The following is a 522,399-nucleotide window of genomic DNA, read 5'->3' as shown; positions in this document are numbered from 1 at the left end:
ATTTTGGAAACTGAAGAATGGTGGCATACAGTCTACATCTAAAAACGAAAGTTTGAAATGTGAGTTTTTCAAACTAGTGTTCACTCACACTCTGCAGCTTAGAGATGCTTCCATCAACAAAATACATCCACATATGTTTCGACGTTGACTGTAAATGTGTCTCTTAACTGATAAATAAAGTTTTATTTTTTTGTTAAAGTTGCATGTCCTTTCCCTGGTGGAAAAGGTTCTGCAAACATCTTTCAGAATCCCATCCCCTTAGGCCCAAGTTTGTGGCCCATTACACAGCACTGGAGGCAACATCCCAAGATGGCAGCCATCATAACAACACACCCAAGAAGGCAGCAACATGGCCACCAACCCACAAGCTACAAAAGTTCCAACGTAGAAATGGAGCTTCTCAGTACAGGAGAGGCCACATTAGAGGAGGAGCCAGGGTGAATATGGAGAACAACTTTTGTTGACTCGCCTTTTTGGTTTCATTGGTAACGTACAAGAAAACTACAGTTTAATGCTAAGCCAAAATCTTCCCTAAGATCAAGTACAGTCATGTAACACTGATAACTTTGAATTCATCTAAATTAAAACAAATATTGTCTTCATTGACTACATATAAATATTCATTGGGGTTTCATCTCAAAGGTTTAAGTTTATATTTCAATGTGAATGCAGCTTGAAGCTAACAAAATATTGAAAATTAATAAACTTGTATAATATGTAAAAGCTAATCTGAGAAAACAGGAACCAAAATATCTGAGGAAAATGAATTAAAGGATTGAAATGTATATTCTAGGGGCCTCTTAGGTCACAACTGCACCTAGCTAACATGCTAACTAGCTTTGATGCAGCCTCGTAACAGTCTCTAAACTGTTGTTCTGCTCCAGCTCATGGTGATAGTAAGATCACAATAGATGGAGTCAAAACATGGAATGTGAAGATAAAATAGCAAGCAGTCCTAAAGTACTTTATTATGTCAACTAAAGTCATGTTAATAACTAAGGAATTTATGCGTATTTGTGTCTTCGCTCAGTCAGAATGCAGCCAACAGCTGTGGGAGATTTAGGAAGTGCAGGATTTATGTGAGTGAAAACACATTTGTCTCATAAATTGCATCCATTTCACTGACATTACAGTTCATGCGCAGTTCTGCTCTCCGTCCCGTGTCGACACTGGGGTGGAGGTTTTCACTCAGGTTGCTCATAATCCAGCTAGGTTCTCAGTTTCGCCGGTCAGAGCCGACAGAAATCCGTCGGCGTGATTTATCCCGGCGAGAGCGAAAGCAGTCGGCCTCTCCTGGTTATTGATTCATGCATCCCCACTGATGTAGATCCGTCCCACGTGTGATTGATGGTTTTCATTTCTTTTTAAAGCTGCAGGAGCAGGACCAGCAGCGGTGACCCGGCACAGGGGTCAGTCAGAACCGCCTTCATCACCTGCCAACACAATGATGACCGGCGTGGATCAATTTTTGGTTGGTGTTATTGGAATCAAAGAGTAGCTGCAGGGGGAGTCAGAGGACACGCCCACTCGCACACACACTTGGATTGATCGGTATAAATAAGCTGCCTTTCATTTGAATGAGGAAGAAATGTCTGCCACGACGGTGAAATGAAATAAAAATCAATACAATCGAGAGCCAGGAACTTGAAGATTTTAAAACATAACTGACAAGATTTGGATGAACTCAAATCAACAAAGGAACACAGGTTTTTAGATTTGAATCCTCAATAAACTCTTCAATAAAAATCTACAAAAAATGTAGTCATCAATTTTAACAAAACAATGAAATATTTTTTTAAAAGTCCGCTTGTAAAAAATATATGAAAGATTAATCAAAATATGAGGTAAAAACACATTGAACTCCTATTATGCTTTGTAATACTTTTGCATTCTTTCTACGCATGCAATGAATGCAAAAGTAACAAAATAAGATTTTTTCTTTTTATTTAAAAAATGCTTTATATTCATGAATAGTAGTTGTTAGGAAAATCATATTTATATATATATTTGTTGTTTTACAAAATAAATCATTCGAATAGTATGAATTACAAAATAGAAATCTAATATAATTGAATTTAGATTTTTTTTTTGTCTTATTCATTTCTTTTATTTACATTTCAGAATTCATTTTTGGTTACGTTATTTAATAGAAAAAAGTACTAGATGATCATATAAAATAAAACTTTTCAACTATTTCAACAAGTATTAAGAATACCAATGAGTGGTAAGAAGCCGGTAACCAGTCGGAGAGGTCAAAGGTCAACACACAAATTACACGAAGAGCAAGCTGTGTTGCAGACGTGAACCTGACAGACGCTGCAGCTGATTCGTGTTTTCTTCATGACGAATGGTGTGAACCCCTGACATCAGTGTTTGTCCTTCATGTTGTCCCTCAGCTTTGTTTGTCCAAGGGAGCTGCTGCAGAACTCACTGGAGAGATGGTGTTGACAGTAGAGTGGCTGTTACAGCATCACATGCACCTCACCTCAACTCATTTACACACGTTTTGTTTGCACTCCGTCTGTGCTCAGCTGTTGTTAGTCAGGTATGCGTGTATATTTGTGTGGTGTGGTCCAAATAAAGTGAAATTTCTCTTTTTCTTTGTGCTACAGTGTGGTGTGAATCTGGTCGTGCTTGTGTTTTTGATGTGGCTATATGTGAGTGGGTGTGTTTTTCAGCTAGAATATGTGTGTGCAATTGTGTGTGTCCGTTTGGTTTGGGTGTGTCATCTTCCTTTAAGTTACATTTAGAACAGATGCAAAATGTGTGATTCATTTACCATTAATCGTGAGTTAACTCATCTTTAGTGCGATTAATTGAGACTAAAATTGTCTATTCTATCTAGTGACAGCCATAAGTGTGTTTGAGAGTTTTTAGTGTGGATGATAAGTGTTTTGATATGTGTGTTTTCAGATCTGTAAAGTCAAGGTTTGTGCGTCTTTAGGTTAGGTTTGATGTTTGAAGTCACAAATCGGTTTATTTTGATTTTGAAGTGTGTAGACATGGCTATGTGTGAGTGTTTTGGTGTGTGCTGTTTTGTGTGTGTGTGTGTGTGTTTGATGATCAGTGTTCATTGGCTTTGATGAAGATCCTGAGTCCGTGGTTCCGCTAGTTGTACGCCAGTGAGGGGACGTAAGACTGAAGTACCAGAGTCGAGCGTCTGCTTCACTATACTCTTAACTTCAGGTGGTTTGGCCCAGAGTAAGAGGCCGTGTCTGTTTATTCCAAGAACAGAGTGAAATCACAAACCCAAACTACCAGAACACAGAACCAAATATTTTCCTGTGAGTCTCTAAATAGGGCTTTTTCCCAGAAGATGGACCAAAATGATCTTGGTTCTGGTTCCATCCTTTTTTTTTTGAAGCTGCTGCCGTTTGTGCTCTTTGGCCTGAAGTTGTGGAGATGATCTTGACTGGAGTCTGAAACCCCAAAGTGGTGGCTTTCTGTGACATCGACCGGGCAGCCCATAATCTGGCTGCGTGGACCGAGGCCACATGGGCGACTTAGAAGATCCAAAATAGGGCTTTTGTGGTGTTTGGCTTATTTTAGATCTTTTTTTCAGAAGATACAGAGAAGCATTATTTCCTCACCCCATCACACAACGCGACCAGCTCAATTTTAGCGACTTATGAGCCAAACAAGGAACCACAGAGCAAGCGGACGATCTGCAGAGCAGTGATGGACACTAGAATCCAAGCAACAGCGCTCACTCTACACTCGTCTTGAGGTCGACGGTTCATCTGGGCTACATGTGTGCGGCGGAGAAACCATTAAAAGGTCTCTGTGGTGAAGTCCTGGGTGGAGCCGCGCTCATGTTAATGGCAGTAAATTGAATTGAACGTGAGGCCTGCAACTGGGGTTGAGCATCCTTTGGTCTGTAATTAGACGCCCACTGGAGCCTCAAAAGGCTCCGACATGTAAAGGAGAAATAAAAACGACATTTTTTATCAATATTTTGAATACAGTAATGATATGAAGAAACACTCAAAATGGCCACCAGGGTCTGAAATTGTAAAAAAAGAATTTCATCATCATATGACTCTGAATTGATGATGCATATACCCTCCAAATATTCAAGAAAACAGTCAACGTATAGGATTTAAATGGAACATTTGATGGTGACAATTGAATGAACCTCCAGACTGGTTGATAATCTGCACCCCTACATTCACAATGTGGGGTCAACACCATGCATGTCCGCCTCACATCAGTAGGCCTCAGTCCACTCCAAAAATAGGAACACGGTCATTCGTGCTGATGGTTGACTTCCACCGATTCTCACCCGACCCTCGGCCATTCCAAATTAATTTTGACTTTGTGCCTTTAACAGTCACGGTTGCGACTTCTCAGCGAGTCACATCCTCTCTGCAGATTAATCCGCTGTTGTAAACTGGCAGTAAAGCCCTGTAGTAGCGATGTCACACTCCCGTCAAGCCCAGATTAATCCCATTCCAACCACTTTCATCATCGCCAAGATATTTAGATTAAATTCCCTGTGTCACCAGCGATTACACTGGGAGCCAATGGGATTGTGGGAGCAACCAGATGGACAGGAACAACTGCAAGTGACCGCTAATAGTTTTAGTATAGATTAAAGAGTTTGCCGCTCCTGGACCACGCTCAAGGTCCATCAGCCGACGATAGCTGCTCTTTAATGCGCATGATGGCTTTGAAACTGACACTTCATCCCCTGATCTGTACATATTTGAGGTTTACTATGTGAGACTATATGTACGCATGGAAGTTTTGTTTGTTATGTTTTGCTTTGTTTTGTTTTGTTTTGTTTTGTTTTGTTTTGTTCTGCTCTGTTGTGTTGTGTTGTGTTGTGTTGTGTTCTGTTTTGTTTTGTTTTGTTTTGTTCTGATCTGTTCTGTTCTGCTCTGTTGTGTTGTGTTGTGTTGTGTTGTGTTGTGTTTTGTTTTGTTTTGTTTTGTTTTGTTTTGTTTTGTTTTGTTTTGTTTTGTTCTGATCTGTTCTGTTCTGCTCTGTTGTGTTGTGTTGTGTTGTGTTGTGTTCTGTTCTGTTTTGTTTTGTTTTGTTTTGTTTTGTTTTGTTTTGTTTTGTTCTGTTCTGTTCTGTTCTGCTCTGTTGTGTTGTGTTGTGTTGTGTTGTGTTGTGTTTTGTTTTGTTTTGTTTTGTTTTGTTTTGTTTTGTTTTGTTGTGTTCTGTGCTGTGCTGTTCTTTTCTGTTCTGTTCTGTTCTGTTCTGTTTTGTTAACAGTATGATTAAAATAATACATCATTAAAGACTATTAAAGATTCTCGATTTATAATTTCAAAAAGGGAAGAAGTTGTGTTACAGTGAATATCTGATAAAAAAGGCATTGAATTCTATGTCTAATTTTCCTGTTTTGGTATAATCATTGTGCCGCAAAAGGAGGGCTGTGTTGGTGTCAGCTCGCCCCATCATCTCCATCTGGTACTCTACTGCATCCACTAGTTGATTTTCCAAACTAATTCTCTATTTTCAATTCATTAGTTGACCAAATACACACACACACACAAAATAAAGCGGATTCTATTGCATGTGTTTCATGTTCAAATGTACGACATGTTGCCAGTATTGACTCAAACTACATGTAGTTGCTCTCACTTCCTCATCGTCATTTTATTTGACTACACAAGCTACAGAAGTACAATTCTGGCCAGTAATATAAAATATTTTTTCTATGTCTGGGAGTACAAGAGATAATTTTTTATTCATTTATTACAAATAAAAAATATCCCAGTAAAGTTTCTTTCCGAAGGATCAGTCTTCAGTCGCCAATCTCAGGTGCACCTACAATGTGACGTAATAACCAAAACATCCATGACCAAGAGGACTAAAGGAGGAGACTGCGATGATGGAGGGAACTTTTAAGTTCAATAAACTTCAGGATAGAAGCACAAAGATTCATGTTCTGTCCACCTCATGACTGGAGAACGTCCTCCCTGAGGGTTAAGCTCATGTATTCAGATTCAACACTTAAATATTAAAGAGAGATTAATCGTGATTCATTTGTTAGAATTATGATGTGAGGATATATCACATTTACTGAAGTCTCAGATCAGTACACACACTAGTTAAGTCACTCACAAAAAAAAAAGTTCGGGTCATCAGAACTCCACGCGTTCTGCATCCTCAGGTGACTCTCTTCAGTAAAGGACAGACAGCAACGGCGCCTTTAAGGGCTCCAGCTTTTGCGTCCAAATAAAAGGACTGTGTGATCTCACTAGGCTTGAAAGCAACACCATGCTGGTCACGACCCAGAATCATGACCACAGGTGGTGGGTCAAACCTAGTAAGGGACTATTGTAATAAGAAAAACAACCATTTTCACTTCCTTTTGTTTTGTTAAAATGCCATTCATACAGTGAAGACGGCACGTTTGGAGCCACCATCTGCGTCTCCTCACTGCTCCGGCTCTTATCTGGTGTTTTGACCCAGCAGCAGTGAAACCAGTCTGCGCCTCCCTCTCCGGTCTGAGCACATCTGTGTTCGAGCAGATCCCCCCACCACCACCACCAACACACACACCACCCCCCCAGCGGCATCTGCTACAGAGGACGCAGCAGCACTTTGCTCTGAGATGGTCTCCGTCATCACCACCATCCTCATCCTCGCAGATACAGCCTCCTCCTCTGAATGTTAACAGTGGACCTCTGGTTTATCGGGTTTATGCCCTTCACGTGTGTGCGGTGACATCATCCTCCAGCCCACCGGCGCCTGTTATTCTGGCCATCTGACGGAGACAGAGAGCGCGGTGGGAAGAGAAGGTAGAGCAGAGCCGTTGCCAGGGTGAACGCGCTGTGTTCCACCAAGCTGCGCTCTGATTGGTCCGCTTCCAGACCGAGGGAAGAAAATTCTTCCAATTGGAAACAATTGATGTTTTGTTGCCGGGCCGAGCCGTCCCGACACAAAGCGGACGCTTATTGGCAACGAGATTAGCTGTCAGGTCTGAAAGGTGGAAGAAAAGAGGGTCATCGTGGTTCTGCTGCCGGGGATGAAGACTCTGGAAGAATCTTCAATTTTCTGTCAAAAAACATTAAACACCTCTTCATGTCTGAAGGCCCTGCTCTTCAGTGAAGATGGTCCGTGGACCTCTCATCACTGTGAATTTGAAAAGAGCTCCAACATGTACTTGTACATCTAGTTGAAGTTGTTTTATTGAGTAAATAAAAGCTAAAATTGTCATCAAGATTTGAAAGAAATGTTGATCCAAAAAAATAAATGAGCCACCATGGATTCTCTCGCAACAAAGTCACCATCCGAGATGGTTTTGATGCGTCACCACAACATAACAAGCTTAGGAATTCAATTTACTTCTTTAATTCTCCCCAACATGCTTATTATTATTATGCTTATTGTAATTCAGAATGAATTTTAAAACTGTCGCAAATTTCTGTGTACTTTTGTATTGTTTCCTTTAGTTTTATTTTTTTAGGGTTTTACTTCCCGTAGTGGTGTATCGTAAAAAACATATTGTTTTAGAAGTCAACCACTTTTTTTTACCTTCAAAGTGTTTCCAAAGTTTTAAAGTCAATAAAGTAGCTTCTTCATGAGCTGCTTTGTTTTGAAACACTATTTTTAAACTGGATTTATTCATTGAGGTTCAGAGGAGCAGATGCAAATGTGTTCCTTCGAACCAAAGAACTTGTACGCAGATGTTTGGAACAAGTGCCTAACGTCCCTCCTCATCTCTGCCTCACATGAGTAATTGAGTCAGGCAGGCGAGTTTAAACAATTGGTTTTAATCAAATTACTCCGGGACTGTGACGACTATTGTCAGGCTGAAATGTACCCTCTGGCGCCGCTAATTACACTTGCGAAGCGGCGGCACTTGGGCCCCGATCCAGAGCGGGCGACGAGGGGAGCGACAGTGAGGAGGCCTGAAGGCCGGAAGAAGACGGCAAGTGCTGAGCCAGAGCTGCTGATGGTCACATGATGTCATCGCTTTAGAGGAAATGTCTCCGGAGGCACATGTCTTTTTCGTCACTCAGGCAGCAAATAGGCTTCAAATGAAACCTTCGTCCAATCGGCTTCGACCTCCGACGCCAACACAAGGATCTAAAGTTCAGTGGAAAGCAACGTTGGGTTCAGATCTGCTGTCCGAAGGCCCTTTCTTTCCTCCGATTGTCCAATAATGGACGGTTTATAACCGTGAGAGGACGACTGGTCACTGAAGAATCCTGAAACTGAGAAGTGGACAAGCTGGAGGTGGATGTGGTTTTTTAGATGCTTCTATGGCACAGGTGCCCAATGCAACCTAACTTACGGGTAAACCACAAACAAAGCTCAGGTTGACCACGAAAATCAACATAACTTTGGTGCTATTTGGGATGGTTGCTGCCAGCAGAGTCACTATTTGCGTTGGTGAATCCCTGAAGTAGGGTTATTATTCAAGCAGATTGTGAGACTATTTATGTTGCAGTAACAGGTCTCCTGCTTTCAGTCCTTTGTTTATGCCTCTGCAGCTGTGTTACTCCTGCAGTCTACCAATGGATAAACCTGACCTGATCAAAGTGCGGCCTGAGGGCCACATGTGGCCCTCTGGCTGTATCTCTCTGGCCCTCATCAGGCTCAACATGAGGACGTAGAAATGATTGTGATAGTATATATTTCCAGCTATATCCAACTGTTAATGTCTGTTTTCATTACTTAAGTCAACTTGCTCACAGTTAAAACAAAAAAACATTTTTTTAGATTCAAATTGAGTCATGAATAATTTTTACTCTTTTATTTATATTGCCACTGTTCATATATATATATATATATATATATATATATATATATATATATATATATATATATATATATATATATATATATATATATATATTTGACCATTTAAATTTTTCAAATCAAGCTGATTGCCATTTATTGATTTCAATTGACTGGCGCTTAAAAGTTAAAAACAATACGGAATTATATTAATTTCATATAAAAAAAACACATGACAATAAAAAATACATGAAAATAAACCAAATTTGTGGCACTTTTTCGTCATCAAAATAGTGTATCTTGGCCCCACTGAAAATCCTGGGGCAAACTGGCTACAGATGATGCGTTCAGGACTTGTTGAACAAATACTCATATTAAACAGTGAAATGTACTTGTATGATTTAAAAACTCAGGGCAAAGATCTAGTTCTGTTTGTAAATATTATTATGATTTCTATGTGTTTGATCACAGCTATGTCTGCGGATGTGAAGTAAGAAGAGTCAAAATGAAGAGGAACTGACAGTGAGTACAATTTGTTAAAGACAAAAGTTTTAAGAATATTTTTGCTGAGAAATAGATCTCAGACTTAAAATGCCATCTTTGTTATGATGCAGGAGCATGACAGGTTCGATTTGGTTCCGTCCATATTTTCTTTCAAGCATTTACCATTAGATTTGATTTAAAATTCTACGTGGCCTCCGGTTGCCTGTACGTACCTATGCGACTGAGTTTGAAACTGCTTGAGCAAGTTTGGAACATAAATACTCCAGTGTTTCATGTGCAATAAGGGAAGAGCTTTTCTTTAACTTGAGAAATGTGCAAAGCAAACAGGAGAGGGAGGGGCTGCGGTAGCTTCCCACCCATGGCAGTAATCTTAGAGCCCCTTAAAGCGTCTGTCACAGAGGGAGGTGCGGCGGACGGGACCGAGGAAGAGGATGAGAAGGAGGTCACGTTTCAATTTCCTGCCGCAGCCTCCTTTCTCATGACGAGGGGTTTTCATCACGCTCCCCCTCGGGGTCTGCAGATTGAAAAAAAAGAAGAGTGAGCACATCTGGATCTGCCGCCGCGGGGGCCAAACATGGCGCCAGTTGAGCTGCGAGGCAGCGGCGCAAACGCCCGACGCTGCAGTTATTTATGCATGCAGCGGCTCTGCAGCGTGACGTGAACCCTCCACAACGTAAAGACCGGTTTCCACTCGGCAAAGATGGGAAGAACTCACATGACTTGGAATTAATCCCCCGATGAGGTGTCCTTAAAAGCTTCTTAAATGAATCTGGAGAAATTAACATAAGCGGAGATGGTTTCCGTCTGCTGGTGCGGGGCCGACCTCATGCAAGTTAATTGTTCTCAGTTTTTATAATCCAGTCCTCCACATGTGGGACCTGATCCAAATCCGACTGTTTCTGATTAAGACTGGGCCACGTGGGAGCGGAGATGCTGAGAGAGGAATCCCCGCCACATTTCGCAGGTTCTTTCAGGATCTTGAACGATCGTCTTGAACGTTTCCCAGGCCCAGTAAAAAGTGAGATAAGGGCGTTTGGATGCTCCACCATCATTGTTGTGGAGGGATCCGGTTTCATGGGAACGTGAGCCAGGAGGACCAGTGCTATAATGTTTGACACATGCTCAGGTTTAGGTTCTTATAAAACATGACGGCGTCTTCCCTTCTGAGAAGTAGCTCGGATCAACAGGAGAAAAAAAAGACATGGGAGAAAGTGAGAATAGGAAGTCAGGATTGGAAGAGGAGAATATCATAGTCACCAGATAGAAGGAGAAAAATCTGCTATCAGATGGAAATCCATGAATGTGAGATTAAAAGTTTTCATTTGGAAGAGAACGTCTGGTAGATGAAATCGCTATGGTCGAGCTGCGGATATGGGAATGAATAATCTGAGGAGAGAAAGTCGGAGTTAGTTGCATAATTATTTGATTAAAAAAAAAAGCCACAAGATTGAGATTAAAAGTCACAGTTATAGGATACAGGTCAGGATTATTTGAGAGATTAAGAGGTGAAGAAGTCAGGATTATAGAGGTAGAAAGTCTGCATTAACTGAAAAAAAGCAATCACTCGTGACACATCACATTTAATTTTAAACATTAAAATATCAAACTAAATCACGGAAATTGAAATGAGTTACCGCACCTCATAAAATGTCACCACCGTTGCCAACATGAAAGACTGGAACATGTGATCAGTTCTATCATCAACAGTTCTGGTCGCGTTCAGAAAAGAGTTCTGAGGATTAGAGTGTTCAGATTTGAACGATGAGCTATCAAACAAATCATAAACATCGTGAAACGAGCCCCTTTCGAGGATCGACTGATTCGATTCGATTCGATTCATGCCGCACGTTTCCCTGAGTGAAAACTCCTCTTGAGGGCGAAAACAAATAAAATCTATATTCATCGCCGCATGTAAGAATCTACTGATCTATGTGACGTTGTGGTGACTTTCTTATCGACACAATAAATCTGCAGTTCTGCTGGCAGAAGGATTTGTCGTTTGTGCTTCAAAATGGTGCCGAAAAGAAGGTGCGAACCATGTCGAAGCATTCTTTGCTGTCCTGGCCATTTCCAGATGACACCGCCGATCAGAGTAAAGCTAACCGATGGCTCCTCTTAGTTTCATTTCTATTGAGAAGATAATGTTCTTTTCTACACTTGTGAACACACTGTAAACTCCTCATGACCTTCAAGCACAAGCACATCGGCACTTGAATAAATCTGAGGTGTGCAGCAGTCCTGGAACTGCATGGTCTACACGTGTAGCAGGACGCTGGAGTCAGACAGAAGTGACAGGAGTCATGTTTGTGTGTGATAGTTGATGGTCTAGTGCACCCAGAGGTAAAGAGAAGGGCGGTTGTTTAAATCCCTCCTAATTTCCACACAATGCCAGAGATCAGATTCCGTCCATCACATTGAACGCTCCAAACAAAAAAAACCTCTGGTGGTTTCGGCTCCTTCATTGTCGGGGAGGAACCTGCTCAGGCGGTTCTCCAGCTGAGGTCTTGAGCTGTTCAATGAAATCAGTTTCCTACCCCGGGTTCACGTGGCTCGTCCTCCACGGAGCGAGCGACCTGCCGGTGGCTTCATGGACAGGACAAATAATGAGGTCATCGGACGGAGCCGCCTCTTGATGGGACACCAGAGACCGCTCCATCACCCTTAAGTCAGTGTTAAAGCCCCCCACCCCCTCCCACCCACCTCGCCACAGCATCGGGTTTCGCACACATGTCATGAATTATCTGGTCTGTAGCCGGGCAGGTCCATCACACCCAGACTGGTGGTGACCGCCGTGTTTTCTCTGTAAACACACCGTACACTGAACAACAGCACCGTCACCGCCTCGCTGGAATTGAGCTGCTCCAGATTCTTGGATGAATAGATGACATAAAACACCAATAAAACCGAAGTGTTGAAGAAGTTAAGGACCATGGATGAGGTGACAGGTGAGCTCTGACCTCACCTGGTTCGGACTCTGTAAATTTACTCACTTAATCTCCCGTGTTGACTCCAGCGTCGGGGGGACTGTGATTCACGCATTCCGTTGGAACACGCTCACACTTTTACAGGCGGGAGTTTAACGTTTAACCGAGGCGAGCTCAGGGACTTTCTCTGTCATCGCTGCTCCGCTCGGAGTTCACTCCCTTCAGAAGAATTCCTGGCCTCCGTCCCAGACGCCGAACACAAAGGAGCAGCGAGGTGCTCCCCCACACTTTATTGCACAATATTGAGTAGATTAAAAAGTGATATTAGAGGGGGGCGGCTGGATCTCATACAGAGCGGTTCAGACACTGGCGTTTCGAACCTGGTGAAAATGTTTGTTGTTCATCTCCCCCATGTGGTCATGTTTACACCATCATCGAACCTTTGAGTCAGAATTCTTTGTCGTGTCGCAGCCCAGAGAAGTCACATTCCTGCCTACAAGTCACCGCTCCGCGCCGCATGCATAATAACATAATAACAACCTCCGCTGGGTAAAGGAAACCCGAAATAGATAATGATGTGTTATCTCAGTCACACTGGCTGTACAGCATGTGCTGCCTCTCGCCCTCGGAGGGAAACGTCAGACGTCTCACGCCCCCGTCAAGTTCTTTCAGAAATATCAGCGCTGTCGCTGATGTCACGCCGACCAAGAGCGAAGCTAATTCTGGTTTGACGCGGGCTCTCTGCTTGTTAGTCGTGACTCGATGTCAAGCGCTGTCGTCATCTGTTCCGCGGGATGAGTCAGGTGTTGATAGGACACCTTCTACTCTTATTTAAATTCACTGGATAATCCAGTGATGCAACATAAACTCCCAGGATTCTTGTGTGTTTGTTCGAGAGCTCGATGTTGCTCACCGGATTGGATGGTACGACGCACCTATTTCGGTATGTTCACACCTAATGCGATTTAAGCGACGAAAGCCACTGATTCATATGTAAAGTGTGACAAACTGTTGCGTTCCATATGGGAACAGGGGATGCAACATATAAAGGGCAACAAGCTCATAGCTTTAGCATGTTTGACGGGCTTCAGGCGACATTTGTCGCATCAAACCCTCAACTCTGGCAACTAGTTGCGGCGAGTCAGATCCCAGACTTTGCTGTGATGTAAGCAGAGAGGGAAAATTCATCAACAGGACAGAGAAGCTGACAGAAGCATATGATGGACCCACAGACGGCGGCATCCAAATGGTTTCTGCCTCTAATATACTGCCACAGAAGATAAAGGGCTACAATTCTGCGTCTGTGAAGCCGTTGTTTATGTGATGATAAGCTTCTCAACATTCACCTCCTATATCAGACCAGGCTATAGAGTGGCCTACAGCCACATTAGGCCCCATGACTGTATATTTCTGAGCCTCCTCCGAAGTAGCCGTATCATGACTTTATTTGATTATTGTTTGGAAAAGACACATATAAAGTGTATATTTATGTCTCCTTATAGGTGGAAGAAGAGAGTGAAGGCAGGGTGGCACGTGGCAGACATAGAGGCAGCTGAAGTGAAAGGGAAGCCTTATAGGAAAGTAGTGACTGTGGTTAGAAGATACGTGAAATAATCCCCAGAGAATTTCTCAATTGGCAGCGATGATAACCAGCCAAAGCACAAACCACATTCGTGGGACAAATAGTGGATTGTATCAGTGATGACTGTGTGGAGGCTGCATATTTAGACATCCGCTGCGAGAGTTCACCTTTGCGCTCTTGTTTTGAAGCTACAACTCCATGTGGGATTACAGACAATGAAGTGGATTTGTAGATTGCGGGTCGGGATTACGACCTGGACCGAGGTATTATCTCCTCAAGCCCGGCCCCGTAGTTCATCATCTCACCTGCGGCTTACCAGGCCACGAGGTCTGTGAGAAATTCTGCCAGATGTGTTCAGGTGCAGCGGTCACATGACCTCAATCGCATCTGGCACGTGACGCAAATCTCCTGCCTGAGAATCAATATGTCGTGATGGAGCTCCTGCTGGAGGATTGGGAGACATATGGCTCTTCTCAGGACAAAACGCTCTTTCCTTTAAAACAGCAGCAGGGAGATCCTCTTGTATTTGATCAGCTGGGGTCAAAGGTCGGAGCCCTCCCTGCCAGTCAGTGTTTTCAGGTCCATCTGCAGGCTTACGACGGGCTGCCGCCCCTTCCTCTCTGCTGCAAACATGCGTGTTTACTCTCTGTGGCCACTTGTTTAATTCGTCTCCGCTCTGATCTTAGGCCCTCATAATTCAGCGTGGATGATGGAGCCGATAAACAATCCCATCTCTAGCCCAAGGGGTGAGTCATGTCTTCCCACTGTCGTCCGTCTTTATGTCATCTGTCGTCAGGAAACTCGTAAAGACAGTTCGTGACCTTCCATGCTCGACCGCTTCACCCTCAGCTGTCTGCAGATCATCCGCCGCTGCAGATTTATGTCCACTCAAGGCCGCTGCAAAGTTAATGTCTCGCCACCCTGAGACACACGACTTGCAGGTACCAGCACTGAGGACCGACATGGATCTTTGAGATCCGGGAAGTTGAAGTTCTAGTCAAGATATGTTTTCGCTGGTGGACAGAAAGGTTGGGAATTGATGGGGAGTTTTTCTGGATAGATGTCTACAGTATGTGGGAAGATGTATGTGTGGACGGACGGACGAATGGATGGTAACGTTAAATATATTGGATATGTAGATAGTGGCAATGGATGATGTCACTGGTTGGATAGATGGACAGAGGGATTCATGGATGGATGGACAGACAGAAAGCTTTGTAGGCCGTGTTGATGAATAGATGTACTGCAGGATTCATGGTAAGTCTTAAGGGATGGATGAATGGTTGAATGGATGATGGATAATTGATTGATGGATGAACAAAAGGATGGAAGACTCATGGCTAGATGATGGATGAATGGATGGTTGGATGGATAGATAGATGGATGAATGACTGATGGACTGATGATAGATGGATGAATGGATGAATGGATGAATGGATGACTGATGGACAGATGACAGGTGGATAAATGAATGGATGGATGGATGACAGATGGATGACGGATGGATGGACAGATACCATGTGATGAGTGTTTTATTGTCATTGTACCACAAGTAGTAACAACGAATGTGGATGAATAATGGATGGATGGATGACAGATGGATGGGCTATCATTAACAAGCAAAGTTCTACATGAAATCTCAAAACTGAGCTTCCAGGTCGGACGCCTTGTTTTCGAACTCATGTTGTGAATTCGGAAATTATTTTTGCAGTGAAAACAAGACCATGACTAACACAAAGTGAGATGAGAAGATGTGGAGCAGCTGGACCTTCTTCTGTGTCTCCTAAAAAAAGTCTCTCCCGCTCAGACAGTTTCCAAGTTAAACTGCTGAGTCTGACACTTTTCCTCCTCCTATGCCTCTTCTCATCTTTGACTTTGACTCGTGTCCTCAGGATGAATCACACAGTGGCGGCACCAGGGACAGAATCTGGTCGGGAATCCACCGCAGCATCATCAGCCTGAACTTTTGACGCCCTGATGTTGCCTCATCTCCAAAAACGTATTTTTAACTGCGGGTCCTGGGGCAGGTTTCAAACTTCTCCAGCCGCATCAGCACTTTTCCACTGATTTACACACATCAGCACTTTGGTACCACACACTCACACATGGCACACTTTCCTTCCACGCTTTGTTTTCACTGTTTGGCGGATCAAACCGTACTGCGGTGCTCCAGATGATCCAAAACCACAAAGACCAAATAATCACCAGCTCAAATGACCAACCCAGAGGACCGGACCGGTCCGGACCGGAGTCGCTCGGGACCGGGTTTCTTTAATCACCTGAGGAGGAGGAGGTTGTTTTCACAGCAGAAGAGTTCATTCAGGGCGCCGTGAAGAGAGAACCTGGTTTTGTTCCAGGGATTTACGCTCCGAAAATGTGCTGACTCAGCTTGATTTTGCTCTTAAAATAGTATGTTTAAGCAACTGGAAAGGTAAATAATTAGGTGCAGCAGGATCGTAACGCTGACTTTGAGAGCTTTGAGATTTAATAGCAGGCCAGGTGAGCTTTTATGCCCAACATTTTTTCATGAACTCAAGCATCAGCGCTGTGGTCAGCAAGACGGTCACAGGTTCAAATCCAGCCCGAAAACCTGGGCCTTTTTTTTTAGGGAGTTTAAGGAAAAGTGATTTAAATGAATTTGATGGTCAAAAAAAGAGATGACATGAACAAAATAAAACAGACAACAATTTGCTTTGACATTTTTATTTTTATTTTTATTTTTATTTTTATTTTTATTTTTATTTTTATTTTTATTTTTATTTTTATTTTTATTTTTATTTTTATTTTTATTTTTCAACATTAAAAAATAGTTCTTGTAAAGTATCTAATGAAGTACACCATGAGATAAAACTACTAAAACTTGAAGATTGACATAAGAATCAACAATAAATACACACAAATAAAATCAGAAGCTGTGACAGTATAAAAGGTTAAAAACTTGTGGCCAAGTGGAGAGATTATAAACTTCCAATTTTCATCTGGAAAAGCCCTTCAATAAAAGATGCAGGTCAAATAGAATTCAATAAAATATGTTTCGAGAAGAAACCCAGATTAGCCTTCAGTATTTTAAAGGGACACTGTCTGTTTAAACTACTTTCCTATTAGAGACTGCCATTTACTGAGTCTTCTATAAATATGAATTTTGGAACCTTGTGTGAAAAAACTAAAGACAGGAAACTGCACCGACTTCAATGCTTTGGACGGTCAGCGGTTTGTCGTAAGCCTCATAGATAGGCAGCAAACATGAGGTTTCTCAGCTGCTCTTGCACGTGAACATTTTAAAGTTGAGGAAATCCTCAGTTGCCGACTGAAATGTAGTGAGTGATCAACTTCAGAGCTGTGTGACTTCAAGAGGTGCGCTGAGGCGCGTGAGTGGGAGCATCTGGTTCCTCCATTCTTGTCCCTGTGCTGTGGCCAGATAAGCCAGTGTTGAGAGACGGCGAGCTCTCGGAGGCTCATGAGGGAAGCCCTCTGGTCCATACAGGAAGCTTGTAAGCGGAGCTGCAGAGCAAACAGGAAGTGAATGATGGATTGCAGCTGAGACAGGAAACCCTCCAGAGTTCCTCAGTCGCTCGGTCACGACACCGATTCTTGGAAGACAGTCGGGGTATTTAAAAAAGAGGAGCACGTGTGGTGAAATCATTTGTCCAGAACAGTCGGGACCTTCTCTCTCAAGACATGTATTTCCTTCCTGGTGGTCTCAGAGAGCAGGCCACCAGCAGTGTGGTCAGACAGGTGCTGTCACAGTCTCACTGCATCTGCTGCTGACTGTCGTCTCCACATGAAGACTGGTCCTGTGTTTGGAAGCATTTGTTGTGTCTCTGCAGTTGGCTTTGAGTGGCACTTTGTGCTTTAGTTTTAACACAAAAGTGTCACCACCGCGCAGCAAAATAAATTGACTTGACTGTTCTGTATTGATTTGTCAGTACAGCTGATCATGTTTATTCATTCAAATTATTTTTATGTCCAACTTGACACTGGAAACACGAGTGCGACACCAAACCGGAGCCCGCAGGCGGACACCTGTGAGTGCGTGAGCTCACGCTGGTGCCTGTCAATAACTCGATGCTCCTTTCGCTCTCCTTGCTCTTTATCATCAAAAAAGGGGTCAAAGTTCAGCCCCATTCTTCTTCTGTGCTGCCATCTCTGTGGTGTCACGTTCCCCTGAAACAGATCTGGGGACACAAAACGCTGGAATCCTCAGTGCCGGCGCGGCAGATGTTTAAAAATAGCGAGCTGTTGATGAAACCGTCTGAGTCGTGTCTCTGGCGGCTCCTAAATGCAGCGAGCGACTCGTCATAATTAGCAGCCGAGACGTGAGAGTCAGATGCTTCACACTGGAGCTAAAAATGTCGGATAGAAACGTCAAAGTGACAGACGGAAAGACACCAAAAACATCAATATAACACGTCGGTTTTATGGGAAGTTTAGCTCTCAGCTCACATGTGCTTCTGCTCCTCATCAGATTTGACCTGAATTCTTCTTCTCTCTCTATCAGTTCAATTCAATATCGTAAATAAACCCAGACTTTTCAACTCTTTCCTTCTGCACAGAAGCTCATCTATCTTCGACCTTGTGACGTTTTAATGTGGTTTTGTCACTTTTTGTGTTGACAGCGTTTCACTGCTGAGCTGTGTGTTTTTATCACGTCGAGTGCGTTGTTTCTGCGAGCATCCTGTCGCTCACGCTGGAAAAGGCAGTATAATAAATGAGCTTTCGTGTGCTGACAAAAGCTATTTATAACAAAAGGGTGTTTTGGTTTTAGCTTCTTAAAAGAGATTCGAAAAGAGTTGTGACCCGGGAGGATGATCAAGACAGGTTCAGGTGGAGGACTTGTCGGGACTGGAAAAGACGAAGACAGGAAACGGAAGCGGAAGCGGAAGCTCAGCGACTTGGAATCGTAATGTTCCAGAAACAATTGATGTGATTGTATTTAAAGCCATTCATGCAAGTGCGGTGGACGGTGGTCGACTCCCGTGGAGTTAAACTGTCTAACCTCGATGTGGTTCTGGAAGGAATCTGTCATCACCTCCGCGAGGGTCCAGGATTGTCCCTAACTTTGAATAACTTCCATGCTGAAATGATTTTACTGGGAGTTTTAGCAAAACAACTCTCCAGGACTCTCAACGGCTCTACTGTATGATGCATCCAAAAGGCCTGAGTCAGGGAAAATTCCATCCATGTGGAAGCCCAACTGGGTTGCATCAGCCAGGAGAGCGGAAAAAATATGTTTAAAACATGTAAGACTCTGTGTCTGCTCAGAGCTGGAGGTGGTGTCCCGACTGCCCGGGCTCCACCTATCCGATCCTGCAGACCCGATCAGACTTCCACATGTGGTTCTGATCCTCTCACGTGCAGGGTCAGGGCCAGTTAAAGCTCCAGGATCGCAGCAATGAAAACCACATGCAGCGTCAGACTCAAATGCCTCGATCTGTTTTCACTCATTCATGTCCACACACAGAGAGGGCTCTGCTCTCATTCATCCCTCCACAACACTTAGAGGATGATTTGTTGAGGATGAAGTGCTTAATAGCTTAGCGCCAGAGAGGGAGTCAGAGAAGGTTTCGAATGGACCGAGTCATCTTCAGAGAGGCATCTGGAGCGTGAGTCATGTGACCTCGACTGACCAGAGATTAGAAACAGAACTCCACTGTACTAAATTTCACAGCGACTTGCATCATAAACCCTGAGCTTGAAGAGGAAAAGAATAGAGATATTTTTGTTTTTTTTGTAGGAAAATTCTCAAAAAGACCTTTTCTTGTAATGTTTCTGTTTATATAGCACTTCACTATCCAGTACCATCATTTTAGAACAAGACCAGGTACTTAACCACTGACTCTGACACATAATAATCTCAATAATCTCCTTTTCAGTGCATGCATTCGTCTAATTTTGATAACCTAAAAAAGATTATAAAGTGATGGAGCGTATTTGGCCCCCGGACCATCAGTTTGACACGTTCTTAAACAGTACCCAGTTGTCCCCCACTTGGTTTGTTAAAATTAGACAATAGTGGCTTGAGTGCAACATTTACCGAGCATCAGCAAAAGTTAAAAGCTTGAAGGAAACAGCTCAGATTCCTCACCAACAGCTGCTTTCACTTCCTCTGAGATGAAGAGGACCACCAGGCTGAAGCGGTGTGAAGCTTTTCTGCTGCGTAGGTGAAAGTGAGCAGCAGACTGGTGTGGGAACAACGCCGCCACCAGCTTTATCTCGCTTTCTCTTTCAGTGGCCGCCACATTCCAGCTGCGACCCCGACAGCCACAACATGGCTCACTCGTGCTCGCCGACTCTCTGGTCGAGCAGGTGACGTCCCAAAATATGTGACAGGCCGCATGCCATTGTGAGCGCAGAATGTGGCGTCGGCGTGAAGTGTATTTAGACCCGGGAGAAGGGACACCACAAGTAGTAGTCAAAGTTATTCAACAATGAATTTCAGAGTTATTGTCTGCTTTGCTTTTTTGCCTCAAATGGCGCACATAAACATATAGTCCACAAACACAGAGCGACAAATTGTGACACTGTGTGTGTTAAAGATATTTCCTAGAATAGAGTGGAAAGTTTTTATTTTGCAAATAAATCAGAAATTTGCTTTGCAAAGCTTTTTATTATTATTATTAATGAATTGACGGACTTGCACAAGCAAAAGTGTAAAGTGCTAGTTTACTGTGCTACTTCTGCACAGATTATTTACCTAGTTCTAAACACTTGCAACCGAAAGCTGTCGCTCGCTAGCTAGCTCGATACGCAACTTATATAAAACAAGGTGTCGATGCTAACGAAATCTAGTCATTTGCCTCGTCCGACTACGTGGTTGTTACGCTACATGAAAACACGACAAATGAAGAAGAAACACAGAGGCATTTCTTTTAGCCTGATTCCCTGTAACAAAACTTCAACTTCCTGTTTACGCTCAGGGAAGCCATCTTGAATCGTCTACTCTGTGAGGATTTCTCCGACATGGAAACATGATCTAACTTGGAAATTCCCGGTCCTGACTGAAGCTCACCATTTATGTGCATCTGGACTAGAGTTGAAGTATTTTCCTGCTGAGCTAAAATTATGATTTATTTTTTTGTTAAGCATTGACTTGCTTTCCGATCGTAAACATGCATTTTCCTTTAAACAGCCAAGTCGCACTCATACAACTTGATTTTTTAAACTTTATTTTTGGGCTTTACAGTTTGAAAATGGAGTGAGCCTTAACTGTAAACGCCTACAATGAGGTCACCTCTGTGCAGGGCTCAAAATCGTTTATGCTTCCACAACAAACTTTTTTAATCGTCCCGCATGGCCCCTGCTGTTGTTCCTACCCATAGATCCCAACCTCAGCGTAGATAATACATCAGGCACATCATCATTATTCTCGCAGATTAAGCCTTGGAGGGACTTTGTGTTTGGCAGATCTCTGTAATGTGCTGAGACCTGGTAAAGGCGGCTGGGAGCTGGACTAAAGCAACAGGCCTGGCCAGTGTCTGCCACGCCGTAGAGCCACTGCGAGCGTGGAAGCCGTCACCAGTCCAGCGGTTGATGTGTTCTGACAGTGTTGTGGTAGATCCGCTCTGCCGTAAGAGGAGCAAAGCGCGGTTCACATGGGGGGCTCACTTTCCCTCCACAGCTCAGCCACAGCGGGGAGTGGGGGGTACCAATATCTCCCACCGCCACACTGGAGGTCGTGCTCTTGTCTGAGGGAGATTATATCGCCGCTTTAATTCAGAATTACTCGTTCGGTCCACGTGCTGTGGGGATCCCTCTCACCTAGCGCCCACTTGTTGACCTCATTGAACTCTCACATTTGATGACTCAGCGCGCTCGGTGGACGTCCAGCGACAAGCATATGCGGGGAAGCCTCTCACTCGGCGGACGATGACACATCTGTGTGGGAGAGTTTGAGATTATACTCGAAAAATGTGGCTGCGTCAAATATGCAGAAGAACTGTGCCAGTTCAGAGCTTGCGTGGGTCTCATCCAAAGCTTAATAATCCTGAAAACTGAAACAGGAGACCTTAATTTCTGCGCTGAATATCGCTTCGGCTAAAAAGAAAATGGCTCACTCCGCAAACCTCTGCAATCCCATTAGTGAATGAAAGCTCCGGACACTCGACTGTTCACAATGCAAGTGAGAACATTGTCCAGGTGTCCCCTTCTTGGGGAGGGTCTGTCTTTTCTTAAAGAAGTGTCTAATCTTGTTTCAGGACGTTTTAATGACAGCAGCCGCCTCAATGCTGGGAGGCGTGTGCCAGATGCCCTCCTTTCTTCTGAGGGGCCTCATATTCAAATCAGAGCAGCTGGGGAGTGCTTTGCTAAGAGGAAAAGCAGTGGGCAGAGACCAGAGGGGGTTGCTTTTAAAGATGTAATGGGCGGGTGTGTTTGTAGGGTATAATGTGGCACACTTCTACGACAGAGAAACCCCCGAGGCTGCCGCGGTCTGATCCGCGGAGTGAGGGCCCGAGGTTTTCTCTGTGAAGTCAGAAAGATGTGGGCGAGGGCAGCGTGTGGCTGCAGAGATGGCAGGTTTGAGAGAGAGGGGTCCCCACACACACATCCCTGCGAGGGCACTACCTTCTTCGTCGAGGCGCCTGGTGAATAATGAATACTGCCCACATTCACGGCCGAGACGTGACTTTATACACCAGCGACATCGATCTCACACTGGACTGACTTTATCATGCAGATGCTGCAGTGCTGCCCCCGAGCAAAGCTACGACACTAGCGTCAGAACTCTTGAGTAACTGGGATCGCAGAACCTGTTTTTATCCTACACACATTGCTAAACTCACCTACATGAAATGCACCACAACCATAGATTCCTTCCCACTCGCTCACACTTATATATCAGAAAACTGCAGAGAAAACACAATCCTACACACGTAGGCATGCACTCTACACACAAACCTTAAACATCCACTCACACAAGAAAATACACGCCAGCCGTAAAGTACTCATAGTCGGCATACACACACCCATCCAGCCCGAACACACACACATTTTCACGCATTCCTGAGCACATGAGCAAACACCTTACAAAACAAACACATATGGAGAACTCTGATGTCACACACATACTGTATGATGGGATATAATGTTGTCAACAGTCAGCTGAAACATTATGACCACCTGCCTGTGAATCTCGCTTTGCTGAGGGGTATTTCCTGGCAGTGGTCAGCACCTGTCCAAGGTGAAAGAATGATAGAAATAACTGCTGACAGACCAGTTAGGAGAGACCAGTCCACTGCCCCAAAATGCCCACAAGGAGGCCCAGATCTGCGCATGAGTGCAGTGAGTTCATGAAAGTCCCATGGACGTGTGTTGGAGCCAGTTAGCAATAAAACGCTGTGATAACTGTCCATCTGCTGCAACGGTTCCAACTGGCGGCGTGTGAAGTTCTCCTTTTGAAGTGAATAAATCATGGGAGTCTCGGAGGACGACGGCGGTAGCAGGGTTGAATTCCTCAGAGAGTGTGGAAAGTGCACGTGCACCGGGCTGCGTCACTCCTCGTGGTGCTGGTCTCACTGCATCTCCATCACTGAAGACGCAGGCAAGTCCTGAGGTGCCAGAGAGGGGACCACAGCTATGCTCCTCCAAACCAGCGCACTTGTCACTGTCGATGTTCCTCACTGAGCGCTCAACAAGGAAAGAGGACACGCTTAGTTTGGGAAGGGAAGAAAGAAAGTGCTTCAGGATCTAGCGTTAACATCCAACTATGTCATTACTGGAAACATTTTTGGGGACAAAATCCAAAATAAATTCAACTGGAAAGAAACAATATGATCAGCTGTTATCGAGTTAAGCTTCTCTGCTTCCCCTCTAACTGCAACTCCAAATTAAAATGGACTGAAAACTGTTCTCGACATGATATAATCTCTAAATCAATCTCACTTTTTGAAACAACAAACATCAAAACGTGATGTGAGGGACAAACTTTACATTGAGACGAGCAGCAATGTTCCTCTAGAAGTCCACAAGTCAATCTGAGGTGTGTCGTCGTGAGAGTGAGTGAATACGGGCGAGCGCAGGTGAAGCCTGGAGGAGGAAAAACAAACGAAGCGCGCCATTGTTCCACTCCAGAAGTAGAGCGCGACTGCCACGGTGTGGCGGAAACTGGGAACAACATGTCTATTCAACTTAAGAATCAATCCAATTCAACATTTTATATGAACATCTCTCGAAAACTATGATTACCATCAGAAATGTTGTAAAAGATTTACTAAGAATAATCAAAGGCTTCGTTTTACAAGCACAGCATTAAAATGGTTACGATCGCAGGATTTAGTTTGTGTGGAATATTTGCAAAACCTGCGGAGGGAGTGATTCAGAAAAAATGTTGCAATATTCACAATGTGCACATTCGTGTTTTTCATTCGGTCTAAATAGAAGAGTCATCTTCGTCATGAATATAAATTTTCTTTACATTTTTTTTGGAAAATGTGGTAAAAAAAAAGAAAAAAAGTAGAGACCCTCACACGTTATATATGGAGTTACAAAGGAAAATCATAAACGGAAAAAAAGAATTAATTGACTGTATTGAGTATTTTCATGCATCGAACCGCATCAGTTCGATTGTTTGGTAATCGATTAGCCTCGACTTGTTGTCTGCAATGATGGCTGGGAAATCAATCGTCGATATCATTTAATGTTTTTTCCTGTTTGTGTAGCGTTTGATGAACAGTCGTGCAATGGACCGTCTAACGCCTTTTGCAAGTAGGTTCAAGTCGCGGGACGCCTGCTAATAAACCGATTAGATGCTCCCGGTTACGTTTTGCTAGCGTTGTTATGCTAACTTAGCATTTAGCCGCTGCTACTGAAATCGTATTTTGGAAGACAAACAATGTCATTGTGGAATGTTCACCGTATATTTTGCGATACTCATAGATACTGTGTTGGGTTGTAGTTGAGTTTTGTGTCAGAAACGATGTTTGGTGTTTTTTTTTTACGCTACCGGTTATGTTACTGGTTGAGCCGTCGCGTTTCATGTTACAATGGTTGTGCTGAATAAAGCAGGTGTTTCAGTTATTGACTTTTGCTTAGCTCATTTGTTATGGTAATAACAATAAAATGTTATGGTAATCTTGTTCATCCCTGTTTCACGAAACGGGACAATAAATCCGTTTACTGCGGTGGTCTCGACTTCAACAAGCATCGTACAAGGCATTCGGACTTGAAATGCTAAACGTGTTTTCTGCTTTCCTCAGACGATCCTTTTGACAAGCCACCGTGCAGAGGCTGCTCCTCCTACCTGACAGAACCTTACATCAAGTGCGCAGAATGTGGGCCGTCACCTGTCTTACTGTGCCTCCAGGTAACGACACATTCGTTCCTATACCTGGATTCTTGCTGACCGATATTCTGCTTTCTCATTAGTGCTTCACCAGAGGATTCGAGTACAAGAAACATCAGAGCGATCACAAGTATGAAATAATGGTAAGTAAAGCTGCAGTCATGCTCATGAATTGGGGTGTTCTGTTTTCAAGAACCTCAATACTACATCTCTGCTTTGCACCTCAAGAAAGATGTGTATAACATAAGAGGTGAGATACAAAATATAGCTGTTGTTACTTGTGAATGCACACAGATTGAATTTGGATTTGCTTTCCTTGACCCTGACAGTCAGTCAAAAAGACCTGGTCATAGAACCGTGTTTTCAACTCTTCATTTTTCGGTCAATGTATAATTTGTCTGTCCAGACGTCAGACTTTCCAGTCTTGGAGCCTGGCTGGTCAGCACAAGAGGAGATGGCGCTATTAGAAGCTGTCATGGACTGTGGCTTTGGAAATTGGCAAGTACTTTTTAAAAATATTCTCATGACGCCAACATGATTAAAGGAGGTGTTTCCTTTGTTGAGTTTTGTCATGTAGCAAGTGTATCATGTTGTTATGAAGGCTGTAATTACTCTTGCAGGCAGGACGTTGCTTACCAAATGCGCACAAAAAGCAAGGAGGAATGTGAGAACCACTACATGAAGAACTTCATCAACAACCCGCTTTTCTCCTCCACGTTACTCAGCCTGCGGAAGACAAAAGATTCCCACTTTGCAGATGGTGCCATTCCCTTTAAACGTCAGTATCCTCCCCAGGTTCCTCGAAAATGTTGCTTGAGTAACCGTACTAGCCAATGTCACCCTCTCCATCAATTTCATTGGCTTTTTATTTTGGCTGAGGATGATGACAGCTGCTACTTTTCTGTGGACTCTTTCCATGCTGCAGCTACTGATGATCCCCCACGGCCCACGTTTGACTCGGTGTTGTCTCGGGACATGGCAGGGTACATGCCCGCCAGAGCAGACTTCATGGAGGTGAGGATGTGCCGATCATCTTGTTGCTGCCAGGCTTTTTACATCAGAGATGTGACATATGTCTCGGTTCACTCATTGTTTGTGTTACACACTGCTGGGAACATTGTTCTTATTGTTACGACTGATCTGTGGCAGGAGTTCGACAACTATGCTGAGTGGGATCTGAAAGACATTGACTTTGTCGACGATGACTCTGACATTCTACGTGGTGAGTAACAGGCTCATCCACATTGACTACTATGATATAAAACTTTTTGTTTTCAATCCCTAAGCTCAGTGCTGTGTTTTCCCCTTGTTCAGCGCTCAAGCTTGCCGTCGTCGATATTTATCATTCACGACTGAAGGAGAGGCAGCGGAGAAAAAAGTAAGTCTATAAAAGCTTTATTGCTTGGGAGCGTCTGAGGTTGGTGGGTTTCAGACATTCAATAAGGTTATAGACAAACATTTGGAAGAGTGGCGTTTTCATATCAAACGGTTGCGGGTTTGAATCTACTTGCTGCAATATAAGATGCTTTATGGATCGCTCATTCAACAGCCACACATTTCAGTGTGTTCATTCACATAGTGAACACTATCATTGTGTTATCATTAAACACTGAAGTGAAGGTACTTATCAAAGCAGGGCCACATCATCCGTCATATATTAGGAAACTGTCTGAAACAAAAGGACTTGGAACAAATGAAGACTCTATGTGTTACAGACTCAAATGAATCCACCACATTTTTAGACTCACAGAGGTTGTTTTGGTTTGTACTCGCAACTATCTTGGTCTCTGAGTTGTTTCTGCTGGATTATCATATGCAGTGTGGTTATTTCCACTACTGGCAAAAATAAATAAAATAATTTATCAACCGCACGAATTACAGCTCTACTGCTGAATTCCACAGTTCTACTGTCTCTGTATTCAGTTCCTCTGTCAGCAAAACCTTTGTTTGTTTACCCCAGTCCCCCACTAGATGGCACTAAAACATCTCTTGAGCTTCCAAGCCAAATTAAATTTGACTTCTCTGGTGGTCAGACGCTATTTGAATGTCCTGCTCTCGTAGTGTAAATATCTGAGAGCTTATATTTTATCACTTTTTGATCATAGCTGGCCAGAAGTATTGAAAAGTCATACCAGTAATATTGCAGCAGCGCCCTACAGATGGACGAACACTAGCTTTACTGTATGCATCATCGCCAGAGTTAATATTCTGAGTCAGCAGTATTCAGAGACTTCATTTTCCCCTGCAGCTGTGCAAGAGTGGCACACGTCCATCTCCCTTCAGTCTGCGAAACACAGCCGCTAACCTTCTCTCTTCCCCAGGATTATTCGGGACCACGGACTTATCAACCTTCGCAAATTTCAAAGTGAGTGAGTCCTCCACATGCGTTTGACATCTAGCAAGCTCCATGGCAACTCTCAGCTCCGTCGTCTCCATGGCGACACGCAAACATCTCTGTAATGACCACGGTTAACCTCTCTGACCTCTGAAGTGTGCCAAGCGTCTGTTTACCATTAAGTCTGCAAATAATCATGATGGCTGTCGGCCAGCGTGTGCCTCAGCCCAGTGAGAGGTCCATGCAAAGATCTGCGTGACAGATTTGGTGCTTAGGTAGTGACGGCTGAACTCGGAGGCAGGTGCATTTACTCTGAAATGGCACTTGGGGTTTAGCAGTCAGCTCTGCTGCAACAAGGTTTAACCACACTCTCGAGGCAACTCTGGCTTTGATCTGAACATTGTGCTTTCACTTACTTTTCTACTGGTATATTCATAATGTAACTGAGTCACGAGAATAAAAAGAATTTTGTAGGACGAAAGAATGTTTAAAAAATAAGAAATATTAATAAATAATAATACATTATTTTAATATAAGGCTGTCTTTACAGAAAACGCCTAAGATGTGGTGAAAGTCTGAGCATATTTTTGAGCTTCAAGATTATTAAAAGACAATTTTATCAGAAATTCTAAAGATTCATTGATTGTTGGTTGAGTGGCGGTTGAATTCCCCTCCGGCCGATGCTGTCCTTCAGCAAGGCTCCTGAGTTTTTTCCAGGCTGAGAGATTATGATTTTCGTTCATACTGTGCAACCTTTAATGTCTTAATCTTCTGAAACAGGAAGGCTCCTGTTTGATTCGAGGAATCTTTATCTCGATAGATGTCATATCTATCAGACACTTGTAGCTCCCAAAATGTTTTATCGTCTAAAGATCGTATGATTTATTTATGCTTCCTGCAGGCGCCAGTTAGTGTCTCTCCTTCCTCTTATCGCTCCGGTCTTTCAAGACAAAAGGAAAGTCAGAGGAGCTGCAGACTGGTTGTCATGGAGACTGTCAAAGAGTGTGTGTGCGTGCGTGCGTGTGTGTGTGTCAAATGCAATAATGCCAGCAGTATCGGTCCTCTCGGGCCCAGTATCAGGTCTCACTACCTGCTGGAGGCAGAGCGACTGGTGGTGTTGGGCGCGTCAAGAGTCCCGACACAAATTTCCTTCCTGCATGCGTTTGTTCAAGCACACAACTGTTGATGCCTCCATTTAGATCTACGCGAGTCCAGCTAGTCCTGGGTTGGTAGAAGCTGCTTTTTATAGGACCATGACCACACACACACACACTTGTACTGCTATTGTTGTGTGGACCTCTCGTTGCCATAACCCTTTCCCCAGCCTCTGCCCCTAAACCTAGCCATCCAAAACACATGGCTAACCTTAACCAGGACTCTGAACCAAACTGAAACACAGTTAGCATGACCCAGTTATTTTTAAGTTTTCATCCTCAAATTGAGTCTCGGACTTGTGGGTCCAGCCAAATGGTCCTCATAAAGACATGTTTCGTCAAGACTCACACATGCTCTCACGCCCCCTCGACAGTTTTGTCTTTCTGCCGTCGACACTTGTCGGTTACTCAGCAACACAGCGGCCCTCAGAGACAAACAGCAGCAGTGTGTTTACGGAGATGTCCAAGTGGTGATGAATACACAGTGGTGGCGCGTCAGTGTGAGCTTTGGATTGGCGATGGTGATGTTTTAATAAAACCCCTGTCAGCCCTTCACACGCTGGAGAGAATAAAATTGTAGCTTTCAAAGCCTCCTTTCAAAATCTGTTTTGTTTCAATGAGAAAGGTGATGTTTGAGATGCACGAAACTACAAAATATATTCAAGTGAGTGATAAATTGATATATTTTATTGAAAAGTTAAGTTTGTTAGAATGTTTTGGTTCATGCTGTTTATTTCATTCGATAATATATAAAAATATAATAATACAAATCTAATAAGTACTTCCAGTTTCAGATTCTTTTAAATATTTGTTGCTATTATTATTAATATTGATCTATATTTTTAATATTAGCAATTATAAATATGGGGCTGATTTTCTTAAAAATCTGACTGAAATACTCAAATCACTTTTGTCGTACTTGATTGAAACAGTCTTTGTATGTGGGAACAAGCACTTTGTGAACAGGGTTCTGGAAGCTGCTATATGAATAGAGCTTTGTTATTATTTTATTATTATTACTTTTTAGAACAGAAACCTGCGTCACAGGATTTTTTTATTCACTTTGTTTCTTTTTTAAAATAAAGTTTCAATTCTATTATTCTCTGTTCTCCGGTTTCCTCTCACACATTCAGAGCTCAATTGGTGACTCCTAGTTGTCAGTAGGCGCGAGTGTGAGTGAGTGTTGTGTGACTCTGACCCCTGGAGCTGGGCTTTGAGAAGCAGTTTGAGCAGAAGTACAAAGATGTGTCTTCCGCCTGTATAAGTGTGAGCTGAGCCCTTCCTCACTCTCTCATCAGTGCTGGAGCGCTGTTACCCCAAAGAGGTGCAGGAGCTGTACGACGCCATGCGGCGCTTCGCCAGAGTGACGGGACCCACGGAGCACGACAAGTTCATTGAAAGCCACGCGCGTGAGTGTCCCCAGAGACTGTGTGTGTGTGCGCGTGTCACCAGCCTTGGGAGTGACCCTGACTCCTCCCACCAGTGGAGTTCGACCTGAGGAAGGAGATCCGCCGGCTGCAGGAGTACAGGAAGGCCGGCATCAAGTCTTTCTGCGGTGAGTCTTCGCCAAGGCTGCCCAAACAGACGTAGATTCATATTCCAGCCTCATTAAACTCCGAATGTTTAATGAACCGCAGCAAAGTCAATCAGGCCTGTCGGTTAATTAGCTTCACGGTTGTTTACACGGCAGGAAATAAACCCAAGGAGCTTCACTGTCTTCAGTATTCTCTCTAATACAAGTCCATCGCTTCCTGTGAGAAGTAGCAATGTCACCAACAGAAGCCAGATGCGTTTGGCTTGAGTCTGTTCCCTCCTCTACTTTAATAGGGACATTTTAAAAGGAAGGGCGAGTGTAGCTACATGGAGCTTGTGCAGAAAGTTTTGTCAAAGTTTCTCAGTCGGTCCAACATCCTTTTCCTTTGGTTTTAGACTCACAAGAGCTGTATTTTCTATACTGGTTTAAAACAAACTGGAAATACTAAGTGAGTCACCATGTTCAGAATTATTTCAACCGAGGAGTTTCCTTCCACGAGCCTGGTTTCTCACTGAAGAGAGGCAGAGTGGAGACGTCTTCTCTTTGCTTCTTTCTGTCTCTACTTCCTTGAAAGTGACACATTCCTTCTTAGTTAAGTTAAACGATGTATATAAATAAACTATTTCTGAGATTAAGTTAGATTTTATAAGGAAGGGCAAGGGCATCTACATTTCTTTTCATTATAGCCTTGTTCTTTTAGTTATTTTGACACATACAGATAAGAAGAGAGTTTTCATTCAGGATCTCTTCTTAAAATTGAGACCAAGATTCAACTTTGCATCGCCAGGATCTTCACTGGTGGTTAAGCAGCAGCTGCATTGTTCTGGTCCTGTTTAGGTCCAGTATTGCTCCTGAAAGTCTGACGTGTCTGTGTTCAGGCGCTAAAGTGTACGAGCGGGTGAAGAGGATGCGCGAGGACGAGCGGCGGAAGAGGACCATGCTGTGTGACGTGCTGCAGTACATCCAAGATGGCCGAGCGTGTCAGCAGTGGCTCAGCAAACAAGCCGCCATGTGAGGCGCCACACGCTGCCCCCGCAGGAGGAACACAACACTACACTGCTGCGGTCGCATTCATCTGACCTTAAAATAGTTGAATCATGTCTCACTCCCAGAGTTTAAGACTGAAAACCCACTGCAGCACCCTCATCTTCACGTTTGTTCCTCCTCGCAGGTGCGATTGTGACAGTGTTGTGTGTCGGATGTCTGACAGCATCTTTCATGTGATTGCAGAGACGCTGGCGTCACTCCTCCTGTCACAACAATCACAGTTTCAGGTTGGTGATTCTCTCCTTCTCGGCTTGCTGGAGGGTTAGAGAGCTTGTGTTGCCTTGTCCTAAGCGTTTCATTGTGTAACCTTGCGCAGCGACGGGCAGAAGGAGCGCCCCCCCGCTGAACCTGACCGGCCTCCCGGGCACGGAGAAGCTGAACGAGCGGGAGAAAGAGGTGAGCTGACGGAAGCGCGGCTGAGCTGAGCCGAGGTGTCTGACTCTGAGCGTGTCCAGCTGTGTCAGGTGGTGCGTCTGGTGCCGGGGGCGTACCTGGAGTACAAGCAGGCGCTGCTCAACGAGTGCCGGCGACAGGGAGGGCTGCGGCTGGCGCAGGCTCGGGCGCTGATCAAGATCGACGTGAACAAGACGCGGAAGATTTACGACTTCCTCCTCAAAGAAGGAAGCATCACCAAAGCCTGAGAGGGCTTCTCCGCTCCCGGTCATGGAGTCGCAGGTTGAATTCCAGGAACCTCTGCTGGGACTCTCGCCGCCATCTTGGCAGCAAACTCCACAAAATCAAAACACTGTTTTAATGTTTTATTGTGTTGTTGTTGTTGTTGTCCAGAATGATGCTGCTCTGTTGAAGAAGTATTGATCTTGATGTCTAGGATTTAGTAGAGATTAACATTAAACCACTTTCAAGCGTCTGTGTGCTGCAGTTATTGAGTCACTGAGGTCCAGGCAGCTGAGGCAGTCTCTGCTTTTCAGTTATTCTGTTTACACAATTTTTATAACTATTTTTTTCACAGAATTAAACTCAAATCCTTTCTGTCATGTGACCTGCTCAGCAAACCTCTTTCTTGGCTCTGGTTTATCACCTCCGCATCCCTGCCATGTCTCCTTCTGTGGGAGCATGTGATGAGGTGAATCTTGCAGCGTCACCATGATCAGCTGGTTCACACTCCTCTGCTGCTCCTGGGTGGAAGTGTGGGCGAGTGGAGTGGGAGGACGAATGTTGCAGCAGCCGCACAGAGACGAGGAGCAGGAACCCAAACAGCTGAGTTACAAGCTCTTCTGCTGGCGTCCGATCACATCACTGAATAAAGCAGGGAAATTCAGTTTGGGATTTTAGCTTCCTCCTCTTCCATCTGACTCAAACACAAACTCTGCTTACACCTCCTGGGAAAGAGTGTCTCCAAGTTGATTGTGATGTTTGAGGAAACAAGTCAAATGAAACCAGAATAGAAGGTTGAGCTGTTCCCATGTGACCCATGTGTGCAATGGCTTGTCAACTGCACGCTTTTATTCAGTCGATCTGAGATCATCACTTTGTGTTCAAGCACATGAACATGGTTATTTATTTATTCAGATTTGCTTTTTGTCATTTTCAAATTTTCTTTTTATTGGTTCCTTTATTTGAGGAAATAAATGTGTTTTTATTTTTTTCCAAATTAAAATTATTATTCTAGATAATTATCTGCTTTATATTGCTATATATATGATATTATTTAAAAACACAATTTTTTGTTTAACAGTTTTTTTCTCAAAATATATTACTATAAATCTAAATTTAATTTTATGAACATTTCTCAGGAAACAAACATGTTTATTTGTTGTAAATATAATAATCAGATATTGTATTTCTATTACTGTTTCACGGCTTTCTTTTGATTTATATTTTGATATATATATTCTTTTTTTTTTTTTTTTAATTCCCAACAGATTAGGTAAACATTTTGTCAGGTTTGTATAGTTTTCTTTTTATTATATTTTTTTAATGACCAATGTAATTTATTTCTCACACGGTTGTATTTTAAAGCACTATTGTTCTGATTTCTCAGCCACTTTATCTCAGTAATTCTGAAAACATTCATTTCCCTCAAAGATTGCTGTTTTTATGTTTTGTTTTTATTAAACTAAAGCAGCTTCAGGATGTCTCCCCTCTCAAACAACCTCCTGCTTCTCACAAATGTTCCGCACTCTTGCAGCCGTGAGTTTTGCTTCGACGACAGACCGACGTGTTTCATGGAAGACAAGTGTTGACGCGGAGCTTGGTTCTCTCCAGCTCTGCGAAATTCAGTGTCTGGTGCAGCAGATGGAGCAGATGTTGGTGTCAGTGTTCCGCCTCTCCCAGCCCACACACACTCATCTGCTCAGCGCAAGCGCTCGCTCGCTCGCACTGCCGCCTGAAAACGATTGCAAGTGAAGGTTGAAGTGTCTTGGTGTGTGCATGTGTGTGTGCGCCTTCTATACAGGTAGCTATACTTCTTGGGAACATGCCTCCTTGTGGACTGCTGGCTCCACAAGTTTAAGCCTCAATTTCAGGATTAAAACTTGAAAAATACCTCCCTTTGGAGGTGTTTCAGCCACGGCCTGCTGGGAGGAGACCGAGAAGTCGACCCAGGACCAGGTGGAGGGACTACATCTCTTCACTGGCCTGCGAGCATCTCAGGATCCCCCAGTTGGAGCTGGTGGATGGTGGCGGAGAAAAGGCAAAACTGGGTGATTATAACTGGGTTTCAGTTTGGTTTAGGTCCTGGTTAAGGTTAGCCATGTGGTTTGGATGGTTAGGTTTAGGGGGAGAGGGTTATGGCAATGAGAGGTTCCTACAAAGATATGTGTGTGTGTACATACAATATTTTTGCTGGGCAGAATGTGGACAGACATGAGGACGAGAAAGGAAGAAGGGAAGGAAGGGAGGACTGAAGGAAGGAAGGACCTTGAAGGGAGGATGAAGAGAGGTCAGTGAAAGAGTGGAGAGGAGAAAGGAAGGAATGAAGGGAGGAAGCATGGGAGCAATAAACACAGGAAGCAAAAGTGAAAAAGAAAAAATGAAGGAGAGTGAGGACAAGAAGGATGACAGGAAGGACGGATGAAATCATGGTGCGGGGAGCTCTTCAGGAGGAGGGGCTGATGAGGAAGACATGATTAAAGAACGAAAGGACGGAATGTGTGAAGGAGGAGTGAGACGAAGGAACAGAAAGCCACAGAGGACAAGGCAAGGAAAATATGAGGCATCTGACAAGAGAAAGGTGAAAAACCAAACCGTTTAAAGGGGAGAAGGACAGAGAACCTGAGGGTGGATGGAGGGATGAGATGGAACGGAAGAGAGAGGAAAGGAAAGGAGTGATGGCAGGTTAAAGCAGAAGAAGACAGACACACACTTGACTGAGCCATTATGGTCAGGTAGTGATTAAAGACTTGTCGTCAGGTAACCGTGGCAACCGGGTCTTCGACACAGTGACAGAGAAGAGGAAACATCTCTCTCTCTCACACACACAGGGGGAGAGTGGTGACAGGCCCTCCACTCTCCCCTGGTCTCAGCCTGGAGTCCGACCAGAGATCATCAGAGAGGCAGCCGGACTCCACACTCACATGTCGCCACAGCAAACACTCACATCGTGGACTCCACCAGTGTCACAGCTGGAGCCGCCGGGATCAGCGCAGCCTTTATTTAGACCCCCGGCAGACACACCGAGAAATTTCCACTCTCCTCATCTTACTGTCCATCTCTCACACACACACACACTCACTCACTCAGCACTGTCAAGTCTGAGGCGGTTTTGGTCATCGACGTGGAATGTATGCGACAAACTAGGCCGACTCGTCGCCAGCACATTTTAGTTTTAAAAAATGAATTAATAAAATAGTAGAAGCTTAAAAATATAGATGAATATATATATGACACAAAAAATAATAAAAAATAAATGAAATAAAATGTTTTTTTTTTGTTTGTTTGTTTGTTTTTTTTACGCTGTGAGGCTAAAACCAGATCTGTTGCAAAGACATCAGCTCCACTTGATGCTAAATCTACTGGCTAATGCTATTGTTGGAAGCTAAAATACATTTCAATTTGAAATATTAAACACCATAAAGCTGTTACTAATGCTAAATCTAAACGAAAAAAAATTGTCTTCAGAATAACATGAAGTTGAAGCTGAAATTACAACATGTAGAAACTAAAACACTGGCTGAAACTACAAAATATATGTTGTAAACATAAACGTAAAACATAACGTAAAATATGTTGAGCTAGGAACTGGGATATTCCCTGTTACACTCCCAATGACATCACTAGATATAGGTTTTCCCAGTCATAAATTGGAAAATGCTCGCCAAAAATCCAAGATGGCTTCCCTAAATGTAAACAGAAAGCAGAAAGTTTTGAACAAACACATGCTGGAAATTTATGTTTCTTGGTCATCCTGCAGGCACACGTGAGAATAGTGTTCGTGGATGTCACTATTCCGAATCCTGTGACGTTACTTCCAGGTCTGACCTCCCACGTCTGAGGTAACAACCACTTAGCATAAAACCAGAGAGTCGATAGTCAAACAACGTAAATGTTTTAGTGATGGTTTAGCAATGATGCTAAATGTCAAGTAAATGCCGGAACTCTAAATGATGCTTAAAAGTAGAGACATTGATGTGAAAGGTCAAGGTCAAGCAAAAACTTGAGTCAACAATAGATTTGAATGTTAAAACTAGAGAAGACGCTAAAATGAGAGTCACAATGGAGCTAAAAGTCAAGTTGGCTCTCCAGCTAACAAGGGTTGATAGTAAATCACAATTGCTGATAAAGTTGACACTAAAACTAGAGTTGTTGTTTTGCCTTCTCTCATGGATGCTAAAGTCAGGCTGACTCTGAAATCAACGTTTCCAAGCTCACCTTCACTGGAGAAGATGCTGGACTGAAGTTGGTGCTAAAACTAAAGTTCACGCTAGAACAACTGTTGATGGTAGACTAAAGCTTACGCAACAAGCTTCGTTGACCCTGTTTTGTCTTCTCTGAGCTAAAGCTATGTTAAAGTTGACTGATAAAACTATGGCTCGACACCACTTTTTCATATCCGATGCAGCAGCCTTGAGGATTGGTCGATACCGATCGGACTATTTGTCACTCAAAAAGTCGTTGAGTGTGAAGACACAACTAAACACAACTGCTTTGGCTTTAAAATGTAGTGCTTTTAACAGCATAAATAAAAGTACAGTCTGGCATAATAAAACAAAGAAAACTTATATACTAGGTTGTAAAATCAGAAAGACACATCATGGATCGGTCAGGTTCTTGAACAAAGTACGATACCCGATGGATTGGACTGATACCGATCCAGGCCGATACCGATAACCATCACTCAGGAGTTCCTCCTCAAAAGTGATGTGAAATTAAGGTAGAGGTGAGAACTAGACTTGGCGCTTGACCTCTCCAGTCCTCTGCGGGGCCATTTTGGACGCGTTTCAGACGCCAGGCGTCCCACTGAATGAGGTCACGCTGATCCATTATTCACTTGCCGGACCCGTCCTCGCTCTGAGTGGCAGCGAGTGACCACGACGTCGCAGGTTATTGAACGTCCACAGGTTTCCAGAGGATTTCACGCCGGCGAGTGCGAAGCTGTCAGGCCCATCAGTTATCAGGCGTTACAGGCGCTCAGGGTTAATCAATGTCAGCGGTGGGCGCGGACAGCTGCTTCCCAACATGGCTGCAGGTGCTTGTTACTAAGGTGATGCTGTCGCCGTGGATGTTCCGGCTGTGCCGATATTAAAGCGGAGCGTCATCGCGGAATGCTTCTGACTCATCTGACATTTGAGTCTGAACCCCAGTCACCGTCTGCTCGCCATGTCTCGGCGTCCTCCATCTTTCTCTCACTCTCGCCGCTCTAATTTAAAGGTGTCACTTCAGCTCCATCTATCACGTCGGCCCGTGTCTCCAGGCTTGATCCGTCCACTCACTCGCTGTTCTGCTGTCCTTGGTCGTGAATCACGACACGACTGGAGAAACATGGGAATCTTTAATGTGAAGTTTGAGGGAGTTTAAGACATCAGTAGGTTGGATTTTAGAGCAGTGGAGGCCAGAAAAGCTATTTCTTTTCTCTTGCCGTCAGAGCTGGTGTCTCCCCTCACGCAGATCTGGGGTCGCCCCTGGAAACAGGATTGACTTTGGAAGACGTATCTAATGACGGATCTCTCCACTCAGCCCAGCAGATGCAGACATTAATGTCGAGAAGGTCCACCTCCTGATAACCTCCCAGCTGTTTCCTCCACGCCCGAGTAATGAGATTTGAAATAACAGACAGGAACAACGGTCATTTCTCATAAACGGCTGGAGCCCGCCGGACATTTAAAGCAGCGGAGGTGTGCCAGTATATGAAGCTACAGTAGTCGTGAAAGAGAAACGTCGGCGAGGTGCTTTTATTGCTTCTCCTGTTTGGCGTTTTATGAGTTCAAGAGCAGAAATATGACCGCTCTGTTGCCTCAGGCTTCCAAGATAAACACTCGCTGTGGGGGCCGGTGATCCTTCAGCCTTTGCCGTGACAGCAGTGAACCAGGCAGAAGAGTGTAAGTGAACCTCTGGTTGAGTCTCCACTGGATCATGTGGTCGGCCACCACGTGTCAAGAAAACAAGCTGAGGAAGACAGCAGCGGTTGGTCATTCAGGTGGGTGTCATTGCCCCCATAAAGAGTCTGAGCTAAAAACAGCACCACACCAAGCCAAGAGGGCATCATCTTTTTTTCCTTTGTAGCAGCCAACCTGCGAGCACAGAAGTTGGAGTGTGAGTAAGAACAATGTTCTACAAAACAAGCTCAGAGTTCGGTCAGTTTCGGACCTGTAAGTCATCAGCACCAGGCAGAGCAGCAGCCACATCGCAGCAGAGAGCAGGACCAGACAGATGAAGCTACGACTCAGAAGGAAGACGGCTCAGATCCTGATCAAGAAACAAAAACCTAAAATCCTGGACTGGTTTCACCACTTTCAAAAGCAGTTTTACGCGTTCATCCAGGAATCCGTCAGACCCAGGAAGGTTTGGCTGAAATTGGTTTCACTCAGTTCTTGACTATTAAATATTTAAGTTCCAAAAATAACTGATGCTTATTCACAAACTGATTTAATATATCACTTTGTATTTTGTTCCTCAATTAAAGACCTGTATGGCGTGTAACTAATGCCACAGCGTAAAGAACAGAGGTGGAAAAGTTTGCAGACAACCATACAATTTGACATGATCGCAAATATTAGGATGAAAAAACTCATTTTGTGTATTTCAAAAGGTGTGGCTGCAATCTACAGACACAAACTAATGCATTTTTTTGTTTATTGTTTTCAAGAAAAAAACTAACCAAATAGTTTCAGTTTGTAATTTCTCAACAATGTCGGTATCAAAGTGGACAAATAACAACATTTTTCTTCAATTAAATACTTGTGAGAATTAATTCAGAAAAAAAATGGATCAGAAGTTTCAGTAAAGCAGATTCTCAACCACTTTTCCAGAGAGCCGTGTGGAAGCAGGGGCCCATGTAGCACCTGCTAGTTTTGGTGACACTGGAGGAGTCCCGACACTGACTCGTCTCTGCCGCTGCGGGGCGCTGTTCGCCCTCCACACGCGCTGCTCGCGCCGCCTCCGCCGCTGTGGAACCAGCAGATGTTCCGCTGCTCCGAGCTCCTGCTCCACACTTCCACACCATGTTGTTGCGCGGCGCGGCGGGTTTGCCTCCATCTCTGCCGTCGGCACTGCCTCGCGCGCGGATCCTCGGACACTGACGGAACCAGAACCTTCGACTGGTCCACCTCCGCTGACGGGTAAGTTCAGTTTGACATCCACCACCAACCACCACTTACATCCCATTCCAGGAATATTTTAAAGAAACGTTTGACCAATGTTGTTGTGAAATTGCTTTTATTTTGACGCGTGAAACTAGAGACGAGCGCACCTCACACGGTGGTGCCTTCAAGGAATCACGTTTTTTTTCCCCCGATTCTTATTCCCAACTAGTGCCGTACATCTATAAAATGCCCTTAAAAAAGACATTCCGCACATTATAACATCGATACTTCAGTCGTTACCGCGCGTGTCTCTCACTGTCTTGCATTTAATATTACGGAATTGCTTCATGAAAATTAATTTTTAACGGAAACCACCGCAATAAATGTTCCAGTCAATGCACCTGATGATCATATTCTACAGGTACATAACCCGCTCCATGCTTTTTTAAAGTCAAGTTTGAGCCATGCAGCTTCTTCTCTCTGTCCTCTCAAATGTTGTTTTATTTAAATTAGTCAAGGATTAAATCATTAATGTGACCATCGGATGAAGTGGCAGCTTCTTTGGGCGGGAATCACTGGGGAACTGGAAGAACCAGTTGTATTTTTTTGGGGGGGGGAGAGAAGCCATTAGGGGACAAATATGGTAGAGAATTCAGTGTATTTCCACAGGGGCCCCTCCCAGATGGAGGAGCCTGAATCTTGAACGTAGCACTTTCCCCTTTTTACATGGACAAGTGAGCAATAGTTCAAATGTAACGCAAGGAAATTTCTTTCTACTGACTGACATGTCGCCCAGCCAATAGGGGGCGCTGTCTAAATCCTAAGCAAATGGATGATCATGAAGCAAGCAGTGGTTCTGTCAAGTGAACCATCGGGCGCTTGGATATTTCTGGCCTCCAGAATAAAGAATTCCCTTCAACAATATATTGATTTGCTGTCACCATGTGATTCAGCGAGGTTAATAAGCGTGTGTGACGCTGGCGACGGAAACAGCGACTCCGACTCGGAATGAGGCCAAACTCCGGTCCCCTTGAGAAATGAGTTTGACCCTTCGACTTGTGAGGAAATCGCAGCCACTTCTCGGTGTGTGTGTGTGTGTGGCAGACGCCCGTCACTCTCCGCTCCTCTTCTGATAACAGGCTGACTTGTATTCATAAATCATAAAACACAAGTCCGGCATGAACGTGCGGATGAAGTTCTTTAGCTTTAGCTCCGGTGTCACTGCCGTTCCACCCCTAATGAGTCTTTTCCCAGAGCAGAGTCACGTTTCCAATTTGTGTGAGCAGAGGTGGAACCAGACTCCAGTGGAATCCTCCCACGGAGGGGGTTTGAAAAAGAAGCTTGTGAGGCGAGGCCACCTGTTGACTGGACTTTGGAAGACCTCTGTACAGTTGTTCCTCCCAGTACTTTCGATCATCCGTATGACTTATTTATTTTGAGTATCTGTCTGCAGCCTGGGTCCACGTGGACCGAGCGGCAGCGAGCGTTCGGCTCCTCAGCAGAGATTCAGCAGGATTGTAGCCTCCTCATCTCTCTGGTCTGTAGGTTGCCGCAGCAACAGGAGAATCTATTGAAGCTGGCAGACGGGTGTATTATGTTTCCTGAGCTCTTGATTCACTGCAATCACTTGTGTTCTTGTTACCGCAGAGGGAATCTGACAAAACAGATTTGTCTCTGGAATAGCAACCATTTTGCGGGTGCAACTCGGTGGGACGTTTCTTTTTTTCCACCATCAGCTGTTGAGCCAAAGGAAGCTTGAGATGAAATCCAGTGCAAACATCCGCCTGGTGTGTAATGGTGGAATGAATTAGTTGCCAAAGGTCAGGATGGACGTGACGCCAGGAACAGAAACACACCAGTGAGACGTCAGCTAAACTAAAGTAGAGTTCCTGGCCTCTTTAAGAACCCTCTCAATCTACCTTTCGACACGGATAAGATCATTCTAATTCTAATCTGGCGGATTAACCGACGCCTCTCCCAAATTCTACAGCAGACACGCAGCCGCTCTTCTAGTAAAACTCACGTAAGCCTCTTGTGTTCTTCATCTGCTCCCTTCAGATGTTTCAAGGCCACTGCTGAGGTAAGCAGTGAGGTTTCTGCTACATGTTAACCAGCGTGGTGCACCGCCGCCACGTCGTCAGAGAAAAAGATCTCTTCTTAAAGATGAACTCTCACTTGATCTGACGTATTAAAAAACAAAGTGGATAACACATCATGGAGGTGGACCTGACTCTCGAGGTTTTTAGCGCCTTTTTAAACAGAAAAATCCAGAAGGAAACGTATTGACTGAACTCAAGCTGCATATTCCAGCCAGAACATGCAAAGTCCACCCAGAAAGGTCCAGAGTTGAATTCAAACCCTGAACCTTCTTTCTGAGAGGCAGCACTGCTCACCACTGCGCCGCCTGAGATTCACTTCTGATAGTTAAAAACTCAATAAATGTCAAAAATTCTGTGTTTATCGCTTCATGTTGGTGTTCCGTTCAGTTGCGGGGAGCAAGGCGCCTTTAGCTCAGCTTGTTTTCTTCACTAGTATCACTGAGACTTAACAGGAATTAAGCCCAATGTCCACTACATCTGATAGAAACCAGTGGATGGCAGAACAAATGCCAATACCGTCAGGTTTTTTTTTCTTGAGTCTGTAGACTAGCTGTGAGGTTAGTCATACCTGGACCGCTGAGGACGTTTATCTGTTATGGAGAAATCCAGTGAGAAAGCAGGGTATCCCGACATTTTTTTTTTGGGAGAAGGTTGGCGTTCTGTTCTCTCTGAAAAGTCAAACTTTCATTTGAATGACCTCTAGACGGTCTCCTAGTCGACTTGTGAAAATGAAAATTGATCATTTTAGGTAACAGGATGCTATGACTTCAGATCTGACCGAAGACGAATACGAAACAAAGATGAAAACATGCAGTTTCAGCAGCCATAACCTGTGGCGCATGGACTCGATTGGTTGCATGTTCACTCCCAGGCCGTCGAATCCCTGTGGTCTACCAGTGACTTTTGCGTCCGGTGATGAACGTGTCTGATCGGCAACACCCCCCCTCTGTACCTGTACGTCAACCTGCAACGATGAAGGGCAACTTCAGCATCAACATCGGACGTTGCTCCGATGTTGATCGACTTGAAGATAGTCCCTACTACCTGGGAGTGAGACTGTGTGTGAACTGATCGGAGGCTTGATCCTGGTCACGTTCATTTCCCACATACATATATATATATATATATATATATATATATATATATATATATATATATATATATATATATACTTTTTTTTAAGCGGCGCTTCTTCAGAAAACTGATGAGTCAGCAGATGGGTCTCTAAAAAGCTCTGTGCAGGTTGAACTGCCGTGAGAAGGCGATGATCCGTGTTCCTAGTTAACCAGACTGTAACTGAAATTGAAAGAAGACCTGGCGGGCAGAGCGGAGCGCGAGGCGTGGATGACGCACGACGGGTGCAGCAGTGTGTGAAGGAACGCTGGGAGCTGTGTGTGCCGATACTCTGCTGTTAACTGGCAGTTCCCATCAGAGGCTGGTCACTGGTCCTCATGAGCTGCTGCTGTGACCGGACACATTGTGGTCTAGTCTGTTTTATCTGGAGCAGATTTAGTTCAGTTGCAGTTGCAGCTGTGTTCTGCTGAGCTGTGCAGACATGTGAGAAGGTGTGTGGTGTTCCGCCGGGGCGACTGAGCTCAGTGTGCTGGAGAGAAACTGAACCGTGTGACCCCAAGACTCATGGCTTCCTACGGCCGAGAAATAAACTCTGTCTAATGATGCCTGAAAATTGACACGCACATTTCTTGGATTGATCAACTCTCCTGTTGATCCGTGGATGAGATTCAAGCCCCGAAATGGCGTCTAATGGACGAATGAAACGACTCATGATCCCTCAGCTCCACATGTGTTCTGGTCTCAATGGTGAGTCGTAAAAGGACATGAGGAATAGAACTTTCTGTCGCCTGCAGCAGCTGGTTTTCGTGACCAGATGTTGTGTAGCATGTGTCCATACTGCTGCACAGATTGTGTTGGAGCCTAATAAGCTGTCAATTCAGGCAGCAGGGAACATAGGAGGCAATAAGGCGCCTCATTGTGGGTGTTAGTGCTCGTGTTCAGCTTGAGGCAACACACTTTCTGCGTTTGCATGGGCTTTCCAGAGGCACTCTGGTTTCCTCCCTCAACCTCAGGTGGCCAGGTTGTGCCCCCACACCACATAAAAAATGTATTACAACTATTTTAAAATTGCGATGGAACTGTGTTGAAATCACTGGCGACTGGTGAAATACAAAAATGTAGGGGGCGCTAGTTTCAAAACTGAATCGATCTCTTATTCAATAGCAGTCAGACACTAAAATAAACATACTGATGAATGGAACAACTTATTGTATAAATAATAATAATCTTACTCCTCTAAAAGCACGAACACATTGTTCAGAATATTATTTTTGCCTTCATTTTGTAATGTATTCAATGTACTTTGGTGAGCCCTGGCGCCCTCTACTGACCAGCCGCCACTGGTAGAGTATAGTATCTCTAGTGGAATAGTTGCTGCCTTTCCCTAAACATTCACCTGACCGACGGATCTCTTGGCACATCCCACCTCCTCCTCAGCTCCTCCTGGATAATCCTTCCCAGGATTCCTTGCTTGTCTTTGCTGTTATTCTTTTTGCGTTTATAGAAACTCCTTCGCGACCGTCCCTTGTCTAGTTCAAGTCAACATGAGGCTCCGTTTCACAGGCTGATCAGGGTATAGACAGGAGTCTTGCTCCTGTGCCGCTTCCCCGCTTCTTCTCTCATCTCCAGCCTTCGCTCAGCAGCGCAGGTTTGAGGGGCCGAAGCCAATCCCAGCTGACGCTCACATCCTGAACATGTTGTCAGTCTGTAAAACGAAAAACCCACGCAGCCACTCGGAGCTCATTCTCTCTCTCCTCCTCGTTGTCTACGGCTCTGTGACTCAGCTCAGTCTATCAAAGATCAAAGAGGATGCAGTTCTTCATTCAGTTTTCCCTTCGACACATTTCTCTCTGCTCAGTGGGAGGAAGTCTAAACCAGACTGTTGTGCTCCAGGTGCTGCCCTGCTGACATGAGCTCCTGAAGATCCCAACATCTCGCTCTGAAGGTCTCTCGAGTCCCAGATGGGTTCCCGCAGCCAAGGATTCTTCCACCACCACCACCACCATCACCACCATCAACGCAGCTCCATGGTGCCAGCGACGGTGCCGAGGCTGCTGCCGGAGAGCAGCAGTCTGCTGGGCGGCATCGCGCAGATCACCCCCAACCTGTTCCTCAGCCGAGGCAACGTGGCGTCCAACCGCAGCCTGCTCTTGTCCAAAGGCATCACCTGCGTGGTCAACGCCACCATCGAGCTGCCCAACTTCAACTGGCCACACATGGAGTATGTGAAGGTGCCGCTGGCCGACATGCCGCACTCGCCCATCTCCCTCTACTTTGACAGCGTGGCCGACAAGATTCACAGTGTGGGGAGGAAACGGGGCGCGGTGCTGGTGCACTGCGCCGCCGGCGTGAGCCGCTCGGCCTCGCTCTGCCTGGCTTACCTCATGAAGTACCACCGGGTGTCTCTGGCCGAGGCGCACGCCTGGGTCAAAGCCCGTCGCCCCGTCATCCGGCCCAACGGAGGCTTCTGGCGGCAGTTGATCGAGTACGAGAGGAAGCTGTTTGGCAGAAGCTCGGTGAAGATGGTGCAGACGCCTTACGGGGTCATACCCGACGTTTACGAGAGAGACCGCAGGGGTCTGGCTCCGTACTGGGGCCTGTGAGGGGCGGAGGAGGAGGAGGACACCTTTGGACTGCAGGCTCGCTACAGGAGTATTGGAAGCCATCAGTGTGAAGGTGGAGCGAGGAGATGGCACTGGATCCACCGAACCTCCATGCAACCTTGGTGCTGCCAGAGACTACATCTCAGTGGACTCCCTGTCCTGACAGGACGTCGTGTGCTGATGTTGTGCCAGTTATCTGTCGTGTCGAGAGCGTCAGCATGCAGTCAGTCTATGGTAGCAGTGAAAACAAGTGATCAGAAAAAAAAACCTGAACAAATAGTTCATTAGCAAAGTGTTGGATCGTGCAGTCCCTCCAGGGTTGGTGGCGCCAAAGCAGCGTCCAGTGGGGCAAAAACCTGGGTGACCTCTGTTGACTGGCTGCGAGGGTTCAGGTCGCTAGCTCCTGGCAGGATTGCAGATGCGCCACTTCAACATTTAAAGATGTTTTATCTACCTTTTGAGGGTAGAGAAGTACATATGGAGGAAGTTCCTGTGTAACACAGGGTCGACTGCTCCATCCTGTGGACACACTATGTTGTTGTAGTGATACTTGATGATGTAATAAAAACATGTCTAAGGGACCGCGAGCTTCTGGAGCAACTCTTCTTGTGTCAACAGAACCATTTACAGACAGACGTAGGTGATGGGTAGATCAGGTATCATGAAACAGTGCCCTAACTTTCAGAGGCCACTAGATGGCGATATTTTGGTTTAGAAATGATGTGAGGTTTCATTGAATCAAATCCAAACATCCAACAGCAGACAGTGCCACCTGGTGGCCTCTGAAATCAGGACACTGTTTCATGAAACCTCACCAACCCATCACTTGTCGGAAGATGTGACCCCTTTTTTCACCCGTGCCTTTTGTAGGTAGCCTTCTCACGTAGCTTGAAAGACAACTGCGCTCCGCCATACTCGCCAAAATGTGCTGCCACCCCTACATACATCATCGGACCAGGTCACTCTCTCCACTGCTCTCTGTGAAACAAACCACCCTACATTTTAATACAGAACAAAATGTCTGGGCAGGAGTCACATCAAGACCTGGTGTCCGGTTGGTCTTTTCCAAATGAAACCACGACTAAGTCCGATCACATCCTTGATATCTTCGCAAGAACTAACAGGATCGCAGTCAAGTTCGAACCCGAACCTTCATTTCTTCGTAGTTTCCAAACATGGACTAAAAAAGGTTTGGACGTTACCATGGTGCAATTTTTATTTTCAGACACATTGTCTGCTCTTAAAAATAACTAAAAAAATAAATTAAATTAAATGATGTTTCCAGGAAACGTCAAGAATGAGACAAAGAATGAAAATACCTCCAGCGTGTGTCGTGCAAGTGTGTTCCAAAGATGTCATCGCCACCTGCTGTCTCATTGGGCTTGTTGCTCTCAGCGATACTTGAAAGGCAGATAAATTAATAAAGGGCAACATTAGAGTTTAAGTTTCTCTCAGCGATTGCTGTCCCAGTAGAAATACAGTGACTAGGCTCCGGAGGAAAAGTGTCATATCGTGACTCGTTCTACATAGTCAACTATAATATCAGTCCTGGACGGGTTCACGAGTCGACTAGTCGTGATGTAAGTGGAGGTTCTGGGAACATCAAAGGACACACACTGTTCGCACCACACTTAAGGGCATTCAAATTCAAATCTAAACATTTAAACTGAAACACAACCATTAACACACACTTTCCTTCTTCCTTTAATTACTATTTACTAACTCCACGAGGAGAAGAACCACAGGCAGAACGACATATTTGAACAGCCTCAGTGAACGACATGAATGATTGAGTGTTTAGAGTCTGACAACCTTCACGAGCATCTGCTGTAGCCGCCATCAAGAACACAATAACAACTTCTCTGAGCTTCGGGTCTTAAATAATTGACGCTAACCAGACGACACCACGGAGCTGCGGCTCCCAAATAAGCAGTCGTAAATCTGCCATTGGACTGACAGCAAACATGCAGCTCGGACTCGCCCGCCCACCTCACAAACCCTGTTGGAGGCTCCATCTGACAAACCCTGTTGGAGGCAGCGACGGCAGGATTTATTCAAGGCAGTGAGTTAAAGCAAGCTGGAGCAGTGTGGTCAGATATGGCAGAAACATATATCATGATTTATTACCTAATAACTGTTTAAATTCTATCACAATCGCACATGTATTTTGTGCGATTTCTGGTCAGCGTTAGTGCTACAGGAAAACACTGAGAATTTAGTCAACCTGTTAATATCTTCATCTCCTGAGTACTGTGTTAAAGTTGGGATATTGTTCTGAATTGACCTCTTTTGCGTATTGAATTATGGCTTGGAGAATTTCCAGTCAAATCGTTGACTTTCTTTGCCTCAGCTTGCTTCGTAACTACATCGAATCTTTCACTCCTCACATTTTGGAGCGCATTTATTTGGTCCTGCATTGAGTTTTAAACCGACTTTTACACAACAAAGCTGGTCTACGATTGTCAATATAGAAGTGAAATGTCACATTAGCGGTTAGCATTGTTAGCTCTGCAGTGCAGTGGTCCAGTTAGAGGCACAACAGGTTTAAAAACAACCGAAAGTGGTGCCCGGCTTCTTCGCTGTGAGTGTGAGTGGGAAGAGGAGCACCGTTCATAGCAGCAGTGCTGCGGCTGATGGAGGCGTCGACCCAGCAGCATAGATCTATAGCGTATAGAAAGAATGTGATGGAATCCATGTAACATCCTCACGTTGGTAGATGGTCAACACGTTCTCATTGTCTAACAAATGAGGTGAAATTGGATCATTTCCCACATTAAAGCAGTTGAAAAACTCTGCTTTAAAACAACCTCAGAGGCTCTGGAGAGGCTCAACAACACGCTGCTAGCATAACACGCTTGCTTTAATAAACCCCTGCTTTTAGTGACATTTAAAACAGAAACAAATAATGCGATTAATTTGACATTAATTGTGAGTTAACTGATCTAAAGTGCGATTTATTGAGATTAAAAATTTTATTCTGACACATCTGAACACTTCTGCATCATCACAACAAACCAAACACTCACTGTCACTCCGTGTTGAGTTTGCTGTAACTTCTAGGAGGAAGGCGGATGACTCCAATGGGATTCAGATAAGCTACGGCAGTGAGAATCTTTGGTTTGAAATTGCTATATATGCCAATAAAACTGCATTATTTGATCCGCCAAAACATTACAACCACCTTCCAAAGAGTGAGTTCCTATCTAAGAGTTAATTGAAAATGAGATGAATAAACGTTTTTCTCCTTTTTGGTTTGTTTGTGAAAAATACTGCTGAATTATTCTCGAATTGTCCGACTTCATCTTTTGTCGCTGAAGAGCAGGAAGTAATTGTTGTTTTCACAGCTGAACATTGGGCAGCGCAGCAGTCAATAATGTGATTAACTTCACGGCCGTCAGATGCCTCAGAGCGACAGTCGATACGGCTCAGCGTCACTTCCATCTCTTCCCTCCGCTGCCATGGTGTCGGCCGCCATCACAGACAACAGGCGTGAAGATGACAGGAGCGGAGAGTCGGCCGCGTCCTGTAATTGATTCGAGCGCTTGTAATTTTCTCTAATCCCACCAGGAGAGGAGAGGAATACATTTTCTCTGGGAAATGAATTAGGGAACAGGGAGAGATAAAATGGGTGCTGGAGGATAACACCTGAACACCAGAGGAAGATGAGGCTGTTTTCTCTGAGCCTGCAGGCTTTGCAGGTGATTGGCGGAGCTCCACTGCCAGCAGGAGCCCGCCAGGGTTTGGAAGCAGGAGAATTCATTCCAGTTTGCTGGAAGTGATGGAGATGAGAGGAGCAACATCATGGGGCGGAGAGAGTGGAGGGATGGCGCTCTGCTGAAGGACCAACATGAGAAATGATTCAAAGACAAGCCACGTGACGGAGGGATGGGACTGAAAGAAAGGCTGACCGATCATTTTTCAATATCTGAAACCAGAATGATGAAATTAAATGAATTAATGGCAGCCTATACACCAGGGTGGAACTGCCCCAGTCACGGAGTCACGGATTTACTGCACAGAACTTGATATATTACGCTTCGAACCTCAGGTTTTGAATCTTGGAACAGTGCATCCTGTGGAAGAACGTTTACACGCAAGAAATTTAAGTCCCAGCTGTCATTTTAAAACACTTACCGGAAGCAACCTGGAAATAAAATTCCGACATCAGGTGTTTTATTTTCCAATAGAAATCAGAGTGGTCATTTCGTTGGATGATGACTCAACACAATAAGAATAAAAATGAAATTCTCCACACACAAAATACAGGTGGTTTCACCTCAGAATAGCAGCAGTTAGCATTGTTCTAATTCTAAGTTTGTGTGACGGGGTTGATGCGGTTCAGCTTAACGGACCATATTTAACTACAAAAAAAGAACAAATAATGTGCATCATTTCAAGTGTGAAAATGACTGCGTGACTAGTTTCAAGGGTTTGAGTGATGTCGCTGTCTTCAGGCGGCTTCACGGTTACATCACCCAATGTGTGATATCCAAGTCTGAAAGTCACAATCCAAGATGGCTTCCCCAAAAGCAAACAGGAAGGAAAAGTATTGAGTCGATGAAATATGCCGAAAGAAACTATGACGTTCAGTGTTTCCATTTTCATCTTCATCTTATTTATGATGAAGGTGCTTATATCTGGACAACGCACGTGTGAAAATAGCTTTCATGGAGGTCGCTCACTTGTTTTTGACTTTGATAACGTGCCGAATTCCACTGTGATGTCATTCCCAGCTCCCACTTCCCACTTCCGAGCATTCAATATTACCAGAACACACAAGTGTTATGCGTCGGTGCAACTCATTTCTATACAAGAAACGCTACTTTCATTAAATAAAAAACACAAAAAATGACCAAATGCATGTATATTAAAAAACCCAAAAGACTGTGTAAGCACATTCATTTATTTACATCACATTCACATGACTAGTGGTCATAGTTACAGTGCTGCACATCAAGGAAATACTCTCACATCTCACACGGAAAGTTACAATCACCCTGCCACCTCCCTGCGACGTCACGCCAGCAGATAATACTCCAGAACAAAAATACCTCCAGCAGGGAGCGCAGGCACCCTGTCAACAGTGCAAGACATTCCAGGAAGTGGTTTGAAGAGAATGATCCAGGCGCTAAATGAACCTGTCCTCCAGCCTAGAAGGGTCGAAAGAGTCAGAGATGAATTAAAAAAAAAAGCTAAGAATGTGATTCAAGTAGGAGAATAATATTGGTTTGGAAGGAAGAAGCTGACGGGATAAAAATCCTCGCAGAAACCAAGCAACAGGTGGCATTAAAAAAACATGATGTTTATAGCTATTTTCACAATGATATTGCACCAAAATTAACATTTTACACAGAGAACCTTTCCTCTGAATTAAATAGGATCAGGTGTAAAGGGGCCCTGGGCAGTGACAGAGGTACAGCAGACAGTCATAATAAATAGGAAGAAATCCAGTGGCTCTATCTCCTTCCTGGTTCAAGGTGAAAGTCTGTGCGGTGGTCGCGCTGCTATCTGATGTTGATGAGCTTGTTGCCATGGCAGCGGAGCTCAGAGTAGATCAGGCAAGATGAGGCCGGGGGGTTTGGGCTCCACACAGTTGATCCAGAAATTGGCACAGCTGGCATGGTACTGGTGCCCCCCGTAGGTCAGCTTGAAGTTGTCCGTCTCGGAGTTGAAAGCCTGCATGGAGGGACGGGGAGGACAGGAGTTTAACGTTCAGGCACAGCCACTTTCCTCCGCTGAGGATGCGGGACACACTGGTCCCCTCGCCACTACAGGCAGAGTAGACCAGAAATGTGGTGCTGCTGTTTGGTTGGAAATGTCAGGGGAGGCTGACAAGTGCTCAGAGTGACAGAACAAAACTATCTAAGCCTGGTAGTGAAGCGGGCGGTGGCCACTTCTCTTTCAGGATGGATCGTGAGCTGTGTGACATGACGGACGGTGGGATGCCAGGGGTTGTCAGGTCAACGTTTCCAGGGCTGTCAATATTCGTTTTCTTATTTTGTTCAGTCGCACAGCAGAGTTAACAGAGGATTTTTTTAAAAAATCAGTTCTAAACTGAAAGGAAGATCTCAGTAGCAATATCGAGTTAACTCTGCGATTAAACAAGACAAAAAAAATCATCCATTTACAGCCTAAACTTTTGCCCAAGTTTGAATATCATTTAAAGAAAACTCATTTTCTGACTAAAGCCCCCCCCCCAACCTGGAGTTACTCCAACCAAGTCCGGGTTGACCAAAGGGTTGACTGTTGAGCAGCGGCGTGATAAAGGTCGCAGAACTCACTGACATTTCCATCAATACCACGGACGCTGAAGGGAATATTGATCCGTTTAAGGGCAACAGAAGCCAGGGAAGCTGCAGGATTCCAAACATGTCAGAGCCACGTGCCCCTCCTCCTGTGACGCGTGTGATCTCCGGACCACGCAGCAGCTCTGTGAGCGGTAACAAGATGCTAATGTGTGTGATGCGCATTCTAAGAGTTTGCACGCTCGGTGAGACTCGGGAGCAGGAGCGAGAGAAAGGAATGAGTCATGTGCAGTGAATCATCGGCGCCCACACAGAAGCAGAGGGGAGACGCAACGACTGCATACGAATAAGGCGCTGCAACGCACCGTGAAGTCAGACATCATCTCCACACGCCTAAATGCAGCCTGCGGCGCCGCACGCTTCCTCACACTGATGCACGTCACCGTGTGGTGCTGCTGCTGAGGAGGAGGAGACTCTCAAGGGTGAAGATGAAAACAGCAGGAATCGGCCATGTTTGGTGCGAAGCCTCTTCCCTCCGCGCAACATCAGTCGCAAACTTCTCTCACAACGTCTCAAACTCAAACACTCCTCAAGTGCTCAGTCTCGACCAGTGGCAGAGAAGTAGAGTTAAATTCCATGCAAGTATGACTAAGAAAAGACCTTTATTTTGAAAATACCCACGTGATTGAAACCAAGCGTTCTGGCTGTCTCCCTGGGAAAGTCTACCATCAGTCTAAAGTAGTGGCATAAAAAGAAATAGAACAAAATTGGCTCCTTGCATGTAACAACCATATTCAAGAGGCTCTTCTTTTGAAATTACAATGAAATGAGCTCAAACGTCCCGGGTGTTCTGTTATCAGTCTGATATGGGGGAAGTGTGGCCAGAGTAAGGAATGAGAATAATTTTTCAGTTCCATTTCTTTTACATTGAAATTGGACTTGCGATGACATCACAGTAAACTCTGAGGCTTTTAGTGCCGCCGGCTACTGCAGTCATCTCAGGGCTAAATGGAGAGACCATTGGTCGTCTTCTTCTTCTTCCATCTCTACCATTCTCGGTCCAACACGGCCTCTGATCTCCAAGTGTTCAAAACAAATATGACCTCCCGACCTCTGCCTGCACTCCCTGAAGATGTGCTGAACACCAAGGCAACATCAAGAACTATAGACACAAAAAACACAGCAGAGTTTTCTGTCTTTTGAGGATTTGTACTTGATTAAAAAAATAAAAAACTTTTCATTCACTGGTTACATTTGTTGAAGTTGTATCTGTGATATTTGCTTGTCCCGAGCTTCTTGTTAAAGCCTCACCTTCCATCCAACTCTGTTTGCCCTCAGAGCAATAAAGTATTGGAAACGCAGCCAAACAGAACAAAAACAAGAGGAGAAGCAGAAAGAGGCAGTGATGCGGCTAATTCCATTGACCTTTGAAAAGCAGCACCAAAACCTCAAACCATGACTCCGATACCAGTGAACCTGTTATGGAGAGCAAGTGCGGGATAGTTACCCTGAGCGTCCTGTCATTGTCTTTAGTCAGTGCCTGCAAGTACAAGAGCAGTCAAAATCACATTCACACGTCCGGAGAACAAGACACGTTCAGTTGTTTGACCGATGAAGAGCTGTGTGTGTCGCCCACAGTGAGAACATCGGATTCCAAATCAGGACATTTGAGCGGAGCTAATCTCACACGAGGATCAAGGTGAAATAACCAGACTGACACTGTCGCCTGAAAAAGGCCCCTCAGGTTTGTCTTCAAGTGACTGGTCAGAGTTCAAACCAGTTTCCTCAGGCGGAGCAGAAGCATGTGACGAGCCAGAAATAGTCAATGATTCAACTCAAATCTTTCCCTCTGCTGCTGCCAGTAATTGCTCATATTAGCATTAAACATTCAGCCGAGGAGTCGCAGCGTCATCAGCTAAAAATGATCATTTTTGACGAGAGCCAGGAATCACCGTCCTGAAACCACCGACATGATGATGATGATGATGATGACATTCTAATCACAGACATCTGTCACGGCGGGAAGACCTCAAAATATGCTGGAAAAGATGATGAAACATGCCCAAAAATGATCAGGCAACATCTGGACACACTGGACTATATCTGCTGCTCTACACAGAGTACTTTGAATTCAAGCAGCACAGCCACTCGCGCAGAGTAACAAAACAAATGCATCTGATTCAAACTAATAGCAACTCCAACAGTGACCACATGTGTCTGGAGTCACCAGAAAGAAAACAAAAGCCAATAACGGAATTGGCTCACTCTCTCATCTTGTCTTAGTGGGAACAAAACTTGGGTTTCCCGCAGCACTTTATCTCTCATTTCATTCGGCGTGCCCTTGACTGAACAATGTCCTGAAACCAGTGTGGTTTATGTTTAACCAAACTCACCCTGCCAGAGAAATAATTTGTTCTGGCCCAAAACTCAGACCAGTCAGCAACATTGGACATGAAGAGGGGCAGAGAAGCGCCACTACTTAAATCCATCCATGCAGCACAGGAGGAGAGTCAGAGAGAGTCGGCAGGAACATGGGCCATGCTGGCTGAAGGTTGGAGGATGGTCATTGTGTGACCGAGTTTGACGACGGAGAACACAAAAGCAAGGCCACTTGTACATCCTTCACGGTCCTCCTTAAGGCCCATTTATGACTGAGCCTTCTGTCGGTGCTCTGCCTCATATTGTTTTTATTTCTTCACGTTTCCACAAAGCTTATGGATATGGACCAAAGGGAGCAGTACTACTGGAAACTGTAGGGGGCAGCGTTGCTGTTACTACCTGATATGTAGCTCTAATGAGACATGAAGAAGAGATAACAAAAGGCAGTTCTCCGGTCGTCATATTTAACACCGTCACTGAACACCACCTCCTACAATGCTGCTTCCAGTTTGCCATGTTAGTTTTGGAGTTTGTCATTGTCATAAACTTTTGGGCTGCACCCCGTAGTGGAAACATTAATGAACACCAACACATGGATGTGCAGTATGTGTATAAGTAACATCCGACTGACGACCTGCTCAACTTACGTCCAATCTGACTCATGACCGGTTGGTCGGAACCGATCCCGGTCATAAGTCGGATGTTGCTTGTACAGACAAACAAAAGCTGAACAGTGTATCCCAGTGAAAGGAGTCAAATTCCTAGCGTTGGGGGCCCTATGCACAAAAGCACTGGGGGGAACCCTGAGTGCTCCTTCAGCCAAGTGCTCATGCACATAAATTTAATCTGAACAAGAGACGTGATCATAATCGGTGCCTCTGCCTTCAGTGAACACGTCTGTACGTGATGGGCCACACACAAAGCAACAACCACTGCCGTCTGCTGTAGCCAATACCACTCTTCCACATCACTACGCTCGGACGCTATTCTTCGCTTTGCTATTATGCATTCTCACCAGCGTGGCTGCCAAAAGCGTAATTAAAAGATGGGTTATTAATCTCATGCTAGCAGCAAAAAGACAAAATAACTGCATTAATTTTCCAGACTGGCTCCATGAATATATAGTGCATGTTTGTGTGACTGTGCGAGGCGATTATCAGCAGCCTGTGACTCTAGCGGGAGCCACATCTGCTGGTCCACCAGATTCCTCTCAGTCGGGACACTTTTTCACTCAAGCTCTTCATCTGGTTCAGCAACAGGCAGAAAGCGAGAGATAGTAAATGCCGCAAGCCCCTTCTCCAAACTGCAGGACATGAGAATAACATTAATTGCAGATGTTGATGAAAATTTGAAGCCAGCACTGGCCAGAGGGAAGAGAAACAACACAACCGCACACAGAGTTGGAGTCAGAGTTGATATCTGAGCAGAAGTGTCGAGGCTTGTTAGCAGGAAGCCGAAGGTGAAGCAGCTATCTTGACATGGAGGTGACAGAACAGGCAGAAAACACCCTCCGATGGAAAAGCAACAACCGGTGTGACCTCGAAAAACTGATCCCAGAGTGTAAACTCTCACCCCGAGGAGCCAAAGTGACAATTCCCTGACTGCTCACTCACTTTTATTCTTAGACATTCGAGAAGTTTCAACCTTTGAAACTGACCATTTGTTCACCGCTAATGTAACAGGATTCTGAATAACGTGAATAATGGTGCGCCTCAGCAGACCACTGTGGGAGAGCAGAGTCACTTCAGGCCCCCCAGGGTTCACCAAGACATAGCGAAAACACCGCCCTCTCAGGCTCCCCGCAGGACAGAAGAAAATAAACATAGGTTGACAGTTGACTGTCTCATACGCGTTTAAATAGCCGTCCGATCGTGCTCTCTTCTTTGTTCTGCAAAATGTTTAAATTGAAGCATCAGTTCTTTATTTGACGTGTCCGAGTGAGGCGACATCCACACTGCTTTGTTTTCATTCAGAAATCTTTCAAGAAAGGAATTGAAAGAAGCACAGGTGATTTGAAAACCACCTTGGTAATGTAGACGAGTCAACCGGAGCACATAGAAATGTAGTGTTCTGAGTCATGATTTATAGAGTCCAATTGTTAATCATTTTATTAGGCTTTGGTGCAATTTATTTTATTTACATAAAAAAACAATTCAGCATATTAATTTCCCTCATTTTTATGTTAAATAAAATCATTAATTCTTTTTTTTTTTTTCATTTTATCTATTTAGAATTCTTATTATCATTTCTGATCTATTTTTAACTGATAATAACATACAAAAGATGCGTGTTTGACCATTCTGTGAATTATCACAGTCATATGTCTCCAAAGGAAATTAAATTCTTCCCCACTGGCATAACTGGTCATTAATAGATGACAAATCATAAATAGAGAGCCACACAGCGCTGACTAAAGTCGTATGATGTTTAATCCATGCCATCACTTGTGAAAGGTAATAATATTCTTGTCTCTAATCTGTATGGCAAAACAGTAGATTAAAATTTGAATCTCAGTTAATCGCACTACAGTTGAATTAACTCAGTATTACCACATGCTTTTAGCATGTTGTTCAGCCTCTTCAGTGCCTCTGAGATTATTGTAAAGAATCTGGTGTTGATAATCGTCCTGTAAGTTGCATTTTTAGAATGGATACAAAATGTGTGACTAATTTGCCAATAATCACAAGTCTCATGTTTAGTGTGATTAAGATTAAAATTTTAATCTATTGACAGCCCTGACTCAAACTGTATGTACTGCCTCTGGGGTATTCACACATACTAATGATGAAGGATAAAATCAATTGCCTCGGCTCAAATTAAAGTTGTAGTACAAGTGTTGGTGACGCTTTCAGACACCTCTGAAACAGTTGCTCGGCTTTTAATGAAAACAGCAGTGTGGATTTTTCCGTGTGCCTGTGTGCGTGTGTGTGTGTAAAAGCCAGAGAGCACCAACCTTGCTGCGAGCTTCCACATTAAGAAGACAAACACCACAGGCCAACTCCTTGGCATTCTTGATGCCGTGCCTCAGAACACAGGAGGTGAAATCTAGGGAGCTTTCATCAGGCTGCAGAAACACACAAACATAATGCATATTTCATTTTGGGCTACTGGGTAAAGCGCGTTCTCTCATAACCAAATAACAGTATGCAGTGGAACAAGTCTGAAAATACACACCTAAATCAGCTCACAAAAGCACTTTCTCCACCACTGTGTAAAACAAATCTACCCACGTGGACGAGGAAAGAATCTCTGCCAGAGTCCAACAAAATCACTTCTATTTTATATCTGTGCTTCTTGGGTAGATAGTGAGCGGCAGCTTTATCTTTGGTGGTGTACAAACAATAAAAGACAGTCCATCTTCTGCCGGCTTCGGCTCAAACACACCCACAGACCGCCGGGTAAATAAATCCATAGTACATTTTGACTCCAGCTGAAAACAGCTTTGATGAACACAAATCGATCGATCACTGATGAGAGCCAAATGGAGGGACCAGACAGGACGTGTTAACATTTCATTATGTTTTTGGCAGCTGGCTTGTACTGTGAAGTCATGTGTAATGTCCTAATTAAAGGTTGATGGGGACCTTGTGTGCACGTGGATCTGTATGAGGTTTGACTTGTAAACAAATGAGCTGTTTTGTCCTAGAAAGAAGAGGCCTGATGGACATGTGGAGGAGAGACAGTGATGGAAGAAGAATAATGGTGGAGAGGATGACAAACACTGAGGTTCATGGATGCATTAAGGAGGACATGAAGAGGGTGAGGCTAGGGAGGGTGAGTGACATGGTAAAGGCATTCAAATGCAGACAGAATAACAAGTGTGTTCCGTTGGTGCTCTGTTGGTGCATCTTACAGCCAGCTTGGCGAGTGACATGAAGCCCATGAGGTTGTTCCACACACGACTGATGTCCTTCAGCAGCTGCTGCAGCTTCTCGGAGCAAACCGCCGTCGCCTTGATGCCAAGTTCAACACGTCTGGTGACACGATACACTTCCACCACACCTGAGGGATGTGTTACAAAATGGATGAGGAAAACTAATGAACAATTCATGAAAATACACTTACGCTCGACGCATGAGGGCGAAAACAATAAGTCAAGCAGCATCAAACTTGTGTGAGTCGGTTGCAGAAATCAATAGCAGCACTTGAAAACTCACCCAGAAGATACTCCATGCCCTGAGCTGACTGGATGACCTCAGTGCAGACGGCAGAGCTGCTTATACCGTTCAAGGTGTTGTTGGCTTTGGTGATGACCTGAGAAATAAAGAATGCAATTCACAACATTTGTATAACTTCTCATATGTCCAGTACTGATGTTGAAGGTGTAGTAAAACTCAGTGAAACAACTCTTCCAAATGTCATTGCTTTAGCCACACAAATAACAAGACACACGAGTAAGAGAAGCTTCCTGTATGTGCTGAATAACAAACACTAAAAGCTCTTGCATTAAAAGCTGTTTCAGTGTTTAGTAAACCGTGTAATGCTGAAATTAATTATTCAAACCAATATGTGGAATGGGACAAGGTGAGGAGAAAACAAATACAAACCTCCAGGGCGCTTTCTAAACACCGCTGCCACTCGTACGCGTAGCGCTCGCTCTCCTGGAGAACACAAGATTATCTCAGAGAAACACATAGCAGCGGGAGAAGTGTGGGGTCGTGCTGAGTGGAAGTCAAGCGGCTAATGGTGCTGCTTGTCTCACCTCCACCTCTCCCGTCAGGTCCTTGTATTTGTCTCTAATGACGGGCAGCGCGGGCTTCTCACTCAGGGTGCTGGATCTGTCTCTGAAGGGCTGCTCGGGAGCTAAAGACGGAGGAGAACGGCCGATCTCTTTCTCACCCAAACTGTGACTGCGTTTATGTGAACCTGAGACAGAGAAATGGCAAACATACATGATTGAGTCGAAAATATTAAATCGAAAAGATTGTCCTCTAACTAGCACACAAGTGTAAATCTAACAAAACAAGTCTCAGAATGGAGAGCACAGCCATGGGATCCACATATTACCACAATTATAGTTGAACTCAGTCACCAAACCTCACTTACTGTATCTGCCCTGTTCTATTGGACTCATGTAAGTCATGTGGGGAAGCTTCTTTTAGTTCTTACACCCTGTCCCCAACCTGCCATTCTAACAGGGGAGGTATTGGTTCACCTTTAGGCGCAGTAATAGAAATTAAAATTCATAACCTGATTAACCTGTTTTGCTGTTCATCTGTCATTACAGATGTGCCATTACATGTTTCTGTCAACATGTAATGAGTATGACTCGCAATGTCAGCGCTTCCTCACAGTCAGCCAAGAAGATGCCCCTAAACTGGGAACAAAATCCAGGAGATAATCCTGGTTCTTGCTCGAAGCTTTGTGGGCATTTTTTTAAAAACTAATTCATAATTAATGATAATGAATATGAAATTAGATTTCATCTTTAGAAAACACACACAGAACCACAGCAGCTGAATCTACTGGTCCAGATGCTCTTGTTTTTATGGGTCTTTTCATCACTCTGTGTGCCAAACTTTAATTCCCAACATTTTCGGAAGACGCCAGCACATAATTGGTTGAACGGGACGAGCAAATCCACGCTGATGACTCACTTTGAGATAGGCACCTGTTTTGTTTGCAATCACTTCCATTTGGTTTAATTCCACCTCAGCATGAGAATACTTTCAATGAAAAACAATAATTATGAACAGAACAGGCATCAATATGCCAATATGAATTATTCATACGGACAAGCAAACCTCCCCGAGGACCACAAGAATAAACAGAAAAGGCAAGAGCTATTCCAGGGGGCTTCACTGCCGGACCTCTCCCACCACCACCCACAGATTTACATCTCCACCTTGTCGGTGTGAAAGCTTTACTCTCACCATAACTCAACCACCATCAGATTAGTGCCACACTAGTTAAAGCAGAGGAAGTGAGTCCATCGTCTTCAGCCAAATTAAATCCAGCACAGGCAGATAAATCTATGTGGTAAATGAGGTTTTATCACCGAGCAGGAAAAGCTGATGAATTATTCACAGAACAGAAAACTGTTGATACAAGTGGATACGCTTAATTTCTGATCATGGATTTTTGGGTCTCAGCTCATCCATCTCATCAGGCGCCACCCACGAGATCAGGCATCATCTCAACACTGCCATCTAATGCCTGAGGGCTGAAACTCAAGTCATGAACAGAGACCAGCGGATATTAGTGTGCTGCGTTTGCAAACAGACAGTAATGAGCACTCACACTCAGGCAACAATAATAGAAGAACTATATCTCACCTTGCACGGACAAGTCAAAGGTTGCCAGTTCGTTCTTGATCATCTCCTCGCTGGATTTCACCTTGGCTTGAGCACTAGCTTTGAGGAAGTCAGACTTGCCGAACTTGGGTTTGTCTCCTTGAAAGGCACCAAACTCATCAGATGCTTCGCTCGTGTTCCCCTCCGATCCGGCGTCAGCGGTATTCTCAGAGTTCTCAGAAACTGTGCTTGCGAAATTCCCAAAATCATCGTCATCTCCCGCCTGATCGCCAGTGCTAAAGTCAGCGAAGGCTTCAAACTTCTCCTCTGCAGATGAAGTGTCTTCTGTGGAGATCTTCTCGCTGCTGCCGAAGGTCAGGTTCTTCCTCTGTGCTGGGAACAAAGATGGAGATCCTTGTCGTCTTCTGACTTCGCCAGCCGTACTTTCCTCCTGCTCTGTCCAGTCGTAACTGGTCAGTGTGCTGATGCCTGACGTTCCGAAAGGGTCAAATTTCATGTCATCTCCTTCTGTGAAGACAATAGACACGCTAGTGGTTCCTAGGATCGCACAAGGACAGGCAGAGACAATCTATCTACTATGCTCTTCTTACATTGAGCTCGCCAGTTTGAGTTTTCCCAGAGTACAGCAAAATCAACGAATGAATATGGTTGGTAAATCTAACAAGACAGATTTTGGGTTCATCATTCCTCAGTTCCTTGCCTCTGCTACGAAATAATATAGGTTTATTAAATTCAGAAAGAAACGTGAATACGGCAGAGTTTCCTGACTGAAATTAGTTTCCCTTCAACTAGACAAATTATACTCAGCTCATTTTGGTTTCTGGGCTGGTGGCCAAGATGCCAATACCCAAGAGAGAGAGGGCAGAATGTCACATTTTGTAAGAAAATGTGTTTTTTGCCATGAAAGGAAGAAATCAAGCGGATTTTGGGTGAAATTACATAGTGACCAAAAAGCCACTTGCATCTGAAGGACATGAGGAAATCTGAGTTTCAGAAGTTGCAAGGCCCCTCTTTGTCTTTTGCCTCTTCAGAGACCAATATGTTTTTGCAGCCCAGACTCCAAAAAGTACTTTGCGTGCAATGACATGTTTTTAACAGTAAAACGATAAGTTTGTTAATCAAGTGGTGACTAGGTATTTTGTAACTAAATAGTACCTGTAATTTATCTAGGAATCTTAACAAGGAAACTGGGGTAAATAACTAATTGTAAAAAATGGCCATTGGAAATGTGGTAACAGTGAAATAACAGCTGCAAAAATATTTTCATAAAAATAATGGTTTGTTTGCATTCTTCCTCTACAATAAATAAATGCAGCATTAAAAACTGAATAGTATTGTTTTTAAACGCTACAAATTCTATGTAGAACTGTGATGGTTTAGGAGCAATGTCTTCTGCGTTAGAGAAATTAGTGTTGAACCACAGACCAAGTCCAAGACCAGGAATTTGAGGGCCCGAGACTGACCAACGACCAATGAGGAGGGTGAGACCAAGACGGAAACCAAACTGAGAACTAAGCTAACTTTACCTAGAATGCAGAAGTCTAATAGTCATGTAGATGCACATTTCTTACTGCAAGTAGTCACTCATTTTAAATAAAACAAGAACTGAAATGCTATCATTGTATTCACTTCGGTCTGGCCCTCGAAGTCTTGGTCTTGCTCTCTGCATGCTCTGGTCTTGGTCTAAGATATGGTGGTCTCAAATACAACACTAGTTTATAGTGATGAGGAGGTTTTCTGTAACAACATAGAAATGTGACTCCTCTTTGCAACCACTCATTCAAATCAGCACTCTCAACAAAACCCAAAAGGTCATGCATTGTCAACCTTCAGAATAAAACACAATTTGTGAAATTGACAAGGATCTAGAGTTTGGAAGTTTGTGCCACTAAAGTGTCTGGCCTTCTGAGAAAAGAAAAAGAAGAGGACGGTACGCATTTGAGCAATACCAAGAGTAATATTTATTACGACAACAGGAGTGAAGAGAAAGAGAGCAAGGTCACAAAGTCGTGTCAAAGAGGTCTATCATTACAAGAGGTTTGGTGAACTAACACTTGGAAAATAAAGTTCAGTTGTTAATAACACAAGGACATGCAGATTTCAGGGTCAAAAAGATGGGGAAGAAAAAATGCGGTCAAGGTCAAACACCCATAACCCGAGAGGATATAGAAGCAGAAACCAGATTGAGAAGGCACATTCACAGACTAGAAAACAGTGATTCTGAGGGAAATTCACTCTAACTATTAGGGTTAAAGCAACAGGTCTTTTGGAAAAGATCGGAATACAGAACACTTGAAAAGCCAAAGGCAAGAAGCATGAACCCTTTGAGGACTTGACGGGTGAATAGCCACAAATATAGATATGAGATTTGGGCTAGTGGTTTCTCGGACAACACTGACAAGTCATCAGAGTGGACGTTCAAGCACTCAAAGGGTTACAGAAAACAAAAAGGGCCATTTTTGAACTTAACATCCCAGTATTTAGTCACATCCAATCACAGAAGCAAAACAGATTTAAAGAGACAGTATCCTTTTCAGAAATTTTACAAGTAGTGTTTACCAAAGCAAGCAACTGGCATCATCCTAAATCGGTTACGATAGAAGGCTTAACTCAGCATTACAAACTGATTCATTGAAAAAAAGGCCTTATCTGTCCTATGACACTTCCTTTTTAAAAAGTTGCAATACTGCGATGCATTAATGCAAAATGGCATTATCTTGTCAATTTCACAAATTGAAACACAGAGAGCGCAGCAAAAGCGAGGCAGCAGAATCGATCTCCGAGAGACAAACAAGTTTTTCATGCTATGACTTTAGAGAACAAAAATGCAGGAGGCTCTTTCTGTGCTCCTAACTCAAAAGGAGCCTCGTAAAAAGCAATACTGTCTCTTTAAGAATACAAAACAAACCAACAGTAACAGTGCAAAGAGCTGTTTGGCCTGCTACACGTTTGATGAGCCCTCACTCACACACATTATTGTGTTGTTTAAAGAGACATGTAGCATCAAGAGCCTATTTAGATGGAAAACTGTAACTTTGTCGTTCCTCAATGGGCTAAATTGTTGTACTACAGCGCCACCAACTGTCACTGTACTTAAATAAGGCAATGAAAATGATTGAAATTTCCTCTAGTCAAAAGGTTATAATCATTTAATGACTGACAGCTGGATAGATAAACGTCTGTCATAAGACAAAATCTTGAGTTCCTCATCAGCCCTGACTGTCAAAAACACGACCCACAATCTGAAGTTCCGATGTAACGCTAATGCTGATATATTAAACGTTGAGGACACATGGTCGGAAACATGAAAGATGAGATGCTTGATGAATGAATGATGAGAACATTGAACGCCTGATTGTCATTCCGGAGACACAATCTGATCTGGCAGAATTGAATTTTCTATCTGGATATGTTGGAGAGAGGATATACAGTTTGATATACAGTTTCATTATAGTTTCCAAATGACAGCAACACAAAACTAACGATATGCAGCTGCTGCCCCTACAGGCAGTTTTCGTGGGTGACTGATTGATTCACCCTCACATCAAATCTTAGTATTTTCCGCTGAGTTCATGTTTTCGATAACGGTGATCAGGTATACTGAGCAGAGTGTAATGTTCTGCAGCAATGCACGCTCATAATGGAGTTATATGATAACACTAGTTGACTGGTGTGATAGTGAGTAAGGCACCTGTGAGGAAATGTCACATAAGGACTTACAATTGAGATTAACTTCGCAAATATGACCATAAATCCTTCTTCAATGCCAAAATTCCTCATCAGCACAAATGAGGCAAAAGCCATTTGTAATATTTTGTAAATGCATTAACATCACTTCCATATTTCACCTTTCTCTGTCGGTGTAGTTTTGTTTTTCGTCAGTCAGGTGACAGCGACACTAAGCTGCTCTCAGGTGCACTCAAACAGAGAATTTCCAGCCAGTGGAGACTAAAGTTCTAGCGCAGGGATGAGAGTTGACTCGCCGGATTGAGGAGGCAACAAACAGTGAGCTTATCTGTATCACACAGACACCAGCTGTTAACCTCGACGATGAACCCTCATATCAAACACTGGCTTTCAGCGTTTGATCAGAGCCAACACTTCCATTGATATTCCAAACCTTTAATACTGATTCCTTGGTGAAGCTCTTATTCATGGTTTACTGAGTCACTTCCTCGAGGGAAACCAGCGACTCAGTCAGATTCTCTCGAATGTCTAAATCTCTATTAACAAAAAGAAACTTATCTAGGAAGAAACTGTTACACGCCATCTTGTAATAAGAAGAATGTCTTACAAGCTATAACTGAATAATTAATTTGGTCACATACTATAGACATTCCTACTCCCTGTCTTTGTAGCTTGGTTCTAAAATATTAAATCTATAAAAGCTCCACTTGCTTGTCAGCACCTGCTGTTATGGCATGATGTTAATGTTGATGTGGTCATGAACATCAATTTGGAATGAAGAGGAGTGGAAGTGAGGAATGAAACTAATACTGTAAAATGTTAAACAATGATAAATGAAAAATATAACTCTGTTGTGATATGAAACTCTAGGTTGTTTCTTGCTCATATATTCATCTAAAATTGCCCTTTAACCTCTTGACTGGTGAGTAGAATGTGTGTGAAGCGAGGAAGCCTCACCAGAGCAAACGGACAAGTTCCTCACCTGAAGCAGGCGGCTGGTGGGCAGAGAGACCGGGCAAATCCAGGGAACTGTCTGACATCACGTGTTTCAGGTCTCCACCCATGTCTGTGAGCTTCATGTCCAGCTGCACTGAGAGTGCATCCTCTGAGTCATCCTTTCCAACGCTGCTGCCTCCAATAGAAGGCAGGTCCAGAGACTTCACAGAGGCGCAGTCTTCCTTGCCCTGTTTGAAAGCCGCCACTTTGTCCACCAGGGTCTTTTCAGAGGCGCCAAGTGCAGTACAGAACTTTGAGGACTGGAAGTCTGCAAAGTCATCTGTGTCACTTTTAAGTGAGGAGAATGAACCGCCACTGCTCTCCTTCTTGTCATCGTAGGCCAGACCTCCCTCCAGAGAAAGCTGTTTGAATACATCATATTTGCTGGAGTTCTGCTGCTGAGGACCAGAAGTCTCATTTTGGACTCCAGCACTGCTGTCGGCCTTTGGCTCCCCACCAGAGCTACCAAAGGCCATAAAGTCTGCAAAGTCGTCCTGCTGTGGAGCTGTAGCTCCTCCTGCTGTTGGAGCTTGAGATGCATCGGAGGAGGAGCCAAACAGAGCAAAGTCACCAAAGTCATCTGCTCCTGTTCCCGGAGGTTTAGCGCCCCCTGGGAGCAGCACTAAAGAAGGGGGCACAGACACTGGGGGCACGGTACTGGGCTTGGTAACAGAGGAAGAAACAGAGGGAGCTATAGAAGAGAAAAGGTCCAGGTCTGCCATGTTGAGAAGATTTTTGGGTTGAGAAACAGGTACTGCTTGTTGTTGCTGCTGCTGCTGTTGTGGCAACTGCTGTAGTGAATGAGCGTTAGGGAAAGAAGCAGGGAAAGTAGGCTGGAAGATCTTGGCCGGTTCTGGGGCCTCTAGAGGAGAGACGCTGTCGGCGGTTTTAAAGTCTGTGAAGCCATCATCAGTGCTGACAGACTTGAAATCGGCAAATCCTTCGCCTGGAAACAAACACAAACACAAATGTTGAGATCATAAAATGCCATGTCAGACAATGTCAGCAAAATTAGTTTAACAATGACTGTCATTTGTAGTCCTAAAATAAATCAAGGGGGTGAATTAGTGATGACAGACCATCACCGACACTTCCAGTCCTCTTGCTGAACTGACTGCCTGAAAACTCAGCACACATCACTGCACAAAGAAAGCTACAGCGACTGAGGAGACACAGCCTCCATCATGCAAATGCAAAGGCTTTTTCAATTTCAGGCAAACACTTCGATTTTGTCTCTTCGAAATGATCAGTGCATTCTTTTATAACCTCAGTCGTACACTTGTTTCAGGAATTTCAACGTTGTGGCTGAAAGCCAAAACGGCTATAAGAAAAACTGTTATCAAAGGCAAACGCTCAGTCGAAACACAAGTTGGAAACCACACAAACAAGACAAGAACATCCCAAGTTCACTTGCTGATAATCAGACGTTGTATAATATATGCATGAACAGAAATAAGGAGTCTGCTCACACTGATGCTGCACGGAGGAGAAGAGATAACTAATGGGCTCATTAAGGGGATGGAGCCCGACAATGACAAGGAAAGGTCACTGCAAACCATGACTTACTGGAGATGCAAGAGTTTTCCCCGTCGGAAACTGTTCTAATGAAACAAGGACGGAAAACAAATCTGGATCAATGTTATGGGCTCTTGTAACAAGACTAGGTGTCAACACTGTGCCAGTGTAGTGGCGGTTTCCCCCTTGTGCTAAATTAGTAGTCGATTTTTTTTTATGCGTGTCGTATAATAATTTAGGTAAAGCTCTCAATATCATAAAATAAACAACCTGATGAGATGGGAGAAAGTGAGAGCCACTTACCCAGAGGTTTCCTGTCAGCTGGCTGTTCAAGCTGCCTAAAAACGCTGTATTTGTCGCCGATATCTGATGGAGAAATAGAAATTTAGTTATAACAGTTACAACATTAATTAAGTTTTTTCACAAAAAAACCTAATAAGGACCACATTCTTCTTCAGAGAAGTGCATCTTGAATTACAAACTGGACCATTTGAAAGCAACTTAGAGTTTGTCCTCATTAATAAATAATACGAATAAATAACAACTTCGGTTTAAATTAGAGTTTACTTAGATCCATTATGAACAGAACGAGTATCTTTCCTCCAATAAGTATAAGTCGCAAGATCAACATCTTGATTTCTCATCAGCTTGTGCTGCGATGAATCTCAGTTCATCACAGTTATCATGCTTCAGTTCAGAGTTACTGCCTAGCTAAGATGTCTACCATAATGAATTACCTGTTGATGATGCAGTTGGCTCGGCAGGCTGATCCACGGATAGTTGTTTAAAGACAGCATACTTATCCAAGGAGGAGCCCGAAGCGGAGGAGGAACCGGTTACTGGAGTCAACATCGCAGGAGCACTGCATACACAAAAGAGATTATCAGTGATATCAAGAGTTGACAATGGTCACTGAATAGGTGTGTCATAGGTGCAAAAGGTGGACAATTCTTAGCAAGCACATATGACATGTATGGAGTACAAACCGGTACCTCTCATTTCTGACGTAGCACACTTTTAATAAAATGCAATGTGCGTCATTTGTAGATCATTTTTTGAGCTGCCTGCACTTATTTCTATTCTCTGGAAGCAGCAAAAAATTGTGTTTAAAGGAATTAAGAAATGACAAAATTTTTCCTATTGAAATCAAATTGCTGCAAGACATGAAGGCTCATTTCATGACAGTATTGTTTAACAATTGTGTAACTATAATCATAAAATGCATATAAATATTAATCAAATAATTTGTCATTTTTATGCTCAACTGATCTTATTGTTATTACTTATCTTATTGTTACCTGCTTTGTTGTTGGGAAGATAAGCTGGAAGGGAAACTTGTGCTTGTGTCAGCCTTAAACTCAGAGAAAGGCTTGTCACCTCCTCCTGTTTTCGGGGCCTCCTGGAATTCCTGAAACTCGTCATCTTCTGCTTTGGTCCCCTGAAATGAGTTTGTGTAAGATAAAGGACTTTCATTGCATAAAATAAAAACATAATTCTACCTGGGCGGGAGGAAAGGTTGCAATGAAATTGGTGTTTGTCGGCTGCTGAGCGGGAGCTGCAGGCGTCATTGGCATCATGGTCTGCGCTGCTATGGGCATTGCCATGGAAACCGGTGACTGGGTCATCATTTGCTGCTGGTGCTGCGGCATAACTGGGGCCATGGTCATTGCGAGGGCAGGAAGGTTAGGAACAGGTGGAGTCGGAAATTGACTGAGGATTTCCACATTCATAGCAGGAAGTCCACTCTGGAAAACAGAAGAAAAAACATTTTTGTTTAGTTCAAATTGGGAAACGAGTATAAACTGAAATCACTATTATATAACTGAAGTGCTTCATAAAAAAAAAAAAAAAAGTTTGAAAAATCACATTTAAAAGTACTTGAAGAGACTAAAATCAAAGACAATGATCTATAGTGACCTCCACCAGATGTAGGAAGAAAACTGCAATCTTGACTGAAATCATTAAGCTGAGTAAGCTCACAGACACAAGAGACTAAATCTTTTTGTATAGATCAGGACCATCATGTCCAGCATCAGGATTTCAGCAGTATCTAAGCAAAAGGAGCTCAGCAGAGGGTTTAAACTGAATGTTGGCCAAAGCATATCCCTGTCAGTTTATTTGGCTAATTCAGTTTGTGCAGGGGACTTCTAATTCCAAAAAGAAAAGAATGCATCAGGTTGTGCAGCGCATTGTGTTCGGCTTAATCTTCTTACAAGATTTACAGCACTAAATGTGTCTTATCAATCATTGCATAGACTTGGTGGCATTCAGTCGGTCGTGAGCAGCATGCAAATGTTCCCCAGGCTCCCTGGGGCGTGATGCCGGATGTGAGCTGAGGATGATGAGAAGCCACCTGCCAAACTTGGCTGATAGGGACTGCGTTATATATTCAGATTATGTGTCTATAATGCAGACTGATTTACTGATGCTTTTCACTCATTGTTAATAGTTAAGTATAATTTGCTTGTGTTCCCAGCAGGAGAAGTTCAAACAGAATAACATCCTGACATCCATTTTTACCTGCGCCACAGCAATTAAAGCAAGTACAGTGTAGAGTTCCTCTTTGGTCAGCATGCCTGGAGTTGTGCGGTTGGCTGAAGCCCAGATTTGTCCCAGGGCCTCCCTTGGAAGACCTGATGACATCAGCAGGGGGTAGAGCTTTGCTGTGTCTATCCCTCCAGGAGTCATGGTGAATTCAAGAACCTTCTTGAACATGTCTGTGGCCAGAAAAGAAAAGATCGTTCACACTAGTATTCTCAAAAAAAACAAACAAAAAAAAAAATCATTGGAATAAAATCAGAGTAAATGTCACCTGGGACAAGGTTATCATTGTAGACCCAGGGTGGCAGCATTGGCTGGATGTGCTCTTGTTGTGGATACACGCCAACCCCAGCTGTCACAAGCAGAGAGAAGCACAGAAAATAACTCCATTAGATGATTCAGATGTTCCCTCTCATCGCTGACCATGTTGGGATCCAAGCCCTATGAGGCCTCAAGCACATATTTGGTGACCTGTCTAGCAAAAAACAAGTGTTGCAGTCGTACATAATTATGCAGAGTTAGGGGAAATATCTTAGCAAAGATGAATCAATCACATACACAGGCAGCATTTGTTTTAGCGTCGACAGATAGGAGAGATAAACAAAGCAGCAGATCGACATGCAGTTCTTGATTATTTTTGAAGAGTTGGTGACACCTGCCAATCATTCCACTTGCCTGTTAGCCACACGCAGACAACATGCATCAGAAGTTGTTTTCACTTTGAAGAAAAGTAAAGAAACTCGATAAATCAGCAGGTGGTAGTCCAGGAAGCCGACTGAGGAGCCCATTATCACAGTGTGCAGACAGAGTCCACATCAGAGGACTCTAATGAGATTTGGCCTGAAGCACAAAAAAAAAAAAAAACTGGCAGCGAAAAAGCGAAAGCTGAGAAAGCATGATACCTGAAAGACACCGCCACTTCCCAATAACCACAGGGGTGTAGAAAATGTCAGCGTGATCTCATTTCTGGCTGAGAAAATGTGATAGCCAGCTCTGGTATAAACCAATAAAGGCCCAAGGAAATTGAGGAGATTGAGTTGCTAGAAGAGGTGCAGACTGATTGTCACAGTTAGACAGGGTAGAAATATTTACACAGGACAGAAAAACTAGTGATAAAAGTTGGCGATTAAGATACTGCGGCAAAAGCAAAGATGCGGTGCTGAGAAATTCAAATAACGGGGCCATGTCTCACCACTGTCACTACTGTTTTGAGTGGAAGAGTCAGCCGGTGATGGGGAAATGGTGGGTGCAGACACCGGGGCTTCAGGTAGACTCTCTGCTGCAAAGACAGAGCTCAAGTCTGCAGTGGTGGCACTCCAGTTCCTGGCCTTACTGCTGGACTGAAACTGGGCTGACACTTTAGCTCTGGGAGCCATTTCAGCCAAACTCTGCTTGGACTTAAAGCTAACCTGAGCCATCTTATCAGCCTTGAGATCGCATGAGGAGAACAGCTTCTCTTCCAGGGAGGGGCCTGGTTGTGAGGAACAGACGTTTTGAACACAAACTTGCCATGCAGGGGACTGTTTAACAAGTACACTTCCTTGGTTCTCAAAATTACATTCTGTGATCGCGCTCTAATTTGGATATAAGCATACATAAAACCTAACTCCCCCCACATGAGAGGCAAAGGATAACATTTACTACACTGAACTGATTTGACCCAAAAAAAAAACAAACGATAATCCTTACTTGAAGAAAAGAAACAAATATTTTGGCTGAGACTTCAACACATTAATTTCAATGAAACAAATTGAAACAAACATTTACCAACAGTAGCTCTGTACGAATCATTTTTAAACAGGATGCCATTGTATTCATTAAAAAAAAAACCCAATGTATACAGTATAACACTTAGATAATAATGAACTGCATTGCATTCAAAGAAAGCACTCTTTTTTTCATCTCTTTACGTTAGTCTGGATGTTAATTGAGAAAAACTGCTCAGACACAACAGCCAAACCAAAACGCAAAAGTCATGAGTGGGGAGGAGTCAACAAAGCATAAAAAGAGTTACCTTGAAATGCAGATTGGGTGCTGGTGTTGACAGCAGTGGCAATAGACACAGAGGAAGGGATGGACTGTAGGGCAGAAGAGGAAGAAGAGGAGGGGGGCGAAGGATGGACACGGGCCTGAGAGGCATCTAGGAAGTTCGAGGAAGAAAGTGCGTTTATGGGGCCCTGAACAAAGTCACTAAATTCATCATCATCCTCAGTGAAACCTGTCCTTGAGGAGGTGGAGGTGGAAGGCAGGACGGGGGGTTGAGGGGAGTGTCCAAATGGGGAGGAAGAAGAGGGAGGGAAAGAGTTTGGGGCATTAGCCGACCCCTGAAAGTCACTAAATTCATCATTGTCGTCGGACAAAGTTAAGGGGGAGGAGTGAGTGGTGACAGACAGGTGTGATGACGATGAGTCTGCAAAAATGGAGAAATAATGATGATGCCACAACACGACACAAACACCACAGTCGACAGTTCCAGGAATACTACATTCAATCGCACACATCTCAGTAATCAGTGATGCTTCTGTTTCCAAGTTACACCCTGCAATGTGCTTATAAGGACAGACAGCTACTGGTCTTTGTTAAAAAAAACATTTTCCTCGCTCTGAGGTTTTGAGCTGAGAAGAGCGAATGTGTCACAACGAGCCACAGTGTTTTCTTCACACACTCGGGCAGAAGCAATAACAGCTTTGGAGAGAAAAGGACACTTAAACATGGCAACACTTGCTTCTAACTCAGCTCATTATAAGTTTTAAACTCGCATGAAAGAGGCAGCAGAAACAGTCTCAGCCCACCAGCTTCTTTCTGAGCAAGCAACTTAAAGTAATCATCCAATATACAGGCATCCATTTTGAGACAAAAACACAAGCTATTTACAAAACTACAAGTATGACTCTGGGTCTATGAGTTAATTACACTAGAACTATCCAGCATAGCCACAATGACCTTTGGCTTACTGAAGCCCAAAAATTCCATACCTTCTGTGGATGAAGTGACAGGAGAATCGCGACAGTAACTTTATCATGTTGTCAACACGGAGACTTATCTCTCATGGATGTCACTCTTTTAAGCAACACTTCATAAAGTTCATCAGTGACACACCAACAAGAAGATTCAGCAAGATGTACCTGGCTTCTTGGACTGTGACGATGGTGTAGGGTGCATCTTTGCGTCTCGGCTGAATCCGTCCAGGTTGCCCTTGATCGCTTCTAAAGCATCATCCCGGCTCTTCTCTCCAGTCTGAGCAGAAAGAATCTCAATGTTAACGGTTAGAAGAGATGATGCATTCCTGTAAACAGTGTTGTAACCACCTTCAGTTTGACACTACTGAGAAGCCTCAACTTCTGCTTCTGCTCTTCAAACTGTCTTCTTTTCCTGTCCTCCTCCAGCATCTTCTGCTGCTGCTCTAGGCGTTTTCTGAAATTATAGAGGAGTTTAAAGATCATAAACACCAGATAGTCTGACTTACAATACAGCATTACATGGAGTTCACATAGAGCCATATAAAAGCTTTACTTGGACATCTAAATCTAGAAAACTCCACGTCATTCAGTGCAGAGAAGTAACAAAGAGAAGTGAAAAAAGGAACATCTTAGTACACATGAACTTATGTGGCGCTCTCTGCAAGTTCAAAGACTAAAACACGGACAGAGGGTATTGTTAATTATACTTAAGTTACACTGATGTGTGTCTGTCATAAGAAATGCTATAATTCAAAACCGCGATGACTAGAACTCACTGGTGCTCCTCGGCCATCTGCTTCTGTATGTCCGCTGTGTACTGAGGCCCGGCCGGTCTCATTCCCATAAACTGTGGCTGACCTATAAACTGCATCCCGGGAGTCTGCATCCCGATCGCCATGCCACCCTGTTGGGAACACATAACGGCAAGATAAGCATGGACGGAAGTATAACTAAACACCACCTTCTCCATGTCTAAAAATACCACAAGTGAGAATCACAGCTTGAGGCAATAAATAGTTGTTACTGAACTTAAGCCAGCCTCCTAATTAGGGAAGGGAATGCATGCGTGAACATCATATCTAATCGCTCATGCACCACAATATCACAGTAAGAAGAGTCTTATGCCTTTAAAAAGATTATTTTAAACAACTTGGCAAAGGTGATTTTATACTACAATTTTTTTTAAGTTTCACTTGCAGCACCTCGCTTTTTATTATGTCATCTGCACACAATGTTTTGACTTCTAATACAGCAGTGTATAATAGCACAATGAAAACCCAAATGTAAATTCTCACCTGCATTGGCATGGCACCAGGAGGCATCTGCCCCCCAAAGTTCATACCCATCATGTTCTGCATGTTGGGTTGCATGAGCTGAACCATTGGGAAGCCCTGCTGCTGTTGCTGTTGTTGCGGCTGCTGTTGTTGCTGCATGGGAACCATACCTGCACAGAAATAAGGAATAATAATAATAAAAATAAATTGACAGCTGTAGTAAAGGGAAAAAACTTGGCACAGAGTACAATAGGTGGCAGAAAAAAATGAGACAGTGGACGTTTGTTTGCGTCAGCTGACCAAAGCAGCTGAGCAATCAGCCATAAATCTGCCAGCAGATGACTCACTGTTCTGACTCATAGCTTCACAGCACACACATCATTTGTCTTACAATGAACAATGATTATCAGAAACAGAGAGAAAGGGGTTAGAATGCTTAACATTTTGTTATTTGTGAAGTGCAGTCTCATAATAGGGTTAAGAAACACAAGCGACAATATTTGCGAAGCATGGTGTGACATTTGACCATGTGATTTCAGTCAGCCGGTTGCCATTATGCAGATTCATCTAACTGTAAATGTAACCATTTCACTGGAAAACATCTTTAGTTATCGGTTTGTAGTAGAGCCATCCAGTGCATTTTCTTTCTGTAACACAACATTTATAAAAATTAAAACATTAGCTGTATCATATGTCCTGACTCACCTTGTGGTGGTCCCAGGCCTCCTCCGACGGGATACATAAAACTGCAGATAAAGCAACGTACAACGTTACAAATGCATGAAAATAAATTGTATTGTAAATCAGGTAAGTCATATGATCGTCCAAAAGGAAATTGAATTGTACAACACTCAAAAAAGCCATACATGTGTAAGTGATGTTTAATGCAATGCCTTACAGTCTCTCATTTAACTCAATGACTGTGACAACAATTCTAGCATCGTATCATTCAATAAATCATACAATATTTAAGAGACAACAAAACAGAAACTTTGAATTTAGGAAAATACAAGCACAACAGTCAGTGAGGGCAAGGCTCTGCACTGCTCTAAGAACAACATTATAATTGTATTAACTTGGACGGCACAACACAAACACAGACATGCTGACGGCGAATTGGGCGCGGAATGATTGTGGCAGCTTAACTGGGCTCCCTCATCGCACCCGGCGCACACCCGCCTTCAGCTATTTGTCTTATAAATTATGACAAGTCTGTTTTCCAGTCTGCCACTGAGAAAATGACAAAAGAAGTTAAACCTGCTATTCTCCGACGTTCTGTTAGTTTTGAGTAACGCGGCATCAGCATACCACAGTATAGATTATAATGCAGTTAAGAAAGAGGAAACAGAATACAGTAGCATTGTTACCGGTAGTAGTGTTGTTGTTCAATACTGATAATTTAAATCAATGATCAACACATTAGTTTGTAACAGAAAAAATAAACAATATCAGCAAAAAGTGGAAAATGAATAAGTTGGCACTCATATTATGTCAATATTTTGCAGGTCAGAAAAGGCATATGGTGAGCTAAGCCACTGCCAGGGATTTTCTTTTGCGGCTGATCCTGCAGGGCTTTTGGGATTTCATCTCTTACATATATCATTTTGTACAGTAAATAGGTCTGTGGTGTCAGCAGCACTTGACATGTGATCGCCAGGTGAAAGGTCACAGTCTCAAACAAAGACAGTGACATTTTACTCTACAAAAATGGCACACTCATTCGAAAATTGAACAAGTTACGGGCATTTATCAAATTCATAAACCAACCAATTTTCAGACCTGACCAGATCTGACCTCTGTGTGGAAAGTTTGGGTGATGAATGTAACAGAAACACATGGATAGAAGTGGCACAAATTGGTTTATTTCGGCATCGCAGATGAACAGAGGAGGTAATTTGTCACAGGCTCATCATGGCTCCACCAGCTAAATTGCTTATTAAGATGGTAGACCACAACCGAGAAACAGTTAAGCAGCAACAAACAACTGAGCTCCCTTAAGAAATCCACAGAAGAATTCGGACTACGGTTCACATTTTACAGACAAAGTATTATTTTACTGCCAACCCATTGCATGAACTTTGAAGGAGTCTTTATTCAAGACAACAGATTTATGATGCCGTCGGGTGAAGCTGTTAATCCTACGATGCCCGGGCACAGAAGGGTTTCAGATTATCACGTCTGCAAGATGTGCAGCTTAGAAGGCTTTTACAGAGGCACACTAGTGCTGCCACCCTCCATCGCAGCAAATCACAGGTCACAGTTGAGCAGATTATTATCGACGGAGATAAGCAGCGGCAGCAGATGCAGATGTCCGCCGCGCCAGAACCAACTACTATCATATATCTCTGAACCTGTCAATCAGCCAAATCACCACATTAGAAATTATGACAAATGACTATTTATAATTGTTTTATATTTTGTTAACATGTTCAGGATCTTTCTAACATTCGATATTATTACCTTCTCCATAAAGGGCTAGGCACAATGTACCCCCATTGCCAAGCTTTGCTTTCCAAAAGACCTGCATAGACTGCATGCAATTCTAAACTAGAAATTAAAATAAAAAAATGTAAACAGCAATAGTCCTATTTGGATGATTTTTTTCTCAGAGACAACTATAAAAACAATTTGTTATTGAATCTTTTTCTTCTGAAAAACCTGCTTAAAAATGTTATTTAAAAAAGGTTTTTCCACAGGCAGAAAGTTGCATATATTCCGGTTAATGAAAGGTGGGAGTCAGTGTTGCAGTCTTGCATTAGCCACAGTATGAACTAAATTGTGGCAGGTGATAACAGTGAGGAAATTAGTCCAACAGTGGTTTGTATGATATTTTATCTCCTCAAAGGCTGAATTTCACATCAGCTATGATCCTCTGCTCAGCTGCATCAAAGCGGCACAGTAAAAAGTCTGATGAAAAATAACTGCAAAATATGCCTACAGTACATCAAGCATGATCATGAAGTCATCAAGAAAATATGTTTGTCCTCCTGGCTGATGACACAACGGCAACAATTGGATGCCAATTTAGCACACCCTGCGTTATGAGTTTAAATACAAAAAGACACTAAAATTACATTTTGTTAACCATCTTTTATCATCTGTCAATTATTAGAGTCTTAACTAAGACTAGGAAGAGCTTTCCAACACAGAATACTGTCCCAGCTTCCCCCTAAGGTAAGAAAGCTGTGCAATGATGCGTGAAAAATAATGATTGTTTATTTTACAAGCCAGTCTTATAAAAGAAAAGGTGTCAGTCACATAGCAAATCATTTCTTCATTCAGTCCAAAGTATAGCAACGTGTAGACTAAACAGTAAACTTGTCATTCAGCTCTTTTAGTCTCCAGTTTCACCTGGTATCAGTGACACCAGGACGAAGAAGACGCTTGCTACCGGACCATATTTATAATTCAAGTCTCTCAGGCTCACCTCATGAAACAGTAATGCGTGTCACAATCCTTGAAAGCAGAAACTCAAACTGATAACATTATACTCAAACACGAAACGTGATGTTCTGAATCCCAAAACAGATGATGCCAGTTACCATGGCACTAATCCAATTGGCCCATTGATTTGAGCAGGTTTAGGCATATAGCTACAACCTCTAGCCCGTTTATTTCACAGATCACAACGCGTCGTAGTGTCTCAAAAGAAGGAAGAGACGAGACAATACGGTGACTAAAAGTTGACAGTGGGCCAGCTGTCATCATCCTGAGGGCCGTCTGTGCAGGTGCACTTTATCCTTATATGGTATCTCAATGGTAGAGGAATTAAGACCCACGTCACATTTTTATATTGCCATAGCGTGCTATTAAATATATAGATATTTAATAGCAAAAAAAAATTAACATGGACATTTAATTTCAATTGTTTTCCTTCAGCTTTGACTGACAGTTAGCTGCTAGCGTTAGCATAGACAACCAGCCGTCTCATCTCACCGCCCATCTTCGACCTCAAAACCACCCACTGACAATCTCTATCAGGTGACTCTGTGTGAATACCGTGAGGAATATATGCTGTCCGACACCAGCGACACAATGTTGGTACATACGAGGACACACGGTTGATATTTGGGTAATAAAATACCTGCTGCCTCCACCGGATCCTGGCCGCAGCGCCATCTTGGTCACAGCAGTCAGCAGAGAGAGGGTGACGTCAACGTAGAGGTGCGTCAGAGCCCTGAGTACAGCCTTACAGGCACAAGTGTCGAGCTTTTGTTCGAATTTCATTCGATTTTTACAAACGTTTGAATGAAATTATGTTTCACTTTGTGATTACATTGATATGAAAATATTAAGAAAAAAATTGATTGGTGAGACGGACTCGCTTTCTTGAGGATGCGGCTTATTTATCATAATTATTTCAACATTAACAGCAGAATAATAATCTTTATATACTTGTTTAGGCAGTGATGCATTACACAGTAGATTCAGACAGATTTAAAGGCCAACGGGTTTAATGTTAACAGAAATACATAATGTAGCCAGCGGATGTCGCTGTTGGACTTTTTAAACCAGGAACCATGTCAATTGTGTTGAGGAAACAAAATAAAAAAAAATGCATTAATGCACCAGAAAAGTGTTTTTGAGATATTCAAAATATGATAAGAGCAGAAAATATTCCATTGTAGATTTAAAACTGCATGAAATGATTTTAACTTATGCTATATAATGATATTTCAATCAGAAAAGAAGTATGTTATTATTGCCAAAATGACCAAAATTATAATCCTAAAGTGGCAGTACATAGTTTATAATATTTTATGATTTTGTCCTTTATTACTTAATGCAAGAAAGTTAAAACAGAATCAAAGAGGTGTCTAATTTATAAGAAAAGAACCTCTACCTACTGGATATTAATTTATGATAAATGTTTTGGCTCCATGGGAGGAATCTTGAGCTGTTAAAATTGCTGTGAAGAACAAAATACTAGGTATTAACTGGTGTCTAATGTTGAGGGTTTTGCCCATCTCAGGTGTTGCAATCCAATCAAGATTGTGGTGTGAATTATGACCCCCGTGTCTCTGCTGGCCATCTTGTTTAACACTTTAACTGGCTGCTTTGAGCGTGGAGCTCTTTGTGTGACATGACAAAATGATTCAGAAGCCTGTTTCATTGTTGCACCACGTGACGACAAGAGAAAAACCTCTCTGGCTTTGTCTTAGCGGCTGATGTGAGAGATTTACAGCTTAATGGGAGTAAGTGTAAGGCAACGGCGACAGAGCCACCACCATCCATCACCTGCTCTGCCCTGAGCCTTTAGAGCAACACATTTATTCATTAGCATGGATTTAAGACGCCTTGACACGAGTTCAACAAACACACAGAAAAATGTGTAATAAAATAATAATAAAAATGCTATTTACTTTCACAAGAATCAAAAATATTGTTGGTGAATTAGGACAATTACCATGGTGATAATTTTTTAAATTAAAATTTGTATAGATAAATACCAGTGATTGGATTCTTTAAAATTATTATAGTTGGAATTTGATGTCTAGATATTGAGGTCTATGCATTCTATTCTCAGATCTATTTATTTATTTATATATATTTGTTTGAATAAAACATGCTCTGAACAGTAATATAATGTAAATATTAATACAGAAGTCATGAGAATAACCCAATGGAATATTTAATATGTAATAACAATAATGATAAAAGACACTATGATATGATTTGTGATGTCTGAATCATAAACTGTGTTTGACTTAAAGTCAGAATTAATTTTTTATTTTTATTTGTAATATCAATTATGCAATTTAGTGCACTTACTGGTAATTACAACAACAACAATGATGGATTCGAACAGTAAGAACTTTTATTAAATTCATTTTCCAATAATTTGCCAGTCTCCAATGTTGCTCATTGAAGCCATTTCATCCCATCTCTTGATGTGGAACCCTCAAATCAAACGCAGCTCAGGCCCCATCCGTCTCCTCACTGATCCCTGAGTTTTCCCTCCCTGCTGTGTGGCCCGGGTTTAGCTGGAGGCCGGTCCAGTCACTCATGGCTTCTGGACCGGTTGAGTGGCAGCCCCCCTAGAGAGGAGGTCCGACCCGGAGGGTGAACATTAACCCGGGTTTCAATCTGAGCGTCCCTCTAGTCTCCATAAATCATTGACGTCTTCAGCATCAAGTCGGTGACAGCATCCGCATGACAACATGAATCTGTCAGGCTCAACCCGAAGCTTCAGACCTCACCCACAGCTTGTTTCAACTACGCAAATGAGTGGAAAATCTGCAGCCAAGGGAGGACAGACCAAGTAGCTTAATGTAGCATGGTATGGTACAGTATATGATGCAGTAGGTGAAGATAAACGGCACCTTTGTGACCGTAAAAGAGCTGAGCTAGAAGGCGAAGGAAATTTTTGGTCTCCTCTATCTCGCTCCTGAGTCATCAAACAGAGACCTGGGGTAGAGCTGCGGATCCACCACTGAGACACATTAAAATGTTTCATTAACTCATAATCACATAAATGATCACCGTATGTAAAGTCAAAAGGTCGGATCCGAGGTGACACGCTGAGGTGAAGGGTCGTGATCGTTGCCATGGAAACCAGCCTGATCTCCATGACTGTACCTGAACACAACAGCGTTGATGGAAGAGCGGTTCCACGCATGTGTATGTACTTCGGCGTAAACTCCGGTCGCAGTGACCAATTAGTCCTGGCAGAGAGCGGCCTCCTGACCTTTGACCCCTGCTGGGCAGCCTTACCCATTAACCCCTTGGGCCTCAGCTGGAGTTGATGTTCTGTCTTTTCTTGTGACACGGCTAAACACACGGCCACATTCACCCTGCAGCTTCCGCTCTCTTTGTAGCGCCAAGTTGGTCCCTGAGCATCAGGTCGCTCCTCCTGGTGAACTCTGAGGCTCTGAACCTCCAAATTATTTAGCATCAAAAGCAAGTTTTTTGGAATAAAATAACATGACATTAATGCTGCATGTCGACCGTAATAATAAATAACTTCTGTTATTAGATATTATTTGTCTGTATCCACTTGCTGTTCAGTCGTAATTGACCTCTCAATAACACTCTGTTTGACGACGCTGTGAGAAAATGCGAGTTTGTGCTCAGAGACTTTTGTGTTTGTGATCAGAGCCACACAGATGCAAACACTTCTCCTGCTTTCTTTTGAGCCCGGGAGCTCAAAAGAGGGTTGCTCAGATCTTCGCAGGCTTCCTGGGCCTGAGTATCAAAGCCTCATTGAAAAGCAAATGCAGCAACATCAGTGGATTACAAGGCTGCAGCCAGCAGGAGGCCCGGTGGAGGCAGCAGCAGGTCACCCGAGTGTCGGGGTCTCTGAAGCGGCCTGCTGCAGTGTAGGGATCCATCATGGTTCTGTTGGGTCGCGTATGATTCTACAAGCCCAATAATGTCATGCAACAGTGCAGATGCATAATTATTTAGGACCATGTGTGATTTAACATCGGAAAATTCCCCAAATCTGTCTCCGGATTGTTTGTCTTTGCACAGCACTAAAAAACAAAATTCCCTAAACATTTTAACAGCTTCATTAACAGCATTAATTGGGTGTCACTTCACTTTTCACTTAGTTTAGTTTCCTTGTTTTTTTTTTAACCGATTTAATCCATGACTTTTGTTTTACAGTCATTGCAATGAAAGTTTTTTTATTTGTTTTAAATGTATTTGTTTTGTATATACTACAATTGCAAATAAAATATATACAATACATATATTTTATTTGCAAAATAAAAATTCAAAATCTGTAACACATCAGTGTATTTAAAGTGTATTCCATTTATGTCATTGCGATAGAATTCTTTTTGGAAAATGACTAATTTATATTTAAATTGATAATAAATAAATTTATTATGAAGTATAACCTCAAATATAAAGCATCAATAAATATGTAATAAGTTAAATAATAAAAATCAATTATATGAATAGTTGGACATTAAAAAATCTTTTTATTTTCTTTTTTATTCAGTAATTTATAACATATTATTTGAGTTTGTTAGAGTTAAGTGTTAAAATTGTGTTCTTTGGGAAACATCTTTTATTTAAGAAATTAGGCTACACTGTAATTTACATTTGTAGAAATGACTTTGAGTCCGTAAAAAAAAAAATTAGTTAGTTATACCCTACTGTATACGATAAGTTCTTAAATTATTAAAAATATAGATGAGTAATCCTTCAGAACTAAGCACCTTATGATTGCAATATATCATGCAACAAATTTTGAGTGCAAGCGCAACTTCCGCAGGGACAGAGAAAAACCACAAAATCACTTTTCCAAAAAATCTTTTACTTGAAATATCAATATTTTCTCAAAAGTATAAATAATGATTTATGATTGATTTATACAAAAATAATACATTAAGAAGCAAAGAAATCACATCCTGTCTCACACACACACACACGTGGGCGCCGTCTGATCAGATGGCAGTCGATCAATAACAGTCACAACAAAAACAACAACAACAACAACACGGTACTGACCTAATATTCAACAGGAGACTGGATCACTCAGCAGTTTGTGTCTTTAAATTCGGTCCAGAGGCGAGACCTCTTTTTTCTCCCACCATCATCCCGGGGAATGTGTGTGTAATACTGTTGTGTCTCATTTGTGGCTGGATTCCTGCACGATGAGAATGTCTGCTGTCACAACAACCTTGGGTGTCTCACTCTGATCACTGTTTGGCTTCGGAATACTTGTGAGGGGAGTCTGCTATGATTTATGATGAGGAGTATGATCAATAATATTTATGGGGAATGCGACTGGCAGGGAGCGGGGAAGAGATCGAGGAGGGAGGGCGAGACCCATTCCTGAAATTCACCTGGACCCATGTGCAAACAAGAGCCTGAGTTTCCACTCAGGCGAAGGGCCACGTCCTAAGTGTGTGACTCACGTCTGCTGCTGCACTCAAGCCTGCGTGACCGAGCCCACCGATGGAGCTACACACACACAGGGACTCACAAAACATCTTTTTCCTGAGTCAAACTTTGGAAACATCAATCTCTACTGATGAAGACAGAGACTAACTTTCAAACCAAGATTTGTAATAAGTCACTGAAGCTCACTCGAGGCATGATCGATTGTGTTCCTTATTCCTCTATTTCCTGGATGCTTGGGATGCGGTGCTAGCTTTTTCAAGGGAACTTCAGTCAGAAGGAATAGATGTTAAATTCCGCCTCCATCTTGGCCACTATAGAGAGCAGCGAGGTGTCGACCAGACAGACACACACTGGCAGTTCATTCCCACTGGATTTGGAGTCACCCAGAATCAAGTCTTGACCTCACACGCTCACAAGATGAAAGTATAGACATGAGAAAGTCTCCCTGTGTGTGCGCAGGTTGCACATCAAATCCGACACACGCAGCTTTATCAACAGCAAATCATTTTTGGCTCCTTCTACTGAGTGCTTCTTCATTTTCCGCCTCAAGTTCTGCTCAGGATCCGGTTCACAAACTTGCATAGTCTGTTTTAAGATTGTCAAAGTGTCACGATCACAGTTTACACGTCGAACAACAGCGACTCCCTGTGGTGCCATCGTGGAAGACTCTTGTGATTGTCACACAGCTGCGGGTGAAATCAGGGCGCTTCACCTTGAATCACAGTAAAGCAGGTGTCCTGAAGCTTCTCTGCAGGTCCATAACTAGTGATCAGATCCGCAAGCTTTGTTCAGAATGGTCAACAGTGTCGGGGGGGAATGAATACTGATTTGAAAAGTGGTGTTTTGCGTAATGGGAGGGAACCAAGAAGAGCGACACTAAGGATAAAAGCCAAGCTGTTTGTTCTCACCCTCACCTGCGGAACTGCAGGAGGTCTATGATGAACGCGAGTTGTTAGAAGGAATCGTTTGTAAGAGTCGTCCATGAGAGACTCAGACTAGATCTGCTGCTGTCCATGATGTAAGCAGGAAAAAAATCCCACCTCCACACTGACTGGGGAACCTCTGGGAATCCTTCAGCTGAAGCGGTCAGAGAAAGGAAAGTGCGACCGGCAGCGAACCAGGGAGGTGTGATTATCAAAGTTGATCATTGGAGGTGAAGCCAGTCTCTTCACATTCAGGTGAGTTTCTTTTCCTCCGCCGGCGACGTCAATTGTTGACCGACTCTTGGTCCGGCGGGCTGTCACCTGTCGTCATGGCTACCGTGGAGCGACGGTGGAAAAATGTGCTTCGGTTGCCGGGCACCGAGGAGGTCAGGTGGACACTCTCACCAAGCTTGAAGAGGACACTGAAAACAAAGCGGAGAGGGAGGAGAAAGTCAGACTCCACGTTGCATAAAACAAGACAGACAACCTGCGCGGCAGTGACGGATGAAACCTTCACAAACACGCCTCACACCTGACCAAATACATTCCTCTGCCGGCTCAATGGATTCGGGATTGTTTGGGGGTCTGATTTTTGTGTTGGCAGGTGACCCCGGTGAGACCTGATAAAGGTGACCTGCAGCTCAGCCATTAGACGAGGAGGTGGGCTGCAGGTACACCAGAAAGGGGGGGGGTCTTGGTAAACAATGAGCGCTATAAAGCGTCATGAGGAGATAAGAAGATGCCTGAGAGAGACGGCGACTAGTCTCGCTAGATGGAGCCAGACTGGTTTGATGCAATCGATGAGTTCAGGTGATGGCCTGGTCTTTGCTTGCAGAAGTCCTGGCCCCTACAAATGACACGGGGACTCTGCGCTTCCACTACTTCATCAACCATCCCTGTCAGTAGCAGCGCTGCGTCTCAGCGTGGGAAATTGAGCGTGTGAAAGCACCGCGGACAACATTTCAGGCTAGAGCGATCACCGAGAGCAGGGAGAAGTAGGAAAGAGGAAGAGGTGCGATCACAGCGAGGCAGCGCCCCCCCCCCCCCCCCCCCCCTCGCCCTCCCTCTCCCGCCTCCCTCCCACCACTGACCGATCTCATCTTCAGCTTCAGCGTAGCATGACACAAAGTAGAAAGACACACGGCTCGCACAACTGTGATTAACAGTGAGGCTCATTTCCTGACAGCCGAGGAAACGATCCGCCAGCAAAGTGAAAGGAGGGGACGTTAATCGAGAGCCGTTCGGGGTGAAGGAACGGCTGATTGATTGAACGACGAGAGGAAATAGAAATCTGAAGGTGTTTTCTATCAACACATCCTCGCCGGTTAGTCGGGTGAAATCAGTGGTGTGGACAAACAGATGCACAGTGGCTGTGTGAGTAGATTGGTCCGGACTGAACTGATAAAATTGTATTTACCCAGGAGAGACCCCCGAGTTGCACCATCTTGTTTACAGCACCGTCCTGATGTGACAGGAATCAAACAGGTCAACACAGAATCACAACACACACGCGACTCCTGCTGTTGGTGTGTGTCGTGCCGTGTGTTCATGAGGATTTTTGGGAACGACCGGGTGATTGACATGTGAGAGATGCCATGCAAATCGAGCCTGACAACACACACTTAAAGCGAAGTCGGTGGCAAACTCACCGTCTTGCTGGAGGACATGGAGCTGAGGGTGCTGATGCTGTTGGTGTCTGTGACCACCATGGCTGAGGGGAACCGCGAGGGGTGCGAGTACTGTGGGGGCTCCTGCTTGTGAGGATACACTGTGAAGACGAGAAGAGAGACGTGTTTAGTGACATGTGCAAAACGGACTCGCAACATGACACACTCTGACTGTTATATCTAGCTTATTTTCGCCACAACAATCTGGAGTGAACCAAGTCAGAGAAATGACTTACTGTGTGAGTGTGCGACAGTGGCCATGAACGGCTGCTGGCTCATGTGACTGGGCGACTGCTGCATCAGACTCTGCTGGTGTGGACTGTGGAGCTGCTGAGAAAACTGCACGGGCTGCAGCGCCGCCAGGCTGCCCGCCACACTGTTGATCACCGGCACCGTTTGCGACTGCGACGTGTTTAAACCTGACGAAAACCAAGGTTGCGGTTTAGTCACGGAAGCCTTGGGGTGAGACAGAGGTCTTTCCCGCCTCGCGCTTACTCTGTGCGATGGCCATGACTCCGGAGAGAGGCATGATGAGGTTTGATGTCTGCTGGCTGTGATGGGAACTGTGGATGTTGGTCAGTGTGCTCACAGGAGGAAGTCCGCCGCCTGAACCTGAGATCTGAGGGCAGACAAATGAAAATGACATGAGCAACCTGGTTTGGAAACAGGAAGTGAGAAACACATTTACAGTAAACAACCAGGAAACTCTTGACGTATTGATTCTCTTTTATTCTACTTTATTACTATTATTACTGTAGGCCTGGATACTAAAATTAAACGTCTTTCAAGTACACAATATTATATATTACTAAAGCAACCCTTGGTGTTCAATTTCAGACCTTTATGCCTTTTTTTCATTCTTCTAACTTATTGGTGACACTTTGGTTCAGGGAACATTTCACCTAAAATAAACTATGTATTCAAGTGTTTATTATAAAGTATGGATTTGACAGCCAGACTATTTTTCCCTGCAGGAAAGCAATTTTCTTATTAATAGTTAATATGCGTTGCCCAATGCAATGTGTTTCCCCTCAAGTAGAGCTGGCAGTTAAAGCAAAAGTTATCAGTTTAATGGTGTTGTTTCAGGGAATACTACTCATGATAGTGTCTAAAAATCATTGTATTTTCTTGTTGTAAAGCTGGATAAATGATTGGTAACTTCACCACCACACGTGTCGCTTAAACGGAATTGTCAAATGAAGAATCAACCGCAGTAAAAAGCACCAGGTTTTGTGTTGGTGTGGAGAAACACAAACAGCTGGACTGACAAAAACACAAACAGAATTAGACGTGGTGTTGCACCACTGCTCAAACACTACAGTGCTGTGTTCAGGCTCTTGTTACTGATCAAATATTGGAGCAGGTCAGAGGGGAAAAACTCTGGAGGCAGAAAAAAAAGACCTGAGGGCAAAATCAAACACTGGCGTCATTTCTCTGCCGAAACAATCCGCGCTGTGCCTGTGTCTGTGCCGCAGAAGACGTTTAATCGATAACACTGAATGTTCCTTTGTCAGGTTTATTGGCCACCTCTGGTGGACTTCTGCAGTCCAGTCCTGCCACGAGCTTTCAAACACAGCTGCACAACGCCCTGATTGTTGCCGGAGTCAGACCAGCTTCAGGCTTCTGCTTTGTAAATTTAAGCTCAGGGCCTGGGTTTATCTAATCTGAGAGGCCCAGGTGCTCACTCACCATCTTAGCGTCAGGTGACAGCAGACTGTGGCTGGGATCCAATCCTCCCGGAGACACCTGCTGAAGGACCGACTGGCTGGTCGCCATGGCGCTGCTGCCGTGGTGGCTGATGGACGTGGAGGAGGTCACCTCACCTTGGCTGTATCGCACTGAGAGACAGAGATAAAGGGTTAGTTTTGGGAGGCAGTAGCAACTGTGCCAGTGACATGGAGCAGGGAGACTACAGCTGGGTTTGTGATCCAGCAGTCTCACCTGCTCTTTGACTCAGACTGAGGAGCACAGAGCAAACAAACACATTGACCAGTCCGGTGCTGCAATCTTCCCAGCGAAGGTCGTCCACTGTGACTGTGACTCATTCATTTTCACCGTAATAGTTCTGTCCGAGTCAGACCTTATAACAGAGGCATCTTTAAATCCCTGGGCCAGACGGCTCGCTGTCACAGATCTGAAGGAATGCCTTCCTTCCACCCCCCAACACTGACAATCAAAAGTCTGTTTGCCGATGCCGGCCCCCTCCGATATCAACAGAGTAAACATTACACAATTACAAGCAATGTCAAACACATTCTTATCCTGTGGTCTCAGCCTCACACGGCCCCTCCCTCAGGGTGACAGTGCAGAGACAGACTATGTTTGCGCTCAGATCTCCCATCTTCCCGGAGCGCTCCGTCCATGACCCAGGTGTGACCACCTCCACTCCCGGCCAAAACTCAGACCTGAGTGACAGACTCCACTGATATGCAAGCGTTTGAGGGGAAAAAAGGAGTGGCGCCGTCATTATTTGTAAAAAAAAAAAAAAATGAACAGGGAATATTGATTTTTTTTTTGTGTGTCAGGAAGCTTTTATCCAATGTTTTTGTCGGCAAATGAAAGGTTTGTGAGATGGAATTCCAGTATTACTGCATGAAATGGCAGCTAAGACATTTATATTTGTCTGAAATAAATAATTGAAATAAGGTAAGAAATAAATATTTTTTCTTCAACCACAAATAATAATATATAATCAAAAAACTAATATGACATATAATAATGTATTTTCGAATGAAATATGTTTTACTTTAGATATGCACGCATGAGATCTCAATTTTTTTCTATTTTTTAATATTTTTATTTTTATCTTATTATTATGCAATGGTTCTTTGGAAATTGGTTAATATTATGATTAGGATTTATCGCTCAACACATGTTAATGTGTCATGGAATTTTTCTGTAACAATGCTTTTTTGTATGACAATTAATTTTTCTTTTCATGAAATAATAAAACATGTCACTCTAACTCATCAGATTTTTAAAAATATATATATATCTATATATTCTATTTCCCACAGTCCTTTGCGTGTCAGATGTATAACAATTCACCCTTCAGGTGAGAGTCAGCCATTTTGTCCAGCCTTCATATTGTCTTGAGAAACATGCTAGCAACCTCACAACACTTGAGCGCGCCTTGTAAACACAGCCGCCGAACAATAAAAGCACTCCATTGGACTCATGACCCCCATTGCCACACAATAGAAGAGGGCTCATAAAACGGCAGTTATCTTGGAGCTGAGTGACCTCTTAAAAGCGCCGGGGAGAAAAGGATGCAAGTTTTCTGTCTCTGGGTGCTGTTTTATCTTTCAAGCACCCCGAAGTATCAATGAAATAACTGAAATCAAAGTTTCAGCGAACAGATCTCTGCATATTGGACTAGTTAATAGGTTCTATAAAGCTTTTCCACGGTGCGACAGAGCTGAGTTTTGCTCTTTGAGAGCACGGGGAGGGCGAGAACTTTAGGATGGGAGTGGTAGCAGGAGAGTTCAGCAGGTTTGAAAGCTCCTAGCTCCTTGTGTGAGCCATGTAATATCAAAGCCCAGCTTCCCAACCCCAGGCAGTGCTCATTGTCGTCCCCCTACATATGACAGACCTCCTGGGTCTCAGGAGGACGTACCCGCACTGTGCTTTGTGGCTCACAGGGAAGCATGGGGCAGTGGAAAGTGCAACGCTAGGCCGTCTTTTTAAAGTGCCCCTGCCCCAGCCTAGCCTGAGGTGACATCTCAGCCCACGGACTTCACCCCCTCTCCCACCGAAACTAGTCTGAATCGGCAGGATTGTTGACAAGCGGGAGGAAGCTCCTCTGCTTACTCAGCTCAGGAGTCCTTCACACGGCACCATGACGGCCATTTAATTCAATTAAATGCTTAAAATCTAAGCCATAAAACAGCGACTTCAAATGGATGAAGTTCAGTTCATCATCCAAAAACATTCCCCACAGCCACGGGGGGTGGAAATGGCAAGAATGTACACATCAAGAATTGGCCGGCCCAAATTGCACGTCACACTGTTTGACTGTGTATCCAGTTGTGACGACTGCTCAGCGAACCACAACCGAATCAATAAAAACTCCCCGAGAGCATCTTTGATCTGACCCAGTAGTGACCTCACAAGTATGGCTGAAGGTGTGGCAGAAGGGGGATGACTTTCCCTACAAGAAGAGAAGAGGTCATCAGTCCTGTCTGCCCCGAAAGAGCCAATACTCGAGCGGACAGCTCCTGCTGCTCCGAGTCTGGGCCGGCCTCAGCGACTATATACTGACGCCCATAAAGAGGAGAGGGGGAGGCTTTAAAATCAGAGTCCTCCCAAAGGCCCAGCGGAGATAAATGAACCTGGGTTACAGTCTTCTAATACACCAGGGACAATGGGGCCTCCTGCTGAGGTAAAGTATAGAGAGTAGAAGTCAGAGAGGAGCTGTATCAAAGGCCCGGGAGATGTAGTACCAAAGGATTTTAATTGTCCATTAAGCATGCATAATACAGGCTGTGCCCTAGCAACGCAATGAGACTCCCTGCTGGCATATTATTGTCAGGCCAGAGGCTGACACTGAAAACCAGCTGATGTAGTCGGCAGAACGCCAGCAGGACGCCTTGTAAGCCGCCCACTGAGGGTTTTTGGGGGGCGCAGAGAGTCCTCCCTGCTGCAGCCACAGCCCAACTCCTGACCCCGTCGGCAACCTGGGGTCAACGCCTGGTCAGGTGTTTGACGTAACAACCACAAAACAACCTCAAGCAAACAGACAATTCACGAGTGGCAGCGGTTTATCCAAAGGTAAAAGAGCAAGCCAAGGCAAACAGTTTGTTTTCCCTTTAAAGCCGGCCTCGTGTTCGGACATGAGAGGACACAATGGGCTTTGAGGGAGACTCTCACATCACAATTTTATGGCAGGTGAGTGATGGCATGGAGCATAATGCTCGGTGAAGCTCCTATCTGCTTTGTTTTATGTTGGCTAGACTCTGTCAATACTAATTACTCTGAATGCAAACATGGGGTTGGGGTGAAATGGTCAGAGCAATATTGCTTCCTCGTTTTGAGTCTCTAGCAAGTGACGAGGAAGTGATGGCGTCACGTCAAGGTAATCTTAATCTGCTCTTCAGTGGCCCCAGCCTGACCCTGGCCTGACCCTGGCCTGTCACAGGATCGCGCCCCTTTGTGTGGTTCCTCTCTCCATGCTGACTTTGGAGTGGAGATTGCAGGTACAATGCGGATTGTTCTCAGTGTGTTTTCAAAGATCAGAATAACAATGGAATTTGCTCAGCTCACTCACTCACGCTCATTGATCACCCGGCCCTTCTCCCTCTGATCACATCAACTCTGACAGCGTTTTCACTATGAAGAAATCATGCTCCTCTTTGAACTCTTATCGGCGCATTTCCTTCTTAATAGAAGGAAATCGCCATGGTTCTTTGAGGCCCACGTCTCTCACACAAACAGCACTACCTGGGATCTTACTAGGAGGTGAAGCGCTGGTCTGGTGATGCGGCGAGCTGTGCGACAGCAGAGGGTTGATGCTGTGACTCGGCGTGCTGTAGGCGTCCATGGCCAACTTCTGTCTGAAGGCCTCCTCTTTGCGACGGTTGGCGAACCAGTTGTAGACGCGAACTTCCGTCACCAGGTTTGAACCCAAACCCTGAGCTTTGGACGGCGACACGCCTCTCTGGAGACACTCAGCTCTGCACAGAGGACATTCACGATCGCTCACGTATATATTCACTCCACCTTCTGACAAGGGTTCAGGATGCTGCTCCCACCTGTTGCACTCCTCCACCAGAGCCTCCCGCTCCTCTTTGCTGGGGTTCTTCTGCCGCTCATATGCCTGGTACAGAATTTGCTGAGACGCAGGGCCCCATTTGAAGCGGTTGCGTCGGATTTTCTTGTTGGAGGGTTCGCTGACATCATCGCCGGGCTGGCCCATCGCCCCCTGACCGGACGGGTTGTACTCGGGGTAAAAAAACACTGGATCCTGATTGCCTTTGTCCGTCATGTTACTGCCAGAACCCTGGACTGCCTGGTTGAACTCTGCCAGGAAGAAAGAAGACACAACTCTATGAAAAAGTGAGCAGAAAATGACATGCTACTTAAATGTTTTCACAATGGCCCATTAATTAAATAAGCCACTTGTGGATGAGCCAGTTAATTTGTCATGTCGCTGTCACCTATTGTGTGTGTGTTTGCTCAAATGACCCGCCGCACTCCGCAACACCATTAGTCAAACACAGAATTCATTCAGTGGACAGGCAATGATTATTAGACAAAAATGTTTTTTTTACGAGAAAATAAAATATTACTAGGATAATAATTTGAATATTTACATTTAAGCAAAATATTTTTAAATGTATAGTATAAAGTTCTGTTTGAGAGTATTTATTGGCCAACACTTTACAAGGACGGACATGTTTAACCACCTCTATGAGGACATTTTTGGAGGTGTCATTTCTGGCAAATAATGCAAACAACCAGCAGTACACATGATCTACTCCTCTTTGAAAGTACAGAGCGGCCGATGCAAATTAGGTTCTAACACAGCCATCGCAACATGCACTGTAAAGAGTCCAATAATAAATCAAGTCAAGGCAGGAGAAACTCAAATATTAACTTACGTCTGAGTATTTCTCGCTGTTTCCGGACATACCAGGTGTACAGAGCCGCCCGCTTCTGCGTTTTCATGGGCGTTCCTTTGTTGAGGTGCTGGGAGAGGTGAGACTGGTTGAGTCCTGTGATGTCCACAACCTCCCGTTGGGGAATGTTGTGCTGCTGCATGTAGCCTTTGATCATGCGGGCAGCTCGCCACGGATCCTCTCTGAAGATAAAAACGCAGGCGGACACATGAATTACTTTGCCAGCAAGCTGCATTACAAATTACACCGCGGACGCAGTCAAATAAGTCATTCAAGAAGGAAGGTTATAGTCCGCGGAAAATGAAGCGGTAATTGGGAATATGAATGATTTACAATGCAACAGTCTCTTTTGATCATTCCATTGTACTTCCCTGTTTGTAAAGGCCTCTGGCAGCAATAGAGAAGTCACACGGTCCACAGCTTAATAGGCCGTAAATATTTTTAAAGGTTAGTTCAAGTGTGAGTTGAGAAACTTGGACTTTGTGTGGAAACAACATGGAGTAAGGCTGATGTGGCACATAAGAGTGATTTAAACGGAAGGAATATCGTGTTGGATTGGACTGTTAGACTGTTAAAGTACAATGTGAAAAATAAATGAAGTGAATTTATTATTTGAATTATTAAATGTTGTTTATTTTCTGAGAAAGTTTTGGCAACGTTGTTTTTGACAAGTGCGGACACAATAAAGTAAAACGAAGTGACGTGAAAACGGAAAAGCAGTCGAGAAAAAGGCATTTTAATAAAAAGGGGGACATTAAAAGCGACCGTCAAAAGTCAGCCTCAACTTCTTTCAGAACTTTTTCAGGAAATATTTTAATTGTTTACCTGCAGTTTACCTGCTTTAGCCATGAATCACCACTTGGCACCTCCGTGTGAACTACTTTTATAGGAGCGTGCGGTGAATGATCGCGGAGGAGGAAACATGGCGGCGGCCCCAGCAGGCCCAGACGAACTTAGAGAAAATCCACACACGTCTGTTTGTTTTGGAGAATGTGGATGTAAGTCTGCTGGTTAAGTGGGGGATCATGTCAGTTTATAACTTTTGACAATGAATAACCCGATCTCCATTCACTCTAATCACACGCCACTGTGTATCTTTCAGTTGATGATTTATAGAATAAAATTAATAATAACTCAACTACACGTGGGTTCGTTTTGGTTTATTTTCCGGTCTTTCTAACCCACTTTCTAACCATCAGTTTAACTTTATTTTAGTTGAGAAACACTCTTTAAAGAATTAATTGTGCTGTAGATGCTTTTTTTTGTTTAAACGGTTAAATAAATCTCAAAAAATGGTGTGATTTTGTCAGTTTAGACTTTTACATTTTGTAGTGATGATAGATATATGCGAGGAGGTTTTCCGCAAAAGTGAAGAAACGTGGATAAATAGCAACTAAAAAGTAAAAGCTCGGTCGTAAACCGTTTTTTTTTTTTGCGGTGTGTTTAACTTTTACGTCTTTAAATGTGAATTTGATGACACATTTCAAATCGACATGAAGAAGTCGCGTGGAGTCTGACATCCACATTTGACTCACGCCAACATGCGCTCCACCTCCGCCCTCTGCTCCGCGGCCTCCTCGGTGTTGAGCGACTGCAGCTCCTTCAGGATCGGCGGAGTGTCGTAGTCGTCCCCGTCCTCGGAGCCCTCGTCCCCGGACAGCTTCCCCTTGCTGTGGCCGTTGGTCAGCGTGTGAAAGACGGGCTTGCAGTCCGAGTCTCCTCCGTTCATCTTGCCGCTGGGGGTCGGCGACATGGGCAAAGTCTCCAGTTTAACTCCAAATCCGGGCGGGTTGGGATCCATATCATCCAGGGCCTGGATCAGAACATCTCTGGTGACTCCTGAGTCCAGCAGGGCGCTGAGCAGCTCCTGCTGCAAGGACGTCAGCTTGGATACCATTTTAGAGAACATTAAAAAGCAAACATAGGCCTGCTGTGTCCGCAAAACCAGGACAGAAACTTCGGGGGAAAAAAAAAAAGAAAGTCACAAGAGCAAAGTTCCGGGTCTGTTCTGGCCTTTGACACCTGCTGGAGGATGGAGCTGCTTTGCCATGATGCTTTCTCCGAGCAGGGGGATATAGAACATGGTAATGAGTGGGCCGGCTGATGGAGCCTTATGTAAATCCAGCGCCAGGTCCGCTCCGGGCCCAGTGGACATGTGTTTACACTGCGCCCTTTATTGGCCGCCCTTATCAGCACAACTTTAGCGGACTTTGGACCCAGTTGTGTGGTATAAAGACTTTTTGAAAAAGGACAGGCAGCTCATATACACAGTCAAACGCAGAGGCGGGCGTAATATGAAGCCTGAATTTCAAAGTTTTTGACATTGTTTTAGCAATTTTTAGAATATATAATAACCATCGGTTGCTATGGAAACACGTTATGTCTGTGCATCATTGTCTGTTCTTTATTTTTTTGGACATGAGAAAAAAATCCTTTTAACGTTCAAATATTTAATCTTTCAATTTCAGTATAAGAGTACAATACTGGTTTATTTAGCGTTAGTGATGACCTTTACTATTCTTCTACAATAAAAAATTTAAAAAGTAAAGATTTAAACAATAACTGATCGTTAATAATTATAATATTTCTGAGATTTCAAGTTATTTGAAGCTATTAACTATTGATTACACAAGAGCAAATACATATTCAGTACATAGTTGTGTTCCAAATTTTAATTAGAATATAGTTTTTCTAATATTATGTTTATTCATCTCCCTATTATCATATATATATATATATATATATATATATATATATATATATATATATATATATATATATATATATATCTCACAGGATTTCTAGTTTCTCAAACTAGCAATATGTTGGTTTTATGCACTCAGATAAATAAATATCGTATATTGAACTCACCATTTTGTATTTTATGCTTCAACTAATATTGAAGCATAAAATATGTATTTTTATATGTACAGGTATATTATTTCCATTACCGTCCTTGGTGTGGTGGGATGTTGTTGTCATTAGCATTAATGGACTTTAGGGTGTGGATGGAGAAGTGCTAATGATGCTCTGTCGATTTTCAAAGCCTTTGAATTGCTCTCATAGATGAGGTCATCTGCTTTAATTGATCACATGACCACAAAACTTAAATCGCCATGTCCAGATATTTCTTCTTGATAAACAGCAACATTTTTTATTTCACTTGTGACAGACTTTTTTAAGGGGTATTTGATGTGCTTTTCTCTCTGGAGACACCTTCAAATATCTCTGTTATCTGCACCAAAGAGAGAAGGTAGTAAAACTAAATTACTGAATCCTCTCGTTGGGAATTCAAACAAAGGGCCCCCTTTAATTCCAGAGGGCGTTAAAGTATTTGTTAAAACACACTGTGGTTAGCCACTGAAGGTCAGTATGGTAATGTCAGCAGAATATCATCTTTCAAAATGGCTGAAAAGTTTGTGGCTCTCAAATCACCCTGAATAAAGTGGTGGTGGAATAAGGAGGATATTGACTATTTTAACAATAAATTTGAGTGAAAATATTTTTTTGGGGCCTTGAAAACTTACTGAACCCCGAAATCCTGTTTTAGAAATTTAAGAAAATAAAAAGTAAGTACCTTTGAGTTAGTTACAGGAAGTTTTGAAAGACTATTTTCTTCATAGTTCAACCTGAGATGGGATTAAATTTGTTTCGGGATCCAGTTAGTGCAAAGTCAATGAGCCTTGCTATTATTCAATGGCATATAAATAAAAATAGAGCACATAAGAGCAAGAGATAACTTTAGTTAGTTTTAAAACTGAATTGCTCACATTGTGTTGAAAAAACAAACAAACAAAAAAAAAGAAAAAACGGGGGAAATGCAGAGTTACTGGTGTGGCTGTGCTCAATTTTTAATGCTCCTTGTTTCTGGTTTTGTTTCGTTTCAGTTTCCCTATTATTTTATTTGTTTTGTTCTCTATGAAAAAACACTTTAGATTGTGGAACACATATTCACTATTGACAAACAAGTTACTTGCTTACTGATGCTCAATTATCAGTAGTATGATTTTGTTTACAACAAACGTTTGTTGACCATTCCAGGGTAAAATGTAGTCAAGCTTAACATAACAGGAATAATGATTAATAATGATAATAATGATTAATTACAGAGTAATATGCCATTAATATATGAATTAATAAGTTGTTTATTTATCGTAATAAATGTTGGTTAATCTAAAGCGTTACCAAAAAAGTGAGTATAGGTCTTTATAATATATATATATATATATATATATATATATATCTCACGTCTCATGTAGTAAACCATATACGGTGAGAGCTAAAGGCTATCCTGCACCATCCCCTGGAGACTCATAGTAGAGCTCCTGCAATGGAACGTTTATTAAGTGGCAGGTTTAGTGAGGCTGCTGAGGTTGGACCCAGCAGCACATGAGCAGTTACGTGAGTATGTGACGAAACAATCATTACTAAAGAAACGTGCGGCAACAAGTCACCAATGCCTGTGGTGGTCAGTGGAAAAGTGACCTGATGTGGGATCAAGTTGACCGGCGGTCATTTGCATTTGTTTGGTCTGTGGTGGGTTATGAGGCTTTTATATTGGGCTGGGGAGAGAAATGTTGGGATATTTAGCCAATTATTGCTCAGGCAGCCGGTGTAGTATAAATGTGGTTGATTATTAAGATGCACAGGATGACCTTAATCTATTAGCACGAGAGCTACACTCGTTTGTTTTGTGTAATCCGCCGCAGTGGAAACCTACAAATGTACAACAACCTGCTGTCCCAGTTCAGCGGCCATAAACCGGAGGAGATAAAAGAGCCATATAAAGTCTTATTAACACAACTAACCCAGACAAACACCACACATCATTTCACCATTCAATTCAGTTTTATTTTTGAGTCCATGTTTGTGTGATGTCTAACACAGCTGATTTTTTTTTTTTTTTTTTAAGCCTGCATGTCAAAATGTGAGCTGCTGAGTTGCAAAGTTAATGACCCAGTTGAAGCAGATAAAATGTTATGGTCAGAAGATTCTCTTAAAAGAGCTGTTAGCAGTTTCTTTAGCCAGTTATGACCTCAGCAGCATGTCATAAATATTCAAGTTCTAATCCTAGTTGCTGTTCCCAATCTGTGCCCGGTAAACCTACCATCATGCAGCACTCTGCAGAGGTGGCCCAACAATGTAGCCTTAAGGCCTATTTATGCTCAACATTACATGCGGATCCGGATGGAGCCTTCTGTCCGTGCCTTCATTTCGTCCGCACGTTTTCCACAAAGCTTACGGTCCATATGGTGCAGTACCACTGGGAAGTATGGGGGGCAGTGCAGCTGCCATAAGTCACGAAGACGACGTAACAATCGTCATCCACCTGTCGCGATATATTTAATGGCCTCACCGACCACCACCTCCTACGCTGCCTCTGTTACATTGTCAATACTTCTCCCTCAGTCGCCATATTGGTTTTGGAGTATGACGTTGTCATAAACGTTTGACTCTGGGCTGCTCCCCCTGGTGGATATATTGGTGAACAAACGTAAAGAACGCATGGAAGCATGTGGTCAGTGATGGTAACATGCTTTGAAACGGGCAAGTACAAAATGTAGAGGAAGCAGAAACTGTACTATAAGAATACAGAAGAATATAATTAGCACGTAGGAGATAAAAAATGGTAAAAAGAGATTTTGTCTGAGATCAAAACTCATGCGTGAGGGAAGAATGAAGTATGAAGATGCTCCAGCAGACTGTACTGGAGGAGAAGAAAGAGCTGAGTTAAAACTCTCCACTGGAGATTAAAGAATGTCAGCTCATTGTAAAAGGCTCAACGTAGACCTATATGCAGCATTTCAGTTTTTCACTCCTCCGTTCCTCGGCCATTAACAAGTTACAGTTTTACAGACGCACACACGCGCACCTCGCCACCCCTTTTGACACTGTCGTTCATATCCAGACACTTTCTCATGTCACTGTCTGAAATGCGTCAACCATTAACGACAAATAATAACAAGGAGCAAGAAAGTTGATCCAATACACGAGCTGTTGTGAAAGCAGCATGTGCGCTGGAGCGCAGCGTGGAACACGAAATGCCCATTAAGCTCTGAGGAAGGCTGGTGTTGAGCAACCATGGACAGAGACCGTCAGGTCAGGCTCATCCGGTGCCTCGGCCTGTCCATCGGATAAGATCGAATATCAAGCGTGGATGGAATCAATAAACAGAAGTAATAGTCATGTCTGTGTTTACATGTGAAGACAAGCTTCACGTCTAAAGATGGAAACTGGTCACTGAAAGTAAATGTTACTGTACTTATAAAAATATGCATTTGTTGCTTGTAGTTTATTTTAAATATGATAAGGAAAACGAATGTGATGTGGATGAAATAAATGTTGATTTAGTTGGAATAATAAAAACTTGGGGTGGCATTTGATTAAAAAAATAATTGTATAAGAATATTTGCCACAAGTAGCCACATTTGAATGAATTTGGTATATTACTGAATGAAACGATGGACCCATACATACATTTAAACAGCAAAATATTGTTTATTTTGCATCAATAAATCACGATGGTGTCCATATTCAAGTTTTTATAAAACCTTATTTAAACTAAAGCGCTTTTAATGTCTTGAAAATATTTCTATAAGAAATTAAATTAAATTAAATTGTTAAAGTCCCACCACTAATAAAAACATAAGACTTTAGATTGAGGAACACATACAGTATTAACCATTAATAAACTAATTCCCTGCTATAATATTCAGTAATTGTAATGTTTTCTAGAGTGAACTTGAAGAGTAATACATAGTCTTGCTTAACAAGACGCTAGTCAGTACTTCAGTACTATAACAGTACTATAGTACTATAGTCAGTACTATAACAATAAATAACTGGCTAATGTGCTACAAATTCAAATACAAATGAGTAGTTTATGGTCATATATGTTCCCTAATCTACAGTGTAACAGAGAAACTCTCTCCTCTCACAGGTTGGTGCGTGGCCCCTGGGGAAATTTGGTCCTTTGTGCAATATTGATTAAAGGAATTAAGGTTGTAACCAAGCTTGACCAATAGTCTCTTTAGTTTTACGCTTTGTTAACCACGCGGTTTATGTCATTTCATTGTTAAGACTCCGATTTAAAGAAGGCAGAGCGATACATTCAAACACGCAGATAACACAGGGGTTGGTAAACAGACTGTCGTTTTTCAGGTGTGTGTTAAGGTGGGGGGTCAGGTGAGGTGGGGGGGAGGGCAGCCAGGACAAGGGTTCAGGCCGAGGGTAAGGTCCAGATCAGTGGGTGGAACAGATCGTGGCGGCTGGATCCTGAATCTCACGCACAGGCCGTGCAGCCCCTGCGCTCTTGATTTCACTAATGTTCCGAATGTTCCGGTCCAGGCGATGAGGGAAAGGTCAGCAGGGGTCAGCGGGACACCAGGATCAGTCAAGCACACCTTGAACCAACATCTGCACTGCGTGTCCCCGGAGGTTCGCTGAAATCCCACACGTGCCAAAAAATACATTCAAGGCGGCACCAGTGGTTCTGAACTGAGGCAATTTAATAATGTAACCATGCGCGCACGAGACAATCGATAGTGTGCGTTGGAAACAGTCCTATAAATCTTCCACTGTAAACCACTGTCATACGGTTTATCATCTCAGCTTTGATCTCAGTCTGATTCAGCGATAAACCCTCATGAATCAGAGACCAAAGTCACATTTCTGCGTGAGACACCTGTGAGGATAAGGAAGAGGAAAGTGATGGAGGACGCTGGCATCCATCCGCTCCTCCCAATTCTTAAACATGACCTGCGGGTGATCCTTCCAGCGCCCTGCGGCTAGTTGTCTGCAGCGCTGGCCCTGTGTGTCAGCGGGACAGTGTTGGCTCAGTCAACACACTGCAGAGCGTGTGTATGTGTGCAGGTCTGAATTCAGGTCCCTTAAAAGTCTCTTGGCGGTGTTTGCTCTGTCGAAGGTGTGTGTGTGGACAGGGATTGAGTTTTTCCTCCTTTATTCTTTTGTTAAATGGTGTCAGATCAGACAAGCTTTGAGGTTTGGCTCTCAGTCACACAAGACTTTTGAGCTGTGATTTCTTTGGTTTCATGCCCCGACAAAGCATCACGTATAAAAATGTGGAGCCATTTTGCGGTGAACGGCGATGCCAAAGGCTGTTCAGCGGGGCGGCGTGACCCTTTACATCATCTCACCCCCTCTTCCCGTGTCTGATCCTCCCAAGGATTTCACTGAAACTGAGCCCAGATGCTGTCAGCAGCGTTGGCTAAGAAGAGTCTTTTTCATGAATCAGATGGTGCAGGGTCGGTGGACTCTCAAAGCAGGGATGGCACGGTCCTTACATGAACAGAAATATCTCAAGGGTAAAAGTTTACTGTTACACCTGAGTACAGAATTAAGGCCATTCATGCTCCTTTTACATACTAAAATGTACCCGTCCATTTCAAACCATGTTTCGTCACTGATCACACACTTTGTTGGTCTTGCTGTTCACCAATATATCCACTGGGGGAGCAGCCCACAGTGAAAAGCTTAGGACACCAACAAACAATATAAACATGGCGACTGTGGACGAATAATTGATAATGTACCTCTTGCACAAAAGAGAAAGGAGGAGGAGGTGGTGGTCGGTGAGGCTGTTAAATATATTGCGACTGGAGGACGGAGAATCTTCTCATGAGTATCATATCATACCTCATGAGTATCGGCTGGTAATAGAAACACTGCCCCCCATGGTTTCCGGTGGTACTGCTCAGTTTGGCTCGCATCTGTAAGCTTTGTGGAAACGTGCAGAAATACAGAGGAAATGAAGGCAAAGCATGGACGTCTGGATCCGGGTCTGTACGTAATGTTGGGCATAAATGGACCATAAGGCGGTGAAAGGCCATCTCCTGACTGAACATACCAGTGCCTAAACTCATTTCTCTTGTGTTCACAGATCAACCGATTGCTTTATTTTTGGCATCAATCCACTCAACTCAGTCTAGGAAGGTGCAAAGTACCGAGTCCAGTTAACCTTGAATCGTTGCACTCCAGTGACAAACCCAAAATAGTGCAACACCATGAACAGGTAACGTATTTTCCAGACCAGATTCAATGATATGGTTCATCTTATAGTGGATATAAATGTCTGACGTGTTGTTAAAAAAAATCCAAAACGTTGAGTGTAGAAGCAGTTAGGGTTGGAGCCTCACTTCCTCCTTGGGGCATCCTCAGTCCTTTCTGTGTTTGTGTGTTCACCCTGTGCTTGCCTGGCTTTACTCCGTTTTCCTCCCACAGTTGAAGTGTTCTTTGACTCTGCGCCTCTCACCCACAGTACCTCGGATAAGCTCCAGCCTCCTGCAACCACCTTAAGAGAACAATCTGTAGAAGATGAATGAATGAAGCAGTCATTTAATGTAATGCAAAAACAAAATGCTGCATGGTGCAGGTCATCAGAGGGTGGCAGCTCGGACGGCAGCTTGGACTGCTGAGCCACACACAGTTTATAGTGCATGCACTCAAACACTAGCTCTGTATACAGTTATGGGTGATCTTGTGAGTAAAAAATGTGAACAAACAAGTGTAAAAAACAGCATAGCTCTAGGTACTAGACACTGCTTATTCAACTACTGAACAATGTGTGCCTCAGTTATTCACCCAAAGAAATATAACTGTGTACCAGCACATGCCTGAAATCAGGGGACTTTGATTTACACTGTTATTTCTACTTGTAGCAATGAATGATCATAACTGTAATGGTATTTAGAAATATATGTTGATTTTTTTATATTTTATCTTTTTTTTTTCAGATAAAGCACTAACACACTTCCACCTAACAAGGACATTCCACATGTTTTGCTGTAGTCCACAGTAACACCAGACTATCGTGGCATCCTTCATGAATCACCTTTGTTGTATTTTGTGACAAAATAAATACAACCATTTCATCCATGAGATCAGGAAAGACTTTTGTCCTCAGAGAACATCTTGGACGTGTTACTTGATCGACATGAACCAAATTCAGCTACAGTGCAAGTCAGTTTCAGCTGCTTTATTCCTCTGCATACTGGAGATTCTGTGCTATATCTATGCCTAAAACAGGACATTTTAATCCTGAATGTCTTTATCAACAAACATGAAATCTTAAAACGGAAAAACAGGAAAGCAGTGTCTGGATTCTTGCTCCACCCAGACCTATTATCAGTAGACATTTGGTTTGTTGTTCTATCTCTAACTTTATCCAAGAGAAATACATCAACCTTCTTCGAATGCTTGCCATCGTGTGGCATCGTGTGTCGTCTCCTCTGATGCCACCTCCTGAATGAGTCAGTGTCTCCAACCGCACCACGTTCCAGTGGCCAACCTTACGACATGACACCAGGTGAAAGGCTCTCTTGAAGACAGCACATGATGCTGGCTAAGCTCACATTCAAAGCCTTCCAGAAACATGTCCGAACCAAAGTTTCCCAATCCTTTTTCTATTGTACGAAGCTTGACAGACAGACAGACAGCTTACAAATGCATCTCTGTGGGAAGGGAGGTGAAGCGGCTGCGACAGTCCAGAGTCTCTGTGTTGTTGTCGTGAGTTTAAATGGCACATTTGTTGTGTCTGTGTGTGTGTGTGGAGCTCACCTGGCTGTCCTCCCTCCAGCTGCTGCTCTCTCTCCTGCAGGCCGCTGGTCAATATTGACACAGGGATCGAGGCAACAGCCACTTTGTCAGAGTCCCTGTCTCTATGGCATCAGGTGGAAACACAACTTCGTGTTATCAATGAGGAAAATGAAAATCTTAAAACCAAAATAAGGAAATATCATGCATGATGTCAGCCATTCAAGGGTAGTGTTTCCTTGTGTAAAGATGCATCTGTATCAAAGCGTTGATTTATAATGGGCTAGCGAAACAGACTGGTAAACTAAATCTATTTCAAATGCATATTTACGTTTTATTTTATATATATATATATATATATATATATATATATATATATATATATATATATATATAAATAAATTAATGGGTTCAATTTAACAAACATGGAAATTAACAAAGTACAAATGTTGAGTGTCAATTTTTACTCCACTACATACTATGGCAATTGTATGGACTTTTATTCTGCAATATATCTTCACATCCTTCTGAAAGACAGGGATTTAAAAGATCAGTTATCATTTAGGAGTGGCAGAAATGCGGATGGCATCTGCCAGTCCACGTCAAGTGTGTTAAAACAGCTGCTCTGGTTCTATGCTTTTATTTTGAAACACACACCGGTCTCCTGTGTGACAACAGGAAACAGTATTCAAACTCTACTGCATTAAGACTGAAGTGAATCTGATCACATCTGATCTGATCTGATCTGTAGCTTTAGATGACAAACCCTGGAAACATCTTTTGAATGTAGGTCTGTAAAGTCATGTTTTTCTTTTGCTACATAAGAATATGAATTTAAAAAGGTAGAAGGTAGATTTTTCAACTTATACTCAAGTACAACTCAAGGGCCACTTTCATTATGATAGTGTTGAGAGCCTGAGCTCCCTTACTGTCTATATCAGAGATGGGCAGTTCATTTCCTAATGGGCCACATTATAAACTGTAGCTGTTGTGAGGGGCCATTATACCAAATGAAAGGCAGCGATGACTACGAAATGTGATGGAAAAGGTTCAACGGAAGTAAATATGCCATGAAACCTATAAAAAATGATTTTACATGCATTTTATTTGAATAGAAATCATAATACTATAAAAATATGGACCAAACTTTGAAGATGAAATGGCAATTTATTTCAAAATATACTTTGAATTTTGATGAAAATACTAAAATGACAAACGAAAAGAAGAAACAAAAAATAATTGCTAAAATGGAAACATGATTAAAAATGACAGAATAATGACGATTTATAAGTTGTAAACTTTTAGTCTGAGGGCTGCAAATACACTGGCATGGGGCAGCATGTGGCCCCCAGGACGCACTTTGCCCAGGTCTGGTCTATACTAACACACTACCTCATCCAAAAAAAACCATTTCATATCAACATAGGCATCAGTTCTGCTGTGCAATATTTGAGGAGAAGCCTTCAAAGCAGCAGCATTTACAAGAATTCAGGAAAAACAAAAATCATAAAAACTATAATATGAACAAATTAAATTTTACTAGCCATATATAATTGCTTTACCGATGAATTACTAACATGTTCTACTGAATTTAAACAGAAAACACCTGTATTTGTGGGAGATAGATTTTAAAATTGTGACTCAACAATGCACTGTAGCTCAGTACGATCTCCTCTACGTTTGGTATTTGCTTGGTATGGAGGGCGCTGAAAGTAAATCACGTAGTGTTAGACACCTCTCATAACAATCACATAGCGCAAGTGTTCTTCCAAAGGTCCCTTAAACACATCTGGCGAGCAGCAACAATGCTGAGTTGTTAAAAAGCTTCACACAGCAAACACAATGAAGGTTTCCATGCATGGAGCAAAACAAAATGACCATCTCACTGCTCTGGTGCTAAACAGCCCTCCTGCATTGTGAGAGGACATGAGCAACTACACCAACAGCAGCATCAGCCTATAAACACAAGACTAGAGCAGAGTCGCTGAAACACTTTGACACATTCAAAGCAGCTAACAGCCTCTGTAAATGTGGGTGGACTCGGTGCACAGCTGAGCCTTTGTTCCTTCTCTCCTTTATTCATTGTGGTGATGCTCACACACTTCCAATGGACTGGTTCCGTCTTGAAGAGAAAAGTTATGAAGCAAGTTTTTTTTTTTTTTTTTTTGGGGGGGGCTGGTTGGGAGGCTCTCAACATGGTCTCACATTGAGAGGCTTGTTTGCTGAGGCTGAATCACTAGTGGACTCACTGCTCCCACCTAGTGAGCAATGTGGCAAACAGCAGGAGCATCAGTACTTAAAAATAGAATTTAATCTTTTAATCGTGACTTGACAAATGCCAAACAAGTCCATTTAGTTACAACACAGACATGTATAATGTCGGATAGTATAGTCCTATAGTAATGTAGTGTTGACTTGTCACAATAATAAAGCATTCATTTCCGTTAAAGATCCGTTTTATGGTAGTGTGTGTTCTATGAAGGTGGTTGTGATAGCAAATGATTCTAGCTGTGGCTCTTGTTGTCAGCTGGTCTGCTCTGTGATGGACAGTGACCCCCTCCTCACACCCTAACTAGCTGGAAAACGTTCCCTCTTAAGGGAATAAATGGAAGAAAATGACTGATCTGAGGCTGGGACTAATCTCAGCTGTGTGACGTCCAGAAGCCAAGCAGCTCTGGCCTTTATCTCGGAGAGATTCATGACCTCATGATCCTAGCCCAAAACATGGACCATGTTATAGACGTGCAAAAATGTGTGTGTTTATATGTGTTTCATGCTCTTGTGGGCAGCATATGTGCAATAGAGGAAGTGAGTGAGAGTTAATGACCAGAGCTGAGGGTATGAATGAAGTTACGGTTAATAAATAATATTGCTCTTTGCCTTCTGGCTTAGCTCATTTTTGTCATAAAGGTGTAGTAAAGCTAACGTTTGCAACCTTCAACAGTCATACTTGGGTGACTTAACCCACTGTGAGTTACTATATATACTAAATCATAGATAAACTAAAACAAGAAAATAATCTGCCAAAAAAAAAAAAACAACTGTAACGGATGATAAATGCAACAAAGGATTCAGAATATGTAGGAAATCCTAAAGAGGAATGGCACAGATTCATGAACACAGCCACCCTTGACCTGTTTTCAATCGCAAGCACAAGGTGTGTCGGGATGCAATAAATTTTACTGAGAACAGAACATGTGTGAATCAGAACCACGTCTGTGCTGACAGACAAACTGAAGGAAGCACGTCCGGAGCGTATTACAAATAAATCCTCTCTTTTGTTTTGTGCACTGTTGAGAGAATCACACGTTTGTATACAGAAATGAAATACAAAAATTGTATTTGAGAATCCATACAGTTTAGTTTGGAGGATTTGGACGTGATGTTTGGACCCTTCATTTCTAACCACCCAGAGAGTGCGACTCTAGTCCCCTTCGACCGCATTTCTCTCTCGACTCGGCTCAATTAGAGATTCAAAAGTCATTTCTTGCTCGGCTTCCTCCGCGATTAAACGGCAGGTTCACAGCAGCCCCATTAATGCGGAGACACGCTCGCCGGCCGTTAACGGCCAGGAGAGGTGGAATGTTCTGACTGAAACTCTGCAGAGCAAACACTGCTGCTGGTGAAAGACAAAGTCTCACCGCCGCAGTCAATAACACACATGCAGCAGGCTGAACACTTGAGCTTGCGCTGCAGAGTTAAAGATGAATAATACCAGAATTGTTTACGAGTCATGGACGTCTGCTGAAGTGCTCCAGGGGTCGAGCAGCAGGTGAAAGGGGAGCAGCACTTGCTGTTGACCTGAATAACAGATTCCAAAAACACTCTCTTTTGAATATGTACTGCCAAGTCATGGGGATCTGCGTGTTAGTGGGGCTCACAGTTTATGAATTCATGTTCTATGTCAAGGTTCGATGTCAAAGTATTCTCTCATCGGGTCCTGGGTTTACCATGCGGACTCCTCCCAGCTTGATTCTGATGACTCACACCATGAGCCTGAAGGCACCTGCCCATCTATGATCCCGACCTCAAGTGAAACCTACACTGGACATAGATGTTTGTTGAGCACATGCAGCTGCTAGCGTCACACAATGTGCTACATTGGTGTAAATAAGTATAGATGTCAAAGTGTATAAACCAAACGTGATATTAATAGAGATACGTGTATATTTTAGAGTAATTTATAAGTGAATTTCAAACTTTTTTACACATTTATTTAAACTCAAATTTGAGTTTCAACTTTGGATTGGTCTTGCCAATGTCAGTTTGCTTCTGCTTTATGATTGGAGAAATAAAATACATCAATAAATACATTCTTCTAAATTCATTTATATATTTTCTGTAAATAAATGTATTCATTATCTTGTATTACATTATTTTTGCAAAATAAAATAATGTTGCATATATATATATATATATACTTAAATATATATATACCTAAATATATATTTCTGTTCTTCAATAGTTGCGTTTCACCGTATGTATGTATGAATGGGAAATGACCAGGATCCAGGAAAAATGTGTCCTAGTCATGTTCCTGTTTAAATGTTTTGCTTAAATTTCCAGGCTTTATTTTCGCAGAAAAAGGAAGAAGCGACAGTAGCTCCGTCAACCTTTAGTGTCGAGATTATTTTTCCTCAGCGATTTATTTACTTGCTCTGACATTGGCAGTAGCAGGTTATCTGTAGGTGACTATAAGCTCTTTTTATATCTTTTTTTGTGGATGGTTAATGTGTAACTGGAAGGGAAGGAATCAGCACATTTCCTTTTAGCTCATGCACAGATCAATGAGGAGCGTAAATGGAGCCATTGTCAAGAGCGCTACAGTAACACGACCCCTCGCAAGCATCCTCACAATAAAACCGTCAAAATAATTTGGCAAGCTTTAACAGAGACCATGACAGGAGCAGCTCGCCTGTGTTTATCCAAGTGAGCATTCAAAATTGGCCTTTTGCCACTTAATGTCGAATCCAGAGTTATTTATTATTTCACGAGTTAAGTGAAAAGCTTCACACTCGGTCAACCGAGGCGGCTGTCATGTCCCTGCGTGACTGTTTAAACATCCTCCGGGTCGCCGCCGCCGCCGTACGTGACTGAGTCGCAGTAAATCACTGAAAACACATTTTACATCCTCAGTGCTGATCAAAACCAATGACAGGGTCGAACCAGGCCTCACTCAAGTGTTGACGTTGATTCTCTCTATAACTATCATAATATAAAAATCATTTGAACAATGCAGTAGTGATGGTGGGGCCACAAAGTATACAAACAACTATACGCAAAGTTCGCAAAGGGGTGGTGGTACCTCGGTTCTCGACCACAATGCGTTCCAGACGGCCGTTCGAGAAGCGATTTGTTCTAAATCTGAATCGATTTTTCCCATTACAATGAATGGAAAAAGAAATAATGCATTCCAAGCCTTAAAATAGTCTTTTGTAGGAGTGAATGTAGAGTGTCTGCTGCAGGTGCGCTGTTCCTCTATGTGTGTGGCCGCTGCATGTGGGAGGGGTTGCCGAGTGAGTGACGTCTCTCCAGAAGTGAAGAGGTGCCCGGTGCGTGTCCAGCTCTGAATGTGCGCTTCTGTGCAGTTTGGCTGTGACAAAGTCATAAACCAAGTCACGCTCTGTCCCAGACTCGCCTCATCCCTGTCCCAGCTCCAGCCCACAACAGGACATCAAACCCTGGACTCTACCACGGTCCAGTGTGGAGACAGGAAAGGTTTTACACCTCAATATGAAGAAAAAACAGTCAGTAAATGTAGCTAACGGGACACGTCTGCATACAGAGGCTGCGTTATACACAATAACAAAGCGTGTCGTGGCTCAGCTGATCGGTCCGCGCACGTTATGTTTTTTCCAGCTTTTTTCGGGGGCGTTCGAGTTCTGGATTTTCGTTCGAATCCGAAGCAAAAAAATCTTTGTTCGAACTACAATTTGTTTGAATTCCGAGACGTTCAAAAACCGAGGTACCACTGTATATGAATATCAAAGGGACTCGCTTAAAAAAAAGGTATTGATCACACTTTCGTTTAGGGAACATATATTACCATCAATAAACTATTTATTTGTAAGTGTGTTAGCTGCATGCTAGCTTTAGCACTATTCTGTCCATCTCATTTCACCTCCTTCATCATGGGTCTTTTGGTGATGACGTTACATTGTGTAATGTGGTGAATGGGCGCACTGGAAAACGCTCCCAGTCAAGGTAAGTTTACGTGCTATTAATATGTGTTATTCTCATAATTCCGCTATGTTTTTCTGTAGTTATATGGAATCACAATTCAAAGATTTTGGTTTGCGAGCAAAACATGTCGCTGCTCCCATCATCTCACTAGTGACCGAATCACAGCACAGAAGACTCACTCCAAAGCCTCCGATCAATTCCTATTCATAAATATCCAAACCATCATCCTGGGATCTCAGGATATCACCCAGGTGCTCTACGTCTGCGACGGTGAAGCGATTTGAGATGACCGTCCAAGAAGTGACAGCAGTTTTCCACAGCCCCCCTTCACCTCCCCGCCACCCTCCCTCCCTCCTCCTCCACCGCCACCAGTGGACTCTGGCCCTCTGTCTCCACGCTACTCTGCTCATCCCTAAAATTAATTCATCTGCACATCTCTGTGCCTCCAACAGCACATTAACCCCGACCACGGGAGGCATCCTGTTGGAAAAAATGTCCCTCTGTAGCTTCACGGTGAAACATCAGGTTGACCTTTCAACCCTGTTGCTTCTCCTTGCACTTTTCCCACTGTGGCCATTTCTGTCTTGCTTCACCTGAATATCACGGCCACGTCAGTGTTGCCTCCTTTTGGTCGCATCAAAAGCGCGGATGCATTAAAGCCTCACTCTTTGTGCTTGGTGCGGTTTGTTGCTAGGCGCTTGTGCAGGTGACTTTGGGAGGGTCACGCCCCACTGGCTGCTTTCTTGAGGACAGAGAAGCAGTAATTGGGGGCCATTAGCTGTGGCCAAAGACCAGTCAAGCAGAGTCAGTTTGGAGATTGAGATATGGTCACTGCACAGTCCCAGTGTTGGTATCAGTACCTGTGTGAGGCCTCCACCCTTCCGAGTCCTCCCCCGCCAGACCCCCTGCGTGACCCCCCGCAGCACAGCACGGGCTCTTCTGCTTTGTCTGGGCACAGACCTTGGATAAAGTGATCAAATAAAAAGTAACTTTTATAGCAGCTCTAAATTTGGGTCAGGGCAAGCCCATCAGTTACCTGGCCGACACCTGAACCGCTCGGCCGGGGGTCAGGATCAGGGCTTGTTTACCTCAGGATGTACCTTGAGAGTGACCCACGAGACCCTGCATTTCCTGATGACTGGGTTCAGGTCTTAGTCTGTCTGATAGCAGCCCTGCGGAGGTTAACTCAAACCACAGGATTGACTTTTGTTTGTCGGGTCAAACAAATGATTATTTAAAGATGCTTTCAGCGGAATCGTGTGCGGGAAACTTGAAATTATTGGAAAAATTTCACAACAAAAAAAAGTGAATTGACATTTATCTACTCTTGAACAATTTAATGTATGTTTTAAAAAATCAAACATTCAATAATTTTGATGATTTTCAATTTTGATATTATTGTATTTTTAAAATCCCATGAATCGTATTTCATGTGTTTCTGTAGCATCCTGATAAGCATTTCTGCTTATAAAACACCATGTTTTATTTGTCCTGTCAAATCACTTTAAAAGAATGTTCCATATTTTTATTAAAACAGGTGTTAAAAATTCAGTATTTCAAATCAAGAACTTTAAATACAATAAATATATGTTTTAGAGAAAGAAAAGTCATCATTTTATTTTTTTTTATTGACAAATTTTTATCAAAACAGGTGTTAAAGATCCAGTATTTCAAATCCAGAACTTTAAATACAATAAATATATGTTTTAGAGAAAGAAAAGTCATTGTTTTTATTTTGGCTAAAAAAGCAGACAGAACCCAAGGAACTCTAATCAAAAGACAGATGACTATTATAAAAATATGAGCTACTTTCAGCACAACGTCACATACATCACAGTACATCGACCTCTGATGTAATAAAATTAATAAAAATGTCACCTCTTCAACCGACGCTTTCAGTACGTTGCTGAAGGGAAAACAAGAAAAAATATTGCTTAGCAACATTAGTTTGATGTCACATTCAGCAACATTATATTTTATATTTGTCGAATATTCTTGTTAATATAATAATAATAATAATGTCCTTGTATCTTGTGAGTTTTAGTGTAATGTCCTCTTTTTGTCATTAAGTCTGTGCACAATGTATCACAATATTATATAATATCATGACCCTATAAGTATCTTGATGCACTATGTGAGGTTCCCACCAATCCTCATCCCTAAAGTGGCACGAGCTCAGTAAAGTGTATCTATAGGGCCCTTATCGTATTCATGGACTCTTACTTTAAGGTATTGAAGAATCATATTAAAATGTAATATCATCAGGTGATGCGAAAAGCTCTACATGACCAGTGAAAACAATCCTTAAATAATAGGGACGTATTTCATTTTAAAATATTCACTGCACTGCACTTCACTAGCTTTTTTTCTAGAAACGAAAGAAGAAACGAAAGCATGAATGAGAGCACCTCTCGTCTTTTGCAGAAACCCCTGCAGCCACTGAGCCCCTCATAAAGAGTTGCCCTGCTTTATTGCTCTGTTGCCCAACATCACATGCCTCCACTGCCGGGATATTGATCTCAGATAAGAAAGCACCGAATCACGTCTGCAGGTGGATGATGGAGGAGAAGGAAATCTATTTCCTGCGCGGCGCTGTGACGTGTGACTTGAATCATCGGGTTGAGGAAAATCAAAGAAAGGCCAAACAAAAGAAGAGATTGCAGCCGGCTAAGTTTTATAAATCACGTCTTTATGATAAGTTGATTACCTTATCCTTGACAGCAGCACACAGCGAAGGGCAGTAAAGGTGCAGGATTACGAGTCAATGGACCATAAAGGGTTCGGCTGAGATAAGATGCTTTTGAGTTGGGACAGGTCTGGTGACTTCAGGCCGAGACTCTGCCTGTGACTTCTGGCAAACAACTGACACAAACGTGAGCCAAGAACTGAGAAACTCTTGGCATTGAGTTGGTGTCACCACTCAAGTTGACTATTATGAAGTGAGCATTAGAGCACGTTAGGCTGAAGGAGCTCATAAAAAATGTTGCGGCGCATGAAAGGAAACATATTCAACCTTTGACCCCTGTGTCACTTAGTCATGCAGGATGTTTGGTGCGACTTAAATCTCAGTGTTTGCTCCACGTGTTTCATGGCTTCAGAGGAAGGCCCACTCTTTAACACAGCATGAACAATATCAGATCAATGTCAATTGTCACGTTGCCATGGCAACAATCAGCGCTTTGACCCACTGCTCCTTCTAACCGCGTAATCCTAACGGCATAGGAGCGAAACTGAACTGGATCACTGCATCGGGTTCAGATGCCAAGATCATCGAGAGGAAACCACCAGAACAAACGGCTCTCAGGTGCAGCAAAGCAGACGGGGCGTGAGCCTTTATGAACCAAATATCCTTTAGGTGTTCTGAGCACAAGGACAAAGTTCAGCTTCCAGGCAAACTCTGACTCATACTGGTTTGACGCCCTGAATCTCAGAACCTTTACCTTGAACACAAATGGGATTCAGCGTATTTGTACGTGTGGTTTTCATGAAACAGTTGATGTGTGACAAAAATATACTCCTCATAAAAAAGCTTTAAAATCACTTTATAATCTGTAGAACTAATATTTGTTTTGTTTAAATTTAGAACTCGTTCAATGCTGTTATTGTTGTTATTATCTATCTTCGAAGCGCAGTACCTCTGACTTAGGTCAGCGAGAACAGCACACGCGACTCATACTCGTGGGAAAACGTCTCCATCTGGTGGTAAAAACATTGAACTCCATGTCCAATACGGTCTCCTCTATGACGCTGAAAACATGATTTTTTAAATGTGGTTAAGTCCAGAGAAAAACAGCAAATAAATACACACACACACATATATATATCACAAATTCCCTAATTAATTTGATTATTTTTTAATAGAATCCCACCCCTATTAAAATAAAAAATAAAGATGGACGAGTGTGTATTTTTATATACATAATGTCAGTATGAACTGTGGACTCCGGGGGCCAGCAGAGGCCGCTACTTGGGCTCTTTTTAAAAAGCCAACAAAACCTAAAAAAAGAACTGACTAAATGCTAGATCATAGCAACTACGTGTCCACGCGACTCCACACAAACATGACAGATGCCGGGCAGTAAAGGGTCTGGTCGCTGTCTGGGCGCACAACATCGTTCAAAAACAACTCAAACTCCAAGAACACTGAGGTGCGCAGCCGGGATTCAGGCTCCCGAGACAGAACACTGCAGTGTGAAAGCGCCCTTAGAACCATCTAAGAGACGCGATCGTGTCCTTCTCCTGCGGGGAGATGAAGGTCCAGGGAAGTTCCAGACAGGAGAGTTAGTTAGTTGGAAGTTCGTTTTGCACCCAACATCTCAGTCGAGGAGGAGCAAAAGCAAGAGAGCGAGAGATTTGTCCACTGGCAGCAGTGGGTTTGTACACTTGCAAAAATATATATGAGGACTTGTAGTTTTTTAAATTTTTAAATTGCGGGAAAAAACTTCAACAATGTGAAATTCATCAAGTGCGCAACTCCAGAGTGGACAACTTTGTGGCTACAAATTTATAATTACGCATACTCAATTTATCGGCACCTCCTCTGTGACTCCAAATCCACTTTGCTCCCATTTTACCTTCATAGACTGGCTCGAATCGGAAGACCGGTGGTTGGTTAGAACCCGCGCATGCGCGTTACTAACTTTCGATTTCGGCACCGGAATTTCCGGATCACATCGGGCAGACGGACCAGATCAGGCAGTGAAAACCAACAAACTTCACCGCGGCCGATTACCGTCGTTAAGTTTTTCCTATTTAAAACTGACCACCTGACATCACTTGGAAGTCAAACTGTCATTTTTATAGTCCGCACCACCGTCTAAGAGACTTGTCCCGAGTGACAGCTCCATGTCTTCACCAGAGATCGTGTCCCTGTCCTGGGGCGAGATGAAGGTCCAGGGAAGCTCCTGCTCTTACAAAGACTGCAAAGTCTGGCCGGGAGGCAGCCGGGCCTGGGACTGGAGGGAGACCGGCACTCGGGTGAGACGCACGGGTGATGCAGGAAGAGAGACAGAAAACTGAAAAGTCTCTTGCGTTTTTAACATGTTTTCTTAAGACAAACTGGAAATGCATGAGTATTAACGTTGGAATATGTATTTATTAAGTTCAAGATAAACAAAGATAGAAGATAAATAAAAAAAAACACTCTCAAAAAAAATTTAAATTAAATAAAGATGCATGTCAGTATGAACAGTGTGTATGTAATGTTCACTGGGGGGCAGCAGAGGCCGCTACATGGGCTGTTTTTGAAAAGCCAATGAAACGTTGTTCCCTACTCAGCATGTTCCAGGAGTCCAGCCGGCCGATCTGGACGAAGTCCTGAAGTCTGGTGTGGACACGCTGGTGATAGGACGCGGCATGAATGAAGTTCTCCAGGTGAGTTTTGCTTTTGTTTTGTTTGTGCCTGGCTCTGTGGCGCAATGGACAGCGCATTGGACTTCTAGACATGAGTGAAGGCATTCAAAGGCTGTGGGTTCGAGTCCCACCAGAGTCGGTTTTTGTTGCTGTAGTGGTCATACCCTGGCTGTGATGATGATGCGCTGCCTCCTCAGGTTCCGCCAGCCACCGTGAACTTTGTGACCCAGAAGGGGGTGGACGTCCGAGTCCTACAGACGGAGAAGGCAGTGGCGGAGTATAATTGCCTGGTGACCCAGGGCGCTAAAGTGGGCGGAGTCTTCCACTCCACCTGCTGAGACATCTGGACCGCTGAAGATGATCCTCGGCCCGGTTCAGACGCGATGAATAAACTGCGACTGGAATTATGTGACTCAATCGCCAGAAGAACCTTGGAAGAGTTCTCATCCTGATCTCCATCTGCCGCAGTTTGACTCCTGAATCCTGATGGAGACACCGACACAGTGAAGCTGTCTATCACAGAACGATAGCTGCCCTCGAACTGCCTTTATTTAGCAGCGGCGGTTTGAGTCGTGTAGTGCGGTGTTGGTTTTCAGGACAGAAATAGACTGGCTGCACACAGGAAGGGACGCTGACATGTAAGTGTTGCTCATGTTGTTGTCCACAAATAAACCATTGTTGATCCGACCTCTTGCTCCAGAACCGTCTGAGCACCAACTGTCGAGTAACGCGATTGTTTAGGAGACACTGAACCCATCTGAACAAACATGAGTTCAGTTGCATTCATGGAGCAGCTGCTTCTGCTCTCAGGGTTTTAGGACTTTGGCACCACTTATCAGTGTCTTCATGAAGAGCAGTGTGGGGACTTCCAGACGTGTGAAGGTGCTCAATAGTTGTGGGCTCGAGTGCTCTCAGAGTTGCTTTTAATTCTGAGTGTTGCCACTGGGCACCTCACGTTATTGCTGTGACACACTTGGTGCACACTTCTGCTCCTTGGAACTGAAACACCTCACTGATCCACACGTTTCTTCCTGATCTACTTCTTCCCGTGGACACTGAGTGTGTCCCAGTGTGGGCTCCATGTTGTGAGAAGAGGATCAGTGCATGAAGAGTTGGAGTCTTCAGTGTGATGTCTGATGGATATATGTGGCTCTGTGGCGCAATGGACAGCGCATTGGACTTCTAGACACGTGTGATGGCATTCAAAGGTTGTGGGTTCGAGTCCCACCAGAGTCAGTTTTAAGTCAGGGTGTTGTCCTCATATGACAGGCGCAAACATAATCGTCTAATCTCTTGAATCCTAGCAGACTGGCTCTGTGGCACAATGGACAGCACATTGGACGTGTAGGCATTCAAAGGTTGTGGGTTTGAGTCCCTCCAGAGTCAGTTTTGACAGTTGTAACATACAAGCTCTTCAACATCTCATATTTATCCAAAAAGTCTGAGCCACAGGCAGTCGCTAACTATGCATGAATGGTTGTGGGTTTGAATCCTGACACAGTTGCATTCTGGCTTGCTAGTCTATTGTCGGAGCTAAGAACCATAGAAATCTTTCCACCTCAGCCGGACATGTCCTCCCCGACGATCGCCTCTCTGTCCTGGGGTCACATGAAGGTGAAGGGCTGCTCGTCCAGCTACAAAGACTGTAAAGTCTGGCCTGGAGGCAGCCGGACTTGGGACTGGAGAGAGACCGGGACTGATGTAGGTATTCCCACGCAGTCATGAACGGATCAGGGGTTCTGTATCTGCTGTAGCTCTGTTGTCTTCAGCATTATCCTGGAGTCCAGCCGGCCGACCTGGAGGAGGTGCTGAGGAAGGGAGTGGACCTGCTGGTCATCGGCCGCGGCATGAGCGAGGCTCTTCAGGTGAGAGGCGCAGAGCTTCCTGCTACCCTCTATAGTCCTACAAACAGGTTGGTTCAGTCCGGACGGTGCAACCTGGTGGCCGTCTCTCCTCTCAGGTTCCTCCCTCCACTCTGGACTTCGTCAAACAGAAAGGGGTCCAGGTCCAAGTGCTGCAGACAGAAAAGGCCGTGGCTGAGTACAACAAACTGGCCGAACAAGGAGCCAAAGTGGGCGGAGTCTTCCACTCTACCTGCTGAGAGTCCTCCATCCATCCTGTTGTTTAGAAACAATCCACAGGCGAGCCAAAACATTACGACCACAGACAGGTGGACAATTCATTCATGCTTTAAACATTATCATGACTTCTTTTTCTTTCTGACGCAACTGACTTGTTCCAGCAAGCAAACTAAGCAAGAACCAGAACCATGGCTCATTCCCTACCCTTTTCACTTTACGCATACCTCTTCAAACATCTGCCTTGTTTCTGCAAACTGCAACCGTGGAAACCATCCTCGTATGAGACGCCTTAAATAACCTTTGAACTCACCATTCAACTGACCTGTCAGGACACGCACTAAAGTAACCTGATGTGACTCAAAAGACACAATGGCCCGGTGGTATGGTATGGTATGTTTTGGCTCCGCTTCACAGTGGATGGAACACTGACTCGCTGATCTTGTAGAATCAAAGGAGTCGGAATAAACAGATGAATCAGTTGTTTATTTGCTGCAGTCGAAAATAAGTTGACAGTAAAAATCGGAAAACAAGTTGCTGTTATCGTCGCGCGGGTTTGGGCATGATGTAGACTTTCACAGGTTTGCTGAACGGGATGGTTCCCTCCACGGCGGCCTCTGTTGGCTGGAGGGCGTCGGTGCTGTCGCTCCAGCTGAATTTAGGGGCCGAAGAGGGGGAGGAGGAGGAGTAGGCCAGCAGGAGGCGCACTTCGATCTGCGACGGCTCTGAGAGGAGAGTGGAGACAGTCAGAGACGGACGGTCAAACAGAGGAGAGCGGAACACTGACCGGTCCAGGACGTGTGCGACAGGTAGACCTGAGTGATGAGTCGCCGTCGGGTCGGTCCGGGTTTTCGGAAGTCGCTGGGTTTTGGATGGATCACGTGACTCTGTCCGTCGGGATACAGGACCTGCGGAGATGGACGTCAATGAGGCTTCAGCGGCACTGTGTCACGAGCATCTGTCCCACACACCTGAACCTTGATGGTGGACTCCGGATCCTGGACGTGCTCCAGAGTAGCGTCGATGTCCAGCGCCACCACCAGGCCGGATGTGAACCGCAGCGGGTTGTCCGACTCTCCAGTGGGCTCAATGATGTTGGCCGTGGCCCGGTGGATCTGAGAAAGGACGGAGAATGTTTGTTCAAGCCTTCATCTGTTGCCAGGATCAAACGCCAAGGTACCTGCGGTGGGAGGCTCAGCTGCAGGAGCCCGCTGTGCCGTAGCGTGGTCTGCAGGATCTTCACCAGCTCCACCGGCTCGCAGGACGACAGACGGGGCATAAGCTCCAGCAGCTTCTCCACAAACGTGCCTTGGAGGTGCGGGAGCTCCGTCAGAAACATCCTGTGGGACCGGAGATGTTGACATAGAGCCAGAGAATGAGGAGTCACCAGACACACAACCCACCTGTGAAAGCATTCGATGTCCTGCAGGAACTTCTCGCAGCTGCTGATCAGAACGTCCAGCCTGAGACCAGACAGAAACAAGCTCAAATGCATTGATGTTACTGAACATTTGACAGCAACACAGTGAAGTTAAGATGACCACTTCATCCATCATCTTCTGCCTCTCATACGGGATCATCTTCTACACGTTTCCTGTCATGAAGCAGCTGCTCTTCCAGCCCCATGTTCCCTCAGAAGACAACTTCTTGTCTCGTGTAATCACATCTGCGTGGAGAAAACATGGCAGCGGGAGAGTTCATGGACTGACCCCTGGCGGCTGCGGGCGTTCAGGACCAGCTGTAGCGCTTTGGCCTGCAGACGCATGTGATGGATGGTGGCCAGCTGTCGGTTCTCCAGCCCTCCGTACATGAACTCCAGCTTGTACGTTTCCTCCAGGATCTGAAACAGCAGGAACGTCAGAGCCCACATCAAGACAGCGACGTTTCGAGGAGGAGAGTTCATTGACCTGCTGGGTCGCCGCCGTCGCTGTGAGGTTCTGTTTGAGGCACAGAGGGACAGCCATAGTCCAGAGCTTCTCCTGCAGCGCCTGCAGTAGCAGCCAGAGCATCCCATCATTTAAAAGTGTACGGTGAAAGAAAGAAGCGCACCTTCATCTTCCTTCACTTGTCAACTGATGCTACCAAGTCAAACAATCGCTGACGGTTTTATGTCTTAGGGGAGATTTTACCTTCATGAGGAGCAGCTGGCAGTGAAGGTATGTGGCGCAGAAGTCAGCAGCCCCGGCCAGTTCTGCCTGCAGCTCCCCGAGTCTCTGCAGGTCCCTGGTGGGCCGGACAAGAAGAGTTCAGCGTCTCTCTCTACACAACATGCCTGGTGAGCGTGAGGGCTTATTCTTGACAAAACACACTCCCTGTGAGGACCATTTCGTGGGGACATCTGGCTGGACCCCACGAGGTTAAGCCTCATTTTGAGGATGAAGACATCAAAAGTGTGTCATTCTAAATGGGATTCGGTTTGGTTCAGTGTCCTGGTTAAGATTAGCCATGTGTTTTGGATGGTTTAGAGGGAGAGGCTGGGGAAAGGGTTATGGCAATGAGAGGTCCTCACAAGTATAGAAATAAAAGTGTGTGTGTGTTTACCGGATGGTGAAGACCAGCAGGTCCTGGGCTCCAGGAGCTTCCAGAGTCTGGATGGCGCTGACTCTGTTCAGACTCTGCTGGAGGAAGACCTGGGCCGATTCCACAGAACCTGAAGCAGAACCGGAGCCCACCGAGTCCAACCCGAACACCTGCTTCCTGCCTGGCAACTGAGCAAACACAGAAAGCAACCATGAAGCGTCTCCATGGCGACCACAGTCACGCTGTCTCTTCACAGCTCTCACCGTGAGCGGGGGCACCAGGTGGGACAGGCTGTCCCTCAGGTAGGCGTAGTGTCTGAAGGTGTGGTCGGAGAAGAGCGCCGGCATGGTAGGGCAGGACTTGGCCGCGTTGAAGACCAACACCAGGACAGCAATGTCTGGGATGAGTGAGTTAAGATTACAGAGCTACATTTTTACATGCGACACTCTCCTTTTTATTTTCATGTGTCGCCTCAATGAAAGTCAAATTCTAGAACGGTGGCACATGGATTTTTGCCTGATGAAGGGTTGTGTTAATTTTGTCTCCCATTTTTCAACTTAGTCTTACTCTTGAGCCAAAGTCTTAGTCACAGTTTGTCATTCACATACCATTTTTGTTAGTCATGTTTTAGTCAAATAAAAGTCACAACAACTTTGTCTAGTTTTACCGAAACCGAAAACTCTGTATTTTAGTCACATTACAGTCATTTCATTCCAGAATACTTTTTTTTCCAGTTGACTAATGTTCCATGGCAAAAATATTAAAATTAAAATCTGAAATACTAAGCATTTGAATAAACTGAAAGAATGAATCCTGGGTTTAAGTGTTTCGATTCTTGACTCAATGGGGATTTATTAGATACACTTCATGTTTTATATTATTAGAAACACCAACAAAATAAAAATTAAAAAATGGCGTTAAATCATATACACTTTAGAGCTCTACTTTTGTACTTGAGCATCAATAGGTTTAATAAACAATACTAACTTAAAATGCAGGGTTTTGCATAAATAAATAAAAGAGAAATGGAAAGCAGCCAAATAAGAATGGTAGCCATTGAACTGGAGACAAAAATAATAGTTTTTAATCTGAATGTTTCCGTCTTGTTTTTATACGTTTCATCATGTGAGATTTCATATTTAATAAAGGGATCATTATTCTAAAGGCATGGCGGCTCTCATTTAAACCGCGGCGCTGCGTCATGATGGTTTCTATGTCGTGTAAAAACTGAAATGGCAGAGCTACTATCTCCAGCGTTTGCGGTAATCCTCCTGCAAGCACTTCTGTTTGGTCGCAGCAAGAGGAAACGTGATTGGAGGATACTTCTGCTGTCATGAACCAGTTGTGCTTCGTCTTGTGTGAAAACGAATATGGGATTTGTTTTGTTTGTTTCATTTTAGTCTTTTATTCATACGTATATTGACTCAGTTTTCGTCAGTGTTATAACAATGGTGTCGTCTCGTCACCGGCTCGTGTTCGTCACGGGAAATAGGGGCGTCGACGAACAAATTTCGTCACATCTGACGAAATTAACACGACTTGGGGGGAGTGGAATCGAAGAGGAGATGAAGAGAGTGAGTGAAAGAGAGAATGGAGGAGGAGTGGTGTGGTGAGGACGAAATGTTCACGGAGTGAAGGATACAGGCCGGATCATCCATGTCTGGTTCTGGTGTGTCGAAGTACGGGTGAGTGCTGAGCAGCTCCGGGACCAGTGGCAGTACCAGGGTAGGGTGACGGGAACCCACGAACTTCAAACACCTGTGTAGGAAACAGACGTCAGCTGCACTGGAATTCCCTACATCCCAAATACCTCAACCCCAAAACAAAACCAGACCAGTCAGGTGCTCGCTGCTTTCACAGCAGGCCCTACAGTTCAGTGTTACTGAAGCTGTGAGTACACCTGCTGGGTCTCTATACAATAACCTGCAGTCAAGAGTGTTGCAGGGTGTCCGCAGACTCACTTCCACACAGAGTTGCGGTCTGACGGATACTTGTTGAGGTTCTTAAGGAGCTCCAACAGAGCCAGCTGGATGCATTCTTTGGTGGAGACGTTGGTGAAGCACAGCAGCTCATGCAGAGCCTCTCGGATGTCCCGGGATGAATCCTACACACACACACACACACACACACTCACAGTTGACAGCTGAACTAGACATTTACAACCGTTTTCACTGAGCAGAAACAGAGTGATGGAGCAGGACTACTTCCTCATGCCCTCATGAGTAAACATCCTGTTCACTGTCTGATATTTTAGAAGGCGGTCACCTCCAGCACAGCCAGCACTGTGTCCAGCTGGTCCTCTCTGAGGGTGATGTGAGTGGAGATCTCTCGCAGCACGTGGATAGACTGCAGCCGCACTTCCTCGATCTCGTCGTTGAACATGTCCACCAGGAAGTCCAGACACTTTTCAGCAAAGCTGGGAGAGGACCGAGCCAGCTGACACAAGGCCTCCACCGCAGCGATGCGCACCTCTAGAGCAGCGGATAGAAATCAGTGATGCCGATGATGGAAAGACTCCAGCTGACAAGATGTTCTCACCAAACATCTCGTCCTCCAGGCCGTGAACGAAGGCTCCGCAGGCGCCAGAGGCAATCAGGTTGACTGTGTTGGTGTCCAGTTTCTCTTTGGGAGCATCGTCAGCCCACTTCCGTCCAGAGGAGAACTCTCCGGAGGCAAAGAGCTCCCTGGCTCGCTCGTGAGCGGTTCGCTTTCTCTGGAGACAGATGGCAGGGTCAGAGGGGTCACGAGAGAACTTGAGCTGACTTCAGCGACTCACCCTGAGGTCTGACATCAGCTTCTTGTCCAGAGTTTGCTCCAAGAAGTGATGACTGACCAGCTTCATGGAGCCCTGAACACCACCGTAACGTCATCGCAAGTGGAACACAGAGAAGACACCAGCGACAGACCGGGTTCTCACCAGAGTCTTGGCTGCCTGTACTCGCACCATCCAAGAGCCGTCGCTGACCATGTGGCTGATCTTCCCAAACGCATCGTCCACCAGCCGGATCTCTTCGTTGGACGACGGGATCGGAACAATGCTGAGGAAAGAGACGACTGATGAGCTGCAGCAACGTCACACATGGTCTTCATTGAGGTCCCAGTCGACCTGCTGTCTCTCTAACTTGTTTAAGACCAACTCACCTCTCTGGATACAACAAGCTGAGGACCCAAACCATCTGCACGGCAGCAGATCGGACCTGCTCGTAGTCATCAGCCAGCAACCTGCACGCCTAAACACACACACATATTCATTCTGATTGCTCATATATATATAATCCAGTTGACCTTAAAGATGCTCTGCCTGTTTCAGTTCTAGAAACTCTGCATCCAAAAAAGCCAATTTCTTCTTTCATCTGGCATGAATGACTAACTATCATCTCATGGTTGGTACCTTTATCCAACTCAGGGTTTCTACAACATGTAGGATTGTGTTGCTTAAATGAGAGCTGCCATGCCTCTCACAAATGGAGTGGAAACAGAGTAATGCATAAAAACGCATCGAAGAGCTGGACATGTCTTTAACAGAAAAATCCTGAAAGGAACAACATAACTAAATGACAGGGATCATAAAAGCCTGGAGCTACAGTAAAAACATCTCTCTCTCTCTATGACCGACCTGCTCATAGATGATCTGGTGGATCTTCATTCCTCGCTCGTGAAGCTGGAGCTGAAAACAAACCATCAACAGTGACGACTGGATTCACAAAACAGAGGACAAAAGTTTTCTGACCTTCTTAAGACCACCAACTTATGGGAACATTTTGCTTGTGTCCTCACAAGACTTTGAGGGTTAAAACGTTAGTAAAAGTATGTTATTATAATCGGACGCCAGTTTGGTTCAGAGCCCCGGTTAAGGTTAGCCATGTGTTTTGGATGGTTAGGTTTAGAGGGCGAGGATGGGGAAACAATTATGATAATGAGAAACCTCACAATGTCCCCACAAGGATAGAAATATAAACATGTGTATGTGTGTGTGCCACTCCCACCATAGCTTTGAGTGCTGCCGTCCGCACTCTTGGATCCTGATCCCCAAAGTAGTCGCTGATGATGCTCTGTACATCCCTCACTCCTGCTGGAGGATGAAAGAAGGGAGATGAAACAAAAGGTGTTGAGGGAGGACGTTGAGGTGGACGATGCCTCCTTCGTGCATCCATGTTATCAGCCCTCTTCAGTGAAGAGTCAACATTAAACACAGGGTTTCCTCAACTGTGAAGTCACACCTGAGGATGTGCCAGGTCCATCGCTGTCTTTGGTCAGAGCGGCGTCCATCACACCGAGATACCCGAGGAGCTGCAGACACTTGTTCCTCACCCCGAAGTAAGTGTCAGACAGCAGCTGAGAGAGAGCAGGCGAGTTGGAATAGCTCACGAGGGGATGCACCGAGTCATGCTATACTGCCCAACACATCCAGCACTTTGGATTCACTCCATTTTTCAGTCAGTTAAACTGGTGCTGAAGCCACTTCTGAGAGACGACAGTACTGGTGCGCCTCGAGGCTGCAGAGTGGGTTTCAGGGAGCAAGTGTGTTACCTTGCAGGCCACATCCACAAGTCTCTGTCTGACAGATGGACTGTCGGGAAGTTGGGTCCCGATGACCAGCAGTGTGTCCAGCAGCTGAGCAAGAACCTGGTGAGACTCTACACAAACACACACCGACTGAAACTTGTCATCTATTCAAAACTTATGTCAAGTTCACATCCCTGATGCGACTATTGAAACAGATCAACACATGCGTGTGCGCATCTTACTCTCGTTTCCAATGATGTTGACCACATCATCTACGATGCAATCTGGGTGGAAGTCCTGGGTCTTGGACAGCAGCCCCAGCAGGGAGGCAATCTTTAGCCTCACAGAGTTATCAGTCTCCTGGAGAGAAGACACAGCACTGTTGGAGTAACTCTTCTCCTGAAGTGTGTCCATGACTCAGACTGATGCGTCCACAGCTCAACACAGAAACATGCTTCAACAACATCTCCAAAGCCTACATGTTCACGGCTCAAACATACTCACTTTATAGTAGTGCTCCAGCAGGATCCGGACCACACCCTCCACACTTTCAGCCTCTACTGGCTGGCGGGCGAACTGCAGCAGGTACTGCAGCGCATCAGTGGAGTTGGTGGCTTTGCAGAGGTCAACATGCAGTGCTGCAGACTTGCTGGGTTTGGACAGACGGAGCTTCTTGGCCGGAACTTCTTCATGAGGAATCTTTGAGAGAGCAAGTTCTTTTCAATGTACCTGCTGCATGTTAAACACACTTCTCTCGGCATTTCCCACCAGTCAGACTCCACCACTTTCACTTGTCTTCACCCTCCTCTGGTCACACCTCCATCACGAACATCATTATCTGTCCACCATAACGTTGTCTCTAAAGTTCTCTAACTTTTCTGACTCTAACTCCTGAGTCTCTTCTCTTTCCCTCTTGCTGCAGCTCTGATGTCACACTGCGCCCTGGCTGCACTCTCTTCTCCACCTCCATCACTGTGTCAAACTGATGACTGACCCCCACACCCTCTTCTCCCCATCTTCACTTCCCTCACAGTCACTTACATTCCTTTCCCCATATATCGTACTTAATAGTAAGTTTAATAAAAAAAGCCAGTCAATTTTAAACCTGAATCAGTGGCTGCACATGATAGCACTATTTCCAAAAACCATGAATAGTTTTAGCAAACAATAAAAAGAGGAATATACCATCGTCATTATTGGCTTGGCTTTTATTTTAAACAAAAACAGAACCCTAAATGTCAATTTAATATTTCATAATCGTGTTATACTTCTCGGAAAACAATCAATTTCGCCAGTAAATCTACAACGTGTTAAGATAATACACCTCTCTCCCTTGTGTCGGCTGCAAATGACGGCCTATATTCTAATATTTGATTGTTTCTAGCTGATATAACAGACGTTAGCCGTTAGCATGTAGCTATACATCTTGAGCTGCTAGCAGCCGCCGACTGTCAATGACTGGATTGAAGTCGATAAACGGTCCGTTATGACATTCCCGCTCACCTGAACAACTTTGGAGAATTCCTCGTACACTCGTTTCTTCAGGTGTGCAGCCATGACGAGCGAATATTTGTTGTTGTCGAGCCGAAGCTATGCGTCCATCAATCCGGCTTCCGTAGCTACGGCAACCGTCGAAACGCGATTTGTCTTTTTTTTTCTTCTTCCAAGCAAATTACACACGCTTTACACTTGCCCGCACATAAACTGTGTATAAAATAGAGCAGAGTGTAGAAAGATTTTTGTAAATATGAATTCCATCAGTTTGCCTCGATATGTCCTTCATTATATCTTCCAAATAAAGGAACAAAAAGATATGCATATTCATGAGTTCACGTCATTTGTTAGATAGTATATTGTTTGTACATATGATGAATGTTATTGATATCATTATTTCATTATAATAAAAATATGAAGCTAATGTTTGACGATCTAGTTCTCTATTGGTACAACTGAGAAAATTGATCTATTGGTACAATGCACAACTGTGGGAAGAATGAAGTGCCTGTAACTAAACTAAAAATAAAAAGAATGCTTTAAAAGAGGTTTTAGTGTTTCATGGTTCAATCAGTTTTGGATTCTCAAGTGTATTAACTTTAACTGACTTATAATGTGATACAGACAGAAAATGAAAAAAAAAAAAAAATAAAATCTGTGATGATATAAAACAAACAAACAAAAAAAAATTATGAAAACAACAATAATAAGGTCAAAAAAGTTTATATTTTAATTTGCAGTTAAAAATGAAAATGAAAAACAACCAATTAAAAAAGTGACAGTCCATTAAAAAAAGCAAATTAAAAGACAAAAAAATAATAACAAAAAATCATATTTAGAAATAATTTGGTAAAATGAAATATTTAAATAAAATGGACTTCATGTATAAAACAAAATGTAAAAATGAAAATAAACATTAACAAAATACAAGATCAATTATATTCAAAAACAGATAATAGCAAATATTTCATTTTCAATAAGAAACACCATTTACCAAGAAAAATACTTTTTTTATTTCATTATAAATCCACATAGTTGTATTTATGAAAGCATAAAATTCCCATATGACGGTTTTGTTTTCTCTTGTTTCTTCATTATATTCAAAGTAATTCATCATGGGTATCAAACCATCGAATACTGCTGGGTGAATGTCACATACAAACACAGACACTGTCGAACAGCAAAGTGAGGGGGACGTGTTGGGGAGGTCGGTGTCATTCCTGCCGGTCAGATCTTCTAAATACATGTGACCACGAGCGCCGGCGGGGAGAAGTAGGAACACTTAAGGTCACCGTTGGTTTGGACAGTTCGGTCACTTCCAGAGACGAAGAATTCCGTAGATGTGCTTTCAGTTTTGCTGCTCTTTCTGTGAAACATTCCCGCAAACTTGAGTTGCACAGCCAGAAGATCGATAGTACTGGAGAGTATAGTCGTCAGTCACTCATGGAGACAGAGAGAAGAGGTGAAACGTACGAGTAAAGTGCCAGAAGAGTTTCTCAGTATTTCACGCGAGATGATGTGCTTTAGTCCAAGGCCAACCATGAAGTTTGCCCCTCGCTCTCACAGCGTTGTGCTTCAGAACGTCTGCATATTTGCCGTGCCGCTGTCATTCCACTTGAAATCCTTTGGCATGTGACTGTGATCCGGAGACAAGAAGAGTCTGTGTCGTCTGCAGTGAAGCCTGGAGTCCTTTTTCTCCTCAAATCCAAACCAGATTCTGTCTCAGACGAGTCCTCTGTTTCCCAGTGAAACAGACGTGGATCCTTTAACCCAGACCCGCGCTCAGCAGGGCCGTGATGGCGTCCAGAGCTGGGCTTCACTTGACTCCTGCTGATGCTGGAGGCAGCAGGTTGAAGCGTCTGGACCACTGACGCGACGACACCTGAAGGGAGGAGAGCAGACTGAGTGATGGAGGTCAGACACACTTCTTCGGTCAATAAACCGATAGATCGTTTTACAGAGATGATAAACTGTCTAAAAATCAGGAAAAATAAAAGCAGAAAAAAGTGCAACTTACACCTCAAAGGAAAAGAATGATTCACAAAAGGAGTACGTTGATGTGTGTTTGTTGTAGCTTGTTTATTCAATTACGTAAGTGCTGGGATTGGGTCGAGAGAAATAAAAAAATAGACAGAGCAAAAAATGTCCAATCAAAAATGTTTAATTTGAGAAACAAACCAATAATCTGAGATGTTGATAGAAAGGTAAAGACTGTCTCTACCTCCTGGAGAGGAAAGAGTGCAACTGCATGAGGAGACCGTGAGAGGGCGCTGCTGCACATGTATAAGGACAGTGAGCTGTAGGGGGAGTGAAGGTAAGGAATGATCAGGATCTGCATGTGTCCATGAGAGTAAGAAGGAAACAGAAGATCCGGAGATGACAGCATGAGGACAGTTCAAGTGTTCAACCTCCCAGAGTGATGGAGGTGAAGATAGGAGTTGGACTGTGCCGCAGCAAGAGCGACAGAAGTGTTGTCGATGAAGAAGAGGAAGACAACCCGGGAGCTTTGCGATGAAAAGTGAGCCATTTCCTGAAGTCCCCAACACTCTCCAGCAGAAACTTCAGAAAGAGATTAACACATTTATTTTGTCGTCCTTCCGCGGGACATCTCCATTCCAGGAGCATATTGTTGTGCTTTCACAGGAGGACAAATTATCTCAACAAAAGCAGCGTGTGAGTCTCGGAGTCGGATCTCCCCGCTCAGCTCCTGGAGCGTTTTACGTGTTCCATGTGTTGAGACTGCAGATACTTGGGAGAGGAACGCAGCAGAACAAACCCCGTGCCTCTTTAACATCCTCCAGCCCAGACAGTGACAGAGTTTGTCCTCAGGGGCTGATGGAGCTGTGATCCAGCAGCAATGAGTCAGCGACTGCTCACCCACTGAAAAGCTTTTCACAACCATTTTCTGGCTCTTTTATTTCGGGAAAGTAGCGGCTTCACACCCACTGACTCCACTGAGACGCCTCTGTGGTTGCAGGCGTTCGGCAGCACAAAGCTTTTTATTGTCTGGCAGCACAAACAGGGGGCTGAGCTCTCAAACAATATTTTAACATTCAGGACCAGACACTTGGATTCAGCAAGGATGTGTAGCAAGAAAGTTCTCCTTTCCACCAAGTTCGTTTTCAGGGGTCGATCATTGATCTGAAGAAAGCCTACCAACTCACCATCGCACCCCTGACCTCACGTGGAAGAACCTGTCCACGCAGACCTGAGAACCGACTGAGAACATTATGGGTCCTGGGCCTGTCCAGAGGTTGCACCTGTCGGACCAGTCGACCACCTCAGCTCTTCAAACCTTCAGGGTCAGAGACACATAGAGCCACAAGCTAAGCTCATCCTCCATTTCCAGATCACCTTCAGAAGACACTTCCCTAGAACCAAGACACACCTGTCTGTGTACAGTGACTGAGGTCTGGCGCCCCCTGTGTGTGCTGTCACGTCACTGTGAAGCCACAGGGAGGCAGGAATAGAGACCACCTCCATCTTTCTCTCATACATGTACAACTCAGACCACAGAGGGTCCAAGAGGTCCAGCTCAGCTCTCTGTCCTCATGTTAGCCATGCCGTGTTCATGCAGAAGCGACAAACAAGAAGCACAGTCAACTCTCACACCTTCTGAAAGGAAGGACCATTCAGTGCTTGCTTCTTTCAGAGTGCAACTTCTCTGGCTCTGAGTGAACTTCTGGTACCAGTTCAGTTCCAGTCCTCAGTCCGACCAGTGAGCTTATCGACTGAATACTTCAGAGGACTGAAACTTCTTCGCTTGAATGGCTGAATTCTGCCCCCTGCTGATGGGAAGTGATATCAAAAACAGTTGCCATGGAAACATCCGTTCCGTCCCAATCTGGTCCCTGGGTTAGTGTGAAGGATGCTGGACCTGGAGGCTGGATCTCTGACGAGTGGAGGTATCACAAAGGAACTATGAAGCCAGAGGGAGGCGAAACATCACATGATCAATCACAGCAGGCGGGAAATGGGACGGTATTAAAAAGATGACAGTGGAGAAATATCAGACATTTGTCTGCGAGCGAGAGATGAGATGTGCGACGGCAAAATAAAGACGTGTGACGAGACAAAAGTGGAGGAGTGATGATGAGGAGGAGGAAGGGGAGCCGATGAAGGTCCTCCTCATTCTTCCACTTTTGTGTCTCGTCACACTTGCGCCTCACGCGTCCTCATTAATCTGGAGTCATTGAATTGCAAACACAAAGGAGCCTCAGAAACAACCATTAACATATTTGACAAACACTATGATTGTATTTGCCGCGAGAACACAGCGGCGCCATGCACCCTGTCATTCCGGTGTGTGTTTCTGTGCTGTGTTCCACAGCTGTCTCACCCGTGTGTGTGTGTGTGTGTGAGAGATAGAGTGATGCTTTGCGTTTGCGTGAGTGTTGCTAGTGTGTGGTTGTTAACATCTGTGTCTGTATGTGGCATGACAGCTAAAGCTTGTGGGCAAGACTGCACTGTGTTTTGTGTACGTGTGACCTCTCACCTTCCTCTTCTTCCAGGTGAGAGTTCAGATGAAGAAATCTGAAACAAAAAAGGAAAACAATAGATATCAAACCAGACGTCTCTGACTCGCTGGCAGACGTGCTCTCTGTGTGTGTGTGTATCAGTAACAAACGACCCAAACCAAAATTCACTCCACGTGTTGTGGAGCATCGGCCTTCATTCCAACACAACAGCCGCAGCGAGGCAGCTTTTATCCTCCATCAGTAAATCTGGACTTTTGATTTCCATTTTTCTATTTTCCCTCCAAGCCTTGATCCCCTCCACGCTGCCGCCGCCTCTCCGGCGATCCACCCTCCCGTCATCCCTCCGTCGTCTGTGAGCCCAGTGACTCATCTGTGTTTCATCCTCTCGATCACATCTATAAATAAGTCCGTAATCTTCTCTCTCTCTTTGTCTCTCACGAAGACACCGAAAATCCTCTCCCTGATGTTCCCTCTTTATCCGACTCTGTTCCTCCTTTAGCAGAATAACAGTCTGTTTTAAACGGAGATTAAAAGCACAATGTTGTATTTCATTCGGTGCCTTCACGGACCTGCTGGCGATGTTCTGCCACATTCAAAACCTGCATGTGAAAATAGATGAGCTGGAATTACACTTCATCCTGTTAATGTTGCTTTCCCAGATCCGGCATGACTGTTTTTTTTTCAGCCGAAAATAGAGCGGCAGTTATCGGGGCCATCTGCTTCTCCAGAGATCTTTCTCAGAGAAGACACCCTGTATGTGCCTGTATCAATGTGGCATCCTCGCTCTCCTCCCACAAGCCAAACAAGGGGCGAGTGGCTGCCCACCGCCTCTCACCCTATGTGGCGTGACCCCCAGTGACCTCATGGCTTCCCTTCAGTGTGTGCAGCAGATTACTATTGCTGTTTTTCAACATGCTCGACTGAAGTACACGGGTTCGAGACATATTTTCAGAGAGTGTTGTGAAAAAGAACCTTACTGAAATAAAAGTCCCAAAAAAAACCTTCTAGAAAAGTCAATTAAATCCTCGGAAATGAGTCTGACTCCAAGCACATTTTTTGGGCAAACGCAGAAGCGTCATGCGAGTAGCAGCCAGCAGGTGTCACTGTGCCTCCATCTCTGCCGTGGTGCGCTCCACGCAGGGGGGGTGACTCAACCATCAGCCTGCAGATCTCACTGGAGAGAGGGAGACGTGTGTGTGAGTGAGGAAGTGTGTGCGAGTGAGGAAGTGTGTGTGCGTGAGGAAACGTGTGTGAGTGAAGAAGTGGCTGTGGAAGTGAGTGGGAGTGAGGAAGTGTGTTTAAGCATATCCTCGTGATGGGGAACTCACCCCCTTTTGGGGTTTTTATGCATGTGAGACGACCTTTTATACAGGACCCCACAAGTCCAGGCCTCAATTTGAGGATGAAGAACTCAAAATACCTGGGTCATTCTAACTTGGTTTCGGTTTGAACCTGGTTCAGGTTAGCCATGTGTTTGGACGGTTAGGTTTCCGGGGAGAGGCTGGGGAAAGGGTGATGGCAATGAGAGGTCCTCACAAAAATGAAGCAACAGACCTCTGTGTGTGTGAGGAAGTGTGTATGTGTGAGGGAAAATGTGTGTGTGAGTGGAAGTCTTCATGTTTGTGTGTGATGAAGAATGTGAGAAAAGGTCATCACGTGTGTTGTGGTGACTGAAGAAAGTTATGAGTTCGAGGAAGTGTGTGACCAAACCTGAGTGAGTAAACACTGAAATAAAAGAGAAGGAAGTGAGATGGTGATACCTTCTCCACCTTCCTTCCAACAGTAACATAAAGTCAATCGCACTTCAGTGCAGCATTTATCCATGAGGTCAGAGCGGCGGTGTCTCTGGACCCCCTGACAGCTGGGGTGTCACACTTGATCCGCACAGAAACCATATTTCAATTCACACGCAGATAAAAAAAAAAGACTAGCTCATAAATTGTGTGAAGTGGAGAAAATCCCTGGAGCAGCGATAAACACATCAGAGAGGACGGCACGTCTCAGTTTGAGAGACGGGCGCAGAAACATCTGAAGATAAAGAGAGGAGACGGACCAAGTGACCTTCAACTCAAACTAGAGAGCGGCGAACAAAACAAGTCATTAAAAACAGACGTGCGGGGGAGGAGGTTTGTCGGGGAGGAATACAACAGCAGAGCTGTTTACCTGAGGGGAAGTATTGCTGTTTTCATCACAGTGCATTCATAACACAACACAACATTTCCTGTTTATTCAGGCTGATTTCAAAATAAGAGCAGCAACTTAGAATGAGCTGCTCACAACCCTGGTGTCATAAGACCCTCAGAAGAGCTCTGAAAATCTTGCGCACCCCGTCCAACGTGGAGCACCTACTGTCATGAAAGTTAAACCCGGACAACAGTCTGAGCGACTCATGGCGGCTAAACTGGCTAAGGAGCTGTGCAAGAGTGAGACAGAACTCAGGGATGAGGGACGTGAGTTGCGGTCAGGTTTAAGGTGCCACCGTACCCACGACAGATAGCGTCTCAACATCATGACTCAGATCTTCCATCCACCTTCAGAGCCAACGAAACACAGTCCTGGACTCGACGAGCCACCAAGGGTTACGCTGCAACACAGCATCCTGGACTCAGCAGCAGCCGTAGCTCCCACAGAACTGCCGTCCATGTTGCTCCCACTATGAACCACGTGGTGCAGCAGTGACAAAACTATACACCAGCCTATACTCCAGACTTCCTCGAACCCCTAACACAGCCCACTGCTCAGGGCCCTGTGGGGCAATGGACTTCTACGTGGCTGACGGCATTCAAAGGTTGTGGGTTCGAGTTTCCAACCATATCTGGAAAAGATGGGCTTTTTCTTGGTCGAGAAGCGTTGATGCCTATGTTCTGACTGTTGCGTGCCACATACCTACTGATAACTGGGTTGTTTTTATCCTCATAATCTCTGTTCAATTATCATCAAAGTTAAAACTCACACACACACAGATCCACATGGCTCTGTGGCGCAATGGATCCCACCAGAGTCAAATATGAGTCTTTTGAAGAGTGCTCTCTATCCTTTCAGAGCTATCTTCTGACTGTTGTGTGACACATAGATAACTGGGCTATTTTTGTCTGGATTTTGCTCCTTCCTCTGAACAAAACCGTTGTTGAGCTGATACATAGCACGCTAGGTTGCTTCCTACTGTAAGTGACTGAAGACATTTAAAGGTTGTTTGTTTGAGTCCCACCTAAGTTGTGATAAGTTTGTTTTATGAGTCCCTGAACCTTTTTCCAACCATATCTGGAAACGATGGGCTTTTTCTTGGTCTAGAAACTTAGTTGCCTATGTTTTGACTGTTGTGTGCCACATACCTATCGATAACTGGCCAGTTTTTATCCTCATAGTCTGTGTTCAATTCTCATCCAAGTTAAAAGACAACCAAACACAACATAGTACCCAATGTTGAGCTGATACATAGTGTACTGTAGAACCAAACTATTCACTGTCAGACCCTTGATTCTCATCGCTCCCGTGTGTGAAAAGACACAGTCGCGCACACACACACACACAAATTCACATATGGCTCTGCGGCGCAATGGACAGCGCGTTGGACTTTTAGGCTGACTATAGGCATTCAAAGGTTGTGGGTTCAAGCTCCACCACAGTAAAATGTCTTTTTTTGAAGAGCGATATCCTTTCAAATGCTCCAACCATATCCAGAACAGATGGATCTTTTTCTTGGCCGAGAAACTTGGTGCTTGTGTTCTGATGGACGTAAGAGTCCCACACACACAACACTGACAATGTAAAGTGACCCAAACCTTTCTCCATCCACCTTCAAGAAGCTGATGCTGTCATCGCTCCAAAAATAAAAGGAAGAAGAATTTCTTTTCACATACACTTTGCAGTGATTGAATCTCAGACGCAAAGACTCAACTCCTTCCCATGAATCTTGATCTTAAAACAAAAGAAGCATCAAGCCAATATCTCTGTGTTCTCCAGGTCGCTACGTTGGGACTGGGGGTTACAGTCCCACCAGAGGCTTTCTCTTTAAAACGCACATCATCCTGTCACGAGGAACGTGCAGTTCTCAACCAGCAAAATCTAATGTTGATAAACGTCTGGAGTCCAGCACATCCGCACTATGCTGTGCTGGATAAATCCTATCTCCCTGGCAACACCCGTCTCTCCCCTGTCACTTTCGCAGTGGCCAACAGCGGTGCTCTTGGGCTGCTCCTCTGCATCATTTTGCCCGCCCCTCCACTGAGATATCCCACATCACCCATCACTGCACCAAGCCTACAGCAAACCAGGCCCCTCCCTCACTGATGACCTGGACTAGTCGTCACCCTGAGACCCGCATGGGCGTGATCAAGTGCAGCTCTGAGCCATAGCGGACCAAAGTGAGTGGTGGTTTGTTCTGCGTGAACCCAACACTCGAGGAGACGAACTTCCCGCCCCTCCCCCGACTTGGATACTCACCAATGATGAGAGCTGCTCCTCTGCGAAAAGTAGAGTTTGGCTCCAGGCACCAGCAAAGAATAAAAAAGGAGGAGGGATGTGGATTATTGGTTTGGGCTTCAAGATTTATGGGCTGTGGAATGACAGAGTTCCTTGTGTGTTATTGGGAAATGGCGTCATCGTCGTGGCCAGGGTTCAAGTCCACCACCGTGGTCCCTCTCAGCGTCGCCGCCCCTAGTCCGTCCCCAGACGACGACGGTTGGGAGTGCTTGTGAGCACCTGGAGGGGCGACACCAGCAGGTCAGACAACCAGAACCATGAGGGTGGGAAGTGATCCGGGTACCTGGTCCTGAGTGAGAGGAGGAGGGAGGCAGAGCGAGCACGTTAGCGCCACCGACTCCGCCCCCACCTCCTCCACCGTTGGTCTGAGAACAGACGTTGGCCTGGCGAGCGGCGGCTTTCTGCTTGTAGTGATTGCTGTGTAGCTTGTACTTCATCAGGAGGATGAAGATGAAGACGAGGACTGAGGCCACGATGATCCCGCCGATGATGATGATCATGGTGCCTCCGAGGAACTGGACAAAGACAGGAGCTACAGTTAGCATGACAGAAATAGAGGCGCAGTGGACAGTCATGGGTTTCGTGCCTCCACTGAAGACTATCTGACAAGCTTAATGGGTCAAGTCCCAGCAGACACGCTTTTATAAGAAGACATCTAAATCTTACTGTTGCAATTGCTATGATCAGAGATCCCAACTATTCACTGTCACACCTCCTTGAAGGCCTAACTGAGAGCTATCCTCAGGGCTCTGTGGCGCAACGGATAGCGCGTTGGACTTCTAGGTTGTTGAAGGCATTCAAAGGTTGTGGGTTCGAGTCCCACCAGAGTCGGAAAAGGTTTTTTTTAACAGTTACATGCTTTCAAATGGTCCAACCATATCCCGGGCAGTAGGGCTTTTTCTAGGCTGAGAAACGCTGGCTCTGTTCTGATGGACTGATGTGCGCCAGGGTTAGCTCCTTCCTGACCACAAGACCCCGATTACAAGGAACATCCCACTTACAACCACGGCCAGCAGAAGCTTTATTTCATTGTCTCTGGCACCGCAGCATGTAGCAGCATCGCGTACGACAGTTCCGGCAGCACAGTATCCCAGCATCTCACTCCCACACAGCGATCGACCACTAGAGTAGTACCTGTAACCCTATTTTGAATGGCTTACGTCCAATCCGATTTATGACCATTTGGTCGGAACCAATCCCGGTCGTAAGTCGGAGGTTACTTGTATCTCCTCTAAGAGATAGGGTGGGGTGTGTCAGGCGTGATTTTGTCCCGATTATCGGCTCTGAAAACAGACAGGGGCCAATAATCGTTTGGTACTCAGGGCTCTGTGGCGCAATGGATAGCGCATTGGACTTCTAGATTGTTGAAGCCATTCAAAGGTTGTGGGTTCGAGTCCCACCAGAGTCAGGACTGAGTTTCGAACAGCTACATCCTTTCAAGTGGTCCAACCATTTGCAGGACTTTTTCTTGGCTGAGAAACGTTGGTGCCTCTGTTCTGATGGACTGGTGTGGACCAGGATTAGCTCCTTCCTGACGGTAGTACCCCGATTATCTCCTCTAAGAGATAGGATGGAATGTGTCAGGCGTGATTTTGTCCCGATTATTGGCTCTGAAAACAGTCAGGGGCTAACAATTGTAAATGTTGTCAGGATTTAAATAAAAGCGGCAGCTCAGGGTCCGAGCATGAAGAGCTGGGATATGAAGGTTGACCTTCCTCATTAATCCTTCGAATGCAACTGCACAATGGAGACTGGCACTGCCACCTAGGTTCTGGCTGTGGATGGGTATCAGCTCACCTGGTCTCGTATGGAGTGGCATCGTCCGTATTCCGACTCGGTGGTGAAAGACACGCAACCCACCAGCTTGGTGCCAGTCAGCGTGGTGATGCCATCGTCGTAGACTGCCAGGACACACAACTCGTAATCCCGGGAGGAAGCCAAGTCGCTCAGCAGGAAGTACTTATGGTTGGCCGGGATCATCCTGGAGAGAGAGGACGAGAACCATATCAGTCCCTCAGGTCGGCCTCAGGAGAGCTCTCCGACAGAGGTGTGTTTGAGTCCCACCAAAGTCAGTTGAATCTGCAACAGCTGTGCTGACGAAGCTTCATGAAGCCTCATTAACAGAGCTCAGTAGGAGCACCAATGAGGATGAAGTGAAGCTTCTTTTGCTGTGCAAGATGAGAGGCCAGGCAAGAGGCTTCATGACTTTGTTTGCATATTACTAGTTAGTAGACATTGTTTTCAGACTTCTCTCCAAATCCTTCATACTGAAGCCTCAAAGGTGCTGTTATTAAAACCTGAACACTGTAGAAAACAGTCTCAAAATAAAAACTCTGAGGGGGAAATACAAATCATATGAATGGAGGGAAATAAAATTGACAAAAATGCCTTCTTTAGTTTTTATCTTCAGACATTTGGACTCCACAGTTATAGTGATGGGGCTGGTGTACAACACACACACATACACACAGATGCTGCAGCTCTGCAGTATGAACATTATGGCTCTGCTTTGCCTCAGAATCGCCTGCGAGACTCAATTTGAGACAATTTTCTGGTCGGTGGAAAGAGCAAAGTGCCTCGCTGATGATACAGATGTTTGAAGCTAAAGCAGCAAATTGGGGAAGGGCCACGGCACAAACACAGAAGGGAGCGTGGCAGAGGACGAGAGGGCAGCACTTGGAATCAAAGCCAGCAGAGAAGGGGGGAGAGAGAGGGCTGAATCAGGAGGTGGCATCAGAGGAAGTCGAGTGAAAGCAATCTGATGAGATGGAAGAAGAAAAGGAGACAAGGTGAGACAGGAAACAGGTGAGTGGTAGAGAGATGCAGGCGATCACGGAGAGAGAGAGAAACGTCAAGTGGAAATGTCTGAGGATGAGGAGCAGCAGCTATTGTTTCTGAGCTCTGTGAATTCTCCGGTCGGGGGAGTTCTGGACGTGTCGGAGGTCATCGACCCGCCTGGAAACACTCCGGCCCGAACCACTTTGGCTCGAGGAAATATGAAAGTTCAGCTTCCTACTTTGGTCATTCATGATTTATTTTCCCCTCAGCAATTCTATGGAACTTACATTGTAATAATTTAAATATAAGAATCATTTTGCTTGTTTAATTTTTAAAACTTTATTTTTCTACACATTTTCCATCATACATTTGACGTGTTCAGTATTACAAAAGCTTTTCCACTCATCATTATTTTATGGTTTCCGCTTCAAATATTTTTCCTTCTAATACGCTCAAAATTATTCATACACCATGAAAAAAGCATTCGGTTTTAGACTCTTCATTTAGCTATCATACTAACTAACTAACAGCTATTATACCAGTAATTCCTGGGTATCTATTGACTGCTCTTCGCTTGGACTAAACCCACGTATGAGTGGCCAAACATTACGTACGTAAGAAGTAAATAAAAGTTGATTTTCAGCCATGTTTCAAGATGTTTTCATGGAATACACTCATTTTCAGTTTTTAGTTTTTCAGTTTTAGTTGTTAAGCAACGATCGAAGTAGTGTAGACAGAGAGAGAGAGAGAGAGAGGAAAAATAACTACAGAAAACAAAAAAAACCACTTTTTTTCTGAACAAAGGATCAGGAACAAAATAAACTTAAGGTCATAGATTTATTTATGGAAGTTTAGCCGCTCATACGTGGGTTTGTGTCTGGAAACGAGAAGACGTAATATACCCAGGAACTACCAAGATAACAGCTTTTGCAAATGAAGAATCTAATATAGAATGTTTATTTCATGGAGTATGAATAACTTTGAGGTTGATTGTACATAGTCATGACAATAGCAATATGACAGCATTACAGCGCCACACACAGGCCTAGCGTGTGTACTGCATCGATTTCAGTTGCTGTTTTTCAAGCTGGTTTTCCCTTTAATGCTGTCAAGGCCACTGCACCTCAACATTGTTTTTACTTGGCAAAACACATGAAAAACATTGTTATTTTATTTTGTTTTTTTTCTTCTATCGTCCATTGCCAAACTATATTTTAAAAATAATACAGACATATTTTTCTGCACTTTTTTTTCTGCACACACAAATGGATCTCTTTTTTTGGCCAGGCTGCAGAAACCGGCGCAAGTCCTGGAGTAATAAATGATCTCACCTCTCCATTGTCATAAAAAGGGACACAGATGAAACCAGGACGTCTCCAGGTTTTAATGTAAAGCTGATTGAGAATGTTTCTATATCTTGAATCCTGCTGAATAATGCAGCACTGGTGAGATTCCCCGGCAGCATCTATGATTTAAAGAGCAGCCGGCCCTGCCGTGTGGCCTCTGAGCTCGGCCATGACGGGGTCCTGAATAATGCAGCCGCCTGAAATAGAGCCGCTGACGGAGGAGTTAATGCCCGGCAGTAAATCCAGCGCTGGCTTGTTATCTCCACGACACCTTCACACGTGACTCGGCCAAGGAAGCCGTCATTCTTCTCATCTCAGACAGAAGGTTGCAGGTTTGACCCCTGGCACGCTGCAGGCTTGCATGTTGTGCTGTAGGGGGCTCAGCACAGTGGTTCTTGCTTTCAATTAAAATTTGTTACATCTCATTCTCTCTCCATTTCCCACCCGATTTAATAACTTCCAGGCTCCAGTTTGCAGGTGTTTTAGTGCATCACAAACTTCCTTGTTGCATCCAGGCGCAGACATATGTAAGTCTCCTCGTGGAGTAAACAAGGTCGGCTCTGTCGCTGAATGCCAAAGAGACTCGACAGCAACCGTCGGAGAGAAGGTGACGGTCGGGCCGACGTTTGTCAGAGTCGCGGAGTGAAACCAGCCTCACTCTGCAGAGGACAGACGAGGTGAGGAATCCAAAACCTGTGTGGCAATCTCATGACGCAACGGCGAGCAAGAGACGATGAGCTGTCTCGTGTCACATCTCGCTGCTCGGCGACTGAAACGCTTCGCGCCGGCATCACTCCTCGGAATTTTCAGCCGGAAACCTCATTAATATCAGCTTCAGAGTTTCAAACTACAGAAACACATGAACTCATTCACATAGTCCCAAGATTGAAACTTGACATTTAAGAATGAAAAACTAAGGAGTCAACATTGTTGACAATTGAATGAAAATATTCAGTGTGATGACGCAAAAGTAGAAGAAGAAGTTGGAATGGTCTAATAAACAGTGAAACTGTGGGAGTTGGGATGAGAGAACAGCAGGTAGAGGCGAGCGAGGGCGTCATTAGTAGGATGAAGTCAGTCGGCCTGGGTTCTGATTTACACATGAGAGTCCAGGAGCAGGTCAGAGGAAGTGTTTCTAGTGCGTGTGGGAGGTGCCTGTCCGCAGCCGGCGCAGGAAAACCTGGAAATACGACCCTCATTATTTCACTGGCAGAAAGTCTTGACCTCTGTGGAGGAGCAGAGGCGCGGCAGCCTCCAGCTCAGGTCTGCACCAGCAACATTTGGACGCAAGCCTTTTACATCGTCGCTCTTTCAGAAGGGCTAAATGAAAGCGTGCGGTTGCCATGGGCGGGCTGGAACACCTGGAGCGGCACTCGCTGGATTCCATCGTTCTGAAAATCCCAAATCATTTGGGTGGGTTTTTCCATGGAGTCCAACATGAGAGTCAACATTTCCAGTTGTAACACACACACACATACCCACACACCCACACACATCATCGTGGAGACATTGCATGAGGTTTCTCATTGCCATAACCCTTTCCCCAGCCTCTCACCCTAAACCTTACCACCCAAAGCACATGGATAACCTTAACCAGGACTCTGCATCAAACCGAAACCCAGTTATAAATAATAAAGCCAAATGTCCCCACAATGTCATATGGGCCTCACAAGGATAGTGTATAGCCAAGAATTGGTCCCCATAAATTAAGATAAACAGGCACACACACACACTCTCTATTGACTCAAGCTACTTTATTATTCTCTTCTTCTCCTGTTTCTCTATCTGTCCCACTCGAAAAATGTGTGTGTGTGTGTGTGAAGGAGGGAAAATGAAAGGTAAGAGTTGAAAGTGGGTCAGGTTATTCTTGCCCCGAGGCACAGCTGAAAAGATGGAGAGAATATTGTAGAATCACAACTCCCTCTCCTCTTATCTTCCTCACCCCTGCTCCCTCCTCACCTTCTCTTCTCTTCTCTCTCACCCCTGTTCCTTCCTCACCCACTCTTCCTCACCTCTGCTCCCTCTTCACCCTCCTTTCTTCCCTCTCACCAGAGAGAACATGGAGATTCGGTTGAGCGAGCTTGGATCGAACATCTCAGTTCTCCTCAGCTCCACTCGTCTCTGCAGCATAACAGAGCGAGGAATGACTGTTGTTCCTCTTCCTTTATTTGTTTCCTTTTTCCACCCGTCTCTTCAGGTCTGCACTGGCTCTTCCTCTCAAGCAAATACCACACTGAACGTGAAGAACAGAGATGGCTACGACACAAACTGCAAAACTGCTATGATGTTAGACATCTGACAAAAAGCAGACAACAACTGGAAATACGTTTTGCATCAAAAATCAATTCGAATAAAATAGGATTAGCGGGTAAATTTCAGACTTCAGAAAACAAGAGGCTTAAAAGTCTTAATGATGATGTAACATGTCCAACCCCAGTTCGAACAAGACAGATCTTTTGATCTGATATTTGATCAATTAAATTCATCAGTCAAGAATAACCGAAAAATGATGACATCACAGGATTTACTTGTAAAAAGAAAAAATGAAACACATGATGCACAAAGTCAGAAATCTATAAATAATATATAAATATATAAATTAAATATATGTAAAAGAAAAAAAACTAGTGATTCAGTTTTATGAAATACATTTATTACTATATATATATTTAATTTATTCTTTAAAAAAAATAAAAATACTGAATAAATGTTTTCTGTAATACTGAAATTGTATAAAGAAAAATGAGAATTTATGAATAAATTATAAAAATATGAAAAAAAGCATTTAATATCATTATTCCGTGAAGTGGAAATGATTTTCTACAACAACAATGCTTATTTTATGTTAAGTCAAAAATGCCTCCGAAACTTTAATCGAAATTGCAAGCAAAAGTTACTTAATGCTTTAATCTAAATATTTTACATTAAATACTTTATACTTTAATCGAGATACATATACAAATATGAAGAAAGAGATTATGAAATTAAATGATGACGGATGATGGAAAAGTAAAATGGTCGATTGAAAATAAGAAAAATAATGAAGCTTCTTTGGGCGTTACTTGTGTCTTTCTGATGGTCTTGGAAAATACTGAAGAAAGAGCGCCATCTACTGGGCTGAGAGTTTTCTGAAGTTTCATCATCGTAACTGACTCCGAGCGAGAATGAATGAGTGAAGGAGTGTCAACAACATCAAGAGCAGTTCCACCCCCTGCAGGCCATCGTGCATAATTCTGCAGCGCAGCGATAACCGCAGCTTCTGAACTTCTAAAAACTCTGTCGACCCATTTGTCACGCGGCTATGATCCGGCAGTAAGCGGCGGTCTGGAGGGTTCCGCTCCGGACATTCCGCTCGCCCTCCTCACCCGGTCCAGGCCGCAGCTTGGCTTCACATGGAGACTGGCTCGGGGCAAGAGCTGCTCACACTTGGTGAACAATTTGTCATGAAGCCGCCGGCTTGAGACTTGCTTCTTTCGTGATGCAGTTTTAATGAGTGCTGCTTCACTGATGATACTCCTACCTCCGCACAGTCCACAGATCCACACACCTTACCCTGTTTGACTTAGACGGAGAATTTGAATCTGCTTCCTTTGAAACAGGATGGGAAGACTTGAAGAACTCAGTCGTGTTGTGACTAAGAAAGCTTCTCAGATCTTCAGATTCTCTCCATGAATGGAACCTCCGGAGAGAAAAGTGACGCCGGTCATGTGAAGCCACCAACACTGGGTTCACCTGCGGCCCAGCTGGTTGTCGGCGTGAGTGAATCACCCAGCGTCCAGCGCTGATGTATTTTTAAAGTTTATTTCGACAACAAAGCTACTGCACCGGCGAACCGGGAATTATTACGCTCAAACTTTAGACTCAAACTTTATGTGAGCTTCACACTGATGCAATATTGATACGACTGCCGAAGCCTGGAGCTGCAGCGGCTTTGATCCAGACTCACAACTCGAACTTGTGTGCGGTGATTTTAAACGTCAAAATGTTGAATCAAATAGAGTGAAAACATGAATCTGAACCGTGAATCTCATCGATGGTTCTCCTCTTCTTCATCTCCAGCCTCTATTGGTCCACTTCTGTCTCTCTGTCTCACTCTGCTCTGGCCCCAACTCCCATTGACAACCTCAGTATCTTCATCTCTGACGCATTTGACTCTGACTCCTGAGTCTCTAAACATCATGGCAGTGACCTCAAGTGTCCTGTAAAGCGCTGACCTCACAGTGGACTGGACTTCTTCTTCACCTTCTTCATCACTCTGGATGGTTGAACCTTCTCACCCCCTCCACTCCTTCCCCTTCACGCACGCGTCTAAGGACGCTTGTCCATCCCCATAGGAAGCAAGAAGAGGACCTGATCATATTCACGGGATGTTTTCTCAGTGTAGCGGGCATCTCCATCAGAGGGAGGGCGGGTACTTCAGTCACTGAGAGTCACACTTCGCTTCATATTGTATATTCATAAAGCTCAAAATCCCATGGCGAGGAGAACCCTTGCTCACCATGAATCCCTCTGTCACTGCAACATCACACCTCACCACTGTCCTCAGTCCCTCACATCACCTCCTCTCCAGGAACTTTCTTTCTCCAGAGCCACAAAGACCCCAGAGTCCGTCTCCATGAGCCCTTTCTCAGCATGACAGCACACAGCTGCTGACTGAGGTGACCTCTCCTCTGACCTCAAGAACCCCACCAGCATCTTCCACAGTCTGAGCTGCTGTCTGCAGCCCAGGAGGCTCAGTGGTCTGCCGTGCTCATGAGTTGTGCTCCTGTCCTCAGCAAACCTGCCATCGAACCGGAGTGATTGACGCAGCGTGGCCCTCCGACACAACCTAATCACCTCCGCTGTCCACCTAATTGCCGGCGAGAAAACGGCCTCTTGGGTGCTTTTGATTTTCGGCTGAAATGAGAATTGAGGCCGTGATCACATTTCAAACTGTCATCTGTCGCCAAACGCTCCGCAATAATACTCAATTAAGCGTTTGGAGCGCCGTTGCTAGGCGACGCGGGCTGCGAAGTGGCTGACGGGAGCGCAGAGCGGTCGGCGAGCGTCCCGCAAGCGTCCCGCGAGGCAGGCGCTTCCACACAAACGTGCTCACAAATCCACATCCGCTGATTAAAACGTGCAAATGGAATTATCAGGCTTTTCCTCACGAGGTTTGGAAAGGAACCACAAGTTTGGCCTGGAGGGAGTCGGTCCTCTCTTTGTTGCAACAAGCCGCGGCGCATTTTCACGCATCGACAATCCAAACTATCTCCCCGCTTCCTAATTTGCCGCGACGTAAACACCAGACGCCATGTTGCAGACTCGTACAAACACTCCCAGTCATTTGTAGCCGGGAGTTTGTTCGGCTGTGGAGATCAATAACTATTCCGCTGTCAGATGTTTTTTTTCTAATGGGTCCTGAGCCTAACCAGCCAAACAGCCAGTGTTTGAGCGGGAGCTTTTTATGATTTGCTCATTTGTATCGCAGCCATGGTCGTTACGTTGCTTCATATTCATCGCAGAGAGAGGGAGAGAGCTCACTGGAGCTCATGTCCTGACTTTGACTCATCAGTGAGTGACAGCAGAAACACTCTCAAGGACAATAACTGAGACTCATGATAAACAATGGGTTTGTTGTTTATGTTAGAATCGCAAGTTTTAAGATTGTCTCCATCTTTCCCCCAACATCGTGGTTAGTCATATTCATCTTTGGTCAGGGGCTCCTCTGGTGTTCAACCACTGGCCCGGAGGCCGGAGGAGGCTCTTGACCGGAGCTGTCTGAATAAACTAATCATGTCCATGTGTTTCTGACACTGTCAGTTTCATGAGAAAACACCAGGCTGCTGTTTCCAATTTCATTCATTCATTCTGAAAAAAAAACCCATTCCATTTTGCCCTTCATTTTCTTCCCTATTTCACGCCCGTCTTTCTTCCTCCACCGCTCCAAACTCAATTGCTCCATTTAATAACAGCACTGCCACACCAGATGGCGTTTAATAAGGTGGAATATTTCACGAGTTAAAAATAATGACCATTACATTTCAGACAAATCAAGGACGGACAAGTACGAACAGTAAACTATTTTTTCCCCTGAGACCTCAACTTCATGCAGCTTTATACTTAAGTGCCACTGCAGGCCACAGTTGGCATCGTCCGCAGCTCCTCCTCTGCAGCTACCAGAACCGAAGACAAACTGATCCGCACTGTGGCCCTTTGAGGACCATTTTGAGACCCCTGCATTAGTGTAAAACAGTGTCTTGAAATCCCATCCTCCTGGTGATATAAAAGCTCAATAAAAATAAACAAATGGCAGCTGAAAAGGATCTGAGATGTTTGAACTGTTTAACCACCAATGCGCCTGAGAAATCATTCAATATTTGGAGTGAGATATGTCGAGGGACAGCATGTTAATTGACCAAAGAAATGAATCAAGAGAGGCTTCCAGGAGCACGAACGTCGCGTTGTTTGGTTGTGTTGAAGCTGCTGCGCTCCACTGGCCGTCGTGATGGCAACCACAGTAATGAAACATATTTTAATCATTCGCACATGACCTGCGGAGCGTCTCCGTGCTGGGAGCGGACAATGGGACAGAGAGGATTGTTTGGAAGTTAATTCCATAAATATGAGTCTGCGGAGGCACGGAGTCGGAAAAAAAAGATGCTGACGAAAGAGCAGAAAATCACTTTCCCGTGACTTCGCTAGAAAAAACATGTTTTCCTCTCCCGATGATGAGTCCTCTGGGCTCACGCCGGGAACACAATAAGAGCGGTGACCGGCGGGAACAGCAGCTCAAGGAGACCAGCAGGTCGCCGGTTTGCTTCGTCGTGAATCAACTTTTAATTACAGCTAGAGAAAATATGCAGGGAAGAGACGCGCGGTGGCTGCGGGAGTCGTATTTTCTGGCTGGTGGGTTTGTCTCAAGTCGAATCACTGCGCTGATGTCTGAACGATCACAGCGAATATTTCCCCAGAAGGAGCGTTTTGCTTTCACTTAGACTCTGATCAATGCGGATTTCAGCCTGACTGCAGCGCCCAAATAAATCCTCGACTTGAACGTGAATTCCATCTTATAAAAAAAGACTCACATGTCTGAACTCTACAGCGAAATTAAACAAAAAGACAGGTGATGTGTTAATATTTATGTACAAGTAAGATCCGACTTGTGACCTGCTCAACTTATGTTTACCCGTACTTACAACCACGGCCACCAGATGCTTATCTTTTTTTATTCAATGTCTGGCACCGCAGCACGTAGCAGCCCGGCATCGCGTACGGCAGTTACGACAGCACAGTATCCCAGCATCTCACTCTCACACAGCCATCTACCACTACAGTAGCACCTATAACCCTCGCGTCGGCTATTTTGAATGGCATTCAACTTACATCCAATCCAACTTAAGACCGGTTGGTCGGAACCGATCCTGGTCATAAGTCAGATGTTACTTGTAGTTATGAGTCCTGGAGGAGCACAATGAGTCACATGGTGCTTGAGAAGAAGTTTATATATCTGTGGAGATGTTTGGGCAACTTCCAAAGTCTCATGAGAACATGGACTCAGATGTTCAGGTGAAGCTGTGTACCAGTGTCCAGGCACCAGAGTGAGACCTGCTACTCTGCAGAGCAGCAGGACTCGTGTGTGTGAGTTGTATAGGAATCATATTTTACTTATGATCATATTTATCAAAGTATCTGCTATTGAATAAACTGTTCCATAATGCCTTGCTGAATGAAAGATTGAATCCCACCGAGGCAGTGATAATGGATAAGGTAACCTCAGTTTGATCCAGTATGAGAGGTGTGTGTATGAAAAGGATAGTGTGGGAAAGATGCGTGGATGGAAGAGTGAGTTATGAAAGGCAGGAACCTCCTGGTCCAGGATCAAGAAGGAACCCAGGAGACATCTACCCCAGAACCGGTCCAAACAGCCTGAGTTGAGTCTGAGTTTGCAGGGAAAAACATCTACCTTCCCCCAAGTGAAGGAACCTCTGGGACAGCGATGGGTGAGGAGGATGAATTATGGAGCCAGAGCCAGTCAACCAGCAGGAGCAAGCCAGTCAGAGGAGTGGACCGGATCATCTGCTCAAAGCTTTCCACCCAAAAAAAAGGGCAGAAAATGGGCAACAACAAGAGGATTCATCAACGGTGGTCCGAACCAAGGGGAGTTTGCACCGGATCAGGAATGTGGCACCATGGCAACCGGGACCTCAAGAGACCAGGACCAATCAGCAGCAACTTCACCCCAACATGAACTGAAATGTGTATTGAAAGGACCAGAGAAAGTCTCTACTGTACACCACTTGAGCTAAGGCTAAGTCAGGCGTAGCTGTGGACCCAGAGCTCTGTTAGGTAATACATTCTTTTTGATTTTAACTTGTGGGTTCTTTGGTAGTCGTTCTCACGAGTAAACAGACACACGGAAGATACATAGGAGGTGTATATTCCTCCAGTTGCTCTTCCAGCGGGCCGGGTTCAACAGCCTGACTTGGACAACATCGCCTTCTGGGATACAGAGGCAAAGGACCGACATGACACAGGCAGTGATTTTCGGTGTGCAGCACCTGTTCACCTCAAGAAAATAGTTCTGGAAATCAAGCAATTATGATAAAAAAAAAAGACTCGCCATCATAAACTGCAGATCGGAACACAAAAAGACAAAATCAGTTGGAGACAGACATTTGAAGGCAAAGATGCAGGAGACCAAATCTCGACTCACTCGCGCAGCAGTAAAAACAGTTGCAGTCTCACCTGTATATGAGGATGTCGTCCGTGGAGCTGTTGTACTGAATCTGATACATGCGGACTCCAGGTATGTGGTTCTGAGGCGGCCATCTTATCGTCGCAGAGCTGGAGGACAGGTCGGAGACGCTGACCCTCTGCTGATCGGAGCGGGCCTGGCCCCCGCTGACGTTGGACTTGATGGACGTAGGGATGTCCGACGGCCCCGGATCCAGATCCAGTTTGGGATCATAGTGAGGCGAGGGGTTGACGACCAGTTCTACCGGCGCAGTGGCCTCCCCAGCAGCGTTGGACGCGATGCATGTGAACTTTCCAGAATCCTGAGGGGTAGTTGGATCAGAATGGAGATACTGTGAACGTCTTGACTTCCTCCTTACCTTCACCGAGGCCTTCAAGATGTCCAGCGAGCCGTTTTCATAGCAAATGGTCCTGGAGGTGTTGCCGATGAGCTTCCCGTCCGGACTGACCCAGTGCGTGGACGGCTCCGGGTCGCCGATGGACTTACACCTGAGGCTGACCTCCTGACCTTCCATCACAAACATCTTTGAGGTGTGGCGCGTGATCATGGGAGGCTCACAGACAAACTCCTCCTGCAGAGAACACAGAGGGTTGTTGTTGTTAGCGGCTGTGCTAACTTGTTTTAAGAGCTAGCTCGCTCTACTGCTGCTGATATCAGTCATTTAAACAGTTTATCCTGTCATGTGCGATGATGTCATCATTGGAGGTGACGTCAGAGCCACCACAGGTGTTCAGCATCTGCCTCTTCAGACGAAGACTAATGTCTTTGTTACACAATATTACACCAGACAAACAGTGAAATGAAATGAATTCTGTCCATCTCAAACTCCTCAGACATGACCATCTCAGACAGAGCAATGCAGACAGTCCGCTGAAGATATCCTGGGGGCACGTTAGGGGAACCTCATCCACGGCAGAACTTGGTCTCACTAGCCTGATCCTGGATTTATTGAGGTATCGACAAGACTAGCAGGAGAAACTGTGGTTGCAAAACATAGTTTGACCTTCGTATGTTTGGAAGTTTTGCTCACGAAGACTAAGTGTTTGGAGCACCAATATTATTTAAAATTCACCCACTAGCACATAAGCCCAAGTAAAGCCTCCCAAAACCCTGGCGGACGATTACGGCCGCGCCGGCCGAGGCTTACCAGGGCTTACTCACCGTCGCCCTCACTCAGCACTTCTCCTTCCTATTTTCTTGGTTACCAGCCGCGATGATTGCCGACCTGCCGCCGCCGCCGCTCCTTCAAATAAACCTCTCATGTCTTCTCAGCCTCTAAACTCTCAATTGCTCAGCGGAGATGGGAGCTGGGATTGAACCAAGCAGCTCCCTGATGAGGAAGGAAGCGTGCGGAATATTATGAATTCAAAGAGGTGATTCATGGAAGCAACAACCGCTGCGCAGAGAACTCCCCGGTGGCGGACGACGATGAAAGTTCAGCGTCCTTCCACTAGTAGCGCAGCCATTATTAACACTTAGGTGACACAGATTTGAAACAAGGTTAATCCTCGGAACAGACAGAGCCTTAAGAGGAGGACCATTATCAGGGGTGAGGCCGAGGTCTCGACATCACCCATGTGAGCCAGGTCAGATTAATCCCAGCATAATGAAGCTGCTTCACTTATCTTGTGTTATAGATAGCTATCACTTAAGAGTCTGAGGGAGAAGCTCATCAAGACCTGCCGCTTTATATGTCATTATGAGGAGAAGCTTTTTCAGACTTTTAGCAAAGTCACATGTGGGTGAGGAGCTGGAGACTTCGACCGATGGATCAGTCAGTGAGTGTGGTGTAGGGGTCCCTGATGCATCACCAGGACAACTGAAGAAAGCAAAGCTCAGGTTGCCTCGCCATTATTGTGAAGTAGATTTGAAGGAGGTGAAGAAGAGAGTGCAGCAGGGTGGAGTGTGACAACAGAGGCGAGCTTTACCGGACAGTAAAGGTCGCTGCCAGGCTTTTAGCTAGGAGGGCGTCTGGGTGTGTGCAAAACATGAAAAAATGGATGCCAGATTCTCGACCGTAGTTTGGCCGCCAGATGCCGCCATGTAGACGCCCAGACGCCCTCCTAGCTAAAAGCCTGGTCGCCACCATGACGTGGAGTCAGAGATGAAGATACTGAGGCTGGCATGGGGACCATCACTGGGACATGTGGATAAGTTTGGAGACAAAGTTAGAGAGGACAGATGGTTTGGACACGTGGAGAGAAAAGAAAGAGTTGGACCAGGAATGTTGGAGAACTAAGAAACACTAAGAAAAAAGACTATGGCTTATGTAGTGCTGGCTGTGGGTGGACTACTGTGTTAGTACTTCAAGGTAAAGTAGCAGCAGCGTTCGCCTACCACGGACTTTGTCATCATAATAAAATTATTTAGCATAACACGTAACTTTTTATGAGTACATGATTAAAGACATAGTGCTAGAATAGGAAATCAGTGATGCAGTATTCAGTCCTTGGATAGAATTATTGGAAGAACGTATGATCATCATCAGCAATAGCAGCAACAAGTGGTAGAGATTTGGGTGTCACCGTTTTTAATGTTATTAGCTGCGGTGTATTTAGCAGAAATAGCACGGGATAGTGTTAGATTGGGGGTGCACTTGTATTACAAATCGTGTAAAATTTAATTAGTTGTGGTACTAGTAAAGAAATACTTCCTGGACTACAGCATATGCAGAAGGAATATTACTAGAGTTTACATACCGTTTTACAACATTTTAAATAGAATATGGAACTATAACTGTACAAACTCATGGACATGGTTTGTTCCTCTTCCCTCTGGCAGGAGGCTATGGTCCATCCAGACCAGAACCTCCCGTCACAGGAACAGCTTCTTCCCTTCGGCCGTCAGACTGTTGAATTCGTGAACAGCCTTTGTATTTTATTTTATTTTATTTTATTCCTTTATTCCAAAACACTTTCCTAGTTGGTCGAAATGAGTGGTGTGGGTTGCAGAAGTAACGTGTAATGAGTAATAATTACTCAGCAGTATGAAACGCCAGGACAGCGTGAGGAAGAAACGTCCCCCTTCCCATGTTCTCCACTTCTTTCATCACTCCATGTGTTTAATCTCTCCCCTCTGATGTCTTTCTATTTTAGTTTGTTGCTCGTCGTTGCATCTTTTCTGCAGGACGGCATGTGTTGGTGAGATTATTTAAAGTTGTGGCCTTCCAGTCACAAACAAAAGAATAATAATTTGCCGCAACGAAGAAGAACTTTAGCTTTGATCCAACTTCAAGAGACCCACAGAGCTGCTTGGCCTCATTATGAAGCGGAAGTTTCCCATGTGGATAAAACTGAATCTAGAGAGCTACAGTTTCAATACTTTCTATGTTCGGCGTTCTTCATCTGTGCTACTGGTCTCACCCAAAGCAACATATGTGCATGGAGTGACCCCTCGCCTCAGGGACGGCACGGCGCCCCTCACTGGGATAGGATCCAATGACCTCCTGCTCCATAATCCCTGTCGCCAGCAGCATCTGGACACATCTATTTATCACTTAAAAACAAAGGGCCCTAGAACCAGAAGTCTGTAAAAGCCACTCTGGTGGGACTTGAACCTAACACCTTAGAATGCTGAGCCACCAATATAGCAATAGCCTGAAGGGAAATCTCCAGGTTGATCATGTGGTTCTGGTACGGGAGACTGTTTCAGAAGTAGGTGTGTGTCAAATACCACTACTGGATTAAGTACTTGACGTGGTACACAATTGCTGTAAAACTACTGCCACTGTATATTGTGATGGTTTTATTCATGACTTCTGCGTTACAAGTCAAGGTAGATAGAGCTAGATGAAGTACTAGTAACATTTACACTCCGCAGTTTTAGTGATAAAACTACGAAATGTAAATGTGTTTTTGAATATGAAGTAACTCAGTATTGCAATGAATTACTACCACTTCTGTTGCATTGTGCAGTTGTGGTGGCGCCACAAAAAGTAAAATGTCGAGTAAAATCAGTGCCATTCAAAAATATACGTCGTAGTAGTATCTGCTAATTCTCTCACACTACGCAGTTTTAGTGATAAAACTACAAAATGTAAATGTGTTCATGAATATGAAGGAACTGCAGTATTGCAATAAAGTACTACCACTTAAAGTCTGTTGCACTAGCAGTAGCAACAGCCCCACAAGTCCAATAAAATCAGTGCCATGCAATAGTATTTGTCATTGTAGTAGTATCTGCTAGTTCTCAGGGAGTCAACACTGATGTGATGGATGAGGTTTTGGTTTAAAATCCCAGTACCTGAGGCAAGCTAACTTTGGATACAAATGTGGGCATATTGGAATGGAATGTTGCCACAGTAGTAGTACAACACCATGAAGAACAAAAATCTATAGTACAAATCGTCTTCGTCATGACATCGGAGGAGGTTTTTAGAGGGGGAAGTCAAGGTAGTACTTATATTCACACCAGTATTTCACACTTGTGGAGCTCTTTAGATGTGTTTGTAAACAGAGTCGGATGAACATACTTCAATAAAAATCAGGGATGATTGGTTTTCTGTGGGTTTGTTTGAATTTATGAACATAGTAAAGTCTCTCATTGATTTTATTGGGCTGCTTGAACATTGGCGGTCGATGAGTCAACAGTGGAATTCAGCGTGTGTTATGGAGCCACTACGTTTGTGGCGGTATGAAGGAACGTGGAGATGGTGGATGATGCTTCACCTGATTCAACAATGGTTTTTATTTCCTGCTGCTGATACAACACACAGTCCACGCTGGAATCCCAAAACGTTCCACACAAGCGCGCTTTCATCCTGCAAAATTAATTAAACAGCATCCCAGCGCTTTCCGTCGAGGACTTCGGAGGCCAATTCCATCAGCCGGGGTTGTTGTTTGCTGCAATGTTCTATCATTTTTCAATGCAATTTGGGGAGTTTAATTAGTGCAGCTGAGGAGTGTGAAGAGCCTGCCGGGCATCTCTCTCCATTCCCAGCTGGAAAAGACCTACACACACACCATCAGATGTTTCCCCGCATTGTCTGATGCTATAACAACAGCTTAGCAACAAGCTGTCATCCACTTTCTCGGCTTGTATTTCAGGTGGATATTATCACCAGGGGGCGCCGGACCCGCTTCTAGGTGACCACTACACAGTCATTGAACCAGGGGTTCTTAACCTTTTTGGTCTCGGGGGCCACCTTTTCCAGGACAAATGGCTCCGGGGGCCATTCAAGGAATAGAACTGTGATGACTGATTTCATTTGTGTTCAATAACCACACATGTAAACAAACCAAAACCTTGTTCTGTTGAGAAAATCTGAAAAACATCATGAGTACGTCATGAATAATATCCTGAAAAAAATAAATATGAAACATCTAAATGTCATAAAATATTTCCTTTTTCATAAATCAACACTAAAGAAGATACGTAAAGTACAAATGAAAAAATTGCTATAAATTTAATTTTTAAAAATCTGCTCCAACAGGTGACTAGTTTTTACTGTTGGGGGCACCATCACTTTCTTTATCATTTTCAAGAGCTTCTTCATCGTTGGTAGCTATCACAAATTTGCAACTGTCAAGACAATGACACACTACTGCCACCATATGTGGCTGGGCGTCTCGCAGCCCTCGTGGTGTAAAACAAAAACGTTTAGCGGCCCTCTAGTGGGCGCTCGTGGTCCAACCATCCCAACCAATCCCTGCATTAAACAACAAACCTCTCTGATGGTCCAGAAGTATTTCCCAGCCAAGTCTCTCGGGGAAGCGCAGGTCTCCAGGTCGTCCTCGCGCGTCAGCCGTCGCAGCCACATCATCTCGCAGTTACAGTGCAGGGGGTTCCCTCCGAAGCTCAGCACTAGCGCGGTGAGTGGAGAGCCCTTCATCTTGGCGTAGACTGGGATTCGCATGAAGAGTGGGTCTGGGGGAATCTTCTTCAGCTTGTTGGAGGTCATGTCCAGTCTGAGGAAGAAGAAGGAGCGACTCAAACACAAGAGAGTGGCCTTGGAGACATCGCCTTCATCGCCGCGCATCTGTTGATGGTGCTCAGCCGGACAGAGCGCAAACTTAAACTGTTATAAAAGCTTTATAATTCCTCCTTTAATGAGGAAGATAGCTAATCAATATAGATGATGCGGTCGGCTCCATTGGAAGCTAATGAAGTGCCCTCCAGCGCCCGCTGGCCGCCTCGGGCATCAACAACAGTCCATGTCAGGGGTAACTCCGATCATCATACTGAATAACACCATATTCACAGCTCTTGGGGCGAGGTCCTGATCTGCAGTGGTCAGTTCTGGGCCTCTGAAAGACAGCAGTGCTCCGTCGGCACTTTCTGTTATCTGGCCACTGTGGCTCACTTACATGGAGCGCCTCAAGACTCCACATCACCAGCTGCTCTCCCTTCGCCTCACTGGACCACCCATTCACTAACTGTGGATTCTTTGATAGTTATTCAGAGAAGTGCAGCTTTGTTCACACAGGAAACCCAAATGTACATCTGAAACACCGCTGGACTTTCTGTGGCTTGAGAGGGGAGGTAAATAATTCCATGAATCTGCGCTCAAATGGTGAAGCTGAGAGAAGTTTCTGACCATTCCTGCTGACATCCTCCTGTAAATCCTCCATCTGTGCAAAACAAGAGCACAGTTCACACTTGGAAGGAAGTTTTGGCTTCTTTGTCAGCAATCTACACTTAACCCAAATCCAACCCTTTGACAGCAGTTTTCTGGGGTGGCTCCATCTGCAACTTCACTTTCTTCCCCACAGGCGACTTTTCTAGTTTTTGCTACTTCGTTAGACATCTGGCTTTATTGAAATGGAAATCAGCAACACCTTCGCAGCCAGGATCACAGACGCGCTTCTTCTGAGCTAACTGGAGATGGTCTTCATGACTCAGTGCGTATGAAAAGTTTGGCTTCCTCTGCACAATGTTTTTTTATTTGGACTGACTGAGGTACAGAGGATTCCTGCTGTATCCGGAAATAACAATGTGGGACATCATCTCTCCAGCATGTGCTGGGTCCCATCCCAGTTAGACATTCCCAGAACACCTTACTTGGGTGGCGTGCAAGAGACAAGATGCCCAGAAGCATCTGTTCTCCTCTGAATCTCTCCTGGATGACTGAGCTTCTCTCTCTCCAGACTGGAAAACTCCTGTTTATAGGTCTCTCCAAAGCTGGTGACCACAGGTGAGAGGAAAATCCCACCATTCTGGCTTAGTTCTTCTCCTCAGGACTGACTACCCTCCATCCTTCCCTCACTCAGGACAAGACTCTAAGATACTTCAGCAGGACAGTCCTCCCTTTCCTTACTAAGAACTACGGTCTCCGACTGAGAGGAGCTGAACTTAACCCGGGCACAGCTCTTCAGGAACAGTTAAAGGTTTCTGTCTGATGGTGTCAACAGAACCACCTCTTATCAGACACAGACGTGATAAGAAAGAAAACAGACTCTCACACACTGTTTTTTTTAGGAAAGAACGCCACAGGGCACCTCGTCCTTGTTTCTTTGAACCTACAATACTTTCTTATGGTCATAACAGGCTTATTACAGGTTGATCTGTGTGGCAAACAAAGTGACCAACTAATTTGGGGAACTCCACGTGACCCCTAAGTTGCAGGTGTTGAGCAGGAGGTTGCAAAGACAAAGGCAAAAGTTGAGCTTGATATTTAACAAAGAACCAGTGAATTCAAACCGCAACTTCCACTGGAAAATGTCTGCCCTCCACCTTCATTTCCGAAAACACTCGACTTTGACGACTTAACAGGAGGTTAATGGCTGTGAGCGGCGCATTTACCGAGTTATTCCATTTCACGGGCGGAAGAGTGGCGCTCTATTAATCTGCGCGCGTGTCACATCTGAACAGGGGTCGCCTCAGCCGGTTTGTAACTTGCAGCTCGAGGAGGTAAATAACCAATCCCAGCCTCTTTAACAAGTAAATCAGGTTTGTTTGTGAAAAACCTTCGCAGGCGTTTCCTCCTCACATCAGCGCCTCGGTCGCTCTCGCGCAAATTGAAATTGATTACAGTTAATGGGCTTCAGACAGAGAAAGAAACATTTGAGGTTCCATATTTAAGCCCAAATTGAAACTGGATTGGGGTCAAACTTGTTTCAAACGGCTCACAAAATGGCTTGTACTCACAAGTACGCAATACCGAGCTTCAAGTGCTTGTGCTATAACAGACCAACGTTCCACAAATGTGCTGCGATTTAGTCGAGTGAGCCCCATCTAAAAAGGCTTTCTATTCCCGCAGAGGACATTTTCCCCTCCTGGACAGCAGGTGGCGCTACAATGCAGCATACCTCATAACTGATGGAAGAGGCTTGACACCAACCTTGAGAAAGACATCGTAAAGGTTTCAATGTTTCCAAATTAGCGTTATTCACTAGAACAGAACTTGGTCAAGACACACAAACAAGCCCTGGACTGGACCTTGAACAACCTGGCTTGGGATCAACAAACTGACACAAGAATGAATTGCTACAGATGGTTAGATCTTTGTTGTGCTTCACGTGCTCCATGCTTAACTAAGTTTTGGGCACTTTGATTTCTTCCCATACGGTTTAATCGAGTGGTTCATCAATAGCTGTCCCCAGCCCCTCACCCCAACTAGCTGGGACAGAGTCCAGTCTGTTGTCAATTTTCAGTCTCGTCTGCAATAGAAAGACACTTGTTTCTAAGGTTCGGAAATTCATGCTTTACTGGTTTCATAAAACCAGAAAATTGCTACGTTTTCGAACTGAAGTATTGTACTGTAAGTATTGGAAACAACTTGGCTTCACGATTTCATCCACGCCGCTTAAGACGAGAACTAGACTGAGGTCAATTTCGGCCGTCCAATATCCTACCAGCTCAGAGAGCAGATACATTTACCATCCTTAACCTCTGACCCGTCTGCGGGCGTCTAGCTGAGACATGGCCGCCTCGGCGGAGCTCCAGAACAGACGCAGGAGGAACTGATGTCTCCAGGGAAGAGATTTAGCCTCTCAAGTTTGAGTCAGCCGCACGTTATGACTGGGATTTGCTCATTGGATCAGTGAAATGAAAAACAGCTTTTGAATGTGAAGACACACATTTTATAATTTGTCACATGACCGTAACTTCATCTGCATCATACTTTCTTCCTATCAAGTCATTCAGTTCATGAGTGAAGCCATCTCAGTTCCATCTCCAGAAACCTCCACTGTGAGACCAAATCCCCCCAGTGTGTTCTGGGTCAGCCCTGGGCCTCCTCCTAGTCAAACACTGCCCCAGTCCAGGACACATCTCGACATGACACTCTTAGAGGAGCAGTGGTTCCACTGAAGGACTGAGTTTTTACCTGATCAGTGATGAGAGTGTGAAGGTAAATCAACCAACCAGACAGAGGATGAAGTCCTTGGTAGAGGAGAAACAGCAGTGTGGTTCCACCTACATGATGAGCTCCTCACCTGGCCAGTTTGTGCAGGTTGGAGAAGATGCCCTCTGGAACACTCTCGATGAGGTTGTGGTCCAGACTCAGCGTGTTGACACTGACTAGCAGGGCAATGGTCTCCCAGGGGATGTCAACCAGGTTGTTGTAACTCAGATCCAAGTCCTCCAGGGTCTCCAGGAAGTCCTGCGTGGAGACATCAGAGGTCACAGACAGGTCCCTCACGGAGTCAATGGTAGATGCTCAGATGACAAGGAGAAGTGAAGGAGGAGTGGCAGGTCAGATGGGTGAACAGATGAACAAGTAGATGGGTAGCTGGAAACATGGAGATGGCTGGATGGTTGTTCAGCAAGAAGAACAGATGTCAGGAAATGCGGATGAATAAATAAGGCACAGGGTGGATGATTGGACAGATGGGAAGAAACCATCATGGTTGGATGAGTGGACAGATGTCCAAGCAGTTGGATGGCTTGGTCTGTCGGAAGGTGTGTGGATGGTTCTGCAGATGGATGGTGGAATGGACAGATGGACAGATGACAAAGCACCGGTGGAAGGTTTGTTCGGTGGACAGCTGTATGGACAGATGGAAAAACTGGAGAAGACAAGTGGACGTCTTCTCTCTAATTCGGAGGCTCTGAAGCTCACCCCGACAAAATGCCAACCCCCCACAACCTTCTGTCTGCAGCTCCTCAAAATTCTGCTGATGGCACCGCCTCTCTTTATCGGCTGGTTCAGAGGCTCGTCGATCCCTGCGTGAACGGCTCTCTGTGGTGCAGCGATAAAAGTGTGCGACTCGGAGCAGAGGGACGGACCATCAGTGTAATTCTTTGATGAGATGCTGGGAAGCAAATGGCTCTCTAAATGGTCATAAAAACAATGTCTACAGCCCAGCAACAGCTCCATATACTGGCTATTACCTCCCAGCTGTAATTTTAAAGACGAGAACAATAACAAACGCAGTGTAGCTGTGATTTCGGAGACGGGGCGGCGTCGAGGGGGACAGCGACGGTTCTGCCAGACAGGATGATGAGAGTAAATGAGTGCTGCCTGTAGGGACTTCCTTATGACATATATGGAGGTTCTCTATAAGAGGACCAGTGACCATGGAGAGAGTCCTCTGTAGCCTGGGAACACTCACTCCACTAAGACAGTAACTCTCACCACATTTGAACAGGAAGCAGTGAAACGCCTGTGTCACGATTGTCATTTGATAAAAGCTCTGAGGAAGCAGCCCAACAAGAAGCATCTCCCTGAACCCTGCAGTGAAGAATCTGGAGGACTGAAGAACTGTTTGTCTGAAGGACTTGGCTGTGGCTTAGGTATACCTCAGAGTGTAACATGGTGTAACACGGTGCCGCAGAGGTGCAGGGCATCTGACTGAGGTTGCTTGACCTTTGAGAGTTATTGACTATCTCAGGTGCTGTTGGCAATTCCACATCCAAGAGCGCATCTGGGTAGCTGCCGCGGGCACCTCAGCATATGAAGCAGCTTGGGTCAATATCAGGGCCTCCAGTTCAGACCGTTCAGACTCACTTATATAAAGCATTTTGGGGACTCAGTTACAAGTGCAAGAAAAATCTGTCTTATGTCATGTCCTCCTCCTAGCCGAACACCTCACTAGTTCCGGAGTACCTCAGATGTTTGGGGGTAGGGGAAGAGCAGACTTTCTCCTCTGAGTCTCTCCTGGACGACAAAGCTTCTCTCTCTAAGAGAATCCAGGAAGAGAAACTCTTGTTCTTCAGGTCACTCCAAAGGTGGTGACCACAGGTGAGAGGAGAAACCCACTGGTTCGTGGAGAGCTACATCTTTTTCCTCCAACTATTTCTTCACCACAGATTAGCTGTCTGACCATCTCCATCCTTTATTCCCTCTGAACAAGAGCTGCGATCAGGCTTTCCATTTGCTGGGTGTCATGGGGATGCCTAGATCTGAAATGAGGAAGAAGACCTTGAGGACGCTCTATTTATCTCCATTGTTCCCCATCCTTCCTTGCAGGCATCATTGGTCCAACATATCTCCCCTCACATCTCCCAAGTCCCATTTTATCAGGCAAAATTCTGTGAGACAACAGCCTCACCAATGATCCTAGCTGAATACCCGCCCCCTCCACCTGAGGAAGACCTCACCAACCTGAGAACTATGGTCTCAGAGGAGCTCTTCCCAGCTGAAGTGATTCTGTTGGTGCAGGTTTCGTCTGCATCTGGTCTATCATGTTGAACCTACGCTTGATTCCAGTTAAAAACCAACAGTTCTTCAGGTCAGTTTTGGTCTGCTTCCATTCTTCATGAGTATTAATGATCGCCTGAACAATTCCAGGAGAAATGAAAAATGTATAAACGAGGTGCAGAGATGCAGAGTCTGGATCTGAGGGTCCATTAATGTGACAACATTTAGCTACATTTAGTTTGGTAGCTGAGATGTTGTGTTTCCAGAGAAGTGAGTGCTGTTCTGGCCCGTGCTGCTGCGCCACCTCTGGCCCAGTGAGCAGGTCTGCAGAACCTTCATTGCTCATCCTTCTGAACAGGAAAAAGAAAACTAGAATTTGGAGCAACACGTGAATGTGTTCTTTCATTTCTCTGCTCTCAGTTAATCAAACCACTCAAGTCAGAGATCAGGGATGATGCATTCAAGTGCTGTGAATCAGTTTGCTACCTCACATCAAGAGGACACATTTAATCCTTTTTAATGTCAGACAAAGAAGAGCACTCCACAGTGTAAGAGGAGGGTGTTGTGACCTCAACCAGGCGACAAGTTCTCCTCTAGTCATCATTGCAAACACCAACTGTGGAGCTTCAATGAGCCCCTCACCTGGAAGGCTCCTTCTGAGATGCTGTGCAGCTGGTTGTTGGCCAGGATCAGGTGTCTCAGGTTGACCAGGCCTTGGAAGTGCGAATCGTCCAGCGTGGTCAAGCGGTTGGCGTCCAGGTGGAGCGCGTGGAGGTCCTGCAGGTCTGCGAAGGTGTACGGTCTGATCTGACTGATGGTGTTTCTGCTCAGCGTCAGATGGATCTGGAGACACATGAGGGAGCCGTCAGTGTTTGAGTTATGGTCATATACACCAGTGCACCCCGCCCTCTATTGACATAGATTTTTCTGCTTAAATATAACTAAAATGAAAAACCCAGTGAAAACCACTGTTTTAGACAGACAGACACGAGTATTTCAATGGACTTTCATGTCATAAAATCACTATCTTAATAATCCATCCGAAAAGTAATTGCTCACAAAATAAATATTCAATATAAGTCTTCAAAAAAGATGCAAACTGTAAAACCTTCATAAAGGATTCAATGAATTTTGGTTTCATTATCAATCAAAAGACTCAAAATTCCAAAAAGAGAAAGCGACGAAACATTTGTGGAGCAAACATTTGCGCCTGACATGTTGTGTTCCACTCTCTCCCAGAGTGGACCCAAGTGTTAAGTCAACAGTAAGTAGGAAACAGAATCATCCACCTCTGGGTTAAGTATGATGAATCTTGTCCGATCTATTGCTCGTCCATGCACTTGCTGGTGCTGACTTCAGTTTCAGCGGTGCTCAGGTTTCAGCCCCAGCTGCTGAGTCAGGCAGAAACCCGAGCCTGCCGCCGCTGCTGCTCAAACTCCTGGACCCGACATATGGAGCTGAACATCTTTCCGGGTGTCGTTATTATGCTTGGGCTTCCTCTTGCCACTCTGGTTTCCTCCCATAATCCAGACACAAACAGTACAGAGGCCAATAGAGGTCGTCCAGAAGGTATCAGGTGTGTGCTGCGCTGCACTGGAGGTGCCTCCCATCTTTCACCCCGTGTGGCTCCATGTGACCCCAAATATATAAGCAGTGTAAATGAATGCATAACGGAGACATCCAGGAGAGACTCAGAGTAGAATCATTGGGCCTCCAGGAGAAGCCAGTGAGATGGTTCACCTCACCAGGGTGTCTTCTGGACACTGATATGCCGAGGTATGTCAGTGACTCACTTTTTGACTGTGACTCAAATGACTTGTAAAGGCCACGACTTGCTTGACCACAGCAGAAAGTTAGAGGGTGACCTTATGCATCAATTTGTCGCTCAGCGCTAATGGCATTATTAATTGATGTGCAGGTCGGAGCCGACAGATGCGGCGCATTAAATTTTGAAACCTTCGTCTGGGAACTAAAATAGAAAGCGACAGGCAGCAAACCGCAAACCCTTCCACCTGGAAATATTAAGAGGGTTTGTGTTGCGTAAGTACTCTGGGAGTGAAGCGCACAGAGCAGGAGCGCTGGTCCACAAGTGCGGGTGACTAGAGAAACTGCACTTATGGATGCTTCCTCGTCCAAGCATGGAGGCACATGAGACGTGATGCTCAGCGAGAAGCAACCAACAAGAGTCAGACTGAGGGTGATGGATGTGGAGAGGAGTCAGAGTTACACCACGGCTTGTGAGGTGAGCGCTTGGAGACCTGCACTTGTCTCTTTCACTGCAGATAAAAAGTTAACAACAGGCTGAAAAACACTCTTCCCTGGCTCCACCACTCTGGATTCTCCATCAACAGGAGTCCAGATGACACAGTCTTGTTTCTCCCCTTCATCTTTAAGTTCAACAACTGAGGCATATCCTCTCTTTTCTGCTTCATGAGGTCACTGACATGAGCCAGTTTTTAGTCAAAGCAGCGGCAGCCATGTTTGTTTGTTTGGAGGAACCAAGTTGGACGGCGCCGTCCATGAGTCTCACCTTCCATTCACCTCCACAATGAGGAGGGAAAGAAGCACTTTAAAAAAACGAAGCTGCAGGCGACAGATGGGCTTTCATCAGGTGAAAACTATCAACAACAAAGGCAGGATCTTTTTCAAACCATTTCTTTTACCAAAACAATGGGAAAACTGGGAAATATCAAGTCAACAAAGAGCCATTCTGGTGCAGATGCATCTCACCGGGTCCTGCGAGGAGACATTAGCATATATCTCATCCAAACAACGGTAAGACTTGGATACAGACAGTGACTACACCTGCAACCTGGACGAACAACGCGTGACCACCTCAGCGTGAAGGGGACCACATGACCCAGATATGTTGTTATGAACCTTGAATCCTTGCGCTGCGACAGTGTGGAGAATATTGGTCACACAACCGAGTCACACGCAGTAGGGGTTAAAGTCCCGGTGCCGGCTTGGTGTAGACCAGTGAAGCTAGACACATTGGGCGAGAGTTCATGTCCCCCTCAACATCCTGGCTTTTTTTCAAGGTGTCATTTTCTTTCTCACGTCAACTTCCAATGCATTTTTCAGATAAATTTGCATCTCTTTTCTCCGCATAGATAAGAACTCAAAACCAGTTCGGGAATCCAGCTGCGATCACCGGAGATGTCTTCGTCATGTAGACCAGCGTCCTATTAAAATGATTTCCCACCATGTAAGCAAACATTCTCTACGACCTCACAGAAGGGGGTGTCTTTGAGCGCGGCTGAGGAAGTCCCCCGCTGAGGCACGGCGCATCACGGTGCCAGCGTTTCTCTCTTGGTGTGTAATTGGTGAAAGTGGAAGATTGCGTGTCGTTGACCTCCGCTGGAGCGAGAGATGGAAGTTTTCCAGGAAGAAACGGGAACATTTATGAAGTTTGTTAAACGCTCCCTTTGTGCATCTTCTCTGCAGTCGCTCTCGCGTCGTACGAGTCTGGGGACTCGAAATTACACCGGCATATGGAGGCTTTTTGTTACAGAGCAGATGTTCTGGGTTTGGAGTTCTGTCAGAAAACAGGACCCAAGTGGCTCACAGCTGCTCATCAGCCTCTACACCAGCCTTGGTCTTGACACCAGTGTGGACGTGACCAGGTCACAATCATGTTTGGAGACCAGGAAGTGTCTTGAAACCAGACCAGAGCTTGACCCTAGATTGAATGGGCTTTCATATCTATAAAGTCTTCGCCCTAGCCTCAGGTCATAAGGCTGGACTGAATCTAACTTGATCCTATGACTGAACTTAAGTCCACTGTTGACCTGGTTTGAGTCTAAAGACTAGGTCTAAGTCTGATGACCATTAACGGTCTGACAGTCTCTACTGGACTTGTACAGTCTTTGTTCCGGGTTCAGTTGAGAGGCCAGACTTAGACTTGACTTGACTGAATTTTTCCAGATCTTAAAGAACTCTTTCACTTCCCATACATGCTCAACTTCCCTTTCTGGTGCGAGGACCTTCAAAATAAGAGTCCTTGGAACAGTCTGGTAGCACATGCCAAAGTCAGCGAGTCAGGACCAGGATGTATATCAGTGTTGTAAAGCAGACCAGCCGGAGCAGCATTCAGACTCACCAGACTGGACATGTTGGCAAAGTCTCGGTGCCGCAGCGTGGTAATGAAGTTGTCCATCAGCCGGAGCTCCGCCGTCTGCCGGTCGATGTTGGGGGGCACGAAGAGGAGCCCCGTCTTTGCACAGAGGACGGTGTAGGACGGAAGCAGGTTCTGGCAGGTGCAGCGTTTGGGGCAGAGCATGGAGGGCAAGCTGGTGGGCAGGGAGGACAGCACCGTGGCGAAGAAAGGGAAGAGGAGGAGCAGGGTGACGTCCATGGTGACTCCTGCAGCGGAGAAACAAAAGTTCAGTTGAAAGACAAAATGAGTCTCGCATGCAGAGATATCGATCGTCTCGCTTCTTAAACCTGATGAAAACGAATCTTCCGCGGCGGAAAATGGGAGACTAATGTGAATCTGGGGAGATTTACAAAGTTTGGAATCCTTCAACAACAAAGAAATGCCTTTTTTCAGGCGCTCTCCCAGCCGAATATGAAAATAGCTGCTTGAAGACAACGACCAGCGAACGACAACCACAGCGAGGAGGAGAAGGAAGAGAGGCACAGTCAATTTGTTGGTGCGGCCGCAGAATTTTCTGCTGACTCGACCGTCTCGCGGAAATCAAACTGCACTTTTTATCATCAATTAAGTTACAGCACTCGCACCATCACAATCTGAGGAGAGCTTTACAGATCACAAATGACTCCCGGCGCTGCTGTCGGACTCACTTCATAAATTACAGTCATCATTCCGAGCATAAAAACAACGAGACCGCTGCGTTAAGAGCAACATTAACGCGCGCAACATTAGCCAAGATTTTATTTAATACAGCAGAACATGTCAGTCGTAACAGCCGGCATCACATTCTCGTGAGAAAGGAGCTTCAATATCATGTCTTTGCCGGCATTGCTTCGTAAAAAATATACACAGTTTCAAATTAAAACTCTAATTCAACATTTCCAACTTTATGGAGTCGCTACATTAGGAAACTAGAGGAACTGAACTATCTCACATTATTATATCGGCATCTGATCCAGAACATGGAACTGCTCTCCCTCGACCATCAGGAACCGCATCCCATATTATCGATTGGATCACTTTATTTCCTTGTTTTTTCCCCCCTTGTCTTTCAGTGACGTCTGCGCTTGTTGGTTTTTGTGTGAACAGCTGTCTCCAGACAAAATCATCTCTTGGCTACTCACTTTTGGCAGCGTCCACTTTGTATTCGAACTGACTGTAACATCTGTCTCATCTGTGTACCGGAGTCTCTGTCATAACTGAAGTGATGGCAGACAGGTAGATGCGCAGACAGACCCCCAATGGCGCTGAGGCACCAAACCTTTTTCCCGGCATAAGAAGTGCCCTTTTGCTGGAACCTATTTCTTCTTAAAATCTTAAGAAAAAAAAAATGCTTCCTCATCGATGCGTTTTGGTATCTGACGGGGCATTTATTTCAGCTCTTGTTGGAATCACTGCCTGACCTTCAACATGGCAATTTCAAGGCCCCTCCCACTCCTCCACGCAGTGGCAGACAAATGGCGCCTCTCACCCGCAGCATCAGGCAGAAAATCTAAAATGGGCTTTGTGCAATCCCCTGTCGCGGTTTGGAAATCAAACAGAAAAGTGCAGCTGGAAACAATGTTGCTGGTACACAAACTTAAAATCAGCCAATGAAGTGTCAGTTTAACAACAACTCATTGAGTAAAATGACTTGTGTTGCTGCATTAAGTTGGAGAGCCACTTGCTGGACGCGAGCCAGGGAACTTCCCAACCATGTGAATGAAGATTTATTTTGAAGATTTGATTGTATGCTGGGTTTTTCATTGGTTCTGTCCTTCAGTCATGTGAGTGGAAGAAAGCAAGATTAGTGGGGAAATGCTCATGTTTGTAAATCCAGCTAGTAGAAATATTATGGGGCAAGTTACGCACAAAGGAAATCAAAGTATTGGAATATATAATAAGTCTTATTTATCCATTCTTCTTCAGCCATTTTCCACTGCTAATGCTGTTGCGTCGCAGGGGCAGACGCTGAAGAAAAGAGACCCAGACTGCCATCAAACTAGGCCCAAAACCTCCCTCGGCTCAGACTAGTCCAGGACCCACCCATCACCACCAGGAGAATTAACCCTGAGCCACCTCAACCATCTCCTGCTGGAGGCTCTCCTCTGAATCTCTGAGCTTCACTCTCTCTCTAACAGAGTCCAGCTGGGAGGAAACACTTTTCGCTCCACAGCTCCACCACAGCCTGCTGATCTTAACACCTGAAAGTCTGGTCAGTGACTCATTCTCTGCTTCTGTGTAATTGCTGTGAGGAAGTTTTCAATCTGAGCTGGTGGTCCTCCTCTCGGCCAGGAAGATGTTGATCTTTGATCCACATGAGGCTTGTTGTTATTCCGACTGACCACCAGAACTTTCTGTGGACTAATTACTTGCTGAGGATCCTCCACAAACTATTCTGCTGCGGAGCTGAAATGCGATGCGGGTCTCTGAGGAGAACCTGAGCCGGGAGATTTAATTTGTTCAGTCCGGCGGCAGCAGCCGGAGAGAGAGCAGCTCGTCTCCTGCCTGAGTGCAGATGGTGCTCCTCCTCCTCTCGGCCACTCATCTTACACATCTCTCCATCCACAGTCTCCCATTTCACCTGCATCCCTCTTCATCATATTGTTTATGAAGGACATCTGAATGCTTTTAAACAGAGGAAAGAAGAATGTGTGGAGGGATGAAAAGATGAAGATGAAAGGATGATAAATGAGGGGGCAGATTGATGGTTACATTCATCTGACTGAGTGAATGAGTTCATGGATGATGGATGAATACATGAGTGTTTTAGCGGGTGGATGAATGGAGGGGGAAACAATTGAATGCAGTGATGGATGAATTAAATGGTGGATGGACGGACAGATGAATACCATTTGATTATAACGGATGAATGTTTAAAGCGATATGATGAAAGGATGGATGAAATGTTTGATGCATCAATGGGTATTGGATGCATGATGAATTGGTGAATAAAAGTAGACAGATTGCTGAAACAGGGCTGGATGAATGAATGGATGAGTGGATGCAATGTTTAAAGCTGTTATATAACAACATGAAAGGATGACTTGGATGGACGGTTGAATGAATGAATGAATGGATGAGGATGCATGACAAATTATTGAATAAAACGTCTGAACATTTCAATAGAATGAATGGGTGAATGGATGAGTGAGTGGATCTCTTTAACGCCTGAATGAAGGGATGAATGGATGGACCTCTATTGAGGTCAGATCTTCACTGGAGGTTGAGGAACTTTGTCTTGGAAGTAAGATGAAGGGATGAATTCAGGACGAGGGGTCGGTGTGACAGGCTGATGGATGTTTGCCTTGGTGATGTGAATGAATGAATGCACATTGAAGTGTATAAAGATTAGCAGGCTGAAGTGATGTTGACATCATCGAAAGGGACGAAGAGATGGAGAGCTGAGTAGATGATGCAGGATCCAGCCAAACAAACTATATTATGCTCTGGGAACAAGATGACAGGATGAATTCATGAGATGAGAAATCAATGTATGACTGGTGGATGAATGTAAGGATGAGCTGCATGTGAGAATGGATGGATAATTCTATGGATGCATGACGGGATGTGCACGCAGAGATGGGTGGAGGAACAGCTCCATGGATGAATGAGGCAGTCCAGGTGTTGGCAAGTCAGGGACGCGGCTGCATCATGTTGATGCCGATCATCTCTTATGAAAGATGTTTCTTATTTGTAAGACTGCAGCTTTTCTGTTCTCCATTCAGGTCGCATGGTGTTTAGAGGGATGGAGCAAGAGGTCGAGTTGCGACGGCGCTCATGCGTCTCAACACATGTTGCAATGAACAAACAGGAGCCTTGGACACGCGGCAGCCGTGAAGAGCTCTGCTGAGTCGCCTGCTCAACGTGGGAGTATGTGACGGAGGGAGGGGGGTGGAGGAGGAAGCCAGAGCGGACGAGATGAGAAGAGAGATTGAAGGATACAAAACTGATTTGAAACAGCACCGCTGATCTCCAGTTGGTGGGGATGTTGCCCCACGCTGGCGACACACACACACTCACGCACACACACACACACAGGCTCAGGCCTTGGAGCCGGAGGCGGCGGTGAAAGACAGTGAAGGACTCCAGGTAGCATCCACATGCTAATCAGGTTGTAAATATTCAATTTCCATCCGACTCCTGAAGACGATTCTCTCCGTCCTGCCGTGGAAATGGAATCAGCTCAAAGTGTCCAACAGTCAAAGCCCCCGCTGCCCTCGCCTGACCACGTTCCTCTTTCATCTGAGCGGCAGAAGATTTGGGCCACCTGGTGGATCTGACCCGGGGCCCGTTCATCTGGCTCCGTCCGCTGATCGATACGCTGATCAATACACACGCACACAAGACAGACTTTTGCATAAATTAAAACACATGAACGTGTTAAAAATGCGACTTAGTATTCAACTGAATCAGCAGATGAATTTATGGAAAAAGACATGAACGATGGATCAGTCAATATGTGAAAGTAAATGATGATCAAGGGACGAATAATTGATGAATAAATACATGCATGGATCAACAAACATGGTTCATAAAAAGAAGACAAAGGCACGGGTCGACATACAAGTATGAATGGATGAATGGGAAACAGACTGCTATGAACTGATGAATTTGATGGATGACATATGGATGGTTGGATGAACACTGAAGGTAGATTTATGGTGAATGAATTCATGGATGGACGGATGGATGGATGGACGGATGGATGGATAGATGGACGGATGAATGCCAGGCCAACTGGGTGGGTGAACAGACTTCTTAATGATAAATGGAAGGCACCTACAGGGATTTCATGGATGAAGAAAAGTATGGACAAATCGATGGATGGATGAATGAATGACTGAACAACTGTTCAGGCAGAGTAGGCTGATGGATGGATGAATGGATAGACAGGGAAGTGACAGAGATGACATGTGTTGATCGAGAACAATGTTGGATGTAGATTGATGAATGAAAGGGTGAAAAACTGTCTTCATGCATCGACTAATGGAAGAATTGATCTCTAGGGGTGAGCGTACATTTGAATGATGAATGGATGGGTGTAAATAGGTGACTGCATGATGGGTGAATGGATGAAAGTATGGATTAACTGTCAATTTGTGAGTGGTTGGATGACAAAGGCATGAAATGGTGAGTAGAACACATATACAGACCGATGAATGGATGGATCATGCAAAGATGAATGGATGAATGTTTTAGTGGAAGGATAGCTTGACTGACTGATGGGTGAATGTCGACAGGGTGAACAGGCAAGACAGGTAAACAGGTCATGCAGCGATGCCATGAAGGCTGGAGGGATGGATGAGTGATGAACACATGAATGGATTCACACCCAGGTGGATGATGGCCAGTTTTAATGCTTGTGAGAGAACCAGGGTTTAGCTGCCAATCACACTCGATAAAATGAAATGTTTCTCCACAGCTGGAGCGTCAGGAGGAGTCGGGACGACAAGAACGTGTCACGACAAATGTCCTGCGAGCAGAAATGGGTTGATGAGAAAGCAATTAACGTCAAGTGTGTGTGTGTGTCTGCGTGTTCGCGAGCAGCAGGCTGGAATGTTTAAAGTGCCATCATACACTGTCACTTGAATTACATGTGGAGATTCTGTTCGTGTTCGGGATTGAAACCTCATTTGCGTTACACTGGACCTGCAGCTCACGTTCATCCTCAAGAGCAACAGCTCTCAGCATCACAAGTGGCTCTTATCCTGCACCCAACTCCACAGAAGCCCATATCAACCAGACCTCAGCAGAAAACATCTGTTGAGATGTCGCCAAGGGTCAAGAGAGAGCGACACTTTGCCTGGCTTCTTCTGTCCTGAACATGTTTATCATGAAAAGAAAAGCTATGTAGAGAGACCACCCCATAACACTGTCAGGATGCGGGACTCAAGTGGCTGAGGAAGGAGGACTCCGCGGGTCCAGATCTTCAATCACCAGCAAGTGGGAAGCTTGAGACTTGTCCCACCTTAGAGCATCACTCTTCTTTAACTCAAATTCGTGAAGAGAGAGGGATGCCCGCGCCTCTTTGTCAAGAGCGCTGCCCCCCCCATCTACTATCAGCTAACCAGGAGAGAATGATGGATGGATGGAGTCAACGCAGACCGAAGAGTCACAACCAGATGATGTGTCGTAAAAGTGAAGCATTAAAATGGAATCCAGCGTTTAACCTTCAGCAGCAGGTTTCACTCGCTGTTATGTGTCATGTGGGAGATCAGATGACGTCCAGCACAAAGGCACTAAAGCAGCACATCACTCACACCTCATCCATATTCATGGGCAGTGAAGGTTCTGCCTGCTGCCAGGGATGAGAAACAAAGGCTGAGTTATTTGTGCTCCACTCCATCATCTGTCCACATCGGTGAAGACTTGAACTCATCGCCATCACTGTTGCCATGGCGATACGTGTCATTCATATTAATGTATCAGCAGCTCCAATCAGCCTCAGCGTCCAGCAGCGTGGAACCATTGCTCAAAGGCAGGCTACATCAAAGTCAACAAAAAGTCTCTTCTCCTTCCATAAAAATTCAATTTGATGGGCTTTGATCGCGCACGTCTGCGAATCAATGCACTTTGGCTCACGCCCAGATTTCTCAGGCAGTTTGGCTTCATTTGATCAGAGTTGGCCGCTAATTTTCCCTGTGTTCCACTTGTGGAGCTGAAAACAGGAGCAGGAAGTTTGCGTTTGAAAACTTGCCTCCCTGTTCTTCTGCCTTCCACGGCAGAGCCACAACACGGAGCAGCAGACCTGACCAGAGCTGCGCCTCATTAACTCCTGAAGAAGCTCCGTGTCACCAGGGCCAAACAAGAGCGGCTGATAAATCATCTCCACCAGTTTGGAGTCAAGCCAGGAGACTTTCCCAATGACAAATGACACGTTCAGACATGAAGATGCTTCGGCGTGGAGACACACAGCCTCTCCTGCTCATACCTCCGACACCTGCTGCGACTACCACCACCCCGACTGCCACTTACAAGTTCAACTCCTCAGCCTACCACTACTGCTGCTACTGTCACTTCAAACAACTGTACCTCCTTCTACCGTCACTATTAAATACAGTATGTACTTATGGTACTTATACTACATTACTATCTATCTACATTTAATTTGATACTCATCTATTACTATCAGGTTTAGTCCCAAATCTCAAACTGAACTCAATGAAGAGCTAAATATTACTACAGCTTTTGTCAGTACTACAGCAGTACGCTCAAAAATCAATATAATAGCCAAGCCTCAGAGTAAAACTTCTACTAATACTGCTTACATGACATTTCTATTATCAGTAAGAGTGCTCCTAAAACTGCTATTGGTAATTCTACTACAATTACAAGTACTACCAAAGTATTACTTTCAGTTCCATTACTTTTCCACCCTCACACCAATCCTCCAACTACACTCTCCGCGACTTTGACTCTGCTACTACTTCGCGTACAACCACTACTGCTTTTGCTAATGTCACAACATTATTGTGACTACTACAAGTACTATTACTCCGGGATTCTCCCCAGTGCTTCACCTGCTTCTAAACTTAAAACTCGATCACCTATCATTTATAACAAAATGCCATAGTAGTAATAGTATTCAGACGATGTCTACTCGGGCTTTGCAACTAATAATACAGCTTTTAGTTTCACAGGTACACCTTCTACTACGACTACTATCACTATCAATACCTCTCTATGACTTCTATCAGCAGCAATACAGTAGAAGCAGTACAACAACTACCAGAATTGTTGGACATTCTGACTAGTCTGCATATTGTTGAATTTTTTAGTCTATTATTTTTACTACAAAATTTAAATCATTTTTCCTGGTGTTTTTGTTTCAACTATGATGATTGTGTTTTTACTTTGTGTTTGCCTTTAATGTTATTATGCGGCCGACAAACAAAATCTTCCCCATTGAGGGAAGAATAAAGGCAATCTAATCTAATCTAATCTAATCTCGATAATAAAAATAATCGATTTACATTGACCGAAGAAGCATACAGCCAATATGATCATTTAGCTATTGACTCACCCGTGAGGTCTGACCGCATCACCAGCATCCAGAAGTGAAACCGGGCCAAAGCGTTCTGGGAGATTTATTGCTGTTTTCCCAGGGTTTGGGTCACCTGACCAGAAGTTATATTTCATTTTCCCTTAATAACTGATTCGGCCTGAATTATGTATTGAGGTGATGCATTGTTTGTCTCATATTTTGGTATAATTGTTTTTTGCATTATTCATGGAGCGATTGATAGATATTATTGTTGAATAACCGACTGGAAAATTCTGTTATGTGTGATGCCCGTGGGTGGGGTTTTATGAGGAGCCATTTGTGGACCATGTTGGGAGAAGCGTCAAGCTCTGGAGCACCAGAATTGTGCTGGAGGTAAAAAGACTGCATGTATGCTGAGTTTTTCCCTTTTACCCTTTTTACTCTATTTTGGATTTTTGACTTTTTGCACTGTAGATAACTCACCAATACTGACTCTGCTGGACTATGCCATTTTTACTGAGATAGAGGACTCTAAAAGAAAGAACCCACAACAAACACTAGTGGCAATGTACCCGCCATTGCACGTCATACAGCACTGGCAGTTGCTCTTGTGAAGTAGAACATTGACTCACCATACTTTCACTGTAATAACAGACGAAAGCATAGCAATCGATCCTGCCACTGCCATCTCCAGTACTACTCTACCACCACATTATTCCACCGTCACCACTCCTTAGTGACACGTTGAGTCAAGCCTGACAAAATGGCAGGTGACCCTCCTGCTGGGTCTTTGATGGAGTTCAACATTATCGGAGCAGCGACAACGTTTCTGTCACCAATCTGCCGCTTCCTTTCAGCGAGACGGAAGAGTGAGACAAGCGATTCCAGGTTCCTGTCGGCGAACGGAGGGAATCTTGATGATGGCTTGTAATCTCAGCAGGGTCCGCACCCCCTCCCCCGGCTCCACGTCACGTCCACATTCCCAGCTCTCCCAGGGGCCTCTCATTTCCCGAACATGCATGTCATTAGCGACCAATACGTCCAGTCATGGCAGAAGCGGAGCAACGAAAACTGTCTCACCGATGGGTGAAATCTATCGCTGCCAAAACAAATCCCTTTAGTCTCAGCGGGTCACATGACACCACTGGTTACGACTGTAATTATTCGCGTCTCAAATCAGCCATGTGTGCGACTTAAAAACGATCCTTCGCAGTTTTACATAATCCTTGCTCGGTGCGGCTGCTGTGAGAAACAAGGCTGAACTTTTAATCACAACCTGCGCCAAACATTCCAGAGTGAGAATGCAAATTAGCATATGCAAACTAGCATGGTAGCAAATCGGCGGCCATCTCTAGTCCGTCACACACTACACAATACGGGCACACGCATATTGCATTATCGCACTCTGAGAGTCCAACAAAAACAGCCATTAAAGTTTAAATGAATCCAGGTGAGCGTGAGCGTCGGCGCCGCTGCTGCTTATCGCCCGAGCGCGGCAGAATATTCCCTCTCAGCTGGAGCTGTCGAGCTTCACTCATTCTCTGGTCATCTCCTCCATAAGTGCCTGGCTGAAGCTGGTTATTACACGGGGTTCACACCCGGCCTTTTATAGCCTCCGTCCTCACATCGAGCTGAGTAATGTGCAAACACACAACCCGAGGAAGGCCGTATGACACAGAGCACACACACACACACACACGATCCATCAGGGGAATCGTCCGCGGACGCACAGATAAGCGTGTCTTCACACACACCGCAGCGGCTTATTGCTGTTACAACAAACACGAGCTGCCGTTTGTTGTTGACAAGAGGATTAGCATGTCAGTGAGAAAACAGAGAGACGAAGAATGAGGAGGAGGAGGAGGAAGATGGAGGTGATCAACAGGAGCAAGGAAGACAAACAGGACGACGTCTACGTGATGGATTTTCTTTCAGACAGTGTTGTCAGACACTTGTAGTGCTGCAGTTCTGGACTCTAACTATAATCTTGATCTCATTTGGCCCGGGTCACAGTGGCGGAAGATGGAACCCACAACCCACTCCTTAGAGTCACCGAATGACTTCTGACTGTGGGAAGAAACCAGAGAAACAAATGGAATCAAGACTCTTGCTGTGTGTGGCAGTGACGAAAACCGATCCAACAACCGGTCCATTTCACAAGCTCATGAGAATGTGAGACTCAAGTATCCGAAGGAGCAAAACTGTTGATTCAACTGTGGAGAATCAAAGATTTCAGTTTAGTGTCAGACCCACACTGAATCAGCACCTGACATCAATACAGTCATTCAAAATGAAAAAGGATTAGGGGATCTTAGGTCTTTATAACTGGATCCAGTCCACCAGTCCAAGTCCACCACTAATAGTACTTGTCATAGGTTACCATTCATGTATATGAGCATTTATTACCAGCTTCATATCCCCCATAAATGCACTATATACAGTATATATGTGCGTATACTTTAAGCACATTCACAGCAAACACGTTCTCACCAAAGACAACTTGCAACACTTGCTGAGAGGGCGCCACAGATACTCATAGAACTGCAGTTGCATCAAGGTGACTAGGTATATTCATGGCTGATGTAACAAAAACTAGCATTATGAAAACACAACACACACACAGACAGACAGAAAAAAAAACAGGTGTGTTGTCTGCTATCACTGAAACCAAAGTCTCCAGCAGGAATGTTTTTTCACATAAAATATTTTAGTAGTTTGCAAGCGTCCATTAAGGTCTACCTTGCCACTCCCGTACAAACACAACCCAAGAACAGGATAAAATGTAGGCCAGGTTTTTAACTGGAAACAGCATGACGAACACAACCACAACCTCGGCAGCAGATCAGAAGGTCGTGTTTCCACTGTAACCTTGGGGCACTGCATCCTTGCTGACTCAGCTGCATGATAACAACAGCTGCAGCCATTCTGCGGTGAAACACATCACCCTGTCAGTCGCATATTTGTACACTTTAAACAACTTGCAATGTGGAAATGGTAGGTGTACAGAGCTGCCAAAGGGCCACATGTGGCCCCGGGGCCACACATTGCATCACTCAGCTTGGACCAGTCCACTGGTTTGTGCCGCAGAGGTCGGACTTCAATTAAACCCGGCTCTGCTACTGCCGCGGGCTGGGCTCCACGGGGTCTCCAGGTGTTGCACAGACTCAGTCCTCACTCAACCATCAGAAGACTGGGCAGCTCAATATGCAAACACTGGCGTGCACATGCATGTTCAGGTCCGCCGGCACGCGTTTCTGCGGTTTGAAGTTCAGCAGCAGGTGAGAGCGTGGCGGCGAAGGAGTCCATCATCGGGAGCCTCGGAGATGAAAATGATAGAGATGAGAGGAGCAGCAGGGAGGCTGACACCTCCACGCTGCTGCAGTGCATCATGTTCCTGCACAACAATGGCGAGGAGCAGACGAAGTGGAGCGAGAAGGAGTCTGAGAAGTAATTACCCAGATAATTTCCCCAAACGCAGACTCAAAGCTCCATCACACAAACATACATGCTTGACCTTTGCAGTCAATTATGTAAGAGAATGATGTTAGAAGTTAAATTGTACTGCAGTGATGAACCGTATATTACACAACATCTCGACCACACTTGGGCGTCCTCAGCCTTTTGAAATGAAAATTACCGTCAACTCCTGGAGCTCATGTCAGAGTTGAGTCACAGGAAAGATTTATGATGTTATTTCTTCCCTGGAATGCGACCTGTTTCTGTTATTTATCAGGTTCTTTACAGACCTTGTTTACCAAGTCACTTCTGAGTGATAAGTCTGCCAAGTCTGTGGAGAGGTGTGCAGTAGGAACGACCATGATTCAAGGTCTCACCATCGGAGAGCCGGACTCTTCATGGTGTTTCAGGATCAAATAGTGATGTGTTACGAGTACAAGGAGGAAATGGACAGAAGAATGAAGACCTGCAGGAGCAAGCTGAGAGGGATCCAGCAGGAAGAGAGGCTTGAGTATTTGGCACGATCCAAGATCCAGGAGTCAGAGGAGTCAGAGATGAAGATACAGAGGTTGTAATTGGGAGGGACTCGAAAAGAGAAGATCAGAAATGAGTCTATCAGAGTTAGGGAGGATGGTATTTATGGATTGGACACTGGCAAAGGTGAGAGAGAGCTGGACCACAAGCGGTGGAGATGGAGAGGAGGAGGGCCTCCAATGAGCATCATGGATGTGATGAATGAAAATGCAGATACTACGAATCTCAGAAATGACACACTCCCCTCATGTGACAGCTTCAGCTTCTGTAAGCTCGGGGATCATTTCACTTTCATTTTAATTGTTCTGGCGTGTAAGACGGAACTGAAAATATGACATAACCAAAGAAAGTGTGAGCGGAGACGTCCAGCGGCGGTGGACACCAGGTGGACGCTCACACAGGAAGGCCTCTATTTTCACTTCCTCCCTCTCAGAGCAGCTGGGGGTCACGGCCACAGAGGGTTTGTTGTTCCTCACAGGCCGGCGCTGCCAGACCCAATCAGCCCAGATCACCAGACTGTGCCGCCGAGGTCCGTGCAGGAGGCAAGGTCCAGACAGCTGCCACCAGAAAATGAGTCCACCAGGACGTCAGAGTGGAAGTGGCAGGGAGGCCTCGCAGGCCAGCGATGTTCAGCCGAGCGGTGACAAATGACTCAACCGTCAGGCCAAACCAGCCGCGGAGCTAATGGTCGATGGGCTCACAGTGCTGTCCACTGCAACGGTCTTCATTTTGGAGGTGAAAATCTCTTGCGCTGCTTCATAAATCAGAGACGCCTCTGCAGCGATTCCCAGGTTCTCTTCCATTTTAAGAGGAAATACAAGTCCCAAGACCTGTTGGTCAACGACCACACACAAGGACCCTGACCTGGAGCCTGGAGGCGTGAGCTCTCCTGCTCATTTCCACTTCCAGATCTTCACCTGTCAGAACCCTATCACATCCCTGGTGGAGGCTGAAACCATTTTTTTCTCCGACCTTGAATTTGCTTTTCATCTGTCTAGTTATCAACAAGTTTCTGCGACACAAGTTTTGGTTTATTCAGGGACAGCATGAGATCTCTGCAGTGACGGATCGCATTTGCATCTATAAATGCATTTGCTGTTCAAGTGAGGGCTCCACACAGAGCCCGACCCGTGTGACACCGAGGGAGTGGAAACGCCGTAGATTAAAAACAGCCAGGCAGATTCTATCAAGTCTGACAGTGACAGATAGGCACTGGCGCCCGTCACCATAGAAACATCCACAGATCCGGTTGTTACTGTTCCTCCACCCCATATTTTGAAAGCACTTACCCTCCAAGATTTTTCTTAGAGATGACTCAAAACCACCTACAGAAGTGGTTAACAGCAACAGAGCGAAGCCATTTCTCTTAAAGCAGGTTTGAAAATGATGGAGCGATACTCAGTAAAACACCTGATGGTGAAATATGCTGCAATCGTTTGGAGGACAAGTGGGACAAAAAGAGAGGCGACTACAATAATATCAAACAAATGAAAAAAGAACGGAAAAGAAAGAACCAAATCTAGTCAAATAAAAATGATACAGGCAATAATCAGAAAAAGGTCACTTCTGGTCAACAAAATTTAAACTCAAAACAATAAATACAAATATAAGAAACATGCATAAATATAAGAAAACTGGATATTTGTGCTAAATATATATATATATATATATATATATATATATATATATATATATACCTACCATATATATATATATATATATATATATATATATATATATATATGTGTAAGAGCCCAGCACTTAGAAAAGTGATGGAGCGAAACACAGTAAAACACCAGATGGTGAAATATGCTGCAATTCGTGACAAAAAAGATGCGAATATAATAATATCAAACAAATTAAAAAAGAATGGAAATGAAACCACATCTTGTCAAATAAAAATGATACGGTGAATAATCTGAAAAAAAGGTCAACAAAATTTAAACTTGAAGCACTAAATACAAATACTTTATGCAGTAGAATATAGCATGTAGTGTATAAGACTTCATGACAGTACCATTGCAGTGGTGAGTTTTCGCTCACCCGGCATTCAGTGTTTTGAGAAGTGCTGGCCTCTTTCAGCAGAATGACACGTGTCAACAGCAGTTGCTGTTCCCCCCCTCTCTCTGTGAAGACTCTCAGGGTCTAACTCCCGGAGTCTGGCTCACTCAGCCACCTGGACTCTTGCCCGACCCTTAAATCCGGTCCAGCCTCTTCAAGTTGGAAGGTTCTGCTGGTCTGTCCTGACACAGATCTCCAATGTCCCCAGGCCTCAGCTGAGCCTGGGCCATTCCAGCGCATCGTCCCTCAAACCACACGAGGACTTGCTTGGCAGGCTGCTGGCAGGCCTGCGGGCAGAGGGTGATGAAACTGGGGCCAAATACCTCTCCAACATCAGCATCCCTACAGTGAAACCTGAAGCCTGAAGGGGTCGCTGTCGTCTTCCAGAGACTGGAGGCCCATCGTCCAGCAGGACCAGTCGACCAAGTCGAGAGAAATGATGACTGCGCTGCCCAGCCACGGTTGATGAGTTCATTCATCTGGCTGAAAAGTGGTGAAGCGATGGAATGAAAATACCTGAACCTCAAATCAAGCTGAAACAACTTCCTCCTTTTTTGCTCGGCGGTTTCACTTTCTGGTCGATTCCTTCACACTTATCAGCTCCTCTTAGGCGGCAGGAGTTCGTCCTGCAAAGCAGTTATTAACCTTCTGTTCAGAACACCAGAAAAACTGTCAGAGCGGGTCACAGGGAGGAGAACCTGCTCTCCGCCGTCGACTCCATCACGCGGGCGAACCGCCTCTGAAAAGTAGTTTTGTCTGCTCCAGCAAAAACTTGGCGCTAACCCAGTAATGGCGGGGGGTGATGAGTCAGAGTCCACTTTGACTTTTCACCAGTGCTATCGGCGAATAAATGGCAGGTGTAGTTTTATCTGTGTGTTTTCAGCCTAATCCTGTGAAGCTGCACCACAGAGATGTTGCAGACAACGTGACACTGAGCTCTCTGGATCACAGCACTATGAAATGAAACACAGAGTCTAGAAAGTGTTTGTGCTGAGGGAAACAGACTCTTTAAAAAAATGTCACGCAGGGTCAGATTCCAACCAGAATCGTCATGATATGAGAACTAGCAGCAGGTGGTGCTCCGGGCAAAACATCACTTTAATAGAAGCTAAAGAATGACAGCAAGCAAAGTTTCATGAGGTCTTCAATAGATGGCGCTGTCTGAATATACCCACATACTCCATTGCAAAAACCGTCCAACAAAAAAGGTTCTGATTATTTCATCTCCAGAGATCTTGAAGTGAGAAACAGCATCTATTTTCAGGAAGTGTGTTTGTGCTAATGGCTACATTTAAACACACACAACACGCCAGGCTCTTCAGTTTTCATGTCAGAATCTGTCATCAGGGTTTCCTCTCAAGGTCAGCGGATCTACCCTCGCTGCAGTCCAGCTGAGCAGAAACACAAACTAATTCACTCGGAAATATTCATCAATCTGATCATCCGTCCCACATCTCCAGCGATCCATCTCCGTGTCTGTCCATCATTCAATTTTATCGTCACTTGTTTCCACTCGACCTGAAAATTCACTGATTTATTTCGGTGGCGCCGTCTTTGAAGGAGATGAAAGATTAATGACGGGAAGAGAGAGATGAGACTGGAGAGGGCTGTCCAGCTTCGCCGGGGCTGAGAGTAGCAGGTAACAGGCCACAACTGAGACTGAACAAACCTCTGTTTGGTGATCAGGTTGTGGCATGTTGCAGCGCAACACTAGTCAATGGCTACATGAACTTGAACTTGAAGGTGAAGTGAGATCCACACTCAGTTGTGTGTCAAAAACTTTCTGTGTGTTGTACACATCCAGACAAGCTCACAAGGACACTGGCTAACCTCTGCTTAAGGCCCGGATCCGTATGGAATGTGGAGCAGAAAATGGGCCTTTAAAGCAAGGAGAGTAAATTTTGAAGGACACTTCTATTCTTCTCTACTTATTTTGAACATCTGACCCTTACTCACTCAGTCCTCAGAGGGCCGCCCTTTTCTGGAGGACAACCAAGATCACCCCTGACTGGTGACAGCTGAACTTGTTGTGATTCAGAAAAAAGTGAGGAACTACATCTCTGGACCAGAACCTGAAGTTCATCCAGAAGAAACCTGGTTGTTTTGTTTCTTTGCGTTATCAAACTAACACACTTTGTGTTATCATTTCCTTTTGTGAATTGCCGTACAACTGCTCCAGTTCAAGAGTTCACAAATAACCTTCTTTTTTTTTAGTACTGCTAGCGTATTCTCCTCGCGCGCTGACCTCCTTCCCGCGCTGATAATGTTTTCAAAGGTGGTGGGATTAGCCGGCTTCCCCTCGCAGCTGCCACGTTACCGTGAGTTCTCTCGGGTTGTGAGAGAGGTCAACGCACAGAAGTGCAAATGAGACAGATCTTGCCGAGGCTGCCAGGAGTTTCTGTTACAATGGAAGGAGTCCAAAGACGAGAGCGGGCGGAGACGTCAGGAATTATCGCGGCGGAAAATAATGAGGCGGTCGAACAGCTGAGGCAAACCGAAACTCTCTACGTACGTTCTCAGCTCTAATATCTCTGTTCTCCACTCTAATAGCTCAGTTTATCCTTCACATAAACTATGTTTCAATTTATATCTCACAGTGAGCAGACTGGAAGAGGACAGACTCAGCTGCAGAGAAAAACCCATGTGCTCGGAAAAAAAAGAAACAAGGAGAAAGAAGCAGATGAATTACTGAGCTGAAAAAAAAAAAAAACTAGCGTATAAAAGGAAAAAAAGACAAAGCAAGTACTTGACGAGTACAGCAAAATAGACGAGTATCGGAGCAAGAGCCGATGCTGGCATCGGGACATCCTTAGAGATAACTTTCAAAGCCCATGTTGGTCAGGCCCCCGACAACATTGTTGAAATCTTGGACCCTCAGGTGGGTCTCCACACGTTGTTCCTAAGTGAACACATCCTCACTACAACGGCACAATATATTTATGTGGGGAAAGTAGATTGTTGTGTCCTGTTGCATGTTGGCGATAGGAAAAATGCCTATGTGTCAACACGTAACGCTGAAGGCTGCCCTTACCACCAGTATAGGACGCAAAAGTCCGCTTTCCCAAGGTCAATGTACTACACGAGACCTGGGCAAAGTGCGGCCCGGGGGCCAAATGTGGCTCTTGGGCTGTATTTATGTGGCCCTCCTGGTGTCAGAGTAAAACTATTTTTCTGAATTGTTCGTCTTTTCCGAGTATTTCTTCTCTCTTAAATTATATCAGAATTGAAAGTAGATTTTGAAATGTATGAAACACATCGGTAAGTAGAATGTGGTTTAAAAGAAATAAAACACGACAAATTTATGGGTAAGATTTTCTCTTACCCGCCTTTCGGCGGGTTTGACAGCCCCCCTCAGCGGTCACAATATATAACCAGGCCTTTCCTTAGCAAATTCAGTTGCCCACCTCTGCACTACACCATAGGAGTGAGCAGAATTTACATCTTGTTTGAGATTGATGTCAGGGCTCCTCGCCTCTGGGACAGTCTGCCACAGGAGACCTGGAACTCAACATGTACCTCCACTTTAAAACACATTTTATAGTCTTGCATTTAAGTAATATCCTCCAAACTTCCACTTATTTCTGTTTCAGCCGGCCACATTCATGCCTCTGTCACAGTGCAGACCCTCTATTCTTGGCCCGATCTTGGTTCAATTTCTCTGTGTCTGTAAAGCACTGTTCAGTGTTCTGAAAGGTTTGATCATTGTACGTTAGATACCACGAAGCCAGAAAGAGAAGCCCCTCACACTCGGCCGTTCTGTCCTTAAGGATGACAGGCAGAACCTTCGGCGCGGCAATAACACTTCAATCCCCAGGCTACAAGGACCACGCACCGACACGGTCACGTAAGGATCCACGATATTAAAAAAAAAAAATGGTGTTCCAATATTTATACACGTTTATGTTTGTTGTTGTTTACTGCTCTGTAGGATTCTGGAGATGATTTATGGCTCAGAAACAGCCAATAATGAATCTGGCCGTGAAGAATGGCAACTCGCTCCGTTTCTTCTCCATAATGACGTTATTTCATGTTCATTTCGGGACGCCCGTTGTATAATGTAAATTATCTACGGACACGCTCATACACTCCGACATATTTCTCCCTAATGACTTCACGCGTGAGACCAAATAGCCGGCCGCCGTTTTGAGAGCAGCCGACTGGTGTTTGAGCATGAAGCAGCTCTGTTCTGCAACAACGGCGAGAAGTGAGAAGAGAAGTGAGGAGGCCGCCGCACAATGAAACGCTTTCATGTTCTCGCTGTTTAGTATTCACAGCGTTCGCTCTCGCTGTGATGCAAGACACCGAGGAGTGGGCGAAGCTGCGGCGATGGAGGAGCTTCAACTGCCACAGCGATAAACATTTGTAATGATAGAAACACACACACACACCTCTTTTTCTGCTTTGACTGAGTTTCTGATTGTTAAAGAAAGTCCTGAAAACCTGAAGCCGCTGGGGCCCTGACAGCGGCTTTATTTGAACAGCTGGAGCCGTATTAGCAGAGAACCAAACATTGTCGTGGATTCTATCGTCGCAGCAACAAACTCGGCTCGTCTGCTGCGCCTCTGCTCACCACCGAATGAGAATTCTGACTCTCCATCGTCTTCAATGTGTCGCTGTCATTCCTGAATGGATCTGCGTTGTTTAATCTTTCAGGTTTCCACTTTTCGGCTCCTCGTTTTAAGATGTTTCAGCGCTGATGAGAGCTGAGGGATGTAAGGTAGTGATCACTGTCAGCCGAGCTGACCTACATTTACCATCTGAATTCTGAAGTTAAATGAATTCCCAAAAGGTTCTCTTAATTCTGGTGTTTCATTCGGCTGCGCAGCTTCCAGGGGATCTGATGTCCAATCAGATTCCAGCCTCGGTGTGTTGCTGTGTCAGTCCACTCTGCCTCCACAGTCAGGAGTGCTGACTAGCTGCAGGGTTTTTCAATGCCACATTAGCACATTAACCCTCTTGAACAGCCGAGTCCTAGATCACCTCTGACCTGGTCAGAACAAAAGAGATGATGGATTTGTGATGAATCATCAGCTTGTCAGGTGAGTGTGATGTGTGTGGTCAGCGCTAAGCTAATTCAACTGCAGGCCTGAGGGCCACCTCAGGTCCGTCGTGCTGTTACATTGGAAAGGTTCCACTGAGCGGTTCAGGTCCGTTTTCACAAGTAGTTCTCAAGATATCGAACGGACCCAAAGTAACCAACCTGACTCAGAATGTTTCGTGGTACGCCGCTCTAGGGGTCCAAAAAAGGGGCCAGTGACACGTGTGACACAGCCATGGGCAGCGCTGCATTAAATCTGAGTCAAGTTGCATTGGCAGCCGTTGTAGTTAGCAAGTGTTATGACACCGGAAAGAACATTTGAACCGGATAGAAAACTGTAATCCCTGTGATGCACGGCAAGTTCCCCTCCCCTCACCTCACTGTTTCTTGCCAGCAGTTTACAAATGTCAACAGTTACTCCAGTAAGTTCCAAAAGATTTACATGCAGAGAGGAGGGTGGCAGTGTATATATCGGTGAATTTTCTCTCTGCTGCACTCACCTTTTAAACACTCCTGTTTGTTTTCTGTCGTGTGTGCGTTTGCCTGCACAGATGTGTGAACTTCACCTTGCCTGAATTTAGCCTGTTATTGCCTGAAGGGTTTGTCTTCCTGCACCATCAGTGTGTGTTTTTAGTGGTGACAAAATGCTGTTTCTTGCCCAGTGGGAGAATGAAGCCCAGACTGGCACCGGGCCTCTAGGTGAAACACACAAACACACACACCTGTCAAACAATGAAATAAGGAAGTCTATCACATCACACAGCAAGACAATAGAAATGTGTTGTGTATTCAGGGAATTTCACTAATATCCAAATGTAAAAGTCACTCGCCTGGCTCTCACAACAACAACACAGACTCAAACAGACTGGGTCATTTCTACGTCATCGTCTGAGTCAGAGATGAAGGTACCAAGGTCATTGGGAGAAAGGACAGATCAAAAATGAGTCATAGAGACGTGGAGATGTTGGAGGTAGAGGAGAAAGAGAGAGACAACAGTGGAGTTCATGGCATGATGGTGAGGCTGGAGGATGATCAAGATGAACAACATCATCATTCATTCTCCATCAAATTCCCATTTTTTCACATCAATTTTCCTGTTTTTGGGATGTTTATGTATATTTGTTGACATAGGTTCATAGGTTATTATACCTACATTACTGTTTGGGGTGCCAGCCACCCACACAGCCTGCCTCAGAGGGCCCTTCCCTGCTCTCCCCTGACCCCTGATGGATTTTCCATTTAATCAGGACCATTACGCAAAGTGGGAAGGTAGAGGCAGCGGGGTCAGGGGCGCGTCAATGTTAGTGAATTCTACCCCATTATCCTCATTTCAGCATGGACAGATGCGGTAGTGGGTCCTCATACTGTGGTTTTTCAATGAGTGCGGACAAGAAGAAAAACGTTCAGGCGCATACGAAGATGAAGACGGCAAGAAGTCTTACTAGCTGTGCGACAGAACACAATGAAACGATACTGAAGACTGTATGAAACCATGGTGCAGTACGATGAAGGAACTATAGAGAATAAGTCAAAGGACGTACACCAATAGGTGGTGGCCTGGTGGAGACTGGGGGAACACTCCGCAGTGTTCCGACATGAGTGCCAACTGAGCCAGGCTTTGGTTGAAAGTAGATGAATGGAGAATCAATCAGAATTTCCATCTCAGTGATTTAGAAAAAAGCAGAGCTGCACCATCCTGTCTACTCTGCTCTTATTTATGACCGAGGTAAACAGCTGGTTCAGTAGAAGACGCCAGTTAAAGGGGCCCTCGGGTGCTTGTCCATGTGAAGAGTTACCTCCTGTATTAGCAATGAGCATGTGTTGGAACGTAAAAGCTCATTTTTCAGCAGTAAGCCAACATGATGCGAGTGAGCTGACACAGATGCTCATGATGTCATGACTGAGCTTTCGTGAACCAACAAAGGATCATGGGAGGGATGACACACCACTGAGTAAACTCCTCCACCACTGCACCATCAGACTGCGTTCCTGCGGTGCCACATAATCGCCAGAGAAGAGGAAATGTATTTCAATTTGTGCGGCAGAGGGACGTGTTATTTTGTTAAAACCGCGATGACATGACACAACTTCACTGAACAAGCTAGATTTAAGCTGCTCTCAATGCTTCGGCCATTTTTATTGTCCTTGATGCTGCCATTTTGTCAACTCAATTTAACACTATGACAGAGTGAGATGACTGAAGAGAAAATACGCAAAGCTGCACTCGGGTTCACGATTTGCAGAGCTTCTGGACCAACGTTGTCACTATCTTGCCTTCCCTGCCTCGGAATCTCTGCAGACGTGGAGATGTTAAGTCGAGGAACTGAATGTGTGTGTGTGTGTGTGTGTGTGTGTGTGAGCTTCAGGGCCTCTCTGTTCCAACGCAGCTGTCCCTCTCTCTCGCTCTCAAATTCGCAGTGCAGATCACAAGGCTGCACGCTGCGACTGCAGAGCTCCCGGCTTGCCACCGTGACCTTTAATCGCCAAGATTGTGATGTTCAGAAATGATAGGATCATGATCCGCCGCTCTCTTTTCCAAATATTCATACACTTAATTAACAACCAAACTACTCCCAGGCTTTAAGCAACCACGCTGTTCCTTGTCTGCTGCTCCATCTGGCAGCACATTTCAGAGCAAATGATGTATTTTTTGTTTCACTGAGAATCTGCTGATTGATCTCCCACACAGAGAGGAAGCACAGACGGAGACGAGAAGCCAGAAGCCTGAGTGGAAATGATACAAGGCAAAAATAGAGTCAATAGAAACACGCATGTCTGCCACGGAGCATCATTTTACAGCCTTGCACGCTTCCTTTTTGAATCATGTGGATGGGCGAGACGGTGAGGGGCCAAGTGCTGGAGATGGAAGAAGACGAAACCAGCGAGGTTCATGGATGTGATCGAAGGAGGAAATGAAGGTGAGGCGAGAGCAAGGGAGGTGAAACTATGGTGAAAACTTCCTGCTCCTGTCGTTCTCTCCTCCTCTCTTCCAGGATTGTTGGTTGTTTTCCCTCCATACAGGCTTCACAGACACACACACACCTGAGTCCAATCTCCTAATCACAAACCGCTATACTTGAACGCCGGCCAGAAGACAGCCGGCTTCAGTTTGTTGCTTTTGCGCTCCCTGGTATGACCCTCTGTGCCCGTCCTCCTATTGTGGATGATTCTTCTCCTAACCATAGATGTTTTTCCATGTGCTTTAAGTTTGTACGTTGTTTTCTGATCTGTCTCATTTCTCATTCAGTGCGTCTGTGCCTGCCTTCCCCCATTCCTGTGGATTTATTTCCGTGCCCTGGACTCTGGTTTCTTCCCTTCGGTTTACGCTTATGGACGCTTCTTTCTGTTCCTGGTCTGTTTTATTTGACTTATCAGACTCGCTCTCCCGCTGGTGTTGAGGTGTAATATTGTTTCGTCTGCCTTTGTCAATATTTTGGTTCTTTTGTTATTGCTGCCTCCTTCTAGTGCAGAAGTGGAGTGTAATTCTGTATGGTATTTTGATCTTTTGTTGTTCCTGTCTCCTTCTAGTGCAGAGGTCGAGTGTGATTCTGTTTGTTTCCTCATTAAATTTGTTGGACTTGATTCCGGTCTTGGCCTCCTTCCTGCCACACTTGTCTTAAAATCTGACAGTGTTCCACTCTGATCATCAATGAAGATGTTCAAGATTGAGTCTCAGATAGTCTCATTTTTATTAATAACCACATTAATAAGAACAAAGCAGGGAGTTATTTAGTGTTTTCATCCTGTGGAGGCCCTAGTTTCCAACAAAATTCCATAAAATCTTGCATTCACTTACCATCATTCTGGAGGCATCAGCTTTTTTGGGCCGGTTGGTTCTGACTGACTTGTAACCTAAAATGTTTATACCCCCATTAATGTAGTTCCAGGACCCTCAAACCTAGTGTGAGCACCACTAAAGCAGGGAGCGTTGGATGTGGAGTAAATGAGAGTCAAACCCAGTCATCATCTGAGAGACTCATGTCGCTTCGTCCCTCACCAGGATTCACACTTTACTAGGTGTGTGTAGAGTGTTCCATGATCTGCTTGGTCAAAGCTGCTTCTACTTGAATTAGACCTTCTCTCTCCCTCTGAGGGAACTGTCCTCTGAGATGAAGAGCAAGATCAGCCTCATTGAGCTCCATCTATCGATGCGTGGAGTGGCACGTTGACAGCAGCACACTTCATCTGTTGTCACACGAGAATACGCGTCCATAAATAAGACATTTTAAAAGTAGAAAACAAAATTCACGTCACAATACAGATCAGAGTCGGCATACGAGGCCTGCACCCGAGCAGCCAGCACTCGCCTCTATGTTCTGTCCTCCTTTAGTGACTTCTTCAGCTGTCTATATCAATATTTATATTTATATTAATACCTACCTGCCACATCAGAACAGCTTCCACTGCCTCTCGTCCACCAAGTAGCCACTATTCACAAGCCACCCATGGGCCTATCTCCTCCAGTTGCTGCAGATGATTTGTGCGTCAAAGAAGGAAGTGCAGTGAGTCCTTATATCTAAATGCATCAGAACTCCAAGCAAACAGCCAGCTCTTAATCATCCGCAAAGCCTCTCACACCACACTTGTGTGTCCAGACACCAACAAACATCTCATCAAAAAGTCAGCTCTGCAAACATGGCGGCGGCGATCGGGGACCGGGAGGGCATCAATCTTTTCCTGCCGGCGCAGTTGGGAAACAGTCCGGGCCAAAACTTTAGCAGAAGACTCATGAAATCATAATCACTTCCTGAATTATTCATCCCAACTGCACATGTATGATCCACTCAGCTGGCCATATTTTTCTCCAGAGTCCAAACACCACTTGTTAACATCAGGGTGGAAACCTCCACCTCTAGCGAGCACCTCACGGCAGAAGCTCATCACTTCCTGTTCTGCAGCAGCAGAGGCAGCAGATCATCAGTGAGTCATTACAGCGTCCTGACATCAACATGTTTACTCAGTCAAATGTCGAGAAGAAAAGCAGCATGGCGCCGAACAGCTGGGCTGATTTGTTGACGAACGACTTACAAGAGAAGATGCGGCTTTGCTTGCCGCCGTCGTTGCGCTTTCACAAAGACTGATCATGGGTTCAGCCGTGCGAGGATCAACACACCTGCAACCAGCGCCTGGTTACGCTGGCGTACTGTTCAGCCGCCGTCTGCTGGTGTTTAGAGCGTGGCAGTAATGTGGAGCAAGGAAGGAGGAGACTCTCAGAGGTTATTAATTCAGAGTGAAGAGCACTGAAGCCTTTATAACCCTGCTTGTCTTTACATTCCAAGCTGACGTTCTTTCTTGTTCTTTTTTGATTGAATTTTCAACCATGAATCTTCTTTTCTCCTTCTTTTTTCTACTAGACTAACCTTTCAACACTGCATACATCATTTTGTTACTTTTATTGTGGTGGGTTATTCATCTATTTTCAAAAGAAATTTTCCTCCATGGATATTTTTACGAGGCAACTTTTCAGTGTATTGTATTTACTTTGCTAAAATCTATTACGTATCTTCAGTCACATGTTTTTCTTTTCCTTCATCCTCACCTTTTTTTCCGATTAAGCTACCGATTTTTAAAATCAGTTTGCTTTTCCACACTTTCAGAGAGGCAAAGCTTTGGACAGTGCCTGATCTGGTCCGCTTGCCCAATGTGGTCAGGAAGAAAGTAATGCGCATGCGCAAGTTCTGAAGCTAACTACATGCATGCGGGACTATTCACTGCGCGAAAGTGTGAAAAAGGGGCAGAAGCGCTCACTATGCCTCTTTTAAATCTATGTGGCATAAATTTAAGGGGAAATGTTTCCCATTCACACTGTGGAAGCAATGCAATGAATGTGCTTGAAATAACTGATTCAGTAAAGCTGGATTTAAAAGAAACCTAGAATATCACAAAAACATACAATTTCCAGATTAAAATATCAAATGATGACTATTTTAAAAATGATTTTTAAAAAGTCAATCACAAACTTGCACCATATAACCTTGTTGGTCGAACTCAGATGCATGTTACTAAGCTTCGGTTCCATTACAATTCAAAGGTTGTGGGTTCATGCAGTCTAAGTTTGTTTCTCCAGTGTGTCTGTAATTTCCAATCATTTCTCCTTCTTTCTTTTTCAAACTCCCACAGAGGCAAGACTTTCAACACTGCTTCACAGCCTTCTATCCAAGACCGTGTTGACTCAAGCATACAGAGAACAAGACCAAACTGAATACAGAACAAACACCCAGCTTGTTCCAAAGAAAGCATTTCTAATTTATTTGGGAGAAAATGTTTCCTCTGCAATGAATAAATGTGTGTGTCTACATGACTGATAGACTTATGTTTCTGGAACCTGGTTGGTCTCAGCTTGGTCTGGATACAGTCTTGACTACAAGACTAGCGCTTTCTATGAAATTCAAAAGCGATTACTGTAGATCAGGACCATGCAGTGACTGGTTGATACATGATACATATTGATACATTTCTAGGCGCCTTCAGTAAGGATGCACCAAACATTAGGTGGCCGAATATATAAAGCAGAAAAAAAGTCAACATTCGGATTTGGTGGCAAAGACTCGCTGAAGCCGATTGTAGTGTGCGACGCAATAAAACACAGTGTTTTTTTTTTTTAAATACAAAAATGTGCCGTGGAGGTGAAATGAACTCCCAACATTCTGGCGACCCACTCCACCTTTCTCAGAAGTGTCATAAAAATCTGGCAACACAATCATCCGTTTTCAGCTGTGACAGTGCTGACTTCGCGGCTTGCTGCCTGTTCGGTCACCAGCACAACAACACAAGTAGAAATGACTTTGACTTTCTGACCCATGTATCACACGTTTCCTCTTTATTTGATCATTTCGTTGTTGACTATGATGTCACGCATCATTGAAGCACATGATCCAAAGTCTGCATACAGTGTTTTAAGTTTTTGGTTCTTTTTAATTGTTGGGGCGCGAGAAGAAGGGTGTGCGAGTGTTCAACCAAACTACCCAGAGTCGCCTGTTTACATTGTCATATAATGAGAAATTGTTTTTTTTTTTTCAAAATAATAATAATTATTAGCTGACAAGCAAAGTATGATATATAAAAAAATGCAAAAATATTCCTAAATATATATATATATATATATATATATATATATATATATATATATATATATATATATATATATATATATATATATATATATATATATATATATATATATATATATATATATAAATGTGTTCCCCATTATTTATGCAATATTAAAAAAACAAATTGGAGAAATAAAAAAAACACAACACAACAAACACAAACAAGGATTTGTCATCTTGAGAGAGTTTTTATCTCCCACATGAAGATGAAATAAATGTGGCATTAGCCATAATGTCTGTGGTGCACCCAAGGATTCCTAGCACTAAGAGTTGAGACTTGCTTTTCATAAAAGCATTCTAAGTTTTTCAGCAATGGCGGGCCACTTCTCTGAGGCCCGTCCCGCTGCCAACACCAGACCATTTAGAGCCAAATGGACAGCAATAACACAAGTTAATAACAGCTGGTGCACGCGGGGCCCGTTCGCCGACGGAACGGCAGAAACAGAGCGGCCTCCTAATCAGAGACGCGCACGCCAGGACTTTTAATAAAGGTTTGGAGCGGGCCGTTCATCAAGTCTACAGCCACGCGGGGTCACTTCATTAAAAAGCTGCTGATGCCTCCTGGCTGCTGGGATGTAAACACATCACCGCTGTGGAGGTCTGGACTCACACCGGACCAGTAATGAGGCCGTCAGACGCTTTCTCACACCTGTCCAGTCGCCAGCCCAATGTTTCATTTGTCATCTTGTCTGGCGCCCACTGACCGCAAGTGACACGCTTGTTAGTGAGGGAGAGGGTGTGCGACTCTTCCAACTTCACTTCCATCTGAGAGAAGGGATGCTCCTTTGGCCACCTGCTGGACGCAGCTAGAACCAAGTTACACGTGCAATGACTTGACAAGGGCCAGAATAGACAGCAATGAATGAGAGGAGGTGGAATGCTGTTCCATTCGGGTTTATTCCGCTTCCTGCCATCTTACTGGAGGTCCCCCACAAGATCTGGACCTGTTGGACCAGTTGCCATTTGAGAAGCGATTCATAGGTTGGGGGTTCAAGCCCCAGGGAATTAGCTGTTGGCATCAGGAGGCACCACACTTTCTTCTGACCCACAACCAAATGGACATTGGACACTGTGTTCAAACCCTGCTGGTGTCCATGCTATGTTATTTAGAAGGACCTGAAAGTGAAGTCTACATCATGATCTCCTGCTTCATCATCTGCTTTTAACTTGGAATGTTATGGCTAATTTTGGACCATGACCAACAGCTCTTGTTTCTCCAAGAGTGGCAGCACAGACAAGTCATGCAGCTCTGCAATTCAAGGTTGTGGGTTCTAGTCCCATCAGAGTCCACAGTCTGCTCTCTCAGCTGGTTTGTACTTTATGTACTCCAGTGTGTGTTTCCATAGAGACCTTTTTTTTTCTGGCAGAGGTTGGGTTCTAATGTAGCGTGACATTTAACAACAGAAGAGTGTGTTTTCTCTGAGCACATAACTACCTATGATCCCCACAAGATGTTAACAGTTAATGAAGTCGTGTTTATCATCTGTTCATTAAAATATCTGCCTCAGAATGAACCTCGCTGCAAAAGATCTTGATTATTCTGTTTCATCTGGTAAAAAGTGGAACATATAAATGGCTGTCAGCAATAGTTCCATTGATCATGCACATTATTTCCTACCAAGGCCAGAGTGCTTTATTCAGGTGACGCCGAGGACACGTTAGAATTTTTTTTTTTTTTGTAACTCTCTTGCGTCCTTCACTCAGAGGTGGGCTGTATCGACGTGGCTCTGTAGCGCAATGGACAGCGCATTGGACTTCTAGGTTTGCAAAGATATTCAAAGGTTGTGGGTTCAAATCCCACCAGAGTCAACATTATACTTTCTGAGTAGACAAGATTGGTTTGTATCGGCTCATAGGGTATGTTCAGACATACTCCAGCAGTTCGACCTGCTGTACGAACTAGTTCGTATTTCATGGCCATTGCAACTGTCCGCCGTAAGTTAGCTGGAACTCCAAGGACAGGAAGAGTGGTAGAACTGTGCCTCTCGAGAGAGGGACTGACAACATTTGTATAAAATGTTTTTTGAACAAGGACTCAGCCACCATACTGTGATTGTATAGACACCTCTGAATGCATCCTTTTGGACTGGCCTCATCGAAGCCTCCATCTTCATATCCCGTGGGACGGACAGCCTGCTGAATGTCTAGGTTTGCTCATTGAATCAAATGCTGTGAGTTGAACTCCCAGGCCTTCAGTTATTTTGCAGTTTTAACTGACAGTTTGATATGAAACATTGGAAGTAGAGATGTCACATATTGAACATCCGGCTCTGTGGTGCAATCGTGGACTTTGAAGCCTTCTGCCATGTCCATTAAGGCTGTGTCCCAATTCTCACCCTAACACTCGTTTTTGGCCCTAACACTGGATTTTGTGCGCTCAAGTGTGTAAGTGTAGTGTGTCCCAATACTCCTAAGACCAAGGCCACTCACCGTTCACCACTTGAAAAGATCCCTTCAAACGGAGGGAGCTGACTTGAAACCAAGTGGGGATATGAAGTGTGGATAGATTTCCAGGACACCGCAGTACTTTATTTAAAAACAAACACAACAGGGACATTTTAGTAACAAGGACTACTCTTTCTTTTGTTTACTTTCTCTGGTATCACACGTTAGCGACCCAAATAGTCTATTGTGTCCGACAACATGAACGATACAACATATACCTGTATGAACAACAGTAGGTTTTTATCTCTTCTTAACAAACAACAGTTTGCCAGGCTAACGTTAACATCCTTATACCTCTAACAGATCTATCACCGCAACATAGCGGCGAAGCTGGCTTCAGCTCCGCCCATTTCTACTCCGTTGGTTCACCAAACCAAGTGCGATGTAGAAACGCTGGAGCTGGCATTTCCAGCACGTCTCCAACACTTGATATGCAGGAAACAAAACACAGCACGGCAGCCATTGACACGTTGTCTTCAACCGACAACATAGCATAACGTCATGAGGGACGTCAATCACTTCACTTTGTCGTCGGAGGACACTTCATAGTGGAGGGCACTCAAAACCAAGTGCTAGGGTGAGAAATGGGACACAGCCCAAGGTTTTAGGTTTGAGTCATCACTATGTGGTTTACACCTTCCATCGAAAGAGAAGTATTTCTCAGTGATTATGAAGTCATTTCTTGTATCAGATCAGTGAACTCTTGAGTCTTAGGCTTCTAGTCACGCCACATTTGCTAAAAGGTCCTTCCAACATCACTAAAACAAAGACCCTTCCTGACATCCTGAAGAATAGTCACGTTCATCCTCGGAGGTTACTCTTCTCTGCTTCCCAAGTTAGTCAAAAGTTGCTTCAAGTCCCACCAGAATTCTTGTATGATTAAAACATTAGGGCATTTTTCGTCGCTATTGCTGAGATACCGACAACTTGTCTCTCTTTCCTCCAACAGTCAGATTTTATTGTCACATAAAACATCTCTCTGGTTATGTTCTTGTTATTGCTGCTCTTGTTTTCCCCGCTTCTCTGGCTCCCCAGAGAGGAGCTGCACATTCATGCCATTTTACTGCCGAACACGCTGCAGAACAAATCCACCCAGTCATCAGCCCACTGCAGGGTTTTCGGCTGAGATAAGTGCCCAGCGTCTGCACTCGCTTGGTGAAACGCACATGCGGCAGTCCAGAACAACAGACGGCGGGAAAGATCCTTTTCTACTGAATGGAGAGTGTGACCAAGAAAACTGGCGGGAAAATGTTCCTTTGAATGTGATTTCGTATCCATGCCTCTAGAGATCTATGATACTGTAGCGTGACACGGGGTATAGGATCATGGGGTGCTGAATTTGATGAGTGTTCTTCTCATGGACAAGGAAGACTCCTGAAGAAGTGTTAGGATTCTTCAGGAACTCTAATGGAACTCACAATATAAAGAACTTAAAAGCTCAAAGCGACACCAGGAGATGCCTGATGGCCAGGAAGGACCTTCAGATTGGAGGAGCTTTTGGAGAAAGCAGACGCCTGTCTGTTAGGGAAACGTCTTCACTCGTGACCTTAGAAGAAAACACTGAAAAGACTGGAGAATATGGAGACATGAAACCTTATGAGTAGGATTCAAATGAAGACTTTTTTGTGACATTAATTCAGAAGACTCAGACTCAAGGAGACCTGCTGCAAGTCTGATGGCAGCTCACCCAGACTTCTCACAGAGTGATGCGTGAAGATGTGAGGTGCGTCCTGAAGATATGAGATCACTCTGACTCTTGAAGACTAAAGAAGGATTCCATCAGAACTAGCTGGGAGTTTGTCAAAGCATTTCTGCTCAGCTCTGGTTCGATCTCTCAGCTCGCCGGATCTGAAGCTTGTCTTTGTTAGAACAAACCAGATAAAAAGTTTCCTCATGATCTGAGCAGAACTAACATCCAGAACATCTTCAGCTCAGCCGACGCTCCACCTGGTGAGTACAAATGTACGTTTCCTTCCTTCGGTTCTATTTTTATTTCCTTCCATCACATTAATCTGTTGTCATCAACGTCACACCGCCACGGTGAGAGTCCGTTTGAGTCAGAGATCCTGGGGATTCTGTGAAACTGCTGAAGACATGATAGAGTTGAAGGGATTTTTGTTCTTTCAGGGCTGCTAATGAAAAACTAAAGCAAAGTGGAGATAAAACTCCATTCGCTGCAAACAGAAACCACAGGGAAGCAATAGGTGCAGGGGAGAAAAGTGAAGCTGGTGGAGCAAGTCAGTCGAGATCAAAGCAGAGGACTGCGGTTGTGAGTCAGAGAAACACAAGGCCCTGGTCACCGACTCCTCATCAACCATAGCTAAAGTGACAGGGTGAGGGGGAGGGTTGAGTACAGTCTTCAAACCCTACAGCTGTTGGTTCGCACTTTGTCCATTTGGAGGTGCTGTAGCTCCTCATAGAGGTGGATGGAAAAAGCCATTAAACGAAAAGCGTCCATCATATCCTGACCCACATCATGGTGCGTGTGAGCGTGTGTATGGGAGTGGGTTCATATCACTGTGACTCATGTGCTGCACGTACAATCACATGCCAACCCTCCATCTGAGGCATGTGTCTTGATGTGACAGGTGTGCTTGGAACACATCATGACCCAACCAGCATCCCATGATTCTCAGATCAGATTGTGTTTCACTTCATGACACAATGTGAGCGGTTTGTGCTGTGATCCACTCGATCAAGACTCAGCCGTGACCCTCATGAAGCACTAACCTGCGCTCAGAGTTAGACCACAATAGAGCCTCGGACTCCAATGACATACTGGTAAACACACTGTGTGGTGAATCGGATGAAACTGAAAATAAATGTAAATAAAATGCAGGTGAGAGACGGGAGAAAAGGAGGGGCGGGGGCAGGGTGGTGCGTAAATATATCAGGTTGTTGTGTGGTCAGTCAGAACCGGTCCTTTTCTTAGTGACATTTTGTGTGTGAAATTTGTGATCATATGGAGGCTGTCTTCTCATGTGGCTCCGCCCTCTTCTTCACCTCCATGTTCTGTTCCATATAATGGCAAACATCTTTTGATAGAAGCAAAACAAAATGCAACTTGACCCGCTGCATGTGAGCTCATAACTGGGCTCATGATGAACATGAATAAAACATACTTCCCCTTTGCCACACGAATAGATTGCTGTCAAAAGCATCGACATGATTGGGTCTCTAAGAAAGAGACTCATGTTGTGTTGCTTGTGTTCAGCTATTTAGAGGAGTGTGTTTGCAGCCCTTGGCTTTCCTCCTCAGCCACACACACACACACACACACAGAGAGGCTGCTGGCCGCGGGCCCCTCACCTGGACTGATGTACCTGCTGATTTCACATGTGCAGCTCACAGCTCCTATTTTTATCTCAGCCCATTCTGGCTCTCTGAATCCCTCACCTTGAATGCATCACTTTGGCTCCCTCACTTCTCCCTTTGGATTTGAACTGTATTTTTAAAGGGAACCATTATTTCAGCAACAAAGATGCAATCGAGGACCGGACCAGCCACCGCGTCCTCACTCCGACTCTCTGCCTGCCGGCACTTCAGGCTATTTTTAGGATATAGACATTAAATATTTGAATGTATTTAATTGGTGTAGTCTCTGGATCCGAGCCATGTTGGATATCTGAAGGCTACTCTTCTTTTCAACACTTCCATTTCGTATCTGCATAATAGTTTGATCTGCCGCTGGGTGGAATACAGCCTCATGTTCATTGTTGGACGACCGATCTGTTGCTGGGCCATAAGGATTACAGAGACTGCAGGTGCAATCCCAACAGACTGAGAGAGCATGAATGTCACCCACCCCTTCAACTCAGTGAGGCTCTTGTCAATGTCTCTGCTGTACCATGGAAGTCCTCACAGGAAACTACCAGACAATGGAAGCTAACTGTGGCTGTGCTAACAAAGATCATCCTTTATCGTGTCAGTTCACCCCCCACATAGGCCGAGCAGCAGAGGATACCGAGGGCACAGCCTCAGAGAATTTAGATTCATCAGTTAAGTATAGTTCACAAGTCACTGACTCATGACTGCAAAGCTTTTTCAATTCAAGTTGAGGGCTTCAGCAGACCATTTGGTTCATGCTGTGTTTCATTCTTTTTCATTCATCTGCCATATGTACACACACACAGTCATGTTTTTTTTATGTTTTGAGGGGACAATTCGTTGGCTTTCACCCTTTCCCCAGTCTCTCCCCCTAAACCTAACCATCCAAAACACATGGTTCACCTTAACCAGGACTCTGAACCAAACTGAAACCCAGTTAGAATGACCCAGTAAGTCTTCATGCTCAAATTGAGGTTTGGACCTGTGGGGACCGGAAAAAGGGCCCCACGAAGACATAAGATTCCCACGATGATAGTGTTTTGTCAAGAATTGGTCCGCATGAGGCAGTATAAACAACCACACACCTCCACACAAATACTTGTATTTGTATACTTGTATATCCTTATGAGGACCTCTCCTTGCCATCACCATTTCCCCACTCTCACCATTAACTTAACCATCCAAAACAATTGGCTAACCTTAACCAGACCCGCAAAACTCTATGTGGACCAGTGAAAACATCCACACAAAACACTATGTCCTGAAAAGATCAGCGTCTCGTCAAAGACTTGGTCCACACAAGAATATTAATACATGTACCGTACACACGGAGCAGGTAAGCCGGAGGATGACAGGTGTCACACCTGTCGGTTCTCTCCTTCCTCTCAGCTTGAAGCAGCCTCTCCACGTCAGCCACAACACACACGAGCCTTTGTACAATTAAAAACACCACGGCCACAGTTCTTGTCGAGACACTGCTGCGTTGGGAGTGTGTCTGCAGTCAATGTGTGTCCTAGTTTAGCTTTAAATGTATTTCAATTCTTTATCTGCCGCTAGTGGAGAAAATAACTTCAAAGCATTTTCAGTAAAGCTGTTTCACGTGTGCGACACACGCAGAGTAAAATCCTTCTCCTAAGCTCATTAGACAGTTTTAGTTTCGCCACAAAATACCCTCCGTAATGATTTCCCATCTGGAGTCGGTAGAATTCCAGAACCAAAACAGTGCCCTATGGCCCGGCTCTACAAGGCCCAGCAGCGGTTCCATTGGAGGGATGAGCGTTCCAGAAGCAGCCATATAGTTTTATTTTGTGGATAGCAGAGAAGAATGAAAGGTTCAGATGAAGGCATTGGAGCGACTAGAGGACTTCTCAGGTTCTCTCCTGTAGTCAACAGGAAGCTGTTTCTTTAAGGTCTGTCAAAGGGAAGGGACCCAGAGAAAAGTGCCTCCGGGGCCAAGTGGTTTTTATATTCGCGGTGAAGCATCAGAGAAACCAGGGAGGGGGAAGAAGAGATGGGCGATGAGGGCAGCGCGAACAATCCTCCTTCACAGTCCTTGAATGACACAGTTGACTACAACTCCCAGTGTAGGGGGTCAAAGTTCCTGTGTTGGGGGCCCCTATGGCGCTTCAGCGTTGGAGAGAACCTTGCTATTGAAGCATGCTGACTGGATCAAAAAGCATCACTGACGATTGAAGTTTTTTTCATGACAATGACCTGAAAGTTGTGCAAAATGAGCAGCAGAAAACAAGTCCCATCTCTACTGGTAAAGCAGCACATCACCAAGCCTTAAAGAGAAAGCTGAAGGTCACGATTAGAGAGTGGAGCTGAGAGCGCAAAGCGGAGGGAAAACTGTGACTCAGACCGACAAAAAAGCAGCAGAGACGATCACAATGTCTCATTCCTGAGCCTCATTGAAATGAGCTCAAAACAAAAGGTTAGAAAATATCGCTGCTATTTTTTAAATTCCACAATAACGCACAATAATCCTTGCGTGTTTGACTCGATGACCTTTTCAGCAAAATCGTACACAAGTGACAAATGAGGCGAGGAGTCTTCTTGCTCTTGTTCTTCGTGAAAGCTGGAGGCCATAAACGCATGAAGTCCCCGACGGCTACATGCAAACACTCTCACACACCATCCATCGTCTGTTTCATTGCCTATAAAAGCGGTGTTATTACTGCGGAGCCCATCCGAGGCCCGGTCCTGCTTTACTGCCACGTTTGTTCTCATCTCTGCCGCAGGTTTGTCCTCGATTCGCTCGTCTTTTATCGGTGTCCTGGTTTACACCAGCGGCACCGCGATTCGTCTTTCAACGTGACAACACAAAAGGGAAGCTTTATTTTGGAGGGGAGAGGATTTTTCTGTCCGCTATTGTGTCACGAATAACTTCTTCACGTCAAATCCCTCATGACCCAAAATTCACCATTGTCAAGTCAAAAATCCAAAGTAGGTCGGCAGAAGACCTTTGGAGCAGTCCGTCATAAACCTGTTGATGTGGCTCCTCTGCCATCTTCACCGAACCAGCCTGTCCGGTCCGATTCAGGAGCAAATGTATTCCAAAGGCTCACCAAGTGTTGTGAATTACACGCTTCAGTGTCACTGTAAAAATAAATCTGACAGTTTTTATTCATTCATACCAGGAAGTGGCCCATTTCCCAACCTCCTCCTCATGTCCCTCTGACAGACTCATTTCTGATCTTGTCCTTTCTCCCAGTGACACCCTCAGTATCTGCATCTCTGACTCTGACAGTGACCTCTCCTGTCCTGAAAATCATCTGCTCTGACGTCACAGTCCTCTCCACCCTGCTGCACTCTCTGCTTCACCTCCTTCGCCAGTCGCTTCAGTGTTTACATGGTTTTACTGGTTGGTGTCCTCTAAACAGATACAGCAATATTAGCCCAAGACCACAGGTCGCACTGTTGTACAAACTTCATCAAGCAAATTTTCATCCACAAATCACTGGATTATCTTTTTATTGAAGCCATTTGGTCTTCGTTCGTCATAAATCTCAGAAAAATATGCAGTCAAACACAACACATAAATAAAAGAGGCAGCTGGACTAACAAGAATGCTCGCTCTGAGTTCTGAGGCAGCTGGTGGATCCCTCGCCGCCATCACACACACACAAACACACACACATTCACAACACACAAACACACATCTGTTTTGTGAAGAGTGTTTTGGAGTGAGACCAGCTAACACAATGGAAAGCACCTACTAACCTGTCAGAGGTAGGTGTAGGTGTGCGTGCTTGTGCGTGTGTGTGTGAGGCTGCCGGTGAGTATGAGTGTGTGTTGTGGAAGAGCCATTTCCATCTCTGGCACATGTGGTATTTACCAAACAGAAGAGCAGGTGTGAGTGGATCTGTGAGAATTACAAAACGCTCAACTGTTGATTTTTGAATATGAGAAACAAACAACAGCTGAGCAAAATCAAAACTGGAATAAACAACTTTTTAAGAAGACAAACAATCATGAAAAATTCAAGCAAATAATTAAAAAGCTTAATGTCGGCATGCTCGAACCTCAAACAAAACAATGAGGCTTGGTTTTTCTTCTTTTATGCTCTCATCCAAGCATCATCTCAGTGACCAGTACTGGGCTCTGGAAAAGCCGCCATGAACTAGAATCCCAGAAACAAAGAAATTTTCCAGTTTTAAATGTGAGTCGGCAGAGAAACGTCAGCTCGGAAGCCTGAAAACAGACTTGGCAAACTAACACCGCCAAACCTCCATCACCACTGACGGAGATCGGCCCTGACACCTCATGATGATGGAAACAGATGGACCTTGCGTCAGAGACTTGTCACCTCCAGGAGCAAGACTAATGATACCTCTCAAAGACTCTATAACGGCTCATAACATTTCATGGAGGAGCCTATAGCCCAGAGGAGCACGGTAGAGCAGGAGCTTCAGTTGAAGTCACTTCCTCATGATGCTGTCTCTGCTTTCGTGTAGGCCAAACTCACCGAACCTCTGCAACCCTCAAAGTCATTTCTACTGTCAGGCTTCTCCCCTTAATGTACTTCAAAGACAACTGGATATTGTCTGACTCTGCTCCGGCAGGTGTGAAACTGTCAAACTGAGCTCAGCGTTCGTCCGCCGGGACCCCGAGAGCTTCACCTTCACATCAGATTCCAAACTTGTGATCCAATTTGGCTCCGAGAAGAAGGACTCACCTGACGTGAACCGTTTCACAGTGTCTTTCTCAAGAAGGTCCAACAAGGACGTGGATCAGTGCCGGTGAATCAAGTCTACCAACCTGTAGGGGGAGACAAGAACAATAACAATTCTAGTGAGAAGGCGCTTTAGACAACAACAATAATGATGTACAACTGCACAGAGCTGCGAGAGTCGCTGGGAAAGATGGAAAAACACTTCAGAGGAAATAAATCTGTGATGGAGAAGTTCTTGAAAAGAGAAAAGATTAACAAACTGATGGCAATACTTTTATTTACACTTCACTTATATCTTCTTTGGAGTTTTAACAAAATATCTGTTTTTTTAATGATATTTATATATGGTTTTATTAGATTATTTTGTTCAGAATTTTATTCAGTTTTTCCAATTTTCTCCACAGTTTGCATCAAAGGTATTTTTTCCTTTTTCTTTAGTAAATTTCATGAATATGCCTTTCACCTGCGTCTGCTGCTGGCTGGACTTTTTGTAGACATATAAATATCTTGCCGATGATTTCATGTCATTTCACAAGGTGTTTGGTTTGTTATTGATCACAAATGAAGTCAAGAGTTATGAATCAGTTCTATTACTTGAATGGGCCCCGGTCCCATTTGTTCGGGGAGAGGTGGGACCCGAGATCAAAAAGGTTAAGAACCCCGTCCCTAATTCACACCAGCACCGTGTGAGATCACACACTGCTCCAGGTCCTTTGATGGAACGCGTCCCGTCCAAAAAAGTGTCTGCAGAGCGGATTGAATGTAAACAGAGAGACTGAGTCATTTTAATGAGGAAATGGGGCGTTAAATCGGGACCTGACGGGTCACTCAGAGATCAGTCATCTGAAGCACATGACTGAAGCCGTTCCTCGTCCCCTCAATGCTCATTTAAAGCCGAATCCGAAATGTCAACACCGCCAACCGTCAACAAAAGCCAGGCTGACTCTGCCTCGTCATCTTAATGAGACCCAAACCGCGGCCTCCCTCCCTGAAGGCCTCTCTGTTCTGGGCTGAAACCTCTGTCTCATTAACCAGACGGATCGCTCTCCACGGAACAAAAAGCTTCCTCAGCTGCAGACGCTCGGCTTTATTCAAGGCTCGAGTGTCGACACTGGAAGGTTCTGGATTAATATACGCTGAAATACAGAAGAATATATTGATTCGTTTAAACATTGGTTTCAGCTGTGTGAGGGGAGACGGCACCTTCTCTGGGCAGGAGTCACGGGAGAGCTGCAGCTACTCCACAGCCCTCCATCTTTTCTGGGTCAGGCAAGCATGTTCCGGAGACCATGGTGTCGACCTGACTCTGCAAGTCTTCCTCTGATCTGAGGAGCGTCATGTTGGTGAAACTCAGACACTTTTGGGGCACAGCAAGGTGCTCTGAGAGACAATAGGGTCCAGAACATCAGTCACATCCAGCTGCAGCCTCTAGTGTCTTACTGTGTTGGCTTTTGCCGACCAGATGTCTGACCTTCTCTGAAGTCGGGCCCTCAAACCTCAACCTCAGGTTGTTGTGACACTGGCTGACAGAAGCATTCGGAGGCAAACTTTGCCTTCAAACAACTCTCCTATTCATATATTAATTTCCCACCTCTATTCCGAACTTGAGTCATGGACAAGCAGCCGAGACACCGATGACTGACTTCCCTCTTCCCAAAAACTTCCTCTGGCTCTTCTATGTTGCTCCTATTGCCTCTCCAATGTGTCTCAGGTTAGCCCAAGACTCCCAGTCCCAGGACGTGGCTGAGGCACCTCACCAAAGAGGCATCTTGAAAATCTGACCTTGCCACATCCAGTAGCTTCGATACAGAGGAGTAGCTGTTCTACCTTGAGTCTCTCCTGGATGTCTGAGCTCACTCTATCAAAAGAAAAGACACCCAGCGGAGAAACCTCATCGTGTTCCTTCGGTAGCCCTCACTCCTGACAGCAGGTGAGAGCATGAATGTAGGTCGGCAGTGAAATGGAGAGTTTCATTTGACTTCTTCTACCATGTTAATGGGAGTATATTACTCTCCTTTGTGAAAACAAGATGTGCAGAGAAGGGAAAGTACAAGGAAGTGTTGAGGTTTTAACAATAACAATAATACCACCAGTACTACTAATAATAATACAAATAATAATATTAATAAAAATAATAACAAAAACCAAAGATTGTCTCATGGGCCGCAGACACCACCATTGTTGTGCTCGTGTTGAAAAGGGTTGGTCCTCACTCACTCGTGAGAGAACCCAAAGAAGCTAAGAGTTTCAGCGAGAGCTTTCCATTTGCAAAGACGTTGGGAGGGAGTCAGCTTGGCTCTGGCTGGTGAACATGCTCAGACTGGAGCGCAGGCTGTTCACGCGTGTCCCTGGCGCTGAAGAGGTTAAAATAACAGCCAGATCATCTCTGAGTAATGAGTCTGACGTGGGCCTGAGGCGCAGCGACAGATAAACAAGACGATCCAGGGAGTATGGACCTGATATTGCCTCACATGGTCACGTGACCGTGGCTTGCATCAGAGCTGCTGCATCTCGAGCTTCAATCAGCCGTGAACTTTCACCTCAGCAGATGAAGCAGGCATGAAAAAAACATCCATGATGAAAATAAACGAATGTGAAGCCTCCAGGCGTCCGTGACAGAGCCGCTTATATAACGGCCTCGACTCACTGGGGCCTCTAGCGCCACCCAGGGACCAACCATGGCACATTAGTTTACACTTCATCTGCAGGTCAGCGCATTAGGAAGTTCGCCTCCGCGGGTCACATTCAGTTGACAGCAGTTGAGTTTAGCTAAAGTGGTGAAACAAAGACAGAAGACCATATTCTCGGTTTATTTCTCTTGCTTCTGGTCGATCAAGTCTCTCGGGCTCTTGGCAGTTTTAAAGCATTCACTGGGGAAATCTATGCATTGTAGGAAGCCATATATGAACAAGACCTGTATGGGATGTCCAAATGATGGCAAGCAACAAGTGGGTAAAAGGTCGCTGGCTGTTAAAAAAAAGACTTGGAAAGATGGGGACTTTGACTTCAGAAACATAGGTGATTTAGAGAGTCAAAACAGACCCAGATATGCTGAGTCATAATGGGATATGAGGAAGACTTGATAACTCTCAGGTAGAAAACTAATGACAAAGTAGGCTTGGTAAATTTGGAAGGACAAAAAGACGAGATCGAAGCAGAGGTCTGACATGAAGCAGGTGAAAACAGACCTGCAGTGTCAGCAATAGTCTTGGCAAACCAGGAAGTCAGGCAATAGTACAGACACATAGGAAATATAGAAGGTCAGACCAGAACATGACTTGGTATAACTGGGTGAGGTGGACTTGAAAGCTTGGTAATATAACTCGTGTGACTCCAAAATACATGTCCCAAACCCTTTGCAAAGTTGACTTGGTCAACAAAAAACACTTGGAGCCTGAGGAACGTGGGAGCAGAACTTTGGGGGCGGCCAGTGAGAGAACCAGATATTTAAAGTGCTGCTCTGATCTGCCCTGCTTGCTGAAGCAGATCTTCCGGCGGTCCCAAGCTAATCCCACACACATGTTCAGACACGGTTGCATCTGCACACCTGAGTTGGATGCTGTGTGCGTGTTACTCCAGGATGTGTGTGTGTGTGTTATCAGGGTCTGGCAGATGGTCAGAGCTGAGTGTCGGCCCGCCCTCGACACAGTCCTTCATCATCATCATCATCATCCCCCTCCCTCCTGGATGGACCACGAGAGATCCCCATTTCAGTTAAACCTCGACCGAAGCATAATATTTCACTCTCTACCATACACAACATACATTTCCTAATCTAGTCAGGATCATGATGTATTCATCAACATCATCCTCTCGGTGTTTAATATCACTTTCACGTTCTTCCACTTCTCTGTCACCTTCATCATTTCATCCAATAAAATGAGTCACAACCCTCCATGGGCGTCTTGCTGCTGTCCTGCCAGCTGACCTCAGGTTGACCTGCGCACCGTGCTTTTATTTCTCCACACTGAATCTGATGTTGACCCTCCAACACGCTTGGTTATCTCCCTCACTTAATCCTCCAATTAATTACTTTTTATCTCATGTTTGGTAATTAAATATCCGCTCTGCAGTAATAGTCTTTGAATGCACCATGATTCTACAGTGACAGCGATGAGATAACACACCTAATTATTGCAGCAGACTTCAAACACATCCCATCCAGCCATCTTACAAAGCTGATCCAATTTGGGTCGCAGGGGCAGTAGCCAGACACAGAGGGCCACGAGTTCCTCTCTCCACAAACCTCCACCAGCTCCCCTGGGTGAATGTTTTTAGGCAGAGCAAACGCTCCAGGAGGTCCCGAGTGAAAATCATCACAGTGGCACCTTCAACTCTAGCTGGATCGGTTTGCATCAGAGAGTGAAGCGGCTGGGATGAGGATCACCACCTCTAAGTCTGATGCCATGGTTCTTAAGCGGAAAAGGGTGAATTGCTCTCTCCGGGAACGGAATGAGTCCCTGCCTCAAGTGGAGAAGTTTAAGTATTTTGGGGTCTTGTTCTCGAGTGGGGGGAGTTGGAGATTGGTCGGCGAATCGGCGCAGCAGTGGTGGTGCAGTCGCTCTACCCCACTGTTGAAGCGGTAAGAAGCGGAAAATAGAGAGCTTTGCCTTCTCAGCTCTCTATCTTTGTCCCAACCCTCACCTATGGTCATGAGCTGTGGGTCATGACCGAAAGAATGAGATCCCGGATACAAGCGGCTGAAATGCGTTTTCTCAGACAGGAGGCGGACGTCCCCGTTAGAGATAGGGTGAGGAGTTCTGCCACTCGGGAGAGACTCAGAGTAGAGCTGCTGCGTCTCCACGTTGAGAGGTGTCAGTTGAGGTGATCCGGGCATCTCATGGGGATGCCGCTCGGACGCCTCCCTTTGGAGGTGTTTCAGGCACGGCAAGCTGGGAGGAGACCGAGGGGTCGACCCACGACCAGATGGAGGGATCGTATCTCTACACTGGCCTGGAAGTGTCTCAGGATCCCCGGTAGATGTTGCCCTGGAGAAGTGTGTTTGCCGTGGCCTTCTGAGGCTGTCGTCCCCACGACGGCATCCAGTTGCTGCGTCCCCAGGAACGGATAAGCAGATGAGGATGGATGGCTGGATGGATGGAGGTCAGGAGTCAGGTCAGAACCAGGATGCTGCTGAACCTGTTACTGTTGATTCAAGACTGAATGATTTAGAGAATGCGTTTCCCTTCAAAGTCTCTGAGCCCGAAATGTCGACTTTAACAAGCTCGTTTAATTGGATTTCACGGCAGAGGAGCATGCAGATTTAATTAGGCAGCATAATCTTTAATTGGTCGGAGCGATCAATCCGAAGCTCCTGGGCTGAGCCCGGCTAACACGTCGCTGTGATCTTGCCGATCGGAGCTTGTTTCACTTTTATTTGGAAGTAAAGCACACAAAGACATTTAATCCGCTGCCAAACAGCGAGCGACCGGGAAAAGAGATTATGGCGCCAGAGGCGACATCGAGCCGCCTCTCATTATGTCCCGCCACGCGACTGTCCGGCCCAGATTAATGGTCGCGGGGGTTGTAAATTTGACACACACAATGACCCATTCCGACGAGCCCCCAGCGCAAATGGCCGAATCACCATCTGATACGACCCACTGGAGCTTTTTATGGCTCCTCACATGCTCGTGCGGCCTGCTGTCGGCTGATAGAGACCAGGACAGTAGCAACAGACAACACTGGCTGCTAGCACAGCCCAGTAGATGGCGCACTGTGCTCAATGATCCATTGACGCAATGAATCACTACGGCCCTGGGATGGCTGTGGCCCGTCATTTCTCAAGGTTTCAGCATGGAGATGCCACAGTGTTATTTCATCGGAGGTCATCAGCGTTCTATCGAAAAGAGAGAGAACATCAACACTTGAGAAGAAGTGAAGCACAGCAAACATGGTGTCAGCCTTGACAAACGTGATGCCATTTGACTGAACATCTATAGTGGTGAAAGCCAAAGCTCCCGATGTTTTCGTCCTTGGACTATTCGCTGAAACACAGATGTATTTATACAGAAGTAGATGTAGTAGATCAGGTTGAACTTTATTATGCAGGAGCACGCGGTGTCGTCTAGTAGGGTTCTCTGTTCATAGAAACTATGGACGGTATAAAAGATATAAAAGTAAAGATACAGTTGAACAGTATTTGATGCAGTGTTTGATCGTGTTCATTTTTGCTCTCAAATGTATTCATAATATATTTTATACATATGTAGAGGAGTAAAAGTACCTGCAAAGTAATGTATTTGAGTAAAGCGCAGCTACTTAAAAAGCATGCTCCATTACAGTTTGAGGTATTAGTACTTCATTATCCGCCACCTCCGATTCTGAATTATGATAGCGCCGTGAAGGAAAATCCACTTCCCTCCATTAGCTTCAGCCCAAATGATGGGGCTCACATTAGCTCTGACAGCCTGTAACGGCCCGGGAGTTTAACTTAACACATCTCTAATAACAGAGCCGCTTTTCTTTATGGCTTGTCGCCGTCTCTCGGCGTGCCGCTCATCCATCTCTGGACTTTTCCTCCTCTGACGTGTCAGAGTTTAACAGTTTGATTTAAGACTACATATTTCTGAGCAGCCCATCCTCTGTGATTCATCGGCCCTCTCCCCGCGCCCCCCCGAGTCCCTCTATCGTCGGCCCCTCCCATCGCAGCGACGGCTGATGGATTTCCAAAAAGCGGTGATAGAAATGAATGCTCCGACACGATGACCCGAGATTTACCGATGGCTCTCTTCACCGGCTCTCCGTATGAGTAGAAAGGATAATAGAAAGCAGATTTATGAGGGAACATCGCTCTCTGCTTCACTCTGTGTCCTTGTCACGGCGTTTTCTTATCCTGGTGGTGGAGAATTAGCTTTTCATTTTGGTTACAACGCTGCAGTCTGGGGTTACTCTAATTGAATTTAAGCCAAGGCGAGAAGTGAATCATCTTCAGCTTAAGAGCAGGGTAAACTGCTCCGAATTTAGTGATCGAGAAGAATAAACGATGTCGTGGCTCCGGCTCTGACTGTTGGCCCCCAGGAGACAGACGGAAATAAAACCTTGCCATTCACAGACGTATATTCATTTGAAATGTGCGCTTGAAGGTTGAGTTTTTAATCGGTAATGTTCAACAGAGTCATTTGCAAGACTTACGGCGTCAGATTCCTACAAGTCTGTTTCTCCGCCTGTCAAGCAAGTGCCTTGTGTACCTTTGGGTTACAAGCGGTGCCTCCTGAACTCAGCAGATGTTGCTGGCTTTACAGATGAACATGAGTCATGAGTCCTAGAACTTGTTCCACAAGTGAGGGAGGGCAAATAGGAGGTCGGTCAAACACACCACAACACACACAGAGACGTATTTTTATATACTCCACTGAATCTCATTTCAACCTAAGGTAGAAAATAGGGGTGTAAGAAAATACTGATATGCTCAAAGATTGCGATACTTGATGCAATATTGTGTTTAAAGTCCCTTACATTGATATTTAAAGCATGGATACATGCTGCTGCATATTCCTCACTGAACTGAGTTCATAACAATAAACTCTTTTTCATGTACATGCTGTACTGCATTATCTGATTTAAAATGTGTTGGCAACATATTTTGTCATCTATTCATTGTGCAATTATTACGATGTGTAGAAAGTTCGAGTTCATAAAGCGATGAGGCTGGGGACAGTTTGAAAGTTTGAAAGGTGGCGACTTGGCTGCCAATAACAACAAAAAAGTCCCCTTCATTATTATTATGATCTAAACAGTTTGTGCCATGAGCCGTCAGTGACAGGAGACATGAGATACTACAGGGCCACTTTCAGCATCTGTGGCAGCTTGGCATTTCAAATGCTGGAATTATTTTGAAGGCTCTTTGCTGGGGGTGAGCTGTAGCTGCTTGGTGGAGGTTTATGCTCTCTGAGTTAGTAGATTAGATTCGCTGTCCTTTGTCATAATTGAAACACAACATTATTAGAATGACAATATTCAACCCGGCAGGAGCTGCACTCCAGGGATCAGAGAGGTTTAAAACATGATTGAATTACTGAAAGTGCACTGGTTATTTTTGAGGAATATTGTCCTCAAATACACAGCTACACATGCTGCCACCTGGCTCCCTGCTGCTACACATTGTCATTGTGGAAGTTCCACTGTCGCGCTGGATCATGACTTGCTCCACCGGCTGACCAGGTTTAACCACTGCCAACAGCACCACCAACAAGGAAAGCCTCGGTGTAGCAGCCAAAAGCTACAGTTTTCACTTTAAAAGTTACGGATTCTTCCAAGTCAGCGGCAGCAACTTCACAGCGCTGGTGCGGTATCAGTGTTGTGGTGAAGCCCCAGAGCGGCGGATCGTGGAGATAAAGCCTCAGCGAGACGCTCAAGAGCAATCTGAAAACAGTTAGAGATCAGCAAGTGAGCATAATGGAGCATTTAGCAGCTAAAGAGCCGAATATTTCCCCCGGGAGCTGGAGGACGAAAATCTGGGACAGAGAGTGTGTGTGTGTGTGAGTGGGCAAGTGTGTGTGTGTTGACCAAGTGGACACAACGACAAACAAATTAAAAGCTCTGTTCTTAACGGTAATGAGGTTAACAGACTAATGTTTCTTCAAAACAATTGGAGTTCAGAGGCTATCGTCACTCTCCAGTCGAGCGGATGACGGGATCAAAATTTTAGTACCCACAGTCCTTCACAAATGTAGGGAGGGACAGACTGGTTGGTCTGTGACAGGCACAGTCGATACACTGCTCACAATAAGTTAGGGATGCTGTGAGGTCCTCAGTGGACACATACGGTGTAAGTTGTGATAGGGAGGCAATTGTATTAGGGCGACAGACACACTGCATTTTGGGCTTTCCACCAAACGGTCTCACTGTATTCAGTGCACATTACATATTGGGGCCAATCCCAAAAAAACCCTTTTCAATGTGCCACTATTTCAACATTCTGGGGTATAAAAATATGATATTGCCAGTAAGTCATTCCCTGTTCATCAGTCAAGCAGCTATGAACAGAACAGCAGGCAGTGTTCTTGACTCTTAGCAGGGGTTACAAGACCGTGTGACCTGGACAATGCAACGGTGGTCTACCGTGCTATTCAGTGGTCTCAGGGTTGGCTTTGGCGAAGCAGCTGCAACTGGGCAAGGCAGTATCGCCTGTCAACGCTAAGCAGTTTTGGAGATTGTAGATGGCTCAATCACAGCACATAGGATGCATCATCACACCCCATTTCCACAGTACACATTGGCATTTCTGTTCATGGATGATGATGTTCCACCACTTCATGCCGGAATGGTCACAGCTTTACTTCAGGAAGTGTGAGTGCCTCACATGGCCAGCAACGTTCCCTGATCTGATACCAGCTGAAGTCGCAACTGGATGCCGAACCCCTCCCCAACATGACTTGGCAGAACTGCATGTAGCACTTGTGGGGGGGTGGAACACAACGCCTCAGAACAACATCATGAGGCTAGTGAGGAGCGTGTCACTGTCAAGCTGGAGTGTGGCTAATGGTGGAAACACCTGCTACTGACTTCAGACCATTTTTTATTCGGAGCTATCTTTGTTATTGTCTACACTGTTAGGGTAATGCGTATTGAAGTGATGAAAATGGTGTTTCGTGTCTTTCAATAACAATAATATCAAAGGGAGCCATCATTTATTTCATTAAAATTCAGACCAAATAGGAAAAGCACTCATGTAAATGATAATGTCCCTAAGTTATTGTGAGTAGCACATGAAGTTTTCTTAATAAAAATGGTAAAATACATCAAGAAACCCACAGCTCGCTTCTCTGCATTTCAAAGTAATACTCCTTCCGATCAAATGAAAACATCAGGGGGATGCTGAAGACCCAACGACCGTTTTTCGCGACCCTCAGGATCAATCGCCGCGATCGACTGATGTGTGAAAAGAGACCAGTCGATGAGTGCTCAGATCCTCGCAGGAGTGGTGCAGTAGATTAACATGCTGAAGATGAAATAGTGCCGGTGCTGCTCAATGATACAACAGGTGGAACAGCTGATCTTTAACAGCCATTGATCGGCGGTTGATCACAAACGCTGACAAGGGAAAGCAATGTGCTCCACTGAACGTGTGGCTGATAGACATCACGAGGGAGAAGACGGAAACATGCCAAGCAAGAACAAATGCATGACAAACAGACACATGCAGTGGTGTTTTGTTTTCTTCAAGGACCTCTCATTGCCATCACCCTTTCCCCAGCCTCCCCCTCTAAACCTAACCACCCAAAACACATGGCTAACCTTAACCAGGACTCTGAACTAAACTGAAACCCAGTTATTATGACCCAGTTATTTTGACATTTTCAACCCTCAAAACTCCATATGGACCGGTTAAAAATTTCGTCACAAAGGAAAATCTCCTTATAACATTAGTGTCTTGTCAAAGATTGGTCCACACAAGATTATTTATACATGTACACACACAAAAACACAGAAAATAAGCAGCAACAAGCTTCCAGTCCAATTTTTTTCCTATACTACATCCCACCTTTCTCGCCTGACCGTGGGCTTATTTTGGTGAACGCAGCATGAGCGTGTGAGTGTGCGTGCACGTGTGTGTGTGGAGGCCATCTGTTAAAATATTGAATGGAACAGGCCAGTATTATTCCCAGAATCCCACCCCTTCTGTCCTTTCTGCTCGCCATCTTTCATCATCGCCGCCTGTTATCTCTCCATCTTTCTGCCTGTCTGTCTCTCGACTCACCCGTCTCACACCCACCTCCCATCATGCACATGGTGCGAATTATTTTTCTGGCTTCCAGCACGTTCCCTCCTGCCGCTTCACCAAATGAGCCAGGCAGGATGTAAACAACGCCGTCATCAGCGTACATGACCGCAGTCGCACATCAAAATGAACTAAATTTGAAATTGTGAAATTTGCATATGTGGGTTTCCTTCTGGCAGTCAGGTTTCCTCCCACAGTCAAATGATGACTATAACTTAACTGTAGGTGTGAGTTGTCTATGTCTCCGGTGACAGGCTGGTGAGCTGTCCAGGGTGCTGAAAGTAGCAGCACTGTAACTCAGACGAGTTTGAACAGTCATCACTTTGGTTTGACAGAAGTTAGAAATCCACTCCAGTCGCCAAGAAACAGTATATATTGATGAAATGCTGGATTCAAAGGCCTGACTCCTGGTTTTCTCAATACAGAGCTTGCAGGCCATCAGCGTGCGTTTCTGCACATCATATCAGAAGCAACACATTTCTCACGACACTGCAGGTACAATGCCGTTATGAGACAGATCTTAACACTCACAAAGATCTGTAGGTTTCTTCGTGTCTTTACAGACTGCACTTGCTGCCTTGAAAAGCACTGCCTAAGCCAAAACACAACAGACGCAACACTTTTCCCCTTATCTCTATGATGTGAATGAGGATCATTAATGGTCACAAAGGTTGAAATCTGGGGTCTGTTTTCCCAAAAAAGGAAACAAGACTTCATTGGTTGCATTTTAACTTTGGAATTTCAAACATTTATGATTGAAGAAAAAGCTCTAATGTTGCCAAGGAAATCCAGCACGACTGCGACATGACCAAGTACAAATAAATCCCCTAAAAATGTGGACTTCAAACCGAGACTGATCTTACGTACTATAACACTAGTTCCTGTTGTTTTATCGAACTGAAACGCTTTCAAAGATAAAATGTCCCAATTATGTTTCTAACTTGGACCTTGGTTCGGACCTGCTTCTGTGCTCACAGCCAGCAAGGCCATATTTGTCTGGTATTGGCTAAATCTCAAAGGCCCTGATATATTCCCCACATGCTTGCGGCTAAAGGTATTTCATTAAGATACACAAATAAACACATGGAGCAGGCGGCGGGCTCTGAACGCAACCATTAGTCACTTTTAAATGGTTTCTTCAATGGCTGCAAAAGTTGGAGAGAAACAAGGAGAAATGCAGTTTCAGCTTGGTGGGGTGATACATTTTACGTCTAAGGCGGTTTAATAACTGCACCAATGTGAAACACTGCGAGGATGAACTGCTACGGCATCGACAAGGAACTTTCCCGAGACGATAATTCCCTCCGAGTGTTGTAGAGTTGCAGCCTGGACTGTCTCATGTTGTACAGATTCTGTCAAGTTCACCAAAAACCTTTTACAAAGGACAGTCCGGGAAATACAGACGTTATGTTCGCCAGCTGAACGAAGCTCAGTGACCTTCCAAAATAATTACAAACCTCAGCCCCCAGGAGCTACAAAACCTTTTTTGTAAACTTTTCCATGTTTCTCAAATAACATGTTACCCAAAGAGTTAAAGTTATTTCTTCATTTCCCTCCGATGCTGAAAATATCAAGACATTTCAACTCCCACCTCATCTAATATTGTAGTTCAGTGAACCAGAGTCAAGGTTAAATAGTTTGGCTTCTCAGATGTTGTTTGAGAGCCACGTGTTCACAACCTGTTAGCACTAAAAATTACTTCAAGTTCTCTTGCAGAACCATCTAGAGTTTCTTCTATCAGCGAACTTATATGAACAAATACACCACCATCTCCAGTGTCAAGCACCAAACCAGGGACTTCAGTCATGAAGGCTGGTGAAGAAACCAGTGATGAAATGCCTGAAAAAAACTGCTAGAACTTTCTCAGCAGGGTGTCGTCATAGTGAGATATTCACCAGGGAGGAGGCCTCTGGATGGACCCGGGACAGGCAGGTGGAAGGAGATCTATGGACTGAGGAAATTCCATTCAGAGACACTGCAATTGGAAGACTAAGGATGGTTGACAGGTGAAACACATGCCATACGTTTAGTTTAGGGAATGACAAAGTTTGGTGAAGAGCCGCATGAAACTGGGAAAAGAGCCACGGGTTGGCAAGGCCTGCACTGAAGTCTTAGGACTCACAGAAGTACACAGAACACTTCATGACAGTTGAGAAAACCTGCTTTGTTTGACATATCTGGACCATGATGACGTTTCTGGACAAGAGATCAGCAACACTTAGCTTGACTGCATGGCAGCACAAATAACCACATATTGTTTTAATGCTTGTTTCCAAACTGTGTTTCTCACTGTCGCCAAAAATCTGCTCTCAATGTGTTCATTGTTGTGATGTGAAAGCAGGTATGGAGCAGATGTGGTGTTGAGGGTATGTGCTGAAGCCCTCATAAATGGAGGGTTAAAGAAGGGCCTGGAGGAGGAAAGCTGTGCCCGGCAGAAGGAAAAGGACCAGGAGGGTGTTAGCAGACATTAGACATTTAGCAGCAACTGTTGCTGCCAAGAAAGACATGAGCTTCATCCATCAAACCAACAACCGCCTGCATCACACACACATTGACGCTGCTCAATAAGCCACAAATTTCTTACGAGGAAAACAGTATGTAATAGAACCTAAGGCGCATAAATAACAGGGGACGACAGCGGGGAGATGAACAGATTTAGATGCGGTAACTGGCTGTGGATTCTCCCAGATTAGAAAGAAGATATGAAGCAATTTTGAGCAAGCGTAAGCAGAGGATAACGATGATATCAAGCGCAGCGTTAATCAACAGGGAAAAGAGGTGGGGGGGGGCCGAGGGGCCGAGAAGCAGAGGCGGAGAAAGTATCACATTTGAATAAGGACTGTCAGAAACGTTGCTGCCATCACCATCAAACCGGCTCCAGCTCCGATATCACATTTCCTTCAGCATATGTAGATGGAGCGCGAGCGCAGGGGGAAATGGACACATTGATGAATTGTGACTGGCAGGAGTGTTGGAGGAAGCAATCAGAGTTCACACTGACGATGTGTCTGATTTATGTCACACTGTCGCCGAATGTAAACAGGAGAAGCAGGGCGGGACAGCAAAGTCACGGATGGACGGATGGATGGAGAGATGCGAAAGAGAGAGAGCGAGAGATGTTGCAATCAGAATCACGACAAATCTGTTTGTTGTCAATTTGACATATTCCGAATTTTAATATCGGCACTGACAAGCCCATCGACTGCCACTTTTCCACGGAGGTGACATCCCGGATTCACGGCAGCATGCGTGTGTCATTTGTCCTGTTGTTGTACTGAAGAGAAAGAAGAAAGTCGAGTGCCAATGCTGTCATCCAGTTTGAAGACAAGATCATGTCGGAATCAGCAGCAGCTTCCTACATGACGTGGCCCCCGTCATTTCTACTCTACTTTCTACCATTAATGGCGGCGTAGTGTACATTTTTGGGTCTAGATTGTGCCACCTGACAATAAGTCCCACCTGTACACCAACCATCCGCCTTCTCCACAGCAAGAATGGGCATACATTTTTCCACGGCTTTGCAGATGACACTAACCCAACTGGCAGTGTATCACTATGTACTGACAAAAACAGACGACAATTCCAGAGTAGGGGTCGAAATGCCTCAGCTAAAGTGCTGGGGAGACCCCTGACCACCAGGCGACGCAAAATACTCTGGAGAAAATAGGGTATAAGACCCCCTCTCCCTTTAGGCTAGCCATCTGGCTTGGCTCAGTTCAGATCAGCATCTCCTGTACACCTACTTGTCCCTCATCCTTGTCCACACCAACCTGTTCCTTAGGTCTCCTTCTCTAAGTCGCACCACAAACAGCTCTGCTGCCATCAGATCGCCAGACTTTACAGAATCTTCTAGCTCTCATTCAAACATTTGCAATTCCTTCTGTTCACATGTGAAGCTGCAACGATCCTCCTCCCACTCTCGATGTCCTCCACCAGAACACCACTCCACTTCTCTCACGTCCACCCCACGGTCCCTTTTAACGCCCGCCTCAGTACCATGGGGAAAGTGCTCCAACACTTTGGGGACTCTCTCCCCTCAGACATCTGGAATTCTGCGTATAAAATTGACCTTGAGTCAGAGCGTCTGTTCAGAACCATAATGGTGGTTAGCCAACTGCAAATGGAAAGTAATCCCCGGGTACCTCTTTGTATTCGCTGCTGTTAACACAGAGCGAAACAGTTGAGATGCCTTTCCTACGTGGAACCAGTCCTGGTGAACCCCACCACAACAGAGGTGATACAGAACACACCTGCTCATCATGTGCTGCCCTGAGGGAAAGTGGATCCCGAAAGATTACGGAGACCAAAAGTACATTTGGATCAGTGTTCCCTGGACTGTGCTGAGCGCTGATAGGCCCCCAAGGATTATGCTGCATGAAGGTTTTTCTACTGTCATAATGAAGGTCTGGGGAAACAGCTCACTCCCTGTATCGATTGAAATTTGTTTGCTTGTATTACAGCAGGAACAAACCCAGGGTGACGGTGTAGACTCCGGGGGTCCCGGGGTAGCTTCTGGCTTCTTGGTTTGATATGAACACTCTTTGAACCAGACAAAGGAAATCCAGCCTGCATGTGGAGATATATAAGCCCACAAAAGCCCCGGACTTATCTGCGGTCTGCGAGCTGCTTCTCTGAAAACTCCAGGAGGAAGAGAAGGAAGAAGAGGGTCACATGTAGGCAGCGAGGAGGGAAGGGGAATTAAAAATGTATAAGAAAGAAGTAAGGAAAGAAAGTAAAGTCTGTCTTGACCTTCTGCATGCTACTTCATAATTCAACAGCAGCACGTGAAGCTGACACCACTGTATCGCAGCTTCTGAAACAGCTGCATAACATTTGGACAAGCCATCCTCACTTCCCTGGCGTAATATATTGACGTTGGGAAAGTGGACTTTTGCGTCCTATACTGACGAAAAAGGCAGCCTTCAGCGTCAAATGTTAGACATAGACATTTCAGTGGACTTCCTTCTGTAGGCGTGGATCATGCGTTGCTGCGGGGCCGCATCACCGTGCAGGAGGGAAGAGACAGAACCACCCACGAGGGTGCAGGGTTTGCATGATCGCGGGAGGAATCACGGATAGGCAGGAAAACTGGATGTCAGTTGCTACTTACATCCCTTTACGTGGCTCTCCTCCTTAGTGATGGTACTGAAAGTCACTGTGACTTAAACATATGGCTGTTTGACGGCCTTTAAGTAGAGATCTGACACACAGGCAAACATAGAATGAATGTAGCGCCATCCCATATCTTACCCTTACCACAACCCAGATCTTTTCGTTCACATGTTGCGCTGCCATTGAGTCAATATCCGGTTGCCTTTTACGTCAGTATATGACGTAACGTAAGGAAACTTTCCCAATGTCAATGTATGACACCATGAGAGTGAGGATGTGTTGCAACATTTAGAGTTGAACTGGCTAAAAAATGGAGTAGTCCTCATGGCACATATTTGGAATGAACACAGTGAGATGGTGTGACCTGGTCCTGGAGTGGCCCAGACACACCGACCACCTGATGAAAACAGTCATTTGAAACTAACAGTGATGTTTTATGGTCTTTAAAAGTGAGTGTGAGACTGGCGATTTTCATCAGCAGAGGAAGCAGTTAATTCTGCCTTGGATTAAAGTTTTAAACAGTGATAAAATCCTCACTTTGGTTTAGATGAAATTTTTAATGAAGAAATGTTCTCATCACAGGCAGCTGTTGCTCTCGAACCTCCTCCCAGATGCCACCGGATCCATTTACCAAACGAGCAATTGGCCACGGACTCGGATCGAACACTTAATCTCCTTCTGTTGCCCATTAACCCTGCCACACTCTGTACTATAATTGCTCTGGACAGTGCAGACGGATTCATTTCTTTTAGTTGGAATGGGAGCGGGGAAGTGAACCGAGCGACCCGATTGTCTGTTGGCTCCGGCCCAAGAGTGCAGAAGAGACCCGCGGCTGGCCAAGGTTTCAGCTCAGACTCTGCTCAGGAGGCTATTTTTGTTTGGCTTCTGAAAGCGAGCGCGTCTGCTGCATGACTCGAGAATTTACCGACAGATTTGCCCGCTGACATGGACTCACAACATCAGACGTGAAGTCCAAGTTAGGCTGTTCCTTTCATACCTCACTTGATTAGAATTTGGTTCTGCTCCTTCCGGAGCAGGAGCCGCGGCTCCGGCGAGGGTGACAGCATCATAGATCTTGGCGGTCTGCTGCAGCGCGCCGGGGCAATACCTGACACCGTATTACCTTGTTCGGCTATCAAGGTGACTTACGGTATTTAATTTCCCTGTCAGGTCTCCTCCTGGTTCGGCTGGAGGTGTTTGAGCAAACGCTGTCGGCCTCTGATCTGACACTTTCTTTAATGGAGGGAAAACACTTCACGCCGTCTGAGGCGCTGTCAAGGCCAGCAGGACGTGAACTCACAGCCTCACCAGGGAGGGGTCGAACCCCAGAACCTGACATGCCAGTTCAAGCTCCAGAGGTGAGGGAGCATCTCACCCTGGAAAACCTCTATTGTTCATTCATTCATATTCCATACCCCACTCTTTTCCTTTCCTCCCTTCTGCTCCCTTCCACCTCAGCTATGTCTTCCACCTCTCTTGTTCACCACCCCTCTTCTATCCTCCCTTCTGTCATCCTTTTTTCCTGTCCATCATTCTTTCTTTTCCCTCAGGTTCCTACATGTTTTCAGATGGCAAGCTACCTGTAAATAACCAAGTCACAATGATCTACCTACCTTAAAAGTATATTGAGCATTCTTTATTCTGCATGTTTGTTATTCTTTGTCTCTTCGCTGCAGGTTATGAAAATGATATGATATAATGAATATTTCGCGATCATGTCTACAAGGCTTTGCCACTTGATTAAATAAATAAAACAACACGAGTTTTGATCCTTGTGAAGCTATTTCACTCACAAACGCTGTGTGATCCTCCGCTCCCAAGGGCACCAGGGAGTCGGGGGGAGCGGGAGGCGCAGCGTATGATGGATGAGAAGTACAAAACATATTTACAACATTCCAAACAAATTTACAAACGTCATTAACAAACTGACTGTTACTTGAGTTTGTACGAGTCTTTACAAGTTTGCAAATGTGTTTTCAGCGTGTGTACATTTGTTTCTGCATTTAGTCAACTGCCGATGGTGAACACACGCGACTGGTACAAGTGGACCATTCTAGCAACCACATACAGATCACGTCCATAGTTTGATCCGCTCCATTTCCGTGTGATTCTTCTAAATATTTGCACACACTGGAAACATGTTTACAAACTTGGAAAGACACAAACTCAGGATCCGGAAGTGGTTGCTGGAATGTTCCACTTGGACCAATTCTGTGAGCTCAACATTGGGAGTCGACTAATGCAGAATGAAAAAGCAGGAGAAAAGATAAATTATCGCAGATCTTTGCGATATGCACATCGCACATGCCGATATCGCGATGCCGACATTTCTTCGAGACATCTTGCAGCTCTAACACACACTCATTCAGAAATTGTTGTGATGATGAAATACAAAGCAGTTGTTTGTGTGGAAGCGTCACCAGTTAAATCGTAAACAAATTCCAAGGAAATGCATTTTGGCAAAGAAGGCTGTAACATCTATCAGTCACGAACAGATGGAACACACACACACGCGCGCACACACACACACATACACACACACATACACACACGCAGCTCTAGAAAACATAATCACTGCCGGCACTAATGAGTAAGTGACTTTCTTTAACAAGATAAAGAAGAAGCAGAAAACGAAGGTGACGGCCAAGTTTGCCGCTGCTTAGTTACAATGGCAGAAAAGGAAAACCCGTTTCAAACAAACGCCACGCTGTGATCAGCACTTTTGGACCAGACTCAGCCAAACAGACCGGACAGAGCAGGTTGGTGAATCCCGGCGTCTTCAGCTACCTATGACCTATGACCTCAACAGCGAGAGACCTCCCCCCGATAACAACGAGGGGGAGTGGAAGTCAACCAGCAGTACCAGGAGAGGAGAGTGAAGGAGGGCTGCGTCCCAACTGTCTCTCCTCTGAAGTGGACTGTGGGAGGAAACCAGAGCAAGGTGACATCAGGGGGCAACATCAATAAACCTGAACAGCTATATTATCTTCTTCAATTTCAGTGAAGATGCCATTTGAATTGGTTTAATCCAGGGGTTGGCCTTGCTCAAAGGCACATTGGCTCGATCGAACCTTCCCTCCCTTCAGTTCTCCCAACACAAGGTGGCGTCACCTCGGCACAGCAGAGACTTTCATTTAACTCCTCCATCATCAGATGTGTGTCGCTGCTGAGTCGGCACTTTGGGAACCGAACCCTAATTCTCCGACACGACTGTGCGCCGCAGTTGCGCTGACGTCAGCGGGAAACATGGAGCCCGAACACGAAGGTGGCTGACATTTAAATGTGACATTTAATATCAAAGTTTGACGGGAACATGAGCTGGGAGGTTTATGATGCAGTGATTCATTGATTTACTCATTTAAATAGACTTTCTGAAAATCACAGCGGTTGAGTTTGAGAAGGTTTTATGTGCTGCAATAATCCCGAGAGATTTAGACCGGGATTTATGATGTAGCCACAGCCGACCGTGGTTGATGCAGCTCTCTTTGGTTTACTTCTGGTTCACTCTTTCATTCTCTTAACCTTTATTGACTGGACTGTATTGTAGATCATCTATTTTCATCCTGTAGTTTCTTTATATTTTCAGTATATTTTCACTTTTAAATGTTATTTTCACTTTGTGTAAGTAGACATATGCCAATTCAAATTATTTTAAATTCATAAATTCTTTACAACATTATTACGATGAATTAATAACAACAAAAATAATTTAATTTAATTTAATATTATAAAATTGAAATTCTGATACAAATAGTAGTTTTTTAGTTTAAAAATTCTTATACCATTAAACTGCAATTAATTGTGATTAATTGATCACAAATTCTCTAACTAGATAATTTTTTTTTTATTGAATCCCGCCCCCCATATATATGTATACAGTGGTACCTCGGTTTACGAACGTCTCGGACTTCGAACAAAAATTTTGAGATTTTTTTGCTTCGGAATTTGACCGAAAATCCAGAACTCGAACGCCCCGGAAAAAGCCGGAAAAAACATAACGTGCGCGGACCGATCAGCTGACCCACGACGCGCTTTGTTATTGTGTATAGCGCAGCCTCTGTATGCAGACGTGTCCCGTTAGCTATATTTACTCACTGGTTTTTCTTCATATTGAGGTGTAAAACCTTTCCTGTCTCCACACTGGACCGTGGTAGAGTCCAGGGTTTGATGTCCTGTTGTGGGCTGGAGCTGGGACAGGGATGAGGCGAGTCTGGGACAGAGCGTGACTTGGTTTATGACTTTGTCACAGCCAAACTGCACAGACGCGCACATTCAGAGCTGGACACGCACCGGGCACCTCTTCACTTCTGGAGAGACGTCACTCACTCGGCAACCCCTCCCACATGCAGCGGCCACACACATAGAGGAACAGCGCACCTGCAGCAGACACTCTACATTCACTCCTACAAAAGACTATTTTAAGGCTTGGAACACATTATTTCTTTTTCCATTCATTGTAATGGGAAAAATCGATTCAGATTTAGAACAAATCGCTTCTCGAACGGCCGTCTGGAACGCATTGTGGTCGAGAACCGAGGTACCACTGTGTATATATATATATATATATACGCCACGGCTCCATCTAACCTGAGGCCACTTAAGTGTGCTGTGTATTGTGCATATAAAGGTAAGTCTTTTCTGTCCTTCATTTTTTCATATATTTCAGGGACCCTGGTAGGCAGCGTTGCCATGGGTGTGAAGGCTTATATGGTGTCTTCATGCACCAAAGGTTCGATGGGTTCTATTTAGTTTTGCATCTCTCACAGTCCCCATGCAAACCGCGACACACCAGACTCTGATTTAAACAGCCAACAACGCTGTTTAAATTTGCAATCTTCGTAACCCAAGCGCAAATTAAAGCTACAAAAACCCGCAGATGCAAACTGGAAGCTGAGCCCCAGCGTCTCTGAGCCAACTTCATGCTCAGACCTCTCCTTCACGCTCATGCTTCACTCCTCTTCAGTGTTCACATTCTGGGTTGTGTGCGCGCCCTGTTGTAGGGCAGGATTCATTTGCTTCACTTTAATCCAGCTGCTTTAATTCAGGCTAAGAAACAAACACGATCAGCGGCGGAAGATGAGACGAAGCGATTAGAACGTACACATTTGCATTTGTCGGCTGTACGTTTGGAAAGGTGACGTGCAGCCTGTGTGTGTAATGAGATCCAGCGTGAGCAAATGAAGCCATCTTCTCCTCGCTGTAAACGACTCACTCGCCGGGAGAAAGTAATGTGGCTATTAAGGCGGCAACATTAGCTCTGCATGCAGGCTAATGTGAACACACACTCACGCGCACACACACACACACACACACACACACACTTGCTAATTACAGGCTGTTCGGGGCAGTGTCCCACTTCTTGCATGAGTTTGAATGAAAGTTAAAGTCTTCCTGCGGCTGATAAATCTGTTCAGTGAGTCTGTGTTCGGAGCTTTGGACAGAAATGAAGCCTTCCACCATGTTTGCTTTGGGGTCAAGAAATAAAAATGATTTTCATCTCACACAGCATGTTTTGGGACTGAAACCTGACAGCATTTTTTTTTATTTCAAGATTTCTCCTGTATCTCCCTGATCCAGTTCAGTTCTTTTTTATTTAAGATTTACTTACTTATGGGTTTATGTACACAAGAAAAGTTTCTTCTGACTTTTTAAACTTTGTTCTTTTAAACGTTTTGTAGATAATTGCAGATTATTTTTTATGTATCCTGTTGAGATGAACACGTCTGGCTTTTATCTGTATGTTTTATATTTTATTTTTAATGTTATTTTATTATCATTCAAAAAATATATATTTCTCTATTTTCATTTTATTAAAATTTTCAGTGTGATGGTTTAAGCATGAAAAGTCATGTTTCTTTTTTCCCATATGCTGGTTTTAACATGGAGTCAAGTTGATTTATTTGCCAATACTTTTCTACTTTTTCTGCTCTTGGTGAACTTATATATGTTTTTGTAACTCTTATTTAAAGGTTTATTACTTAGACATTCTGTCTTTGTCTTGTTTCTTTACATGCTTACATAGATACATTTTATTCATGTGTTCATCGACAATTGTCTTTTCGAGTGTCTGAAACAACACTTAAACTGATCCAACCAATGACATCGGGATTTCCAGGTTATATCTCCAACGGTCATCGTCCTACCTGGTGAACTGCTCTGTGGTCTTCTTGCCGTCCCTCATCTGGTCTGATCCGACTCCATGGATTAATATTCCTCAAACCTTGTCCACTATATTCCAGGATTTCCTGCCGAGAGACGCACAAAGAAAGATGGCGGGCGTCAAAGACAGATGTGGAGGAACAACCAAGCCGGAACAAACATCTGGCGAACGTAAATAAATGCAGCAGACGGCGGCTGACGGATGACAGGATGACAGAGGAGATGCGACAAGAATCCAGAAGTGAAGGACGACAGCACGTTCGTCCATCACACGGTCCAAACACTCCAGTGGAGATTTAAGGAAGTTACTGCGGTCGTCTGAAGAAAATCAATGAATTGATTTTCCGTCAGCAGGTCCAACTTGAATCTCCCAGAATTAGTCAAACTGCGAATCCCTGCGGCCGAAGCGCTACAGTAGCTAACCTAGATCTGGTTGGAATATTCCGACTCTCCTGTTTGCTGACTGTTATTAGATTTTCATGATGAAATTATGATTAGATTTTATGATTAAATGTCTCCAGCATGTCATCCTGTTTCCATCACGATAAAAACAAGCAGGGAAGTGTGTGTCTTGTGTGGAGGAAATGTATCTGTGGTGGGTGGTGACACTCAGGCTACCTTCAGGAGCAACATGACATGCACAAAACACACAGATCAATGGTCCTTCCAAAGAAGAATTTATGTCGCTGTCAGCCTCAGAGCACAGACTGTGTTGGATGTGTGAAGGAAGTTACGGAGGAGAGACGACAATAATTCTCATTGAGGGGACATGTGTTTGACGACCACTTAGGCAGCAAGCAACGAGGAAGAAACTCTCATAGACTCAAACCAGAGAACTCAAAGTAAACAACATCATCATGAAGACAAAACAATCATCACTCAAACACCAGTTCTTCACATGGACCATAAAACCTCAGAGGGTTTCTGGGCTGCTGACAGAGACATCTCCATCTCCTCCTCAGGTCCTGGGAGCCACAGTCTCCTCCAGACCGTCTCCACGACAACAACACACAGCATCCTAAACCTGCGGCACTCTGAACATCAGCAGGGTCTTATGTAAACACACAACAGCCATATTCCATCACCACACACCAGCACTGTCCTCCAGAGCGCATTAGTGACATCAGGATCCAGCGCTACGTATGATAGCACTCTTCCTCCAGTGCTGTTTGACTTCATGAACCTAGTAGCTGTAGTAGACGGCTACTAGTTCTGTTTGGTTCATGAAGTCAAACAGAACTTCCTCCAGTTCTGTTTGACTTCATGGACCAGCTAATCCTAGTCGCTATTTCCCAGTCGCCACATAGTAGAGTCACATTTTCTCCCTGACTGCAGTAGGCAGGTCAGGTTTGGGACACGTGCAGGATGTAAACCTCAGCATAGAGATCAGCGTGATCACATTCGAAATGACTTGAGTGGACCAATGTCAGTGATGGAAACGTCAGTGTGAAGTCACCAAGTTGTTCATCACAATTCTCTGTACTCCACATCTTCCACAGGTGTGGTTGGTTTCCACTGCTGTCAGAACAGTTCAGCTCCAGAGCCACCGAGCGGAAGACGAACTCTGGTAGTACATGAACCCAGTATTGTAACAGTACCTCACACCTCTGATGGTTCTTTTGTACACAGGACTAGAGACTGTAAACAGAATATCTGAGACAACAAGCGCTGACCCATTCTTCAGCAGCTGCCAAAGACAATGTATCATCTATTGACGTTTATCCCCAATTTTCTCTTTTGCGGTTCCAATATTGTGATATCCATTTGATGCTCTGATTTGGTCCCACGCCATCACAGGTCAGTTCCACTATCTGTCCAGCCACCATGAACACAGTTTCAGTTTTTCTGGGAGGACGGTATGAGAGAACCCTAATGTTTGGATGACCTCAGCGCGGATGTCGGTGAAGATGAGCGCCACCGTCAGCAGGACCTCTGCAGGAAGAGCCATGTCTGGGTCTGAGTGAGTGAGTCCACACCGACTGTTGCTTTGTGATCTCAACTACATCATCAGATTCTCACCAATGATTCGTGGAGCTGGATGCGGTCACCAGAAGCTCAGGAAGTCTCATGCTCAGCACACTACTTACTATGAGCCTGTATCAAGTGAAGACACAAGAGGTCACCACCTTCGCTCCATCTTTCGTGGTTTAAGACTCACTCTTGTCTGTCATGAGCACTTGTTAATCACTCACAGAACAAAATGAGGGGCTAGATCTGAGACTCCACCAAGAATTACATGTATCCTCACACCCCAGTACCTTCTTTATTTCTGCTGTAACTCTAACAAAGAATGAACCTCTGAGTTCAAGTCTTCTTCTTCTTCTTCCTGGTTGGAGGTAAGCTAAATTTATGTTGAAGAACAGTTGTCCAGGAAGCTGCCAAGACCTGGCTGAAACATTTCTGGAAGGTGACTCCTATTAGTGGCCACAACTCCCTAATCTGAGTTACAATCTGGTTGTTTAACACCAGTAACACAGTCAGTGAGGACAGATGGCCAAACAGGACCTGCACAATCCTTAGAAGGAAGGAAACGTGAGATGGAAATACAAACTTCCTCCTGTCGGTGTGTGTGTCTGTGTGTGGGCATGTTTTGCCATACTTGAGTAGCAGGTCTTGACAAGCCACCTTCTTGTGAGGACGTTTTGCTTTGTGAGGACATTTTGGCCTGTTCTCACAAGGTTTAGAGCAGCGTTTGTCAACCGGGGTGCTGCGGCACACTAGTGCGCCGTGAGAGAGTGTCAGGTGTGCCGTGGGGAAATGATCCACTTTCATTGAACGCATTTGTCTGGAGATAGAGGTGGGCAATATGATGACATTAAATCATGACAATTGGAAGGTGTTGACTAGCAACCAAGGTGAGGAGATCACATGGATTCGCTGACATTCTTCCTTATACACTATACTGTAGAGCTACAGTGTATTGATGATCAGCACTGCTGTGGTGCGCCGCGCTCCTCTTCCCACACACAACGAAGAAGCCGGTCAAATGCGCAACTTCCATCTGTTTTTAAACCTGATGCGCCTCCAACTTGACCACACACTTTCACAACAGAACGATGGAGGGAGTGAACCTTGTTGGACCCGCGACACCAAAGACTGATGAAAGGTTGAAAAACACTGGTTTAGAGGGTAAAGACCTCAGTAAAAGAAATGTATTATAACAGAGTCCTGGTTAAGGTTATCCATGTGTTTTGAATGGTTAGGTTTAGGGGGAGAGGCTGGGGAAAGGGTGATGGCAATGAGAGGTCCTGAAAGAAATAGCAAAACAAACGTGTGTGTTTGTCCTGGCACATACTACAGCTGCTAATAGCCATATGGCAGATGTCTATGGTGATGGAGTAAGTTTGAAGGTGTCAATGACCCGCAGTGGTGTGTGTGTTTGTGTGCGTCTCTCCGTGTTCCTTCGTCCTTCCAATGTCAAACAGGTTTCTCACAAGCAGCAGAAGCCTGGCGTGAGTCGAGCGCCCTGACCTCGCCCCTGTGTCGGTCTGCCTCTGTTTCACTTTCTGACCGTGTCGCCCGATCAATTCTCATCTCTTTGGTGACCGTGGAATCCAATTAGGTCCGGCCAGCGACACCCCACACACACACACACACACGGACACACTTGTTCTTTTACAGTAACCTTGGAAATCCATCAGGAATCACAGCATCAAGAAGCAGCTGCTGCTTCACAGAGGCGTAGGTCTGACGTTTCTGTTCCAACTTTTGTCGTCTGTTAAGGATCATCTTGTCCGTGCAGATGTGAGAAGGATCCGGGAGCTGTGACTCTCTGTTCCTACAAGACTCAACAATTCCGCAGACCATTGCGAGCTCAGATTCAGATTCAATCCTCCCAGGGTTAATGTCTTCTCCACACCACGGTCTCAATGAAGCCCCTCAGCAGACAGCTCTTCAATGATCACACCAGAGATTGATGGGTCTTGGGGACATCCATCAGCACACACTACCATCACCACCATCCATGTCCTGCCTCACTTGATTCATACACAGGACAGGCAGAGCTGCACTGGTAATTGGGTGAATCAGCCGGTGCCTTTTCCTGTGTCTGCAACACAACTCAAATAATCTTTCAGGAAATGTTGTTGTTGAAAGCCCTGGGGAACAGATGATTGCAGTTAGGTGGTGTTCAGCTGGATCCAGGACATTTTTGAAGGATTTATGACCGACCTCGAAGCCTGCTCACTAGCAACTAGTAAAAAACAAAACACAAACAAAACACTGCAGTAAAACTACGCGTCCCATGTGCCGATCATTCATCATCTTAGGTCTGAGTTTGATTCCCCGCCTCCCCTTTTTGCTGGAAGCCAACAACTTAGTGGAGCATGAACAAAATGAAAATACATGACAACCCTCCAATTGAAACTCAAAATATTCAGAAGCAGTTTCCAGCCACAAAACAAATAAGTACTAAATAGCGCTTGCAGACTCCCCTGACCACACTACAAAAGACTTGAACCTTGGCTGCTCTGTTGATTAAACACTTTATTTTAACAGTTTGCCAAAAAAATGTTCAGTAAATCAGCCCCATTGTGAGCGACAGAACAAGCAAAGGATTCTTGAGTTTAGTTTTGGATATCTGTACTTCAGGTTTGGTTGGAATCGATACACACGCTAGTTCTTGTCAGGGCTGCACCGATCGATCATCCAGCCGATTTATCGGTGCTGTTACGGCCATTTATGACATCATCGGAATCGACCGATCAAATGACATATGAAAGCCTATTTTTCAATTTTAATAAGATGCTATTTATATTTCTAAATAATGAGAAATGTTATTACTGCTTAAAATTTGACATCACCGTGTGAAAATGACACAACAAAGCAGGAATTTCTCCGGAAAGTCCCACTACTTGTTGTAGACCTGTTCATTGAAAGGGGAATAAAACACATTTATTTTACATTAAGCACTGTGGCTTTTTATTGTTTATTTATTTGCCTTAAAAGTTGCAATTTTTCTTTACAGTGTTGTTCTGTATTATTATTTTTTCACAGGTTGCGTGCGATTTAGTTGAGGAAAGACAAAGACAAAATAAAAACAAAAATCTGTCTGTTGATGTTCTAAAAATTCGGCAAAAGGTGTCGGCCCCTAGTTATTATTGCACTGGTTCTATTGTTTTAACGCAGGAGCGCGACATCAGCTCAATTCGCTGTTGCAGACTCTGCTCGAAAGCAGCTTTCAAGAGGAAAAGAGAAGTGACTCGACCACAACTCTACTACTGCAATGTGAAGTCCTGTCTCACACAAACAACAAAGGAGAAGTACATTTCACTGAGTCACATTGTGTTCTGGGACACTCTCATCATGCAATTTTGAGGGTGGGAGGGGCAGCATGACAGCTCCAGGATGGACCGAAGACAAACCGAGAGGTGGGAGGGGGGGTAACCATGGCAACAGCAGACTTCTGGCATAACCATCCAGAGAGTAGAAACACTTCAGCATCTATTTATTGTGAGTATGAACATTTGAACTTCAAGTACTGTCTGTGTAACACATTCAAGCACGGACGCACACAAACACACACTCACTCGAAACACACACACGTTCAGCTACAGAGGCCTCCTCTTCAAGTCTGGCTTGATTTTCCATTTTCCTTTCAGTCAGAAATCCTGTTATGAAATAGATGAGAAGAAAACAAAATCTCAGTTGAACAGTCCGTAGACGCAATTGCCAGTCATCATCATCTTCATCTGTATTTGATGCATTAGGTCATTTCCTGTCACCACAGCGAGTCCTCCACACTCACCTGTCTTCATCATCCTCTAGTCGCACCTTCCAACTCCATCATGAAGCTCACTGGCTGCAATCCTCTCCTTCATCTCCAGCATTCTGCGTCCATCACATTCTCCCCTCTCCACATTACTAAACCATCTGTCCTCCCTAGCGTTGTCTCCGAACTCATATCATAGCAGTGACTCCCCTTTGGAGCCTCCCTTTGACGTCAGTCTTCTCCGCCCCGACTGCACTCTCCTCTTCACCTCGTCATCTGTCCATCAACCCAAACACTTGAACTGTCTTCACCACCTCCACTACCGGGAGCTTCACCCCCTCTCCTCATTCACACACAGACGGATTCTCTCTTGCTTCCACTGACTCTTTTTTCCTTCGCCTCATAAACAAACTCTACACTGTAGAGAAGGTAAAACATCACAAGAGGTGACACTGTCAGCCGCTGTCAGTCTGCCAGCCTCTCATCTTCTATATTTAAAGCATTTTTTTTAAATCTATCTGCGAGTGTATTCACTGTTTTCAAATCACTTGGCTCTTCATCCTCCATTTTTAATCTTTACAAAAGGCTTCCTGAAATCTTTTGACAAGAAAGAGAAGTTGAGATTCTCTGTCTCGTGGGTCGTCATCTGAGTGTTCCATCTGATTGGGTGAGACAGCGGCGCCACCGGAAGGATTGTCAGTTTGTTTCGCTTTGTACAATGACGCTTATTAAAACATTAGAGAGGACAAGTGAGCGTTTAAAAAAAGACAACTTACATAGCAGCATCTTAAATTTAAAGCCAGTCAAGCTAAAGAAGCCACACTCAGTCCGATGGTTGGCTTGAAGCTACAGCAGCAGCAGATGGTGTCTTCAATAGAAAGCAGTGGTGGATAATAGATTTTTTTATAGCCCACTGAACAGTCCAAAAAGTCCCAGAAACAACAGTGTCTGGTTATTGTTGCCATGGAGACCATATTTAGGGAGCCACAAATAACCAGTTGGAGGGCAGGGCCTCGGACCCAGACTGTGAAAAGAACCTGGCGAGACCAATGACAATCATAATGAAAGCCAACTCAGGAATCTAGAACCTGATGATCCACTTCGGGTGGTAAAAAATGAACAATGATATCGTAATGTTTTTAGCATTTGTGTCTCACACATAGAGGTTGAATAACAATGACCAATACAAAACAGCCAAGGTGACTGCTTCTCTTTTGAATCGACTGATAGTTGGAGATTACTTTTTTCTTTGTATATTTGTCACTTGAATGTCATACAAGAGTTTTTTTCCCATGTTTATTACATATTATTAATAATAATGGTGAAAAAAAAAGTTTTGCTGAACACTAACCCATCCTTACATCTCTATCACGTGACCTACCAGTAACTCCAAAGTGTCTCTCCGCCTCACGCCCTCTCTCTAGCATAAGGTGAGAGACCGAGTCCTTCTGAACTCCAATATAAAAACTGCGGAGCCACAAACCAGGCATGGCAAAAAATTACAAATAAAAAATTGTGGCCACAAAATAAGTAAAACGTGCGCATGAAATACTTATTCGAGGGATTGAAAGACTAATGTGTTGGCATGAAGTAATAATTCCAGGGAACGAAGTACTAAGTTGTGGCCAAGTATGTGCAAATCGAGCGCACCGTCTCTCATGCCAGCATTAGCTAATGTAGCAGTCCCCTTTTAGTCAAGATGTATGTGTTAGATTGAGTGCTCTGGCTGAACCTGAGCTTATCAAACATAACCTGCAGTGAAGCGAAGCGATCTGATGGAACAAGTGGGAATGGTGGAGTTAAGGGCCCTCAAGACAAGTCTTTTGTCCTTCCAAGGTTGAAAAAACTGTTTTACCTGGCCATGTTTCGTATGTCTTTTTCAGCACAATCTCTTTACATTCTTTACATGACTTTAGATTCAAGCACTGAAGAAACACTGCACGAGAAGTTACTGCGCTCTTTGTCTCGCACCTCCAAAACATCTCGACACTGAAGACCGGAACATTTGCTTTTCATAACAAAGGAGTCCCACATGGACCCAGTTTACAAACACACTCTCCTGATGTTGAAGAAACCTGTCTTTAACCTCCAATATGGTTTTAACTAGCGTTGGAGTTGAGACCTGAGGATACAGAGACCATACTGCTAGTTTGATGCAGTGAAACATTTCACCTCTAGACTACTGTTTCTTTTGCAGCAAGGAATATATATGTGATATATGTGCATCTATGTGACTTACAGGCTTCTGCTTCTGTATTCCAGATCCAATGAGATCTTGGTCGAGGTCTCGTCCCCCTCTTTGGTCTTTGGTTCTGCTGGAGCCCTCTGTCCTCCACCCTCCCTCTTCACCCAGGCTCTTTGTGCAGCGGCTGGAGCTCATTGTTCCGGTCGGAGTAATGAAACACCGAGGACTGAACAAGCGCAACGTCGGAGCGCGGCGCTCTGCGTTCTGCTGAAATACACCTTCTCTATTAGTGCTTTAATAGTGCAAAACTCTGAACTAATTACGGCTGAAATTGGAGACTTAGATGGTGAAAAGACAGGCTGAAAGGCTCGTTAATGCGATATTCCACCCACCGTGTAATGACACGTTCTTTTGTGCTGCTGGATTATGAAAGAACACAATTAGTGGTATCCGAGTGATCAGCCTTTTCAAAGTCCACCACAGTTAATACTTGACTCCCATTTAGTTTATTCAAGCCGCGTGTGGAGACACGGTTGAGTGCTGGAGCCAGCTGTTAGCCTGGAGAAGCTCCATGGATCAGGAGCGGGACTGGCCGTCAACAATGGCATCCTGTGGTCATGCGGAGGACAGAAGAAAAGGCTGAACATTTATACATATATATATATATATATATATATATATATATATATATATATATATATATATATATATATATACAGTGGTACCTCGGTTCTCGACCACAATCTGTTCCAGATGGCCGTTCGAGAAGCGAATTGTTCGAAATCTGAATCGATTTTTCCCATTACAATGAATGGAAAAAGAAATAATGCGTTCCAAGCCTTAAAATAGTCTTTTGTAGGAGTGAATGTAGAGTGTCTGCTGCAGGTGCGCTGTCCCTCTATGTGTGTGGCCGCTGCATGTGGGAGGGGTTGCCGAGTGAGTGACGTCTCTCCAGAAGTGAAGAGGTGCCCGGTGCGTGTCCAGCTCTGAATGTGCGCTTCTGTGCAGTTTGGCTGTGACAAAGTCATAAACCAAGTCACGCTCTGTCCCAGACTCGCCTCATCCCTGTCCCAGCTCCAGCCCACAACAGGACATCAAACCCTGGAGTGTGCGCTTCAGCCTCGGAGGTGTGGAGAGCGAGCTCCTCCCCTGTGACACTCTACCACGGTCCAGTGTGGAGACAGGAAAGGTTTTACACCTCAATATGAAGAAAAGACAGCCAGTAAATGTAGCTAACACGTCTGCATACAGAGCCTGCGTTATACAGGAGCCTGGAGAGCAGTGGTTACCCTCTTGTTCCAAACTGCTTCCTGCTCTTAAGAGCAGAACCAATTATGCCCTATTTCAGTGGCCCTGACTTTGACTTGCAGGGACATGTTTCGGAGGAGACATGAGTCGCTCCGACCGGGTTCAACTCCCTCCCACAAGCAGCACTGACTCCAGAACTTCCGTCTTGATGACTGAACCGGTCTCCCCACTCTGTCGAGGGAGGGACCAAGAGCCGCACGGATGGCGCAGTCTTCCTGTGATTCACACGGCAGGTTGAGCCGACAGATCATTTCTGAATGTTTAATTCAGTCAAATGAGAGGAGATGAAGGGCTGAGCGCCGACAGAACGAGCGCTACTCCACTATAAACGGCAGTCCTTCACAGTTATGAGCACGAGTGTTTCCACCCCGACTCACGGGCTGCCAGCCAGCAGTTAAGAACGCATCCAAGAGCACTCGTGGAGCCATTATCCAACCAGCAGCCGCGCGCCTCCATCACGCCATCCGACGCCGCTCTTATCTGTTGTCCTCTTCCTCCGCAGTTTTGTTTATCTCACGGCCTCTTGACTGCGTCTCTGTGTGTTTGTATCGATGCCTCTGTGATTCATCTGATTAGCGCCGCGCTGAGGAGATGGCGGTCAAGGGCGCGACACCGGGTCGATCAGATGAGATGGTATGAGTGTGAAGAGGCTCTGATCCTGGAGTTAATTATCGGTTATTATTACTCGTGTTTGTGTCGGGAAGAGATGAAGGTTACTGATATCAGCTGTTTCTGCTGTGCAGCCCCACACACCAGCCATTTTCCCAGATGCCAGGGAGCTCTTTGGGGAGACATGGTCGCTGAGAACAAAAATAAATAAGAGGGCAGGTACTGTGGGGCGGCACTAACAAGTGTGGACAACAAGACAGTAGCGTTCATCCTTCCCTCCTCCGTGAAACATGAGGGTTAAAGGGATCTGTCAACCAAAAGAAGCTTCAATACAACATGTTTCTGAATGAAGCAAAGTAGCTGAATAAAAGGATCAAAGGTGGATAAAAACAAAAATCAACTCAGCCTCTGGACCATTTGTACTTCCAGTAACTCCTAAGCAAATGCATTATCTCTCTCAATGTCCTTCCCTCCGGCTCAGCGCGATCACCTTCTTGTCATCTGAACCACTGCTCTGTTTGTTTTCACTGCGGTACACTTTGACACCAGCTGTTAGCTGAGCGAAGGAGAAAGACTCACTGTCAAAATAAAAGCGCACAAGTGAGGCAGTCCAAACACAATGGACAACAGTTTCCATAAACAGTCCACATAATATCCTACATGTGTTAAGGGGAGAAGGTTCCAAGAACCCATATACACCTATATACTTATATACTGAAGAACTATAGCAGATGAACCACCTGATGCAGCCTTAAGTCCAGCACCTACACCGACAGTGACCCTCGCCAGATCACATTTTTGTCATGGAGAGACCAGCGTGAGTCACAGAAGTCTGGTTCACAGTGGTGTGATGCGGCATCCTCTCTTCTCAGCGTTCCTCTGTCTGCTGCTCTGGTGATGTGGTGTGATGTGAGCATCGCCTGCTGCGGTGAAACTGTAATATATGGCGGCTTTATACTGGAATACGGAGACAGAGGTCAAAGGGGAAGCTGCAAGTGGGTGAGTGTCAAATCAGAAGTGAAGGCTGAGAGAGGAAATATTTGGAAATGGCTTGTTAATCGTGGCACAGAGGAGAAGAGATGGAAGCAGTTTAGGGGAAAGAGAATCTCCTCCTCGTGATGACAAAATTGGTTGGTGAGAGAAGACAAGAGGAGGAGGAGGAGAAGGAAAGGGAGAGACAGTGTAATCATCATCCTGTCGTCTTCTACTTGCTGTCCACAGATCAAATGCAGGGTCAGGCGTACAGTCTCCCTCCAAATGTTCCCAGCAGAAAAACCTTTGAAGAAGAGGCAGTGTTTCCAGGCACAAGGACTCTTTCATAGTGAAGAAAGAGCTGAGCCAGAAGACACAGCTCTCCACTGACCCCTCTTAGATGTGAGCTACAGTTTTGGGGTGACCGCTGCCTGGACTCTCTGACAGAGAGAAGCTCAGTCATCCAGGAGAAGCTCAGCTTGGCACCATCTTGTCAGGAAGCCCCCTGGATCAGTGTGGTATCACCTTGAAAGGAGGCGACCCAGAACACACTGGAGAGAGGATGTCTCTCGCTAGGCCAGGGAAGTTTGGGCTTCTTTATTTCAGCAGCTGCCCCCACGACCTGACGTGCTAAACATTCCTGCACGGACGGAGATTCCTAGTCCAGTCTACCAGATGAACATTCTCCATTTCCTACCAAGTGCTGGCGTCCAGGAGGTTTCCGCCTCAGCGGTTCTCACGTGTCACATTTGATTTCGGTCTCACTTCATTTTCATTTGGAATTAACAGTTGCCGGAAACAAAGGAAACTTGAGCGATCAACGCGTCTCTCGAGGGTCGCCTCTGAGTGGAGGGCTGTTGTTAGCACCATCCTCATGGAGATAAAAGTGTGCGTGTGATTTGGCGAAGTGAGTCAGAAGGTGTCGAGATGAGGCGCCTACTTTCCTTGTGATTGGCTTCTGTGTGATGTTTTCCTTCCAGTTATTTGAGCCACCATCGACTTCTCAAGCCTGTATTCTTTAATGTGTCGTGTTAAACTTTGCTGGTGGGTGAACAACTGCTGGTCAATGTTGGGCGCTAACTGAAGCAGTTCATAAACCGAACCTCGTCTTGTGATCCGCCTGGTGTGTTTGTGTTGAACCATCTACCCAACAAGCTGTTTCTCAACAACTCTCCACTTGCTGCCTCCAGTACCACCACCATAGAAACCTAGTTTTCCTCTTCTCGCTGCTCAACTGCCAGCGCGAATGACCAACAGTAGCTCCGGTTCAAACCTGTCCCTGGACGCGCTGCAACCCAGCCTGACTGTGTTTGTCAAACCAGAGCCGGCCGTTCAGGCCGTGAGCTCACTTTCTGAGTCAATGAAAGATTCATGGACACTCAGCGCTCCTCGTGATGGTATTGACTCGCCCACTAATTTCTGATGGCGTTTAAAATATTCATCCCTTAACGCCCTCGCGGAGTCCATTACTGACCAGCGGAGATGTTGTGCACTTTACCGTCGCTGTGGTAACAACCGGAGGGAGTCGCGACATCATGATGAGGAAATAAACCATTATTATTTAAACACGACGGAATCCTCTAGATTTCACCGAGTGGACCCTTGTGATGAGTCACACACAGATCTCCCACACTCAAAGACAACACAAACACACACTCTCATTGCCATAACCCTTTCCCAGGCCTCTCCTCCTAAACCTAACCATTCAGAACATATGGCTTACCTGGACCAAAACTCTGAACTAAACTGGAACCCAATTTTAAAAATGTCCCCACACAAAGCACACAAACATACACACACATCCAAAATAGCTAAACTACACAATTATACACAAAATATCGCACCCAATATTACTTATAGAAAGACACAAAAGCATGTACTGTATGTAGTGTTCTGCAGTCGGGAGCCCTCTGGTGGAACACAATGGCATCACATATATAAAACCTCAAGGTCATGGTGGCAGACAACTGTAAAGCAGACGTGACTCATGGGTTAGTCACAGACATTAGAGTCCCAACGGAAGTCAGGCGGCAGCAGGCATGGAGGAAATCATGAAATGTCCACTAGCTTAAAACGAACAAAGAAACGTCCCTGAAAAGGTCCGATCCAGACTTTGTGACTTTGCTCAGACTCTATTCTGAACCTGCAGTATTATAATTTTGATATTCACGGATTAAGTGACTCAATTCAGCTGCGCATAATTTCATTTCCACTCCTGACAAATGAGCTTCATCTGGTAATGAACCCGCCGGCTCCAGAGAGCAGCGGCAGCTCTCAAGGTCAAGTTCCACGTCCCGACACGCCTCTCCAGCAAACCGCTGCCTTTTCTTTCGATTTATTAGCGCCAGTAATTCTGGCCTCTCCGGCTGCAGCAGACACACAGATGGTGGCGCTGCAGACGTCCTGGATGCTAAATCCTGCAGGCATTCTGACAGCATCTTCACCAGATGGAAAGTAACTCTGGAGACAAGTTCTTCAATATGGCGACCATTTATTTTTGTGCTATTGCCACTGATTTGTTTTACTTATTTGCTTTCATATATATTTTTGATTTTTTAGATTATTAACAATATTAGGAAAATATTTTCATGAAAGCATTTTACACTAATAACTTTTTAATCACAGAAAACACATTTTAAAATGTATCATAACAACATATTTTATTAAGATTCATATTTAAAACAATGACCAAAAAAATTAAATGTGCTTCAGTAGTTCACCTTTACTTTTTCGCCTTTAGATCTCACTTAATGAAGCACATTAAAAAACATTTTCAAATGAGATGCTCCAATAAAATAATTTCAATTATATATATATATATATATATATATATATATATATATATATATATATATATATATATATATATATATATATATATATATATCCAATAAAATAATTTCAATTTCAATTATATATATATATATATATAATTGAAATTATTTTATTGGAGCATCTCATTTGAAAATGAGATGCTCCAATAAAATAATTTCAATACATACATTTAAAACCACTTTCATTTTTTGTTTCCTTTTATTGTTCCTCATCACCTCCTTGAAATTGTTATTGTTACAGTGAATAAAACCTTTTTTTTTAACAAATGAATGACGGCCCATGGCGTTCGGTTTTCTCTAGTACTGTGTTATATACTTATATTTGATATACCTGTCATGCCTGTGCAGACGGGTCCGCTCCCTACAAATGGACTTCTCCGCATGTTTGGGTGAATAATTGTGGCGTTCTTCCTCTCCACTGGAGGAAAAGACCCGGGTGGAGGCTTAATGAGTCAGCGTGCGACACACATGCACCTTCAGAATGACTAAACGCCACAACAAGTTCGCCTGGATTCACTTCCCCGCCGGAGCAGCGGCAATTCTTAGTCAGTGATTTTCCACCTAATGAATCCGTCGACTTGCGCTGCGGCAGAACAAATTAAGCAACTCACATGCTTGATGTTATTTATGGTCTGCTCCTCTGCGTGGCTCATTTCTGGCGCTCAACATCCATCGTTCTGATCTTGGCGCGGCTAGCTAACAGCCGTTTATCTCTGTTTGGACTCCTGCTGAAGTCATTTATAGAACACAGGCGGGAGAGAGTTTGAGGTCAGGAGATGAGAGTCTGAGGAGCTGGAGGAGACCTGGAGTCGGTCGTCGGCAGGAGACTTGGAGCAGAGCTGCGACCTGGATGAAAAGTGGGCGGACTGGAAGGATGCCCCGGTCATGGAGACACGCCTCCAGGAGGCACTCTGAGGCCGGAAACCTCCTGAGCACCATCAGAGCCATTAAAACTGGACCACATCTGTTCAGCACTTCTAAAGGCTCCTTCGAGAGTTTGGACCGACAGTCCATTTACTTAGACTGGCTGCTGTGTGTGTGTCCTCACAAGGTTAAGCCTCAATTTGAGGGTTAAGACTTCAAAATAACCGGGTCATTATAACTGGGTTTCAGTTGGGTTCAGAGTCCTGGTTCAAGTGTTTTGGATGGTTAGGTGTCGGGGGAGAGGCTGGGGAAAGGGTGATGGTAAAGAGAAACCTCACAATGTCATAACAAGGATATAAATACAAGAATGTGTGTGTGTGTGTACTTGACGGGTTCATTAAAGCGGCGTGGTGATTCACATCAACAGGGCCGCAGGCGATGGAAGCGTGGTCATTTGAAGACGTGAAGATAACAGACTCGGTTCTGTCCCATCTTCCCGGGGTTTTGGACTTATGAAACTAATGTAGCAGATGAAGAGATTTGCTATCTCGAGCATCTCGTGCGGAGCCAGCGTGAGGCGGCGGGTGAGTCACAGAGGAGGCACGTGAGGAAGCACTATTTACATTCGTATTTATCACCAATCATCTCTCGAGAAATAATCCGGTTTCAGTGACTTGGTTCCACGTCCTGAACTGGCAACCCACCTCAAGACCAACAAGGACTCTGTGCTTGCTCCCTGAAACAGCTCCAATACCGCCACCATTGGTGCACCACAGAGCTCCATGCTGGGCCAGTTTAGCGTTTGTTCCATGCCTGACATTTTTGAGGGAAACATTCCTAGTTCCAAACCAGCAGTCAGAGCAGCCACTCCTCCTCTAAGTTGCATTGAGAGCAGATGTTAAAGCAGTCATGTGACATGTAATGCCATACGTGTAATGTTTGTAACGTATCACAGGACTGAACTTAATGCAAAAATAGCATGTCAAAGTTAACTCAGGCTTTAGTGCTTTAGTGATTTTTAGACCTAATGTATCATCATTCATGATCTGCAAGTGTTCAACCATGTGGATAAAAAGAATGGTGTTAAAAAGTGATAACTAAAACGACAAGGGAGGGAAATAAAGCAGACAGTATATGTATCTACAAACCAAGCAGAACATTGGCGTCTGAAAACAAAACCCTGCAGCTGAACATAGAAACATGAAGGAGATGAATAAATCAACATTCAAGACCAAAAAGTTTTTTTTTTTTTTTAAATCCACCTGAGCAGAAAGCCTGAGCTCACTCTCCATGGTCAGATATTCTCTTGACTCCTGAGACACACTGAACATTGCACACAACAGTGAAAGACAAATAGCTGCTGAGATTAGATTCAGAACACGAGGGTGGAGAGAAGAGCAGAAGTGACGGCAGGATCGTGTCTGAAACACCTGCGACTGGCCCTGCCAGGACGACCAAAGGCTGCACGGAGAAGAGTCGGAGGAAGAGGAGACTGTGGAGGCGGTGGAGAGGAGAGGGGGAGGAGGATGAGAGGGTCTTCACTCTCTAAGTGTTTATGAGCTTCAACATCATCATCGGCCCACACACAGGGGTTGGGATGAAGCAGCAGACGCTGGTCGTGACCCCACCAGCTTTTACCGTGAGCACATCCAGAAGACTTACATAAGGAGAGCAACTCCTCGTCTGACGGCTGCTGGTGAGCAGAGATGAAGGTTGGGAACATAGACATACGCAAACGGCTATCCCTCACACGCCAATAAAATAAATAAATATATAGGCAAAAGACTCACGTTGACATAAAAACATATATTATTAACCACACTTGACATTCCATTACAACCATAGCAGCCAAAAGCAAAATAAAACCAGCATGTCAAAAACTGTCACAAATTAAGTTTGCCAGTTATCAAAAAAAAGAAGCAGGAAAAATTAAAGTTAAATAAAAACAACAACCAAAAAAAATAAAAATGTGAGTGGGAAAGAAAATAAAAAAAAAAAAATAAAAACAAATATTGAGATTCAGAGACTTAAATAGGTGTCAAGCACAAACAAAAATAAAAAAAAGTCACAAAATTGAAAGCAGATTACTATACACCTCAGTATTTTGATTGATCTTTTCTTTAATAGTATTTTAATCGTTAATTAATTTCTACATATTATTCTACATATATTTTGAAATTGTATTTAAGATTAATTCCCAACTAACTTGAATTTATTTCAATGAATTTCCTGGCTTTTTAATAATAAATGGTCTATCCTAAAACACATGTTGATTGAGGACATCTGCAATCTTTTTTATTATTTATTCATTTGTTCCTCAACATTATGTCAGATGGAGTCTGTTGATTCAAGCCAGTGATTTCTATTCATTATGTTTTGCCAACTTCTATTTCTTTTAAGACTTTTTTTTTTCATGACCCATTTTATTCCAAAGATCTCTTTAAATTTTATGTGTAACATTGTGGAGCTTTAATTCACCCATCTCCCTTCCTGGGTTTTATTACAATACTCATTATTTCATTAAATGTATTTGTCTTTCTATTTTATCTTCTAACTCTTTTTATTCATTTAATGTTAATTTTTAATTTTAATGTTTCATTTTTTCCCTCCTTAAACAGAAGGAAAGAAAAAAAAACACTGACACCAAAGGGAACATAAATAACTGCTAGTTAGAACTGCCAGTCTACTGTGGCGGGAGAGGAGCCACAGGTGAAGAGAGTCACGTGGTGCACACACAACGCGACAGCATTTAGAACCTCCGACAGCACCTCCGTGTGAGCAGGACAGACGTCCTCACCAAAATGACCCAGTGTGTTTCAGTCAAGGCTGTGAAAGACACAAAATTTTCCGTCACTGCAGCAGCAGCGAGTTTCCCTACACGCGTGCTTCCCATCTGCGTCGGGTCTCTGCACCGCTCCGACTGGACTCTAATCCTCTTACGCCTCTTTCTTCCAACCGGCACTAATGTGAGGACTGAACTCTCGCAATGATCGTAACTTGTGCTGCAGCTCAAACACTCCAGTGTGACAATTTGATTGTGTGCGAGGGTGAATGGACTCCAGCTGGGACGTTTCACAAGAATGACAGCGAGAAACGGAGCGAACACAGACAGCCAAAGTGTGATGCCGCGACAGATCTGCAACGCGAAACAGGAGGGAAACAAACCACTCCAGAAGTTATTCTCACAACATAAGACCGGAAGTCATGTGACCTCAGCCGCACTCACAGGTGGGAAGTTCATCCTTTCACCGTCTGTCTGTTCACATCCTAACAACTGAGTCACCCAGAACAATATTCTCAGTCAAATGTCACAGGACAGCGCAGAAACAAAAATCAAGCGATTGAACAAATGGAAATGAAGTACCTAAAGTTGGAAAACCTCTTCTGTTAAAACAAAATGAAAACAAAAATAAATGAAAGGGGAAAACAATCACCAGTTACAGAAAAAGGCAGTTGACCTTTAAAAAAAAGAAGAAAGAAAGTAATGTTTTCATTAACTCACTAACACTAACACGTTACTGTGTTTCAGAAGTCATAGATAATACAGATATTAATATAGATGTAAAAAACAATTACAACAAATTTGACCCTAAAAAATTAGGCAGAATTTTTTTTTTTTTTTTTTAAGAAATAATACAAGCAGCAGTGACGTCCATAACTGAGCCCCCTGTAGGGAGGCACTGCAGGCAAACACTGGCATAGCAGCCGAGGAGACAAATGGAGGGGCGACACCAGCACTTTGAGCCCTTTAATGTCGATAAAACGCTTGTGTATTCATTTCTTTTGTCTGTAAAAATCCACATTGTAGTGATCAACCCCTGTGATTGGTCAGCCTGGCTGCGAAGCATCATGGGAACTGTTCAGGTTCATTTCATTTTAACCTTAACTGAGGTTATTGTTGATGATCCTGATGATCAGGACAAAAGTCAGTGCAACAGCTGCCATGCAATATTGATATTCACAACTTCACAACTCTGAATAATCTCAATCTCACCCTGCATCCATGAAAACTTCATCGGTCAGGCCTACTGCGTTTGGCCTGACCGATGGTAATAAGGTCATGGTAACACGAGTGTATCATGTTGACCCCACATTGATATTTTGGTCACTCAAAAAAAAATGTTTCTGACAACCTTGTCGCATTTTACTTGGGTGATGAGACACATATTTTCATTACGTTGACTGGGCAAGTCTTTTTTCTCAGTGCAGCCGGATCCACTGACCCTCAGCAGACGGACCAGACGTGGAAAGACATACCTGAGTTTCGTGGAATCAAATTGGAGCTCCAGTCACGTCAGCGGCCTCCGGGCAGCAGCAGCAGCAGCAGCATGACACGTTAACAAGGACACACTCCAACCTACCAGCAGAGAGAGGGGGGGGGGATGTCAGCATCTTACATCACTAATTCATTCCTGAAACTCTCACTCCTTCAGGTCGCCACCTGTGGTTTTGTTTGCCAGTGAGGGACGTCGAGCTAATTGTGTGCTGCATTCCACTTCACATGATGACTGTGAAAAAAAATATTGTTCATTCAAGATAAAAATAAGAAATATGTAGCAATAGAAAATGTATCTTCATTTAAGATTCATCTTTATTTTTAATGGGATTTTTATTATTCCAAGAACCAGATTCTTTTGTGACCAAACTAGGGACGTTTCCTCAATATTTTTCATTGTTTTTTTTTTGCCTTAATTACGGTTCACTTGTCTTGTTTACAAGTTATTATTCATCCCAATCTATTTAACAACTGGTGCTTTCTCCAAACACTCATGTTTAATAAGGTCCATGATCATTTCTCATCACAATTTCATATTATTTTTTAACTAAAGGTCTTTGAATTGTGATTTCTTTTGGTTTGCTCCTTGTTAGAAACATTATTTATTGTAATCATTTTTTTAATCAAATCTTTCTGTGACCCATTTTTTAATCCAAACATAAATCATTATAATTGCTTCAAATTTAAATTCATAAAATTCAATTTAAAATCATTAAATTAAATGTAATGATCTTTAGCTAAACTAAATGCACTATTATTATTATTATTATTATTATTATTATTATTATTATTATTATTATTGTTGTTGTTGTTATTATTGTTATCATTATTATTATTATTCCGTTAATCCTGATATTGCTTTGATTTGCATTCATCTTTTTTATGTAATTTATTCATTTATTTTTCTTTTAAGTTTACTTTAGTTAGAGTTCTCATTTTTTAAGTTATTCTCATGACAGTTATTCCCATTATCATCCACTTTCTGTCAAATTCCATATTTGTTAAACACATATTTAATAGTCATTACATCAATCCAACAGCAAAATATAAACCTCCTAATTTTGCTTTCATTTTCATATCATCTTCAGCACATTTCCCCTCAGTAGTTAGAGTCATTGACTGATCCTGACATCATCTGTAGGTGAGGTTTAGTTCATGGGGTGAAACAAAGCCAGTCTCCCCCCAGTAAAAGCTGCAGAACATCTGAGTTTATTGATTCCCGTGAGAACTGCAGCAGCCAGAAGGTAAAGCTTCTTGATGTCAGAGCGAGCGGGAATATTTACATCCACACGGCGCGAGGAGGGAGAAGACACGCCTCTGGAATATAACTGGAAAGGCTGTGGGCTTTTTAGGATGCACCTTGTTCTCTCCACTTTGTGAAGTTAAAAAAAAGAGCCAGGTAAACGGTGAAGATAAATGGCGCGACGCCATGGTGCAATGACAGCGGAGGAGACGAGGAGGAGCCGGATCTTAATGACAAACGTAAGGGAGGATGATAGGTGTGGATCAGAACCAGAATCAGAGCGAGGCCAAACTGTCAGGATCAGAAAGGTAGAGGTCAGAGAACCAAGCACCTTCACTTCACAGCTCACTTCAATAATGTGTGTGTGTGTCAGTCGCTGGTGAGCAGGGATCGTCTGCCCTTTGTTGCACAGCAGTATCATGTTTCATTCCACTAAGTGTGTCTTGGTCTCCCCTCTGGATCTCTGCCCTATGATCATGTGATCATCTCCTCTCAGGATTAAACCTGCCAGTGAACCCACAACTACCGGAAACACCCTCGGCCCCTGAGCTACGCTTCGCCTCGGGTCTGCAGATTAAAGGAGATTATATGTGTAATATCTGTGATGGATCTGTGTGAGCTGTAGAGCTCAGAACTTCCGGGTCTCCACTGATCAAGGTCACTCTGTCCTCTGCTGAGTCTCGTGTCCTTGTGGCCTCTTCTACCTCATGGCTCCTTGTCTCCTGTGTTCTTGTTGGTCACCTTGTCTCTGTTATGTCTGGTGTCCTTGCCCCCTTTGCTGCCAGCTGTGTCCTTGTTTTTTCAGCTGGACCCTGTTTCCTGCTCTACTCTAAATGCTGCATCCTTGTCTCTGCACCAATCATATGTCTCCTCATTCATCTCAAGTGTCCTCATCTCCTTTCCTGTTTGCTCAGTTCTCGACTCTGCTACTGTCCCATACCCTCAACTCATTTCCTTCTTTCCTTTTCTACGTCATGTCCTTCTCTCCTTCTCAGTTCTGCCTCTTCTTCCTATTTCCACTTCTGCCATCTTCTGCATCCTTGTCTCCTCTTTTATCTCATTTCCTTGTCTCCTACTATCTTATGTCCTCTTCAGTCTTACATCCCTTGTCTCCTTGTCTCCTCTTCCATCTTACATCTTTGTCTCCTCTTCTATCTTATGTCCTCGTATCCTCTTCTGTCTTACATCCTTGTCTCCTTTTCTATCGAATGCCCTGTGTCCTCCACTAGCTTACATCCTTGTCTCCTCTTCCATCGTCCATCTTTGTCTCCTCTTCTATCTTATGTCCTCGTATCCTCTTCTGTCTTACATCCTTGTCTCCTTTTCTATCGAATGTCCTGTGTCCTCCACTAGCTTACATCCTTGTCTCCTCTTCCATCTTACATCCTTGTCTCCTCTTCTGTCTTATGTCCTTGTGTCCTATTCTCTCTTACATCCTCGTCTCCTCTTCTATCTTACATCTTCTTGTCTCCTATCTTGCATCCTTGTCTCCTCTTGTCTTACATCCCTGTCGCCTCTTCTATCTTGCATCCTTGTGTCCTCTTCTATCTTACATCCCTGTCTCCTCTCCTATCTTGCATCCTTGTCTCCTCTTCTGTCTGATGTCCTTGTGTCCTATTCTCTGTTACATCCTTGTCTCCTCTTCTATCTTACATCGTCTTCTCTCCTATCTTGCATCCTTGTCTCCTCTTCTATCTTACATCCCTGTCTCCTCTTCTGTCTCGTGTCACTGTCTTTGCTCATATGTGTTGTCCTGTTGACTGATCACACAGGTGCACACACTCGTGCAGCAGTGATGGAAGGATCTTCTTCCGACAAAGTCATTTTGCGGGAGGTCAAAGGGTCGCCTGTCCGTCACTGGGTGCTCGCCTCTGCCACTGACACACTCCAGGCAGCTGACACACACAGCAACACACACATCACTAACAAAGCTTAGAGGAGAAAGCGGTGCAGTCAGAAGCCAACTCCTCCCAGATGTCCCAGATGGTCCTCGGTTTGTTGCCGAGCAGCTCCACGGGGACTGAAGCTGGAATCTAATCAAGATCATGGTTTTCCAGAAAAGGTCAAAGGTCAAGTGCCAGCGTCACTCTCCTGTCCAGGACTGGCTGCAGCTGAAGAACGTCCTCTGTGTCGAGACGCTGCTCAATAACCTCACCGCGCTCGGGTCCGACCAGGTTTGACTCGCCATTGATTAAACGTCAGGGCGCTCTGTCATTGGTCAGCGCCGCAGACGCTAAATCAAATCCGACCGTTCCTGCCAGCGCCAGCAGATGCCTGAAAGCCAAGCGGCGGGCCGCAAGGCCCTGTTTTCATTCAGCAAGGGCCTTGTTTCATTTACGGCTGCGTCCAAAACCCATTGGACTTGTGAGTCACAGAAACGCTGTGACTGACTGAGGCACCGCAGACGCAGCCAGGTACAATGCAGATTATTATGGAGGCTCTCCAGGTGACCATTAGGGGGCGCAGTAGACCCAGAGTAGACCAATAGAGGCATGAGGATCCCGGCGCCAGAGAGAAACTGTCGACAGCTGACATGACACACACACACACACACACACACACACACAGATTCTAATCTGGTTTCATATCCACTCTGCCACTTAAACGAAAGGCAGGCGGCTCCAGTCGACGCCGCGCGGCGGGAACACGGCCACCGGTGACAAACACATCAGTAAAATATGTGATTACTGCACGTATCGGCGGATTAAATCCCTGGTTAAGTTTGGATTCCGACCGAAACACGGAGGGTCATTGTAATTAGTTTGCCGGCGAGTGACGAGCCACGAACGTGGCCGTCGCTGATCCCATTAATCTGCTTTATCTGGCATCATTAACATGCAGTGTTAATTACCGCCGCGGCTTATCAGAAGCGCTGACGTCGGGTGACAGAGTGATCCCAGCCGGTTCCCAGCCAGCAGAGCCGCTCCCTCTATTTATGTCTTCATCTGACCTTGGGATCGGGTTCCAAAGTCCAGCAGCTCGGTCATTCTCATTCTGCAGGTCACATCAGCCAATGTGTGGAAGGGGGGCCATGTGTGGACCTTTGACTCATGTATGTGGCCCTCTCAGACCAGAGGATAAAAAACTACCACTGTGTCTGGCTCAATACGAGACTGTGTATGTGTTTGTGTCGGCTCAGTGTACCAGTGTGTGGTTTTCTCAAGGAATATGGCACAAAGAAGTAGAAGTACATGGAGAAAAGTAGCTCTAAGTCAATGCAATAACACTAGTAGTATTAGTTGCTCTGGCAGAAGGTGTATAAAGAAGTGAGAACTGTGTAGAGGAAGCAGTTGCAGCAGCAGTAGCAGCTGCTAGATGTAGTAGAAATACATGCATCAGAAAGGACAGTAATGGAGTGATAGATGAATCGTTGTACTACTGTATTAGAAGTAGTATTGTGGAGGTACTGACTTATCAAATGAGTCAGTGATGTTCAGCACTAATACATTAGTAGCACATCAATGTACTAAGAGATGATAACAGTAATGCAGTATTTATTGTACAGGTAAAACTATAAACAGTAGTTGCAGTATAATGTTGCAGTTGTAGAAGATCCGCTAGAAGTTATTTTTTATAAATAAGTGACAAAAGAGAAGAAGAAGAATTTGCAGCAGCAGCTGTTTTACTTGCAGTAGCAGTACCATTACTGACAGAAGTAGTTAAAACACATGACATGGAGACAGAGGAGTAATACATGAAGTAGTAGTGGAAGTAGTAGGAGCCTTAAATGAAGGAGTCGTACAGTATAAATACATGAGTCAGGTGAGACAGTCAGAGTCAGAGTAGTATCAGACGCAGACGCAGTAGTAATGGTAATGGTCACAGTATAGTATTTATGGTGGCAGAACTGCATGCGTCAGAAGAGACGGAGGCAGCCGGAGTGGTGGCATAATTAAATGCAGTATTGAACGAAGTACAAGTAGATGTCATCAGAGATGTAGTAGCAGCTTTACAACAGTGGAGGTCTTTATTAAAAAGTAATTAAAAGCCAGAATGTAATGAGGAGCCACATGGCAGATCCTTGTTTGTGTACAGACATGCTCCTTCCACGTCGCCCCGGGGGCCCCGCCGCGGTCCTCCCAGCAGAATGTGGCATCCCAAACAAGCGTGCGACTGAGGTGCATAAACACGGACAATGATATTTCGCATGACTCCTCGCCTCGCTGGGAGATTAGCATGTTGCCGGATGTGAAAGCAACAATGTGGCTCAGCGGCTTGGCAGCCAAGGCGTCCTCTAATCTGCGTCCAAGTTCCCTGGAGTCCGGCGCCACGCCAGGTTCTGGCATTACGCTGGAATGGCCGAGACTTCACACACTCTCGCAGTGGACCTGCCGTCACATCTGCAACCCAACTCTCCAGTCAGATAGGTGCGGCAGGACTTCAAGCGCCGTCCTACAAACCTCCGGTGGACTCCGCTGGGCCGGTTCTGCTAGCTACGAGCCAGTCTGCGTCAAAACCCTGAGTTCTTGTTTCTGGCTTCCAGAGGTGTTGTCCGGAGCGCTGGGAACCCACTATCGCCATAGATTCACACTTCCAACTCTTCATTTAATGGTGTGGCAAGTTCAGCGGGTCTCACTGGCTTTGTAGCCTCTTTTCAGAATCATGCATGCGATAAAGAGCTGCTTTTGAGCGCGGCTCTCCACCTCACTGTCGACTCACTCTGGCGCGGAGTCGTTCTGGTCGGCCAGGCGGAATGCAAAGAGGATTTAGTGAGGCGGCTTTGGAGGGAAGAGGGCTTCCTATGAAGTTGTGTCAGATGAGAGGAAAGAGAGACAAAGGAAAAGAGGCTTGTTGCAGAGGGGCCCTCGTCTGCAGGTGAACCTGTTCGTAAATCATTGTGCAGATGAAGTTTGCAGCCAACGTTACTTCGTCAGGCTGGAGATGAAGAACAGTGTCACACAGCTGCACACAGAACCATATTTAACAAGAAGCCGTTCCACATTTCAGCCAGAAAAACGTCACCTTCCAGGTGAATGGTCGACCACTTCGCTCCACTTGCCTCGAGGCTACAGAGAGTCATTCCATCTTTCTACTATGACTCTTCACCAAATCCGTGTCAGATCCAAAACATCACGGCGACAGAAGGTGGGGTGACAAAGGAGTGGCTGAGCTACGACCAGGTGAAGATCAATGGACCACAGATGCACTAAAGAAACTTCAAAAATGTCTCGTGAACTTGATCAGACACATTTCAAAAGGAGGAATAAGAGACACAACGTTGGCTGGTATCTTGAGAAATATACCTACTTCAACATGTCATATCACGTCCCACCATCAGGACCTACACCTTCATTATCTTCATCCACCTCTCACTGTTGTCTTCCTCTTCTTCGTCGCCAACATCTTTGGTCCAACTCCCTCCCTCCGTAGCTTTGTCTCCAAACTTCTCCGCATGATCATCTCTGATCTGGTCCAGCCGAGTCACTCCCAACCTCAGTATCTTCATCACTGACTCTTCTAGCTCAGACTCCTGAGTCTCAAAACACGCTACTGTCCCGTAAAGTTACTGCTCTGACGACACCGTTGTGGCCACCCGGCTTCACTCTCTCCATCACCTCCTTCTTCACTCTGGATCATTCACCCAAGTACTTTCCACTCCCTCATATTTGAAGCAAGACTCCCTTACAATCCCGAACTAGACCCTGGCTGCAGTACTGGACCTCAGTCTTGACCCAGTGATTTCTGGATTCCGAGCACCCAACTCTCACGCTGATGTCAACACTGAGTCACAGTTATGAATGTGAGCGGCTCCACCAATTATGGAGCTGTTCGGGGGTCACCGTGACATTTCACTGAGGCGGGGTCTCAGGAGAGCAGCTTTGTCTGAATTACAACGCAGCCAGCTCTTTCAGTGGCAGGTTCAGGCACTGGTGACGCGTTGAACTTTAAAGACCTTTACTTTCTGCAGCGCCATCCGTATGTTGGATCCGTAGAAGTCTCCATTCCACAGTCCCCACAGACCACCGTCGGGAATAGATCATTTCAGCAAAAGTCAGCACTTATGGAGAATTCCTTATGTAGTATAAGGGACCAAAAATTTTTTTTCACCTGATTTATTTTCATGAGACCTGTGGGGGGCAGTGTCTGAACCGACACAAGAGGACAAACAGATGGATAATAAAATGTGAAATGTGTGTGAAAAAAAGAAATTACTACTACTACTACTACTACCACTACTACTACTACTATTAATACTACTAAAACAACAACTACTCCTACTGCTAACTTTTGAATTTTCAATTTAATTTTTTCAATCTTCAATGGACTTAAAATATGAAATAAAAATGTGATTAAAATGATTATTTATGATTATAGAATAACCCCAAACAATATTTTTATTATGAATAATTTAAAAAAAAAACTTTTATTATGATTTTTTTATGATTATAAAATAATCATGATCAAAGTTTCTTTAGCTTTGATTATGCACTTTTTATGTAAGTTTCAATAAATTAAATACAAGCTAAATTGATATAAAAGAAAGGAAAAACCTTGTGATTCTTATTTTTCACTCCGACGTGAGCATAGGCAACACCTCAGAGAGTCCCTGTCCTGAGGAGCACAGCGTCACTTGGCAAGAAACCCAGAACACAAGGGTTTTCTGGGTTCTTCACTCCGTGGTGACCCACTTTAGAATACGAAAGTGAGGCGTGATGAGCAGCGAGACGTCTGTCTGCATGTAGATTCAGTCTGGGGTCAGATTTAAATGCAGTAAAAGGATTTGATCTGCAGGAGCAGAGGAATAAAAATGAGTCAGGCGGCGCTGCTAAGGAGGTGTTGCATCTGGAGGCTGCAGGTTCGGCTGCTGCCAGCGAACAGCAGATAAGCCGGCGGCCTACAAGTCACCTCGGCCCGGGATTAATTCATAAATTTTCATCCTGAGGCGGCAGCTTCACGGAGGGGGGAGCGGCGTGTTCGGCGCTCAGATCCTGGACCAGATGGATTAGCCGGATCAGAGAAGCCACAAACCTGCTCTCTGGCGTTGCCTGCACGAGATCAATATTTATGAACCAATAACAGGGTAGCTGAGGCGCTGAAGGTTCTTAGCTTTAGTATGGGCGACTGTGAGCTCAGGTTTCCCACCAGCCAATTCCCTCATGGCTCATTTCCACAGAATAACAGTTGAGTTCCCGACCTGACCACCTCCATGGTTCGCTCATCGAAACCACTGAGCCATGCTAAACCATTGAACCCAATAGCTTAGCCCCTCGTACTGTTCATTTAAACCTGTGAACCGTGTTCATCAAACTCTTGAACCTGGTACATTCAAGCCGTTGAACCGTTTAAGCCATGAACGCTGAAAGATCAAGCCCTGAAACCATCAACCCCTGAGCCTCGACGTTAGATACTTGAGCTCTGCCGGACTCAAACCCTTGAACCGTCTACATTAGATCCACGACCGCGTCGCATCAAACCCTTGAGACATGACTGTCTCCTCCTCCAACCCTGATGGATGATGTCATGTGGATCAAATCCCTGAATAATGCAAACCCTTGTTCATTTAAACCCTCAGTGTTAAATGCTTCAGCTCTGTCCACCCTTGAACTCGCAACATCCATGAACCTGTGCGATCGAATCCTTGAACCATCAAAGCTGAAACCCTCACCATGTTTGTGCTTCAGCTCAAACCTCTGAAGATGTAGATTAGATTTCTGGACATCAGAATCAGAATCAGATTTATTGCCATGGTCAGTGGGGATCCCACCAACTGGGAAAGTGCATTGGAAAATGTGCAGTCAAAACGTACGACAGTTCCGGCAGCACAGTATCACAGTATCTCACTCTCACACAGCCATCTACCACTACAGTAGCAACTATAACCCTCGCGTCGGCTATTTTGAACGGCATTCGACTTATCCAATCTGACTTACAACCGGTTGGTCGGAACCGATCCCGGTGGGAAGTCGGATGTTACTTGTATATGAAACCAACCAACGTGTGCGATCCGCCTGTAAACATCAAAACAAGAACTATTTGAACATTTGAACAGTGTTTGTCAACTATTCAGTCCCTTCAACATTGTTCAATCAATTCTTGGCAACAACAAATCCATGAACCATCAAAGCAAGACTCAAACCCCTGTGAACTCTGTAAGAGCTTAAGCTGGGCCCAACTCAAACCTGCAGCATTACACTCAGGAAGACATGCGATCAAGCCCAGAACCATGACCTGCTCAGTCCTTGAACCTGGCGTGATCCAAGCCGGTGTGTTTGATACTGCTTTCCAACTGAAGCCCTTAAACCTTCTACATTGAATCCACATGTGTGTGATCAACACCATCAAACCATCAACCCTTGAAGATTGTCCGATCAAACCTGTCCACCCTGAACAACCAAAAGTTGCACCTTCAGTTCTTGAGCTCAGTTCAACTCACACCTTAAGTCTTGGACCGTGTACCTCTTGACCCCCCAGTGTGTGCAGCGGGACGCAGCTGAATGGCACTACAAACATGAATAAAGAGAGAAGACAAACACACTCTCTATTCATGATATTCCTCTTTGACTGTCAAAGGAGAAAGTCCTGACCCAGACCCTGGTGTTGGTCCTCGTGTCCTCTGACCTGATGGCCTCGAGCACAAGGACGCAAACTGACTCTCACACTAAAGACCCTGAGCCGCGTCGAGAGGCAATCATGTTCTCCCGCCCAGAACCGTGACCGCTGACCTGAAGTGGTGCCTCTCCGCCGGCAGTCTGCCTCAGAGTCGCTCATAAATTTTAGATTTTCAATTTATAGATACGACCTTTATGAAAAATGCATGAGAGCAACATTTACGTTGTCGGTGACAAAGCTGCCGCCCAACACAACTGAGCAAAAGGAAAACAGATTCCATCTGTCGCCAGGTGAGTCTGTCGGCTTCTGTCTGTGAGACCCTCTTTTCTTCTCGGCGTCCTCAGGTGAGAGCCACCGCCTCAGACTCAGAGGAGCCGCAGAGTGGAACCACCGGAGAAGAAGTGGCTCCCCGGCGGACTCTCATGCAGTCTGTTATTAATGAGGAGATGAGTAGCATGAGGACCACCACAGCGCAGCACTGACGCCGACACATTTCATTCGCGTCACAAGCCTCAACTTCTGGACTAATTGCATCAAGCAGATGTGATGATTTGCTCACACTTAAACGTCAACGGGTGAAGGCAGTTAGCTGTTTAGCGCCGCCGGCCGTCCTCCTGCGTGCTCCACCTAACTAGGTGGCAGCGCAGCAGAGGCTGACACGAAAAGCCTCGGGAGCCATTAAGCGATGGAAGTGTCAACAGAGTTAGCCGTCCAAGCTCCAACGTCTCATCTGTCTGCGCGTTCTACTTCCGTTTTCTCCTCGCATCTGTCTGCAACGCCACGCTGTCACTTCCCATCTGCCTCCTTCGCTTCACGCGCCGCCGTCTGAAGATGTGACACGTTCTTCAGACTCAATCTTCACTTTTTTATTTCCTCCTCACTTGCAGGCACGATTTCCCTTCCTCTCACTGCTGGCCACTTTAGGTTCTTCTGCTGAACAGCTCACGGAGAGCATCGGTAGATGGCAGCTGCTGCTAAAGTGCTTCGCGGCTTTTGTTGGCTCAGCCCTGTCACGACCACTCACGCCCAGAGCGTGGTTAACTTGCATCACACGCGAGGCCTGGCCGTGTGACTTTGTGTTGCAACCACTTTGAAGTTATGGTTTCGACTTCTTGTTGCAGAAGATGAATCGTTCTTACCTGCTTTAATCTCATTATAGCATTATTTTAGGTGGCTTTATTTTTTACACCTTTTTATAGTTTCTTATTCTTACATGGGGTCCTTCCACATCAGATGTGCATTTTATGCGCGAATATTTCCTTTTTTTGTCAGGATTCATCGTCATTTCACGGAGCAAAATTGTTGCTTATATTTTTTCGGTCAATGGCCAATTTTTCCACAGTGTTGTCCAGTCGAAACGCTTGTCGTTGACACATCAGGAAAGACAGGAAATCTGCCTCCAAATTTTATCAGTTTTGTGTTGTTTATTTGCGTTGCCGTCAGTGTGCAAATTCTTGTACTGTATTTTGTATCTTTTCGTATTAAAATGGTCTGAAATAATGAATATATTTTGTTGTGAGTTTTATTCCTGTAACCACCGTTCTATTATATTTTTGCTTTTTATTTAGTTTGTTCATCGTTTTTTATTACTGCTTTCCTCATTTTTTATTATTATTTTTTTTATTTTCTGGAAACATGAAGTTATTATTAATTATATTATATATTACATTTTTTTGTGTATGCCTTTCATAGCGCTTCTTTTGTGCTGTTGACTCTTTTATAGTGGTCCAGATGGAATTATTATGTGACTATATTTGCGACTGTTGTAATAAGGACCGAGTGAAGGAACAAATACGATCAAGTAAAGCGGTGAGCAACAGACGATCGAATCTGGAGAGAGCTCTGAGCGAGGGGAGCTCTCCGTGGTTCTGAAACTATGGTCGCTGTCTCTGGTCCTGAAGTCAGGCTCTCTCATGGGCCTCAACATCCTCTTCAGGAAATGAGGTCACTCTCTCCCTGAGATTCCACGTCACATGATCTCAAAGTGTTCCTCAAAGGTGTGAAGACACTTGCAAATCTTAAGGTGTCACCAAAACAACTCTAAAGATCTGTGGTAACTTTACACCCAAATCAAAAGTTTGCTTCGACTCAGAGGTCGACAACATACAGTCCGAGGCCATGGGAAGTGTGTCAATTTTAAAAATAAATCAATAAAATAAATAAATAAATGAATAAATAAAACAGAACCTTAAACATTCATCATTTTCTCAGATTTTCATTCATTACAAAAAAAGGGGATTTTCTATATAGTTCTTCAAAATTTACATCTTTTTTTCAGAAATGAAAAAAAAAACAAATCTCAGGGGCGAATGCCAGTTGCACGTGTGAACTGAGGAAGTCCATCTGTTTACAGATCAATGGGATTGTCGAACCACACGCCCCACTGAAACATTGAGACCCACACTTTTTTCTTCATCTCTCCGCTTCAAACGGACGATTCAGCAGCTTACGAGTACAAAGAGGCCAGAGAGTCAATCCTGTTATTAAGGTCGTTCATCAGACTATCGAGGCGCCGCGCTCTGGTGGGTTTTACTAAGGGTGTGTGTGATGTGTCGGCGACTAATATGGCTTCATAAGGTGCAATTTTTCACGCAGCTCTCGTCCTCATCCTTCATCCTTTGCCAAACGAGCCAGCGTGACGGAGCAGTGTGGACTGATCAATAGTGAATATTCTCTGATCATTGATCTGGAAGCACCTTCAGGAGCGAGAAGAGACCAGGACGGGGAAGGTGTTGCAGCTGTGGTGCTTGACTGGGTCCAGTTGGAGTGGAGCGCTGTTGAGTAATCAGGTACTTCAGCCTAACCATTATGACCAACAGGCAGAAATATTCTAGACTCTAGACTCAGAATATCCTTTTTTATAACCACCAGTTATGATTTATCTATTTTCCCCTCTTGAACAAACACTTTTTATTTTATTTTACTGTATTTTATTTTTTATTTAATGTCCTGTTTTCATTTAAATCATTTACATTTAACATTTTAGAAAAAAATGACTTTTACATTTTTATTCATGGGATGTCTTTTAATGTATTTTTTTGTTTATAAACATGTCTGGTCTTTTAAAAATTTAATATATGTCTTTTTTTTATTTGTTCATTTCATTTTTATTTATTTGCATTTTTTTCTTCCTAACCAAACAAACCAGTTTCACTTCCTGAGGTTTGTTACTTTTTGATAGCTAAGTACCGAATAAATGTTTTATTTTTCAATTGGCACATCCACGTCCATTGAATAAAGTGACAAAGTGGACAAAGTGAGGTCTGGGCCTCTTGACTTGGACTGCTGCCTCTGCGACCGGACCTCAACTAAGTCCTTGAGCATAGATGGAAGGTTGTTATATGTGGTATGTAAATATCCACCAGGGGGCACCCAGAAACGATAATCCAAAGACTCGGATGACTTATTGACTCATTCACTACTACGTGACTCAAAAGGACAACATGGACTCGGCTGGCTCATATGAGAGTGACTCATCTCCTGTGAGTCCCAATGACTCACAACTGTTGCGTTGCAGCACATGCCAGACTCATTTGTGCACTAGTCTCTGTGCGGACCGTGGAGTTGACAACTGGGTGAGTGTCACATATGCAGCAGAGCCCCGCTCACTCAGGAACCAAAGCTTCATTATGATTCCCTGCTGCGCATATTGACTCATGGACCATGACGGCGGTTCCAATTGGTGATCGAAAACGCGCACTGATACGTGATGGTAGTTTGTTGTTTGTAGAATCACTCCAAAGCAAAAAACGCAGGTGCAGTGAAAGAACAGGTCAGTGACAAATGCAGCTACAAACTAACAAACCTCAAGCGGCACCTGAGGGCCGACCATGGAGAGATTTGTTTGTAAGTGAGTCACAACACACCGGATGTTGATACTATCAGTCGGGCATGAGTTGTGATACTGTACATACACAACTTTTCCCACATTACTCTCAGTGCAAAAGAGCTGCTCATGGTCCTGAATTAGCTTGGTTCATGCTGCTGATCTCCAACTTAAGTTAGCTGGTTGTGCTATGATGACGTGGGTGTCAGCACAAATGCAGACATAAAACCAAACCCTAACCCTAACAGTCGAGATGCCTTATAGTTTAGGCCAATGATGAGTGTGCTGTGCGCCATCATGTGGTTAATAAGCAAAAATAAAAATAAGCAAAATGATGTATTGAAACACAGTTTTTGTCGACTGGGAACTACACAAAAGCTAGTGAACTAGACATGACTAAAATGTGACTAAAACTATTCCGTATTTTTGTCCAAAAGACGAGAACTTTGAAAGCGACAATCCCAGGTGTCATGTGACTCTTGGGAGGACCAAGTCTTTCACGACTCACTCCCACTGAGTCTCCCCAAACTCTGAGTCAACAGTGGTTGAGAACTGAATCCCCCAAACAGCTGCAGACAACACCTACGGTGAGACCCCGACCAGAGCCACAGAAACGCACGTCACCACGCTTGTGTTGGCTCAGAAAACTGCTGTGAACGTATTAAAGTTGCATCATAGCAGCGAAGGTTCGTCCTCCACCTCCTGTGCTCTCCTCTCATCCCGGACACAAAGGGCTTATTTTTAGCTGAGGAACCCAGAAGGATGGAGCCTCAGACTATTCATCAGCTTTTAGAAACTCTAGTGTCTATATATATATCTAATATATATATATATATATATATATATATATATAACCGTATATGAACCGTTTGGTGAAGCAAGAATCCTGAAGTGACCTGAGCTACTCAAACACTTCCAGTCATGTTTAGAGGCAGAAACGGACTGCTTCCGGATCATCGACAAAGACAGTCGACAGTTACTCTCGATGAGGAGGAGCAGAGATGAAGAGGGAACGTTGACCAACCACATGCTGGAACCACATTGAGACCAATGTACGCTGCAATAGTGGGAGTGAGGATGTGGAACTCACTGAAAAAGGAAATGAAAACCTGCAGAACATGAAGGTTTTCAAGAAAATGGATCTGACACAGAAACTTCTAGATTACTTTGGAGACTATCAAATTCAAAATCCGGTGAAGGGTAGCCACACACAAGGACTAAAATAAACACACACACTCATATTTGTATCCTTATTTTTGTGACCTCTCATTGCCATCACCCTTTCCCCAGCCTCTCCCCCTAAACCTGCCTGACAGGGCTGCTCAAAAGCAGCATGTGGCGCCAGGCCGTGTCCCACCCTCCAGCTCTGGTTTCTCATAAGCTCAGATTTTCAGAGGAATAAATGAAGCATGGATTTGTCGGGAGACTTGTCTGCCGTCAGCTGCGGTGCTGCTGGTGAAGATGACGCAGGTGGAGCCGGCAGAGAAGCGACAGATGGAGGTGGCGACACCCAGCCATTGTCATTCACACGGAGACCTGCGGCGGGTTGGTCTCCGGAGATTCATAAACTCAACATCTGCAGCAGGTCTCACCTTCACACGTGATGGCCTGGAGAGCAGCCGCGGCCGGCCAATTATCTGTCAGCCAGCCAAATGTCAGCGATCGATGAGCGGACGGCCAGCGAGCGGGTGACACCTGCACTTGATGGAAGACAGCGTCCTGACATCATATCAGTCGAGCCGTGACACAGACGCGAAAATTAAAACCTCCAGGGCAGCAAGTTGCACAAGGTTTTTCAGGACAGATCAAAGTCCTCAACCTGCCTTACCATCTCTGCTCAGTCATCTGTCAGCACAACGTTCATGAAATGAATATGTAAAATACAATCAAAATTGCTCAATAAAAACAAATACATTATTTATTAGTTTTTTATTACATGCTGTTTTTGGTTATTATTATTATTATGCTGTGGTTGTTGTTTTACAACTTTCAATTTCCAGTCTACTTTTTCTAATAATAATAAAGAATAACACAATTCAAATACTTATTTTAAAATTAATTAACTTTTTTTGGGATGAAAATAATTATAGTAAATTATTAATAATTATAATAATAATAATAATAATAATAATAATACAGATTAATGTACTTTTTTAATTTTAGACATTTTATTCCTGTGTAAAAAAATCTCAATAGAAATTGTGTTAGAATATTTTATAGTTTTATAATAATATTATAATATTTATTTATTTACCAAATTACTTGCCTTTTCTTCATTTGAATGTGATAAAATGAAAAATCATCATGCTGTATTCTATTTTATTTTATTTTATTTGTGCGTGTGTTTATGTAAGTGAATGACTTCCTACGGCGGTGGCAGCACCTGAAGGCATCACCTGGTGCTTGAGCTGTCAAAGCAGAGGTGAAAAATTCAGTTTGATCTCTGGAATATTCGTGGACAGGCGAAGACATGGGGGGGTTGTTCTCGCGTCAGATGGCAGAGGGAGGTGGAGGCTAGATTCCCGCCACTGCTCTTGTTTATTAGCGTCGCTAATCACGCGGAAGCGCCGTTCATAAATCTCATTATCTCCGCGAGGGACTCATCAGCTGGACACGCCCAACTCATCAGCACAGCCAGGTCCGATTCATCAGCGCCGGCTCGCTCCGGCTTCATCTGGGAAGCAGACGATTTAGCAGAAGAGCAGCCGTCTGAGTTGGAGACACGGCTGACGACACCAGGGAGCAGTAACAAGGGTTCAAGACAAGAGGCCTTTGAAGTGGCCTGTGGTTGGTTCTGGTCCAGACCCTGGCGCCGTCTCATCCATCCATCCTCCACCTCATACACCAGCAGCTGCACCAGCCATCCCTCATTCTGTAGATCGCATCTCCCACATCCTTCCCTCCCTCTCTCCACCCTTCCTTCCAACCATTCCTCATGCTTGTTCATCCATCCATCCGTCGTTCATCTGGTGTCCTCATTCTCGCGCCTCACGTCAGGTGACTTGTCCTTTCTGTTCATTTTTAGTTACCAAAATCATTAACAGCTTTGTGCTGCCATGTGTTGAGAGAGAGCAACACAGGGAATTTAAATATCTCACATGATGACACACACATGTGAGTTTGTTTCGTTACTTTTGTGGGGACCTCTCATGGACATGACCGTTTCCCCAGCCTCTCCCCCCAAACCTAACCATCCAAAACACATTGCTCACCTGAACCAGGACTCTGAACCAAACTGAAACCCAGTTAGAATAAGTTACTTTTACTGAGGTTTTAACTAAACCTTGTGAGGACCGGTCCACAATTTCTTCACAAAGCAGCGTGTCCTTACAAGAAGGTGGCTTGTCAAGACTTGGCACGGAAGTATGGCAAAACATGCTCACACACACACATGACAGTAATGAACAAGTGAAACAGACGGTGATCAAATGAAAACACGGGAGATTAACTGTCTTAATTAATTAGACTGATAAAGTTGTTCTGTGTGTGTGCGTGTGTGTGTGTGTGTGTGTGTGACACGTCAACGTGTTGTTACCAGATGTGTCAGTGTGTGTTTAAAACTCATTAGCGGCGTCAGATGTGATGGTCAGCAGCTGGAGGATGGCGGTGGCCTGTTGCCAACGGCGACGCTCACACGGCGGCAGCGACCTGTGTGTTTGTGTGTTGTGAGTCAATTTAGAGGCCGGATTGATCCCAGTAGACGAGAGGTCAGAGGTCAGATTGGCTACGGAAAGGCTCCCTGGGTGCCGGCTTCTAACAATTCCTGCAGGCCAGACGGAGCTATCAGAGGAACCAGTGTCACCTCTGGCTGCAGCTGCTCAGCTCCAGGAGTGATCCGGTCGCAAGCTGGAGTTCAGAGGTCAACGCTCACGTTCATCCTTCCACTGCTGACACTCCTTTCTCCATCCATCACTCGCAGCCTTCATCCATCAACCTTGCATTCGTTTATCCACCCATCCTTTCTCCTTCTTCTTTCCATCCATCCATTCAAATACTCTTCAAACATCCATGTGTTCTCACTACATCCTTTCCCTGTATTATTGTCCTTCCTTCCATCATCCATCCATTCCTCCACTGTCATCCTTTCAGCTATTACAACCATCCGTTTTCACTAGTCACCTCATCCATCCAGCAATGATTTTGTCTTTCCAACATTCCATCTTCCCTTCACCCACTATCTGTTCATTCACTAATGTCAGCGTCATTCATTCTTCAATCCGTCCAACAACATGTCTGATCTTCCCTCCATCTGTTTCAATATGAATCTTCCACACGCGCACTTCTGCCTTCTCCGTCTCTCCAAGTGCTGCTGTGGTCCGACTCCTCCTCGCTGCAAACTTCCAAAAACATGTCTCCTCCTGCTCCTCCTCCTCCACTCCCTCCCCCCAGCTCCGTCAGAACTTCCCTCCTCCTCAGTCTCCTGGCCATCTGTCACGCCTCACTGTTAGATCATTCTGCAGCTCACGACTGCGTCTCTGAGGGATCCGGACAGTTCTTCAGCATTCCGGCAGCCACACACACGCCCACACACAGTCGTGTTTCGCTACCCTTGTGAGGACCTCTCATTGCCATAACCCTTTCCCCAGCCTCCCCCCCACAAAACACATGGCTAACCATGTGTTTTCACTCTGAACCAAAATGAAATCCACATCTACTGAGGTTTTAACCCTCTAAACCTTGTGATCACAAGAAGGTGTTTCGTCAAGACACAAGTGCGGCAAAACCACACTCACACACACACACACACGCACACACACACACACACACTGCTTTATTAAATTTGTGTCACGAAGATGAGAATCAGCTTTAAGCCTGATAATCTTTGGGGAAACAGGCATCAGTCCAGACGGCGAGCGCAAATGTTTGACTTTCCCTCATGAGCCACGGAGCGAACGCCAGCCAACAGAAAGTTCTGAAGCTAAATCTCAATTAGGCAGATCTGAGGGGATTAAACCAGAAAGTTGTGTTTTGATCTCTGCAGTGTGGAGGACGATTTAGCCGCCGATCCGTGCTGCTCAAAGGCACCAAGGAAACCACGTCTCCTTCCAAGCAGGAAGGTCCTCGTAACTTTTGATGGATCATCCATCCATCATTTGCTCAGCTAGTGGCCCGCCCACCTCCTTAACATCCATCCATCAACCCTCTCACGTCCGTCCACCTGCTTCTCTTTCACCACCTCCATCCATCATTCTTTTCCTAACCACATTCCTCAAACCTATCCTCTGTCTGTCAATCAATTATTCATCCCTTCAGCCCTCCCTCCAGCTGTACACAATTCATGTTCCTACATACAGTTCATTCTTTCATCCTCCACCCAACATCACACTGTCTAGCTGTCCATCTATTCAGTCCACCAGTCACCCCTTCGTCTTTCTCATCCTTTTTTCTAATCATCACTTGGTCCATCATCCGTCCATCATCCTTTCATCCCTCTCAATATCACAACACCATTGTTTCATATATCATCCATCCATCAAGCACAATTTATTATCCCTCCATCATTCTGATCATCCATCAATCCATTCTTTTTTCTTTTCTCTTTCAGCTTCTCCCTTCAGGGGTCACTACAGCAGATCATCCTCCACCATCTCACCCTGTCCTCTGCTTCCTGTTCTCTCCTCTTCACCTACAAACCTCATGTCCTCCTTCACCACCTCCATCCTTCCTCTCCACCTTCTGCCTGGCAGGTCCAACCTCAACATCTCCCTACCCTACCTACCTATGTCCTGGCTATCTCTCCTCTGTACATGTCCAACGCATCTCCATCTAGCCTCTCTGACTTTGTCTCCTAAACACCGCATATGCTGTCCCTCTGTCTACTGCTTCCTGATCCTATCCATCCTGCTCGCTCCCAGATAGAGAACCTCAGCATCTTCATCTCTGCTACCTCCAGCTCTGCCTCCTGAAGCACACCTCAGCACGGTCTTATACTTGCCATACATGTCCTGTACCACTCCAGACTTCCTCAAACAATACCACAACTCTTCTCTTGGCACTCTGTCGTATGCTTTCTCCAAGTCCACAAAGACACATTGGAGCACCGTCTGTCCTTCTCTGTACTTCTCCATGAACATCCTCAATGCAAACACAGCATCTGTGGTGCTCTTTTTGGGCATGAAGCCAAACTGTTGCTAACTTCTGCCCTTCGTCTACTTTCCACTACTCTTTCCCACAACGTCATCGTATGGCTCATCAACTTGATCCCTCTAAAGTTGCCACAACACTGGACATCTCCCTTGTTCTTGAAGATGGCACCAGCACACTTCTCCTCCATTCCTCATGACAAACAAAATCACCAGTCCATCCATAAATCCACTTATATTGTCCATCATTCATCCAACCATCTTTCAACATCTGTGACTCATCCATTCCTCCATCACTACTCCTCCATACTCAACCTATCCTCTGTCAATCCACACACACACTCATCGTCCTAACAACGTATCCATTCTTATTTCTGTCATCCATCAAACTACCATCGTCCCTCCATCGACATTCATTCAGCATTTTAGAATGGACCCGCTCATGAGTCTCTAGTTTACTGCGACGGCTGAGAGGAAAAAAAAAGAAACTGCGCTGGCTTCGCTCGGAATTAAAGCGCCAAAATCGTCTCATTTTTCTCCGCAGATACAGAAAGAGGCAATAAATGACTGTGATGTTTAATCGACTGTTAATACGCTCAGTTGGACAATTAATGGGCTTCAAGAGCTGAGCGTGTGTGTGGGTGTGTGTGTGTGAGACACTTAGAGTCGAACAAAAATCTGCAAATAATAGCTTGCGCAGAGTCTCAGCAGGCTGATCTGACCTTGATTTACTGAAAACAGAACCACTGTGTGTGTGTGTGTGTGCGCGTGTGTTTATCAGAGTGAGTCTGTGTAAACGGCTGCAGAGATTGAGCGAGTGAGAGTTGTTATCAGACGACAGTGAGGCTTCCATCTTCACTTCTACAAGACGACTGATGGACTGAAGGAGCTGATTAAATGTCTGCAGCATCTCACCATACACACACACACACACACACACACATGCACAGTGGAAAGGAAAAACATCAATTACAAGAAGAATCTCGCTGTACTCTGACTCAATGACTTGCTTCATTGCATGTTGTTACATCTTTGTTACAGCATTCTTGTTGAAATAGTCGTTTGGGAATCAATACGACGGTGTAAAGACTTCTCTCTCACCCAGATCCAGTGGAGTCTGAAAGACCTCATCTCACCAGCAGTCCTGGGTCTGCCCCCGGCACACGTTCTACTCTGACTCTCTCCTGGACGACTTTCGGCTTTTTTTATATTAAAAATATAATATATTTTTTTAATATTAAAAATATTATATTTTTTTATATTTATTCCCTTTTCAATGAATAGATCAAACCCATAATGTAATGTTCAGTCGTCACTTGTTTAATACTGGAATGCTGTGTTACGACCTGACAGGTCGCACCTCTAGTCATCGATTACATGTCGAGGTATCCGAGGTCCGGCAGCGCTATTGGCTGCTGATAGCGCACCTCGAAGCAAACTCGGCTTCTTCTCCAAAACAACAAACTCCATTAGCATTGGTTTCGCCCACGGTTAGCATACCTTTGTTAGCCTCTAGGTAGCGCTCGAATTCGGCCCAGTGATTTGCGGCCAAGTGTCTTGTTTTAATGCTGCGTCTGAGTCCGAGGGTGCGCACATTGCGAACTACAATTCAGCTGTCATTTTCCTGGACTGTGAAGGATTGCGACCGCCATCGTGGCTGGCTGCAGGTCGACTTTTCCGCAGAAATGCCTGCTTTGTTTTGTCATTTTCACATCCTGATGTAAAATTTTAAAGAGTAATACCATTGCTCACCATGTATAAATATAAATAGCATCTTACTGAAATAAATAATCGGCTTATGCCGATTTTTTGATCATTCACTTCAACTTTAAAGTAACATTGAGAAACTAGTGTGTATACAGTATATATGAACTTAGATGCATTAGATTTTAAGCTTCTTGAATATGCGATTTTTTTGTGGTGAGAATTCTGAAGTGTAATTGAGTAAAAATGAATTTCACATTATTGGAAAAATGGAATTGAAAAATAGAGAAAAATGTCTAACATTGCTTCATGATTAGCTTTGCTGTTTTACTGTGACCTGTGAATTCAGCCATCAGGCCACATGTGGCCCCTGGTCCCTACTTTGCCCACCTCAACCTTACCCCAGATCAGGTAGGTTGGACACGGTCTAACACGGCCTCTTGGGACCAGAGTTGAGGGACACCTGTCAAGGTCTTCAGTTGCCTCCAGACAGAATTTAGCAGCATTAACCAAGCTGTAACTTTTGGGACAATGGGAGGAAACCAGAGCCCTTGGGGAGCACACACAGACGCCAAGAGAGAACAGAGAGAGAGCCACAAAAAAGAAATCAGTCCCTTGTTATAATCTGGAACTGTCGCTCCAAAATAAAGAGGAAAAAAACTAAATGAAATGAGAAAACAGACGGAGGATGACTCAGCACAAACTCACATGCTTGAAGATGGAACAAAGTCAAAGTTCCCAGGCGAACGAAGGCGCCAGAGTAAACAACTTAATACAGCAATCACGGGTGACATTTAAGAAGCTGACGGTAACTTTGTGACAAATGGATTAATGACATTTAAGGTTTCTCCGCAGCTCGACGCAGGAGCAGATCTGCGCCGGCTAAATCTTTCATAAAGAGCAGATTAGAAGTTAAGTCTGAGCTTTAGCACGGCTGCGATGACGGAGTGGAACTCACAACGCTGCGGGAAAATCATCCCCCCACGTCCAAAGTTTTATCACAGAGAACCGTCACCGGTGAGTCACCGCTGGCGCAGACGGGTGGCGGCTTCATCCACTTCATTGAGGATATAGGAGGATATAGGACATAATCTTAATCTTAATTCTAATAAAAAAGAAACAATATATACAAACAATATATACATATAAAATATAATACTATTTCATCGGACATAGGAAGGAATTTCAGTAATAATTATGGCAACAAAAAAGTTGAATTGAAAAATAGAGGCATTTGACAAGTAGAAACCAGTGTGTGTTCCAGTGTTCAAGCTCACGTTGGGCCTCTGCAGTGCCGGCTCCACCAGCTTGGATCATGATCATGAGGATCATGAGGTTCACTCTCGCCTGAACAAGCACAGAGTGGTGCCAAGATGGTTAAACTATGAGAATAATCAGAATCCTAAAATAACTTCCCAGTCCTCTGCCCTGAAAACCACTGCACCACAGGCTAGAATTGCAACCTGCTATAGAAGTGTTGACACTTGTTTGAAAGGGTTTGATACAGAGTTGTTGGACTCAATGAAGACCAGTGAACTTTGTTCTTCACATTCAGTGGACGAACCCGACACAGATTGTTCACGTCATGTTTATATAAAAGCAACTCTGGTGGGACTCGAACCCACAACCTTTGAATGGCTTCACATACCTAGAAGTCCAATGCGCTATCCGTTGCGCCACAGAGTCATGCGAAAGTAGCGTGACTCGCATATAATGCACGGTTAAATCTGAATCCTAATGTACTGTACATAGTAGTATATTGAGAAAAAACTTGGACAAAAGCAACATTTTCAAAACTATTTCATTCTTGGGGGGGACATAGAAATGAATTCCAATCAGAATTATAGCAACAAAAAAGTTGAATTGAAGAATAGATGCATTTGACAAGTAGAAACCAGCTCACGTTGGGCCTCTGCAGTGCCGGCTCCACCAGCTGGGATCGTACTTGCAGAGGTGACGTTGTGTTCTCCCATCCCTCCTCCGCCTGCCTCCCTCTCCCGGTCCGATAACGAAGACCCCGCGGTAAAACGCTCGCCGAAGCCCAGCGGTTGCCATGGTTGTTAACGAGGCTGGTTAAGATCAAAGGCACAAAGAAGGTTGTTGACTCTCCAGGGGAGACGAGTCGAGCCCCGAGCTACGCAATTACCGCTGAATCAGGATTCCGACATGTACCTGCAGCTACGCCAACAAGGAAGAAGATCTCTATCTGGGTATGTGTGTGTGCGTGCTTGTGAGTACCAAGTCTTGACATGCCACCTTCTTGTGTGGACCTTTTGCTTTGTGAAGACATTTTGGTCTGTCCTCACAAGGTTTAGAGGGTTAAAACCTCAGTAAAAGTAGTGTATAATAACTGGGTTTATAATATACTTGGGTATCATTCGTGTTTTGGGTGGTTAGGTTCAGGGGGCGAAAGCATGAAAGTCAATGAATGTCCCCACAACACATAAAAACATGACATGTGTGAGCTTGTGAGTGTTTTGGTGACAGCAAAGGCATCCACTGACATGAAGCATCAGAGTGAAAGACGTCCCAGAGGAACATCAGATGACTCGCTGCTCCCCTCCAGCATTCTTGATCCCTTCATCCCTCACCCATCCAACATCATTTACACATCCATCACATCACCTTTGCTCTAACGTCCATCCATCCAGCCTTGGTTCATCAATGATTCAGCATCAACCCACATTAAAGTCATCCATTCATTCTGTATCTATCGTCTATCTCCATTGATCCATTCATCCACCCAGCCATTCTCTTTCTGATGCAGTCATCCATCTTCCAGTTTCCATCCTTCATTCACCATCAATTCATTATGCAGCCATCTATCATCCATCCATTCATTCATTCCTCCATCCATCCATCCATCCATAGTGAGAAAGAATAGAGTTCATTTCTGCAGCAGCATGATGATCCGTATATCCTGTTTCATCCAACGTTCACAGCTGACGAAACACCATCGCACGCTCTGAATTTCTCTTGCTCGTGTCTTGGATGCTCGGACCTTCTCTCCTGTTTGATAGTCTGGTTCTCCAGTTCACGTTCTGACGTCATACCTGAACATCTACCCACGGAGAGCTGCAGACTGAAGCTCGTAAATTTTGGTCTGTAAATGTCATCAGCTGCGTTCACATCCGGCTGAAAGTGGAGCAGAGGGTCTGCAGGGACTCGGCTGTCTGAGGGACAGAAAAGTAGACACACACTGCAGAAGAACAGGAGAAGCCTTCACCAGGATAATTGGCATCGGAGTCAGCATGACAAGCTCCACTCCGCTCCACTCTGCCCGACTGGTCTCCGGGAACTGAATGTGTGAGCAGCCGCGATAAAGACTCAAAAAGTTAAAATCACACAGCAAGAACTGGAGCTGATCTCTGAAGCTGAGGAGCCCAAAACTCCATCCAAGGTGTAGCTGCAGACCAAAGAGGAGAGCGGCGATAGTGGAACTGACGTCGCCTGGCAACAAGCTGCTCCAGGAACTGGACTGGAACCGTTCTGAGAACAGAGCCTGAAGGGGACCTGACCTTAAGGTAGGAGAAAGGTCCAGCCTGACTGTGAGGTGCAAGTCATGATGCATCCATGACATGGCCACAAGCTACTGGAAGAAGGTCCTGAGGCAGACCGGGGCTTCATCTCACAGTTTGCCTGAGAAACCTACAAGAACTGGAGGATAAATCCTTGGTTCCAAAGCCCTGAAATATGGGCCAGGATCATGAGTCATGAGGTTCACTCTTGCCTGAGCAAGCACAGAGTGGTGTCAAGATGGTTAAACCCAGTCCTCTGCAAACCACTGCACCACATGCTAGAGCTGCAACCTGCTAGAGAAATGTTGACACTTGTTTGAAAGGGTTTAACACCGGCTAGTACCGGAGTTGTTGGACTAAGTGATGACCAATGAACTTTTTTAGGCTGGAATTGCAACCTGCTATAAGTGTTGGCACTTGTTTGAAAGGGTTTGACCCAGAGTTGTTGGACTCAGTGAAGACCAGTGAACATTGTTCTTCACATGGACGAACCTGCCACAGATTGTTCACGCCATGCATATATAAAAGCAACTCTGGCGGGACTCGAACCCACAACCTTTGAATGGCTTCACATACCTAGAAGTCCAATGCGCTATCCATTGCGCCACAGAGTCACGAGCTACAGCCTTACGTGAAAGTAGTGTGACTCGCACAGACAGGTTGGACTGGCGCCTACTCCTCTGACATTTAGCTGCAGTGCTACCATGGGGCCTGGTGAAGAGGGGTCCCCCATGTCAGACCCTCTTGACTCTAACAGAGTTATGCCCTGAGATCTGAGGGTCGGGTCAGCAAACCCTATATGTCCCATCAAACATCTGAATGTTAGAACGCCAGACTAAAGTTGGCTCCTCCTCTCTCCCCCGCAGCAACATCTGCCACACAAAGATGTGGTGCATTCAGGGATCGCTTCCATCCCGACAAACTTCAAAGAGCAAACAACAAACTTCCAGGACTTAAGTAAATCCGCTGGAACGGGTTCAAGGAAACAGTAGCAGGACGGTCTCTGTAGAGCAGCTTCAAAAGCCTCATGAAAGAAGGAGACTGAAGGCTTGAAGTTTTCAGGAACCAACCTGCCAAGAAGCGGGGGGGGGAGTCATGTGCATGTGTGTGCCTGTGTACATACGGCAGACAGTGACTATATGTGCTGTATGTACCTTTCCATTGAGCCAATAACCGATTTATCCCCCAAACCTTTCCTGCAAGAAGTTGCCCACCTGATCAGGTGAGAGCGCGGGTGTGAGGGTGAGGCGCACGGGGCCTTGGTATCACGTCTCAAATCTCCTGCAAATGTCGTAAACTCAGAATAAACACTCTTGTGCCGCGCTTGTTATGGATCCCCGGAATGGAGCATCATATAATCCATCTGCTTCCTGTTTAACGGCCTCCCTGTGGCCCCACAGCGCTTCCCCACAGCAAATTAATCGTTGCTTTCTTCGCCGCTGCATCCTTAATGGAGGCGTTCAAGGAGCCGGACGCTCTGTCTCTCAGCTTTATATCCTCACACACTGGCACTTTTTCATCCAGCGGGGTGCGTGTGGTTTCTGTTGCTCAACAAACCCTGGAGTTTACGGGTCAGCGCCGCTTCACGGATCAAACTGCACCGCAATATTCATGAAGCTTTCCCTCACAGCAGGGAGACAGATGTGTCGCAACCTGGGGATGGTGGAGGGAAAACATGGACCGGCAGACGCCTGCTGGCCCTGGTGGGGCCAGTTGTTCTGGGTGACACCGGAGTGGAATCATTTTAGAAACCCATTTATGGTCTTTAATATGGTCTCTTGTTTGTTTTTGTTGAGAGCGCTTAGAATGTTCAATACGAAACTTCATTTTATTTCGAATTGTTTCCGTCGTTCCAAGTGCCGATCGATGAAGTTTAAATCTCACGCAACATTAACGGAAGTGGGACAAAGTGAATCAGGGGGATTTGCTGGAAACTTCAGAGCCGCAAAGACGAGCTGCCCAGTCACAAGGTGAACACGGTAACTCGTTGTTTATTCTCTATATGTCTGCTTGTTTTCAGTGTCTCCAATATGTTCCGAAGAGCAATAAAAGCCTGTTGTGGACATCAGTCGTGACGTGGATTTAGCAGTCATACAAGTATAAACATACTGTACGTGCAAACCCACAAAAATGTAAGTATGGTTTTATTTGTTCATAAAAAAATTATATTTAAAATAACTCGTTTAAAGTTTTAATTTCTGCAGAAACAGAAAAAAAGTCTCTCACATCAATAAAGGGGCATTTGAATCATTTTGCAACAAGTATTACAGTAGAGTAATTTTGTGTCCTAATGTTTTTTTGTCTTTAATACTTGTTCAAACATTTCACCCAAATGAATTACAATTAAACGCTGTTTAAAGCTGAATCAGATTTAAAGTAGTGATTTTATTTTTGTTATTTATTTTTACTGTCATTTGATTTGTTAGACAAAAAAAAATCTTCAGGTACCGAGTGACACCAATTTAAAATGTTTCGGAGTCGTCTCAGCTGCCATCTCTTCTAGATTTTTTTTTTTTTTCTTTATAATTGAATGCCTATCTTCAAAAAAAAGGTTGAATATTAACAAAAAAATCTCCTTCTCCCAAAGAAAATTCCTGGATCCAGATGGTGATCCGGATCAATCCCAGAAGAGAATCCTGTGTTCCTTCACATTCCTGAAAATGTCATCCGGATCCCTCCCTAACTTTGATGTTATTTTATTCAAACAAACGAAAGATAAGGCAATAGCTGGGTTAGCTCGGGTGGTGACTCCCGTTTCACGTTGTCATGGCCTTGAACAATCCCAGTGAGACCCGTCACGTGGCCGCCACACGACTCTTCCCACCCCGACCGGCCTGGCCGGACGCTGATAAACAATAGACTGTAATCACCTGCCGCACAAGAGAGCATGGTCCCATCCCGACGCCTCGCCAAGATAACGGAGCAGCAGGCCGCTGGTCCCGCTGCTCACGGAAATCCATTTAAATCCCAGCAGCCAGCGGCTCGCTGGGTCAGCACCCGCCTGGTCCGGCCTGATTACACCAGTGAAACACAGATATCAACTGTGGTGAGACAATCGCTCTGCTTTATTCTGGCTGCCACTTTTACTTGCTTTTATTGTCTTTCTTTTTGTTGGCTGCTTTTTTTGTTATTATTTAAAATTTTGATCCAAATGTTAGAACAATTGTGTCTTTTCGATGGCCAAGCATTGGAATTTTTTCAAGGATTTTGTCCTTTCTATTAGAATTTGTTGAACTCACTTACTGAGATGTCTGAGTTCTGTTTTTTCATATGTTTGATTTTGGGAGGTAAGACAGGAAGTGTTCTACACAAGTGAAAAAAGAGGAAAGTCACTTTCTATTTTTGTAACTGCTGACTTTTTTTTTTTTTACAAACAACCTAATTTAATTTTATTTGTGAGTCTACACACTTTTTCATAACGTCAATGACTGTTTTCTATAAATTTATATATATATTTTACTTACTTTACTTTACTTTTTTCCCCTTATTTCTGCTTTTGACCGTCACCAACAGCAGGGCTCTTTTGTGTGACAATGATTATTTCTCATCGTCTAGTTTGTTTTATCTGAAACGTCAACATTGGCTGAGACATTTGTCTCGCTCCACCCACTGTGTCTCCTTTAGCCACTATTGTTCTCAACATCAGTGCAACTGGACGCTCCGCGCTCGTGTGCGTGTGTGTTTATGTAGCTGGACGTTCGTCTCGCCGCTGCTCAATCAAAGTTCCACACTGGAGATTGTGCAGCGGTGGATTGAGAAGCAGCGTGAAGCCCGACCTTTTATTCTGTGATAACAAATGAAGAACATTCATCAGATAGGGGGCGCTCCCCCCACTCCCTGCTCCCACCACCCCCTCCTGATAACGTCCAGCCTAATCTGATTTACGGACGTCTGTTATTCAGACCGTTAATGCACCGACATTCGTCTGCAGGAAAGATTAGTGTGTGTGTGTTCCTGGTTTAGCTGTATTTGTCGGAACCAATTCTTGTAAATACACCAACTTGTGGGGACCTTTTTGCCCCCACGAGGTTAAGCCTCAGTTTGAGGGTTAAAGCTTCAAAATAACCGGGTCATTCTAACTGGATTTCAGTTCGGTTCAGAGTGCTGGTTAAGGTTAGCCATGTGTTTTGGATGGTTAGGTTTAAGGGGAGAGGCTGGGGAAAGGGTTATGGCGATGAGAGGTCCCCACAAGGTAACTCAGTGGGCAAGTGTGCAAATGCCCGCTGTGAGTGTTGGCCTTAGAATTGTGCATCACGTGCGTGCGAGTGCGACCTCAGGTGTGAGTCTGCATGAGTGTGTTCGGCTGCCATCGATCTGGTCTGCCTACATCCCATAATGCACCAGTAATTACCGACACAGGCTCGACTATTCATGCACCAGTTCAATTATCCGACATGCAATCCATTAACTGCGGCCGCCATTCACACATTCACGCACATCCTCTCATCCACTCGCTGATCTGGGCTCCATTATCCCCTGCCATCACCCTCCTGTCGGCCGTCATGGCAACCGTCCAGTCTGATCACATGATGAACACATGAACCTGGACAGTAGTAGCCTCCACGGAGAGTGGCTGGACTCAGTTCATGTGTTCACCTCTGCAGAAACCTTTGAACCTCCCGGGAATTCAACCTGTTTGTAACAGCTCTTCATTCCCTCTCATCTGTTTTCTAGCTTCTCCTCCTCTTCCTGTCGAGGGAACCCCATCGGACCTTGTCGATTATCCAGCGTCTACCTCGGATGGAACCGGACTGGCTCCGCCTCTCAGAACGCGGCGCCTTAATGCTGCTGATATCATCGCTAAGGTGGATCTTTAGGCGTCACATGATATGAAAAGAGAAGAGCTCTCGGACTCAACTGGATCATTGACTGCCTGGACAACGCTGACCTTTGATCCCTGACTCTTAAGCATTCAACTGACTTCAACCCTGCCACGAGACATTCTCCAGGCAGAGGTTCCTCCATCTGTGTCTGAGGAAGATGATTTCAGGAAGCTCATCCGGATGCTTTTTTCCCCAGTGTTTTAACTTCACAACTGTTCTGTCACTTGTGAGACTCAAATGCATTCACCAAATATGGTGTCCATCGTTTTTTTCTTTGTCAAATTTGCTTTTCTGTTTAATGATGCTGCATGTTTCTGGTAGGCAGCTGTGCAACTGCCACTAATATTCTTTAGTATGCAGTGCATCTGTCTTATTCAATGCAAGGATCTCATCAATAACTTGTTTTATGTTTTATGTCTTGTCACCTTTTGTTTATGTTGTTTTTTCAAAATGTTTTCCACATTGTGAGATTTATTTTTTTTCTTTTTACACAGTGCTGGACTTTGATCTCACTGCAGCATTTTTGTGGTATTTTTTATTTTATTTATTTATCATTTTTAATGTATTCATTTTTCGGGTTCTACTGCTTTTCTCTAATCTGATCTAATCTAACTATTTTATTTGATTTTAACTTAATAAGTTAACAGTGTCTTTTATATTGTTATCTCGTAGTGAATACTTCATTCACTACATTCTGCTTTCTCTATGTATTATGAATTTTTGAAACTTTTTCGTTGTCATTTTTTTGTTTTTCTAGTTCTGTCGACGCGCTGCTGGTTGTTTAATCATTTCTCTGTCTGCCTCTCTCCGCATCACCGCCCTGCTGTGCCTCCATTGTAGCAGTACAATCATCTTTTCTTCTACTTCTTTTGTCACCACTAACTTGAAATTGGCGCCTTTTAATTACTTTTTTGTTACTGAACTAGCAAGTTTCCTTTGACAGTTTGCGACTCCTTGTACTCAATTGCCTTTTCTTAAACGGTCCTGCCCTCATGCTATGTGTTAGCTGTTAGCATGCCTCCACTCTCTTTCACCATAAAGAAGAGCCACAATGCTAACTGTTAGCATCACTAGCGACAAAAAACTGCATCTACTCAAATGAAAGGTAAAAGCGATGCAAACACTAGTTACCTCAGAAGCAAACTTGTTTCCCGGCAGTGGAGAAGCGGCGCCCACCTCAGCGAACGCTGCTCTAAAGTTTTCTAGCGCTTTCTGCGGCGGCTAATGAGTTTATGCTGAAGACACTTCTTTATTCTCCGGTAACGGGGCGAACAGCAGAAGTGCCGACTCGACAACTTTTATCATAAGAAGTAGATGCTGATGCAAGTAAACACACGGGCCGCACACACGTGCACGCTAATCCGTCATTAACCCCCTTATTATTATAACTCTTCCGGTGAATCGCAAACGTTACAGTAATATATGTGCTTATTTACACACACACACACACACGCTGGCTCGCACGCTAATCCCGCCGTAACCCTGTGAACTGTGAGCTGTGTGCGATTATTCCGCTCCCCGTCTTCTATTTCCAGCTGCGCATTAACATGTCAGGACACTTGAGTTATTCACGCAAACCTGGACTGGCACACGCACAGTCGGAGGAGAATCTTCAGGATGAGCTTCCTGGACGGCAACAATAGAGGCAGCACCTGTGTCGGACTCCAGCCGGACGCTTGAGGAAATGGCTCCTCCATCTTTAATGGGCTGAAAGCTCAAGCGAAGGTGTCGCACCCCCCACCACCACCACACACACACACACACGGGACACACATCTGTCATCACAATGCGTGTCACCCTCCCGTTTCCTCTGTGACACGAAAAGTCCATTTCTCCATTTCAAGCACACTTTATAGGTGTGTGTGTGTAGGGGACAGACAGGGTTAGTGGTGTGTGTCACTGCTGGCCGGTTTGTTGTTTGCCTCCACTGAGCCTCACTATATGAACAAGCTGGTGTGTGTAGTTCTGGGGAAGTGATGCATGACTCAGGTGTTATTTGGAGGCATCCATGCATGTGTGTTTGTCCGTGTGTGCTCCTGAGCTGGACAAGCGTGTTTGTGCTCTTGAGGATTTGTAATTAGCTTGTTAATCTCAGGGTAGGTGTGTTTCCGTCCAAGAGAGAGAGTTGTGTGTGTCTGTATGTTGTGTATATTTTGGACAAAACAAACGTATGGTGTCTCCTGGAGCGTGTTTGTTGATTTTCTTTTCTTCATGAATGATTCAGAGGTCCGCCACTTGTCTCTGACACCGCTCACACGCACGCAGGTGGTCCTTGTGAGGACCTCTCATAACCCTTTCCCCAGCCTCTCCTCCTAAACCTGACCATCCAAAACACATGGTTCACCTGAACCAGGACTCTGAACCAAACTGAAATCCAGTTATGATGTCCCATTTATTTTTATATTTTAAAGTGTTAACCCTCAGATGCAGGCTTAACCATGTGGGGACCTGCAAAAAGAAAAAAAAAAGTATAGCTAAACCTGGTACACACACACACAAACTCCCACCACTATGTCTGGAGTGCTGTCTGAATACATCTACAGTGTGTGTGAGTGATGTAATTGCACTCAATCCTGTGTGTGTGTGTGTGTGAGTTGCCATATTCAGCTGAAATTCTCCATCTGATCGCTGCTCTACACAGCAAACCTGATGTGATCCAGCCTGGCTTACAGCATAACTGCAGCACCTTCTCTCTCTCTCTCTCTCTCGCTCTCTCTCACACACACACACACACACACAAGCATGCAGTTTATTCAAAAACCTAGCGTGCCACAGAGACAATCCCTGGAGCCGAGATAGCGAGTCAAAGATTAAAGTCAGACAAATGAAAGTGAAAATCTCTCATGGACGAAAATCTCAAGATTTCTGTTTGACCAATGACATGGTGACAGTGTGAGTAAAGTTGTGATGCAGCCTCTGGTTTCATGATGTGGTCGACCTTCAGACAGAGCGGCAGAACACCGGGAGGAACACTAGTTTGTTTAGGTCCCAGCACATTCGTCGGCAGGAGCGAGTGTGTGTGTCACTAGTGGAGGAAACCAGAGTGCCCACAGGAAGCAAGGAAAAACATGTTTGCTCTCCAAGCCGAGAGCTTCCTAGAGTTGGACTGAAACCGGCGACTGTACTGCAGCAACTGAGCATGAGATTTTTGCTCTAAAAATACCAGGCAAACGGAACTTTCTCAACTCTCCCTCCTGGAGAAAAAGAAAAGCTGGAGTCATCCGTGTGTTCGCTGGTAATTAACAGGCGAACCAAGGGAAACTTTAACAAGCAGGGTTCTATTTTCAGGGGTCAGAGGTCACATAGGCAGAGGGAACGTTTCAGCCCACCAGGACCGGAGCAAAGACCCTGCTAACCTTCAGCCACCAGGGAGCAGAGATCTTCCTCTGCTCCTCAGACAGGAACGTAAGGGAGAACCGTGCTTCACTGGTCACTAAGCTTCTCACAGTGGGTCACAAGTGAAGCTCACTTCACCTCGGATGAAGTCTGTGACTTTTCTGATGACAATATCAATGAGAAAATGTCAGTCATCACTGGGACAGTTGCTCAAAGCCATTTGTAGCATTTGTACCACAGACTCAAAATGAGTGAGGGATCCAGATGGAAGATATCAACATGAGGCGCTCAGTCACCCACCTGAGACTCGGAGCAGAGGTGCTTTGCCTGCTCCATGGATGATATCGAGGCTCTCCAGGAGGAGACCTGCTGGGGGAGCATACATCTGTATTCCAGCCCTGGAATCAATTCCTTTTTAAAAGTTTGAAGTTTAAAGAGTCGGGGGAGGAAGTGTAGACATCATGGCGGGATGAAGAGCGAAGGACGACGGAGGAGAGACATAAGGAAGGACTCAGACAGGAGAAGGACGACAGACAGTCGGAGGGGAACTTTTAATCTATCGAGGATTGCAGATGTGGAAATTTTTTCCCCCAGCCTGCCCTGGGGGCAGGGGGGGTGGGGGGTTGGGATGGTCAGCGCGAGTTCAAGGAGTGATTACGGAAGTCGTCTGAGTTTCAGCAAGCTGAGGTAGAAGTCACTCAAAATAACTCCAGAGACAAACTTCTTCTCCACAAGTGATGAGGATCAGCTCCTGAAGTCTGACACCACTGGGGGTTTCTTCACGAGGACTCCTCAGGTGGTAGAGAAAGAGCTGAGCCAGGAGACAAGGCCCTCCACTGAGCACTCGGTTTCTCCTCTCACCAGTGGTCACCAGTTTTGGAGTGACCCGGGGAACAAGAGCTTCTATATCTGGACTCTCTGAGAGAGAGAAGCTCTGTGACATAGGAGAGACTCAGAGGAGAACCTCTGCTGCCGCAGGAGGAGGCAGGTGTCGGGAAGTCTCCTGGACTAGTGAGGTGTGGGTAAAGTTGACCCGCTCGATGGCAACAACATGCTCAGACTCAGAGAAGCCCCGCCCACCTGTCAGAGCCTCAGGTGTTCACAGCAGAGGAGGCAGGTGAAGACGATCAGCTGACAGGAATCATCTTCCCGCGCTGCAGTCATTTTCTCCTTCAGAAGACTGGAAGCGGCGAGGACAAGCGACGTGCTGGGAGACAAGGGAAGCGGCGAGGAACATTTACTTAGGCGGGATTTGCATAATTTGTGGCGTGAAGACGGCGGCGCCGTCAGCGATGGCTCTGATCACTCTAATGCAAACATGAAAGTTGTGGTGAGCAAAAATAACCCCAGCGCTTCTGAGGATGCGAACGAGGACAGATATTTTCAGTGCCACTGAGAGGATCGGTGGAGGAGACTGTTGCTGCTCCTCTTTTGTTCTCATGATTCTTTCACTGTCGACTCGTTGAGCTGCAGCCCTTAACAAGTCTTTGAGAGTCCCTCTGAGACGTTCCGGCTCTCGACAGGTGACTTCATTTCTTACTTTCAGACTGATGACAGATACTTTGCCAAACAGTTTATCGTGTGCTTTGTTACTCCTATTTTTCACCTCAATCGTTGTGCAGCCGTACGTTTACATAATCCTGGGTATGTTCAGTTTTACAGACATCGCACATAAGATGTGCAGATGACTGCTTCACCCAAGAGAGACGGACATGAAAAGAAGCCGCGAGAGCAAACCAGAGCTTTAACCGTCATGTGGAAACAAAACAATATTCCATGTTTATTTCAGCCTGAGCAGCTCAAGCAGGTAGCGCTTGAGCTACAGTGGCCTCAAGTGGACAAAAAGTCCCACGAAAGAAGGATTCATGAGAATAGATAAATATTTACAGAACTAAAACAGTAAAATATTTGACTTAACACATGTCATAACCCTGTGTGGGAGATGCTTTTATAGCAGCCGACTCTATATTACAACCCATTACAGTCATCTTGCTCACCTCCTCTCAAAACAAACTGACGGCCTTGGCTTTGTAGCTACATTTTTACTCAACTTCATTCTTATTTGATATATGTAATTCACTCATATTTTGATCAAGGTTCCGTTGGCTCCTAAGAAATACATATTCATCATATTCAGCATCAAACTTTTGTCACTATTGATTCGGGATATTACTATTTCATATATGAAAAACAAAAAAAACATTCAAGACTCACTATTCAACACTCCCACCTCCTCCTCAACTGATAGGATTTTCTGTTCATTCAGTTTCAACTCTTCTGATGCCCATTGTTTATATAACCTTTATTAACCAATAATATTAACCAATATTACTCAAATGTATTTTCTCGTATGTTTTACTTGCAATACATGGTTTCTATTGTTTCGTCCTTTGAAATGGTGATAAAGTCGCTGCATCTATTTTGAACTGCAGGTTCTCTTCGTCTCCACAACAGCTGTTCTTGTTGTGTGCTTCACCTACTGTCTTTATGAGTGTGTGTTCTGGACGCAGCGTCTGTCCACTGGACTCAGATTACATTTTCGCTCTTCGGTGCCAACAACCAAATGGGAGCGAGTCCAATCGCACTTGTTTAGTGAAGCACGACTCTGAGCAGTGTGTGCGAACTTGTAGAGCTATACTTGTTGGGACCATTTCTTGGAAGCACTCCTCCTTGCGAGCACCTTTTGCTATTTGGAGGGTATTTGTGGGGACCATGCCTACCATTGAGGATTAAAACTTCAAAGTATGTGGGACATTGTAACTGAATTTAAGTTTAGCGTAGGCCCTTGTTAAGGTTAACCATTTGTTTTGGATGGTTAGGTTTAGGGGGAGAGGCTGAGGAAAGCATGAAAGTCAATGAAATGTCCCCACAAAACATAAAAACATAACACGTGCGTGTGTGTGTGTGTGTGTGCTCAGCTGCAGCTTACTGTGAAAATTACACGCTTCACTTTTTCACTGAATATGAATGCGCATGGATTATTCAGGGTCAAACACAGATGCTCGATTTATCTTTCGCACACATACACCCCCCAACCCTCCCCAGCAGAGCCACACACACACACACACACAGGGGACAGTTTGTTCCTCAACTGTTCGTCGATGACATATTCGACCTGAATAATACACAATAATGCAAACAAATGCAAATCAAGAGACAAACACGACGAAAACAAAGTGTTCCGGCTGCATCCTTGCCGTGCAGCACAGAAACACATCATCAGCGTTCAGAACTCTGGACCTTGAGAGTTACGAGTCATAGAGCGTCCTCCGACCCCTCGTGGTGTGTTCAAGTGTTGGACCGTTGGCTCCAGTCTGCTGTTAGCATGCTAGCACGTCCAATGCGTTTGCTGTGAACATGGACTCAGATGGCTGTGAAAATGGATGTGAACTTCACTAAGATCATGTGACTGACACTCTGTAAGGTCAAGAGGTCATGGATGGAAGCAGCGATTGTCTGCATCACAATAAATGGGCTCGAGTTCAGGAGGTGGAAGGTGCTCGACATTGTGTCACAAGTTGTGTGGATTTGACCTCATGACCCCGGAGCCAGTACGGAAGGTCACAGACTAAAAGAGAGGTCAGCAAGTGAAGGCGCTCACCAGCTGGATTGATCCACTCGAGAGCGATCAGTATGAAGACAGTTTCCTCCAGGAGCTCCAGTTTCCTCCCACAACACTGTATGACGCTAGTGTACTGATGAATAGTTATGATCACTAGAGGGCCCTGACGTTTAGAGATGCCGAGTAAAGATTGAGTCATGAGTTGTCGCTTCATGTCATCTAGAGAATAAGACGACACTAAGAAGCACAGGAAGTGAAGCTGACTCATGCACCTCAGTGAACACTGTGACTCAAGAACAAAAGAGCAGCACAGACACGAGTTGCTGTGATAGTGGACCAGGTTGGACGTCCTCATCACACTCCCAGACTGACCATCTTCCTCCAGCAGAATGGGGGGAACGCTTGTTCCGACGTGACTGCTGGGATAACAGGGAGCCCTGCATCAGAGCTGGTCTGACCCCAACGATCCGAGCGACTCGAGTCACTTAACTCTAGTTACTGCCAGTCGATGTGGGTTCGCAGGCGCATGTTCGTTCCTCGTGATGGTTTCTTCACGGATCATAGGATTCAGACAGATGTTCGAAAGACACATCTGCTTGTGAGTCGCCAAGTTTCCACGGCAACAACATCTGAACTTTATTCACAATCTGTTCGAGGTGGTTCTGCCGAGCATGAAGGCCAGTTGACAGAGCATGGAGATATTGAAATATTGGATAATAACAAGACTATATTGATGAATACTGGGATTATACGTGACACTTCAAAATTTATTTATCGCAAAGACTATGAAAAAAAGACATCAACTAAGAGTAATAATAATAATAATAAAATAGTAATAATAATAAACATTTCCAATAATTCTTCAAATAGATTAATTGTTAAAAAAAAAAAAAAAAAAAAAGATAAAGAATGTGGAGATTTTGGGATTATCCCGACATGCACTGGTCTCACAGATCGCACCCGGACGGTCACTGTGGTCAGCCTCTCTGAACGGTCATGAGTCTGGCCAGGTTTATGGCGGTTGTAAATGAATTTGTAGCTTTTAAATAATGATTTTCTGTGATGTCTGCTCTCCTCCAGCAGCAGCGAAGCAGAGACGTGTAGTGCTTACACATGCACACACAAAGGCATCACACACACCCAAACAGACGAAGACTGATTATTCTCGTCCACTCTGAACTGGGATTAGTCAGCTGCTGCTGATAAAAACAAAACAAAACAAAAAAAAAAAAAGCGCCAGAACAATTCCTCCACAGAAATGCAAATCTCTGTGTGTGGGAAGCAGTGTAGCTGTACTTGTGGGGACCAATTCTTGAAAATGGGGGTCCACTGTTCATCTTCTTTTTGGGCCGATACCGATATTTGCCCTTTTTTTTTAAAAAGAAAATACACAAACCTACTAAATAACAATAATAACTAACACTGCATAGAAAACATTGCAACTTTTAATGTAAAAATAAATAATAAATTAACCATATAAAACAGAAAGTGCTTAATATATACAGTTGACACATGGTGATGACGGCGACAGCTTTATTTGTCCATTGGTCAGCCGACCATGATGGCGTCAGAAATACCTATATCCGGACCCCGCAAATCCACACTTCAAATTGAGGCTATAGACTTGAAAATAACTGGGTCATTCTAACTGGGTTTCACTTTGGTTCTGGTGAGCCATGTGTTTTGGATGGTTAGTATAAGGGGAGAGGCTGGGGAAAGGGTTATGACAGTGAGAGGTCCTCACAAGGATAAGGATGTGTGTGCCCCTTATGCAGCACATAATTGTCTCTTTGTGAGTCCTCCATTTGAATCAAGCTTCCTCCTCATTAGGATCAGTGGACACATTGGAATATTCTCCGGTCTGTTAAAGCACTGAGCTGCAACTGCTGCACGCATGGTGTGTGAGGGACTGTGTGCAAGTCTCATCCGAGGACGTGAGGAGGGCAGTGGAGGAAGCAGACTGCAATGGCCACGTGCAGCAGTGTGGGGGATGAGGCGTCCGCGGGAGACTGAGACGATTAAAGGAAGACCTCCCTCCTGCTCTGCCTTTGTGTGGACCGATGTGGTGAGATGAGAGAGAGTGTGCAACACTCCTCTCTTCTGAGGACCTCCGTGTGGCCATGGCAGGAAGAGCGGCGCCGCAGTGAGCCCCGATTCTCCTCCATGAGATGGTCTCTATTAGGGAGCAGGATGAGGATCAGTCCCTTTTGAGTAACCACAGTGGAATGTCCTGTCCAGGAGGGAACGCTCACGAATGTCAGGGTCTTGTTCACCAGTGAAGGAAGGGTGGAGTGCCATCGGTGCAGCGATTTCCAGCTTCACAGTGACCGTCAAAACGTGCACAATTTAAATGACAAAGATTTACGGCCACGGGACGTAATTGTGGACAAGAATAGACGTGGCGTCTGGTGTGTGTGAGCACGACTCCGCCTGCTGCGGCCCACTACTCCTCGCATGAGACTCACACAGCCAAGCTTTTTTTTAATATCAGCTGAGTGGATCTGCGGCTGCTGACCCGCTCAATCTCCACACGCCGGTCATCGGGCTCTTATGTTCCTTCAACTCTCCAATTACTTCCGCGTGCTGCCGTGGCGCTGAGTCGGCGGAATTATTTCACGCATGTTTCTCTGGGCTGAGTTTTTCACATGAAAAGGTTTTTCAATTGTGTCAGGCTCAGTTGTGGTTGCGCCGGCGAAAAGGAGGGAGGGAGGAGGAGAGCGAGGAGCTCCGCAGATGTTCCTGGATCTACATTGTATATATACATTTAAATTCACAAGCATCTTTTATATTAAAACAAATGAAAATTGAACTGAATTTTATTATCTAAAACAAATGCACAAAATAATTTCCTCATTTTTCGGATGCTCCAGACTGCAGTCATCGTCCGACCTCCACATCGATTGGAACCAAGGGAGGAAATCCGAATGCTCAGTAAAAACCCCACCAAGCCACATGGAGGACGCATGAGGTCTGAAGGACTCAGAGCTGACTCAAGCTGGATTCGAACCCGCAACCTGCTCACACCTGCTGTGGACTTGCTCAGATGGCTTCAGCACAGGCAGGCTAACAAGCACAGCAGCTGCGGCTGATTCCTGCTGAGACTCACACGGGTCCACTTAGACTCTGCTGAGGAAGAGCAGCTGATGTACTCGCTGAAGTGATGCGCGTATCGACCCGGCGGTTATTGATCAGGCAAATTGAGCACTGAGAGCCAGTCGGGCGGCGAGGTCACTGACCCGCCACGAGGGTTGGCAAATGAATTCAACAGAACCGTCAGTGGAGTAAAGAAAACAGGGCGGATGTTGATCCGATGAGACAGAGACTGTGGTGCTAGAGGAGCTAATGGTTAGCTAACGGTTAGCATTGTTAGCGGTTGAAAACTGGATATGAAAAAAAATAGTTTCAGAGGAACAGGATAAAAATGATGACATCATCAGTAAAAGTATTAAAATAAACATAAATGTTAAAACATTCTGTTTCATGCAACTCCAGTTTCTTCTTATTTGTTGTATTCTGTTACTATTATTATTATTTGGAGAAAAATAATACTTGGAAAAAAAAACTTTAGACGGAATTATTTAATTAAATATCCTTTGTAATTCCCTCGAAAAAAAGAATCAAAGGTGTGTAAAATTGTGCTGTGTGTGAATGAGAGGGAGGAGCGGAGGTGATGACTTCAGGTTCACGTGAAGGAAGTGAAGAAGAGAGTGCAGCAGGGTGGAGAGTGAAGTCAGAGCAGCAGCTTCACAGGACAGTAGCGACAGTTACTGCCATGATGTTCAGAGACTCCGGAGTCAGGGACCGAAGAGTCAGAGACCAAGATGCTGAGGGTATGAGGGGGACATGGAGACAAAGTTACGGAGGACACACTTGGGCAGAGTTGGACTGAGCATGGAGAGGAGGAAGACAACAGTGAGGTTCATGATGGATGATAAAGGTGTGACTGAGGAGGAAGAAGGTGAATGTGGGGGGCTGGAACCAGACTGTGGCGCCACTCTCTCTGATCCTTCACGGAAGAGTTCACACATTCTCTGTCCAACACTTTCCTGAAGTTCATTTAAATAAAACCACTTTGCACACAGCTCCGAGTCTCCAGTCAAACACCAATATCGATGATTAAACGTCTCCAACTGGGCAGTTTAAATGCGCCACTGAAGCAGCGTTCGGGTTCCTCGCAGCGCCACAGTCTGTTGCTGCCGCACGCCTTTGCGAAGACAGGTGATGCATGGGGAGACGGCGGCTCCCGGGGGTCCGCTCATTACAGAGTCATTACGGAGTCTGCCTGAGGACTCTGGAAGAGAAGAGGAACTTAGAGAGCATCAACATGTCGAGGCTCGGGGGGAATTCCAACGTCAATGTTCCACTTACTTCAGTCCAGATTTCATTTCAACCATCCATCCCATCTTAATCCATTTATTCCTTTCCACTACTGCCATCAGTCGGATCCCGGAACTTATCGTTTTCCTTCTATCCATCATTCTATCTTCATCATTCCAACATCTTTTCAAGCCCATCTGTGCATGGTGCATGGTGCATCCACTCAGGCATCGATCCATCCATCAACATGTCAGTAAATAAACTCAGTCGTTCATGTATCTACTTCTGATCCAACTGTGTATCCCTCCCTCCGTCCATTGCCGCCACAGTGTCCTGAAGGCCAACGACAGGTGGCGGTGAAATGGAGGGTTTGGTTTGGATCCCACCTGAACTCCAGACCAGCATCAGATTACAACCCAGGATCTGTCACAACAGGTGAAACTGGAGATTCCAAATTCCTCCTCTCATCCAGGGAAGTGCCGGGATGCCACTTTCCACCATAAGCAATCCTACAGTTCCAGCAGAGCTCCGGGGCTGATGGACTGCCACACCAGGAGCAGCCCAAGGAACTTCCCTCACTGATAGTTTAAGATTCGGGGTTTGAGACGAGTTTAATTATCAATATTGTTGTTTGAATTCCAACACAGCGCTGCAGGGGAAGTGGTTTTATTAAAATGAGCTCCATTAAAGTGTCGGACGGAAAATGTGTTTAGCAGAAGTGAATGCAAATTCATAGGGAAAAAAACTGTTCTTTAATTCAATAGTTTTGGAGTTGTGAGGATGTTCGTTTCAATTGAGTATGTTTGGGAGTCACTCCTGCACTGGCATGAATTTAGCGCCAACATGTTTACATGTTTTTGCATATGGATTTCATACATTTGTGAAGAAAATATGTCTAGCTGGAGAAACAAATGACCCATTTCATTACTTTTAATGATGATTCTGGTGATATATATTTGAATTTTAACATTTCATCGCTGCCCATATGACCCACGAGAAACTAAAGAAGTAAAAGTAAGTTATTTATTTGCAAAGTAAATGAATAAATAAATCTGTAAACTCATTTTTGGAACTTTCTTTTCATTTAATAAGTTTAATATTAAGAATAATATCTTATCACAATGCAACATTTTAGTACAATCTTCAAATATTCAGACCATTTTGTCCTTGAATTTAGAGTAAACATAGAAAAATAAAGAAAAAGATGTTAGATTTCAGAATTCTGACCCTAGATGGTTGTAAAATTATCTGTGTATGATGTAGAATTCATTTATAGCCCTTGCTGCTGTATCAAATGTGATGCAATGCAGTGCAGTTGTGTGTAGTATCTGCTATCTATTAATAATAAAACGATATCTGATGGGTTTTAAATTCACAGGAAACAATGAGAGGCAGAAGCCTTCATGTAATGAGAGACGGATGTCCACAAACCAGGATCAGGACTTGAGTTCTAGGCTCAGTTTCCCTTCCCAAACAGGGGGCGCAGGAGCTACCGAGTGTGTGAAGATCCTTAGTGGCGCGTCGCCACAGCTTTGCTCTTGTTATCTCCAATGAGATATCGACATCGAGCGTCGCTCTTAAAGCAACGTGTGAACGTTTACTGACAGAGTCGACACCAGCGGCCGCTTTCAAAGCCATTAGAGGAGAATAGAGAGCTCCATTTATCTCTCGCACACACACACAGACACGCTTGCCATCAATACTGCTCATGACAGTATATTTAGCTCAGCGTTTTAGCTACGGTGCCAGCTACATTGGTAGATGAAGCTGCTTCATCTTGACTTTACGCCGTGCTAGGTTGCTGAGGCAGCTGCTGGCGTGAAGAAGCACAGGCTTCCCTTTCCTCAGAACCCGCCCTCCACCTTCTCAGGCAGAACAGATCTCCTCTGCGTCTCTTCTGGAGGACTGAGCTTCTCTGTCTCAGTTCTTTTTCCACATCCTTCGTTCCTTCACCAGTGAGGAAGCTCCTCCACCACTGAGGACCTTCTGCTTCACTAACAGAATGACGAAATGAAGCCTGTTTAATGTGTTAGCATGAGTGACTTCTGAGCCACTTCCACTCCAAGTGGTGACTGGGTTACACGAAGATGTTGTGCGTGTTTACAGGTCTGTCACCGTCCATACACTCTTGTTTAGGTTCCTCTGAGAGGAACAGGACTCCTGAGAAGCTGGCGGCGGGATATATTTGTTGCCTTTCTCGCCTCCGATTGATGATTAATTGATGAGTAAATTTGTGGATGAATTATTCGTGAGCAACTAAATGTTTCAGAGAGCGTTAATTAGTCATCAAAGAACGGCTTCAATATTTCATCGATGTTTATTGGAGCTCACTAGAGGAAGCTTTTCCTGAATCCTGGCATGCTAGCATTTCAGCGGCTGCCAGATGAGGAACTTCTTTCCCTACAGTTGGGTTTAATGGTAGCAACATTAGCATTGTTGCCACTTCAACGGTAGGTAAGTAAAGTGTTAAAAACAGAAACTTATTGTTGTAAATTATTTTCTCAAAATTATACTATACTCTCTGATTAGCACAAGCTAACCTAGCGCTCATAACTTAACCTAAGCAATGTCACTTAAAAAGGAAAAAGGAAGAAGAGGGAACAAAACAATGATGAACAGCGTCCAAAGGAGACAATAATTGACTTTAAAAAAGTAAAGAATGAAAATGAAGGTTAATTAAAAACGACCCAAACTATCTATCGGTGAGTTTGCTCCAAACGTCTCGTAAAAAAACTCATCACCTTTCAAAAAGTGGTCTGTAAAACCATCCACACGGATTCTCAGGTAAGGATCGCAACCATGTAGTACATGCTCCAGGACTGTAGAGGCACTGTCATGCTCTGATCTGGTAACAGTGGCGTGGTACAGAGCAGCAACTCTTAACAAATGGTTGATGAAAAAAAAAAAACACTGTCAAAAAAAATAAAAATGAAAAAGGGAAATTGAAAAATACATTTTAAAAAATAGTCAGAAAAATAAATAAAAATGACTCAAATGAAATTAAACAATTAATAAATAAAAAAACAAGTTAAAAAAAAAAAAGAAAATATTGTATCCAAAACTAGATTTTGTTCGATTTTTTGGAAAACATAAGTAAATGAATACATAAAATGAATAAATAAAAGAGATTAAAAAAAAGAACAAACGCACAAAAATAAAAAAAATCTAACCTAAAAAAGATGATAAACAAAATGAATTAACAAGTAAAAAATGAAATCTTATATATAGCCTTATCTGGATGGTGAAGAAAACAACGACCTTTGAGGTCATCATGTCACATCGACCACAGTCGCCCTAAATAGACCGGCAGAATGCACTGAAGTATCGTGTTCTGTCTGGGCTCAGGCTTTGGACTCAGACAACAGCCATTAGTCAGAGCGAGGCGACGCCTCTAATGGGGTCGGTCCGCGGCGGCCTCCATCCACTTGTTTCCAGACAGCAGCGCGGACTCCATCAGCGCCGGAGAGCGTGAGGATCATTACTGCCTCAGAATCAACAGCTGGTCCCCGGAGGGACGACGGGTCAGAGCCAGGTGAGGAGGCGGAGCTCTTCAGAGAGCTCAGGAGCCCCCGATGATGAAGATTGTAGCTCTCGCTGATGGACACCGATGGAGGTGAAGGGGTGACAGTAGGGAGGGAGAGGGGGTGGAGGAGATGAATGGGAGAGAGGGTCTGGAGGAGGTCAAGTGAAGGCAAGAGATCAATAAAGACGTGAAAAAATAGCCCGGGAGATGAAGGTGAAGGAATGGACCGGAGATGATTGACGGAGAGGAAGAAATTGGAGTTGACAGGTGTCAGAAGAGGTGCGGGGCGTGGACCACGTGCAGAAGCAGAATGGAAGCAGAGATGCCTGGCAGAACTGGCAGGGATTGGTTGGAACTGCCTTCATAGTTGCAGTCACAACATCGCCATCTCCTGGAGGGACTGTCCTCATTCCTACTCAAAATGCCAAGGAAAAATAGTTTTGAAATCCTTGAATCCTTCAGACCTCTGATCTTGAGAATCAGTGACAATTCGACCTTTTTCGGATGCGATGGCTCGAACGCACCTCCAGAGGGACGAGGATCAGCTGCCCAACAAGTCTCCGCCAACATGGAGAGGTTTGGAAGCTAGGAGCAACATATTTTAAAAAGAGCCATGAGTGGGCGGTGCCTCGCAGGAGTGGCTCCCCCTGCTGGCCGCCAATACACATATATCACTTAAAAGGAGCAGGCGTTTGTGAAAGAAAAAATCTCTCTCTGCAGTTTGATTCATGAGCCGCCATCTCAAACGCGTCGGGGGAATCCATTGACCTGCAGCTGGGGACACGGTCAAGGAGGAGGGAAGTGATCCCGGATCGATGGGCAGCTTCTCCTGTTTCTGAGTCCCGAAGCTTCCGCTGGGACTCTCGTCGATGATCAAATCATCGGAATGGACGAAAGAGACTTCGGATTGTTCTGTCGTACCAAAGATTTATTGTTTCAACGATTTTTGGGCTGCACATTCTTCCTCTTTGGAGTTTTTTGACCGATCAATCGGACAAATACACTCCACAGTTATTGACTACTTCTATTCATACATGATAAGTAACGTCATTACTCCTTGAAATGGTGCATCGCGTTGCAGAAATGACAAAGCGAAACAGTTTCGCTCACTTCCCCGGAGAGTTAGCAAGACGCCACGACGGCGGTCATATGGCAATAATGTCACATGACAACAAAACAGCCACTTGCTTAATGTGCACACACCAAGTCAGGAGCACAGACGAAAAACAAAAACCTTTGGGTTTGAGAGCTACCAAGAGGTTAACCAAGCAAAAGTGTATTGTTTTGGACGAGCAGCCATCTTCTGCTGTAGCTCATAGCGCATCTGGACTCATTTCCGGGAGCTGTCAGTCAGGCCACGAGGCAGAACTGCTCCTTCTCCTCCCTATTGGATGAGGCTTCACACACTTCAGAGAATGTGGGTTACATTAGGTAACCCCGTCATTTTAATTTGTCAAGAAAACCGAGCCACGTTCAGCTTGTGTTCAGTGAAGTTTAGATGGTGGGTTTAATCCGTTCATTGAGAGAATGAAACAATACAAAACACTTTGCATTTTATATTGTTTATTTATTTTCCAACACTTTAACAATAGAGTGTTTCTGTTGACAATCATGCCACCTCCGCAGCTCTTTATTTCTGTCATTTGTTCAGAGCTTGCTTTCATTTTTATTCAAGTAATTATTATTGTTCATTTCACTTTTATCCCCGGGTGTTTATCTCCTTTATGAAAACTGTTTTTGTCTTTATTTCTACGCAATTAAAACTTTTTCTATCAGGCAGATACTTTTCCTATTTTCTCAACATCAACTGTTTTTCCTGCCACTGATTTTTTTTTTTTTTGTTATTAATGTGTGTATTTATTCCTTATTTTTGAAACAAATGTCATTTTACTTCATAGTTAATGTATATTTAATACATTTTCTTACACCGATTTGTCGCTGCGTGAGAACTCAGCAGCAAAACCTCGGCAGCTCAGTTTAACCACGAAAAGTGGCTTTCAAAATGTTCACTCATGCAAAGGTGACTCATGAATGATTGAGGACCATGAGCGTCATAAGGCTTCTCCACCCACAACACCACTTCCTGTCCCCGATGGAGAGCAGGGGTCCGGCTGATGGACGCGGTCTGGTCCAGGTCGCGTGGTCGAGCTCATGAAGCTCTCGGCCTTGTCCCACAGGAAGTCTTCCTGATGACACATCCTGAGTGACTCGCTGTCTCTGGGGATTTTTCACCTTTTGCTTTTATCTGATTTGAGTCTCTGGGACACATTTTTCACATCATCATCTCCAATCTATATTTTTGTTGTTTGTTTTTTTTGTTTTGTTTTCTTCATTTAAGAGGTTTGTTTTACTTCATCCTTCCTTTAATTAAGTTATTTTTATTTACATTTTGAAAGAAACGCTCAACTTTGTTGGGAGGTGGATTTTACTGTCCTTGATTTTAGCTCATTGTTTAGATTATTGTATTATATTGTATTGTTTTGTACTCTAGTGTATTGTATTGTATTGTATTACATTATATTTATTAGTCCCACAGAAGTTAGCCACATAGTTATGTGAACTCTTTTATGGAAATTGTTTTGGTTCAACATTTTTGGATTTATTTTATTTTGTCTGATTGACTTTTTCATGGGGGTTGGGTTGGATGTCTTTTCTCAGAAGCCTTGTTCAAATGTGACCAAAGTTGTTTATTCTGTCTTCAATTTTTTTCTGTTTTGGTTTCTTTTGGGGTTTTTAGGCGTCATCTTTCACCTTTGTTCTCTAACTTTTTGAAACTTTAATTTGTTTTCCAACTGGTAACATTTTGTTGTTCATTCATTCCCTCCAGGAGATGGCGATGTTGCGATCTCAACTCCTCCGTTCCAACTCCAACCAATCCCCGCAAGTTCTGCAACGCGCTGCAGTTTTTTTCCAATCGCTGCGACTTTGTCGTCAATTCCACCAATGACTTAAGTCTCTTTTCAGCACCCCTTCTTCGTGGCATGCGTGGCATCATCTTCCCCCCTTTCTTGTTGAGATGAAGTCATGTATGATGCCAAATGTCTTTACCTCTCAGTCTCCGCCCTTGTGAGGAGCTCCGTAAGAAAACAACAAGCGCTTGCAACACGCCCGGAAAATACCTCACAAAACACCATGAAAAAAGAAAAAGATGGATCAGTTTTTATTTAGCATGTACATCTATTTATTTATTTCATACTGGCTGCTCTTAAAGCATGGTGCATGTGGGTCTCCCGGCTACGTTGCTTACACTCAAGCTTTTTTTAGGCTAAAAACTGACACTACTTCTGATTTATTTTTTTCACTTTCACAAATAGATTTTTTTTTATTCCTGCACTCAGCATTTTACCTACTTTTCATTCCAACTGTGGGTTTTATTTAAATTTGTTCCTGGATTTCTACATCTCTGCACACCTTGCAACACACATGGACATGATTCTACAGAGTCTGGAGGGGGCGAGGGAGCGCCACCTCTCTGCCAACAGGTGGGATCTGTTCTGGAGAAATATCCCATCCGGTCTGGTGATGAATTAATCCGAGTTCTAATCTCTCACCCCCGAGACCCCCGCCTCCATCTCTGTGACTCTCCTCCATCTGCTGGCCCACATCCATCTGTTCCCTCCTTCACTCTCGCTCTCCCGCCGCTCCCTCTGCAGAGCCACCATCTTCTCCTTCTCATCAGTAAACATCATGTTTACCTGTGCCAACACGGCAAACACCGACAGCAGAGAAGCCGTTCCATCAAATATTTGTGCGAGCTCCTCGCAGCCGCATAGTGGCGTTTGTTTATGGATTAAAAAAGTAGTTTGTTTGCCAGGTTTCAGTTTGTTTGTTCCACGAAAGGAAAATACATTTCATTAGTCGTCACGCTGATGGAATGTAGATTTCCGGTTCCCACTGCCACCAAACTTCAGGCGTCACTGAATGAGTCTGCAGTTTTTACAAGCGCGATTGTTTAAGCAGCCTCCCTCCCCCAATGTAAACAGATCCCGCTCGGCTGCCGCTCGGACCTCATGCTGCGGGAGAAAATGAAACTTGGGTTTTGCTCTGGATGTTAAATTCGGTGGAACTGTCTGGGATGGAGGGATACATCAGCCGGAGGATGGGAAGGGGGGAGAGGGGTGAGGCGTGAGGAAGGGGCCAGAATTAGAGGGGGAGAGATTGAAACAGCCGGGGAAAGATGGAAGCCAATTATGTGGCTCAGCTCAGTGTGAACAGAGAGAGCAGATAAAAATAGACTCCAGTGTGTGTGTGTGCCCGCGTGCCAGTGGACTATCGCGTAGGTTGTAGGTTTGACTCCCACCTCCCACGGAGCAAGGTGCTGAACTCACATCTGTAACACTGTGGTTGAGGGTGCCATTCCATCAGTGCCCCTCCCGGCCTGCAGACACACTGTAACCGCACCACACGGTTGCCTCCGACACATGTGTCATCACGCTGATCTTCATTGAGCCTGGAGTGCAGGCTTTTAGCTAGGGGAGCGTCTGCAAAACATGAAAAAATGGACGCCCGTAGCTTGGCCACCTGATGCTACCATATACCGGCATCATCTCGTGGCCAGGTTACAGTCGAGATATGGGCATTTTTTCATGTTTTTCGAACGCCCAGACACCCTCCTAGTCCCTCATCACTGAGTGACTTTTGTCGGCACAACTGCAAGTAGCACAACGGAGTGTGAACATGACGAAACGGCTGCGACGACAAATTCTTTTTCTTAAGACACTTTATCTAAATCAGGGCGTGGCGCCACGGCTTGAATCAGAGCCGCCACGTCCTCAGAAAAATTTTAAAGATGAAATCTCACCTCATCAAATGTATTAAAACGTGGTAGATAAAGCACATCATGGAGGTGGAGATGAATATGATGGTTTCGCCATGTTATTCATGGAAAAGTCCTGATAGAACCCTCATAATGACTGAAGTCCGTTGCTCGCGGAACTGAACTCCCGCACTCCAGCCGAACATGTGAAGAGACGGACCGCGTGAGGACAGCTTGGATCGGAGGCAGATTTATTTCTCATGATGTAAATAGTCACCCACCACCAATGGCAGGAGCCATTGACTGCGTTTCACAGATTCCCAGTCGAAACAGCAAGGTTGCACTGGAGCGTGTGAGTTTGGTGATGTACCAACACGAGCGCGTTTAATCAATTGTGCAGCGCTGACGAGCACTGAAGACCGAACATCAGCATTTTAATTGACTGACCTTTTACGCAGCATAACAAGCCTGAGCGTGTGTGTGTCGGAGAAAAACAAATGACAGCATTAATTTGCGAACACACTGATATCAGCCTCGCTGCTTGTCAGTGTATCGGGGTGAGCGTTTCTACGGCGACACATGCCATGACAGAGTGATGGTGATGAAGTATGGTGGGATATCGGTGGGCGAGAAGCATGTCCTGGCTCTGCCCCGGGGCCTCCACCTCACCAGTCCCGGAGTCTCTCCTCCCTCTCAGACTCAAAGATGCTGATCCACATCCCAGTAGCTTGCGCTGGACTAAAAGTGTGCTTCTACAATGCGTGCGGCAGAAAGAAAGATGTAAATGATCGATTTGACCGACTCCCTAGCTGCTCCTGCCGGAGCTTCACATGTTGGAGGGAGAAGGTGAGTGTCTGTGTGTGGGAGGAGATATCTGTCTCTCTCTCTCTCCACCTCTCTCTAATGGGCTGTGAAGTGCGTCCTAATGCTCTCCATATGATAATCGTCGCAGCCAAACAATGCATCAGTCTAGTCGCATTAACGCACTCTATTATCACGCTCGGGCCTGACACTGACTGACTGCTCGCTTGCCCGTCTGGCTTCCCGCCTTCGTACCTGTCCACCTGTCTGTTGCTCTTATCGTCTGTCTCTTGTTAGTGTCGGGACCAGCAAGACGGATGATTCCTGTCTGTTGTTTCTACCAGTAGAGTTGCCCCGCAGGTCCTGCAATGAACAGCTGCAAAGTAGTTTGAACTGTGTTGTGAAAGAGGGAGCGCACACATGTTGTGTTTTTATTTTTTTGTGGGGACATTTCATTCCTTTAATGCTTTCCCCAGCCTCTCCCCCTAAAGCTAACCATCTTAAACTTGACTTAACTTACTTCAACAATTTACTTAAGTCACTTTTTTTTTTAAGTTTCAATCATCGTGGGGACCGGCAAAAGGTCCCCACAAGTATAGCAGCTGTTAAGTTGGCATTAACGCGCAGCACAAGCGCAGGGATGTTCCGGAGCTCTCCGTGGTGCTGAATCCCAGTGGGGATTCAGCACCACGGAGAGCTCGTCTGAAATAACTCCAGGTTGCGATACGTGAGCCGTCCCACCCTCAACTGTGGAGACTCCTGAGACTGAGCAGACACCCACCACCGACATAATTCAGCAGCGTTTTAACCCGGAACGTTCTGCTTGCACAATATTTTAACGAGTTAATCAGTCGAGCAGACTCAGACAATTAGCGTGAATAAGAAACGAAGCGAAAACACCAAGAGGCAACAACAATCAAAACCGATCTTCACAGCTTGTTTTTTTTCACCCAGTTGCTCTCATGGCCACTCCTTCTGCATTATGGACGACGTCATATCGCCGGTCCACTGGAGCGGCATGATGGTGCGTCTTTAGAAGCAGAGGGTGAGCCAAAGTGAAGTGAGGAGGACTCTCTGTCAGGACGGGTGCTTTCCAACGCGGTTCACACGTCTACGCTTTCATCTGCACGCACGGCTTTGGTGACACAACATGGCTTCCCGTCAGGTCTGATATTTGAACGGTCCGGTAGACCGTCCCTGTGAGCGAGCGCTCGACCTTCTCCATCTATTGTCTCTACTGTACCGAACGCTCCAAGGTCGCAAGGAACTGGAGACAAAGACCCACTTTGGAGGGGGGAAAGGGACAACCTTGTGGTTTCTTAGGCTTATTCCCAAATTGCCCATCAGGGGGATGGAGCCAAAGTGCCCAGAGGTCGCAAAAGTCATTTAATTTAGACAGCACTGCCGCTGCACGGCCTCCAAACTTGGTGGAAATTGCGGGTGAGATATTCAGGATATTACACTGGATATTCAGTGGCAGAATAGCGGGGGATACAAGGCTTCAGTGGTGCGAGTCAGAGGCAAGGCCGAGTGGTGGCGTGTGACCCAATCCAGCAACATGCAGCAGGCCAGAACCATTATTTCACTTCAAACAGACAACATAATGGATAGAATGTGTTTCTCAAATGCAAAAGCGCGCTCCGTGTGCAAAGTCTGGCAACCCAATCCATCATTCACGAATATACCTGGCAACCCAGGTATATCAGCACCATCTCCACAGCAGGAGTGGTTCAACACCAGCCAAAAATAATTTGGACCCATTTGCTCTGATATCTAGATCACCTTCTTCGCTGACCGTCACCATGGTGATGCAACAGAATGCTTCAAAGTCTCAAACTTGGTTGAACTTCTGAGATATTTTTAGGCCCATTCACGGTCCCCTTGTGTATGAAACTGTTCCCAATGTTCTCAATCATCACATGTGTTCTTTACATTGCTGTTACCACCAAGATTCGCAACAATGACACAACAACAAACGAGGAAAACGGAGGCAGAATTGTAGGAGGTAGTGGTCAGTGAGGTCGTGAAATATCTCACCATTGTTATGTCTTGTTCATTAGATCTACATATTGGGTAGTAGCAGCTACACTGCCCCCCACGGTTTCAGGTGGAACTGCACTATTTGGCCCATATCGTACGTTATGGGCAGGAAATACGGAGGAAATAAAGTCAGAGCACAGACAGAAGGATCCGTCTGATAAAGCCTGATACAGATGTAACCTGCTCAGACGCTCTCTGATGGAGGCCACATCTTTATTGACTTTAATAGTTGAAGATGATTTTGTTGACAAAAAGCTGCTTAGCCCACTTATTGGTGGGGTCGGCCCAGAATGTGTACCGGGTCTGCACCAGACTGGAAGATTTCAGAGAAGCAGTTGGCGAAGATTTCACAGGAAAACACCTGAGTGTGCGCACTCGACACGTCTGCGCACACGCGCCTAAACACACGCACGCTTCGGAAGCGGCGTGACAACCAAACATCATCATCGTCGTCGTCGTCGTGAGCACAAGTGGAGAAAACAGCGTGTTGAGGAAGAAGACGCTTCGGATGGAAGGAGCCAGATTCGGGGATCGTTGCCAGCACACGCGCAAAAATAGAGCGCGAGCGCGCGCGCACCAACACACACGCAGCGAGGTTGTGGTTATAATCAGACTGTAAGCGGTGATTCATCTCCCGGGCATCAAGAATCAAATAACTCCAGTTTAGGCGTCCCCCGCGGCGCGGGAGCCGCAGTCCTCCATCCGCCATCTCACACACCCTGCATCACCATCATCAGCAAACCCATCAGCTCCTACCTCGCCTCATCTGAAGCACCGCGCGGACTGCAGTGAAAACAGCTTCCAACTCGGCCGCCGGAGTTCAGCGCCGGGGTGCGCGCGCGCGGACCCAGCCGACGCAGTCTGGTCCGAATCCAGGTGCCGGTGGTCTCAGCCTGGAAGACAAGTCCTCATAGATCCAGTCGCGGAATGGGACGCGGGTCAGCAAGGCGCCGCAAAACTCCCATAATCCCCCCCTAAATTAATCCGATAACATGTGTGGAGGTGAAAGGAGCTCGGTAAATCCAAAGGATCGCGCAGCCTCATCCGAGTCCGCGGGGAAAAAATCCCAACCTGGGAAAGTGAGGGAGCACTGTGAAATCCCGGCGTCTTTCAGGTGCATCAACTAACGGTGCACGCGTGAGGGTGAGATGCGCCTGGAGGCCACCGACGGCGAGGGTCCGGGAGGTGTCCAGCCGCGGCAGATAATCCACAGCAGCGGAGAGTCGAGCCCAATCCTTCCGCGTCAGAACTCACACTCTTGCCTCACTCGCAGCTCGTTCCCGCCTGAGGAGACCAGAGACTGTGGGGACGACGTCCAGCCTCTGTTACATTGTGGGTCGGCGATTCCGTCCACGGCCAGTTCTCGCGTCCCGCTGCTCGGCGTCTCCGTCCGATGCGGAGAGAATGTTTGCGGCGACTGAAAGTTTGAAATCCAGCCACTGCCTGGCGCGCGCGCACGACGGAGGAGCAGCGGGGACGAGCACGCTTTGGACGGGAAGACACACCCACATTTCTCGACCCACCTATCGAACATTGGACATTCTGTATATATATACAGAACAAAGTCGAATGAAAGGCCTTTGTTTGCACTTTGTTTATTTGTTTGTTTCATTCATTTTAAGTGAGAAACAAATTGTCCTCAGTGTCAGTGATGCTAATGTTATGCTACATGTGGCAGTCTATCTATCTATCTATCTATCTGTCTGTCTGTCTGTCTGTCTGTCTGTCTATCTATCTATCTATCTATCTGTCTGTCTGTCTGTCTGTCTGTCTGTCTATCTATCTATCTATCTATCTATCTATCTATTTAGCTGTCTGTCTGTCTGTCTGTCTGTCTGTCTGTCTATCTATCTATCTGTCTGTCTGTCTATCTGTCTGTCTGTCTGTCTGTCTGTCTATCTATCTATCTATCTATCTGTCTGTCTGTCTGTCTGTCTGTCTGTCTATCTATCTATCTATCTATCTATTTAGCTGTCTGTCTGTCTGTCTGTCTGTCTGTCTGTCTATCTATCTATCTGTCTGTCTGTCTATCTGTCTGTCTGTCTGTCTGTCTGTCTATCTATCTATCTATCTATCTATCTATCTATCTATCTATCTATCTATCTATCTGTCTGTCTGTCTATCTATCTATCTATCTATCTGTCTGTCTGTCTGTCTGTCTGTCTGTCTATCTATCTATCTATCTGTCTGTCTGTCTGTCTGTCTGTCTGTCTGTCTGTCTGTCTATCTATCTATCTATCTATCTATCTATCTATTTAGCTGTCTGTCTGTCTGTCTGTCTGTCTGTCTGTCTATCTATCTATCTGTCTGTCTGTCTATCTGTCTGTCTGTCTGTCTGTCTGTCTATCTATCTATCTATCTATCTGTCTGTCTGTCTGTCTGTCTGTCTGTCTATCTATCTATCTATCTATCTATTTAGCTGTCTGTCTGTCTGTCTGTCTGTCTGTCTGTCTATCTATCTATCTGTCTGTCTGTCTATCTGTCTGTCTGTCTGTCTGTCTGTCTGTCTGTCTATCTATCTATCTATCTATCTATCTATCTGTCTGTCTATCTATCTATCTATCTATCTATCTGTCTGTCTGTCTGTCTGTCTGTCTGCCTGTCTGTCTATCTATCTATCTATATATCTATCTATCTATCTATTTAGCTGTCTGTCTGTCTGTCTGTCTGTCTGTCTGTCTATCTATCTATCTATCTATCTATCTATTTAGCTGTCTGTCTGTCTGTCTGTCTGTCTGTCTGTCTGTCTATCTGTCTGTCTGTCTGTCTGTCTGTCTGTCTGTCTGTCTGTCTGTCTATCTATCTATCTATCTATCTATCTATCTATCTGTCTGTCTGTCTGTCTATCTATCTATCTATATATCTATCTGTCTATCTATTTAGCTGTCTGGCTGTCTGTCTGTCTATCTATCTATTTAGCTGTCTGGCTGTCTGTCTGTCTATCTATCTATCTATCTATCTATCTATCTATCTATCTATCTATCTATCTGTCTGTCTGTCTGTCTGTCTGTCTGTCTGTCTGTCTGTCTATCTATCTATCTATCTATCTATCTGTCTGTCTGTCTGTCTATCTATCTATCCATCCAAGGGTTGTCACTCGATGAAAGTATTTTAGAGACAGTATCTTACAGTAAATGTTTGACTGAGGAAAGCACTATTGGCCACTCTGGTGTTGATAACGTTTTCCTTTCTGTTACATCACTCAGGAAAAAATGGAACAAAAACAAGAAATATTAATTTCTTAGCACAGATTTATTGGAAAAGAGAACGTGGAATGCCTCTGGGCTGTGTAGGCTGGCTGACACCGAGGTTATTATAGTAAACGAAACTCAATGAAAATTTGAAGAATTGTAAATCGTTTTTGTTGAAATAAAATAATGAAATAAAAATAAAAATGAAAGATTCCCATAAAATGAAAACGAACTGAAACTGCATTGTCTCTTTACAAAACTGATCAAAATGAAATAAAATTATAGCGAAATTGTTCTTTGTTTTTGGCTTGATTTATTTCATAGAGAAGCATTTTGAGATGATTTAAAATCCATTCATTTTAGCTTGGTTTTAGCAAGTTAGCATTTTTAGCATTTTATCAGGTTCAGCATGTCAAGTCCGTGACGTCACTTGTGTGTTAGCGCAATTGTGTTGTGTTGGCAAAACTGTAATATTCCATTATTATTATTATTCCTATTTTTGTGACCTAGTTCAATCTTCAATCTTCCAATACCCTATATTGACGGGAAACGGCCGATCAAAGCAACTTTTCTTTGTGGAACTTTTGACACTCTACTGTTTCATATTCAAAGGTTTGAATATGAAACCGTGGAGATATAACACTACAACATCCATTCTAACATTTAACAAGATAACTTTCTGTGTCATTTTTTTTAAATCCAATTTCTTTCAATATTATACAAATAAAACATATTTTCACGGTTAGTCGTTTTATTTTCATTTACTTGTGATTGAAAACTTTCTTACACAGTATTTCATTTATGCTTTTGTTTTAATGGTGGAAACTTTACCTTGAACTAGGACTGTAGAGCACATCTCAGCGCAGGTCTCTGTCCCATCTCCATCTGCTCGCAGGTCTGCGGAGAAGACAGTACTAAGGAAGACAGCCACTATAAGATGACCCCTACACCTCATCGGCCTCCCTCAGCACTTTGGGCTTTTCTAGTTTCATGTGACTATTGTCCTTATCTTTCCAAAGCTGGACGCTATGCCATCAACATTTTTTTAGATCCCCTTCACTAAATCTGGTGTCAGCACATATATACACAGTAAGAACAATTTGGCTCCCAGAACGGAGCCCTGAGGCACTCCACGTTCTCTCTTCATTTCCAATAAATCCATCCTCCTCTGTGTCAACTAGGTCTGTACTCTGTTCAGGCCTGTCCCAGCTACCTGGGGAAGGAGGCAGGTCACACCATGGACACCTTTCTTAAGCCAGAAAACAACAAACCTTGGCTTTCACATCTACTAGCGTTTGATGTAACTGAAGGGAAGAGTGACCAATAGTGCTCTTCTCAGCCAAAACAGATACAGTCAAGAACATTAACTGAAGAAGTTCAAAAACTGAAAGCATAATAAATAATCTCATGTCCGTACTGGTGCCTTGACGGCATCTCTGTTGAACCACACCTCCATCTATTTATCCACTTATCCATCTATCGCTTGATCATTGTGTTCATTTGTGGGTCCATCCCTCAGCCATCCTCTATAGATGCACCCACCTTTCATCCATCCATCCTCTGTCCAACCACCCTTCCATATAGGTGTCCACTTGGTCTGTGTTTTGATAAGACATCAATTGAGCCATCTGTCATATATTCAACTCTCCATTCTTTGTCCATCCTCCTCTATCCTCTCACCTATCTTAAATCCGCCCATCTGTCCGTCATCCCTTCATTCATGCCTGCAGTGCTCACCGGAATGAGGCAACTTTGCTTCCCCGCGGATGATTCAACACTCATGTTTTAATAATGTTGCTAAATGGAGGCAGGGTCTGAACTAAATAAAAGATTTTAAAACATGTTCCGGCGCAGCCTCCGTCTGCTCCAACAAGTAGTCACACAAGACATCATCACGACGAACACCCCAGCGCCAAACAGAGTGCCTTGGATCCCAGTCGCTGTTGTTCAGTTGATGACCAGGACTTTACTGGCAAACTCAAGTTGACCTGTCAGGAGGACAACCTGAGTTGTGCTCTGGTGACAACCAAATAATGAAGAATTGAGTGGGAGACAGACCTTTCACCCAGAACTTTCCTGAAGGTCAGTTCAGCATCACCTAGAAAGACGCATCAAAACTGACTCACTTTTGCATCATTATGTGAGTCACTACTTTTCTTCCTTTATGTGAGTCACTACATTTCAGCGTTAGGTTTCCTATAAAGTGACACAGGAGGTCACAAGAGTCTTGGAAGGAGACTCCGTCTTGACTCTAGTCAGCAGGAAACTGCAGGTCAAGCATTCATGACAAAGATGCTTCTCATCCTAGGATCAAATTTCCATGGTAATCCCATAATTACGAAGGGAAATCTGGTTAGGACACAGGGTTGGAATTATCAACATCTCTACTTTGGCGTGATAGATGATGAGGATCCTGGTAATCCAGGAACATCGAGAGCTTTATCGCTTGCCGTCCGTGCATAATGAGAATCAAGACAGTGAGAGGAGCTTGAAGAATCAGAGGCTGGCACTGGCAGGGGAGGAGGGGGGGACTGCAGTTAACCACCCGGCTGTGAATTAGAATTAGCTGCGTCGGGGGAACACAGATGCCGGCTGAATGTTGAATATGGCAACGCAGCACGAGTAGAGACGTGCCTGGCATCATTCAGCGGACGATGGCGAACGCGGCGCTGAAGGACGGAGGAGTCGGGGTGAGCGGGAAGTTTGGAGTCCGGAAGGATACACACTGAGCTGGAAAGGTTGCCGGTGAGTTCAGGGCAACGGAGAGGCAGATCAGGACCTCCAAATCTGAGGCAGTTGTGCTCTTCAGGAAGCCGTCGGAACGTCAGCGAGTAGCGTTCAGGCACAGTGTTGGGACGGTTTGACATGTGGGGTGTGAGCGACACAAGTGGAACTCTCCTGTTCAGTGCATACTGTATGTTGGACGGCAGTGAGGCGAGCAAATATCAGATTATGAATGTGGAAACTCTTAAACATGAAAAATAAATGAATAAGGAATTTAGAATGAAGTAAAATCCACTGAATGGGCTCAGTTAGGAATCAGAATAGTGTGGGATTATGGGATTAGGATGTCATAAATGTGGTGTGAATGAAAACTAAATGAGATTATTTGCAGATTATTTAATACTGTTTTGGGTTGCGCTCAGATAGGTGAGATGATGGCGCTTTGCAGGCGACACCTGGACTGTGTCTCCCAATAATCTTAATCCCTCACTTTTCATAATGAAATTAATAGCCACTGTTCAGAATAACGTTATCTAGATTTAAGACCAGAATGTTAGAAATGGTAAGCAAAAACTGACAAAGGAGAAGTTGTGGGATTAAATATGTAGTGTGATGCAAACCAAAGTCAGATTTTTTAGGAAACCTGGACTGGGCCTGGATTAATGTGTCACTATAATCCCTCGTTCAGTTTCATCGGATGACATCTTCAGGATTCTCCATGGTCAGCACTGCTGGATTATTTACAGTGTGGGATTGTGTGTTGGAGGTCAAAGTGTTTCAGATAAAACAGGAGCTCTTTTTTTTTTTAGTGCAGAACCAACCATGATGGATCAGAACCTTGCGGTCCTAAAAGTAGTTCAGTATAATGAGAATCAAAAATCCTTGCATATGTGGTCGGCGGGATTAAACCTGAGTGTGTGTGGGTGTGTGTGTGCGATAGAGAGTTCAGGGTTTATTGGTGGCATCCTTTATTTATATTTCCTAATCTCCACTATAATAATCTACAAACTTAATCTACTGTAGGTATAAATTGTGGTTTGTAGGTCGGAGATTATGTATGTGTGTCTGGAAAAGGGTCTGAGCGTGTGTAAAGGTGTGCTGCTGGTGTGCGTCAGTCAGACTGCGGCAGTGAAGACAAGTTTGTGTTTCTCTCCTCCTCTCGCTTCTTTGCTCCAACATCTCTGAAGATGTAGGATTGAAATAAACTTCATCTCCTCAGCTCCTCATTGGTCGCCTCCTGGTACTCCTAACCTGCTCGCCTCACTCTTTGGTATCTGTAACAGCTGATTCATCATTTTCTCCTTGTCTCTCCCTCCTTCCTGAAGAAGCCCACCGCGTTCCCAGTCTTCCCTCATCCTCATGCCTGCTGACCTCCTTCGGCGAAAGCCGAGCGAGGAGAAGCCAGGCTCGCCTTCTCCAACCGGCGGCCAGCCCGGCGATAAGAGGGGTATTACAGCAGAGGACGGCGGGTCATTACAGCGCAGGAGAGATCTTCTTGCTCATCTGAACACTCCCTCCCTCTTCATCCCTCGCTCCTCTGACCAAAGACTGTCTCATTATCTGCTGCTTCTGATGTGAGACTTCTGTGTGCCGATTCAGCAGCTCCAGAAACTGATGACAGAAGAGGGAAATGTGAATCATGAATCTGCTCCTCAACTGTTCAAACAAATTAGCATGAAAAACAGGGTTGTAGACGTGCTGTTGTCCAGCAGGGGTCTCTCCGCCTTCCAGTGAGTTCATAGTAAGTCAACAGGAAGTCCATTCTGTGAGAAGGGTTTGTGTCTCTTGCGAGTGAGTGTGTTGGTATGCTGACGTATATATGTTTGGATATATGTGCTTCCATGGAGTGAGGCTGTGTAGTAACAAGACAGAATGCATCTAAAAAAATAAATACATAAATAAGAAATCCCAAAAGACATTAAAAAGTAGTGTCAATAAAAATGTAAACTCGTTTTGAAACTCGTGCCATCTGGGTGCTAATGTAACACAGGTGTATTTTTGTTTGCCACTCGTTTGGCAACAGCGTGTCTAATGCGGAAGCTATTTTCCGTCTGTCATGTCAAGTTTGCATCCTGCAGCACATGCACGTTAAAAGGCGTCAACGTCACGAATTCAATACGATATTTAAAACACCAGCACTTGACAGAGCACAGTGAGTTTTCTGGTGCTCATGAAAGTGAAACTGCAGGAACTAGCAGTCACTCACGGACACTCGCCGGTCTCAGCGTGACATTCGGAACGCGAAGCATATTGCCCGAGAAATGATCATTAATTTCACCGCGCCAGATGAGCAGCCTTTCTCAGGTGTCATTCAACCGCGGCCGAATCCGCTGCTGTCTTGTGTGAGTCAGATGCAGCGTTCGCGGTCCACCACCTGAATCTGAAACTTTTGCAACCGTCCAGAGTGAGAACTTTCATGAAAGAGGTTGAAGACAGCTGCTTCAGCTGAATGCTCTCCCTGTCTCTCAGAGCATCCCTAGTTTTTACAGTCTAATGAGCGTGCTCTTTGCTGGCAAAAATATTGAGCTTCGTCACATCAAACCGATGACATCACAGGCGTTTTATTGACCTTTAAAGTGCTCAAATTGCGCTGTTTTCGCCCGCGTGTCCGCAGCTCTGCTAACACAGACGATCTACTGGAGGGTGAAAACAGCGCTTTCTGAACACTTTAAATGTAAATAAGATGTGAGGAGTTCATGACTGGAGTTCAGAACACTGGCAACATTGTTTCATGAGTCAGTCTCGACACTGGACTCAAAACGAGTACTGGAGGATCGCTAGAAGTGATCAACAGTGCACCCGCGGCTCATAGACTGGTGCGGCTTATGTATGAAAAAGATTCATTTTCCTTCTTAGATTTGGTGGGTGGTGGTTGGTGGCTAATATTCCGGTGCACTCTGTAGTCAGGAAAATACGGTATATATATATATATATATATATATATATATATATATATATATATATATATATATATATATATAAACATATTTTTTTGTGTGTTTAATTCTTTTGGGTTTTCTTTTTTTTTGTGCCCACTATTCCGAGCTTCTGAATGCTACAGATTGACGTCATTGTTCTTTAAAGCACTATGATTCACTATTTCTCCTTGAAAGGCCTCATCGATGGAAGTGCTGGACACCACATCCTGCATGCAAGTGAAAAAACACTAAAGAAACTGACTGGTTTCCTGGCTGGTTTCCTTTTGTGAGGAGGAAAAAAGCTTGGAAACCAAACCTTCATCTGAGGGATCCTGGTTGCACATCCTGGTCCGAACCCTCCATTTATGCCCAACGTTGAGTGCCAGAGAGAGTGGTAGGAACTGCACTGAGAGTTGCTGAGGATTTGTTTCCAGGAGATTTGAGTCATTTCGTGAACCGATGGACCTCGACTGATGCTTAATTTGGAACTCCAGGGAACAATGTTGAAAATGTTATGTTCTTCTACTGAAGAAACCAAGAGCGTTTCCAGAATTCTGTTAATTTTGTTCATTTCTTTTATTAGCCTCCTGCAGAGACAATTTTATTTTGTGGATTGTTTCTTTTATTATCATTGTTATTGTTGTTGTCATTGCATGTGTGAGTGTGATAGGTTTATTTATTCTTTTAAGGACCAATTTGGGGGAAGACACCTCCTTGTGAAGACATTTGGCTTAGTGAGGACTGTTTTACCTTAACATTAAGCCTCAATTTGAAGATTAAAACATCAAAATAACTGGGTCATCCTAACTAGGTTTCAGTTTGGTTCAGATTCCTGGTTAAAGTTAGCCGTTTGTTTTGGATGGTCAGGTTTAGGAGGAAAGTCAATGAGAAACCTCCAGAAGTCCAAAAAAGGATAGAAACACAAGACTGTGTGTGTGTGTTTGCGATTCGTGCGCTGGTGGTCGAACATAAGTTAATGCTAAAGTCCATCTCCTTGACGTACCTACCAATGACCATATAATATCACCATGAGTTTGGGATCCAGTGCAGTACAATAGAGAAGTGTTACATTGCTGAGCCGCCACATGATTCTCCAAGACAGTTGGGGCATCAAAGCCGCAGATCAGCCATCAGTGATGCTGTCAGAGAGACGGCGGAGCCACAGCCTTCAGTCGCCGCCAATTGCTCAAGCGGAAAGCGATGAGTAAGTGTCTGAATCGGAACCCTCCACCGTCTTGCTGAGAAAAAACGAAGCGATTTTCTCTCACAACATTTAAAAAGTTGATTTTCGTTTCTTTCTGCGCAGAACACTTGGATCCCCACGGAGTTGTTAGTAATGCTGCGGGAGATTTCCCCTTCATTTACAGTCGGATCGACTGCAGCGCACTGATCGAGCTGCAGAGCCGCGGCTGGAATCTTGTCTCTTCCCATCGTCTAAATACATTCAGTCCAGTAATTACACATGAACTTTGGAAGCGGGATGGAGTCCACTGACGCTGAGGCACTCGGAACAGTGGAGAAGAAGAAGAAGACGAGGGCCCGCTTCATCTCACCACACTGACAGGTGTCAAGTTGGATTTGACATGAGGATTCCAAATTCTGAACCGGTTCTTGGTGCCAGACCCCAGTCTGAAACCCCACTGTTCCTGGAATGGCTTGCCTTGGTGAGTCATTCTCTAAACTGGTAGACAGCAGTGCCCTGTGGTCGGGTTTCTGGGGAGTAAACAACTAAGTGAGGGTGCCCTCTAGTGGCCAGAATTTATTGCCTGACTCACAGGGCATTAATGCACAAAGCTCTGGACTTGACGGAGGATGTTTATCAGGAGGACGACACCTGGCGGTATCAGCTCTGCTGCTCCTCAGAGCCCAGCAGTGAATGGGCCGAGGACAAAGAGAGTTTTGGCTGCCTTTATCTCACGCACATGCAGGAAGACAGACGCACACACACGCGAAGCCTTTGAGGGCTCCTAAGGTGATAAACCATTCTGTTCTAACAATCTGGTTTTGTCCCTCACTGGTCTGTAAACATGTAATAAGGACTGCAACAACAAATCGATAAAATTGCTAGAAATCCATTATTAAAAGTGTTGGCGATGACTGTGCTGCGCAGAAAGTTCGAGATCGTTTCAACAGTAACACAACTACTCCAACTGCAGTGACAACTCCACAGTTGCAATAGGCAGCATGTCTTCCACAACATACCTCACTGCTACTAGTGTGTTCAACTGCTTCTGAGATAAAGGCTGTGCAATAGGTGTTCTGAACTCAAGCTTCTGCTGTTTGGCTGCAGTGGCTTCTCTTGAGGCGTCAGACCAGCGAACCTTAGCAGCGTCTGCTTCGGGCTCTTTTCCCACCAGTTTGGTTGACGCACGCACTTTCGGAAGATGTTTCTCCACATTGGAATCGCTCTTTTGGACGTGCATAGTGTTTTCGAGCCTCCACATAGCTTGCACGCCACTACAATATTTCTCGGGTCTTTTACAGCTAAAAAGGAAAAACAATGAGAAAATATCCACAATGGGAATCCCACACCTGGACCACCGATTGCAGCCTATATTTTTTTCACATGCACGGCGCCGCATGTGACTTATGTGGGCTTCACATCCACCACGGAAGCTTTTAATGCATATTGCGGACACTGCTTTTTAAACTCTTTATGGAGTTGTGAATGTGAAATACCAAGTAATGAGCATGTTTACAACACAGTAATGATAAACGGGCTGGTAATATTGGCAAAGGAACGCATTATGGCACTGGTTATTACAAAAGATAACATAGTTCCTATAAAGCGTTACTTAATAACGAGTTAGTCCCAACACTGGTTGCCAGATGGTTACTTCGCGTTCCTATGGTAAACTCCCTTGCGACTCCACTCTCTCTTGTTGTCTGAATCCTTCTAAATTGTGCGCGTGCTTGATTTCCTTTTCAGCCGCCTCCTTAGTTGTATTCTCTTCACTCTGTTTTCTGTTTCTCATTTCGCTCCATTTAGATTGTGTGTGAGTGTTTTGTAAAAGTTACTTTTAATTTCTGAGTGCGTTTTCATTGTCCCCCTTAGTCAGGCTTGAGTTATGAATACGCCTGTCTTTTGTTTCAGGTTTTTTCCCAGCCCTTGCGTGTTCTCCTCACTCCGCGTTTTGGTGCCGATGTCCTTGGTTTCTCCGTTGTGTTATTCGTCGTATTGTTCATAAATCAGTTAAATTAATCTTGTTCTCCCGAGTCTTCTGTCAGCCTTCAACAATTCAATATCTGGATCTGACTCCTAAGCAGCCACGATAAAAACTCCTGCAATGTTGTCCAGCTTGATCCTTAGATGCGGGAGAAGTGATGAGGTAGCACTTGGCTTCTGCATCCATAGAGCCATCTGAGCTCTAGAAATTGTTCCCGTACTGAGTCGTTTTCACTTTAAAATCTACCTTTTTTTTTTTTTTAAACAGTTCCATCAATAAAATATCACAGAAGTTCAGCCTCTGAACTCTGTTCCTGTGAACTTGTATTGCGGACTGTGTGTGAACACATCAAACGACTGTCCCGTTTGTAGTCTTCATGTATTTCAGGTCCAAACTTACTCACATTACATTGAAAGACTTCGATTTAATCTCAGCCTTATCTCTGCCTCTCTTTTTAAAAGAAATTATTCGTTGTTTTCACAACCCCTTCAACAAAATTATACAGCTTGGACACCATACGTTTAAGAAGCTGCTTGTTAAATGCACTTTGTCAAGTCCGTTACCAGATTTGTATAGAATAAGAGGGTGGAAATTATAGGTTTTTCATTTCATTCTTTTTTGTCCTCGATTCATCAGTTAAACGAAAAAATAATCAACCCATTTTCTCCAGAAGCAGCATTACTCAGCACAACTCTCTGCCGCCAGTCCAAGGCACCGGGGACGGTGGGATCATCATCACCATCAGTGAGCGGTGGCGGAGCGAGGACACGCTGAAGGAGGACGTGTCTTCAGCTCAGTTATCTCACTTCAGAGACGCCACAGACACACAACAACCTCTGATCCACAGTTTGTGACTGGTGAGTTTGACTCTGTCTGTGAGTCTCTGTGTGATACAGTGTGAACCCCTCATGTGGTTCCCTTTTTGCGTGTTTGCTTAAGTCTATTCTATTGTTCGACTGTGCGTGTCAACCAAGACATAAGCAGGAAGATGTACTCGGCTTTTATTCAGTCTATACAAAAAAATAAAACTCCATGGAATTTAATTTCCATATATTACCATAACATTGATAGTGATTCTCAGGAGATTCTCATCGGTGGGTCAAACGCTGCCATCTTGTGAGGTCACCGGAGGGACCAAACACCGGTGCGCTGAGGAGGTGGAACTAGTGGCAATGTCCACCAATAATGAGGTTTGTTTTTTGAGGGAAAAGAGCTTCAGGTTCATGTAAACAAAGGGCTTGTTTTGATTTCAACCATGTCGTCGTGGAACCGTCGACTATTGTGAGAGTTAAACAGTGGGACTGACTGGGTCTTTTACTGGCGAGTACGGACCTATGTTTTTGATAGCTTCTCTGCTGTTTTGATAAGTTGCTGCCATGGCTTGCGTGTCACGTTGGGTTTATTTGTGTTTCTCTGCGTGGGACTTGAGTATGTGTGTTTCCATCTCTCAGTTGTGTTTCAAATCCAGAGCCCTCCAGGGTCCTCACGTGGCCCCCGGGTCGCATCAGTGTAGCGTTTTATCTCCGGTGTCCTTGACTATGAAATGGTTTAAGAAGCCTGTGTCTCGCCGAACTGTCCGCTGATGACAAAAGCAGCTCTCAGGATATCAAACATCTCCGTTTGTGATCCACCTCATCAGAGCACAACAAGGAAATCTTTGTTCAACGACACCCCGACACCGTTTTGATTCTCCGTCGCCGAAAGCGCCGCAATGCGTGTCAGCTTTTGTGAGTCTGATAAGGCGGAGGTGTCGCCGCACGGCGGTGGCGCATTGTTCCCTCGATAAGGAGGCAGCGGAGGGAGACGCTTCCCTGCAGGAGGCGACGATGATATCAGCAGGTCGGATGTGACAGATGAAGGTGGAGAGGTTCAGGAGGACGAAGGAAAGGGAGCTTTATGAAGGAGGAGCATGTGAAGGTGGAGGAGAGCAAAGAGAGTTTCTCTCTCTCGAGACAAAATACGCAACAACACCAACTCTTATCTGTGTATTGTTCTTGGTCTGTTTCTCAGTTTGCAAAGGTATTGGACTCCTGCTGAGTCCAACAATGACAACACAATTTCAGATATTTTATATCTCCTGCCAGGAAAAACACCTGAAATTACTGGCGAAATCCTAGTGTGCCTGACACCATGGCAGCAGCCGTGATGCGCTGGACATGATTCAACAGCCAGCTGAGTCAAAGAAGCACTTCGAGTCACCTGACTTCAACCAACAAGTCTGTGCTTTGGTCTTCAACAGCTGAGTGAAGGAAGGACAGACATTCTCTGCACTGTTTTTACAATCATCACCTTTAAGAATCATTTCATTACACCGACTTGAAGGACTCTGTTGAGTGACTTTATGAACGGACATAAATACTGAGCTCAGCTGAGCCGATGTTCAAAAGGCTGTAATGAGTTTTAATTATATTTTAATGAAAGCTTTTAGAGGTTATGAATGGCTCATCTGAATTGTACAGCAGAAGTGGAATGTGCTGGTGTCATCGGTTTTGGTTACAGTTTCAGACGTTTGGTGGTGACCAGATTTAGTGTTGAGTTTGTTAAAGCAGGTGACTCGGTTTTACAAACACTGGTGGATTTTCTCTCTATTTGAGCCGCAGAAACTCCCAAGTCACTTCTGTTGCTGCCTGACGTGAACAGCGGGTGGAGCGGTGACTTTCTGTAAAGCAGCATGGGAGTAGTGTAATACATAAGCAGACACACAATTGTTGATGTCCACTTCCTGGGATGGGTCAGCACTGAATTCAGAACCTTTGATGCTGTCAGAAGAGAGTTGAACACAACCAAAACACAACACAAAATTTGCACCTATATTTTTTATACAGTATTTTATTTATTTTATACTTCAGCACGAGGGGAAGCCGCAAAACAAGTGTTTTGTTGGACAGATAACCTGTATTTGTGCGTACATGGCAATAAACATTTGAAGAGTTTTTGTTTTGACTTTTCTTTCTTTGGACCCGCGCGTAGGTGTGTCAGAGAGCTCCTATGAAAACACAACGGGTTGATCCGAGTGTTCCCGCCTGCACCCACCCGTCTGCTGAGAGAGGATGAAGGCTGGAACATCTGCCAGGGACAGACGGGCTGTGGAGCGCCGCTCACAGCTGAGCGTGTGATACCGCTTTAGTCGACACTTATTGGGCACGGTTCTTCTCATCAGAACCAGAGCCTCCGCCTCTCACATATTAATAAAGTGCGAGGTGCAAGATGGCGATCCAAGGCTCTGACTCCTGAGAGTCAAATTGACACCCGAGGAGGAGACCCGGACTGAAGTGATGCCGATTGTCAGAGGTGGACATCATCTTCACTTGTGATGAACATCTTCACGGAATTAAAAATGAAGATGAAAAAATCCTCCACAGACGTGGTTGGCTGCAGATGATGTCAGAACAACTGCACGTGATGGTTCTTATTTTATTCATTATTGCCCTGATCCTCACTAACATTGGCAATAAAGCTGACTCTGAGTCTGTTAGCTGTTCTTTGTCTCTGTGAACGCTCACTTATCATCTTAAAGACATCAACGGACTTCCTCCTGTGAGTCAAGGTCCGGGACAAGTGAACAAGAAGGAAGCAGATCTGAGCTACTTCCTGTCGGCTTTATCACTCTTCCAGGATCAGATAAGTGGATTTGAACTTGTGGTTGCGCTCTGATGTAGGTTTGAGTTGAACATGTGTGTTCAGGAGGGAATGGAACCGACGCCCGGGCGCTGGGAGACGAATGAGGGGGCAGATTGACTTGAAGCTGATGAAGTGGCCTGACGCTCATCAGTCGGACGGCGATATGCTGATGGATGGAAGCTTCGATTTTACGGCGTCGCCCGCATGATGATGAACGAGGCTGCGGCTTCCTGTTTGTTCCTTGACGCCTTTAAGCATTGATTCAACAGTCCTGTCAGGTCAGCTGACTGAAATTCCAGAGATTGATTGTCATGAATGGCTCTTTTTTTTTGTTTTCTATGGTTAGTTTTAATATTTAACCTCAGATTAAGGTTGTGGACGGAGGATATTGTTTCTTAACTTAATAGTAAAGTAGTAAATATTGCATAAAAATATATCATTTACAGGTATATGCTTCTTTCTCCTGAGGATAGGTAGGTTTTTTTCCTCACACAATTTGCTCTACATTTGGAAGTGAATGTGTGATGGGAGTTGTCGTGACTGGAAAGTGTTGCTACTAACCCACAGTGTCGTCCGATGAACTCGAGAGTGACTGCACATGAATTCCAAAATAAAATCATCTGTCCAAAGTAACACAAAGCAAATGTGTAGATCAGGTCTGGACAGCCTGTGGCTCTGTGGCCAGTTTCAAGCGGCTCTCGACAAACCGCCTCGGTTTTGTTCAGGTTGCTGTTGAGATGATCGTTTTTTTACAGGAAATAAGTCGAAAAAATAAAATCTATTCTGGTGAAATTTCAACATTTTTTTCAAAGACATTGAATCACATTTAACTTTGAAACACAAACAATACATGGAGGTTACAGCAAGCCCTCCCACCACTCGATGCCAAAGTGAGTGGCAGACCTCAGACTTGGATCCACGACATGATCCACGGATCCATGTCATGACCTAAACTAAACATATGGCTTGTATTTTGCATATTTGTCATCGTTGATCGTAGGATGTGGCTCTTTGCAGCAGCATAGTAAAAATGTGGCTCTTAAACTCTGGCTGGTTGGTCACCCCCGGTGAAGATGCTATGACCAAACATTGACTCCAAAGTTCTCATCACCAAACTACTGTAAATCAGAATTCCTGCGAAGTAGAAACACTGAGAATGAAAAACAATCTTTTGACTCTTATAGTGATAATTATGCCATGACTGCTGGTGTTGTGTAGTAACAATCCAAACGTAACTGGAAAGTGACATCAAAATTACAACAAGGCACAGCATCTTTACATTAGCCTCATAGCCTCAAGGGACAACCCCTTGTCCTGACTCACTCACCTGACTCAAATAGACCAACACTCACACAGCAACACTTAAGACACTTGTGTGTGTTCCTGTACTGTCCCAGACTTTCATAAAGCTGTCACTCTGTTCACTTTACCGCCGTTGGAAATGGGTCCATTAGTGCAGTCATCACAACCTGCAGAGCAGACCAAGGCAAAGTGTGGCCCAGGGGCCATATGCGGCTCGATGCCTGCATTTTCATCGCCCGTTTGTCATCAGACTAAAACTACAACAATCTTGGAATTTTTCTGCCTTTTTTTTGTTCTTTCTCTTTTAGTCACCACCACCACTTCAGCAGTAAATACAGCACGTTCTCGTTTTAAGACTAAAAGTTTCTTCTTTTCATTGGCCATTTTAGTGTTTTTCTTGTTCCTCAAAATACATTGAAGGAATACTGAAAATATATTTTGAAATAACTTGACTCTTTATATTGAGCATCTAGTTTATTTGATTTATATTCAAATTAAGTGAATACAATAATGACATATTTCAATTGGCTTCCTGGCATATTTACACTTCTTAATATCCTTACTTAAACTTAATCTTTTTTGGTTCGTTTTGTCCTTGTTACTTAAGTATATATTTTGGATATTTTGCCGTCATATTTTGTAGTTATCGCTGTCTTTCTTTGGTTGATGGCCCCTCACAGCTGCTACAGTTTGTAATGTGGCCCTTCAGGAAATTGAATTGCCCACCTTTGCTGTGGAGGAACCAGTGGACGGAACTGGAGTGAGGAACACAGAGAGGAGCCAGGGTCACTCAGAGTCGCCTGAAGCCTCTTGCTGTAAGGCTGCAGCACCAACTGCTACTCCAAAGAAAAGTAGACAAATCCAAAATCAATGAGTGAGGTGGACGCAGAGCGAGCGGCGTCTAAGTGTCAGAATTGGACAAGCGAGGCAGGCGATCGGGAGATTGATTCTAAACCAGTGGGAACAAACACATCGCCCTTATTAGGCGATGAGTTTATCAATAACACAAATGAGACACCGAAAGAGGCTGCTGTCACTCAGTTTGTGCTGATGCCTCCATTGATCCACCGCAGTCGATGAAGCCGCTGCGACGCTGGCGGGTCACACTCCCGGAGTAAGTGAAGACCTTGTTGGTGGAAAGCACGTTCGAGGCGATGACACCTCTTCTGGAGACGTCAGGGAAGAAGTGAGGCGTGCGTCGTTGAAGACAGTACGAGAATAGATAGTGTCATCATCCGGCAGATGGTTTCTGTCTGCGAGCTCTCAGTCTTCATGTGAGCAGGGGAGGTGTTTCCGCACACATCTGCCGCGCAGGAGCCTGGAAGTCTAATCTGCTGAGTAGATGCAGCGTCTGAACCCCGCTGACCTCGACTGCTCGGCACACGAGGGCGCTTTGCTGCGTTCAGGTTTTCTCTAAGCAGAGACGAGGAGGCATATACTGACCATTTTCACCACTGTGCTCAGGACAAGGTGGATTCAACGTTCTGTATGGAGTCACAGCAATGATGCTGCAGCTGTAAAACGCTTCAAGTCTGACAGCACAGTAATCATGGAGTCTGTGGTGTGTTGCTGTGACCCCATAATGTGAGAACTATGTGGGACTAGACCTATAACTGACAATGATGTGGCTCCAAAGTGATAACAGTGAGACCAAAGTAAATACTAAAAAAGGAACACAAAACACAGTTGAACAAATAGTGATGTCAAAACTCGTAAGTACAAAGATACTGACTCCAAAGTGTCTCCAGTACTGTAATGTTTTGCCTCCACTGTATAGTCATGACTCCATGCTGCCGCTGTGTTTACACCAAACTCTTGCATCATGACCCAAGAGTGACCTTGTGAGGGATCTTATATGTTCTTACGAATCCAAAACATCCTCACATTTACACCAGAAAAACTCCAGTCCAAACATCTAGGTTGACCTGATCCAAACAGTGACTCGAAGCTGACTTTGTTGTATTGAAATAGAAACATGGCAACTCCAATGGGACTCAAAAGTCATGTTGTGACTCCACAGTGATGGTGATTCCAAAGTGATACAATAGTGACACCATCCCTCCTGCATGTCAAAATGTATTTACTGAGACACAAAACCCCAAGACTGCGAGTGAACTTCAGTTGATACAGAGATACAATGTCCAGAAGATGCCTACCTCACTGAGACACTCCCTTCCCTGGCAGCACTGTGGAGTACATGAGTGCTTCCAACAGAACCAGTGACTGTAGTGTAGCGTCCATATTTCAACACTCTATGTTCAAAGCTGCTTTTAACTTCCAACCCAGCAGAGCAGCATTGCTCTCCAGAACAAAGACCAGATCAAACCTTCAAGTCTTTGCACCTGCCGGAGCCAGATGCTGGGACTCTCTCATGTCGGCATCAGTCACTCCCCGCAGCCTGATGAGCTGAGAGTTGAGAAGAGGAGCCTCAAAGAAACACAGCACAAGCGCGCCTCTGTACACAGTCTGTCCGCCGCTAATTGTGAGGGACTTTACATTCCGACACAAACAGAGCTGAGTATAATTTCCCGATGATGAAATGTCCATCATAGGAATCCTCAACTCTCACACTGGTTCTGAATGGACACTTCGAACCCAAAGCAAGAGCCCCCAGGGAAGTGTACATTTCACCCCGTTCATCATGGCTTTAGAACCTCAAATGGAAACGTGAAGTGGAGAGTCAACTTGGACAACCGTGGGTGAGTCACACTGAAGAGAGGGTGAAGGAGGACCAACATGGAACCCATCTGGAGCAGTGGTTCCACTTGAGTGGTGGCCTCCAGTTTGACCAAGATGAGTCTGTACTTGCATTTTACAAGTACAAAATAAAAGCCTAAGGAAGCAGGGCTGTGACCTGTGTTGCCACAGTTACTTTGAAAAAGTAATCTGAGTACTGATTACTGGTTACTCCCTCAAAAAGTATCTTAGTGACTTTACTGATTTACTTGAATTTAAAAGTAACTAGGTTAGATTACAAGTCACTTGTCAAGTTACATTTGGCAGCCGACTACAGCTCTCATTGCCTCAACAATATCTTTTATGTCAATTTTGAGGTTGGAATTATTGGGAGTCGAGCGTATTTCAAAGTTATATATTGCCATTTATATAATAAAATTTAAGGAATGCCCCATTATGCTGCATTATTATAGTTATTTTAGTACTTTTTTTTTTGCTTTTTTTGTCAACTACAAGGCAAAAATTGAAGTCTCTGTGTGTCACGTCTCCTGCTGGCCACCTGGAGGCAGCAGTTGTGCTTAAGTGGCTGCTGTTACTGGCCTCTAGCTTGTGATATAAGAGTAACGCCATACTAAATAAGTTACTGGCATCACTGGCTGTGACACACAAACCCTGTTGACTGTTAATGAAGTTATCCAACAACAGGCCTGAACGGCTGAGAGGCTTTTAAAACGCCAAGAAAATCCAAAAGCTAAATATATTGTCTTCAGGAGAACAAACGTGGGTATCCGCAGCAGCGATCCACACAGAGTCAAGTTTTTCCGGTGAACGTATCCAGCTGCTTCTTAAATGTGATCCATCGTGGAGCTCGCTGCCCGAGGCGACGATACATCCTCCACAAAGACATGAGTAGGAAGGTTGAGGAAGGGAAATCAATGACTCCAACAAAGAGCGGTGCGAGATCTACGCTGTGAAAATATGGCTGCCAATACGCACATCAACAGCCCCAGGAGGGAGAATACAGAGGGATGATAAAAGATTCATTAAAGCTGGCTTCTTCCTGAGCAAGCGGCAGCGATTCATCCAGACGCAGGTGAGGAATGGTCAGTCCTGCGAAGAGGGGAGCAGCTGAGTTAGAAACATCCAGTGCAAAGACGGATGTAAAAACGCGAGTGAAGAAGAGGAGCATGTGACAGCAGGATGGATGGAGACGTGGCGGCAGTTAGTTAAACGACAAAAGAGGAGTGAAACAGATTGATGAAAAGTTGTGGGTGGAGGAGAGAAGACATCACAACAAATCTCAAATGGCTAGCGTGAGTGCTGCGATCTGATTGGTTCCGCGTTGGTAACAGGAAGTGCGATTTGAATTGGACTGAGAGGGTCCACAAGTGGTTCAAGTGTACATGAACTTGACTGAGTGGAATTTATGAACTCTCGCGATGAACCTCCCATTCTGAATCTCTGGAAAAGAAAAACAATTAATCGCCACAAACACAGAAACTCCGCATGAGGGGGGGAGGACAGGTGGGCTGATGGATGGCGGTGTCGCCACGGTTACGAAGGAAACATTTCCTGCGACATGAATAATGCAAACGCCGCCATCTCCCTTCTCGTCCTTCTTTTGCTCCGGGTCCTCACAGGCCTCCATCCATCCGTATCAGTCCACCCGCCTTCTCATCTCCGAGCGCAAATAAGAACAAATTGAAGCTGCAGGAAGTGTGCGCCAGTGTGTGAGTGTGTCGGGAAGGACGGAAACTAATTGATCCGACCCGCAGCGCTCCGCTCAGTCACGCTGCTGAACGGCTCATCAGTCAACGTCACGCCGCCATTCCTACCCGGAGACTTACCCGCTCTGGTGTGGTGGCGACTCAGACTTGTGAACAGAACCGGACCCATACCTGGTTTGGATCACGGAGCGCTAGCACGCGCTTGCCCACGCCACGAATCACATTGGTGGCGACACTCAAACACAACACACCGGTACTCCTACACACTCTCACAGAAACACAACTAAACATGCTAGGCTAGAAGAAACACACACATATAAACCAGCTACAGCTCAAAGAATGTGCAACAGTGAAACACACCCCCCACTTGTGGTCATACACACGCCAACACAGAAACTGGCCCAGGTATTTCCACAAATAAACATCACAGCCACACCTACACAATTCACCCTACACACCCACAGGGAAATGCACGCGTGGCCCTGCTAACCCATGCTTAGACCAAAACACACACTCAACCACACACCTTCACAGCAACAGAACGCTGACCTCTACACAACCAAACCCAGAATCAAACAAACGCCAACCAAAGCATGAAGATGTGCGAGACACGATGGATGCATGATGGAGGACATCTGGGGTCTGTTTCAGAACAGTGAGAAGCCTGAGTTGGTTTTCCCAGGAATGATCAGGAGCTCTTACAGGGGCAACATACATTGTGAACCAAACCCTGAGTTTCTTCTGTTTTGCACTTCGCAGAACATTGTTATAAATACTCCGGTCCTCATGTAGAGGGGGAGGCACGAAGAAGAGCTAACCAACAGGAAAAAGACAGTCAAGCAACAGCCCAGCAGTCATTGCATGATCGGCTTCAATATTTAAACATGTGACTGAACCCCATTTGAATGCTTTTTAACTTACTAAATACACTAAATTTTAGGGAAAACAGTCTCATTTTTGATGAGTTCAGATAAACCACTACACACACCTTTACAGCGGTCAACTCGCATTCATCGCACCTGCATTGCATTTCATGGACGCCGTTTGATGAAGACGGACAGAACTACAACACACTTGCATGTAATTCAGTTACCTCATTTTTATATTTCATTTTAGTTGCAGACCAGACAAGTCTGTTTTGCACCTGTGGGGTGCGCTCAAACACTCGGATCGACATTCACCAGGCCCACATTCTTTCTTTAATGTCTTCACTTTCTGCATAGACAGTCATTAACTTCATCCATCTGAGGAGAAGTTGAAGGAGCCACACTTTCTTTCACGTGTTGCCGTGGTCAATTGTGGGATCACATTCATGACCACCAAAACACGCACTGCTACAATCACAAACACATACAGAACTACACAAGATATGAAACCAGACAGTTGTTGGACAGTCGCCAGTGGATTTTGTCCTTGTAGGAAAACACTGCCGAAGAATACTGAAGGAATAATAACAAGCATTATGTATATATCACCTGTAAGAACAAGTGTTTGACAAACTAGAACGAAGGAATCACATGCAAAGAACAGAGTCTACACTTGCATGTATTTAAACAAGCCAGAGACACCAGCGTGGTCGGCCAGTGGTGTCTCTGTACAACACAATGCAAATGCATGGAAAAAGGAGGAGTGAAAATAATCACCTTTATTTGAATGTAAATGGAAGCAACACGTCTAACAAGCTTTGCTGAAAATAGTCTTTTTCCCACCACCTGTTGAAACACCCTCGATTCTTTACCTGTGACTCACACGTTTTTTCTCACTCCAGTTTGACGCACAAACCCAGTCAGCATGTGATGAACAGCGAGCGTGCATTTATTAAACACGGGATTCTATGATTCTCCTCCTGTTGAGTCGCTCTCTCTCAATAACAACGACTCAGTTCAGTGAGTCTTTTGAGTCGGCTAATGCTGGACCCCAAAAGGCTCAGCCTCACTTTGATGATGAAGACTTCAAAATAACTGGGTCATTGTAACTGGCTTCCGGTTTGGTTCAGAGTCCTAGTTAAGGTGAGTCATGTGTTTTAGTTGGTTAGGTTTAGTGGGGGAGGCTGGGGAAAGGGTTATGGCCATGAGAAACATCACAACGTCCCACAGGTACAGCAATACAAACGTGTGTGTGTGTGTTAGGAGGGGCTGTCCTCACAAGGTTTAGAGGGTTAAAACATTTATAAAAGTAGTTTATAGTAACTGGTTAAGGGTGAGAGGCTGGAGAAAGGGCTACGGCAGTAAGAAACCTGACAATGTCCCCACAAGGAGAGAAATACAAGTGTGTGTGTGCATGGCTGTTTTGGTGCACACAGCAGAGTGGGTTGATTGAGCATGATACCAAATTTCATCCTGTTGATCTCGCTGAGTCTCCACTTCCTAGTGTTGGTAATAAAGCTCCCTCACCGCAGGAGTTTGGGAAGAGCACATGTATCTGGCTGCTCCTTCGGGAGAGGAACTCATTAAAGGCAACACGAAAAGCTGAATGGACAAAGAGCCGGAACATTCGACCGAAAACCCTCAGGAGAGATGAAGTCCGGCTGAATGAAGGTGTGTGCTGCAGTTTTTTAGGGAAGGTGTGGGATCGTGGGAAGCGATTCAAATAACTATTATGTTGGTTTGCGTTTCACTGACTCGGTCTGTTGAATATTGTGGAGCAAAAAACGCCTCACTCCATGTCAGAAATGGACTGCTACCGGATCATCTACAAAGACTGAAGATGAGGGAACTTCGACCAACCACATGCTAGAACCACACTGAGACCGATGTATACTGCAGTCGTGGGAGTGAAAATGTGGAACTCACTACTGGCAAAGGAAATGGAAAAACCTGCACAACTTGGGGAAGATTTAGTCACCGAATTGTGAAACACAAACCGAGTCAGCAGTTTGTGTCTGTCTAAACAGAGTGTCCAACAGTTTCTACTTTTGTTTCAGTCTATATGGAATTGAGAGTCCACACCAGGGGGCGCTGGCTAGTGAGCCAGATGCGGCTCTTTGCACAAAGTCCAAACACTCCAAATCTTACCAGGTTTGTCAAGGCGTATTTTTGGTCTATATATCTCATTCCATTTGATTTAAGATAAATTCCCTTATATATAACATTTCAGAAGAGATCATGCATCTTAAATGTGTTGTTTTTTCCCTTGTTCTACTGGCAGATTTGTTTCACTTATTTCACTGTACTTTTACTTTCAACCAGTGCGGCCCGGGGGCCATATGAGGCCCGATGCCTGTATTTTTGTGGCCCTTTTGACGTCGACTAAAACTATGACTGATATGTTGTAATTTTTCTGTCTTTTTTTGTTCTTTCTGTTTTATTCATCACCATCACTGATAGCATGTTCTTGTTTTAAGACTAGAATTTTCTTCTTTTCATTGGCCATTTTTGTTTTTCTTGTTCCTAAAAATACATTAGGAATATAGAAAATATATATTTGAAATGAACTGCCTTTTTATCTTGAACATTTGGTCCATAGTTATGCTGATTTTTATTCAAATTAAATGCATATAAAATTAATTTCAAAATGGTTGGATTTTATTTTCCATTTAGTATTGTCAAATATATATATGACTTTTATGAAATTCTGTGTGGTGTGTTGGCTCACCCGTCAAAAAGTTTCCCAATCCCTGGGCTACACGGAGGAGAAAAAGCAAAAGTACTTGCCAACCACCAGCAATCTGATGCTTCACACCTTCAAATGTAGGAACTGCACCTTTATTTAGCACGTTCCAAACACTTTGAATGTGTTATTGTGCGCTCGTGCAAGCAGCTATTAGCAGTGAGAAGGAACCAACTTCGGTTAAAAGCAGTTCATCAACAAACTTCATCCAGTGTCCTCAAAAGTACGTGACCATCATCCGGTGTGATGACTGGCAGTGGCGTGCCTGAGTCCAGCTCTGCTCAGAGCCGTGGGTGGAACTGTGACCCGTTTCCTCATTGTTGAATTGAAAAAAAACGAAAGATAAAGCCAGAGCTTTGTTTATCATTGGCACATGTATTATTGACTTGATTCCATTCTGATGAATCTGTGGCCCAGTCAGAAGTCGTGCCCACGGTGTCGGCGGGTTCAGCTGAAACCAATAAAAGAAGAAAAGTTTACTTTGCCCTGATCCGAGGCTTCGAGGGGAATCAAACTGCTTACTTTCAGAGGCACGATAGAACAGAGGATCAACGTGGGCAAACAACGACCTGCAGGCCATATGCGGCCCGCTTAACATTTTAATCCAGTCACTGTCGTTGGGAACTATATTCTGGACGTGAACGCTGAACAGATGCTCATAACAACAAGCAACTTCCACCAAAGGAAACAAGGAAAACACATTGAGTCCATTGAATCAGTGGAGCAGAGAGCAGAAAGGGGGGATGAAGGAGGTGGAGCTGCGGGGAGGAAAGGTAGAGTGGACTGTGAAGGACTTGTAAGGAAGATACCAATATGATTGGCTGCAAAGAGTCATTTATTTCTCACTAGAAATTTGCTGCAAACAGCCAAGTGCAGGCCGTGAGACACAAATACGACTCTGCTGGACGACTGCTGACTCAGCCAGACACATAAGACCCACGACGTGTGAAAGCGTGAGATTAACAGGCGAGTTGAACTGGACTGACTAATATTTCGACCACGTTCATCCTGACTGATCTGACTGAGAACCCTTTACCTTAAAGACCTCCAACAACAGCAGAGGAGAGCAGCAGATCACCTTTGTTGTAGTTCCAATAACAACCACCAGGCTTTGAAAAAAAAACTCTTAATTTTAGATTCGATTAGACGTCCTTCATTTGTCCCACAGTGAGGAAATTCAATGTGCCACAGCAGCAACATACGACCGAGTCAATCCTGTGCATGGTTGATGTTCTGGGTTGACTCAGTACAGAGAAAGAGCCCATCAGAGCAAGACATGAGTAGAGAGTTACAGTGCAAACACACACACACACACACACCTCACACACACTTGTATTTCAATCCTTGTGGGGACATTGTGAGGTTGCCATCACCCTTTCCCCAGCCTCTCCCTCTAAACCTAACCATCCAAAACACATGGCTAACCTTAACCAGGACTCTCAACCAAACTGAAACCCAGTTAAAATGACCCAGTTATTTTGAAGTCTTCATCCTCAAAGTGAGGCTGAACCTTGTGGGGTCCAGCCATATGTCCCCACAAAGTCAACCGGTCCTCACAAGGATAGTGCTTTGTAGTAAAGAAAAGAAGAGTAAACCAGCCCACACACACACACACACACATATATATGAGCACACTTGACAGCAAAGGTGACTGAGCACACAAGAGAGGCTCGAGTGCTTGTGACTGACAGGATCTTCAAACCCGAATAGCTGTTTAATGGGGAAAGAAGAGAGAAAATCCCAGACCGTGTGAGAGAGAGTGAGGATGAGCGACGTGTTCAAGAGCCACATGAGTTAATGACATTCAACTGGGATTAACTGGTGTTGAGCAAGGAAGCTGCACAGTGTATGACTGGACAGGGGTGCTGGCGCAAAGACAGTCGGTCGCAGTCGGGATCGGAACGTGACTTCCTCCTCCTTTGGGTGAGTTACAGCAGAGTGACCGCCTCATCATCCTCTCTTCTGTCTGAGATGTCATGTTCAGAGACTGGTGTGACACTTGACTCACCAAAAGGCTGGGTCCCAAACACAGGCCGCGGAGAAAAGAAGTGAGGCAACATGAAGGACAGACAAAAGGGAAGATGGAGGAAGTATCCTCAGATCTTTGGTGAACAAAGATCATAGGATGCTTAGACACCTCCACCAGGGAAGGTCTCATCTCTAACCACCCATTCCTCTCTGAACTGAAACCCAGTAGCTGTTGGAGGTGATATCTTGATCTGTCTTGACATTGTTGGATGCACTGTCAGCGAAAGACCTGTGGTCATGAAAGGCCTTTCAACTTCTTACCCTGACCCGTGCCACCCCACCAGCAGCGATCAATAACTGGCCGGTTTCAAATCGGAGTTGGCCCACAGTTCGTCCCTGCAGAGCCATCTTCAGCTGGAGGCTTGATGATACCCAGGAGGTCATCTTCCCACAGAGCTTCACCAGAATCATCCGCAAAAAGCAGCAATGAGCTCCTGAGGTTGCTAAACCAATGCCTCGCGTCACCCTAAGTGCACTCTGAAACCACTTCCCAGCACAGTGAGTTTACAGGTTCAGTCTCAAGAGCACCCTCCCTTATGGTACCCGAAGGAGCAGGTCTTTCCCCAGGTTTATTTCATAAACAACGCCTTTGTTTAACTACAAAAATAAATCGTTGTTCTCCTCCTCACCTTAAAACACTCCCCGACTGTTTTCAATTCCGAACGTGCAATGACACCGATAACAAGCGGCTAAACTGCAAATCAGCACTTGACTTTGCCACCAGGAAAAACAGTTCTGCGTTCATATCTTGTGCTATTCTCCACAGTGCAGATCATGATGGCGGTAACGCTATCAGCAATTAACCGCCACACATGGAAGTAGCAGGCACGAACTCACACCACTGGTGAATTGCTGCGCATTGTACGGTGAATCAGAGTCACTCCAGGCGTGTCTGCGTGTGTGTGTGTGTGTGCGTGTGAGTGTGTGTGTGCAGCACCCTAAAGCACCATAATAGGTCTTGATAAGAGTCAATCAGAACGGAGAGAGAGGGAAGAAATAAAGACAGATTGACTGCGGAGTCCGTAGGCGAGAGCGAGACAGTCGGCGTGGAAGAATAAAGCCTATAATGGAAGAAGGAGACCACCGGAGCGAGAGAAGACGCCATTGGTGGCGAGGGACAGAGAGAGAGAGAGAGAGAGAGCGTTGGTGGGGAAAATCACTGCTTGCTCAGACGCCCAGGAGGAAACCATGAGGAGTGTCCACATGAACGGCGGCTGACACCTTCTCCCACGCAGCCCTGGTCTCGGGCACCTGAACGCACCGCAGCAATATGGAGAGAAACATGTTGGCTTATAGCGCCGCACTTCTGGAGGCTCTGACGGATGCACATCATGAAGTTAATGAAGGACGACAGGCGACCCCTGACTGGAGGGTCAGAGCTAAACGATTTATACGCCCCTGGTGGCCCCCCAGACACTTCTTTAAGTAGCAATTATACACTTAACTGAAAGAGCCCAACATGTTGACTTGTCTGAAAAATGTTGTTTCTTCCTCGTCGTGTTACGAGCGAAGCTAACTGAGAGGCTACTACATTATTAATGGAGGTGAGACAGAATTCATCGACCCCTTGGGTTGTAAAACAAGTAGCTCACAGCAGCAGCAACAACACGAGTCTCAGTGAGGTGTGTCTTTCTTGGTGCGTTGTGTTTGTGTCCGCGAGAATGTTAAGCATTAAGAGGTTGGTGCGACGACGTCTGCATGCTTTTTGCATTGGTCTTGAACTGGTTTATTGACCAATACTATTAGAAAGTCTTCACAGAATTCGCAGCAATTTGGTTTCTACTTATCTTGTGTACATAATAATGGTCATAAACAGCACCTGGTCTGCCTGACCTACATGAACCAACTACACGTGTTCCACTCTGAGCCAAAGCTTTTGAGATTGATGTGTGGTACCTCGGCGTTCGAATTCTGCTGGTGGAAAGAGGCCCACAACGTGAGTCACTGGCCAGTGTGTGCTGGGCGAGTCTGCAGGACCCTGCAAAATAGCAATAGTGAGGGACACAAGTGATCCAGGAGGTAGTCTCAAGAACACCAATGCTGAGTCCTCCTCTGTGGCTTGGTATAGATCAACATCTTGACAGTCCATCGTGTATCATTTATTTGCTATTATACGTTGCAAATTTGTCCTATGTTGGACTTCAGTTACTCCCGGATCTATGGCTCCTCGCCCGCCACAGGAATACGACCCCTCGGAGTGCCAAAGTATCATGGCTACATGGACCTTGCCTCTGTGCTTGCTCTATAATTGATCACTCTTCCACTCGCCCAAGGGTGGCTGTCTATCACCTGACGGCTTGGTGCCTGTGCCGTACTGGGGCACTTCTGAAACACAACGCAATACACCTCTCGTTGACTAGAGCTGAAGTGATAACAAAGGCTGCAATGGTTCTGGGATGTGTGGTCATGCTGTTCATGCCAGGTTGTCAGATGTACTTACCCTAAATGTCCTTGGAATTTTGAAGATCAAAGCTTTGCTTTAGCAGTAAAAGAAAGTACCATCTAACCTGGAGGAATCATGCAGGGTGCCCAGTGATTCTGACTGTCAGGCTTTTGAGCATGTCCTTGTGACTGACATGTGATAGACTCCTGATGTCATGTCAAGTTTTGAAGCAAGAACAAAAGAAACTCAGGTGAGAAACCACAAGCGAACTACCTCAAGACTGCGTTCCGCTTCCCTCATCTCTGCACAGAATCTGACCTCATGTGCTCCCCCTCATCTGACAGACACATCCGCGACCATGTCCTTAAACGCTCTCGATTCAGACAGGCAATAATTCATCCACCCGGGGATATGAATTATTTAATCATGCCTTTCAAAGATGGAATTGATCGCGAGCTAAATAGGAAGAGTCACTTTATTGATAATGGAAGCAGATTTGATTCTAAACATGATGCTGCTTTACATTCCATCCTCAGAGAGTTGCCCAAAACAGCCACAGACCTTGATTCAAATCTATTGAGAAAGTTTGTTCGGCTCCCAGTCACTTGGGGAAAAAACACATCTGAAACTTTGCGAGCACTTTTCCATCCATTTGAGTGGTACGAAGACAATGCCGCAGTGTGTGTGTGTCGTATAATTAGACACAGAATGAAGAGGTGAAGGTGGCGGAGCGGACCGCATTTACAAAAGTAGAAGCAAGTTCCTGAATACTGATGATCACGCACTGCAGATGGACTGAATGATGCCTTGGAAGATTTGAAAAGTCTGATTGTGTTGCAGCAGACATTAAAAGTAGATCAAATGAATTTGAGAATGAAAAGAAACTATGGATATAAACAACCTGCTAAAAAGACAGAGGAAGATGAACAATTCATGGTTCTCACTGGAACGGTTTTGTTGGTAAGTAGCAAGGATGAGGATCCATGGTTCTCAGTCAGTGAAGGGTTCTTGGAGGTGTTGTTCACCAGTGAGGGAAGGATGGAGCGTCTTCAGTCATGAGGACTTTCTATGTGGTTAAGAAAGAGCTGAGTCAGAAGACAAAGCTCTCCACTGACCAGTGGGTTTCTCCTCTCACCCGTGGTCACCAGAGAGAACTGTCAAAGAGAGAAGTCATCCAGGAGATACTCGAAGTAGAGCCTGTGCTCCTCCAGGAGAAGAGAGTGGAATTGGCTCTTTTCTGCATGGACTATTGAGGTCAGTAAAAGGGTTTTCACCACCACCCCTCAAACTGAGGTTGGCGCCAACAAATGCAAACAGCCTCAACGCACGAGCTACTGACCAGGATGATTTTGAACCTAATGCAAACTTGGAGCCTCCGAAGAATACTGAAGCTGAGTTGCCAAGTACCTTCAGAAGGTCTACGAGAAGATGTGAATGCTATGGTGAGAACCATCCCTTCAGAAACCATCACGAGAGACCAACAAGCTGATTCACAGTACAGCAACAGTAGTCCATTAAATGCTTGGGTACAAGATCGGAACTGGACAGAGGAACCATTATCCTCCATGGAAGAGATGGTTAGAGTCAGCTAGCTAGTAAAACTGTAGAAAGGAAACGTGAATAAATAAGAAGCTGAAGAAACAGAAAGAGTCCAACATTTAGAAGCAGGGTATAAGGTGCTCACAGGATCAGCACACATGGAGAGGCACAACCAAGAGGCTGGGATAGTATAGAGGAACATCTGTACCCAGTTCGAACTAGAAATATCCAGATCCCAATTGCACACAGCACCAAGAGTGGTTGAGAACAACATAGATAAGACACTGTGGTACTTCAGCATCCAGACTGACAAGCAGCTGCTTTCTAGCCAACCAGATAAAGTGGTGATGGACAGACAAAGAGCGGAAGAGAGCAGTGGTGATAGATGTGAAGAAGGAACACAAAAAGGTTGAGTACCAGGGCTTGAAAGAACAGCTGGACCAAATGTGGACGGTCCAGACTGCCATAATCATCATGGTAATAGGAGGACCATTCGAATCGGTGACACCTAAACTGATCCGAGATTCAGTTTTTTTATATACAAAAATACAGAATAATATGTGCAAACAACCCAGATCATTTTTAAAATTTCAAAAATTGTGAGAAATCATGCCAGTGGTCTCCTGCGACTGCACAAATCCCATGATAAACATTGAAGAGGCAGCCTCATCCTCCTTCATTATCCCACCCACCATCTTCGCCCTGTGCCGGTCTCTCACCTGCAGCTGAGAGTCAACCGTGGCAACTCAATAATGTCTCTGTTCTCCACACACTGAAGAGGGTGATTCCCTCTAACCGGGTTAGTGGGAGCGTGGGGGGCCGTCCTGTCTGCCTCAAACAAACGGAAGCATATAACCAGATTACCGTGTTGTGTATTTCTGCCTTCATTCTCTCCTCAAACATACATGAAATAATGTAATAATGGCTCCGGTAACAGGATTACGACACAAGTCTGTGATGTGGTTAAGCAAGCGTGAAAACTCAGCAGCCCAGAAACTCTCTCACTTGTTTTCTGATAAATGCAGCCTTTCTGCAGCCATTTGTCTTCTACTCTGGCACCAGTCCTCCGATGGAACACAATCATCCTGCACACTGGGTTTCTGCTCACACACTCTCGCACTGGCGGACTTCTGCCGGGATGTTTTCATGATCTAAACACTCTGTGACTCAATAACAGGCTTCTCTGTCCGTCTCACTGACTTTGCCAAACTGAAACTGAGTGAGTTAATTTCAAGTTTTGCTCACTTAAGTCCAATCAGCTTTCATCCTCTGTCAGTTTTCACCCGTCTGTGGACGAGTTTTCTTTCCACAGTTTTTTTTTTTTTGTCGCAGCTGACGAATGTGAACTGATGCACCCCACTCTCCAGTGGTAAAGTTTTGTCTATTTCTTCATTTTTCAAAATTTACAGACTTGTTCTTTTTTTTTTTAGATCCCCCACAATTATTTTATATAACCACATTATTTTTTTAAATTCATGGTTGGATTTTTGATTGTTTTTGACTGTTGAACTGATTTATTCAATCAGTTTATTTTCCTGTTTTAATTTGTATTATTCTTTGTTGAAGAGTGTTTTTGACGTGAAATCAGTTTAATTTCATTTGACTTCAGTGTGACCTCAGTATTGATCTTTTTTTACAAGGTAGTTTGAGATAGTCCGAGTTTGTTCACTAGACAAGCATCCCTGGCCTGTTGTGGAATTATTATTTAACTTTTTCTCTTCAGCCGATCAGTGACTTCTTTGATACAATTGAAGTTGACTATCATTGACTATCACTTTCTTTCCTCTTATAAATTCTTTTAAAATAATGAATTCCTTTATATTTAACGGCATCACCGTCATGGAGCTGTCAACATTGTCAACACGCTTCCTTCGGCAGGTTTTGGGATTAAACTCATGAATTTCTAAATAAAATTCATTATCCCATCTCTCTCCGGGTCGGTGGAGAGTTCCTGCCCCAAGTGGTGGAGTTTAAGTATCTCGGGGTCTTGTTCTCAAGTGAGGGAAAAGGGGAGCGTGAGATTGATAGACGGGTTGTGATGCGGTCGCTGTATCGGACCATCGTGGTGAAGAGGGAGTCACAAGACGAAGCTCTCGATTTACCAATCGATCTACGTTCCCACCCTCACCAATGGTCACGAGCTTTGATCAAAAGGATGGGATCGCGGATACAAGCGGCTGAGATGAGTTTCCTCCGCAGGGTGGCTGGGCGCACCCTCAGAGATAGGGTGAGGAGTTCGGTCATCCGGGAGGAGCTCGGGGTGGAGCCGCTGCTCCTCCACATCGAGAGGAACCAGCTGAGGTAGCTCGGGCATTTGCCCCCTGGACGCCTCCCTGGGGAGGTGTTCCTACCGGGAGGAGGCCCCGGGGAAGACCCAGAACTCGCGGGAGAGATTATGTCTCCGATCTGGCCTGGGAACGCCTCGGGATCCCCCGAGAAGAGCTGGAGGAGGTTTGTGCGGATCAAGAAGTTTGGGCTTCCATGCTGCGAATGCTGTCTCCGCGACCCGACTCTGGATAAGCGGCAGTTGAAGGCAAGGCAAGGCAAGGCAAGGCAAAGCATCCCAGAGATTGTGTTTTCTTTGTATCACAAGAATGATAAATGTGGAGTATCTAAAGAGTCGTGCTTTGAGCCCAGCAACCATGCTAATACTTTGGTTTTCTGAGCCGTCTTGTAAACACACTCACCGTCTGGAACATCTCAGTGCTCCTCCAGAGGAGCTGGAGGTTACTGCCGTGCGGAACACTACATCTCAACAGCTGCCCCGGGACCTGAACCTGAGACCTGGATCCCACCTGGTTGCTCTTTTTCCGGATCGTTATCTCTGTCTTAGCTCCTATCCTTACTTCCCCTCCTCCATCGTCTAGCTAATGGACTGCTGGCCGTGGTCCTCCGATTTCTCCTGGGACCTCCTGGCACACACAGATCCTCCCAACCCACTGCTGATCGTCTAACTTTAGAATAAACAAACCAAAACTTGGCACAGGCGGCTGTTGTCCCCCGCTCGCCATCACAGTGGCAGGCTGCCGCGTGAAAGTGACGACGCAAGCGAACTGCAGATCTGTGAGCTGACTATCACAGAGACGAGATCGATTTGGCCTCAGATGTTCGCACACAGGGGAGTTGGCTGTAATCACGACTCTTCGGTGATGAGATGAAAAGCTTTTACATGATGACGAGTCGAATGATAAAAGACGGAACGCAGTTTCAACTAACAGAGGCTTGTGATGTGCTGTCTTCCTCCGACCCTTTCAACATGGCGTTACAGGGGCTCAGTCCATTAAAACATTATCAGTTACAGTTCGGGCTGCGCAGAATTGAACATTTTCAGGCCGAAACTAACACTGAATAAAATGTCAAATGCTTGGCAGATCGCACAATACCAAATATCCCAAAAAAATACAGAACGGAACACAGCCAGTTTCGATGTTTCTACTTTGTTTAAATGCGTTTTGTCACGTGAGATTTCATCTTTAAAAAGAGGTCTTTTTTCTTTTTAAGCAGCGCGCCGCGCTAGTAAATATGTGGCTGAAACCCTCAATTACTCAAGTAAATTGAGTACTCGACCGCAAAAAAATAGTGAGGATTTTTTTTCTGCCTCGAGTAATCGGTAATTTTATTTTAAATTATGGAAAGCCGCACACTCTGCTTTTAATGTCACTCAACCTGCCAAGGTCACTCGCGGATGGCGGAGGTCAGCACCAGCGCAGAAGCGTGAGAAGTCAGAAAGTGTCCAAATGTATGGGAGCATATTCCCCATATTCACCATAAGACAGACGACCGGTCTGTGTTCTGTACAGCGCTGCACACCTCATTACCATTGTAGCAGTCCTTCCATCCTGCAGCAGCTCCATCGCGGGCATGGACCCAAAAGGTGAACCGTTAAAATAATGATTTGTATTAGTCCAGCTCAATAGTAAATCTGCTCGGACTGTCCATTTATCGGTGCTGATATGGGCGTCATTATGATCTAAATGTTATTACTCTTTAAAGTATTACATTACGATGTAAAAATGAGAAAACAAAGCAGGCATTTCTCCAAAAAATCTGACAACTTGTGCAGCCCCACCTGCAGCGTGGACCTGCAGCTGCGGACATGAGAGCCAGCTGGCCATGATGCCATTTGTTTGGCTTTGCCGTCGAGGAATATCACAACCGAATTGCAGTTCTCAATGTTAAAGCATTACAACAAGACACTTTGCTTCACTGCACCGGATTTGAGCGCTACCAAGAGGCTGACAAACGAATGCTATGCAGAGCTACGGTTATTGTTTTGGAGTTTAACTGGTGAAATTCACATTGTTGGTTTGATCGGTTCACTGTTCATTGAAAAGGGAATAAAACATATTTATTTTCTATTATTCACTGTGGCTTTTAATTATTTATTTGCTTTTAAATGTTGTCTATAGAATGTGGTTCAGTATTATTGTTAGTTAGTAGGTTCCTGTAATGAATATAATAACATGAACCTTTCAAAAAAATGCAGGGCAACCCTAAAATCTGCAGAATGGTACCTCCGTCTCAGTACACGAAACTGAAAATATTACACTCTTGATACATATGGCTTCATAACAACGACTCTCAGATGACTGTTACACATTACATGCCCAACATGTGACATACCTGCAAGTCTAGCCAGTGCAACTGCACACAGGTAAGACGCTGCATTACATCAGTGCAACATCACTTGAAGATTTCTCCGGGACTGTCATCCTTTTTCGTTCTTTCTTTCTTTCTGTGTTTCTCACCAAAAACAAAACAAGAGTTCACTCTGAGACTCTCCAACTCTCCGGAGTGGAGAAGGAGAGGGGCAGTGACACATGCTGGGTTGTGCTTTCAAAATAAAAGCCAATTAATTTCCAAACATAACTGATCATAACAATAATGGCTGAGATTTATGTAGCGCTTTACAGAAACCATTATCCACTCAAACCTGGGCCAGACTGACAGAAGTGTGGCGGCCTCCGACCACCATCATGATTCGTTCACATCCACACGAGTCAAGGTTTTGAACCGCCAACCCTCCGATTATTGGACGCCACACTCAACCATGTCCTCCTGCACAACACCTCGTCCCTCACATTGAATCCATGCAAGCTTCTCTCTCTGAAACCTATTCAGACGTCCAGTCCTTCCAGGAAGTGCTGACTCCTGAGATCCCATAAGGGAATCTGACACTTGTATGCGGATGGGCTGACAACATTTTCTTCTGTTCCATTCGCTCTCGCAGACAAACGCACCATCATCACCATCCACGCTGCAGCTGATAGCAGATGGGTTCTTTGCCGTTCATAAATCACGGGGAGCACGTCGGGCCTGCCACCTCCTGCATTACAATAGGGTCATTAGTAAGGCCGACTCATCACGATTCAGCAAGCCCCCCTCTTATTAGCAGAAATACCAACATGAGAAGTGAAAGGCTCCGTGTGCAGACAGACGTTTCACGGTTCCCAAAATTATTCCTCAGTGCTTAAAGTCAGGCTGATGTTACCTCCATTTCCCGCCATGACATGTTTTTTTTTTCTTCTCTTTGCTTTGCTGATTATAATTTCCCCTTTTTTACTTGACTTAACTCTTGCTATTTTACAATTGATTTATCTGTCATTTAAAAAAAATATCTGACAATATTTTGTCACAGCATTTGTACTTATATTTATCTATTTTTTGTTCCACTTTATTTATTTATTATTCCACTTTAAAAAATCATGTAAACATCAGTAAAAGGATACTGTGATTCTACCTCTTTAGTTTAACTGTTTGATCTGTCACTGCAAACGCTGTGTACTGAGTTCATTTTAACTGTCTGAAGTTAGCACCTCACTAAAGGGGGGGAAAAATCCATATTGCAATACATTGTTGCGCTCCCAGTTGCAACAAATAATTGATACACTGACCGCAAATATAAATATTATTACAAAACTTAGTGGATTACCCAGCATTTTTAATGCAAATTTCAAATCTGTATTTCCCGTTCACAAGCGTATCCCAGTTAACCTGTTCGCTCGGAATCTTACAATACATTGACTGTGACGGTGGTACAAACAAACGTCCCAGTTGGCCTACAATGCAGTGCAGGTTTTCCCACTGTGACGTCATCCTTTCAAGCCCCATTGCCATCGGGTAAAATTACGTCGACATCTCAGCTTCTGGAAAAGTGAAGCGTGTTGTAGCTGTTATACGTTCTTTGAACTGTGTGGAGCACGAGTTGATTGCAGTATATGGACTTAACACTAAATGGGAGAACCACTGCTACTCCCTGTTGTCACTTTATTAATATTCATGGACTTTGTCCTGCTGTACACTACTTATATTCATAAGACTGCAGGCAGTGAGTCCCTATGCAAATGTATGTTTCTTTGAGTTACATTTTCTTTGTACATTGTACATTGAATAAATGCATTTTATGGGTTTTTTTTCTGTTTCAGTCACATACACTATGATATATGACGATTACATTACATTGCAATATATCATATCAATATATTGCAGATCGTGTATCGTGATATTGTCATTATCATGGGCCAAATATCGCCACAGTATTGAATTGTGAGCTACCCATATCACGCCTCCCCTATGCTTCACTACCTGTCTGAACTAAAGACGTGGAAGAAGATGGTCAGACTGAGTGGCTTGATTGAGCTATTGCTCTGCGTGTAAATGCAGTGAATGACAACTCGGAGAAAACCAGGGACCTGTTGAGCTAAAATCACATCAACAACATCAAGGTTTGACTCTGTCTATCAGAGATCAACTGTGTGTAGAGCTGCATTCACAGCCAGGTTCAGCTGTGAGGGGAGCAACCTGTGTGTTTAAAAACTTCCACATGAAAACAGAATTAGATGAACAATCCCGAAGTTCTTTGTTGGAACTGTTTTCTGTTTCCTTGAATTCTTTCCTGGAAAAAAAAGTCAAAACCCAACGCTGTTTGAGGAGCTGACCTTGCTCTCAAAAGAGTTTTGATTCTGAAATATATCCACAAATTCGCATAATTCATAATATAACTTAACATAATTCGCTCACAAACCACTTTCGAGCTCAGTAGCTAGTTTTTTGAGTGATTTCTCTCCACTTCCAGGTGTAATAGTAATCATGGAATAAAAAAATTGCTTGTCATATGGTAGTGGCTTGGGCCTCATGGTGAGTCAGGTCACCAAAACAGAAGTGTGTGAGGGAGACCTCACAAACATCTCAGTGTTTCCCTCTTGGCAGCCTCAGTCCCTCATCCGAAATGTCAGCAGAGGCACTTCAGAAAGAGAGAGACGGGTTCGCTGGTGATGTCCACAAAGTCCATCTGCCGAGGTCTGTGCTGCTCAGTGTTGTGATCCTGATGATGCTGTGTGTTGCTGTAGGAGCAGGAGGTCTCCATCAACAGAGCACAATATCTCTCAGGTGTCACTGTCCGGGTAAATTGTGATGAAGAGATAAAGCTCGGTTTCTGCTCCCAGGTCCCTCCACAGTTGCTGCAGAAAACTGCAATAATGTTGGTGTCTTATTTGAATCTCTGTTTCCAGGTGTCCAGATGTTTGTTCACATCAGTGGAACCGCCAGAATAGCTCTCTCTCCTCCTCGCTCTGACTCACTCGCTCGCAGAATCACACATCTCCTTGCTCCAGCTGCATCTGAGTGAGTCTCACGACACCTTTGCTGACCTGAGGAAACATGGAGCTTCTTACAACTGATCGCAACAGTAACCCAACCGGCTACATCACTGTCATTTTAAACACACAACTGCTAGATAGTACATAAACAAATCCTTAAAGGGGCCATTTTTTTCCATTAGTAAAGTACAAGTAACATCCGACTTGCGATCGGGATCGGATCTGAGCAACCGGTCATGAGACAGATTGGTAAGTTGAATGCCATTCAAAATAGCCGACGCGAGGGTTATAGGCGCTACTGTAGTGGTCGATGGCTGTGTGAGAGTGAGATGCTGGGATACTGTGCTGCTGTAACTGTCATACGGGATGCCGGGCTGCTACGTGTTGCGGTGCCAGACACTGAAAAAAGAAAAAAAAGTATTAGTACTAGTACTAGTACTAGTATTACATCGAAAATACAATTGAAAATATCAATATTTACCAAGTCCTATTTTCTTAAAGTTTACAAAATGGTAGCCTTACGAAGAAAGAGAAACAGGGACTACAAAAATGGCCGACACCATACAAACCTTGGTGATGGCGTTTCAAAGGAGAGGAGGGTCATCCATCCCATGATCCTTTGTGGCTCCATGAATGCCATGCCCTGATGACGTCATCACCATCCGAAGAATCAGGTCCAACTGTTGTGGAGGCCTTTCTTAAAAGGTAACGTTCCACTCTGAACACAAGCCATGTCAGGCGTCTAACAGACTCAGCGGAGCTGGAGTTGCTATCTGTTAGCATTACAGACTTTGGGCAGGATGGTGAGCTGGAGCCTTCCTTGGCTGCGTGTGTGTTTGACTCATTAATCAGCTGCTGACAGAGTTGATAGAGACATGAGGAGGACGGAGGGGAGCCGAGACAAAACGCAGGGATAAAAGAACACAGAGAAATGAGTGGCGAGGGGAAGCATGGCTCACAGCAGAGACACAGCACTGAAGACGTGTGGTGGGGATAGAGTGTAATTACAGAGGTTGAGCCACAGGGGGCTCCTCTCTGGATCATTAGCCAGCTTAAAGAGGCAAGGCTCGCGCTGTGTGCCGAGCTGCTTCTGTAGAGGTCACACGCCACTGGTGACCTTATTCACTTGTTCACTTATCATGACGGTTAGAGGGGCGCAAACACGAGGGGCGAATAACAAACACTGACACGTCGAGATTGTTTGCCCCGGTCTGTGTCCGACATGGGCTCAAACTGCGTCACGCAGATTCATAACTTCGGAGTCTTTGGCCTTGTGTTGACGTCAGATGAGGTGTGCGTTCTCAGATATGATCGGAATGTGATCACTACCTATCAGCGCACACCCATGTCCGATGCATGCGTTTGTGTATAGATTTTTATCATCAGTAGTAGCTCACTTTCAGGGGTTCTTCTTCTACACATACTCAGAATCAGAATCACAATCACAATCAGAGGGAAGAGGAACAAACAGTCCATGTCCAGGATAAGGATCGACTCTGATCCGATCTGCACGTCTCTGGGTCCTGGAGGCATAAAGGTCCTGAAGAGGCGGCAGGCTGCAACCGATCACCTTCTCAGCAGAACGTACGATGCGCTGCAGTCTCACTTACTCAGTACTCACTTGGATGATGAAAATATTTAGCATATTCTGATCTGAGTCTCAGTCCCAGATAGACATCAACATATAACCAGTCCTCCTGTGTGTGCTGTAGCAGCTCCTCATGACTGTGAATGTAGGGCAATAATATTGGTTAAAACAAGCAACAGTAAGCCAAGACTCTGAGAACTAGCTAGTTTCTCTAGTTCTGCAGGCAAACATGCTACTGATGCCGATATGTATGTGACTACACCTAATCGTAGCTTCCTTAAGAGTGAGTATCTTGTTTATTGTTTATTTATTTACTCTAAAAAATAAAACATGATAATAAATAATTCTTTAATTATTAACAACCACTATAAATAGCATATTTACCGTCTCCCCCTTTAGTGTGTTCCATCATTGCTCAGAACCTCTCCTGCCTTTGAAAAGCTTCTCTGTGCCGGTACAGAAGTGGCAGTAATTCCCAGGTATCTCACTGAAAAACAAATTAAGGGACTACTCAGCGCTGAATACTTAATGTTATTCGGTTCAACTATCTACAAAAAGGGGGTACAAACAATTATTATACTGGCAACTCAAAACTGAAATTGCTAGTAAAATATTTAAACAAGTCGTGCCACAATAATTGCATTGTTAAATGAATCTAAATAATTAATTCAAGTTATATATATTAATTTAAAAGTTTAAGTTTGATTAAAAAGAATACAATATTTTGGTATCTGAACTTCTTTTATTCATCTTTTCTCATACAGTTTTATTGTCATTGTACTGTATAATTTAAAAGATCTAGTTTAAATGCTGAACTACTTGGGAATCCTTACATGAACTAATCTAGGCTAAAGTTATGATGGGTGAGATTATTTCAGCGATACACATATTACCTGCTGCATGGAATGACTCCGCCAGAGACGTCTGTCTCGCCCTGGAAGCTGCACCTGAGGCGGAGCAGCGTGCTTCGGCTGCGCTTATATATAAGGGGGAAGAGAAGTAGAGAGAATCAAGATCCGGTATCGGAGGTATCGATATTTCAGGATCCATCTGCACATCACTATGCAACAGTCCCGTCTTTGTGAGCTCCTCAGTGCAGCTCCAGTTTCTCCATCCTCCGGGCCGAGTCATTCACAGACACTTGCACTGGACCCTTCTGGAGAAACTCAAAATGGAGTGTGCAAGGTTGTGGGGGCAACAAATGAAGAAGCCTCGACTTGGCTCCGATTCTGATGGGGAAATTCAGATCAGCTCTTTCTTCACCACAACAGAGTCATGACCGATGAGGTCTGTCCATCAACGTCCTCTCCGTCCTGACACATCTATTCTGACGCAGCGTTTGACTCAGACTCAGGAAGTCAGATCAGAACGGTGAAGTGCAGTCGACGATAGCGAGATGAATCCTGGGTCCACCTTTGCCTTCGGGGTGCGACCACGTTTCTCCTCCTCGAGTTCAATCAGGCGCCTGCGGGGCTTCACATCAGAACTTCACCCTGAAGAACAGGCGCTAGCCTCCTGGTGTTTATTTGCCTTCCAAGATCTGCCTTCAAGGCTTCGCCCCAGAGGCCATAAGAAACAGTGTTGCCTGCTGGCAGACTCCACTCAGAACTCTCAGCTGAAATTCTCACATCAGTTGTCGTATTAGCGGCTCAGACTTCTGTCCTAATGAGGACAATAGTCACGTAATGTTCTGGATTATTGCGTGATGGAGATTCATCTGAAGGGATTTGGACTGTTTACACATATATATTATAAACAACTTTGCAGCCATGTAGATGCTGTAAATCCAGAGCTGAGAAGGGATGTTGAAGGTGAATGCTTCAAATTTAACGTCTTTCACTCACTCCTTATCAATACAGAGCACGTGTCCTTAAATCCAGCGGCTTCTGGAGGCATTAACGCCAAATTTCGACATTTTTTCACAGACTATCTTCAGAATAAAGAAGTCCCCCTGCAGCTAATGTCTAATGTCACTGTCATGGATTTAATTTTGCTCAACAAAATTCCTGCCTGACCCAAATATCAGCCGTTTCCCTCGCTCGTGAAGTCCAAATGAGTCGCGTCACATTGTTCGGAACCGAAAAGCTGATGAAAAAAAGAGTTGCCCTAAATTGTGAGTGAGGCTTTTTGGGTCAAGGCGGAGTTTCCGCAGAGAGAGGTTCAGATTCCTACCAAATAACTGAGCTTAATGTCATGGGAGCAACTTCTCCGTTATTGAAGATGAAACACCAAATCTGCAGGATTTTAATTGTTCTCTGGACACTCCGGTTTCTGCCCACAGACACAGAGACATTTCAGTTTTTTGATTTAAAAGGAAACACAATAATCAGAGCTGTATAAAGGCCACGGATTGGCCCAGGGGAGAAGCTAGGTGAGTCGCCTCACTGCTTGTTGACGTGTATCAGTGTGGTGAGACTTTTTAATGGCTTCAAATGCAGGAATGGAAGTGAGCATGTGGCTTCTGATCACAAAGTCTGAGCTGGATCTCCTTGTGACCAACACCTGAGACGACTGGTCCAGGAGCTTGCTGATGGTTACTCAGCTGCTCTAGATCTTGACCATTCTGGGATTTCTGGTGTTGGTCAGCTTCCTGTTTCCTGCTAAAACAGACACAGGATTTAAAAAAAAAAAAAAGACAGAAAATGACAACTTGTCAGTCAGTTGAACTGTTTTAGTCTGACTTCATGAGGGCCACAAAAACACAGGCAAAGTGCTGCATATGGCCCCCGGACCGCACTTTGCCCAGGTCTTGTCCAGACCAAAAACTGAGACGTACCAGACAGCAGTTTCATCCTCCTCCTCAGAGGAATCAGAGCAGCTCATGAGAGCTTGTCTGTTAAGTTTGTCACCTCCTCAGTCTAGTTCTGAAGTTGAGTCTCTGACAGAGAAACATTTGTATCTATGATCATGAAGGAAGCCACGACGTGACGGGCTGACGCTCTGCTGTCATCCTGTGCGCCTGCAGCATCAGTGATTGTATAACAAACACAGATCCCACCAGCACCCACCTACTCCGAGCCGCAGGCGGGAAACTCCCCGTTGTCTCTCCTCCTGATTTAATTCTCCTCCACAGCCGGTAAACTCAAACAATCCTGTGTGACCTAAATCTCATCAGCTCCCTGCCACCGCGTTAGGAGCCACGTGACTCTCGTTTTCTGGATTGTGTGTGTGTCATGTTTTTTTATGTTTTGTGGGGACATTTCATCGACTTTCCCCAGCCTCTCCCCCTAAATCTAACCATCCAAAACACATGGATAACCTGAACCACGACCAAAACCAAACTTAAATTCACATATAAGGACCCAGTTATTTTGATCCTCAAATTGAGGCTTAACCTTGTGGGGACCGGCAAAAGGTCACCACAATAACATGAGGTCCTGTGTTGCCAAGAATCGGTCATGTTCTGCCATACTGGTGAGTACCAAGTTTAGACAAGCCACCTTTGTGAGCGGACATTTTGCTTTGTGAGGACATTTTGGCCTGAACTCACAAGGTAAGAGGGTTAGAATATCAGTAAAAGTAGTTAGTCCTGGTTAAGCTTAGCCATTTGTTTTCCATGGTAGCGTTAAGGGTGTGAGATCGGGGACAGCATTATGTCAATGAGAGGTCCTCACAAAAATAGCAAAACAAATGTGCATGTGTGTGTGTGGTGGGCAGGATTTCGGGGAATAAGTAGGATGTGTCAGCACTTCATGGGACCCTGGAGGTTCATCGAAGCACCAGGGAGCATCCCAGTTGTGAACTCCAGTAGCATGATGATGGCGAACCGGGGGGACGTGTGGGTCCGAGTCGTGGGAGACCCCGGGTCTCGGTGGATGGAAGCCACTGCTAGCAATATTGTCAACATTGATTGGTGTCAACTCTTTGAAGAACAACTTTTACAATATTCTCTCAAAACCGAGTCGGAATTATTGATACTATTTTGAAAGTGATAGTTCCACATCTCCATAAATCAGCTCTCCAGTGACACGGCTGACCCAGAAACGCGAGCAGTCACTGATAAACAAAGACATGAATAATGTTCTGTGAGATGATCTCCAGGTCCCCATCCAGTCGGTATTTTGGGAACCGGTGCAGTTGATTATTTGGGAAAAGGACGAACTCAGCTCCTTCTTGCCGGAGCCACCTGACTGCTGAATCGACCAAACGGCGTCGCAGTCGAATCCAAGGTCCCACTCTGCTGATTATGCAACGCTGACCTGGATTCTGTGCTTCACAGGGAAAGTGTGTGCAGATTCAGACAAGACGGAACGACAATGACTGCACGGTTACAAAATACAATTTATTAATACATGGGTTACATATATAAAGACTTTCAGGAAGGAGAACCAAGGAAGTGGGACAGAAACACGAACAGAACCAAGGAGGAAATCTGAGGTAAAAAACGCTAAGAACAAAAAAACACAGGCTGTCAGAACAAGCTCGTGGAGAAATACACAGTAAAGCAAGGAAACAAAAAGTAATGCTCCAGTCAGCACACAGGCGAGGGAAGGAGAAAAGAAACAGAAGCGGCAAGGCAGTCAACACCAGCACACGCAATTCACTAACACACTCAAAAGCACCCGGAAACAGCAGGAGACCAGATCAAGAGAACGTAGGAGAGGCCGATTTGCCAATGAAGGAGCGTTGACGTTCTGGCACATTGATGTGGAACTTCACTGCTTAAGCAGACAGCGCTGCTGGAAGATTAATAGCAGGGAAGGGGCGGAAGGAAGTTCACAAAATAAAACTGAAATTTAAACTTTAGACTATTACAGACAGTACACAACACAGTTAGAATATTTTTAATGGCTTGAAGTGAGGAAATGACGTCAGTTACATTTCCGTCAGGCAAAACTAGCTCCTACATTAAGGAAGTATAAGTGTGGTGTCAATGGCCAAACAGACGGCCTATGAAGACTTGTATGAGAGGTTGGACAGCGAGGAGGGTGAGAGAGATTTGTACAGGATTACTGGGCAGAGGGAAGGGAAGATGATGAATGAGGAGAATGAGAGAGAACAAAGGGTGGAAGGAGTGGCCATTGCAGATCAGGACATAGCAAAGACTAAGGCTGAAGTGAGAAGGGCACTGACGAGGACGGAGAGTGGAAAGGCAGTGGGCCCCGATGAGATACCCGTGGAGGTCTGGAAGTGTTTAGGAGAGGTGGCCGTAGACTTTTTGACTAGAACATTTAACAAGGTCTTCGAGAGTGAGAGGATTCCTCAGGAATGAACAAGGAAGGTGGATAAAGTTGATGAGCCATACGATGAAGTTGTGGGAGAGAGTAGTGGAAAGTAGACTAAGGGCAGAAGTTAGCATATGTGACCAGGTGTAAGACAGTGGTGAGGTTTGCTGCAGGTCTATCACAGGAGTTCAAGGTGGAGGTGGGACTACACCAAGGCTCAGCTCTGAGCTCCTTGTTTGCCATGGTGATGGGCAGGTTGACAGATGAGGTTAGACAAGAAACCCCTGGGACCATGATGTTTGCAGATGACATTGTGATCTGTGGTGATAGCAGGGAGTGGAAGAGAAGCTAGAGGGAGAGGGGAGAGGAAGCCAGGTGAAGTTACAGGATGCAGAGATAAAAACGGTGGGGGGTTATAAGTACTTCGGCTCAACTACCAATGGAGAGTGTGAGAAAGAGATGATGACGCGGGTTGGAGAATTAATAATCGGAGAAAAGTGTCGGGTGTGATGTGTGACAAAGGATTGTTGGCAAGGATGAAAGGGAAGGTGTACAAAAGGGTGGTAAGGCCAGCAATGTTGTATGGTTTGTAAACAGTGGCACTGAGGAGAAGACAGGAGGCAGAGCTGGAGGTAGCAGCGATGAAGATGCTGAGCTTCTCTCTGGGAGTGAGCAGGATGGATAGGATCAGGAAGCAGTAGATCAGAGAGACAGCACATGTGCTCAGGTGTTTAGGAGACAAAGTCAGAGAGGCTAGATGGAGATGGTTTGGACATGTACAGAGGAGAGAGAGCCAGTACATTGGTAGGAAGATGTTGAGGTTGGAACTGCCAGGCAGAAGGTGGAGAGGAAGGCCACAGAGGAGATTTATGGAGGTGGTGAAGGAGGACATGAGGTTTGTAGGTGAAGAGGAGAGAAGAGGAAGCAGAGGACAGGGTGAGATGGAGGAAGATGATCCGCTGTGGCCACCCCTGAAGGGAGAAGGCGATCTTCCTAGGCTGTCTGTCTCCATGTTTTCCTCCCTCTCCTCCCTCTTCCTTCTGGTATCCACTCCATTGCCACACTTTCTGGTCTCTCTCTTGGCAGCCGGGGGATATACCTGGCCATTCTCTTTTGATGTCTGACAGTGCACCTACCCATGCTGCTGTTGCAAAATATGAAGATACAACAAAAAACGAAATGACTTTGCCGGACATGGACTTGGATACTTCAACAAGGATGTATGACACAATGATGCAAAACAACTGAAGCAGATCCAAAACAGGCTAGGTGGACCAGGACATCTGAAAAAGACTTGGCGCGTGTGTACTCCAGCTTCAGCTCCAGGGGGACACTGGCGACTCTCCAAGGCTCGTTGACCTGCGCACAAATGCTCCACGTGCACTGCACAAATAGATTGTAGCTGCAGGCCCGAAACCAACAGAGCTCTTTTCTCCTCTCTTTATTCATCACGGCACCCTGAGGCCTTCCTAACTTCGCCATGAAAGTGTTTGGGAATTAAGAGGAGAGAAATTGAAATTAGAAATGCTGCTTTATCTGTGGCCCAGAGACAGACGGGCCTGAGCTGACGTGCTGGAAATAAACCAACCCAGTAAATCAATGCTGACGTTCATCTGGTGACAGAGTTGAACATCTGAGTGGAGCCACAAATCTCTCTCGTTTTTATTCGTTCTCTTTACTGAGGTGCTGTATAAAAATACATGTGGATGGATGGTTGGATGGATGATAGAGGGATGAGGGATCATCTGAACAAGTGTACAGGTGAACGGGCAGATGACACTGCAGGTGATGGATGAGCGATATGCATACGACCTAGAATTGACAGATTGTTGGTGGATCAGGGGCGACTGGGTGGATGGGTGGAAGGACAGTAGGATGGATTGATGGACGAATGGATGGACAGATGGATGGATGATGGATGAAGGGACAAGGATGAATAGATGGATGGATTAATGGATGATGAGTGGATGGATGGGTAGATGTTTGGATGGATGTTTGGATGGATGATGGACAGACAAGTGGATGGATGGGTGGATTGATGCTAGACAGATGATGGATGGATGTTAAATGGACTTGCAAACCAAGAAAGCAGTGGCGAGGACCCCTGGATCAGCTGCATCACGGATCACCTGGGTGGGACGGTCCAGGTGAGGCCGTCTGTCTTGACTATTTAGGTCAACGCTCATCTCACCTCCGTGGCTCCATCACAGCAACACTGTGCAGAGAGAAACACTTTGTTCTTCCTCTCTTCCTCCCCTTCAAGAGAGCAGCTGCAGACTCTGCTCTCTCTCTCCTCGCTCCCGAACTCTTCAGCTCTCCCTTCTTCCCGTCTCTGAATCACAGATCCTCCTGTCTCCACGTCCTCCTCCTCCTCTGCCGCCTGTCAGCCGAGCAGCTACGTGAAACCCTGACGGACGCCCGCGCACTCTGCCGGCTTTATTGCAGAGCAAAGAGACGAGATAATAGAGAGAAAGAGGCAGAAGACGCGAGAAGAGGTTTCACCGAGAGGCAATAATTACAAGCACAAGCTCTGACAGTTGACTTGAACTACACAGCGCCCTCCCAGGGAGCGTGGCGGGATGAAGGCATGAATGAATAGGAGCATGAAATTACATATTGAATGTTGGTTTAAAATAAAACGGGTTGGGCGGAAGACAGAAATAAGGACAGTGGGAAAGGAGCCTGAACGACATCATCATGGCAGAGATGAATGGATGAGTAATCGGTGGATGAAGAGTGGATGAATGCATCAGGTCTGTTAACTAAATGGAGGGTTTGACAAATGAATGGATGGTTGATAAATTGAATCCATGAAACCATCATGATGGGTGAATGGTTTAAAATGTGGATTGGGATGACGGATGAACAAAATACGAAACAATTCAATCAGTGAATGAATGGTGAAAAGATGTGAATTGGGGTACAAATGATGGAATAATAGATGCATACATGAATGAGGAGACTGGTGAATGGATGCATGCAATAAGCAACTTTTTAATGGATGAATAAGGACAAAGGATGAATGAATGTGCATGACCTTCATCTTCCTCCACCTTCTTATGCCGCTTATCCGGGGTCGGGTCGCGGAGGCAGCATTCGGAGCAAGGAAGCCCAGACTTCCCGATCCGCAAAAACCTCCTCCAGCTCTTCCTGCTCCCGAGGCGTTCCCAGGCCAGACCGGAGACATAATCTCTCCAGTGAGTCCCGGGTCTTCCCCGGGGTCTCCTCCCGATAGGAGATGCCCGGAACACCTCCCCAGGGAGGCGTCCAGGAGGCATCCGGATCAGATGCCCGAGCCACCTCAGCTGGTTCCTCTGGATGTGGAGGAGCAGCGGCTCCACCCCGAGCTCCTCCCGGATGACGGAACTCCTCACCCTATCTCTAAGGGTGCGCCCAGCCACCCTGCAGAGGAAACTCATCTCAGCCAAAGCTCATGACCATAGGTGAGGGTGGGAACGTAGATCGATCGGTAAATCGAGAGCCTTGTCTTGTGACTCAGCTCCCTCTTCACCATGACGGTCCGATACAGCGACCGCATCACTGCTGCCGCTGCATGAGTGAATGGATAAATCAATCAGGTAGTAGGGGGCGCCAGGGTGCCTACCTAAAAAAAACAAAAACGCATTATTGCATGTCTATTTTTCTATTGTGGGTAAATGGATGAATGGAGGAATGGAGAGGTGGATGAACAATCATTAATATGTTCAGCCTCAAATCTCTTATAGGGAGTCAGGTAGCCATTTCATCAGCAGCTTGACAGCTTCATAACCCCCTGAGACATCACTGACATTCTGATGTGAGAATGGAAGTCCCCCTGTCGGGTCCTGGGTCCATCCAGTGGACCCCACCCCGCATCACAGACCAACCAAACCTGAGCGTGAACTCTTCAACCCTCTTCAACAGGTTTCAAGAGATAAAAGCCTCGGTGTCAGAAGGTAAGTGGAGTTTGTTCTGAAGGCAGTTCAGACCCGACGGACCAGCGCCGACACTCTCTCTGGGACCACCATGCGGTCACAACCGCGGCAAGAACATGCTAAAAGGTTTCAGAGTGCAAAGAGACGCGGGCAGAGCCAGATCATTGCGCCGGCCAGATTTGTCTGTTTGTGATTAATAATAAATCCTCAAAGTGACTGTCACATCTCTGTCAGATTCAATGTGGACTGGCAAACCCAAGCCGGAGCATGTGGCCCTCCTAGAAAGAACCAACACCAGCAGCATCACTCCGTGCATTACACGAGCAGGAGTGCAGAGAAAAACAACACTTTTACTGTGAAATCCTCCGGTCATCATCAGACCACCCCAGTTCTCCAAGTCACTTCTGGACTTCTTTTCCATTTCTTTGTTTATTCCAAGTCCATTCCAGGCTTTGTAGTCAACGTCCCACTCCCTGTTGACCAAGTTGATGTGGTCCTGCCCACTTCCCCGAGTCTGTTTCAGACTGACTAGTTTGCCATTCTAATTTGGGGCGACAAAGCATGTTTACAGCCTAGTTCCTAGTACCAAGTCACTTTCAAGTTCACTCGCCACAGAACTTCCTGAAGACCAACATGGCTGACATCGTCCTTCACTGTGGACAGGTGAGTCTCCTGCATCAGAGATACCAATCTGACTCTCATGCAAGACATGACACGAGTTCGAAGATTCTCTGACGTGTCTGGCGCAGGCCAGGTCGTACTCTAGAGTTCCTCATAGCTCACTGATGGACCTGTTAATGTCTTGGTGAACCTGTCTGCTCCGATGGCCGTCCCTGCCTCACGCAGGAGCCGCCGTCATCACTCCATCGAAGAGCGTCTCCGACAGGAGGTCATCTTAATACCGGCGACTCGCTAATGTTCGCTAATTGTCCCTCAACACGGCGCTAATGTAGCGAGTGTCTGATTTGCTGGCATCGCTCGCGAGTGTGACCGCATTTACACTCCCACGCGGTGCTTCTTGGCACCATGTGAGAAATGAACAAACACGCTCGCGTCAGCGTCGCAGGCGCTCTCGGCAACATTTCATTACCACTGGCTAATTGGATAGCATAAGCTAATTAAGCTATTAATCACGCGCTGCCCACTCCGCCTCCCATTTATTTGCTTTCCAGCGGATATTTGGTTGGCTCAAGGTCGTGAGGTCAGGAGGTTGAGGACGTAGTTCCTTCTTCAGACCTTGCAGCAGACTGTTCCAGCAGTGTTGTTCTCTGAAGCCTTGGCCAACACCGTCAGACATGAGGGATGATAGCAATCGTGCTAACTAACAAGGTCTTGTCCTCCACATCATGAACCTCATCGCTTCTCCTCCTCTTCTTCATCTCCAACTCACTTGGTCCAACACTGACTGCAGTCACATGACGGCTCAGAAAAGCAAATTACTGCGCTAGTCCATACTTTTGAAATCCATATAAATAGCTTAGTCCAACAACTGGAGAGAAATTGGAATGGCTCATAGTCGGACAACACAACTTGGATGATGCAGTTACTGTCATATTGCGACTAAACTAGCATGTAGCCCAGTAGCTGGACTAAGACCAGACTGGGTGATGTGCAGCGGAACTAACTCCAGGACGAATCATAGTCTAATAACCTTGTGCAGTTTTGATTGTTAGTTTTCACAAGAAGATGAGGAGACATGACTCGATGGTTTGAGGAGACGACAGTACCACCATGTTAGCAGCCGTTAGCATAGTTGCTAAGTAAGTCGATGCCAATGATCTAAAGCACGACTCTGTACTTCAGGTACTCCACATCTGTCATTCTGGAATAGATCGAATAGAACACAATCTCAGAAATATGTAAATTTATTCAGAAAGTTACAATTTTATTCCCATAACCTGTCAAAAGAAACGTGTTGACAATGAGAACAACTCCATGGCGGTGATGGCGTTGAACCATCGCTCTGCTGATTCTGGACCTCTGCAGTGAAACTAGTTCATCAGTCAGCACCATCGCTGCCAACACAGTTCAATATCACAGTCTGAAACGGCTCCTTGCTTACCTGTCAGCTTCCACTGCTCTTCCTCTACAGTCATAGAAACCGGACAGACTGAAGAGCTCACAGCGCCACTCCTGGTCACGGAGGTGAACTCCTCATAGCTCGATTTTCAAAGCACTGCATGTACGCAATCGGGCTTGGCTGCTTAATCGAGTTGTCTCCATCTGGCTTGCCTAACTTCTCCAAACTTCTCTGCATGTCCCTCGTCCCCAGTGGTCTCCTCCCTGCTGCACTCCCTTCTTCACCTCTGTCACTCTCATCATTAATAAGGGTTGTTTTTATCAGCTGCACCAAATTAAAAGAAAAAAATGACGTCTGTTTTTGAACTGTGGAAAGAAGGGCCCAAGCAGAACCCACAGGGAGGACACAAGCACACATAACTGTTTGTAAATGTATGTGCCACAAAGCTTCCTCTGAATGTCATCACAGAAGAACGAATAAAGTTTTATCCGATGAGCTTCTCAGTGTTTCCTCTTCCTCCTCTCTCTGGCGTCCATTACTGAGACTGATGAAGGTGGTTGTTTCCTTTCTCCAACTCCGCTGTAATTCTGTTACACAAAGCACTGTGCACTCGGTGTGCGTGTGCATGTGTGTGTCCTGAAGTCAGAAACACCAGCGTATTTACTAGGTGCGAGGCAGCGGCCCTCAGGTGGTTCCTCCGCTGTCGCCTCCTTTTCCTGTTTACGAGGTGTGAAATTACCAGCAGCCTGTTCTGATGAAGTCCAGCCATCAAGAACTTGTCCCGGTGCGGAACCAGGGAAAATAAAATATCAAGACACAGACACACGTCAAAGACTGTGAGGTCAGCTACATGAAGTGGCAGCTTAATGGAAACACACTCTTGTTTCCTGTCCTTTTTCTTCTACTTTCCTCTTGTTTCAAGATGAAATTTATGAACTTTGTATCTGGTTTTCTTCAGCAAAAGACAAAACTGGAGAGAAAAAAAACCTGCAATGCAGGAAATTTGAAATGAATCAAGGGTGATATGGAGTGAGATTGTTGTAGTCTTCTAGATGTTTTTCATTTTACCGTGAGTCAGGGCGAGAAATCAAGCTAAATAACAAGCCCTTTTTGTTTTTTAACAACCAGTCAGAGTGCTCCAGCAGGGGCACTTTTGTACTGAGGTTGCCGTTTTAGTGTAATCAAACACAAGTTACCTCTGTGCACTCTTCCGGGATCTGTTCTGGATCCTGGTGCCAGACCACCTTGTCACCAACCTGTGAATGAATCACCCTTTCATTCCTGTTTCCCATCATGTGTGGCACAGCCAAGTGAATTGTGGTACAATGTTTAATAAACTGTATCTGATCAAAACAAGAAGGCTCCTCCCACAACACAAACAACAACCTTGTTCCTTTTCCTCTCACAGTGAGCCAAATAAGAAGCAGATCGTTGGAAAACGAGACGACGAAGCTCCTGTGATGTGTGTTTGTGTGTGTCAGCGTGGAGCCTGATTGTGTCTTTGACATCAAAAACATGATCAGAGCAGCAACAGGGAGACGGGCGACTAACCATCTGCTCTCAGAAGCTTGAAAGAGTTCACAGGAGGGATCCGATGATGGAGGTCTGGACAGCCTGAAGACTCCACATGAGGAGGAACGTGGAGTGAAATGTCAGCAGAGATCAAGGCGGAAGCTGAATTACAGGGATTTGAGAGACTCACCAGCTTTGTGTCGAGAAGGATGAGAGTGTGGTTTGCGTATGCGGACGTGAAGTGGCACCAGTTGAGAGCATCAATGTGTGAAGACCTGGACTTGTTCTTGATACATCAGTCTGCCCATGTGTCAGTCTCTTCTGTCTGCCCATCCGTCCTCCTCCATCCATCATCTGTCTATATTCCATCATCCCTCTGTCCATCCATCTGTCCGTCCATTGACTGGTCCATCTATTCATCCATCGATTCCTCTGCCATATCCATCAAACTCTACTGTCCGCCATCCACCCTTCCCTCTGACATCCATCTGTCTGTCTGTCCATTAACCCGTCCGTCCATCCATCGATCTATATGTTGTCTGTCTATCAATCTGTGTGTCCTCCATCCGTCCACCTAGGAGTCTGTCTCCCATTCGTCCATCCACTCGATCTATCCGTCTGACTGTCCCCTATCCATCTGTCTGTCTGTCCAATGAATGGTCCGTCCACCAATCCATCCCTTGATGCCTTTACATCCATCCGATTGGCCTCCATCCAGACATCCTCTTTTTGTCCTTCCATCCAACTCCCATCGATCACTCAATCATCCATCCATCTATGCATCCATCCACAACACACCCTCAGGAAGGCCCAGCCCCTGTCCACTGCTGTGATGCTTGTGAATTAGAGTTGTGTCAGCCACACTCCTGTGTCCTCACCATCATCCTCACCTGCATCTATTCACTATCCATCACTAATCCACGTCGGAAAACCTCATCGAGCCTTCCTCCCAGCCCTCAACCCCACTCACCGCCTCTTCGTTGGAGCATCTTCATTACTTTCTAAATCTGGCGAGGTAAAGTGCCTCTCCCTCCGCCAGCCGAGCGAGAGCCAAACACTTCCTCTCCCTGTGCGTGGTAAACAATGACAGAAGCAGAGCAGCACATTAGGCCGACGCTCCCAGCGGACGCCGCAGCTCGCTTATCTTGTAGCTGCTTCTCGGCCGGCCCGCCTTTGAAAAGAGCTTCTTCATCTCGGGAAGGACCCACCGGCTAAATAAGTAAATAAATGTCACTCCTCTTATCTTCCCACACTCCTTATCTGCGGCACAGCAATCGCCGTGTTTGGCCCTCAGTTTTTCTTCGCACCAATTGTTATTTCTCACTTCTTAAACGGTTTCTATATCTGCACGGAAGCACCCACAACTTTTCTGGGTCACCAAAGTCGTTCAGTCTTCAATAAACCTGCTGCACGGATTTACTTGAGCATCACCTTGTTCAATCCATTTCAAACGCCGTCCCTTATTACCCATCAACCGTAATGAGGTGCTAACTCATCACATCTTTGACCACCGGACCGTGCTGCGGTCAGCGAAGCGTTTCTTCGTACAACAATCCGAGAGTGGAGTGTAGTTTTCTGATTCGGGAAATGAGAATCTCTGTGTTTACCCCAAAAGGAAACGAAGCACAGGGATCCAAACAGAGAGCTGAAAGTGAAGCCCTGAGGATCAGAGAGAAAAGAAAAAACTCACCAAAGATTCATGAGATATCATCCTCTCTCCTCTCACTCGTTCCAAAATTCACACACTCAGAGGGCTGGAGCTCCAGTGTGAGATGCTGCCAGGATGTATCGCCTGAAGCTGCACACAGATGATAAATAACTAGAGAGTTGCCACGCAAGTCTTCAGTTTCGATTCCTCCGGAGGTTCCAGATTTAAGCTGCACTCGTTGACGCTATAACGTTTTTTTCCCTCATGTTTCAGTGTCAGGCTCCAGCGCCTGCGGTGCAGGTCCGTGTCCATCCAGGACTGAATAGATGACCCTACCAAGATGTTTGATTTCTGCTTAGGTTTTCTGCTTGCTATACCATCAGCAAGTCCTCCACCTTCACCACTCATCATGACCCTCGCTGGTAGTCCTCCATCTCCAACATCCTTGGTCAAACTCTTTCTCTCCACTTGTTCCTCTGATACACTCCTATCTGTTCTAGTCCTATCTTCCAGTGACAACTTCAGTACTTTCATCCCCAGCTCTCTGGACTCTGACTCCTGAGCCTCTCAACATACAGAGACAACTGGACATACACCACAGTCACCTCCTGCCTGCCGCACTCACCTCTTCACCTCTGTCCATCTGACTTGATGATCGATCCGCAACTGTTTTCACCACCAGGGAGAATGAACTACCTAGTATGGGAAGAAATGAAATGTAATAAAAAATATTCAGCACTGAAATTATTCAAAAACTAAGGCCAAAGCCAGTTGATAGGAGAAAAAATTTTTTAATAGTTCTTAAAGTATTACTTATTGGTTATTTATAAAAAAAAATGTATCACATAAACCATAATAGCTATATTACATAAATATAATAAATAAATAACAGAATAACTCACTTAAGACTATAAATTAATAAATACATAAATAAACAAATATTTAAAGTTACAGTGAGAAAAATAAGCAATTTTGAAATTAAGTTTATGGTCGGGTAAATCAGTAAAACAGTTGGCAGTTGTTAAAGTTTTTCAGCATCAAATCAGAGAGAAAGTGAAACAAAACATCGACAAGGATATTTGAATTTCAAAAAAATGAACTCATCTCTGCAATCTACCATTGAAATAAATACAGTAAATACAATAGATAGTTGGTTTAAAAACATTGATGGACTGGACCGACATGCTCTCATTCCAGTTATTCCCAGAAGTGGTGCTGGTTTGGGATTCAGACTCCAAAGAAACATCGGTTTTGGGAGTCGTACCTTTCTCCGAACAATCGGAAAGTGGGTCAGAAGCTGTCTGCTCATCATCTCGAAGTAGGGCTGAACCTGCTTCATAGGTTCTGAAGTGGTTGATGAAACATTGTAATCTCTTTCATCCACCCGCATCCCAGAGTCCAATCCGAGGGGTCCCAACGTCAGCAAGCCGATGATGAACGAGCCGCCACTCTCGTCTCGTTCAGGTCCACGGATCTTCTGGGCCCGCTGCTCTTCAAAGATGGCCAACAACCCCGACCTTGAGCGGTGTCGGATTCAGGCTTCTGAAACACAAGCTGCCAAGATCGCACTCTCGCAGACTCTCTCTCCCACCCTGACACTCAACTCTCATCCTCGCTGCTGTCAATCTCCGACGTTTGAGGCTGCAATCGTTTATAGAGCTGCCTGTCAGAGACGCAGAGAGTCGTGAAGAGCGCCTCCAGTTGTGTGACAGTTCCTACCTTCCCTCGGAAAACAGTGACCTTGTAAAGTTGAGCTTGAGCTGTCGGTGAAGCTCCTTCACCTCATGCCTCAGAACCAGTTCATTACTGAAGCTGGAGGGAGAAGCTACCCCAAAGCTGCGTGGTTGATCCATGCACTGGTGGCTGGTCATCGCTTCAGAACAGACACTAGAGGCTCCGGCATCTGAAATGAGCCCTTGCAGCCTGGAATAAACCAGCCACCCTGAAACCACAATGTACAGGACACAGGAGGTGTAGGGGAGACTGGGTGCTCTTGCCACCTCCGATACCACTGTGTTCATGTACCACTGAAGGGCGGGAGCATACCATTTGTTCCAGTCCCTGGAACCCTGGTCTGAGACTTCCACAGCCGGGTCATACACCGCCCTAGACACAGGTGTGATGTCACTTCAAAGTCCCACAAACTGGGTAACTGCAGGAAAAGTTTGTCCTCTTTTTTAAGGTATATAATGTTTGTATATGCGATGGTTGGATGACTATGCACCATTATTCACATCAGGGCAGTGAACAACAAGCAGTCGAATCCTCCACTTTCCTCCCGACAATAAACAGTTTGGCCCTCTTGTCCACTCGCCGTGAATCTGCCCCATCCAGTCAGCCAGAGATAATTTGACTTGTCTGTTGACACAAAGAAAACCTTCGGGGCGAGACGGCTTGCCGCTTGTTCTTGCTCCACTTTTTTGGGTCATTTCTGTGCTGGTTTGCAGGCGGGATCAGTGAGGACTGGAGACTGGACGCCTCAGCACTGTGACAATGTCACTGTTAGCAGGGGTTAGCTTGTCACAGCCACATCACTCTTCCACAGAGTCACTGCAGGTTCTGCCACTGGTCCAAGTGGAAGACATGGTGTTGATGATGATGATGGAATTTCATGGTATTCTCACTCTCTGTCCCGCTTTGTTCTCTTGACATGAAGGCAATCTGGTCACAGATGGACCTCTTCATGACAGCCCTGTGACTTTTAATGGTGCTCTGGATCCATTTACACAGAGTCCTGGAACATCACACCCTGCGACACGCGCCGAGGGTGGGAAGTTGCTTTAGAGTCAGCGGGGACGCAGGCTGCTGCCAAGCACACTTTTAGTCTGGGCCACTTGTCATTATCAGACCACTGTTCAACACGTCCGTCGAGGTTCACGCTAGGTCCTCTGACTGGACCTGAACCCGTCTTTCTTTTCAAAACAAACAGGACTCTCCAGTCTCTGTGGAAACACTTGCCGTCTTGACGTTTCCGACCTTTTGCTTCTTCATAAATTCCACTCCAGAAAGTGACGAGTCGCCGGTCCCAGATGTCGGACATCAATTCAGATTATGAAGCAGCTCCGCTCTCGGCACAAGCGTCCGACCCGTTATCCAAGGGGGACAGCATCGATGCTGACATTTTGAACAACAAAACAGGTCTCCATTTGTTGAGCAGGGCTCATTGTCAGTTAACCTGCCACTGAGTTTATCTCAGCACGTTGGTCCAGCTGCTGACAAACGCAAAGTTAGCGCAGACTCTGAAGGACTGCAGATGCCGTGTCAACGTCTCAATATCTGAGAATCCCACTGCTCCAATGTGTCGCTCTAAGCAGCGCCGATGGAGCCAAAGTCCACTCGGACTTTCTTCTGGATCAGAAGTGCTCAAACTCTTCTCAGACACTCCGGCCCCGAGGTGATGGGCCCTGCAGCTGACGGGAACATCGGGCCACTAATCCTCTCCGCAGCTGGATGATAATGAATCTCGTCGTTCGGCTCGGAACCTCAAAATGTCACCAGGAGTCATAGCATGTCATCGTGATAGTGGACACCAACCACTCTCCCAGATTGGGACCAAATTAGAGTCTGTGAGGGTGCGGTGCCACTGACTTGGGTTAAAGCCATCCTCCAAAACTGACCTCTGCTGCTAGACCTCAGACAGTGGTCATTTGGGAGATGGCTTTGGGGTGTGACCTGCATCCCAGTTTCCAACATGGATTCTGATCATGAAACATGTCGAACCAGGAATGTTCTGAGGAAGAATGTTCTGAGCAGAACCTGAGTGCCGTGCTGCAGCTCATTTTTATTGCTCATACAGGACCAGCTGTACCTCAGCTTCTGCTGGTTTCATCTTTGTCACCGTCAGGTTGTGACACCAACTGTCGCTTCACGACAGTGCGTCACAGTGACCGTCATCATCGGGCCGAGCCTGAGGCAGCCAGCTGGGGGATCACGCCCTCCAATGCTGGCTCAGAGCCGGATCAGGACCGGGAGTCCGGGCCGGTGAGATCACGGCCCTGTCAACTGTCGGAGCTCATCAGCATTCACTGTCTTACAGGACGAGGGACAGAAGACACGCTGTTTCATGAGTCAGGGGAACAGCCACCGGCGCCATCAGCTGGACCGATGATACCAAGCGAGCAGGCCTCGCCACAAACAACTGCTCCCTTCAGATGTTTTCTTCCATTCCATTAGAACTGACTTCGTCGGTGAACAGTGCTACTTTGGAATCGCTAATGCTAGCATTGCTAATGTTAGCATTGCTAACAACATGAACCGCTAAAAAATGAAATATACACAACCAGCATTAAACCATGATGAAAATGAATATGCATCAAGCCAAAAAAAACATGGAAAATAAAACAATAACAACAATAGAATACAATACAGTAATTGTAAAATAAATGAAGTTAATTAAGTAAAATAAATAGAATAAGACAGTGTTGTCAAAAGCCACAAAGAAAAAGAAAAAAGCATTTATTTCAAAATATGTATTTTTAAAAAAGATTTTTTTAAAAGAAAGATTTGGGCGCTTTTATCCATCCGTTTTTTGTACTTACCACCATATTGACCACCATATTGACCTAAAATACTTAGAGATTTGGCCAGAATTGCTGCTTTTGACCAGAAAAAGACTTAAATAAATAAGTGGAAAACATTTTGATGTATGTCATGTAAACTAATCAGGAAACATGAAATAAAGGAAAAGGCTGTTGTTCCGACTAGATGTGTTAAAATAACTTAAACATGAGTCAGCACAAATCACCGTACTGTGCTGCAACTTTGCCGGACTCCTCGTGATTCAGATTCCCTCTGACAGGAAGTAGTTACAGAACACGTTGTCTGCAGGGTAAACTCCCTCCAAAGCTTCGCGTCGTGCCTTCCAACATTCATTCACGATCTGAGGCGATGGAGCTTTGAGGAGCTCTCCATGGCTCCAGGTTTGATGAACACGCAGCCACCATTTTAGAGGCGAGCGTGTGAGCTTGGCGCGTGCGCTCCATCTGGGACCGTGGCATGTAGCTGAGGCGCCAGTGGAGGTTGGAAGCTGTCGCTGCATGGCACGACAGCGCTGTGATAACGACTAATGAGGACACAAGAGAGAACGTGTCACTGGAGTCTAAATAAACATATCACAGCGCACACACGCAGTCACAACGCAGACATGTGGAAGACGGGGCCTCGACGAGGAAGTGAAGGTTTGGAGACGAATGGGACGCACCAGGATCCACGCAGGACGTAAACAAGGCTGAGGAGAACATCTTTTTAATGAAGTGGTGGTCCTTCTTTCACGCCCCCTGCAGGGGATTTGAGCATGCCACACCACCCCCAGGTGAGAGAGAGAGGAGGCGACGGAAGATCGAGCAGCCAGGTCTCCCGTCGCTCTCTATTATTAGACTGACATTTTCGCTTCCACGCCCAAATAGCATGCTGATGGATGGAGCTGAGTGGGTGTGTGTGTGCGGGCTTCTTTATCCTATCTTGTGGGGACCAGAATCAGAATCAGAATCAGAATAAAATTTATTGCCATGGTCAGTGGGGGTCCCACCAACTAGGAACGTGCTTCGAAATAAAGTGCTGTCAATAAAATAAAATAACAAAGGCTGATCACCAATTTAACAGTCTGACGGCCGAGGGGAAGAAGCTGTTCCTGTGATGGGAGGTTCTGGTCTGGATGGACCATAGCCTCCTCCCGGAGGGAAGAGGAACAAACAGTCCATGACCAGGGGGAGAAGGGTCTGCTCTGATCCGTCCTGCACGTCTCTGGGTCGTGGAGACATACAGGTCCTGAAGAGGTGGCAGGCCGCAACCGATCACCTTCTGAGCAGAACGTACGATGCGCTGCAGTCTGCTCTTGTCCCTGGAGGTGGCGCTGTTGTACCAGACAGTGATGGAGGAGGTGAGGATGGACTGGATGATGGCTGTGTAGAACTCCACCAGCAACTTCATTGGCAGTCAAAGTTTTCACAGCTGCCTCAAGAAGAACATTCTCTGCTGGGCCTTCCTGATGAGGGACCTGATGGTTGGCTCCCATTTGAGGTCCTCTGTGATGATGATCGGTCAATTCTAATACCTATCCTTGTGAGGACCGTATGACATTATGTAGATGTTTGGCTGGTCCCCACAAGGTCTAGTGACAATTTGACTATAAAGACTTTAGATGGTTAGGTTTAGTGGCGGGTGTTCTTGTACTTCTATGTTCTACATTTTGCTTTGTGAGGACATCTTGGCTGGTCCGCATAGAGTTTTGAGGGTGAATATGTAAAAATAACTGGGTCATTCTAACTGGGTTTCAGTTTGGTTCAGAGTCCTGGTTAAGGTGAGCCATGTGTTTTGGATGGTTAGGTTTAGGGGGAGAGGCTGGGGAAAGGGTTATGGCAGGGGTCCCCAAAAAAATAGCAAAACAAACGTGTGTGTGTATTGTTTTTATCAAGAATATTTGCTGGCTTTTTATTTATGGTTTTCATTATTCTAACTATCATATATGTTTAATAATAAAGTAACAAATAACATAATTTAATAACAAAGTTTCACTGCTTCCCTGTAGAGAAAATAATCATAAAAAATCTATCTTTTAAAGAAACATACAGGTTAAGAACATATCTTCCAAAGAATAAATAAGGAAAATATCAGAAGCAGGGCAGGAAAAGTAATTCGTCAGTGAACAAAAGTCAACAAAAAAGTAGTTGCAAATGTCCGCCACACCATCGGTACACAGCAAGAACACACGCAGTGTCACCCTCTGCCACATCAGCCACTCATTTATGCCCAGCCAGATCATCCTGCGCCTCCTCTTGGCACCATGCCGTCCAGTGCCCAACCACATCCCTCCTCCAGCAAGCGTGGCACCACTCTTGTCTTGCTTGTTTCTCTCCTTAACACTGACGCCTGGTCTTGGCATGGTGCCCCCCGGCATGGCCCACTTCTCCACATCCTTGATTGACTGGGCACTCTGATGCGGCGCCCCCATGTGGCACCATCCATGCCCTCATCAGTACCCAAAACCAACGCACCCTGAAACAGACTGACAGCAGGGCACGGTTCAGCACTGCTCTGTGGCGCCCTCACCTCTGTCTCAGTGCCGCAGCAGGCCACCAAGGCCGGACCACACAACACCAAGCCAGACTCTTCTCCTTGCTCAGTAACTCAACATGCATCTCATGTCACTCCGACTTGTGACTCAGTGGACTCACATTCACCTCAGCAGGCCACCTGTCTCTTACAACCCTCTGGTCGCCTCCTTCTGCTGCATCTTCATCATCGTCGAGCATTGAAATATTCAGCGTCCCGTCACATGACTGCCACTCAAGGTGTCACAGTTGTTCTCACACTCTTATCTTGTGAATGTTTCATGGTCTTCAGGGCGAGCTGACGGAGATGCTCCACATTCCAACAACAGTCCTGGAGCCACCCAAACAGAACACCTGTGTGCTGTTAGCAGAGACCTCCCAGCAGATTCCTCACGCTGATCGAGCTTCAACCCCGTCGGGGCATTTGTTGAGGGCAGAGTCGTGACTCACCCGTCGCTGGAGTTGGAGCTGAAAAGGCATTATTGAGGAGAACGTGAGGGCAGAAGAGCGCCGCAGTGTTTCAGCAAACAGACGCTGACAGCAGATAAATGAGCTGTGATTCCGCCGCCGCGCTGATGGAATCACACGTTGATGGTTTGTGATGAGGAATGCGGCTTCACAAAAAGTGAAATGAAGCAGAAAGCGGAGTCCACATCCACTCGCCGCGCTGACGGCTTCCTCTGCCGCTCCGCCGTGACACTTCAATACGTTTTCCCAAGCGGACCTGTCAGGTGCTCACCACAATCGGAGTCTGGGGCGGCGGACGCGCTCGCTAATGGAAACAAATTTGACGCGGCAGGAAAAGTCAAACTCCCCGTGTAGTTGAGTCGATGAGGAGGCAGCATGCTCACCTTGAGTTGACCTTCAAGCTCAGCCAAACTGAAGGCGGTTGCACTTTCAGTTACGTCAGTTTCTCCGTCACCGAGGAGAGCGACCGCGGTCTGACACACACCGCGTCTTGACTCGTCCTGTGGGGCCAGACGTTCCATTACTGAGTGAAGAGCTGCCGTTCATTATTCAAGTTTCTTCTGCATGTTTTAGATGTGGAGGATCAAAGGCAAGATGGCCGCAAAAGCCTGGGCTGCGGGATGAAGCCTAGAAAAGTGAAATTGAAAAGAAGAAGACTGTTAAGGAGGCGATGGATCAAAGGAACAGATCGATGCGGAGACAAAAGTGAAACAGAGACACTCTCACCGCTGAGGTGACTCACAATCCCTCGGGCACTTTAGCATAATGAAATTAGTTCAAGGCTAAAACTTTTACGAGTTTAACATGCCGAGGTCCCTCTCTCTGTGGTTTGTTGGTCTCACGTTCCAATACTTGCATTGCATCAGCTCCGGCACACCTCAGGGGTCTGTCCTTTCTCCACTACCCATCGATCTGAACTTCTACTGGTCCTTCAGAATGAAGCAAACCTCAGTGGAGACTGTGGAGAGCTTCACTGCGGACTTGAGTGAAGATCATGATCCAGTGTTTGGTGCCGCAAGACACTCAGTCCGATGAGCTCAGGCTCTTCCTCCACATCTTCATTGAAGATCAGGAGGAGCAGGAGAACCAGCAGAAGGATGGTCCAGGAGGAGATGAGAGACCTGAAGGTCCTCTCACCCTAAGACCACAAGTGGGTCACAATCTTCATGAGTGTCCAGTAAAAGAAGCAGTGATCATGATGAGAGTCTAGATCCAGGGCCATTGACCTGCTGCCTGCAAACAGACAAGTCAAGTTGAATTAAAACTCTTATTTGTATAAGGTCCTGTTGGCTATTCCACCGATTTAAGGCATTACGAATAAAATATTCATTGTTGTTTGTTTCTAGATTTGAAAAAAATGTTGCAGTGCTCCAGTCTGTGCTGCGCCGCTCCGGTTATCCGGCCCTGTCAGCGGCTGATCCAGAGTCAGCGTCTCACGCTGGGATCCCGCACTGCAATTATCCTGGTAAACAGGTTCAAAACAAAATAATGATTGTTAAAGTGCTCCTTTTTTCACTTGGTTTGACTTTTAATGTCAACAGTCGGCGCTCGCCTCCAGGTCTCCGCTGCAATTACGGCAGGAATTATCCTAAATTATTCATCTGTGCCACTGGAATGCAAATGTCTGCTCGCACCCGGCAGCTTTGTCACTCCGACGCAGCCGCCGTGTCGTTTTAATGTCGAATAAATATTCATATTCACCTCGGCTGCGACTTCATACGCCGCCTCTCTGCAGATTGTTTCTGACTGTAAATATGAATCGATCTTCAGAAATCCAGCGGCTGCCGAGCTCAACCTCTTCAGAGGGTTTCGTCTCTTCATCACATCATCCGGGGTTCCACCTGGAACAGTTAGCCGTCGTTCATCCTCCTCATCCTAGCATCATCATCTTCATCACCACCGTCATCATCATCATCACCATCATCATCACCACCATCATCATCATCTTGTTTTCATCTTTTCTCCATTGCTACAATTTTATTATAATAATTATTGAAATTTTTGCAGTTCAATTTTATGAATGTATGTAAACAGGATATTTGTTATGTATATTTGTATAATGAATGTATTTATCCATCATTTATTTAAAAATAGTTTGGTTGTTAGTTATTTATTCAGAATTTTTTTCACTTCTATTTTCCTACATATATATATATATATATATATAAATGTCTTGCACATTGTGTTGCTTCACTTTAGCTTCACTTTATACATAGACTTTTAATGTATTCATTCATTTTGTAATTGTACTAATATATGTTTATTGAGCCAATATTTTTAAGATTTTAAGATTGTGTTTAGTTGTAGTCATTTTCAATAACTAATTGTTTACACTTTCTCTATATTATTATGATGATTATTATTGTACTGTTATGAATTTTACCCGCAGCACCGTCTCAGTTTTGCAGTGACCTGAAGGTCAGCGTGCAGATCACAGTTTCTCCAGCTCTGTTCTCCGACTCTTATTTACGATTCATCGCAGGACTGTCAAGTGGGCAAACACTTTCAGCCCGAGAGGGAATTCATGAAAAATACATCTGGAAATCTGTCGCGCGGAGTCGCGGCGCTCACAGCGCTTCATCTTTAATGGATGCCGCTGTTTTAATGGCTTTACCGTGTCGCGGCGACGGACGCCGAGGTCAGAATAGAATCTCTGAAGCTTTAAGTGGAGGAGGAAGGAAGTGGATGCTATAGAGCTGATGAGGACATCGATGTCGGGTTCTGGTTCCTCCTTCTCTGCAGAGCTGCTGAGGTGTGGCGCCGATGGCATCACCGTCCGGTCCTCAGCCACTGCTGGTTCCGGAGGCCGACTCTTAAACCTATGCGTGTATCTAAAAGTGAATCCCAGCCGATGTGGGACAGCCGAGTCGTGACGTGAGCTCTCGTCCTCAGTCTCAACTCCACATCGCTCCAGGTTGGTGATTTTCGGGGGAGAAGTGAAACATCAGTGTTTTCCTCCGGCTTAAATAATTCTCTTTGAGAGAGCAGTGTAAAGAAATGACTCACGCTAGACGCTCCGTCTGGAACCTGTAGGCGGCGACTGGAAGCTCACACTGTATTTCTCAGCGCAGAGCTTCAGTGAACCAGCAGCTGGACGAGATCCACCACCACTGTGCGTGAGATGAAGCTCCCTGCCACCAGTTCACTCAGGACACTCTCTCTGTGGCAGCAGCAGCAGAAGCAGTACTTCCTCGTGTAGTCGAGGCAGCACTTGTACGAGTGTGAGGTGTGGAAGCAGCTGCAGTCTGATCAGTACCAGTACATGATATCGTATTAGCAATGGTAGTAGCAGCAGAAGTAGCTACCGTAGTTTTTGAGGAAGAAATAGTTGTAGCAGTAGAACCAGTAATAACAAAAGTAGTAATGAACTTGTACAAGTATTTCAACAGTTGGAGAAGTAGCCCTACAAGTAATGTTGTAAAAGTAGTACTATTAGAATAGTATGAGTAGTACATTTAGTATTCGAAGTTACAGTTAGAGCAGTATAAATGTACAAAGTTACGGCAGTAGGAGTAGTATTACTGTTTTATGTCGGTGAAGTATTCATGATCGTGGCAGTTGATGATTTAGTACTCACACAAACAATAGAAGATGTAGTGGTAGTTAGAAAAGCAGCAGTAGTAACAGAAGCAGTACTGAGCAAATATTAGTATCAGTAGAAGGAGTAGCAGTTGTGAAGCAGCAGCTGACTGGTAGCAAGGTAATAATCCTAGTATTACTATGCTACTGAAGCAGTAGTGTGGTGGTGATCGTTGTACTAGGACCCGTACTTGTGGTTGTAGTACTAGTATTAGTGATGCAGTTGTAGGTTTAGCAGCCGCAGGGTTTACAGAGCAGTGCTAGTACAGCTGTTAGTAAAGGTAGAAACACTGTAGCAGGAGTAGTATTCCAATAGTCACATGAACTCCTCATGGTCTTCATCTGGATTTGAAGCGAAGGAATTTAAAACATGATCCTAACGAGTTTCTCTTCCACTGAAATCGCAGTTTAATTGCGCTGGAATTTTAATTTGTGATTTAATGAGACAATAATTCAATCTGCGTGGATTGTTTTTACCCTCCTCCACTGCTGCCGCTCTCATTTACATATTAGACACACACACACAGGCATGCGCGCACCTCCACACACAGTCGTGTTCCGCAACCTTGTGAGGACCTCTCGTTGCCATAACCCTTTCTCCAGCCTCTCCCCCGTGTTCCGCAACCTTGTGAGGACCTCTCATGGCCATCACCCTTTCCCCAGCCTCTCCCCCGTGTTTCACAACCTTGTGAGGACCTCTCATGGCCATAACCCTTTCCCCAGCCTCTCCCCCGTGTTTCACAACCTTGTGAGGACCTCTCATTGCCATCACCCTTTCCCCAGCCTCTCCCCCGTGTTTTTCGCAACCATTGTGGGGACCTCTCGTTGCCATAACCCTTCTCCAGTCTCTCCCCCGTGTTTCGCAACCTTGTGAGGACCTCTCATTGCCAGCCTCTCCCCCTAAATCTAACCATCCAAAACACATGGGTAAGTTTAACCAGGACTCAGAACCAAACTGAGACCCAGTTAGAATGACCCAGGCATTTTCAAGTCTTCATCCTCAAAGTGAGGCTAAACCTTGTGGGGTCCAGCCAAATGTCCCCACATTGGCATAGTCTTTTGTCAAGAATTGGTCCCCACACGTGTGGACCAACCAGACAAACACACACACAGCTGAAACCATCTATAAATAGTCGCGGCTCTTTCAAAGTGAAGGAACGTTTTTAATATTCAGGGTCGCACTGTAATCTCCCCCCGATCTAAACAAGGAGTCGCCCCTCACCCACGCACTGTAACACACACTGCAATTAATGAACACACCAGCGGATGCATGAGCTCGTGTTCACCACACCGCACTCAGAAGAGACACACACACGCACACACACTCCTGTCCCCACTGAGAAACACACGAGTAGCATCCAAGTCTGCACCTTAACCAGGACTCTGAACCAAACTGAAACCCTGTTATAATAAACTACCTTTACTGAGGTTTTACCCCTCTAAACCTTGCGAGGACAGGCCAAAACGTCCTCACAAAGCAAGACAGAGACTTGGTACTCGCAAGTATGGCACAACATGTGGAGCACACACCCATGACTCTCATACGCACACAGCTTTCAGTCCTTCACACACAACTTGTCAGGAGACACACGTGCAGACAAACACACACACATGTTTGTCGCCCACAATTACAAGCACTCACAAACCTGTTGTAACACACACACACACAGGGCCGAACTGGTGTGTTAAATTCCATGAATAATGAAGCAGCCTCACATTTCAGGCCACTCGAGGGAAATCAGTGACTGGACTGTGACTCCCACTCGTGCTCCGTCCAGAATTCAGTTTCTACCTGCAACTCTGTTTTCGCATCAACTTCCACTGAGATACATGAGCTGGACACACAGGTGCCACTATCTTTATGAGGACCTCTCATTACCTTTACCCATTCCCCAGCCTCTCACACATACACCCACGTTTGTTTCGTGAGGACCTCTCATTGTCATCACCCTTTCCCCAGCCTCTCCTCCTAAACCCAAGCATCCAAAACACATGGCTAACCTTAACCAGGACTCTGATAAGTAAGGGCCCCACAAGTAGGTGTTGGTCCTCACTAGAATAGATATGCTTAAACACACACGCACATACATCTCCGTCTTTGTGGGGTCCTAACAAAGGCATAAGGTTCCCAATAGGAGACAGACACGTACTGTAGAGCTACAACAGTGACAGAAGGTGGCACTGTTTGACTGAAAGACATGCAGATTTTGTCAAACATTTTGTACGATCAAGAGACGGAATCCAGCATGGTCTTGAAGAACCTCAGAAAGAATAGCATCTCTAGTTTTGGCCGTAACGTTAACACCTAGCTACTGTTGTCTCGGAAGCATGTAGTCTCAGACAACAAAGGCGTGCGACCTCCGAGTCCAAGATTCTCTGGTGATGGAGCGTTGAGTTCAGCTGGTCCCATCAAGAAAGAATCAAAAGACGTTGTGTTGTGCTCCGAGTTGGGCGCAAACACATCTGTGCCCTCTAGGCTTGATGTTTGCCAAAATGATGTCACCAGTGGGAACAGTTTCTCATGAACTCCCACGCTGGATTCCTGTACACATGACGAGTCCCAGCAGAGAGATTTGCAGGAGTCTCCTGAGGAACCCCCGATGGTTACCGCGTGAGCGTGACGTGCTGATATTCTAAAACTGCTCCTGCTGCTCCCGAGAGAGCCAGCGAACACGGGAACGTGAGGAGCCTCTGCTCACTTTCCTCTGAACGAGTCAGCCGGCATGGTTTTCATATATAATGAGGCGGCGCCGTTGTTTACCTGGAGAAGGATGCTCACTCCCGCTGCTCCAGTCTTTGAATCGATGAGGAGAAAACAACACGCTATACATCAACAAATACAGCTGTGGGAATCAAAACAAAAGCATTAATGAGGTCAACAAATGGATGCGCAGGAAAATGCTCGTGCAGTTGCTTCCACACGGAGTGAGAAGGGAACCTTTGAAGACCGACAAATGACCTTGAAAAGCAGTAAAGGACATTTTGGTCTGCTCCATCCCAGGAGTCACACTGAAGGCCCGCAGGCCAAACTCAGTTTACATGGCCAAAGGTTTCAATTCCTACAGTTGGTCAATGCTAGTTTCAAGTGCACAAAAAATGATCTCATGCAGGCCGACGTCACGACCCGTGGAGATCATGATGTTGGATGATCACAAATATCAACACCTGACTGAAGGGTGGAAGATGGGGAAGTGGGCACTTATGTTCTTAAAGGGGATGAGCTTCAGGTGTTCCACCTCCAGAAACTGGCTGCCACTCCAACTCCAACTGCAGGACTGTCCACTAGAACCTCAACATCTGGACAATCGTCCAGACGGGCATCCAGACTATCATCCAGCCCATCTTCTCCTCAACAGTCTAGCACCTCTTCAGGAGTTTTGCTAGTCATCAGGAGGGATGGACCATCGTGAAGAACCTGATCATGATGACTATAAAAAGAGTTTCTTATCCACAGTTGAGAAGAGATGGTTCTGTTCAGAACACTCAACAGCCATGACGTGCAACATCTGTGAGGCACCTCCATGTGGCGAGAGTGTCCTCCAAGAGTCAACATGAAGAGTCAATTCCTACTTCTGTTCCTGTGTTTCATGCGTTCTTCTTTAAATCCAAAAGCAGGTCAGGCAACACGAGGAATGCGAGCGAAAACAGGCGACAGAGGAGATGCTGCAGGAGGAGAGAGGATGAGGACGAAGAGTAAAATGCGGCAGCCGTGGGATTCTGGACGCACGATGAGGACGCACGATGGTATTAGAGGAGAGCGAGAGGCGGAGAAGGACAGGGGGAGGACACAGTCCCGGCAGACTCGCTGCCTGAAGCTTGTGCTCGGATAAACTCACTTTGATCAGACGCCGGTGCTTTTAAGGAGCCTTGGGAGAAAACACTCACCATCGGACCCACCTGCTGAAGTCAGAACCTGAGCCTCCTGGGCTTCAAAAGAGCTTTTTTAGAACAAGATTGTATTTTTTAATTTAGTCATCTAAATTAATCAATTGGTTTGTGGTTAGTTTCACTGGGGCGCCACTTTATATTAAACTTGCCCCATAATATCTCACATTTAAATACTTGTCTACATAAGTAAATTAAGCCAAAAATTACCCCTTTAATTTAACATATATTTTCGCCACAGTTTTCCCTACACCAGTTTTAATCTTCATATGAATGAACTTCTGTTGATCATGTGTCCTACTTCAGGAATAGTAGAAATATTCATTTAGCTGTGAATTTTAATTGGTCACTTAGCTTTTATTAAAAAAATAATTTCCCTTGTTTTCCTTGTATTGGAACATAATAGCAAATAATTTTTTTTTGGAGATTCACAAAAATAGTATTTGGATGTTATTAACATATTGTATTAAAATATTCCATTAGACTTTTATTTTAAAATACATATTTTGAAACAGGAGGGAAAATTGATATAAAATCCCAAATAGCATCAGGATAAAAATCTTCAGTTAAATCTGAGAAATTTACAGAAGATAGTTCGGAATAAATGGCAATCGAAGATGGTGTATCTCTTCTGATCCACTCACACCCTGGACAACAACCTCTCGCTGTACTGCAGACACCGCTTGCTGATCCTGCTTCCGTATTCAGGACCTGATCCCGACTTGCCGGCCTCATAAATCCCACCATCCACGGTCATAATCTCACAGCTGAGCACCGTGTTTGCAGATCCAGAGAAGAAGACGGAGACTGTTCGACATTTCAGGAGCAGAAAGAGAAAGAGGCAGATTCCGGAGTCAAAGACTGGGTCGTGTAATTAATTTCCCGGCTCCACAGAACATTTGCTGGAGGCCGTGTAAACACTCTCCTCCCCTCCTCGCTTTGACTTTTAAACGGATCAGCTGTCTATTTAGTGAAAGATTATCACTCTGTGGGTTTATCTGGGAGCCGGCGATGAGAACGGCAGCACACCGTGGGTGTTTGTATTCGTGTGTGAGTCTGGAGGAGAACAGAAGAAGAACCCCCGAACTCCAATTGCTTCACTGAAGCTCTTCCTTCCACAGAAGATCTCACCCGGAACTATGTCATCCTGGTCCTAGTCCATGTTCCGCAGTCTTGTTCGCTGACCTCTGTTCTCTTCAGTCCTCCACGCTTCCTGTTTACCTTTTCTCCTTCCATGCGCCCTCTTTCACCTCACACACTTCTCTCTTCCATCTTCCCTGACTGTTTGCCTTCATGTACACCAACATCATCTCAGTTCCCACTGTCTTCACCTGCACGTTCCCTGACTTGTTCTCTTGTTCCTCTGTGCTCCCTATGAATTTCTGACCACTGTTCCCCCCAACAACACTCCCAGCTCTTTTGCTGCGCTCCATGTTCCCCGACCTCTCTCCCACTTCACTGCACCGTTCCCTTCCATGTTCCCTCTCTGTCCACCTAGTGTACATTTTCTCATCTCTGTTCCCTTTTTTCCACCTCAACGTTCCCTGACTTAACTTTATGGGTAGCGCTACTTTACCTCCTCCAGTGTCTCATACTTCTATCGATCATATCTTTCTCACTCCATCACTTTTCATTCTCTATATTCCCTGAGTTTTCACTATAAGGTTCCCAATGTTTGCTCCTTCAAGTTCTCTACATTACTGAGTTTGGACCTTCTTGTTCCCTGACTTCTCCCCTCCAATTTCCCAACCATGTTCCGTCACTGACTGCCCTGCATGTTCTCTGACTACCCTCATCTACCTTCCCTTTTTTCGTGCCTCCATGTTCCCAGCTGTCCTTGTTTGGGTTGGTACCAGGCCCCTGACACGCAGAGGCCTGTGTCGCCTTCACTGCACACTACAACACAATACTGTCTATGCGAAAAGAGCCGACACACAACAACCTGGCACTTCATGTCTCTTTAGCCTGTGTCGCTGTGTCAGCACGGTCATGGCTCTGTCAGGCTCCATCCTGGTTCCACTGGTGATTCGGACGCGTCCCTAATGCAGAGGAAATGTTTGAGTCTGGAAGCGACTTCCAGTGCGATCCAGCTCTCAATTATTCAGCTGCTCTGCACTTAAATTATATAAAAGTTGTTTGGATGTCGCCACAGAAGCAGCCAGAAAGTTCCTCATTGTTTATAAATGTGGTTCATTTTTCAAGTTTGTTTGTGGACCACATGCCGATCTTGTAATACGACTGTCCGTCACTCATGTCGAGGGTAATCGGAATCACATGACCTGCTGTTCTCTGCTCACCACACACACACACAATCGTAAAAGTCCTGCTCCATCTTCATCACCCTCAGTCACACTTCTCCATCATGAACCCCAGTGTGGTGAAGGTCCTCTTCATCTCCACCACTCTCTCTTCGACTCATCTCCAAACATCTGTCCTACATGGCGGAACAGAAAGGTGGAGTGCCACCAGGGGGCGCACAGTGAGGCGAGTCAGAGGCTGGAGGAATGGAAAAGCAAACCTCAAAAGTGCAACTGAACTGGGAGGGGTGTTGGAGGTAGGGCAAAGTCAGGCAACGCTGATATCGACTTGGAGGCAACAATCTATTATTGATGCGATTGCTGGTTCAGACAGACGCAGCATATTTGATAACTCATCACATTAGCGCCTGACAATTATTCCCACATAAAACCAACCACTCTGTGTCACAGACGAGAGATTGAGACGGCTGGGACTGTAGACTCTGCTGCAACTTGGTCAAAGAGGGGTGACGACTTGCCCCAGTCTTCTTCTTGTTCGTAGTGGAGGTACCTGTGCTCCCCCTAGGGTGAGGTGTCTCTTGTTTGGTCCCGGTTCCAGACCATCAAGGAGGGGAGGATTGGGCAGGAGAAAGTGGTTGACGCGCTGTTCTCCGACGCGGGCCACAAACTCACGGAACCACGCCATATTTCTCCTCAACATTGCACTAGAGCTGCCATGCTCAGGGGCCCACGCCACTGGAGGGGTTCTGTCTTGAACAGAACCTGGACGGTGCAGAACTCCGGTCTTGAGCAACCCCTGCAGATGGAGGAGCGGGAAGCAGGCTCCTGGCATAGAGGGACTCTCGCTGAATTTTACAAGGCCTTCTGGCACATCCTGTCTTTTAGAGAGAGAGAGAGAGCGCTGGTTTTAAATACCATGGTAGCATCCCAGCTGTGGCACAATCTAGCCTGTGTAGACACTACCCTAGGTCTGCTGGCAGATGTACAGCAAAAAATGGAGAACGTCTTTTGGGACGGTCTTCACTGGGTGCCACAATGGGTGCTGTTTTTAGCCAGAGAGGAGGTGGGGCAGTGCCTTGTCCACCTCACCAGTTGGTTTGCTACTTTTAGGATCCATTATTTGCAGAGGCCTGACAGATCTGGCGTGGTGAGTTGAGACCAGCTGCATCCTGTGGCGTGGTTGGATGATCTTCCGTTTTTAACTGATTCTAAATGGCTAAATTTAACTGGGCTACCGCCCTTTTGCCAAAGTGTTGTTAAATCAACACCAGTCCTGGCCTGACGGTGGTGCGAATCCAGTCTGGCACCCTCACCCTGAAACCTCTGGTAGAAGGAGTAAAGAATGTCCAGGCCCAGGGCTCCCTGCTGGGCATGAAGTCTACGCGGATGGCCCAGAGAATCTTGGAGCTCTGGGCCAGGAGGATCACAGTCAAAGCAAAGAGCGTCCTCAAAGACTACAGTGAGTAAAGAAAACCCCAGATTCAGCAGACCCATTTCCAGACATCGTCCTGAGCCCAGGGCTTGGAGAACACCCGGCCCCCTTATAAAAGTCACGGAGCGAGATAAGCTAACGCTACACAAAGCCAAGAAGCCAACCATCTGCCTGTACAGCAACTGTGTGAAAATCATCTGCAGGGTTGGACTGAGCACAGAGTCTCCACTCTATGGTCCAAGACACTGGGAGGCTGATGCAGCTCAGGCGATACTATACAAACCAGCCATAAAGAAGTGGACAGGTGACCTCCAGTGGAGAATTTTATATGGTGCAACTGCTCCTGATGCTGTTATCATATGTTAGTGATTGGCCTTTTTGCCAAAAACAAGAGTCTGTTCATTGTGTTTTTATGGAGTGTGAGAGACTCAGTAGTTGCTTCTCTCTTTGAAAACATGTTTTTAGTCTCATGGGAGCAGCAAGATTTTTTTCTCATGGGAGCAGGGTGCAGCACAAATAAAAAGAAAAAATCCAACTGTGAAATTTTATTTGTAAATGTAAATCAAAATGTGAAATCAAAATCTCTCTCTCTCACTCTCCCTGGAGTCTTCCTCCCAGCAGGTCAGAGTCCAGGCGCAGCAGGATGGCGAGTGAAAACGCGGCAGGAGGTGGATAGAGGGCGAGTGTTCGAAATATTCACCTGCAGAGACGTCAGCTGTCCAGGACACAGGCAAACACGTGTTCATGAAGCAGACAGTGAGGGAGGGGCAGGAGGGCTTCCAGGGAGTCGATGTTGATCTGCTGAGCTGAAGTCAAGCGTGTGCTTCCCACCAGGCAACAGGATGGCTGCTCACATCACAGCGCGGGATGGAGAGATAACAAAGTTTGGGCCCGAAACAGAGTTCGTTTCTGCGTGCGCCGGCGACAAAAGGAATGGAGGCATTAATTATTCATCTGCAGGAACAAAACAGGAAAGAAGGACGCCGCTGCTGAAGGCCGACTCCTCCTCTTCCCTGCTTCACTTTCACTCCTCTTCTCCTCCTGCTAATTCCTCTCCGCTCCCTCTCTCCTCAGCACATTCATCACCGCTTCCCTCTCCTCTGCGTTTAACAGCCGTTGCTTTCTCTCCCGACGCCTCCTTCCATCTTCCTGCCCTTTTCCTCACGCCACTTTCTTCTGCTTCGGAACCTCCTTTAATTCTCCCCTCCTTCAGCCGGTGTTTTTCTGCTTCTCACCCTGTTTTCTTCGCCTGTCCTCATTTATTTCCTCCGTCTCTGCTCCATTATTCATTCTGTGATCCGCCCTTGTGCACCTTCACTCCTCCACCTCCTATTTTTATCTGGAATCCTCAGTTTCTCCGCTCACTCACAGGAATTATATTGTTATTTACATTCAACTGTGTGGATGGAAATGCAGTTAGATAAAGCCTGACATGGACCCACTGAGAAGCAGCATGACGCAGAAATGTGTTGTGAAATAAAGAGAAATCCTGTGCTGGTTCACGGTGAAACTCACGGTGCTGCAGTTTTTTTCTCGAATAAGTCAAAATATATCACACGTTTACCACAAAATTATACAGCAGGACTTTAAACTTGAACGGAAAGGGAGAGTTCTTGGCCCAGGTCTTAAAGGTAAGGTCATTCGTGAGGGCCCAAAACTCTTTCACCTTACCCAGTTCAACCCCTTGGCACTGTGTTACTAAATAAAAACATGCAATGTTGTCGTTCAGTTCTGTCATCTCATTGCCCCTATACTCTCCTGTTCTTATCAGAACTGGTGCGGTTTGTGCTCTGTATCACTGTTGTGCAGCACGTTGGTGTCATGAGGACTGTTGCAGTTCAGGAGTTAGAACAGGACCGGCGTTTAATCCAAACACAAACCATATTGCGGAGGGGCGGGGGACCAAACCGGAGAAGATCAGAACAGAACTATATGCGTTAAAGACTTGACCATGACGAGTTAATAACTTGACAAAACAAGAGCTTAACTTGTCAAGACGGAACTCGAAGGTGACTTAACTTGACGTGGAGACTTGACAGGTAAAGGCAAGATGATGACTAGGCGGGACTCGAACAAACATGACGTGGAGACTTGGCTAAACTTAAAATTGAGGAAATGTGGCACACAGATGTGTCACAGAGGAAAAGCAAGACACCAGGTGCATTAGAGGGGGACGCAGACAAGACAGACCCATAGGAAGACCAGACTAACCCCGCCAAAATAAAACAGGAAATAAACAACTCAGCATCGAGACGAAACAGAACTGGTTATTTAAGTTATTTAGCGTTTGATTTTGTTCGAATGGTGCTGTATTAATAAAGGAGGGAAAATAGTTGAGACAAGCTGTTCCGGATCAGGAGGCTGCTTCACACAGGAATCAGGGGGAGCTCCAGCATTTAGCTCCTGGACTGGGAATGCTTTACGCATCCTAAATACACGAATGTTCCGCGTCATGTGTAAATAAAGAAATTCAGAAATGGACGACAAGAGAAGCGAGAGAGCACATGGCATGAAGGTGGATATAGACGCGATGAGAGTGTGTGGGATTTGAAGCCCAGAGGTTCCCTTCTGTGACCCAGAAAAGCAGCCGTGACAGTGATCGATGACGCTGAAAACGTGAAGACCAACGTGACGTAGCGCTTCACAGAGCCAGCAAGTGCGCTTCACAGTAATAGAATCGCAGTCCGGTCCCTCGAGTGCCCGCTCAAGTCTTTCATTATTCATTCACCTTAACTCAAGGGTTTAACTCTGAAACTCTGCACGCTACTTGTAGTTAGCTTTATTCCCAACTCATCACAGTCCAGATCCTTGATACGCTTAAAGACTGGCTGCGTGAGAAGAAGACCCGCCTTGTCTCCCCCCCACCGGCTCCCTGCTGCCTCTCTGCCTAAATTGAAATTTGTGTTCACATTCTCCTTCTTTCCCTCCCCCCTCGCTTCGCTTCATCCATTATGCCCACAAACAAGAAGGACTTTCATTATATTTGTCTCTACATCCAGCACGCTGGAAGTGCAGGAATAGCAATGAGCTCGCCGAAGAACTTACAGTAATCTCCGGCGGCAGCCGGCACCGGCTGAAATATTCTCCCGGCCTCTCCGCCAGTTCTGCGGCCCACGTTTCCAATAATCATAATAAAGCCTTGTTAAGGAAAATAATGTCCCGCTTCGGCAGCTCTCGGCGACGTGAGCACCGGGGTGTCGGCATAAATCGGGACTTAAAGAAAGCAACTTCTCTTTGTTATCAAAGGAGCAGCTGCCAGGGAGAGTTCTTAATGAGTGTTTGGTTGTGGAAACTTTGGGTCTGGATATTTGTCATGCTGGATGTTATTTATACCTGCTCTCCGCTGCACCGCACCCCTCACGTTTAAATAAATATCCTGCTGCTTCAGCTCTATAATTCATTTGCAATGCAGCTGAAACTGAACTTCCACCAGTTTGCTCTGCGGCACTTCTCGAGGGACTTTCTCCTCCTTCTTCTTCTCTTCATGAGGAGCAGCCACAGTGACGCTGTTTCAATGGGAGGCCAAGAAGAGAGTGCAGGTAGGGTGGAGACCACTGAGAGAGGCAGAGGTTTCACAGGACAGCAGAGGGGATAATGCAGTTACTGGCAGCAGTAGCAGGAGGCAGGGATGAGACGTTGCACAATAGAGGACGATCGGTGAAGGTCGAGTTCATGCTGGGCTAAGAAGAAGAAGACAACCAGTTTACCATTGCAAAAAAGGGATCCAAGTAAGGTTACTTGGATGTGGTGAGTCACAAGTGAGTTGCCGCTTAAGAGAACTTGGGTTTCTCAGCATGATGAGCAGGTTCTTCAGCAATTTGTGGACCACGAACCAGAGAAGCCTCTGGCTACTGACTGAAGCGCACTTTCCTGACTTGGAGGATCAGTCGGAACCACGAGTTACAGGGACTCACTTCTCGCTTGGCTATGAACCACTACAAAACAAGCACTGCTGCTGAAGGACGTCCAGACAGAACTCTGGGGTTAATGCGCTGATCTGGGTGAGGAAGCACAGCAAGAGAAATCGAAGCTCTCTCCTCGTGTTGTATTTATTCTGAGGTGATTGAAGACAAAGCTGATTGTTGGTCGATGGAAGTGGATCGAAGTCGTCACGTGGAGACGCCGAGTTTCCTCACCTCCTGGCGGAGCAATATCAAGATCCCTATTTTAACTTGCAGAGGAAACTCATTAAAACACCATCAAACGGGGTTGACGCGAGTTCAGCTCCTGCTGCAAGTTCTAAATAAAACCAGGGGAATTTTCACTAATTCAAAAAGTTGTTTTCTTTTCTTCAATGTTTGTGTTCGTGCCTATCTCTCTTCTACTGTGCTTCCTGGAAGAGAGATGAAGTGAGCGAGGTTCACCCGTGACTCATAGGCCTCCGTGGCTGGACTCCAGGGTGTTTTTCTTTTTCTTGATCTTTGTGTTGGCAAATGTAAAGTGCGACTCTCCTCTTCCTCATTGTCCATCTCTTCTTCATCATCTTCTTTAACTGATCTTATCTTCCACCAAGCTGAAGAGGTCCATGTCAGCCTGGTTCTCTCCAGAATATTACTGAGGAGTAGAAAGGCCCTTAGATGTGGGATCCAGACAGTTGCTCTGTGGTGCAGACTTTGGGGTGGTGCGGTGGTTGAAGGTCTGTAGGCGTGTGTGTACTATTTTTTTTTTGTATATAGTCAAGAACACATTTCCATACATGTTTGTCAAAGAAAGCTAATGTTAATTTTTTTTAAAAAGCACATTCTTTTACCTCCTGCTGTCCTATAGAAGTGAATATCATCGTTCAAGGTGCATTGTACAGTGTTTGTCACCATGCTACTATTGTCTCCGGTGACTCTTTGCCGCCGAATGTTGCCTTTTTTGCACTTTTCGGTCGAATATTTTCGGCAACAGAAAGTTCAGTGCATCCTTAATAATTAGTCCGCTCACAACCCAGCGCTCTTTTCTCTTCGATAACCAAGCAGTGGAAATAGTTGACAGCTTTAAATAGATTAGAGTACTGCTTCTCAATTATTTTCTGTTGCGCCCCCCCCAGGAAGAAGTAAATGTTTCGCGCCCCCCAACTCTCCGCCGCCCCTGTAAAAAGTATCTATAAAAGTGCACTTCTGCTTAACGTTGTATTCCTGTTATTCACATCCAGAAAAGAAGCCACCAAAGACTGTCAGCCGTCGGCAAACTGAAAGGAATCTTCTCCTGCTGCATGATTCAATCCATCCTTCTGCACTCTTCTGTCTCATTCTTTAACATATAAAAAATAAGGCCGCATAACCACCACAGCTTCCAGAATAATTGGTTAACCTACACCAAACGTCACGGATTTAAACAGCAGCGCCAGTGCACATATTGCAACCTCAATTGAACAGGACATCACACATCCACTGAACACCTCCCTCATCCCACTCTTCACTGAGGTGCAGAAGAGCCCAATTTGGGAAAACCATCAGTCCCAGCTGCCACAGCAGCCCTTGACAGAAGTCTAAAGACCTGGAAGAACCCCAAAAGTGAGAGGTCCTGTACAAACCGGTTCAACTCGCAGCACTTTCGATTCGACGTCTGCCCCTCTTCCTTCAAACTCTGGCTGAAGCCACGCCTCCCGAGCTGCGCCACATCAATGTCGGGGACGTTTGATGGGTCCCAATGACTGGACGGTGTTTTGACCAAGCTGTGCTTTCCACCTGTCTTTGAGTAACAGTTTTTCAAGAATGGGTCTGAATAGGAATGAATTTTTCTACCCATTCTTTCCCCCTTAGCTGATCATATTGACCCATTCTTCACCTGCAGGTTGAACTCTGTGACTTTCATCGACCCACAGAGGCGTGTTTCTCTGGTCCTCTTCAAGTCTTCAGCCTGATCACGTCAGGTTTCTGCCGGGGTTTTTCAAGCAGTCTCCAGACTCTGTGTAAACAGAAGCCAAACCCCGGAGGTTGCTGTGTGAGGGTTTGTTTTGGAGCCTAGGTGCTCTTGAGGAAGATTAAAATTAGACGTCTTTAAAAATGCAGAATTAGGGCGCTTCAAAGAGAACACACGTCTTTAAAGTGAAGACCAGCTTCATCACCGCTGAAGTAGGAACACAGTCTGGAGACCGTCACTCACATTCAATTCCTTCCTGACGTAATTACATTGATTTTTTTTTCAAGCGCTTTATCGACTTCTGCTTCCTTCGCTCCCTCACTATTCAAAGGACGGAAACCCAAGCTCGCTCAGCGGGCGGCTCTTAATAAGGTCAAAAATTCCAGTTCTGAGGAAATGAAGAGAAAAATTCAACTCACAGATGCACAGACTAAAATGCAAATCTGCATCTCACTCTCACAGATGGGTATAAATAGATGGAAGAGACACACGGGCGAGTGGAGTTGGAGTCTTCAGGATCCTGTGTCAACAAGTTACTGAGCTTGACAAATATGGATTCAGTCGAGGTGTGCAGATGAGTTTGTCCACTTACATCACAGTTTCTGTCTGCAGCTGGTTGTTGCATTCAAACATGCGGCTTCCTTGAACATGGAAGAACCTACAACCTGGCCTGCACTGAGGACAACAGTGCTACTTGTCACAGTAGTAGTATCATCAGTAGTACCAGTGACCACAGCAGTACTACGTGTCACAGTAGTAGTATCATCAGTAGTACCAGTGACCACAGCAGTACTACTTGTCACAGTCGCAGCATCATCAATAGTACCACTAGGGGAAACGGGGCTACTTGTCCCAGTAGCAGTATCATCAGTAGTACTAGTCACCACAGCGGTACTACTTGTCACAGTAGCAGTATCATCAATAGTACCAGTAGGGGAAACGGGGCTACTTGTCCCAGTAGCAGTATCACCAGTAGTACCAGTCACCACAGCAGTACTACTCGTCCTAGTAGCAGTATCATCAGTAGTAACAGTGACCACAGCAGTACTACTTGTTCCAGTAGCAGTATCATCAGTAGTAGCATTGAGGACAGCAGTACTACTTGTCTCAGTAGTGGTATCATCAGTAGTGCCAGTGATAACAGCAGTAGCACTTGTGTCAGTAGCAGTATTATCAGTAGTACGACTGAGGACAGCAGTACTACTTGTCTCAGGAGCAGTATTATCAGTAATACTACTGAGGACAACAGTACTACCTGTCTCAGTAGCCGTATCATCAGTAGTACCAGTGACAACAGCAGTACTACTTGTCCCAGTAGCAGTATCATCAGTAGTACCAGTGACCACAGCAGTACTACTTGTCCCAGTAGTGGTATCATCAGTAGTACCACTGAGGACAGCAGTACTACTTGTCACAGTAGCAGTATCATCAGTAGTACCACTGAGGACAACAGTACTACTTGTCACAGTAGCAGTATCATCAGTAGTACCAGTCACCACAGCAGTACTACTTGTCCTAGTAGCACTATCATCAGTAGTAACAGTGACCACAGCAGTACTACTTGTTCCAGTAGCAGTATCATCAGTAGTACCATTGAGGACAGCAATACTACTTGTCTCAGTAGTGGTATCATCAGTAGTACCAGTGACCACAGCAGTACTACTTGTCCCAGTAGCAGTATCATCTGTAGTAGCATTGAGGACAGCAGTACTACTTGTCTCAGTAGTGGTATCATCAGTAGTGCCAGTGACAACAGCAGTAGCACTTGTGTCAGTAGCAGTATTATCAGTAGTACCAGTGACCACAGCAGTACTACTTGTCCCAGTAGCAGTATCATCAGTAGAACCATTGAGGACAGCAGTACTACTTGTCTCAGGAGCAGTATTATCAGTAGTACTACTGAGGACAACAGTACTACCTGTCTCAGTAGCCGTATCATCAGTAGTACCAGTGACAACAGCAGTACTACTTGTCCCAGTAGCAGTATCATCAGTAGTACCAGTGACCACAGCAGTATTACTTGTCCCAGTAGCAGTATCATCAGTAGTACCATTGAGGACAGCAGTATTACTTGTCTCAGTTGTGGTATCATCAGTAGTACCACTGAGGACAACAGTACTACTTGTCACAATAGCAGTATCATCAGTAGTAACATTGAGGACAGCAGTACTACTTGTCCCAGTAGCAGTATCATCAGTAGAACCATTGAGGACAGCAGTACTACTTGTCTCAGGAGCAGTATTATCAGTAGTACTACTGAGGACAACAGTACTACCTGCCTCAGTAGCCGTATCATCAGTAGTACCAGTGACAACAGCAGTAGCACTTGTGTCAGTAGCAGTACAGAACGTGTGTCACTCTGACGTGAGAAGGACGGTAACCACAGCGACCAGGAGGACTTGTCAGCCACATGCATCTTCAGCATCAAGTGTTCCTCCACATGAAGAGTCTCTCGGAGCCAGAGAAAACATCACCAGGGTTCATTTTTCCAGCAGAATTTTATTTCGTTTTAGTCAAAGTCTTTGACTGAAATGCAAAGTTTTAGTCACAATTTTTTCATTTAAATTGTTTTTGTGTCAGTCAAGTTTTAGCCAACAAAATATCACAAGATTCAGTCGACCGTGATGAAGTTTGTAATAGAATATCGCTGAGATCGGCAGCAGTGTCGGAAATTTGGGCACACCAGTGAAAACAGCGCATTTTCAGGGATTTGATGTGAATAAAAGATGTCTTGAGAGAATGTGCGTTCAGCTCAAAAGTCCAAGGTGAACTCAAGCGGGTCGGGATTTGGCCGCGGACTTGATCCCGGCTGGAGAGCGGCACCTTGTCTATTGTGAGAGCAGCGTGGATAAATCGAGACGCTCCGTATTACGCAGCTGGTTTACAATTCCTCAATCTCGATGCTGGACCCCGTTTTCAAAAATAAGTTTGAAAAGTGTTTTTAAGCTGGTGCTCCACTGACCTGTGTCCACAGCGCAGACAGCACCGCTGAACCTGCTGCTTATAGACCGGTGCAGCTTATGTATGAACATGAGCTATTTTCCTTCTTAAATTTAATGGGTTCCACTGTGCCCTATAGTCTAGGGTACTTATACTCATTATACATACGGTACTTATACTCATTATAGCCAGCAAAAAAAGGTTGTTGACAATGACTACGAAGCAATTTTTGTTGTCAAAAAATTAACTGAAGATCACTGCATTCGACGAGGACCAGGAACATCTGTAGAGAAGATGGTGAGAAGGTGTGATCACGCCATCGCTCACCTGCTGCTGCCGATATCACTGGGCAACAGCATCAGCAGGTCTCAGAGTCCATCTACCATGTTCTCCAGATGGACCAAAGAAGGACACTGAAGAGCAGCAGTCCAGACTGGTTCTGTTCCTCTCTGAGGTGCAGAACAAGCAGATGAGATGGTTGCACTCAGTAGGGTGTCGTGGTTCCTGAGGGTCTGCAGTGAGACGACTCGTGCAACTCCACTTCTGATCCAGAGCACTTCATCCAGGGGACGTTCCACGTACCTCATGGAGGCTTGATTTAGTTTGCTCTCCACTGTTCCTCTGCTGTGCTCCCAGGTGTGTGATGGGCTTAGGAGCTTCCTGTTGTGTTACACGTGCAGCCTTTGGAGGTTGTAGTCCATCAAGTTATTTAGTTTTGAGGATCTGGTGTTGTGCTTTGTTGTGCAGTTTGCCCCCTCTGTGATTGTCTTTTTGTGTGTTGCTGTTTCAATCATGTGGCTGGTGTTTTCTGCTCTGCATTCATTCAATTGTTGCTTGTGGTGTTACACTTCTGTTATTGACCACTGCGGCAGCTGCACCAGTCGTGAGTCGAGCCTGCGTGAGTGAAACATCCACCCTGAAGATAAAAGCTGCGTTTGACACTCAGAAGATCTGGAGTGTCGAGGTGGCGGCACTAACAGGCGTTTTGCTGCTTTGATCAGTTTCCTCACGTCGTCCACTTCAGTCAAGTCCTGTGAGGCCCACGCGCTGCTCCTGACCTGGATCTCCTTCCGGCCTTCATTTCTCACTGGTTCCGTCTTTCACCTGCCCCAATTATCCTTGTGTGTCTCCCACCTGCTGAGCTGGTGTGTGACATCTCTGTACTTACTGGTAATTGGATGGCAGGCCGTGACATCAAGCAGGTGCCGTGTAGAGCAGAGAGGAACACAGTCATTTACGTGGCATCTTCACTGTGATCCAGATGGAAGTGTTGACACTGCAGCTCACCAGCAGAGGGACAGCCCTCGCATGAGGAGGACACTGGAGACGTGCAATGTTGAGGGTGGAGAGGGGGGTGCGGGAGGCAGGAGAGGGAGGAGGGAGGCTTTTTGGTGATGGGTGAGAGGCTGTGGAAGAGTGATGACCAGTGATGACTCGCAGATTATAGAGGGGGAGGGAGGGAGTGAAGGATGGCGGAGGTGTGGTGATGGGGAATGATGGCAGGGAGGGGTACTTTCTGGAGGTCACGGCAAAAAAATGCGAAACACACGTTAGAGATTGGAACGACGGAGGTGATGTTTCAAACACTCAACCTCTCTCAGTGTGACTCAAAACTGCAGTGCGTCAAATGTCCAGCAGATGTCAGTCATGATTGGGGGGGAAGAAGAAGACACGCACTCAGGGATCACACAATGATTTCCTAAATCTTGAGTATTTTTGGGGTTTTTTTTGTTTTTTTATCAGTCAATGACCAACATATAAAGAGATAATCTCAGCATGCAATATACTTGAAGATATTGACCCCAACTCCCATCAAGAAGCTCCTACTCTGAGTCTGAAATCTCACCATTGCACACAGAGACGAAGAATACAATCGCACAGCTGGAGAAAAACATAGATTTGAAGGGGTGATAGTGCTCTTAAGTGTTAGAGGGAAAACTCTTGAAACAAAAATCATAACAAGGAACTGACAAAACCAAAACAAAACCAACTGGTCAGTTCCTTCAGGTGTCCACTCTTGTCCAATAACTGCGACTTTCCCACCAATTCAGTTTCCTTTCGGCGACCCCTCTACGTGGCATGTGCGGCATCATATCGGCATCACTGGAACACTATTTGGGGCAGACATAAATAAACATGGCTGTATTATTGACTTGCTGAACAACTCCGCTCACACACACACCAATGTTCTCCACCTTTACCTCTCAGACTCCACCCACCCAAACGTCCAGTCTCCACCCTTGTGAGGAGCTCCGTAACAAAACAGCAAGTGCTCACTACACGCTCTCCTCACAGACTGAGCTCTGGGATTCCAGTCGCAGCGGTGATAAAAATGTAAAACGCTAGGGAGAGCGACTTTTCGGCGCCGACTCCTCGGTCGCACTCCCAGCGTGCCACTCTCCACTATCACTCCCTGCAGAGTGCAGCAGTAATCGCTCACCTCCCCAACACAAACCACATCCTGATGTGTCCTTAACCTTCTTCAGCTGCAAGACCTCTGGAGCTCAGCATCCCTCTGGTCGTTAGAAGACCCTCATTCGTCACTCCCTGTGAGGTCCGGCTGCAAACAGAGACCGTCTCCCCGTGGTCTAATGTCCCATTCTCTGAGAGGCGCCGGTGATGCCGCCTCTCGCTGATGTCAAGATGAATCCAGGAGAGGAGGTTTGAGAATATTTAACCCCTGCTCCCCAGAGATGACTCACTACATTTCCTATTCATTTATTTGGCTTCTGTCACATTTTCACAGCAACGGCGTGCGCTGAAGGGAAGTGAAGCTCGTCTGTGGGGAGCAGTGCCGCGTAGAATGGAAAAATCCCGACAGGAAAAACCCAGCCTCCTGTGTGATGTCTTTCATCTGCAAACAAAATCCATCAATAACATATGCAAGCAATTAAAAATAGACACGAGGCTGGAGGCTGGTGTGGAAAACATGGCGGCTCCCAGCGTGGCAGGATTTCATTTGATTTCCTTCCACAGCTTCACGTGCCGCATCACAACTGCAGTCCTGCGCAGAAACCTTTAAAGCACCAGGTGGAGGTAGAGTTGGGTCAGCATTAACTTGATTTACACCGCAGGAGACAGCGTGTTGGAGGTTTGGAGTGTGAAACCGGCACCGCTTCACACCTGCTTCCACTGAACTGAAAGTAGCGTGGAGGACATACGGGTGGTGTTTACACTGAAATGATCTCTGTTTGGTGTCGGATACAGAGTAAGTTTACATGGCGCCGACCGAATCCATCCTTTTCAGAGTCAGTGTAGGTGCCAGTGCAGTATTCACCCAAGTGCAAAAATACTCATTTGATAAGCATATTACTACAATGGCTTCACCCAGTTCTGCCCCAGGCAATTTGCGGCACCAATGCCGTGCAGATGCCGGTTTCACTCAGTGTGACGTTTCTCACATCTTGTCATTTTCAGTGGTGCCGTCACCATGTCAGCGTAGCCTCAGAGACTAACAGCGGCGTCACCAACCCGTGCCGTGGTGTAGATGCAGTTTCATGAGGTGTGAATTTTCTCACATCCAATCCCTTCCAACTCTCCCTCTTGACTTACGACTACATAACTCTTACTTGGGCTTAGATCACAAACCCTGCTGCTCATTCCAACAGAGAGAAACTCTGAGTGAAGACTCATGACCTGCAGGGGGAGACACCCACCACATCCTGTGCAGCGATCGCACAACCCCTCTGGACAAGGTCAACCACAGAACGAGTCTTTCCCCCCCCAGAAGTTCATGTTCCATGAGGGTTCAACAGCAGCAGCAGATTGTGGTCGACAGCCAAGGATGTTTAAAGAGAGCGGCATTTCTCTGCCAGGAAGATCCAGCGTTTGTGAGACATGAATCACTGGAGCAAACTGGAGTGTCACTAGATTTGTAGTTCAGCAAGCGTGTTTGACTCTGGCAGTGTGTTCGCTTGGACTGACACATTTGTATTTGACTGGAGAATAACAGCACTTCCTCAGGGTGAAGACATCAGGCGATATTTTATTCACACTCGGTGCCAAGAAACCAGTGACTGGTGTGTTTTTGAGGCGAGGACAGGTGCAGGAGGGAGAGAAGGAGCCTCATTAGTCTCCTTCCATCGATGTTTGGGCAAATGTTCAGCGTCTGCTTGGACCACCGCTGTTGGCATCTTCACTCTTCATTCATTTATTCTGAATCCATTTCCATGTCGGAATGCTGTGGGGGTGAGGTGGGGGGGTCCTGCTGAGGGATGTCACGAGTCTGACCTGAACTCCACAGAGACAAAATGGAAGTGAAGCTGAAGATGAGAGTGGGGAAACGGCGACAGGTTCCTGCGGAGGAGGACCTGGACTCCAGTCCAGAGGAGACACATCCTGTCTCAGAATGACTAGCTGTTTTAGATAATAAGATCAAAACTTTATTGATACAGAACGTTTCAGAACTAGTGTTGTAGTCAACAGTGTTGCCACAGATACTTTGAGAAAGTAATCCGACTACTGTTTACTGATTACTCCCTCAAAAAGTAACTTAGATTACTTGAATTTAAAAGTAACCAGGTTAGATTACAAGTCACTTGTCAAGTTACATTTGGCCGACTACAGCTCTCATTTCCTCAACAATATCTTTTATGTCAATTTTGAGGTTGGAGTTCTTGGGGTCCAGTGTTTTTCCACGTTTGAGGTCATTTTCTTTTCTCAGTTATGTGAATGTACAGGCAATGTTTTGCTTCGACACACACGAACCCATTGTAGCAAAAACAACACACAAAAAGCAGAAAGTATGAAAAACAAAAGTGATGTATCGCCATTTATATGATAAAATGTAGGGAATGTCCTATTGTTTTTCATTATTATTTTAATTTTTTTGCTTTTTTTAACAACAAGGCAAAAGTTCAGTAAGTCTCAGTGTGTCACGTGTCTTGTTGGCCATCTGGAGGCAGTAGTTGCACTTAAGTGTTACTCACCACTGGGCTCCGCTGAGGATGATTTTATTTCTGACTTTTGAGAGAAAATGCAAAATTGGTACATCACATCAGTGCCGTTTCGTCCTGCATCAAAGAAAAAATAATAAATAAAAGTCTAAAAATCTGTAAGTGCTGTTTAACTGGACCTATCAAGAGGATTTAAAAAAAACTGGTACATAGTTTTGAGTCCACACTTTCGACACATTTGCGAGGCTCCTTCACTTCGCTCTCTTCAACCGGTGATTTCATGCACATTGGTGAACCCTGCAGGGTTAATATTGTCATCTATTGTTCACACTAACTCAAAGTAGTGGCTGTATTTTCAGCTAGAAATGTGCATCTCTCTCCTCACTGCTGTGGAGCCGGCAGCTTGACATGTGAGCTGCCCGTGTCTTGAAACCATGACTGGCGTGTCCCACACATAACGTCACGCCCAAAGACGCCGTTGTAGAAATCAAATGGCAATATTTCGCTTCCCGACAACAATGGCAACAATAATAACTTAGATAAGTAACTTTGTTTGTAAATTGATTTACTTAGTTTCGTGTTACTGGCATCACTGGTAGTCAAGTCAAGTATGGAGACCAAGATATGTGGAGGCTGAGACAAGACCAAGACAGTATACATAAGAAGTCTCCGCCACGTACGAAACCCAGACAAGACTGAGAACCCAAAAAAGTGATCTTGAGACCAAGACCAATGTCAAGTTCAACAGCACTATTTAGAACATTGTTCGCAACGCAGGACTCATGCAAGCGTCGACACACTCACACACACAGCAGGGGTCTCTAAATTGGTCATCACCCAACGGAGGCAGCATCAGGAGAATGAAGCATCCAACCCATCTCAGCATCAGATCAAAGGAACGTTCGAGGATTCCTCTTTGTCACGCGAAGTGACTCAGCGATGACGTCACTTCCCATGCTAGCTGTCCCCCGGCGACACCTCAGCATCTCTCAGCCAGCTGAAGAAAGTGTTCAATTCAAAGTCTAATTCAGAGTTCAACCCTGACGCAGAACACACACAGCTCTGTCATGAGACTGAAACACACACTGCTGGATAACTAACAGCACCTCTGGCGACACGCACACCTGAACAAACACACACAGGCACATCAACTTGAGTGGACGTCATGAGAGACACTTCAGATGCGATGCTAAACTGTCGACCGGAGCATGAAGTCATGGGTGAAAATAAAAGTTCTCTGTCCTGGTTGAAGGAAAAACACATTTGCAACATGCTGCTGCAGTTGAGCCATCTGTCGCGCTGAAGCTAACTAGCTCGCTGGCTATTTAAAGCCTGTGTCTTGTCTCGTCTAAATGGCTCCATTACTGATTCCCAGATTATTATTCTCTGTGAAACGCATCTTGCAGTCATCATCAGAATCTAAGTTCAGAAGTGAGAGCAATGAGCACTTGAGCAAAAATACTTTTCAATAATAATAGTAATAATTATAATAATAATTTTGTACACAATCCATATTTATTCATTCATTATATTTTATTATTTTGTTCTTAATGTTTTTTCCTCATTTTAGTTTCCTCTTTTTCACATTTGGATTATGATCTCATGTTTTTAGTGAAATGATCAACTTTTGTGTCGTGAAATTGTGATCGATATCATTATATGTTGTGTGAATGTGTGAATTATCATATTTTATAGGTATTTTTCCCTACTTTGATGTTTTTTTTCTGCCAGTTATACTTTTTAATGTTTCTTTTTTAAACTTTAAAACTGCAATACTATTGCAGATTTAATTGGATAAATGATAGCTGGATGGATGGATGGACAGATGGGAGGATGGATGGATGAATGACAGATGACTGATGGATAGATGGATGAATAGATTAACGATGGATGGATGACAGATGATGATGATGGATGGAAAGATGGATGAATGAATGAATGACACATGAATGATGCCCCTCTGAGGTGAGCTCAAGCTCCTCATGCTTGGACATGTGTAAGAAAGAGGTTCATCGTGTGTCCAGTAACCACATGCAGAAGGAAACAATCAAACAATGGTAACAAAAAGAGCACTGCGGTTTTCACTTGGTGTGTTTTTGAAGCCATACTGACGGCACGGTCGCAGCTTTTTCTTTAATATTAAGCAATTTTCCTAAATTCGCAGTTCACACACTTGTGGTGAAATACTGCAGGGAAAACTTGAAATGTGAAAAACAAATCAAAACGACAGGTCATCTGACTGGTGAAAGGGTGAGTTCATGGAAATATATAGGAAAGATGAACTGATGGATGAATGTTTTCTTGGACGTGTGTGAAAGAATTCAACAGTAGTTCCAGTGGATCCTGGTGCTGGAGCTCTGGGTTCTATTATTTATGCTTTTCATTAAGAAACTTTAAATGAAATAAAGTCTAGTCACATGTTTGGTGTTTTGTATGTGGTAGTTCGACCTTTCCCCATTGTATTTCAGTCATAATATCTGCGTTTGATTTAGGGTTATTTTTCTACTGTGCAACGACCCACCTGTTTTCTAGAGGAAGAATATGTGTAGAAATTGCGCCACCTAGTGGAGGCTTCAGGTGGCACGTATGACGAGGGAGGAATGGAGAGGACGGAGGAAAAAAACGTGTCTTTCAGTCAACCAATATCTGTTCACCATTAACTGGGTTAACAGTGTTGTGATAAGCTGGAGTGTGAAAGCGGGTCAAGTTCACCTGCAGAGCTCATCTATGTTTGGACAGCACCGCGGTTCGGGAGAAGGGTGGGCTGATGATTTCGCAATGTGCCACACCAACCGGCAAGTTCCTCGGTGGTTGAAGGCAAGACAGAATTACAGTGGCTCTTCTCATGACTTCAGCACATTTTTGGTTTGTGTCTTCTGCTTCTGCAAGCCACAAATGAGGAAGGTCATGACCGATACAGCAACACATTAGAGTTGCAGAAGCTAAAGCACACACCACTACAGGTCATCGAATTTATCATCACACAACGTGCCAGCTCCACACTGACAGCGTGAGTGGAAAACACACCTGGCTTTTGCCTGCGCTGTGACCACGGTCAGAGTTATGTTTAGGGTCCAGGTAAGGGTGGCTGGGTTTAGGGTTGTAGATGGGACGGCTGGTTATGGTTGGTTGATCTGGATGGTAGGCAGTCTGGGTCAGGGGTCACTCATTCACAGACCAGGTCCGCTCAAGCGTTTGGGACACCCAGACAAATCTGGGTGCCTACCGTACCTGACCCCTGATCCGGATTTCCAGGTCCACCTGACCATCAGTCTGGACCACTGCGCGATCCAAGCCGTACTCCGTGGCATCTGCTAGGACCAGGAAATGTAGCACAGCCTCTTGTGTAAGAATCTGTTTCAGTTTCACGTTGGTGTGACCAGGTCCATTCGTTCTTTTGTTCAAGAAGATGATTGAGAGGTGCTGACTTGGTCAATGTGGTGTGGCTCCAAACATTGTTGAGTGTGCTGTGATCTTGTTTGTTTCACAGGTTCTCCAGTATATCCGGTCACTTTCGTTTTTACTGGATGAATATGACTCTACTGTCAGTGTTTTGCACTCTTCTAAAGACAGCAGGTCAAATGGACACTTGCACCCGACTGAAATGGTATAGTTAGTAGAAGTTCTCAGACTCCTCGTGACTCGACCCATATGTGCGGGTCATGCCCTAAGTTGGGCACCAGCTTGTGGGAGCTGATCTCGGACACAATATCAAAAGTTGAACTCCATCATCATATATTGCTGTATTTAATAGACCCCTAGACACGACCCACATGACACGGTCACACGTGTTCACCTCGGCCTAAGATCTTAATTCAGTGGAAATGGCCTTTACCGTCCACATTTAAAACTTCAGGATTATTCTGTCAAAAATTGAATTCAATAGAATTGAATTCTACTCGAGACACTATTTTGTAAATGATCTTGCTTTTGTATGTACTTAAGCACTAGTCTTCCACGTTACCACTGCTTACTCTCTGACTGTCTTATACATATTAAAGCAGGTTCATTTATTTCTATTATGATTTTAAATTGAATTCTAATTTTAGTTTAACTTTTTTTTATCAGGGTTGGGGCTAGGCTTCGGGAGGACTCTGGGAGAGCAGGTTAATATATGGAATGAAGGGATTAGGGATTAGGTTTTGGGTAATTTGATATCCCTATATTTGTAATAAGACGATAACATTTCTTTATGTACAACAATTGTCTGATTCGCCATGATCGGCACGATCCATTCTTCCTATTCTTATACATGATTTCACGTCGGGGCACCGTGACCTCCACGGCTCGCTTGAATTCCACTCCAATATCCTCTCCGGCTTCTTCGCTTTGCTCCCCGTCTTCAGCATCACTTCCACTGACAAACTCTGTTCGGCTCTTCTCTTCCTTCGTGGAAACTCTCTCTTTTCATAGCTTCTTCTGACACCATGTGTTGTCTGCTTATTTCACAACCACCAGTGGAGGCAAAAACTACAATGACTGAAACCTGGATGAGTTTAAGCGAAGCAGGAAATGTATTGAAAAACATTACATTTCCTGTTTTTTCCTGGAAAAACATTACATTTCCGTGGTCTGAGTCCGTTTCTGCCGCCCTGCAGGTGGTTCCCATACTCATAGAAGGTCATCATGGATACAGTGTCAACAACAAATCATCACCAGTAACCAGGACTCTGAGTGAAGTGAATCATGAAAAATGTCTTTTACCCTCAGCATTCATCACTGCCTGCCACGTACTGCTCCACACCTGCGCACGCTCCTTAACCCACTAGCATTCTGGGTAACAAAATTGTGTTCATAGCATCATTGCCACCATAAATGTCAAGTATCAATGGGGCACATTTGGTTGAGGGATGAAGCCTGTGTTTTCCATCAGTATTTAGTTGTGTTATATTGTTTTCTAGCATTCTCACTTTGGACAAAGAGGGAGTGTCCCGTTGGGGCCACACCCTTATGACAGTTGGACAACTAGTGGCCGAACTGCATGCTGTAGAGCTAGTCTTTTCTGACATGCATTCTTATCCATGAATACTGGGGAACATTTACAGTACAGTTTATGATATTTGTCATGGCAAATGGCACTTCCACTTCTGATATTTTCACCCATCACAGTAGTAAAGATGAATTAGCGTTGCACTGGTTGCAGTTAGTCTCGTAACAGATGTAGCTCTCTGATGTCGAGCGTCTCCAGGACGTTGGCTGTCGATCCCTGCAGCAGGTCTATATTGAAGCCACCACCTTTTTCTGTCCTGAAGGTGGATCATCATGCCTTCCTTCTCTTCTATAAAAGCTTGATCCTTCTGATCTGTACACTGTGCGTACTCTTGCTTTGGTTTTTCTTTCAGACGCTCCAACCATCAGTTGTCATGCACATCTGTGTTTGAGTTCCTTGCTGACAAATACAGTTTACTTTGTTTGTGATCAGGTTTCCATGTTGTTCAATTTAAGAGCTTCTGCTTTTGTTTGATCTCAGACTAGTGTGTTTTGTAAGAAATGAGTGCATACGTGGGTGTGTGAGGGAGTATGTGCACAGTGCGTCACACTGTTCTATGACTAGGTGTGTTGGGCTGCGCGGACAGCCAGTGGAGACCATCCCCTGGGACTGCGAGGAGTCGTCCTACCCTCTCTGGGTCTCCAGCAGTTGCCGTGGTCCAGGTAAGCCTCATCCACATCTTGCCTTCACCATTTTGTATTTTCATTTTGTTGATTAAATAAAAGTGTGAGAATATGTAGGCATTTAGTAAATCAATAAATAGCACTGTTGTAACCACGTGTGTCTGGCGTCTCTGACCTAGTTTTCCCAGGATGAGGTTCCGCTGGTGGCGTTATTTGAACACTTTCATAATGCTGCCTGTCACCCTGCCTGTGTAGCTGGCGATGGTTGACATTTTTCTGATTTTTTTTTTTCATTGTGCTGTTGTGTGCTGGAGACAAAACAGAGTAAAACAAGCGGTTGCCAGTCATTATTGCATTTCTTTTCATTATTATACTGCCTGTCAAGGAGGAGAAAATGGAGCTGCAACTTGGACTCCAGCCTCTTCTGGTGCGCCAGTAGCTGATGGTGAGATCATGAGCCAGTCCCTCCAGGAGATGGCAATGTTGTGATGGCAACTCTGAACTCAACTCCAACCAATTCCTGGGAGCAGTTTTAACTGGCTGAATGAATGAGCCGTGTTGTGGATGTTTCTGACAATAATAAAGATCTTGAAGAGAGACTTGTCTTTTATGAATATTTGTTGAAAAAGATTTTCAGAGAGAATGAGAGTACGATCTGAGTTGATACTTTTACGGAGTTTGTTTAACTATAGTCTAGTAATGTCTAATAACCTTGTTTACAATGGAGAAGTCGTGTGTCTAACCTGATGCGGTGTGTGTGTGTTCTTCGCTCTGAGCCCATGTCTGCCGTGAGCACATGACAAACCTGATATTAGCTGTGTATATATTTGCTTTGTAACTCCCAACGACAATGATCTGCAGATTTGTTGGTTTAAGGAGACGACATCACCACCATGTAGCATGGTTGCTAAGTGAGTTGAGGCTCACGACGGTGATCAAAAGTGAGACTCTGTGCTTCTGTTACTCAACATTTATCATTCATGTTACACATAGACAACAAAATTTTATTCTGAAACTTGCTAGTTTCATTTGTGGTCGTTGTTCCGGTTGGCAGTCACAGATTTTCAGAACCCTATATTTTCACCTCACTGGTGATAAGAGCAAAGTCATATGATTTCAGGTGGCGGTTTAGAAGGTTGTGTTATTCGGGCCCCGGACACTTGGCTGCACAAAACATCATCACAGAATCTGCGAGGTTTGACATCCTCTTGTGGTGAATGTTGGTGTTGTCTTGCTCTTGATCTTGTCACCGCAGAAGCAGGAGGAGGAGTAAGAGGAGTTCCTTGAATTGGGGGTTGGACAGCCATAGGTGGAGCGATTGACCTTGAACCAGGAACCTGTTGTCATTCGTAGACCAGACGAGACTAGATAAAGAGCAGAGGAAAAATCAACACTGGGCTCTTCCTGTTTTCGATCACACTATATTTGCTTTTTATCAGATTTATTTGTTTGGTCACTCTACGCTCTGCTTCTACAATCCATTTTTGATGTTTTTCAGGCTTTCTCACACTTTCCCTTTCAATTTCCTTTTGTTTTTGCATTTTCTCAACCACTACATTCAGTGTGCCTCTCAACATTCGCAATTGATTCACACTCAGCGAACACGTCTTGGGAAACCCCAAGTGATTTACACATTCAGTCACACAATCCAAACATCCGACCCCAATATTTACCTTTCATAATTTTCATGCGTGGAGATGTCCACTACATATTACTCTTGTTGTTGCCCATTTGTCTTTTGAGTTGACAAAACTGCTCAGTTTTAGTCACGACAAAAGTCTTTGTTTTTTTCAACCACGATACACACATCCCCAACCTTGTCTTGACTCTGAATCCCTGACTCCCCGAGGCGTGTCTTGCGAATGTGAATGCGAATTCCCTGATTTCACTGGTGGGGACCAACCCAGATAAGAGCTCTGTCACTTTTAATTTAACCTAGATCCCTGATCCCATCCTAAAGATGGGCCCCCACCCAAGGTTCACACAGTACTTTCTCACCATAATTTCAGAAACTGTTCAAATTGCATTACGTTATTCAGCGAAGACAATTCTCTTACCATATTTTGGCTTTTGCGTTGTTCGTGGGACCCCGAGGTGACAAATGATCCAGAGGCAGTCGTTCCTCCTGTCCCTTGTTGATTTGGGTAAGAGGAAAGATACCTCTGTAACCCTGGGTGATCAGCCCCTACTTGCAACTGGTCCAGCGATCGTCCTGGGATCCCACTTCTGACACCAAGTTTGTTGCGGATTTTTCTGACAGTAATAAGGAAGAAAAGAGAATTGTCATCTATGAATATTTATTGAAAAAAAACAACAAATGAGGAGGTCGCAGGCCCTTTTCAGTTGGTCGTGAAGGCCACAACTTTCCCTTTAGTCTTGTACAGATCCGTATCTCACATCCAATTGCAACTATGACTCAGAGTGAGATAGTGCCGTCCAGGCAGACACACCTTCAGTGTTCACTGATACTGAGACTGCACTCACACGACTGCACATCAGACCGCAGAATTTTCTCAAGTCAACCAAAAGGTTCTGCAGCAAGAAGAGCTGTTTCCAATGAGACTGTGAGTCAAGCTTTTTCTCTCCCATCTGAGGACACACTCAGCTAACCTTCCTTCAAACACACTTGCTTTGTATTTGTGTTTGTACAGCTCCTCAACTGTGTACTACACATGGGTGTATTGACAGCTCTCTGCACTGCATTCATCCTCTGTAGCAGCATCTGCGCACGGTAGAGTCTCCGTACCACAGCGTTTTGCTTTTTGCACTTTGGGTGAGCGTAATGACTGAACTTTGTCTTGGCAACAATAATAATTCACAATGCTGTTGTTATTGTTAAGGTTACTATGACTGAAATATGTCAGATGGCATGTCATATGGAGCTCAAAATTTCAATCTTCATTCCTGTTGTGTTTCCTTTGTTGCATTCCAGCCATCTGTTTCTCACTGAAAACGGTTGCCGACATTCGTCCTATTGCCTCTAATGTTGCTCTACCACGATCAGGATGGTGCGGGCCGTGACCCTCAATGAGGTGCAGAGAGGCGAAAATGTGATGGACAATGGGAGACTGAGGGGTTGATTGACATTTGAGGACAGGAAGTCACTTTGTTTGGCATGAGGACACCAGTGTTGTAAGTGTGCAAGAGGTACTCTGGTGAAAACTGGACCTCCCGGGGAGTTGAGGGGACATCTCCGCTTCACTTTCTTTTATTTTATTTTATTTTATTTTATTGACAGCACTTTATTCCGAAGCACTTTCCTAGTTGGCGGGACCCCCACCGACCAAGGCAATACATTTGATTCTGATTCAGATTCTTTAGAAAGTCTTTTTCGATCACATGATCATCATCATCATGGGAATTAAATTGAACTGAAGTGAAACTGGGTTAGAGCCTCAAAAAGGTTTCAGTGGTTGGAGCTCAGCTTCCTTTGCATGCTGTTGTGCTTGGAGCTTAACTCTAAAATGAAAGTCAAAGTCAACTTTGTTGTCATGAATACTGAATGCAGGACATCCTCTATAGATGAAACTGCAGTCCACCCGGCACAGTTAACGGTAAAAACAATAGAATAAGATACGCATGCGAGAACTATACAAAGGACAATAAAGACATAAACAGAAGATGACAGAGAAGTCCAATAGTGCAATGGCAATTACAGATTACACCAGCCCGGAGAAGTGGAAGTGACTTGTGCATATGTGGATCAGGAGATTAGATCAAGTCAGTCGGGGTAGCAGGTGTGAGTGTGTGCAAAGCAGGGAGGGAGTCGAGTCTCCTGATCACCTCATGAAAAAAAAACACTCCCTGAGCCTGCTTGTCCTGAGACTTCTGCGTCTCCTCCCCGACAGCAGCAGGCTGAAGAGACTGTGGGATGGGTGAGTGGGGTCACCTACAATCTGGACGGCTCTGCGGGTGAGTCGGGAGTGGTAAATGTCCAGAATGGGAGGGAGGAGGACACCAACGATCTTCTCAGCCGCTCTCAGTACGTGCTGCAGAGTTTTCCAGCAGGAGCCGAACCACACTGTGATGCTTCCACAGGAAGTACAGATGCTGGTGAGCTATTTTGACCACTGATGTGGTGTTGATGTTCCAGGACAGGTCTTCAGTGATGTGCACACCCAGGAATTTGGTGCAGCTCACTGTCTCCACTGCAGCACCATCAGTCTTCTAGGGAGCATGCTAGGAGTGCACTCTCCTAAAGTCCACCACAATCTCCTTCGTTTTCTCCACATTTAGGAGGAGATTGTTGTCCTTACACCGCAAAGCCAGTCTGTTCACCTAGCTCAGATGATGATATACCAAGTGTGCAATTGTATACATCGTGCTCGGCGATGAAGAGAGAAACATGAACTTGCCAACCAGCAACTCTGCCACAGCCTCGCCCACCATTTTCTGAAGCGCTGAAGCGGCTGCTGGGTGGCAAAATTTCCCCATTAGAGTGAGTAACACTTTAGCTCTGCTTCACCTGTATTTGCTTCACACCAGGGGAAGGAGGTGGTTAGGTTTCTACAGGAGATGCAACAACCACACAGTGTGTCCCAATGGACGATCTGTTTTTCAATAGCAACCAGAAAAAAATACAAGGTCAATATGCATCGCTGCTTGGCTTAAACATATATTAAGCCTAAAGCAGAGGAAGAAAAACATGGACTCTTTGTGACCTGATCCTGGAGGTGGGTTGTCTGTTCAGAGGGACCCACAACCCAGCGACCGGTGAAGTTCTCCCAACTGGCAAACAGATCTGTGACTGTCTGTCAGATGGACTTGTCCAGATGTCAACCGGTGACCTGACGCCCGGTTGACATAGGCTACTGCTGTGGGACCAACACGTGTCCGACCTGACCAACACGTGAACTTGACTTAATGAGGAGGGAAGTGAAGGGGGCCTCTGTAATCGCCAGGGCGGACTGCTACCACGCTCAGGTGACCGCGTGTGGCTCCACACATTTTTTTTGTGATCACCATTGTCCAGTCTGACACAAGATCCAGAGCGACAGTCTGACTCATGTTCAGCAGACCCAGCCTCAATGCTGCATGGTCTGTCGCCATGAGGCCCAGGAGCTGCATCACACCATCTGTCACACCTGCTCGTCCGGCTCTGAGGATATCGCTTGCCAACCCCGAGGAAGACTGGCCAATATAAAGCAGTCCTGGAACTGCTATATATTGCCCTGGTAACCTGTCCACCAGAGGAAGTCATATCATTAGCGGCCATATTCTGTGTACCCTGGATGCAGCTCTGTTGCTGTGCAGGGAGTGAAGCAGCATTAGCAATGTTTGAGAAGACCCCCCTTGAGAGGACCCCCTCTACTCAAAAAACAGACAGGTGATGGATGACGGCTGTGTGCTGGCACTCCAGCCTTCTCCCAGCAGGCAGTCTATGAATCTAAGCGGCACCTAGGCACTCGGAACTCAATCCTGGTATCGGCAGTCGCTAACAGGTGAGGCAGCACATTAGCAGGATAACCAGCTAGCTCCTCTTGCAACGGTTCCTGCTCCACTTCATCAAAGAACTCCACCCAAGTCCAAGGAGCTTTAACCGTGTTAAGCAGGGCTTCACAGGCCTCACAATCCTCAGAGAAATGCACTGGACCTGGGCACTCAAAGCAACGTTACACTCTAAACATCTTAAATACCTATCTTAATATTCATCGTAATCCTCCGTACTACAAGAGGAGACAAGTGAAAGTGACCACATAATAGAGAAGCGGTAATGAAAAAAGACGTAGTACTTGCTTCATATTGAAGCTGATGTTTCTACACACTCCTCTCAGTCAATGCGGAAGAAGAAGGACGGCGAGGATGGGGTAGACCCTCCTTTTAAGTACGTGTTTGAGTGTGGAGCACTGAAGAGAGCCGGCTAAGGGGGCCGAGCACACTGAAGGAGAAGGGTGCGGTCGCCCTAAAGCTGCATCGTCCTTGCAAACGAAACAAAGACATACGTGTGAATAACTGTGATCAGCTGCAGCCGGCGGCTGTGACGCAGCTCTGTGAAAGGCCAGCGACAGTAGCAAGTGGAGTGGAACCGATAAGAGCAGCCAAAATTAACATTTCTTCATGATTCCAGAGAATCTGACCATTTTGAACTGGTTCTCAATGCTTTTCCCAAATTGAGAGTGTCTCTCACATTGATGCTTCAGAAAGAGAATGTGATTCAAAGTCCACAAGTCGTGCAACATTTTACCATCTGAGCAACCCCTTTGTCTCCAACTTCACCAGTGCCACATAAAAAAATATAACTCAAAGCCATTTTCCTATCCAGAAAATGGACCACAGAGACTCTGCATTAAGACCTGCATTAAAGCAGCTGTGTCTAAGTTGTTGGTTTTGGCAGTGCCACAGGTAAATGAGTGTAATTGCAAGTTGTCGTAAAGCTGGGTCTCCATCTAATCTACAAATGTCTAAATGTTACGCATTGTTGCTTTAATTCTATTTGTGGCACGGCAAGAACAATGCAGCTTCCTCATACTGCGTAGTACTTAGATACGACACTCACAGAAGGCTCACGAAGCTGCGTCTGAAACCCTCAAACGTATCCACATTTTGCTCAAGTGGCTGTGAGGTTCTTCAGGATCCATTTGGTTCCTGATCCTGTTCATGAGGCTTGTCTCATGCGTCATATTTGTCATGCAGTTCTAGCAAAGTGGCTTGATATGTAGATGTGGTTTATCTAGTGACACCACCGCTGTTGCAGGTTCAGGTGGGACTGCAGGCCCGTCACCATGAAGCTGTTCAGAAGGTGGATTCTGGTGGGCCCGGTCCTCTGCATGACCTCGCTATTCCTGCTGGTGTGGACCTACAGGTGGTAGCACTCGAAAGTCATCATACCTCGTGAACAATGATCTCCAGAATGAGAAAGAACCAGCTAGTTCTAAATCCCTAATATAAAACCAAAACTAAATTTAGAGTCAAGAGCCAGACACACTGTGGTCTATTCATTTCACCAGAATATATATATATATATATATATATATATATATATATATATATATGAGGGATGCTCCGATCGATCGGTCGGAAGCAGCAGTCTGCCATGAAGATTCTTTCATTCTGTCATTTAAAGTTTGCATCCTGCAGCACATGCATGGGAAAATGTTGTGCAGGGAAGAACGTTAAAATTAAATATGCCATTTACAGCTCCAGCACTTGACGGAGCACGGAGTTTTCCAGGCTCATGAAAGTCAGAGCGCTGGTTCCTCAGCAACAGGCTGTTAGCACAGCTGAAGTTTGGCAACACCCACCGGTCCGAGTGTGACATTCGGAATGCTAAGCCAAAAAATAATCATATAATCAAACAATAATAATCTGTGGTTCAACAGGTCTGACTGGTTTCTGGCGGGAAAGCCTTCTATGGTCGCACCAGATCCTGGTGAGTGGGACCCTTTCATGAGCCACATTCCAGACAAAAAAGTTTCTCAGGAAAAATATTTTTGTGAAATACTCTCCTCAAAGATAAGAACCTTCAGAACATTAACCATTTGTTGTCCCAGCAGTTTACCAGAGTGTGGAGCATCTTCTGGTCCCGTCGGTCAAACTGAAGACGCTGCTGGTGTCTGCGTACCTGGAGCACCGACTCTCACCCAGGAAGGTGAGTCAGCTGATGTTTCTGACAACAGAGCATTCATTTCATCCTTTCATTTCTCATTTACAAAGAGTAAAAAATGAGTTCCTCGTCGCAACATCTATCTCATGCTGTATGGAATCGAAACTATGCGCACCTCATTCCAGTCAAAATTACACACATCTGTTAGGAGTCCAAGGAGCCGAAAAGGATGGAGTGTGAGCTGCCAGAGTCTCACAGTTCGACTCACTGAAAACACACTATGCTCTATTCACGATTCAGCGTACAGCTGCATCATAGGCCCCTCAGCCTGCATTCTACAACCCTCGACCTGGGTAGAACAGGTACAGTGGAAACTAACTCAAAGCCGTCGCCGTATAAGGGGCAATATCAGATGAGCTCTGCATGAGGATCTGGATGATCAGCGAGCTATTAACTTCAGTGGGCTGCGATACAAGCAACCACCTGTTCCGCGTGGTTCAGAAGAGGCAGAGTTGAAGATGCTCAGAGTTTCATCAGGAGTATCTTGGAAGGGCAAGAATCCAGTACATCAGAGGGACACGTAGAGAAGCTTGGAGACAAAGTCAAGGAGGCTTGAAGGTTTGGACACATGGAGAGCCAGGGACAATGTTGGACAGAGGATGGCAGGAATGGAAGGACCGGCTAAAAGAAGGAGAGGAAGACAACTGACTTGCTGTGAAAGTGCTGATGGGATGTGCTGTGGGTTTCAGGTGCGGGTGATCGCGGTGGTGCTGAGAAACGAGACCTCACCTTACCGGTGTCGCCTGCGCTGCCTGGGGAAACCTGACGCATTCACTGACGGCTACGTCTCCGTCCACCGAGATCACTTTGATTACCCGTATGGAACATCTGACATCATGTGTTCACTGCCTCCGGACTGTCAGTTACCCTCTCATGTCTCTGTCACGTCGACCAGACACAAAGGTTTGAGCAAACGCTGAGATCTTTCAAATGTCTCACCTACGTTCCTCCCAGCTCAATGTGAATCCCCTCGCATCGTAGAGCTTTGTGACCAAAGAGTTCTGGAGGTGAAGAACCAGGAACCGAAGCAGGACTCCTTCAAGTCCAACTTCACTGTCTGCTGGTCCACCATGTTTGACTTCAACAATGTTCTGCAGGTAACATCTTGATAGTTATTTCTATAGCACTCGACCATGAAGGTGGACAGCTGTGCCTTCAGTGAGCGAGAACTAAGAAAATGTTGGAGGGGATTACAGTACATAAATGCAAGCCTATAAAAGTTTTCAGCAGGGATTTAAAGGTGGCTGTGAACGTTGTGTTAGGCATCTCCTCTGGCAGACTGTTCCAGAGTGGAGGAGCCCTGACAGAAAAGGCTCTGCCACCTCTAGATTTAAGTCTAGCCTGGGGGACAACTAGCAGAGACCATCAGAGCCACAGAAAACAGTAGGGCTTATTGACTCAGTGACAGTTGTCTAGCAAAGTTGGTGACTCCTGTTTGTCTGTTGCAGCTGGTCCAGAGCCTGGAGATGCTTCAAGTCCTAGGGGCAAACAAAGTCGCCATTTACAAGACCAACTGCAGCGCCGACACACAGCGTGTTCTGAACTACTACACCCAGAGAGGTTAGGATCTGTCGACCTTTGGATGCAGGAGATGGACTTTCAACATCAGCAGGGTCGTTCGCACCAAACTCGATGTGCCTGTTGAATTTTTTTTTTTTGCTTTATTGAGGGCCCACTCAAATGCCGCCATCCCTCAGTGGAATTGACTTGCACTGCAACTCATGTGCAACAAAGTGCTACAATATGAGAGCAGACAATGCGACATGTTCCGAGCAACAAGGTTGCTGCCTCAGTGCATTTCTACTGACGCATCAAAGGACACATCTGACACTCTGAAACACTACAGGTCTTGTTTGTTGTCGGTAACCAACAACCATTCGAGTGTAAGAGGTGTGAACGTACCTAATCTATGGTCTTTTGGGGAGTTTACTCATTTTAGAACCTGATTCACGGGGGGAGGTGGTGGGAATCAAACCCAGCTCTCCGGACTGTGTAGTTTAGGAACAAGTCTACTTCCTGTTTGTATGGCAATACGTTAGATTAGATGGCCTTTATTAGTCACACAATGGGGAAATTCAACTTGTCTACGTTCCTCATATGTGTATCCTCCCACACTCTGTCTCAAGCCACCTCCACGGGATGATCTGTCTGATGTGCCCCCCACCTCATGCCCAACGTTGTTGGGACAGACTGACAGCACCGATGATACACAAAGGCGCAGACAAGGGTCGAGTCTTGAAACGGACAGGAAGCTAATGACAGCTGTCTCCATAGGTCTGGTGGAAGTGATTCCTTGGAACATGTCACAGTATTTGATTCTCTCTCGGGGTTGGCAAGTTAAGAAAGACCCCGGTGACCTGCACTACTTCGGCCAGCTCGCCGCCCTCAACGACTGCATCTACCGATACATGTACCAGTCCAGGTACCTGGCTATGCACGACGTGGACGAGCTCATCCTGCCGCAGGCCGTCAGCAGGTAGCGCTGGTGATGTCGGGGGTGATGAAGAGACCGGTGACTTGTTCTTCTTCTCCACCAGCTGGCCGGAGCTGCTGCCACAACTGACCTCCAAGTACAAATTTAAAAACTGCTTCACATTTGAGAACAATGTCTTCCCAAACACGGTCTCGCTGACCCCGCCCACCTCGCCAGGGTCAAGCTGCTGGAGCAAGGTGACTGGGGTGAACATTCTGGCTCATCTCCACCAAGAACCCTACGTGCCCAATTGGGATTGCAAGGTCATAGTTGACCCACGATCCATTCACGTCATCTCCGTTCACATAGTCCTGGATCCTTACAATGCCTGCTCCTGGGTCGACAGAAATGAAGCTCGGCTTTACCACACCAGGTAAGGCTCACCCTCCCCAGGTTGATGAGCCAGGCAGTTTAATGTTTTTTTTTCAGTTCAGTCAGTGTCAGGTAAATGACTCTAGTTATTCAACGAGTCAGAGATTTCAGGAGTCAAAGGTTTCCTGTCTTCATCAGACAGGAATCCGACTTTCGTTTCATGCGTGACTGCTGGTTGAAGATTAAAGAATGAAAGTCAACTATTCCCTTGGTTCCCATCATTCTTGTCTTGTTTGTGAAACTGGCTCCTTTCCTGTCCACAGAGGTCCAAAACAGCCTCACCTGACCCAGGGTCAGCTGGTCTACGACAGCAGGATGGTGAGCTACAGCGAGAAGCTGAAGGTGACAGTGGACGCTGTGCTCAGGGAGACCGGCCTGCTGCCCCAGGATTCTGCACCGTGTTGAGGCCACAGGACTGACAAGTGCAACTGTTCTGAAGTCATCAATTGCATCTTCGGTATTTTGATAAACATGTTTCCTTGAATGTAGTTTTAAAAAAGAAGTGTTTCAAAGAAGTGTTTTTCTAAGTAAAATAAAAAATGTTCAAGCTCATTCCAATGTTGACAATCGGAAGCGGGCGGCTGCAGCCCCCTTTCAATGCGCAGTTGAAGTTCTTTGCATTTCTGTTTTTTTTTTTTTTTATTTAAATAAACCAAATTTGCTTCAGAGCTGCACTGATAGCATTCTTTATATTTGCTGGGTGAATTGTTTGGAGGGTTGAATGATGTCTGCCATGGGACACTGTATTCCTGCTGTATATAAACACACAAACGAAAATAAGGAAACAATAGCTTAGACCAAAAACTTACAGAGAAACAATCACTTTATAAGGTAGAATTTAAAGACTTGAGGTTTATTTTGTTTTTCCAACAACTCCTTCGCTTCTTGGAAGAGTTGATGGTGAACGCAGAACTAGCAGCACCCAGTGGAGGTTTCGGGTGTGAGGTGTGAGGACTCAGAGTCGGAGGACCGGGAGGGAGAAAAGTAGCTTCATCCAGTTTCTCGTTTGCCGTAAATCATTAACTGGGTTTACAATGCGTATGTTGGCATACATTAACTCGTCTTTGAAATCTGATAAAACGTGGGTTCTTCAAACAAAGTTCACCTACGCAGCGTATGGAGGGTTTATAGGTTGAAGGTGCCCGTGATCCTGACAATCGTCTTTAAAGAGATGTTGGTTGATGATTTCTCAACTGCAGGAACACACCACACCAATAAGAACCTCCGGGTTCCCGGGTGAATGCAGAATCGGCGCCATTCACTTTTTAGATCCCCTTTTTATAGATCAATGAGTCTACTGATTCCAGCATCTCCTGTCATGAATTGATACTTACTTCCATCTCTGCCAAACAGTATCATCATGACCTCAGGGATGTAAAATTAGTAGAGAGAAGAACGGCTCTCATCATTTTGGCCAGTTTTTAGGTCTCACTTTTACCAGGGTTAGGTGTCTCCAGATCAAGTCCAAGTCCATGAAGTCCATTTCAGCATGACAGCCAAGGTCATTGGAGTTTTTTGTAAGATTTTGAATTTGTGCCCCGTCATCGTTCAACAACTGGCGATGTCAAAATAACTGGGACCCCACAATTGGGTTTAAGTTTGGTTCCTGGTTAAGCAATGTGTTTTGGATGGTTAGGTTTAGTGGGAGAGGCTGGGGAAAGGGTTATGGCCATGAGAAACTGCCAAAAGACTTAACAAGGATAGAAACACTTGTGAGTAGTCTTGACAAGCCACCTTCTTGTGAGGACATTTTGCTTTGTGAGGACATTTTGGTGGGTCCTCAAAAGGTTTAGAGGCCAAAGACCTCAGTAAAAGTCATTTATTATGTATTAATATTAGTCAAGTTTGGTTCGGAGTCCTAGCTAAGGTTAGCCATGTGTGTTGGTTAAGTTAAGGGTGGGAATGAGGGGTTTCTAGTGACATCACAGCTGATAGCGTAACCCAGGCGGACACGCCTTCAGTGTTCACTGAGACTGCACTCACGCATGCACATCAGACCACTGAACTTTCTCAACTGGACCTAAAGGCTCTGCAGCAAGAAGAGCTGTTTCACTGAGACTGTGAGTCAAGCTTCTTCTCTCTGATCTGGGGACACTGGACGCTGACCTTCTTCATTTTGTTCAAAAACACACTTGCTGTGTACTTGTGACTGTACAGCTCACCTCACCTCACCTGTGTGCTACACATGGGTGTATTGACAGCTCTGCATTCATCCGCGGTAGCGGCACCTGTGCACGCGAGCCTCTACGGACCACAGCGTTTTGCTTTTTGCACTTTGGGTGAGCGTAATGACTGAACTTTGTCTTGGCAACAATAATAATTCACAATGCTGTTGTTATTGTTGAGGTTACTGTGACTGAAATATGTCAGACGGCATGTCATATGAAGCTGGACTTTATTATACAGACTATTCGTCCCACACAAGTTGTAGATCTACAACAACGTAACGTCCCATGGTGCAGAGAGGCGAAAATATGATGTCCACATTGGTGGATGAACGACGGGACCTGAGAGGTTGATTGACATTTGAGGACAGGAAGTCAATTTGGTTGGTATGAGGACATGAGTGTCTTCACAAAGAGGTACCTTGGTGAAAACTGGACCTCCTGGGAAGTTGAGTGAACATCTCCGCTTCACTTTAGAAATCTCGAAAAAGTCATGATCATCATCATGGAAAACTTAAACTGGGTTAGAGCCTCAAAAAGGTTTCAGTGGTTGGACCACTCCTTTGCATCCTGGTGTAGTTGTCTGCTGGAGTTGAACTCTTAACTTTACTTTTATATTGGCCTCCATCCTGACAGAAACACATGGTTTCTGACTTGGTTCATTGTGACCTCATGACCTGCCTTCATCTGCTTCGACTCGTTTCTGCAGAAGTTTGGTGTTTCCTCCCTCAGTTCAAGCGCTCCAATGTCTTCAGGAGCCTCCAGTCTTTCTATCGCAGAGGACCTTCTTCTACAGGCTCATGCGCTCCACCAGTGGCTACAGTTTCATGTTGCTCTCTCTTGATCTCCTATTCAGATCTTCTTCTGCTATTGTTGAGCAGCTCTTTGTTCTGCAGCTCCTCCTGTGTTTGAAGAAGTGTTTCATGTAATGTTCAATGGGTGCCACATACAGCAAGATGGGGTGGTTCTTTCCTGCAGTCAATGTTTTCCACCAAGCTTTGGGGATCAATGTCTTCCAGGTGGACTGGATCCACAGGTCTGACCAGAACCAAGATGATGGCGAAGAGCACCAGATCACCACCTGAACTGCCAGTTTTGCAGCATCTCGAGACCACATCCTGTAGGTTGCCGTGTCTGCCACTCCCGATCCGGTTTTCTTTGGCACCAAAGAAAGAGGCTGCACATATGATGAGTGTGACCCATGTCTGAGTTTATTATTGTAATAATAAATAACAATAATAATAATATATACATTATATATATTTGTCGGTTACTCAAAGATGCTTTTACAGTCAGTTTTCAAAAGCTATTCTGAAAAGGTGGGTTTTTCATGAAGGAGGTGAGTGAGTCGGTGGACCCGACATGAAGGGGCAGGGTGTTCCAGAGAGTTGGTGGGTGCAGCGATGGCGAATGACCTGGCACCCAGGGTGCGGTATTTTGACTTGGTGATGGAGGTGGGCATACCAACGTTTTTGGAGGGTGGAGGCTGTGTATCGTCGGTGTAGCAGTAATAGTGAAGCCCATGGTGGCGGATGATGCGACTTAGCATGTAAAGAATGAAGAGGGTTGGACCAAGCACAGAGCCCTGAGGGGCACCGTGCGATTCAAGAGTTGTGAGTGATTTGTGGTTGTTGACAGAGAGGTACTGGGATCTGTCCGACAGGTAGGAGGTAAAACGAGAGACAGCTGAGTCGCTGATGCCAATAGAAAGAAGACAATGGAGGATTGCAGGTGTCAAAAGCTGCGCTGAGGTCAAGGAGTAGGAGAATGGTGAGGGAGTCTGAGGTGCTGCTGTGGGAACAGAATCCAGATTGAAATAATGGAGAGGAGATGTTTCTTAAGTTGGGTAGCCACAGCTTTTTACAGTATATTGGCCAGAAATGGGAGGTTGGAGATGGGTCTGAAATTGTTAGAGGGTCCTCAAAGTCCAGGCCAGGTTTCTTAAGGAGGGGAGAGACAGCAGCAATCTTGAGAGATGAGGCGACAGTGCTTGTGGTGAGTGAGAAATTTCTGATGTCGACGATGGGGGGAGGCAAGAGGGGTGAGACAGGGTTTAATAAAGGGTGAGGGGATGGGATCCAGAAGGGGAATGTGGATGTTCTCATGCTGGAGAGCTGTTTATGTATGAGAAAAGGAAGCCGAGGTGGTGGAAAGCTCATTGTGGGCGTTGTCAATTTTGGAATGGAAAAATGAAAGAAAGTTATGGCATTTGTCATGGGTGAAGGACGATTGTTAATGATGGAGAACAGGGTGCGGGGTTGGAAGATCTGAGAATGTTGCTGGAGTAGTACGCAGAACAAGCTTTGTTGACAGAGGATTTGTATTGGTGCATACGTTCTTTGTACGGCAGGGTGTGTACCGGCAGTCTAGTTTTGTCTGTTTTTATTGTTGATTGTCGATGTTGTATGAGGCATTCTTTTTACATAAACAAGCTCCGGGAGTTCCTGACTCTCAGGCTGTGGAGGCACTGCGCGATCAGACCCTGCCGACCATCTCGTGCAGACAACACCGCTGACAGCTGATGTCTAGTATCAAGTGAGCGTGTCTTACATCTGCAGTTAGGCGCCGTCATGTTACGCAGAATGTGGTTCAAAGTCAACAAGTCGTGCAACATTCTGGAAAGTCACTGGAGGTGCTTGACTTTTAATGCCCCCCATGTCCAACTCGACCTGAAACCCCGAGTCTTATCCACGGTTCATCAGAGATGCTGCCGAGCCATTACTTAGTGTTGGTCTGTCGGCTTCCTCAACCATGCTGAAGCCTCCTGGGAACTGCTGGACATGGTAGAGGAGAACATGAGCTCAGAAGACCACAAAAGAGGACGAGACAAGTAAAGTTTATCATTCTCAAATGGAGGGGTCAACAGTTTATGATGCTCAAATGAAGCGATCAACAGTTTATGATGCTCAAACAGAGGGGTCAAGATCGACAAACTGTTGGAGAGGGAGTCCTTGAACTTGAAGTCGTCCCTCTAGATCTTGTGCTGGTTTAATAACAGCATCAAGCTTCTCCACCTGGACAAATCTACTGAACCTTGAATGAGTGGGCTCCGTCTTCCTGTATCAACAAGAGAGCCAGAGTTGAGGTGGTTTCTTTCGCACACGGTCACAGGCTCAACAGGAGCAAGTCCCCAGACACCATCAGGCGAGGTGCTTCTGAAGGTGTTGTTGGGGGGGGAAACAGCTGACGTGCATTGCGCCGACTAGCAGGGGCGGAGCCTGGAGAATGAACAGCATTCCATCAGCACAGCATTTGTTATTCTTCAAGGCTCTACAGGCTGAGTGGTGAAAAGTGGGTGAACAAGTTGTTCAAGGTTGAAACTGGGTGGCCTGCTTCTGTGTCAGGGTTTGAACGCTGACCCACCGGACCAGTGTCGCTCATGCAGCTGGAGTGAGGGCATCTCATGACTCTTGTGAGGGCAAACTTCAGCTCCCTGTGGGTGAGTGTGTGTCATCATCTGTCGCTCCTTCTCCAACACCTGCTCGAGTGCTGTGAGGCTGCTTCAGGGGGAATGCATCGCAGAATAGATTATTAATGTTGTCGTCCTTTCGCCATTTTTCATGTCCTTAACGTACAGTGCTGCAGCTTTTAGTCCGTGTGTGATGATGATGGATGTCACATCCGAGTGTTTCGAGTGCGTACTGTGTGTTGTGTTTTCACTGTACGTCATGCCGTCGTGTGATCTTACACCACTCTGTGTCAGTTTATATATTGTTGTCCGTTGCTCCATGCTCTGCTTTCAGTGTGTGTGTGTATGTGCAGTTCTTGGAAACACACCTCCTTGTGTGGACCTTTTCTCGGTCCCCACAAGATGAAGCCTCAATTTGAGGATTTAAGCTCTAAAATAATCGGGTCATTGTAATTGGGTTTCAGTTTGGTTCAGAGTCCTGGCGAAGGTTAGCCATGTGTTTTGGATTGGTTATGGCAATGAGAGGTCCCCACAAGACTAGAGAGACAAATGTGTGTGTGCCGCCTCTGGTTTTTCGCAGTTCCTCACATTTAGCTATAGACAGAAACTCTCAACAACATCCTCCACATTTTCCAGATTCTCTGCTGTCGCCTCCTGGCTGACACCGGTGCCGTCGCAGGTTCAGGTGGGACTGCAGGCCCGTCACCATGAAGCTGTTCAGAAGGTGGATTCTGGTTGGTCCGGTCCTCAGCGTAACCTCGCTATTCCTGCTGGTCTTGACCTACAGGTGGGAGCGCTCGAAAGTCATCGTACCTCATGAACAATGACCTCCACAAAGAGAACGCACCAGCTTGTTCTATGGAATGGCTGCTGAAATCCCAAACATGAAAGTTAAGTTAAGTTAAATTTAGAATTAAGAGCCGGACACGCTGTGGTCCAGTGGAAATGATTGCAAAGAAATGAATTCATGTTTCATCTTCGTCCTGTCTGCTGCGATGAGTGAGGACACTTTTTAAATTTGTTTCCCTCTTTTCCACTATTGTTTTGACCAGAATTGTAGCTTTTAGATTTTGCTCTTGCTCTGTTGAGATGAATGATCACTGCCTCTACTCCTCACATTCCCTTTTCAAGAGTATTCTACATGCAAAGTCTATTTTCCATATATAGAAGTGTTTAGATTTTACCCTACTCATCACACCATATTGAAAGTAAAAGCTCCTAAGGTTTTTTGACAAATGCAACAATGAACAGGATCTAACTGAAAACAATGACGGAAGATGAAAAACATTTTAAGAAGACAGAGGATATTGGCTATGTTATTGGAGAGAAGTGATCTGAAATTGTTGTCAAATGCAGAGATTGCTATCTAATCTGTGGTTCAACAGGTCCGACTGGTTTCTGGCGGGGAAGCCTCCTGTGGTCGCACCAGCTCCTAGTGAGTCGGTCCCTTTCATTCCAGAAATATATATATATATATTGTGTGTGTGCGTGTTATCTGTGGTCTCTGCTGAGAAAAGTGAGGAAGTGACCCTGCATTATCTGAGCTGCTGTAGTGAAGCAGCCCGCACCACACTCTCTCCAGAGACTCCTCCAGCAACAGTCAGGAGTGTGACTGGATATCCAGTTTGTTGAGTCCCAGGTCTGCTCTGAGGCCTCCTCCTGATGAACAGCTCTCTACTCCTCACTACTGCCTCCTCCTGGAGCAGCAGAGGCTCTCCTCTGAGTCTCTCCTGGATGACTGAGCTTCTCTCTCTCAGAGAGACCAGACAGAGTGAGTCTTGTTCTGTGGGTCACTCCAAAGGTGGTGACCACAGGTGAGAGGAAGAACCCAGTGGTCAGTGGAGAGCTTTGTCTCCTGGCTCCGCTCTTTCTTCACCACAGTCCTCCATGACTGGAGGCCCTGCACTCACCCTTCTATCTGACCTCATGTTACTTAAAGTCATCACCGACAGTCATGGTCTCGGAGTTAGAGGAGCTGATTCTCACCGCAGCTCGCTCACACAGGACTGCTCCAATGACCATCTTAACAGAGCAAAAGTCTCGAAAAGTCTCCAGCAGCAAATACTCTCTTGAAAGATAATGGTCAGAACCTTGATCATCTGTTGTCCCAGCAGTTTCCCAGAGTGAGCAGCCACCTCTGGTCCCGTCGGTCAAACTGAAGACGCTGCTGGTGTCTGCGTACCTGGAGCACCGACTCTCACCCAGAAAGGTGAGTGAGCTGATCACTCTTCCCACTAAGCAAACTGCTGGTATGGTCTGCACACACACAAAAAAAAAGGTTCATCCTGAATTGAAAATAAAATACCGTAATGTCCAGATTATAAGACACTGCTTTTCACTCATGGGCTGAACCCTGAATTCTTACAGGGCTTCTTGTTCTTCTTCCATCAAGACATTACGCCTTGTCACATCGGACCAATGACAGTGCGCTGTTCCACCATATGTATTTTCCACCACTCCTCCGGTGCCACGGTGACGACACCAGATGTTGCACATGCACACACGCAATAGAGAGTATTTCTTAGTTTGGCTTAAGCTCTTATGGTCCGCTGAGTGACACCACAACACTTGCGGTGACTCCCATCACGCTGAGGTCAGTTTCCTACTCTGATACGATGAGTTTCAGAAGCTTCGATCGTCCTCTTAGGCGACTTGGTCGGCAGATTTGGGTTTGCCCCACCAGTGACTCACTCTGACCTCAATCTGCACCTCAGGGAATTTTGGACTCGATTTTTGTGACTCCAGCGTTCCACACGACGAAGGGTTCCCTGGTCGTGTCCTGTAGATGTCGCTGGCCTTACTCAACAAAGCCCATGACACTATGACTTGGCCTTTATCAGCCATGATTCAACACACACCCTACACCTTTATCACTTGAGTCGCAGAGCAAAGGTCAAGATTGAATATACAGGTATATATATATATATATATATATATATATATATATATATATATATATATATATATAAAAAGGTTCACATTTCAACCTTTATCATCAGTTTCTCCAGAATCATTTCATATCATTGCTGCCATCTGAGCAAAACAAACCTGGTTTAAGAGCCACTCCAGGATAACAACATCCAGCGAGAGCTGGTGAACCCTCGCACAGCCATCGTGACAATACACTCGGAACTCATTCTCATGCCTGAAGCATCAAATATATTTTCAAGAACACTTGAAGGGTCACGCTGTGGTCAGCCATGCGTGTAGCATGTTGAGGCAATTGAATGACGCCTGGCACTGCTCTGCGTTTCCTGGGATGGTTACAGTTGACCGAAGGGTGGCGCTGATCAATGGTCGCCTCATGTTACTTTTAACCTACAGAGAAGCAACAGGAAGATAGAGCCAACCACAGCATTCCTTTGCACGACGATCAAATCCGATGTGGATGATTTTCTTATCTTCAGCCTTCAGGGGCAGGTCGAGTAGTAAACCAGCCATCCACACAGGGCGTGAGTTTTGAGGCAGCGACACGTAAACACGTCATGTGTTTTGTGGAGGGGTCTGTGAGCAGGAATGGACGAAAAATGTTGGTAAAACTAGTAACATCCTGACAGGAGTTTGTCCTTACAAAATAACGATCTGTTCAGTTTCAACTCCAGCGAGGTCACACATACTCTGACACAGAGAAAGGAAGCAAAGTCAGAAGAGTCAGAGTTGAAGACGCTGAGGGTTTCATCAAGAGTATCTGAGAATGCCAAGAAACCATTGAGTCAGAGGGCAGGTACAGAAGCATGGAGACAAAGTCAGGGAGGCAGTAGGTTTGGACACATGGAGAGCCAGGAACAATGTTAGGGATGGCTGGAATGGAAGGACCAGGGAAAAGGAGGAGAGGAAGACAACCATTGAGGTTCATGGTTGTGATGGAGGAGGACAGGAAGAGGAGCGGCGTGACCAGGGACGATGAAGATCAGTGAAGTGGAAAGTGCTGATGGGATGTGCTGTGGGTTTCAGGTGCGGGTGATCGCAGTGGTGCTGAGAAACGAGACCTCACCTTACCAGTGCCGCCTGCGCTGCCTGGGGAAACCCGACATATTCACTGATGGCTCCGTCTCCGTCCACTGGGATCACTTTGGTTACCCGTATGGAACATCTGACATCATGTGTTCACTGCCTCCGGACTGTCAGTCGCCCTCTCACGTCTCTGTCACGTCGACCAGACACAAAGGTTTGAGCAAACGCTGAGATCTTTCAAATGTCTCACCTACGTTCCTCCCAGCTCAATGTGAATCTCCTCGCATCGTAGAGCTTTGTGATGAAAGAGTTCTGGAGGTGAAGAACCAGGAACCGAAGCAGGACTCCTTCAAGTCCAACTTCACTGTCTGCTGGTCCACCATGTTTGACTTCAACAATGTTCTGCAGGTAACATCATGAAAAATTGTTATTGCTATAGCACTCAACCATGAAGGTGGACAGCTGTGCCTTCAGTGAGTGAGAACGAAGGAAACATTAGGAGGATGTTACATAAATGCAAGCCTATAAAAGTGAGTTTTTCTCAGGGATTTAAAGGCGGTTGTGCACGTTGTGTTAGGCATCTCCTCTGGCAGACTAGACAAAGTTGGTGACTCCTGTTTGTCTGTTGCAGCTGGTCCAGAGCCTGGAGATGCTTCAAGTGCTGGGGGCAAACAAAGTCGCCATTTACAAGACCAACTGCAGCGCAGACACACAGCGTGTTCTGAACTACTACACCCAGAGAGGTTAGGATCTGTCGACCTTTGGATGCAGGAGATGGACTTTCAACATCAGCAGTGTCGTTCGCACCAAACTCGATGTGCCTGTTGAATTTTTTTTTTTTGCTTTATTGGGTTTTAAAGGGCCCACTCAAATGCCGCCATCCCTCACTGGAATTGACTTGAACTGCAACTCATGTGCAACAAAGTGCTACAATATGAGAGCAGACAATGCGACATGTTCCGAGCAACAAGGTTGCTGCCTCAGTGCATTTCTACTGACGCATCAAAGGACACATCTGTAGTATGAAACACTACAGGTCTTGTTTGTTGTCGGTAACCAACAACCATTCGAGTGTGAGAGGTGTGAACGTACCTAATCTATGGTCTTTTGGGGAGTTTACTCATTTTAGAACCTGATTCACGGGGGGAGGTGGTGGGAATCAAACCCAGCTCTCCGGACTGTGTAGTTTAGGAACAAGTCTACTTCCTGTTTGTATGGAATTAGGTTAGATTAGATGGCCTTTATTAGTCACACAATGGGGAAATTCAACTTGTCTCATATGTGTATCCTCCCACACTCCGTCTCAAGCCACCTCCACGGGATGATCTGTCTGATGTGCCCCCCACCTCATGCCCAACGTAGTTGGGACAGACTGACAGCACCGATGATACACAAAGGCGCAGACAAGGGTTGAGTCTTGAAACGGACAGGAAGCTAATGACAGCTGTCTCCATAGGTCTGGTGGAAGTGATTCCTTGGAACATGTCACAGTATTTGATTCTCTCTCGGGGTTGGCAAGTTAAGAAAGACCCCGGTGACCTGCACTACTTCGGCCAGCTCGCCGCCCTCAACGACTGCATCTACCGATACATGTACCAGTCCAGGTACCTGGCTATGCACGACGTGGACGAGCTCATCCTGCCGCAGGCCGTCAGCAGGTAGCGCTGGTGATGTCAGGGGTGATGAAGAGACCGGTGACTTGTTCTTCTTCTCCTCCAGCTGGCCGGAGCTGCTGCCACAACTGACCTCCAAGTACAAATCTAAAAACTGCTTCGCATTTGAGAACAATGTCTTCCCAAACACGGTCTCGCTGACCCCGCCCACCTCGCCGGGGTCAAGCTGCTGGAGCAAGGTGACTGGGGTGAACATTCTGGCTCATCTCCACCAAGAACCCTACGTGCCCAATCCAGACTACAAGATCCTAGTGGACCCGCGATCCGTTCGCATCGCCACTGTTCACGGGCTCCTGGATCCTTACAATGGCTGCTCCTGGGTCGACAGAAAGGAAGCTCGGCTTTACCACACCAGGTAAGGCTCACCCTCCCCAGGTTGATGAGCCAGGCAGTTTATTTAGGGGTGGGATTCTGCTCAGAGGTCCCAGATATGAACACAAGTGAGCCGGCTCGAGACCGGCACTTTGTCTCTGGAAACTCACAGCGGGTGGTGAGCTTCTCGCGTCAAGCTACTCGGCGCTTGATGCCAGAAACTAAGCTACGACTCCGCACAAACATGATAGATGACGGGCAGTGAAGGATCTGATCACTGTCTGGGCGCACAACATTGTTCAAAAACAACTTCTCAAACTCCCACAGCACTGAGGTGTGCAGCTGGGAGCTGCAGGAAAATTGCGCTGGGGAACGGGAGCACACAGCAGCGGCCCGGGACTCGCATGCACGAGTTCCTGGTCCACTGATCACACTGATGCACAAGACACGTCGCTGCTAGGATGATAACAACAACAACAAACATGGAGGAATCCCTGAACAAAAGCAATCTGTGCTGCTTTTGTTCAGGGATGTTTTTCAGTACACAATGAGCAGGGTTTACACTACTCTGAATGGACTTGAAATTCTTAAAAAATTTAAATTCTTATACAAATATTTTCAAGACATTTAAAGAGCTTTAGTTTAAATAATAACTTGAATATAGCCACTATCATGATCGTAATTAACTTGTAACACCATAATTAACACCACTAATTTTAATGTTTTATTCAGATGAGTCAGTGTCAGGTAAATGACTCACATCTGTAGTTATTCAACGAGTTCAGGAGTCAAAGGTTTCCTGTCTTCATCAGACAGGAATCCGACTTTCGTTTCACGCTGGTTGAAGATTAAAGAATGAAAGTAAACTATTCCCTTGGTTCCCATCACTCTTGTCTTGTTTGTGAAACTGGCTCCTTTCCTGTCCACAGAGGTCCAAAACAGCCTCACCTGACCCAGGGTCAGCTGGTCTACGACAGCAGGATGGTGAGCTACAGCGAGAAGCTGAAGGTGACAGTGGACGCTGTGCTCAGGGAGACCGGCCTGCTGCCCCAGGATTCTGCACCGTGTTGAGGCCCGGGACCATGTTGAAGCCATTAATTGCATCTCAAGAATCCTCATGAGCATGTTTGCTTGAATGCACCTTCAAAGAACTCTGAGACTTTGAATTAAATTATTTTCTACCTCTGCAAGGAACGGTTTGGTGAAGTTTCATTTCGTTCAAGTCGATGACAATGTTGACTGTCAAAAGCGGGCGGCTGCTGCCCTCTGTCGGTGAGCAATTGAATTCCTTTGCGCTTAGATTTTGGGTTTGATATTTTTCTCAACTGAACTTCCAATAAAGAGCCCAAATGCAGCGGCACTGACTGGATCCATCATGTGTTGTTAAAGTTTTTGCACGTCAGAGTGCACCAGTCATTTCTGTTTATGGCCTGTGTTTATTAGCCTATTGTCTTTCATTTCATGTCAAGATCTGTTGAGCAAAAATGCAAAAGTGGAAGATTAACTTTCACAAGACTTTTATTGGGACTAACGTGGCAGACACTCACTGATATAGATATGAGCATGAGCATAGATATGGGTACTTGACTTCACAACTGTAGTCAAAGAATGATTCACCTGTAAAAGCGAGAGAAAAGACATGACACTTCCATCTGGATTCTAAAATGAAAATGACTGACTTACGTGGCAAGTAGATAGCCATGCAATGTTCCCTTCCATTGACATTATTCGGCTCTGTAGTCCCCCATCTTCTGAAGTCGAAGCTGGAACCGTCCGTCCACATCCAGACGTCCTCCTGGATAAAAGCTCATGAGTCACCGTCATCGATCTGCAGTGCAAGAGAACTGACCTGAACTGCATCGTAACCTCCGGTCCAGAAGTGCTTGCCAGTTTGGTGGACTCTCCTGACGTACTTCACTATCGCCTGCATCTGTTGGTTATCGTGAATCGAGACAAGATTCCCACCTTTGGCAATGCACTCAGCCTGAATTAGGGTTCGACAAATATGGAATCAGTTGAGTCGTGTTGGTGGGAAGGGAATTGAAATGGTGAGTCTTCAGAGGAGAAGGTACCTCGGCGGTCACAAAGTCTGTTGGTGTGGAATCATACTGGTAGCAGCGACCACTGAGTGTGGTCCAGCCATCAGGACAGGACTCTTTCAGGGTGTGGAAAAGCACTGAATTTATTGCATTTGCAAATACACTCTTTGATATGGATTTGAATTGTTCTCATGAAACACAATACAAACCTTTAATCGGCTGAGGGGAGAAACGGAAACATTGAATTAGATGGCTATTTACTATGAAGGTGAGCGCTGAGTGGAGGATTTACTTACATTAGCTCCGACCCAGAGTCCACCAGTCAAACAGAGGAAGGCGATGAGAGTGAGGCTGTGCATCTGTGAAAAGACAGAATCACCGAGGAGTGACAGAGATGGGTGCCACAGCTCATGTGCTTGAGTGTCAGCGCTGTTTGAAGATCCAGATCAACAGTTATCCACCCTTTAGTACCGTCCCGTGGAGGATCATCAGAGGACCTTGAGACTTAAAGGCTGACAAAGCCACAAAAGAAACTAAGGGAGGACAGTGACATAGAAATACTGGAAATGGAAAACAAAACATTAAAGGCTCAGTGTGAACGCAATGTTTCAACTTTTCAACAACATTGAAATTTTTAACCTTCATTTAACCAGTGAAGTCCCATTGAGATAAAAACACACACACACACACACAATTATAGCACAGTTAAAATGGTATAAAAATTAGTTAAAAACAGGTATAACTGCTCTCAGTCTGGATTTAAAGACTGAGCACAGACCATAAGAAAGGACACTCCTGTGTGTGATTAAGTCACAAATATAAGCAGGCAATACTCCAAGCAAGGCCTTGTGAGAAAAGTGTACCAACGAGTGAGGCCATCCATCCCACTGGAGAACACAGCTCACAATGGTGGGTCAGGGCCCTTCAGTTTGTAACAAATCCAAGAGCAGCATGATATACAGAATCAAAACTTACTCAGACATTGAGATGAAGAATTCATGTACAACATGTCTCCACACACTAAAACGGAACAAGGGGTTTTCTCACCCCAAAAGAAAACTGAGAAGAACAGTCTGCAATCCCCACTATCAATCGAGAAGAATTCAATTCAGGGATGAGACGAAGAATCCATTTTATTATCACACGATGTTCATTTCATCATTTCAACTAGACTTCGCTCATGTGTCCTCCATCTCCATCATCCTCCTTCGTCCCACCGAACCTCTTCATTCAGCGCACGTGTTAATGGTCTTCTTTGACTTGGTATCGCCGCCTTTCCACGTCCTAAATTCAGTCTACAACCTTCTCCACATGAGCTGTCTTCCTAATGTTGTCAAACCACAGCTCAATACACTCAGTTTTAAAGTAAACTATACTGGAAATGAACGCGAAGGCTCGCCGTCTCTTCCCTGCGAAGTTGGTCAGGTAATTTTAATTCACCAGAACCCAGAAACAGCACGTCAGGCTCACTGGTACATTACCATTTGAATATGAACATGAGTGAGGAGGAATGACAGAGATTCACAGTCAGAAACCTTCTGAAGAAGGCAAGTCATGGGCTACCCAGTGTAATAACAAGGTCAAACAGATGAATGATTCTCTCACACTCTTTACGTCATTGTGCTCGTACTGTATCTTACAGTCAGTCTACACTTCAGCTTGCTTACAGGGCTCTGAAACTCAGTATGGACTTCATGAACAAAATACAGGACATTCGGCCTGGTGGAAAGAAAGTACAAAAATAAGGGTAGAAATGAAAAAAGCTGTTCTTCTCTCTGGTCCTTTTCGATCCCTCAGACCACAAAAAAAGCATGGTGGATTCACCTGAAGTTCCACTTGGGATTGTGAGTGCGTCACGTGACGGAATAAATGGATCAACAGATGGCGCTGTCTCCGAAATAATACTGTTATCGCGGGCAAAAAATAAATAAAGTCATGCATGCCACATCCAAAAAATAAATAAACACATGCATGTCACTTCCATGGCTCCGTAATTTTGAGTAGAAGCCACTTGATCGCTTTTTATCTCGAGATAATTTTTATCTCGAGATAACTGTTATTTCGGGCTAAAAAAAAATAAAGTCATGCATGCCACATCCAAAAAAAATAAACACATGCATGTCACTTCCAGGGCTCCGTACTCCACGAGGACAGGAAGACAAGAAAAAAAAAGCCTTATTTGAAATAGAAGTCACTGACCCTCCTGAAAACATGAGATGTGGATGGTCAAAGATGCGATGGGACCAACTCATCCATCATCAGTGTGGTCAAACGATGCTGCAATAAAAAAAAATGTGATTTATGATTTATGCAAAAAAAGAGTCAAACGAATGAGAATAAAAACTACCGTCACAATGGACACAAAAACCTTTTCTGTTATTAGGGAGTTTTTTTTCAGTGAAAATGGTCTAAAATGAAATAACGTACGTATACGTTAAAACGCTAGAAAACTACAAATCCCACTCAAAATACGTCACCGGATGTTTACAGTTTAGTATAAAATCACTTCCGTGTCGACACCGGGTCCTTTCCTGTCAACGGCCTAGTGGAAGATGGCGGTGCAAATCTCCAAGAAGAGGAAGGTTAGTAGCGTCTAATGTCCTCAACGACGCCATTTCAATAAAATGTCCTTTGGTCCAGCGGTATTTTACGTTCGTGCATTTGTTCCACGTCCAGTGGCGAATGTTCTGCCTGGTTCCGCCGCGGATTGATGTAGATTCTGCCCCGTGAAGCGTCGCTGTGACCCGGCTAGTGAACATGGCTGCGCCGTGTTCGAGCAGCTGAGGCTAGCCATGAGTCTAAAAACGTGTTTGGAGTGAAGTCGTACTTCTTCGCCTACCTTTTGTATGACTGAGGGCAAATTCAAATCGTCAATTTGAGTCCCGTTATGTCCGTCTGGTGACGTGAATTAGGCTCGAGTCGAGTAAGCAGCTAAAGGAGCTTCTCAAATGTGTTCTTCATATTTAGTGTTGTACGTGTCTGAGATGTAGTTTTGCCGTCATGCAGCTTGAAACCGAACTACTGGGCGATGTGATTTGATACAGTGATGTCAAATGTGCAGTTTGTGATTGTCATGTTCAATGATGAGAGGTTTTTCCATGAGATGGTGGTGTTTAGGATAACTTGGTTACAAGTGCTGCATGCGTTTGCTCTCACTGCCCTCATATCCTGACTGAAGTGTCACTGGGACTGAACTCATGGTTTCATGTCACACTTCCTCCCCACAGTTCGTCTCGGATGGTATCTTCAAGGCCGAGCTGAACGAGTTTCTGACTCGTGAGCTGGCCGAGGATGGATACTCTGGCGTGGAGGTGCGTGTGACCCCAACCAGGACAGAGATCATCATCCTGGCCACAAGGTGGGTCGTAAGCCACGGTCTGGAGGGTCATCGAGATGTGGGAAGTTGCCATGGCCTGTATTCGCTGATCAAAAAATGTGATGTGAACAAGCAAAGGGTGTGCAAGGCTCTGCTAGTGTTTATCTCAGAGCCCCTGATGTCACATTTTATACTCTGTGTCTGAAAACCCATTTGGTTCTGCTGATGGTCCTCATGAAATGTTTCCTGCTTGATGTTCATTTCAGTTGCCCCCTCCTCACACACACACACAAAAAAAAATAACATAAATAACATACTTTTGTCATTTAAATGAAAACAATCTGTAGTACACCAATGTGTACAATATCTGTCAAAAGTCAACAGCTTCAACGGTACTGCACACGGTCCCAACTTCAGCTTTGTGACATGAGTCAGGTCCTCACAGAGATCACTGCCTGCCTCACTTTCACTGTCCTTTTTAGTCGCTTTGTTCAGGACACATGTTTTTTTCACATTATATCACAGAATTTTGACCGTTGTTGAAGTCTTGAGATTTCATCAACATGGGGGGGAGGGTACTAGGGAGGCTTCACTCTGTGACCTATGTTTATTTCTTTTTTTTAACTAAAAATGAAGACTATCCTGTCAATCACGGTCCCTGTCACCTAAAAGCTTGTTCATTTTAGTTCAAAATGTTGAAGCGCTGACATTAAAAACCTGAACCGTTCACCAGGGATCTCCTTCCTTGGTTTATGAAACCAGCCGGTAAACTCCATAATGACTGGGTTCAAATGCAAAATAGAAGTGTGTATGTTTTTTTTGCTGGAGCTATGACTGTAGTTTATCAAGTGCAGCTGGAGACCCAGTTTGGATAGCCATTAGGAGTCAGGTGACGATGGTTATGATCTGCCTGCTCTTGTTGCATGTCAGAGTTTTCCTTTTCAGAGCTGTAGTTCTCCATATTAAGTGTTTCTTCTTGTGCAGGACCCAGAATGTTCTGGGGGAGAAGGGGCGTCGCATCAGAGAGCTGACCGCTGTGGTCCAGAAGAGGTTTGGGTTCCCCGAGGGCAGCGTGGAGGTGAGGTCAACACATGGATCTTTAAGCTGCTCTTCTTCCACCTCATAAGTCCTTAGAAACTTTTCTGTGAAGAAAGATGACGAGTCGGATCAGAGCTCAAGTCCGTCCCTATGGATTCTGGTCCAGGCCCACGTTCTGTGGTTCTGCTCCGGTTCCTGGGAACGGCGAGTTCTGTTGGTTGAAGACATCGAGGCATTTGTCTGAGAAGGGTCTAGGCTGCAGGATGTGCTGCATGTCTGTGGCGTTCTGGTGCTTCAGTCTTCCCTCTCTTCAGTTGTATGCAGAGAAGGTGGCCACCCGTGGGCTGTGCGCCATCGCTCAGGCTGAGTCTCTGCGTTACAAGCTGCTGGGAGGTCTGGCCGTCAGAAGGTACGTTGTCCCAATGTTGTTGCTGTTTCAGACTGCGAGTGGTTTGGTTCAGAGCCTGCAGCGCCTTCAGTGAAGAAACGATGACGAGTCAGAGCAGAGCCCAAGTCCAGTCCCGTGGATTCTGGTTCAGGCCCACGTTCTGTGGTTCTGCTCCAGTTCCTCGGACCGGCGGGTTCTTTCTCTTGATGACACCGAGGCATTTGTCTGAGAAGGGTGGGCACGCTCGCTTCTGCTGGACCATGTTTCTGCAGCGTTGCCGTAACTCGGGCAGCTGCTCTGTTCAGTCATCAGGTAGATGATGGCTAAATCTCTGCATCAGTCACCAGTCTTCCTGTGGTGTAGACATGAAGAAGCCATTGCTGGTCTAGAACAGTTTCTGACTTTCGCTTGACGCAGTCGAGCAGAATAGCAATTGCAACACATGGTTATGTTAAAACATCTTTGAGAGTGTGTCACATTTGAAGGCCAGCAATCTCGTGTGGAAGCCTGAAGGTAATGATGAATGGAGTAGTTTTCAGCTCACTTGTGAGACCGTTGGTCTGACATTTGGTATGACTGGCCTTTGTTACTTTGTTGCCGTGTTCTTTTATACAGATATCCTTCATTTGAGGATTCCTAAAACTGTAGCTAGTTTTTGTGTGCGCTATTTAAATCATCTGTAGTGTCTGTCAAGTTCATACATTGGGTCTCAAGTTTGTGGCAGATGTCAGATTTTGAAGCCCAGAATCCAACGTTCTCCATGGTGACATTTCATTCCATGTTCCTTTGCTGTTCCAGGGCATGCTATGGAGTTCTGAGGTTCATCATGGAGAGCGGCGCCCGAGGCTGCGAGGTCGTGGTGTCCGGCAAGCTGAGGGGTCAGAGGGCCAAGTCCATGAAGTTTGTGGACGGCCTGATGATCCACAGTGGTGACCCTGTCAACTACTACGTGGACACCGCCGTGCGCCACGTCCTGCTGAGACAGGGTGAGTCCATCGCAGCGCCGGCTGCCCCTTCAGGGAGCACGTGCTGACCGCCACCTCTGTCGACAGGTGTGCTCGGCATCAAGGTCAAGATCATGCTGCCCTGGGACTCCAGCGGCAAGATGGGACCCAAGAAGCCCCTCCCCGACCACGTCAGCATTGTGGACCCGAAAGATGAGAAGCTCCCATCCTCCCCCATGTCTGAGCAGAGGGGGACCAAGCCCGAGGTGCCAGTCATGGCCCAGGCCCCAGTGCCCACCGCGTGAGAGGGTAAGTGCCCAGGGTCGGGCTGGGCTGAGGTGATCCTGCTGTCTGGTTCTGGTCACATGACTCCCTTCAGTGAAGAAACGATGACGAGTCAGAGTTGAGCTCAAGTCTGTCTGTGGTTCTGGTCTGGAAACTCAGAGCAGCGGGTTCTTTCGCTTGAAGACGTTGAGGCATTTGTCTGAGAAGGGTTTTAGTTCTGTGCTGCAGTTTCATGACTCGGGTTGATCTGGTTGATTTTAGAACCCCCTCCACTCTTGTGGTGCTGAACTTTCACAAACATCATCGTTGTCAATCTGATTTTTCTTTTTTCTCTCTTCTTGTCCAGGATCTCCTCTTCCCACCAGATGGACTTGAACCCCTGAGAGTTTTGTGTACAAAAACAATAAAATCTGGAAAACTCACTTGTGGTTCTTGACTGCCTTCTTTTTCACTTCAATGAAAAAGTGAATTGAAACCCATTTTCTATAAAATGAATAACCAGTTTGGGGCTGATCAGTCAGAAGAATGCTCGGATGATAACATGTTTGAGGCATGAAGTTGATGAGTTCAACATGAATCTTTGTGTGTCTCACAGGTTGCATGTAGCAGTCACCACATGCAACCAATTATCTGAGGTTTTCACTCTGCTAACTTGAGTCCGGATCCTCTGGACTGATAAGGGAGGAATCACACCAACGCTGGAAGAGGTTGTATGCAGTGTGTCTTGAGTTTCCTAGTTCACGTTCTGAAGTTGACTTCCGTCAGAGGAGTTGGCATCACATTAGCCGTCATATAGCGTATGGGCGTCATGTACACAGCTCCATCTAGTGGATGCTTGTGTGTAGGTGCATCCGGTTTTGTTGACTTTGGCTCACGTGATCAGAAACTTCTCAACATTCCTTCGTGGCGACGTTTTCGCCGCGTCCGGTTCAGGCACCGCCCCCTCCCGCCACCTGCCGACGCTGGACGGACGTGGACCGACATGAGCCTCCCGGACTTCAAAACAGGGAAGCGGTCTCCGGCCGCGAGCTCGGTAAGAGTCGGACCCGTCCCCGCAAGTGAGCGGCTCCAGCTGTTACCTGAACCTGCAGGTGTGGCGCTTCGGCTGGGACCGAGAGAGCGACGACATGCATTTAATAGCGCTCATTTTAAACGATGACGTCAGTGTTAAACCTCGATCTTCTGTTCACCCTCCCATCATGTCCTTCCACTTGCGCCGCCAAAGCTTGTCTACTTTTTCTCGCTGCTCGTGGTTTCGTCGCCCATCCATGTCTATTATTCAGCCATTCACATGCCATCTGTTTGTTCATCCATCTGTTCATGCTTGCACCATCACCCAGTCATCGACCTCTAATCACTCCATCAATCGTCTATTCAACTCTTTCTCTCTCTGTTGTTCATCCTTTCATCATCTATCATCCATATGTTATTCATCCATTCATCAGCTGACTCTCACCCATGATCTGTTCATTCATTAACCAGCCTTTCACCATCTGTTTATCAACCCCTCATAGGTTCATTCAGACATCCATTCTTCAGCTATTACTTCTTCAATCTCTTCATCCGCTCATGATCTTTCCTTCCCTCCATCTATGTTCTTCTGTTCCTCGTGCCATTCGCCCTTTGTTGTGAATGGCTGAATGCTGTTTGTCAAATAGTTCGGGTCATGAGGTCTATCTATCTTCCATCATTCGTTCATCCTTTATTCTGCTGCGTCATGCTTTTATCTCTTCATCCACCTGTTGGTCTTGTCATCTGTCTTTCCCTCCATTCATTGATCGTTCATCCATTCCTCACCATTTCATTCATTCATCCTCTGTTGGTTCTTCAGCAACTGTTTTTTTTTTGTTCTGACCAACGTCTGGGAATGAACGTTCCAATAAGGATGATGGTGTCACTTCCTGTTCAGCAGGGCTCTGTCGTGCACCTGAACGTGGGAGGTCACATGTTCACCACCTCACTGAGCACGCTCAGCAGACACCCGGGGTCCAAGCTGGGCGAGCTGGTGTTCAGGGAGACGGACTCCGAGGGCCGGGTCTTCATCGACAGGGACGGCGCTCACTTCGGCGCCGTGCTGGATTTCCTGCGAACGGAGCAACTCCCCAGCAAGCACATCCTGGAGGTGTGATCCCTGAATGCTCCGCCCCCTGAATGCTCCGCCCCCTGAACTCCCGTGTCTCTGCCCAGGTCCACAGGGAGGCCGTCCACTACAACGTCCAGCCGCTGGTCAAGCGCCTGGAGGAGACGCCGCAGATGTTCGGGGAGCTGGTGGCTCGACAGCAGTTCCTCACCCGCGTCCCCCACTACTGGGAGAACATCGAGGTGCGCCTCCGTCCATCGAGTGTGTAGATGTGACGTGGTGGATCCACTTGGTGTTTTGGATTTGGTTACAGTCACACGTCAGCTCTATGTGCCTGAAAATTCATTTTTCATCTCGAACGATTCCAGAATGTCCTGCATTACAGTTTGAAATATTGACTTTCACATTTTATTTAATTTTTTTGTCGAAAAAATGGATTTAACTAAGGACAAAACTATGTATTTTAGGTTCTTTTTTCATGCCGTTTTTTAAAGTGTATTTTCATATTTGCTCCTTTTTTTGTTAATCCACATTGGGTTACTGCATTGCAAATGTTATTATATTTTATTATTATTGTTATTAGTAGTCGTTTTAGTATTATTATTTTTAGGTGTTTTAGGTGTCATTGAAAACATAATCCTTAATTTTTTTTCTGGGATTTATTAAATAATCAAATCTTTTTTCTTGTTGTTTGGCAATAAAATACCAAAATATATATTGAATAATTTACATATTTTTGGTGATACATTTTTTATGATTATTATATATATATATTTATTTTAAATTTGCTCCTTTAATTAATTGTAGTTTTTTTTTTTTTTGTTTTTTTTTTTATATTACAGAATAATCTGCAATCTGTATACAGGTTCTGATCCGGATCGCCCGAGCCGAAGCCGTGGCCTCTCGCCACTCCACCGTCTTGATCTGCGTGCTGAGGACAGAGGAGGACTTGCGTTGCTATGACAATGTCGTCCATAGTCTGGACGCCGAGCAGCACTCGGTGGTGACGTTCGGACCCTGGAAGGCCACGCCTGGCGTCTCGGACCTGCTGGACTGCGTGAGGATGGACATCCAGAACCAGGGCTACCAGGTCCAGCTGGAGCCACACACACCCGACAAGAGTTTCCGCTCCAAGACTTACAGCTTCTTCCACAAACTTACCTTTACCTGGTGGTGAGCACCAGTGAGGTCACCTGTTCAGCGACTCCCAAACTGCTGGGAATAATCCTGAAACCATCATCCATTCATCAGCTGCCCATCAATCTTGCAGTAATCCTTTCCGCTGTCATCCATTCATCCATCTATTGATGCCATCCATCTTAGTATCATGTTCATCCAGCCACCGTCGTCCTTTCATTCCACCATTCTGTCCCTCTGTTTAGTTATTGGTGGTCTGTTCATCCGTTCATGTGTACACTTATTTTGGCATTCTTCTAATAAACCCACCTTGGTCATGTGACCTGAAACTTGGGCGTGCTGGAGTCTGTGACCGCGGCACTGCCGGCGTCACAGGACCTCACCACGAATGGAAGTGCAGCGTGTGCGTTTCCACACGTGACCCAGAAAACCAGAAGCTCAAGATCAGCGTGTTCACCACAGCTTGACCCGACTTCCGCCCGGATCGGAACCCAGCCGGGGGAAAGTGACGCTTTTGTGACCGCCGCGCAGCTGTCAATCACAGAGGAGGCGTCACTTCATCTGCTTTGTCGGCTGCAGCTGTGGATGGACATGAAGCTTTAGCTCAGGACAAATGCACATATAGGAGTCCTGTCTGCGATGAATGACTGGGGTTTATCGTGGTACCATTCGTGTCCCAGGGGCCAGGTAAAGACCACTGTGTCACCTGACCCATGGTACAGTGGCTTCACAGTCTGTCCTCGTGCAGCACAGCCAACAAGTCCATCCCGAAGCCTTCCAGAGCAGATCTTCAAAGGCGATGTAGCTGCAGGAAACTCAGGTGCTGCTTCTGTTCAGGTTGACTCAAACCACAGAAACCACCATCAGCTCTGCTCTCCCTCAACACCCTGCCCGCCTCCCCCCTCCTGTTTTACGATAGTCACTTCTTTTTATCAAAGTTTTCTCCTGAAACTTCAATTGGGTTTTCACTCCCACAAAACGTGTCAGGTGGCTTGTGTTTCAGAGCGGGTCGACGCTGACGTCAAAGTGCTGACACAAGCGCGTGTGGCACAGGAAGTGGAGAAGAGTCCTGTCAGCTTTGTTCTCGCCTGTGAAGCACAGTCGGTGTGAAGATGCTGCTGCTGCTGCTGGTGACTCTGCTGCTCCCAGGTATGTTTCCTCTTCACACTGCTGCAGACTTCCTCCAGCTCTTCTGGGGCCTCGTCGTGCCGCCCTCTCGTCCGAACACTCACATGTAGCTCCGACACGGATAGTTAGACGCACCGCCAACCTTCCGCGCTGAAGCTGACCCTCTGAGGCCGAGTCAGCTTGTGAAGATCTCTAGTCAGCCAGATAGGAAAGTTGGGTGTGAGGCTGAGATGTCAGTGGCAGTAGGTTGTGACTCATATCATGAGGATGACTGGGATGTGAGGAGAAAAAAAGCCACTGAACTTGTGTACAGAGGCGCGGACACTTCCACCTTCATATCTGGGCCTGTGTGTCGTCCTCCTTCTTCTACGTGTTGCATCATCTCCTCTCAGCCGCTCCTCCACCTTCTTCCTCCTTCATCATGACCCTCACTGTCGTCGACCTCTCCTCCACCTCCAACCTCCTTGGTCCAACACTGTCTCTGCTCTCCTCATGTCCAAACCATCTCCCTAACTTTGTCTTCGTATATAAAATAAAATAAAAGTATGAAAACCCAAAAAGAAAAATACAACAAAACTAATTTAATTTAGAAAAATAAAAGGTCCACAGACCCAAGAGTAATGAATCAGGAACAAAGTTTTAGAAATCTGAATTGAGAAAAACACAATGTAATAGTAATGTAGTAAATTCTCGTGAATAAATAGATAGCAGTAAGTTGAATAAAAGTAAAAGCTGTACAATCATTTCCTTGAAGCTCGCTCGGATGGACTCTCAGAGAACAGCAGTGACGCATTAGTGTGTTCACCGCTAAAGCTCAACACACCTGTCACTCACATCGGCAGGAGTGGGAGGAGGTGATGCCCCGGTGTTTGCCTACAGCAAGATGGGCGACGACGTGGCGCTGCAGTGCGGGAACTGGGCTTCGTCCAGCGGCAACCCCGTAGTGACCTGGACCTTCTACCACGGCAGCATGTCCTTCCCCACGCTGGAGATCGACAGCAGCCGCCAAGGCGACGGATATGAGCGTCGCTTCATCACGTGGAACTGCAGCCTCGTCATCCGCAGCTTGGGGCCCGAAGACATCGGCACCTACAAGTGCATGCTTCTGCACGAGACTTTCGCCGAGGTCTTCCTGTCCGTCCTGGTGGTCTCTTCGCCGACCCCTGCCACTGACCTCCGGCCCGGGCGCCCCCTCAGCCTCAGCTGCACGCTCTTCACCTACTACGACGGCGTCAGCTGCAGTCCACATTCCAAGGACTTCAACGTCAGCTGGACCTCTGAGGACGGAACCAACCTGCTTCAGGACCGAAGGTTTGGACTCTCGGGGGGGTTGCTCATGTTTCTGAACCCTCTGGGATCTAACCTTGTTTGAACATGCAGGTTTGAGGTGAAGGTCACCTCTCGCTGCAACATCACGCTGGTCAAGCAGCTCCAGAGCGACGACTTCGACCGCAGGTGGAGATGTCAGGTGACCTTCGCCCGCCGGGCCACCTCCCTGTCACTGGATTTCTACCCCAGTTTCGTCTTCCATAACCGGACCACCTTCAGCCAGCCCGACTGCGCCGTCCCGCTGCCCATCAGCCGCATCCTGCTGTGTGCCCTGCTGCCCGCCATGGTGCTCGCTGTCTGCGTCTGGACGTGGAGGCTGGACCGCCAGAAGACCCGAGCTCCTCCAGTCCAGTTCGACTTCCCCTGACCTCTCACTCCACCCCCACAGATGACTGGATCATTTCTCACGGAGCCCACTCTCTTCTGCACATGACTGCCCGACTTCTCTCCTGCTGGCTCCCATTTTCACTCTCCTTTTTTCCAATGTGTTCCCTGGCCTGTTATAGAGCCGCCTGCTAGTTCCTGCTCCTCCTTACTCCACCACTGTGTCCTGCTTCCAACTTCACCTCTCCTCACTGCCTCTTCCTCCAGCCATGACGGTTTCTTCTCTTAACTGTGACGTCCCAGATGACTATGTTGTTTTTGATTTTCCTGCTCAGGACTGTGAGTATAGACTCACATTTGTTTGTGTGTATATCTTTTTTCATATTTGACAATTTTCCTCTCTTTTCGTTGCTGCAAGTGGAACAAGTTGTTTGACCATGAATCAATTTTTGCCTGGGACCCGTTACTGTCTCGTCTGACTTGCCACCTTTTCCTCAGATTGACTGGCGAAAGTGTCATTTTGTGGAATAAAAACTGACAACTGACTGTACTGATCCATGTTCACGTGTCCACTTTTCACACCATTCTCACCATTTTTGCAAAAAAGTACTGGAAGAACATGCTCATTCTTCTATCCTCCATGATTCCTCATTTCCCTGCTCTGTGTTCCCTCACTTCTCTCCTTCATGTTCCCTCACGTTTTCCTCTGTGACCCCTTATTTCTCTCCTCCGTGATCCCTCACTTCCCTCCTCCATGTTCCCTCACTTCACTCCTCTTTGATCCCTTACATTTCTCCATGTTCCCTCACTTCACTCCTCTTTGATCCCTCACTTCTCTCCTTCATATTCACTCTCCTATTTCATCTCAAGTCACAGTTCAATGTGTTAGTGTTTTTATTGACTTTTAGAAAACCAGTTATTCGTCAGGAGGAGGCCCGGGGTGGACCCACACACACACACACACACACACACACACACACACACACACACACAAGTCCTTCCCCAGTCCTGGACAGAGGCAGGTCCGGACCCCTGTGAAGCATCCAGAGCTCAGATGGGAGGAAGAGGACGGACGAAGGGAGGTAGTGGAAAGAGTTGTGGACGCTCGTTGCTAACACGTCACACATACCAATGGTACTGGTCCGCTGAGGTCTCCAGACCTCCAGTGGAGGACCTCAGGAGCTCCAAGTTAAAGTTAGACTCCACAGCAGAACTCTTCTAGTCTGTAGCTTTATTTGAGGTTAAAAATGTGTTTGGGTCGGTCCGGTCCACGACACTAGGCATCAACTTGCTGGACTGGTATGTACAGAAGCACCAGGAGGTTTTAGAAGAGCACGTGTCTCTGAGCTTGTGGTTGGCTTGGGACTCCTCAGAAGGCCGGGCGCTGGCGGATCACCACCGGTGCGCTGTTGGCCTTCTCCCGTAGCATGGTCAGTGCTGTGTTGGAGAAGTCCCTCAGCACGTCCACTGTCTCCCGCTGCAGCAGCAGCGACTCCTGCACGAACTCCTGCTGGGTCTCCACCAGCAGCTGCACTGACTGGGCCAGAATCTCCAGGGACTGGGACACGGAGCTGAGCAGCGCCCGGCTGGCCTGTTGCTGCTGCAGACTCTGTGCTGCCAGCTGCGCCACCTGCTGGTTGGGCCGAACACTGTGCCCCCCGGAGGGAAGGGGGTCCGCTTTAACGGACCTGGAGGTGCAGGGCTGTCTGGAGGAAGAGGCTTGTTCCGACCCGGCGCCGGGCCTGATGGGAGCGATGGAGGAAAGGGCTGGTTTCTGGGTGGAGTTGAGCGCAGAAGGAGCTGCCAGGATGGAGCTGGCAGGGGACTGAGACGGAGGCGCCGAGGTGGAGGACGAGGCAGCGTCCAGTTCTGAGAGGAACCCAGAAGAGGTGGAGGGTCCGGGCGGAGTGGACGGGCCCCCGTTCCGTGTGTAGGTGTGGACCGGCTTGACCCTCAAAGACGGGTCATCATCCGGCTCCGGTTCTGAGTACGGCTCCATCTCGTCGAAGTCCATGGAAACATCTGTTAGGGCGGAGGTCAGAGGTCAGTGGTACCATCGACAGGAGCTGTGAATGAAGACGCGATGTGCAGCGGAGGGAGTCACGACATGGATGGTTCAGATGCAGACGGCACAAATGTTTGCGCTTCGTGGGAGTGACTCAATGACACGTCCATGACAATGACCAGAACTAGGATGAACCCAGTGATGGAGTCATGATGACGCGCATGCACACAAGTGATCGACACTCTCACCTCCATCCTCAGGAACATCAATGTCAGAGGACGAGTGGAGCGTTTCACCTGAAACACATAACTGCATGACTCAGAGCACCAGACGTGCTGGAGCGCAATCCTCCATCCTTCCTCACTTCTTTCCTCCATGCTCCCTGACTTCTCTCCTCCGCCCTCTCTCACTTCTCTCCTCCCTGTTCCCTCACTTTTCTCCTCCACCCTCTCTCACTTCTCTCCTCCATCCCCTCTCAGGTCTCTCCTCCATGTTCCCTCACTTTTCTCCTCCATCCTCGCTCACTTCCTTCCTCCATGCTCCCTGACTTGGCAACAGCGGATAGACTCTCACACTTTCACCAGAAACGTATGGCAGTCTCACCGGCGAAGTCCTTCTCAGGTGAGGACAGAGGAGAGTCCACGACAGGTGTAGAGTCACTCAGGTACGACGGCGGCTTGGAGTTCCTGCGTTTCCGTGGGGTCTTGGGCTTCTGTTCTTCTCCGAAGTCCAGATCGCTGTCACCATCTGAGAAGCAGCACAGCCCATTGAGGAGCAGCTCTCGAGAGTGTGAATGAGAGGCAGTCTTCACCTTCAGGACTCATCATCAGGATCTTGTGGACCATCTTCTCTATAGGTCCCAGGTTCCTCTTCCTCAGGTGGGTGCTGTTGGAACTTCTCATGGCGATCATGCGCCGCTTCCCGTCACACTTCAAGTCGGCCCATTTCTTCATGATCTGTCGGACCTGAAGAGACGTGACGCTGTGAAGCCGCGACAGAACACTGCAGCGAACATGTGTTGTTGGTGGCTGTCTAATCTGCTCACACTGACATCACTCCACCCTGAGGAACCACCTTCATCAACCAAACTCTTCTCCACTGACTCATTGGATTCATCTCCCATCACTCTGACTCTTCATGGCAGTGGCCACCACTGTTCTGTTAATGACACATGCACCCTACGTCCACTCTCTTCTTCACCTCCCTCATCTCTGCCCCTCCTCCTGCTGCTTCACATGTTTGGGACTATTCTGATGCAGAGCTATGCAGCCCTCAGAGGAGGAAGACTTGCCTCTCTGTGATTCTCTCCCAGAGCGTTGATCTCCTCTGTGATCTCCATCCACGTCTGTTTCTTGGATTCAGCCGTCACACCGTGATTGAACTTTCCTGCAGAGGAAGGAGAGACGGGTGGTGAGCTCTTCTGGGTGACAGGAAATGACAAGGCTTTCCCCATTGATTCTACAGGCTCCACAGAGTATGTTAGTTAGAGTCCATCATAGTTAAGAGAAGTGCAACACCATCAGGAGGTCACATGACAAATCTGACTCGCTGTTTGAAAATTAAGTCAAAGGGAAAAAAATATAAATATCGACCAGCACCATAAAGAAAAAATGGACAATAACAAACAAGAGTTTTAGTGAAAAATGAATCTCAAATACCAAGAATAAAAGTAACCATTGCATAAAAAATAAATAAATAAATAATTCATTTAAAAAAAGAATGATCACTGATACGACCAAAATGAAAAAAAAAGACTGAATAAAAAACTACAACCCCAAAATATAAATAAATAAATCAAATCCAATTTAGAGCTAAAACCACTTTGTACAAATAAAACCTGTGAGCCAATGCAGTGGTGCTCGTGTGCCAGTGTTGTGAGCTCATGCTTTCTCTCACAGGAACTCACTGAGGACGATGAAGCGGTTCTTCGTCACGGCCCGCAACAGAGCTTTGACCTCGGTGAAGGAGAAGCGGGATTTGGGCCGCCACGGTCCTTTCAGGTTCTCCAGCTTGAACTCCTCCTCCTCGTCCTGCCACGGAGCTGACATGGCTCCCCCCGGGTCCTGTCCACTGCTGCTGCTCATCTGCCGTGGAAACAAGGTGAGACTCGTCCTGTGAGGTTCAGTCAGCGACGACACAGCGGGAGACTCAAGCGGGGAACAGGAAACCATTTAAAGATAAACCAAATTTTTGTTTTTCCTGACAGAAACTTGAAGACAAAAGTATCAGTATGCCACAGAACTGTAGACCAGAAGAAATAAATATGACGATTACAATTGTTATCAGTGGTGGTGACTAAGTCCAGTTCAGCGCTTAGATTTTCTGCAACTAATAAAACTTTAGTTTAACCTGTGGATAATTTTGCGACTCCATGAAGTGTTGAGTATTCACATCCAAGCTATGAAAAAAAAAAATAATAATAATCATGCTCCATCTAAAAACTCCAGCTAATTCACGGTTTTATTAGAAATTAAAGTTTTTGTTTCAACCACAGTTATTCATGTTTGTAAAACTGTATTTCATTTGCTTTTGCAGTTTCTGTCAAACAGAACAGTTGGACATGTTGTGTCACTTTGGTATATTGGAGATATTAACCGAAAATCATAACGGTCTCCTCGACTTTTTTTTTCTTTGCTGCAACCAAATAATTGCAAATTCTATTCGCCCAGTGAAATTCTTTCACTCGTTTCTCGATGCTGTGTTGTTGCGCTGCCGCTGGCCATGTGACCCGGCCGAGCCAATACGCAGCCGCCTCCCTCAGTCTTTGTTGCGCTGCTGCCTGTCCGCAGCTCCAGCCTGCAGTCGCCATCTCTGCCGCAGCTACTCGCTCTCGGAACCGCGTCCGAACCCCCGCTCGCCCTCCACTTCACCCCACCAGCCGCGGGCGCAGAGCTTCCGCTCAGTCACGCCGCGCGCTGCGCCGTCTGGCGCCGTGATCTACGGCTGAAATGGAAGAGGAGCGCAGCGCCTGCTAGCTCCGGCTCCGGCGCTGCGGCTGCAGTCGACACAAGCGGTGGCTCCCCTGGAATTCGACGCGGCGGTTCGGACAGTGACGGCCGGCTGTCGGTGCGTTCGGTGGCGGAATATGTGTGAAATTATTACCAGATAAGATGGCGGTGGCGTCTCCCTCCTTCCTGCGTCCCGAAAGTTCGGAGTGACGAGAAAGACGCGACTGCGCAGACTCCGCGTCGCAGGCGACTCTTTCCCTTTAACGCGCAACATTTCCATACCGACATGCGCCCCCCAGCGGCGGTCCGAACACTGCATAGCTCTCTCCTCCTACGACGTTCTTGGTGCGTCCGTCGCATTTGGTCCCCAGCGCCGTCCCACCAGGGCCCCCACCAGACACCCTTAGTCCACAGCGGCCCTCCGCTTCTGACCAGGAGGAGTCACAGCACACTTGCTGGATTCATTCTCCACTGGCCTCAGAGTACAGTACAAGCCTGGAAGAGTTTCTGAATTACTGAATAAAACTTCTCGTTTTCGAACCTGTGGTTTAACTTCCGACTTCGCATAAACCGTCATCGAGGTTGTGAAAAAGAAATTATGAAAAATGTCGGGACGAGCATTTCTCCGATCCGCCTCTTTAAAATGGTTTTATTAGAAGTAAGTTTGCTTCAAACGTATATGTTTTTCATTGCGTTTACTGTTGTTGTCCCTCAGAATAGTAAATGGATGTAACGTCTTAAATTCTTTATAAATGCACAACTAGTTAACCAGCAAATAATCTGTCAGACCTGCACGATCGTACCGTTTAGTGTTATTGCAATAAAAACCCACTCATATTGTCCAGTGCTTTTTACGATGTGATTCCGTTTAAATCTGAAGTTTAACAAGAAGCGCTCACTTTGGTCGGTCTCTGACAAGTTGGATGAAGCGACGATCGTTTTTCGTGATCGTGTCGGCTTATTGGCGACAGGAAGTCTCACAACTTCCTGTTTTGCAAGGTCTAAGCTACACACCTGACTGATCCCTGCTGACAACACACAAACACACACACAGTGTTCGATTGACCTGAAGACATGCTTGGGAAGAAACCAGAGTTTGTCAGGAGAAAAGCACATAATGCCAAAACACAAAGCAACCTGTGTTGTGAAAAACAATGAAAGAACGGTGCAGGACTCTTTAGTCACCACTAGGTGTCTTCAGAGTGTTGACTGTTCTGTCCTGAAAGGGCCCTACGAAGTACAGCTGGTTTCTTTCATGATGATTCGCGCTCTGAGCTTTGTTTAGCTGCAGGAAGCGTCATTCGTGGTAGAGCACTGATCAGGAGCGATGAACACAACCTGTCCAAACTCTTGTGAGAGTAACACCTCCTGCCACCTCCTGTCTTCCTGTCGTGTTCAGAAGATGAATCTCCACTCTTCGCTTTCATTGAGACTTTTTGTTGTCGCAAGATATTAGATACCAGATAGTTGTAGTCATTTTTTGTGTCTCGAAAGTCTAGTTTTGTGAAGGTTGATTTATTTGTGTCGGCCATCTTTGCTGTCAAAAGACTTTTTTCTCTCTTAGTAGCTGTTGACACTAGGGGGCGGAGTTTATCTTACTCCTCTCCATATTTTCCTTCCTTTAGTACCGTGACCCAAAAAAATGTATTCATGACACTACATTTTAAAAAATCTTTTCTAGAGTCAATTTTGTGACGGTCAAGTTTTGTTCCCGATTTTTGTTATCTTTTGACTGGGCATTTTCTATCTTTTTTTCTTTCATGTTCAATGTTTTTCATTTTTTTGCTTTTTAAAGAGGTAATAAAAAGGATTTTGTGATGTTGATGATCGATATATTTAGATAGATTTTGATCTTCCTGTTGACTTTTTCTTCTCGTACTTCACTGATTTATTCTACATGTGCTTTGTCCTGACGGGCAGCTTTGTTCATTCCACTTTTCTCTGACAACGCTCACCAGAGCTTGTGACACTCTAATCCTCACTTCTTGTCTGCATTGTTGTTCAACACGTCTGAGTTTTTTTTTTCTGTGTGTGTGTTCTTTCTTGTCTTCACTACCCCATAGTTTCTTTACAATTCTGCATTTCCTGTTTTCCACTAGTCATCTCCTCTGAAAGTTGATGTTCTGTTGTGAGGCAAGCTTTCGTCCGACTATGTCTCTTACTTGTTAGCCATATTAGCATTTCTGGCATCATGAGGATCAAAAGAATAAATGAACATCCCAGTTGGACAAAAGATCAGCGGGAGACAAACTTAAATGGTTTGAACACAACACTAAACACATTTAGTGAGTGCTAGGTTCACCGCATTTAACCGCGAAGCTCCGGCGCTGCTAATGCTCCTTGCTAGCTATTGTTGGCGTCGGACTCAGGGCTGATTTTCGAGATAATCCAAGGATCTGACTGCGATCAAATAGACAAAAATGGCAGTTTATTAGCACACAGAAAGTTGTTAGCACAGGTGTTAGCGACAGTCTTATCAAATATATTCTTCTATGATAAAAAGTGACAGTGAAAGTGAGAGAGGCGCTACAGTTGGCACATGCAGGAGCAGGAAGGAGAGGACAGCAGCTCTATCGCTTCATCAGGTTGTTGGCTTTCTGGTTGGCGGCGTTGATGCGAGACACATTGAGAATGGCCTGCAGAAAGGAGATCAAGTTAGCATCTCCGTAGCGGGTTTCGCGTTGGCTGAACATCAAGCCAAGGTTGCAGAGAAGATCTTTCCATGACACCAGCCCCTCGTCTGTGCCGTCCATACCTTGCCCTGAATGCGCTCGATCTGCACGTTCTGCGTGTCGATTTCGTTGCCCACGTCCAGCGCCATGCTCTTCAGGTTCCCCAGAATGCTGCCCACGTGAGCCAGGTTCTCCTCCATCTCGTCCTCCCTGGCGTCGTTCGTCACCCTGAACAAAGAAAACTGATAAACCACGTGTTTGTTCAGCTGCTGCTGTGTGACTGCTCGAGTTACAGACGAACGCTGATGTGCGCTGCCTTTGTGAGAGACGTCTGAGCTGGTGTTCATCTTTACCTACGTATGTATCCTCCGCTCATGATCATTTGCTCCCGCTCATCAACCACGCGGGACGATGGCGGCTGATCCGAGACGACGCCATCTTGTCCGCCAGCTCCACCCCACACAGCTTTGTAAGCTCCGCTCTCCTCGAAGGCCTTCAGCCTGAGAACCAGTGAGTATTACAGCATCACAATATCCAATATCCAACATGCTGTCGCCTGCTCATCTCCATTAGATTAGGTTGGATTAGGTTCCGGTGAATACGCAGGGTAAGGTGTTGATGTCTGGGCCGTAGAGGAAGCCTAGAAAATCCTGTTGGAAAATGTCCACATCCTGGTGCTGCCGGAGGAGGGACACAGTTGCTCCGCTAAAAGGGTCCTGTAGTGCAAGGATGTGCCGGCCCACACCATGACTCTTGGCCCGCCCCGGTGATCCACCACATCTCCGCCTAGCTGCTTCCCTTCTGGCCGGCACTGGGGAGTTGGAACGTTAGCCTTGAACGGTGGATGGTGGTTTCCTTCATGAAGCCCACGTCTGGCAGTTGGGCTGCTGACTCGAGGATCGTGCCTCTCTGACAGAGAATGAGTCAGGCTGTCCTAGGAGATTCCGAGAATTGACGCACATCCTAATGCGTTTTAGATGAGATGGAATTAGATGGCCTCTAATGGTCCCACGTTTCTGGGAACAGTAGGAGTTCTGATGCAGTTCAGTGTCCTCTCCTGTAGCGATATCTCTGAGTCTCTCTTCCTTCTCACCATTGATCAAATGACTGTGTTTCACCATGACAGTGACCGTCTCACTGCACGAAACCGCGCCCTTAAGCGTTGTATCATATAACAATCCAGGACCAGAGGCTTTTTCACCACATCATTGAGCGAGGCGTCGGACTACATTGTGAGACACTGTACATTGTGTTTGCCATTGTTGGGGAGTTAGCCCTGACATCTTCGACGTGTTGCCTTAAAAGTTGTGCTGCGTCCCAGTTACCTCGGAAGTGGGACGTCTGAGCTGCGAATGATGTGACTGCCTATTTCAGCGTATTCCAGTTACCAAAGCATAAACAGGGTGGCAGGCTAGTGATAGCCACCGTTACCTTGGAAACATTTACCCAGTTTATGCTTTGATAACTGGAATACGCTGACATCAGCAGCGTATTTCAGCGTGTATATATGTATGTATGTATATATATATATGGTCAATACATAGATATCTATATATACATGTCTTTGTATTTAACCGATTTAAAGAAAGAAAAAAATAGAGGTGAAATATATGCATTATTACAGGAGCTCTCCTTGTTGCTGACACTCCGAGCAGCCATCATGAACTGTGAACTTTGGGTGGCAAGAAGTCTCCCACCTTCCGACTTGGAAATCCAATGTTTAGTGGCATCATTGACCAGTGGACCTAAAGGTTTTCCAGTTTCCGAGGACAACTGGAACACAGCAAGGCCTTTATGCTCTGTACAAATGTTTCTTTTCCTCAAAACGAATCTTGAGGACCACTCCCTGAAGCCCAGTAGAAATGCTAGAAGAGTGTAAAACACGCTTCCTAAACATTTCAAATCACTAACTTCCCAAACTCCTTCTTACAAAATACCAAAAATAATTGAACCGGACATTTTCATTGACTCTCAGTGTGTGATGGGTTTGGTCTGTGAGGCCACGACACCCATCAAAATTGACATGAGACACGTGTCATCCAGACACATGCTGCCACAAAAGCAACTAGCACATGCACAGGATTTGCCACACCTGCTTTGTGGGGTCCTTTCTAGGCCATCACCCTTTCCCCAGCCTCTCCCCCTAAATCTAACCCTCCAAAACACATGGCTCACCTTAAGCAGGACTGGAACCCAACAATAATGACCGAGTTATTTTGAAGGCTTCATCCTCGAATTGAGGTTCAACCTAGAGGGGTCCGGCAAGGAGGTGTTTCCCCCAAAACTGACCCTCACTAGGATGGATATGGCTAAACACACGCACTCACTTCTCACAGGAGCAGAGGCCACAGCACTTGGCCAGGTCGGTCAGGTTCTTCTCAGCCTCCTTCATGTCAGAGTTGATCTGGTCCAGGCCTTCTTCCACCCGCTCCAGTTGCTCTGCAGGCGGACGAGGAGAAAGCACAAGACCAAACCAAAACTGAAGCCAAAACACAAACACTGAGTCAGCAAAAAGCCTGTCGCCTGCAACATTATAACTAACTAATAATAAGGTCAGGTCAGGTTCTTCTCGGCCTCCTTCATGTCTCGGTTGATGGAGTCCATTCCCCCCTCGGTGCGCTCCAGTTGCTCTGCAGTGTAGCAGGGGGACCAGACCACCTCAGCTACCTTAGTGCCACGACTATCTTAGCATTAGCATTGAAGGGCTATCTCCATTCAGCAGACTCTCTCTCAGAACGTTCGGCTTTGTACTTGTCCCAGGTCATCTTCCATCATTGAATAATGTATGGATTTCTTTTCCTGCAATATTAAACATTGACCAAAAACAATATCTACTCACTTCACTACATTAAAAATCCAACTGCTGAAGTTACACCATTAAAATACATTAAATATCGATTCTCATCTGAAGAATTAAACTCATTATATCAGGATTATTCGGCGCTAATCTTGTTAGAACAAAAATAATGATAACATTCACTGTTATTACAAATGTATTTTAAAATGTCCTATAACTGTGAGGGCAAGTTTTTTCCTCTAAATTTTTCACATCATATTTTTGAGAATTAGACCAATATGAATAAATATAAATATAATTATATGGATAAATATTTATTATATAACTTATTTTCTACTAAATTTTCTTATTTCACATATTTTCAGGTCAAATGTCGGCGCCAGCTCATCAAAGCCAGTCGAGGGTTCGAGTCCGTGGAGAGAGTGTTACCTCCTTGTTCGTCCAGCATCACCAGCGCTCGGATCCCGGCGTCCTTGCTCTGCAAGACACGTGTTGATGTGCGTTTGTGGTGGTTGTGGGAGCCAACGTGGCGACAACACTCTCACCTCCTCCACCAGCTGCACCATCCTCCGAGTGCTCTCCAGAGACTGCAAGACACAAAGTCCAGCTTTGATTCGGCCCTCAGACCAGTCACACGAACAGACGAACCCGCAGCCGTGCATGTCTGTGTGTGTCACGCTCTGGGGTCCTCCCAGAGAAGATGTCATGCCAAGCACTGGTGACCTAAAGTAACCTTTAGACCCCAGGGTATGTCTGTGTGCAGGAAGGGAGGGGTGCTGGTCTCCATGGTGACCAGGTGAGGCTTGATAAGAGAAGGTCAGGACACAGGGTTTTAAATTGACCTGGTCTGCCTCCTGGACCCGCCTCTCCCCCAGCGTCAGAACCAAGACCCACATAGAAGCTTCTTTCACCTGGCTATGCGTTGCCTCAACTTAGACCTGACCTCAGGCTCCACCTGGCCCCACGGACCGACGCCTCCTCACACCTTCATCTCTGTGAGTGTTTGCTGAGTCTGCTCACCTCATCTGTGACCTGATTGGCCCGTCTCTGAAGCTCCTGCTGCTCCGTCAGGACGGGAGGCTGTGCCGCCATTCTGCGCGTCTGTTTGTGTTCAGTCCCAGGTGAGCACCAGGTGCATCTGTCACCTGGAGAGCAGCGAGGCACACGGACCGGCTGCCTGCTGAGCAGAAGACAGCCATCTCATCCATGAATTCTTATGAAGAAATGTGTTTCAAACAAGCTTCTCATTAGCAGCACCAAAATGAAAGTCAATAAAATAATGATACATTAAATTAAAATGCATTAAGTTAATATTTTGTGTCATTAAAAACGTTCATAAATTAGCACCTCTAATCTATGATCTGACGTTAGATTAAATAAAAAGGACACAAAAAAATTTGTCTATAATAAAATTTTGATTAAACAAAAAATGTAAAACGTAGATCTATATATTAACACATTACATCAGCCAGAAAATCAATGTTTTCGACTGACTACGTTTATCTTGAGGCAAAAAAAATAATATGACAAATTCAAAGCAAAACAAGTGTAGATTAATTTAATGGAAGAAAAATAATAATAAAAACATTTTACTCGAGTGTTTCTCAAGTTACAAAGATTGAAGCATCCAAACAAATTGAAAATACGGAGCAACGGGTCAAACGATTCTAAGTTTACAGTTAAAAACCACATTTTCCTTCTCAAATTCCGTTTTTAGTCTTAAGAGTTTCGTTGGCTTTTTAAACCGGAGCAATAAGAGCGAATGAAGACGATACCTGCTGCAGCCTCCCCTCGCTTCTTCCTGCGCCGATTCACTCCAGCAACAGTTTGTCCGGAAATCAGCTCCGCCCCTGAACGCATCATAGTGCAAACAGCAGTCGGTCTGCTGGTCGTCCTGGCAACCAGCTGTCAGACTGACTGCTGAGTCATCAATTATTCAAAATGTTGGCTCGTCAATCAGATCCCGCATCGATCACTTCCCGATTTTAACCTATTTTGCTCTAATTTGTGTTGTATCTAGAAAAACACGTCACGAGAGGCAATTCTACCAAAAAAAAAAAAAATCTAACTCTACTAAAGCTACTAAACGTAGTGAAGTAAATGGGAAATTGTGAAAAATAAAATCCACTAACTTCCAAAACATTGATAGGAACCTTAAATTTTAAATACACGTCATAAATTCAGTCAGAATTTTACATTTGTAATGTGAAAAAAACGGAATTATGATTCACAAATATCAAAATGATGCGGATTTTTGTGGTTGAAGATACATTTCTGGACATTTGAATGAAATATTTTTGTATGTAATTCATTGCAACTGTGTTGTGAATGACGTGCGACAGACACACAGACTTGTGTAACCTTTGTGCCGCTTTAATTCGTTCCAACTTAAAGCCAAATAAACATCTGGACATGAAGACAGACAACTGGAGTGCTTGCGCCCCCGCCTGGCGGCAGCCGGGAAACTGCGCTTTGGCCCCACGTTGGTCTTGTCGAGGCTTTGGAGCGGTTGCCGAGGGGAAGACGAAGCTTCGACCGCCTGCTGACAAGCGGGTCAGGGACGGGTTCAGGAGTACATGGTCAGCTGCAGCCACTGTGGACAGAGGTCAGTCAGCAACGCAGCCAGCAATGTCAGGTGATCACCGCAACCTCAGAGTTATACCTCTTTGATGTCCATACTGATCTTCTGGTCTCCTTTGGCAAGAGTCTTGAAGGCTCCTGTCACACACACACACACACACGTTTGTTTCGCTATTTTTGTGAGGACCTCTCACTGACATAACCCTCTCCCCCTAAACCTAACCATCCAAAACACATGGCTCACCTTCACCAGGACTCTGAACCCAACTGAAACCCAACAATAATGACCCAGTTATTTTGAAGTCTTCACCCTCAAATTGAGGCTGAACCTCCTGGCCCCACATTGGCACAAGGTCCTCACAAGGAGGTGTTCTGTCAACAATTGGTGCCCACATGAGAGGATCAACCAGACACACGCGCGCACACACACAGGATGATGGTGATGATGATGAAGAAAACGAGGACTGAAGGATGATGAAGACGAAGGAGACTCACGACACATGGCATCCAGTCGAACAATGCAGCCGATGAAATTGTCAAAGTCCATGTCGCCGTGTTCATTGGCGTAACGACGAATGACCAGCTTCAGGAGATCATCTTTCAGAGGGAAACCTGCGCGCACAAACACACGTGTCACAGTGAAGACACACACACGTGCACGCCCGCACACTCACCGGCTTCTTGGAAGGTGCCGGGCAGCTCATGACAGCTGATGACTCCGGAGCCGTCCCGGTCGTGACGCTGGTAGATGGCCTGGGACACACATGGCACACGTCACTGCAGGTGAATACAACCCTCAGCTGCAACAGCAGCGCCATCTTGAGACATGTGGGATCCAGCTCTGGTTCTGAGGGGTCCAAACACCCACCTGCCACTTCTTGATGTTGTTCCACAGATACTTGAACTCGTGGAAGCCCAACTTCCCCGTGCTGTCGGACTGGGGTGGCACAGGTCAAAGGTCAAACGAGCCTGCAATTTTTCCTTTTGTAGGTGTGGCTGTCGCGAGTGTTCCCTCATGCAGGACGGTGTGTGTGTGTGTGTATGTGTGTGTGTGTGTGTCTGAGTAGCTATGTGTGCAAGTGTGTCCTAAGAGCTGTCCTGGTTCTGGTGGTCCAGGATGGACCTCCCTGGGTGGAAGGATACGTCCATGACAGCAACCATGCTCCTGCAGGACTCGATGGAGAAGCCGTCAGTTTTCAAGCTTGAGTCTGAAACACAGAAACACCCGGAGCTTCCATCAGGTTCTCACCGACACGGGCAGGCCGGGCCGGGGCCGAGGGACAGACGGACTCACGCTTCATGACGACTTTGTTGAGGATATTCCTCAGCTCACACGGGCTCACCTCCATGTCCTGGTGACACACACATATACATAAATATTTTCTCATAGTCTGAACAACTACTGCGCCATTCAGCGCCCCCGTCAGTTGTAGGGGTGTATTGCAGCTTCCACTTCAAAGCAAGATGTCTGTGGCAGCTTTGGCTGTGAAATAACCAAAAGGTTAAACCTTGACCAAACTGAAACCAATCATAATAACCCAGTTATTTTGACATTTTTAACCTCCACACCTTCTGAGGACCGGCTAAAATATCCTCACAAGATCGGTGTCTTGTCAGAGACTGAAGAAGAAGCCATTTCCTCCACTACTATCGAGTTCAGTTTGGTCTCACAGGCAATAACCACTTGCTTCCACTTTTACATTATGTTTCACAGCATTTTTGTGTGTTTTCTTCAATATTTCTTATTGTGGCCACTTTTCAGTTTTTTTTTCTTTATTTTACCTTTCTGTTAGGTGGTCGACTCTTCTCCCTGCATGCTAGTTTACTTTTATTTTAATTTTCTGTAGAAATCTTCCTTGAAATGTCCTTGAATCGCTATTTTATGCTAACATTTGTGGAAGGTATCTTTTTCTAGTGGCCTCGTTTTTTCATATATTGTCATTTCTGAGGGTCAGACATGTTTTCCTCAGTAATCTACATCTCATACATCTATATATGTGTTTTATTGCTGCTGTAGAACCGTGCGGCCCAGACAGGAAGCTAAAAGACTCATTGTTGTTGTGGCATTAAAAAAGGAAGCCGCAGGGATGCTGTGTTTGTTCTGCAGTCTTGTGAATGAGCTCATGTGCTCTATGGCTCTGGCTCCAACTCAAGCAGGCAGATGTGTGACCATCTCCAGAGGCCTGCAGATCATGCTCCAATTCAAACCTCTTTCTTTCATCAAGACGTCAGCCTTTCAGATGGAAAGTCTCAGAGCGCTGCCGCTGAAGCAGCCACTGATCCAGAGCTGCTGGTCACAGACTCGCCCTGTGGAGGAGGCGGAGTCTCCGGGACTCAGCTGGATCAGAGCGAGGAAGCAGAGCGGGTTCCCCTGGTTCCACACCCAGAGTGACTCAGAACAAAGCAATGCCTCGAAGCCACCCAGACAGAGCATGAGTGGAATGTCATCGGTGTTGGTGTGTGACATATTGTTTCTTTGATCATTTCATATATCTTTTAAAAGGTTTATCATCATTGTTCACTTTGTATTTCTACTGAATAGAATAATATGTGACTTCCCACTTGTCTATTATTATTACCATTATGACAATTAAATTACAACACTAAAAACATAAAAAATTTAAAAAGTTAAAAAAATTTGAACTTGAAACAAAATGCATTTCAATTTTCCTGTATTTTCTCATTAAACTTATAAACTATTTAGTGATAAAACACTACATGAAATATTTAAAATTATAATTCAAAATAAAAAAGTAATAATAATAAAAAATCAAATGTAATTTAACCCAAAAGTAAATAAGAGACTGCCCCTCGTTTTTTTGAAGCGGTTGCAAATAGTGCCTCACTGAAGCTTTGCTCTTGTAACGGTCATTGAACTGGGAAGGGTCAACCCTGCTGTGGGGCTACCAGGCACACCTGCAGGGGTCAAAGGTGAAGGGCGGGGTTAGGAATGAGAAAAGATAACCGATGAGGAACTAGAACTGGATCAGCAGCTCAGGCACAGCCGAGCCAGTAGGTTGGTCACATGACTGGCATATCTTAAGAGCAACAACCGAGGGCGGGTGTAAGTCCGTAACACTCACGTCTCCCGCCAGCTGTTGGAAAACCCTCCGGAACTGCTTCTCCTCATCGCTCTCGTGTGCTTCGGCGAAGTTGATCGGCCGGCGCGGGGGAGGCTGCGCACACACACACACACACACACACACACACAAACCCGTCAGTGTTCGCTCACACACTGGACGCACTGTTCGGCCTGGAACCTCCCACTCAGATTTCTCTCAGATGAAGATGAGAGGACTTACAGGATCACAGGGGATGAACATACTTGGATCGATGTTGCTGTGGGGAGACACATACGCATAAGTCCCCCCAAAAGCATCCGTGCATCTGCAACGTTTGCGTGTGCGTTCTCACCTCACCATGTCGATGAGTCCTCCAATCAATTTTTTGGCCAAGAAACTCATTTTGGAAGGAGGTGAATTGCTAATGCTGTGAGCACACATAGTAAACATAAGTCATCTTCTGGCTCCATTTTGTGACACACATTGACCCATATAATAACAACAATGTAATTAACCATTGCATTTTCAGAAAATATGCAAGTCAGTGAATTACACACACGATTCTATATGTTTGTTTATGATGGTGTGAAATATTCTTTTTTAAATGTAACTTGATTTATTACCTTCATCATCCCAAACTATATTAAATTATTTCACATTTTCTAATTTCCTAACTTTGATCAATTTACATGACGATTTGAATGATGATTCATATAGTTATTGTTTTCACATTCTGAGTTTAGTCCATGAATTTAGCTATGTTTTGTGGGTGTTTTTCCATCAACAAAAGCCCATTGTAAAAGTAGAAGTTTACAAAAACACGTCTTTTCTTGCAGCCGGTGGATCAGGAAGTTCGCACAAGCGTGTGTTTGTTTGTGTTAACGCAAGGTCGCCTCTCACCATGGAAAATGTAAACATAGCCGCTTGGACCCAAACACAGACGAAGGCTCGGTTCTACTTACGGGACTTGAGCAGATCCACAGCAGACAAGGCTGAAGCCGAGGAGAGGTTGTCGAGACTCTGCGGGCAAACGCAGCAGACAGGCGGGGCAGGTAACTAGCAGGAGGCCGCTCCCACTTCCAGGGTCCACAGAACCGGTCCGGCTCAAGTTCTTTGACGATGCATCACTGGCGCCGCCCGTCACGGCGCATGCGCCTGCTGCTGTATGGCTCCCTCTGCTGGATTATGCTGCGTTCAGGACTTGCGACTACAGTTCGCAAATCACCCCCGCTACAAAAAGACGACTTTTAAATCGCAGTTCCACCGTCATAAGGAGAGGACAGATTCTATTGTTTTCAGCTCCTAATAACTGACTGAATGAATGGGATTGTCAATTAAAAAATGTTTCAACAGTATAACAACATATTAACTATAATGCAGTACGTCGAACAACAAAATCACGTTTAGTAAACACGGGTTGTATCAGTGGTGAAATTGTCGATTATAAAACGACTAGCTGGAGCGGTCAAACAAATACATATTTTGATGCGCCGTGTAAATTTCTGCGGTCCGTGAACGCGCAACGTCTTATCGAGTGACGTCAACCAGGAAGTCAGTGAGTTGTGAGCTGTCGCCGCGTTGCGTTCTTCTCCTTCCTGTCTGAAATGTCCCACTCCGCGGGTCCGAACTGGGCCGGACGAGTTTTCTGCTGCTTCCCGGTTCTTGTGCTGGTCTGCACACAGCTCTTCACACCGGCTGGTGCGGTTTCCGAACCTGGGAAATGGATCCTGGACGTCAACAGCGTGAGTTCCTGTTTGTGATGCTGCTGTCGGGCGGCCACACAGTGATCCGATGACTTATTGGGACGTGGGTTCAATGACACCTGAAGACCGTGTCCAACTGTGTGTCCCGCAGCGGGGAAAGTCAATATATAGTTCTATGCAAATGCTTCAACAAAGCCCTCAGTGAACCTCAGACATCCAAGCCAACAGTGTTCAGCTCCAATCTCTCCATCTCACTCTTCGGTATGCTGACAGGAAGTTTGACTCTCACGTGTTTTGCAGGAGATTCTGAAGAAGCACAACTTCTTTGTTTTCACCAAGACTTTGTTCAACAACAGCGTCATTCACATCAAACGTGAGTCCACTTCGCTCTCCTCCTCTCGCCGCTGTAACAACGCTAACTGACCTATGTGCGCGTGTGTGTCTGTGTCAGTGGCTTCAGAGAAGTGTAACTCCTCATCGCCGGTGAAGTTGGCCGTGTCATGGTACCTGAGGAATTCTCACTGCTACGATGAAGTCTTCAACCTCAATGTGAGTGCTTCCTTCTCAGACTGGAGTCTGTTTTCACTTGACTGATTTTTTTTTTGTCCCGTGGACCGGGTCACACTCTGAACTCTGTTTGTCTGCAGGAAGTACAAGCGTCTAGATACTTTGGATCAGATAAGGTGCTTCAAAGCGGAGGAAACGGTTTCTATATACTGCATCAATATGACCCGTTCACCTGTGAGATCCACAGCAACCCTAACACTGTATGTACAAACACACACATTCTTGTATATCTATCCTTGCTAGGAAGTTTCTATTGCTTTCCCCAGCCTCTGCCCCTAAACCTAACCATCCAAAACACATGACTAACCTCAAACTGAGACCCAGTTATTTTGACGTCTTTGTCATCAGATTGAGGCTTAACCTTGTTCGGACCGGCAAAAAGCTCCCAACTCAGCCAAATGTCTTCTCAAAGTGCTGTTTTCCCCCAAATTGGTCCAAACAAGAATAGATAAACCAATGCCACACACCAAAAAATAAACCTTTGTTTTTTCTTGAACAGTTTGGTCTGGATGTATTTAAAGCAGCAACTCCGTTGACAGAGCCCCCGAAGCCGCCGGTATGACACACACACACACACACATGCACACCCGCACACCCACAGGTTTGTCGTACCATCTTTTTGGGGACATCTCGTTGCCATAACCCTTTCCCCAGCCTCTCCCACTAAACCTAACCATCCAAAACACATGGCTAACCAGGAACCAGGACTCTGAACCAAACTGAAACCCAGTTATTTTGAAGCATTCATCCTCAAATTGTAAATGTAAGGGCCCCACAAGGAGGTGGTTTCCCCAAAATTGGACCTCACTAGGATAGATACGCATACACACCCACATAAAGCTGCCTACGGCTTCAATAAAGTGATGTCTCACACCTGTTCATCTTTCAGTCTGTCACTGAGAAGCCTGCGGCTCGAGGGCGGAGAGCCATCGAGGCTCCTCAGCCGAAGGTCAGGACGTCACTCATGCACAACTAGATGAATGATTCTGGATGCATGATGGAACATCTGTGCATGCATTGTGAGATGACTGAGTGAATCGTAAAACTCAGGTCACCTTTTTTGTCTCAGGCCGTGACCGGCAAAACTAATGACTCGACAGCGAAGAAAAAGAATGCCGACTCGTCCAAACAGGTGAGAATGACTGGCGGTGGCGGTGGCGGCGGCTCTTTGCCACGTGCTGTTGAAGGAATCCCAGATGAGTGTTGCATAGTCCAAATAAACACCTAAGTAGCACTGCAGACCCTGAATGCAGTAGCTTGGGAGGCCATTTGTGAAGTCTGGGTGCTCAGGTTTCCTCCCTTACTCCGAGAGCATAAACGTGTTGTGTTCGGATCAGTGCGTTTGGGTTGTCGGGTTCAACTTGTGTTGCATTAACCGCGCTCTGCTGGTGTGCGTGTGTCATGACCGTGTTATTAAGTGCTCCCTCTCTCTCCCCTGAGGAAGCTGGAAGGAGTGAGTGTGTGAATGAAAGGGTTAGTGTAATGAACACAGGCGGTCTTCATGTTCTGAGTGACCTGTGTGAGTGGATGAGTCGATGATCAGCTGCAGATGTGCCGGCTTTTGGGATAGAGCTTCTGCAGTGTGCACAGTGAAGGCTCTTTTTTCCGCCCAGCAGGGGGCGTTGAGTCCTCATTTGGATGCTGTGGCCACGAGCTGGGAGGATGGACCCTACATGTTCATCCTCCAGATCCAGGACGAGAGCCCATCGCCGGACCCCCGGACACCATGGAGCCTGCAACGTGAGGAAGCACACCCACGGCACACCCACGGCACACACACACGCGCGCACACACGCTTGTATTGCTATCCCTGTGGGGACATTGTGAGGTTCCTCATTGCCATCACCCTTTCCCCAGTCTCTCCCTCTAAACCTAACCATCCAAAACACATGGCTAACCTTAACCAGGACACGCAACCAAACTGAAACCTAATTATAATGACCCAGATATTTTGAAGTTTGTACCTTCAAATTGAGATTTGAAAAGTGTTTTGTCTAGAGTTCCTCACAAGCAAGGATGAACCTGTAGCACACACTCACATGCATACATTGTTTACGTTCACAGTCCAGATCAGCATGAAGGGACCGCACGACTTCATCTCTGCCTCGGAATATCCGCTGATGCTGGTGAGTCCAAACCAGAGTTTAGCCCAGACCTGTTGACAAATGAAGCCAACCTCTAACCTGAGCTGGTTTGTCCAGTTCTACATGGTCATGTGCATTGTCTACGTGCTGCTGGCGCTGCTCTGGCTCGTCCTGTCCGCCCGCTACTGGAGAGACCTGCTCCGGATCCAGTTCTGGATAGGTGGCGTCATTTTCCTGGGAATGTTGGAGAAGGCTGTTTACTACGCGGAGTTCCAGAGCATCAGATATGACGGCTTGTCGGGTAGGTGGCGCCACCCACACACATTTTCTCTGTCATTCTGACGCTGCATTTGCTCCTCCTGCAGTCCAGGGGGCGGTGGTGTTCGCCGAGGTGCTCTCTGCAGTGAAGAGGACTCTGGCCCGAGTCCTCGTCATCATCGCCAGTCTGGGCTACGGGATTGTCAAGTGAGTAGCGTGTGATGGCGGAGGAACCATGGTGTTGAAGCTGGTGATCATGAGGTCGTGTTGGTCTTCAGGCCGAGACTTGGAGCGCTGCTTCACCGGGTCGTGGGCGTCGGCCTGCTGTACCTGATCTTCTCTGTGGTGGAGGGGATCCTGAGAGTCAACGCTGTGAGACACACGACACTTTGAGCCTTGTCAAGAGTCGCTTATGATTCAACATTTGTTTGCACGCAGGGTCGAGGAGACAACACCAGCAGCCGGGTTCTGTGTGACCTGGTTCTGGCCTTCACAGACTCCTGTGTGGTCTGGTGGATATCCTCACTCAGAGCCACGGTGATGTCACATGCCGTCTGGTCTAGTGACCAGCCGTGAAATGAGAAGCTCGAACCATGAAGGCTTCATAAAGTCAGCCAGGATTCTCAGACAATGCTGCCCCACAGTCGGAGTCTCACCGTTTTAAATGACGCACGCACACACGTTTTCCTTCCTATCTTAGTGAGGACCATCATTGACAGACATTGACATAATGCTTTCCCCAGCCTCTCGCCCTAAACCTAACCACCTTAAACAAATGGCTAAACTTAACCTTTACCCTTAACCAAACTAAAACCCCATCGTTTTCTCCTTCAGAATGAGACTTTGCAAAAATGTCCTCACTCTGTTGATTAAAAACGCATATGCACAAAGATAGAAGTGCAAGATGACACACACACACACAGAGACTCACTAAGGCAGACGCACTTTCAGTGAAAACATACGCCCTGAAACATCCTGCAATATACACACAACCCAAATGTCTCGGTGTGTCTGAGCTCTCTGAGCAGAAACACTGTGTTGTATATTTGTGCGTGAGTGTTTTCTCCTTGACTCTGACTCACATCTTTGTGAGCCTGGCTCAAACCATGAAGCTGCTGAGGTTGCGGAGGAACGTCGTCAAGCTCTCGCTCTACAGACACTTCACCAACACGCTCATCTTCGCCGTCATAGGTGTGTGTTTGTGTGTGTGGGGGTCAGGTGAGGGCATGCCTCTAACTCTGGTGTGTTCATGCTCCTCAGCCTCCATCATCTTCATCATTTGGACCACAAGGACCTTCAAGATGGCTAAATGTCAATCTGTAAGTGCGATGATGATGAAGATTGAGATGATGATGATGATGGTGGTGTGACGATGATGAAGAAGGGGTTAGAAGAAGATGGTGATGATCAGAAGGATGATGATGATGATGATGATGATGATGATGAAGATGAAGAAGTTGACGACAGGAGTGTGACGATTTAGAAGCAGATATGGAAGCTATGAGGATGATCATGGCAACGGTGGTGGAGATGAAGATGCTGATGATGAGAATAAGGATCAAGAACAATGTTAAAGATGAAACTCTGCAGTTTGGTTTTCGTTACTCCATGTTTGTGTGACAGCTAGGAGGCGCTGAACACTCCTACCTCAGAAACTAGTTTTCCCAGAAGTGCTCCGTCACAGCAACCTTGGTGTTGGTGTGTGCAGGACTGGAGGGAGCTGTGGATCGACGACGCTTTCTGGCGCTTCCTCTTCTCCATCATCCTGCTGGTCATCATGTTCCTGTGGCGCCCGTCGGCCAACAACCAGAGGTACGTCGGCGCCTCTGAGACTCCGAGTCACACACCTGTGGCTGGACACCAAGTCTCAGGTCCCTCACGTGTTGCTTCTGTTGCAGGTACGCCTTCAGCCCTCTGGTGGATGAAGAGAGTGAGGAAGAGGAGGAAAAGGAGCCAATGATGAACGAGGCCTTCGGTCAGTCTCTCCGTCTGCTCCAGAGTTGTTACACATCCTTCTCAGTCATCAGTGATCAGCAGCGCTGAGAGAGAAGAGGAAGAAGTTTCCCATGATGACACACAAGTGGCTTGACAACAGGTCTGTTGTGTTTCTGCAGAGGGAATGAAGATGAGGGGGATGAAGAACGAGACCAATGGCTCTGCTAAAGCAAACAAAGTGGTGAGTCGAGTCAATGCCCCAAGAGTCATGTCACTGAGAATCATGCCACAAGGAGTCATAACACTGACTCATGTCACTTAGTCAAGTCCCAGAGTCATGTCACTTGAGTCAAGGCCCCAAGAGTCATGCCACTAGGAGTCTTGTCACTGACAGTCAAGTCCCAGAGTCATGCCCCTGAGAGTCAGATCCAAGAGAGTCTTGTCACTGAGGGTCATGTCACTTAAGTCTAGCTTCTTCCTTCAAGTCCCCAAGAGTCATTTCTCTCAGAGTCAAGTTCCTGGGAGTCCTTTCACACGGTGTAGCATTGCCTAGTGTAATGCCACTGTGCAGCCGCCAGAGTAATGTTGGCGACCGAGTGCTGGTTTGTTGAGCGGCAGTGAGTTCGCTGAGTCAGATCGCCCCAGTAAAGACTTTTAGTCTCTCAAGTACTAGTTCAAGTACTCTGAAGCACTTTACTGACAGACAGAAAAACACCACACGTCGAGAGAAAACCTGGCCTTCCAACTCACACTGCTGTCAGACTCAGAATGTCTCATGTTTCTCCAGGATGAAGATCTGAAGTGGGTGGAGGAGAACATCCCGACCTCCATGTCTGACGTGTGAGTGTCACGCTCCGGTGTGTCGCGTTGACTTGACTCTGTCTAACTCAGCCCTCTCTGCCCACAGAGCTCTGCCGCCCCTGCTGGACTCTGACGAGGTGAGTGACCCCAGCCCTTCCTCCTGAGTTGGCGCTGGCTCGCTGTGTGGGTGCAGTTCTATCAGCGGGCAACAGATGGCGCCACGCCACTGCTGACATGTTTCCCTGTGATGCCTCTCTGTCTGACTGGAGAAACACAACCAAAGTTCTCATGGGGATGAGACTCTTATTAAGCGCTAGCTCTGGTTGACCTTTGACCCACAACCTCCTTTACTCATTCTGTTTGACGACACATCCTGTTTCTGCTGCCTGTATTCCAGTTATAAACAGCATGAACTATGTCAGTCTTTTCTTACACCGCCATTATTTTACATGCTGTAGCCACTTGCGTGTTGAACAAGTCACCTTCCTGTCAGGGACCTGTAACGTCTCCGCAGGACCAGTGAGATGGGACTCAGCAGCGCACTCTCGTCTTGTGTTGCAGGAAATCATGACGACCAAGTTCGAGATGTCCAAGATGGAGTGAAGAGACGCAGCCGGCGGACGAGTGGGTGAGGGGCGCCCTGCAGCGACTGACCAGGGCCGACAACCAATCACAGCTTTTATCTCCAGCCTGTATTTATAATGTAAATAAGTGAAGAGTATTTTGTTGCGTCGCTTGTTCCTGTTGTGCTTTTCTGAGGAGTGTCTAAATATTTGGAGGGAAATGTGACTTTTCACCAGAGTTTCTATTAAAACACCAAAAAAAAGATTTCTCTGCAGAGTTTTTTGTAGCATCAGGCTGAAGCTGAGATGTTCCTGAGCCAGAGCGGAGGACAGCTCCGGTGCTCCTAACTTCAAACGCTGAACCTCCCAGTGATGATGCGTTCAGGTGCTGTGGGAATTTCCTGCTCGTACCCTCAATAACACCCTCGGAGACACACTGTGTCAGCACTCGACAACTAGTCCAGTCCGTTCCAACTTCCTGTCTCAGGATTAATTTCTGGAGTCGACGTATTTTTGGGGGGAATCCCAGATGAGATGGATGGTGGATCCAGGTGAGACCCCTTGATGCCCCCCCGAGCCTCCCTCTAACGTGCCTGTCCTTCTATAGTCTCCAGTTGGGCTTTGAGTCTCCTCCAACAAGAATGATGTTCTGAGACTCGTCGCACTGTACTTTGTCCCCTGAGTTCCAACAGTCACCTGAGGAGTCTGCAGTCATACCGAGCCTCTGCAGAGTCTTCTGCCTCCTTTGGTTTCACCTCAGCACCTTAAGACTCCTCTGCGTCACTGTGCCTGACTCACTTCAAGATCGAGATCACACATTCACTCTTGACCTCTGGAGTCTTTTCTCATTTCTTAAAGTGTCTGAGACGAGCTGCACTCGCAGGAGGCGCTGCCCTGGTGCTTGGGCTCCTCGCAGCAGGAAGGACAGTCGTAGCTGTATTGACTCCTTGCTCTCATCCCACTCGAGCCAACACACTCTCTTTTGTGTAGCGCTTCAGAGACCCTCTGGTCCCCCCCCCAAGTCGCACCATGGTCTCAGACAGACTGTGGTCCTCAGAAGTCTCCTGTGTTCCAGTGGTCCAACAAGACTCCCTCCTGCTGCCCTCTGGTGGCCATAGTTTCTCATCAGATCTTTTCCAGCTAATTGTCTCACATCAGTATCATGTGAGCCGGCGTTTAATCCCTCACACGTCCACGCTCTCATTACTCCACTCTGCAAACACCTTTAACCCGCAAACCGTGTGTGTGTGTGTGTGTGTGTGTCACACTGTCCTCTGGAATTACGACTGAAATAACATAATCCCCCAGATTTGCCAGACAACAGGACAGTATGCTTCAGATCGCCACAGACCGTTGGGGTTTATCGTCGCTGCTCTCTTGACAGACGGCAAGACTCGCCGCAGCACGAGGCACCGGGGCCTCCTCAGGGCTTCAGGGTCGGGTTAGCTTGTCCCTTCTGTTTTCCCGGCGTTTTTTCTCAGTTCCCTCCATGAGTCAGTGAAGGGGAATGACTCCAGGGAAGACTTGTCTGAAGCAGGAGTCACAGTCAGAGAAGACTAGAGGAGGAGTGAGAGGACACTGAGAAGAACATGAAGAAGACTCATACGAACTCAGTTGGAAGAGTTCCAGAATCCACACTGTGATGCAACTGCAGGGAGAAGTGGAGCGGAACCATCTTTAAATTTTTAATTGCAGATGTATGTACATACGTATGATAAGTTTATGTAAAAATACACAAAGAATGAAGTGATAAAATGAGCAAAAAACGTTATCCAGCAAGATTTGGAAAAATATATATATAAAAAGAATGGAAAAAGTCTTGATTAAAGTTTGATTTTAAAAGAAGTTTAAAAATCATGGAAATGAAAAGTAACAAAATAAGTAAAAAAGTAAAATTGAAAAACTGAAAATGGAAAAAATAAATATAAAAATGTGAAAGTGAAAAGGTGAAAATATGTTTTTTATAAAATTGACAAATATCAACAATTTCTAATTGAATGGGAAATAAACATGAACAAACAGATACATTTGAATGCCGGAAAAAAACTATCCAATAGTGTAAAAACATGAGAGATATGTAAATGTGAAAACTGTGGAGAAAAAAGTAGAAAAACAACAACTCGACAACAAATACTGACAACCGGCAATATGAAATTAAAAATGTGAAAAGCAAGTAAAATTAGTGAAAACATAAAGACTCCTACATCTGACTCCTTCTCTTGCAGCCTAAATAACAAACCTTGAATGGTGAGAAATGGAAACCAAAAACATGAAAGTGGTCCATTTAAAACAGTCATGTTTAAAACATGGGAAAGTGAAGAGGAAAGGGAGCACAGATAAACATGGACATATTTCAAATGTGATGACGTCACCGTGTTGTGAAACCGTCCTCATCTGAAAACAGCTTGGGGTCAAAGGTCACAGTGATGCTCCCAAGCGCTGTGATCCACTTTAATACAAAAAAAAAATCTGCTATGATTCCGCCCATTACGTAAAAGGATGAGATTATCGATACGCAGATTAAGGCTGCGCCTCCGCGCCACAGAAAGAGACAGAGTCATTGTGTAGTTGTTAGATTTTAGTCTTTATTGTTCTAGTTCTTTTGACAGTTTGCTAGCGGACATGTGAAAACTTGGACCAACAAAACATCATCATTATTATTATTATTATTATTTTTTAATTACAGCATATCGTCGGACTGCGGAACAGTGAGATGCTTTTTTAAAAAATAAGAAAGAAAAGGAGGAGACATTTTCAATGGTGCTTTTTTCTTTTTTGTCTTTTTTTGAATCCACAATAGAACAGTCTAGAAACATTAAACACACAGAGCTGAAGACGTCGCAGTGTTGGTGGTGGGAGGGGCCGGGGGCGGGGTGAGGGCCGGGGAGGGGAGGCAGTCTTGGGGTGGTTTAGATACTGGTCCTGCTGAACGGTCAAACTACAGAGAGGGGCGGGGCCGGGGTGAGAAGACTACAAACCAAAATGGCCGTTGATATAAAACTAACTGTCTCTTTTTTTTCTTTTTTTTTTCTTTTTTTTGTCTTTGAAACGCACCAATCAGGAGTCGGTATGGACAGAGAGCAGTGATCAAGGAGGAGGGAGGGAGCGAGGGAAAGCAAAGGAAAGGGAGTAGAGGAAGGAAAGAAGGGGGCAAGAGAGAAAGAAAAGAGGGAGGAAGGAAGGGAGGAAATAAGGATGGGAAGGAGGGAGGGAGGAAGGAAGGATGGGGAGAGAGGGAAGGCAAAGGAAAGGGAGTAGAGGAAGGAAAGAAGGGAGGAGAGAGAAAGAAAAAAGGGAGGAAGGAAGGGAGGAAAGAAGGATGGGAAGGAGGGAGGGAGGAAGGAAGGATGGGGAGAGAGGGAAGGCAAAGGAAAGGGAGTAGAGGAAGGAAAGAAGGGGGCAAGAGAAAGAAAAGAGGGAGGAAGGAAGGGAGGAAATAAGGAAGGAACAAGGGAAGGAGGGCGGGAGGAAGGAAGGTCGCTGGAATGTTTCGATTTTTACAGTTTCTTTTCGGAATATAAAATCTCACGGACAAGAGGAAACAAAACACGCTGGGAAGGAGGGATGGACGGATGAGTGACAGAAGTTGGATTATTGCTTCCGAGTAATTATTATGTCTCTCTCTCCTGCTCTGTCGCCATGACGACCTGTGTACACGTGATTACTCCGTTTATTTGGGAGGAGGAGGAGGAGGAGGCGGCGCGGGGTGGGGGGGGTGGGAGGGTTGGCGGGTTGGCGATGTGGCGGAGTGAGGGGGGGTGAATGGGGAGGATTTAGGAATGGGGGAGTGGGCGGGGCTCAGAGCTCCTTGCTCAGCGAATCCCGGGCAGTTCTAATCCTCTTTGTGCGGCCTCACACGTTTCCCGCCTTTTTGTCTGGTAAATGATAACAGAAAAACAAAAGAATTAAATCACGGCAGTCAGAGGTGGAGGGTTAGTGCAGATGTTCACACAACAACAACAACAGGCCGAGAGAGGAGGCGACGGGGAGATCGTCTGCCGCGCTCGGCCAGGCTCCGTGACGCGTCCATTTTGCTGGCTAATCCGCGGCGACGCCCTCCAGGCCAAACCGGCTTTTTTCCTGCACAACAAACCAGCTCACTACCCAGCTAGTTAGCGGCGAGCGGCGGCTTCACAGAGAACCGCCGGCACGTGGATTAAAGCTAACGCTAACAACAGTTAGCTCCCTGCTCTGTGAGAGAGTGTGATGCAAAGCTAGCGCAGCGTCTTGGTCTGTTTTCGCTTCAGAGCACGTGAAGATCTTATCTTCACTTTAGCTGAGGAGACGAATCTCATTTCAGCTCGTTTTATACTGTATTATACGTATAGTACACCAAAACTGTGTGCCAGGTCCAAGCGCCTTTCTTCTGCAGCTGACAGCACATCAAGATGTTTGAAACAAAACATCTCAAAACAAAGAAAAAATATGTGGTCAATATGGAATTGAAATTATAAAAAACAACAGAATGGAAAACTACTTACAAAAAACGTCAATATGTATATTTATTTAATTATTTTAAAAAGTAAAATATAAAAAAATAAAAATGAATAAATAAAGGTAAGCTAACTTGACAAAAAAAATGTGAAAAAAAGTGAGATCACTTAAAAATGTGACCAAATGTTTTGCAAAATAATTTTTAAAATACATGTTAAAAAGGCAACTTGTAAAAATAAAGCAGCAACTAAGACAGCAAAAAAAAAAAATCTTTGGTCTTTTTTTGAATTAAAAATTTCCAACAGATTTGTTTCTTTATAGCTGCCCTACGATTGGATTGTTGAGTCTCAGTCAAGAGTCACAGGAGACTTTAAACTTTCTTCTTAATGGATCAGGAATGTCGACTAGAGTCTGAGCTATCTGTTACGTAAGCAAGTGAAACATTATTTAAAAATAGGAAATATTTTAAAAACTATGTATAAAGAAATTGAATACAAATGAAATAAAACAATAACTTTAAACAAACCAAAAATACATTCAAATACTGAACAAAATGTAAAGTTACACGCAGAAGACTCACTCAACAAAGCAGGATTTTTTAAAAGTCTAATGACTTCACTAACTCTTGCAGCTACTGCAGGGGGCTCGGCGCATTAGAAGCTTTAGCTTCATCACTTTAGATAAACCTTCTGTGCTCAAACGTTACATCACTCGATATTAAACCTAATAGTCTGGAAGTTTCTGGATTTAAAGAAGAAGCTAAAACTCCTGGATTTTTGTGATATTTTTAGCTCTGAAATGAAGACGCGTGGATCAGTGCTACGGTTCTAACAGAGCAGGAAGTGAGTGAGCCAGAGAACGTTCATGAGGAGCGATAAAAGAAGTTCGCTAATTGATTAATCGTTTCGGTTCTATTTGGGTTCAGACACTTCCACTGCTGTGGGATTACGCAAATGAGATTACGGCTCTATTTTCTCAGGCCAGCTGTTGTGATGCTAAGCTATGCTAACTGTGTGCTGACATCAACAAACACATGGCGTCGACAGTGTTTCACACGTCTCCATAAAAAAGATGATTTGAAAATTAGTTCTCAAAAGGAGACAAGAAAAGAAATATATATATATATTACATATATAACAAAATGTTTCTTTCTCAACTGAAGGCTCTAAAAAAATTGAAAAATTAGTTAAAAAAATAAATAAAAAGAACGTATAGCCAAAAAACAGTGTTTGATACAAAGTTTTTAACTCAAAATGTTAAAAAAAAAAAAAAAAATTAAATCAACAAAAAAGTGCTAAAATAAATTTAAATGAAGACTTTGTTAATGGAGTTGAGATGTATATTCATCTCATGAGCAGAAAAGCCAACATTTCCAGCCCAGTCCTGCCTCGAAGGTGACTTCACTACTTGACTTCATATGTTCCAGGGTTCAGTTTTTAGAATGTTGTCATTGTTGCAAGGTCAAAGCGGACCAGTTGTGTTCACGCGGGTCAGAAGCAGGGCGGTGAGGTTTGAGGTGTGTGTGTTGTGTGCTGTGAGTAAATCAGGTGTGTGTGTTCTTGGAAGACTTGTGACGTCCCTGTGGTACAGTGAAGGTGCATGCCACAAGTGTGTTCACATTGAACGTGTGCGTTCAAAGCCACAATGTTTCTGCAAAATTGCTTCAAAAATTCAATGTGTATTATTTAAATTGTGCGTTGCTGGTGTGTTCTTCAGTGTGTAAGGTCGTATCTGACATCAGGCCATGAACAGTTCCCGCTCTAACTGGTCTGCTGCCGCCGACATGGCGTTCTGAACAATGACCACAGCAGCCTCGCGGAGATTCCTCTTCCTCATCTCGTCTTCCTCCTCCTCCCGCCTCACACCCTGGTCACGTGACATAAGGAAGCCACCGTTTGGTGGTGAGGTGGCCACGCCTCCCCGCACCTCCTCCTCCTCCTGGACTACCCTGCTCTCCGCCCCGTCACCGAAACGGTCTGTTAGTCTGTTAGTTTCTCCATCCTGACCAGAGTCCGGGTCGGCGTGCCGTAACTCACCGCTGTTCACAACCGCCGTGTCGTTGATGATCTTGGCGTTGGCCTCGTCTTTTGTGCCGGCGACATCCTTGGTCTTCTTCACCGGGCTGCTGCCTGTTGTCTTCTCCTCTTCCTGGTGATTGTGTGTGCTGTTCTCTTCTGCTGTTCCGTTGGAGCAGCCGTTCTCTCCGTTAGTGACTGGAGCTTCGGCCGGCGTCTTCTCAGCCTCTTCCTTCTCTACAGCTGGTGTCTTCTCGGCGTCTGCTTCGTTGTTGGTCTCCTCAGTGGCGACGGCCTCGCCGTCAGCAGCGGCCTCTGCGGCGGCCTCGGCCCCTTCTGCTGCCGCTGCTTCTTCCTCCTCCTTGGCTCCTTCACCGAGGTCCACGCTGGTGGACTTGCCTTTTCGCAGGATGAAGTTCTTCAGGGATACCGCCCGGCCAAAGTGCGTGCGCTTGGCTTTGGCCGACTTCCCGTCTTTGCCTTCTTCGCCAGCTGCGTCCTCACCTGAGGTACATCGCACAAACGATCACTTGAAGTTCACGTCATTCACAGTTCATTGACACTACATCCACGCTGAGGAAAACCAGCTGACTGCTGAGCACCTGAGCACAGCTCTCATATACCTGCCGTCTCAAGCGACTCCACCTTCTCATGCACAGACACCAAAGCTGCCTCAGAGCTCTGGAGCATCTATTTTTAAGTCTCACGCTTCCATGATCAAGTTCTTCCTAAATTTAGAGCCTGATGCCTGAGCGAGGATTCACTTCTGCATCGGATGCTGAATTTTTCATAGGGATCCACACACTTACACACACAAACTGCTACGAAGACTCACTCTTCTACCAGACACACGTCCGAACGACACACACGCAGACTCCAACACAACCCACCGACACACTTCAGAACACACCTCACTTGAAGTGAACCGGCAGAGGAAGGAATGGGAGTGAACTGTCCTACCTGCAGGAGCGGCTGCGTCCTCCTCGCCGCTGGGGGCGCACTCTGTGTTGGCGCGCTTGGACTTGGGGATGACACGCTTCTTGAAGGAGGTCCAGATCTCGTTGGCGTGTTGTGTGACCGTTCCACCTGCCGCCTTCTCCTCCTCGCCGCCGTCGGCCTTCTCCTCGCCGGCTTCTGCCGCGGCCTCCTCGGTGCCACACTCAGCTTTGGCCTCCTCTCCTCCTTCTCCTGCCGCTTCCTCCGACTTGTCCGCTCCCTCCTTGTCTGAGCTCTTGACCTTCCCGCTGATCCCCACCACAGACGGGTCCCTCTTGAGGCCCTGGAAGGTCCAAGAGCGCTTCAGCTTCCACCTCTTCTGCCCCGACTCTTTGGAGTCCAAGGTGGAGGAGTCTCCGCCGCCTTCTCCGTCTGCGCCGTCCTCCTTTCCGTCCTCTCCTCCTCCGCTCTTCTTGTGGGCCTTCTGGGCCATGAGCTTCTTGAAGGAGTGCCAGCGCTTCATATGCTTGGCTGTTGCTGAGGAGGACGAGGCCTTCTGCTCCTCCTCGGCACCTCCCTCTGCGCCTCCCTCTGCCCCGCCCACAGCTCCGCCCTCCTCGGTGGTGGAGTCTGCAGTGGTGTTCAGTGCTTCAGCGTCTTCCAGTCGGTCCAGGGACTTGGAGCGAACCTTGACTTGTTTCGGGGCTTCCGCGGCGGCACCCTCTTTCTTCTCGGTGCTCCGGTGGGAGAAGATCCGGGCCACTGGCTTGCGGATCAGATCCCGGACCGTCGACTTTGCTTCCGACGGTTTACTTTTCTTCTCCTCCTCCTTCTCCCCATTCTCCAGAGCCTTCTCCGTGGCAGCTTCTCCTTCAGCGCCACCTTCTGCTCCTCCTTCTGCCGCAGCCTCCTCTCCAGCCTTCTCTCCCTCCTTGTCTCCTGCTACCTCTGCCTCCTCCCCTCCTGCGGGGGTGCTGTGCTCCTTCTTCTTCCTTCCCGCCATCACCTTCCCGAGGCCGCTCTTGTTCAGAAAGGAGTCCAGGAAGGAGGTCTTGGGCTCAGCGGAGGAGGTGTTTTCAGAGGTGGCGGGTGTGTCTTCGCCCGCCGCTTCGGCCGCCTCCTCGCCGGACGCCGCTGCCGATGTGTCATTGTTCACAGTCTCTTTATTGTCAGCGACCTCGCTGTTGACGACGGCGCCATCTTTCTCTACTGGGTCGCTGTTGACAGCCGAGCCGTCCTTCTCCACGACATCGTTGCTCACAGTCTCTGAGTTAGCGGTTTTGGCTGGCTGCTCTGCTTCCGTGGGTTTGCTCTCGGGGGTTTTCCCATCCTCCTGGACCACCGGCGCCGCGCTGGCCTCCGTCGCCGCCATTTACAAAAAGCAAAAACAAACAACAACTAAAAAAATGTGTTTTCCTTCCTTCCTGGCCTTCTGCCCCTCCTCTCTCTCTCTGGTGTGTGGTTCCTCCCGATAGGTGGCGCTCTCAGGTCATGGAGAGCAGAATGGTGTGCAGTGACGTGCAGGAAAGTTGCTCAGCATCCTACTTGTCCTCCAAACTCCTGCGGAGAGAAGACGGAGGGGAGAGAGAGGAACAGATGGTTAATAGTCTGAACAGGAGCCATCAGCGCTCCATTAGTCGGGTCTAGACTGAGATCTGAGGACGAGCGCGGCATCATCCAGAGTCTCAGCGGGGAACACATTTGAAGGTGAGTCACAACGCTTGGAGTTGAATCCGCAGAGTCGGCTGTTTGGTTCTGGAAGCTTGGGCGCGGACTGGGAATCAACCTTCCAGCCAAACTGAGCATGAAAGTGGTGTGTGATGGACAGATCTGTGCACGAAAGAGCGGAGCCAGGTGGCAAAGCTCTCACCTGGGGTCACCAGCTTTGGAGCGACCCGCAGAACAAGAGTGGTCTCTCTGAGCGAGAGAAGCTCAGTCATCCAGGAGAGACTCAGAGACGAACCTCTGCAGCTGTCCAGATGACACTAGTACCTCAAAATCACTCATGACACAGACCTGACCACACACTTTAGTGTCTGCGGAGACGTCAGTACTGCGCCATATTATTTTATGAATATAGTAAATCTTGTTATTAGAATGATCCATCATCATTGTGGAGGAGGAAACTGGACACACTGAAGATCTCAACCAGTCATCAGTGGAACAAGACAAGTGAATGAGCGTGTGCATGAATGAAGGAGTGAGTCACAGGCCCGAGTCTCACAGGAGGAGCTGAAGGTGTGTGTGAGAGAGAAAGAGAGAGCGAGAGAGAGAACGTGTAAACATACATCACATGTTTAGGATTAACTCCCGGACATGTTGCCACAACTGACCGCGCCTCTCGCTCCACACCGAGCCCCTGAACCCCCCTCACCCTGACATGAGTCAACAGTTCCACTACACTGAGCGGCCCACACCGACCGTAAGCAATATTCATTCACCTTCATGGCATCGCCCACAGATGACCCCACCTCTCATAGAGACACTCAGCCAACAAAATGATTGTGTAGCAGGAGGTTCGTGAAAAGGTGAAGTTACAAAAAGAGGTGAAGAGAAGTTGAGCAAAAATGAAAATTCACAAACACTTCCGGAATCTCTTAAGCGGTTAACTGAAGATGGATATATATTAGGGGTGGGATCACATTATAAAAAAAAATCTGGTTAATTTTGTGATGACTTAATCTCCATGGATCACAGTTTAATCGTATAAGAATATTTGCCACAAGAAGCCACATTTTTCAATGTGAATGAATTTGGTATATTACTGAATCAAATGATGGACCCAAACATACATTTAACCAACAAAATATTGTTTATTTTGCATCAGTTTGACAATAGCACAATAAATCACGATGGTGGCTATAGTCAAGTTTTTATATCACCTTATTTAAACTAAAGCTCTTTTACTGTCTTGAAAATATTTGTATAAGAATTTCAATGTTATAAGAATTTTCTACATTCAGAGTAGTGGAAACCCTGGTCATTGTGTAGTGAAAAACCTCCCTGAAAAAAAGCAAACAGATGCTTTTGTTAGCTTTTGTTCAGGGATTCCTCCATGTTTGTTGTTGTTGTTATCATCCTAGCTGCCACGTGTCTTGTGCATCAGTGTGATCAGTGGACCAGGAACAGCTGCACTTACAAAGGTTCCTTGTTGTCTGGAGAGCAAACTGTTAAAAAAAATTAAATGAAATGAAAACAATTAAATATATATAAATATATATACAAAATACAAACAAAATAAAAACAGTAATAGGGAAAAAAAAGAAAGAAGAGAAAAACATGATCAGACAACATGATAACCATCAAAACAGAAACACGAATCAGAAAAAAGAAACTGCAAACACTGCTAGCGTTTCGTTGACCCGGATGCAACTTTGTACCACATCTGGCATAAGAAATGAAGGCGTGTCCAGCAGGTTGGTGCGTGACCCCATGCGGACAGCGCTCCCCCTCTTCAGCCGCCACAGAGCATCGCTGGATGGGTACAGGTTTAAAATTTGATGAGCTCCAACATCTGTGTGGAGGAGGCCCTGGGACCCAGCACTTGAGGAACCCTCCCCCTTCATGCCTTTTTCATCCAGCATGGCCCGGCGCTGGCGCCGCATGTGAGGAGAGTTAAGAAATCCATTTGTGGATGAATTATTGAGGAGCGACGCATCAGCGTGGCGGACGGCGCTCTGATGTGACGGTCAGAACAAACCCGTTTAAGAGAAAGCGCTCATCAACAAACGGGATCTAACTATGAGGCGTGGGTCCACCACATGAATAATGGAGGCCCAGCAGAGTTCTGGTTCTGAAGCCACCGGCCTCCGTTCCAGTGTCTGTCCTCCTGAATGAGAGTGACTGTAATCCAGGCTGAGCGCGAGCGTGCGTGCAGCTGGAGAGTCCATTTATATCTTCAGGAGCGCTAGTGAGCGAGCCGTGCGTGTCCGTGCTCGCGGCACTTTGATGACGGGGTAGTAAACAGACGGTCAGCAGCGTGTGGGCTGGACCTAGCCAGAGACTGCAGGTCAACGTGCGGTAATGAAAGCGGCCGGAGGGTCCAGCTCACCGGGTCAAGTCAAATGACCCGGGTGAGAAATCATTTTCCGCATGGACCTCCTGCAGCTCTTCTGGGGGACTTCCAAGACCTCACACGATGGCTGAGGGAGATAATCTCTCCAGCAACACCTCACCACGGAGGCCTCCTGGCTCCACGGACCATGTGACCTCACGCATCACCATCCTCCGGCGGCTTGGAAGAGGGTGACCCCATGTTCTTCAGGGTCCGTCGACCAGCCTCCACATCGCTCATCAGTCGCTTCTGCCTTTGATCTTCAATTTATCGTCCACATTCCAACAGTCCCATGGACATGTGAAGCTCACCTGACCTGGTCCCCACAGACCCCAGCTCTGTCCTTTGGCTGAGCACCTTCTATTTTGACGCTGTTCTCCACACTGGACCTCCATCCAAATTCACACAACCTGACAACAGTGCTGTCCGTGTTTCCAGGTCACATGACTCTCCAGGAACAAAGCAGTTCAGTCTGCAGTCCCGTCTTTATGTGGGATTGATGAACATAATTGTAGTCATGCATGGCACTTGCGAGGGCTCTGTGACGTCATCACCTGTGAGGTCATGTGACAGTGCTTCGCTGGGGTCATGACTGTATGGAAGACAAGAAGAGGACCGACACCAGAGACTGGCTCGGCTCACCTAGGGACTGCACCGGTTCTGGACCGGTCTGAGGACTCAGATACCGCTCACCTCTACAGACCTTTTCAGAGTCATCGATTCACCACTGTGTGATTTGGGAGGAAAGCGGAGTGCCCAAAAGAAACCCACACAAGTGCAGGGAAAGTACTCACACCAGCACTCACACTGGGAACAAGGGATTTGAACCGGCAGCCAGTGTCGCGCGGCTGCTGCACAAGCTCAAGCGTTGGCTTCAGTTTTCACCCTCTCACTTCATGAGATCCATGAGAACATGAAACAGTGAAATGAAGAGAGTTGAAAACGGTTAAAGAATAGAGCACCAATACAGGGCGACTCTGCACCGTGTTCCCCTCTCAGCAGACCCTCGCCATGTTCTGGCTCGGTTCTGTCAGTGACTCAGGCCACTCAGTCTGGGTCCAGCTCTGGAGTGACTGGAGTAGAGCAGATGAAGAGGCTTGTCACTGGGCTTCTGAGACCTGGAACAAGTGGGAACTAAGTTTGGGGGTTTGAAGCGACTCTGCTGCCTCCATCTTGACATCTCCGCGAGAGAGGAAATGATGTCGTCACAGCGAGAGGGGTGGAAAATCTCTCCGCAGGTTTGTAGATTTCCCACCCAAAGATAAAGATGCCTCAGGAGGACGAGCTGGCAGGGAGGGGTGGCGCGGAGATTTGGGGCTCGGAGGCTTTGTCTCGCCGGGTGCTGCAGCGAGAATGAAGCCAGAGCAGCTTCAGACACGAGACCACCACAAAATGGAGGGAGGGGGGGTGCAGACAGGGGGAGGGGAGTGGCGTTCGAATCCTCTTTTTTCACTCACTCTCTCACACTTTTTCACTCCCTTCGCTGTCTTTCATCCCCCCCACCCTCATATGCCCATCCGTCTCATCAGACTCGTCTTTCACCTCTCGTCTTCTCATTCTCGTCGCTTTTGTCTCTCCAGACTGTAGCCGGTGATGTCACAAATGCAAAGCCACATGCCAACAGGAGGCGCCGCGATTGGACCGCAGCTATGACATCATCATCATGGCAGCGTTTCGGGCGGATGAGATGGCGGGAAACTGTAGAGTGATGAGACAGACCCACTCCTGACAGAGAGGCACCAGGTTCCTCGAACGCACCAGTGGTGTGTTCACTGGCAGCTGCTCATGCCGTCGAGGTGCTATGATTCTGACAAGCAAAACCCAGCTGTCTGACAAACATCAGCGAGTCTGTGTCGAACTGACACGAACAAAGACTCACTCGTAGCTGAACAGAGTCAAGAATCAATGATACGCTCGCACACGATGAACTTGAGCGCTGGCAAATGAAGGAACCATCAGCTAATTTAACTGTGATGTTACTGAAGATGCTGCTGCACAGCGCTCGGCTCAACTCGGCCAAAACAGCAGCGAACAATGAGAGTCAGATAAGATCTTCGTTGAGTGTTTTGATTTCACAAACTCAGAGTTTCACAGCTAACTCATCCACCAGTTTTCTTTTTTGACATGTTAAAGTTCTTAATTTTAACAGTCATCAACCCCATGTGAAACTATTGAAGTATTTTTGAGAATTTCAAGCCTCTAAACTAAATATATTTTTCCCTTTATAGTTATTTGAAAGAAAGCATGTATATATTTATGTTGATCACTTTTTCACTTTAAAGAGGGCAGTTGTTTACTTGTGCTCCGTCGCTGAAGCTTGTGTTTTCCGACCCATAATTCACTGCAGCAAAAGGAAACTTATCCCTCTGTCATAGAACGGTGTGATCGCTGCCTACTCTACCAAACAGGAGGCACAGTAGGAGCCTACCGGCCTCTTTGAATGGGCGATACGTACGATAAAAGCCGCCCATTAAATGGGGCGATTCTGTCTGTATCAGGTGCGCAGAAAGACAACATTGAACAGCAGCAGCAAAAACAGGATGTTTTTCCCAATAGCACTAGCAGATGTTAGAGACTCTTTCGAGGTCGTAAATCTGAAGAATATCTCGAAAGACAGTTATCAGGGAAATAAGTGTGACTTGTTCAATGACAGGACTCAAAACGTAAGCGCAACAGCACTACACAAAATCCATGCTGCTTATGAAGCTTCCAAACAGTGAGTTTCACAAGGCTGCAACTGCAGATCTCTGGAGTGACACAAAACCAGCCGAGGTGCAAACACTCCCAACACAAGTACATGTCATGATGCAGTCGCTGCAAATATCTTCAGTGCAGTGAAACACACCAATGATTCGGACTATAACATGACTCCAGCAACATGGAGGTCCACACCACAACACAGTGTAATGACACAATCATAATGCAACACAAAACATCAAAGGAAAGATGCGACAACACAAAACTACGGAAACTAGATCGAGATTTTCCTCAGCAGAACAAATACAGTGCTACACCATAATACACAGTTATATCACAACAAAAGAGCAGAGAATCCATCATGACAACAACTGACATCAACAAACTGCGAGTGACATCGGTGGAGGCAAGCAGCCAGGTGGATGATGTCATCAGTCATCGCCAGTCACTGAACCATCTCTGCATCAATCAACACAGTCTGAAGCAAGTCTGGCACCTCAGTTCCTAACAAGCGGCTGTGACCTTCTCTTGCCAACAATATTGTGAAGCCCAGAACGATGCAGAAGGGTGAGTGGCGAGTCTGGAGAGTCTCTTCACTGTGATGATAATCTAATCCCACGGGAAGCTCCCTAATGTCGCTGTAATGGGGGTCAAGAGCAGGCGGCGTCGCGCTGCCACGCTGTGATAATACACTTCCTCTCCAGCTCCATTCATGCGGGACTACAGACGCCGGGAGGAAACTGCTACTCCGTGTTTGATTCTGGAGTCCACTGAGGAGGAACTGAGCTTCTGAGGTGGTTTAACTGATTCGCCCAAATTTGTGAATCATTTAGACACATTGACTGCATCAGCGGTAAATGGTTCACACGCCGACGCTTCTGCAGGGAACAACCAGCAGAGCCAGACAGGAGGGGTTTAACTGGTGCAAATACCACCGTTTGTCATGATCTATCAACCACGAGTCGACAAAAGTCACTCCCGCACCTCACCGGCACCGTCACAGGAAGTTAAACAGGTCAACAGTCTGAGCCAGTCGCCTCCAGTCGATCTGTGCTGAATCTTGTTCAGAAACACCACATCATCATGTGACCAGACGAGTCATGAGAGTCATGATACAAATGACTCAAACCTACACTGCAGTGACTCCTTGGTCTTATTCGTCATTACTCTGACAACAACCAAACCCACGAGTCATGAAATCTTGTTTCTGAATCCATGACTTGATATGTACACTGACAGACACGTTCCTCAAAACACAAGTCACAATACCTCAACGTGAGTCACTAGATACTGTATATTATTGTACTGTAGGTATGTGCATGAGTCATATATTACTGTGCCACAATTCCTGATATATATGACATACAAGAATGAATCCTGACACATTAATAAGAGTCATGCCACTTGCTATTTGACCCATGACTCAGTGACCTGCAGCTCCTCATAACTTATGCCTTAATGAGTCATGACACCTTTTTCCAAGTCAAGATACATTGATACGTGAGTTATGATACAGCATATGTCTTCATGAATCATGATCCCTCAGCCGTAAGTCATCAGTACTATGATGCCTGAGTCATGAGCCGAGATAAATATTAGGATGGATCATGACTCAAATTTCAATAAACCACAGCTAATGCATTAAGGAACATGCCACGTCTTAGTCTGAGATATACTTTTGATGAGTCATGGTTCCTCACGAGTCACAAGAAAAGTCCTGACACACTAGGCATGATTCATGAAACCCTGAGTCATGTCATTTATCTCAATAATAATAATAAACACCTGTAACATTATTCATGAGTCATGACACCGTAATGCATGACTACTATAGGAATCATGATGAGTCATGATACTTCACGACATGAGTCCTGACATGTTGATAGATGATTCATGAAGTCTCAAACCATGACTCATGAAACCCTGATGCAGGAGTCACAGCACATTGATGCTTCTATAGTAAAGACTAGCCCGTCCCACGATACATGAGTCATGACACAATAATACATGAGTACTATAGGAAACTTGAGTCATGCATCAGTCATCATTTATTGTTCCATGACTCCCGTGTCATGAGCCACAATACTACATGACATGAGTCACGAGATGTTTCTGGAGTTGAGACACCACCTGTTCCACGATAAACGGGTCATGGTGGGAGTCACATCCGCTCACACGTCCGACATAGAACAATTCTCTCTTTAGCGCACACAGACCAGAGGTCTGGACACCAAGTCGGATCCGAGCGGTTTTGTCGGCCAAGTTGACTCCTGACAAAACATCAGAGAGAAGAGAGAGCGGACCTGGACTCTGAGCCGAGCGTTCGTACCGGCGGCGAGTCGTCTTCAGGGATGAGTGTGACCTTGATCTCAAACAGCTTCACCATCATCATCATCATCATCATCACGGGTGAGCCGTCTTGCCTTCAGCTAGACACTGAGCTGGACAGTGGCGGAGTTGATCAGCTCCCTGTAGCAGATCAACTCTTGTTGTTGTTGTCGTGGATTAGCGGCTGTGTTCCTGCAGCAGATTGACTTCAGGGAGAACGTGAAGGCCTTTTAGTGTAAAGGTATTAAACTGCAGGTCTAATCCAGCGCTCGGCTCGCAGCCAATCTAAACTGGATTGAGCTCTGAGGACGACGTGTCGATGGTCCAGCCGTGCGGATCGTCGCTCCCTGCCCACAGGGCGGCGAGCAGACCAGGGCAACTGTTGGACCAGCTGACATCACTAACCAGGCTATCCACAGAAACCATCAGTCAAACCTGCATCTGAGTCAGGACCCAAGCAGCGACATCATCACTGAGACCAAGTGATCACAGCCAGAATAATGGCTGCAACTGTCATCACATTCCAGATAAGACACGGCTGATGAGTCAGCAGAGACGATGGCCACTTCCGGAGTTCCACAGCAAGACTTCTTCTTTCAGTACGTCCCATTGGTCATGTGACACTGTATGATGTCATCGAGTTATGTGGCTATCCGGGTGATGTCATCAATCCTTGAGCCACAGCTCACAGGTGATATCATGAGTCTGAGCCACAGCTCCACAAGTGATGTCATCAGTCTGAGACACAGCTCAAATGTGATGTCATGAGTCTGAGCCACAGCTACACACGTGATGTCATCAGTCTGAGACACAGCTGCAGGTGATGTCATCAGTCTGAGCCACAGCTCGAATGTGATGTCATCAGTCTGAGCCACAGCTCCACATGTGATGTCATGAGTCTGAGCCACAGCTACAGACGTGATGTCATGAGTCTGAGACACAGCTCGAATGTGATGTCACCAGTCTCAGCCACAGCTCGAATGTGATGTCATGAGATCGAGCCACAGCTCCACATGTGATGTCATGAGTCTGAGCCACAGCTACACACGTGATGTCATGAGTCTGAGACAAAGCTGCAGGTGATGTCATCAGTCTGAGCCACAGCTCGAATGTGATGTCATCAGTCTGAGCCACAGCTACAGACGTGATGTCATGAGTCTGAGACACAGCTCGAATGTGATGTCATCAGTCTGAGCCACAGATCCACATGTGATGTCATGAGTCTGAGCCACAGATCCACATGTGATATCATGAGTCTGAGACACAGCTCAAATGTGATGTCACCAGTCTCAGCCACAGCTCGAATGTGATGTCATGAGATCGAGCCACAGCTCCACATGTGATGTCATGAGTCTGAGCCACAGCTACACATGTGATGTCATCAGTCTGAGCCACAGCTCGAATGTGATGTCATCAGTCTGAGCCACAGCTACACATGTGATGTCATCAGTCTGAGCCACAGCTACACATGTGATGTCATGAGTCTGAGACACAGCTGCAGGTGATGTCATCAGTCTGAGCCACAGCTCGAATGTGATGTCATCAGTCTGAGCCACAGCTCCACATGTGATGTCATCAGTCTGAGCCACAGCTCGAATGTGATGTCATCAGTCTGAGCCACAGCTACACATGTGATGTCATCAGTCTGAGACACAGCTACACACGTGATGTCATCAGTCTGAGACACAGCTGCAGGTGATGTCATCAGTCTGAGCCACAGCTCGAATGTGATGTCATCAGTCTGAGCCACAGCTACACATGTGATGTCATGAGTCCGAGCCGCAGCTACACATGTGACGTCATCGGCCTTCATTGTCATCATTGCTCTGAGTGAGGTCATAGCTCTTTGTGGTGATCTGGTGGTCATTGTAAGGATGTTGTATGACGTTTTTTTTATTGATGTCATGAGGATTTTTACTTGAAGCCGTAGTCCGACTCAGCAACCATGGCTACACTCTCTGATGCTCTCACGATCAAATCTCCTGAGTTTTCACAGTAACTGCTGTCATGAAGTGACATAACCATAGCAAACACAGCGTGACATCATCAGTCCGCACACTCGTGGCTACACACTATGCAGTGAGTGTTGGGAGAGTGTGACTCATCAAGCAGCGACAGGTCAGCAGGAGCTGACTCCGTGGTTGTCGACAAACCTTGCAAAAGGAAATGACCACAAGATGTCAGTAGCGAGCTTGTGGATCAGGACCTCCATCTCTGCATTGGCCATGTTGAGCCAAGAAGCATCAGAAGTTGTCAAAGACAGAACCAGAAGCACAGAGAACACAGGACATGACAGTTTGTGAAGCTTGCCGTGCCGAGTTACACCTCATCAAGACGAGGTGAGGGGAGAAGTGAAGGGACACGAGGTCAAAGAGGTCAGGGAACATGACCTTCAGACACTTACGTCTCCGTCAGAGAGGACGACCTTCACCTCCATCCACAACCTTCTTGGCGGGAGACGACCTCAGTGGGACGCTCACCTTCACCCCCGACCTCTGACTCGGGAGTGTAAACAGGTCAGGAGCAAAGAGGATTTCCCTGCAGGCCGCAGCCAAGTTCCTAACGACGTGACACCCGAGTTAAGCCAGTTAAATCCAGCAGCGAGCCGAGAGGCTGCACGCGAAGCCCTCACACCGGCGCCCATGTGATGGACCGCAGCGTCCCACGACCCGAGTCCTCGCTCACCTCGGAATCTTCCTGCAACCGTCCATCTGCCAACACCACAAGTCCACCATGAACTCCGCGGCCTCAGAGAGCGCCCTACAATATGTCGCCATGGCGACGCACAGGCGACCACACTGACACGGTGGTATGCACTGATGACACCATCAGTAACCAGGAAGCCAGCTCGAGCTTCTCAAACTGCTCCCTACTGGGGACACTTGCCTGACAAAGCCCTGTCAATCACCCTGCTAACACAACATCGTGCCGACAGACCAGGAAGGATCACGAGGGAACGTTAAACACAGACCACAAGAGGGCGTGTCATGGATTCAGGCTCAAGAAAGGGATTCCTTTGACACAAAACTGAGTTGGGGAGCAAGAGGTTGAGTGCAGCTTGAGTCAACATTGGGTTTGAATCCTCAGTGCAAACACAAACAGAGGTGTGTGGTTGTCCCCTCGCCCAGCTGCGGTAGGCATCAGTCCCCCAAAATCACTCAGGGAAAAGAACAGCCTCTCTGCTGAGTCACTCTCAGAAGAGGTGATGACATCATCAGGCTTGTCAGCGACACAAGTTCTTCATCTGTGACGTGGAAGCGACTTCAAACACGAATGGAATGCAGCCGTGTCATCCACAAGGCTCTTTCCCAGAGTTCAGCTGACCGTCGACGACCATCACTTCCTCCTCATCACCACCACGGTTCGGACATCATTAGAGGAACGGAGGTGCAGACTGACAGCCTTGTTCTCCGGCTTCTATGGAGCGGCAGCTTCAACAGAGGAGCCCCTTCATCTACACCCCCCCTCCTCCTCAACCGCCCCTCCAACACAGACTCCTCTTTATCTGCCCATCATGTGCTTGCGCTCCCTTTATCTCTTCTCTCTGCTGCCTGACCCGCTTTTCCTCTGTCCCACACACGCAGGAGCGAGAAGATGAAGAAGAGGAGAAGAAGAAAGACCGAGGTGAGAAAGAGGAGGTGGAGGAGGAGGAAGAAAGGATGAAAAAGATGATAAGGAGTGTGAAGAGGAGGGATGGAGGGGGTGGAGGAGGATGAATTAGAAGAGGTAGCAACAGTGAGGAAGAGGAGGAAGAAGAGGTGGTGAAGGTGTAGCATGGAATTTGGAGAGATGAGGAAGATGAAGAAGAAAATAAACAGGGGATGGGAAGAAAAACTGAAGGAGAGTAGGAGGATGATACATTTTGAAAGAAGAGACAAAGATTGAAGAAGAGGTGGAGAAACAGATAGAGAGAAGAAAGACAAAAGGAGAGGAGGAATGGAAACAAAAGAAGATGAAGGAGGAGGAGATGAACAAGAGAAGGAATGACAGAACATGGAGAAGACAGGAGAGAAGATACAGTGTGACGGATGGAGAGATGCGGCTGTTGTTCTGTTGCTGACCGGGTCAGCTGTTCTTGCGGGTCCAGAGTGAGTTCACAGAAGTTCACATACCAGAACCAGAAGCAGAGCCCAATCTTCATCCAGACCACCGCAGCCGTACTCTGCTAATGATCTCTGCCCGCTGTCAGCCATCCGTGGGTCATGTGACCAGCACATGACCCACCACCCTCCTCCATGCGCTGTTAATTGATGACAACAGTTGCGGCTTCACGAGTGCATCTCTGCGCTCAGAGTTTCTCTCCGACACACGAACATGTGACAGCGGAACAATGAATTAGCATCACAACATCATCAGCTGACGCCTCACTTTGAACTCTGACCTTAATGGGGAAACTTGCAAAATGACTCAACACTTCAACTTTTTTTATTATTATTATTACAACAGGACTAAACCGATGACTCGTCGCTTTAATGTACTTCTGCTCATTTTTATGTTCTGCTGAGTCAGCTCATTTTGCCACTGAACTGAAAATATTTATCTGGTTTGACCACCAAAGTAAAAACTTTCATCTTCGATAAAATTTAAAATATAGATCATTTCAACACATTTATATTAGATTGAGAGTAAAATTGTCACTCGTCATGCTTTTCTAAGTATTTTATCAATACAATAATTACACAGTTCAAATGTTGAAATAGTGTTTCAATCTTATTTTAAATAAAATGTCTAAAAACACATTTTATTCATTAGTGTTATAGAGACAATAAAAACAATTCTTGTATTGTTTTCTTAGCTCAATTTACTTTTAAACAGTAGTGGTCATACCCTTTTATTGCATATAACTTTCCAGCCAAAAAAGTTATTTCATCGTATATGCATCCAGTGTGCAAGTCGAACTCTCACTACAATACTTCCTTGAACTCAGCTCATCATATCTGAAGCATGAACTCTCGTCCGGAACTGTGACGGAGGCTGTAATTCTTCCGCTCTGCTCTAAACTTCCTCTTTTGTTTGCTTTAATCTCGAGCTCAAATTAAACTCTTCTTCTCCCTTTTTGATCCGACAAAGCTCCGGCCGCGGGAGCGCGCGGCAGAAATAGAACAGAACTCTGACAAGAGGGAGTCGCGTGCGCGCTCCCGAGAGGAGACAGAAGAAGAGGGAGGATGAAATTCAAATTTGCGCATGCGCTGAACAGCAGGTGCCCGAAACGATGAGGGGGAAAAAAACTCATTTGCATTGCTAATGAGCTCCCAGGCTCCCCCCTCCATTTTGGGGGGCAAGCGCTCTAATATGGCGACTTGTTTTCATCTCGGCCCAAAGCCGCGGCTCCGATAAGAGAGCAGCAAACAAACAAACAAAGCAAGAGTGGAGCGGTTATTATTGTTTTGAGTGATGAGCGTTTCTGAATTGTTCTATCGATCCGAGGAGTTTCACTCGGAAACAAAAGACGCCTGAGACGAGACAAACGCCGATCAGTGATCGATTAACCTTCGATCACATGACGACGGCGACGATGATGATGATGATGATGAAGGCTCGTGGCTTTGGCTTCAGCTGAGCAAAACAAGTGAAGCGCCAATTTCCCAACAAGCAGCCCCCTTGTCTATTGTGGGGAGGGATGAGGAAGGAGTGGGGGGGTGCTGTGTCCCCCCCCCGTCCCCCCTCCACCGCCCCCCCTCCTCCCCCTGTCTCCTCTTCAAATTCACCGCGATCATGACGATACAGTCGCGAAGGTTCCGCACACTTCCTCACCTGACCTCATTTCCACGCGTGGTTTCTGCGCGTCTGTCACTCCATGTGTGTGTTTTAGGAAAATGGCTCAGACCCTCGCACCCCTCCGCCCCCCTCATCCCCGCCCCTTCCCCGTCTCCGGGCGCGCATTGTGTCATATTCCTGGTTTATTGCGCTCTTGTTGTTGACGCCGTCTGCAGGAACAAACAACTCGATTCGGGATTATTTGCCTACCGCCGCGCGCGCGCGTCGCACATGCAGGGCGCGCGCGCGGGGCCGATGACAGACGCACGTGTGACACGCACAGACGTGACATTTGACCATGCGTGCGCAAAGCGACCCTAAAGTTAGCGCCGAAGCTGTTGCTTTTTCCCCGCGCAGTCGGCTGCAACACGGCGCGTCCCGGCTGCTCCCGTGCGCAGCCACAGCCGGCGGCTCATTGTCCGGACCCCACGCTCCCCGTTAGCCCCAGCAGCAGGTTCACCCCGGACCCCCGCCATTAGAGCAGAGAAGTGCCAGACACGGATGGAGACCGATGATGGAGGAGAAAAGAAAGAGGCAAACTAACCTTCGTCCGTGAGCGTAAATCCGTTTCCGAGCGCGGGGAGCGAGAAGGGGTAATAAGCTTGTTGTGTTGGACGCGAGAAGACGCTGCTGGAGCACCAACCTCCCTCTCTCTCTCTCTCTCTCTCTCTCTCTCGCTCGCTCGTCCTCCCTCCCTCCCCCCCTCTCTCTCTGTCAATTGTGAGGATAGAATTGGCGCGAGTCTATCGCAGCGGGACGTGGGCAAGTCCAGTGTGCGCGCATCCCTCCCTCCCCCCAATGACTCCCCTATGGTTGCCCATAGCAACCAGGGCACCCGCCCCGCCCATCCCCTGCCCTCCCTCGCTTCTCCACTCTTTAAATTTCACACTTGGAGCCGAAAGATGCCCCCCCCACCTCCCCTCCCCCAGTAAATACACAAATAAATAAACAAGACAGCGTCTCCAGCGGGAAGGTTGCGAGTTGCTCGCCTCCCTGGCAGCCGCTCATTGTGCGTGTGTGTCATGGTGGGAGAACAATGGGGGCAAAGCATTACAGTGAAGAGAATGAGGGGGGGTACAGGGGGGCGAGAGGCCCCCCTCTTCCTTTCAAATATCAGCCATTCACAGAGTTCACTGGGAGAAGATGGAGTTCTGCGTGTGTCTCCTCGGGTTCCGCTTCTGGTGGAACGTCGCAAGTTTCTGAGGACCCTCGTCAACAAGTTGGCCCTTCAGTGAAAAGATGAGCTTCCTCTCCATCTTGCTCATTCATTTGGGTGCTGCCTGCATCCGCAGCAGGAGACCAGAGACTCCAGAACATCATCATCAGTTTCCGTCCCGACTGCAGAGCGCAGCTCGACTTAGCCAACAGCTCCATTAAGCTGCTGAGTCCGATTGCAGTGCTTTGAAAATCGAGTAGTTCACCTCCATGACGAGGGGTGGCGCTGTGAGCTCTTCAGTCCTTCTGGTTCCTATGACTGTAGAGGAAGAGCAGTGGAAGCTGACAGGTAGCGAGGAGCCGTTTCAGACCGTGATATTGAACTGTGTTGACCGATGAACTAGTTTCACTTCAGAGGTTCAGAATCAGCAGAGCGATGGTTCAACGCCGAACTGTCGTCAACGTTCTTCCTTTGGCAGGTTTTGGAATTAAACTCACAAGTTTCTGAATAAATTTAAATATTCCTGAGATTGTGTGAGTAGATGTGGAGTATCTAAGGAGGCAACAGCAACAAGGAATGAATGAAGGGCAATAAGAAAAAAAAATATTTTTTAAATCAAACATTTACAGAAATTAAATGAAGGAAACGGGAAGCTACAAGGAGAAAAAGTTGCATTAGAATGTTGTCAAAAGAGGAACCAAAAAGGCACAACAGTAGTCCAGAAGTTACTTCAAAGTGAAAGCATTAAGAAACCGTAGACTCAAGAAAACAAAAGCTAAATAAATAAATGAAAAGTTGCTCTGTCTCAATAAAAATAGGAAAAAAAAAATTCCGGTGATAAAACAAATATTTAAATTATAATATGCAGAAAAATGAGTATGGAAAAGAGGTGAAAAGTTGACATACAGTAGAGTCACACTGAAGTGGAAAAAGAACCTGCAAATCATGAGGAAGAAATTCCACCATCACAAGGAAGCCGGCGGTCAAAAGAAGAACTTCGACCCTCAAGAAAGCAGGCCGCGCTCATTATTACACACGTGGTAGTTGAATGTAGAATTAGCAAGCCAGCAACAAAACGGCCCCCTGCTGGCCCACGCTGCCGTCTCATATTTGAGTCCCCGGCCGTCAGCCACTCAGGATGTTGTCGTCATGTGACAGCTGTGACTGACAGCAGAAGGACAAGTCGTTCGTCCTGATGCTGACTCGACATGACAAGTGATGTCCCGCTTCTTCCCGCGAGCAGACAAGTGTTTGAGGACGCTGGCTCTGGTGCGGCGGCGACGCAGCAAACATGCAGACGGAGGGACTTGTTGGAGCGCAGATAGTCGAGCCTCTGTAGTGGAAGCTCAAATGAAGCTGTTAGCATTGGTCATTGGGATGTAGCGTGATGCTAACAGGCTACTGCAGAGGTGAGGATCAAGCTAGATCTGGTCATGATTCGGTTCTGTGTCATGCTGAAGCGGCGCGGGCTAGGTTTGGAACAGGGGGAAGAAGAAGGAAGGAGTGACCAGGACCTGAGAGAGGAAACTGTGGCGCCACCTTCTGGCCACCGCACCAGCTTGTTTGGGTCGGTACAGACCTGGGGTCTGATGCGTCTGTTGCTACTGTCTGCTCCATCTCATCTCCGTCCGTCTGACATCGCAGTTATCCATTACCCAGCAGCCCTTGCTGCAGTCGCTGCTCGCTCTGCTCTCCTCTACAGACACATGCCAGACTCTGTCTGTCTGTCTGCGCTCTCACTGTCTCACTCTCCCTTCATGCCCTCCGTCCTCGTTCTCTCTTTCACCTACATCGCTGCGCTCGCTCGCCACCAGAGGCAGGACTCCTCTCGAGACGCCTCGGTCTGTGACATCCAGACGACATTGAACTGTGTGTGTGTGTGCGTGTGTTCTGTCTTTACAGATAAAATGGGTCCAGGAGGCTTCGCCCTCCATCAGGCTGTGAGATGTGGCAAAGGAATGAAGGTGTGAAAAGAGGATGGAGTGGAGGGATAAAGTGAAGGAGTGATGTGTTGGGGTACAGGAGGGAAGCGGTGGACCGCAGGAGGGGTGAAGTAAAGAAGGAGAGGAGTGACGCAGCGATGTGAGATTAGGCGAGAGAAGACGTGATGGGCTGAAGGAAGGCTTGAAGGTAGGAATGAATGATGTGAGGGAGTGACAAAGGAGTCAAATGTCAATGAATGAGTGACAGAGTTATGAGAGAAGAGCTGAAGGATGGAATGAAGGAGTGAACCAAGACTGCTGATGAAGAGCGATGAGTAAAGGATTGAAGGGGTGATACAGTGTCATAGATGAAGCAGTGATGTAGTAGTCGTGGGTGAGGGAGTGAAGTGAAGCGATGGAGGGATGGATACTGATGTGTGATGAATGAGTGAGGCTGAGGAGGAATGAACATGAAGGGGGTGAGGTGAAGCAGTGAACAACTGTGGTGGCAGCGATGATGGGGTGAACAGAGGACAGGACGGAGGAGCAGGGGATGAAGGGATGAAGAAGAAAAGAGCAGAAGAGAGCTTTGAGGGAATGAAAGATGAAAAACAAGTTTTCACATCTCACAACTGTGGCCTGGAGCTGCGTGTGTTTACAGCTGTGTGGCCTAATTAGCCTTCAACACTCATTAGTCTTTTGATCGGGAAGACGTGGACGAGTCTCTGATTCAGGCGGCAGTGGCCAGGAGCAGGTCCAGGTCAGCATCAGGCCCGGTTCAGTTGAGGGGCTGATGCACTCGCACCTGTGAGGTCAGCACGGGTCGCTCCTGGAGTCCACAGAGAGAGAGTGAAACCAAAACCTGTGGCCTTCCTGTGGACGGTCACATGACCTTGTCACGACCTAGTTATCACCTTGACCTCGACGCAGGTGCAAGTTTCAGACAAAAAAAAAAAAAGTTTCACCTGAGGTTCACATCATGAGTCGGTGTCTTGTACTTCTATCTTTGTGAGGTCCTGTATGAGTTTTTAGTCAACGGTATGAGGACATTTTGGCTGGTCCTCACTTCATCAAGCCTCAGTTTGAAGGTTAAAACTACAAAATACCCAGGTTATAAAAACTGGGTTTTAGTTTGGTTAAGGTTAAGGTTAGCCACATGTTTTGGAGGGTTAGCTTCAGGGGGAGAGGCTGTGGAAAGGGTTATGTCAATGTATGTCAATGACGGTCCTCACGAAGATAGGAAGACAAACGTGTGTGTGTGTGTGTGTGTGTGAGAGGCAGCAGGTGTGTAACGCATCAGCTCTCACTGCTGCTACCTGTCAGATCCATTTCCCGCTCACTCATCCTTGCTATCTTATTCTTGGACGTGTACTGGGCACGTGCAGAGCCGGCAGCCAATCAGGACGGAGCTTTCATCTCCCAAAGTCAGCTACCAGCTCCCTGATTGGTGGAGAAACGGAGGGCTATAAGCGGAGGGGTTTAGCTGGATTAACTTGGATATCTGATCAATGTTGACTGGAGGAGTAACAGCGAGAGATGGAGATAGGAGAATGAAGGAGGAGGAGCGAGAAGGGTGAAAATTGTGTTGGTGAGTAAGAAGCGTGCGACCTCAACGTGAAAGTCTCTTCCAAGGCAGCTCCCAGCTCTACAGGTGGAGGGGGGGTGCGGGTCACACTAAACACAGGGGGAGTAAAGAGGTGAACAGGAGTGACTAGAGGAATAAAGGAAGATGCCACTGAGTCACAGCTAGGATGGGGGAGGGGTCCTGGAGGAGGAACAGGTGGAGGAGAGGAGTGGGGGGGCAACAGTGGGCGGGGCTTGTCTCCTTTCAGTCTCTGCTGTGATGCATGACCCCCCTCCCAAATTCCCCCATTGCTGATCCTCATTGTCACCAAACTATTGAAGCAAACTCTGACTCATCACACACACACAAACTTTCTGGTCCAGGGGTCGAGGGGGGGAGGGGTTGACCCGCCAAATCAGACCTCTTCTCCTCATGACCCTGGAAGTTTGACCCCCTCACAATGACGTGAGACTGTGTTGATCCCCGTTCAGCTCTACTCTGTGTCTCTGCTGAACGACTGAGCTCTGGAATGTGGCGAGGTCATGTGAGGTCAATTGAGAGTCTTGCAAAGTAGCGAGCAGCCAGATGGACTAAAGAGAGAAGAGCAGCCACATGGCCAAAGTTGAGCGGAAGCCTGAGGAGTAAAAAAAAAAAAGAAGAGGATCGAGAGGAGAAATAGAAAGTTAACCAGAGGAGGAAGTGAAGAAGGGGAGAAGCAGCAGAAAGAGGAATGAGGATGAAAGAGAGAGGGGAGAGAGAGAGAGAGGTCAGAGGAGAGAAAAGAGAAGAGGATGGAGTGGTCGCTGTCTCGGCTCAGCATGGCGGGAAGAAAGTGTTGCATCAGTTACGTCACCCGTAAATCCTTCTGTTCTCGCTCTAGTATCTGTCCTCTCTCACCCTCACCCCCCCACTACTCCTCCCGCTTTGGGTGGGCGGGGCTTCCTAATGAGATCACCGCCGGCTAATCAACGGGGAGGCTTCCCATTGGCCGGGCCGTGAACATGACGCTGCCGGGGGGGAGTGAGTCTGCGTTTTACACCAGGGCGTTGAGGTCACCAATCTGAGGAGGTTCGATGCCCACGTCAAACCTAAGGTTGAGTTCGAAACTCATCTGTCTACGTGGTGCAGTCCCAGCCTGCCAGGGTTGTTGGTGCTAATCCCAGCTGTCAGCTGGCTCAGGATTGACCTGCGGGGGGCGCTACATCGGGAGAGGGTCATCAGTGCAGACGCAGAGGCGCTTCCTGATCCAGATTTAGCTTTCACCATGCTAATGATGCTAGCCATTAGCAAGCTTCTTTTCCAAACATTTTGGGAATCTTGACATGCGAGGCCGGTGAACCGGAGTGACCGGGCGGCGACAGCTCAGCTGCGATGTCGGGGTCGAAGACGAACGTTGATATTTTTGTGCATCAGGTTGGAGCTCGTGCTAGCAGCTCGACTGTGACGGTTCCTGGCGAGTCCGAGCCGTCATGTGACCTCCCTCTCTCTGAACCTGCACGCACTCTTAAGCTCGTCCCCGTTTGAGCACAGTCGGGTCACATGACTCCCGGCGCTGATTCAGGCCCCACACAGCGGCCGATGGATTAGGTGTAAATGTGTCGGAAGTTCAAATCTCCTGCTGGGAGGCTAAACGGGGAAGCGCGGAGACTTTCTCTGGCGTCAACATCTGCTGCCGCGGCGGTTCTCCAACAAGCAGTTGTTGATAGATGTCGCGCGGCGGCAGCTGCTCAAATCAGACTAACGGATAATCTGAGCGAAGTAAACATCAGACACTTTGACTGATGGACAGATTTGCAGGGCAAAGCAGGACAAAGCTCGGAGTTCGTTCCCACAGGAGACATGGGTCTGAAGATCCAGAGTCCGGGGACACCTAGCGGCCACAGCGCTCACAGCACAAAGGCGTCTCAAGCGAGTTTATTCAAAAGTCCTGACTCGTGATGTGTTTGGACCACACTTGAGTGCTGCACTGGCCCAACCTCAGTATATGACGGACCTTCTGGTAGGCAAACCGGTCAACCACAGCTAAAAATGCTTGCACCCATTCATGGATTAGAAAGTGCCCTTCCCACTGAGTCCAACCCCCAAACTACTAGATTTGTTTTTCTCAGCCTTGGAGGAGCTTCTCCAAGCTTGACTCAAGATCACCCCATGCTAGGCACAGGAGACATCACGCTGAAGACCACGTCACAAACAGACTTGTAAGTGCTGATCATTTGTCGTCTCTCGGACCACGAGAACCTTATGCCGAGAGAGTTTGCTAGACTTGGGTGTTACAAAAACCTAGACACTTCCTTGAGCTGTGCCGGACACAATGGGAACGGTCTGGTCATGAGAACCTCAGGGAAGCCAATGGACATGGAGACAAGGACACTTCACTCATCCTATTCTAATGCTTCCTGTTTGACAGGACACCTGAGTGTCAGACGGACGCAGGGGCAGCATCTCCAGAAACACCAGGGTGGGAAGTGCAAAGTGGAACAGACCCGTGGAAGCACGTGGCTTCCTGACCTCTTGGCTTTTAAAGGTCCTTGAGCAGAAGCTTAAGTTCCATGTCCACCAAGCCACAGCACTGCAATGACCCTGAAGGTGCAATGGCCACAGGTTGGTTGGAAACGGAACAGACTTGACGATATCATGGTTTAAGTTTATTAAAAAAATGTGGTCCTAGGTCTGCTCCATTGGTCCCCTGGTGGACACCTCAGGAGTAAAAAACATCTACAATCCTGTGAAGACTGACTTTGTAAAAGTGCGTCAGAAATGTCTGTCTTTGAAAACTATTGAAGTTGAAACGTGTCTTCAGAGCTGGAGCCAGGCACAGCACGTGGCCGGACACATGACAGTTTAATGGGTCCCACTATGTGATCGTACATATGATTTCACGTTCATTACTTGACCTTTGAAAAACAATTCAGTTTCAGTAAAGAAAGTCAGCTGAGGGGGCGGCGACCCCGTGTTTAGAGAACGTGATGACGAAAAGCTGCTGTGAGCCCATGTCCACTCTGCCTTCCAGTGGTGAGTCTCGCTCCCCCGGTGACAAGCAACGGAAAGCTTAAGGAGTGAAACAGACGCAGCCTCCTGATTGGTCCAGCTGAGCAGCCCTCTGCTCTGATTGGTTGTTCGACAAAACAAGCTCCCAGAGTCATGAGTTCAGACTAGCTAGCGGCGCTAACCGTGGCAGAAACGGTGACGAAGAGGGCGATGAAGATTCAGGATCTGGAAGAGCAGATTTGCTTCTATTTTTAACTGTTCCCTATAATGCGTGAAGTGTGTTTGTACAAGTGTCTATTTCTGTTCATCCATTTGTGTGATCTTGAATGTGTGTGTGAGTCACTGAGACACGGAGTGTGTAACTGTTGTCGACACATGAGAAAAAGACAGTCTCTCATTGTGCACAAATTGGACACACACATTTGTTTATCTGTGTGCAGTTTAGTGATACTTGCGGTGACCAATTCTTGGAAACACACCTCCTTGTGGGGACATTTTTTTGCCAGTCCCCACAAGTCCAAGCCTCAATTTGTGGATGAAGACTTCAGAATAACTGGGTCTCACTTTGGCTCAGAGTCCCGGTTAAGGTTAGCCATGTGTTTTGAATTGCAGTGAGTGGTCACGACAAGGATAGAGAGACAAACGTGTGTGAGTATCATGGGCACTGATCCAAGTACATGAGCTGAGGGAACATCCCGACTTTATCCAGCGCTGACACACACATGCGGGCGACGCCTTGTTGTTTACGGTTGTGCGTCACATGATTGGTGACCACAGCCCTCTCTTGCTTGTGGCAGGTCATGTGACAAGCCGCAGCAGCTCTCCTCCGAGCCCCTCATGGGCGGCAGGAGTCAGGGTGGGAGCCCGAGGTCTCGTTCCCAGGAGCTCTGCTGTGATGAGCCATCTTGGCGTGAAGCTCCAGGCAACACAGTCCGTGGTGACCGGGGGCCCCGGGGTCTAGTGTGAACAAGGACCTGCTCAAACGTTCATTATTCTCCGACACAATTGCTGTTTTCTTCAGAATACAGAGTGAAATTACCCAAATTCCTGAGCTGAGAGGCTCCGGACCCGGAATGCGTCTGGAATGTGTCGACAAGAGAGAGACGAAGGAACAACCGCAACGCTTCAGGAATGAACCTCTTTTGACACGATGCAGAGTGTTGCGCCGTTGGCAGCGCGGCCGCAGTTCTCTCACAACGCCACGAGACGCTCTGGAAGACCGAAACCCGAATTCCCTCGCCCGTCCCTGAGACTCGGGACAAACCCCGCTACGGGTCTCACGACCTCCAGGTCAGAAGGTCATAGGCTTCTTCCTCGATGATGAAATTATTTTCTGTGGCTCGCCCCCACTTCACCCCCCCTCCGAACAACCCTTGTCTTGTCCTGTCAAACCCGCACACATTCAGCCTGGCACCAGAAGAACACAATCACACACACACCACGCTGGTGTGTGAAGCAGCAGCACACACTCGCAGGTACCATTGGCAGGCAGCTGAATACACATCCAAACACACTGAGAAAACAACTTCACATGTACATGTGTGTACACACGCCCGAGCGTTTGTATTTCTATCCGTTGTGAGGTTTCTCATTGCCATAACCCTTTCCCCAGCCTCTGCCCCTAAACCTAAGCCGCTAAAACACATGGCTCACCTGAACCAGGACTCTGAACCAAAGTGTGTTTTGTGTGTGTGTTTTGTCGAAAATTGGTCCCCACAAAGTAGGATGAGATGGAAACAACCCACTGGGTGCACTGACACACTGATGGGTTCACACATACAAACAAACAGACATAAACACACATCCACTCCACCTAGTGACAGACAAGGAGAATGAATCCTCATTACACTTGGGACGCGCACGCACAGCTAATCCTCATTAACTGTATTAACAGTGTCACCAATCACAGTGACTCTGCAGACACGTGAGGACGCCATGGGATCTCTCTCACACACACACACACGCACACACACACACCTAAACAAACAATCACAGGTGTGTACACAGACACACCTGACGGGATGTTTGCACACACACACACGCAACAGTACATGCAGAGATACACGCACGGATCACAAGCAAATTACTGTAACGAAAACCAAACATGTTTGAGCCAAACTGAAGGACCCAGTTATTTTGAAGTTCTAACCCTCAAACACCAGGACCAGCCAAAATGTATAGCTAAACCAGGAACACACACACAAACACAGCCTCATGTTTAACTGTTCATTGGAAGAATCTTGGACTACAAATATGGCAACCAACCCTCAGCAGCAGTGGTTACAAAGGTTTCTTACATGTTGCCACACACCTCTAGCCACTGTCTGACCCTTGAGAGTCCAAGTCCTCCACGGGAGTCAGGATCCTTCTTGAACAACAACTCAGGAGCATAGCGATGATGTCACTTGTTAGCTGCACACTTGAGTCCAGTAAAGTGAGTCCTGATAAAGTCTGAGGTCTCCTGACACTATTGAGGTCCTGCCAATGAGTCAAATGAGTCAGAACACAGGTCCTGGGCAGATTCCGCACAGTTGTGTTGGTTCCAGCAGTCAGAGTGTGTGGTGCTGCTCAACGTCCGAGTCAAAACTGCAAGGTTCTCCAAGAGTCCTCAAGTTCCAGTGGTAAAAACATTTAGAGTAATAAAGCATGAACCAGCTAGTCCTGGCTAGCTGCTCACTTAGATTAGCATTTCAAATATTTAAACCAGTTTCCCATCGACGCTAACTAGCTTAGCTGCAGAATAACTTCAAACACGCCCATAGACAAAACTTTATTTCAACTGCTGAGACAGAGACAAATTTTCAGAATCAAAACACACATTTGGAGCAGCGAACAATACTACTAGCATGGCCGCTAACAGCCAAGACAACCACGCAAAGAAATCTCTATGAAAAGTTTCATTCGTAAACATTCACACGTGAAATAAAACGGCACTTTGATGAGCTTCTTATTCGTGTCAGAAAATGTTATGAGGATGTTCGCCGAGAGACTGGCGTGAAACATGGCTTTGGAAACCACTTCGCTAAATTACAGTCAGAGATTTAGCGGGAAATTAATCTGAGACCAACGAGGGGTGTTTTTATTGAACAATAAAACTATAAAATTGGCTTCTCGGTCGCCGTGCAGAGGTGTTAAAGTGCTGATGTTTGCAGATGATGTCATACTGAAAGCTCTTCACCGCAACAAATGTTCACTTATGAAATGGCAAATATTTTCCAACGAAGCCGTCATAGGGGAAGCTATGGAACTTTTGTGGTATGAAAAAACATTTTCGCCTCAAAGCGCTTTAGAGGTCACAGTCGACTTGATGCCCAGTAGTTGTCAACTCAGAGTTTGGACGAAAGTCAACAGAATAGTTATGTAATTCAATGTCTCTGTTTCCGTTACAAAGTGCTATTGTTTGCAGACGACGTCAGGCTAATAACGCAGAACCGCGTGCTTGAAGGCGACAAATATAGATCGTAAACATCACAATCTAACTTGAGGCTGCAGAATGTACCTTAGCTCAAGTACTTGGTGACAACTGCAGGGGGCGATACGTTTCCATTACACACAAAAGATAAAACAAACAATATTGTGAGGCATTTTCAGAACATGATGAATGTGTTACAGATGATTTTTGCGCAGATTTACAAATAGTTCTTAACTCAAAGAGTTTGGACGGAAACAAAGGCGCTAAATTTATGTTTTTAAGTAAAAGTGACATGAAGAAAAAAAATATACACACGCACTCTTATTACTTTTTTTTTTTTTTTTTTTTAGACAAAGATGAGTGTTTTTAGTTAGGCAACTCCTGTATGAACAAAAAGAAGCAAGAGAAGTGCTCATGTTTGCATCACATTTAGATCTAACATCCAATATGCTACGTGCTACCAAATGAAACATTATGATAAAAGAATATTACTATTTTACACAAGTCTGTACTTAATCTGGTCTTTTTCTTATTTTGGCGCTCGAAGATGTTCATCTGAGTCTGATGACTTGGCAATGGAGAGTTCCTGACAAGAGTCTGCTCAGACTTGTTTCCCCGGCACACGGTGTTCATGTTTGCCGATGACATCACGCTGAACACCTTATTAGCGGAGAAATATTGATGTTTTTGTTAAACAAATGCTTTGACGCAGGAGAACAGGAGTTTGGAACGATTGCAACATTCCGAGACGAGTCACTGTCCCTCCGATTTAAATCTCATATCACAGCTTTTGAAAAGAAAAACGATCATATGAGCACAGAGTCTTGGGTCACAGTGTCAGGAAGAACAGGATGTTTCCGTCATTCCGAACGCTAATGGCCGATTCGGATCACTGACATAGAAGAAATGATGATTTAAAAAACATTTATTTATTCCTGACTAGAAGCTTTAAAAAAAAGTTTTTAAGCCCAAATTGCATTACTTCCAGACTTCGGAGGTGGACAGCAACGAAGTGCAGAGTCATCAAATTGAGTTTCGTCAGAGAGCCGGACGTTGTTTGGCTCCAAGGAAAAAAGCTGCCGTGAGTCCTGGAGAGGTTGTGACCTCTGACGGAGAAACACACATCAGGCCCGCCCACAAGTTCCCTGCCAGCCGCTAACTAACCATGGTGTTCCTCCGCCAGATCGTGGCGGTCAGGTGGGCGGTGGTCCGTTGATGTAGGTTAGGTGGAGCGCATGCGTCATGCGGTTGCTGCGGTGACACGGCGGCTCCAGCAGGTGCCACAGCAGCCACAGCAGCAGGGCCAGAGCGGCGGCCAGCAGGAGGAGCCACGAGCACGGACGCAGGCGTGGAGAGCTGCTGTGGATGAGACAACCGGGTCAGTCGTGGCGCTGGCGGTCCGTGAAACTGAACAACTCTCATGGGTCCTAGAAGCTTTTCCGATATTTCTGATCAAACATTGTGTCTTTTCATCCCTACTTCTATTTTTTTTTAAAAACAAAAACAAGTTCCTTATTTTTCAGTTTCACTGTTTTTGTTATTGCATTTTTTCCCAGCAGGAGCTGTAACCACTGCATGGATTGCTGCATTATTAAAGTTTCCCTCACCGCAGTTGCTCGGCTTGGTCGCAGCACGACTCTTCCTCCGACTGAAAAACAAACATCGTTCAATCCTCAAGTCAACAGTAATCCTGACGCTCTGCTCACCTGCAGCTTCTCCCTTGTCCAACCAGGGAGCGCGGCGAGGTCATGTGACCATGCAGGGGCGGCGTCCGGACCGAGGCGACTGGTATTTTCGGAGCAATGTCGAGTTGTCCGAACCAGCAGCTGTTGGGCGGCATCGTGGCTCATGCCCAGGTGGGACTGGGAGACGGAGAAGTCGCTTGTTAAGAAAAGTTACTTTTGGCTCCAGAGTTTGACTCTGATCTCAGAAAGCCTTGTTTCATCATTCAAAAACACAACCATAAGCTTTCAATTGCTTTGAGTTATTGTTTTCATCCACAAGTGGGCGGGTCCAACACCCGTTATTTCCAGATAGTAGGGGACTATGTTTAACACGATCAAATGACCCACAGTCGGACTAACAGCGCCTCCGTGTGGTCGACACAGACATCGCAAACTGAAAATCAAAACTTCTGTCTGAAGTAAAAAAATAGAGCAATGAAAACATTAATTGTAATAAGAATTCTGGACTCGCCTCCTCCTGTGGCTCAGTCTGAACCGCCTTGCAACAGGACATGGGTTCATCTGAATTGGCGGAGCTGTGGACCCCCAGCCACGCACGCACACGTCGGCCGCCGTAGCCAAAGAGCTCAGCGGCGTCGCGGTCCGGTGTGGAGGTGGACCACGACTCGCTGGACGGGCCAGGTCTGGGGTCCCTCACTGAGACCAACGAGGGGGGACGAGGAGCCGGGTCCTGGGCCGTCTGCTGGACAACAGAAAGGATGAACACATGAGTGGATTGCAGGATGGATGGCAACTGAATGGTCGGATGATCTGAACATGGACGATCGGATGGATGGATGACAACAACAGTGGAGGATGAATGGATGAATGAAGATGGAAGGAGCGAAGTGTGGCCGAATAAGATTTAAGGTTGGATGAGCACATGAACAAAGAAGTAAAGGGATGAATCTGGAAGATGAATGGGCGAATAGTGGCAATGAAAAGTATAACAGGGAATGAAACCTATAAATGAAGGGCTGAAGAAATGAATGATTACTGAAGTGAACTGAGGGCTGAATGAATGAGTGAATGTGTGAAGTCATAAGACGATGAGTGGACACGTGAATGGAGAAATAAGTGAACTGCAGGAAGTGCCAGAGAGAGAGAGAGAGAAAAGGACGACTGCGCCCTCTACAGGTGGAGAAGAACTCACCCTGAAGCTGGCCAGATTGGGCTCCTGGTTGATGACGTCATTGCTGATGTCAGACCAAGAGCCCAGAGAGCTGAGGTAGCTCCGCCTCTTCAGACCATCTCTGTGCCCGGGACCTGGGAACAGAAGAACAAACTCGAGGTTCAGCAGAGAATATACTGCAACATCCGTGGTTGAATGGCAACCACAAAGGATGAACAGATGAACACTGGCAGTGGATAAGTGGATGAATACATGAATGGATCAGTTCTTACTAGGGCTGTCGACGTTAACGCGTTAATCTACGAGATTAATGTGACTGTGATTAACTAATTAAAATAATTTAACGGCGTTAACCAAATTTACGTCACTGCGCATGCGCGACACCTGACACCGAAGCTGGAAAGTTTTGGACATCCGGGTCTTGGTTTTGCGTGTAATCGACTGGCGCTAACACCAGATTGGATGCGATGGAGAACGTTGGAAGAGGATTGTTGGATGGAAAGTTTTTTTTCAAAACGCTGAGTGACGGAACAACAGACCGCTCTAAAGTTGTGTGCTCAATTTGTAAGTCTGAATTCCGCTACCACCGTAGTACGTCCACGCTACGATATCATTTGAAAGCGAAACACCCAACGGAAAGCACCGCATCTTCTACCAGCCGCCAGACAACGCTTCCCGAGTACAGTCGGTCAATCTCCAAACCTGTGAAAGAAAAAATCACGAATGCGTTGGCGGTTTGGGTTGCCGGCGATTGTCGGCCAATTAACATTGTGGAGGATGCTGGACTTAAGCATGTCTTACGATTGGCATCGGGGGACAGTTCATTTGAACTACCGTCAAGGAGCACAGTTATGACTCACATTCATCAACTCTTTGACACCGAAAGAGCACTCGTAATGAGCATGCTTGACAAAGCTGCTTACGTCGCCCTCACCGGTGACCACTGGACATCGTTCATCAATGACAACTACCTCGGTGTCACGGCACATTTTATTGACGAAGACTGGAAAATGCGATCGCTTGCTTTGACTGTAAAGAAAACAGAGTCACGACTTATAGCGGAGACTTGTGCGCAGGAATTCTTCGATGTTGCCACGGAGTGGAAAGTGAGTGATAAACTAACAACACTGGGAACCGACAGCGCTCGTAATATGATCGCTGCTGCCAGGCTACTGCCGTTCGAACATCTGCCCTGCGCTGCTCACATATTGCAACGGACAGTCACCGTCGCCCTAAAAGACAGCGGTTTTGAAAACGTCCTGGCTAAAAGCCGGAAAATAGTTGGACATTTCAAACACAGCCCATCAAATGCTCGTGATTTAAGAGCACAACAGACTGCACACGGACAGCAGGAAGAATCACTGGTTCAGGATGTCTCCACCCGGTGGAATTCTGCTCTGGAGATGATCAAACGAATCCAACGAAACAAGGATCCACTGGCTGCAGCCCTGGCTCAGCACAAGACCAACATTGTGATGTTGACAGCACAAGAGCTTTCTAAACTGGAGAAGCTGGAGCACTTACTTGAGCCATGCAGGCAAGTACATCTTTTGTCCTCTCTCATATGTGGTTCAGTGTGTGCAGTGTGTGTTTGTGTCTGCGTGTGTGTCTGGGAATGTTTTACAGTACTTGTGAGTACCAAGTCTTGACAGGCCACCTTCTTGTGAGGACATTTGGTCTGTCCTCACAAGGTTTAGAGGGTTAAACATCAGTAAAAGTAATTTATTATAATTAGGTGCAAGTTTGGTTCAGAATCCTGGTTAAGGTTGGCCATATGTTTTGGATGGTTGAGGGTTAGAGGCTGGTGATTATGTCAATGAGAGGTCCTCACAGAAATAATGAAATACAACTGTTTATTGATTGCTTGAAAAAAGGCCTTAAAACTGTACCTTCTATTGCAGATATGTCACTGAACTACTTGGAGGAGAGCAGTATGTTTCATGTTCAGTGGTCTTGCCAGCCTTGTGCCACTTGTCCAGAGTGATGGCGGTGACTGACGATGATTCTGCCTATGTTTTAAAATTTAAAGAAACCTTCAGAGCAGACCTTGTCAGCCGTAAGGAGAGAACCAATCTACCTTGGTTGAAGATTGCAACTGTGTGTGACCCAAGGTTCAAGGACTTGAAGTGCCTTCCCAAAGAGGAACGAGGTGAGGTATGGGAGTTACTTCACAAGCTGATGCTAGAAAGTGGGAAGCGTTCTTCATCTGACAGAAGAGAGGTAGAGGAGCCGAAGAAGAAGAAGCAGAAGACATTCCCCTTCTTGATGGCCTCCTCTGATACAGAATCAGATGAGGAGTCGGAGGAGTCTGAAAACGAAGCTTTGACTCGCTACAGGGCAGAGCCAAAAATACAGTTTGGGGACTGTCCATTAAAGTGGTGGTCAGAAAGGCAACACACACACAACAGGCTTGCAGGTATAGCTCAGAAATACCTGTCAACCCCTGCAACCACAGTGCCTTGTGAACGTCTGTTTTCACTTTCAGGCCACATTGTCCAAAAGAAAAGAGCAGCATTGACTCCAGAAAATGTTAATAAGCTTGTGTGTCTCAGTAACTGGCTGCAAGAAAAGCAAAGTTAAGCCTAATTCAGTGAAGAAAGCCAAAGAGATTTTCCTAGTTTAAAGTGTTAAAGTTAAAGTGTTTTTGCACTATACCAATAACAATGTGAATGTTTAAGTTTATTTTGAGCACTTGATATACTGTTAGGTCACTTTATAGTCTTTTTGTGGCAATATAGTTGTTCATTGTTTGAGATACCAGTGGCTGTGTTGTGATGGGTAAGCTGCGTCATTTCATAGAAGAAGCAGATTTGTCTGCTCTTGGTTTTCTTTAGTTTTATTTATTTATTTATTTTTATTTTTTTAATTCAATTTTATTTTGATGTTGTTTTGGCCACGGCATTGGTTTGTAAGCAAACAGCTCTTGTGATTTGTATTTGCCTGAATAAAAAAAATAAATAAATAAAAAAAATTACAAATTACGTGACTGGTTTACTAATCTCTTTCAAGCTACATATCTTAATAGTTTTGGAATACACAGACTTTCAACCTTTAATTGTGATTAATCGCGATTAATAAATTAAAGATAATGAGATTAATTAGTTAATTTTTTTTAATCTATTGACACCCCTAGTTCTTACACAAATGTAGAATTATGAATGGCTGAATGGATACACGTAATGATGAAGAGATTCAGAAATAATTCAAACGACTGGAAAGAAGAATTAGTCAAATGATGGGAAATAAAAAAAGAAGCACGACTGAACAACTCCATAAATGAATGGGTGAACAGATTCATACATGTATCGACACAGAAGGAAGGATGGACACATGAAGGAAGGAGGGCAATTAATCCTCTCACCAGTGCTGGTGCTGAAATAGGACGAGTCGGCGCCGTCTGGTGTGAGGGACCGGCCCACGTCCACAGAGGGGTCCCACTCCAGTCCCAGGTGCTCGTGGACAGGCGAGGGCGACCGGGGAGGGGACGGGTGCGAGTCTGGGTGCGTGGATTGGAGAGAGCACTCGTTCACCGCTCGATCCAGCTCAGCAGCGTTCAGTCTACCTGCGGGGGGCGCTGAGAGCAGGTCCAGGTTCAGCGCTCCGTCGTCCTCCAGCAGACTCTCGGACGGACAGCCTGAGTCCGAAGCCCGAGGCAAGATCCAGTCGTCCTCGAAGACCTGGAAGAGAACCCAGGAGGACTCAAGTGAGTCAGATGAAGTGGTGATTCTATCGCTCCCCTGTGTGGATGAATGAGTGAAGAAAGGCACGGCTTAAACGATGGCTGGTTGCATGAAGAATGGAGGCATGGATACATGAATGGATGAACAGAGTGACTGCGAGAATGAATGAGTGAACGAATGTACGGATGAATAGAGCGACACATGAGTGGAATTCATCGATGAACTCAGAGTTAAGTGAATGGCTGAACAACTGGATGATGGATAACATTTATCAAGATGGCATCGTCGAGCTAATGGCTACATTCTCCCAGAATAAACAGGAAGTGTGTGCACCAGTCTCATGCTGAGCAGACGCGTGTGAGTGCGAGCGATGTTGCTGTAGACATCGCTGCAGCTCCTCAGCAGCTCCAGCAGGCGGCTCTCCACACGCTGGGCATCGCTTGTCTCGCTGCGCTGCATCAGCGACTCGCCACGCTGTAGCAGCATGTTCACACGCTCGGAATTGACACACACACAGTGCTGGAACGACTGGCACACACAGAAGAGACACAAAAGTCACGCGATGAAGGGCTTTCACAAAAGTGACCTTTGACCTGGGCATGAATGAAGTACCCCAGGAAGTGATGTCACAGGTCATGCATGTCCGGTGGGGACTCACCTGCAGGCACTGCAGCTTCTCGCAGGTACTTCCTGTCAGGATATCCACGTCCGTCAGACGGACGTTCAGATCGGTCAGCCACTGTGCAAGCTCCGCCCTCTCCGCTTCAAACTCCTCCCACTCAGAGAGGAAGAGCTGTGAGGTCACGAGAGACGGCTTCAGAAGGTGGATCAGAGCGCCCCGATGATGTCATCACAAGATATTTTTAACCAGGAGGGGTCACCATCAAGACACCATGGAGGGAGGAGTCAGGGGGCTACTCACCTTCAGACGTCGGGTGACGCCCTCCAGCCTGACGTTGACGTCGTCCCAGCGCAGGCTGCAGTTCCGGGCTAGGGCCAGCAGCCGGGCCTGCATGGAGCCCTCGAACAGCCGAGTCAGCGTGCGGTTCTTCCGGGTCAGACCTTCCAGCTGGAGCAGCCGAGAGCCTGCCTCACACCGCAGCTTCTGCAAGAGGAGATTTCACGGTGGACCAGGAGAGCACTGGAGAACTTGTCTGCTGAAGCATCGTGTGTCTGCTGAAGAGCCAAGCGGGACGGCAAACACCTCACCTCAAACCGACTCAGGTCCTCACAGGCCGCGGCAAAGGTCACATGACCAGTGTTCGAGGAAGAGAGCGCCTGCTGGGCAGCCTGGAGCCAGGAATCCAGGTGAGCGTGCTCCTTCATGAAGTCCTGCCACAGGACCCAGCGCTGCTCCAGTCTGCATACGAAAGTCCCCACCCAAAATCACACCCAGAATGGGACCAGAATCAGAACCGTCAGTGTCACTCACGGGCCACTTCCCGGCTGGTCGAGGGTCCAGTTGTGGTCCAGCTGCAGCATGTCGTCCCAGTCCAGGTCAGTTTGTGACTCCAGAACCGGGCTAGAATCCCTCCACGCCTCATCACACTGGTCCGGTTCTGAGGGGACATCACCATGTTGACCCGGATAGGACGGGTGCACTCCGGGCTTCATGATTACCTGCTGGTGCAGATGAAGTTGTTATAGAGTCGGGTCGAACAAATGTACATGGTGAGGGGTCAGAGGTCAGTGTGGCACCTGGACACACCGGTACATGACCAACTGTGTTGTGAGAGAGTCCTTTCAGTCACAACCAGGTCAGACCAGCGTCTCAAGCCGCTCTAATGACAGTCATTGCTGCATAGACAGTCAGGAATGTTCTGGAGTCACCACCTCCCACCCCCATCATCATCATCACTCCGACAAGCGAGCCAGCCTCAGCTCTGATGGACCTGCACATCACGAAACCCAAGACTGCGCGTGCCCGTGTGTGCTTTGTGTCTGCAGGTGGGAAATGGGTCACACCAGAGTAACACGAAACCTTCAGCAGCGCTGAATGAAACCTGGTTCTCCCGGTTCACACGCAGCAGACAGCGAGCCAACTACTGAGTAGTACAGCTCCACGACCAGGGGTGGCGCTGTAAGCTCTGTAGTCCTTCCTTCAGCTCTCAGTAGAAGAAGAGCAGGCAAAGCTGACAGGTAGCGAGGAGCCGTTTCAGACTGTGATATTGAACTCACTTAGCAACCATGCTAACGGTTGCTAACGTGGTGTTGATGTCGTCAAATCACGTCTTCTCATCTTCTTGTGAGAACTAACTATGAAAAAGGTCTGAGTGAAGGAAGGTGAAGACAAGTCTACACATCCGCAGACCATCGTCGTTGTGAGTTACAAAACCCAGCCGATATCAGGTGCTCACCACAGACATGGGCTCAGACTCAGGTTACACACACGACTCCTACGTTGTGTAGAAGGTTATTAGACATCTGGTCAGTCTGGTTGTAGTCCAGCTACTGGGCTACATGCTAGCTTAGTCGCGCTATTAACCGCATTGGGATTGGATTGGGAACCGACTAAGAGACATTACAATTTCTCTCCAGAAGTCGGACTAAGATGTTTATATGTATTTCAAAAGTCAGACCTTAACCCTACAAACGCAATAATTTGGTTATCTGAGCCGTCGTGACCCTGCTCAGCATCTCATCTGTGTGTGGTAGAAAAATTGGAAACGTATTGACGTGAATATGTTGTGAAAAATAACTTAAAAACATTCAAGTAAAAAAATTGTATATTTATATATACGTTAAAATCAAAATATACATATATTTAGAAAAGAGAGGCAAAATAAAGAACAACAAACAATGCAAATACAGCAGCGAAAGAACAACCTGAATACAACTTGCCAAGTCTGTCAGACATTGAAAACCCAGGAAAAGGGCGCCTCGGGTGTATTTCAATAGAGAATGAAACAGGACCGGAGCTGGTACCAAATCCATCCTCTTTCTGAAGCGATATCAAATGAAAGCAATAACCCGTCCATGTCAGCCAATCATGGCGCGTTGGAATAGACATATACTTCGCAAACACCTGATGACAAACATCGTCTTTGGCGGATAGAAATGTTTGGCGTGTGGCAGGAAGTGGCAGCAGCAAAACATTTTTTAAAAACCCCGATGTGACATGATCCCATGGCAGGTGGGACACATTCTAGAAGTGGATTCCCCAATTGACAACGGGATGGCACAAACCCACGACAATACAACCACCAGTGTTCTGGTGCTGACCCTCAGCGATTCGGGTTTTTCCCTCCACTTCTCAGTGCAACAGTTAACTTCAGCTCCATCTGGTCCAGTCCAACAAAAATGGCAACATCAATCACCCGATTTGCATGAAGCGCCTCTGTGCTCCACTGCACCAGGGGCCACCTGAGGTGACTACCACGGCCGGATTTGGCCCCCGAGCCTCACATTAGACACTGAAACTTTGACGGTCCTGCCAACTCGGAAAACGGGGCAAGTGGGAAGTAAGAACGAACGACGGCAGTAAAACAAACAAAGACGAATGATCAGCGAGGGCGTGACGTCACACATGTAAACTCCTAACCCGAGGGAGTCAACAAACACGGCCGTGAAAAACCGGTTTGTGAAACTGAGCCGAGAGTTTGCTGAACGTCATGAACGTCGGGAAGCAAACAGCCTCGAACTTCCGGTCAGCCGACACCAGCGGGAGGACGCGACGGTCACACAGCCATGATGGACGTGAGAAGACTCACCTGCCGCACGAGTTCATCTCCGGAGGAGAGTCCGCCGACACCCGGAAACAGAGAGGAGCGGAGACGGTCCGGGTGACGCTTGAGCTCCGTGATCACCGAGGACACTCGCTCCTCAGCCAACCTGCAGCAGGGGAATCCAGCCGCAACCGAAGAGCGGCAGGTAACCGGAGCTGGAACCACGCCCACAATTTAGCCTACATACACACACCTGAGCTGGCCAGCCGTCAAACCAACGTCACGTGATGTCGTTTGAAAAGTGTGGTGGAAAAGTGAGTTTTAAAAAGTTAAACAAATTAAGAAAATAATCACAAATCGAGAGAGAAAATGCGAGAAAACGACGCTCAAAACGTGTCTGAAAAATCCAACAGAAAATGATGATATGAACTACAAGTCACTGTAACTGTAAAGTCAGCGAGAACAACTTAAATGAGTGGGGAAAAGGGTCTATGTTTTACTGTTATTCGATAATAAAACTGTTGTTATTCCACTTTGAAAGTTGATATGTGACTTTTACCATTCAGATTTGTCACAGTAATAATAATAATTATTATTATTGTTTTTGTAATTGGAGCTTAGCATCACAGCATCACATGTAAACAACCATTCATTCACACCTGTTGTCAATTTCGAGTGCTCCATTAACCTGAACCCCAAATTAGTGTGTTTTCGGACTGTGGGAGGAAACCGGAGAACCCAGGGGAAACCCATGCAAACTCCATGCAGAAAGCGGGCGGAACTCTCTAGGCCGCCGTGTGGCCTTATAATAATAATAATAATAATAATAATAGTAACAGTCATGAAAACAAAACTATTCAATTGTAATTCTTTTTATACAACTGTAATTGTTGAATGTGATTACACATTGTTTTCATTTTCTTTAGCGACTTTCTACTGAATACTTGTCCTGCGTTTTGGTTCCAAACTTATCGCAACTTGTTCCGACTGTTCAGTGTAGTCGCGTCATTCAAAGCTTCAGTATCAGGAAGTTCAACGGAACTGCAGCAACTGAAGGCGGCCACTTGGTGGCAGTGTCGCTTGGGGCTGCTGTAGGAAGTGACGTGACGTGACAGCGGCATCGCTCTTCCGTGCGTCAGTCGCCGAGAGTTGCCGCGAGATTTCAGCTGTGTCGAGAAGTCGAGCGTTCAGAACCCAAAAGTTGAGCGTGTTCGGTGCTGCTGTGGGGCCGAGTTCGTCGTGGGTCGGAACCTCCAGCTCGACGAGCCTTGTGTTTCTGGGGAAGCGTTCAAGCAGCGAAGGCGGTTCCGCGGAGGTTCTGGTCACCTGCGTCTGTGGGTCAGCCCGTCATGGCTCTGCTGAAGAACCTGCCGACCCCCACGGAGGGAGTCCGACACGAGCAGGCCGAGACCACGGCGCTTCTGGACGGCCAGCGGCTCGGCTGCGGGACGCTGTACGTCACAGAAACGTAAGTGACGCTGTGCTCCGTGATTGAACGCGACTCACCAGCTACTCGAGAGTCCGTCTCTTTTCACGCCAGTTAGCGAAGGTTTAACCCGTTTGTTGGGAACCAGGTGTAATAAATCATATTCCTACCTTCATGTAGGGTTAAACTCGCTGCCCCAGGGGCCAACCGTGGCCCTCAGGGGGGAATAATGAAACGAAACGCCCCCTAGTGGGCGCCAAAGTCAGCGTTTATGCATGTGAATGGCACTTTGAAAATGACGACGGTTTGTTAGCTTAGTGGCGGTGCTGACCCACGTCCCTGTTTCTCCTCTGGCTCTGGTGCCGCTCTCTGACTGGTCAGGCAAGTGTTCTGGTTTGATGGGTCCGGTCTGGGCTTCTCTCTGGACTATCCTGCCATTGGACTCCACGCCATCTCCAAAGACGTCAGCGCCTTCCCGCAGGAGCATCTGTACGTCATGGTCAACGGAAAGCTTAGCGGTCAGTATCCTTATGGGGACCTCCCTTTGGCATAACCCTTTCCCCAGCCTCTCACCGTAAACCTAACCATCCAACTCACATGGCTAACCTCACCCTGACCCCAAACTGAAACTCAGTTATTTTGAAGTTTGAACCCTGAACTAGCATAGTGTTTTGTCAAGAATTGGTCTGACTTGGGTGTTTGTGGCCTCAGATGAAAACGTAGCAGAAATGAGAGAGAAAGCTCCCGACGATGAAGACGACAGCGGCGCCGAGGATGATGATGACGACGACGACGACGAAGAGGGGAAGATCACCGAAATCCGGTTTGTTCCGAGCGACAAGTCGGCCTGTGAGTCTCTGTTCTCTCCTCCGCTCTAGTCGTCGTGGGTGACTGACAACTAGAAACTTCCCTCCCCCAGTGGACGCCATGTTCGCCGCCATGTGTGAGTGCCAGGCGCTGCACCCGGATCCCGAAGACCAGGACTCGGACAACGACTTTGAAGGGGATGAGTACGACGTGGAGGAGGCCGGTGAGTGGTCCCCACACACACACAGACACACTTGTGTGTTCAAGCGTTGCACCTGCTCCCACGTGTTTGCGTGCTCATCCCAGAGTTCACTAACTCAGACTGCTGTTTCTCTCCTGGATCTCTGCTGGACTCCAGAGGCAGGTAGGTCAGGTGTAAGGCACCCTTCAGTCGGGCCCCCCGTTGCCATGGTAACACCCCCCTCTCTCTGTCAGAACACGGGCACGTCAACGTCCCGACCTTCTACACCTGCGAGGAGGGTCTGTCTGCGCTGACGCAGGAGGGCCAGGCCACGCTGGAGAGACTGGAGGGAATGTTGGCCCAGAGCGTGGCTCAGCAGTACCACATGGCCGGAGTCCGGACTGAGCAGGCCAACCCTGCAGACTTCGAAGGTTTGAGACACAAACACACACTCACGCAGGTGCGGACCAGACTTAGACCGTGCGCTGTGTTTCAGACGGGATGGACGTGGACGCCGGCGCCACAGAGGCGGGTCAGTTCGAGGACGCCGACGTGGATCACTGGTGAGTCTGGCTTGCACCTGCAGACCTTCGTGGTGATGTCCTCCTCACCTCGCTGTCTCCCCAGATTCTCTGGTCAGCTGTTCCCCCGATCCCAGCACATTCCTGTTTCTGCTCAACGGCGCCCCCGTGTGGTGGCGGGGGGACGCACCGGAACTGAACGGATCAAAGCTCTTTTGTTTTTGTACCTGAAGCAGAAGTTGTGTGTTTCTGCACACTCATCAATAAAGCACTCTTTTGTACACGTCTGGTGTTCATCATCATCATCATCATTGTCACCACGTGTTTATTCTTTAGCCCAGTTACACTCAGCAGGCTGCTGTCCAGGTGAGGCATGTGCTAAAGCTAGCATGCTGTCAGGTGCTCTGGCCTGGGTGCTCCTCACTGACCCTTCCTGGACTCTGGTTGCCATGGAGACGCCGGCGTCCTCAGCAGCCAAGGCACCACTCGATCAGACAGCAGCACGGAGGCGCTGGTCCCTGTAGGAGCAGGCAGGCGTGAGGTGAGGTGAGGTGAGGCGCAGTGCAGGCTCCGTGCACTCACCCAGCAGGGGGCCCAAACAGTAGACGGCACAGTAGTGGGAGAAGGAGCTGCCGCTGCAGGGGAACTGGGTGGAGAAGGCCAGGGCCGGGTTGGACACCGCTCCTGTCCAGCTCCCACCTGCCGCCCGGGTTCACACCGTCAGCTACTGACCACTGCAGGAGCAGCACAGTGAGGCGTTGTGTCTTACCTGCGTACACAGTTGAGGTGATGACTACAGCGACTGCGTGCACGCGGTATTTCTCCTCCAGCGCGCGCGTGTGCGTGATCGCGGTTTGAATCGCGAACGCGCACGCGAGCTCCACGAGCGTCGCCATTAGCAAAGGCACGCGGATGGGGCTGCTGCAGTGGTAACCTAGCAACCGGTGACGCGCGTGAAGTGCTGACCAGCCGAGGCTCCACACGGCGCGCACCGCCGCCCGCGCGGCCACTGCTGCGGCAAACTGACACGCCACCCGCCGCAGCGCCGCGCCGCGCGACAGCCTGGCGCGGCACGCGTGCGCGAGTGCGCCGGATGGGTTGGCGATGGCTCCGCGGAAGGTGAGCGCGTGCACGACCGACAACACGTACGTGAACGTGAGCGCGATGCGAGGCGCGATCCCGCCCACCTCCGACAGCAGCTTCAGCTCGTGCGTGCAACAGCACAGCTGGAACGTGCACACGAGTTCCCGCGCGTACGCAGAGAGGCTCGTTCCCGCCAGGACGATGCCCGAGCAGCGGCGCGCGCCCTCGCTCGCGACGACGAAGCCCGCGACCACCGCGAGAGACACGAGCACGTCCGCGCTCATGTCTGCGGTCTCGGCCGGAAGTGACGGCGCCAACCTCCAGTGATGCTCCGCGGATTTAAAGCGGCATGAACTCTGACCTGCGCCCCCAAACTCAGTCAGACTTCCGTGGGCTCATGTTTGTCTCAGAAATACTTGTTACTGCTCAGAGGGGGATCCACAAATAGCCAACGATTTGCCCATGTATTTGGATATCCACTGGTGAAAGTACAACATGTATCCTCACAAGCACGTTTTCATTTGCAAAACAAAAATACATGAGTGAAATGTATAATTCTGCTTGTGGAACAGAAGCTACACGCATCCACAAACGATGACGAAGATCCGCTCACAGCCGACCGACTCACACGCACAAACCCACTAGGTGGCAGTGTTGCTACAAGCGCTGTGCTCGGAGCCGTGAAAACTTGACTGAGACAGTACTGGATCAGTTCGGTTCATATACAAATCGGAACAGAATTAAAGTTTTACAAATGTATTTTTGTTTTGCAAATGAAAATCATATTTAGAAAATACCAAAATACGGGTTACCAAAGTTGAATTTTCCATTTGTGGATATCAAAACACAAGTGCAAATCATTGGTTTTTAGTCGATCACCCTCTGAACATTCACAAATATTTGAGAAAAACATAAGGCCACAGACTTCAGTCTCTCCAACAGTGAGGTGAGTGATCAAACAATAGATCCAGAGAAGACCCTCTCACCCGCAGACACCAGGTGCCACACCTGTATTTCACAGGTTCATTGGGCTTCACTTGGAGAAGTGAGAGACTCGTACTAGACCTGAGTAGGAAGGATTTGTGGCACCACTCAAGCGAGGACTCATATGAACTCAAACACACTTGAGAGAGAGAGAGAGAGAACAACACAATCTTGACAACATTTTTATTCATCCGTCAAAAAGTCACCGTCCGCCTGGGTCTCTGCTCAATTAAAATTATTAAAGGACTTGTTTGTGTTCCACAACATCGGCCGCTTTTATCAAACGCGATAAACAAAAGAAACAAAACCTCTGAAGTCATTCGACGGCTGAAAACACAGTGATGCAGAACAAACACAGTTGCCTTGTATGTACAGCGTTTATATATTAAGCTCATTCTTCTGGACCAATTTGGTAGCTGGAGAAAATAAATGGGTGGCCACCGGAGGCACTCCTCTCCACCACACCTCTTAAATATACATCATTTACAGTTTAAAAATGGCTTCAGATTGGACCTTCCACCATGTTACAGTGCTTTTAAATAGAACCATGTGTCAGTCACCATGGTGAGTTGGGTCAGGACTGGGGTCTCCGCGGAGGCTCCTCAGAACGGCATGTTGGTCATGCCTCCGGGACCGAAGCCCACGGGACTGTCCACTGACATTCCCCGCTGCCGGAGAGACTGAGGGCCCATCAGTCCGGACTGCGGGTGAGGGGGGGTCATCATGGGGCCCTGAGGTGACATGAGAGGACCTTGGGGGCCAAAAGGATCGACCGGCGTCGGCATGCCCCGCTGCTTGGCCTGCAGCATCATCATGTTCTGCCGTGCCATCAGGTTGTGTTGCTGCTGCGGCGGCATCATGCCGGCGTAAGCGTTGGGCGGAAGGTGGCGGAGGTTGTTGGCCATCATGGCCTGCTGCTGCTGCGGCGACATCATGCCTGTCCTTACCATCATATGTCCAGGGGCACAAGCGGAGCCCATCCCCCGCGGCCCCCCCTGAAGCACGGCCATGCTGGGGCGCACACCCACGTGTGAGGGGTGCGGCGGCAGCTGCTGCTCAGCCATCATGTTCTGTAGGTTTGCCAGGTGCGGGTTGGAAGACGGGGGGTCGCTCTTGGGGAAGTACTGGAGGGTGCTGCTGGGCTTGTCGGACGGAATGATGCGGGACAGGTCGAACTCGGGGATCCCCGAATGAGTCGGACGAATGACCTCGCTCAGATCCGGGCCGTCCCTCATGGGTAAGGGGGGAAAGGGCTCAGAGGGATGACGCTGTTGAGGATGACCCTTGCCCAACATGTGCAAGGGCTGAGGTGGGAGGAGAGCCTCGTCCGGCTGCGGGAAGTTCTGCGACATCCCCACTGGTGAGTGCATGGGTCCATGAGGGGGAGGCTGCATCCGGGGGAACCCTCCCAGCTGGTTCTGAGACATGGGCGAGACGTTGCAGGGCCCCATAGCATCAGGAACTCCGGGGTTCATGGAGGGCATGCCCATGTGGTTCGGGGTCGGCAGCGCAGGCTCTGAGGCCTCGAGGGAGAGCTGCTGCTGCTGGCCTTGGCTCACCATCCCCAGGGGACTCGGCGGATCCCCATTAGGGCCCAGGGAGCTCTGCGGGATGTGCAGGTTCCCCGCGTTCCCTGGTGAACAGAGCATGTGTGAATAAATGAGCACACCAAGCAGGCTTCGAGCTAGGAGGGCGCCCCATTCTCGACCGCGTCTTGCCCGCCAGATTACGCCACTACATGGCGGCATCTGGTGGCCACATTACGGCCGAGAACGTGATGAAACTGTGTCAGCGACTTCCTCACCTCCTATTTGGACGTTGGAGAGAAGAGGCCTGTCTGGCAGCATCTCATCGTCGGAGGTGGCGATGGTCTTGATGGCGTCGTGGTACAGAGGAGTGGCGCTGGGCATGGCGTACTTGGACATCTGCGACATGATGAGCGAAAGAGGGTTCTGTGAAGGAGCGCCGTCGGACGGCGCGCTGGGGTTCAGCGAGCTTGGCTGGCTGCTGGGGGTGGAGCTGGAGGAGCTCCTCGGAGGAAGAGGCTGCCCTGCAGACAGCAGACAAGGTTAGAGAGGAAGAGCTCGAGTCCCACCCAGCTGAGTGTCACCGTATCACTGAGTCGGGAACAAGTACCTGTCTCTGTGCTGTTGCCCAGTACTCTCGGACCGCTAGGACTGGGAAGGGCTGTTTTGGGAGACACCCACCCGGGAGAGCTCACGGCCACAGCCGGGGACTTGAGTCGTCCAGGGGAGACGGAAGGTGAAGGCATGCCAAGGTTGGAGGAGCCCATGACCTGTGGAGACTTCATGGCAGCGGATGAAGGAGTCCCGGCACGAGAGGGGTGGTGGGCCGCGGTAACCATGTGAGGGGGGGACTTGATCCCTGTTCCAGAGGGTGAGGGGAGTCGAGGGGACGGCGCCTGGTTGATGGAGGGGGACTTGAATGGCCGAGGAAAGGGGCCAATCGGCGAGACCAGAGGGTGAACGTTGATGTTCAAGTCAGAGGGGTGTTTCGGGCCAACATCTCTGTGGCCCCCTGCTGGGGGCATGTGACTCAGTTGGGTGGCACTCCCCAGCTGGTTAGCGGGGTCAAACATGTCCGGACCAGACTGCTGGAAGGGGGCTTCCATGGGTCCTCCAGAGAAAGGACCTTGAAAAGGGAAGTCCTCTATCATTCCCTTGTTCCCTCGTTCACTGTGTGAAGTTTGGAGTCTGAGACCGTCCTGGTTGAAGAGCTCACTCAAAGCCCCCTCGCCCTGAGGTCCCCCTCTGAGCTTCTGAAAAAGCATCATACTTTGCTGCTGCTGCTGCTGCTGCTGCTGCAGCAGACTCATCTGTGAATTCAGGTTTCCACCCCGAGGGTCCACCAGGTCCCTCATTTGAGGACCCCCACCTCCAGGGAACATGATGTCTCGTGAACCATGAAAGTCCATGTGGTCGACCCGACCCATTCCCATGTTGGCAAAGTCCTGGCTGTCCAGACTCCTGGAGCTCAGGCCCATTTGCTGTTGCTTGGAAAGTCGCTGACGTTTGTCCATGATGCAGAGGATTTCCTCGCGCGTCAGCAGATGTTCCGGATCACCCTGGACTTGCTGAAGGGATCTGCCTGGATAGTAGCCAGGATACGGACCGCCCCCACCAGTGTTGGGAAGGTCATCAATCCAGACCATCCCTGACCTGTTGGGCCTCTGTGGTCCAAGACCCTCCATCGACAGAACTCCTCCCGGACTACCGGGAAACCCTCCACGACCTGTTGGTCTTCTCTGCATGGGTCCAAGAAACTTTGGACCGCGCGGTCCTTCTTGCTGAACGTCCATTTGTCCACCACTCATCACATGACCGGGTGGCCACTCTCCTGGCTTGCTGTGGTAGGGCGGAGGGGGGCCCCTCATCCCCATGGGCCCCCCAGGAATTCCCATCTCACTGATCATTCGGAGCTGGTGTGGCGGGGGCTGAACTTCCTGCATTCTCCTCTTCTCCTGGTAGTACTCCTCCTGAAGCTTCCTCCAGGCGATTTGCTCCGGGGTCAGACCTTCCGGTCCGAGCAAGTGACCCAAGTCTGATCCAGGTGAGGAAAGTTGGTGAGGAGGCTGCTGAGGAAGGTGGTTCTGAGGGTCCATTTGAGGACTGCCAGGAGCAGGGCCGCTCAGGGACTGGGTTTGCGATATGATCGACTGCAGAGGTTCTTCGTGGCTCTTCATCCGGGCCAAACCAGGGAGAACCACATTACCAGCGCTGCTGTCGCCGTCCTCAGTGCTGCCGATGTGTTTCAGACTGTTGTGGGGGTCTCCGACGTCTCCGGGTCCTCCGCCCGCCTCGCTCCGCAGAAACAGCCTCTCAATGTCCCTCAGGGTCTGCAGAGAGCGCTGCCTGTGTTCCAGCTGTTCACGGGAAAGTCCGCTGGCGATACCTGCCCTCTGGCAGGCTTCGTTCTGTAGGCGAGAGGGCAAAACGGAGGGACTTTCGGGCTGAGACCCAGCTGGGAGGGGCGTCCCGTCTGCAGGTCCTGGGCCAGCAGGGGTTGCTGAGCGTAGGGTGATGGAGGATTCAGGATCAGGAAGCCGGCCTGCGACTCCCGCTGTGGGCAGACGCTGGGATCCAACGTCGGGTTTGGACGTGGCTGAAGGCGGCGAGATGCTGGAGTTGACCTTCTCAGAGAGTTTCCCAGGGTGGAGCTCCTGGGGAGGAAGTTATGATGAGGTGATTAACAACAGGATGTAACCTGTCCTGCAGCAGTGGAGGAAGTCAAACCAAAAGAGCTGAAGGTTTGAGACATTTGAATGGCTGGAGTCTCACCTGCTCCAGTTTGGCACCGGGGACATTCTGCTGGTGATACTGAAGGATGGAGTCGGTCTGTCCCTTTAACACGGCTTCAGCAGCGCTACCACAGCCAGAAAAGATCATGGCACAACCTTGGACTTGGCAGCATCAGAAAAACAACACGCTTCAGCTGGTACCTGTTTGCAAGGCTGGTTGTGAAAACGTACACCATTTGCGGAGACGTTGGTGGCTCTGCTTTGGGACCCAGCCCACAGACCAAGGCAGGAACGGCAGATTCAGGAAGACCGGACCCTTTGGACAGGCAGTCGGGGTTCCTGAGCAGAGGACCAGAGTGTCCCCGGCCCCCTGGAAGAGAAAAGCAGTTTGTTCACCACGAGTGTCAGCATTTCTTCTCATATCAAATGTGTAAACACACTGAGGTCAAGAGTGCTCCAGTGGAAGCTGCAGTTTAGCCATGTCACCGAAAGAGGGAGACAGAGCTTCAGTCCAGAAGCCATACAAACCGGATCTTCTGCCCTTTAGAGGAGGGGTTCTTAACCTTTTTGATCTTGGGGCCCACCTTTCCTAAAACAAATGGGTCCGGGGCCCATTTAATAGAAGCGGTTCATAACTCATGATTTCATTTGTGATCAACAACTATATTTAATTTACTTACACATAAACAAACCTTGTGAAACGACATGAAACCATGTGATCATGGCAAAGATATTTGTCACCGAAAATACAACCAGCAGCAGAACCAGGTGCAAATCATGTTGATTTAATTAATTTAATAAAGAAAAAAAAAAAGCAAACTGAAAAAGCAAATTTGAAAAACTGAATACAATTCTGCATAAAATAAATATAATGAAATCATGTCTAAATATCATGAAATAAAAATGTATTTAAACTCCAAAGATATAAGTGTAAATGAAAGTATCGCCATAAAATGTTCCAATAAATTTTCAAAACTACTTCAACAGGTGCTTTCATGAACAGTTTTTACTGTTGGGGAGACGACAACACTTCCTTTATCATATTTTATTTTCAAGAACTTCTCCATAGTTGGTAACTATCACAGATTTGCAGCCGTCAAGTCAATTCAGTGAAACACAACTGCCACCACACGTGGCTTATGTATTAAAACTGAGCGTCTCGCGGCCCTCATGGCCCAAAGGTGGAAGACAAAAAAAACCTTTTAGCGGCCTTCAAGGAGGCGCTCGCGGCCCAACCAAGGGTCCCGGCCCAATGGTTAAGAACCACTGCTCTAGAGCACAGTTACTGAAACTCTTACAGACACCACTCAGACACCAAGCAGGTCACCTTGGTTTGTCTAATCTCATGGCTGTCTTTCGTTCTCTTTCAGCATTTCACATCAAGGTTTGCCACAACAAGTCAAGCTCCTCAATCCGCATGCCTTCTCATCATCCTCCCTCATCATGTCCTCCTCATGGCTGTCTTCCTTTCCTTCATTGGCTTGGTACCGAACATTCTTGGTCCAACATGTCTTCTGCCTCTCCTCTCCACATGACCAACCCACCTGGAGTCTGGCCTCCCTAACTTCTCCGCACCCCCCTCTGATGTTCTGGTTTCTAGCCCCCTGTCCTTCCTAGTCACTCCCAATGACAACCTGGCCATCTTCAACTGAGCTACCTAATCTCTAAACCCAACACCATGGCAGGTCTCACTACCGCCCTAAAGGGTATTTTGTTATTCAATGAGTGATTCAACTTTCCAGCGTGTAAGAAATGTTCACTGCTGGACTCCGCTTATTCTTTTTTTTCAGACAGTTGATGAGAGCAATGAGAGTGAGCAGCCAGGTGGTCTCACTTCTAGCGACAGCCACAGCATGCTCTTCACAGTAAAACTGTGAAACTACCTGCCAAACTACCACCATCTCACTGAAACAAAACCTGGTGTTTCTCCATCACACAGACCGCTGAGGAGTACACAGAAGCCCGCAGAACTCTTGAACCATAAGGCGGGCTAGTCAGTAGATGGGCTCCGTGATTGGACAGTCCCAGGGCAGAAGTGCTTGGGCACCTTAATGTACTTAAACTTCACTTAGTTCATAACGTTTATCTTAACATCTCCTCCTAATTAAAAACACAGCGTCTCATAAATGCGACACAAATCCCTGACACACCTCCTCGACATGTTCATTCCAGACTTGGACCTCACTGGGTTTAGGACTCACTCTGGGCGGCAGCTCTGGGCAGCTTGTCCTCGTCGTCCTCGGTGTCAGGTCCTGAACACCACTCGTCGCCGCTGTACGGCTGCTTCTTCTCCAGAACACAGCGCCGCTTGCTGCGCATGACGCCTTCTGGTGGACAGACAGGAAACATCAATATCACATCGCATCAATAACAAAACATCTGTTCCGAGTCACAAAACCATGTTTTCAAATCTGGGCTCAAACAGGGAACATTTAAACAGACCTCATCAACTACTGCTCTGAAACAGAACTGAATAGGTGGAGCCTCCATAATGTTTTGGACCAATTCTGCACATTCTTGACATGTTAGCTGCAATATTATTCAACCTGGGTTAACTTCCCCACTAGATGGCCCACTGCTGATCTTTATTGAGCTGTGAATGGGCCTCCTTAACATGAGTGAACTGAAGAGCGGTAGTTCTTGATAACAGAACAGAGTTTCTATGATCCGGACCACAGCAACATCCTAACGGTTCAGAACCTTTGATGTCTTATCTATTGACATCAACACGGCACCGCTGTGAGTCAGAGGTATACCACCCCTGCACTGGAACGTCAGCTCAGGAAAAACCCACTTCAGCCACGCTCAAGATAATTCTTCGTAAAACACAAGAAATGCCAAATAGTCAAGAGCGAAAGACTCGTAGGAGGTTGTGACCTTTGGATATCTGATCGACTGTGTGAAAGTGAAGCAAAAGAGGAAGTTGGCGGTTCAGACAGCGAGGACGGAGTCTTAAAGGAGCCGCAGGATTATGTCAGAGTCACTGAAACGACACAAGAAAGTAAGTGCCTTTTCTGGATGGTGTGGTTCTATATCTGCCCTACCACGACTGAAGTTACGAAGGTTAGACCACAGGTCAGAAACCTATACAGTTCTGTGGCCTTCGTATCAAAGCGACCTAGTCAGACGGAACACTTTGCTGAGAAACCACACCAGGACGTCTGCAGAATTTCTTCTTCCTCCCACTCGTCTCCACCCCCAGAGTCAATGACCTTCTCCTGCCAGAGTTTGCTCTCCGATGCAGCGCCGCCACGACTATCGAAAGCCGCGGGGAAGTTCTGACACCACACCGAAAGGTTGGGGCATTTGGCGAGAGGTAAAACAAGTAACATTGTGGCAATGACGCTCATTTCCTGCTGGAGGAGGTCGGATGTCACAGCAGGTCAAGACGGGAAGGTGGTGAGAAGTTGACAGATGAGGCTTCATCCAGGTTAACATCTCTGGCTTTTATAACAAGACTCATTTGGTGGTCACAGAGTCTGATACACTGAGTCAGGAAAGGCCAGCTCGAAGTAAAGCTGAGCTTTCACTGGTCTTCGGATGATGCATTCAGGGGCCGCTGGAATTGTAGGTTAGCTTGATAAATCTGGAGAAAGGAAAGTCTTCTCACCTCCTTTGGCATCAGGTTCCACACAAGCCGGGGCGGCATTCCTCGGTTCAGAGTCCGTGGAGACGCTCCTCTCCCGCTTGGTTTTGGCTTTCAACATCCCTCCGACGCCGCTCAGCGTTTGGCCGACAGCCTTGAGCCCAGAGTTGCCGGTGAAAATCTGGTTAGCTTTAGCTCCATTGGTACCAGCGGAGATGTTCTTCAGGCCTGGGTGAGCGTCTCCCTGCTGCTGCTGGCTGCTGGTTTGAGATCGACTGTCGCCACTGACTGCTGCGGCGTGATTGGCCACATTGCTGTCTGTGAGCATCGGATTGGCTGGTGGTTCGGATGGAGGTTCGGAGAAGTGTCAGCAGCGCTCACATGGTTTTACAGATGACACTGATGGAGAGAGGGGTGAGTCAGTGATGGTGAAAGGGTTGATCACATGACACTTTGACCATCACTGTGTCACACTCACAACAGAACAGTGTGCTCCACATCAGAGATACACCAGAGGGCGCAAAATGGTTTAAACTATCAAACATACTCCCATAAGTGAATCAAGTCCAGCCCAGCGCAGCCCGCAGGTTACCTGCAGCTGTCAAGGGGCCTTTCAGCCGCAAGTTGAGTTAGAAACACAACAAAAACACACCTCTTGTTGACAATTCAGTTTTCAAACGAGAATTTCGACCTGCGTCAGTTTGTGCACAGTCATTGTCACATCGCACACACTAGGTTGCTCATTCAGGGAAACATGTTCTGCGCTGTCATGTTTGTTGGAGACACACTGAGGCCGACGTGAACAACAAAGAGAAATTGCATCCACAATCGGTGCTGAATCGCTAAACATGAAGCTGGTGCTTCTGCTCTCGGCCAGGTGTGGAGAGATCTCCGTCAGTACTCATTGTTCAAGGGTTTCACTGATCTCTGGGCTTCTTTGAGACTGACCCATCCAAACTATTTCTGAAAGCATCCGTATCTATTTACATTCTTCTAACTGACTCACAAATGTTTACGTTCCTCAGCTCAGGTTTGACTCTGCATTAGTGGCATTTTTCTCTTGAGTGAGAGTAAAAGCATCAGACGTTCGAAAGAAGTAATTTTATCTTCTACTAGCTTCGTTGTTCACATGAACCAAAAGTTCAAAACGTCTGCCGATCACTGAGCAGATGCATTCTGCTCAGTGAGATGTTTAAAAATGAATGATCAAAGTATGCATATTTGGGCCTTTCTGTTTTAAATGTGATCTTACTCGAGGAAATCCTCTCCGTTTAGCAGCGTTCTTCAGAAATGGTCAATCAAAAATATCAAATCCTTGGTCACAGCAACATTTTGAACATGCTGCGATGCTTCCCCTAACTGGTCTAAGTACATTCATGCCCCCGTTGCTGGGGGGCTGGGGTCAAGCCCAGCTACCTGGTGAGTCACACCTTGACACACCATGAGCAGTAAAGAGTCACAGAGGAATCCTTGCATGCTTACGGACTCTGGGAGGAAACCAGAGTGTCCAGAGGCATGTTGTTACTCACATGTTGGTCTGCTGTCCTGGACATGGTGGGTTGATCAAAACCAATGGTGAAAGAGAACTTCATGAAACAGCCACCTATCGTCTACGAATGTGCTCGCTGTCTCAAGAACAAAGTGAATCCCAAACATGCTAATATCTGAGAGATTGGACTGTCATGCAAGTGTCTACGGACTTCATTCAATCTCCATTGCAGCGGTAACTATCCTCTCAGCTTGCTCACTAACGCCGCTACAAGACAATCTCTCACCAGTGGAAACAAACCAACTTCCCTCAAAGAACAGCAGACACAGTGACAGCTGGCTGTCAATGCACCTATCAATGCAGTGGGATCAAGTCGGAGCCATGCAGTGATGAAACCTCCACCCTTTCACGACCACTGCGTCTCCACTTCATAGTCACTCTTCCTGACAGTTAAAATCCCAAATCAGACGAGCAGAAAACAGAGGCGTTGTCTCCCAGGCTGCGCGGTCGCACCACTCACCTCATTCCTGTCAGACTGACACACTGGCAAGCTGCTCTCTGGCCGCTTCACTCACTGCACAAGGGCCTGGCCTATGACAATGAGTGAAGACAGATAGCATCTCTCACAGTGCGAGTGTGTGTGAGTCAACATCAACTTTATGAGCTCCGGACTGATAACAGGGGAAAGGCCAGCGACTGTCTCTTTAAGAAAGCAGGAGCAAAGTTTGAGGTGAGAGAGGGACCATGGGCGAGTCAGAAGTGGCTCAGCAGCATTTTCCAAGCCCCTCCCCCTTCTGCCCACAAACTGCGCCGCACATTCCACAAGAGCGTCTGCGGCAACACCTGTCTTACTCACACGCGGCGAAGGAAGAAGTTGCCACATCACTGGTCCGGGCAAACCATCACGTGGATCTCACGTAAACACGCAGACATCACCTCACCACAGCGCATGTCCACTCCCATTGGTCGGAGCGGTGCCATCGCACACCTTGGCAGGTGATGCCAAACTGAGCTGCAATTAGTCATTAACCCGGGCCGGAGAGGAGCTGGTCACTCATTAACCTGGCAGGACCGTCTCTGTTGACAGTCTGACTCACACGAGGAGACGTGGCCCTTGAGTGGACAGTGAGGGAAGATAACTTATCTGATGCAAGACCACCACAGGAGAGGTGATCAACAGGAGAAGAAGAGTTATCGCCAAGTGTGTGGCACCTATTTGCACCAATTTTGGGAGTGAAACTGACCTCCTCTACTTCCAGGAAGGTATGAGAGCAAGTCCTGCTCTGCCGTGAGAGGCCCAAGCACAGGTCACGTCAGGAACCATCATCCAGGGTACACTCAAGCTAGTGTTACTATTTCATGTCCAAAATAAGTTGTGGAAAAAAATCGTTCAGTACACCAAACCTCACTCACCACTCCGCTGAGTACGCAACATCTGAAGCTAGGCATTCAGCAAAGGCTAAAGCTCGACGCAGCAAAGAGCCAGCGCGCAGTCGCAGTTGAAAACAAGCAACAGTTTAGTTCGTCTGGTAGATGAAGACAAAATAAATCCTTTGTTCAAAGGAAAAACCTACTCTCATACGAGTTGCTGCAGGAAGTGTTAGTTCTGGTTAATAAGCGTCGATTTCTGAAAATGACAGTTTTGCGTGGAACGCATTAGTTTTGTGCCACGGTTTATTTTTAGATCACGTTTGAACATTCAGGGTTTCTGTCACGTTTAAAGTAGCGTAGTGCGCCGCCACGCGATGTGTTTACTCTCACATGAACACATTGAACCAAAGCGGAAACATCGAACTGACAACATATAGCGCAACATGGAGGTGGACTAGACCCTGACGAAATTGCGAAGGAAAATTGCGAAAGAAACATCGTATCAAATGACAAATTAAGAGACAGACCGTCGCTGATTGGAGAGAGATATACTTCTCATGATTGAAAACTAACTTTTTATTGTCACCAATTCAGTAAATGTCACAACTTTCCCCTGTAATTTATTATTTCTGTCTCGATTCTGTATTGGCTGCGTACTGTTCTGTTTTTTTTTTTTTGCTGCTCCGCCACTGTTTCAAAAAATCATGGTGGAAACCCTGAGATTTAAATGCCACAAGGCAAAGTGAATCAAACTTTGCTCTCTGTATATTTATTTTGTATGCAGCCAATATTTTATTCAAACCTTGCTTAGTTTATTTAAAAACAAAAAGCAGAGTTAACCCATATTGTTCAATAAAACAGGTGTTAAACATTGACGGTGTATTGTCACCACTAAAAACATATTCAGGTCTGGCTTTTTGGAAAATTTCTGAACAGCCAGAGAACCGCATTCTTTGTCCAACCAAGTGGTCACCTTGACCCTAGTCATCACCTCAAGTGTTGCCAAAGTGCCAAAAGTTAGAGTTGCCATCACGTCATCTGTTGACACATTGACAAGACATCCTCAGAACAATGAGTTTTTTCAGCAGCTACTTCACTACACTACCGGACTGGATTTCTTTCAGCTTCACGCTGATCAGACTTGATAACTGAGTTGGAGCATTGATGCTACAGTTCCTGACCCTGTCAACAGTGAGCGGACCAAAACAGAATCTGAAGTCACAAGTGTAAAAATGAGTCCTCATCTGCCTCACAGACTCAGTGGACATGTGGAACACTCGAGTCCTGTGTGCCAGCTGGGCCAGGTCCAGCAGCACAGAGTGACTCTGGCGGCTGCCTCTGACTTCCCGGCACTCGTTGTTTCTATTAATACCAGCGGGTCTCTAAAAATACGACTACTATGTGACCCAGTGGGACTAAATGGAAGCTCCACCACTTTTCCGTGCATGTGAGCATGAAGCAGACACAACTGTCGTCCACTAGAACTGAAGTCTCATGACTCTCAACATTTGTTCTGCTGGTCAGCTGGTCATTCTCCAGATAAATTAACAAATCAAGGTTGCACTTCTGTCCCGCACAAGCTTCAGTTGTGGCACTTATCAGACATAAATCTGGTTTCCACTGCAACAACATGCCACCAACGCTGGTGAACGGTCAAAAGAAAGTGATGTGATACAGTAGATGAAGTGAGATGTGGAGATGTGACCTGATATGAACCTGAAGGTGTGTCTGGCTTGCACAACATCAGAAGAGAAGAGTCGTTCAGGAACAAGGAAGTAGGGCTTCGGTGGTACGCGGGGTCAAAGGTCGCCTCATTTGGGACACATTCCAGGGACTAAGGATTGTTGAATGTGAATCACCACACCTCAGTCTTTGTTTATACATTGCAAGCTCACCGAGTCTTTTTCACACACGTAAGAACGAGCGATCAGATAATGGTCAGATTATTCGTGACGACATCAGACTGTGGCCAAGGACGGCACGACCTTGTTCTAGCCGTTCATATCGCCAGCATTCCTCTGACTCCAAAACCCACTGGAGAGAAGTTGTTTCACATTAGATCAAACGGCAAAACTTCTTTTACATTTTTGCCTTTCAGCACCATGGTACTTTGTTTTCGAACATGTTGATCTATGAGTCACATTTATGGACAGTGCTCGCACCATCTTGATCATGATACATTAGAACCATTCCAGTCAAAAAAAGGATGGAAGGAATGCAAGCAGATACAAACACACTAGACTCATGCAACATCTCCTGCCAGAAAACGGGACAGAAAGTTCTATTCAAAATTAGAGAATGAATCCAATGTACATAAAAAAATGTAGAGTGACCAGCTTCATATGGGATAAGAAAACTGACAGATTTGAGAAATTATGGATGCACCAAATAATTTGGCAGAGTAGCGGCAGTCAATAAACATTTGGAGTCAAAAGCACAGCCAAAGAGCAGCAAGTGACGCAATCAAACAACATGCAGGAACGATTGTTTTGCTTCAAATCGACAGAACAGAATGAGTTTTTCAAATACTAAAATGCACTGTGGAGTGGATGCAGACTATCCGGCAAGTTAGCGCCGTCACTGCTGAAATTTTCTACCCCGGCGCATCTGAAAATGGTGGATTGGGTTGCCAGGCTATACTGTTTATAGAGAGCTGCTCAAGGGCCACACAGCTATTCCTGAAAATGGCTGAACACTGTCTTGACTCAAGGACAGTGAATGAAGCTCAGAGTTTAGTTCCGCTACTCAACATCATATGACTGCCACCTGTCAGGTTTTCAATTAACAACAAGTCCAGATCTGAGTGTCCGTTTACCTGCAGCTAAAACCAGCTAACAACTGACACACAGATACGAAGCAACATCTGTGTTTCATTCTTTCTGTCTCCTGGAGGCAATGAGACGTCGACTAGATGTCATCACAACTGCCCCCTTGTTGACCACTCGTGAACACTCAGGTGCGAGCCACGGTCACACCACATCTACACCTTGTCAAGAATGAAAATATGTAAAGACGCCCGGCTCTCTCGGCATGTAACTGGAGTCCTGCCATGCATAAGTAAACAGCAACAATGGAGGCAAACGTTTGTCCTCCTTCAGCCGTGAAAATGTGCGCAGTATCTGACAGTTGAATCCTGTTGCTGGCTCGGATTACATCCTCGCTGGCCGCAGGCAGCATCCTAGTGGACTTGGAGGAGGACCAAGATCTGCTCCTGAGTGTTTGAGGAACACCTGAGCACAAACAGACTTCTCCGCTGAGCAAACTCACAGGCGGAACATCTTCGTTGTTTATCTGTTGATTAACTACTTCTCTTTTTAAACTGCCACACTTTCTGTAGTGCTCTTCCACTACATGTCTGAGGTTGTGGGGGAATCCAGGCCTCCATCTCTCCAGGAACTTCACCCTGCCCTGCATCAAGGTGTTCCACCAAGTGACCTCATCTTTCCTGGGCTGGCCCTGGATCCTCCTTCAAGCTGCATGTCTCACGAGTCCAGCAACCATCCTGTCACCACATATGTTCAGCTCTGAGTCTCTCATGGATGCTTGAGCATCTCTCTCTAGGAGGCCGGCTGAGTACCGGTGCACTGGCAAAGAGATATAGGCCGTGTGTATTACGATGGCATTGGCGAATCAAACGGACGGCACTACGGCGATTAAAAAAACCCCAACAAAATAGTGTCAGCTTGGGATTTCCCAACACCACTATCGGACCTCGCCCTGAAACTGGTCTATTACACTGTACCTGTACTTGTCAAGTACTCGCTCTTGACAGCACCGGATACCTGCTACAGTGTTCCCTCGCTATATTCCACAGATTCAGTTCATCGCAGGTTTTTACGGGGCTGTCTACTCTCCCACAAATGAGGGTGGTCACTGGCTCTCATGCCACACTGGCCCTTTCTCATATGACTAATATACTCTGCGATGCGCATCACAATGGCGGACCGAGCTCCACTTTGTACGGAGCACTACACAGCGTCAAGTATCCCTTCCGACAGGAAATCAGCCTGTGAAAAGTGACGTGAATCAGACGTTATTCGCATTTTACTGAATAAGAGACCCACCCGTGAATCTGCCCCGATGAGTTTGCAGACACACTGTCTTAGATCATACGATTTATGACCTTCACCAGCTCTGCTACGAGAGAAACACCTCAGATAATAATTCAAGAAAATGCTTAAAAAGTTATGTTTCCATCCGATGACATCCATACAAAACAATATGAACATGGGGCTGCATGATGAAACGCATTTGAATTGTGAACACCAGTTTGGTAGCTAGCAGTGAGTCCCAAATTACCCAGGCTGCAGATAACTATCCACACGTTGACTTGCGTTTTCACGAGCCAGACGGTCATGCTAACATGATAGATGCAACAAAGAAGGGCATTAGAACTGTTTTCCATCCTGGGTTCTGTAACTGTTTCTGGAGGTGCCCTTTGTGGTTAGGATATTCATTTCACTAGTCCGAGGTAAATCTTAGGTAGTATCTTTTATTATTATAACTTATATCTATAGCCTGTTTGCACATTTCTTTTACAATGAAGGAATAAAAATATTTCCCCAAGCATCATGAATGCATGATCAAAATAACGCACGATTATCTCACCATCTCATTACAAAGTTTGGCGACTACAGGTGAGCATCAGGTTGAAAGCCGACGAGTACATGCCCAACATCAGAATCCATTCTTTTTATGATTCAGCCTCTTCTTCATAATCATTTCGACCTGGTTAATTTCCACTTTACTTTTTTTTTTTTTTTTTTTTCTTTCTCCCCATTCTCCAGCTGCAAAAGCTCAAATATCTGCTGGCTCAGCAGTAAATATCTGGCTAGAACAGGATCTGTAAAAGGCTGTCCAGAGATCTTTTCTTGCAACAACATCCTGGTTTCCGTCTGGACACTTTGCCGATGCTCGCTCTGATGACTGTCATGGGAGAAGCAACATAACCTTGGCTCAAACACCCCACAGCAAATCAACCCAGAGTTTAGTTTCGATCAACTATGTCGACAAATCCTACGGAGGTTTAGCAAAGTCGTGTAAAGCAAAGACAAGCCCTGTGGAAGACTGCTGCCCACTGTCCTCACTTCATTCCACCGTAGACTTCCAGTCCAGTTGCGAGTGCGCTTGATCCGAGTGGAAATGTTCTCAATATCATATTATTCTTTTATGGCTCCCAGCGGCTCACCTAAAGCTACTCAGAACATCTGAGATGATAACAAATGCTTTGTCGGCTTTCATCCGCCTCTTGCGCATGTGATCAAAACTACATTTCTCATTTCATCATCGATATCGACAGATGGATTATCTTGCTCTATCATCACCAAAACAGACAGTCATCTTCCCTGGTTTTCCAATGAATGCGCCAAGAAAAGTTATTTTTGGATCTAACAAACATCAGGACTAAAGCTGACCAGGATGAAGATGATGATATACAGGGGTTGAAAGGCAGGAGGGTGTGAGGAAAGTAAGGGTGATAAGCTATGAGTGTGCGAGGGTCAGTTCCACCATCTGAGCTGAGGCAGAGAGTGTCTCAGGGAGTCCTCATCATTGGCACTACTGGCAACACAAACTTCAGGATTACAACGGTCTGGACTGGTGAAGAGGGACCTCTTCAAAAGGTTGACTCCAGCAGACAAGTGATACAGATAGGAGGCATGTCGATCTTGTCAGACACAGTTGCTGCATATCAAGGCTGGTCTCATCCTTGAGGTGGATCTCAAGGTTTCCGCGACATGGAAAAGAGCATGGCGCGCTATAGTGGAACACAGGATGGCGGTGGACGTGGTGGTTTTCAGTATATTTTTCACTGAAAAATCCTGAAACCCTCCACCACAGTTTTCACAAAAAAACCAACTCAACCAGAAACCCTTATCACGTAGGTCTTAAAATAACTGAGGCACACCTCACTATTTTAGCTGGGGGACTCCGTTCTGGGTGTTCGACACTTTACTGTACGTTGCGTGAAAATGGAACTCCTGGAGTCTCTAAGACAGCAGCAGCTTTAGCTTTCCAACAGAAGCAAACGATCAATGAGTTTCACCGTCAGTGGGCAGCAAGAGCCCAGAGACGCAGTTTGGATCAGGTTACACACTGTTGAGAGCTAAATATAGACCTCCAGGATGTTGTAGATACACACAGCACGAGGCATCTGTGAACACACACAGCTAAGTGTGGAAACACTGCAGCATTGTAACATCATTGATACTCAACATTGCGACACACCAGCTTTGCTTTCCATACTAGCGTGGCCTTCCCCCAAGGAGTCCACACAGACATCGAACAGCAGGCCTCACAGCTGAATTAGGACGTGATGTATTGCCACATGCATAAGAACAGATTGTAAACTTAGGTGTCAATCAAAACAACCATCAGGATGAGGTCAGGACTGTTTCTCTCACATGGTGATTCTCCTCCACTGTGTGCATTCTGTTGCGATACATGACTCATTGAAATGACTCTTCCAGGACTTGCCTCAACATGTTATAGAATTCTGTACAACACCAGTGATATGAAGAAACACGGTTCAGTGTTTAGCGGCAAGGGAGTCGAAACCCGCCATTGACCGGAACGACTCGCCACATGTAGCAAACTGCCGCTCAGTGTGTCACAATCATTTCCCACTGAATCCTCTGGATTGGAAAGGAGGGAGCCCTCTAGTGGACAACAAACTCACTACATATATAAAGGTTAATCACAAAGAAAACAAGAGTCAGTTGTGAGTCAGTTGGAAAATTAATCATCCTTTGGAGTCTAACTGCAATGTGCATGAACAACTTCTTGCAGTAAAAGTTGAGCCAGCTGGTCATAAAGACAGAGCCCTACTCACAGACACATGCTCAGTGGAGGAAACTGAGCAGCTCCGACTGAGCATTGCGCATCATCTACATGGGTCCTTGTATGAGCGGTTCAACACAAGCAGAAATTATTTTCGACTTTCCGACCCATGTATGGCACATAGCCTCTTCATTTGATCATTTCCTTGTTCACCATGGTGTCAAGTATCAAGCACAGCTGGTGCCAACCTTTGTCACGGCAACTCTCCAGTGTGATTCAAATCTGCATACAGTGTTAAAGTTTTCAGATATTTGAAAGCGTTGGAGCGCTAGAACAGAACTGTAGTTTATAACAACAAAACTATCTAGAGCAGTGGTCCCCAAGAGTGTTACAAAAATCATTTTCAGCTTGTCAGCTAGAATTTTCTAATTCACCACAATGTGCCCCGCAGACCTTTAGCCTGAGGCTCAGTAGACAAGGATTAATTTTTTTATTTTGGAATGCATGCTTTGTTTGAGGACTAATATCAATTAAAAAATACATTTTTAGAAAAGAAAAGGCTGAAATATAAAAAACAAGTTCAATCTTCTAAACATTTACTTTAAAAAAAGTTTAAAGTTGAGATTATTTATGCATTATTTTAAAATTGATATTCAGCCAAACGTTTCAAATTTTATTGAGCATTGGCCACAAATTTTCATTTCTGGTCATAAAAATGACTGTTCAATGTATTGTTCAAGGTATGACAAAATTCTGAAAGGCTAAACAACACTGAAGGCCTGACACTGTTAAACGCAACTTCACTAGGCGCAAATGCAGTCGATCAGTGATAAATGTAGCCCGACTTCTGATTCATCATTTTCAAGCCAAAACAGATACAATTTTGGAATAAATACACTTCTGTCAGTGTCAATTTTCTGTTAATAATGAAGTGAAAACAGCTGCCACAGGTCACAAGACCGTCATGTACTGTTTCCCTTTTAAACAGTAAGATCAAATGAGAATTCAGCGTCAAGTCAGTGCCTCTTGTTTGAAGCTGACCACGAAAAACACAGTCCGGACCCGACTTGGCCCCGCGTGCTTGGGTTTGACACCCGATGATGATGATGTTATTAACAGTCCAAAACTTGTGTATTTAAACATCATCCTGTTGTGTATTTAAACATCATCCTGACAGGACTATGACATTAACAACAATTTTTAAAAGAAGCTTTTCAACTTCGCCAGATGCAACACACAAACGCAACTCAAAGTGTCTGAGCAGTTATTTTAAAAGATGATCGACATGAAAGCGAAGCCACCAAAGTGTGAAACTCCAGTTTAAACTCATACATGTGAATAAGAAAGAGGGTTTCGGGGTTTCACAAACTCACCCGGGTGAGTTAGTTGAAGAAGTGACAGCTTTAGCTACTTAGCACTTTCCAACACTCGGATTAGCCTCACAGCTAATTTCACCTCGGGATCGTTGTCAATCCCGGAGGAGGTGGACGTTGACAAGAAGCACAGCAGCGTGTCGGCGAGCTGTCGGGGAGGATCTGAGGACACCTGCCCCGGCTCTGAACCCCGTGAGTGGGAGACTTGCTGCGCCAGCGAGGGGGGCTAGCTTGCTAATGCTAATGTAGCCGGGAAGCAGCGGGAGCTAACGGGACTTCCAACTTTGTTTTCGGCTTGGAAACCACGTATCCGGGAACCAGGAGGAAAGTTCACGAACTGGACAGCGGAGAAGCGGGCCACGGCCCGACTGACAGTGAGGAGAGCGAACCGTACCCCAGGAGACGACGAGAGGAGGCCGACGTCAGGCGGACATTCCTCGGAGTGGCCGCCGCGGCTCCGCCGGCTGCTGGACCGTGGCGGAGTGACGGAGGCTCAGACGCGGGACGGGAAACACGGGCTGGAAGTTCCGCCTGAAACCAGAGGACGCGTCACCTTGCTCTGGTGCATGACTCCGACTCTGAAGGTGTAGAAGGGCAAGGCGAGTCCGTGCGGAGCCTGACGGGAACTTGTGTCCACGCGGGCACCCGTATGTCTCCCAGCAGCGTCCCCTCGAGAAGCTCACCTCCGCCGCCTCGCTTCAGGTCAAGTGTCGGCGCCTCGCTGGCTTCCACCTCATGTCCTGCCACCGCTCATCATCGGTCGCTTCATTGGAGCGGTGTCAGAGGGCGACACTCCCTCTGCTGGCTCGGCCTGTCAAAGTTGGTCGTTTCCAACGCAGACATGATGAAGCGCACCTGCGCAGGGTTCCGCGTTCGAGTCCAGACCCAGACACACTCGGGTTTCCTCCCACTTGGTTCTGAATCAGCCCCAATTTTCATCCAAAATATATTAGTTTCTTAGTATTTATTCACTTTCACTTCCTTGGTCGTTTTGAAGTCCAAAAACATTTTGAATATTCATGTGTGTTTCGACTGAGACACAGGTGGAGAAGCAGTCGCTGAGAGCGGCAGGTCAAGAGAACAGAGTGAAGGCAGCAGTGGTGAGGCGAGGAGAGAGTGGAGTAATGTTGTCATGGAAACTGGCATGGATCTGAAGAGCCAAACAAGAATGTAAATTGCTTCACTCTCGGGGATGTGATGGCACTGCAGGGGGACGCAGCAGGAAGGATGCTGAAGAGAGCTGCAGATGAAGACGACGTGTGAGAGGAAGAGAGGCCAGGAAGACTCTCAACCTGAGGAGGATGGTGAGCTTTCACGTGCATGTCTTGGTCACACACATGCGCCAGACAGTGGTGGACCTTCTGAGACGCACTGCAATAACATGGACATGAAACATGTCTGTGAATATGAGATGTGTTAGACACAACCTCGGTCTCCAGAGTGGTCAGATGGGGTCGACCTTTGAACCCAAATTCCTTTCACTCCAGGATGCTGGTTAACGTCTCTGTTTCACTTGTTATTTTCAAGCACAGCAAGTGACGCCTGAAGTCATTAGATTTTGTTGGCAGTAGCCCACCTCCAGGTTAAATTAAATGTTCAATTTCTACATACATCTTGACGTTAACCTCAGCTTAGTCCTGTTCAGGGTCATTGGGCAAGAGGCAGGAATACACCCGGGACTGGTCGCCAGTCCATTGCAGGGAACACACACACACACACACACACACAAATTTTACAGTGTCCAATTAACCAAGTGAGCATGTTTGGGCCAAGGCAGGCACCGGGAGAACATGCAAACTCCACCCAGGTCCAGAGCTGGATTCAGATCCGGAAGCTTCTTGTTGACTGGCAGCAGTTCTAAACATTGCTCCACTGTGCCGCCTGATTATGACTATATTATTATTGAATTGTATTTACTTGTCCGTACACAAATGGGCAACCAAAATGTAAATAATATTAATATACTGTACATAATAAATGCCATCTACCTATCAGAATCAGAAAATTTTTTCAAAATGTATTCAAAATGTATTAATCCCAAGGGAAATTGTGTTCGTAACATGCTCTGTACACAACATATCACAATAAATGAAAAAGAAATATTATAAAGTGCAAAAAAAAAAGCGATACAAAAGAGCTTAGAAAACAATGTGCAAGAAAATCAATTCAAGAACGGAAAAACGTACCAACGAGTCCATCATTGTAATTTTTTCAGGGATGAATTGTATGTTTTTATCAATGGAGAAATGTAGTGGAGTTTGGATGTCGAGTGCAAGTGTCCTGCAGGTGGCAGCAGAGCAGCTCCGATGGCGCTGACGAGCGACTCATCCTCAGGTCACGTTCAGAGGAGCAGCGTTTGTGTTAGGATCATTTGCTCTGTCACGAGCTCATAAAAGCACTTACTGCCCGAGTGTTGCAGAGCCCGGTGACGTCAGCACTATGCGCACACACGCAGCTGACATGAGGTTTAGCAGGGGCCACCCGAGGTGAGGCCCTGAATGGATTCTCGACCCTAAAAAGCGGGTTACTGGGTCCGGAGGTGTCGGCGAGCGCGTGGCGGCTTCTTCCTTCACTGTCTGGATCCCATTAACTCTACTTCTATTCGCTCCTTCAGCAGGCCCTCCCCTCGCGTCAGCCCACCCGGCGGTGTGTGGAGCAGATGCGGTGTGGAGGGTCGCAAGTGTCAGCGTGAAGCTGAGCCCCATACAACTTCATCCTCCAGTTTCACCTCCTGAACCTGACTCTACCTTTTCTCCATCGCCACCATCCTCGGTCCAACTCTGCCTCTCCCCTCTCCAAACGTGTCCTTTCTCCCAATGTCAACCTCGACTTTGCTGTGAAGCTTCCCTCAGAAGTCACACTCCACCCTGCCGCACTCTCTTCTTCACCTCCCTCACCTTGTCACTTAGGTAACGTCAAACATTTTTAAGTCTCATTGTAAAAGACAGAAAAAGAAAATAATTTAAACACAAGGTTGTGCATGTGAGGGATCACAACACATTAGACTGACAGAGGGTTGTTTTCACGAATCACGAAGAATTTTAAATGTCATTTCTCTATGTGACACTTATGTGGTTTGTTAAACACGCATAAAATAGTGTTCAACATGTCACAAGTAGTTTAATAAATGAAAGATTTGTATTTAAATTATTGCCGTAATATTCAATGGACAATTGAAGTGAATCCTGATTATTCTGAAATATGACAGTGAAAAGGGTGAAGTAGTCAGGATGCACTTGCTATATGGGTGGAAATCCAGGCAAAAATGAAGGCAAAAATATCAAGGAACCTTTTTGTGTCGTAAAAACAACGTGACTACAAAAGATGAATTTTGAAATATTTCGCACAGAATGCAACGTCTCCTCAAGACTAGTCGAGATCTCTATCCTTGTGAGGACCTCTCATTGGCATAACCCTTTCCCCGGCCTCTCCCCCTAAACCTAACCATCCAAAACACATGGCTCACCTGGAATTTAAACGTAACCTTGTGGTGTCTAGCAAAAATCTCCCCACAGAGCTAAATGTGCTCACATGCAAAGCTAAGCCAGGTAGACACACACATACAGTGAATGTTGGCTGTCATTTTTTGAGGCGCGACAATGTTTTTCTGATGGGACAGGTGACACTTCTGCTGTCAGGCTGGTGTGAGGAGCCTCATGACCGAGCAGCTGGTGTTTCACATCTGAAGCTGCTGGTCGAAGGGAGGAGCCTGTGGTGTATTCTATATTCTAGGCCCAGACAGAACCAAGGTGATCGACAGCTAGCGGCAGTTTGTTTCGCAAGTGCTTGATGTGTGACACGCCTTTGCTGGATATCAACTCACTCACACACACGCACACAGTCCTGTCCCTGTAATTGATCCCAGACTGGACACTGGAATTGCCCGCAGCAATTCATATCGTTTCTATCTTTCAGAACCTCGACTGCTTCCAGATGAGACTCAAAAGTTCAGGAGGAGGGAAGATTCTGATGCTTTCTGACCACTGTCTTCACTCACATACACACACTCAAACACACACACTTATGCATTTATATCGCCATCCTTGTGGGGACCTCTCATTGGCATAACCCTTTCCCCAGCCTCTCTCAGTAAACCTAACCATCCAAAACACATGGCTAACCTTAACCAGGAGTCTGAACCCAACTGAAACCCAGTTATAATGACCCAGTTATTTTTGAAGTCTTCAACCTGAAATTGAGGATTGGACCTGTGGGGACCGGCAAAAGGTCCCCAAGAAGGCTCCCACAAGGAGGTGTTTTCCACACCTGCTTCTCAAAAGACTGTACGACCAGAGGAGTTGGGACACTTAGATATTTAATATTTATTTAAATTTTTTTAAGTTATTGTTGAAATTGTTGTAAGAATATATTAAGCTATACAAAACTGCTCAAACACTGATGGTGTGGGAAATTGTATTGCAGATGAGTTAAATTAAATCATGCTGTTGAGTTAGATTTGTTTTGTTGATACAAAACACTTCTGCTTCAACCAGTGATGAGATTAATGGTGAATTAAAACAACCATAAACTAATTTATGAGTTAATATTAAAATAACAGAAAGAGATGAAACTGAAATAAATCATTTTATAACATTTTATAAAATTAAAATCATAAAATTGTTTTAATCAGAATATAAACTGCAACATTAATTAAATATTAATTCAGATTAATTAAGCACTTTTATGATAAAAATGCAGTTGATACGATGACAGTGAAACATCAACTATTAAGAAAGAAGAATTCATGAGTGAGATTCTGTCCCCGTGAGTCTTGGCCACTTCCTGTCACATGACAGTGGCTGCCTCTTGACGCCTGACTCAGCAGGACTGACTCGCTGAGACACCTCCATGAAGGTGAGTGGGTGGACAGCCGCCAGACGTGGAGCCTCGCCGCCGTCAGCTGCCCGCACCAGCGAAGAGGGAGCACCTGCTCTGAGAGGACTGTGGCTAGCAGCTACTGTACACTAAACAGCTGAAGCAGGAGCAGGCGGGAGGGACGGGGGCTGGACAGTGGTCAAGTCTGCAGAACTTAAGTGCTCCACGCTACATTAGCCGCCAAAGCCCTTCCACATGTTGTTTGCAGAAGCTTAAACCTCAACCCTCATCTGGCTGCAGCAGGTCCGCTGGTCCACAACGGCACACAGCGTCTCCTGACATGGACCTGATTCCTCCCGGAGCAGCTGCAGGCCCAGGGCGGCCCGGCGAGTCTGAGTCCATGAGTTAGACCGACAGTTCCTGGAGACGCCGAGTGCAGGAACCAAGGTCGCGGTTCCTGCGCACTTCAGTTCTTGAAGCTTCAGAGAGGTCGGCAGTTACCCGCCTCAGAGTCTCAGGTTCTGCAGGTCAGGAAGTGAGAGGACCTGGGCACTGAAGGGTGGAAAACTGCATCATGGGATGTGCAAACATGCATTATTGACCACCATGGTTCGCATGAGATGCTCTTGAGATTCTTCTCATTTCCATCGGGGACAGCATGGACCACTGCTCTCGGACACAACAGTAACGCAGCTGTTCCACAGACCTTGGCTTTAGCCGAGGGAGGGAACAAAGGCAGGGGAGAGCTGAGCTCTCTCCCTCCTCCTCCTGCATGTGCAGTTGAAGGACAGTGCTTGTAAACCCGTGAGACTGGAGGATCAGGGTAGTGTCTGGTGACTCATGGGTTACCGAGTCGCCGGTGGAGAACAGCAGAATCTCAACCTTCATTTCCTATCTGCCCGCTAAGCTCTCTCAGGTGCTGAGCGGATCCAGACCCGCCTCTTTGGCAGCACATGAGAGGAGAGGCTCCGGCTCAGGACCTTCAGACGAACGCTGCTCTTTATGGGGGCGTCCGACTGTAGGACAGGTGGGCTTTGTCCTTCCTGTAACAAGACTCCTTCCCACTGGCGCAGTTGTGGGCGGACCACCTAAACATGACGTGACTCGACCCCAGGGAGCTGGGACGTGTGGTACCACTTATCTACTGGGAGTTTGGTTCTCTCTACAGCCACAACAGAGACGTCTGGTACCGGTGAAATGTTCCGGCTCTGGTTCTGACTCTTAACTGTCCCGTCCCAGGAATGACTCCTGCGTCCCCCATCACTTGATTTGACTCTTTGTTCCTCACCAACTGTGACTCCAGAGGCCGATTCTGACTCTTGATTCCACGATTCATATCGTCCTCATCGTCACTCACCACTGAGCCAGTCACAAACCCGGCAACATCAGAGACCGCCGTGCGACTCGGGAAGACTCTGGGAACTTGTTTCACATGCTGCTGTTCTCTAAACATAGTCTGCTGCCGACGAACCTCGCACTAATTAGAGCTCTCTGGTTCTGAGGTCGCCTCCAGCCAGACTCGTCTCTCTGACTCGCCGCTTCAAACTGACTTTTTATAGCGACAAGAACGTCGTCACCAACTCCCGCGTTTCGGGAGAGAAATGGAGGAGAACTCAAAAAACTGTTTTCTTTCGGTGAAAGACTCGTAAAAGCCTGTCGAGTTTTACGACCTGCACCTGGAGCTGCACAGCTAATGAGTCCATGAAAACACATGTAGCTGCTTCGCTAAACTTTTGTTTACTTCACAGTGACTGATGATAATGACAAACATGCTGGCAACAAAGCAGCACGACAGAAGTAAAAGCGGCCCGCTGAGAGCATGCTAGCATGATGTAGCAGGGTGCTACAGTGCGTAAAACTGGATTCTGAAATCTCAAGGTCAACAAACATCAAAAACGATGGAAAAATCATGGAAATTAAATACATGTATGTGGTCATGCGATAAAGAATGAGCTATGTGAAAGACTGTCAACAGTAGGGGGCGGAAGAGAGCGTCACAAAAGCAGGTAGAGGGTGACGCGCTGAAGTCAAAACAACGCAGATTTACAACCCAGATGTGAGCGACAGCAGAACAGTCTTAGCTGCTTAGCTTCTTAAAAAAAGACTAAAATGTATTAAAAAAAAATAGAAAATGTCCGACACCAGAAACAAGGAATATAAATTAAATATATCAATAAATGTAATGACTATGGATACAAAAAATGTACAGTTAGAGTAAAAATTGTGTGTGAAAATTGTTTTCTCAAAAGAAAAAAACGAATATATGAACAAACAAAAAAATACAAAAAAACAGCATGCATTGGTTGAAAAGACCATCACATAAATAAGTAAAAACTCCCAATTAAAACAAATTTTCCAAAGAAAAAAAAAGAAAAAACATCCATCCATGTAACAATTGGCGCGGATGTTAGCTCGAGCTAACACTGGTGGCGCTCATGGCTACTTTAACGTCAGCAATTGACAGTCTTGAGTCTTCTTCACAGTAAAACTTTTCTCGGCTGACGACACCTGAGACCTCAGGGCCGCGTCACCATGGCGACGCTGAATAATTTAAACCTGATCCAGTGTCTGAGCTCCAGCCGATGGGAATGCTCACTTGGCCGCGGGAAGGCTCCGGCGATGACTCTCTTCCTGGTCCTGGTCCTCCTCCTCTGGCTCCCGGCGCGAGGTAAGGCCTCATTGTTCTCAACAAAAGCCGGTCCAGGGCGAGTCGACACAGGCCGCCTCTGAACGCTCATGTCATGATTTGGTTAAATTGCTGAGCTCTGCCAGAGGGAGGTCCATAAAACGGAATCCATCAAACGGGCCGGAGGCGGAGGACTGTCTTTAATTATGGGCCGCCGTCCTCCCGCTGACGCAGCCCATTCCAGACTCTGAAAGAGCGGAGCATGACAACTCAGGGACTCGCCTGTGCTTCCAGGGTCGCAGGATGGTGAGGAGGTGGAGTACGTTGACTTCAGCAGCACGGCGGTGGTCGGCGGATCCGTGGCATTGAACTGCGGCTCGGTGGTGCCGGCCATCTTTATTTGGGGATTCACCAAATTCGGAACCGACAACAGCATGGCGCTGCTCTACAACAACGGTCACAAGTCCAAGATGCAGAGTCCGGTGGGCCACCTGGGTCGGATGTGGGTCAACAAGTCCACCCTGGTCATCGAAGACCTCCGACCAGACGCCAAGGGGCTGTACACCTGCCAGGCCATGTTCAAAGGTGAGGATGGCACCACCATCAAGTTCTACAGCACCCGCCTGGATGTGGACTGATGAGAGTCTCAACCTCCTGATGTTCTCCTGACTCATTAAACTGATCCACACATTAACCCATGAGTCACATGTTCCCATGCTGTCGTGATGATTGTGTCCATCAGAGGACTCACAGTGGAAGGGATCAGCTGTGAAACAAGCCATCGACTTTTCACCTCATCATGTGGAAACATTTCTCTCTCAGGACTTGTCAAACTCTGACTCGAGCCTAACACACCTGAGAGTCTCAAGACTAGATTCAACTGCACTGCGCCAAATGAGTCTGCGACTCACTTGCAAGACAGGAAGTGACTCAAATTTCTAGAGAGTCAAGAGTCCTGATGACTGCAGAGACTTGAGTCAGACTGACATGACTCTCAGTAACTCAGTGGCATCTTAAGGACTTCACTCAAGATGACTTAATCAAGTGAGTCATAGTTGATTTACAGGTGTTATGGAGTCACAAACATCGAGTGAGTCCCTATGTTTTTGACATGGCTGACTCTATTCAGCTAAAACTGAGACATGATTGTTCCTTGCTATGTAGTCGATTCCCTCGTTCACCTAAGAACATTTTTTGGGGACTGAGACCCTGAGCTTCATGACTGTGACTCGTGGAAGTGTGTAAAACTCGTGTGTTGACAAAATGGAGTTGCTGGTTTCATGGATTTGCGTCCAGAGCGAATCGCAAACACAACAGTGGAGACTGGAGGATGAAGCCGCCCGCAGCAGAACCACAAGGAGCCAGCACACTGATCCACTTCCACGCTGGAAGAGAAGCCACGGAGGACAATGTGCCGCCTTGTTCCCGAGGGCGATGAAGGACAGCGTGGACGGACGAGCGTGGGAGACGGAGAAGGAGCTTTGCTGTCGCCCACTCCGTCTGTCGCAGCTTCAGCTTCTGAGGGAAGATAAACTGCAACCGAGGAGCCAAATGTGGGTTCGACTTCAGAACCGTGGTGAGAGACTCAGGTCCTCAGCAGCAGGTCCCAGCATGTTCAGCAAGGAGCTAATGGGAACTTTTAAGAAGGTCCAGGCACCATGAGAATATGGAGTGTATCTTCCTGTCTGAGGGTCACCTGACCTCTGTCCTGGTACCAAGGCTCTGGGTTATTCCAGTGGAGTCATTTGAACCTCTGAGACCAAACCTGATGGGTCAGAGCCAAATCCAATGTCTGGGTGGTGACCTTTTGGGAGCAGGACAAATGAAAGCGCTGTTGTTTTCTCGTCATAGTTCTCTTTATATTTTTACAAAACTTTACAGACAGCTGCGACGCGGCGTGCCGGAGGAACATAGAGGGTCTCTGATCCGAACCAAGGCATAAATAACATAAACGACAAACTTTCTTCTTTGAAACAGATACATTCATATAAAATATCATTTCTACTACAAAAATAAATAAGGCATCTAAGGAGTTTTCCCTTCAGGGTTTGTTTGCTCGAGTCCAAGTCGCTCGTCCTGCAGGTGGCGAGTCTTTACGAAACGTAATCCGGCCAGCGCCGCTCACTGGACCTCCTGGGGCCCCGGCTGGATCAGCTCCCCCGCCAGGCTGCTGCTGGATATCCACGCGGGCTTTTCGTCACAGTCCAAGTCCGGAAGTCCCAGAGTCTCCCAGGACACCACCGAGTCCGAGTCCACACGGTGCGGGTCCTCGTCTGCCCAAGACAGAGACAGAAGTTTCATCCACAGACTCACTCATCTAATCCATTCCCTTCACATTCAAATGGATATAGAATATAGAATATAAAGAGGTTGTTTTTCACGGCCACAAACCAGCGGCACATGAACCTTCAGCTCTAGCGTTATCTTCAGTGATGGTTTGGCAAGTCGGCAAGGTGGGATCCAAACATGCTCACCGTTCTTGTCCACAGGTTGGTCCTGTTCCTGCTGGTTCACCGTGTTGGCCTCGCTGTCGTGACCGTAGTGTCCCCGACACTGCGAGGACACCTGACCCAGCGGGACCATCTCCAGTCCGTCCTGCTGGCATGGCGCCACCCGGTGCACGAGAGGAAGAGAGCTGTTGTTCTTGTTGTAGCACCTGCAGAGACAAGCCGTCAATCAAAACATGAAGGCGGCCACAACACGTTTTCACGGCAGAGCCAAAGCCGGGTTCAGAACTGAGCCGTGCTCCCGTCTGGAGCCAATTAAAACCTGTTAGAGCGGGACTGTACTTCTGTGTGTCCGGCCATGATGTTATCTGTATGAGTCGCCATGACGACAGCCAAAACAAAAAGCTGACTCAGCTCTCAGCCAGCAGACTCTCGCCCTTCTTCTCTTCTCCGCACGATGACGTCACGGGCCGCGCCTCCCCCTCCCTCCCAGCAGTCGGAGGTAAATAAACACGGGACTCATTATGTCCGCTGGCTCGCTGCACACAGAGTAAACTGTGATGCTGCCGACCCTTGAACACATAAACACACAGCGAGTGTGTGTGTGTACTGCACCGTGAGGTCAACAGAAACTCCACTCAGCTTCTGTGCCGAGTCCACACCGGTGCCAACTTTTGTTTTCAGACAAGCACAACACGGTTGTGGAGATGGACGGGTTTATTTGGCGAGAGTTCAATCTAGTAGAGTTTACACATGGATCTGGATCCGGACGGAGCCTTCCGTCCATGTTTCCACAATGCTCGTGGATTCAGGCCAAACGGAGCAGTTCCACTGGAAACCATGGGGGGCAGTGTTGCAGTTACTACCTAATATGTAGCCTATAATGGCTAAACAGACCAGTGCCTCCGTTTGCTCTTCTGTGCCAGAGCTACCTTTTCCACAGTTGCCATGTTGGCTTTGAAGTTAGTTGTTGTCATAAACGTTTGACTCTGAGCTGCTCCCCCTGGTGGATGTATGGTATGATATATATTGGTGAACAGCAATATCAATGTAAAGAACACATAGAAGTATGTGATCAGTGACACTAACGTTTGAAATGGACGTTTACATTTGAGTAGGTAACAATGTTATTACAGTAATATTGAGTAGAGGAAACCGTGGCCATTGTGTAGTGAAAAAACCTCCCTGAACAAAAGCAAACAGATGCTTTTGTTTGCTTTTGTTCAGGGATTCCTCCATGTTTGTTGTTGTTGTTTTCATCTTAGCTGCCACGTGTCTTGTGCATCAGTGTGATCAGTGGAGCAGGAACTAAAATAAATAAAATTAAATCATTTTTTGTTGTAATTGATTAATCATAATAATGTTATAATTAATTAATCATATTTAACTTGTTAAACTCCCATCACTAGTAATTACACAACGTGGTAATATTTTGAGATCAGTAATGCCACCATGATGTGTAATAACAGCATGTTGTAGTAAAATGCAATGATAATTAAAGTGAAATACAGTAAATACAAAGGTTTTAATGACATATTATGATGGAATGTGAGTTGACCGACCATGTTTGTTATTGTTGTTACGTTCTTACTAGATGCCGCTTTATTTGGGATATTGTGTTACTCAACTGCTGTTCTCAACTTCAGTTCTGACATGCTAAAAAGATACATTGATTTCATGATTTTATCATGGGATCAAATCTAATGTCTGGTTTGGTACATGTTTCCTGACGTGTTCCTCACCGGTTGTTGTTGCAGTGGTTCTGGTGGCTCAAGCAGTCGGACTTCTCATTCTGCGCCAGCGGCGAGTACAAGCCCCCGCCCTGCGGACACAACAGTTATCTCAGCTAGGTGAGGTGGGGTGACGCTCATGCTGGGGTGGAGACTCACGTCGTGATGGTGGTGCGGGTGCTCGCGCACGCCATCGTGGCTGTGAGGGTGCGGGGGCGAGAACAGCCCGCCGGAGCCGTTGAGCAGGGTCAGGTCATTTGGGAGCTTGTGGTGGAGGTGGTGGCAGCCCGGGGGAACCATGGTCCCGCCGTGACCGTAGCCGCCGTGGACCCCGCCGTTCAGCGTGTTGTACTCCATGACGTGGCCGTTCATGTCGGCAGGCTGGTACAGGTAGCCGGGGGGGTCGTACTCTGTCGAGCAAGAAGACGGCTGAGCACCAAACAAGTGGACTTTACCCATGACTGGGGAATGTCTGAGCGACTCACTGTGCATGTTGTTCTGCTGCTGGTTATGCCGCAGACACATGGCGATGAAGGCCAGCAGGATGAGAACCATCACCACCAGGATGATGCCAACAATAAGGTACAGCAGGCCTCCGGGCGGGCTGTGGGACTCCGGGGGATGGGACCCGGGCGGGGTGACGGGGTGCTGGCTGTGAGACCCTGGAGACTGACGGGCTGCGGGACAGAAGCAGCGTTAGCGGGACGGTAGGCGCTAGGCGCTAGTTAGCTGTGAGTCCTCGGCACCTTTGGTCTCGCAGATCATGACGTTGCTGTAATCGCTCTCGCCGCCGTCGTTGTAGCACTGCATCTTGATGTCGTAGGAGGTTTCAGGCTGCAGGTGCGCGATCATGTGCGAGTGTTTGAAGACTGGGGACATGTACGGAGAGGCGTCACTCGGCAGAACATTTGAGACATTACCAAATTACCCACCCTGCCCTCCTCCAACACACAACCCCCCCCCGGCCGCCGCGCTCTCACTCCAGCGGCCTCCACGCCACTGACACTTGTTTCACTCCAGAGCAGCTCCATATATGGGCGCTTCATGTTTGTCCTGGCGGCGCACCACTTTTTCCACACACTCAGGCTTGTATCTCTCTCCTTGTGGGGACCTCTCACTGCCAGAACCCCGTCCCCAGCC

The 522,399-nt window shown here is 45.9% G+C and overlaps 22 protein-coding genes, 10 non-coding genes and 1 pseudogene across 59 annotated transcripts in view; 19 read left to right on the top strand and 14 right to left on the bottom strand.

Moving 5' to 3' along the window:
• The first annotated feature begins 24,275 nt into the window (after positions 1–24,275).
• On the top strand, positions 24,276–31,923 carry tada2a (transcriptional adaptor 2A). The gene is made up of 15 exons (XM_053872815.1): positions 24,276–24,411; positions 24,903–25,009; positions 25,072–25,131; positions 25,395–25,490; positions 25,613–25,766; positions 25,914–26,002; positions 26,138–26,210; positions 26,303–26,366; positions 27,310–27,353; positions 29,776–29,886; positions 29,961–30,032; positions 30,890–31,022; positions 31,242–31,285; positions 31,375–31,454; positions 31,514–31,923. Exons 1-15 carry the CDS (start codon positions 24,372–24,374, stop codon positions 31,697–31,699), a joined length of 1,353 nt encoding a protein of 450 aa, XP_053728790.1. The 5' UTR covers positions 24,276–24,371; the 3' UTR covers positions 31,700–31,923.
• A 6,721-nt stretch (positions 31,924–38,644) lies between these two features.
• On the top strand, positions 38,645–45,145 carry dusp14 (dual specificity phosphatase 14). The gene is made up of 2 exons (XM_053872430.1): positions 38,645–38,794; positions 43,825–45,145. The coding sequence occupies exon 2, from the start codon at positions 43,893–43,895 to the stop codon at positions 44,532–44,534; it is 642 nt and encodes a 213-aa protein (XP_053728405.1). The 5' UTR covers positions 38,645–38,794; positions 43,825–43,892; the 3' UTR covers positions 44,535–45,145.
• Positions 45,146–49,431: 4,286 nt separating this feature from the next.
• On the bottom strand, positions 49,432–76,525 carry synrg (synergin, gamma). Of its 7 annotated transcripts, none has more exons than XM_053872428.1 (24): positions 76,470–76,525; positions 73,091–73,131; positions 72,407–72,555; positions 71,888–72,015; positions 71,460–71,565; positions 71,277–71,388; positions 70,166–70,561; positions 69,344–69,622; positions 68,423–68,503; positions 68,131–68,327; positions 67,110–67,355; positions 66,909–67,048; positions 66,348–66,472; positions 65,914–65,976; positions 64,082–65,041; positions 59,434–59,919; positions 57,861–58,024; positions 57,706–57,759; positions 57,316–57,412; positions 57,012–57,160; positions 56,112–56,222; positions 55,008–55,046; positions 52,287–52,319; positions 49,432–50,210 (listed from the first exon to the last, which is right to left on the bottom strand). In XM_053872428.1, exons 1-24 carry the CDS (start codon positions 76,502–76,504, stop codon positions 50,079–50,081), a joined length of 4,323 nt encoding a protein of 1,440 aa, XP_053728403.1. In that variant the 5' UTR covers positions 76,505–76,525; the 3' UTR covers positions 49,432–50,078. The 7 variants fall into 7 exon arrangements, with proteins under 7 accessions (XP_053728403.1, XP_053728397.1, XP_053728398.1 ...); XM_053872425.1 differs by lacking the exon at positions 49,432–50,210 and adding an exon at positions 50,231–51,234; XM_053872422.1 differs by lacking the exon at positions 55,008–55,046 and having other exon boundaries at positions 76,470–76,512.
• A 6,831-nt stretch (positions 76,526–83,356) lies between these two features.
• Positions 83,357–92,568, bottom strand: hnf1ba (HNF1 homeobox Ba). 2 transcript variants are annotated; one of them, XM_053872923.1, is made up of 9 exons: positions 91,984–92,568; positions 90,431–90,630; positions 89,582–89,849; positions 89,271–89,503; positions 85,521–85,669; positions 84,327–84,450; positions 84,068–84,250; positions 83,814–83,932; positions 83,357–83,626 (listed from the first exon to the last, which is right to left on the bottom strand). In XM_053872923.1, exons 1-9 carry the CDS (start codon positions 92,355–92,357, stop codon positions 83,504–83,506), a joined length of 1,773 nt encoding a protein of 590 aa, XP_053728898.1. In that variant the 5' UTR covers positions 92,358–92,568; the 3' UTR covers positions 83,357–83,503. The 2 variants fall into 2 exon arrangements, with proteins under 2 accessions (XP_053728898.1, XP_053728899.1); XM_053872924.1 differs by having other exon boundaries at positions 89,283–89,503.
• A 19,285-nt stretch (positions 92,569–111,853) lies between these two features.
• LOC128763985 (mth938 domain-containing protein-like) lies at positions 111,854–113,209 on the top strand. The gene is made up of 3 exons (XM_053873310.1): positions 111,854–112,159; positions 112,460–112,555; positions 112,732–113,209. The coding sequence occupies exons 1-3, from the start codon at positions 112,028–112,030 to the stop codon at positions 112,870–112,872; spliced, it is 369 nt and encodes a 122-aa protein (XP_053729285.1). The 5' UTR covers positions 111,854–112,027; the 3' UTR covers positions 112,873–113,209.
• On the top strand, positions 112,586–112,673 carry trnar-ucu (transfer RNA arginine (anticodon UCU)). Its single transcript is given in 2 exon segments — positions 112,586–112,622; positions 112,638–112,673. It is a non-coding gene; the product is annotated as a tRNA-Arg (tRNA).
• Positions 113,210–113,682: 473 nt separating the features above from the next.
• trnar-ucu (transfer RNA arginine (anticodon UCU)) lies at positions 113,683–113,770 on the top strand. Its single transcript is given in 2 exon segments — positions 113,683–113,719; positions 113,735–113,770. It is a non-coding gene; the product is annotated as a tRNA-Arg (tRNA).
• A 330-nt stretch (positions 113,771–114,100) lies between these two features.
• On the top strand, positions 114,101–115,121 carry LOC128763668 (mth938 domain-containing protein). The gene is made up of 3 exons (XM_053872730.1): positions 114,101–114,235; positions 114,304–114,399; positions 114,495–115,121. The coding sequence occupies exons 1-3, from the start codon at positions 114,104–114,106 to the stop codon at positions 114,633–114,635; spliced, it is 369 nt and encodes a 122-aa protein (XP_053728705.1). The 5' UTR covers positions 114,101–114,103; the 3' UTR covers positions 114,636–115,121.
• Positions 115,093–123,272, bottom strand: ints4 (integrator complex subunit 4). 2 transcript variants are annotated; one of them, XM_053872728.1, is made up of 24 exons: positions 123,142–123,272; positions 122,143–122,337; positions 121,881–121,998; positions 121,663–121,769; positions 121,353–121,467; positions 121,119–121,204; positions 120,749–120,799; positions 120,274–120,362; positions 120,050–120,170; positions 119,909–119,980; positions 119,671–119,845; positions 119,398–119,603; positions 119,094–119,236; positions 118,775–118,890; positions 117,396–117,529; positions 117,154–117,320; positions 116,742–116,835; positions 116,520–116,600; positions 116,322–116,452; positions 116,016–116,075; positions 115,793–115,952; positions 115,584–115,727; positions 115,400–115,520; positions 115,093–115,337 (listed from the first exon to the last, which is right to left on the bottom strand). In XM_053872728.1, the coding sequence occupies exons 1-24, from the start codon at positions 123,193–123,195 to the stop codon at positions 115,153–115,155; spliced, it is 2,925 nt and encodes a 974-aa protein (XP_053728703.1). In that variant the 5' UTR covers positions 123,196–123,272; the 3' UTR covers positions 115,093–115,152. The 2 variants fall into 2 exon arrangements, with proteins under 2 accessions (XP_053728703.1, XP_053728704.1); XM_053872729.1 differs by having other exon boundaries at positions 121,119–121,201.
• Positions 123,273–124,122: 850 nt separating this feature from the next.
• On the bottom strand, positions 124,123–291,516 carry si:cabz01090165.1 (uncharacterized protein LOC100333421 homolog). 8 transcript variants are annotated; one of them, XM_053872264.1, is made up of 15 exons: positions 290,835–291,516; positions 237,978–238,077; positions 219,223–219,324; positions 197,248–197,330; positions 160,577–160,839; positions 157,117–157,317; positions 154,328–154,494; positions 150,619–150,859; positions 145,312–145,524; positions 144,944–145,254; positions 133,890–134,073; positions 132,376–132,607; positions 132,054–132,311; positions 127,628–127,665; positions 124,123–125,014 (listed from the first exon to the last, which is right to left on the bottom strand). In XM_053872264.1, exons 5-13 carry the CDS (start codon positions 160,829–160,831, stop codon positions 132,193–132,195), a joined length of 1,923 nt encoding a protein of 640 aa, XP_053728239.1. In that variant the 5' UTR covers positions 160,832–160,839; positions 197,248–197,330; positions 219,223–219,324; positions 237,978–238,077; positions 290,835–291,516; the 3' UTR covers positions 124,123–125,014; positions 127,628–127,665; positions 132,054–132,192. The 8 variants fall into 8 exon arrangements, with proteins under 8 accessions (XP_053728239.1, XP_053728240.1, XP_053728242.1 ...); XM_053872265.1 differs by lacking the exon at positions 290,835–291,516 and adding an exon at positions 261,306–288,693; XM_053872267.1 differs by lacking the exon at positions 197,248–197,330.
• trnar-ucu (transfer RNA arginine (anticodon UCU)) lies at positions 132,838–132,923 on the top strand. The gene is given in 2 exon segments: positions 132,838–132,874; positions 132,888–132,923. It is a non-coding gene; the product is annotated as a tRNA-Arg (tRNA).
• Positions 133,415–133,500, top strand: trnar-ucu (transfer RNA arginine (anticodon UCU)). The gene is given in 2 exon segments: positions 133,415–133,451; positions 133,465–133,500. It is a non-coding gene; the product is annotated as a tRNA-Arg (tRNA).
• On the top strand, positions 188,521–188,606 carry trnar-ucu (transfer RNA arginine (anticodon UCU)). The gene is given in 2 exon segments: positions 188,521–188,557; positions 188,571–188,606. It is a non-coding gene; the product is annotated as a tRNA-Arg (tRNA).
• Positions 261,003–261,088, bottom strand: trnar-ucu (transfer RNA arginine (anticodon UCU)). The gene is given in 2 exon segments: positions 261,003–261,038; positions 261,052–261,088. It is a non-coding gene; the product is annotated as a tRNA-Arg (tRNA).
• Positions 263,449–263,534, bottom strand: trnar-ucu (transfer RNA arginine (anticodon UCU)). The gene is given in 2 exon segments: positions 263,449–263,484; positions 263,498–263,534. It is a non-coding gene; the product is annotated as a tRNA-Arg (tRNA).
• A 98,211-nt stretch (positions 291,517–389,727) lies between the features above and the next one.
• Positions 389,728–393,230, top strand: LOC128763441 (uncharacterized). Its single transcript, XM_053872222.1, has 8 exons — positions 389,728–389,746; positions 389,871–389,965; positions 390,670–390,883; positions 390,962–391,077; positions 391,429–391,540; positions 392,255–392,456; positions 392,518–392,826; positions 393,089–393,230. Exons 1-8 carry the CDS (start codon positions 389,728–389,730, stop codon positions 393,228–393,230), a joined length of 1,209 nt encoding a protein of 402 aa, XP_053728197.1.
• A 5,798-nt stretch (positions 393,231–399,028) lies between these two features.
• LOC128763440 (uncharacterized) lies at positions 399,029–404,098 on the top strand (annotated as a pseudogene).
• A 4,773-nt stretch (positions 404,099–408,871) lies between these two features.
• On the top strand, positions 408,872–412,770 carry rps3 (ribosomal protein S3). The gene is made up of 7 exons (XM_053872692.1): positions 408,872–408,959; positions 409,605–409,735; positions 410,678–410,771; positions 411,046–411,140; positions 411,918–412,105; positions 412,172–412,372; positions 412,695–412,770. Exons 1-6 carry the CDS (start codon positions 408,930–408,932, stop codon positions 412,366–412,368), a joined length of 735 nt encoding a protein of 244 aa, XP_053728667.1. The 5' UTR covers positions 408,872–408,929; the 3' UTR covers positions 412,369–412,372; positions 412,695–412,770.
• On the top strand, positions 410,833–410,980 carry LOC128764399 (small nucleolar RNA SNORD15). The gene has a single exon (XR_008415765.1). It is a non-coding gene; the product is annotated as a small nucleolar RNA SNORD15 (small nucleolar RNA).
• On the top strand, positions 411,205–411,353 carry LOC128764398 (small nucleolar RNA SNORD15). Its single transcript, XR_008415764.1, has one exon. It is a non-coding gene; the product is annotated as a small nucleolar RNA SNORD15 (small nucleolar RNA).
• Positions 412,437–412,556, top strand: LOC128764392 (small nucleolar RNA SNORD15). The gene has a single exon (XR_008415758.1). It is a non-coding gene; the product is annotated as a small nucleolar RNA SNORD15 (small nucleolar RNA).
• A 483-nt stretch (positions 412,771–413,253) lies between the features above and the next one.
• kctd14 (potassium channel tetramerization domain containing 14) lies at positions 413,254–415,993 on the top strand. 2 transcript variants are annotated; one of them, XM_053873337.1, is made up of 4 exons: positions 413,254–413,381; positions 414,261–414,470; positions 414,536–414,670; positions 415,294–415,993. In XM_053873337.1, exons 1-4 carry the CDS (start codon positions 413,331–413,333, stop codon positions 415,603–415,605), a joined length of 708 nt encoding a protein of 235 aa, XP_053729312.1. In that variant the 5' UTR covers positions 413,254–413,330; the 3' UTR covers positions 415,606–415,993. The 2 variants fall into 2 exon arrangements, with proteins under 2 accessions (XP_053729312.1, XP_053729311.1); XM_053873336.1 differs by having other exon boundaries at positions 413,297–413,381; positions 414,258–414,470.
• Positions 415,994–416,648: 655 nt separating this feature from the next.
• On the top strand, positions 416,649–418,986 carry LOC128764175 (uncharacterized). Its single transcript, XM_053873695.1, has 3 exons — positions 416,649–416,714; positions 417,536–418,004; positions 418,074–418,986. The coding sequence occupies exons 1-3, from the start codon at positions 416,678–416,680 to the stop codon at positions 418,387–418,389; spliced, it is 822 nt and encodes a 273-aa protein (XP_053729670.1). The 5' UTR covers positions 416,649–416,677; the 3' UTR covers positions 418,390–418,986.
• zgc:113149 (uncharacterized protein LOC541363 homolog) lies at positions 417,391–423,533 on the bottom strand. Its single transcript, XM_053873694.1, has 7 exons — positions 423,454–423,533; positions 422,258–422,435; positions 421,643–421,737; positions 421,163–421,316; positions 420,955–421,098; positions 420,600–420,647; positions 417,391–420,368 (listed from the first exon to the last, which is right to left on the bottom strand). The coding sequence occupies exons 2-7, from the start codon at positions 422,433–422,435 to the stop codon at positions 419,716–419,718; spliced, it is 1,272 nt and encodes a 423-aa protein (XP_053729669.1). The 5' UTR covers positions 423,454–423,533; the 3' UTR covers positions 417,391–419,715.
• A 2,194-nt stretch (positions 423,534–425,727) lies between these two features.
• Positions 425,728–430,979, bottom strand: zgc:101731 (SNARE_SNAP25N and SNARE_SNAP23C domain-containing protein). 2 transcript variants are annotated; one of them, XM_053872965.1, is made up of 8 exons: positions 430,544–430,979; positions 429,789–429,948; positions 429,314–429,355; positions 429,198–429,246; positions 428,299–428,410; positions 426,325–426,471; positions 426,055–426,199; positions 425,728–425,935 (listed from the first exon to the last, which is right to left on the bottom strand). In XM_053872965.1, exons 2-8 carry the CDS (start codon positions 429,858–429,860, stop codon positions 425,870–425,872), a joined length of 633 nt encoding a protein of 210 aa, XP_053728940.1. In that variant the 5' UTR covers positions 429,861–429,948; positions 430,544–430,979; the 3' UTR covers positions 425,728–425,869. The 2 variants fall into 2 exon arrangements, with proteins under 2 accessions (XP_053728940.1, XP_053728941.1); XM_053872966.1 differs by having other exon boundaries at positions 429,789–429,945.
• Positions 430,980–431,128: 149 nt separating this feature from the next.
• capns1b (calpain, small subunit 1 b) lies at positions 431,129–435,550 on the bottom strand. Of its 2 annotated transcripts, none has more exons than XM_053872964.1 (11): positions 435,373–435,550; positions 434,768–434,837; positions 434,651–434,687; positions 434,432–434,524; positions 432,643–432,700; positions 432,492–432,556; positions 432,217–432,285; positions 432,023–432,101; positions 431,844–431,960; positions 431,431–431,486; positions 431,129–431,361 (listed from the first exon to the last, which is right to left on the bottom strand). In XM_053872964.1, exons 3-11 carry the CDS (start codon positions 434,669–434,671, stop codon positions 431,335–431,337), a joined length of 585 nt encoding a protein of 194 aa, XP_053728939.1. In that variant the 5' UTR covers positions 434,672–434,687; positions 434,768–434,837; positions 435,373–435,550; the 3' UTR covers positions 431,129–431,334. The 2 variants fall into 2 exon arrangements, with proteins under 2 accessions (XP_053728939.1, XP_053728938.1); XM_053872963.1 differs by having other exon boundaries at positions 431,132–431,361; positions 434,763–434,837; positions 435,373–435,547.
• A 404-nt stretch (positions 435,551–435,954) lies between these two features.
• On the top strand, positions 435,955–442,568 carry zgc:162698 (Transmembrane protein 87A-like). Of its 2 annotated transcripts, none has more exons than XM_053872961.1 (21): positions 435,955–436,152; positions 436,414–436,486; positions 436,565–436,662; positions 436,761–436,880; positions 437,180–437,236; positions 437,570–437,629; positions 437,750–437,812; positions 438,297–438,420; positions 438,745–438,806; positions 438,882–439,065; positions 439,130–439,229; positions 439,301–439,394; positions 439,461–439,540; positions 440,107–440,213; positions 440,283–440,341; positions 440,731–440,834; positions 440,921–440,997; positions 441,137–441,198; positions 441,745–441,797; positions 441,865–441,895; positions 442,320–442,568. In XM_053872961.1, exons 1-21 carry the CDS (start codon positions 436,015–436,017, stop codon positions 442,359–442,361), a joined length of 1,788 nt encoding a protein of 595 aa, XP_053728936.1. In that variant the 5' UTR covers positions 435,955–436,014; the 3' UTR covers positions 442,362–442,568. The 2 variants fall into 2 exon arrangements, with proteins under 2 accessions (XP_053728936.1, XP_053728935.1); XM_053872960.1 differs by having other exon boundaries at positions 438,294–438,420.
• A 2,313-nt stretch (positions 442,569–444,881) lies between these two features.
• si:ch211-137a8.4 (myristoylated alanine-rich C-kinase substrate) lies at positions 444,882–465,255 on the bottom strand. Of its 3 annotated transcripts, none has more exons than XM_053873333.1 (4): positions 465,087–465,255; positions 449,731–451,266; positions 448,792–449,274; positions 444,882–446,196 (listed from the first exon to the last, which is right to left on the bottom strand). In XM_053873333.1, exons 2-4 carry the CDS (start codon positions 451,076–451,078, stop codon positions 446,174–446,176), a joined length of 1,854 nt encoding a protein of 617 aa, XP_053729308.1. In that variant the 5' UTR covers positions 451,079–451,266; positions 465,087–465,255; the 3' UTR covers positions 444,882–446,173. The 3 variants fall into 3 exon arrangements, with proteins under 3 accessions (XP_053729308.1, XP_053729310.1, XP_053729309.1); XM_053873335.1 differs by lacking the exon at positions 465,087–465,255 and adding an exon at positions 464,545–464,700; XM_053873334.1 differs by lacking the exon at positions 465,087–465,255 and adding an exon at positions 464,540–464,697.
• Positions 465,256–474,935: 9,680 nt separating this feature from the next.
• si:ch211-137a8.2 (uncharacterized protein LOC777613 homolog) lies at positions 474,936–485,998 on the bottom strand. The gene is made up of 13 exons (XM_053872992.1): positions 485,831–485,998; positions 483,553–483,740; positions 483,330–483,480; positions 483,043–483,225; positions 482,779–482,913; positions 482,454–482,648; positions 482,003–482,117; positions 481,802–481,936; positions 478,462–478,574; positions 477,781–478,011; positions 477,291–477,446; positions 477,192–477,232; positions 474,936–476,943 (listed from the first exon to the last, which is right to left on the bottom strand). Exons 2-13 carry the CDS (start codon positions 483,732–483,734, stop codon positions 476,778–476,780), a joined length of 1,803 nt encoding a protein of 600 aa, XP_053728967.1. The 5' UTR covers positions 483,735–483,740; positions 485,831–485,998; the 3' UTR covers positions 474,936–476,777.
• Positions 485,999–486,902: 904 nt separating this feature from the next.
• Positions 486,903–488,996, top strand: clns1a (chloride channel, nucleotide-sensitive, 1A). Of its 2 annotated transcripts, XM_053874177.1 has the most exons (7): positions 486,903–487,253; positions 487,593–487,729; positions 487,923–488,060; positions 488,131–488,241; positions 488,454–488,630; positions 488,696–488,762; positions 488,827–488,996. In XM_053874177.1, coding segments are annotated over exons 1-7 (750 nt in total). In that variant the 5' UTR covers positions 486,903–487,134; the 3' UTR covers positions 488,828–488,996. The 2 variants fall into 2 exon arrangements, with proteins under 2 accessions (XP_053730152.1, XP_053730151.1); XM_053874176.1 differs by lacking the exon at positions 488,827–488,996 and having other exon boundaries at positions 488,696–488,766.
• Positions 488,997–489,032: 36 nt separating this feature from the next.
• On the bottom strand, positions 489,033–490,087 carry aqp11 (aquaporin 11). Its single transcript, XM_053874173.1, has 3 exons — positions 489,490–490,087; positions 489,303–489,419; positions 489,033–489,238 (listed from the first exon to the last, which is right to left on the bottom strand). The coding sequence occupies exons 1-3, from the start codon at positions 490,085–490,087 to the stop codon at positions 489,141–489,143; spliced, it is 813 nt and encodes a 270-aa protein (XP_053730148.1). The 3' UTR covers positions 489,033–489,140.
• Positions 490,088–490,956: 869 nt separating this feature from the next.
• Positions 490,957–510,484, bottom strand: bcl9l (bcl9 like). 6 transcript variants are annotated; one of them, XM_053874165.1, is made up of 9 exons: positions 510,325–510,484; positions 510,036–510,172; positions 498,656–499,030; positions 497,247–497,372; positions 495,247–495,415; positions 495,086–495,170; positions 492,924–494,967; positions 492,592–492,837; positions 490,957–492,420 (listed from the first exon to the last, which is right to left on the bottom strand). In XM_053874165.1, exons 3-9 carry the CDS (start codon positions 498,957–498,959, stop codon positions 491,390–491,392), a joined length of 4,005 nt encoding a protein of 1,334 aa, XP_053730140.1. In that variant the 5' UTR covers positions 498,960–499,030; positions 510,036–510,172; positions 510,325–510,484; the 3' UTR covers positions 490,957–491,389. The 6 variants fall into 6 exon arrangements, with proteins under 6 accessions (XP_053730140.1, XP_053730143.1, XP_053730142.1 ...); XM_053874168.1 differs by lacking the exon at positions 510,036–510,172 and having other exon boundaries at positions 510,325–510,481; XM_053874167.1 differs by lacking the exon at positions 510,036–510,172 and having other exon boundaries at positions 510,195–510,329.
• An 8,445-nt stretch (positions 510,485–518,929) lies between these two features.
• The window catches only part of cdon (cell adhesion associated, oncogene regulated), a 24,456-nt gene continuing 20,986 nt past the window's right edge, over positions 518,930–522,399 (bottom strand). Inside the window, exons 14-19 of the mRNA XM_053874170.1 lie at positions 522,006–522,128; positions 521,745–521,936; positions 521,419–521,669; positions 521,272–521,351; positions 519,557–519,738; positions 518,930–519,355 (exon numbers count right to left, since the gene is read on the bottom strand). Of these exons, the coding sequence (XP_053730145.1) occupies positions 519,204–519,355; positions 519,557–519,738; positions 521,272–521,351; positions 521,419–521,669; positions 521,745–521,936; positions 522,006–522,128 (980 nt within the window). The 3' untranslated portion in view covers positions 518,930–519,203. The remainder of the gene's footprint in view (positions 519,356–519,556; positions 519,739–521,271; positions 521,352–521,418; positions 521,670–521,744; positions 521,937–522,005; positions 522,129–522,399) is intronic.

The sequence above is a fragment of the Synchiropus splendidus genome, chromosome 8, assembly GCF_027744825.2.
Source record: "Synchiropus splendidus isolate RoL2022-P1 chromosome 8, RoL_Sspl_1.0, whole genome shotgun sequence".
In the NCBI taxonomy this organism is placed as follows: Eukaryota; Metazoa; Chordata; class Actinopteri; order Syngnathiformes; family Callionymidae; genus Synchiropus; species Synchiropus splendidus.
The sequence above is the reverse complement of the archived record's forward strand: the minus strand, read 5'-3'. Positions and strand labels throughout refer to the sequence as shown.

Excerpts from the sequence above, each read along its gene's own strand:
- ints4 (XM_053872728.1), bottom strand. The coding sequence starts at position 123,195 with ATGGCTGCACACCTGAAGAAACGAGTGTACGAGGAATTCTCCAAAGTT. Across the intron at positions 120,363-120,748 it reads ACCAGATCATCTATGAGCAG|GCGTGCAGGTTGCTGGCTGA; the intron begins GTCGGTCATAGA and ends GTGTGTGTTTAG. Across the intron at positions 116,836-117,153 it reads CTGCTGGTCTTCACCATCCG|GGACCTGCAGAGACTCGGGG; the intron begins GTAAACACACAC and ends CCGGCCCACCAG.
- kctd14 (XM_053873336.1), top strand. The coding sequence starts at position 413,331 with ATGAGCCTCCCGGACTTCAAAACAGGGAAGCGGTCTCCGGCCGCGAGC. Across the intron at positions 413,382-414,257 it reads GGTCTCCGGCCGCGAGCTCG|CAGGGCTCTGTCGTGCACCT; the intron begins GTAAGAGTCGGA and ends CTTCCTGTTCAG. Across the intron at positions 414,471-414,535 it reads CCAGCAAGCACATCCTGGAG|GTCCACAGGGAGGCCGTCCA; the intron begins GTGTGATCCCTG and ends GTCTCTGCCCAG.
- si:ch211-137a8.4 (XM_053873333.1), bottom strand. The coding sequence starts at position 451,078 with ATGGCGGCGACGGAGGCCAGCGCGGCGCCGGTGGTCCAGGAGGATGGG. Across the intron at positions 449,275-449,730 it reads GGACGCAGCCGCTCCTGCAG|GTGAGGACGCAGCTGGCGAA; the intron begins GTAGGACAGTTC and ends GATGTACCTCAG. Across the intron at positions 446,197-448,791 it reads CACGGCGGTTGTGAACAGCG|ACAAAAAGGCGGGAAACGTG; the intron begins GTGAGTTACGGC and ends ATCATTTACCAG.
- LOC128763441 (XM_053872222.1), top strand. Across the intron at positions 391,078-391,428 it reads ACTTCAACAATGTTCTGCAG|CTGGTCCAGAGCCTGGAGAT; the intron begins GTAACATCTTGA and ends TGTCTGTTGCAG. Across the intron at positions 392,457-392,517 it reads CTGCCGCAGGCCGTCAGCAG|CTGGCCGGAGCTGCTGCCAC; the intron begins GTAGCGCTGGTG and ends CTTCTCCACCAG.
- zgc:101731 (XM_053872965.1), bottom strand. The coding sequence starts at position 429,860 with ATGGCGGCACAGCCTCCCGTCCTGACGGAGCAGCAGGAGCTTCAGAGA. Across the intron at positions 429,356-429,788 it reads CCAATCAGGTCACAGATGAG|TCTCTGGAGAGCACTCGGAG; the intron begins GTGAGCAGACTC and ends TGTGTCTTGCAG. Across the intron at positions 429,247-429,313 it reads TGGTGCAGCTGGTGGAGGAG|AGCAAGGACGCCGGGATCCG; the intron begins GTGAGAGTGTTG and ends CGTGTCTTGCAG.
- zgc:162698 (XM_053872960.1), top strand. The coding sequence starts at position 436,015 with ATGTCCCACTCCGCGGGTCCGAACTGGGCCGGACGAGTTTTCTGCTGC. Across the intron at positions 437,813-438,293 it reads ATGCCGACTCGTCCAAACAG|CAGGGGGCGTTGAGTCCTCA; the intron begins GTGAGAATGACT and ends TTTTCCGCCCAG. Across the intron at positions 440,342-440,730 it reads AGATGGCTAAATGTCAATCT|GACTGGAGGGAGCTGTGGAT; the intron begins GTAAGTGCGATG and ends TGGTGTGTGCAG.
- LOC128763668 (XM_053872730.1), top strand. The coding sequence starts at position 114,104 with ATGTCCTCCCCGACGATCGCCTCTCTGTCCTGGGGTCACATGAAGGTG. Across the intron at positions 114,236-114,303 it reads GGAGAGAGACCGGGACTGAT|CATTATCCTGGAGTCCAGCC; the intron begins GTAGGTATTCCC and ends TGTTGTCTTCAG. Across the intron at positions 114,400-114,494 it reads GCATGAGCGAGGCTCTTCAG|GTTCCTCCCTCCACTCTGGA; the intron begins GTGAGAGGCGCA and ends CTCTCCTCTCAG.
- zgc:113149 (XM_053873694.1), bottom strand. The coding sequence starts at position 422,435 with ATGAGCAGCAGCAGTGGACAGGACCCGGGGGGAGCCATGTCAGCTCCG. Across the intron at positions 421,738-422,257 it reads GAACCGCTTCATCGTCCTCA|GAAAGTTCAATCACGGTGTG; the intron begins GTGAGTTCCTGT and ends CTTCCTCTGCAG. Across the intron at positions 421,099-421,162 it reads CCTGATGATGAGTCCTGAAG|ATGGTGACAGCGATCTGGAC; the intron begins GTGAAGACTGCC and ends GCTGCTTCTCAG.
- bcl9l (XM_053874165.1), bottom strand. The coding sequence starts at position 498,959 with ATGCTCACAGACAGCAATGTGGCCAATCACGCCGCAGCAGTCAGTGGC. Across the intron at positions 495,416-497,246 it reads GCCCAGAGCTGCCGCCCAGA|GGGGCCGGGGACACTCTGGT; the intron begins GTGAGTCCTAAA and ends TTTCTCTTCCAG. Across the intron at positions 494,968-495,085 it reads CCGGTGCCAAACTGGAGCAG|GAGCTCCACCCTGGGAAACT; the intron begins GTGAGACTCCAG and ends CTTCCTCCCCAG.
- LOC128764175 (XM_053873695.1), top strand. The coding sequence starts at position 416,678 with ATGCTGCTGCTGCTGCTGGTGACTCTGCTGCTCCCAG. Across the intron at positions 416,715-417,535 it reads GGTGACTCTGCTGCTCCCAG|GAGTGGGAGGAGGTGATGCC; the intron begins GTATGTTTCCTC and ends TCACATCGGCAG. Across the intron at positions 418,005-418,073 it reads AACCTGCTTCAGGACCGAAG|GTTTGAGGTGAAGGTCACCT; the intron begins GTTTGGACTCTC and ends TTGAACATGCAG.
- aqp11 (XM_053874173.1), bottom strand. The coding sequence starts at position 490,087 with ATGAGCGCGGACGTGCTCGTGTCTCTCGCGGTGGTCGCGGGCTTCGTC. Across the intron at positions 489,420-489,489 it reads CACCTCAACTGTGTACGCAG|GTGGGAGCTGGACAGGAGCG; the intron begins GTAAGACACAAC and ends CCCGGGCGGCAG. Across the intron at positions 489,239-489,302 it reads CTGTTTGGGCCCCCTGCTGG|GGACCAGCGCCTCCGTGCTG; the intron begins GTGAGTGCACGG and ends CTGCTCCTACAG.
- hnf1ba (XM_053872923.1), bottom strand. The coding sequence starts at position 92,357 with ATGTTCTCTAAAATGGTATCCAAGCTGACGTCCTTGCAGCAGGAGCTG. Across the intron at positions 84,451-85,520 it reads TGTCACCTGACGCTAAGATG|ATCTCAGGTTCAGGCGGCGG; the intron begins GTGAGTGAGCAC and ends GTCTGCCCTCAG. Across the intron at positions 84,251-84,326 it reads AGTCATGGCCATCGCACAGA|GTTTAAACACGTCGCAGTCG; the intron begins GTAAGCGCGAGG and ends GGTTTTCGTCAG.
- clns1a (XM_053874176.1), top strand. The coding sequence starts at position 487,135 with ATGGCTCTGCTGAAGAACCTGCCGACCCCCACGGAGGGAGTCCGACAC. Across the intron at positions 487,730-487,922 it reads GGTCAACGGAAAGCTTAGCG|ATGAAAACGTAGCAGAAATG; the intron begins GTCAGTATCCTT and ends TTGTGGCCTCAG. Across the intron at positions 488,242-488,453 it reads GTACGACGTGGAGGAGGCCG|AACACGGGCACGTCAACGTC; the intron begins GTGAGTGGTCCC and ends TCTCTCTGTCAG.
- dusp14 (XM_053872430.1), top strand. The coding sequence starts at position 43,893 with ATGGGTTCCCGCAGCCAAGGATTCTTCCACCACCACCACCACCATCAC.
- synrg (XM_053872425.1), bottom strand. The coding sequence starts at position 76,504 with ATGGCGCTGCGGCCAGGATCCGGTGGAGGCAGCAG. Across the intron at positions 65,977-66,347 it reads GCCAACTGCATCATCAACAG|ATATCGGCGACAAATACAGC; the intron begins GTAATTCATTAT and ends TTTCTCCATCAG. Across the intron at positions 65,042-65,913 it reads AGCTGACAGGAAACCTCTGG|GCGAAGGATTTGCCGATTTC; the intron begins GTAAGTGGCTCT and ends GTTTGTTTCCAG.
- si:ch211-137a8.2 (XM_053872992.1), bottom strand. The coding sequence starts at position 483,734 with ATGAAGCCCGGAGTGCACCCGTCCTATCCGGGTCAACATGGTGATGTC. Across the intron at positions 483,226-483,329 it reads AGGACCTGAGTCGGTTTGAG|AAGCTGCGGTGTGAGGCAGG; the intron begins GTGAGGTGTTTG and ends CTCCTCTTGCAG. Across the intron at positions 481,937-482,002 it reads GCTCTCAGCGCCCCCCGCAG|ACTCGCACCCGTCCCCTCCC; the intron begins GTAGACTGAACG and ends CCACGCACCCAG.
- capns1b (XM_053872963.1), bottom strand. The coding sequence starts at position 434,812 with ATGAGTTTCTTGGCCAAAAAATTGATTGGAGGACTCATCGACATGGTG. Across the intron at positions 432,701-434,431 it reads TCCAACAGCTGGCGGGAGAC|GACATGGAGGTGAGCCCGTG; the intron begins GTGAGTGTTACG and ends GTGTGTCACCAG. Across the intron at positions 431,961-432,022 it reads CGGCACCTTCCAAGAAGCCG|GTTTCCCTCTGAAAGATGAT; the intron begins GTGAGTGTGCGG and ends TTGTGCGCGCAG.
- rps3 (XM_053872692.1), top strand. The coding sequence starts at position 408,930 with ATGGCGGTGCAAATCTCCAAGAAGAGGAAG. Across the intron at positions 411,141-411,917 it reads GGAGGTCTGGCCGTCAGAAG|GGCATGCTATGGAGTTCTGA; the intron begins GTACGTTGTCCC and ends TTGCTGTTCCAG. Across the intron at positions 412,106-412,171 it reads CCACGTCCTGCTGAGACAGG|GTGTGCTCGGCATCAAGGTC; the intron begins GTGAGTCCATCG and ends CTCTGTCGACAG.
- si:cabz01090165.1 (XM_053872263.1), bottom strand. Across the intron at positions 154,495-157,116 it reads TCTCAGAAGGAGCCTTCCAG|GACTTCCTGGAGACCCTGGA; the intron begins GTGAGGGGCTCA and ends GTCTCCACGCAG. Across the intron at positions 145,525-150,618 it reads ACTTCTGGACCATCAGAGAG|GAGGAGTTTGTCTGTGAGCC; the intron begins GTTTGTTGTTTA and ends TGTTCTCTGCAG.
- tada2a (XM_053872815.1), top strand. The coding sequence starts at position 24,372 with ATGAACAGTCGTGCAATGGACCGTCTAACGCCTTTTGCAA. Across the intron at positions 24,412-24,902 it reads CCGTCTAACGCCTTTTGCAA|ACGATCCTTTTGACAAGCCA; the intron begins GTAGGTTCAAGT and ends TGCTTTCCTCAG. Across the intron at positions 31,023-31,241 it reads CTCAGCAAACAAGCCGCCAT|AGACGCTGGCGTCACTCCTC; the intron begins GTGAGGCGCCAC and ends ATGTGATTGCAG.
- LOC128763985 (XM_053873310.1), top strand. The coding sequence starts at position 112,028 with ATGTCTTCACCAGAGATCGTGTCCCTGTCCTGGGGCGAGATGAAGGTC. Across the intron at positions 112,160-112,459 it reads GGAGGGAGACCGGCACTCGG|CATGTTCCAGGAGTCCAGCC; the intron begins GTGAGACGCACG and ends TTCCCTACTCAG. Across the intron at positions 112,556-112,731 it reads GCATGAATGAAGTTCTCCAG|GTTCCGCCAGCCACCGTGAA; the intron begins GTGAGTTTTGCT and ends CTGCCTCCTCAG.